General features: G+C 37.5%; 2 protein-coding genes, 3 long non-coding RNA genes and 1 pseudogene across 12 annotated transcripts; 4 read left to right on the top strand and 2 right to left on the bottom strand.

The window, feature by feature from the left end:
• Positions 1 to 23,177: 23,177 nt before the first annotated feature.
• LOC309647499 lies at positions 23,178 to 31,539 on the bottom strand. The gene is made up of 2 exons (XR_014256089.1): positions 28,272 to 31,539; positions 23,178 to 27,018 (listed from the first exon to the last, which is right to left on the bottom strand). It is a non-coding gene; the product is annotated as an uncharacterized lncRNA (long non-coding RNA).
• Positions 31,540 to 31,542: 3 nt separating this feature from the next.
• Positions 31,543 to 57,860, top strand: LOC309647502. Its single transcript, XR_014256092.1, has 2 exons — positions 31,543 to 44,722; positions 45,040 to 57,860. It is a non-coding gene; the product is annotated as an uncharacterized lncRNA (long non-coding RNA).
• Positions 57,861 to 105,086: 47,226 nt separating this feature from the next.
• On the top strand, positions 105,087 to 111,431 carry LOC309647504. The gene is made up of 2 exons (XR_014256094.1): positions 105,087 to 110,807; positions 111,152 to 111,431. It is a non-coding gene; the product is annotated as an uncharacterized lncRNA (long non-coding RNA).
• A 73,101-nt stretch (positions 111,432 to 184,532) lies between these two features.
• On the bottom strand, positions 184,533 to 189,941 carry SPRY2 (sprouty RTK signaling antagonist 2). The gene is made up of 2 exons (XM_082434898.1): positions 189,229 to 189,941; positions 184,533 to 186,330 (listed from the first exon to the last, which is right to left on the bottom strand). The coding sequence occupies exon 2, from the start codon at positions 186,277 to 186,279 to the stop codon at positions 185,329 to 185,331; it is 951 nt and encodes a 316-aa protein (XP_082291024.1). The 5' UTR covers positions 186,280 to 186,330; positions 189,229 to 189,941; the 3' UTR covers positions 184,533 to 185,328.
• Positions 189,544 to 502,520, top strand: LOC309647466 (uncharacterized protein; the record flags this gene model as incomplete). 7 transcript variants are annotated; one of them, XR_014256055.1, is made up of 8 exons in its annotated part: positions 190,541 to 191,797; positions 204,132 to 204,216; positions 290,121 to 290,252; positions 487,086 to 487,219; positions 489,839 to 489,892; positions 492,245 to 492,361; positions 494,904 to 495,335; positions 496,337 to 502,520. XR_014256055.1 is itself a non-coding variant. In XM_082434899.1 (4 exons), one exon carries the CDS (start codon positions 189,544 to 189,546, stop codon positions 190,234 to 190,236), a length of 693 nt encoding a protein of 230 aa, XP_082291025.1. In that variant the 3' UTR covers positions 190,237 to 191,797; positions 204,132 to 204,216; positions 290,121 to 290,252; positions 310,689 to 322,303. The 7 variants fall into 7 exon arrangements, 1 of the variants encoding a protein (XP_082291025.1); XR_014256057.1 differs by adding an exon at positions 489,634 to 489,740 and having other exon boundaries at positions 494,904 to 502,520; XR_014256056.1 differs by having other exon boundaries at positions 494,904 to 502,520.
• A 5,253-nt stretch (positions 502,521 to 507,773) lies between these two features.
• LOC309647570 (adenosine 5'-monophosphoramidase HINT1 pseudogene) lies at positions 507,774 to 511,198 on the top strand (annotated as a pseudogene). The gene is made up of 2 exons: positions 507,774 to 507,791; positions 509,940 to 511,198. The product of its transcript is annotated as an adenosine 5'-monophosphoramidase HINT1 pseudogene (transcript).
• Positions 511,199 to 529,629: the final 18,431 nt, after the last annotated feature.

The raw sequence follows: 529,629 nt of genomic DNA, 5'->3' as shown, positions 1-529,629 counted from the left end.
ATTGACCATGCATTTTTTAGGATAGTGCCTGGTGCCGGGATGTTTTGCTAAAAGGCCATGTTGTCACACTGCACGAAGCCCAAAGGTTGTTTTGCAAGTCCCCGTGCTTGCTGAATTACAGGATAGAAGACAGTCTGTGTAAGGGGGAAATAATGAGATGAGTTTTTATCAAAGGTAAAAATGTAAGGGCTTGTTTATTTAATTATCTTCTGAACAGGAATCCATAAGCTCATTTCTCTGCTTTTAAAGCAAAAAGTACTCAAGAACATCTTTCAACCCAGTGCCAAAATTTGACATGAAATGGAAAAGTGAAGGCATAACTGCAGCAGAGTGTGAGAGGGTCACACAGGCGTGCCACAACTACTGGATGCTATTGCTACCTTTGCAGAGGGTTGAGGGTAAGGGACTCAGTTGCTATAGGCATTGGTGAACAAACGAATTGGCGCACAAGAAGTCCACGTTGCTGGATCAGAAGATTTCAGCCCTCCAAGAGCTGAAATAGTAATACATGACGGGCCACAGTAACCTGTTATGGTTTTTAGGGCCGGGATACTTTGAGGACATGAATTGTACTATCATGAACCCTGAGAGTCTGCAGGATTCTGCCTCCAGTTAGTGCTATAGTACCTCTTGCCACCATTGACATTGGCATGCACTGTTCTGCCTGAGGCATTAGATGTCTAATTTGATCAAAATCAGACCCTATAATTTGAGTTCAAGCCAAGCCACAATCAAATCATAAAATTTCCAAAGCTGCCACCATCTTGGAAATGTCAAAAGCCGGGTGGGGGAGCAGGAAATGACTATAAAGGGAATAAATAGAGCCCATTTTAATGAATTTTGCATCTGGTCCTTATATGAGGCCATTAGATATCATTTAAATGTCTTGATTAACATTTTATTACTTTACATGACTGCTGGGGGAAAAAAATTGTGTGTCCATGCACCACCCGTATCAAAATATCCTAAATTCCTTTGAGTTTTAAGGTGCTAAATATAGTGCTTTCAGGCTACTTAGATGGTGTCTGAAGTCTGCTCGATATTCAGCATAAAAAATAAACCTGAGAAAAAGGGTTGTTTTTCTATGCTCAGATCTAGGACCCGCTGGAAGCATGGCCTGCTTTGGCAGTCACTGTCGGACCTCCCGGGTGTCTAAGGAATTGTACACTCCTTTCTAAATCCTTTCGGAAATTGCCAGTTTGATAGAATAACATTGCAGGAAACCACTCAAATTGAACATATTTGTTGTTTTATGTTCTGCCAGGCAAATGTCAGAACAATGCCAGGAGAGCGGAGTGGGTCAGAATTGGAGGGTGCAGCAGGGGAAGTGAAGGGAGGGAACCAGGAGCAAAAGAGACAATGAGAATAGAATGAAAAGCTATTTTAATGGGGAGTTCTAAACGCGTAAAACAAACTCTTGATTTTGAGAATTAGAAGCAAAATAGATTGCGTCTTCTCAATTGTCTCGCGGTCCACAGCATGAGGTTCAATCTGAGAATTTTTTGTTGTAGAATTTAATAATTGTGGTCGACAATTTTCTGGTAAATCTCTATCCACTGGTCAATATGCTGCCAACAGTGAAGACTAAATTGAAGGCTTACTTGGAGAACACACTAATGGAGACTTATTCTTCCAGTTTTATTCCATTTATCTTGAATATGCATCTACTTTACTATGGGGACCTTTGTGTTCACTTTGCATTTTTCAGTTACACAGCGTGTCACGTTAATCATTTGAATTAATTCGGGACAACAATTTGCCACAATCATTTCTTCAATCTCCCGTTTGAAGTCCCAGGGAAACTTTTTTTATTTTCTAAGTCTGGCAGTATAATAGATCTTACTGGTAGTGATTCCGAGCAGTCCTGCAGGAATTGATTTTTCCAGAAAGATCAGCGTGAGGAAAGGCTGCATGAACGACTATGTTAGCACTGCCTTTTTTTTTTTTTTTTTAAGTGGCTGACTCATAAATTAGGAACTTGATTCTCTCTCCCTGGCTTTGGATGATTTCCTAATGAGCAGAAGGGCTGTTTTATTTATTTATTTACCAACCGGTGTGGACTCAAGCTCTTGATAGCCCTTTAAAACCTTAGTGACTGCGGTTATATTGGGACTGCAGGCACTCGGTATTGGCTTGGTTACTAGAAAAAACTTTTTGCCTCATCCCCACTCAAGTATTGAGCCCAGGGCCAAACACATGCTCTCTATTTTTGCCAGATTATCATTACATTTTAGTACATTGAACAAATATGATACTGATTAAAATTGAATGCCACTTTAAAGTCAATAAATCTACTTTATTTTCCAGATCAGTTTAAAAAAAAAAAAAAAACAAGCCTGTAGCTTCCTTTCTAAATTATCTAAATACATTTGTTTTGGCAGCAGCCAAATAGTGAAAACTGTATCTTATTTTCAAATATGTAATAGCACACCCAGTCAAATTTTTTAAAATCAGAATTTGGATTACTTAGTCTTTGGAAAATATTAATGTTTGATCTTAGATCCATATTCATCTAATTGCTCTAAAACTGGGGATTTTCTTGTGATGTGCATGCCAAAATATTCTGTGTACTCTAAGAATAACTCTGGTAGGTTTGATGGGAGATATTATTTTTACTTAGCAGGAAGGAAATGGATGTGCAGAGGAAGTGAAGTGAGTTATTCAGTGTCATAAAGAGTTACACCAATGGAGTTAAAGATCACCAAACTTATTGCTAAAGCATTGTTGAGTAAACATACATTTGTGATCTCATTTTTTTTCTGAACTCATACAATTGCTTTGCCAGAGTAGCAAGAGAATAAGGGAACCATTTGCTACTTTCACAGGCCTTCAGGCGAATGGAGTAAAGTGAGAATTACACACAGCTTATATAAGGAGTCTGTCCAGTTTCCTGGTAGGGGGAGTAGGTGCTCACATATGTTGTGTGATTGTAGAGATACAGAAAATTTCTCTCTGCTATGTATCCCCTAAGCTGCTTTTATTAAGGTTAGACAGCTTCAACAAGGTGAACTATCCTCATGCAATTTTTTCGATTACTCCTCATTGCTCATCAACTAGTAGAGAGCTCCATCACCCACCCCACCCCATCCCACGCAATTTACTTTTGTCTGATTGTATTTGCCTCCAACTCTCATTTTAGATGCTCCCTCCTCACAAGGTCTTCTCTAATGCCCTAGCTGTAACCATTAGCAAAGAATGAGTTTTACATTTTTAAAGAGTTGGAAAAAAGATCAAAAGATAAACATTTCATGACTATGAAAATATAAGAAATTCAAAGTTCAGTGTCCATAAATAAAGTCTTCTTAAAACATACCATTGGTTGTAATATTCTGTGTGGCACCAAAGCCTAAAATATTTACCATCTGGTCCTTTACAAAAAGAAAAAGTTTGCCGGCCCTTACCCTAAACTTCTTAATCAAGTAAACTGATGCCCTTAAGTGCCCATAGCACTGTGACGGCTAAATGTGTCTTCTCTACTGAAGTTTAAGCTTCATGGGGCAAGCTTATATTACTCGGTGTAGTATCTCCAACACCAAGAGAATACCGGAGCATACGGTAAATACTAAATAATGGGATGTCAAATTACTGAACCTTCCTAAGAATGTTTTCTTCTATGAATATCTTTGTAGATAATATGATTCATACTGAGTTCCTCCTTTATCAGTCAGTTAAAAATTATTTTGCAGGTAACCCTGATCTTGGTTAAAACAAACAACAAACACAGAAACAAACCATGGATAAGAAAGTAAGGCAGTCATTAAGTAAAAGCCATTGCCTAGAGTGGTTCTATTTTACTTCTTATCAATGATCAAGTAAAGCAGGGTTAATGGGCTTCCCTGGTGGTGCAGTGGTTAAGAATCCGCTTGCCAATGCAGGAGACACGGGTTCGAGCCCTGGTCTGGGAAGATCCCACATGCCACGGAGCAGCTGGGCCCGTGAGCCACAACTACTGAGCCTGCGCGTCTGGAGCCTGTGCTCCGCAACAAGAGAGGCCGCGATAGTGAGAGGCCCGCGCACCGCGGTGAAGAGTGGCCCCGCTCGCCACAACTAGAGAAAGCCCTCGCACAGAAACGAAGACCCAACACAGCCATAAATAAATAAATTTATAAAAACAAAAAAAAAAAACAGGGTTAATATTAGGTGTAGAATCTTTTTCACTTATTCCAATCACCCTGATTTTAGGATTGAAGGAAGAACCAGAACTTTGTGTTTTAAAATTTATTTCTGGCTATCTGGGGAAATCTTCTAATAAAAATATTGTTTTAGTCCTCCATAACCATGGAGATGGCAACTTTTCTAGATTCTTGACATTGTTACTAAGACACTCATGAAAGAATATTCACGTGGTCCGTCTGTTACTAACTTGTAGATGGTTAAGTGGCCACAAACTATGAAATCTAAAGGTGACAGACGATAACTGTGTCAGCTTGCTCGGGCTGTCATAACAAGGTGACACAGACCAGGTGGCTTAAATAACAGAAATATCTTTTCTCCCAGTTCTGGAGGCTGGAACTCTGAGATCAAGGTGTCCACAGGGATGATTTCTTATGAGGCCTCTCCTGACCTTGTAGATCAGCGGTCCCCAACCTTTTTGGCACCAGGGACCGATTTCATGGAAGACAATTTTTCCACGGACCAGGGGTGGGAGGTGTGAAGGGAAATGGTGCAGGGCGTAATGCGAGCGAGGGTGAGAGGCAGATGAAGCTTCTCTTGCTCGCCTGCCTCTCACCTCCTGCTGCGTGTCCTGGTTCCTAACAGGTACTGGTCCGAGGCCCGGGGGTCGGGGACCCCTTGTTGTCGATGACCACCTCCCTGTGTCTTCACATGGGCTTTCCTCTGTGCATGTCTCTGTCCTGTTCTTCTCTTCTTATGAGGACACCGGTCATATTGGATCAAGACCCACCGCAATGACATTTAGTCTTAATTACTCTTTAATCACCCTGTCTCCAAGTGCAAGTCACATTCTGAACATACTGGAGGTTAGGACTTCAACAAATGGATTTGAGGGGGACACAATTCAGCCCATAATACCTACTAAAATGTTCAAGAAAATCTCTGTCCACAGATATGTATGGCTCAAAAAAGAACACCCAATAAGCCATGCCTAAATTCTACCACTTGGGATAGCAACCTCTCCAGTGAAAAAGAAATATATCATACATCTTGATGTGAAATACAAATATCTGTTCATTAATTCAAATTTTTTGCTCATATTTGTCTTCCTCACTCAAGTAATTGATTCTCTGGCAGTGGTATCCTAGTAAATGCAATGGTATCCTATCAACATGAACAGTATCATATCATTTCCAAGGACCTAAGCAACTCTAGTGTCACAATGAGATATTTTGGTTCAGTATATTCAGTGATTTATTCCCCTTAACATATTTAAATAAGGTGGTCATGTGAGGTGTCTCTAAGATGGTAATAGGGATTTACTGAGAAACAGTCTGCACCAGGACTTCATTCCTATGGCAATTAGCCCTTTGCAGTGTAGATATTTTTCTTATGGGGGGGGGTCTTCTCCCCTTTTCTCTCTGCTCTTCAGTCCCTAGGGCTGGAGCCTGGACTGGACTGAATACTGTGGTATAAACTCAACACATTCTGAACAACCTTTGACTTACTAGAATGGCTGTCATCAAGTTTACACTGATACCTAGAACTTGACCTTCCTCTTTCCCATAGTTTGCAGTTATTTTAAAAGAACAGCATAACTAAACTTCAAACTTGTACCTAAATATTTTGTCCTTTCAAACCTTGAAATTTCACAGATTCCTTTTGTCCACCTTTCTTCTCAAAAAAAAAAAATCTGTATTTCTTCTCTTTCAATGTATCCTCTCAGTTTGGAGACCCTAAAAGAGTTTGTAGGGAGAGAAATTCTGAAGTGTAGATGTTTTAGCAGATCTCCCAGGTGAATACATTTTTTATTACACCAAGAAACCACCTACTAATGTGTCCGTGGTCCAATTTTGTTTTCTTCCTCCCTCATTCTTGTCCTCTTGTTCCTCATTCTTCTTTTAAACGAGTCTTTTGGTTGGTTTGTTTGCTTTCTAAGAACCCATGTTTCTTCTTTCAGACAATTGGTATTTCTGTTACTAGTTCTAATATGTAATTTAAAAACATGAAGAGAAAAATTAAAACTCTTAAATGCATGAGTAAGATAGAGACCAATATTAGAATATTAGACATTAATGGGAGTGAAGGGTTAGAGGTGGGGCTTGCACTCTGTATGTTTATTTATTTTTTAATGAGAGAGCTCTGACTCAAATATGGCAAAATATATCAATTAAATCTACGTGCCTGTTATATTCTTCACTTTTCTCTATATTTGAGTTCTCCAGAGCATGAGAGTTGAGTTGTGTTCTCCATTGACTTTGGGCCATCTCCAAAATCTCTCCATCTGTGTCGGTGACTAGAGCACCATTTAGTGTTGCTGCTGGACTAAATGAGTGGCCAGTCTGTTTGGGCTTTTCTATGAGTTGTACTTTTTTTTTTTTTTTTGGACATCAATAATTCTGCCAATGATAAATTGTGTCTTTTAAATAGAGAGTGATGAGTTTACCGGGAGGGAGTCGGTGGTGCTGGTGAAGACGGATGAGGCGATTATGTCTCATAGAGTCAGGACTGGCCATCAACAGTTATCTTCAGTTCTTAGGGTGAATCATGAGGGTTTTCTAATACTGACTCAAGTATAATCCCGCTTTGTTACACAATATTTGAGGTGGAAACGGCTAGCATGAAGTTCATTCCACAACAAACATTTCTGCCTCCAGTACCTACAGAAGCCCTTCCTTTGTGGCCTTACATGGAACCTTCCTTGCTGCCTTTGGTTCTTTGACAGGTCATCCTCAACAGCTCCTGCTGCCCTTTCCTCTCCCCTAACTGCTATGCCTGCTCTTGCCTTAATATACGGCTGCGGTACGTCGTTAACTTATGCCCAACACAACTACAGGTCTGTGAGTGGGATGGCAATGATTAGACAAGAAGGTTGTAGGCTTTTTTTTTTCTTCTTCTTTCAAATAAATCAGGCATTCTGTTGATTAGCAGTTGACAAAGCTCCAAGCTTTACAACTTGGTCTTAGCACACTGAACACTAACTGGCTAATACTCTCAGAGTTATATTACAAATCTTTTATTATTTTTTTAAATTCTGGGTAGATAGTAGGCACCTGTAAATATTTGTTAGTTGAGATTCAATTTTATAAATGTATGTATTCCTTCTTAAACAATCACCAATACGTTCACTTTATATCAAATGTATGTCATCTTAGCATCTTAATATGTTTTACCTATGAAATTTAATTTAAAATGTCTCTTATATTCAAAGTTTCAAATAAGATTAAAATAGAAGTACTATCAGCAAGAATAATCTAAAACTAGAATTGAAAATTTTGTTTGTGAATAAATTTGTATAAATGCCATGTTAAGTGTTAAAAAGCAGAGTGATTAAGTAGTACAATTTATTTACCTAGACATTTCAATTATTATTTAGACGGTAATTCTAGAAGAAATGTTTCCTTTTATTGGGAAATCAGAAGATAAAGCAGAAGAAAATGCGACTTTTTTTTTTTTTAATGTGCACTTTTAAACAGTTGTTTTTCAAAAAGCATAAAATTTTTTTTAAAAACTAACATATAGATTTTCATGATTAATTTTAATATATTGGCCCATCTGGGGTTAAACCTTATTTTCTCTGAGTCAGTCCCCTTGACATTCTGGCATTAGAAATTGTAACAAAGACTTTAAATTGTTTTGCTTTTAATGGATTGGAACATGGAAACTGGAAATAAAAGCTTTTCTTATAGCCCCTGAAGCGTGGAGCTATAATAGAATTCGATCTTATGTAGTGAGCAGTCTCTCAATGGTGATTTATAGCAGGTTATATTCATTCAGTTTATAAAACTATGATTTCAGTGAGCTTGCGTTTTCCCAAAGACTTTCCAAAATTCATGTCCTTTTGAATGGAAAACTTGTCACATGATTGATACTTCACTTATTTGGCTTCTTAATATTCTTAACAGCATGAGTAATTGACACAGTGCTGGCCTGTTTATGAGGTATAGTCCCCTCCAAGTATTCCTCCTGTCTCGTACGTATGAAATAGCTCATTTCAGCACATCTCATGTGTCTAAAATATATTACTCGACCAGCCAAAGTCACCCTTTTTTTGCTTTCCCTATTGAATTTTTAAATTATGAAATTCCAGGAAAAAATTAATTATAGAAATAAAAATCAATATTTGTAAAATCACCTCTTAGCTCTAACAAATCTTTTTTTTTTTTTAATATTTATTTATTTGGTTGTGCTGGGTCTTTAGTTGAGGCAGGTGGGCTCCTTATTGTGGCATGAACGTGGGATGGAGTTCCCCAACAAGGGATCAAACCCGGGCCCTCTGCATTGGGAGCATGGAGTCTTAACCACTGTGCCACCAGGGAAGTCCCTCTAACAAATCTTAACATTTAAAAATATTTTCTTCAGACCATGTGTTTGAATTCTCGTGTATTTTTTGTGTTTTTCTATGTAGCTATATAACTATTAAAAGCAATATGTACTCTAGTTTTACAAGTTTTAAAACTTCGCATAAATAGATTCATACTCTCTCTATATATAATATGACCAGATTTTTTTAAATGTCCATTTAATAGATGTAACTCTAATTTATTCATTCCATTTTATAATATTGCATTTATACATATAGTACAGATTACTTAATATGTTCTTCTGCAGATGGACATTTAGGTAATTTATAATTTATTATTAAATCAGCACAATTACAAAGATTATTTGTACATGTCTGCTTTGCACATATTAGAGTGGGTTTCTTCTGTGGGGGGAAGCACAGTGGAGAGTTTTATCCCTAGAAGTGGAATTTGAGGACTTAGGATATATAGGTACATATGTCTATATCTATATGTATCTTCATCTATATTAAATAGTGTCAAGTTCTTTCCAAAGTAATTGTAACAATTTCCATCACAAGCAGCAACTTTTGAGAATTACTATTTCCAAATATGCTTGACAACATTTGATACTGGTAGATTTAAAATTTTGCCAATTTGAAGACTAGCATTTTCATAGGCGCTGACCTGATTACTTATGACTTTGCAATCATTTTACATATGTCATCATTATGTGTATAATCATTATATATATATATTAGAAATCCAAGCTTTATTTATATGAATTACAATTATTCAAAACTTTGCTCATTTTTTCTCAATGTTTTATATATTTCTTATATATTCAATATATGAATCTTTTGTCATTTTTATGCTTTTATGCAACTATTTTTGCAATTATTTTATGCAGTTATTTTTTCACATTTTTTTGCATTTTACTGGTAGTTTATTTTTCTGTTCACATTATTTTTATTTCAATGCTATCAAAGTTATCAATATTGTACCTTAATCTTTATGTTTTTGTGGGGTTTGGGTCTAAGAAATCTTTCCCTAACCCATTATCATGTTGTCATTATCCTGCATTTTCTTCTAAAAGATTTAAAGTTTAGCTTTTCATATTTATAGGTTAGATTCACTTGTAAATTATTTTTTTAATACTGTGTGAAGTAGTGTTTTAATTTACATTTTCCCACATAGAAAAATATCATCCCAGCATGATTTATTTAAAAGTTCCCGATGACTATTCATGCCATGTCTGCTATGTACCAAGTTGCATATATAGCTATCTGTATGGATCCGTTTCTGAGTATTCAAAAGGTAACTACTATCAGACTATCAGCTTAGGTCCTTGATATGTCAGGGAATTAATCATTCATTTTTTTTAGATTGTTGATTTTCAGATTGTTGACTCAGATATTGCTTGGCACTGACCTCTTCACGTGTTTCTCAGTTCCAGCTTATTCTGTTTCTGGTTCATTTTGTCCATTTTATTTTTGAGCTCAGTTAAATTTACTTAATTTTTTTCTTTCATATTTTTGTTTATTGCTGTGAGTCAGAAATCTTGTATTTATTGCTAGAACCCAAATTACGATCACTTGAGGCTGACGCCAGATAAGTACTGTCATATATTAACCCCAGCTTTTTCTGCAAAAACAGCTTAAAAAAGCACAGAAACATCCTCCCACCCAGCCCCCCATCTTACTTCTACTCATTCCTCTTGTGGCATAGGCGCTTTGCTATGCTGTTTTCTGCTGATGAAAGAAGGCCACGGCCCTCACCACTCTCTTTCTGGGAGAAGGGACCAAACACACTGCCCTCTCTTTCCTGAGCCGGCTCAGTTTCTCAGCCAAGACTAATAGGTCACGGTTAGTGGTACTCTGCTGAAGGTTCTAAGAGAAGGAAAGAGACCTTCACCAGTCTGTGACCATGCCTTTGGCTCTCTTTTCAGGCCACTTCCTTACCTCACTCTGGGTCTAACTCTATGAGGCAAGAGCTGCCTTACTCTCCACGACAGAGGTGTTCTGTTTATCTCCATGGCATGGAGTCTTAAACAGGAGCTCTGACCCTACCCCCCACCAGGAGGAGGAGAAACGTGCAGTCTCAGGCTTTTCTCCTGAGTCCTGTCTTTCTGCTTATTAGCTGGCTCTTCTCTGGGATGACTGATCTTCAGTAATCCACTGCATTTGAAATTGTATTCGTTTCCCATTGCTGTTGTAACAAATTACCAAAAACTTAGTGGCTTAAAACAACACAAATATATTATGTTACAGTTCTGAAGGTCAGAAATCCAAAACAGGTCTCAGTAGGTTAAAATCAAAGTGCTGGCAGGACTGCATTCCTTCTGGAGGCTCTAGCAGATAATTCGTTTCCTTGCCTTTTCCAGCTTCTAGATGCTGCCTGCATTCCTTGGCTTGAGGAATCTCATCTTCAAAGCCAGCAATGGTCTGTTGAGTCTCACATCACATCACTCTGATTCTGCTTCTGTTGTCACAACTCCTTCTCTGGTTCTTCTGCCTCTCTCTTCTACATTTAAAGGACCCTTGTGATTTCATTAGATCCACCCTGACAATCTAGGATAATTTCCTTATTTTAAGGTCATCTGATAAGCAACTTTAATCCCCCCTCATTATGTAATATAACATGTCCATGGGTTCTAGGGAGTTAGACATGGACATCTTTGGGAGCCATTAGTCTGCCGTCTGCCTACCACAGAGACAAACCCTGCCTTATGCCCAGGATTACAAAATGGCTCTAAAAAGGCATCAGAATATAACAGTTTAGTATCCATACATTCACCAAATTCCATGATATTTGTCTTAAATATCTTTACGGATGAGACATCCCTCACTCTGTCCAGGATGTGCTACATAAATGTGGGTCCACCTCCTACAGCATGTGGCCATAATATGAGGGGAACATCAGGTCTTTATGTCTTTCTCTCATATTCCAGGGTCTCCTCACCCATCCCCTGTAGGCAGCTGCTTTAGGCAACAGAATGTACAACACATGCCTCCTAAGAACAAGATACAGTATACATGTAGAAACAGCCTGGACCCACTCTTAGGAAAGGAAATGTGTCTCTATCAGAAATAAGATTTGCAGAGACTTGTAATTCCTAACAACACACCCAATTTACAACTCTAAACTGCTCAACCAACCATTTTGTTTGTAGTATTTATGTTCGATTTAATTCCTTGCATCTAGCTCATCCCTCAGGACATAAATGGCCTCTCTGTTTTTCTCTCTCTCTCAATCTCTTTCTCTCCATATATATATATGAGTGTGTGTGTGTGTGTATACACACATATGTGTGTGTGTGTGTGTGTGTGTGTGTGTATGTCCACTTCCAATGTTAACTTTTTTATGGAACAATGCAAAAGTCTGTCCCAGAGTTAAATTTAGGTCTTCACTTTAGAGACGAAAAACAATATGCAACATATAAATGAGAGTGTTTTTTGTTTAAAAATTATTGAGGTCCTATTTACAGTGTGCCCAATACACAAAATAGTCTCACCACCTATAGCTTTGATGCCCATGTGATAGATTTTTCAAGACTTCCTAAATTTTAAGATGTTTGCTTTTGTTGTCTATGTCCAGACTTTAAGCAATAAATGTCACCTATTTCTATCCTACCTTAACATTTCTTTACCTTAAATACTGCTAAAAGAACTTGCCAGTGAGTTAACGTAACTTCTGCCCTTTGTCTCCTCTAAACCCCTATCTAATCCCATCTGAAGTTTTTGTAAGTTTCTCCCACATCCTACAGTGTTTCTCTCCCATTTCCAGCTCCTCCTCCAGCAAATTCCTTTTGCCCATTTAAGACATTTTTTCCCGTGAAAGTCCAGCCCAAGTTTTGTCATATTGAAATCAATACTGGGACTTCTCCTTGACGAGACCAAGAATACATTTGATCTATCTGCCTTTCTCTTTTTTCCTCTTACGTATTAAATTATAAAGAACACTGTATCTTAATTGTCTAAAAATATATATCCCATGGGGGCAAGGATTGCATCTTTTTTACATTCTATAACCTTCAAACAATTGTGTGTAGAAAATGTTGGAGTGCTCAATTAACAAATGAATCAAGGCACTACCATTTCTTTCTTAAATGTCACATATTTTTACCCAGCTAAAAATATTTTTCTGTGGTCTTGGCATTTTGCATGTGACATGGCATCTGCTCTGAAAGTAACAATAGAATTATAACAGACCCCACAACTGCTATTGTCAGTAAACTATTTTGTCTTTGTGAAATCTTTTGTTAAAATGCAAGAAAAGATAATTATTCTTTTTTTTTTCTTAACACTATTGTGAATAAAAGTGCCATGTACTTACAATGGAAAAATTATCCTTGAACTGTCTAATGAGGTTGATGTGGAGGCATTTAAGTAATGTGTTAATCCTCTTGGGACCACTTTATATTTTTTTCTGCACAAGTTATTTCTGCCTCAATAACTTAAACATTGCTACTCTGACCATAATCTGTCCCTCAGGCTTTTCTTCTAAGGGGGACAAATACATAATCACTTCCTTTCCTGCTTAAATAGAAACTTGGCACCACAGATATATCTGAATAACAGATTATTGCCACCGGGAAGCCTGGCACAATGGAATCAGACCTAGGAACAGGCAGTGACATTTGCCCAGAGAATTTACTAGATTAAAATCCAAGCCTCCCAAGTATTTCAGTTGCAGATGATCAAATTAAATAAAAATCAAACAATTAAAAGTGATCAACTCCTTTTGTATATAAATGCCTGGATTACTTTTCTCCCATAAAATTGATGGGTTGGTTAATTGATTAGCAGGTTGTTGGCCAAACTGTAGAAGCAGAATACAATTGGTCTCAGAATTATAATTCTCGAGATAAGAAAAGTAAAGAGAAAATACAATGAAGTACTTAAACAGGTAATTATGCATATAAAAACTGTGACAGAAAAGCAATCTGTTTCTTACCTGATTTCTGAGGATGTGTCCGTATCAATATAGTTTGCCATACAAGTTCTGCTTCTAGTTTACAAAATTTTTCATATTTCCCCTAATTTTTCTTTTTTTAAGCAGCAAAACTAAAAGAAAAGATCAATAATTCTCATTTTCTACATTTCAAAATTATAAAATCTTTCCTTTATGTATAAGTTGTTTCCCTTAGCTGTTACACGCACAAGCATTTGTATTTGCAGTTTAACATTTTCTGGGTTTATTTCATCTTTAAAATCCATAAATATTTCACTCTACTCCATAACTTATCTGTATTTGTGTTTCTGTGAAAATGCTGTTTTTCCCTCAAACTTTTGAGTAAAGTTGATTCTCAAGGAGGCTGTTCCAGCTTTATGCTGTGGCCTTGCCTTCCACCTTCACACAACCTGGGGCAGAAGTCTCCTGGCTGGGCTCTTTCTCAGCAGTCTTCAATAAAAAAGCCAGCTTTCTCACCCCAGGGGGGCAGAGGAGCAAAGGAATTAACCAAAGTTTGACCACCTTTGGAAAATAGAGCCATGCCAGAAGAGGAAACTGCAGTTGGTTTTCTGTGTAAAGGTTTGCCGCTTTCCTATTTTATGTCTCACAGATAATTAAAATGGTCATTGATAAGCAAAACACATTCTTGATTCACCAAGCCTTTCAAAAATCTCCTCCTCTCCTAGATTTCTGTATCAGTCTGTGAAACTATACAAGCCTTAGGGTCTCTCTCCTCCCTGACACCCCACATCCAATCCACCTGCAGATAATGTCATCTCTGCATCCTACATCCATCTGCTTCTCCCCATGCCCACTGTTACTGCCTCATCCAGCAACCTGAAATATTTTTCCTCCCTCACATCACTCAGATCTCTTCTCAAATATAGAATCTTCCACAGAGGTGCCCTCCCTGGCCACCCTTTCTGGAGTAGCACCCACCTTCCATCTTTTTCTATGCCCTTATTACTTTCTATTGTTACCAAGTCCAAGCGCTGCTCACAGCATGACAGGCCAATAAATCAGGAGACGAGGTATTGAGGTAAGGAATAGGACTTTATTCGGAAAGCCGGCAGACTGAGACGATGGCAGACTAATGTCTCCAAAAAACCAACTTCCTGGGGTTTGGATGCCAGTTTCTTTTATAGAACAGAGAGGGGGAGGAGGTGGGGAAGTAAAGTAAAAAGGCCATAAGTCTTGCAAATATCTCCTGGAATGGCCATCCTGGGGGAGGGGATGTGTTAATTTCTTCTTTTTTGCGGCCATCCACAGGTGGACAGGGTCCGGATGTTTCCCTGAACAAAGGCCCTTTGGTTTCACATTCAGGCAGAGGGGCAGGGTTCCCTGAGGCAGGCCATTGTGTATAGACAGTATCCTTTTAGTGAACAAAAGCAACGGGAAGCAAAGGTTAAAGTAAAAGAAACAGATCCAACATGGAGTCAGGATTGGCTCTTCCCTGTTACACTACGAACTTTATTACTTTTTCTTAATGAGCAGCTTCCAAGTTCATCTCATGGTTTCCACTTTTGTCCCCTTACTAACATTGTCCTCCAAGCTTCCAGTGTGATCTCCCAGTAAATAAAGAACAAAAGCCAAAACTCTTGCTGTGGTCTTTACTCAGCTGACTCCTTATCATGGTTTTAGTTTGTCAGTCTCTCAGAGATGTCTTCTCTAAGTCTTCACAGAGACTAGTGTCCCTAAGACACCAGTCTATATGTTTGCCCCACGTTACTCTGTAACTTCACCTTATTTTATTTTCATTATAGCTCAAATCATAATCCAAAGACCTAATATTTTGTTTTGTTTCATTATTTAATTTTATATTTTTTAGCCGTCCCAGGGGAATATAAGCCTTGCTTGTCTCATTCAGCGCTGCAAGTCCAATGTCTAGTATAGTGTCTGGCCTATAATAGTTGTTTAATAAATATCTGTTAAATGAATGAATTGACCATGATTCAGTAAAGCAGGTAGAGCACGTCCTTTAAAAGTGGTTCAGGAACACTCTAAGACTCAACCACAAGGGTAGAAAACAAAGCAGAGAAATGGCATATTGCATGTTTCTTTTTTTTTTTTTCCACATGGAAAATATGGGAGTGTATTAAGACACTAAACTCTGTCAGAGACTTATGCTTTAATACCATCATATTAAAAACTGTAAGAAGTGACTACATTCAAAGATTACCCTATATATAGGTTTTCCATTTAAATGTAGTAATTAGCCTTGTGTGAGACTAATAACCCCATTTTACAGAAAAGGAAACTAAGACTTAGAGAAAATTTGCCAAGTACACAAAACCAGTTGCAGAGCTGAGAACTGATTCAAACTTTTCTAATAGCTCTATTCTTTCCATTACACCATACACCAACCAGATTTTGATTCCCGTAGCCGTGGGGAAGGCAAGATGGCTTTGGGCCACAGCTTCCTCATTAAGAATGAAAACTAACCTTGTTTTACAGGGTGGTTCAAACTTAATCAAGATAATGTGCCTGCAGTTTACAGTTTATGTTTCCCTATCCTGCAGACACGATGGATACATGTCTTTGAAATCCATAAGATACCAGATAGAAAATAATGATTACTTTAAAAATAATCAGTATAATTTAATACAAAAAGTCCTCTATCATCATCTAACTTGAAACTGTAATTGAATTTATTGTAAAATCTAGGATAAATGCAGATGCAACAAAACATTTTGGGAATGATGGAAAGGCTGGTTTTTGCTGTATGAACCTGCCTGTGGTATATGCACACAAAGGCCTTTTAGCCTTGCAGAGGCCATGGACGTCTTACAACTGCCATTCTGGCCCAGCGTTCTGGGGTTGAATGAGAAGCACTAAATTTGGAGAGCTTTTTGGATGCCTTTGAAATATTTCTGGCTTAGGAATGTTTAAAATCCTTTTATAACATTCTTAATAAGTTTAGTGGATATTATGATACTCCATAAAAGATACTCGACTCTGCTGATAGCAATGGAGTATGTACCCTAGCATTTCACTTCATTCCTTGTGAAGATGTATGCAAAAATATATTCTGCCAGCACAAGGAAAACTGATCTTCCTTAATAATTTTAACATAAAGCCTTTAACTATAAAAGTGACAAAATTATATCCACCATTTTTTTTAAAATTTTATTTATTTATTTATTTTTAACATCTTTATAGGAGTATAATTGCTTTACAATGTTGTGTTACTTTCTGTTACTTTCTGTATAGCAAAGTGAATCTGCCATACGTATACATATATCCCCATATCCCTTCCCTCTTGAGCCTCCCTCCCACACTCCCTATCCCACCCCTCTAGGTGGACACAAAGCACCGAGCTGATCTCCCTGTGCTATGCGGCTGCTTCCCACTAGCTATCTATTTTACATTTGGTAGTGTATATATGTCCATGCCACTCTCTCACTTCGTCCCAGCTTACTCTTCCCCCTCCCTGTGTCCTCAAGTCCATTCTCTACGTCTGTGTCTTTATTCCTGTCCTGCCCCTAGGTTCTTCAGAACCTTTTTTTTTTTTTTAGATTCCATATATATGTGTTAGCATATGGTATTTGTTTTTCTCTTTCTGACTTACTTCCCTCTGTATGACAGACTCTAGGTCCATCCACCTCACTACAAATAACTCAATTTCGTTTCTTTGTATGGCTGAGTAATATTCCACTGTATATATGTGCCACATCTTCTTTATCCATTCATCTGTCGAAGGACACTTAGGTTGCTTCCATGTCCTGGCTATTGTAAATATTGCTGCAATGAAGGTTGTGGTACATGACTCTTTTTGAATTATGGTTTTCTCAGGGTATATGCCCAGTAGTGGGATTGCTGGGTCGTATGGTAGTTCTATTTTTAGTTTTTTAAGGAACCTCCATACTGTTCTCCACAGTGGCTGTATCAATTTACATTCCCACCAACAGTGCAAGAACACTCAGTATGTGCCAGATATTTTACATACACTATTGTCAATATCCCACCAACCATGCAAGATAGATATTATTAAATATTAAATGATTTGCTTGAGGCCAGATAGCTAGCAAAATTGGAGGACCTTGATTTTAATCCAGTCCTCTCTGATTACAAAGTCCTGTTTTTTTTTCTCCCATTCCACGCTATCTCATTCATCCTTTCATTCACTGCACAAGAATTAATTTAAATCCTATTATATAGGAGGCACTGTTTGAGCTATTGAATAAAACAAAGTCACTTCTTACAGGGCTGATAGTTTAGTTGGACAGAAAAAAAATAAACCAATATATAACATAACATAGTATAATATTAGGTATGTCGATATACCTGCTATAAAATAAAAACAAAACAGGGTAACGAGCTAGGAAAGAGTGTTTGGTAATCAGATCAGAGAAGTGTCCTGAGGACGGACTGTTGAAGATTTTTTGGGCCATGAGAAGGGCTCTTGATTTATATATCATAAGTTCCCTTTAAAGAATAGGAATCATTTAACCACAGAATCTAGGTATACATGTACAGACAACTCCAATAACATATTCTGCTTTTTCCAGAATTAATTAAATCATTACATATTCTTTTGGAAAAGTTTACGCAGAACTTTGTATCTATCAGCCACGGAGTTGGTGCTGGGGCTAAAACAATGAATAAGACATATTTCCTTCCCTCAAGAGGAAGGCAGAAACGTAAACAGAGAAATTCACTCACAAATTTCATTCAAAATCAATGACATTCATTCAACAACATTTAATGAGATCCTATTATGCCCTAATCCAACCGCTGGTGTGAGACATTGAAAATACATGAGAAGGTATGACCTCCGGAGAAGGGAGTCTGGAGAGAAGCTACAGAGCTGTCTCCAGAGAAGACAGAGAAGCTGTCTCCAGAGATACGATGCTGTCTTAAAGGAGGAGTACGAGTTTAACCACACAAAGCCTGGAAGGATGGTCTAAGTAGAGAAGCTGGCAAAGAGGCAAGCAGGGAATTGGTATGTTTCAGAGGAACAGTGACAAGACCCAGCTGCTGGGACGCAGAGCGCAAGAAGGGCACTGGCTGGAGATAACGTAGTGGGTGGGGCTCAGCTCTGAAAAATAGGGTATTGAACGTATGCATTCAGTCAGTGGACCGCGATGCGGCACACTTTTAGTCTCCTTCCGCCATATTTTCATGGAGAACGTCCACACCCACTTCGCACACCCCTTTGGCACTCTGGAAGAGGAAGAGTAGGTTGGAAAATGAGTGTGGGGAGGGACTGAACATGCGCAGTTCAAACACACTGCCCTTCCACAGGGACGCTCACGGGAGCTTGTGTCTGTCCCTACTGGAGGTGACTGAACTGGAGGGGGAAACCTGTCTAATTCAGGGGTGAAGTATTAGAAAGACCCTTCGCCATGGATCTAAAGTCAACATCCCACAATCGGCTTTATCACGAATAAAGCTGATATGTCTATGCCCTGCAGTCTGTCAGACTTCTGCATTTTCTCTCTCAATTGTTTTCTGATTTGGAAGAAGAGTGAATTTGCTTATTGGCTTTCCTAAAACTACAACACATCTGTGGAATGCAAAATAATAGTCCTCAAAGATGTCTCCATCCTCATCCTCTGAACCTGAATATGTTACCTTATGTGGCAAAGGGGACTATGCAGATGTGATTAAGGTTAAGGACCTGGAGATGGGGAGATTATCCTAGATTATCCTAGATTATGCCAATCTAATCACATGAGTCCTTAAAAGCTGAGTCTTTCCAGCTGGGTCAGAAAGAGATGCGACGATGGAAGAAGGGTCAGAGAGATGAGATGCAGCCTGAAAGGGATTTGACCAGACATTGCTGGCTTTGAAGATGGAGGATGGAAGCCACAAACCAAAGAATGTGGGCAGCTTCTAGATGCTGAGAATAAACTCCCTGCCAACAGCCAGCAAGGAAATGAGACTTTGGTCCTCCAACTACAGGGCACTGAATTCTGCCAACAACCCAGATGAGCAGGAAATCAATTCTCCCTTAGAGTCTAAAGGAAGAAACAGAGCCTAGCTAACACCTTGATTTTAGTCCAGTGAGACCCGTGTCAGACTTCTGACCTATAAAACTGTGAGGTAATCAATCATTTGCATTATTTTAATCCATTCAGTTTGTGGTAATTTGTTATGGCAACCACAGAAAACTAATACAATGTCACAAGTTGCCAGTGGAGGGTTGTTTTTTTTTATTTTTTGCTTGTTTGTTATTTTTAAATTGAGATATAATAGGCATGTAACATTGTGTACGTTCGAAGTGTACAGTGTGTTGGCTTGATACATTTATATTTTGTGATACGATTACTACAGAGTCATTAGCTAATGCCTTTATCACATAGTTGTCATTTCTTGTTTGTGCTGAGAACAATTAAGCTCTAGTCTCTTAAGGAACCAATGGAGGTTTTAACACAGAGTGATGACATGCTCAGATGGAGATGGCAATTCCAATGGCCAGTGGAGTCTGAGTTTGAAAACATTCATGCAAGTCGGCAGCATTTGGTGATGGGATGCAGGTGAAGGAGAAGGGGTATTTCAGCTTGGGAATGGGTGGATGGCCACATCATTAACCAAGACTGAAACTCCAGGAAGAGAAACAAGTTTGCATGAAATTGTATTCAAATCATGAACTCAGTATTGATATATTAAGGTTGAGGTATTAAAGGCCTCTGGGACATTCAGGAAAACAAATTTACAAGTCTTTGGAAATGAGTACCTAAAGGAAAGCAGAGACCATAAATGCATTGGAAGTAGATAAGACAATGCAAAGAGAAACATAACTATAGATCTAGTCATGATTTGGGTCATGAAAAAATACTTTAAACAACTTAACGTATACTTTTTTTCACCACTAAACCAATCGTCTATAACTTTACATAATGAAAATATGGCCAAAGACAACTTTGGAAATATATAAATGACTTTCTAGGGTTCACTCAAGAAACCTGTTCAGTTTCATGCCATATCTTAGACATGGCCTGACATTTTTATTTTTTTAATCAACATTGTATTTTTAGACCTTCAAATCATCTGTAAGAAGTTTAAAACTTTTCACAGAATTCCATTGATAACCTCACCATGTGCCACTCCCAGAATCACACATCTGACACTGTTTTTGAATTGTTCACATGACATGATTACCCTATTTCAGTTTTTCCCTTATGCACTCATACCAAGGAAAATGTTAGTAATTCCTCTGTAGCTTAAAGGGTATTGTCCACAAAACTGCAGTTGAAGCCTCACCTACCATGTTAAATTCCATTGTTCTTAGAAAGTGTCTTTAGATAACATCTTTTTTCTAAACTTAAAGTTGAAAATTATTTTCATTTGCTCTCTGTGAGGCCTAACTTAGCTTTGTATAGCCAAAAACATCAACATAAGTCTTACCTCTGAGTTTCACTGTAAGTAGTTGTACTGAGGGCAAAATGATGAGGAGGTCTCAGGCAGAGACAGCACTTCTGATTGGTCAGATCATTTCCTTTGCGTAGTTGAATTTGGAGAGATGACCCAAGACACAAGACTTCTTAAAAACAGGTGAAATTTTTTACTTTCTTTTAAAAATTGAGGTATAACTGACATAACATTAGTTGCAGGTGTACAACATTCAATATTTGTATGTATTGCAAAATGATCACTACAATAAATCTAGGTAACAACCATTACCATACATAGTTTAGAAAATTTTTTTCTTGTGATGAGAACTTTTTGGGTCTACTCTCTTAACTTTCAATAATACAATATAGTATTATTAACTCTAGTCTCCTTGCTGTACATTACATCCCCAGGACTTATTCATTTTACAGCTGGAAATTTGTACCTTCACTCACCTCTCCCACTTCCACCCCCTGAAAAACAGATGAAATTTTGAAAAGTTTAAAAAAATTTTTATTTTGAAATAATTATAAACTCCAGAAAGTGGCAAAAATAGTATAGACAGGTCCTCTGTACCCATCACTTAGCTTTTCCTAATGGTAGTATTTTACATAACTATAGCACATTTTTCAAAACTAGGAAATTGACATTGACACAATACAATTAACTAGACCACAGTCATTACTCAGGTTTTAGAGGTTTTAGTATGTGTTTTTTTTTTTCTTTTTGGCATATGTGTGAATGTAATTCTATGAAATTTTATTACATGTTGGTCATATGAGCTCCACAACAATCAAGATACAGAACCCACCACAAAGGGCTCCCTTGTGGTACCCTTTGTAGTTTCACCAACACATGGCAACCATTGATCTGTTCTCCATTCCTATAGTTTTATCATTTCAAGAATGTTATATAAATGAAATCACACAGTATGCAACATTTTGGTGTTGGCTTTTAAAAAATTTAACATAATTTTCTTGAGATTAATTTGTGTTTCTGCATATAAAAATAGTTTGTTCCTTTTTATTGCTGAGTAGTATTCCCTGGGATGGATTATCACAGGTTTATCCTTCACCCACTGAAGGACATATGGGTTGGTTCCAGTTTTAGGCTAGGACAATTAAAATTGCTGTAGACATTATCTATAGGTTTTTTGCATGAACATACATTTTCATTTCTCTAGAATATAAGTACAAGAGTCTGATTGTTGGGTCATATGGTAAGTATATGTTTAATTTTAAAAGAACCTGCCAAACTTCTAGAGTGGCTGTACCATTTTACATTCCCACCAGCAATTTATGAGATCCAGTTTCTCCGTATCCCTGCCAGCATCTGGTAATGTCAGTATTTTTATTTTAGCTATTCTAATAGGTGTGTAGTAAAAAACAGATGGATTGTTAATGGTATTTTTGAAACTATTAGACACTTGAATGAGCTCTCCAAAGTGAACACAATTTCCTACTCCCATACATGAACACGGTGTTTTTTAGGTAAGAGGTAAAAGGACAGGAGGTTAGATATTAGCTCTCCATATTTGCAAGTGAAAATGAACACAAAAGCATGAAAATTTAAGACCATCGATAACCACAAAGCCCTGTTATTTGTAACAAACTCCCTTTTGGAATCTTTGTGGACAGTTTCATGGGAGAGCAGAATGGAAGTCATGGTTTGCTGTCTATCTTGATGATCTGATTCTCAATGTTCAAATGATAAGCAGTCTTTGGAAGCCTTTCCAAAGAGTTCCACATGTTTGCATTAGAGAACAATAAGATCTAGAGAGTCTTCTTGGTGTAACTCAGTGTTACTTTATTTACCAACAAAATAAAAATAGCTATTGGAAAATACATTCAAATACTAGCAATCTTCTCTATTAAGGGAAGTTTAACTAGATTAATGCACTAAAAGTCAAAGGTTATAAATTTTTAGGTATTCTGTCTCTTTTAATCACATATAACTATAAATGTCCTATTTCTTTTTCTTTTATCTACTAAATTAATTAATGAACACTTCAGCTACTTAAAAGATTACAGCCTATAGAAATCTTTCCACTTGCAAATGATTACACCAAAATTTCCAACATCTGTTCTAAGAAGCGGTAGTTCCTTGGAATGTCAAGAAACCAAAGAGTTCCATGACCAAAAAAGGTTAAATAGCTCCTTTACAGCAAATCTCCTCAAAGTCACTATTAAATAGATGAATGGATGTACAATATGACACTCCAAGAGGTCAATGGAGTATTGAGAACTTCCCTGAAACGTATTTGTCCACAGAATCCTTTATTATACTGACCAGCTCAAGGACTAGATTAGAAAACCCTCGATGATATTGATTGAAAGTGTGATTAATACATGAATTATTTGTATAACATTTAAATTGTAGTTGGAGAGGAAGCCATCAGAGATGCTCTTATTCATACATGTGTCTTTTTGATATGTCCAACTCCTAAAGAAATCTAGTTCAGATCAGACTGTTCACGTCCTTTATGATTCAATAATTGTTGTTTGGCCTAAATGTTGAGAAATATTGTTTATGAAAGCCACAATAAGAAAATAAATAATGCTACAATATTTTTAGCTATTTTGTTGCAATTTTCAAGACAAGTTAAAGTTCTCTTAGCATTGTGCCTTTGGGAAAAACAAACTCCAAGAAGAGAAAAGGCTAAGAAGCAGAAGCAAAAGAGCCACGTTGATGGAAGTCTGGATAGTCTTTTCACACATAATAATTAAGAGGGTTAATTTAATCACAAAGTTGCACTCAAAATCTCAAACAAGATAGTGCTTTAAGAATAATATTAGATGGGCTTCCCTGGTGGCGCAGTGGTTAAGAATCCGCCTGCCAATGCGCGCACCGCAACGAAGAGTAGCCTCTGCTCACCACAACTAGAGAAAACCCGCGTGCAGCAGTGAAGACCCAACACAGCCAAAAATAAATAAATAAATTAATTAAATAAATTTTTAAAAAAGGAAGAAAAAAAGAATAATATTAGAGATTTTTAAGTTAATATCAGCACATATGTTAAAAATATCAACACAATGCAAAATAGAAGTTTCATTTTATTTTAGAAAGAAGGACAAGGAAATCTGTGCTATTTCTCTACACTCTTGAGTGGAAATCCAGAATTTGCAAGCACTCATTCTGGGGAATCCTAACTCTCCCTAATAAACCATATGGAATTGAACAGGACTGTTGAAGTCCTTGGAGCAGTAGGGATGTTTGTAAGTTAAGATAAAAATACTTGGGTTTAAGAGGTCTAAAAGCATTAACGAGTATATAAATATAAGTTTCTCCTTCTTGGGCAGGTGTTACAATATAGTGGAAAGAGGTTGGACTTTAGATCTATAAAGACTAGAGTTGGGCTGATTTAAACTTACTGTGCCTCAATTTACTCATCTGTAAAATAGGTATAATAACATCTACCCAAGAAGGAGTTTGGAAGATTAAAGTAAAATAAAAGTTATTAACATGGTGCCTAGGAAATAGAAGGTATACGAAAAGTGTTTGTTTCCTTTCTCTTTCTTCATAGTGTGCTAAGAGCATGCTATAAGCAATTACCTGGATAACCGTGAAGATTCATGCTTTCTCATTTGATAGAACCACCAGTCATCTGAGTGTCCATAAGTTTGGTTATCTATTCTAAAATGTTGTAACTTAAATGACATTATACTATAGCAGAATTGAAATAAAAATTCAGGTTAGACAATAATCTAGAGGATTCTCATTAAGCAAATGTGCTTCACATCTTTCTTCTAAATCTGTTACCTATTTGGAGAGTTACAAGGTTAGTGCAACTATGGAGCACATAAAACTTGAAGACACTAATTAGAGTTTTGTGATGTGTTCAAATCACATCCATTTTTGGTTGCAGTTCTTGCTGTGAGGTGAGGAAGGGGAATAGTTTGTGTAATTTGCATATATAGAGAATTGACGCTCAGAGAGAAATGATAACAATGGCTCTATGAAACAATACTAGTCATTTTTAACATTAATTATAGACACAGCACCAGATGCTTTTATGCTAGATTTATGGAGAGAGTAGAAATGATTTGAAAGTGTTTATATGAGCTTACACTCTGCAAATTCCATTATGGACTATCAATATATAAATGTAAATGCACTGTTCTTAAGTGAGCCTGACTACTTACCCACTGTCAGTCATGACTTACTTCTGGGTATGGTGAAGGATTACAAATGATTCTTAACTTACATGGAGCCCAAATACCATGTCACGTCTCAGGATTAGTTTAGGGAAAAGAAGGGAGAAAAATTCAGTACTAGATACTAAGGAATTTATGTTCAGTATTTCGATTAGAAGGGAGAGTGTAAGAAGATACCTTAGAGATAATGATGGAAAAATCAATATGCATCATCTAAGAGAGCCAAGTCTCTCCATCAAAGGCAACATTGTCTTGTACTACCCAAAGCCTTGGGAACTTGCTGGATGTGATATACCAGAAGTCCGCACGGTGGTCGTACACATTCCAGACATTTCCCTTTATAAACCACCTAAAAGTATAGCTGGAGTGCTTCTATGAGAAACTCTTACAGGCCAAGGAGCCAGTACAAGTCTTGGGAGGTCTGTGTACAGTGACAGGCACTTCGCAAAGAATCCCTTTGAAATTGGCACATAAGCCCCTTTTTCTCCAAATAACACTTAATCACAAATTCAATATTATTTGGGAATTTTAATTCTTCACATAAATGATTTATCCTTCGTTTTTTAATTTTTCAAATTCCCTCTCATTATTTTTGCTGTTAAAAGAATTGTGCAAATGTACTTTGAATATATATATATATGGATGCATATAACAAATAATATGCAAATATAATTGAATATATATTTGGAATATATATTTGATAAATATAATTGAACATATATAACGCAAAAAGAATAATGGAGGGATCTACAGATTGGTTTGGAAGTCTCAAGAGATTGTATTGGCTCATTTTAGATTATTTATGCAAATATTCCCAAAGTGCATTTGCTGCCTTGAACAAGGGCTATGTTAAACTGGAGAATTTATCTTTATCTGGATATTGATTATTGCGCACATTAAAAGTCATAATGATAGTCAAGGCTTTTATCTTTTCTCCATAGGAAATTAGAACAAGAGACGTAAGAAACTTTACTTTCTTAAAACAGGCTATGTTTGCCTTTCAGTTATCACTGCTTCTTAGCCATTTAGCCTTGCCTCATCTGTATTTCTCAGTAATAGGAGTATGACCCAAATTTAATAAAAAAGTGATTCGTCAAAGAAAAAATATGTACATGTTTTTCTTTTGCTTTATAAACAGGATTTTGAGAATTAACCAAAGAAAGGTTGCGTTGGGTTAGTGAGAGCCCATTTGCCTCATCCACAGTAGAACCTCCCCTTGGAAGCAGTCCTGGGCCCAAAGTCCAATCTGGGTTTTTATACTGTGGCATCTGGATGTCTACAATGTGAATTTCCCGGGTTTCCCATTTAGCTTTATCTATGAACTATGTCATTTAATTAGTAAGCTAACTTCCCCCAAGTTTATCACAACCAGCCAGGAAATAAGAAAGTACAGATACTTTCTATTATGTTCTACTTTATTCATCAATATATCTTTGCTTTCACTGCAACAGGACACCTCTCCCATAAAATATGACAGATGTTAACACTGGCATATAAACACATTTGAACTTAATAGTCTTTTATATAAAATAAAATTAGAATCATCCAAAGTTACCAAAGGGCAATAGCTTGCCTTTCTTCAAAGCAATATATATCAATATATACATATACACATATATATAAGCAATATATATATATTTATAGAGAGAGACTAGATTAGAAAACATAATTATTCTAGAACACACTAGAAATATTTTAAATATGTCAACTAGTGCTAAATTTCATCAGAGCTGTAATCAGCTAGGTCCCATACATTTTCTCAAGAAATATTTTTATTAGTATTTAACTTTACAGATATCAAATAAATAACCTAAAATGCTCTAAAGTAATCATACCTGTTTTCTGAGACATATGGGTAAATGAACACACAATTCTGTGCCAACAAAGAACATTTTACTTTCCATACATACCACCGATCATGACCACCTTTACACATATGGTGCTGAGGAAACGTTTTACTTTGTCCCCAAAGCATCTCACAGGACTTATTTTTTAAGTATTACATTATTTTTTACAGAGGAAAAGGTTTGATCCAGCTTATAGCTCTTTTTCTTTTAATCCTTGGTCTTTTTCTACGTTTGGTTCTTTTAGTGCTTATAACACATTTTTTCTTCTTTTTTAATCTGGGAAAATTTAGCTTTGGTGCACCATCTGTTTCACGGTAAAGTGCTCGTATTCAGCTTCCCAGATGGGTTCAATAAGAGAAAAAGGTTAAATGATTTTACTTGAATTCACACTGTGAGTCATCTGCCCTCAGCCCAGTCATGACAAAGTAAGAGATTTTTCAAGGTTTTTTTTTTTTTCCTTCATTACTCTAACTCTAAAATCACACAACTTTCAGTGGAGCTTTCTCAAAACAGAACAGAGTGGCAAATATACTCAGCATTGTTGGACAATAATTTGGATTTGAAATTTATACCTTACAACTTTTGAAAATTGAAAAGTAAACGCTTCCTTTTACAAGAAGTTATAACTTAACTTTTTCAATATCATTGCTTCCTAGCTGGTGTTCCCATCTCTCTTTCCTCTCCTGTCCAGGCCATCTTTTACACTTCTCCCATATTACTTTGTCACAACACCCCTTTTTTTCCTTATCTCTGCCAATGAGTAGGCAGTTTTTCCTACCAACAGTGCACAGATCACTAGCTTTCCAAAGAGTGCCTGAAACCCATCTTATTCAGTAGTTTTCTACTCTAAAGTTTAAGTGCTTCAACACAGTTCCAGAGTTTGCAGAGCAGAAGAGCTCTCATTATAAGAAAGAGTGCAGATAGCAGAGGATGCTTGTAGGGATAAAAGAATGTGTATTGATTAAATTTATTGCATTTTAATAGTATGAAAAGAGGGTCAAAGTTGATTTATTCAACCTTCAGTAAGTTTCACATGGTGCAGAATTCTAGTCCAAAGACGCTGACAAAATTCAAAAGAAGTAGAGACGATGACTGCCCTTGAGGAATTTGGTCTCTAGTAGGACCCACAATCAAGGTGTCCCCATTTAGGGCAGAAACAGATTATTTCATTAATGAACCAAATTCTGTGACTATCAATTTAGCTAAAATTTGATGGACTGAGTCTTTTTTACTGAGTCTTTTTACTGTTCTTTTTACAATTGATCCAATTATGTATTTCGATGCAGTAAAAATACAGGAAGTTACCCTACCCTTAGTGTTTTGTCCTAGTTTCTTAGTTTACCATAAAGTTATAAGTTCTCTTTGATTGATATGTGGACATATTTTAATACCATATATTTGAAACTATAATGATTTAATACAACTTACCTGCTTCTTAAAGAATTTGAGAAAACTCTTACTTTTAGGATTAAGTTTCAAAAGTATAAAGTAATTTTAGCATAGAGGGCTTACAAATGCATCATAAAATAATATATATATAAAACCCAGCATTATGCTTAGCTCATAATTCAGAGACTGTTCATTACCTTCATGAGACATTGAAGTATTATTGACATTGAAGTGTAGTATTGATCCATCCAACGTTTCCACCAATCTAGAAAATCAAACTGAATATTTATGTCATACAAAAGTTATTAATAATAGAAGCAACCTTAAAGAGACTGAACTTTCAGATTTATTTTTGTCTATATGAGGTTTCAGATGTAGCTATATCCTCACTGAGCTTCACCTTTAAGTATAATTAGTTGCTCAATTTTTTTCTTCTCAGATTGATTGTAATCTCTATAGGGAAAAATGATCTCTGCTTATTCAATACTATCTCTGCAGCCCCTAGAACTAGAATCTGGAATATTGTATTATATTTTGTCAAATTAAACTGTGTTGAAGACCATCTGCTTTCCATTTTAGGAGTTCACAGATTATAGGAGAGGCAATGTTTTTAAAAATAATTTTAATCAAAGTAAATAAGCATTTTCATACAAGTATGACTAGAGTTGTGCAAACAAAACAGAGCTAGGGTTACAGAGGAATTCACTGAGGAGAAGGCATGGGATTTGGGTCTTGATGGGTGATTGGGGTCAACCAGGTGGAAGGGTAAGCAAGATATTCCAGGCTGAAAGGTTGATTTTCAATAAATGGAAATGAGAAAAAGATCTCCTTTATCTTATTATCTTCCTCATCTAGCCAAAGAGTTGCAAAATGTTGAATACATTTCTTTCAATCACATACAATTCAGAGAGATGCCAGCATGACCAGATGGATGGTTTTCAGATTCACACTTCTGAAACACATGGTGCTTCTCTGAGGCAATTGTGTACTGTTTCTTTTAAAATAGCAGGAAGCATATGGGAACAGGATTGGATCTGTCAGCTACTATCAAAAGAATGGTGAAGCTTCTAAAATAAATTAAATCTAAACCTATAAAGTAACAAAAATTTTTTATCATATTTTGAAATTCTAAAGTTTTACATTTGTAATACATGGACATTTAAAAAGAAGAAGATCTACTTTTTCATGAAAACCACAATCCCTGCAGCAGCTGCCAAATCCAAGGCAAAAAAAGATAGAGAAAGAGAGAGAGACAAGGTCAGTGTAATGAGAAAGTCTGGAAGAATTTTATTGATCAACCATTAAGTATTTCTACTCCTTAACAGTATTGCAAATTCCTTTTTTGTAAGAAATGTATGTGTAGAACATTTTGTCTATTTCCCTCCAATATCTATTTCTTTTCTTAGCACAAACATACAAACAAACATAAAAGCAATGACAACTTCAAACACACATACGAAAACATCTGCTTTAGTTTAAGTAACTTAGGAATTATGGTTGTCCATTGCTTTGTGTGAAGGCCTCTCTCCCTGTATCCTGTTGGTACCTTTAAGCAAGTGTAGAAGTGAGTGGTTTTGCACCAATTCTAACCACGATGATTCCATGAATGAGTTTTATAACCAGGTCAAAGCTTCCTAACACTAGACTTAAAATTCTACCATACTCTATGTTTTCTATGGCCGTTTATCTTTTCCTAAGTTATTATTATGGGATTTGGGATGATTAAACATCAAGGAGAGTGATTTCATAGGACTGAACCCAAGGAATTAAAGGAGCTTTAGATAGCACACCTCTATTTTAAGACAACTTTTTTTTTCAAGGAGGATGACTTTCTTTGCTTTTTATCCATGCAGAGTCCTTGATCCAGATAAAGTAAATGGTTGTCTGGTGGTTTTGAAGTCGTTAGCTAGCCTTCACTCATTCAGGAATGTGCATTACTCTTCTCAACTCCCACATGCACAAAGCTTTGCTGTTAAAATCTGTTACATGACCATATAAATTTGTCAATATTAATTATGGAGCGGTGATATAAAAATAACACCATCTGTTATTCTTATTCATTCAGTCATTCCATAAGCATTTATTGACTTTTGGGATAGGTGTTATGGAGCATTCAAAGATGAATTAGATCTATATCATGACTTCATAGAGTTCATAGGCTGCTGGGAGAACTGAGGTATACAAATAGCTATAACACAAGGATAAAGTGATAAGTATAGTAATCACGGTACAAATAAAGTGTTACGAGAACTCAGAAGAGCAATAGGTGGCCACAGATGTCTAACATTCATAGACAATCAGCTGATTTTTCTTTTCAGCATATTCTGGAAAATCTTTTGACACAGTCAAAAGGTTTTAGTCAAAGTCAGCCAATGGAATGTGCACAACCAGCCTGAGATTTTACACGTTTACATGATACTAAATTGTCATCATTATCATCATCGTCATCCCATCATCATCCCATCATCCAACTCCTTCCTATACTTTATCATAACTACAGGCAAAACTGAAAGTGATTGAAAGATAGCATGTACTTTCTTTACTATTTTTTAATGGAAATGCCTGCATTTCAAATCCTATTTTTATGTATCTGAAACACCAATAAAAGCTATTTTTAAGATATTTCAAAAGTAAATATTTAAATATTAAAAAAATTTTTGATATTGGTTTCAACTTACAGGCACAGTGTCCTCATCATATTTGGTTATTAATACCATTTGGTTATTAATAGATAAGCTCCATTTATGTTTTCAAATTTACTACTCTAAATTGCATTAGAAACTGAAAAGCTCAAAAGCTGTCACGCTAAGAAGCTGTGTAGTTCTTAAGTTACTGTAACTTAAAACTACTGAAGCATGTTCCTTGGTTAATTTCTTTGTACTGGGGCAAACTGAGGTGTTTTCTAAAGCAGTATCGAATAGGAAAGAAGTAGAATTATTGCCAAAGGAACCAAGATGATAGAGAAATGGGCTGTGAGACTGGGTGACAAAGAAAGGAAATGGAAGAATAAAACCTTGAGGTCGATTCTGAAGATGATGAGAAGACCAAAATTTCAGTTAGTGAATAGATTGAGAAGACAGCTCAGAAAAAGGGGGTCTTAGAGTCTCTTCACATGCTGTCTGGTTCAAGCTGCTCAAGCAGGCATAATAATTTGAAGAAGCTGCAATGTTGAATCTATCTTCCTTTAGTTTCTGAATAAATATATTCCAGAGAGTCCTACCACCGAATATTCATGTAATAAATGTCATCATCCATGCCATTTCAATTTCAAACTCTTCAGCATATTTCAAGAAATAATAAGTGATCATCAAGTATTAGAGCCAGGCTTAACCAGCTGTTATTCTCCTACCATGACTTTGTAAAGGTATCACCTCTACTTCCAAATCAAATCATAGTGACCAGTGAATTTGCTACATCAGAGGCACTTGCCAAAAAAATAAAATTAGTATTAGATTGATGAAGACTTTAAATAAAGCATGCGCCACAGAAAACAATAGCTCCAAGCATAGGCTTTGTTAGTAGAAAAAGAAGCATGTGAACTCCAAATTTCTAGTGGCTATGCCAAAGAAACAGTTCAGCCTTGCGTATTCAATTATAATATACACAAAACACAATATCACAAAGTAAATACATGCTAATAAATAAGCTTGTTTGCTATAAGTAATGATTTAATTACTTGAGAAATAGGGGAACTCACATTTAATAAATTTACTTTAACATCAAGGATTTCATTGACCAGAATGTTGACCAGAATGTTATCGCATTCCACAGGTTTAAGCTCCCATCCTAAAACACAAATGGGAAGCCAAGTCTCTTTGCTTCCAAGAATATTGGCCTCTAGGTAGCAGAGGATAAAAAAATAAAAGAAAATAAATCTTTATATTAATAGCACAGTTAATACTGACTTCTGGAGAGAGGACTGAAGGTCTTTCTCCCTTCCTCACACTTGTGCATCTCAAAGTCACTCATGGGCTTTGGTGGAAAGTCACCAGCCCTGTTCCCTGCTGGTAAGGTTCCTGTGTTGGGAAGAGCCATGGACACGTAGCAGTATCTCTCTCTCTCTACATGTTTGTCTTTTCTGCGCTTCCAGATGGTAACTGTGTCTCCAGTATAATGTATTACACTGCATTGAGTCGTAAAGTCTATTGGATTCCCTTTACTGAACTGTGTCTTTCTCGAGGGCCAAGTCTATTTCGCTTTCTCATCCCCAAGATTCCTAGGACAGTGCCTTACATACTGTAATTAACAGGAGAGGGAGGTGCTTGTTAAATTCAACTAAGTTGCTATTAACTGTGTTTTAAGTAGCTGCCAATGTTTTGTGGGAGAATAGTTGGTTCCTCCACCCCTGCCTCCAAAACTCACCGGATGAGATTACTGAACGTCCCACACAGCTTTGAAGGCTCAGGAAGCTGACTTTGTCTTGTGGGCACACCGCCACATTAATCTAGCCCCAGAAACCAATGAGTAAAATCAAAATGTCAATGTATTACTTTGCACTGAAAAATATGCACTCACCCCTCTCAGCTCACATTCTGACTCGGAGCACTTTTTCATCATATTTAGCCTATAACATGATAGAAAGGTACACAACTTGTCTTTACTAGCAAGACTAGCATTAATAGGAAGAGGCAACACATTACTATAATTTAGGTTTAAACTACATGGTTTCCAGTAACCCAGCTAGTCTCTTAGGATTGTTTCCAAGGAGACAGTATCAATTATGGTTTGAGGAAAAAAATATTTCCAAATTAGAAAGAACTTTTATGGGGATTTAGAATTTACTCATTTGGTCTCTTTTTGCATGACTTTCTACCTAAATTAATGACATTTGTCTTTTCTTATTTGTTGCTTAATTGAGATTTTGTTCTATTTGAAGAAAAGCCTTCTAATTTTAGTATAATGGCCTGGAAAGTAGGCATCATTCCTAACATAATAATGACATATAGGTTTTTATTTCAGGTAAATGAAAACTTATAAGAAGAGTTTTAAGCAGTAAGATAAAAGCCTGGGAGAGGGATATATCTTTGTGGAATGCATTTCTATAATTGCATCTGCTCTGCAGCTTGGATCAAGAACTAAAGCTCATAAACATTTTTAAATTTCCACAAATTAATCATATGAAATATAGAGACATATAATTTTATCACTAATTTAGTCATGTACATATTTAAACAATATCCAACCAATGCCCCTCTACCAAACAAGTACGCTCTCAGCAACGATTTTATGATATAGTTATTAGAAGTGCTCCATGCTATCAAAACTCTAGGTCACCTTTGATAAAGAACGTGAAGAGGGGCTTCCCTGGTGGCGCAGTGGTTGAGAATCTGCCTGCCAATGCAGGGAACACGGGTTCGAGCCCTGGTCTGGGAAGATCCCACATGCCGCGGAGCAACTAGGCCCGTGAGCCACAACTACTGAGCCTGCGTGTCTGGATCCTGTGCTCCGCAACAAGAAAAGCCACGATAGTGAGAGGCCCGCGCACCGCGATGAAGAGTGGCCCCCGCTCGCCGCAACTAGAGAAAGCCCTCGCACAGAAACGAAGACCCAACGCAGCCAAAAATAAAAATTAAAATTAATTAAAAAAAAAAAAAAAAAAGAACGTGAAGAGGAGAATTGTTATTCACTGCCCCACCACCTCCTAGTATATCAGTCATTTAAGGATTTAAGGTTAAGGCTTAAAGGTTAAGGCTTAGAAAACAGACAAACCTGTTCTTCACCAGTTTCTAAGACAGAAACCTCATAGAAGTTATCTAAGATAAATGTTATGATCTAAACTGTGTCCCCCCCCCCCAAAATTCATAGGTTGAAACCCTAATCTCCAATGTAACTACATTTAGAGATAGGGCCTTTAGGAAGTAATTAAGGTTAAAGGAGGTCATAAGGGAGAAGCCCTAATCCGATAGGACTGGTGTCCTTGTAAGAAGAGAAAGAGACCCCAGGGATGCTCAAGCCCAGAGAAAAGGCCCCATGAAGACATTGCAGGAAAGTGGCCATTTGCAAGTCAGGAGAAACCTACTCTGCCAGCACTTTTTCTTGGGTTTCCAGCCTCCAGAACTGTGTGAAAATAGATTTCTGTTGTTTAAGCCACTCAGTCTGTACAATTTTTTTATGGGAGCCCTAGAAGACTAATACAATAATGTAGCAGGCGCTTTTTGGAGAGTTTGTTCAATTCGTGCCTCCCCTTTTGCTAAGAACTATCCCTAAACAGAGTGGATCCCTAAACCTACATATGCACTAAAGGATCTTGGCCTCGTGGTTACAGAGGCTCAGATTTGTGGTGGATTCCCAATACAAGTTGGGGCCAATTATATTTTTTCTTCTGTGAAATTGAGCCTGGGAATCAGAAGTGCTCATCTATCTCTAGTGGGGCTTGGACTTGGGTCTACTAAGGTGGGTTTTGTGTTGTCCCTGTACATAGACTATCCTGCGTGATCCACCTGCTATGCAATGGGAACTCCTTTTTTTTTCTTTCAGTGAGTACTTACTAGGTGCTAGATACTGCTAGTTTTGTACATACTAACTCATTTAATTGTTACAACAACCCCTGAGAGATAGGTTTTACAGATGAACAAAATGAGTCACAGGGAAGTTAAATAGGTTGCCTAAGATGAACAGCTGGTAAGTGGTAGAGTGAGTTTTGAGTCAGGCAGCTCGGCTCCAAAGTCCAATTTCTTACCCACCATCTATACTGCCTCCCTCTTTGAAAAGGAAAGGGGAGGGGGGAAGGGAGGAAGGTGAAAAGGGAGAGGAAAAACTTTCTTGAAACAATTTTTTTTTTCCGGAAGTTCCTTTTCATTCACAGATTTAGCAGTAAAGCATCCTAGCTCTTTGCAAACAACACTGAAAATCCACCATCGGCAATGACCTAGACCCACCTGAGTCGTGTGCTGTGGCAGTGCTGGCAGGACGCAGCAAGCGAGTGACATGGCAGCCTCACCTCGTTTCTACCTCACAGCAGCTCTCGGATCCCCCAGATCTCATTCCTGTACAGCCTTTTTTCCTTTGTGCAGTGACCATCAACTCAGACACGACTGGATGAAGGCTAGGAGGGAGGCTGCAATTGGGGTGTGAAGGGAGACAGAAGAAAGGTGTGGCTGGGAATAAAAATGTGAGTCAGCAGAAATCCAGGAAGGAGCATGCCCACACACTTCAGTACTTGGGAATTTGGTAATTGAGATCGTTTCCAGACATATTCCTGGAATGTCCAGAGTCTCACTCAGGTTTATCTGATTAGTCAATTAGTCAAGCTTTGAATGCTGTGTATCTGGAGTGCCTCCCTCCCATTTGAGACCCACAGCTTTTAACTGAGAGTTTGGAAGACTTTATATGTGGAAAACCCAAAATGCCTTAAGACATACTCATTTTTTAACTCATTCTACCTTCGAAGTGTTTTACTAAAAAAGAAAAAAAGTAAATGATATAAAAATCAGATCCAAGTATCTTTCTAAGACTAAATATGTAAAATTTAATTTTGGAGACATGATAAAATGATGGATTTCTTTGTTAACATACTGTTTCATTGTGCTCAGTAATTTTATGCTGAGGCTCTAGACTAATGTTACAAAGGGACACTTACACAATGTTTTTTAATAGCAACAAGTAACAAATCTGTAAACTGAGAAATGTCAGTTTCTCATGAAAAATAATAACTTTCAAGCATCTGCAAATGTCAACATATTGAATTTAGAAAGTGAAAAAAAAAAAAAATTTGCAGGACATACTTGCCTAAACTAAGAGTCCCCATGAGTCAGGAAAAAAAAGGAGGGATCTCTCACCCTCTTCCCTAAAAAGAACTTAGGCTATTTTTTGCCTCACACTGTGAAAGTGCCAAATAAACCAATTTATGGGTTTAATAGTTCATCAAGAGCCTGGATAGATGTCCATCTTTATGGAGTTGGAAGGAGGTAGAAACATATAGAGAGAAAAATGGAAGTGTCTTCATATTATTTGAAGAAAGAAAAGGAATAATAAAGGTAAGCTCAAGACCTGGGAAGTAAATTTAAATTATTTGTCAAAGTAGGACAGCTCTCTGCTGGGCTTTCCAGTTGGAGAAAGTCTGGAGATTTGTTCAGGCTACTGGAAAAGAGTAGGTTTTTGTTGTTAGGGGTGGTTTGTTTGTTTATCCCTAAAGCTTTGGGACATGCAAAATCAAATTATACACTAATGGCTTCTTCTTTTCACATAGCTGCAAAGCTTACTTGAGTTTTTTCAGCCAGCGGAGGGCATCCCATATGCTCCCAAAAAGTAGAGAGTGATTTTGAAAATAACAATGAGAATCTCAGATCATTATTTAGATCTTGTTTGAACTGAATTTGGATTAGTTGACCTCTTAAAGTCTCCCCTAACCTATCTGTGTTTCCTTGTGATATTACATAGCAGCTACTCTATAAAATGTTTTTTAAAAGACTGCCCCACTGTATTTTCAATTTGGAATTTTAATATCTCAAGATAGAGAAAGGATTGCTTGTGTTCACATACATCATATTCATATAAATTTTTTATCACCACAGTCCTATCATCCTTCTGATTCATTTCACATAAATTGAGCTTAACCAATATTAACACCACTAACGATGAAATATGTTTTGTAGCGTCACAGAATTGACTAGAGCCCGATTGGTTTTAATTATGTACATGATTATCATCTAAAAAGAGAGTGGTTGAAGGGAGAGAGAAAAGAAGGCATGTGAAATTATGAAAAACCCAAGGCTATTGTTAATTTCACTGCATTTTAAAGTCTTCTTTCCAGGCCATACCTGAAGTTCTAAACAGCCCCCAATCTGACACCTCCTTTTCTTGAGTTACAGACAATTGCATTCCTTAAGAGCAGGGACTGTCACAATGAAAGAGAAAAGGTTCTCAAGAGGAAGTAGCTGTCAAGGATGGCTAGACTGGAAATTTTACTTATCTTGACAGCGGTTTTGACTGTAATGGATTAACCCCCAGGATTAGTGTTTGCCTACTTTCACCTCCTTCTACCTCCCTCTCTTTTGAGCAAATGTCTGGATCCCTGTGATGTTGTTCTATTGTCTGGAGACATTTTTGTTTGTCACAACTGGGAGGGGGGGTGCTACGGGCATCTAGTGAGTGAAAGTCAGGAATAATACTAAACATCTTACAGTGTATAGGAAAGTCCCTCCCACACACACAAAATTATCTGGCCCAGCACATCAATAGTGCCAAGATTGGGTAGCCCTGTTTTAATTCCACCTTATACATCAGAGCATGCGTGTCAACTGAGAGCAGCATTTATTTTGCCACAATAAATGCTCTTGTCATAATTTCGCTCCTTTAACATAAAATAAAATGGACAATATATCCTTCTGTAAAGGAAATATACTTCTGTGCTTAAATCTTCTTGAGTGATAACAAATAAAATTACGTATAGCTGATTCAGGAAGAGGCCCATGAATGAAAGTTGCTTGCCGCTGTTGGACAGTAGTAATTTGCAGCTAACTAAGTCATCCTTGGCCCAGGTTGCATGTTGTAATTACCTGGAGAGATTTTTAGAAGGACTGGTGCCAAGGCCCCACCCCCAGCAGATGCTGGTTTCATGGGTCTCAGTTTGGGCCTGGGCTGGGGTGGCTTTTGGCGCACAGCCAGAGATGGGAGCCATTGATTCTAGCTGTGGGCACCGCTGCTATGCCAACAAGTTCAGAAATTCATTGGAGGGTCCAGCTCACTGGAAATGAACTAGGTAGATAAAAGTTTCAGGAGTTTACTTGGTGTTCTAATCTTATCCGTTTTCTCTAGATGGCTGGGGGTTAAGGAGTGAACCCCAAGATTTCCCTAAGGTCTATCAGTACCTGCTAAGGTCCATCTGAAGGACGCCCAGAGAGAATCTAAACTCTCCAAATCTAAAAGCAACACAATCTATGAGTGCGAGGTGTGTACACTGCTCTAACTTTCCACGTGTGTTTATCCTTTCTTCGCGTTGCGCTTTTCGTACCGCATGAAGTACAGGCGGAACCAGCTCAGCTCTTGCCTATTAGGCGCTATCTCAAATAATACATTTTCAACAGTGAGAATGGGATGCTATTTAAAACCAAAATATGAGGGACCGCAAATATGTTTCCGAAGGCTAATGTTTCTTCTCTTTCTCTTCCCATAATCCCTTGGAATGGAAAGAATGTTTTTTTCCCCTTTACGCTATTTCCCTTCTTCCAAATGCCAGCCTCTAGGCTAAGCCTTAACAAGTAAACGTGGAGATTGTCTCTACAAATTTGGAGGACCCCATGATGGAGGTCTTCCTGGTGCTGTTGTTGAAATGTTAAGACTAGTGTGTGCCCGTGTGCAGGGAGGGGTGCTGTAGCAGGAAGCAGGTGAAGTAGGGATTTAAACCTTCCCAGCGCTGCTCTCCCTAGAGGCTGCCTTTCAAGCCCATTACTTTGTCATAGGATCAGGCCCCTGTTCTGTCCTATCCTGAAGTGCTAAGCTTGAAACTACACAAAGGAAATTTTACTTGAGGGAAACCATTTAAATGAACTGGTTTAACATTTGCAAAAATATTATTCCTGTAATAAAAACATGTACATATACTGAAGTTGAGTCGGTCAAACTCAAGAACTGTAGGCAAGCATAGTTGTTCAATATTAATTCCGGAAAGCACCAGAGTATTTAATAATCGCTATTTTATTTGAAGGGTGATCTATACCAAGGGCAAAGTGTAACATATGCAAATCTGATATGAAACAGTACTGAGTCAGAAATATTGCTGACTCCTGACAGCCCCAGAGAGCGTAGCTCTTCGTTTAGGACGCCGTGTCAAGTCTGTCCGGTCATCTCAGGATACACTAAGAGTTGAGGAAGCCAAGAATCAAACCAATGAGTACAAAAGTTCTCTCAAGGCCAGCTGACTCTGTTCCCATTATAGCCTCTGCTAGTTTTAAGGCAACTCTCATCAGGAACTTTAAAAGAATGGAATGGTGTGAAGAATTCTATCACAAGTTCTATCCGAGATCTATCCTGAAAAGTCATCAGGAACTTTTATTCCTTCAAGTAACTATGCCAGTCTAGTTACGTAAGATGGAAGGTTTGGTTAGAAGAGGCAGTCAATGCAGAACACAGAATTGCAGAGACCAATGTGACCTGAGAAAGTGCTAGTCCATACCTTTGACTCAGTTCTCATAAATCAGGAAGAGAAAAATGATTGTCTCAGCTTATTCTCAAAATCTAGAGAATAAGGAACATACATCCTCCTCTGAGAACCCAGTCTCTTGACTGACTTTTAGACATGATGCGTCTGGGTCCTTTTAATTTTTTATTTGTCAATATCTGCCTGTGAACTATGAAAAATGAGAGTACTAGCAAATCACTATACTTGCAAGAGAACAATACAATCGATTAATTAAAAAAAAGCAACGTTTTGGAGTCAGACAGATCTAAGTTTAAATAATGATTCTGGCACTTTCTCGCTGTTATCTTTGGCAAATTCTTTCACATCTCTGAACCTCAAGTTTCTCAACAGGAAATAAGAAGAATTGGACACCTACCACCCAGCATTGCTGTGAGAATCACAGGCAGGGCACCTGGCACAAACTCGGCCACAGAGACAGCCTTCAAAAACTAGTGGTTGCTCCTGTGATTCTCGCTGCATTCTTCTCTTGCCCGCAGGTTTTTACTTCTTTTACCTCCCTTCCAAGCCTCCTCAGGTCCTCTGCTCCGATAACAGAAGTGGGGTTTGGCCATGCAGAAATAGGATTGGGTCAAATGACCCAGAAAGAATGAGAACAATAACTGGGGAAACTGGAAAGTGAGTATTCATTCATTAGGAGAAGGAAAATAAGAGGGTTGATGGGAACCTCAGATTATAGTACGAAAACAATATCTTCATGTATTCCTTGACTTTCCCTGCTCACTCTATGATAGAACATTTCATAGTTCTTAAGAAGTTCCAATTTTGAATTTTCAGGAGTAAAAAACAATATTGTATCTTTAGAGAAGTTTACCTTTAGAATTTCTATTAGAATTCTCCCTCTGATTGGATTTTACTTCCTAGTTTTATGTTTCAATATTGTATGATATGCTACTGGAAGCATCTTTGTCTCTTAAAAAGTGAATAACTTTCCTTTGTGATTGTCAAATTTGAGATAACTGACCTTCCACACTTTACTAATTACACATGTTTGGTTTGTTACTTGATAAAATTAGGATAACAATACTTACCCTCCAAAATTGTTGTAAGGTTTACTTAAATATCTAAGTGTATATAAAGCTTGGAACATGCACTTGGAACATATTTAGTATGTGCTAAATAAATGTTCATTCACTTCCATCTTCATACAGTGTTTTTACTAACTGCAAATGACTTGAAGAAAAAAAGGTAGAGATGTATTAATATTTCTTCAAATCCATAGTCCAAATTGTTGGTTTCTTTATCTTGCAGACATCCCTATAACTGAGAACTGCCATTAACTTAAAAGAAAATCTCTAAGAGAGACACGACACTAAAATTTAGTATTTTGCAAGTATAATCTGTCACAGCATTTGAGATTTTCTTTCTCAGTAAGTTCTGACTAACTAAATGTATGGAAGGCTATTAAAGTTTGGATTCTGCAAAGAGAAACAGCTTTCAAAACTATCTTCTAAATTCTCCTTCTAAATTATATCTATTCTGGGGCAAGAAAAAAAATCTAGGTAAGCCTGAATTTTATTCTAAAAGGAAGCTATTTTCTGTCCTTTAACTTAAGTCTCATAGGAATCAATACTAAAGTCAATTTAGAGGAACTCTATTTGGAAACAAGCTGAATCCCATGTTTTGGAAAGAGGCCGTAGTCTCTTCCGCCCCCATGGATGGGGCTACCACAGCGTTTTAACCCTTAGTGAGAATTTTGTTCTGGGAACAGGGAAAGGACATACCTTATACCAGAAGGCATGTTGAATATTTTAAGTGAATTCAGTGCCATATTTCTATGCAAACACTCACAACATAACTTTTATTCCTGATTAAGTAAGAGAGAGGCAAAGGCATTGTTGGTGAGACACAGTGGAGTTACTGTTCAGAACGTATAATGGCTCCGGGGCTGATTAGGAGAAAATGTGTCCAGTTCCTGGACCCAGGAAAGATAATGGTCATCGAAAGTAATTCCAGATGTCCCACATAAACAAAATGCATCTAAATGCAGGTACTGGGGGGTGGGGAAAGGGGGTGAATGTGAAAGTCATGCCTTCACTTTTTAATTCATCTTGACATCTAAAGGTGGTTGGTCAATAAGGGCTCGTGCATTTAGAAAGGGCATTAGCGGGTTAAGTACATTATAAGGCTAGGGGATCAAGACTGATTCTCTTCTAGTTCTGTGGAAAATTCAATTGCCAGAATATTTATTTTAAATGCAAAAGTTAATGCGTTAACCATGAGAATAATAGCATAGAATTTTCTCTTGCATTTTTATTAGAAACAGCTCAAGTACAATTTTTAATAAATAAATGTCTCAAAAATAGAGAAATATTGCTTTTAGCATGAACTTACGCCTATTCCAAAACTGCCCTATGTTAATTAAAGTTGCAAAAATACGTATTTTGCAGCTTTAAAATTATGTATAAGGAGAGACTGAATAACATGATGGGGACATCATTATGCTAACACGTTGGCTGAAAATAGAAAGAAACAAAATTCTACATATGGTTAAGGTCTCAACAATTTATTTTTAAAGACGCTGGAAGAAAACATACAAAGTGTTCATGATGGTTGCCTTCAAATGATGGTATCATGGTTGAATTTTTTCAACTTTATATTTCTATTTCTGTATTTCATATAATCTACATGTTTTATTTTTACAATCCTTGGGGGGAGAAAACAAACGTTCTATGATATCATAATATAGAAATATCATATGCATATTTCTGCTTCATTAGAGGTGACATTCACATCCCAAGGTTCTAGCAGCACTCTATCTTTTTCTTTTGACTTGCTAAATTACTCAAATCATGCCAAGATTTTTTTTTTTTTTTTCTAAAATCTCAATGAGAATTTTACTTTGAAACAAGGAGCTCTAATTTTTTCCCCTCCACCCTAACACAGCGTTTGTGCTTTTTCTGGAATCCAAATTAGATGCCTTCAACAAACTAATTCCAAAGGCGGTAGAACACCAGCCTCCAGAGAGCCTTTGGGTATCACAGTCACTGTTACTTTAAGAGTAGAATTCCGCCTCCCCCTCACACCCACATACTTGTCCTCTCTTTGCACAGCAAGTGCCAAGCAGTGACATCTACTATAGTTTCTAGGACACGATGGTCTCTGCTATACAGGGGGAAAAAGGGAGAGAAAGAAGGCGGGTGGTGAGAGAGAGGGAGCACAGACCCAGCTATGTTCCCAGAAGATGAGTCACTTCCTCGCAATAATCCTGAGATGCTGTTTACGGCTGTGCCGCTGATAGGCTGCCCGGCTCGGTTTCTCAGCAGAGCCGCGGGGGCAGGCACCCCCCTGGCTGTCCATTAATCACCAGGGGCTGTACCCAGTACACACAGAGTGGGAGTTCTGCCTACGAGTGGCCTCTAGCTGTCTCCAGCTCAATGAAATGACCCTGTGTGAAAACTTGTTTTATGAGAGATTGGTTGATTTGTAACTAAACTACTTCCTCCGTTATTTGATAAGCTCAAATATTTGCTACTGATAGTCTGAGAGTGTCACATTTATTATCCTATTTCAGTGGTTGCTTAACTCCTTTGGAACTGACTCTATTAACCCATTGAGGGACAGCAGGGGTTTTTTATTGGACCAGCTTCTATTTGCTTCCACCAAAGCCAATGCCATTTTTCAGGCAGTCGGTGTGCGTCCAATGCGACACGGGGATCAAAGAGAGGCCTTTCTTTTCCAAAACAGAACACAGACAACTGTAGAAACAGGGGGTTCTGCAGAATTCTCAGGGGCAGGGGCTTCCGAGGCGACCGTGAAAAGGAAGGAAAGGTATTCTAACTCCCTAACGGAAGTCTAAGACATCCCGTGCAGTGTAGCCTTTCTGAAGTCAAAAGTTTACGTATGTCGTGATAACCTTCTGTCGTTTCTTAGACCCCCCCCCAAGTATCATGTGTGCAGGGCGTGCTGTCTGAAATCCCACAGCATTCTGCATTTTGAAACTTGGCCTTTTGGAGTCTGAGCTCATTTGCATTTGGCAAAACTTGATTTCCTGCTTCTACAGAAGGGAGACGGTGGTGAAAGCCTTCACAGTCCTCCTTCAAAGGGCTCAAAGGGCTTTCGGAACATATTAAACTATGTTTCCAAGAGTTAAATGAGCCAGAATGAGGCAGATTTCATTTGAAACGAAAAAGAAATACAGGCTTTGTTACATGCAATACACTTGAAAAACCTAAATTGAAATTTCTCTCCCCACGTTGGGGCTGTTTTTCAGTTTTCTCACTCTCTGATCTGCTACACAGAGCCCTCAGTGAAGGTAGAAGAGGCTAAGGAAATAACCACTTATGTGTGGCAAAATGTTCCAGCCTTGCAGAGATTTTCCCAAAATCATTAGACCCACCAAAACGCTTTCCATTGGCCGGGCCCACACCTTCCTCATCAGATTTTCCACACTTCTCGACTCCAAGTACTGTCCATCTGTATTTCCTCAGAGAGCCAGTCATTTGTAGCCAAAAATCTGAGTTTGCTCTCATAAACCAGAGATCTCCTTGACTGTCAACCAGAAAAGAAAAAGAAAGAAGAAAAGAGTTCACCTCTTAACTCATTTCCAGAAGGTCAGATTGTGAGCATGCTTACATACCCACCCCTCAAGAAAGGAGCTGAATCGAGGGCAGCTACGCTTTGAGGGTGAAGCAAGGTGAACACGAAGAGAGCCAAGCAGATCTGCTCCACCGTGGTGGTGAATGGTGAGGGGGGCAAAGGTTAATTGATGGATCCCACCTCTGGTCACTCTTTGGCCCAGTTCTCAGCAGGTGGCCTCCTGGTGTCACTGCCCCAACTGCCTATCAGTGGAACAAAGACTGGCCCTGAGTGATGGTCTGAATTGTCGTCTGCAGTGGATTTGTATTCAGAAACAGTCAACTACTGTCTTGAATAGATTTTTATATTTTAGTGCTCTCATCTTTTCCTTCATCCTGTTTTTGTTTGTTATTTTATGGTGGTAAAAATCACATGAGAGCTACCCTCTTAACAAATTTTTAAGTATACAGTACAGTACTATTAACTATAAGCACCATGCTGTACAGCAGATCTCTCGTGATGACTGAAACTTTGTATCCCTTGAACAGCAGGCAACTCCCTCTTCCCCTCCGCCAGCCCCTGCCAACCATCCTTCTACTTTCTGCTTCAATGAAGCTGACAGTTCTTGGTACCTCATATAAGTAGAATCATGCAGTATTTGTCCTTCTGTGACTGGTTTATTTCACTTAGCATAATGTCCTGCAGTTCTTCCATGTTGTGGCATATGACAGAATTTCCTTCTTTTTATGGCTGAATAATATTTTATATATATGCATATATATCAGTTGTATCTATTATAGCTCACATTTTATTTATCCATTCATCTGTCTATGATATTTAGATGGTTTTGCCTATTTTGAATAATGCTGCAATGGACATGGGAGTGCAAATATCATAAATCTGATAAGGGGTTAATATCCAAAATATACAGGGAACTCCTACAACTCAATAGCAAAAAAACACAACTAACCTGATTTTAAAAAATGGGCAAAGGTCTTGGGGCTTCCCTGGTGGCGCAGTGGTTGAGAATCTGCCTGCCAATGCAGGAGACACGGGTTCGAGCCCTGGTCTGGGAAGATCCCACATGCCGCAGAGCAACTAGGCCCGTGAGCCACAATTACTGAGCCTGCGCGTCTGGACCCTGTGCTCCTCAACAAGAGAGGCCACGGTAGTGAGAGGCCCGCGCACCGCGATGAAGAGTGGCCCCCACTTGCCGCAATTAGAGAAAGCCCTCGCACAGAAACGAAGACCCAACACAGCCATAAATAAATAAAATTCTTTATATAAAAAAAAAAAAAAAATGGGCAAAGGTCTTAAATAGACACTTCTCCAAAGAAGACTTACAAATGGCCAACAGTATAGGAAAGGATGCTCAACATCCCTAATCATGAGGAAAATGCAATTCAAAGTCACGATGAAATACCACCTCATACCTATTAGGATGGTCATTATAAAACAACAACAACAAATGATAATAAAAAGTGTTGGTGAGGATGTAGGGAAATTGGAACACTATCACACTGTTAGTAGGACTGTAAAATGGTGCAGCGACTGTAGAGAACAGTTTAAAAAATTAAAAAATTGAATTACTATATGATTCAGTAATCCCATTTCTGGGTATTTATCCAAAAGGATTGAATTCAGGCCCTCAAAGAGATATCTGCACTCCCAGTTCATTGCAACATTTTGGGGTTTTGTTGGTTTGTTTATTTAGAAATTCTATCCATGCAGACTTTACATTGTATCAAGTGAAGTGAAGTGATGATGGGCTGGAGAAGGCATGGAACCGGGTTCAGACACAGGCTTTAGTTGTAACTCCAGCCTTTACTGGCAATGTGACCTCCGGTAGGTCACTTAAACTCTGGGGTCTTGATTTCCTTTTCTCCAAAAGGAGTATGAGCGCATCTACCTTAAGGGTTGTTCTGAGAATTAAATGGGGTGACTTGGGTAAAAGTTTTAGCAACTGCAGAGCACTAGGCAAACGTCTGTTGTAACCTGAATAAACAAAACAAAATTCTGCTTATCTTTTCCCCCTCCACAAAGTAGAAAAAAAAAAATCTGCTTTAGAATGTGTGTTTTCTAGCTTTCATCAATTCGGGATCATTAACTGGGTGATAATTCACTTGTCATGTGTCTTTTTGCCATGTAGATACACAAAGTATTTTATTCTTTAAAAAAAAAGAAAGAAAAGCAGTGTATAAGAAGGCATTTATCTGTGTGTACGTGCATAATATACTAATATATTATCTTAGATGAAACTGTCAAAAACTGTGTGCCATCCTTATGGAATAAATTGATTTTCAAGGTAGTTTTTAAAATATATTTCTATGTTAATTAAAAACATAACTGATAATTGCTATTACTTATCCTCAGGCAGTGAGTCACAGGTTCCAGGATAGAAGACTAATCAAGGTTGAAATAGCTGTGAGATAAACAAAAAGTTCTCCTCCTAGTCAGGCACTCTGGCACTGATGGTCCATTGCCCACCCGTGCCGAAGGGGAGGAGAGGGTGATCTACTCTCCCAAGATGGCGCCCTTTTTTTCACACCATACCTTTGGCAGTTCTTTTGTGTTACCCATTCCACCATGTTGTTTCTGTAGCTCAACATACCACATCAGTTCAGTGGCACAACAATGCTTACTAGAATGTCAAGACCCATTGGATCGCCACACACACGCACAGCTGAAGTTAATTTCCTGCACAAGGTCATATTACTCTGCTAGCTTGGTAGCTCCTTCCAAGGCCTTCCAGTTGCCTTTTAGTTCACAGTGCCTGATGCATATGAGCTACTCACATTGAAAAGGTTGTTTTTGTTGTTATTCTTATACCTAAACCTATATTCCATGTCCTTGAGGTGAACTTGACACATCTCTTAGCACATCTTGATTCTGATGCCCCTCAGCTCTGTGTCCTTTCTGGTCCATGATTCTGTAGAGTCTCAGGACAATAGCTAAGATTTGGCATTAAACTGGATCTGGATTTAAATACTGACTTTTCAATCTATAGCTCTGTGACCTCGAGGAACTTACTTAATCGCACTGAACTTCAGGTTTCTCATAGGTAAAATAGGAATAATAATACCAATTGTTTTTGTGAAATTTTATGTAATGAGGTTTGTAGACCACTTAGGCCAATGCAGGGCACATGTAAGATTTTATTATTTTTCTTTCTTTCTGAAGCATACATTCTTTTTTATTATTTAAAAAACCATATTATGAGGAATGACAGAAAATTCCCATGAATTTTAAGGTAAAATGTGAGATTTGAAAGATGGATGTTTTATACATACTCTAAACTTCTCTGGGCTATGCTTTCAAGTTGTCACATATTCATTTTTATTTTCCTCTGCTATTTCAGAGGAAAATTTTAAGAATCATTATGCATTAGCTGTGATTTTACCAATTATAAGTGATAGAAACATCAGCTGGATCAGGGATAAGTGAAAAATGGGATTTAATAGTTCCCATTGCTAAAGTGTACAGGGGTGGAATTCAGGCATAGCTGAATCCAGGATTCTAATGCTACCATATGATAAGATTTTATTAAGCTCCTATTATCCTTACTTGAAGATTTTTTTCATTCCTTATTTGTCTAGTCAGGATTAATTTATTTTTTCTCCCTCTTTCTGACTCTTTTTTTCCTTCTGCATCTGTATTTTTGCTAAGAAAATCCTGTAAGATCTTAGCAACTTTGACTCACAAGTGTCATCTTTTCTAAGTTTGGTTTAAATCTCAACTTTCCCCTAAATGGTCCTGCTTGTTCCATTTTTATCATGCTAGCACTAACTTAAAAACCCATGAGAATGCTGAAGAAAACTTTAATCTGAAAGTGTAGTCACTGCAGTGTTAAGTGGCAGGTGTAAGTCACAATCTTCAATCAAGAAATTAAGGAGCCAAGATGCCTGCTTTTTTCTCCTTTCTTCTTGATCCTTATGCCTAGGTGGTGAATAAAGGATAGATTTAGTGGAGAAAAAAACAAAAGTTAAAAATTTTTAACAATGACCACTATCTTAAAACATTATCCCACCTGATCTAAAATATTTCATCTGAACGCATTTGCATTCACTTATATTTTACTTACATTTTATCAACATTACCTGCTTATTTCCTTGACTATAGAATGAGTTCCCCAAGGGGACAGAAGTATCTTCTTTATTTTCACATTTATTTCTAAAACTTAGCACAGTAGCTGGCATAGAGTGGGAGGTTAAAATAAGTGAATATATTTTATTTTACCCCCAAATCATAAATAATCTCTTTAATCAAATGTAATCACACATTTTCAAAAGTTATTTTCTAAAATGATACTTTTAATTGTGTAAAATAGATAAATTAAAATATGGAATGTATGAATATAGATATGTTTTCTGTAAAGAAAACAGTAGTAAATTTTTCAGCTTTGCAGCCATACAGTCTGTTGCAACTAATCATTGTAGTGGGAAAGCAGCCCCAGACAATGCATAAGTGGACGGGTATTGCTGTATTCCAGCAGAACTTTATCTACAAAAACAAGTTGCAGGCTGGCTTTGGCCCAAGGGCCATGGTTTGCTGACCCCTGTTCTAAAACGAAGCAGAAGGTATGTGAAGTAAACTTACATTCTCTAGGGTGACCTACCATTAACGTTGCCAGAGACTGAAAGTTTCCCAGAACAAGGGACTGTCAGTTTGAAAAGCAGGACAATCCTGGGAAAACTGGGATGAGTTGGTCACCCTACTTTTACAAGATCTCCTTCATTCATTCATCCAGCTGTTCATTTAACATTCAGTACCTACTAACATTGAATCAACACTCAAAGTTTCAAATTAAAATGAAACACTTACAATGCTCTGCATTATCTGATGATCATATAACATGTAATTTTAAAACTAATTGTAAAAGGCACTATTTTTACTTTTAACTTTTAAAATTTGGACAACTTTAACATGAACAGGCTTCAGTAAATGTCAACATAAAATAATAGGATATTACTCAAAATTTAAAAAAAAATGTAGCAGTATAAACTTTTCAACTTACATCATATAGCAGTTCTTCACTTAATTAGTTTCACTAACACATGTTTTATTCAGGCAATAAATGATGTCTTCCTGTCATAAAAATCCCAAATTAGACTTCTTTATAGGCAAAAAATTTGAAGAGGTTGCCAAACATGCTTAGGAAAATCCCAGTGACTTCATGATTCATCATTTGTATTGAAAATTAGAAGGTGAGAAAATTGAGAGGAAAAAAAATATCTCACAAATAAGGATTAAAAACAAATGATTCATTTCTTAAACTTTTTTCAGAGGAGCAAATTATAGCCAAATCATAGGCCTGACAAACCATAATTAAGTCATAAGAGGAATTATGGGGAATTGAGAGGTGAAGAAGGCCATGTTTCAACTTAAATATCAATTTCATTTAACACTATTAAAATTGCTCTTTCCTGCTACAAATTCTTTCAGTTTCTGAAGTAAATATTTAATGAAAAGGGAAATGGAATATTAGAAACTACATATATAAATCAAATGGGATTAAACATGGGAAGAAACTTACATAAGTTTTAAATAATGTTCATATGCAAACATGGATAATATTTTTGCCTGGAAATTAGAAAGGAGGCTTCAAACCTAAGAGTCAAGAGAACAGTAAATGCACACATTTCTTTCTCCTCCTTTACAACTTGAGTGCTGCAAGAAAACTTCTGAGACTATCTTTGCTCTGAACAGTGTTTTACTTTGGATAGTTTTAAAATCTGGAGTAGAAAATGACACTGATTTTTAATCCAAGCATTCATATAGTAAAGCTATAACTTTAAAAATCTCACTTTACTAGAATATCTTGAGAATGGATTGAACGACTTTAAAATAAATGTTTCCTTAGCTGATTATTAATAGGGAGCATATTTTATTTTATTACTTTCCATTTTGTTACATGTTTTATTAAAATGACATGGGAGAACCATACTTTTCCTTCAATAAATCAGTCATAACCACAAAAGAACCTTTAAGCTGAATAGCATTTTTATTTTATATCACTGCACATGATGAATAGATACTGTTTATGAATCTAGACCCTTTAGGTGTGCATTAAATGAGGGCAAGAGGGTTTGGTTTTTTACTTTAGAATTTTAATTGCATTCATTTGTAATCCAGTAAAGGAAGTAAACAGCATGCTAGTAACATTCATCAATGAGAATAGGGTAAAAAGTGATTTCAATAGAGTCTGGCTACGTGAGCCTAATCAAATGAGGCCAGCAGTGTTCATACTCTCTCCCATTCTCTCACTAATAACAGATCATTCATGAAAAGCTTGATAATCATTTTATTAGCCATTCCTGTCAGAGGTCTAGTAACTTTAATTTCAGGGTCTTTGACTGTGGAAGAAATGGAAGTATAAAAATATAAAGGGGGCACTAGTGGTCTGAATGTGGCCCATGCAGTTAGCATAGCCCCCTTTTCCTGCTGGAGGACATCCAAAAGCAACAAGGAGAATGGGAAACAAAAATACAAACTTCATTTTCTGCAAAAGTAAGAGACAGCTCAAATCTCCAGAGCCCAAAATAGGTGTAAGGGCTGCCAAAAGCAGTGGAGACCGAGCACGACAGAGCAGGGGCCGTGCGGGAGAAAACTGAGAGAAAATGCCACAGAGTGAATTCCCTGGCAGCAGGCAAGGGGTCAGCTTCTGCAGATATCAGAAAGAAGCAAAATGACAGCCCTCAGATGCGGTGGGTGCAGACTAGTCATTAAAACTAGACTGCTGTTTGCAACACAGAATTGGGGTGCACTGGCTGGCAGAAGATGCAATGTCAGACCTGCATTGATTTTGAGACACAGAAAAGGGAGGTCTAAATAAGGAATCACTCATAAAACTGCCATATGTATAGGGAAGCAGTTTGTCTTGTGACAACCAGGTTCAAGATAGTCTTTGCACTGTCTCGCACATGCCTATATCCATGGACTGGTGAGAAGCGGTAGCTACGTGAACCAATGTGCAAAATGCCACAGCCTGGAACTGGGTCCTTCTCCACATCTGAAACTCCTGCAATAGTTGGTCCAGGAAAATGCACCTTTTTCAATAATGATTACAAAAGCAAAAACAAAAATGAGATACTACAAGAAGAAAGAAAAAGAAAGAAAGAAAGAAGAAAGAAAGAAAGAAAGAAAGAAAGAAAGAAAGAGAAAGAAAGAAAGAAAGAAAGAAAGAAAGAAAGAAAGAAAGAAAGAAAGAAAGAAAGAAAGAAAGAAAGAAAGAAAGAAAGAAAGGAAGAAAGAAAGAAGAAAGAAAGAAAAAAAATAACCAAGAATACTCATCTGGGAGGCAGCATAGCATAGTCATTAATACAATGGAGTCTGGAAACAGACTGCGTATTTATCAATACAAATCTCTGGAGTAAGTTAATTCATATCTTAGTGCCTCATTTTCCTCAGTTTGTAAAACGGAGTTTAAGTTAATACATACTGCATGGGGTTATTATGATGATTAAATGAACTAACATTTATAAAATGCTTAGAAGAGTAATGATGACAGAATAAGTTGAATATAGATGTTAATTTTTTTAAAATGATACTATGAAATATATGTAAATTTACCTTGATTTTAAAACATAATTTAATGGTGTAATTGCCACTCTGAAGCAAGACCACAAAGCAGAAATATAAAAATTAAGGGAAATAATGTTGAGATATGAGGCAGAAATAAAAAATGAGCTGGTATTGCTCAGGAAAAGGACAGGGAAAAAATCTCAAAAATAAAGGCAACATTAGACAGATTACCAGGGAAAATAGTGCCAAAAATACAGTAGACATACAAAGAGTAGAAATGATTAAAGTGACAAAATAAGATTAAAATGAGCAAAAACATTAAAAAGAAATGCAGGGCTTCCCTGGTGGCTCAGTGGTTGAGAGTCCGCCTGCCAATGCAGGGGACACGGGTTCGAGCCCTGGTCTGGGAAGATCCCACATGCCGTGGAGCAACTAGGCCTGTGAACCACAACTACTGGGCCTGCACGTCTGGAGCCTGTGCCCCACAACAAGAGAGGCCTGCACACCGTGATGAAGAGTGGCCCCCGCTCACCGCAACTGGAGAAAGCCCTCGCACAGAAACGAAGACCCAACACAGCCAAAAATTAATTAATTAATTAATTAAAAAAAAAAAAAGAAAATCAAGGTTCCTTTAAAAAAAAGAAAAAAAAACAAAGAAATGCAGTGTAGACACTGGAGTCCTTTAATTAAAGCATAAAACTAAAACAATACAACAGAATAAACATCAAAATTTAATTTCTGAAATAAGAAGTAATTTGAATCTAACATAAGAAAACATGCACTATATGCCAGGGAAAATTTACTTAGTGTTGTCAACAGTGAGACATATTCTCATATATTAATAAACTTTTAATATAAAGCCTTCCCTGGATAACAGACAAACAAACAAGATTACTTACAAAGGGGAAAAAATATAAGGCTGAGCACAGACTTCTCCACAATACCTAATTCAGTATCATAAGAGTAGGCCTAACAAAAAATCTTTAAGGAAAAAAAGTTCAGGGCTTCCCTGGTGGCACAGTGGTTGAGAATCTGCCTGCCAATGCAGGGGACACGGGTTCGAGCCCTGGTGTGGGAAGATCCCACATGCCGCGGAGCAACTGGGCCCGTGAGCCACAACTACTGAGCCTGCGCGTCTGGAGCCTGTGCTCCGCAACAAGAGAGGCCACGATAGTGAGAGGCCCCCGCACCGCGATGAAGAGTGGCCCCTGCTCGCCGCAACTGGAGAAAGCCCTCGCACAGGAACGAAGACCCAACACAGCCAAAAATAAATTAATTAATTAATTAATTTTAAAAAAATATCAGTTAGAAGACTAGTCAAAATTTTAGCTTGCCAGGGGTCATTCCTGGCCTCACTGGGCTTTGGAAGGGGCAAAGTTTTCCAGTCTGAAAGAAATTAAAGTGTCCTCTGCCAATCATCCTGGAAAGACTGAATTCCTGAGGGGGAGGGGAACCCCTAAGAGTATGTGTTATTCTGGTGTGAGAGCAAAAACTTCCTCTCCTTTCCCATCGCTCTCAGTGACCGGGCTTCTTGGCTGCAGAGCCAGGTTCCTCAGGCAGTAAGCTGACCCTTCCACACAGTGGGAGATGGAGAAGGACACCAGAAGTACCTCTCTGGGGGCCGAGGACTGCAGATTCTAACAGCAACTGAAGCTAATAGCAGTTTTAGGGTCGCTTTCCGTTTCTCATGCTTTTCATGGTCTTGTTAATATTATAGGAGTGCCTCAGCTCTGCTACAGTGAATTCTGGAAGGACCCACTGCCCATGCTTGGGGAGTATGGTCCAGGCGAAAAGAGCAGGGGCGTGAGGGACACTCAGTCTCAAGACAGTGAGATGTTACCTTCCAAAGAAGAGCAGTGGTCCTTCCATGTGGAGAGGACCAGAGCTGCCATTTGAAGCCAGACAATAGGACTCCAAAGGCCTTAGTCTTCATCTCCATTCTCTACTGCTTCTAAAATTGGCAACGGTTGGATTTCCTACAGTCAAATGGAAAGTCAGCCATACTAAGGAAATCTGATCAGTCAAGGGAAGTGTGACATTATAGGCACGTGTTAGGGGCCAATAGAAGAAAATGTGTCTCAGAGGAATGAAGTAACTGGCCCAACATTGGGAGAATCTGAGGCTGGTCTGTTGGACTTCAGTGCCCAGGCTCTTAATGACTGTGAAACATAATACCATCTCTGCCTCACTCACAGGCTTGTTGTAAGGATCAGACATGAGCGATTTTTCAAAAGCACTTGAATAGCTATAAAATGGGATGAAGATATATACGTTTATATTATATAGCTTTGGCATACTTGGCTTCGCTGTAGAGAAAGACAAGATACCTTAATCAAAATAGGTACAAGCCAGTCAGAAGGCAATTAAGTTTCTCCTCTTCCTGTCTTCTCGAGGATAGAAACAAATTTCAGTCCAAAACCACTCCTTGAAAGTCAGCAAATACATTCAAAGTCCATGCTTTTGCTGGTCCCTGCCTGAACTGCTCTATGCCCCAAGCCTCCTGGTTTCTCAAAATCATATTCACCTTATGAAACCTACTTCAAATATCACTTCCCCTGGGAATCTTTTCTCAGCTAACCAACCCCCCCCACCCCACACACACACCAGATACTTAATGGCCGTGCCAGCAGTTGATCACGTTCATACCTCTAACTTCATGTAACGCGATGTGCCTTCTCCCCACTCCACCGGCCTGTGCTGTCCTTTCAGCACAGACACAAGCCTTTTATTCTTCACTGAACAGCAAGGCTAGAGCAATGCTTAAAAACCTATTAGGCATTTAATAATGATTGAACATTATTGGTAGAACAATGACTTTTCCTAAACGATTGGAGCCTATGTCGTTCCCTGAAGGTTATTCAGATGGAAGAAACCATACACTGATCCTCTAAATTTTAAGATATAATAGCTAGTATTATACTGAGACTGAGATGGCTAAGCATGTGTTGAGTTTCTATTTCATTTAGGTTTCTAATTTCATTTTCGTTCATGTCAACTATTATAAACCATAGAATGACAGATGTTTGCTTTTGTTGGGAGGGAGGGTTGAGTAAATTGTTGACAAATCAGAGGCTAGTATATGAGATAAGAGAAGGCAGGTAGAAGTAGAAGAATATTCCAGGCAGGATATCAGTACTATGAGCTGGAAGAGGGCGAAAGCCAGGTAAGGGTGCCCTGAGCAGGTCAGTGTTCCGGAAGTGATGTGCCGTGGTACCGGGCAGAAGGCCTGGCTGTGCAGTCAGTGATAAGGGCTCTTCTGTCTTGTCTTGCATTGTGCTACCACTGATAAAGGGTAGGCTGATGTTAAATACAGATCTAATCCAATCACCGCTGAAGACAGATTTACCAGAAGACAGATTAGAGTTTACAGGATATTTAAGAGACCAGTAATATGGTTTCTTAAGAAAAATACCATGAAATAGTTTAAAAGAAAAACTGAATATGCAGAATAATTCCAGGAATCGTGGAAGCTGAATGAAAGATGCCAAAAACTGAAATACATCATTTATCAGACTCCATTCTTTGATCTTTAAACCCCAAATTCTACATTCACTGAGATATTCCAGGAACATTTTAACCACAAATTCAAAATGTTTTGTCAATATTTTCTCATGATGTTTCATAAAGGACCTTTTCGGGAAGGAGCAAGATTTGTCGTCATGCTCATTTTACAGTTGTGGAAATAGCGAGTGCACAGTCACAAGGAGCTGGCCTGGGTCTCCGGGATCCACCAGTTTGGGTTGTATTTAGTTTAATTGTAACTGACCAGTCTGAGAAGTTTCTGTCTTCTTTCCAGGCACTATGCTGACTTTTCATAGGATGAGGATGAGGTCTAACGAATATACAGACTTGCAGATAGAGTGTGGAGAACTTGTGATTAAAATAATTCTCTGAACTCTCTGTTACTTGTAACAGAAAAGACAGATGATAAGACAAAAAAAAAATTCTAACCATTCTTGACGACCATGCCAAAGCCCTGTCACATCCCTCAATCATTTATGGTCCTTCTTCCTTTTTTCTCCATAGCATTTCATTTTAATGAGTTTGTGGTAACTTACTTAAACCTTTACATTTCTTTATATTATACTCATTGTAATTCTTGCCTAAATAGAGTACATGCTCGCTGATGAATTTACTTATCTCTGTGCACCATGTGTTGCTTAATAGAATTGTTTTTACATAGAAACTCCAAATATATTTTAATTATATCCTGGAATAAGCATTAAAGGATTTGATCCATCAACCATAAAACAGTTCCCAGTTATGTTAATTCATAACAATTATTTCCTTAAAGAGTTGAAAAATGAAAATATTCCATAACTAATTCTCTTTATTAATTTATTTATTCATTCAGCAGATTTGATTTGCCATTTATAGTGTACCAGCAGTGGAGATACAGTAGAGTACAAGGAATAAAATGTCCCTGCACTCCTAGCACATAAAGGGAAGGGAAAATAAACAAGTAAGTAAATAAGATAAATTCATATAATGATAAATGCTGTGAAGATAAAAATATAACAGGATAATATCATTGAAAGTGATCAGGTGAGTGGCTACTTTAGATGAAATGATGAGGAAAGGCTTCCATAATGAAGTGACATTTGAGCTGAGATCTGAATGTGAAGAGAGCCTTGCAAACATGAGTGAGAGAGTGCTGTATGCATAAGGATTAGCAACTGCAAAGGTCCTGAGGCAGAAAATGTTCGAAGTACAGAAAGAAAGTCAATGAGGCTTGAGGTCATTGTGCTCAGAGAAGTGTAATGTAAAATGATGTTGAAGACAGAAGTAGAACTGAAATCATGTAAAGCTTTATAGGCCATGATTAAATTAGGTTTTCTAGTTGTAACAGAAACCATATGCTTTCTGCAAGACTTGAGTGCTATGCTCTATAGCATCTGGGTGGGTCCTGGTGACCAGTTCTCACAAGTGGCATGTGGACAGACATGTTCTGTGTCACTTCCAGGCCAAAGTAGTAAAAAAGCGTGCCTTCTCCACCCTCTGTCTTCCCTCTCATGCTGGAAATAAAGGACTCTGAAGCCCTAAGCATGTCAGATCTACAAGATGAAATTAGCCCAAAAGAAAGCTTCTCATCCACCAGGAACACAGGTGCTAGACACTTACATGAGCAAAAAATAAACCTCTGGTTTTAAACCATCAAAATCATTGGATTTATTTGCTATAACAAATCACATAACCCAACTAATACAGATATGACGTGACTTACATTTCTAAACAACGACTCTGGTACCATGGGCGTGATAAACATAGGGCTCAAGTATAGAAGCTGGGCGGCCAGCAAGGAGGTTGTTGCAGGTGTCTTGATAAGCAATTATGCTCACTGGTTTCCGGAGTAGACATGAAGATGGAGAGAAGTGGGCCAATTCAAGATGTACCTTTTGAAATTAGACCCGTCAGAAGCTACTGAAGGGAGAGAAGGAAAGTAAGGAGTGCTGGGTCAGCAGTATAATGTTTTACTTTTGCTTTATTTCTCAAAAGAGGGCTACAATTTTCATTTTTTTTTACTGGTGTGACAGGGAACAGTTATGCCCTGAAAAGGTCTTATAAAACAGGGGTCCCCAACCCCTGGGCCGTGGACTGGTAAAGGTCCGTGGCCTATTAGGAACCGGGCCGTAGAGCAGGAGGTGAGTGGCGGGTGAGCAGGCAAAGCTTCATCTGTATCTACAGCCGCTCCCCATCGCTCGCATTACCTCCTGAGCTCCGCCTCCTGTCAGATCAGCGGCAGCATTAGATTCTCATAGGAGCGTGAACTCTACTGTGAACTGCGCATGTGAGGGATGTAGGTTGCTCGCTCCTTAGGAGAATCTACTGCCTGATGATTGGAGGTGGAGCTGAGTCGGCGATGCTAGCGCTGGGAAGTGGCTGCAAATACAGATTATCATTAGCAGAGAGGTTTGACTGCACAGAGACCATAATAAATCAATTGCTTGCAGACGCATATCAAAACACTCTCAGTAAGCGGCAAGTGAAAACAAGCTCAGGGCTCCCACTGGTTATGCATTATGGTGAGTTGTATAATTATTTCATTATATATTACAATGTAGTAATAATAGAAATAAAGTGCACAATAAATGTAATGCGCTTGAGTCATCCCAAAGCCATCACCCCCCCAACCCGGTCCGTGGAAAAATTGTCTTCCACAAAACCAGTCCCTGGTGCCAAAAAGGTTGGGGGTTGCTGTTATAAAACACTTCCTTATTTGTTTGATTCATATTTACTAATCTTGGATGATTTATTGATAATGAAATTGAAATTAATTTGAAAATTGTTAACATAGTGTAATCTTTTCAATAATGGCTTGTGCCTTGCCCTGAAGAAAGTACAATAGAAATTAGTCTCCTTTGGTTTGGAGAATATATGTCTATTTGTGTATCCTAAATTTATATTTATTTTCTTCAGTAACCCCATTATATAGCTGTCTCATTTTGAGCCAATTATTAATGCAATTTCCCAAATCTTTTTTTTCCATTGAACTACTTAGGAATAGTTCATCTGGAAGTAAGAGAAATCCAACTACAAGTTTATTTGTTTGTGTTACTTTTCCTTAAATGATTAGAAATCCCAAGGTAGTCAATCCAGGATTGCTTAAAAAGCAAAGCCTTGTCTAATTCAAATTTATGAACCAGTGTTTTAGTTAAGTGTGCACCCATTTATTAGATTGATAACTTGAAAGTCCTAGGTAGGAAATGCAAAATCTAATAGTATTTTAGCCATTGTGAGAGGAGGGATATGAATTTTCAATAGGGAATCAGAAACAAAAACAGCATCATAAATGGTTCTGGGGCAAGAAAAAAATTATCAAAAAGAAAGGGGGGGAAATGACATATGCTAGTCTAGTCTATTTCTTTTTATCAGGAAAATAACATTTCCTGGAAGCTCCTCCCAGAAGTATTCCTGTCATATCTCATGGCCCAAAATGGATCTTATGGTCACTTATAATTGCAGGGAAGTCTGAGGAGGTAATGAATTTTAATTGAGTACATGATCATGCTGAACAAAAATGATTATTTTTTAAGGAAAAAGGAGAGTGTATTAGTTAGGGTACAGTCTAAGGTACTATAATGTAACGCTCTTGAACTATAGTGGTTTAACAGTCTAGAGTTAAGGGCTATTCTAAGGCTGGTCGGTATCTCTGCTGTCTTCTATAAGCCCCCACTTGAAGACCTGAGATTGCATTCTAGTTGCACCATTTCCCAGGCATCCGGAAAGGGAGAAGAGTCTAGAGGAGCACACATCCATTTATTTTAAGGGTAAATCCATGAAGGGTACCCATCCATTCTGTTACCAAATTATTGGCTAATACCTAGTCAGATGACCATTTGTAGCTGCAAGGGAGGCTGGAAATGTAGTGGTTAGCTTGGTATTCATGTGTCATGAAAGTGTATTCCTTTGGAAGAAGGAGAAAATGGGGATTGGGCAGTGCTGGGGAAGGTGCCACAGGAAGTTTTACCAGAGAAAGGATTGAAAGGTACGTTGAAACCAGATATCAGGAATTTATTTCTTTAAACAGTGCAAAGCTATGAAAACGTAAATAAGAGAACAGCATAATCTGAAACGTGTTTTGGAAGATTACCCTGGCAGCGGTGCAAGTGTTTGCTCCTTCGCGGAGCTGAAGTTGAGCAGGGTTCGTAACACTGCAATAGTCCGCATTGGAGGGGATGAGGGCAGATGTGGGAGAAGCAGATGTAGCCACTCATTGTATCTGAGGACAAGGGAGAGGATGGAGTGAATCAGATGAGCTAATCTCTATGACTGGGGGTTTGGTGCTGAAATTAACTGGAAGGTGGAAACACAGAAAGAAGAACATGTGTGAGGAAAAATGGCAAGTTTCGTTTTGAACTTAAGTTTGAGGTCTCTTTCAGTGAGGGGGGTGCAGTAACTATGACGTATGACTAATAAAAATGAGCATTTTGTGCTCTGCAACAGTTTGTACTACAGATATTCTCATATTGTTCTGGGAAACTCTCCCAACTCAACATTTGGCTGCAGTCATTGTAAGCCCTTGAGAGTCATTCAGGAAATTCCATGCACGTATGACTCTGCTTTGAAAGTGCACACCTAGGAAAAGACAGGACGAGTTATGATGCACTTTGTAGAGTCAGGACTATGCTATGCTAACAATAGGCCTGAAGAAATCTGGAGTCCTCTAGGGACTTGCTCTAGGAAACCCCATATGTGAGGCTAGATTTCAGGGGCCATACAGATGTAAGGGCTCATGTGAAACTCGTACCCAGCAGTACAGGATAGAATAAGAGGCAGCTAAAAAGAGAAAGAAAGAGAGAGAGAGGGGGAAAGAGAGAGAGACTGAGAAGAAGGAAGAAAGGAGGAAGGAAGCAAGGAAGGAGGGAGGGAGGGAAGGAGGGAGGGAGGGAGGGAAGAAGAGAGGGAGGGAGAAACCAAGAAAGAAGGATCAAAAAAGCCAACTGAGTCTCTAGGAACAGTGGATAGTTCTGTAATAATATGGCATCAAATGTCATTAAGTTAAAGATTCACAAATCATCAATAATTCCATCATAAGATGCCAGCCATTTGAGACTCTCCAAAGGCAGGGCCACTTAACCCATACATAAAAGCACACCACAGTGGATGACTAACACTAGGGAAAACACATCTTCATTCCAATGTCTTCATACACCGTTTCTGACCACATCCCTCCTTACATGCCCTGATCCATCTTTTGGCCGCCCCTTCTTCCCTATTCCTTTCCAACGTAGCCATCTCTTGACTTCCGTTTCAGCTCATCCACGTCTGCTTTTGTCTGGTTTGCTGCATTTGGAGGACCTTGCTGAAACTGACCCGTGGCTGTGCTCTGAAACTGTTCTCTTAAAAAGTGCTCCCCAAAAAAAAAAAAAAAAAGTGCTCCCAAGGGCACCTGAGGAGTGGTCCTTCCAGCCCAGGCAGTACCGGCTTCCCACTTGTGCTTGAGTGCCAAGATGGAGACAGGTAGCACTGTGTACTTGGATGTCTGTGCACTTCAATTTTTAAGTTGTCACCTCTAAGTTTGGAACTAATTTTGTCAGTAAAATGTTAGTCATCTCATGTAGTTAGATTCATCACCAATAAGTCTGTGGGAGCATCCTTGGTCTATCTTATTCAACACATGTTGTAATAAACAGGGATCCAGGAATGGCATTGGGCAATGAGATTGCATTTATGAACAGACACAGCAGCTGCCCTCAAAGAGACCGTAATCCAGTAAGACAATAAAAACATCTATTACAATATACGATGTTAATTTCTACGATAGGAATTTGCACTGAGAGGTTTTCTCACCTCGTTGAATATATCTGTATCTATATCTATATCCATATCTATAGCTATAGCTATATCTATATCTCTAGAGTCTCACTTACCCAGATATCCAACAGTAGAGCCCATTAAAAATTCAGTCACCAATAAATTAGCTATATTAGTTATAATTGATTATAAAAACTTGATAAAGGAAAAAAGTCCAAACATGCCACTTTCCATTAACTATATTTATATTGGACATATGTATTTGCTAATAAAACATACATCATACTGCAGCAATGACTAAAACAGCAGTTTTCAAAGTTTATCCACGAAACTCTCTGGGCAGGGGCGGGAATCTCTCAATATGTTCCAGGAGGTTTGCAGGGTCAAAACTATTTTCATAATTATAGTAAGATTTTTTTTTATGTTTTCACTATCCTTCTCTCATTAACATTGAGAGAGGTTTCCCAGAGGCTACATGAGATGGGATAGTTCAGCAGACTGAATGCAGAAACACATACAAGACACTGACTATTAGCTTGACATTAAAGAGATTTTTCAAAAATATAAAACAATACCACTGGGCTTCCCTGGTGGCGCAGTGGTTGAGAATCTGCCTCCCAATGCAGGGGACACGGGTTTGAGCCCTGGTCTGGGAAGATCCCACGTGCCGCGGAGCAACTAGGCCCGTGAGCCACAACTACTGAGCCTGCGCGTCTGGAGCCTGTGCTCCGCAACGAGAGGCCACGATAGTGAGAGGCCCGCGCACCGCGATGAAGAGTGGCCCCCGCTTGCCGCAACTAGAGAAAGCCCTCGCACAGAAACGAAGACCCAACACAGCCATAAATAAATAAAAATAAATAAATTTTTTTTTTTTAAAGTGATTTGGGATGCTCAATAATTTTTAAGCATGTAAAAGGCCCCTAGGAACAAACAGTTTGAGAAAGCCTGCCCCAGACCGGCTCTCCGAATCGTGAGGAAGTACTCTGCTTTTCTTTCTTTTTTTTTTTAATAAATTTATTTATTTATTTATTTATTTATTTATTTATTTATTTATTTATTTATTTATTTTTAGCTGTGTTGGGTCTTCGTTTCTGTGCGAGAGCTTTCTCTAGTTGCGGCAAGTGGGGGCCACTCTTTTTTTTTTTTTTTTCTGGGGTTCCATTTCTGTTTTTTTTTTTTTTTTATTAACATCTTTATTGAAGTATAATTGCCTTACAATGGTGTGTTAGCTTCTGCTTTATAACAAAGTGAATCAGTTATACATATACAATATGTTCCCATTTCTCTGACCTCTTGCATCTCCCTCCCTCCCACCCTCCCCATCCCACCCCTCTAGGTGGTCACAAAGCACCGAGCTGATCTCCCTGTGCTATGCGGCTGCTTCCCACTAGTTATCTATTTTACATTTGGTGCCCGGGCCTCTCACTATCGCGGCCTCTCTTGTTGCGGAGCACAGGCTCCAGACGCGCAGGCTCAGTAGTTGTGGCTCACGGGCCCAGTTGCTCCACGGCACGTGGGATCTTCCCAGACCAGGGCTCGAACCCGTGTCCCCTGCATTGGCAGGCAGATTCTCAACCACTGCGCCACCAGGGAAGCCCTCTGCTTTTCTAACAAAGATGAGAGCCAGGAATTTTGGAATAGGAAATAAAAATACATACCAGAGAATGGCACATAACATTGTTGAGCAAGGAAAGCATTGTTTTCACATGAGAGAAGGAGAGAGACTGAAATATACATCTTCGTGGAAATCTGGAAGAGCTTCAAGGAGGAGGTGAGGACTAGATTTCATTTGACCCTCGGAAAATCAATATATATTTCAGTTCATATCTGCTTCCTGGGGAGCAAGAGTGCAACTTAACTTAAGAAGAGGCCGAAATATAAAGTTAGAAACAAATGGATATTCCTTTAAGTTCAGTAGTCAAAGGGCAAATAAGATGTGGATGCTGACCCAGCAGGCAAGGCCTCAGGGAGATGCTTTCTGATCTGAACAATAACTCTATTGTAATGAACACAATCGCTGCACATATTCTTTTCTCAGTTTATGGGCACAGATTCCCTGGAGTCAAAGGGACTTCAGGGCATGCGTCAAGGGAATATCATAGCCTGGAGTGTGAGCATATATTAAACAAAACCTATTTTTCACGAAGGACTCTGCCTTTTAAAAAAAAATTATATCTCTTTACAATTGTATATTTCAAATTAAAAGCTTTATTCTCACATGTCTATAGTAAGAAGTGTTGCAAATTCTTTTGAAATGAAGCTCTGGATTGACACCATTCAGAGAAATGCTATATGCATTATCCCCATATCTGTTCCCAAGAAATCAATAAACAGAAACTGCTCTTACGTGAGACAGACACTTCCTATAAAAGCCAAAATTATTTTAACATCTAAATAATTATAGTTTATATTAAATGCCATCTTGCAGTTCAGATAGCACTTTAAGTCCAGGAAGAACTTGTACATGAATGTTCATAGCAAGTATATTTACAATAGCTAAAACCAGGAAATAATCTAAATGTCCATCAACAGGTGAATAGGTAAAATGTACAATCATACAGTGGAATACTACTCAGCAATAAAAAGAAATGAATCATGTTACAAAAACAATAAATGAATCTCAGAATTGTCACACTGCTGCATGAAAGGAGCCAGATGCAAATAGTACGGGCCATATGATTTCATTTACCTAAATTACTAGAAAATACAAAGTAATCTGTAGCCACAAGAAAGCAGACTGGTGGTTTCAGGGCAGGGTAGGGAGTAAGGGAAGGAGAAGCAGGATGGATTGCAAAGGGATAAGGGGGCTCTTTCAGAGTGACGAAAACATTGTGTAATTTGATCGTGGCAATGATTTCACAGGTGTGTATGTTGTCAAAACTGGTCAAACTGCACACTTTAAATGGATCCAGTTTATTGGACATAAATTATACCTCAGTAAAGTTAATTTTTTAAATGCACTGCAACAAAAATAACCCCATTTGATTATCTCCATAATCCTGTGACATAGTAGAGAAAATGGTGATCTTATTTTGTGAATGAGGAGACTGGAGATCAAGAGATGCATTGACTGGCCGTGGCTAGTAACTCTGGGGGCTTGAGGAAGGCAGGTGTAAAGAGTAGTGACTTTCAAACTTTTTCCTGTGACTTTTTGTTATTTTTGTCAAGTACAATATCATGCAGACCCCCACTGTATAAAACAGGAACCGCTGGGCTGCTGTGATTGGAACGGAGACGGGTGTGAGTGTGGGTTGGATGGGGGAGGGGTGCGTGGCAGATACCTTCACAGGATCCTAGGACTTGGACCGCTTGAAAACCCTGAAGTGATGACAAAAACATGGATGCTAAATCCAGAAGACCTTGCTTCGGACTCCTCTGTCATTTACTAGCTCGAAAGTCTATGTTTGCACATGAAGTTGAATATAGTCACAGAATCAGTCACCTAGAATTTTTCAGTGCTTATGCCATTTACTTACTTATGTTTCCTAAACTTCGTTTGTTGTATTTTAGCTTCCTGTTAATTTACTTCTTAACAATGTAACAATATCTAGGTGTCTGATATTTTGGATAATCTCAAGAGTGCTGGGGGTGAAGATTTCATGCAATAACGTTCCATGAAACTACTTACTTACGAGAATTCATGAACATTTGGCCAATGGTGTTATATTAATGGCAGTAGGGAAATCACTAAGCAAGAACCTGAACCTTAACTTTGACTCCTATCTCTCCCACATCTAGTCAGTCACCCACTGATTTTCACTTGAGTAGTTCAACTTCTATTTATTTTCTCGGTCGCCACCATAATTCAGAACAACCAACATCCTTCTCCTTTATTTTATGATAGCAAAGGTCCAGCTTCAATCCCCATCCAATCTACTCCACACACTGCAGCCAAAATATTCGTTCCAAAGTGCAATCAACACCTGCCATTCCTCTGTATAAAGTCCTCTAGTGGATCCCCATTTCCTTTGGGAAAATGTCTAAATTCCTTCTTAGGGTTTACAAGGTCCTAATGAACTGGATTCTCCTTATCTCTCAGCAACATTTTTTACAACGTGCAACCCTAAGCTCTACCCTTCAGCTGAATGAAACTTTTCCAGTTTTGCAGCATGTGACTTCTGGGTTTTCGAACATGCTCCTTCCCCCTCTCCCAGAATACTCTTCCTCCCTCCTATTCATCTGACACCCATTCCTGCCTCATCTTAGCTCTCACTTCTTTTGGAAGCCTTACCTCACGTGCTCCATCTTAGTCAGGCGATGAAGCCAAATTCTTGATCATCAGGGGCCAAGTTCTCCTTTCATCAGCGTTTTTTTAATAGTATTACAATGAACTATTTGTGTACAGATTATCTCCCTCAGAGTGTAAACTCCTGGGCATGCTTACATCTTGCTTTTTCACCCTTTTCTTTCCAGTTTCTGGCATAGTCCCTGGCACAGAGTAAGCACTCAATAAACATTTCTTGAATGAACTGACTGAATAAGCCGTCCTAACAAATGGCCAAAGCGGATGGCTCTAGACTGCTGGATGACAGCAGATTAAGGTAACATATTTGCTGCATGGCTTTCTTCCAAAACTATGGAAACAGAAAGTGAGTGTGGGTTCATGACTCAACATCTCTTCTGACTGAATATTACACGGCATGGCTGATCCAGATCCAAACCAAAAGTTTTAATCTCTGTAAGAAGAATATATCATTTTCCCCGATATTATTCTTTCCTGGGCAAGAAGGGTTTTCTAGCATTTTAATCCATAAAGCACTTCCATGATTAAATTTAGATTTGCTGTGCAATGAGACTAATGCACCAAGGTGAAAGAGGAAAAATACTGGTAAGTTTTAAACATGTTAGGATAATTGGGCCCAACATGCGTAAATTGCTTTCAGATGAAAGGCTCTAAGCAATTGTTAAATTATAAACATTGGGGAAAAAAAGTCCTCTGCATCCAATCTAGAGAAGAAAAGGTTTCCATTTGTACAGCAAATTAGAATCAGGTATTTCTGTAGGTCAGCAATTTCTTTTTTTTAAGGCCAGGGAAGCTCTTCTGGCATTTGCTGCATGTGATTCAGAGATGGAAGGGCTTTGGTGACTGCGGAAGCCATTTTCGCCTCGCACTTGTCCACAGCAATTACATTGGAAAGGGTCCTAGACTTGTGGGGTGTGGGATGTGGGATAAATTTGGAGAAAGACCACAATATGTAAACAAAACCTGCCAGTTTTCCAAAATACCCAACCACAAGACTTCACATTTTGGCAGCTGAGAAAGAGTCAAATGTGCTTTATTCTGACAACAAATTTTATTCTCAGCAGGGAGAATTATGAATCCCAGTTAAAGCAAGCAACTACCAATAACCAAAGTTAAAGAAATTTTAAAATATAGCCTATGTAGTGAAACGTAGCAAGCACGTGTTCTGAGACAATGTTAATCAAGAAACTGATGGCAATAATAGAATCTTTGAAGTGTGTGTTTTCAAAATCCTTTAGATTGAGAAATCCTACAGGAGAGTTATTTCTGAAGATAGATCATTAGCATTAAACTGCTTAGTTTATGTTGATAAAATCTTCTAACTTGCTGTATCATCAACTGAATAATAGTGTTTGAGTCTTGGATAAGATTTTATGACTATTTTTATGTTTACAAAGTCCTAAAAGGGTTATATTTTTATATCATTGTCCCATGGCTTTGACTAACTAGCTCACTCTTCTAAGGCAATCAGAGAGTCAAAAATAGATAATCCACGTCAAAACATTGTTGTATTTCCCCAGAATTTTAATATTTCTGCTGGTTCTGAGAAAACAACTAGTTTGAATCCCAAATGGTTTTAAACTTAAACCATATCCATTGTCAACTAGCATTTAAACAGGGCCAAGGGAGCTGTTCTTCTTCCCTGCCTTCTGGAAGGAAAGGACCTGCAGGCTTTCTCCCCTAGCCAGAGGTCTCCAGAGCTGGGTCTTATCAAGTCTGGAGATCCAAGGAAAGGTAAACAGCTTAGCTGCCTTTAGGAATGCTGATAACATTGCTTTGATCAGTTTCCAGCTGGCAAACAGGGTAAGCATGGACTAAGAGGTCCACAGTACCTTTGCTAAAGTCTGAGGTTCCGAAGTGGGGATGAGGTGGGCATGATAAACCCCGTGAAACAAGCATAGGGTGGGAGCAATTCCAGTTACTCCCTCAGAAGGGAGTTAGAAACTACAGATGAGGACCAAGTCGTAGAGATTTATTAAAATCCTGGAGTGATTAGAAGCAAAATGCCTTTTTTAAAAGGCATATTTATTCATCTATTCTTCCATTCATCCAAGAACTATTTGCTGAGTATTTACTAACTGCCCTTGTCTGCAGTTAACTCTGCCTGGCACTGGGGATGTGACAGTCAATGAGAATGACACACTCTACCTTCATGAAACTTCCAGTCTGGCAGGTGTGTAAATGTGCACGTATGTGTGTGTGTGTGTGTATGTCTAGGTATACAGATAGGGAGATATACAACTCAGAATTCACCCTTTTGAGCAGGAAATCCTAGAGAGTTGTCGAGGGAAGAGTGCACCTCGCTTCCCACTTTCCCACTGTAGAAGTTAATAGGAAGCCCTCATTCCTTTCCCATCTCCCAGCAGCCAGGACCAGACATGCTCTCTCCTAGGAACTTCAGCTTTGAGGGCACATGACAATGGCTCAGAAACAACTAGAAATTCTTCAAGAAGGTAGTGCCAGCAGAGTTCTGAGTCCAGCGGTGTGGCAGCAGGCTCAGTCAGCCTGGTGTGATCCGGCTCACCTTTCAGCTGCCCAGACTTGGGCTTCCTGCCAATTTTCCTTCCCTGAGTTTTCAGTAATCTTGTCAACCTCTCTCCTATATCTTTTAGTGCTCCAGCTGAACAGAGTTAGTGTCCGACGGTTGCCACCAAGAATAGATACTTGCAAAAGAGGAAACGTTAAATAAGTGTTGGCATTACTCATTAATTGCAAACACAATAAGTGTTATGAAGGAAAGGCGTATTGGTTTTTTTGTTTTTTTTTTGGATAGCGAGCAAAGAAGATATTTGAGAAGCCTGGGACCCTTACCACTTCTAGGCTGGAGGAAAAAGTCCTCCAAAGAACCAACAGAATGCTAGAAGTTACTGAAGGAGGGGAAATCCCTCGACCCGAGGCACAGGAAGAAAGAGTTGCACTGGGATCCAACATGGTCTAGGAAAACGAACTGCAGAAAGACCTCCGTAGGGTTTTGACATTCTGATTAGGGTAACCTTTGCTGTTCATAAACAGCAATTCAAGAAGAGCCTCAGAAAAGATTTGTATTCCTCCCTGCACTTCAGACAATCCCTATATCCAAGTACTGACAGCTTTATGTCTCCTCCATTCACACCACGAGGGCCCAGTGCAAGGCCCCATCACCTCCACCCTTGACTGGTGTCCCAGGTTCTAGTGTTTCACCCTTCAGATCTTCTTTTTTAACATCCAGGTGATCACTCTAAAATACTATGTGATTATGTCGATTCTCTTTCTTAAAATCCTTCTGGACCACTCCATCAGCCCGTCACTTAAGGGATGAATTGCATGCTCTTTAAAAGCCCCCTCTAATGTGGCTATGTCCCCAGGCTCTTGCCTCTCACCACCTGCAACTTTGCCTTTTAGCAACATTGCACTGCGTGTAATTCTCCAAACATACCTGGTGGTTCCATTCCTTTGTGCCTTTGCTTATCTACTGGATTTTCTGGGCCTGATATACCCTTTTCCCGGTCCCTTACTCCTCTGCCTGCCCCTAATTAATTCTAATTCATGCTCAATGAATGAGCTCAGATGTTATCTTTTTCTTCAGAAACTTTCCTGGAACCCCTTGGTTGGATGAAGAGCTGCTGTAGCACCTTGTATACATCTCTATCATCACAACATGTATCATGTTTTATTGACATTAACTTTTTATGTCTTGGTTTTACCCATTGTCTTAGCTTAGGCTGCTTTGACAAATTACCATAGACTGGGTGACTTAAACAACAAAAATTTATTTCTCACAGTTCTGGAGGCTGGGAAGTCCAACATCAAGGTGCCAGCCAATTAGGTTCCTGATGAAAGCTCTCTCTCTGGTTTGCAGATGGCCGTCTTCTCCTTATATCCTCACATGGTAGAGGTAGACCATCTTTCTCATGCTCTTCTTGTAAGGGCACTAATCCCACTCATGAGGGCTTTACATCATGACCTAATTATTACCCAAAGGCCCCATCTCCAACATATGAATTTGGGAATGACACAAACATTCGGTCCATAACACCCAACAAGTTTTGTGTCTGATTTATTTTCATATTCCCAATACCTAGAATAGCTCCAGCCAAACACTAGGCTCTTAAAATAATATGTTGTACTAATTTATGTATATAATGTTCTCAGTAACATCAGTTACTAAGTTATAACCTCTGGCTTTACTGAGGACCCTGACTTATTTAATATGAATTTTTAATGTTTCTCCAGGAACTGTCTCGTCCACCTTTCTCTCTGATAATTTTAAAAATCAATAGGATCTTCCTAGAAAAGTTAAAAGACAGGGTCGATGGAGAATATAGCAAGGCAAGAAAAAGAAATATGAGGGAGTAATGTTGCTGCAAAAAAAGATGAGTCACAGATGGAGACATTTGCAAAATGAAGAAGGAAAGAGCAGGAAATGAGAAGGCTTAATTATGGTGCATGATTCAACCACAGATTAGGCTGCTGTATCTTACTTCCAGTTTCCTTTACTTCTATTTAAACTGTATAAATCTGACTTCCTGAAGTAATCTATTTCTAGTAACATATATTCGGCCCAGACATGCATAATTCCTGTCATGGGCCACATCAACCTGTGAAAGACAAAAACCAGATTCCTGACAATGCTTGGCATGGGAGCCCGTCTTAATTCCCTGGGCCGCTCAGGAAATAAGCATGATTCTCTGGTAGAAGAGCGTGTCCCCAGCCAGCCTCAAGGTCCCAAGTGTATCAGCCTTTTTCCTCTCTGCACAAACTTCACCAGTAGTCCTTGATCTTTAACTGAGGATGAAGAAGGGTCAAAACGCTGAGAGCAGAAGGTTCGGGTGATAGACAATCCTTATTAACCCTCAATTCTATCACTTCCCAGTTTGTATGCCCTTGAGTTCATTAACGTCTCCAAGCTCAGTTTCCTCATCTCAGAGATAGGGACATAATGGTTTCTAACTTACAGGATTTTGGTGACAAGTAAATACTAACGTGTTTGTGCTGCGCTTAGCGCTGTGCCAGGAATGCGGTGAGTGGATTCAGTAGATGCTACATGCTTAAATTCCTTCCAGCTGAAAGGAATCCATTTGGGCCCATTATGACTCATTAGGTCATGTAACGTGACCCCAGATACCAATCGCCTCCTTCTGTGTCACCTCTGCTGTGTCTTCCAGGTAACCAGTTGCGCCTTAATCTTCTTCCTGGGAGCCGAGGACTTCAGCCTCTGTCCAGCAGCATCCCTGCCTCTCTGGAGCACTGGGGCAATCCTGGAAAATCCTTCTCTAAAGCGTGCTGGACTCATGGTTACACGTTCAGCCTTTAAGAGTCTGGCTACATCAATGCGTGCTGCCACATGGCTCAAATGGAGAAGCAAGTAGTTAGCTGGTGAGTAAGGCTGACTGATTATTCATCCTCTATATCTTAATTCGTATTTGTGAATTTAGGGATTCTAGAACATCTCAAAATGTTTCCTTTACAGATGTCAAGGGTGTACCATATATGTAGATCCCAGGTCTCCAGGAAAAGCTCTATGCATCAGCTAGAGACAGATATGTCTTAACTGAATGCAGCTTGTAGGGCCCTATGTGAGATTGCCTCGAATGGGTTGTAGACCCACCCTTTGAGGCACAGCTCAAATGTCACCTCTTCTGTGAAGTCCTCCCTGATTTTTCTCAAATAGTGTTTGCTGTTTCTTCTTCTATGCCTCCATAGCATTGTATGTATCACCTATTATAACATTTATCACTTTAGACTTGGTCTCCTTGACTAGCCATAGTTACTTGACAACAGAGATTCCCTCTTTATCTTTGTGTTCCTACTACTTACCTATTACAGTCTGGCATGCAGTTATCTCTCAATCATTTTTTCCCATAAGAATGTGTCAGTGAAAGCAGTACTCATTCTGTGCTGGCAGCTTTCCAAATCATATACCTATGGGATTGGGTTATACCTGCTGATTCCACTGCTCTGAAGGTGGGTAGATTGCCCTGCCCTGCCCCTGTTTTTGCTGTGGAGTGCTTCCCTGGGCTCCTCTACTACCCTATAGGAGATTCCATCTAGTCTATTTAATACTCTTTGGATTCACATCTCCCAAGGTCTTGTTTCCTCTGGCAAAGTTTGCCCTGAGTGTGACCTCTCCATGCCTCTTATTGTCGGTAGAGACCACAGAAATCTAGCCAACAGCCAAGCAGATCTACCAAGACTGCCAGAGCAGGATTTATTATAGAGAAATTCTCAGAGCTGGGAGCAATAGTAGATGTGCCCTTCTCCCACTGCCTGCTGCACCTTGGAGCATTACACAGGGACTCCAGAGGTCTGGGTGTCGTCTCCAGAAGAGGAACCTCAGACCTTTGAACTGAGTGACTGGGAAATACCAGCTCCTCCTCTGGCACAGTCATGGACTGAGATACACCAACAATATGATGGGTGGAACCTCAGCTCTGGCCCTGGCTCATCAGCCAAGCACTCAACGGTTACGGAAGCAAACATTTTGGGGTCCAAGCTGTGTGGTTGTAATATGGCTGGCTGGTTGCATGTTTTGTACATCTGCAGTCATGTCTGGGGTAGCACCAGCCCCTCTCCTGGCATAATCCATGGGATTGAGGTCACAGATTACATGATGTGCTGGATGGGTGACACTTGTCACCCCTTCAGCCCTCTATCAAGATCCATGGCCTGAATCACTCAGCTATAGCTGCTTTCATGTGGCTTTCCAGGAGGTAAGCCTGTAGGCAATTAGTACTGGATAAATTAAGTTCTGATTTTTCAACGGACTTAATCCTTATGTGGTCCTAACTCATTAGCATCTACAAGGCCTAAGTAAGATTAATGGATCAAATTCAACCAGATTGAATTACTTCTTAGAGAGAAAGTCAGTAACTCCTCTCTCTAAAATCAAAATGGTCATTAAGCCCATGAGGGCAGGAGCTCCGTCTAACACCCTAATGCATCCCTAGTGCCTGCACAACTGCTTTTGTTGAGTGCATAAAAGAATGAGTTTTCGATTATGGGAATTAGACCTCATTCGTGTTTAACATCAAAGGAGATTCAAATGTGTTTATTATTTTCTGAAAGTGTGATCCGAACATAATGATAATAAAAGCTAGTTTTCAAAAGGGTCATCCTTTTCATAGCACACTTCTCTATTTACCCTGCTGTCACACAACACCCTAATACCTACTTTCTGCTGTATGATAAGTTCCCTTAGGAAAAAAATGGTCGTAGGTTTGGTGAGAATTTAAGAAAGGAAAGGAGTAAGAAGACGCTGCTTCACCCCAAAATTTATCTCCAAGCCCCAAACGGCTTTTTTAAGTACAGGAGCCTATAAGGGCCACTTTTCAGATGACCCACCGTAGCAACAGCATTTCTTTTAAAAGCTGCACATTAGAATTACCTAGAAATCCCATTTAAAAAGAGAGAGAGAGATTTAGACACTACTCCTCAAGAGTCTGATTTAATTGGTCTGACAATGCTACTCAAAGCCAGTCTGTGGACTGATTTTGATTGTTGTTTGTTTGTACAATATGGTAAACACAGAAGTCAGGACTAAGTGTTCAGAAATGTTTATAGTAAGTTCCCAGGGTAATTTATATCTGTTGAATCTAATAAAAAACACATTAAGGATTGTATTTTCTATGTCTTATTTTTCGTGTTTCTTCATTTTTCTAGTAATGAAATTCATTTGCATTACGTTTGAAGCAATGCAATCCATAATGGAGTAAATGTTTAAAAATACCAAAATACACTGGCCCTTTACCTCAGTTTGCTCTTTATCTCTCTTTGTGCCTGTGTGTGTATCACTCTCTCTCTTTCACGCAAACACACACACACACACAATAGGAGGAGCAGCTGTGGGGACACTAGGGGACAAGACTGAATTTTCAAAGGTGGATGGTAACTCTGGCTCTGTCCCCGACTCCCAATAAAAGCAAAAAGGAGTAATTATCCTGCCTATGACTAGACAAGTTACCTGATTATTTTCCGAGGGAAATTTGCCTCTAGTAATGGAAAAGACTGCACAGTTAAGTACCATCTCCCTATGGCACTCTTCCCAGTAGGATTATCTATTGCTTTTTAATAGTCAGCTCAATCCAGCAGCTCTTTGACCCACAGAAGCATGAAGGACACTTTATTCTACCTTCTCCCAGCTCTAACCCTGATGTTAGATGTCCCAGATTTATAGGACATCAGAGAGAAGGAGAAGCAAGTAGGAGAGAAGATAGGAGGGAAAAAAGAAAGAAGAAAGAAAAAAAAGAAAAAGAGAGAAGAAAAGAAACCAAGGAAGGAGAGAAAAAAAGAAGAGGACGAAAGGGCTGAAGACAGTCATCTCACAGAAACTGTCCCAAAGCATTAATTTAATGTTATAAGCTTTTTATTTCATGCCAGGCAAAGGTTGCATCAATCTGTATACAGCATTTTTAGGGTTTATATGTTCCCTTGCTCTGCATTTGATTTCTAGCAACGTTACCAGTTATACCCCAATATGGTGCTGCGATATTGTAATTTACAAAAATATATATATATTTGGTCATTCAGATGACCTAAATATATTTCATATATATTTGGTTTTGTCTATGATTCCTGGCTCACAGCTCCCAAAACTCTTGGAATCGCCAAGATGTTGAGACTAATAAAGGTGTCTTTTGTGATATTAATGAGGTGACTTTTGGCCTGCACCAAGAATGGGGGCTGGTTGTCAGTGGGGCCAGCCCTGTGATTAGAGAGTTAGAGAGTTCTCAGTCTCACCCCCTGACCTTGGGGAAGGGAGAGGGACTGGAGATTGAGTTCAGTAGGCAATGGCCAATAATTTGATCAATGGTGCCTATGTAATGGAGCCTCCCTAAAAAACCAGAGGGACTGGGTTCAGAGAGCTTTTGGGTTGGTGAACATGTGGAGATTTGGGGAGGGTGGTACCTGGAAAGGACATGGAAGCTCTGTACCCCTTCCCACGTACCTTGCCCATCTCTCTCATCTGGCTATTCCTGAGTTATATCCTTTTATAATAGACCAGTAATCTACTACGTAAAATGTTTTCTGAGTTCTGTGAGCCACTCTAGCAAATTAATCCAACCCAAGAAAGGAGGGGGTGGTGGGAACTTGGTTTGTAGCTGGTTGGTCAGAAGTACAGGTAACAACCTGAACTTGTGATTGGGGTCTGAAGTCCAAGGAGGGGGTCATTGGGGCCCCAGTGTATGGCCAGTGGATGAGAAACACAGGTGACAATCTGGGCTTTGACTGGTGTCTGAAATGGGGAGGAGGTACAATCTTGTAGAACAGAACTCTTACCTTGTGGAATCTGACACTTTCTCTGGGAAGATCGGGTCAGAATTGGGTTGGATTGCAGGACACCCAGCGACTGTCCAGAGCATTGTTTGTCGGTCTGTGTCAGGGGGGGCCACACACATATGTTGAAAGGATTAGAGGAAAGTTCATGGAACTGGGAACCAAAAGCCTTGAGCGCCAGTCTCGCTTCTGCCATTAACCAGCTGGGTGGGAATGCTGCCAAGTCTTGTGAACTCTAGTTTCTTTATCAGAAGATTAAAGAGTGTGACTTGACTCTTTCTAAGTTTCATGCTAGAATTGTACTTTGTTAAAAGCTTTCACTTGCTTATATTTTTTCTTAATTTACTTATTTAAAAAGATTAAAACCTAATAGCTACCTTTTGCCTTTGGTTATTTAGGATGAGGCAGAAGTGAGGAGATTCTTTTGTTATTTGTTTTGTTTTCTGCACATGATTTTGGTTCTGGGCTCATAAATATATTGCATCTCAAATCCTACTTCTAGTGCACATATGAGAATATGTGTGTAAAGCAGCTAGCTAGTGAATAGTCTGCAGTAAGTGGGAGCTGTATTTATTACTGCAATAATTAAAATATGTATTCATCTAAGAAATATGGGTTTATAAATGAAAACCGTATATTAGATGTCTATTTTCCACCTTTACTTTATTCTTTATTCCATTCAGTAACTGCAAGGCTGAATGATGGTAGAGATTGTAATAATTTGGAAGGTCCCTCTGTGGTTAGAGTTTTCAAGGGTTGCTTGTGGAAAAGAATATTTTCACAGTGATTTTCCCATTAATCTTTTAAAATTGTTCAAATACTAAATATTATTCCCATTTACTGTCTGATCAAGCACACATTAGCACTCTGTCCACTGTTCAAAAAGAAACCAGTCCGTTAGCTGTCTTAAAAGCATTTGGGAGTAGAAAAAACTTTTCTTTCCTGAGAAAAAAAAATCCTCCAAAGACAAAAGCAGAATCTTTACAGTGTTATAATGAAGAATGTTTCTCTTTTTCTGGTTTCTAATACCATTCTCCAATAAAAAGAACCAGGACTCATTAGAAAATTGATTCTGGGGCTGGGATAGGAAATATACAAGATGAGCCCAGAGTATCTTGTAGTACCAGAAAGTAAGGAAGTACTCAAACAGTGAAAATTAAGGACGTTTCAAAGAACACAGAAGCCAACTTGGAAGGGCTCCCAATGGCCAAAACTTTTAATTTTCTTCCATCCCCACTCCCATCCTACCCTCAAGTGTTGGCTGGATTTAATGACTCGCTAATTGAATAGACTATAGAAAGGGAAAAATAATAACTTTGCAATGGAGAAACCTGGCAAACGCTGCCTTAACCAAGTGATCAAGGTTATCATCAGCAGTGATATGGCACTCTGATGTCACATATTCTCTGATAAAATGTTATGAGAAGGGTATTTCACTTCCATGATATTCTTCTCAAAACCTATAACCGCAGTCTAACTATGACAAAACAACAGACAAACCAACCTTGAACATTCTACAAAACACCTACCCAGTTTTGCTCAAAAATGTCAAGGTCATTAAAAACAAGGAAAGCCTGAGCAACTGTCACAGCCAAAAGGAGCCTGAGGAGACATGAGGACTAAATGTAACGTATCCTGGATGAGATCCTAAAATAGTCAAAAGGACTTTAGGGAAAAACAAGTGAAATCAAATCAAGTGTGGAGTTTAGTTAATAGTAACATATGACTATTGGGTCCTTAGTTGTAGTAAATGTGCCACAGTAATGTAAGACGATAACAATGGAGACCTTCAAGATGGCAGAGGAGTAAGAAGTGGAGATCACCTTCCTCTCCACAAATACGTCAAAACTACATCTACATGTGGAACAACTCCTACAGAACACCTGCTGAACGCTGGCAGAAGACCTCAGACTTACCAAAAGCAAGAAAATCCCCACGTACATGGCTGTGTGGCTGACAGGGTCTTGGTGCTCCAGCCGGGTGTCAGACCTGAGCTTCTGAGATACAAGAGCCGAGTTCAGGGCATTGCTCCACCAGAGACCTCCCAGCCCCACATAATATCAAACAGCGAAAGCTCTCTAAGAGATCTCCATCTCAATGCTGAGACACAGCTCCACTCAATGATCAGCAAGCTACGGTGCTGGACACCCCATGCCAAACAACTAGCAAGACAGGAAAACAACCCCACCCATTAGCAGAGACGCTGCCTAAAATCATAATAAGTTCACAGACACCCCAAAACACACCACCGGACGTGGACCTGCCCACCAGAAAGACAAGATCCAGCCTCATCCACCAGAACACAGGCACCAGTCCCCTCCACCAGGAAGACTACACAACCCACTGAATCAACCTTACCCACTGGGGGCAGACACCAAAAACAACAGGAACTACAAACCAGCAGCCTGAGAAAAGAAGACCCCAAACACAGTAAGTTAAGCAAAATGAGATGAAAGAGAAATACACAGCAGATGAAGCAGCAAGGTAAAAACCCACCAGACCAAACAAATGAAGAGGAAATACGCAGTCTACCTGAAAAAGAATTCAGAGTAATGATAGTAAAGAGGATCCAAAATCTTGGAAATAGAAGAGAGATATACAAGAAAAGTTTAACAAGGACCTAGAAGAACTAAAGAACAAACAAACAATGATGAACAACACAATAAATGAAATTTAAAATTCTCTAGAAAGAATCAATAGCAGAATAACTGAGGCAGAAGAATGGATAAGTGACCTGAAAGATAAAATAGTGGAAATAACTACTACAGAGCAGAATAAAGAAAAAAGAATGAAAAGAATTGTAGACGGTCTCAGAGACCTCTGGGACAATATTAAACCCACCAATATTCGAATTATAGGGGTCCCAAGAGAAGAAGAGAAAATAAAAGGGACTGAGAAAGTATTTGAAGAGATTATAGTTGAAAACTTCCCTAATATGGGAAAGGAAATAAGCAGTCAAGTCCAGGAAGTGCAGACAGTCCCATACAGGATAAATCCAAGGAGAAACACGCCAAGACACATATTAATCAAACTATCAAAAAGTAAATACAAATATTACAAGCAGCAAGGGAAAATCAACAAATAACATACAAGGGAATCCCCATAAGGTTAACAGCTGATCTTTCAGCAGAAACTCTGCAAGCCAGAAGGGTGTGGCAGGACATATTTAAAGTGATGCAAGGGAAACACCTACAACCAAGATTACTCTACCCAGCAAGGAACTCATTCAGATTCAATGGAGAAATTAAAACCTTTACAGACAAGCAAAAGCTAAGAGAATTCAGCACCACTGAACCGGCTTTACGGCAAATGCTAAAGGAACTTCTCTAGGCAGGAAAGACAGAAGAAGGAAAAGACCTACAATAACAAACCCAAAACAATTAAGAAAATGGTAATAGGAACATACATATCGATAATTACCTTAAATGTAAAAGGATTAAATGCTCCAACCAAAAGACATAGACTGGCTGAATGGATACAAAAGCAAGACCCGTATATATGCTGTCTGCAAGATACCCACTTCAGACCTCAAAAAATCTACAAACAATAATTGCTGGAGAGGGGGTGGAGAAACGGGAACCCTCTTGCACTGTTGGTGGGAATGTAAATTGATACAGCCACTATGGAGAACAGTATGGAGGTTCCTTAAAAAACTAAAAATAGAACTACTATATGACCCAGCAATCCCACTACTGGGCATATACCCTGAGAAAACCATAATTCAAAAAGATACATGTACCACAATGGTCATTGCAGCACTATTTACAATAGCCAGGACATGGAAGCAACCTAAGTGTCCATCGACAGATGAATGGATAAAGAAGATGTGGCACATATATACAATGGAATATTACTCAACCATACAAAGAAACGAAATTGAGTTATTTGTAGTGAGGTGGATGGACCTAGAGTCTGTCATACAGAGTGAAGTAAGTCGGAAAGAGAAAAACAAATTACGTATGCTAACACATATATATGGAATCTAAAAAAAAAAAAAAAAAAATGGTTCTGAAGAACCTAGGGGCAGGACAGGAATAAAGACACAGGCATAGAGAATGGACTTGAGGACACAGGGAGGGGGAAGTGTAAGCTGGGACGAAGTGAGAGAGTGGCATGGACATATATACACTACCAAATGTAAAATAGATAGCTAGTGGGAAGCAGGTGCATAGCACAGGGAGATCAGCTTGGTGCTTTGTGACCACCTAGAGGGGTGGGATAGGGAGGGTGGGAGGGAGGGAGACGCAGGAGGTAAGAGATATGGGGATATATGTATATGTATAACTGATTCACTTTGTTATAAAGCAGAAACTAACACACCATTGTAAAGCAATTATACTCCAATAAAGTTGTTTTTAAAAAAAAAAGGGCAGAAGACCTAAACAGACATTTCTTCAAAGAAGATATACAGATTGCCAACAAACACATGAAAGGATGCTCAACATCACTAATCTTTAGAGAAATGCAAATCAAAACCACAATGAGGTATCACCTCACACCAGTCAGAATGTCCATCATCAAAAAATCTACAAATAATAAATGCTGGAGAGGGTGTGGAGAAAAGGGAACCCCCTTGCACTGTTGGTGGGAATGTAAATTGATACAGCCACTATGGAGAACAGTATGGAGGTTCCTTAAAAAACTAAAAATAGAACTACTGTATGACCCAGCAATCCCACTACTGGGCATATACCCTGAGAAAACCATAATTCAAAAAGAGTCATGTACCACAATGTTCATTGCAGCCCTATTTACAATAGCCAGGACATGGAAGCAACCTGTGTCCATCGACAGATGAATGGATAAAGGAGATGTGGCACATATATATAATGGAATATTGCTCAGCCATAAAAAGAAACGAAATTGAGTTATTTGTAGTGAGGTGTATGGACCTAGAGTCAGTCATACAGAGTGAAGTAAGTCAGAAAGAGAAAAACAAATACTGTATGCTAACACATATATATGGAATCTAAAAAAAAAGAAGAAATGGTTCTGAAGAACCTAGGGGCAGGACAGGAATAAAGATGCAGACGTAGAGAATGGACTTGAGGACATGGGGAGGGGGAAGGGTAAGCTGGGATGAAGTGAGAGAGTGGCATGGACATGTATACACTACCAAATGTAAAATAGACAGCTAGTGGGAAGCAGCCACATAGCACAGGGAGATCAGCTCGGAGCTCTCTGACCACTTAGAGGGGTGGGATAGGGAGGGTGGGAAGGAGATGCAAGAGGGAGGAGATATGGGGATATAGGTATACATATAGCTGATTCACTTTGTTATACAGCAGAAACTAACACACCATTGTAAAGCAATTATACTCCAATTAAGATGTTAAAAAAAAAAAAGGTGATAACAACAGGGGAAACTTAGTGAAGGGTATACGGGCATTGCCTTTTTAACATTTCTGTAGATCTAAAACTATTGTAAAGTAGAGTTTATTTACGTGTTTCTCAAAAAGTGAATGCTCCTTGATAGTTTTTTTTTTTTAAGATTTGTTTTTGATGTGGACCATTTTTAAAGTCTTTATTGAATTTGTTACAATATTGCTTCTGTTTCGGTTTTTTGGCCGCAAGGCATGTGGGATCTTAGCTCCCCAACCAGGGATCGAACCCGCACCCCCTGTATTGGAAGGCGAAGTCTTAACCACTGGACCGCCAGGGAAGTCCCTCCTTGATAGTTTATGTAGAGGTGTTTACAACCATTCGACTGAAAGCAGGCGAGAACACAGCACCTAAAACAGGGCCTGGCCAACACTATGCAGTCGACAATCTCTGTTAAATAAATTTCATGGCTGTAAAATACTTGTAGATCATGTAGGCTATTTATTAGCAATTAAAAAGAGTTTTGAAAAAATCTTTAAATTTTAAGGCTGTGGGAGAAATTACTCAAAAGCAGGGAAAACAATGTTTTTATTTACTTAAAGTTTCCAAAAGATATTCAAACCAGAGATAATTTTTTAAAAGTTGCAGAGGAGGTGGCCTATGTAATCCATCAGTGAGCTGCCCAGCCAAACGACAACATTGCTGTGCAGGAAAAGGGAGAGGGTCTGATTAAAGGGTCTCACATGTTTCTTATGTGAACTTTAAAAATTGATACCATTTCCCCTTCTGCCTTTTGTTTGTTGCTGTGATCTCTCTCTCTCTCTCTCTCTATATATATATATTTCTTCTTCTTCTTTTTCTGTGACCTTTCTCACATTTCATTTTTCTTCTTTCTTACTCCTTTGATTATGTTCTTTTTTTCTCCCTTAACCTGGCAGCCCCAGGCTGATGATTGATTCACTTTCATGTGATCAGCTCAGCCCCTTTCTCCTGTTCTTGGCACCTGGCTTCCTGCTTTTCCATTGTTTCCATTTTTTTTTTTAGGGACCCTTACGTTCACTTATAAACTACCCTGTGACTCATTCTTCCTTCTGTCGTTTACATCTGAAAACAGACACTTCTCATCGAGTTTGTTAATTTACAAATCTGGAAAACACTGTTGACTTAGGTAGCAGAACTTATTTTCCCATGAATGAAATGACGTAAAACCAGTGTTGTCCTCATTTAAAATATACTCAAAGCAGAATTATGTAGGAAAAAAATACTCAGCCAAACATTTTTACTCTTTGCTTTGAAATATATTTTTCAAACCTTCATCAATTTCGATATCATTTTTATTGCCCAAGGAGTCAGAAAACTTGGTTTCTGTCTCCTACCTGGGGGACTCTGGACAAGTCATTTAATCCTTCAAGTCTCCATGTGTCTAGCTGTAAAATGGAAATAATCTATAACCCTTTACATAACCAGAGAGACAGCCAAACCCAGTCATGGCTAGATGACCCTTCCAGATATAAAATCTATGATTCTAAGTTTGAATCAATATTTGAGGGGCAACCTCTATGCACACTTCACTTTGCAAAGCAGTGAAATTGGAGATGCTATTGAGAGTAGTAGAGTCTGAGAGAAGGATTTGACAGGCAGGGAGCGGTAACCAGGAGAAAGGAGAGAGATGCCCTGGGTTTTCCCTGTGCTTTTCTCTCTAAGATCAAGCACACCAATAACATACTAGTTCAAGTGGGGATGAGGCTGACCTGCCAGTTACTCTATAGACAAATATAATCATAACCCTCTGAATCTACTAATGAGAATCCCCAATCGTACCTCCATGTTGATTAGTAATTTATATGTTTGAGTCAGATTTTTAAAGAAGACCAAAGTGTGTAATCAGATGACAAGTACAAATTCAGTTTTGGTCATGCAGTTTATATTACTACTAAGACATAAGTCTAAACAAAATATTCAGAGAACCATTTACTGATTACATTGCTATTTGTACAATAAAGTGATATCTCCTCTCTCTTATTCTCACACCCTCCCTCCCACCCCAAGCAGCTCTGAGACTGCATGGACGGTAGTTAAAATTTCCCAATCTGCGGTTATCCGTTTTTTTTTGTTTTTTGGGGTTTTTTTGTAAACCAACTATATAGTCAGCCAGTGTTTTTGGTGATCTGTCTTATTCTCAAATAAAATGATAATTTCTTACATATCTTTATCTTGGATAGTAAAACGTAGAACTCACAATTGATAAAGTAGAACAGTAGGGAATTTTCACAAGGTCATGATTTCATTTGTGTGCACAAAGTGACCATTTCATTCTCCTACTGCCTAGGCATATTTCTTTCCTCAAAGGAGAAATGATAATACATTGCTTTCCCTTATTGGACTTACTCTTAACTATTATTTGATTCAGTCCTCATACTAACCCTATGATGGGTAGAACAATGCTATTAACATGAGGGAATAGAATAAGAATTTTATATAGAAGTAAGTGATTGGTGAAAAATTGAAACCAATATGAATACTTAAAATTAAGGTAGTCCACAAATCAAGATAATCCATTCACTGGAATACTACAAGGTCATTAAATAGCATTTCCATAGAAATATACTTGTGACTAATGTATATATTGATATAGGAAGTTTCAATATATTGTTGTAAAAGTATGTGTTCAGTATGATCTATTTTCAAAATATGCATTGACGTGTAGATATTTATGCCTATAAATAAATATTTGGAAAAGTATAATGCGAGATGAGTCAATATGGCAAATTGATTAAGACCATGAATCTGCAGTGAAATAAACTGAATTATAATTTTCTGAATTTACCACATAATCATTGACTATAATTTTGAATCAGCTACTTGTTCACCCTAAGCCTGTGTCCTATTCTATAAAGTAGGGATAAAAGTTAGATACTTCCCTAGGTTAATACCATGGGGATCAAGTGAGATAATGCTTGTGAAAACTTAAGTCTCATTTTCTGCACATAGAAGTTATTTAATAAACTTGCGATGTTAACGTATATCCCTGGGTCACCAATTATGGATGATTTTGATATCATTTTCCTTCTATGAATTTTCTTATTCCTTAAAATGATTTTAAAACTTGTATTTTATCTTGTTTTGATTTTGAAGAACCCAACCAGAATGAGAAATGTGTCTCTTGGATCTGAGTATGGTCTTATTTCCATGTCATTCTGTATCATTTGACTACAAATGTGATCGGGGATCTGGGCAGTGATTAAGAGCTTGGGCTCTGGAGACAGCCTAACTAGGCTTTAATCATGGCTCTATAATTCTATCTGAGCAAACTTGGGCATATTATTTAACCCCTCTAAGCCTCAGTTTGCTTATCTTTAAGATGGGGATACTAGTAACTATATCAGATAATTATTGTGAGGATTGAATGAGATAAGGCATATAAAGTGTTCAGCTGAGTGCTTGGCATATAATACAAATTTGGTCAATGTTACCATTATTACAGTATTTATCTGGGTCCATGGATAGACCATGGTAATCTGTGAGCCTTCTGAAATTCTAGGTAGAATTTTGTGTGTGTGATTACATTTATATATATTGCATATTTAGAGGTCAAAAGTCAAGATTCAATGATTTCTCAAAATGTTCCATGCACTCAAAATAGACAAAGAACAATTGATCTAAACAGTAATATCCACAGAGCAACGGGGATGATTCTCCCTTCATCTGGGGATATTCAAGTGTCACTACATTAGATAGTGCTCAAAAAAATTTTCCAGTGGAAATTTAATCAAAAGGACATAGAAACAAAAAAAAAAAGCCCAAGTCATTATTTAATCTTTGCATCATCCCGATACTCATAGGATCTGGGCAGATGTGTCTGTGCAGACTTGCACGCCTCCCTCCAGGGCTCCGCATTTCCTGTTCCTGATGGTCTGCCTCTCCCTGTTCAGGGGGTTTCCTTTGGCAGCAATCTCTGCAGCGTGCACAGAGGTCTTAAGGGTTTCCAGAACCCCTGCCTGGGGAAGATTTATGTAATTTCAAATATTATGTAATTCAGGGTTAAAATAGCTTACATGACGATTCCAAACTATTTCTCAAATCTGCTGAGTCTACATTTGAGTACTGTAACCTTATTTTAGCCATTGGTAAGAAAAAAACAGATAATAATCTGTGGCTGATATAGCTCTTCATCTATGAACTAGATGCTTCCTTAGGTCCCTGCTGCTGAGCTCGTCTTGATTTTCACAAGGATGTGCTTAAAAGCAGAGGTTAGGAAGCATTCTAGATATTTAGGTAATCTGGACATGATTGAATATTTGTACTCATGAGCATTTCTATGTTTACTTTTCTTAAAGTCCAAACTCCAAAGCATTTATTAGGAAACCTCTCCACCTTATCCCTTGCCACTGAGCCACATTCCGGTCCCCACTGACCACACCTCCCACCTGCAAACCCCCAACTCTGCGAGTCTTTAATATTCTTTAGGCTCTGTCTTGCTTCTGAGTTTTTATGAATATTTAGTATGCTTAGAATACTTTTTGTCCCTTTCACTCTCCCTCATTCCAAAACAAAGCAGTGACTCCTGTTTATTCACAGGTCTCCACTAAGATGCCACTTCCTCGAGAACGCTTTGTCACCCCCAAGCACAGATTCTGTGACTCTCCTATGTTTCCTGGTAACACATCATGTCTCTTGGGCCTCCTCATGCTGTATTGAAATGTCCTCTCTCCCTGTCTGGATCCACACTAGCCTGTGAACAATGACAGTGGGGTCAGTGTCTAGGACATAGTTGTATCTGCACCTAACACAGCACCTTGCACCATATCAGGCATCCAAGAACTAGTTGTCATTATTTTTAGCTGTTTGCTCTCCATTGTTTCTGTGCTGGATAATAACATTTCTAGTGGAGAAAGGAAAAAGAGAGAGAAAGAGAGAGAGGCGAGGAGAGGAGAGGGGAGGAGAGGAAGGGAAGGTGGGAGGGAGAGAGGGAGGGAGGGACGGGGTAAAGTTGGTTATGTATGGGATGATTTTGCCAGCGGTATAATTCCTTTTTTGAAATATTAGGTATTAGCTCCATTAAACTGCACTGAAACTGTTTCAATGGAAGAATTAGGTACCGTTATTCATCTTTCGTTCTTATATATAGGAGCATGTTTCTATAACTAGATATACTGGTTATATTGAATACAATAGACTCTCAAAATACAAATGATCAGATAAATCATGTGGATGAATTATTATATATTTGTATATATATAGATACCAAACTACTGTATGATATATTTGAAGAATAGATTGATATTTCTTCTCCATTGAGAATTCTTTTGAAGAGTCTGTACTGTACACAAATGTGTATATACATATAATTTTTTACAGCTGTCTCATATTTGAAAGTGAAGCCCTTTCCTTTCAGAATTAGACATCTATTCAAGACAGACAACTGTTTTTAATGGTAACAGATTTTGGAGTTATTTTGAAGCCCTATTAATTCATTATTGATGCATGACTTGTGAGAATCTATACAAGATTGTTGAAAACGTCAAATGTCTATTTCCAAGCATAGGCTTCAGAGAACAGAGCACCACTTTTATTACTGATGGCACTTCCATTCATCAAGGAGACTTTTAAGGTGTCTTTTGAGAAAATCTATGGGTCTTGGGAGTGTACCCTTTTATTAGAGAATTAAAAACGGGGGATGTAGTAAGCCAGTTAACAGTTCTAGACTTGGAGAAATTGTGAAGAAGTGTAATTTTCATCCTTCTTTGGCAGACTTTTAGCATCTCTCCCAAGTCCTCAGGGCCTGTTGCTGCCCCCTCCAGCCCTGCACCTAAGGCCAGCTCCTGCTTGCCATCCTAATACACTTTCCCAATACACTCACTCTCTGCAGCCCATCTCCTCGGCATCAAGGCTAATGCCACACAAGCTGCCACTCCTACTTGCCACTCTTTTTTTTTTTTTTTAATTTATTTTATTGAAGTATGGTTGATTTAGAATGTTAATTTCTGCTGTACAGAAAAGTGATTCAGTTATACATATATATGCATTCTTTTTCATGTTCTTTTCCACTATGATTTCTAACAGCATATTGAATATAGTTCCCTGTGCTATACAGTAGGACCTCGTTGTTTATCCATTCTACATATAATGGTTTGCATCTGCTAATCCCCAACTCCCAATCCATCCCTTCCCCACCCCCTTTCCCCCTTGGTAACCACAAGTCTGTTCTCTATGTGTGTGAATCTGTTTCTGTTTCGTGGATAAGTTCATTTGTGTCATATTTTAGATTCCACATATAAGTGATATCATACGGTATTTGTATTTCTCTGTCTGACTTACTTCACTTAGTATGATGATCTTTAGGTCCATCCATGTTGCTGCAAATGGCATTATTTCATTCTTTTTTTATAGTTGAGTAATATTTCATTTTATATATATATATATATATATATATATATATATACACACACATATATATATATATACACACACACATACCCCACATTATCTTTATCCATTCATCTGTTGATGAACATTTAGGTTGTTTCCGTGTCTTGGCTATTGTTAATAGTGCTGCAATGAACATCGGGGTACATATATCTTTTTGAATTTTAGTTTTGTCTGGATATATGGCCAGGAATGGGATTGCTGGATCATATTGCAGCTCTATTTTTAGTTTTTTGAGTAACCTCCATACTGTTTTCCATAGTTGCTACAGGCCACTCTTGACTTCTGCAGTGAAATTTACTGCCGACACTGATAGAGAGTGTCCAGGAGGGTCACAATCTCCTTGGTTCCTGCCACAGCAGTAAAGCTTAGAGAGATTACGGGAATGAGACAGAAACGGGCCTTACTTATTGGGACCACCCAATAAGTGCACCTGGCACCCCAGATTTGTTCTCTGTGTGTCTTCCTTCTTCTTTTTACTCCTGTATTTTCTCTAGGTTTCTACTGTTCCCTTGAACTTCAGGCCACTAGTGTTTGTGTCCTCTGTTTCCTGTCTGTCCTCTTTCCTTATCTCTGGCCACATTGGATATTTGCATTTGTCTCTTCTCTTCTTGTCTTTTGGTTCCTGTTCCGTGGCCTTAAGCCAACATCTGGACTTGACATCTCAACCCTGGAGTCACACCTTGGCTATCAGTATCTGAGCCTTGTCTCAGGCTCGACAACTTCCGCTTCTTTTCTATTTTCCCTGTTACCAGCATTATCAGGGTTGACTCCTCGCCCTCTAATCCGCACGGTTCACATTAGGCCAGCTAGATCAATGACCTGATATTTTTAATATTTTCATGTGATAATGCTTCAGTGCTGACCTCCAACATAGTATCATGCTTATTTCCAGGAAATCAATGGTGTTTTGCCATAAACAAATGATTGGTATGAAAAAATTTTTTGTCTCTTTCTATACTGCATGTAGGGACATAGAGCCATTGCTAGAAAGGAAATGGTTTACAGTGGAGAAAAATGTGACTCAGAGGCAGGACAAAGACCTGATCCCTGATTCTTTTCTTCAGAGCAGGGCATCAATTTATGGAAATGGGAGCGACATTATTCCATTTTCCCCACATCCCTGTGAGAGTATTACAAATCACTATTTGTACATTATTGCTGATGGCCAGAGTTGGAACACTTTTGCCCTCATCTGTAGCTTGTTTTGTTTTATCTCTATAAAAATGTATAAACTGAATGTTGGTAAGTAGAAATATGTCTCTATTGAAACTCTATTTCTATTAGCCATGCGGATATTGTTTTAGCCACAGTCCTAACAAGTTTGGCTATTTGAATCCTCATTAATAGTTTAGAAGTAACAAATAGGAAGTGGAAACAGTATAACAAATAAGCATGTTGAAATGTGGAAGCAGGCAGCTCAAACAGCCTGGCTTGGGGGAAGGGATGCAGAAAAAAATGGATAGAAGTTGGGGGTCATTTTATATGAAGATGAAATAATCTATTATGTTTCTCAAAAGACAATGAAGGCATCAAAGCATTGCAGGGCAATTCAATAACTGAGATTAAATTAGGTTCATTCTCTCTTTGAAGACACAGATGAGTTTGCAATGTGTCTGAGACTGTTTCCAGCCCAAATCCCTCCTCCACCCTGCAACCAGAGCCCCATTTCTAAGACACAAATGTCATCCTGTCATTTCCCTGATTAGAACCCTTCAAAGGTTCCCTTTGCCTGAAGGATAATAATCTAAACCTCTTAGCCTTATGTTCAAAGCTCTTCACAGTCGGACTGTAATTTATATTTCTTAGCTGGGCCTTTACCACTTCTCCACAAGGCATAGCTTACTATGTGCTGCATTTAAGACATAGAGAAGGCCATGGAAATAATAATCATAATACTTCACATTCGTTATTACTTACTGTTTGCTATTTCCAAGTATAAGGTTAAGAACTTTTGAACACTATCTTACTTATATATATTAAAAAAAAGAATATTGATTGCTTTATAGATTAGGAAACTGAAGCTCAAGTAAAGGTTAACTAATACATACAAGATTTTACAGGTAGTAAGTAGCCAAGGTCAACGTTAAGCCAAGGAGTCTGATTCCTAGTAGGTAGTAGCCTCAGGCTTTTGCCTAAGAACCCCATGGACACCTGTGGTTATCCCCTTATGAAAGGATGGCTTCTACTTTGCCATCCGTGTAAGTCAGGATTTCCAAAAAAACCCAAAATATTTCAATAGGAGAGATTAAGATTATTTCCGCATGTTGCTCAGTAAAGTTTAAAATTCAAAGATGCACTGGGTAAATGTATAACAAAGTGTGTTGTCTTTTTGATGGGATAGACAGAAAACAGAGGTCCTGATCCACTTCGGGTAATTAAAGGGTCTGTGACACATCTTGAAAGTGAAGAGGTATGAATTCCAGTGCCCTGGCCAAATTCCAAACCACATAATTATACCCTCCCTTTTCTACCTAAAAATTCTCCACAGAGTTTCAACTGAAAAATAAATTCTTCCCTTCCCCTACTAAATGTTGCTATTGCAGCTTGTGAGACATCATTATGCTTCTTTAAGCAGATCCTTCCTAGATTTCACTGAAGAATCAAGTTTCCCTTGCAAGATGGCCCAGAACAAAAGATACTGTTCTATATACCTTTCTACACTTTCTTGGATAAATATGAGAAGCTTGGCCAACTTAATCCTAGGAAGAAGCTAGCTAGATCGATAATTGAGAGACAGATAAACAGACATTAAAAACATACTGAAGTCAAGGTAATAGAAAATTATAAATATAGTTGGCCCTCCTTATGGGTGGCTTCCATATCTGTGGATTCAATCAACCACAGATCGAAAATATTTGGGAAAAAAATTCCAGAAACTTCCAAAAAGCAAAACTTGTATTTGCCACATGCTGGCAACTATTTACATAGCATTTACGTTCTGTTGAGTAATATTAGTAATCTAGAGATGATTTAAAGTATACAGGAGGATGTGTGTAGGTTATGTGCAAATACTACACCATATCATATAAGGGATCTGAGCATAGAGTTTGGTATTTTCGGGGCTCCTGGAACCAATCCTCTGTGGATACCAAGGGACAACTTTATTAGATTTATTTGAATTATTGTATGAATGTTTCATTTAAACTACAACTCACCTCTTGCATAACTGGTGGTTCTGACCCTTTGGGATGGTCAACATGATAAAATAAAATGAATTATTTAAACTGTAACTGGTTGAAATAAAGATCAAGTGTCACTTGCAAGTGTCTCTAAACTCTTTTATGCTTTGGCTTTCTAGTATAATTGAAATTTGTCCCAATGAATTATACTGGAAGTGTTGTAACAAACAGTAATTAAAGTAGATGTCTCTTTATTAAAACTTATAGTATCTTTTTTACTGTTCTATAAACATGAGTAGAAATCCTTGCTAACCATTCATAGAGATGAAGTACCGAAACAGAAAAAAAAAAAAAAAAATCAGTTTTGATTGTACTTTCATTTGAAGTGAACCACTAATCAAATTTATTAAAATTACATACTTTATTAAATTAGTGAACTGCTAACATTTGTTGAATAAAGTCTTCAGCACTATGCTAAATGCTTTACATATATCATTTGCAGGAGAGGACTCTGGGCTTCCCTGAACTACCAAACAGAGAAATGGGGCTAAGTCACCCACCCCATTTTACTGTTGGGAAAGAGGAACAAGTAACTCCAGCATTACGTTTTATGCTAAAATAAACACAATGTATAATGGAATGACTGTAAATTTTAAATTAATTTTTGGATAAAACAACATATCAAAGGAGTGTTGAACTTGCAGTGAGGCCGCTTAGTAGATGAAGAAGGGAAAGAGCTGATCAGAATCACCATAAGTTAAATGATTCTTCTTCTGTGAGCAATACTTGCTTTAACACTATGAAGCCATATCTCATTCTGGATCAAGAAATCTCTAGGTGTTCATTTTTTCTTCATCTAAAATTTTAAAGTGTGTGTTCTAATCCACTTTCAGCAGAATTTTTCCTCTCAACCAAAGCAAGACTCCTAGTTGGTAATAATAGCTTAGTCTGTATAAACTAGAGTAAATGATTACGCCAGGAATTAAACTCCTAATCTAACCATTATTATGTGTGTGCTTACACAGCAAACCATGCAAAACAATTTATAGCGGTTTGGGTGCAGAATATGTGCCATGCATATTTCACCTGGCTTGTCTGTATGTGTGTCCATACATTCAAACACTACTCTCTTTTCTGAAGAACCAAAAACAAACAAACAAAAACCAATATTAAGCAGTGTCTATTTGTAAACTGAAATTTTGATTTAAAAAACTCAATCTTAGGATTTCATCATTTTGTTTCATTTCTTTCAGTTCACAACTATCTTTATGTGATGCACCTTGTTAATTGTCGTTTTCTTCTTAAGGTAAATTACAGACTTGTGAAATGGTCGAAGCTGCTCACAAAATGCTGTCAAACTGAATTACGAGAGCCTTTGACGGAGATAATAAAGATCAAATAACATTGACTTCCTTTTCCAGACTGCGTTTCTTTCCAAGATTTAGTTTCAGTCAATACCATTGTTGCTACCCATGAATTTTTGTCATTCCAACAACAACAAAAAATTCTTCTTTGTCTTTCTAACTTGTTAGATAACTGTTTTAGCCGTTAGAATCATTTTTAATTTATTCTTTTTAGTGGAAAGATATTAATTTTATAAATGCTATGCTCTGCCCAACAGAGTCCTTGCTCTTGGGTAAAAGAACGGTGGGTCGTACAACTATTTTGCAGTATCACTGAGGTAGGACTAAATCACTAACACTTTGAGAGAGAATTAGTTGTTCCAATTCTTCAGGACATTCTTCTTGCTATACAGCATCCCAGTAGCATGAACCATTTTATAAATACCCTGTGATTAACTGTTAGCCCTAAATCATGTCCAAGGCCAAACTTAGACAATCCTGGGGAGACCTGGAGGCTCAGCTGACATTTCTTCAGGAATCTCCCATGATGCCCCACCAGGTTGGATCACCATATTCACAATCCCCAAGCACTTGCCGTTTCTCCAACTTAATATTAACCATGCTTATCATTATTCACATGATGTCTGTCCTTCCCTTTAGATTGTAAGCCCCATGAGAGCAAGGGCTACAACTGATTCTAGTCTATCTCTCTAGGACCTGGCAGAGTCCCTGGCGTACACTAGTTGTTTAATTAACATATGTTGAGTGGATACAAGATCAAAGACAGGGTTTGCCTTCGCAGCTCGGGTCACTAGTTTCATTTCTTTCATTCTAGCTTAGAACAAGCATACTTGCCAAGGTGGGGAGGAGAGAGGCATGGAGCGAATTGAAATCTCTATAAGGGTCAGGCAGGGCTGGTCATAGGGGTGCCTGACGAGCCCTGAGAAAAGAGGGCTATTCAGTCTGGCTCATTGTAGCCCTGTGGTAATGCCGGATCTGAATTTATTTTTTTAAGGGAAGATTTATCTTACATTTTTACACGAAATTACTGGATTGGCAACATTTTCTGACTTTGTAAAACACATTTTAGGCCATCAGAATATGTCTGCTGCCTATCTTCAGCACACAATAGCACATTTGCAATCTCTGATCTACGTCTCCTGTTCTTCAGCGTGTGGATTTGTAAAGAAATGTTTCTTGGTAGTTACTGCTTCACTTGCTAACATATCTAGGATCCATATTAAAAATCAAGGTTAGAGCCAAACTTTGCTACGTTCCTTTCAATGTTTTCTAGTTCTTTGGTTCAATTTTAACTTCTGTCTCTCCTCCACCAGTGGAGTTCTTCTGATGATTAAATGGTGCTATGAGACAGCCCCATGAGGGCTGTCTGTGTTCTTATGTTCTGGTCCTGAGGAGAAAAATAGCCTTTTGCAGTGAGTCATGTATTCCTATTGACTGCAGGTAAGATAGTTACTGTTAGCTTTATTCACTCACTTGTCCTTTCAAACTTGGGCTTCACTCACTTGTCCCTTGAAACTTGGGCTAAGTCTTATCTCCCTTTCCCCAGCTGTCTTGAAATGACTTTTTTCTCTCTTCTGGGACAAGTCACGTGCTACATTTTTTGTCATTCATATCCCAGGCTTCATTCATTCTATTGTAAATCAGTTAACTTTGCTTTTAATTGCCTGAGAATTATTTGTATTCTTTGATACCCAAAGATACTCATGCTGGTAATGTTGATTAAGTGTATTCTAATCTACTTGTTTTCCTCTTATATCTGCTCTGATTTTCCTTACCATCTATTCTATTCTCCAAATATTTTAGCTACAAACTCTGCCCCACCCACTTGCGGTTTTAGAAGCAAGAACGTCTGTGCAAAGAAATCTGAAATTGGACAAAATATTTTACATTTTGGCAAATTAGAGGAGCACTGATCTGAAATCAGAAACTTCAGTGCAGCCACTTAGAAGCTACTTGGTCTTTGGCAAATTAATCTCTCCATAGTTTAGTTTCCTTATTCATGACTTGGGTATGCCAGCTGTATAATTTTTATGGTGTTGCTATGAAGATTAAATGAGATAATATTTGTGAAAGTACTTTCAGCTTCAAAAGTACTACACAAATGTACAATATTATTAAATAAAGCAACTTGATATTCTACATTTATTACTGCCTTGAAGGATAAGGTCATATACTGCTGTGAGTGTCTTGATACAGATGGTACATATTTAGTGCCGCATTTTCCCAGTTAAGCACCATCTCCTCAAGGAAGCAATGATATATGTTGCTTTTGGCTATCATCTGGAACATGGGTTGTGGTCTAGAGGGTAGATTGTGAGAGGAATGAAGAAAGCAAGGAGATTTACTTCTCTTGGCTTCTTGTTTTAGATTTGTCCTTTTCTTGTATTAGCTGCTCTTCTGCATTTAATGATTTCTCTTGTTTTACATCAACAAATTGTTCTTGCTGTTTGGTTCATGCATGGTGCCTGGTTTCTGCCCATGAGGCATACTTATTTGCCTGGACTTGGGCTCCAGTCCTGCCCTTACTCTAACTGTACCTGTGTCCTAATCGAGGACCCCTAGCCCCATAAGATATTGTTACACTCCCCGTGGTGCATGATTCCTACGCCTTATATGCAATTCCTTGGGTATCAAGGCTCACCTACACAGCCTGGTACATGGACACTCTGAGACATCCTGGATCTCAGCTCATATTCCTGTCCCCAGGGACTCTGATTCAATCTGCTTATTGGACCTCAGTGGCACCAGGTACTATTTAATTTGATGGCTTCGCCCTTTATAATTTTGCTGTGATTATCGAAATGAAAACAAAAGGTTTAGAATATTACATAAACTTAGTGATAAAGCAGTGGCAGCTTTTGAGAGGATTGACTCCAATTTTGAAAGGAGTTCTACTGTGGGTAAAATGCTATCAAACAGCATCACATGCCACAGAGAAATTGTTCGTTATAGGAAGAGTCAATCAATGCAGCAGACTTCATCGTTGCCTTATTTTAGGAAATTCCCACGGCCACCCCAGCTTTCAGAAACCGCCACGCTGATCAGTCAGCAGCCATCAACACTGAGGCATGACCCTCCAGCAGCAAAACGATTACAACTCAGTGAAGGCTCAGATGATGAGCACCACTTTTTTAACAATAAAGTATTTTTTAATTAAGCTGTGTACATTTTTAGACATAATGCTATGGCACACTTAACAGACTACAGAATAGTGCAAGTATAACTTTTATAGGTACTGGGAAACTAAAAAAGTCATGACTCGCTTTATTGCAATATTTGCTTTATTATGGTGGTCTGGAACAAAACCCACAGTATCTCCGAGGTGTGCCTGTATGTAGGCTTTGACCGTCCTGACTCTCAGGGTCCTAGAATCTTTGGTTTATATCTGTCCTGTATCTAACTGGAGCATTGACTAACTTGCTTAGCTTCCTTCTTGCTGACTCGCTCCATACCCCAACCCAATTTGGCTGACCTTGTTTCTCTACTCTTCAAACCTGGCGGTAGCTCAGATATGGAGGTTAAATTTAGTGCAGATGAGGATAATTAGAAAACCAAGTATGATCTTACGAAAAGCTTCACAGCACAAGCATCTCCTGAGAGCTGGTTAGAAATGCAGAATCTCAGGCCCCACTCCAGACATACTGAATCAGAATCTGTATTTTAATAAGATCTCAGATGAAGTGATTCATATGCAAAATAAAGTGGGAGAGGCCCTGACTTAAAGCCCTCATGCACACAAACAGTATATAATATGTATAATATATAATAAAGTACCTCTAATGTAGTTTAAGATATATTACATATAAACTATATAAATAACATATTTAATTAAATTAAAATAGAGCTTAAAAATACTATTCTACCAATTGGTTTATTTAATTTTCCTTATAAAACTGATAAATTACACAAAATAGAGTAATGTCTGAAAAGTAGCAACAACAAACTTTAAAGGCAGTGTGAAATAGTAAAATATCGAAGAATTCAGCTATATAAGACCTGGTTTCTAGTATAACTTTGCTGTAACTGAAGCAAATCAACCCTTCTGGGCCTCATTTTTTCATGTGGAAAGCTATAATTTAAAATTAGGTGAACTGGAAAATGTGGTGTTCCTCTAACTTTTGTGGTTTTTATAACGAATTATTCTCTAAGATTTTTTTTCAAACTCACAAATTTGTAGCTATATCATTGCTGAGTCTTGTCTTTTAATTTAAATTTTTATCAATTTCTCTATTTATTGCTTTTATCTTTCTTCTATAAGTGAGATTGGTTCGAGTCAGGATTGTTTCGGTTGCAAGAAATAGAGACTCTGACAAGGTGACCAGCTGTCCCAGTTTGCTGGGAATGGAGACGTTTTCTGCTAAGACCAGGAAGGTTCCATGAAAACTGGGATGGTTGGTCACCCTATCCAACCAGATCATGCCAGAAAAAGGACTTCACTGAGAGAACACACTAGCATTGAATGCAGGGAAAGCTTAATAAAGCCTCAAAGGAAGCACCACCAGTCAGTTTTTTGTTTTTGTTTTTCAATTGAGGTATAGCTGATCTATAACATTATATCATTTCAGGTGTACAACATAATGATTCGATATTTGTATATGTTGCAAAGTGATCATCACAATTATTCTAGTTAACATCCAGCCAGCCACCAGATACTTCCCGTGTCTCTTTAATGGTGTCTTTCCTTTTTCCTTATATGAACTCCGTTCCCCTCTGTCTACTAGCTTCCTTCGCTTAATATTTGTTTCTGTTCCTGCACAACTTCAATCTATACAAAAATCTAAACTTTGTGATTACATCCTGCCTTTAGAGCCAGGACATAGAGATTTTAATTCCAGATAAACCATAGGCTGGCTATTCCTAGATCCAGATTGATCATGACCAGAGGTGGACAAAGAAATGAGGTCATGTGTGACCAAATGCTGGAATCTGGGAGCTCAGAGCCTGTGAGTTTGGACCTATCCCTTAGAGGGAAGCATGAGTAGGGCAAGCTTTCCAACCTATGTCTAGAAGAGCACTCTCATTACTACTCACTCTTGGCTCCCTCAGTTCAAGTTTGTTCTCAGATGCAAGTTCACATGCAAGTGTGAAATACAAACATAGGACTTCTCGTTCTGTAGCCAAATGGCCTTAAATGATCTCAAATTTTAACAGCACAGAATACTCTTCCAGTTTGAAGCCCAGTTCCAAGCCTTCAGCCATCTGGTTCCAAACTTCATGATCTGCTCCTAAAGACTTTTCAACTGTTCTTTTAGAGGAAAAAGGTAATATCATAGGTTATCCCAAGTTTTCGTAATTCAGTCACAGGACTTACTCCTTCAACAATAGGGTGAGACCATCCGACTTGTTTGTGTATTTTAATGTTCTGATTTTATAAAGTACAAGGACTTTTTCCCCAAATTCTTTGTAAAAAATGCAACATGGCTTTCAACAGATAAAACCTCACATTCCTCAAATTATCTATAATTACTTTGTAAAATGTATGATTCATAACATAAATGTCCATGGGTACGTGGTTAAAAAAAAAATTAACCACAATTGAAACTTCTGATTTGATAGCCCCTTCTGTATTTGAACGATGCAATGAAACCAGACAACAACTTCTCTTCCTGCTGGAGAACTCTCTCTTTTGCTTCTTCGCATAATGTGATTACTGATCCATTTCTGCCTCTCATCTCAGGGCTTTAGTTTGCTTTGAATATTATTTAGATTAATACAGGAAAATCAAATTATAGGAAATACTATTTCAATAAAGATTTATTTCTATCATATATAGGAAACTATCCAGAAAAAGAAAAGCATTTTCTGTAATTATTATTGACATATGTTATCCTTTATAAAAGTCAATAAAAAAAAATTAAAAAATCAATAACATTTGTCTTCCCAAGAAATCTTTCAGATAAATTTTCAATTTCAATTTATCAAGAAAATCTACTTTTATAGAATAAGCTGAGTCCTCATACATTAGGTATAAGTGATAATAAGTGGATTTCTACTGCTAAAGTAATCATCATCTAAAGTAACCATCAAAACCTTAATAAAAGGTATGACTTAACACTCTGGAATCCAGTCAGAATTTATTAAACTAAAAGAGTTGAGGTGACTCATTAATTCACAGAATATACCCTCTGAAATACTTATTTTATAATCAGCTAAGTAGATTCAACCTTCAAACATACATGTCATCAATCACTCAAAAGGTATAAATAAATAAGAACTTTTTACTTATTGGGTTAATATAAACTTTCATCTGCAAGTTCGTGATGCAATTTAGTAAGCTCAAGTCCACAATCCATGGGCAGTTTAAAAGTTTCCCTGAGGTGATAAATGAAAATCTCCAACCAGTTATATTGATTTACCATACATCTATTTTATTTAGTTAAAAATTGGTTTGCTTTATAATCAATATCTACATGTATATTTCTCATATTTTTCTCTTCTTCATCCATCCTACAGTTACCCTTGTATAGACCTTCATCATTCTCAACTAGATTATTTTCCTTCTAAGTAGTAAAATTCTCTACAGCTTCTTCCCTTCGTCATCCACACAGCATATTCTGCCATATCGATCTTCTTAAAACCCTGATTTTAAAATGTAACTCCTCTACCAATGGCCTTTAATTTTATGTCAAAAAAATCATCTTAAAACACTGAAATTATGAAATCATAAACACTTTGGTTGGAAGGAATCTGTGCTATCTAGTCCATCCTCCCAAATCATCTCTAGTACATGCTTTATCTATTCCATAGATATCTACTGTATACCTACTATGTTTCAGACATGGGTGTGGGCCTAAAGATATTGTGGTGAACAGAACAGATTATAGTTGCTTTATTGGAATTTACATTCCAGGAGAGAGAGAAAATAATAATCAAGGAAACAGGAAAAATAATCAAGTAGTAATAAGTGCCATGAAGACAAGAAGAAACAGGATTGCTTCAAATAAGGAGTGCCATAGTAATTATGTGAAGAGTTTACATCCTTATTGCAAGAGTGACAGATGGCTCTTAAGGTTTCCTAATGACTAAGAGGTATGCACATAAACAAGCCTGGGAAAACTCAGTGCAAATTATGTGTTCCGTTACATTGTTTCTCAACTGCTACTCATTTTGCGCAACCTAAGGATTCAGAAACCAGTTGAAAGTTCCATTCCAAGCAGCAATGCTGTAGCTCTTACAGGATCAGTGTGCTAAAGCCCTTCCCTTTCACTCTCCCAGGTGAAGAGCAGTCAGCCTCAGGCCAGTACCCACTGACTTAATGTTGAGAATAAAATTCAGTTTAGTAATTAAGCGGCCTCAGCTATCTGATTTGGTCTGGGACCCTTCAGTTTTCCTTCTGTCTCAGCAACCATGAGGCAAGATTGTTTCCAGGATGGGCAAACTGACAACATAAAATGCACAAAAAGCTATGAAGTATCAAGGTGGGGAACACTTCGTTACAGAAACAAACAGCCCCGTATGACTTAGCTGTCCCCAGGGTCATCACTGGAGGATGGCAACTGCAGTCTTCAAATCTGCTTCTTCTCTCTGAGAAACCCAAAATACCTGGGTTTTGAATCTGGCTCTACTACCTAGTGGCGTGTGACTTTATAAAATTTGCTTAATTTCCCTGAATCTTAATTTTGTTTTCATCTGTAAAATTTTAGTAACATCACTTACCTCACAGGGAGATGGCATAGTGAGTTGAAATATGTTTGTATTGATTTCTATCAATTATCATCAATATTAAAATCCACTTTTGCGGGCTTCCCTGGTGGCGCAGTGGTTGAGAATCCGCCTGCCAATGCAGGGGACACGGGTTCGAGCCCTGGTCTGGGAAGATCCCACATGCCGTGGAGCAACTAGGCCCGTGAGCCACAACTACCGAGCCTGCGCGTCTGGAGCCTGTGCCCCGCAACAAGAGAGGCCGCGATAGTGAGAGGCCCGCGCACCGCGATGAAGAGTGGCCCCCACTTGCCACAACTAGAGAAAGCCCTCGCACAGAAACGAAGACCCAACACAGCCAAAAATAAAATTAATTAATAAAAAAAAAATCCACTTTTGCAGATTCTCAGAGAATTTGAGTGCACTGACATCAGTTTTAGAAGCACTGGTTAAAAATAAAATCTGGGGGGAATGATCCAGGGAAAGGTGTTGCATTACAAAAGAAGGTCATAAATCACCACCACCACCCCTGCCCCCGTCCCTCCCGGTCACACACACCCCCAGGGAAGAGGAGGTGGGAAGTGCATGGAACCTTCAGAAGAGGGAAAGACTGCAGATCTTGAGAGGAGATAGAAAAACTTAACAGTGTCTTACTGAGGGTGACTGGTCTAAAGGGAATTGGGCCACTGAAGAGACAGTACATTGAGAAGTGATGAAATAGAACCGTAGAAGTCTGGAGGAAGGTTGTCTGCTTAGGATTCAAAGAATATCTGTCCACAAAATTAGCTTAGCCTTAGTCTGTGTATGGATGAAAAAACAAAAAACAGTAATATCAAGGTCAGCTTGGAAAATGGTAAAATGTAGACCTCTCTAGATTGATCAATATGTCTGGCATCATCAGTCTATTTGAGTAAGTTGAGATGCATACTTTAAACTTACCTCAAGTGTATCTGATATGGGCCACAACATTTTCTCCACAATAAATATAGGCGAGTTGTGAATTTTTCACTAGCGAACTGTGTAATCTATAAAAAGATGAGAACACCATGCGCCAAAGGTACTTCGGAAAAAATAAATAAGGAAAAGGTGCAAATTAAAGATGTTTATGGAGGCAACATTGCCCTGATCTTTCATGAGCAAGGAATCAACCAACCAAACATAGCACCTAACTTGAGAATCTCCTCTTTGGAAGACTATCCAAAGAAGAGTGAGAGAGACATGTATTCTCAGGAAGGAAAAGAAAGAAAGTGTTTGGAGAAGGCATCAAATTTTTTTGCGCCCAGATCTTTTTGTGGTCTGCTATTGTGTTATCTAGCATTATGCCATTAGCTAAATTCAGAGCTAAAGGAGAAAATGGTATTACGTATACTTACAATTTTAGTGCCCCAGAGATCCAAATCTACTAAATGAAGTGGAACCAGTCCTGTCTCAGAGACAGTTCAGTAATTTGAGAAAGGCCAGAAGTTCCAAGTGAAATAATGATCACAGAGGAAGGAGGATGAAACAGATTGTGACCCACAGACATATGGATAGGTTGATTTGTTTTTAATATCACCAATGAATTCAGGATGTATATATATATCTGAATTGGGAATCATCTGCCTCCTTTCCAGATAATACTCTGTAAATTCTTAAAGAAATAATGAAAGTAATAAAATTAATTTTTCATGTATTGGCCCAAGATCAAATAAATTCTATAAAATGACCATAGGAAATCAGCTTAATTGTATTAGCACTCGGGTTATGCCTTTGGTACCAGGGGCTGCAATCTTGATACTCCCAAGGCCACAGCTGCTTAACATGCCTTTGTCCCATTCAGTGTAAACTTGGATTCCTTCCCAAGAATGATGTCTGAGAACTTCATTTTCTTCTCCCCTGAGTCCCTCTCCTCTTGAGTAAAACCTAGGACATAGGCAACATTCCTCTCTTCCTGCGGCATTGTTTAGCACCGTGCTTTCCCCCTGAGCTCTCGCTCTGGTCCCACATTTCCATTTTAACTTGAACCCTAACCCTAACCCTAACTGGATGGTAGGTTTCCATTAATTATCATTTAACTTTGATTTTTCGGAAAGAACATGGGCTATAGAGTAATTTCTAACTGGACTGGAATACTATATCTATCCTTTCCTGGCTATGAGGTTTGGGTTAAACCACTTCCCTTTCTCCGAGTATAAGTGGACCTTTGGTATTTGGGCTCTATTGCTCTTATCCCAAAGGTACTCTGTTAGTGATTCTGGTTTCCTGTATGGCTACCAATGGAACAAACTGGAAAGAAGATGAACATTGTCTCTGAGGGGAAATAATGAGTTCAAGTTTGGACACGCTGAACTTGAATAAATATGAATGGAATAGCCAGGTGAACCCATTATTGTTTGCAGTCATACCTGAGGCTTAGTTGTGGATGTAAAATTGAATATCCCTGGAGTGGTACGTCCACTACCTGAACTTGTTCTATGCTTTAAAACCTTCCATGGCACCTTGCTTTCTTCAGGCTCGAGGCTAAATATGGCATGAAACTTAAAGCTATCTGTGTGCCTTACCTCCTCTCTCCAGGTGTGGTTATGCAGGGTTTGACATGGACCTTCCCTTTCTGGAGGTTACAGCATAAAGCAGATACTCAACTGGGTACATACACACAAACCAGAGATGAAAGGTCCTTGGGAATCAAGGAAAGCAACCCAAGGGGTCACCCAATCCTTAATTTTGAAAAGAAGAAGAATCTCTTATGTTATTCCTTTAAAACAATGATCCATGTATCCTCTGTATTTAACATCTTTGGAGAAGAGTCTTCTATTTGCCATGTGTAAAGTTCATTATTTATAATCCTTCTGGGGTGCAATGCTTTTACTAATGTCTAATTTAAACTTCTTGCTATAAGTCTCCTCCCTGCTATACTTTGTGAAATGAGAAATCTGCTTAAATAACATTCCTTCATATGTGTTTACATTATATGAAATAGTCTTCTTGAGTCTTCTACAGGTAAAATCTGCAAACCCTATTTCTTTAGCTCAGTAATATAGCTTTTAAAAACTTTAGTGGAAGTGTTTCTTTTTATCTGAAGCCTCTATCAAAACCAAGTTATATTTTATTAAAAGTAGATATCACATCTTACAGGTAATAAAAAAAGATATATGAAAATATGCCTTTGTTTTCAACAAACAAACAATATTCTGGGGAAGATTCATGATTTCTCATATTTCTTGTCTATGTGGAACCCTGTGGCCATCCTATGTCTACTTCATCCTGCCTTTTGGGAAAAAATGCTAAACTTCCATATTTGTCTTTTCTTAGCCTAGTTGTTACACATTTCAAGAAAGCGTTAGTCAACTGTATCTTAAAATCCTGGTCTTTGCATCATTCAAATGTTGATACAGATGAGGTAGGTTCTAAAATAAGCTCGTAATGGTTATCTTTATTATTTAAAGTCAAATTATTTTAAAATCCATTCTGTAATCCTCAATTAGAGGCTGGGAAAAGAAAAGTACTCTTGTCTGAGAGGGATCATTTTGATTTCCTCTGCTAATAATGGAAACCTTAATGATTTGTCCAGGTCATTTAGGGGCGTGTGTGTGCGTGTGCGTGTGTGTGTGTGTGTGTGTGTGTGCGTGTGCGTGTGCGTGTGTGTGTGTGCGCGTGTGCGTGTGTGCGCGCGTGTGCGTGCGCGTGTGCGTGCGTGTGTGCGTGCGCGTGCGTGTGCGTGTGTGCGCGTGTGCGTGTGTGCGTGCGCGTGTGCGTGCGTGTGTGCGTGCGTGTGCGTGCGTGTGCGTGCGTGCGTGTGTGTGCGTGTGCGTGCGTGTGTGTGTGCGTGTGTGTGTGTGTGCGTGTGTGTGTGTGTGTTTCATACTTCTACCTGACATTACAGGAGTCCTCATTTGTTCTTTTAAAATATTGTCCCTAAATTTATTTTGAACTGCCTTAAATTCACAACACACCCATCAATATTTTTGACCTACCCTAGTGTTTCAGATAAATTCTTTACCCTGACACAAATCAATAATGCAATGCAGTTTAGTTAAGGCTTCCATTAGGCCTGATTTTCTTAGGGATAATATATGATGAGGTAGTCAACATCTTGCTTTTGCTTATGTGATACTTCTGGGAGCTGAACAGTCTGCCCTCAGGCAAATGTATCTCAAGCCAAGGAGGGATGCACCCTCATATTCTGTTAATTGATTGAAAGGGCAAATGATCTATAGGAAAAGTTGCATCATTAAGTTAATTGAGGGCAAAGCCTAATTAGAGGGGAAATGGAGTAGACAGAGCCAGAGACACAGCAGGCCTTCATCTGTGATGTCAACAAACAGAGCTTGTAACTAGAACCAGACAGAGACTGCAGGCCTTCATTTACATCTTCAGTTTCAACGTGAAAAAAATCCACTCTGTGTGCATGTGTATGTGTGAGTGCATGTGCGCATGCTTGGCCAGGGGAAAAGCAAAAGTTTACATACTTAGATAGAAATCAGTTCCTCCCAGGTGGAGCTGCCTACTGGGAATCAATGTTTTAAACAAGTTAACTGAATCATATATATTTGAGAGGGTAATCTGAAACACATTTGAACTTTAAATTTGGAGGAGAGATTGATGCTATTCTCATTTATAGAGTGGCCTTAGAAATCAACAGAATATAAAGATCCTTTCTTCCAACTTGAATGCACGCAGGTTACAATGGGGATTTATTTTGGACCTGATCGTACTACTGTCAGAACAGATGTGAAGTATTTGAACACATTTTGATCAACATCAATTTACCCTATAATAAATAGCCTTCCTGAAATAGGTTCAAAATTATACTGCATTACAAAAGATGAGATATTAATTCCCCTGCAATGCAAGTTGAAAGTAAAGATATCCACCTTCTATATTCTGTAACTGAACTGCTTTTTAGCAACCCCTGGTTCTTTGGGGATCTTCTTAGATTCAGAAGCTACAGTAGCATAAGTGGCAGTATTAAATTTTAGATGCTTAAGTGTTTCAAATTTGGGGTTCAGATCTGAGCTGAGAGAGGTGGTGATGGTCAGAACATGTGCTTTTTATTCTTTCAGAAAACTTTCCATGTCCAACTTGCCGTTGAGTGTACTTTTCTCTGACTGTAGCAATGCAAACAAAATCTTTCATAAGAAATACCACTTAAGAGAAATAAAGAATGCAAGCAGACATGTTTAGGCACTAGTTGTTAAAATACATGGGTATTATTTCTCAATTCAACTGTAGTCCTTGACTTTGCAAAAAACTGGGCCCCATTTCTTATTTCTCATGCATACACAGATTTCTATAGTTAAATAAGAAAGTCATAGCAATGTTAATAAATACAAAAGGATGGCTAATAAAATATTTTAGCTAGGAAAGAGAAAAGGTACACATTAACTGATAATTTGCTGAGCATACCAACTAGGTGCAATAAAATCAGACCCTTTGTATATAAAGGAGAATCCTTATGACATTGGGCAGGAAACTTACAACAATTTGCACCAGTAGAAACTTAAAATTGTATTGATACATTGTGTTATTAGATCAATAATGATATTTTCAGACTTGGTTAAGAAATTCTCTTTTTCTTCCCTTATTTATTGCTCTATTTATTGCTTTTCTGAATCTATTGCTTTTCTGAATATATTGCTTTTCAAATCGGATTCAGGTGCAAACCACTAAAGATTTTCAAATTGTCAAAACCAGATCAAGAGAAAGAACTAATCACAAAGTTTGTTCTTAGAGGTCATGTGGTCAAAAAGAACAAATCTAGTTGCAGCCACTGATCATCAGAAGAAACACGCTCGCTTTTCTTCCAGAATCTTTTCTTCGCACATGCTAAAACCACAAATTTCATCCAAACGGTAACAAAGGAATCCGTGGCCTATGTTTTGATGATTTCCCTCAACCATAGGTACCATAGGTCTGTGGGCAACTGGACTCAACAGTTGAATACAGTACTTTTTTTAATACAGAGATAATTTCCTTTTCCTCTCAGATTGCTTTTACTTAGAGATTGTTGAGAGGCAATACAATGAATAATTTTTATAATAATAATAACAGCATATTCATTTTCTCAAACTTAAACCAAGGAGTATTGGCTTGTTATGGTTACTAGTAATGTTTTCGCTACAAATCTATAAAAATCTTGACAGACTTTTAACATTTTTCTCATCATGCCTTTGAAAGCGAAAATGTAGATCTGAGATAATATTTGAGACCTCTGCTAGAGTGGTGGTTTTCTTTGGTTCTAAATCATACTGCATTTGCTTCTGGAGAAGTATAGCTGTGGGCTTTTGCCACCTAAAGGGCCTTGGAAAGGAATGGAAAGTCTGGATCTCCTTGTGGCTTTGATTCTATTGCCTGAGCTGGTAATAAACACTGGATGGAATTGGGTAACAAAGAATACATGACATAGGCCTTCCAAATCGCAGGACTCAAAATCCTCCCAGAGTCCTGGGTTCCAAAATTATAGAATTCAAACACCATCACCAGCACTATGGAAAAATGTCCATAGCTTAAAAGTTTTTTTAAAGTTTTGAAATAACTGGTCTACATAGTGTCAAAATCTATAGGATTTATATTTTTACTTTCTTCTAACTTCTTGATATTAAGTAGTCATAATACTTATCCTCATATTGGGTCCCCATTTTTGGATTTTAGAGGAAAGGGTTGGGATTTTTTTATTAGGAAGACCTGGACTTGAATCTGAGTGCCGTCACTCTCAAGTCATGTGTTCTGATCCTTTTAAAATTTTCATATGTAAAATTGAAATACTAATATATATACTTCATTATAAAATTGTAAGAGTTAAAGAAAAAGAAATGAGAGGGGGTGGGGGGAATTGGGAGTCAACATTTTATTCTAATCACAAAGTCTGTGTCTCCTGAGTCAAGACCCTTGCCCCCAGACCACACTGAAAAGACTTAAGGAAGTGGAAAAGAGAGTAAACTGATAACAATAAAGGGGAAGGCAGGGAGTGGGTGCAGTCATTAGCAGATAAGAGATTTCAACAAATTCCGGGAGGTTAGGAGCAGCTGAAAGCTGCTGACCAGAAAAACCAGAGGAACAAAGGCGGATCTACATTCTAGACAGTGCCCAGGTGGGAGCTTGGTGGACGCCAATCTTCTTGGCAATGGCACCGTGGGCTCAGAGTAGACAGCACGGAGAGTGGGAGTGAGGAATGAAGCTAAAACGGGGCGGTGGGGGGGGATTAAAAGGACTTCCGCCTACAGCTCGTTCCACCTCTCCAACCCCACTCCCTCATCCTCACTGCAGGCAGAAAAACTGGAATTGCAGCCCAGCATTTACCTCCAGGTGAAAACAGTGTAAGGCTTTATCCGGAAAAAAGTGAGCAAGATTTCCGTGTAAAACTCAGACTTCCAGTGTGGATGAGGAGGGTAAAACTCTCCTCACTCTGGCCTTGCAGGGCCCAGTGAACCTCTGGCTTTCTCCCTGCACGCTGCGCTGTAGTAAAGTGAAGTCTGTCCAATGAGCCGAAGTACCTTATTCGCATCCTGAGTAGTTTTCCTACTTGGGAGAGAAGCCCTTGTGGAAGCTGACCTAGCTGCATTATAGCTCCCTATATCCACATTGGCTGCCTAACATAAAGTAGACCTTCATTTTTCAGTTAGAAGGGAAAACTGCAGATCACCAGACCAATGTGGATAACCAATATTTTCAATAGTAACCAATAGTTTCAAATTAGTACTTACTATATAACAGATACCATTCAATATCTTTACATTCTTCACTTATTTAATCTTCTTAGAAATAAAATTTCTCTCAGGCAGGCACTGTTACAATCCCCATTTTACAACTGAGGAAACTCAGTCACATTAAAAGTTTAATCACTTGTCCAAAGCCACAGAGTTAATAAGTGATAGAGCTGAGGTTGAAAGCCAGAAGTTTGGCTTCCAGAACCTACGTTCTTAAAATCTATGAAACACTACCTAACATTTAAAAAAAATTTTTTTTTTAATTTTTACTTTTATGGAGCAAAATAAATATAAATCAGAGAACAGGAGAAAAAGATTCCATCTTTATTATGTTCAAAGAGATTTGAGAGCTTAATTCATGAAAATAGAAACAGCCCGAAGGGAAAAAAATGAGATTTTAGAAATTAAAAATATGATTGCCAAATTTAAAAACTGAGAAATAAAACATCAGAAAAAAAGGAAATCAACACAGAGAATCATTTCAGAAAATCCAAAATTCAATTAACAGTAGTTCCAAAAAGATAAGTTATGGGACTTCCCTGGTGGCGCAGTGGTTAAGAATCCACCTGCCAATGCAGGGGACATGGGTTCGAGCCCTGGTCCGGGAAGATCCCATATGCCGCGGAGCAACTAAGCCCATGCACCACAACTACTGAGCCTGCGCTCTAGAGCCCACAAGCCACAACTACTGTGAGCCCACTAAGCCCACATGCCTAGAGCCTGTGCTCCGCAACAAGAGAAGCCACTGCAATGAGAAGCCTGCGCACTGCAATGAAGAGTAGCCCCTGCTCGCTGCAACTAGAGAAAGCCCGCGCACAGCAACAAAGAACCAATGCAACCAAAAATTAATTAATTAATTAATTATTTTAAAAAGCTATGGAAGATGGATGGGAGGGAAATTATTTAAGATTTATTAGAACAAAGTTTCCCAGTATTAAATATGCAAAATCACAGCATTTACTTTATAACTTTCCTAAAGATTATCTTATAGAATGTGACTATTTCAAATATTAGAGTTGACACACTGTGGTTTTTGTATTGGTTCATAGGTACTTGTCAATCTTGGAAGAATACGTTATCATGGGAAACATATTGAATTTGGGTCTGCTATTCACTGCTCTAAAGTTGGTGGTTTAAATATAATGCAGAAGACATCCAGGATCTGGAAGAGTTACAAAACCACTAGTCTGCAACAAAGTATTGGCAATTAGAAAAGTTGGATGCTGTTAAAGTTTCTATTTGAAATATGACTCTAAAAAATTATCAAGGTCATTCCTACACACACACATCATTTTTTCAGAGATGACCACATACTAGCTACCATAGCTTAGTGAAATACCGCTCAATTCAATTTGATTGTAAGAGGATATGATGAATGTATTAGCTTCCTTTTATTGCTATAACAAATTATCACAAACTTAGTGGTTTAAAACAACACTAATTTATCATTTTATAGTTCTGGAGGTTAGAAATCTGTAACGCGTTTCACTGGGCCAAAATCAAGTTGTTGGCAGGGCCACACTTCCTCTGAGGCTCTGGGAGAGAGTCCTTTTCCTTGCTTTTCCAGCTTCTAGGGGTCTTCTGCATTCTTAGGCTCATGGCCCTTCCTTCCATCTGCAGAGTTCATCACTTCAACTTCTGCTTCCACTGTCATGTCTCCTCTCTGACTTTCGTCCTCCCACTTCCCTCTTACAAGGACTTTTTTGATTACATTGGGCCCAGAAGGATAATCTAGGGTAGTCTCCCCATCTCAAGATCCTTAATTTAATCACATCTGCAAAGTCTTTTTTGCCTTATAAGGTAAGATATTTGCAGGTTCTAGGATGTGGATATCTTTGGGAAACTTTTATTCTGTCTCCCACACTGAAGTATGAAATTAATGTCAATAATAGAACCTAAAGAAAACACTCATCTTGAAAGACACCAATAAATTTAGTCAAAATGAATAAGCCAGTGATACACACAGAACCAACCTTATTCTATGACTAACCCGAGAAAAGAAAACATTACTTGACATATAATTATTATATTTGATTGGCATAGTGACTCAGGAGTTCATATTTTTAAAAACTACTTTACCTTTATGGATGCAATGTATTAATGACTATGTGGGATGGAAGAGGAGGATGGGGAAGTTAGGGAGAGAGGGAGTAAAGCATGACTCATTTATCATTTTACATCAAAATGGCTCATGAAAGTCATAAAATGGAAACTTTGTTATCCACTGAAATAACCGAATTTGATAAAGAAATCCGAAGTAAAGGTCAAGAAAGCAGACCTTTAATAGCATATAGTGGAAAGAGGAGCTTTGGACCCAAGTCCTATGTCTTAAATGTGACCTTGAATAAATAACCTAACTTCTGTGAGCTTTATATCTGTTTCTTTAAAATGAGTTCAGTAATATCTGCCTGATGGATAGGTTGTAAGAGTCTGATGTAATTCTGTCAGTCTCGTAGGGAACATGAGTTATACCTGGTCTTCACAATCTCTACCAATACATTAACCCTCAATATACTATATAACCATCCAAGTTTACCTCTCATAAATTATCTGTCTTCAGGAAACTACATCTGACTACTCTAGTTTAGGAGTTACTAAGCTGGAGAGTCATCTTTATTATGTTTTATGGTGTCATTGATTTTCAACACATATTTCTGAGGTTAATTCTAATCAATCACCCAAAATTAATGTAAAAGGCTGCTGTCTGATTCAGACATATATGAAATTTTATTATATTTGTTTTCACTGGTTGTATGAAAATTTAGGGCTAAGTGATTTTAAATCAGTAAATGACATGATCTTTTCTTCTTGAAGCACTGTTCACCACCATTTCTAGGACTCCCTTCAATTCTCTAACTTACGCCCATATTTACTTCAATATAATACAAGACACATTATACGTAATGTAGTCCGAAGTATACAATCTCTACATTTTTTTCTTTAAATTTTTTAGACAAATGAGTATTATTCTTTCTATATGCATAATTGGAAATTATTTGACCTATATCATTGGTTTTGACCTTAAGATCTCAAGTAGATATTCAGGAAAAATACATTCAAATGAAATTGTAAAATTTCAGTATTTAGTCCAATCTCTTAGCAATCTTTAAATTCTCCATATGCTGATGGTACAAATGAGTATCCATTTCTTAATGAAACGTGTGATAATTAAGGCCTATTGAAGACAAAGCTTTCTGACATTGTCCACCTAACACACTTTTATAAAATACCACAATTGTGTGGTATTTTAGATATTTCTCAAGTCATACCCAATGCATGACATACTATCTACATGCATATTTTAAAGCTCATTGTAATTTGAAATAAGGAACAAACAGATTTGCAAATAGGATTTAACTCATCCATCTCACAATATCTGAAATGATTTACCATTTCGTAAACCTGTAGTGTGGAAAGCAAATATATAAAGTTTGGTAAATAGCCTTAATTGGGTGTGAGAACTTTGCAAGTGTCTGCCCAGGCCCAGCGGAAGCTGATGAGTTATCAAGTTTGAAGGAATTTGCCATTTCATCTTGATATTTAAAAAATTTTTTTCGTTACTCACTGATAATTACATTCATTTCATCCCATAACTTTTAAATACCCTCTGCTCAGAAGGTAACTAATTCAAATATGAAGGTGGATTTTTCAATATCAAAAAAACAACTAAGGTACTCCAATTTTTGTCTTGAGGATTAATTAAAGTACAGTTAAGGAGAAAAATTATCAGAGAGGTTTTTAAAAAATTAAAAACACAGCAGTTTTTCTAATGAATGAGCTGAGGACTGCCAGCAACAGATGACCAAGGGTACTTGTTAAAAATGCAGCTCTGTGAGCTGCTAAACCCACTAAATCAAATTATGAAGGTTCATGTCAGGAATTCCTGTTTTAATAAGTGAATATGATTCACAAGTACACTACAGTTTGCAAACTATCCATTAAATCACAAATATTTGGATTGAATACTTACTATATACCAGGCACTATTCTAGGCTGAAGATAGGCAAACGACGTACGGCCTGAAGACCAAATCCAACCTGCCAGCTGTTTTTATACAGCCTGTGAAGCAAGAATGGGTTTTACATTTTTAAATGGTTTTAAAAAATCAAAAAAAACCCAAAACATTTCGTGACAGATAAAAATTTTATGAAAGTCAAATTTTAATGTCTATAAATGCAGTTTTATTAGCACACAGCTACTCTCATTAATTTCCATATTGTCTGGCTGCTTTCTTGTTACAACGACACAGTCGAATAGTTGCAACAGGTCTATATGTGGTGCACTCATTGTTTTCACACTGCTGCTAAGCACAGTACAAACAACAGCGACACAGTTATAACTCAATAGCATTTCAAGTGTCATGCGTGTCACTGTACTGCATTTTATTTTAATTTTATTACCAGTGTAACATCACATCATAACAAGCAAATAAAAACGTGGATTTTGAATGTCACACTTTCAAGGCACAATTAAATATGGATTATTTTGTTATGAAATTGGATGACAAAGCATTGTGTTTATTATGCAAAGACAACATGGCTGTGCTAACAGAATACAATGTGCTTCAACACTACCAGACCAAGCACTCATCCCAATATTTCCAACTGGCAGGAGAGCAGAGATTGGGACAATTAGAAAAGTTAAAACAAAACATCTCATCTTAGCACAATTTCTCCACAAGAGTAAGGAATTAAAATGAGCTGCAACGCAGAGAATGGACTTGAGGACATGGGGAGGGGGAAGGGTAAGCTGGGACGAAGTGAGAGAGTGGCATGGACTTATATACACTACCAAATGTAAAATAGATAGCTAGTGGGAAGCAGCCGCATAGCACAGGGAGATCAGCTCAGTGCTTTATGTCCACCTAGGGGGGTGGGATAGGGAGGGTGGGAGGGAGACGCAAGAGGGAGGAGATATGGGGATATATGTATATGTATAGCTGATTCACTTTGTTATACAGCAGAAACTAACACACCATTGTGAAGCAATTATATTCCAATAAAGATGTTAAAAAAATTTTAAAATTTAAAAATAAAATGAGCTGCAACCAAAAACGTTACATTTGTTAGCCATTCCAAGAAATCTGTTTACTGATGGTGATATAATTAAATCATGTTTGACACACTAACCAAAGAAACATGTCCAGAGAAAATAAATTTTCTTAAGATTAGTAGCCTATTGGTGAGAATTCTTGGGTAAAGAATTGAGGACATTGAGAGGAGCACCAATAGCCAATTAAAATACAAGGCAGGGCTTCCCTGGTGGCGCAGTGGTTAACAATCTGCCTGCCAATGCAGGAAACACGGGTTCGAGCCCTGGTCTGGGAAGATCCCACATGCCACGGAGCAACTAAGCCCGTGAGCCACAAGTACTGAGCCTGCGCATCTGGAGCCTGTGCCCCGCAACGGGAGAGGCCGCGACAGTGAGAGACCCACGCATGGCGATGAAGAGTGGCCCCCGCTCTCCACAACTGGAGAAAGCCCTTGCACAGAAACGAAGATCCAAAACAGCCAAAAATAAATAAATTAATTAATTAATTAATTAAAAAAAAAAAAACTTCCTATTTAAAAAAAAAAAAAACAAAAAACAAGGCAAATGACTTTGAATAGTTTTATCCAGCTCTTGATGAATTGACAGATGTTAAAGATGATTCTCAGCTGTTGTTTACTTGAGCAGGCAATGCCCAGTTTGAAGTGACAGAAGAATTAGCCACTGTGAATAGTCTGCATTTAAAAACTATAGGCAAGAATGTTCTCAAAGGTGTTAACAAAATACTAATTCTGTACAACCTGAAGTGGAATCTGCTAAGATGTGTTATAACTAATAGTAGTGAAAATATGAACAGAGCAGAAAAAGGCTTAGTTGGAAAAATTTAGAAAGTTTGTGACAATGCAAAGTGTTTAAAGTCCATGATTTTTCACCAGCAGGGCTTTGCAGAAAATGTATTAATCTACTGTGTGGTTTTGAACCAGTAGTGTTGACAGAAAACTCCATTTACTTTTGTGGGCTAACCAACATCAGTTCCATGAGTTTTTGTCAGAAATAGAAGCTGAATATTCTGATTTGCCCTACTGCACAGTAGCTTGATGGTTCAACAGTGACAAAGTTTTATTGTGATTTTATTTTTTAGCTCAGGGTGAAGATTAAAATTTTTCTGAATGAGAATTACCCTCAACCACTATTTTCAAATACTGAATGGTCTTGGAAATTAGCTTTTGCTGAAGAATTGATGTTGTTTCTTTATGAACTCAAGCTAAACTTACAAGGTCAAACAACACTATAGGAGAAACTTGTACTGCAATAAAGACATTTTGACAAAAACTAACATTGTTTGAATCACAAGTAATGTTAAGCTACTTTGTACACTTCCCATTCTGCCGAAGGTTAAAAGTAAGGAGTGAGATCTCCATTTCCACACAAATGTGTCATGGATATATCTTCTGATCTCCAGTAACATTTTCCAAACATGATGTAAGTGTGAAGGAAATTTCCACATTTCAAAATTCATTTAAATGTGTAACTGAGGAGCATCTATGTAACATTCTCCTGGAAGTTAATAATCTGTAATGTAATCACATGCTAAAATGCAATATCAAGAGATGAATCTAATAGAATTCTATAAATGCCTTCTAAATGATTAATACGCTCAATTGAGGTCAGATGCTAATGGATACCTATCTGTCTGAAAGGACATTTTCAAAGATGAAATATATAAAATCTCATACACATTTTACAAATCAGCATTTGTAAATCAGATAAACATTTACAATCAATTTTGATGATAGATAACTAATTTTGAACTAATTTTGAACCCTAATTATGTGAATGTTATCAACCCCTCCAAAAAAGAATTGTGTTCTCCTTGTTTGTAGACTTGTATTACAAAAAATTTACTTTATTATTATTACTATCTTAAATTTTATCGATGTAGAATTTGTAGAAATTTTTACTCTCTTACATAATATCCTTGATTTTGCCACTGCTCACAACATCTAAAATATTTACTATTCTGACCCTCTCTTTTCCCTTTCAGTTTCTAGGTAGTACTTTATCTTCAAAGATCTTGTCCTCTAGATATCTTTTCCTTAGTCTATGCTTTCTGCCCCCAAATTATGTGCTTGCCCATAGTCTTATCACACTGATGCATAAATATGTGTTTATTCATCTGGTTCCCCTACCAGACCATAAGCTCCTAGAATATACCCAGGAGGAATATGTATCACTCCTTCACACATCCATTTATAAGTATTGTGTTCTCATACTTATTATGATGTCTGGAATATAATTGGTTCTCTGGTACCTATCTTCTCAATCAAAGCTAGGCCACTGTAGGTAGCAAGGCACTGAGCTCAATGGAACAACAAAAGTAATTAATATTTATCAAATGCTTTCTGTGGTTTAAAAAAAAAAAAGCCTTTCACATTTTATTCTCACAATAACACTATTAGGTAGGTATCATTGCTCTTTTTTCACAAGAGAAGGAACTGAGATTAAATTAGGGACTCAAGGTCATATTGCAAGGAAATGTTACAGCTAGCTTCTAAGCTAGGTCTGTCCGTTACACCTCTGTGCTCTACACATCCACCTACTAAGCAATGGACTTCCACCAGAACCTGTTACTTTTTTCCTTGGTTTCCAACTTCCTAAATCTAGCTAATCTCATGAACTAACTCCTACCATGATGTTAATGGGTTCACATGCTGCCACTCATTCTCACTCCCCAGAGAAAATATTTTGTCAACAAGGAAGTATTCTAGGGAAGATATTTTCCACCAAACATATTCGGGGATTATTATGATCTTTCCAAGGTTTAAGGCATTAGGAATGAAGCTACCTGGTTTAGTTGGTGGGATTCAGGTGTGTGACTTTACACAAAAATTCACCCTAGGAGCATATATTGACATTGTTACTTATAAATAGTAATAGAGGTACAGTAGTACTCCCCTTATCTGCAGTTTTGCTTCCCACAGTTTGTTACCCTAGGTCAACCCCAGTCTGAAAATATTAAATAAAAAATTCCAGAAGTAAATAATTTGTATGTTTTAATTATGCGCCATTCTGAATAGAGTGATGAATCTTGTGCTGTTCTGCTCTGTCCCCACCGGGACTCACCTCTTTGTCTCATGCCCCCCCCCCATATCCCCTTGCCCCTTTAGTGACTTAGTATCTAGCTCAGTTATCGGATCGACTGTCAACTGTCTTGTGTTCAAGTAACCATTCTTTTACTTAATAATGACCCCAAAGGGCAAGAGTGGTGACAGTGGCAATTTGGATATGCCAAAGGGAAGCCATAAAGTGTTTCCTTTAAGCGAAAAGGTGAAAGTTCTTGACTTATTAAGGAAAGAAAAAAAATTGTATGTTGAGGTTGCTAAGATCTATGGTAAGAACAAATCTATTCATGAATTATGAGGAAGGAAAAAGAAATTTGTGCTCGTTTTGCAGTTTGCTTCTCCAACTGCATAAGTTACAGCCACAGTGCATGACGAGTGCTTAATTAAGATGGAAAAGGCGTTAACTTTGTACAGTAAGATATTTTGAGAGAGAAGGAAAGACTATATTTATACAACTTTTATAACAGTTTATTGTTATAATTGTTCTGTTTTGTTATTAGCTATTATCGTTCATCTTTTACTGTGCCTATTTTGTAAATTAAGTTTTATTGTAAGTATGTATGTATGTATGGGGAAAAACATAGTATACATAGAATTTGGTACTATCCACAATTTCAGGCATCCACTGAGGGTCTTGGAAGATATCCTCTGTGGACAAGGGGGCACTACTGTAATATGCAAACCTCGGGCATAGTACTGATACAAAATCGATACAGCTGGCCCCTGAAACAGAATAAAGAAAATTCCTCATCCTCAGACCTGTTTGCTAAGAACCCAGGGAAACTTGTATAACTATAATAGAGCCAAAAAACTAATGATAGCTGCCATTTATATAAATTTTGTAAAAATAAATGAATAATATTTATTTCATTCTGTGTTTATTGAGCTCCATGTGCTAGGTAATGTGGTGGGCGTTTATTTTTCACACAAACCTATATGAGAGGTACTACTACGCAAATTACTTTGAACCCTGGTATAGGCAAGTTTCCGTTTTAAAATGTGTAAAATTTGTATGAAGAAGAAAATGCCAAGATTCAGAGTCAATGCCTGAGTCCTTTCCACAACTCATGCTATAGGGTCCTAGACTTCTTAGGAAATGATGCCCCATCCTCTTCAGACATACCTGACCCAGGGATCAGATCAGGGATTTTGCATCTTTGGAAGAGGAAGGAGGGGGAATTTCATTTGTGTTTGTGTGCTTGTGTGCTTGTGTGTGTGTGTGTGTGTGTGTGTAGAGATGGAGGGCTGAGGACACAATAAAGAAACTCTGAAGTAATGGGGTGTGATTGAGGGCAGTGAGGTGATGAGATATTTTTTTATCCAAACTTCTTCCAGATCCCCATTCTGAGTATGGAGGAGACACTCACATGCTCTCAGAAGTTCAGGGTTATTTGCTGCTGTGGAATGCAGCCAGTACTCTCAGCGTCCTTTTCCACTTTTTATTAGAGGGGAAGATGGAGTGAGGGAGGACTTAGGCCATTGTTGGCAGGTTTCTACAGACTGCCTCAGAGAGAGGATGTGCCCCCAGAAAGCACCCCCTTACAGATTTCTCATAAAGCAGAATTAAAATATTATTGAAGATATAAAAGATTTGCTGACACAAGCCACAGACACACATCAAAGATGCAAAGGCCTAGATCACATTTAATAATAATTATTATTATTTTTTTAAAAAATTTCTAAATGAGCAGTGCTTTCTGAAAAAGAGCAAATTCTACCAAGTTATACAAGGCAAATAGTGAAAAAGGTCTCCCCACCTCCTTCTTTCCTGTGTCCCCAGGAACGACCTGTTCATATGCTGATGCATAACCCTCTGGGACTCTTCTGTGTTTACATATGCTTATACGGTTGTATTTTTTTAATGATATTATTCTATACATAGAATTTGCTACTTACTCTTTTCATTCAAAAATGAGCATGGACATCTTTCCATGCATCCATCTCCCATGCAGGATCAACCCCTTTCTTTCTCTCTCTTCCTTTTTTTTTTTTTTAAATGGGTATGTAGTATCCCATAGTTTGAATATGGTATAATTTATTTAACTCTCCCTACTGATTATCCATTTTGGTTGCCTACAGTACTTTATAATTTTTTAGAAGTCTGGACAAAAAATATTCGAGGATATAACCAAGTACCTGTAGATGAAATTTTCTAACAAGATTGATTCCTAAAAACAAAGAGTATTTGCAATTAAGATAAGATTTTCAAAGTTGTTAATATCAACTGTCTACATGAACATTAGAAAAAGATCTGTGAGAACAATTTAAAGTCCACAAGGATTATTCCTGTGAATATTTGGGGATACAATTTTGATTTAAAAATTTTAAAGAAAGAGTGCATAATAAAGATATGTATGCAACCATTAAAAACTGAAAAAATGGAGTAAATAACTTAAAAATCAAGTCCTTGTTACCATTCCAATATTTTTCATTCTCATAATCTACTTTGCTCTTAAAAACCTATAGCTTTCATGAATCTTTAAGATTTGATTTCTAAATGTGAGAATAGCTTTTAAATACAGAATATATTCTTGAATATAGTAGTACCACAAATCAAAAATACTATATTTGTATTTTGGAGATTTAGAATAGTACAAACTATATCTGAAAAGATTTCTTTGAGATGATTCACAGTATTTATATTAATTTTATCCGAAGAAAAACATTATATTGAAGTTGTTACCAAATCTGCTTAAAATGAGTAAAATATCAAGTATTCTAGAAAATATTTAGTTGGAGGTCTACAGAAAGTATCTAGTTTTTACTGTAGCTACTGTGGTACTTTGCACATTATATTTATTTAAAATTATATCCTTGCTGAAATGTAAATTATTTTCTTATTGTTTTCTTACATTTTTTTTACCACTCCCAATTTCAACCACTGAACTAAATCAAGTCATCAAAAATTGGTTTCATTTTTTTTAAAGCAAGAACTGTAGAAGCTGTATATGATGAAAAGATTTTAACGACTGTTAATGAGAAAAAAGAAATTGCGTGGTTTCTTTTTAAAGTGTGCGTATGCACGGGCGCGCACACACACACATACACACACAGTAGAGGAGTTGAAAGGCGAGAAAAAAGAGTAAAAGTTCATTGCAACCTGGTGATTTATAGGGAAAGGCCCAGCGAGCTCACATAAAAACCAAAGGGGGGAAGTGGTCGGACATTGGGTCAAATCTCCATTCACAGGTTGTGTAATAAAAGGCCGACTGTAGCCTTTCAGGCTTGCTTCTAGTCATAGACAATGGCAATTGCAGAGCAAGACTAATAACAGGATTTAGCATAAATCCACCACAGGAAGTGAACAGTTGTACTGGCAAATAATTAGCCAGGAAACATTTTATAGCAGCATCAGGATGCGTCCCTGAGCTTTCAAACTCTCAAAGCATTTGTGATCATGAAAACATAATTAGTTCTCAGTGATTGTAATTTTTGTGTGTGTTTGTTATAGGATAGTTCTTTCCCCACTCCTTTCTTTTCACAAGCAAGCCTTCTTTTTCCTGTCCTAATTTAGCAGCCCCAGCGAGGGTTTTGAAGTCTCAAGGGAGGGGTTTAGAATGTTCTCTTTTTTTCTCCTGCGGATGCTTTTTTACTGCAAGGTGGATGGTGTTTATTTTGCACGGCTAACAAGTGAGTTCAAAGCAACGCGTTGCTCTTGAACTCCTGCCAGACTCCCAAGGCTGAAAGCCCCCCTGCTTGGTAGAGCCGACCTGTACTATCAAAGCCTGACTAATTTGCAAAGGAATGTCAAAATGACTGGTGCACCGCATTTTCCACCACCCGCTTCATTTGACACTTAAAGGAAAGCTAAGTGGGAGTGTAAAAGGAAGGAAATTCATTCAAGACAGCACACCCAATAATGTGAATTAATTTCACAAGAAAATGGGAGCTCTTTGCTGAAGACTTCCCGTTTTCATCTTCTTTGCTCTTTCTTTGAGCTACTGTTTTAGTAAGGGCTGCTAATAAACATTATGTTTCTGTTCTCACACCATCCATATTAAGAGTAAATGCTGTCATTAGACGTGGCTCCGAAATTCTTTGTGTCAAAGTGTCTGCATGAGGCTGCTTCATCTGATTTAGTCACACCAGTTAAGGAGCGGCCCCATGAAGACAAACACTTGGTCCAGGCCAGAATTTTTCTCCTTTCAACACTCTAAAAAAAAATCATTTCAATCAGAACCAAGAGATCTATACTTATGAACAAATACAAGTTGTTGCTGGAGGAAGGAAGACTCATAAAACAAAGTCCTGGATTGGATTTTTGAAAGTGTAATTCAGAGATAATGTGTGGAAATGCGACTCAGCTCACGTAAGATATATCCATGCTAAAACAAAGGGCACAGAGTCAGAAAACCCAAATACAAGACTTTGACTTGATTTAGTCTCATTTTAATCTCTGTGTCCTGCTTGCATTTTATAAACTCGAACTTTATTTAAGACTTATATTGAAAATATGACACTGGCATATTCTCCCCAAGGAAGATCATCTACAAATTATTTCCCTAGGCACCGACCCTAGAACTTCATTAACATTCCTGATTGTTTTCCCAGTGAGTTTGCATGATTTATATAAATTGCCATCGTCATCACCTAGGTGAACAGTAATCTCACTTTCAAAATTTTCTTCTTGCTTGAGTTTTGACCACGCATTTCTTTACTGTTACTCTTTACCTAACACTGAACTCCATATCCAAACATGTTATTGGCCATTAAAAATGGACCTCATCTCTGTTATCAGAATGTGAGGTAATCTAGAGGGAAAGCTTCTGGCAGTGCTTCAGTTGCTTGGAAGTGAGTTACTGAGGTACAGTCATGCAGTAGTTGTCTAAAAAGTGAGTTCATGTCAAACTGAGTGCCATGCTGCTAGAGGATGAGGGTGGAATCAGACGAACCTAGGTTTGGACTACAATCAAAGTACTTACTAGTGACGTGAGCAAGACTGATTAATGAAGCTTTCGAAGCCTTAGCTTCCTCGTATACAATGAGGCTAATAATAGCACCTACCTTGTGCTTTATGGCACTCAGTGCCGTAAATGTCAAATAGTAAGTGCTCAAGAAATGTTAGCTATTGCAAAATCATAGCAGCTTGGAAATGAAATGCTGCGAGAATCAGGAATCTCCTCAAGTGGGCATATAAAATAGGAATCACCTTATAGGAACAGGAATCTAGAAATAAGCCAGGTTCCAGGTTCGGTAATATCAAGTCTTCAGTTTTATCTTGGCAATGCTTTTGGCCCTCTTCTCTGGGTTAGCTTTATCTTCACGCTGGCTCCCTCCATGGGTGCAAAATAGCTGCCAGCACAACTGGGATAACCATCTTCTTTGCTCAAGTCAAGCAGAAGAGATAGAGGAAAGTGCTTCCTCAACCGTGAAATAAAACTTCTCCTTGCAGTATGACTGGGGACACCCTCAGCTCTGTGCCCATCACATGTGACATGAGGGCAGGCACCAGGTAGCCTAATTATCTTAAGCCTAGTTTTGGTTCAGCTTAGTTTCTAGCAAGGGGGAAGAGAAGTCAATCAAAGATGCTCTGCTAGAAAGAAATGCATTAATTCAGTCAGCAAATATTTTTAAGTACTGACTGTGAAAGGCAATATGGGGGGTACTTAAAAGCTAGAATTTGGGGCCAGTTTCTCTGATTTCAAAGTCTGAAGGCACCATTTATTAACTGTGTCTCTTTTTCTTCATCTGTTTTTTTTTTAAATAAATTTATTTATTTTATTTATTTATTTTTGACTGTGTTGGGTCTTCGTTGCTGCACGGGGGCTTTCTCTAGTTGTGGTGAGCGGGGACTACTCTTTGTTGTGGTGCATGGGCTTCTCATTGCAGTGGCTTCTCTTTTTTGCGGAGCACAGGCTCTAGGTGCGCAGGCTTCAGTAGTTGTGGCTCTCGGGCTCTAGAGCACGGCCTCAGTAGTTCTGGCGCACGGGCTTAGTTGCTCTGTGGCATGTGGGATCCTCCCAGACCAGGGCTCGAACCCGTGTCCCCTGCATTGGCAGGCGGATTCCTAACCACTGCACCACCAGGGAAGCCCCAGATTCGATTTTTATTACAGAAAGAAACTTCTGGTGGCACTAGAGGAGAAAACTGGGAACAGGGAGAGTTTTCCAGAGGCTCTCTGAGAAACAGATAGTAAGGGCCTGAATCAGGATCCTGGCATGGAATAATGTAATAAAGGGGACCCATTTGAAAGATGTTTCTTTTGATGAACAAGGGCAAGGAAGAAGTTAAGGGTGGTACAGCTCTCACTCAACCCATGCTTCTAAGGGATATCCCCCAATCAGGGGGTCAGCTGTCACGTAAGTGTTTGTGTCTCCCAGACTTACATACACAGGACAGACGAACGTTATCCAGCATCTACCTGTATAACCACCTGGATGGCCCATAAGCACTTCAGAGTCAACAGGTTGGATTAAAGTAGAAATTGTAAACTCCTCTAAATGCATTTCTCAGCTATGTTCTGTTGCTCAAAAGGTGGCCCCTCCCAGGGATCATTTGCGAGTCCTTTCACTCACTTCCACCCATCCGCTTAATCACCAAGTCCAGTTGATTTTTACCTTTGAAATTTTTTTTTTTTCCGAATCTGTCCTTGCCTTTCTGTCAATATTGTCACTACCTCCCAGTAATCCATTTCCTTAAACACGACTACCTTTGCTCCATTCAACTCATCAAAAACCCCCTGCCAATGAAATCTCCTAAAGATTCATCTTAATTTCATCTGGCTCAGGCCATCGCCATTTCGCAGTCTGATTATTTTATTGCTTTGTAATCTCCTGACCAGTTCAGTTCCTCAGCAATTTTCACCCGGTCTACTGAGGGACTCAGAGCTGGCTCCTTTTCTCACTCAATCCATCTTCCACTCCTTCCCCCAAACAAGCCATCGAAGACAGATCTGCCGCATAACACTTCTGCTTACATTTCACTGTCTCTCTGTCACCCACACCACATAGAGCTTTAGCAGGGCTGACAGTGTCCTCTAAGACTCCACCTCCTCCTTCCCACCAACTCCCACCACCCCTGGTTTCACTAAGTAGTTCCTAATTACATACATTAGCATAACCATAAATACAAGTTACCAAAATCAAGGCTATTTAGTCATTTCCCGGTCTTTTATGCACAACCTGTGGTTCTTCAATACCTCTAATTATTGAATTAGAATATATTACAACATTCTCTAAAGCTCACACGGTAGTCAAGTGTTCTTGGATAATGATAATTACAAATGTAATTCTTGGGCTCTGTATTAAGATATTTAAACTTTGATAACATTTCCACAACTGAATTACAGAAAAATTTTTATGGTTCAAGCTAAATCTGATTTATTTTCAACCCTGGCAAATAATAATTAACAATAATAATGATGATGATGATAGTTACCATGTATTGAAGACCAACAATGTCCCAGTTGCTGGTAGATACTTCATCTCGTTATTTCAACAGCTCTCAAAGTATACGTCACTGTTCCCATTTTACAGATGAATAGACTAAATCTCAATGAGGTTCAGCTTATTCCCCATACCAGTAATGTTAAAGTGAAGACTGACCCCAAATCTCTGATTCTCAGGCTCATTCTCTTGCCACCATGAGACACTATTTAATAGAAGTTTATTAAATGTATGAATAAACACTTTAATTATAACGACAAATTATATAAAGTTATCATTAATTCTATGCTTAAATGTATGCTTTATTTTCACCTATTTTGCGTAAAACAGTTGACCAATACTTAAGCATTTACAATAACATTCAGAGGATAGCAGTATAACATCTGTAACTTTGCACTTGGCAATTCAGAAATTCCCACTAAATTAATTGGATATTAAAGAACAGTCTTGAACCTACCTAAGCCTCTGCCTGTGTCGAGCCTCATGTAAGTCTCCGACTATTAAAAACTCCCTCAGGGAGAACTTTGTCAACTTCCTTCCCCCACCATACACATTAGGTTAGACCCCCTCCTGCGCAGTACTGCAACACTTGGTCCTCCCTATTTATACCATTTTTACAATTATAATTTGATAAGTTTATCTATAATCATTTATTCAGGAATACCTCCCACAGAGAGATTAAGAGGAGGGAAGTGGCCTGCCTTCTTCACATTCTCTCCTGTCATCTAACCCTATGCCTGGCACAGTCATGTGCTTTTGCATTTATCAGGTAAATGAATGCCTGCACAAAAGTGGCAAGAAATACAGATACGGGAAAATACTTTCAATGTCAGGAGTCATCAAATACAAATCACAGGAACTGAGGAATGGAAGCTGTTGAGAGAGGTAAAAATCCAATTCCAGAGGACCACGGGTGCCATGCTGAGAAGTTATAAATAATAATTAGCAGAAAGTACGATGACTAACATAGTGTGTTGGGCCTAACAGTCTTGTGATGGAAAATAGTAGATCATCAATTTGATTACTGTAAATTTCTAGTTGTATGAGCTTTTTTTCAATAGTGTGACTGAACAATGTAGAAAATTCTCCTGGTAATTACCACATATTTTGTCACTTACTGCTTTGTAGATAAAAACCTTAACCATGCTTAAGTTCTGAGCCGCCATTCACATTGCTTTCTCATACAGCTTTTCCAAATCTCTGCCCTCAGGGCGTAAAGGGCCTTTGTAGTCACAGCTCTCCATTCTTACAGTTCCTGGTTTGGCTGATGAAACTAGGGAAGAGAGTGTGATCAAAAATCATACAGGATGGGGGCTTCCCTGGTGGCGCAGTGGTTGAGGATCTGCCTGCCAGTGCAGGGGACACGGGTTCGAGCCCTGGTCTGGGAAGATCCCACATGCCGCGGAGCAACTGGGCCCGTGAGAGCCACAATTACTGAGCCTGCGCGTCTAGAGCCTGTGCTCCGCAACGGGAGAGGCCGCGATGGTGAGAGGCCCGCGCACCGCGATGAAGAGGGGCCCCCGCTTGCCGCAACTGGAGAAAGCCCTCGCACAGAAACGAAGACCCAACACAGCCAATAAATTAATTAATTAATTTTTAAAAAAATCATACAGGAGGTATTACATTCTCTACTTGAGTGGTGCCCTAGTTCAATGCACAAATGATGGGGGTGGTACACGTGCAGCAGGCCTCATTTTCTGTGCTTAAAAAACTAGCTAGTCGTGGATTGAAAAATATTTCATAGAATCCAGTAACAATTTTTTTAACTTGTAAATTTTTATCATAAGGTAGGAAACCATGATTATGGGGGAAAAAAAACTTGTGAAGAGCATGAGATTCTCATGTGGAAAATTTACTGCCACATTCAAAGCCACAAAATCATGTATATGATCTACAGCAAGTCAGTTGTTTCCCAAAGCCTCAGTTGACTTAGCTTTGTAATGTCTGATTGCCTATTGTGGTAGCCAGCCTCCCAGATGACCCCCCAGTGATCTTTACCTATTTGTGTTCATATTCATGTGCAGTCCCCTCATGCTGTACCAGGGGAGGTCTGGGAACAACAGCATACGGCAGAAGTAATGGAATATCACTTCTGAGATAAGGTTATATAAAAGACTGTGGCTTCCGGGCTTCTGTCTTGCATGACTTCTTCTTCCTCTTCTTCCCCTTCTTCTTCTTCCCCTCCTTCTCCTTCTTCTTCTCCTCACATCTTCCTCTCTCTCTCTCTCATTCTCTGTCTCTCTCCTGGAATAAGGCAGTTGCCATTAACATTGATTCTGCCTATGGGGAGGCACACATGGCAAGAAACTGAAGTCTCTGGCCAACACGTAGTAAGGAATTCAAGCCTCCCGATAACCATGTGAGTGAACTTGAAACTACATCCTTCAAACAGTCAAGTCTTGAGGTGACTACAACCCTAGCTGATATCTTGACTGTAACCTCTAGAGAGACCCTAGAGCCAGAACCAACCAGGTAAGCTGCTTCCAGATTCTAGACCCTCAGAAATTGTGAGCTAATAAATGGTTTAAGCTGTTAAGGTTGAATATAATTTCTTACATGGCACCCACTTTGGAAAACTGTTACAAGGGTAAAATAAAAGAAAATGCTCCCAAAAAACGATAATAAAAGTACTATCCAAAGACCAACATATCATCATGGGTAATTCCATCTCCCCATAACTCTAATAACAGACAGAATGCCTCAAGTGTCTAAAGAGAAATTTCAGCATAACAAATTCAGCTATGAAATCCTCAAATCTCAGTAAAATAAAAGATATCTGAAGTATCACAAGCTGTGTTCACCACTATGGAAAATCCATAATTCACTTTGTCCTGCTTTCACAATGAAAATTGAACTATAGTCATTTGTTTTCTTAAGAAATAAAAAAAGGAAATGTTTACTATTCCTCACTAAAGAGTTATTGCTCTTTAGCGCTAAGAAGATAATAATCTTGCTAGGATTAAAAAAACATCAAAATTACGTCATAATTTCAGCACTCACTTTAAAATAGATCCAATGTGTGACCATGACATATGCATAGCCAGAAATAGTCCCCAAGAAATACTTATCTTTTAAGACACTAACATCTTGGCTAGGTTCTTCCAAACTGAAGCTGGTAATCTCTCTAATAGTTAGTCTGTAGAAAATAATAATAATAATAAAGAAATCATACCATTATCTAAAGTAACTTTAGGATGAGAAATTATGATGATGGCAGTTAGCGCTTTGTAGCTTTAAATTCAGGATTGATATAGTTCAGAAATGATATAAATTCCAGGATTAATATAATTCTGAAAGTAGTGAAAAGAAAACTATTTCTGGCAATAGATGGTCTAAAAAAATATATGCCTCATTTATGACATTTTCCACATGAAAAAAGTTTTGACAAATACATTTGGAAGAAGCAAAATGTAATAAATAAACCAAAGAAATAAAAGTGCTTTATAAAGCTGTAAAACACCATATAAATAACAGGTATTATAACACTGGCAATGTTATTACGAAAGCGAACCGTAAAATGGCATTTGGTGAAAAATGTGGACAGTGAGAAAATAAAAGCTACATAAAAGAATGAGGGAGGAAATTTAGACTCAGTCATGTCAAGAGCAATGTCCTTCTTAACTACTGAAAAAAAGCATTTCCATTAGAAGGACAGATTTAAGTGGTTTAACTTTGGAAGACCATAATCTTCTGAAGGGCGGAAATCTATGGAAAGATCTGTGAATAATAAAGGAATTGAAAATAGAATAAAGGGTGGGGGGAGGACAAGGAAGAAAAAAGTAAGTAAAAGGATGCTTCTTAACAATATGATTTGAATTTAAAACTCAGAACATCTGCTTTTTATAAAAATCTAAGTGTATTAACTCATAATAAAGGAACATGTTGACTTGCATCTTCAATTGCAAGAAAGAAATAAAAAGGCTAAAAAAGAAAAAAAAACCCACCATCTCGAAGACAATAAAGTTTTCTCTGATTCAAAAGGGGAGTTTCTAACAGACCAGTGGCAGCTGTATGTACAACTTCTGAAAGGCACTCTTCTGAAAAAATTTAAATCAGCCAATCCATTCATTTATGGTAATAAAAAATTGTCTGTATCTATAAAAAGACGTTTGTTCTATATTTGATCTTCTTTTCCAATCCTACCATCATTTAAGAACTTTGCACAATGAAAAGAAAGATCTCTTTTGCAAAAACTTTAATTTTTTAAATTTGATAGGCTTTCCAAATGTTGTTACAAATAATCTTTTTTAGCTGAAAAAGAAAAATCTGGATTCCAAAGTTTTTTGAACTTCCAGTTTTATTTTTCACTCAAGGCAATAAATTCTTCTTTTGGTAACAACTGCTAATAGAGTATTTCCTTTTCTGTAAAAGCAACTTTTAAACTGTATTTTCTGGGAATTGTGTGACTTATTTTTATTAATTTCTGGGAATGAAATACATTACTATAAAATTCTTTAGGTTCTGGGAAAAAATATCTAATATAATGTTTACTTCCTGAGAATATGGCTTTGCCCCTCTTGATGCAGCCAAATTCCATTACTCTCAGATTCTTATTAGTTTTCTACATCTGGTTATATTTATCTTTGGTTTTACATCTAGTAAAATTATTATTTTCTAATTTGGTTTTACAAATCACTATGTTTATAATATATCTGAATCCCCTTCCATATTTCATACAGTTTAGAAAAAACAATAAGCTTTTCTAGGATTTGAATATTTTGTGACCACACTATTTCTCATGTGCCTCAGGTTAGCATAACCTGGGAAAAAAAGATCTGAGTAGAAGGAGATTGCAGAAGAGGGTCCAGACGGAGCCATTGAACCCATCAATTGCAGGGGGGGAAGGGTTTTACAATTCTCCCTTGTCATCATTTCAGCCAGGCCTACAAATTTCCATCCCTATCCCAAGTACTGCACTGGCTTGAATTGTCTACTTTACTGTCCAAATCATTGGCTACCTGCCAAACCACAACTTTGCTTTAGAAAGAGCTCCTTAAGTGGAGAGCTAAGACAATTATTGAGATAATTCAGTCCAAAAGAAATGCATTGAGAAAAATCTGCCTTTTTTGACTTTATCAAGATTGGTATCCTCGAACTTCCCTGGTGGTGCAGGGGTTAAGAATCTGCCTGCCAATGCAGGGGACACGGGTTCGAGCCCTGGTCCAGGAAGATCCCACATGCTGCAGAGCAACTAAGCCCATGCGCCACAACTACTGAGCCCGCGTGCTTAGAACCCGTGCTCCACAACAAGAGAAGCCACTGCAAGGAGAAGCCCAAGCCCCGCAACAAAGAGTAGCACCCGCTCACCGCAACTAGAGAAAGCCCACGCACAGCAACGAAGACCTAATGCAGCCAAAAATAAATAAAATTTTAAAAAATTGGTATTGTCTACATGGATGAAACTCATTGTGTAATTGTTGTATTTTGCATCCACAGACACTCCCTTTGTGTAGACGAGACCTGACTTCAGCTTGCTATCTAATCCTGAGTGGTTCTGAGTTTTGTTGCCTCCTACTAAAGTTTTTCAGAGGCATGTTTATGTTAACACGCAACAGAGACGGCTTTTCTGTTATCTGCATAACTCTTTGTGAAGTATTTGATGGAATGGTTTTTGAAAGCTTGGTTGACCATAACAAAGATCAATTATTTTATTTATATTATGTAAAGATCATGTACAGTTCTTTGTGAGAGGATTTAACATTCCATGGAAACAATATTTGATAAGAATATATTCTGAATTTGTGTGTGTGTGTTTTTGGAGTGATAAAATTGATGTTTCTCCTCCAGCCTCTATTTTCATCAATGAAAGGAAGTCAATAATTATTTAAACATGAAAATTGTCTAGATATATCACTGATTTTGTAAACATGGAAATGAGCTGGAAATAGAATGACATAAATAAAACATAAGAATTCCACATAAGTCTCCCAGAGAATATATTAGCCAATCATGGTCTCCATACAAATTGTTAGTTTTGTAAAAATATTTATTGTATAAGTTAAATATTTTTAAAAATGTAATTCATATAATAGAGCTTACTCTATGCTTAAGTGTGATATAAATCCTCACAATAATCTATGAGATAAGAGCTATTATTATCACCCCACTCCTTCATCAAATACGGTAGTGGTAGTCACTAGGGATGCCCACAAATATTCTAATGCTCCTCCTTCTGGGCACATGGTAAGTTGGGAACAGATGAATGACTTGTTTGGTCAAAGAAATGTGTGCAAAAGTAGTCTCTGTCATTTCCATGAAAAATATGTAATTGCTCATGTGTGATTCTCAATGTCCCTTTCCCATTGCCTTGATGATCATGGAAAGTCTTATCAAGATGATGTTTTCATCAACCTGAGTCCCAGAGTGACTACCATAAGTAAAGCCCACCCCCCAGCCCAGAAGAACAACTTGAATATGTAGAATAATTGTAAAAAAATTTTTTGTTGTTGAGTTACTAAGATTTTGGACTTGTTTGTTGCTGCAGCATAACCTAGCTCTTCCTGAATGATAACCAATTGCTTCTTGCAACTTACTATTGTTAGTCTGGAACCCATAAAGCTAATTTCTTTGGAAGGAATAAAAAGGGAGAAGAAATGCCTTTATGCTGCTGTTGCTTTTTCTCACCTTTACTTCTTTCATTTCTCATCTTCCTATGGTAAATCTTGAGCCCTAAAATGGAATTTTATAGACTCCGGGGCAGAAGTGGAGGGAGGTGTTTACAGATACAGAAGGTAAACATGGAAGCTTTCCATTTAGGACTCGATAGAAATATCCTTTTTTGCTATATTGGGAATATGATAGAAAAAAACCCGCTGACTTTAGAATATCAACTATCTTCTCTTTTTTACTATCAACTCTGAAGAATTAGCTGGAACCGTGTGAAATTATCATTTATATGGGTCAAAATGCTTTCGTAAAGGTAAAATACCTTCAAGATAGTGACCTCTGAGCCTTTCATATCATGGTGGAAAGAATGCTAATTTCATAAGATACACTTATGAATCACATAGACTGAGAAGCTGACTCAAGGAGATCCTTTTAATACTGTTATGTCCAGAAATATTTCTGTTTCTATAATATTGATGTCTCCATAGAGGCTTGTTATTTCACTTCATTGTCACAACAACTTTGTGACCTAGGTAGGATAGGAATTAATTTCTCCTATTATTAGTGAGGAAACTGAGGCAGATGATGACATGAAGATCACACAAAAGAGATCCGAGGTCACCAGTACTAACTCACCATATGATACCCAATAATAAAAGGCTAGATATTTCCTGAGGAGGCACATATGTTTTATTTTTAAGTTATGCATGATGCCAAAATAACATTAATGTAAACAGGCTCTTTAAGAAGAAGAAAATAACAAACCAATTAATTACTGAAGTCTAGTTTCAGTGATTTGACTAATTCATTACAAAATATATAGCTACTTAGATACTATGTCAGCTCTGTCCCTCATTCCTAAACTCTCTCTGAAACAGCTTCATGGCTCAAAATTTCAACTTAAAATGCTCCAAATTAAATTTAAATTTATGGAGGCATCCTAGATCTGAACCTGATGATGTGGTATTTGTTAATTTCATTGTTGTCTTGTTGATTTCACTTTCTTCACTGTTTTCCTGGACACAAACTATCTTGGTTTTCCTCATCCTGTCAGTTTCCTTTGTTAGTTTATCTTCATCTTTCTAATCCCTAAATGTTGGATGGTCCCAAGGCTCAGCCTTAGAATATCTTTTTATTTCTATCTGCACTGATTCTCTAACTGATCTCCATTCTCATGGCATTAAATACTATATATAGACTCATAAATTTCAGCTGCAATCTCAACCACTCCCCTGAACTTCAGACTCATGTATCCAATCACCAACTCATCTCCATCGTTTGCCTGCTTAATAAATATCTCAAGATTAAGATGTCAGAAATCATATTTCTGATTTCCTGACAAAACTTGCTCCTCCTACAGGCTTCCCCATTCCTCTAGTTGTCTCAAGGCAAAAACTTTGGAATGAGCTTTGACTTGTTTTCTTCCATACCTTATATCCAAGCCATCAGGGAATCTTCTCAGTTACATTTTTGAAATAAATCCAGCATCCCACCATTTCCCTCAATACCATTCCTTTCCACCTCTACCACTTTGAGCCACATTATCTATCACCTGGATGTCTGCAATAATCTCTTAACTCCTTGCTAAACAAGGTTTGGTTTGCACACCATGGGCATGGGCACTACCTGGGAGCTTGTTAGAAATGCAGAATCTCAGTCTGCCCTTGATCTACTGAAACAGAATCTACATTTTAACATGATTCCCTGTGACTTATATGCATAGTGAAGTCTGCAAAACTTCTTCCTAATTGATCTCTCTGTTCCTGCTCCAGAACCTCTACAGACCCTTTGCAACACAACAGCAGCCAGAGGAATCCTTTTAAAATGAAAGTGATATTATGTCCCCATTCTGCTTAAAACTTTTCAGGTCTTCCTATCTTACTACAAGTAATAGCCAAAGTCCTCCCAGGGGCTGACAGAAGCACCTGCATCACGTGGAACCTGCCACCTCTTGGAGCATCTATAACACTCATTCATTAAGAACTCATTGATTGGATATGAAAATTTTCTAAATCTTCTGGGCAATTCCTTATCAAATATCCCTCAATGTATCTTACTTCTACAGACAGGTAACTTCATTCTTAATGTTAGACTTGCACTGATTTCAGTTTTCCATTCAGAGAGTGAATTCTACTTTTTCCTGCCTCTGATTTCTAGAAAACACCAACAGAATTTTCCAAACACTTACTACAATCTCCTAAACTTTTTTATAAATCATTTTATTCTTTTTTTATTGAAGTACACTTGATTTACAATGTTGTGTTAGTTCAGGTGTATAGCAAAGTGGTTCAGTTATATATATATATTCTTTATATATATTCTATATATATTCTATATATATTCTATATATATATATACGTTCTATATATTCTTTTTCAGATTCTTTTCCCTTATAGGTTATTACAAAATGTTACAAAATATTGAGTATAGTCCCCTGTGCTATATGTGCTATACAGTAGGTCCTTGTTGGTTATCTATTATATTGGTTACCTATTTTATATACAGTAGTGTGTGTTCGTTAATCCCAAACTCCTAATTTATCCCTCCCTCACCTTTCCTCTTTGGTAACCGTAAGTTTGTTTTCTTTGTCTGTGGGTCTATTTCTGTTTTATATATATTGTAAGTTCATTTGTATCTTTTTTTTTTTTAGATTCCACATATGAGCAACATCATATGATATTTGTCTTTGTCTGGCTTACTTCACTTAGTGTGATAATCTCTAGGTCCATCTATATTGCTGCAAATGGCATTATTTCATTCTTTTTTATGGCTGAGTAATATTCCATTGTATTACATATACCCTAAATGTTTTTAAGTGTGTATTTTTTTTTAGAATCCTTACCTTTTTTAGAGATATATTGAAACATTTAACAGATGTAACTTAATGGATGAGATTTGCATCAAAATATTATGAGAGGAGGAGAAGCAGATATGGGTATAGATAAAACAAGATTGGCCATAAAGGAAACTGATTGAAAGGTACAGGAAGATTACTTATGTTTTCCTATCATTCTTTTTCCTGATATCAGAATAAAATAATATAGTGTCCAAGCTTAGCTTTAGTGATAACAATCAACAAATATGCCAAAGTAATACTGTAATAATTGCTGTTCTTTGTGCTTATGTTTTTTTATCTCCCTCGGCCTGTCTAGATTATATCTCCTACTCCTATTAGCTTTCTAACAGCAGATTATTTTAATAGAAAATTCTGTCCCCTATGGAATTAGGAGAAATAAAAACTATAACAACTTTAGGTAGCATTAAACTTGGAGTAAAATTATTATTTACAATTCGTGGGAGAGTATTTAATAGACAATGCTGGACTTTCTAATTCATTTATTTGACTGCTTTCCTGGAAGAGTCTGACCCATAGTAAGCAGTCAACAAGTATTAGCTGAATAAATGAATAAGTGACTAAATTAATGGTGATGATTGTGTTAAAAAATAAAATCTAATCTAGTCTTTCTTGCTGTCAAAATCAAATTATAGCAAAACTGCATTTTGTCAAATAATTGCATCACAAGAGGAATGCATACGTCTTACCTGGTTAGGATCGCAACCCAATATTTATTTTAAGTTGTATTCTCACAATAAAAGATTCTAAGGCGTAGATTTGCCTGCAGGAGGTTTTCCGGGAAGTACATGGGAGAAAAACACCTCTCAGGGTGAGGGAAGCAGGTTTGGACAAAAGGAGAAATGGAACTGCAAGACAGTTGTGACAGAGGCTTCAGTCAATTCTACCTGGAGTCTTGGAAGTGGTGACCCTTCAGCTGTCCCGAATTAAGAACTGGGAGGCAGGACTTTGTACCCCTTGCATGGAGCAGTAATTAAATGTGGACTGTCCCTGGGGTTCTCCACCAAGGGCAACGCCGTGAGAAGGGATTAGCTGTGAGCCATCATCAGTCAAGCTATAAGGCCCACTATAATATTTATTTTCACACCCAGTAGTGAAAATTTCACCCAAAAATGTGTTCTACAATTATTTTCTTTTCACTCATTTCTCAGTGTGACCTGTGTCCCTACCATATACTAAATCATTTCTGTGTAAAAGAATATTGAACTCGTTCTTAAAATTTCCCTGTCTCTTAAACCTATGAAATCTACTTTCTCTTTAGGACTCTTGTTCCTTACCTCTCTCTGTTCTTTTTTGTTTGTATTTTATTTTAGAGCTTTTTAAAATTGTGCTTAACTATGTAGAACATAATATTTACATTTTAATCATTCATAAGTACACTATTCAGTGGCATTAAAAACAATATTGTGTAACCATCACCATTATCTATATCCGAAACACTTGCATCAACCTCAAAACTCTGTACCCATTAACTCCTCCTCTCAGTCCCTGGTAACCTCTTCTCTACTTCTGACTATAAATTTTCCTGTCATAAGTACCTCATATAAATGGAATCATACAATATTTGTCCTTCTGTGTCTTGCTAGTTCACTAAGCATAATGTTGTCAAGGTCTATCCATGTTGTAGCATATATCAAAATTCCATTCTTTTTTAAGGCTAAATAATGTTCCATTATATGTATATACCACATTTTGTATCCATTCCTCTGTTGATGGACACTTGGGTTTTCTACGTTTTGGCTATTAGGAATAGCCACAGAGGCTGCACCATTTTTAATTCCTATGAAAAATGCATGAGAGTTCCAGTTTCTCCACATCCTCACCAACACACCAACACTTTTTATTTTGCATTTTGTTTTTCTATTTGCTTGTTCACTTTTTTTTTAAAATCATCACCATGCCAGTAGGTATGAGGTGGTATCTCATTGTGGTTTTGATTTGCATTTTCCTAATGAGTAATGATGTTTAGCATTTTTTTTATGTGTGTATTGGCTATTTGTATATTTCCTTCGGAGAAACAAACCCTTGTTCTTCCAACGTGCCAATCCTTTTCTGACTCATGTATCCTAACAATACCTACCTAGTTGCCTAGGTCACCAGTCTCTTCATCTCTTATCTCTCTACTATACCTGTCATGTCAATACAATATCCTTTGTTATTCCCATAATAATTTTTGTCCACACTCAATTCCAGGCTGAGAAGCATGATTAGAGAAAGTAGGAAACTCCATTAACTGTGTCTATGTCAAGTCCATGCTATTTAACCACAGCCTGGTATTCAGTGATGCTTTGAAATCATTTTCCACCACATACGTAATATGGGTTATTTGGAAGAGATGAGTGAATTTGTCATCGTTTAAATTGAAATTATTTGTGCTCATATCTAATGATGCTTGGTTTTATGTTCTACAGAAAAATAATTATATCCTAGACATGTTAGTCTCCCTTTAATAATTATTGCAATTCCTTGGACCTAGAAGGCACTTAATAAATATTTGTTAGCTGGAGAGGGTGTGGAGAAAAGGGAACCCTCTTGCACTGTTGGTGGGAATGTAAATTGGTACAGCCACTATGGAGAACAGTATGGAGGTTCCTTAAAAAACTAAATATAGAACTACCATATGACCCAGCAATTCCACTACTGGGCATATACCCTGAGAAAACCATAATTCAAAAAGAGTCATGTACCACAATCTTCATTGCAGCACTATTTACAATACCCAGGACATGGAAGCAACCTAAGTGTCCATCGACAGATGAATGGATAAAGAAGATGTGGCACATATATACAATGGAATATTACTCAGCCATAAAAAGAAACGAAATTGAGTTATTTGTAGTGAGGTGGATGGACCTAGAGTCTGTCATACAGAGTAAAGTAAGTCAGAAAAAGAAAAACCAATACCGTACACTAACACATATATATGGAATCTAAAAAAAAAATGGTTCTGATGAACCTAGGGGCAGGACAGGAATAAAGACACAGACATAGAGAATGGGCTTGAGGACATGGGGAGGGAGAAGGGTAAGCTGGGACAAACTAAGAGAGTAGCACTGACATAAATACACTACCAAAGGTAAAATAGCTAGCTAGTGGGAAGCAGCAGCATAGCACAGGGAGATCAGCTTGGTGCTTTGTGACCATCTAGAGGGGTGATTTAGGGAGGGTGGGAGGGAGACGCAAAAGGGAGGGGATATAGGGATATACGTATGCATATAGCTGATTCACTTTGTTATACAGTAGAAACTAACACAACACTATAAAGTAATTATACTCCAATAAAGATGTTAAAAAAATAATAATAAATAAAAATTTTGTTAAATATTTGTTAATAAGTGAAAGAATAAATATTGGGTAAGAAGTACCAAACATGAAAAATATCTTAGGCTGAAAAATTAAAATGTATAGAAAAGTTCACACATCGTGTTCTACGGCTTGTGTGTCCCATGTAGCATTCTTTTAAAATATCTCATAGCACTGTTGTTCTGAAAAAGGGGAGAAAATCAAGTTGAGCACACACAGTAAAAGCAAATAGACTGTGAAATATCATGTATATGAATATATACTGAGTATTGTAGTGTATGTATATGTGTGTTAAGTTGTGGGGAGAAGGGTAGAAAATATGATTATATCATTAATTAGTAACAATATTCAATAAATTGGCAGATTAGAAGTAGGAAAGGGAAGAGATAAGGAGGAACAAAATCTGAAGATTCCTGGAATATTGGAAACAGGTACAAATTATGCAAGTTCAGTGACAGCCAACAGAGTGAAGAACAGGATTAGAAACTAAAAGGTTACAGGGGAGGTAGAAAATAATCACAGCTTATGAATGCTATAAATGAAACATTTTTAGAAGGAAAAGAGGAATTTTGACAATTCAGTCAACTCTTTCTCTTCACTTTCTAGCACTGATCTGAAGCAAGGTAGCCTGGGAACAGAAATTGGCTGTAGAAAGTTGTTAGAGATGGGAAGAGAGGAAAGGAGCATAGTAAAAAGTCAAGGAGATGAGAGACGTTGGGATGCCAAGGAAGAGATGATTGAAGTCACTACTGGAGGTGAGAGGATGCCTATATAACTTCATGGATCAGAACACTCTAGTGCCCTGAATTATAAGGTATCTTGAGATTCTACTTGATAGAGGCAACTGGTTTGGATTTTTGTTGTTGTTGTTTTTGTTTTGTTTAGTTTTAGTTTTTTTTTTAAATCTCTGTTAAATCAGCCATCCAATATTTTATTAATTTATTTTTGCCCCCAGGCAGGAGTGTTGCTTGGGGGAAATGATGTAAAGCTAACTGATGAGAAGAAACAGCTAAAAGTATTCATTATTTTTTTCTATTTTGAAACAGAAATGGAAGATAAAAGCAATTCACATTGAGTTTTATAAGTTGAAAACAGGCTTCCTGTGACTCATGTGCAGAGTAGTTGCAAAGAAATCAATTCAGTAGAAATGGAATTGCCAAGTCATAAAAAATTCACAAATTGCTCTCCGTTGGGCTGCTGAATTGATCCGTGGTCTCCACAACCAAGGAGGAGGATATGTCCTGTCCTTGGCACAATAGAATGGTCCTCACCAAAACACTGCATTCAGTGCATTCTTTTAATGAAATATTGACATGTTATGCATCCAGAGGGCACTAATGGGTGGTACAGATGAGAAAACTAGAGGTTTGCAGCTTAAACAGAACATTTCTTGAAATTTTTCAATCAACCCTCACATGGGAGAAAGAGATTTTACTCAGTGCTGCAGGAGAGGATGCTGGCTATTTCATGTGACTTTAAAAATCATACTAAGTTCCTATTTTAATAATATGTACTAAAAAAATTTCAGACAATGTAAAGTTGTACCTAATAAAGTCAGTCTCCCTCCTTTATCTGAGCCTGGTTAGATTTCTGCTTGGGCCTTTGTTCCTGCTCTGGTAAATTGATTCTCTGTATCTGCCTGCCTGTCTCTCCAATTTGGGGGTCAGCGGTTTGTCCTTTGACCTCACTTCTCTGATGGATCTAAGAAGAGCTGTTGATTTTTCAGTTTGTTCAGACTTTTACTTGTTAGGATGGAATGGCAACTTCTAAGCTCCTACCTGAGAAACTGGAAACCAGAAGTCCTTGGGTTTCATTTTCTAAAGTTCTAATGCTATGCTTCAAGTTTGATGATTTTTCTCCTGCAGCTTATAATCTGCAGAGATGTTTTATTTAAGATATTGCATTTTTAGCTCTAAATTTTCATCTGCTTCTCGTTTGTATCTTCCATTGCTCTCCTCATCATGCTTGTGCTTTCCTTTTTAATCCTTGAGCTGTTTTAACCTCCTTGTTTGATCATTCTAGTATCTCTGACACTTTAGTTCTCTGTTGACCAATTTTTTTCCTGGCTGTAGGTCACATTTTTCTACTTCTTTGCATGCATAGTATTTTTTTTTTTTTTTTGTCACATGCTGGACATTGTGAATTTTACATTGTTGAGTGCTAAATTTTCTTTTTTTCCCTTTAAAGAATATTGTACATCTGGTAGACAGCTAAGTTACTTAGATTCAGTTTGCTCCTTTCTAGGTACATTTTTTTTTTAATTTATTTATTTTATTTATTTATTTTTGGCTGCATTGGGTCTTCATTGCTGTGCGCGGGCTTTCTCTAGCTGCGGCGAGCGAGGGCTACTCTTTGATGCTGTGCACAGTTTTCTCATTGCAGTGGCTTCTCGTTGCAGAGCACAGGCTCTAGGCGTGTGGGCTTCAGTAGTTGTAGCACGCATGCTCAGTAGTTGTGGTTCGTGGGCTCGGGAGCGCAGCTCAGTAGTTGTGGCGCACAGGCTTAGTTGCTCTGCGGCATGTGGGATCTTCCCGGACCAGGGCTCGAACCCGTGTCCCCTGCATTGGCAGGCAGATTCTTAACCCCTGCGCCACCAGGGAAGCCCTCTAGGTACATTTTAATGCATTAGCAATGTAGATCTAGAATAGCCTTTACTCTAGGAATTAAATGGCAGCATATTTTTAATAAGCATGTCACTCTATCTAACTAGAAAAATGGAATTGTGTCATAGTTAAGAGTAAGGACTCTGGAGACAGCCTAGATTGTTTCCATTCACATCATGGGTCTACCTATTACTTGCAGGTAGTGTTGAGCAAACAAACTTTTCATGCTTCAATTTTCTTATCTGTTAAATGAAAATAATCATAATATATTCCTCATAGCATAGTTGTGAGAATTAAACGTACTTTGAATGTAAAACACTTAGAATATATCTACCTTGTAATAATCACTATGTAAATGTTAGCTACCATTATTACTATTATTTACCTACCTTTTTCTCAATTTTGCTTTATAACAAGTATATGCCTGGCCTGGCACATTTCAGTGAAAGCTTAGTTCCATGGAATGGATAAGAAATTTTGCTGATCTAGAGATTGTAGGAGATGCCCCTCTTCAGCCTTGGTCTGAATCTTTGGAGAAGAAATTTGGTAAGTTGATTTAGATTTTATTTTGTCTTCCTTCAGACCTGAGGATTACAGGTGCAGTGTAGATTTATCTGGAGTAAATTACTGAATTAAATCTGTACCTAACCGGTGTGTTTACAATAACAAAGACATGGTACTACATAGAGAAGAGGTTCCAGCTCTTCCAGATCCTGTAGCTTTCAATAAGGATTGTGTGCATCAATAAAGTAAGTCATTTTTTTTTCTTCTCTGTCACAGAAAGAACTGGATAAGTTGGCCTAGGCTTTGAACAAATATATGAAACTAGGTCCCCCAGTCATACTCAAGGAACCTGAGAATTTTAGATCTTGCAGCAATATGAAAAAGCATTTGGTCCAAGACTCTCATTTAACAAAGGAGGAAATTGCAAGGGAAATTTAAATTACATGCCTTGGGTGGAAATGCAGGAGCTTTATCTGAGCTCTCTAAGCTTTCAATCTAATCACCTTCCCTCTCTATTTTTTCTACCTAAAACTTCAGGGATTGAAGCTTTACATGAGGGGCAATAGACAAAAATGGAAAGGAAAAATCTCTCTTTTTCAGTGTCTCTCTTCTCTGTTGAGTAACTTTTCTCCCTTTTCAGCACAACTTTCCCTTATTACTCTGCAGCCTCTGGTATTTTCACAATGACTCACCCCTAGGAAGAGAGCCTGGAAAACACCTTCACTCTAAATAAGAAGGGACCTCAACCCAAAGGTATAAGAACCCAAAGGAATAAACTTAAAACAATGAAGTTTGACACTGGCTTAACTGGGTAGTTTTTCAAGGGTTGAATGCTCTCCAAGCCCGCCTATAAATTATAACACAAGAGACGGTTTAAACCTAGTCTACAGTTGAGGAATTACTGGTCTCTTGTAATCCCTATAATGTTCTCAGCTTTTGAGAGCTCCCATCACTGTTCTGATAGCCCTGGCTTTATAACCCGGATATCCGTAAGTAGCAGGATGAAATAGATTCTCTACTCAAGTGTCCTCAATCTTTTCCTAAAGAACTGCTTTTGACTTCTACTTGGGAAAATTATGCTGACAGTGCCAAATACTGAATTGCTAATGAGAAGGGTAGTGGGCATAGGCAAGAAGAAAAGTGTGGCATCATGACCCGACTTCTAAAAGTGGCAAATCAAAGAGGGACGGCTCCTAGATCAGCAGGTAATATCTCAATATGCCCATCTGAGCTCTGCTCTAGATCCTTAACAAGCTAGCCACAGATTTCTCCTGACATCAGGTCCCTAGGAAAGAAAAATCCATTCAAATCCTTTCCAAGAAAAGGAAAATATTTCCTTGACTATATTCCTTAAAGGATATAATTTAGCCTTGATGACTGTCTCACGCCTTAAAAGCAACTGCCATTCTTCACACTTTAATGTTAAAGGTTATTACTTATTAAAGATTATGGCATAGTTTCCCCAGACTATGGGGAAACTATTCTCAGAAAGTCCCAAATAACCCAGAGTAATTTAAACTCCTCACAACTTCTGAATTTTACAAGATATAACTGTAATCAGTATAATTACTTAGGACTCTTGTCAAAAAAAGTTTAAACTTAAAGCTCATTTTAATGAAGGCAATATTTCCCCCACAAAATTTAACTATAATTACTCAACATTTTATTTGATTTAAAAATTTTCATTTCCTCTAAAATTTATATGTAAAAGAATAATAATCATATGAAGTTTTAGTCTTTTAATAAATGTGTTTTAAAACTGCACTTAAAAATTGAGAATTATGCTTGGGGAAAAAAAATTGTCCCTCCCTAATAGTATTTGCTGCCAGGTATAGATTTCTACTAACTGCCTTCTTGTGGCAATCCCAAAGCTACAGTGTTTTGGAGAAACTTCAAACTTTGAAGGAAGCTGTCCATAATTTCTTTTTTTAATAATTTATAAACAGATATGTCAAAGACAAAATTTATTATTTTAATTCAGTAATTCTTAGCTTTCATTAAGTTTTCTTTCTCACTTGGTTACTTATTTTACTTGGTGGCATTTTTTTCCTCAGGAGAATCTTAATAATGTATATTGTATAATATTGCATATTAGGATGATGCAATATTTTTCTAAGTAGTTCTTCACACATTCTATTATTATACTAACCTTGTGACATAAGCAAAGTAAGGTCATTATCCTTATTCTATTAATTAAAAAGGAAAAGAAAACTGCAGAGAAGTTTATGACAGAGAAGAATGACAAAGAAGATAAATGACTTGTCCAAAGACAAGGTTAGAGACACATTAAACACTATAATTCAGAAAGAGTGACACATCTCAAAATTTATTAGTGATATAAAATGTTTACTTCTTCCTGTTTTCACAACACATCCATAGAGAAAGCCCAATATATAGCTAGTCCACTTCCAAAATCTATACATTCTCCTCACTCTGACTCTCCTTTCACTTTGCTGTAAGAAAATGGGTACCTGAGAGTGAGCGTGTAAACATGCCATCAGACTGAATCAAAAATAAGTGAAAACCATAAAGAGCCCGTTTTCAGCCATCCCTGCCCCCTTCCCCAGTGACCACCACTGGGCAAAAAAAAAAAACCAAAAAACTACTAGACAGGCTTGTAAGCACCCAGCTATGGCCACAGAGCTGTTTGATTGCTTAAGCTGGGTGGCCAGACAATAGGACCAGAAAGAATGGCCGCTTCCTTCCTTCCTGTTGAGTGTTCTGCCTGAGTGGGCAAATTCAATAGCACTTTGCTTCACAGCAACACTAGGCTCTAGCACGAGGGAAAATCAACAAAGAGCCATTCTAGGGCATTTCCAACCCCACCTAAGCCAAGCCTCTGAGCTATAGAACCATGGGGGAGGGGGCGGCCAGATTCAGGCCCTCCTGGGGCTGTGTGCATGAAAGCACGTAAATGCAGGTTATTGTTTATATTAAGGGCCACCGTTTATGCTACTCCATGCATCTGTAATTGCCCAGTGTAGTTGTTGTCATGTTCTACTTTCTAATCTACCGTTCTCTGAAATGTTTCAAAACTTTCTTCATTGTGGCAACAAAAACAAAATTGGTATGGACAACTGTGGTGATGGTAACTCTAGAATCATCTTAAATGCTCCTCCAGTAAGCCATCCTTCTCACCCCCCTTCCCCCGCCACCCCCTCCCCCCACCCCCCACCCCCCCTCCCCCCCCCACCTCCTAGGACAGAGATTCAAAGTGTGAAAACACCTATGTAGATGATAATTTGGCCAATTTGGCAGTTAAGAATGGGAACCAGAGAAGGTGTGGAACACATTGAATGTTTAATACTATATAGTTCTGTTTTAACTAAACCTAAATTTCTAAGTTAACATTGAAATAATTTCGTATTCTCTGTAGAAGCATGTGTATATATATGTAGAGTGTATAATTTCAAATGTCTTTAAAATTACCTATGTTGCATTTATACACAAGGGAAATAATGTTGAGGATGATTCCTTCATACTCTTTTGGTGCTATATGTGCTAAGAACTAGATTCTGCCAACAACCTGAATGAGCTTACAAGATGATTCTCCCCCAGAGCCTCCAAAAAAGGGTCCAGCCCAGGAGATAACCTTGACTTTGCCTTGTAAGACCCCAATCAAAGACCAAGCCGAACCCACCCAGATCTGTATCTACATAACTGTGAGATAATAAATGGATTCTGTTTTAAGCCAAGTTTATGATTATTTGTCAGGGTAACAATAAAAAACTAATATATCAGTAAAATACCTTGTAGATCCACCCATGTTGTCACAAATGGCAGATTTCATTCTTTTTTATGGCTGAGTAATATTCCACTGTATGTATACACCACATATTCTTTATCCATTCGTCTGTTGATGGACATTTAGGTTGCTTCCTTATCTTGGCCATGGTAAATAATGCTGCAGTGAACATAGGGGTGCATATATCTTTGGGTGCATGGTTGGGAGAAATAGGTGAAAAGACTTAAGAGGTACAAACTTCCAGTTATAAAATAAAGAAGTCACTGGGATGTAATATACAGTATAAGGAATATAATCCGTAATACTCTAATAACTTTGTATGGTGACAGATGGTCACTGGACTTATCATAGTAATACTTTTGTAACGTATTTAAATGTCAAATCACTATGTTGTACACCTGAAACTAACATAATATTGTATGTCAACTATACTTCAATAATTTTTTTAAAAAAACTAATACACCTTTCCTCTTCTTCACTATACTGAATTTTCTTAATTGCAACTGTAATCTTTTGAATATGAAAATTTATTTTGTCACCTTTTGTTGTTGATTTGGAAATAGTTTCTGCCACTGTGATGTCTATAATATTTGAATATTTCTGGCAGTAAAAGTGTCTGTGTATTTATACATGGATGTTTTCACAGCTGGAACTTGGTGGCATCTAACATTGTTATTACAGAGGAATTTAGAGTACATGAAACCATAATATGGTTAAACCAAATTATATTATTCAAGTAATGGACTTGAACCAAAACCTATCTTGTATTCAAAACTGAAGATGAAAGATAAGATTCTTTTTTAAGTGACTAAAACATATAATGCTTCATCTTCCAGTATGAAAAAATCGAACTCTACATGAATGTTAGCTAATTTGTAGTCATTTACACTGAGCTAATTAAGCCCTTTATTTTATTCCATAAAAATGAGTAAGAAAAATAACCTCTAATGAAGAATAATAAATATTCTATGAGCCAGAGACTATGTGAAGTCTTTTTTTCATTTAAACTTTAAAACGACCCCTTTAAGAAGTTACTATTATTATAGTTCTTTCATAGAGGAAGTAACAGCAGCTCAGAGAGATTACAGGATTTACCCAAGCTCACACAGTTGGAGCTGGAATTTGAGCTAAGGCAACTTGACAACAGAGCCCTAGTTCTTTTTATTTTTAGCAGTGTAAAATATGATTTTATTTTGAGAGAATTTCAAACATAGATAAGAGCTGCAAGTACAGAACAAAGAACTTTTTTCCTGAACCATTTGAGACTAAGTAGCTGATCTGAAGCCCCATCACCACCAAATACATAAGTGTATATTTCATACAAATAAGGACATTTGTATAAGCACAGTATGATCATCAACATTGGGCGTTAACCTTGTTACATTACCATCTAATCCTCAGACCCTCTTCAACATTCGCCAGTTCATCCAATAATATTCTTTATGAGAAATGGGTCCAGTTCAGAATCACACATTTCATTTTGTTGCCACGTCTCTTTAATCTTATTCATTCTGGAACAGTTCCACAGTCTTTGCTTAATTTTCAAGACTTTTGAAAATTATAGGCCACTTACTTTGTAAAATATCCCTCAATTTCTGTTTTTCTATTGTTTCCTCTTGATTAGTTATGTGTCTTTGACAGGCATATCACAAAAGTAATTCTGTGCTCTCCTCATTGCACTGTATCGAGAGCACATAGTGATGTTCACTTTAATCTCTTGATTAATTAAGGTGATGCCTGACAGATTTTCCTGCTGTGAAGCTATTTTTGTTCATTTATAATTAAAAGTACATTGTGGGGGAGGTTTTTTGGAGATAAGAAATATCCTATTCCTCAATAAACGTTCAGTTTATTCAGTTATTAATTTATATCAGTATCATCTCATAGAGTTCTACTTTATTCAGTGATTTATAATCCATTCATATCATTATTTATTTGTATTTTTATTTTGGCCAGTGGGAGCCACTTAAGCTGGTTGGTGTGTCCATTTGACACATTAACAAAGGCCCTAGAATCAGCCATTTCTTCATGAACCCACTATTTCTGGTTCCTTTGTATAAAGAATAATATTTAGAAGCCCAGTTTTGGGTGTTAGGTGTTCTCATTGCTATTAGGGTGCTGTTCCCAGGCCCTTTCACAGCACTAGGGAATATATGTGTGTGTATTCATACACATTAACATCTATTTTTATTTCTATTTATATCTCTCTACATTGAAATCCATGAGTTCACACCAATATCCTGTATTCCAATCCAACATCAGAATTCACTGTAATTTTCTCCCTTTCCTTATCTGTAACTTCCTTGTCGGAAGTAAGAGCCTATCTCACATTATCCATATGTTTATACATTTGATCAATCTCACAGTAGATTGATCCAAACTCCCATCACCACTACAACCCCCCTCTCACTATTATCGGGATATAACACCTCTCTCTGGGCCATCCCCACATGTAGAAGCCCTCCTCATATGCTTCAGCTCCAAAAACTCCATCAGTTTGTCCACATGGACAGTTTCATTACCTTGCTTAGACTCTGCATTACACCAAGCTGGCCAGCCCTGCATGAATACCCTTCCTGGTAACTGACACCCACCAGGTCACCCCACCATGTGAAACTTTGTCACCATGCTTGAGCTCCCATAGCCTCAGTAAGCCTTTCTCTTGCAGGAAGCTGTCCACACACTAGAGCCTCGTTCTTATGCACTGACATGGGCAAGGAGAAGAATGAACCTATTACACCTTTACCACATAATGATTTCATTTATAAGTATTTGTACCTGGCCTGATGGGTAACAGCTGCTGCTGGACCTGCCTGCTCAGGAAAAGAGAGAGAGGATTAGGTAATTCATTTCCCCCTGATTTCTGAGATACCCTAATCAAAATAAACCAAACGGGATAATTCTGTTCCCAGTGATTCCATCCTGCCCAGTCATCTCTCTTTTCCAGGACATGAGCCCCTTCTTTTTGAGTAGCTTCTACAAGGCATTAGGAGATTCATGCTTAATGAGCAGGACAAATTCTATTTTATTCTTTACAGGAAATGGTGAAGCCTTCACCACTTTAGTCTCTTATAAATAGCCTAGGCTCTGCCTACATAAAGGATAAATTTCCTCGGTGTTAGCTCGGCTCCATATATAGAAAGGCACCACTTCTAAGTCAGCCTTCAGTACTATCATACTAGCTAATTGTTTCACTTAACACCACTTTGTGTTGCCAACTAATTTAGAAGTTTCAAGGCCCACATTGTATTCATCTTTGGATCCCTAGTGCCTGAAGCACAATAGGCTCCTAAAAAATTTTTAATGAATGATCGAATGATTGAGTAAATGAGAGAACTTCAGGAGCTATAAAGTAAAATTTCTTTTGATCCTTCTCATAACACAAAACAAATAATAAAGTTTTCGTTACCAAACTATTGGTTTACATGTAAATATATATATCTATGTATGTATGTATTTATATCCTATTTTTGTCCTCCAACACATGCTGCTATGGGGGACAAGAGTTCTCATATTCCTTATGAAGAAACCAGGGGTGACGTGGATCATTATAATTTCAAAGTCACTTTCTTCTCATTCACTGAAACACCTGAGACCAATCCTACCTGTGGTTATAAGATAGTTTCCCTTCATATCTGCCTCTGTTCCTTCCACATCACACATCTGAGCATATAAGATCATCCTCAAAGTATGAGGGTACAAATAAGCTGAACATTGTCATATTTTTGCTTTAACAGACATACACAAACACTACTGAATATAGATCTGTTAACTCTGGTCCCTAATCTATCAAAATCTGTCATATGCTTTCAATACCTATATACAGTTCTAAACCAAAATATCTATTAATAGCTGTCTATAACTTAGTAAACCTAGTACTCACTACCAAATTTCCACTGATATCTGACATGATTTGCATAGTTAGTGAGTGCTAAACTGGAAATCTTTTAACCTGCAGACCCAGGAATATTGAAATGTAGTTTAACCACATTAACATTTTGACTGATTCAAACCACAGTATAACGAAACAAAAATGATGACAAAGCTCATTGTTTCTATTTATGAAGAAAGATTTATAAAGGAAATATATTTATATTATTCAGTTAAAATACCACTTTCAATAATGGTTAGGAAAATTAATGACACTTAAGGTTTACAAGAAGAATTTACTTTAAATTTTATTAAAACTTAGCAAAATTGAAGATTCTCAGATGAATTAGTCTATGAAAAGTGTTAGAAATTTAGAAGGTCAGTTATTTGGGGAAATACACACATACAATGTAAACAATTAAGATACTATACATCAAGTGATGCCATGGAAAATGGCAAAGCAGGAAGCTCCAGGGATCAGTCTCTTCACCAAAAGAATAATTAAGTCAGGGGAAAAAAACTGTCAGAATCATCTAATTTGGAACTTGGGGACATGGTCAGACATTTACAACAACCAGAGAAGCACTTGGTAAAGGAAGAGGCTGCTGAACTTTGGTAAGAATGTGACCTGCATGAACCAGCTATGAACCCTTATCCCTCAGCCCACCTTGGCCTTGGAGATGGCAGCCCATACTCCTAGAGCAAATGGCAAGTGCCAGGGTAAACCGGAAGGACCTTGTTCTCCACAAATTTAAGGTTGTATGTTTTGGATGGTTTGGCTCTTCCCTGAGAAACAGGTGCAGACTCTTGCCTTTGTTTTGGCCACCTCAGACTGCAGTGGAGTCCCCAGCAACAGCTTCTACTGAAAGATTTAAAGACATACATAGTTTTTAAAATTTCAGATATTTAAGGAAATAGCTCACAGGCTGACTGAAGAGATAATGGAACTGAATGTTTTGTGAACACATATAATAAGGAATAGAGACCTTGCAAAAACAGTTAGGAAAAGTCACTGTCCAAGTAGACAATCATAGCCCTCAACAAGGAACAAAAGAGATCTCCGAAGAGGAAGAGAATCTGATTTCCAGATTTAACACATTATAGCACTCAAATTGTGCCATTCTCAACAAGAAATTACAATGCATACAAAGAAACAAGAAAATATGGCTCAATCACTAGAAAAAAATAATTTGACATAAAATCCCTAAAAAATCCCAGATGTTGAAATTACTAGTCAAAGAATAGTCAACTCTCTTAAATATATTTAATTTATTTAAAAGAAACCATGGAAAAAGAACTAAAGAAAATCAGGAAGACAATATAAAACAAATGGAGAATTTCAATAAAGAGACAGAAATTATAAGGCACCAAATGGATATTCTGGTGCAGAAAAGTACAACAACTGAAATTTTAAAATCCACTGTAGGGATTTAACAGTTGATTTGATCAAGCAGAAGAATCAGCAAAATTGAAAATAAGGAAATTGAAATTACCCAGTCTGAAGAGCAAAAAGAATAAAGCAAAATGAACAAAATCTGAAGGACCTCTAGGGCACAATCAAATGTAGCAACATATATAACATGGAAGTCCTAGAAGAAGAATGAGAAGAAGGAGAAGGAGAAGAAGAAGAAGGGGAAAGAAAGAAAGAAAGAAAGAAAGAAAGAAAGAAAGAAAGAAAGAAAGAAAGAAAGGGAGAAAGAAAGAAGAAAGAAAGAAAGAAAGAAAGAAAGAAAGAAAGAAAGAAAGAAAGAAAGAAAGAAAGAAAGAAAGAAAGGAAGAAAGAAAGAAAGAAAGAACAGAAGGAAGGAAGGGAGAAAAAGCCAAAAAAAATTTGAAGAAATAAGAAAGTCTGGAACTCCCTAAAGGTGATGATAGACATTAACCTACACATCAAAGAAACTGAACAAACTTCAAGCAGGATAAAATCAAAAATATGTACATTGACATCAATTACAGTCAAATTGTTAAAAAGACAAAGAAAGAATTTTGAAAGCAGCAAGAGTGAAGTATAAGCCCTCCTCAATAAAATTAACAGCTGATTTTTCATCAGAAATCATGGAGGCCAAAAGACAAGAGAATGCCATACTAAAGTGCTGAAAGAGAATAAAATGTAAACCAAGAATTCTAACTCTGGCAACAATATCCTTCAAGAATAAAGGAAAAATTAAGATGTTCTTAGATAAACAAATTAAGGGAGCTTGGTAATAGTAGATTTGCTTTACAAGAAATTCTAAAGGCAGTCCTTTAGGCTGATATGAAAGAACACGAGAAAATAACTTGTCATATGAAAACATATGGAACACTAGTAAAGGTATCGCTTGATACACGGGTAAATATATAAGCCTATATTATTTTACTTTTGGTTTGTAACTTCTCTTTTTTTCCTTTGTGACAAAATATATGCATAAAACAATAATTATAAATCTATGTTAATAGTCACACAACATATTAACATGCAATCTGTGACAATAACAACATAAAGGGGACTTCCCTGGTGGCACAGTCATTAAGAATATGCCTGCCAATGCAGGGGACACAGGTTCGAGCCCTGGTCCAGGAAGATCTCACATGCCACGGAGCAACGAAGCCCGTGCACCCCAACTACTGAGCCTGCACTCTAGAACCTGTGAGCCACAACTACTGAGTCTGCAAGCCACAACTACTGAAGCCCACGCACCTAGAGCCCATGCCCCGCAACAAGAGAAGCTGCTGTAAAGAAAAGCCCACGCACCGCAACGAAGAGTAGCCCCCGCTCGCTGCAACTAGGGAAAGCCCGCGCACAGCAACCAAGATCCAACACAGACAAAAATAAAAATATAAATAAATAAAATTAATTAATTAATTAAAAATTTAAAAAATATATATATATACAACATAAAAGGAGGAGGCAGAAACATGTAAGGTCAAGGTGTTGCATACTATTGAAATTAAGTTGGTATTACTGAAAACAAGTTGTTACATTTACAATAGCCAAGATATGGAAGCTTAGGAGTCCGTTGATAAACAAATGGATAAAGAAGATGATACACATACACACACACACACACACACACACACACACACAGAGAGAAGAATATTACTCAGCCATAAAAAAGAAGGAAATCTTGCCATTTGCATCAACATAAATTGACCTAGAGGATATTATGCTCAGTAAAATTAATCAGACGTAGATCGACAAATACTATATGATTTCACTTAGTGAAATCTAAAAAACAAAACAAATGAACAAACAAGACAAAACAGAAACAGACCATTAGATACAGAGAACAAACTGGTGATTGCCAGAGTGGAGAGGAGTTGGGGGACGTGTGACTAGTTGAAGGGGATGAAGAGGTACAAACTGCCAGTTACAAAATAAATAAGTCATGGGGATGTAATGTACAGCATAGGGAATACAATCAAAAACCAAAAAAAAAAGAAATCTCACCACACAGGTATCAGTGAACAAAATCAAACAATATTTATGAAATATACTGGAATAAAAACATTGATTAATGTAATCAATAAAAAAGAAAATCTCTTAGAAAAAATGAAGAATCAAAATAAATAAAGAATAAAAGGAATTCAAAATAAAGATCTTTGGAAAAGAAGTAAAAATCATTCTTTCTCCTGGCTTCAATCCATCTTCTCCAGGAGGACCCAGCCGTGTGGTTGACAGGGTCTTGGTGCTCTGGCCAGGCGTCAGGCCAGAGTCTCTGAGGTCGGAGAGCAGAGTTCAGGACATTGCTGCACCAGAGACCTCCTGGCCTCTCATAATATCAATCAGCGAGAGCTCTCCCACAGATCTCCATCTCAATGCTAAGACCCAGCTCCACTCAATGACAAGCAAGCTCCAGTGATGGAAACCCAATGCCAAACAACTTGCAAGACAGGAACACAACCCCATTCATTAGTAGACAGGCTGCCTAAAATCATAATAAGTTCACAGACACCCCAAAACACACTGTCAGACGCAATCCTGCCCACCAGAAAGACAAGATCCAGCCTCATCCATCAGAACACAGGCACTAGTCCCCTCCACCAGGAAGCCTACACAACCCACTGAACCAACCTTACCCACTGGGGGCAGACACCAAAAACAACGGGAACCACGAACCTGCAGCCTGCAAAAAGGAGACCCCAAACACAGTAAGTTAAACAAAATGAGAAGAAAGAGAAATACAGAGCAGATGAAGCAGCAAGGTAAAAACTCACCAGACCAAACATATGAAGAGGAAATAGGCAGTCTACCTGAAAAAGAATTCAGAGTAATGATAGTAAAGAGGATTCAAAATCTTCCAAATAGAATGGGAAAAATAAAAGAAACCTTTAACAAGGACCTAGAAGACCTAAAGAGCAAACAAACAATGATGAACAACACAATAAATGAAATTAAAAATTCTCTAAAAGGAATCAATGGCAGAATAACTGAGGCAGAAGAAAGGATAAGTGACCTGGAAGATAAAATAGTGGAAATAACTACCACAGAGCAGAATAAAGAAGAAAGAATGTAAAGAATTGAGGACAGTCTCAGAGACCTCTGGGGCAATATTAAATGAACCAACATTCGAATTATACGAGTCTGAGAAGAAGAGAAAAAGAAAGGGACTGAGAAAATATTTGAAGAGATTATAGTTGAAAACTTCCCTAATATGGGAAAAGAAATAGTCAGTCAAGTCTAGGAAACACAGAGAAACCCATACAGGATAAATCCAAGGAGAAACACACCAAGACACATATTAACCAAACTATCAAAAAGTAAATACAAATATTACAAGCAGCAAGGGAAAAGCAACAAATAACATACAAGGGAATCCCCATAAGGTTAACAGATTATCTTTCAGCAGAAACTCTGCAAGCCAGAAGGGAGTGGCAGGACATATTTAAAGTGATGAAAGGAAAAAACCTACAACCAAGATTACTGTACCCAGCATGGATCTCATTCAGATTCGATGGAGAAATTAAAATCTTTAGAGACAAGCAAAAGCTAAGAGAATTCAGCACCACCAAATCGGCTTCACAACAAATTCTAAAGGAACTTCTCTAGGCAGGAAACACAAGAGAAGGAAAAGAGCTACAATAACAAACCCAAAACAAATAAGAAAATGGTCATAGGAACATACATATCAATAATTACCTTAAATGTAAATGGATTAAATGTTCCAACCAAAAGACATAGACAGGCTGAATGGATACAAAAAAAGACCTGTATATATGTTGCCTACAAGAGACCCACTTCAGACCTAGGGACACATACAGACTGAAAGTGAGGGGATGGAAAAAGATATTCCATGCAAATGGAAATCAAAAGAAAGCTGGAGTAGCAATTCTCATATCAGACAAAATAGACTTTAAGATAAAGACTATTACAAGAGACAAAGAAGGACATTACATAATGATCAAGGGATCAATCCAAGAAGAAGATATAACAATTGTAAATATTTATGCACCTATCATAAGAGAACCTCAATACATAAGGCAAATGCTAATAGCCATAAAAGGGGAAATCAACAGTAACACAATAATAATAGGGGATTTTAACACCCCACTTTCACCAATGAACAGATCATCCAAATGAAAACAAATAAGTAAACACAACCTTTAAATGACACATTAAATAAGATGGACTTAATTGATATTTATATGACATTCCATCCAAAAACAACAGAATACATTTTCTTCTCAAGTGCTCATGGAACATTCTCCAGGATAGATCATATCTTGGGTCACAAATCAAGCCTAGGTAAATTTAAGAAAATTGAAATCATATCAAGTATGTTTTCTGACCACAACGCTATAAGACTAGACATCAATCACAGGAAAAAAAACTGTAAAAAATACAAACACATGGAGAATAAACAATACACTACTAAATAACCCAGAGATCACTGAAGAAATCAAAGAGGAAATCAAAAAATACCTAGAAACAAATGACAGTGAAAACACAACGACCCAAAACTTATGGGATGCAGCAAGAGCAGTTCTAAGAGGGAAGTTTATAGCAATACAAGCCTACCTTAAGAAACAAGAAACATCTCAAATAAACAACCTAACCTTACACCTAAAGCAATTAGAGAAAGAAGAACAAAAAAACCCCAAAGTTAGCAGAAGGAAAGAAATCATAAAGATCAGATCAGAAATAAATGAAAAAGAAATGAAGGAAACGATAGCAAAGATCAATAAAACTTAAAGCTGGTTCTTTGAGAAGATAAACAAAATTGATAAACCATTAGCCAGACTCATCAAGAAAAAAGGGGAGAAGAATCAAATCAATATAATTAGAAATGAAAAAGGAGAAGTAACAAATGACACTGCAGAAATGCAAAGGATCATGAGAGATTACTACAAGAAACTATAAGCCAATAAAATGGACAACCTGGAAGAAATGGACAAATTCTTAGAAAAGCATAACTTTCTGAGACTGAACCAGGAAGAAATAGAAAATATAAACAGACAAATCACAAGCACTGAAATTGAAACTGTGATTAAAAATTTTCCAACAAACAAAAGCCCAGGACCTTATGGCTTCACAAGGGAATTCTATCAAACATTTAGAGAAGAGCTAACGCCTTTCCTTCTCAAACTCTTCCAAAACATAGCAGAGGGAGGAACACTCCCAAACTCATTCTATGAGGCCACCATCACCCTGATACCAAAAACAGACAAAGATGTCACAAAAAAAGAAAACTACAGGCCAATATCACTGATGAATATAGATGCAAAAATCCTCAACAAAATACTAGCAAACAGAATCCAACAGCACATTAAAAGGATCATACACCATGACCAAGTGGGGTTTATCCCAGGAATGCAAGGATTCTTCAATATATCCAAATCAATCAGTGTGATACACCATATTAACAAATTGAAGAATAAAAACCATATGATCATCTCAATAGATGCAGAAAAAACTTTCGACAAAATTCAACACCCATTTATGATAAGAACTCTCCAGAAAATAGGCATACAGGGAACTTACCTCAATATAATAAAGGCCATATATGACAAACCCACAGCCAAGGTCATTCTCAATGGTGAAAATCTGCAACCATTTCCACTAAGATCAGGAACAAGACGAGGTGGCCCACTCTCACCACTATTATTCAACATAGTTTTGGAAGTTTTAGCCACAGCAATCAGAGAACAAAAAGAAATAAAAGGAATCCAAATTGGAAAAGAAGAAGTAAAACTGTCACTGTTTGCAGATGACATGATACTATACATAGAGAATCCTAAAGATGCTACCAGAAAACTACTAGAGCTAATCAAAGAATTTGGTAAAGTAGCAGGATACAAAATTAATGCACAGAAATCTCTTGCATTCATATACACTAATGATGAAAAATTTGAAAGAGAAATTAAGGAAACACTCCCATTTACCATTGCAAAAAAAGAATAAATACCCTAGGAATAAACCTACCTAAGGAGACAAAAGACATATATTCAGAAAACTATAAGACACCAATGAAAGAAATTAAAGATGATACAAACAGATGGAGAGAGATACCATGTTCTTGGATTGGAAGAATCAACATTGTGAAAATCACTATACTACCCAAAGCAATCTACAGCTTCAATGCAATCCCTATCAAACTACCAGTGGCATTTTTCACAGAACTAGAACAAAGAATTTCACAATTTGTATGGAAACACAAAAGACCCCGAATAGCCAAAGCAATCTTGAGAAAGAAAAATGGAGCTGGAGGAATCAGGCTCCCAGACTTCAGACTATACTACAAAGCTACAGTAGTCAAGAGAGTATGGTGCTAGCACAGAAACAGAAATATAAATCAATGGAACAGGACAGAAAGCCCAGATATAAACCCACGCACATATGGTCACCTTATCTTTGATATAGTAGGCAAGAATATACAATGGAGAAAAGACAGTCTCTTCAATAAGTGTTGCTGGGAAAACTGGACAGCTACATGTAAAAGAATGAAATTAGAACACTCCCTAACACCATACACAAAAATAAACTCAAAATGAATTAAAGACCTACATGTAAGGCCAGACACCATCAAACTCTTAGAGGAAAACATAGGCAGAACATTCTATGACATAAATCACAGCAAGATCCTCTTTGACCCACCTCCTAGAGAAAGGGAAGTAAAAACAAAAATAAACAAATGGGACCTAATGAAATTTAAAAGCTTTTGCACAGCAAAGGAAACCATAAACAAGACGAAAAGACAACCCTCAGAATGGGAGAAAATATTTGCAAATGAAGCAACTGACAAAGGATTAATCTCCAAAATATAGAAACAGCTCATGCAGCTCAATATCAAAAAAACAAACAACTCAAACCAAAAATGGGCAGAAGACCTGAATAGACATTTGTCCAAAGAAGATGTACAGATTGCCAACAAACACATGAACGAATGCTCAACATCATTAATCATTAATCAATGAGGTATCACCTCACACCAGTCAGCATGGCCATCAACAAAAAGTCTACAAACAATAAATGCTGGAGAGGGTGTGGAGAAAAGGGAATCCTCTTGCACTGTTGGTGGGAATGTAAATTGATACAGTCACTATGGAGAACAGCATGGAGGTTCCTTTAAAAACTAAAAATAGAACTACCATGTGACCCAGCAACCCCACTACTGGGCATATACCCTGAGAAAACCATAATTCAAAAAGAGTCATGTACCACAATCTTCATTGCAGCACTATTTACAATCGCCAGGACATGGAAGCAACAAGTGTACACAGACATATGAATGGATAAAGAAGAAGCAGCACATATATACAATGGAATATTACTCAGCCATAAAAAGAAACGAAATTGAGTTATTTGTAGTGAGGTGGATGGACCTAGAGACTGTCATACAGAGTGAAGTAAGTCAGAAAGAGAAAAACAAATACCGTATGCTAGCACATATATATGGAATCTAAAAAAAAGAAAAATAAGGTTCTGAAGAATCTAGGGGCAGGACAGGAATAAAGATGCAGACATAGAGAATGGACCTGAGAACACGGGGAGGGGGAAGTGTAAGGTGGGACAAAGTGAGAGAGAGGCATGGACATATATACACTACCGAATGTAAAATAGATAGCTAGTGGGAAGCAGCTGCATAACACAGGGAGATCAGCTTGGTGATTTGTGACCACCTAGAGGGGTGGGATAGGGAGGGTGGGAGGGAGATGCAAGAGGGAGGGGATATGGGGATATATGTATATGTATAGCTGATTCACTTTGTGATATAGCAGAAACTAACACACCATTGTAAAGCAATTATACTCCAATAAAGATGTTTAAAAAAAAGAAAAAAATATTGTAATAACTTTGTATGGTGACAGATAGACTGTAGTAGACTTATGGTGATTATTTTGTAATATGTAAAGATACTTAATTACTATATTCTATATCTGAAACTAATATAATGTTGTAAATTAATACAAAAAAAGAAAGAAAAAACAAAAACCAGCACAAAGTCACAAGTGGCACTCTGTCTAACTCTGCCAGCTCTCAGGAGAGTTTGTCATAAGGGGTCTCAATCCATAAGGGGCTTTTGTTGTCTCAACCTTTGTTGTTTTGTTAGTGCTGGAAAAGTCCCATTAGGGACCTGCCGGGTGTCACAGATTAGCGAGTTTGTGACTGGAGGTATCTCACATTCTAATGGGAAACCAGAGACAGCATTGTCACTACACCTTTCTTACCTCCTATGACAACAAAGGGCTTTACTTTCTTAGATTATACTTAGCAATAAACTCTGTGGTTCTTTTAAGGGCTGCATTTTTTCAGCCCTCTTTTGGGACACCTCTTATGTCCATGGTTAAGCCATAAGAAGGCTTATCGGTTTGAGTAGCTATTGAGATCTATATAAGATCCTACTCATCAATGGCCAGATAATGGATACTTTGAATTGGTTATATTTGAAAGAAAAAAGAGAGCTCTCATCCTAAACAACTGTCTTGTTGGTACCTATGGAAAGATCAAGTTAAGAATTAGACACAAAAACCACTTCCCTGGTGGTCCAGTGGTTAAGACTCTGTGCTTCCAATGCAGGAGGCATGGGTTCGATCCCTGGTCGGAAAACTAAGATCCCACATGCCACATGGCAAAAAAAAAAAAAAAAAAAAAAAAATTATACACAAAGGAATGTAACAGAGAGCCTTAGAGACTCCCTTAACAAGATGAAAGAACCTAGAAGGGTAGAGGAAAAATTTTCCTCCCCTACACATATGTAAGCAGGTAGTTGAAACACTTACATTTTTTGATAGAATTGTGTTCAAAGTATGTGGGGACATGAGGAAACCACAACCAACTATGGTGAGAGGGTTGGAGAAAGTCTCATAGAAGTGATGATGCAATGGAGGGGAAAATATGGGGAGCTGCATTTTCAGTGAGGAAAAGCACCTGTTCAGAGTCATGGATCCTGAAAGAAAAGGCGTTATAAGTGAGGACAGACCTTAAACTTCAAGGAGGTGGTGAGGGTCTGGAGTTGAGGCTAAGGGATGGGTGAGTTGAGGCTGGGAAGTCCTCATCAGTGCAAAAAGATTGGGAATTGACTTTATAAGCAGCAGAGATGCCATGACATTTGTGAAGAGGGGAGCATTGTTGTATTTGTTGTTTTTAAGGATAAGGCAGGCAGCTTTGAGAAGGGTGGACTTCAGTGGGAAAGAGAAAGGAAGTGAGAGTGTATTTGAAAGGCTATTATAATTTGTGTAAACAAAAGTTAATGTGAAACTGAACCTTGCTAAGGGGAAGGAAAGCACTGGACATGGTTGTTCTGTTTATTAAACTCCCTGAAGTTATAATTATAATTAAATAATTATATATAATTAATTATATATTTAATTAAATAATTATAATATATAATTATAATTAAAAATATTCACATAAAAATATAAATAAAATTAAGTACTGAAATAAATAAATAAATAAAATTCAAAAGTACTCACCTAAGTGTTATTCTCCTTGTTAAAAGACAGTAACATCACCATGTAGTTGGACCACACCATTTACCGTAAGCACTCTCTGAGAGCTGTATTTTCTTGAGGATCAAGCCCTGGAGGTGCATGGAAACAACCTTGGTTGTGGTGGTCCAACCCTGACCAAGAGATGTGTTAGGAAAGTGAAATAGCTCATTTTCATGAAAACACTTCAAATAATGTAAAACTGATGGTCATTGACACATTAAATCTAACACGTTTTAACGAAACAGCTATTCCCTATCCTTGCTAGCTTTTCTAATATCTTTATTCTTGGGGTGAGATTGCATGTTTCCAGGAATCATAACTTGCATACTAAAATGTCTGGGCTGTTAGCTTCAGTGTTCGTTGTGAAACTTTCTCTGTCATCTCCAGAGTTTTATTTGGTTTTGTTTTAGTTTTGCTCTTTCCTTACATATTCTCTAACCTCCCGCAGTTTTTTGTGCACACACCGACAGTTTGGCTTACTATTTACTCTAACAATGTTGCGTGCGTGCCTTCTCTCCTTGGTCACAGTGCCACAGAGGTATAGATCTTCCTTACATAGTACCTAGCATAAGATGTGTTAACAAGTATTTATTCAATGAATATTGGAATAAATAATAAATGAATAGAACGGCCAGTTTTCAGGTCTTTCAATGGAGGAAAGGTCAAATGCCAGACCCTTGCCTTGATCTGACAGGGAAAATCCATTTCAGAGTATTACCTAGACTCCAATCCCAAAACAGACTAGGATGATGAGGTAAGAAGCACATTTCTTTCTGGTTTTCTTGAAGACTATGTTTGTCAAGTTAACCAGAGACTTTAGACCTCAGCATTATTTTCACTTGTTGTGAATTCCTATATTTGTCATGTACAGTTCATCGGCATTGCAAGATGAGTGCATTAATTGTGTTCATAGGATGAAAATAAACACAGCACGGGAGGTCAGAGATTACTGTACTGTGTAACTGGGTAAAACTGCAGAGGAAAAGGGAGTAAATCAGCCAATAAATATTTGCACTATTAGTAGGAAGACTATAATCCCCTTTTTGATATTTTTAGGACTATTTAAATCTATTTTTTTTAGCATTTTTGTTATTCTCTCTTTTAGAATTAGCCTAAGTTTAGAAATAAAAGAACAGAGGTATAGAGAAGTCAAGGACATGCCAAGTCGTACAGTTTGTCTGAGGGGCTTGTACTCGATGCAAAGTTTGAATGTTGATTGATCTCTGATTTCTGCTCATTTACTTCAGAACTCTGTTCACTAGTTTGTGATATCCTGAATGAATGCCTTTTTTCCCTCAAGATCCTTTTGCAATCTCCCTCAGAAAATGTTAGGATTACATCTCACATGTTTTTTGTTGTCGTTGAATAATATGATTTACTCTTACTTTCAAAAACGGCCACACAACAACCTCTAATAATTACTGATCAGGCAAAGCCAGTGATATTCTACACCTTCATTAGAATTTTGAATTTGGATATTAGCTGGTAGAGAAATGAAATTTTCCCCTTGTTAGTTGGTGAATTAATACACCTCCATAGTGGGTCAAAGCTGTTCCTTCTGGTGGGTGTTTTGGCACCCCTTATAAGTCAATTAAAAGATATGTGTACACTATTATTTTGTTTTACAAATAGCAGATATATTCATGACATATATACACTAATATGTATAAAATAGATAACTAATAAGAATCTGCTGTATGAAAAATAAATAAAATAAAATAAAAAGAAGTATTTCATTCATTTAGTCTGATTGAATTGTGCCCTCAGAAGTAGAATGAAACACCGGTCTAACTAAATCAGGGCATTAATATTGGTAAACTACGAAAATATCTGAAATGATTATTTTAATTAAAATGATTTTCTGCAAACATTTTGTTTCCCATATTCCATTAATAATGGAGAAAAAAATATTCTTTCTTTTAGTAAAATATTTGACTTTTTTTCTTTCCCTTTTTGCCTCCCCAAAAGCAGTAAATCCATCTCTTTCTTGATTTATAAGAGCTCTCCTGAGACATTCATATGCCTTAAAGATTTTGCACATTATTATTCTTTAGTTATTATTATAATAACAAAATAATTTCCCTAAATCCACATTTCACTTTTGGCTAAACTATTTGGTTCAAATATGTATACATGGGAGTTTGAACAGGGTTTCTCCAAACCAGGAAGGCTTTGTTAGAAGCTCTGTTAAGAGGCAATTCAAGGTTAAAATTCAGCTTGACTCTCTGAGCAAACCCAGCACCTTCACTCCCACCCCCAGTCCAGCCCTGTGGTTTCCTCCTCTCCCCTCCCCCAGAGAAGGAAGCTCATCAACATTAGCACACAAATGCAAAATCACCAGCCAAGCCTCTCCCTAGGAATACAAATTAGGGGCAGGTAGTTGAAGAGCTTAGAAAGCTGAAATCGGTCACAATGAGAAGGGTGAATAGATGAGAGACTGAAAGTGGGGTAAAGTGTTTAGCTTTTGTCATTTAAAGTGACGTCTTTAACTCTTTGCCTTCTAGAGACTACCCCTCATCAAATAATAGAGCTCTGCAATCAAGAGTTCCAGGGTAAAAAAAAGGTATCGTGTTTCCTTTTATAAGGTATAATGATAAAATTAGATATTCACTGGGGCCTATGTCTGACAAAAATACCGTAGATAGTCTGGGACACTGAATAATTTCCTAGTAGACTTTTTATTAAAAAGAAAAAAAAAGAGGTCCACATTAGCTGACTAGTGAGTTTCCCTTTTTCCTTTTGGTCACTGCTTCTAGCTCAATGCAAATCGTGTTCTACTGCATTTACATTTGGCTGAATTTTGATTTGGGAGGTGAGTCTGTCTGGAAGCTTGAATCTTATTTTTTAATTAGCTCTACCTTATCTAGTAATCAATGGCAGAGCCTTGCCACGGCTTTCTGCAACAATTATGAGACCAGTGACTAAGTTTTTTCCTAGTTTGCCAAAGCTTTGGATATCCTGAGACTTGGATGTCCCAAAAGAAATACTGGAGGCAAAGCAACCAGCAATGTGCATACACATTCTCAAACTCAAATCTAAATGTTTAAGCATGATGCTACTTCAGTGATTAGAAACAGAACTACAGACTAGCTAGATGCCTTAGTCTTTTTTTAAGGCAACCAAGGGACACAGAAAGTAAGTATACAGCTTAATTAAAACTCAGGGCTTCTACTACAACAGTATATTTGACTTGGAACTAAAAGTTTTTATTTTAATTAAGACTTCATTTCCAGCCAACAGGTGCATGAGAAGATGCTCGACATTGCTAATTATTAGAGAAATGCAAATCAAAACCACAATGAAGAATTACCTAACACCAGTCAGAATGGCCATCATTAAAAAATCTACAAATAATAAATGCTGGAGAGGGTGTGGAGAAAAAAGGAACCCTCCTACACTGTTGGTGGGAATGCAAATTGGTACAGCCACTATGGAGAACAGTATGGCGGTTCCATATAAAACTAAAAATAGAACTACCATATGACCCAGCAATCCCACTCCTGGGCATATATCCGGAGAAAACTCTAATTCGAAAAGATACATGCACCCCAGTGTTCACTGTAGCACCATTTACACTAGCCAAGACATGGAAGCCACCTAAATGTCCTTCAACACATGAATGGATAAAGGAGATATTGTCGACTTAAAAAAATGTACAACGTGAGAGCTGCGAGTTAAGTTTTATTTGGGGCAAAATGAGGACTGCAGCCCAGGAGACAGCATTTCAGATAGCTCTGAGAAACTGCTCCAGAGAGGTAGGGGGAATATCAGTACATATGTGATTTTGGTGAAGGGGGAGTACATAAAATCAAGCACATATTTTTTTGCAGAAGGTTTCTGCTAGTCACAAGGAGCAGTCATCACCATGAAGGATTTTAGTGCTTTTCTAGATATGAGGAGATACAAGAATTGGGCTCATAAAATCAGCTCCTGAAAATATCTAACTATCTGAAGACCGGTTCTGCCAGTTTTTCCCAGAGCATAGAGTGCCTCATTTCTGCTCTCCACCCTGAACTCCTTTCAGGGGGTGTTGAAAATCAGCAGCTGCAGCAAAACATGATTTAATCCTTGTAGAGTTATTTGGCAAGTGCCAATTTGTTGTTGACCATATTTATACATATATATACATATATATATATATATATATATGTATATATATGATGGAATATTACCCAGCCATAAAAAAGAATGAAATAATGCCATTTGCAGCAACATGGATGGACCTAGAGATTATCATACTAAATGAAGCAAGTGAGAAAGAGAAAGACAAATATCATATCACTTATATATGGAATCTAAAATCTGATTCAAATGAACTTATTTACAAAACAGAAACAGACTCACAGACATAGAAAACAAACTTATGGTTACCAAACAGGAAAAGGGATGGGCTGGGGGGGATAAATTAGGAGTTTGGGATTAACATATACACACTGCTATATATAAAGTGGATAAGCAACAGGGACCTACTGTATAGCACAGGAAACTGTATTCAATGTCTTGTAATAACTTATAATGGAAAAGAATCTGAAAATGAATATATACATATATAATATATTACATATATAATATATTATATGTATATATATAACTGAATCACTATGCTGTACACCTAAGACTGGCACAGCATGTGAATTAACTATACTTCAATAAAAAAATGGTTATTAAAAAAAAAGAGTGCATAATGTGGAGAGACCAGTTCTTGTTCTAACGATAGAGATCAGAAATCATTACTATAATTATTTATTAAATACCATCTGTGTTCACTTCAGATTCATGTTTATCTCTGAGCCTTAAGTTTATGGTAAGACTAATTTGGACAAACATGCTGTAATTGCTGAAGAAGATATATGTCATTGAAGCAGAGAGAGTTTGTAAAAAATAAATCCTAAGATAACCAAAATAGTCATTTATATGATAATATTGAAGGGGAGAGGGCTGGGAGACAGAGCACATGTTGGGCATGCCTGTAATGGGTTTTTACAGCCTATTATGTCATAGTTACAATGTTTCCATTGCAAAGGAGGGGAAGCAGGGCCACAGAAAGCTTTGGTTTTTATTTTGTTTTATTTTACAATGACATTCTTAACTAATCCTATTCCTCTTATTTCTCCAGATACATACAATTTTTTTGAGAACAAATATGGTCTTTCTTTCTCAGTGTCTTGAATAGTACTGTTTCTAATATTAGTGCTTTAAAAATTTAGCAGTTTAAGAGTACCACACCAGACACCTGAATTCCCCATAGATAACACAGAGGTATTTATTCATCATTTTTTATTTCACGCCCAGGTAACGCTGGTAAGTTTCTGCTCTGAAATTTACCAACGGTAAAATCCACATATAAAATCCAGGAGACAATCATTAGTATCAGATAAACAGTTCTAAGAAAGGCATTCTCTGAAAATTATCATTTTGTCAAGAAATTTTCCTCGAAAGCTCCAAGGAATTGTCCTTCTCTTTAGGTTGACATTGGGATTGGAGAGTAGATACTTCCTCCCACTGTCTTGTTTTATTTCTTGTTTGTTTGGTTAGTTTTGTACATTTTAAAAGAAACGCTGTAAATCACAGTGAATACAGAGGCAATAGGGTGGAAGTTAGTTGATAAAAATGCAAACTTTAGAATGAGATAAAAGTTTGAATGGAGGCGTCTCTGCCATTTATATCAGTTTGACATCTGCGGGCTTTAGTATCTTATCTACAAGCGGAGGATGATATCTACCTCACAGCAGGTTGTGGGGATTAAATGGAATCCTGTTTGTAAGAAGCCTCACCTAGGTGCCTGTATCTGGGAGCTACTCAACCCATGCTGAACTACTCTCTTCAGAGAATAAGAACTTGCTGATTTTGTAGCTGGGTTATTCACCCAGAAGATGGCTTTAGGAAGAATGGGTTGAGGAGCTTAGTCTAATATCAATGTGAAGCTCAGCAGGGTTCTGAGAAGGGATCTGATGGAAGATGAACAACAAGGGGTAAAACTCAGGAAAGTGCAGAGTAGATTGGTTTGAATTAGAGGCTCTCTGCTGTCACCACATCCCTTTTGCCAACCCCTCCTTTTCAGTAGGTAACAAGCTCCCACTCAGAGGGCTCCATCTCAGGCCTGGAGCCTGAACCTGTAAACAGAAGAGCTCCTGGACTCTACCTGGATGTTCCACGTATATCTCAAACCTCTCATGTCGAAACCAAATGCTTGAACTTCTCCATTCAATCGGCTCTGCATCTTGTGTTCTCTAGCTTTATGATTGATGTTATTATCTAGCCTGGAAAACTGGATTACATCATTAACTTTATCTATGTCAAGGACATTCAATTAGTCACCAGGTTCTGTAGGAACTTTTACCCAATGTCATTTCTTCTTGATCTTTATCACTACTGATTTTTCTTAAACCCAGGCTTTGATCCACCCCATAGCCTCAATACACCCAATTCTCCTCACTTGAAATGCTGTTGCCCTCCCCTCTCCACCTCAGGAATAACTACTCCTATTTCAAGAAACAATTGCACTGCCCCCTCTATTCAGTTTTTCTCAACCCCTTCAGTGCATGTTTGCTCCCACTCCGATACAGTAGTGTCCGTCTAAAACAGGGGTCCCCAACCCCCGGGCCAGAGGTGGTCCACAGCCTGTTAGGAACCAGGTTGCACAGCAGGAGGTGAGCTGCGAGCAAGCCAGCATCGCACACATCATTACTGCCTGAACCATTCTCCCACCTTGTCTGTGGAAAAATTGTCTTCCATGAAACTGGTCCCTGGTGCCAAAAAGGTTGGGCACCGCTGATCTAAAAGATGAAATCAAGAACATAGCCCCATTCATTGTTTATTCTTAAGTTTTCCATTTTATTAATTGTCTGCATTTTAAAATTATAAAACTAAGAGAAAAACTTGAACGTGTTCCGGTAAATGATTCAGCAATGTAGCAAAATGTAGCATTCAGTAAAATGTAAGTCCTGTATCCCCAGACAAAATCACCACCGTTAACAATTTGGTATATGGCCTACCCTAAATAAACAGAAACACACACACACACACACAAGTACCAACACACACATATTTCCAAGAATGAGATTTTAAATACAGACTACTCTCTGATCTGCTTTTTGGATATTTTTCATGTCTGACCATTAATATAGACATATGGCATCCTTTTTAACTGGCACATGCGATGAAACACTTTTCATTACTTAAGTGTGTCACAATTTATTTAACAATCTTATATCAATAACAATTTAGATTGCTTGATCGGAGCTATTATAAACATGTGCATTAGACATCTTTAGATACAAAGCTTATAACATTTGTACAAAGTCCAGCATCGAGCACTGACCTTGGGGATGAAGAGCAAAAGCTGGAACCATTTGCGAGATTAAATTGACCAGACTTGGACACCCACTGGATGTGAAGGATAAGGAAGAGACATGAGTCAAAGGTGATTCGGGAATATAGCCTGAGTGACTTGGCAGATGATGATATATCATCTAACACAGGGCATGCAGGCCAATGAGCAGGTTTTGGTGGGACACTCAGAGGAGTGGTTGGAACTGAAAATATACATTTTGGAATCAGTTTCATTTCAATAATAGCTAATCCCATGTGGGTAGATGACTTTAACGAAGGCAAGAATCTGTAGTAAGATGAGATGAGGAAACAGGCTAGAATACTGGAAAAATCCAAGGTATACCAGTGGTCAACACAAATGCTGTGAGAGTTTAAAGATGGCAGAGTTTAATTCTGACTGCGGACATTAGGAAAGGCATCTTGGAGGAGGTGGGACTCATGGTGGAATTTAAAGGTGCAGATGGAGAGAGTAGTGGAAGATGGGCATTCCAGGCTGAGAAAAGAGTTTGAATAATAGTTGACGAAAGTCATTTCAGGAACTTAAAGAGTGTACATGGGAAAGGTAAAGCTGGGTTGGGTAGGAGAGAAACTGGGTAGTGGTTGGTAGAGCTGGATAGCTGGGTCAAGTTGTAGAGGATGTGAATTGGTATGGTAGAGTTTTGAGCGGGAGAGTTATGTGATCAGTTCTGAGTTTCAGGAAGAAAGCTTGTAGAAGACTCTCCATAGGAAATAAGAGGCTCTGACCTTTTCCAGGCCAGATCTCCAAATGACCGCTGAGTTAGGGAACCATGGAAGGGTGTCTTAGGCTTTCTTAAGCAGAAAAGGATGTGAATGAATGTATTTCCTTTTAATAAACCCTAAGAAATCTTTAACTCAGACCCCTATCTGACCCATGAACTAAAGAAAGAAACTCATTAATCATCTAATTATGAAATATCTGGCTTTTAACTTGAGCAAATTTACAAACTAGTTATGACAGCATTTCAGAAGAAAAATATCTTTCATCATCCTGTAACTTAAAGAAAAGAATCTTAAATTATATATTATTTACAGTGTTGAAAATTTGGAAATTGTTCAAAAGTTTGTCACTCTGAAGAATAAATTACTTGTAATTTTATAATTATTTATACTTCAGATATGATATATTTATCCTTATAAATAGATAAATTAAATTAAAAAAATTTTTTTCCCTGATTTAGGAAGTTACATAGCTTCCTTTATTTCCATATCTCAGTGATTTATGAAGCTTAGTTTTTATGCTGTATTTTATATTGAAATAAAAAGGGGAAAAAATGCTCTAAGAATCGTTGTTATTCCTGGAAATAGTTCTGTTTATTCAAGGCTATTAAGTTTTCTTAAAGCAGTTTAAAGAGGTTATTCCATTATATCCTGCTTTTCATTTCATATATTACACATTTTTTTTTTCAGAAACACTCACATTGAAATACTTTTGATTGTGAATTTCCAGGGGAATATAGGAATACTATTACTGAAAAAGCACAAAAAAATGAATGAAGAGAACCAGGAAAGATTCCAATGACATTTTAAATAAGAATTTTCAAAAGCCTCTCCTTGTCCTTTGTTATTTGCTGGAAGGGTTAGAAGTTTTGCTAGCTAATGTTGACAGTTGTTCAGAAAAGTTTTTATAGGAGATTGGAAGGAAATGTGACTTTCCCAGGAGGGAAGGGGAACAGGGATTCTGCCGGTCTGATTTTAACCTTAAACACCAGAGACGGAAATGGAAACTCATTCTTCTGAGAGAGTTAACAGCGGTGTACTGGACTTTGCAAACTCTCCCTGGAAAACTTGCTGTGAAATTTGTGTTCAGCAATATTCATACTTGATTTATGCTCTATATCAGAAGGTCAAGGGATGTTTAAGTTCATTTATCTTAGCCTAAGTATTTCAGCGAGATTAGAATCCCCCTTCACCTTCCTAATGGAGCCACTGTGCTAGTATTATTATTAATAGTAGTAGCACTATTTTCTTTATTCTTTTCTTTTCTTTTTTTTTTAAATTGAGGTATCCACTGTGTTATTATGATTTGAGTGGGTTGTCCTGGTATCTTTTTGATTTCTGGGAAGCACTGAAATAAAAGGAGGTGCTATGATTAGAATTAGAACTCACGTAAGGGTGAGTTTTCTCTGGACATGGACCTAACACTGAGGGTTTGTATCAACCAACTTGACCTTTAACATTCAGGACATTTAAGGTAGCAGAACAATATTAAGACAAGACACAAATAATCAGGAAGGTAGTTTTTCCAAACCATGTTTTGAGAGATATTCATACGTGTTCCTTAAAAAAAAAAAAAATGGCTTCCGGGCTCAAATACATCTGAGAAATGAAGAATTAAATAAAATTAAACAGATTCCTTTACTTTAGGAAGTCTCAGAACTATGAACACAGTAATGTGTTTTGCAAATCTCCAAGAAAAGATGAGTATACAGCATTGCTCACATTTATACAGACACTTTTCCAGAAAAGTATGTTGGAACAAAGTTTGGGAAACTCTGCAGTACCATGAATGAATGAGTGAATATCTAACATATCAACATCATGCACTTTTAAAAAATACACATACTCATACATATACACACATTTAAGCCCCACCAATATCATATATATTAGGTACTATTAGTATTCACATTGTACAGGTGAGAAACCTAAAACACTTTCCCAAAGTCACATAGATAATAAAGACGTCCTCCTCCAAGTCACTTTCTAAATTTTTCTCTAACTCAGTGATAACCAAACATTTGTTCATGAACCCATCAGTAACAGTGTACAGTGTACTATGCCATAACTTACAAATATACAAGTATTACTATATTAATGTATTGTGTCTATAATAAAATATAGCAAAAAATTAAAATTAAAAAGGATATGATAAAAATAGAATAATTAATGCTTTAAAGTAATCCTTTAGCTTATTATTAAGAGCACGAAAATAAATTTGCCCTTACTACAGATAATAAAACCACCATCACTGAATATATTTAATTTTAAAATTAATGTTTTGTGACACAGTGGTTTAAAGATCTGATTCTAGGTTAGGCTCAGTTAGTATTGATAATTCGTTTGGCTGTTGGGAAAGACATGTCACAAAGTGCTATTATATAAAATAAACACTTAAGGGATGTTTTATTGCTCATGCTAGTGAATATGTCCATATTTTACAGACTCTTGTTTCTTTTCGATTTCCGTTCAGACTATCATTCTTTTTTTTCTTGTGTCTTGACCAATGAAGAACTAGGATTTGGAGTAGAAATATCAGCTATTTCATTTTCTTACTGCTTATTTGTGCTTGCACTATTTGAGCTCAGTTTTTAAGCATTTGTTTAGGCTTTGAGTGTTAGGTTAGGTTAAACTAGATAATATAATGGGCAAATGCAGTTAACCCGGAACACATAGCTGTCAAATGTTAGTATGTGCTGAAAGCAAGGTGCTAGTGAGAGCTGTGTTAATTCCTCCGCCGTCCGGCAGTGTTCTGCTCCCCACACCTGGGATGAACATCGGATACTTGCACGAGAACTTTGAAGTCATTAGTATGTAACCCTAAATTAAAAATTAAGAAAGATTAACTTTTATTATTTCTAAAGTAAAAAGATATATATAATCTTTCTACACTCCAGTAGTTCATTATACATGTCTCTGGGGAGCCCCCATCCCACTTTGGAGACTCCTCCTCTAAACCGTTCATGCTAAAAGATGAAATCTGGTCAGAAATATTCTATTAGTTTCAGTAAAAGCAAAAATCAAAAACAAAAAAACCTCTTACTGGTTAGAGAAAACAATTTTGTTACCTCTTGAAAATTAACACTTTTTAGCAGTAGAGTAGCATTTGATTCAAAATAAATTTATTCTCTAAGCAAAAGCTATTCCCTTGAGCAAATGTTCTTTAAATCATCAATCAGCCTACCTTCATCTTTTTTTTTTATGGCATATATAAATGCAGTGTAATGGACTCCATAGGATATCTGTTCATTCTGTGTTGAAAATTTAGTTCACGGACAACATGGGGGTTGAGAGTGCACTTTGGAGATGGTAGGGGTGGTTAAAGACATCAAAGGAGAATTGCTTCTTGGTGACTAGATAGGAAAACGATGTAAGAGCTTAGCTATTGCCAAGTTCTATTTTTCTTTTTCCAAAAAGTAGAACCCATTATTTCTGTAAAAGATTTTAGTGATCATTTAGTATTCATCCAATTCTCCTAACTTTATAGGAGGCAAAAATGGACTAAGTGACTTGCTTGCTGCTAAACAGTTAGAGAATCAGGATCAGAACCCAGTTCACCTCATTGTTGCTCCAATTGCTCCATATTTTCTCACTTTAGAAGCATACCCGAGGGGCCTTTTGTAGAGCAATAACCTCACAACCAAGGTGCAAAGCACTTGTGTAGCTTATTTGCTGCCAATAATTTACCGTATTAAGCAGATGAACGAGCATTTCTTTGAGCAATCAAGCAATTAAAAAAGAGTTCTGTTTTATAAGGCACCCTTTCCTGATGTGGCATCTGTTGTTCCGGAATTTTATCTGTAAAATATATTTTTGCCGAACTACTTCAAAAAAACTCCAAGTTTCCCTGACATGTAACATCCTTATCATTGTCTTTCTTTCTTTTTTTCTTAATTGAAGTATAGTTGATTTACAATGTTTTATTAGTTTCAGGTGTACAGCATAGTGATTCAGTATTTTTACAGTTTATACTCCATTAAAAATTATTATAAGATAAGGGTCATAATTCCCTGTGCTTTAAATATATGTTGGTTGCTTCTCTGTTTTATACATAGTGGTTTGTATTTCTTAATCCCATATCCTAATATGTCCCTCTCTTCGCTCTCCTCACTGTATAGCTTGTTTTCTATATCTGTAAGTCTGTTTCTGTTTTGCTACATATATTCATTTGTATTATTTTTTAGATTCCACATATAGTGATATCATGCATTATTTTTCTTTGTCTAACTTATTTCACTAAGCATAATATTCTCTAGGTCCATCCACATTGCTGTGAATGGCAGAATTTCATTCTTTTTTATGGCTGAGTAATATTCCATTGTGTGTGTGTGTGTGTGTGTGTGTGTGTGTGTGTGTGTGTGTGTGTGTGTGTGTGTATCAATCTTCTTTATCCATCTGATTGTTGATGGACACTTGGGTAGCTTCCATATCTTGGCTACTGTAAATAGTGCTTCTATGAAAATTGGGGTGCATATATATTTTCTAATAAGATTTTCATATTTTCTTGATATATACCCAGGAGTGGAATTTGCTGTATCATATGGTAGTTCTATTTTTAGTTTCTTGATGAAACTTTTACTGTTTCCATAGAGGCTGCACCAATTTACATTCCCACCAACAGTGTACAAGAGTTCCCTTTTCTTCACATCCTTGCCAACATTTATTATTTGTAGACTTTTTAAAGATGGCCATTCTGACTGGTGTGAGGTGGTACCTCATTGTTGTTTTGATTTGCATTTCTCTAATAATTAGCAATGTTGAGCATCTTTTCATGTGCCTGTCATGTATCTGTATGCCTTCTTCAGAAAAATATTCAGAACTAGGCACTGCTTGAGTAAGCACCACCAATGGCTATCACTGCCCCACACAGGCTCCTTCCCAGGACCAGGTCGCCTTTGTGTCCCATGTCTTTTCCCTGGTCATGGCCACCCCAGATGCAGTGCCATGTTGCAATGTGAAGTGAGCAGGGCAGGAAAATTTGCTCAGCTTGGACTGGGGCTCTCAGGGAGGCAGTTGCAAGAAACTGGCAGCCACTAGATTTCCAGGGCAAAACCTAGCATCTGGGACATAGGAGGCGCTCAATAAGTATTTGAGGAATAAATGAATGAATGAATTTAATAGAGCAAAGATATATTGATGGTGTCTAAGAAAGAAAAAGTATAAAGAAGTAGACATTTTGGAAAATTTGGCTGATCACTTCATGTGGAATGAATGAGAAGAGAAATCAGACTCTTAAAGGTGAGAGAGAGAGAGAGAGAGAGAGAGAAGCAAATCTGAGATAACATAAGCAAAGTAATGACCTTGGTATAGGACACACTCTAGAAAGTGTTATCTAGTTACTCCCTTTGCCCATGTTATTTCCATAGATGGCACTAATGGCAGCAGGAACAAAGTATGTAGAAGGGTGTAAAGAAACAGTGAAAGCTGGTGCAGTTATTGTAGCTTCACTTTAGGTTGATTGTGGCATAAATATATGCCCACCTGTGGTTAAGGACCCCATGATGCCATTGCTTTGCATGCATGGCAGGTCTGGTTGTGCTAGATCCCCGGCATCCTCTTGACAGTCCAAAGCAAGCTCCTGTCCCCTGGTGTAGGAGGACATGCTATCAGAAAGGCTGAATTTGTACTCTAAGGACATAACAGTGTAATTACATCACAGAAAGGGAAGGGCTCCCATCATTCGATTTTGCAGACACTATGCAGGACATTAGGGTTGCTTGAACTTGGAGAGCATTTACCACCTGATTCTGCCTCAGATAATGCCAACATCCTAGTGTCTCAAAACCAGGGCTGGCTCCCTGACACTGAGTAGTTCAGGGAAAATGCTGGTCACCCTGAGAGAAAAAGTATAATTCCTTAAAAGGGATATTGACTTTCATTGCAATCCTTCCTCAAGAGCAGGATGAGAGGGGCACTATAGTGGAAAGAGAATTAAAAGATACTTATTCAGTGTGTCTTAATTACAAATCTAAAGCTAAAACATCAAAACCATGGGTATCAGGAGAGACTAGACTGTCACATCAGGGATTGATATGATTGGGCGATGTAAAAAGAATTGGAGATAAAAAGGAACTAATACTTGTGAACCACCCTCCATGAGCCAAATGCTGTGCTTGAAAATGCACATACCATATCTTATCATGAATTCTTATAAAATTTGAGAAATAAGCATTACTTTTCCTTTCAATAAGGATGAAGAAACCCAGAGAGGTTAAGACACTCACCCAAGGTCACATGGTTTCTTCTGGCAGAGCAGGGGCCAAATTAGGGTATTGCAGACTTCGTCTCATGTTCTTTCTGGGACACTGCACAATGAATCAGTAAAACAAATAAATAAATTGGCCTACTTATTTTTTGCAGGAAATTACTCCCTTAGTAAAATAAGCAAATAAACTAATAAATAAAATGACTCATAAGAGTCTTAGTGATAGGTGTGTTCCCTACCAGCACGTATATTCCAAGCAAAGGATCAACCTACCTTGATGATGTTGACATAATCTATGACAACACCGCAGCATAATTTGTTCTGGTTCCACAGGGAGAGACAGGAGTGGGGAGTAACTGAGTGAAGGAGAGAGGGGACGGAACTAGGCACCTGGCCCTTCCTTCTGGCTAAGATACCTGGTAGGTTCATTACCTCATGCTTAGAGCAGTAAGTGCCATTTGTTAGGGAGGGGAGTGGGGGGCGGTTCCTATATTTTCCATTCTCAGAGAGATGCCCTAGAAGTTTACTTTCAAAATTTGAAAGTGATTTTTTTGTCTATTTCAATGTCTTAGCTTTTTTTTAAACTATCATGATTATACAACAATAAAAAAATGAATAAACTACAGTCTCTCCTGTATGAAATGCTCTCATGTTTTTAATACCTGCAGAACAAACACCAGTCAACGATTCAAGGCAAAGGCTGTAAGAACTAGTGCTAACTCACTTATGTTCATAGAGAAAGGAACGAAACAAATACACGATTTTCTTTTATAAATGCTCATAGTTTCGCTTACCACAAAACTCAGTCACCTTTTTTTATTCAATTGTGCAATTAAACTTTGAATTGATAAGATTATCAGGCAGACCCAATCAATTACTTACTGATCTACCCTCATTTTTCTTCTCCACTTCTGTTTATGAATTATACCTAGGGGGCTGCAAGATGTGTGAGGTCTGGGTCCAGAAGGCAGGCGAGGTGGAGAAGGTTAAGTGAGCTGACACCCACTCCTCCAAGGCCTATCTAAGAACCACTGGGAGGCCAGAATCTGTGAAGTCTTACCTTCTGCTACAGAGGCTGAAGTCAGCCTTTCTATGTGTCTAAATGGGAGATACATTGTTGTGAACAGACATGGTGATTTAGCATAGTTTCTATTGGATTTGGGCAAAAAAAATACCCTTCACTATGGAAAAAGGAATGCAAAATTTGAAAATGAAGCTTATACAACCTCGTTATGGCCCAAGAACAGTCTTTTGAAAGGTTGTCTTTCTTACAGCGGAAGCTGATTTTATATTCCTAATGAGGCATGGGAGACAAAATCTGCTCTTGAAACGTTTCAACTCTCTTCAGTGTTCTCTATTTAATTAGAATTACTGCCTATACTAATCTCCCCAGCTAGCAATCTAATAGCCATTAGCAGAATTTATTTACTGTTTAAATTGCTACTTAAAGTTTAGGCTTGGTTCCAAGGATTTAGGCAGGTAACTGAGAGGGTTTGGCCTTTTAAGTCAAATCCCTGCCTCATCTCTCCCTTCAATGTATGTATAAGACCTTTGCTTGTAAAAAAATAAACTCAGAGTCTTAGGAAAGGAGGCTCTTTTGGGAGGGGAGAGGGGAGAGGGATGATGGGGTAGCAGATAATTATATGTATCTGAATGCACCTGCAAATCTGTTGAACTTGGGAAAAGTTTAAGTAAATTCTTTTTTTTTCCCCCCCTTTGGTAAGTGCATTTGCAGATGTGAATCCTAGAGTTTAATGATATATGAGACAGACAACAGATTAAAACAATAAATAATAAATAAAACAATAATAAATTAAATAAATTTAAAACAATTAAATAAATTAACAATAAATTAAAACAATAAATATAAATGGATCTGCCACACTCAATAAGTCTGCATCATTTCATTTTCTATAGGGAAGAAAAGAAAGCTACAATAGTAACCAACCCAGAATTTGGAAGGTTCACAATTATGACTCCAGTACAGTCCTTGGGCAACCTTTATTTATCAGTTCAATCAAATTCAAATAGAATATGAAATTTAGTGTTTCAGTTTTTAAATTCATAACTCTTTCCATTTTTAGATTAGTATGATTAGAATAATTATAAAATAATTGCATTTTATAGTTATTAGGAAAATCAATTAAAATAAAATGGTATGTTTCCTAATAATAACTGACCAGAGAATTGAATGGCAAATTTTGAGTGAACTATTACATAAATTGTTCTTAAATTCAAGGTCCATGAGGGAACTCTTGCTATTCAACTACTTTCTCAATTCTGGTTCATTAAAATGCAACACAGTAGAGGATAGAAAATATATTTTCATGGCTTTCTCTTCAGATATGTTTTCAAATTAAGTACTTTTCATATAAAAAATATGAAGGTCTGTGTATTCTTTCATTATCTTATAGGATTAGAATTGCTGAGAAGTACTGGATGAGATCTATTACTAATCCCTGATTTGAAGGAAAAGTAACAATGGCAATGATAATTACAACAATAAAAATTGTGTTAGACCTCATGTAAGAAGATAGTCTGGAATAACCTCATTTTAAATAATAATTTGTTGCCCATGTATGAAGATGCCAGAATGAAAAATGTCATCAATGCAGAATGCATTTAAGAGCTGTTTCTCTGCAAGCATTAATAGAAAGATTCAACTATGATATGATCAAAACATGGGACTTGGAATCAAAAGTCTGGGCTTGAAGATATTCTTACTTGCTTCCTATATGATCTGGAGCAATCCTCTCATCTACAGAAACTCCAATGTCCTGTTATGTAAAATAGAAATATTAATTTCTGTCCTTACAAGCATCTCGGGGCCACCATCAAAAGTCAAAATGAGATTCTGTATGTGAAAGCAACAAGTCAACAGTAGGGTACTGTAATAAATTACTATGATTTGCACAGATGTGGCCCCAATTTGCATATTAAAAACTAGGGGGTAAAAACAGAGACAGGGTACACTTGGTACATAATGATATTTAGTCTCAAATGGTCTTATTTCTATTCTGCTTCACCCTATAAAGAAAGTGAAGTGGCTGCCTAACAACCAAAGCTGCCATTTATTAAGTACTTTGTTTATTGCCATGTAATCATGCCACAAACATTGCAAATCCAAAGGACATGCCAGATACTGGGGATAAAATATCCTTTGCCCCGTCAAGGAGTATACAAACCAACTTAAAGAAGACAGGAAAGATACGTCATAGTTTTAATCACAAAACAGTTCACAAAAAGAATAGTTTAAAATCTCTCTTTTATATGTGAGTAAACTGATGCTCAGAGATGTTAAGTAACCACCCTAAGGCCAGTCAGCCAGCAAGTGATGGCACCAACATGAGATGCCTTCTATCAATTTCTAAAGTAAGTGATCTGGACTGCTTATGTTTGTATGGCATCAAAATAAATTTTTTTGTGCTTTCTTAGAGACCCACTGAAGCTCTCTAATAGGTAGTTTAGACATTAAATTGTTATCTTAGAAAGTTATTTACACACACAGTGATATTTTAAATATATCCTTTTTCAGAAGAGAAATATATTTTATATTATTTAATACTAGAGGCTTAGTGTCCCATTTTTAAAAGTCCTATTCTTTTGTCACCATGTAGTGAATTTTTGATGTACTGATGAAGGCCTATAGGCAAAGCAAGTCAGACATAACTATTCTGATTAAGAATCAAGTGTTTCCCTAGATCCTCGTTGCTTGTGATAATTTTATGTGTCAACTTGGCTGGGCCATGGTACCTGGATATTTGGTCAAACATTATTCTGGGTATTTCTGTAAGGGTGTTTTTTGGATGAGATTAACATTTAAATTGGTGGATTTTGAGTAAAGTAGATTGCCCTTCATAACGTGGGTGAGCCTCATCCAATCAGTTGAAGGCTTTAATAGAACCAAGACTGACCTCCTCCAAGAAAGGAATTCTACCAGCAGATGCCTTTGGACTTGAACTGCAACACTGGCTCTTACCTAGGTCTCCAGCCAGCAGTCCGTCCTGCAGATTTTGGACGTGTCAGCCTCCATAACCCCCTGAGTAAATTCCTTAAAATGTCTCTTTTTCTGCGTGCAAGCACACATGCGCACTCACATACCCTACTGATTCTGTTTCTCTGGAGAACCCTGACCAATACACTGCTGGAGAGTGATCAGCAGACCTGCAGGAGATTTGTTAGAAATGCAGAATCTCAGACCCTCCCTCAAGCTATTGTTCAGAATCTACATCTTAACAGGATCCCCAGGTGTTTCATGCACACAGTTAAGTTAAAGAAGTCCTACCCAGGATGATCAGAAATTCAAGATGTTATTTTCTCTTTTTCCTTTTCCTTTTATGTTTGTAAGTGTATTTCTGCTAGATTGGTGTCTGTCTTCGGGGCATTTGAGGGTCCTTTTATTTCAGGCTAGTTGAAGCCTCTGGGGCAGTGAGGGATAAGTGAGGGAAATTTTTGCTGGTTCTAGTCGACTACTGCGAAAGTTCAAAAAATTTGATAAAACTCTCTCCAGTTCTGTGATCTAATTCATTGCCACTAGGAAAGCTAGTCCATATTTCTGTTTGGAGTGATGGAGTAAATGCAGAGGCTCCGAAAAAAAATCTCAAAGGGTCATGTGTATCTAAGATAAGAGATATATACATATAAAATCGTAATAGACTCATCTCAGTAATAGTTGGATTGTGGTTAGTAAAAACCCATTCATCTGAATGACATTCAGAGAGCATCTACTTTGTGCCAGGCATTGTGATAAGTGCTGGAGACAGATTTCATTCCAGTCTTTAAAAACCTTACAGTCAGTTCAGAAGGATAGGTATGTAAGTAAGTTAGAGCAGTAGCAAGTTACAGCTGCCCTCCGACAAATGGCTATGCGAGGCAGAAGAGGCAAATGATCAGCCGAATTTCCCAAAATGGCTACTTTTTCATATCTTCTCTTTCTTAGACACCATCAGTATATCTGAAGTCTATTAAATTCATCCATTCATTTATTCCTCAAATATTTATTGAGCATCTCCTATGCACCAGGTATGGGACTTGGCCCTGGAAATCCAGCTGTAAACCAAATAAAAAAGGTCTAACAGAGAGAAAAATTAAATAATCACACAGATGATTATGTAGCTACATTGATAATACAGACTATGAAAGAAAAAGACTGAATAATATGAGAGAGAATCACCAGGGGACATTATCTAGACTAGGGGTGAGAAGGAGCTTGCTTCCCTGGGAGGTGACATTTTCACTGAATCTTAAAGGAAGAGTAAGAATTTCTCAGATGAACGGATGTGGGATGAGGGCTAAGGAAGACGATTCCATGTAGAGGCAATAGTATTTGTGAAGGATGTGTGGAGGGAAGGAAAGAAACTGACGTCAGAAAAAGAGAGAAGGCGGACCCTTGGGGTTAGGGTGGAAAGGGACAGAAGCATAGGTGTTGGAGTGGGGAGGAACCAGATCATTCAGGATCCTGAAAGAACTGGAATTCTGTTCCAAGAGCAAAAGGAAGTCATCAAATCTGTTTAAAAAGGGATCAAAATGTTTATAATACACTTTTGAAGGATTATGCTTACTGTTAGCTGGAAAATGTTATTGAATGGCCAAAAATGGATTTGGGGACATGTTCGGAATAAATCCAGGTTCTTTAGTTTAACATTCAGATTCCTCAGAGTTGAGGCCAAATCTGTCTTTCCAGTCTTCGTTTTCACTTCTCCCTTACATAAACATGCATTTCAGCCAGACTGGTCTATTCACTCTGCCCTGAATGAAACTTTGCTCCATCCTGATTTTTGGCTTTCCAGAACACCATCTCAACTACCTATTTTTCAACAGTCAGGCAAAATTTTATCTGTCCTCCGTACCCTGGTTGAACATTGCCAATTTCTCTAAATGTCCCAAATGACTACCCTGTTTCTGAAAATTTAAGATACCATAGATTGTAAGAGACACCAGTATTTTTGAACCATGAAGAAAATGAAAGTATTGTTGATAAATTCATAACAAAATCTTAACGTCAGCCTGTTGAGTTACATAAATTGGTCATACCAGCTTAGCATGGCTTTGAAATTCATCTCATCTATTCATCGACTTGTGGGTCTCTCTGTTTCTTATGTCCTATAGGCATTTATTTGTTTTTTGCAAGAAAAATCAGATTGGAATCATTTCTCAAATAGCATATTTTTCCTTAGTATTAAATTTAAGCCCAATAACACAATATTTAATAGCTTTGTTTTTGGGGCACATGATAACTTTTCATTTCCATGCTATTTCATGAAGACAGTTTAAACACAATTAAACTTAAAATGTGTAGAACTGGGCTTCCCTGGTGGCACAGTGGTTGAGAATCTGCCTGCCAATGCAGGGGACACGGGTTCGAGCCCTGGTCTGGGAAGATCCCACATGCCGCGGAGCAACTAGGCCCGTGAGCCACAACTACTGAGCCTGCGCATCTGGAGCTTGTGCTCCGCAACAAGAGAGACCGCAATAGTGAGAGGCCCGCGCACCGCAATGAAGAGTGGCCCCCACTCGCCGTAACTAGAGAAAGCCCTCGCACAGAAACGAAGACCCAACACAGGCAAAAATAAAATAAATAAATAAATTAAAAAAAAAAAAGAATGGAAGCTATAAAAAAAAAAATGTGTAGAACTAACAATGCATATTAACTCAGTAGAACTGGATGAATAGCTACAGTCAAGTTCAACCACTGCAAACAATGACAGGTATGTCATGACTACTGCCTAGCCAATGGCAACTGTAAAACACGTTTGATTGTAAGATGCTCTTAATTTCAGAGATGCATAAACAAGAATAAAAATGTTCATCTTAGAATTGCAGAACTATATCTATACCAATCAATTACTTTTAGATTTTGCCATGTATTATTATTCATATCTTTTCTTTCTTAGACTCCTTCAGTATACCTTTACTTTCGATTGAATTCATTCATCTATTCATTCATTCATCAAGTTCTCATTGAGTATCTCCTACATGCCAGTACTGGGCTCTGCCCAAATGGACAACTACCATTAACTTCCACCTCCCCTCACCAAAAAAGCAAAAAAAAAAACAAAAACAAAAACAAAAACAAACCTAAATTGGTAACACTGTCACAAATCCAACTGGGAAGTTATCAATGTAAAGTTGTAGTACTTGGGAGTATGCATGAGTTCCTAAATTTCCTCTTTCTGGTAGTGTTCTCAAAGTACATTAACATCGGATGAAATGAATACAGCTATTTGTTTTAGTAGAAATATTGCAAAAATCTATATGTGCACACAAACACACAGACACATGCATATATAGACGCACGCAGTCTCTCTGGAGAAATTGTAGTAAAATGAACACGTAACTATATTATTAACAATGTCCATTTAACAGTGTCTGTTAACAGATACTTTATTTAAAGGGTAGTATCTCATTTAATTGTCAGACTAGTTTTGAAGTATGTATTATTACACCTTATTTGAAGGAAGAAACTAAGAGGTTAACCACAGAGAGGTATGTAACTTGCCCACAAAGATGCATGTCCTATGATTCTATAGCCAATGTTCCTCATATTAAGCCACATAAATTTGACACCTTTAATATCTTAGAAGTAGTTAATATCTAGCAATAAGAGTTTTACATACTTCCTTTTCAGACTTCTATCTTAATTATGGATAGTCTGATTTGGAGTTATTTGTCATATGAAAATTTTCATTGCTTTATAAAGGGAGTTACCTGTGTCTTTTTTTCAAGAGAAGTTTGTTTTTAAAGTATGCTTCAATGTGTCAACTACTTAGGTGAGTGGGAAGAAAATAGCACCTATCAACAAGCAAAAATCAGTCTAGAAAGAAAAAAAGGGGTTTCTGAACAGATCTTCAATTTTATCAACCCAACTTTTTTTTAACTAGAGTGTTATTTACAATGATTTGTACTCTTACCTTTTCTCCAAGAACTTTAAAATAGCTTAATATGAAAGATAGTATACATACCACAAATTGATTAAAACTAGAGTAAAGCTGATAATTTCACTTATAGAACCATCCTGGAGTAGGGGTTTCATTTGGTATGGTTTTTTTCAGCCGGCAAAGGGATTTTGTGAATTTTATGGCACAGTTGACTAAGTTTTGCTACTTGAAACAAATTTATGTCCATTAAGAAATGTCAGAAACACTTACATCAATAAATTCTAAAGATGCACGTCTCTTGAGTGCATATATATATACATATACACACACACACACAGATTTATTAGAACCCAATTTTCAGAAACTAAAATCTCATAAATGTTTTATAAAGAAACACTTATTTGAAATTTATCAGTCCTTTGGCATCATGTCAATTCTGTTTTATTCTTTCACAGTCAAGAATGGAATTCTTTCTCTTTTACACCTGGCTGTCTGTGGGCTCCTACCCACCACCTCAGTTTAAGAAAATCATTCAAGTTGCTTTGCAGATGTCATCCTCTCTGGGAAACTTTCCTAATCCCACGTACTACACCCAAGATAGAGTTAATCATTTCCTCTTTATGTGTATTTTAAGTCTGTAATCACATGTATTATACTCTATAGTAAATATTTGGTTTTCCTACAAACAAGTTCTAAGAGGGCGGGAGATACTGTCTTAAGTCTTCAGCATTTAACACTGTGCCTGAGGGAAGAAGAAGAAGAAGGAGAGGGAGAGGAAGAAGGAGAAAGAGAAGAAAAAGAAGAAGAAAAATCACCCAAATACAAAATAATAGTAAATATTTTTTTTAGTACTTATTTTGTACCCATCACAAGGGTTAATATTTCACACATACCTCTTCAATCTTCACAACTTTTGGGTCAAGAATTATTATCTCTCAGATGAAGACATCAGGCTTAGGGACGTTAAGTAACTTGCATGTGGCTACACAGCTAACAGGTAACAGACAAGGGAATCTGCACAGCGCTTGTCTCCAGAGCACATGAACTTCAAGTACTACAGAAAAGTAGGGGTGTGGACATATATACTTACAAATGTACGGTGTTTTCCATTAGAAGCATTTCAGAGGTTTAGCACTCAGATTTGAAATTCCAAAATTATGGTCACAGCAATCCCCCCAGGTCCTTTGTCCTCTCCCTCCCTCACACAGCTGATGGCTGTCCTTGCCCTGTCTCAGAAGGATATATTACCTTCTCCCCACTACTCTCCTAGCTTCCTCTTAGCAGGGTTTCTCAACAACAGTGTTGTTGGCATTTGGGGCTGAAAAATTCTTTGTTGTTGGGACTGTCCTGGCCAGTAGAGGATGTTTAGCAATTTGTCTCTACCTGCAAATGCCAATAACTCCTCCTTTCCACCCCCAGTAGTGAAACCCAGAAGTGTCTCCAGACCTTGGCAAATGTCCCCTTGGGGGATCAAATTGCCCAGGGCAGGAAGTGGGTAACGCTACCAATCATTTCCTATGACTAAAAACCTAAGTCCTAGATCATTAGCTTCCAAAGGGCTGTGGGCATCATTCTTATTTTGCGAGTCCACAATCACAGATCTAATGCTTTTCCCCCCACTTACTGTAACATCTCTTACACTGAAGACACACCATAAATATGACATCAGTGACAAGAAATTGCACTCTGAGCCTGTAGTTGTTATTGTTCCCGTGGCAGGGCAAAGGCTCAGAAGACACACTGTTGGGTCCATATCTTGTGATACGATGATTAGAATCAGATGATTAGAATCAGATCAATGACGATTAGAATCAGATCAATAGTCTGTAAAAGAACCACTTCCAAAGTTTAAGCTCAAAGGTACAGTATAGTGTTAATGAGTGCTTGGAATGAAACCAAATTAGGCTGTATCCTAATTGTGTGACATCAAGACCTGAATGCGAATGTTGATCGTGTGATCACTGGTCCTGGAGTCAGTTCCTCATTAGCAGAGGGACGGGTCAAAGACAAACATCTCTCGACACATCCTAGCCATTAGTTTGCCAACATAACAGCTACTAAATGTTGATCCCAAGGCTCTGTTTGTGCTGCTGCTCGAGGCATGCTGGGCTGCTTGGTCACTAGGCTTTATAATGTTCACAGTGACCCTCAGATATGCATCCTTGAACGCAGTTCCGAACTTATAAAGATGACCTTGTAACGGGAATCTCAGGAACAACTTCTGCTACGACTAGCAGCAGATATTAGGGCTACTTTGTGCCTACTTTGGAGCAGGAAAGCTGGGTCTAGGAAGGATGCACTTGAGACTATTAAGAACTTGGAGAAATGAGAGGCGATACAAATATGATATTTACCAGAACCTGCTTGACTGTGAGCCCTATTGATGCAAGTCAATAAACCAGATGTTATTTGGAGCTCAAAACCATTTCAAAAATGGAAGTTGTGTTAACGTAGTTGCCAGAGGTGGTCATCTGGGCTTTGCGAGCCGTGTGGACCTGGGAAGTCAGGTCTCAGGCATTGTTTTTTGGTAAGGGCGGAATTGCTCCAAAGCTCAACTACTTTCTTTCATACTATCATGAATGCATTTTTTTCTGTTTCATTATCTCCAATTTGTTCTTCACAAGTATTCGTTTTTCTAGGTACAGAAGCAAGCTAAAATTATGGGTTAGTGACAAGAGGGAAACTCTAGTAAAAACTGGAAAAACAAGAATAAACAGATCTTTCCAACTTATGTCTTAGTTATATATCTTAAAAATGTATTTTTTAATCCACATGTTTTAGGGAAAAGTTTTAATTAATCATGAATCATAAAATTAAGAATACAGCAAAGTATAGGTGTTCAAATATTAAACATCACTACACTTCATTTATTTATTTAAAATATTTTTTTTGCCACACCTCACGCTTGTGGGATCTTAGTTCCCCAACCAGGGATTGAACCCCAGCCCTCTGCAGTGAGAGCTTGGAGTCCTAACCACTGGACCACCAGGGATTCCCCTCTACATTTCATTTAGAATTTAAGATATAAGCATGGTGAACACAGTTTTATTTAATGAGTAGTGGGAATTCTGTTGCCTCCGCCTCAGCAAAAAACTCTGTGCCTATTTAAATATCTGTAACCATTGCAAAGCCTTGGAGATCAAACCCACCGTGAACGCATCAGTGCTTTACCCATTTTCTGTCTCTCATAGCACCTTGCTTGTGCCTTTGCTGTGGAAAGTCCTGGCTTGCATTAGAGTCACTAATCCTTTCCTTTTGTACTTCAGCCACTGGCCCTGTGATGGGTAAGGAGTAGGCATTCAAAAAAAATGTGTTCAATTGAAATGCCTAATTTTTGGGACCCAAATTCCATTCCGGGGGTGGGGAGTGTGGTCCTTGTATTAAGCCAAATTTTTAATGTCTTCTCTGTGCACTAGAACTGTTTTGAGAAGTTAACTCCTTCAAGGTATGCTGAAGCCTTACATGCCCCATCTAGCCAAGCCAGAGGCCAAGGCAACAAACAGGCTTCGTTCTAATCTCCTTTAATAGTTTATTAAAAAAATATTAGTTGCCAAGTAAGACTGGCTTTTAAAAATTCTTTAGGTCAATCAAAATGCAGTTTTAAATAAAAATGTGAAACATTTGGTAAAGGTTTAAGTGCTAATCTTTTTTTCTTATTTGCTCTATTTCTATATATTTTTACATTCTCTCTCTCTATAGAATATAATGTGTGTTATATTCTATATAACATACATTCTAGATATATTTCTCTTTTTTCAACTACAAGTTAAATGAATATCTTAAATTTAATTTTGACCAGAGGTGCACTATCATTAGTGGAATTCACATTTTGTCTCTCATTATTCAAATAGTTGTCTCTCATGATGTAAGGAAGGTGGTGGTATGATATCCAAATAAAATGCAACTATAGGATACAGTCTGACAGCTTTATCCTCCCATGAATGGCCAAACCAGTGGTTAAATATTCCAGATGTAAAGTTTCACTCTGATGGTCAGTTCAGCCAAATCAGACAGGCCTGATTTTAAAATTCTGCTCTAGTCTTCAATCAATGGAGACCCACCCTTGGTATCTTGCAGAGAAATGAGGCAACTGGCCTAATTAAAGTAGAAATTAACATAACTTGTGTCTTAATGAATATTGAAAACCAAAGAATGGATACTGATACAGTATTGATGTAACTAGTTAATGCCTATTTTTATTGTTCTTTACTAAAGTAGTGTAAAAGATTGTGCACAAGATGACAAACTTAATGTTTTTGATCTACACAGTTTAACCCATTTTCAAAGTTGAGATTTTTGCACGTACATCCTGGTCCTTCTGCACATTTAAGAGAGGAAGGCAAATGGCCAGATTTGGATATAACTACAAGTGAAACTCGAAACCCATTAAACCCTTGAAGGTTCTGACATATACGTTCAAAAGCATTAAACCCATCAACTGTCTATCCAATACCTCACTGCACTGTGCAAAGAGCAAACTCATTAATCTGACATCATCACTATCTTATATATCCTGGAGGCAATCAGTCCTTGAGACAAAGGTGTATTGGAGAAAGAAGTCATGCAAAGTTTGGTTGAGAGTTCCTGTATTTGGTTTTGGCTTTCTTCTTTCACAGACAATGCCCAGAGCATGCTCCAACATGGAGAAACCTGGCAGAGCCTTAAAGTCTCCTCCTCAACACACATAAATGACTGTTTTCAGTAACAGCAATCAAGTTGTCATCCTTAAATGAATCTCAATATAGAGAATGCACAGGTTTCTAAAAAAATAAAAAGGCAAGAAACCAGAAAAATATATAGTTAAGAGACCCTAAGTGCTAAGGGGTCAACTAATGTTGACTATATCATTATACTTTTAATCTATCGCAATATTCAAATAATGGCCATTGCATTATCGACTGGTATTTATAATAAGAATTTTCACGAACTTGAGGTGATTATTCCTTTACCTCAGTGAGATGACCGGGAACATTTAAAATCTCTTTAACACACTGAAGAGTGAGCACCATCTGTTTTCAATCTGTTTAGATAGAAACATTTTTTATATTCTGAAAATGAATTCTATACTGGTTTATAGACAAACTCAACATTTAATAGGTTAGTTAGAAGCTTCTTGAGGAATCCAATTTTCCTTATTTATCTTTAAATAATTTTGATCGGGACTTCATATACACTTACACCAAGTCCTCTTCTAAATTCAGCTGGTTTATCACTATGTTCTACATTCAAACTCGTGAATTATGCTTTACAATGGATTCCATTAAAAAAAAAAAGCTAAATTAGAAAGCAATATCTAGGTCAGTAGTTCTCAAACCGTACATAATCACTAGTGGAATGATTAAAAATGCAAATCCCTAGGCCACATGATCAGAGATTGATTCCATAACCATGGAAAGAGGTCTTTATTCTACATCTTCAATAAACACCCAATTGCATCTGATTCAATTTGTCTATGTAACTCTTTGAAAGCTGCTCATGTGGTTTAAAAAAAAAAAAAAAGGACTCACAATTTCTATACCAAAAAATTTCTCAGTGCATATGGCAGTTTCTGATACACATTCAGAAACTGGTAGTCAAAATTTTTGTGCTTTACAAATCCTGAAAACTATATGATGAATAAGAAACCCTGTCCTATTGTTTTTTCAATATTCTAATTCCTCTTAGACCATAATGGTTAGATATGAGTATTAGAATTGCAACATTCAGTATCCCAGAGTTGAAACTTAAGAGTAAATAATTTCTAAATTAATTTACCCTTGTGTTTTTTTTTTTTTTTTTTTTGGAGAAAGCTTAGAGGAAACTGAAGGTCCTTATAGCAATGTCTTGGTTTAGGAGGCTATATAGTTTCTTGAAAGCCAATTTCAAAAAACAAAACAGAAGACAGCCTGTACTAAGACCTCTTAACCTAAGAAAAGGAGCCTTAGAACAGGAAACGAGAGATTAAACAATAATGTCAGGTAAATCATTTCCTAGACTTCCGGTGATTCTTGGCAGCAAAAGGTTGTGCTTTTGGAAAAAAAAAAATCAGCTATAAAGTGACTAATTAATCAAGTGACTTATTACAAGTAAGAAAACCCAATATTTGTCAAGATGGGCTTTTAGCAGCTTGCTGTGTGTTTGCGTCCAAAAGATAACCGCAAACACTGACTTTTTTGCCATACTGCATCTTTTCTCAGTGTAAAATTTAACAATTTTCTGGATAATTTGATTAAATAAATACAACAGGGCCACTCAAGGTGGCCTGCTTGTGCTTGAATTATTAGGCCAATACAGGATGAAATTTCATGATACCCAGTGCCTGAACCAAAACAAGTTATGTTTTCCATGTCTTTTCTAACATAAGGAACTTGGTATCATGGTGATAAACTTAAGAGTCTAAAACCAAAGAGACTAGAAAAAACAGAGCCATGATCTGCTAAGTCAAGAAAACATTTTTGCCTCAATTATAAGCTTTGATCTGTGTATACTGCATGCCTGACACACAGAGCACAGTCAATAAATATTTGTTGACATGAACTCATTTCTCTGGTCTTGAATTAGCCTTATGACATTCATTCTCAATATTGTATATAAAGAAAAAGTCTAATGGTTCATCTTTTAGGGAAGTCTCCTGAATGAATAAGTTAAGACATTTTTTTTTTTAAACCTGCAAAACAAAGGCTAGTCTGCAAATCAGTAAAACAACAGGAGCCAAAAATGAGCCCTCATATGATTAATACTATTAAGTGAGTCAGGTGCTCAGCTATTTCTCTCCTGATGGCTAGTTATCTCTGAAAATCACCAAATCTCCACTCTACTTTAAAGCAGCAACCATAAGATAATCTCATAGATAAGTGAAACAATTCCACTGAAATGCTATCCTTGACATAAAATGGTTTCTTTTTCACTTCAAAAAACAAAAGAAAAGGTAAAATAAGACAATCCAGCTCAGTTTAATTTCAAACGTTAATATATTTTCTATTTTATATTGAACATATGCATCTGTAACCCCTCATTTGCAGCAACTATCCCATCCTCATAAAAGGGGCAAAATTTGTAAGATGCCTCTTAAAATAAATATTCTTCTTTATAAAATAATAAAACTTCAAATAAATATTCTTTACACTAAACAATATGTTGAAAAAATTAGAAAATAAAGGTAGAATTTTACTGTAACTGTACAATATACATGAAGTCCAAAGGGAAATCAGAGTCTTACAATAAAGGCTTTCTGTAAGGCAAAATACAATCTAAAAACATACTGATTGATTCACATTCTTCCGAATGTACAACATATTAGTATAATATTTTGTGACTGTGCCACATAGTATGGCACAACTTGTTTTTCACAGTTGCAAATATTATTGTATATACAAAAATATAGCACATTATCTCTGGAGAAAACAATGGGGAAAAAAAAAGTCATTTGCTAATTTACAAATTTTGCAAGTACTATTCACAAACAAAAACTTTGCCTAGGAGTGTCTGTTGCTTTAGCTTATGCAACATGTAGGTTGCCAAGATCTGCATCACATACTCTGAGCTCCATTAGCTGAATTCTGACACGCGTATCAGTTAAAATGGCACATGGACAAAAAGCATTTCACTGCAAACAGCAAAGGATATCCCAACCCTCTATCAACAGTGCCAAGATTTCTAACTGTTTAGTTGGTTGCATATGTGTGTGTTAAAAAAAAAAAAAAAAAAGGGAACAATCCTTATCACAGCAATATTCCTGATTAACGATGCTATGTTGGTTTTTCAAAGTTCCTGGGTGGGACAGTGGGAACTTTGCAGCAGACTGTGTTTGAATTTTTACAACGGCATCCAGGCCTGTTCACCCGGTCATAACACCCCTGGCACAATTTAAGGCAACCCTTGGCGGGAAGGTAACACCATAAACAAGGCAAAAAGAGGGACATGACGCCCATGGCCGACCACCGTGCACAACAGTGAGACTGGCTGCAGGAACACGGGCTGTCAGCACAATTGTCCTCGTCATCATTGGAACAGTGATAGAAGAGGCCTTTCACACAGCACACGCACGTCCCGTAGTCGATCACGTTCTGGGCCGAGCAAAGGCACTGCTCGTGGCAGATCCAGTCCGATGGCAGAGGCCTTGGGTAGGTGCACTCCTTACATTTGCACTTGCCGCAGTCCTCACACCTGTAGGCGTGCAGCCCCAAATCCTCCTTGCTCAGCGGCTTAAGCTCACCTGGCTGGAGCTCTGATTTGGGCTGCACCCGGATTATCCCATCAGCAACAGGCCCCGAGGAGAAGGATGATCCCAAGAGCCTCTGTTCAGAGGAAATGCTGCTGGTACTTGTCCTAGTACTGCTGCGAGACCCCGAGCTGACTGTGCTGATGGACCTGGACAGAGTGGCCCTCGCAGAAGAAGCGTGGGCCTGTGAGTGCTGGGGCCTGGGGGGCTGGCGGTGCTCAGGCAGACCGTGGAGCCTCTCGTGTTTGTGCTGAGCGGAGGGGCGAGGTGCAGGCTTGAGCCCAGGTCTGGGGACCACAGTAGGTCCCTCTGTGTACTCATTGGTGTTTCGGATGGCTCTGATCTGATCCAGAGACAGCACGTGTACCTGCTGGGCGAGGGCGTCTCTGGGGTCGGGCTCCCCACGCTGCCTGCCACCGTCACGGGGTGCCTGCAGCAAGGGCTGCGATCCGCTGCCACTCTGAGCTCTGGCCTCCATCAGGTCTTGGACGCGTGCTCACCCCAGCAGGCTTAGCACACATCTGAATTCCTGCGGAAACCAAGAGGAAGGAGACGGTTTACACTCCAGGATACTTCCCACTCTCCACCCCCTGGAGTTAACTCTTCACTCCCCACTTCCTCTAGAGAAACAGGCTTTGAAGCGGAGTTGCTGTGGAGGGTATTCGGACAGCCATCTGATCCACGCCTGTACCAAAAAGTAAAAATTATGGCTGTGTATCAACAATTCTTTAATCCTGTGATGTGCGGTGACACCAAGCTGATCTTTGTTTCAATCGCGTAAGTAACAATTCCTTACTCAAATAAGCATAAAATCTGCAAGGTTCAGGTTCCATGTAAAACACTGTGGGAAAGTAGTGTTGGAATATAACATTGATACTGACGTTTTCAAAAGTTGAATACCTCTTCAGATTCTGAAAGAGGTGTAAACTTATCATGGTCATTTTTGCCTTAAACATCAATAAATACAGCCTAGAAATTCTTGGTTCTTACTTTAAGTCTGCTTTTACATCAAATACCTTGAACTATTCTGTAACTTTATAAAACCCCATAGGATGAACCTGACATGCAAAAAAAGTAAATATCCCCCCCCCCCAGGAATAGTTATACATTTTTATACAACAATCATGCATTATCATTAACTACACAGTAGCACAAAGTTATAGAATTAAAAACACACCAATTCAAATCCAATCTTTATCCTACAATAAAGCAAACTTACACCAGGAGCAACAAAAAGACAGGAACTTATTTTCAACTTCCCAACAACTTGAGAATCACATATTGTACAACCTGAGAGCCTAGGAGAACATTTTAAATTCTGCCAAAATCTTAACTACTTTGCCCATTTCCAAAAACCTAATAATTGAGAACATAAACTGGCGGTAACAGGAAGTGTTTTAAAAATTCAAGTGTCACATCTCAAATCTATCATCCTGACAAGTAACCGCTTAAATTGCCACCTCTGTAAAATTTCAAAACTACCACCCCCTTTGCCAATCAAGTCTACAATGACTAAAAACGCGCAAAAGTGGACTTTCATCCCGTCTGGCTTTTTAGAAAAGAGACACAGGCAGGTGACACACGCCTTCCAATTGGGAAAAAGGCAGAGCTGGAGACCGGATCTCAGTTCCAACAGAGAGGCAGACGAGATCGCGCTGCTCTTTCTTTGCTTTCACTCCGTTTATCGGCTCTATCTGCGCACCGACACCGTCCCCAGCAGGTGGGACACACAGTCCGAGCCCCGAGGGACCTTTTTCCGGGAGGACTGACGCAGCCCAGAAGCCAAGCTGGCCCCCCTGCGCACAATTCCGAGACGGACAGACAGGCGGGGGGCGCGGGCGCCTCGGAAGGGGACGTGCCCTGAAACGCTAGAGCGCGCTTCCCCCTCTCTTCCTTCCCAGATAGAATCTCCCCCACCCCAGAGAACTGCCTCCCAGCTCCAAGAGGGAGCCACTCCACCCTTAGGCGGAGGTCACACCGCCCATCGCAGCACGTTCCGGCCAAGGCCCTCGAACACGGGGCACTGGTTTCCAGCCCCGACGCCGCGAGGAAGAAAGTCCTGCCTTAGACATAGAGCCGGGACTTCGAGGTCTAACCCATGCACACCGGGCGACTCCACCCTGCGCTGACCGAAGGGGCATTGCCTGCAATCTGCAAACGCCTATATATTAATAAAAATATCTATCTATATACATGTATATATTCCTTAAAATCAAATAAAAAAATGCTTTTAAAAGAAAGAACATTTTCCAGGGTCCCACGCCGGGCGTGCAAGACCCAGATCCCTAAGCTGGAAACTTTCCGCGCAGATTTGCTTGCAGTGCAAAGTTAGCATCTTTGCGGGGAAGGAGGTTTACTAGAGTGATTTCTGCTTATCCCTGGCCTCCTTCGCAGCACCCCTCCTTCCCCCGCTCCCTCGCCCCCCCCGCCCCCCGCTTTGAAAGCGCTTTGCAACCCCCATTAAGAACAGTGTGTGATCAGACTAAGGATTAGGGGGAAAGGACTTCAGCACAAGCAAGGGTGGGGCAAACCGACACAGAAACTGCTTTGTAAAAACGCACAAGATTCCGAATTAAGAAACAGCAGCAGCAACAAAAAAGTGGATCAGCCCATCAAAGGAAAAGGGGGAAAAAAAAAAACAAACCCTAGCCTCTTTTGCCACCTATTTTCAGGTAATGGAAAACGATCGCGACCGCTTGATGACCTTCTTCCTGTGCTGGGTCGGCCCAATCTTCTAAAAATAAAAAAAAGCATGACCCAAGCCGACCAAGGCGAACGGAAAAAAGAGAAAGCTGCACTTCCGAACCGCAGAGACGCGGCGCCAGGCAGGGCGACGCTCCCACCCGGCTCCGTGCTCGCCTGTGTTCACACCGAGCAGAGGCGGGGGCTCCCTCCACCCGGCACCCTGTCCTTTTTTCACCCGCGAGGTCTAGCTGCCCCCGCGAGGCGAGCGACCCACGCTCCCTCGCTAACCCCGGCGCCCCTGCCTCGGGACAGCCTCTCTCAGGACGTGCCTTCCCCGGAGAGGAACAGGTTAGCAATGCGAGCGCCTGCAACGGCGACCTGGAAAACACAAAGTGTTTTCCCTCCCTCTCCCGCTCTCAGCGCCCAACTCGCGGCCAGTGCACCGCCGCGACTCGACTCGCCGCGAGCCGTCCGCCACCCCAACCCCCCAGAGCGCGGGCGCGTGGGGTCGGGGACACTGCACCCGGCGCGCACTGCAGCCCCCGCCGAGGCAGACCGAGCCCGAGGCGAGGCAGACCCGCGGGCAGCTCCCGGGTTCCCCACGGAAAACCTGCGGGGTTAGAGAAAGGGAGGCCGGAGGAGAGACGGACCCCACTCCCGGTCCGGCTGCACCTACTCCATGTTGCCCACAACGCGCCGGCCACGGAGCCAGGAGGGGAAGAGCCAGTCAAACGCGCCTCACCGTGATCGCGGCTTTGCACCAACCCCTCTCCGTTGGATTCTCTTCTTCCTGCGATGTGCAAATAAATCCAGCCCCGATGCAAACTTTTTCCCCTCTTGCTTCTAAACTCTGCTTCAGTCTAACTTCCGAGCAATCGGCTGGACGAGAAAAGGAGAGGAAAATCCGGAGCCAAGCCCCCAGGCGATGAACACTCTGGAGATCGGGGCTGGAGGCGACCCCCTTTCTAAAAGCGCACGCGGAGTATTTCCTCTTTTTTCTCAATGAACTGGAGGCCAAAGCGCCAACGGCGAGTCTCCTTTCTTGGCAGATGAGCGAATGAGAAAAGAAAACGGCCTTACAGAGAACCTAAAGCCAGATGGCCAAGTCGCGCGGCCGCGGCCGCGTCCGAGCGGAGGCGGCGCGGGGGCGCGGGGCGGCAGGGCTGCGGGCCGGGCGGGCGCGGGGGCCTGGGCGCTGCGCGCTCCGCCGGCCCCTCTCCTCCGCTCGCGCTGCGGCGCGCAGCTCTCGGCGGTGCAGACTGGGCGTTGTGGAGGCGCGGCGGCGAGGCCGAGGCGGGGGCGGTGGGTGCGAAGGAGGAGGAGAAGGAGGAGGAGGAGGAGGAGGAGGAGGAGGAGGGTCTGGGGCCCGGACGGGGGGGGCTCGCCGTTGGCTTGCGCCCTCGCCTTTCCGGAGGAGGCAGGGAGCTCTGCGGCGGCCGCGGCAGCAGTAAATGGCGTCATGTGGATCCGAGGCGGAACAGAGCAGTTGTTGTCCCAGAGGATATATCGCATCCGGTCCCAGCTCATTGGCTCCGCGGGGCTACATTCACTCACACTCCAGCGCCCGCCAGCGCTCCGAGCCGCAGGAGGCATTCAAAAGGGCAACTGCGCCGCCCCGCGCGTCCCTAGGCTGGTCCTGCCGCCCGGGCGCCGTCACGCGGGGTGCCCGCGGGGCCGGGCTGGGCACGGCGGGGTCAGTTTATCTAGTTTCAAGGAAACACTGACCTTAAGTTTTCCCCAGGGGCCATGAGGACGAGCCTTAGCTCGGCTGGCTTAGGGAACTTTCTCCCCGCCACTAGGAAAAGGGAATGAACATTTCAAACTAATCCGGGCCAGGCAGTGTTAGCATTAAAAACAAGTTGCAGGTTTTGAGACTTCATTCGGAATCCATTGCAAGCCAACCTCTCCCCTTTTCTGTTCCCCCTCGAGGGGGCGACGGGGAGAGAAGAAGGGGGAGGGGAAGGGGAGCGGGAAGTGAGGTGGGAGGGCTATTGGTTTATTCTTTGTCTACTGGATTAACCCGATTATACACCAGGCACCAGCACAAACCGCCTCTCCCACCTCGGAGCTGCGTACGAGAGGAACGGAATGCAGATTCGAGTTTCAAGTGACTTCTGCTCTTGCCGGGATTTGCTTTTGATTGTGTCGATGTGTAGTTTTTCGGTTTAATATTAGATTTTATTTTTAAAGGAGCAGTCACCTACAGATGGAGGCTGTCTGAAGATCTTTCTTACTGTTTTGTTTGACGCAACAGCGGAAGGAAACTCTACAATACAGGCCTTTTTAAAATTAGTTAATGCAGGCATACACACATAAACGATTACTAAGGGCGACATCACGGGCTTCTGAAATGGGAGGGGGCACGCTGTTTCACTGCAGATGTCCTCCTCCACTTAACCAAAAGAGTCACCCTTCATTTCCGACTCTCCTTGTCACGTAGAACCTTTCCCAAGAAGATCCTATTGTCCATTTTGAAGGTGGTCTGTGTTTTCCCACTTTAAAAAAATATGTATACGTATATAAAGATAGAAAATGCATACATATGCACGGCTCTAACTGCCGTTCATTTACTAAGAAACGTGCTTGCACGTGGGAGCACCGGTGGGAAAGTAACACCCCTCCCAACACACTCCTAATATTGGATTCTAATGATTTACAGAATGGTTTTACTTTACAGAGAAGTACGGTCAAAACTCCCGAAGAGCACCTGCGATCTCGCCGTGCTGGGGTTAGAGTTCTTGAAACAGTGCTAGGAAAACGTGGTGCTAGATTTCCCGGGTCCGGCTCCAGCCCACATCCGTTCACAGCTACCCTGGCACTCGTTGCCTGCTCCCGAGCTCTCGTCCTGGAAGGTCCCCGGACCGTTCCCGGCCGCGCCGCGCTCTCGCCCTGCCTTCTCCATGTTTCTCTAGGGCTCTCTCTCCTCGCCCGAGGTTTGGACCCAGAGGTGGCAGGGGAAGTGGCATGCGTTATTTCCGGGCGCTGGCCTACGTCCCCCCACCCCTCGGGTGAGGGTGGACCGGGCTACGTCCGCCTGCTCCACGGCGTCCCCGGGCCTGAGGACACGGGACGACTGGGCCCCCCCCCCCCCCAGCTCTGGCCGCTCGCCCGACGCCCGAGTCCTTTCAGCCTCCGGGTGAACTCAAGCGCCGCTGCGCTCACGGCCCGTCGGGCCACCAGGGGGCGCCCGCCCGCCCGGCGCGGGGCTGAGGCTGCTCTCTTTCCCGGGACTCAACGAAGGCAGGCGGAGGTGCCTTCCAAAATGCACCTTGGGCCGACTGGTTCACAATGAATAAAAAGACATTTATTATGTAAGTGCAACAGCAGGTGGCTTTCCCTACCCTCTTCTCGGAGATGAGGTACCAGGTGCAGAGGAACCCCGGCTTTTACCGAGGGGACGGACTTGGGGGCCAAAGCCAGGGTGTGCAAGGCTGGTGGGAACGCGCTGCCTGAATATGGCCAAGTCTCCGGCAGAACAGGTGAAAGAAACGCCTTCTCTTCGCTTCCTCAAACCCCTGCACCCTATGGCTGCTTCTTAGGAGACACTTGTGCCCAGGCTGTGCTCCCAGCGCTGCAGGAACTCTGTGAAAACACGTTGTTCTGGTTCAAAGTATAAAATGGAATTTAAATTAGAAGCCTCCGGCTGCTGAGAGTACCTTCCATTTTTACTGAATCAATAGAGAAGAATCTAGGAATTTATACTTACCTTTCATGAGCTAGAAGGAATCCCATGTAATCTAGCTCTTCCTTCTTCCCCATCAGCCTCCTGTTTGCAAGCTGGGAAAACATTTAACCTATAACTTAAGCACAAGGTAAAAACGAGAATCTGTTGGAGTCTTTCTAATTTACTCCTTACTATTTAATTTATTATTTATTATTACTACTTTTCAGAAGTGGTGTATAAAGCACTATATTGTGCCTCCAAAGTTTACTTAGTTGTCACCCCAAAGAAGAATTATGCTTCTAGGTATGCGTGTGATTGCACACACAATGAAGTGTTTGGTGCAGCTATTGTCATGTGTCCCAAAATTGATTCTCATGTTACATGCCAAAATTATAACTGGGGTTAATTTTGGAAGATACTTTAAAATTTTGAAAGGATGTTATGTAAAACTTCACAATGAAGCCCATTTTCAAACGTGCTGTGGAGGGTTCTAGAGAGGCACCCCTGATGTTTGAACACGTGTGCCTGTCCCTGATGTTGAAAAATGCCCAATCCTTGGAAACGCCTTCTACACCAGTACTCACCTCTAAGTTCTCTGGAGGGACCAGGTAACATGCCCGCTTAGTCTGAGCCATTGAACAGGACTGTGTGTTGTCATACTTTTGCGATCTCATCTCGGCCTTCATTTAATTTTCTGTATTCATTTCTTTGGATTTACTTCATTTTATAACTATAATTACCCTCAATTTGTTTTTTTCAAATGAGGCAGTGTATAAACTGACGTGAATTTTGCCTTCCCCAGTCTGTTGGCCTACTGTTTACCAGTAGGTCTGTTGGCCAAGTTAAGTCAGATATTTTCAAGGTTGCACGTAATCATCTAAGCTTCTGATTTATGTCTTAGTAATGCGAGAATGTAGTTTTAAACAACTCTAGTTCCAGTTTCTTTGTGAGATTGACCAAACCACTTGGGCTTACTGGGTTCAGACCCAGGTTTGATAAGCAGAGAGATATCTTGCAGTGATATGATGCGTTTTTGAGACAAAGAAGAATATTGATTATTTGGTTATATTATTTTATTTTTTTTTTAGTTTTATAACCAAGGTGACTTATATATGTATTCGTATTTAAAGATGGCCCAGAATACAACAGCGTATACTGCTTCCACGAGTAACAATTTAGGATCCCAATTGCCTTAGTAAACAATTTATGCATGGACTCTTCCGGGAGGGACCTTCCTAAGTTAAAGAAAGGGCTTTGCAATAATGACCTTTTGATTTGACAGCCAGGACTGTAGTCATTTTACTTTTTTGAATTGCTTTGAATCTCCAAATTCTATAGCTGCTACCTTTTGGAGGGAGCTGGGAGTGGCTGCAATAGGAATTCAAAATAGAACACTTGAGTTCTTATCTACATCCCTAGGAGGACTGGGGACAGCTTATCTCTGCATCTGACCTTCTTTGGTGATGTCCTTTTATCCTTAACTAAACTGGGGAAAAGACCTGCAGTTATCCCTGGGTAAGAGAAGTGGTTTGATGAGTTGATCTTAAACTGGAGTCTCTGGTTGGTCGGGTCTTTTTTCAGAGATCTTATATTCAACCTGAATCCACCTGGTGGTTTCTACTGGTTAATCAGTCTTCCTGCTGGCTCCATGCACTTTATTACTACAATTTATGCAAAGTCAGAAGTGGACTGAATTTCTGTAACAAGGCAAAATTTCTCTGCAGTCCAACATGATTTTTCTCATTATATTTCCAGTATATTTATCCCTTGACCTTACAGTCAAGATTCTTTCTTTGTAGGACTGATGTGTGCAGAGAAAGTCTAATCAGTGAGACCACAGCACTGTTGCTTTGCCTGTCCCCAGATAGCCCTAGGTTTATTAGTTTTATTCTGTTTGTTTTTAACATTTGATGCCTTTACTTTGGAATCTTTTTAACCCAAATGCTACAGTGAAAATCATAAATTGAAATGAGTATTTGGATATTACTGGCCAAGCTTAGTAGCAGTAGGAAGATTTTCGCCTCTGAATAAATAGGAAGTTTGGGTTTTAAACTTCCCATTATGTGGACACGTGATCAAAAGGGCACAGGAAGTTCATCCTGTTCTCTAAGGAAGATGTAGTCAAACAGATTCCACGACAGCCATTCTGATAATCCGGATGCCATAAAATCCAGGCTGCCAGCCAGCCCTGAATTAATAATCTCAGTGAACAGGTCAGGTCTAAAAATGTTCAATATGGTAAATGGAATATGGGTGCATGCAGATTCAATTTGTTCTTCCTGTCTTGTTCCTTTGGACAGGAAGTATTTTGAAGTTTCAGTGAATTGTGAATCATTTGAGAATATCGTGGTGTTATATAAACCAGCTTTTCTATACAAACTGTGTATTGGGTGTAACTCTTCGAAAGGCTAAACTGCTCCAAGGATCTGAGGGAGTCTATGTCAGGACTGCCTTGGACTTAGTGGGCTGGAACTGAAATAGAAAGGTTCTTCACCATCTTATTCTTAAAAAAAAAATCACTCTAAACGTTATCCACTCAATAAGTGCTTTCCAATAAATGAATGAAATTAATGAATGTAATTAAAATAAGTAAATATTTTTTGCCTTAATTTTCTTTCATCCTTTTTTTTTATAAATTTATTTATTTATTTTCGACTGTGTTGGGTCTTCGTTGTTGCGTGTGGGCTTTCTCTAGTTGCAGCGAGCAGGGGCTATTCTTCGTTTTGGTGCATGGGCTTCTCACTGCGGTGGCTTCTCTTGTTGTGGAGCACAGACTCTAGGCATGTGGGCTTCAGTAGTTGTGTCACCGGGCTCAGTAGTTGTGGCTCACGGGCTCTAGAGAGCAGGCTCAGTAGTTGTGGCGCACGGGCTTAGTTGCTCCGTGGCATGTGGGATCTTCCTGGACCAGGGCTCGAACCTGTGTTCCCTGCATTGGCAGGCGGATTCTTAACCACTGAGCCACCAGGGAAGTCCCTTGCCTTAATTTTCTTAAAGCAAATAAAGAGTTTTTGGATTTTTTAATGGCAGAACTTGAGTCATTCCGTTAACCTGGAAATTACTACTGTGTTTTGTGTAATTATTAGGAAGTGACTGAAATAAGTTTGTTCAGACCATGATTTTTAACCCCTGAAATAGTAAATATTATAAAGTTTAAGAAGAAATCTTTATGGAAATTGTATGTGCTTGGAAGAAAATCTGTAGGGAACATCTACTCTCAAACTATATACTAAAGAAATTAACAAACAGGCTGATCATGGGGGGCTAAAGAATAGGTAAAAGAAAACTCATGAATTTTTTACTTAAAAAAGTGCATTTGGCAAAAGCCTAAGTATATTAATAATTAAAATTAAGTACTAATCTGTAGTTTCAAATTAAGAAGTTAGCACTTTGCTAACCTTCAACAATGCATTTTTAAAATAGCTTCAAGAAAGCCACCAAAGAGTGAACCATTTTCGCGTTTCATGTTCTATGTGAAAGTCCCCTTGCAATTTTGAGAAATAGTCTTCACACCCTGTTTACAGTACAGCAACATACTTGCATTATACCCTAAAAGATGTTAAAACCATGCACGGGCAAAATTAGATCTAACAATTTTTTTTTTTTAGCCGTCATTCCTAAAAAAAAATGATACTGAAGGTTAAACTGTTACATGTCATAATAAGTTCCAGAGACGTTGGGGGTTTAAGAAATCTGGAGTTAGGTTCAGGCTAGGTCATTTGGGGCCAATCTGATCGGGATGCCCTGATGCTCAAACCCCCTCTCCCACCTTTTCATTATTCCTGGGTTAAAGATCCAAGTCCTTAACCCAACTTCCTGGTGCTACAGTCCAGCCCCTTTTCCTTCCTAGCCTCCTGTTACTGCACACCCCCTGCTTTCTGCCTTGCTGCTGTGACTATTACCTCTGTATATGCAATCTCCCCTTTCACTTTTCTGGCCTTTTGCTGTGTTAACTCCTACTTATCTTTCAAATCTCTGTTGTCTTTTTCTCAGGAAACCTTTTTCTGACCCTTTGACTAGGTCAAACCTCCCTTGTTCCTCTCCTGACCTTCTCTGCTGCAAACATACATATAATTGAGTGATCATTTATTAACTGTCTCCTTCGCTGTATTCTAAGCTCCATGAGGGCTGGAATCCGAGTCGGGTGTTGCCTGCCATTTTACCCCCAGCACTGAAGGCTCTGGCACATATAAGTAACTCAAACATTTTAAAGTAAGATGAATGAATGAATGAATGAGTCAGGCAATTAACCTTAGTGCCCAACTGTAAAAGAGTTGCTGTTAGGATTGGATGATATGAAGTATCTATGAAGGCTAGCATATGGGAAGCTCTCAATAAGTAGCAGTGATAATTTCAGCTAAATTGGGCTTGGTAGTTTATTTGGTAAATGAATATGGTAAATGAATATTTAAATATGGTTTTGCCTCCATATTTTCAAAAAGTTTTAAAATTACATAGTAAGCACAATTTGATTTATGTATCTTATTTGTTTGTGCTTATGTAGGGATAAAAATAGAGATTTAGAACACGTTTTGATTGTTATTAGCTATATTCAACTATTAATAGTATTTCAAAGAAACCTTAACCTTACACTGATTTTTGTTTTCATGTGACCTTCTCAAAGTAGGTAGAGAACTTTAGGGAAGATGGGACTTATTTAGCTGATGTTGTTGTTTCTGACTGGAATGTCTCCTCATTGAATTACTTGTTCAGGAAATCTAGAGGCTTGAGAAATGTGAGTTCCTTCTTATTTGAGAGTGGCTTTGACATTTGGGCTCTTGCCAACACAGAATTTTTAAGTGTATATTTTGGGGATGGAGCCCTGTGTCTGAAATGGTGTTAAAGCTCTATCCCCCGTTAGGAAGAAGATGCACATTCACTTACATTAGATGGTGTGTGGCAGAGGTATTTGCTGTACGCTGGAAGGCTATGGTGTTCCATTGTTCTAAATTCTTCAGGTTATTATGATCCTGTGAAGGTGAATGTGCGATGACTCAGAATAATAATATTTAAGAGTCTTGAACTATATAACTAATCCTATTCTCCAGCATTCTGGGGAAACACATGTCAACCACTCTTTCTTATTGAATATCAACATAGCGTGGCCTTCTGGGGGCAGAATTCCTCTCTTCATGGCCTTGGCCTGGGAGCCACTGGTTCTATCACTTTGCTCAAGGGTTTGAGATGAGAACTAGCTAGTTTCTGACTGCAAGGAGCTGACAGTCTAAATGGCAGGTGAGACAAATAGCCATGAAAATACTGGAAAGCCATTCAAGGGCATCTACTAAGTCAGTTTTCAACTGGCTGCTATTGGTGCTTGAGGGTTTGTTGGCTCAGCAGAGTTAGGGATCCCAAAGGAGGCAGCCTCTGAGCAGGGCAGTGGGCCAGTTGTTAGCTGTCTTTGGGCCTCAGTGTACAGGTCTAGCATTCTCCCATTTTGGCAGAACATTTTGAGTGGTTTATTAAGAAGCTAAAACTCTCTGAATATATACCTAGAGTGTGGGTACAAAAGACCTTTATGTCTCTAGTACTGTAACTTTATAATGGAATTCAGATAAGATAGCTCTAGACAGAAGCTGAAATATTTGAATTTCCCTAAAGAATTCTATAAGTATATTCAAGACATCATAGGAACAGTTTCAACCTCAGGCAGGGCCAGGGTCTGTGGCAACAGACAAATGATGTTCTTCCCATTATTTGGCATCCTTTTCTCATGAACTTTACACGACTGTTAAAATAATTTGCTTTTTTTTATTCCTTACCTTTTAAACTACTTTTCAAGTTATTAGTGGATCATGATACTCCTGAAACCTAAGATAATACCAAACGTCCTGGGCCCATGTGCCTAAGAGGCAAAGGGCATCTTCCATGTGGCAATCATTAGCATTACAGTTCAGCAGGCATTATAAATCAAATCACCCAGGATTGGGAGGGATTTAACATGCTTTCAGTAAGACAGTAGAGATTTTACCAAAGGTCCTGTTACCCTACTTATTGAGATATTTAGGTTATTCAGAATATATTTTTTAGAAAAACTCTATCACGTCCTAAAGATGACCCACATTCTAATTTGATCTCCACAAAGGTTTTGTTTTTTTTAATTAATTAATTAATTAACTTATTTTTATTTTTGGCTGCATTGGGTCTTTGTTGCTGCACGCGGGCTTTCTCTAGTTGCGGTGAGCAGGCTTCTCATTGCGGTGGCTTCTCTTGTTGTGGAGCACGGGCTCTAGGCGCACAGGCTTCAGCAGTTGTGGAGTGCGGCTCAGCAGTTGTGGCTTGCAGGCTCAGTAGTTGTGGCACACAGGCTTAGTTGCTCCGCGGCATGTGGCATCTTCCCAGACCAGGGCTCAAACCTGTGTCCCCTGCATTGGCAGGTGGATTCTTAACCACTGCGCCACCAGGGAAGTCCCTCCACAAAGGTTTTTTAATGTACGATGCGTGTCTACACAGCCGAGTAGAATTATGAATTGAGCCTTATCCAAGATCTAACATACAGTTAACCTCATTCAATTGGAAAGTTGTATTTTTTTTCAAATAGCAAGGGTTCTTGCTTTATTTTCTAGATCAATGGTTCTCAACCCTGGCCATACATTAGCATTACTTGGGAGATTTTTTAAAAATTAGATGACAAGATCCTTCACATAGAGTCCATTTTAGGTTGGTCTGAGAGGGGGCCTTATATAAATTTCTCAGTCGCCCACTGCCTTAGTTTCTTCACCCATAAAGTGGGGATAAAATTATTTTCTATGTCCAAGCATCATCATGAGGGTTAAATGAATAATGCATGTGGAGTTTTAGAAGAAGTCTGACTTGTAATAACTCTTCTATAAATGAAAGTCATTATATTATTATAATGAAACCATAATAGAGATTCATAGCTCACTGAGAACAAGAATAGAAAATGCAGTAGACACTAAACAGAGCATGTTTAGTAGATGAAAATGCTAGAACAGGCTCACGCTTGCATGCAAGAGCTGATTATGGGTATCTCTTCTCATCTCCACATTTAGTGACATTAGGTTTGAAAATCAGTCATGGTGAGTTTATTTACAACACAGAAATCACCAAATGCTGAAATCAAGGGGCTTTGTTTTGTTTTATTTTGTTTTTTGTTTTTGTTTTTTTGTATCCCAGAGATCCAGTTATTAACAATATCACCGCAAGAGAGGATTGAGACAGCTGGCAGGGAGGTCTGGGGTGAAAAACATCATACACTTACTTCATGATTTAAATGGCCTGGGCTTGGACCAGGCCAGTCATGGCCATCTGTCATTCATGGACCTGGGGCCTAAGTTTTGAATCAAGAATCACCAGAGTGTGATTGAACTCTCAATCAATCATTAGTTCTAAGTGTTGGGGCAAATTATTTAATCCTGCTCTCAAATCTTAAGGATTTGAACTCATAGAAACAGAGAGTAGAATGGTGGTCGCCAGAGGCTGGTGGAAATGGGGAGAGGTTGGTCAAAGGGTATAAACTTTCAGTTATAGAATGAATAAGGATTCTGAGGATTTGATGTCCAGCATGGTGGCTATAGTTAATAATACTGTATTGTATACTTGCAATTTGCTAAGAGAGTAGACCTAAAGCATTCTCACATGCACACACACAAAGTAACTATGTGAGGTGATAGATTGTTAATTAACTTGGTTGTGGAAATCATTTCATGGTATATATGTGTATCAAATTATTATGCTGTACACTTTTAAATATATTACATTTTTAATTGCCAACTGTACCTCAGTAAAGCTGGAAAAGAAAAAGCAACTAGGGATTTGCGGGGATATAGCAGGGGCATAGGAAGCCACAAGATAAACCTGGTCCACCTAACTTTATTTAGATTCATGTACATTCTTAAAACCCAAGCCCAAAATGATGATGATGATGAAATCCCCCTGAAGTCTACTTCAGGTTAGTTTTGGGATGCTCCAGGAGCGCGTTCAGCATCCTTTGCCTTTGTTGTGTACTCAGGTGGAAACAGATGGAAAGTACTGGAGGGTCTCCACACCTCAGTTTCCTCATTGGTCAGAGCAGGATGGTTGTCAGACTGATATGAGATAATGGATTTTAACCACATAGAGATTGTAGTTAGTGCCTCAGTTTTCAAGAACGTTTGCTAGGTCAGTTTGTGACTTAGGAACTTAGAGCTAAGTAAGCATCCAGCCCAGAGTCTGAACTTTGACCTTGGACCTCAGTAGCCCTAGAACTCCCTCAGACCGCTAGTCCTAATACAGTAGTCTCCAACATTTTTGGCACCAGAGACCAGTGTCGTGGAAGACAATTTTTCCACGGATGAGGGGCGGGGGGCAGCGGATGGTTCAGGCAGTAATGCAAGCGATGGGGAGCGACGGGGAGCGGCAGATGAAGCTTCGCTCACTTGCCCACTGCTCACCTCCTGCTGTGCGGCACGGTTCCTAACAGGCTGAGGACCGGTATGGGTCCTGGCCCCGGGGTTGGGGACCCCTGTCCTAATAGACTCAGTGGAGGCTGAGCTAGAGTCCTACTACTTGACAATTTATTTTTGCTGATCTCTAAGTAAATCAGCATTTGTTATTCTTCACTTTAACTTTTATTTGACTTGCTTTAACAAAAGAGACATAGTAAACATTTTCTGATAACGACTGAAACATTCTTCACTTATAGAATTACTTTCGTTTTGCATTAGATTAAAATGTGCAACACTGTTGTTTTGGATTATTTTCTATGATCTAATGTATAAAATCATGCATTAAAAATTCAATATGATACTTTTGGGGACTTCCCTGGTGGTGCAGGGGTTAAGAATCCGCCTGCCAATGCAGGGGACATGGGTTCGGGCCCTGGTCCAGGAAGATCCCACATGCCGCGGAGCAACTAAGCCCGTGCACCACAACTACTGAGCCCGTGCTCTAGAGCCCGAAAGCCACAACTACTGAGTCCACGCGCCACAACTACTGAAGCCCGCGCGCCTAGAGCCTGTGCTCCGCAACAAGAGAAGCCACTGCAGTGAGAAGCACGCACACCACAACGAAGAGTAGTCACTGCTCGCCGCAACTAGAGAAAGCCCGTGTGCAGCATCGAAGATCCCACGCAGCCAAAAATAAATAAATAAATAAATTTTAAAAATTAATATGATACTTTTAATTTCTTAATTTAAAAAAGCCAAACCACAATTGTATTATTTTAGCAAGAAAAAGAAAACTCATAATACTTAGCTATACAGTTAAGTTAAACCAGAAATTGATATTTGTACAATTTCTCCTCCTTGGAAGCAGCAGGTGTATAACATTATTATACACTGTATTTATGCTGCATGCACAGAAAATTGACTAGAGACCCTGAAAGTAGGCAAGCTCTTTGGAACCCAGACTGGATTACCAAGCTGAGTACCCCTGCAAAACAAACTCTCTGTCTGAATATATGAAAGGTACTAAAAGAGAGTGAAAACCAGTTTTACTTTTTCTTTTTAAATTATTTTTCTAATTTTTGGAGGAGAATCAGCAGTGGAAGAAAAGATCACTTCCTCTGTAGACACTCTGGGTTTCGGATTCTGTAAACTCTGTCATGTAACTTGACCCCAAAGCTAATGAAATCCTGTTAGACTTTCCCTGCCCTCCTTCCTGCTTCCACCTTTTTGATTGTCTCACCTTTGAACACCTCGATTTGTACTTGTATACATGTGTGATCCTCCCGCCATTGTTTGGCTTTTTACCCAGGCACTTTTCACCTACATCCTCTCCTTCCCTGTTTGGCAGTCGGTTGGGCTTCTTCCTGCCTTGAATACCACATTCCCGAGTTATTCAAGCTCAGTCATTAGCACCCTGTCCCCCTACTAAAATTATGAATGAAAAGCCTTGTTGTTCTTTACAAATAACTCAGGCTTCCTCAGTCAGTCAAATTCGAATGGAAGTGACTGCCGGACAAAGGGGTGGGATGACGGACAGTCGTCACAGGGAGTCATCAATGCCCACAGGAAGTTTTTTAAGCAACAGTCTAGGTAGAGAGGGTTGGGCGCTCCCGGAGGACAAGCCTACAGAGGGGGGGCTGGGGAGTGCTCTTTGTGTCCATTTGGATCTTAGGGAAAGAAAAAAAAAAGTCCGAGAAGACCAGAGATGACAATGTACAGAGTCAATTTTGCCCTTGCAAGAACGTAAGAATCCTTCCATGGAGACATCTACCTTGCAGTAATGCTGGTTGGAACTGACACGCACAGACAAAAGTGAAGGCACTGACCATTTACTGGGCTTTGAATGCTGAACCGTGCAGGAGTGGGTTACAGACTGGGGGCTGCACGACTCCCCGCTGGGAAGTTGCATTGTCCTGGGCCCCTTTTTCACAACAGGGGAAAAGGTAATTGACAGGCTGATTGTTTGGCCGGGACCCCCGCTGTTTTAAAATCCTGGAAGGCCCCAGTCACACGTTGTCAATAATAGCCATCGGAGGTGCGGAGTGAAGGACTGTTCAGGAAACAGTTTGAGCCCTTCAAGTGGACAGGCCTCAGTGACTTTTCTTGCACTCTGGCTGCCACAAGCAGCTCATTCAAAAATAACCTTCAAGTAATAAATCAAACTTGTTTCCTGAACTATACAAGGAACAGCTGGTTATTTTTCCTCCCCTTTTTTTTTTTTCAAAGACAAAAAAAAAAGATTTTTACTACAGGAAATCAAGCATGTCAAAATTTGGCAAAGCAATTTGGATGATTTAACAGCTAAACACTTCTCTTTTTAATGTTATGCTTTCATCGGTCTTTTTTTATTTTGGCTTTTCATTTTTGCATTCTGTTTGCTGCCGTTGAGTGTCCCTTATCTGTGCTTTCCTCCCTTTTGAAAGGAAAATGAGTTTAGTATCTTGTCCTTAGAATATCTTTGGTAATTTCTAATGTGTTGGTCAAGACGCTCAACTTATTATACAGCTGAAATTTGTTTTCTTCTACAGAGAGAGTTTGGATTTAGACCTATAGCTCCACATATCTGTTTCTCGTGGGATCCATATATTTTGGAGTTCTGATGACAAGGCAGTTTTTCTTCAGTCTGCTGATTTAGGAACCCCACGCTAGTGCATATGTCATAACTGAAGTAGTCTGCTATTTTAAGAAAGTACATTTTGAGCGTTTTTGGTCTTTTTGTGTCTCTCTTTGTGCCTGTTTTTGTGTTTTCTTTGTGTGTGTCTTTCCCTCCTTGAATACGTTTGCCCTTCAGATTTTGGAAAAATCTGCCAACCTCTGACTGACCTTAGCAATAATAAGTATAAATATAAGTATAAATGATTAACATAAAACAATTCCCTTCTGTGATGATTACTGTTTATCTTTATTTTATAGATGCTTGATATTTCAAATAGAAATCCATTCCAAATGAAAGTGTTTATGATCTATCAGTGTGTACCTTAGAGATTAGCTTTTCACAACTTGTGGACATTTAGAATTAAAAAAGAAATGTATTTGAGAACCTGTCAGATTTCAATGCACTAGGTCTATGTCAATCAATTTAAATATAATTAAACAATAATGTTAGGATTAGATATTAAGATTATGTAAAACATCTATTTTACGGGATATTTTTACTACTATTTAATAAAAAACAATTATAATTTAGCATTAAATGAGAAATTATAAATTATACTTTGGGATTTGGTCCTTTAATATACTTATTTTTCTTTATTTTGTTGAAGAGATTATTTGTAATAAAACACTTGTAATGAAATGTATGTTTACAGGAAGATAATAATGAAATTCAATTTGTAGTAGACTTAGGTCATTGTAGGCTTCTTTTCTTTTTTCATTTCTTTTCCTTGATATTTGCAATAAATGACCATGCTATAATAGCACAAATAAAGCCATCTTTGTGATACATGATTAAACTTACACACTTTGTATGTATACAGATGTCTTGGCTGATACGAGTGTGAATTTAGCAGTGGGTGTGGTTTCCCTGTAAATGTTTCTTCCATATATGGCTGATATTCATACCGAACCTGTTTTGATGTAACATTTCTTTACTTTCAGCATTTAAGCTTCGAACATGTGATACGTGACTGGATGGAATTCCTGGAGAACTGTATTAACACGTTTCAAAGAGTTGAATCCTGAGGTTAGTACCATGTCAGAAAATTTGAGGATTTGCACAGTATTTATATGTAGGGTTCATACATGATTGTATAATATCATTCATAAGTGAATCAGAATATAAATATTATATTTAAAATAAGGTAAAATACTCAGTTCTGTACATGACTCATTTCTTATTAAGGCACAGCCTTTTGTCTCCCTCAAAGATGCTCAGGAATTGATGAGCTAAGTGGACTTTGAACCTTCTGGTACCCTCCCGCAGCCACACAACTCCTCCCCGTGGCCCTGTGGACTCTGGCCACAGGAGGGGCGGGTGAGATGGTGGGTGTAGACTGAAAGTGCTCAGTACAGACTTGCTTTCTGGCCTCCTGTTCAGCTGCCGGTCTCACAGCTTGCCCTGAGAATGGACTTCCTGTGCTGTCATTTACACTCAGTATCACACTAAGCACTCTTTGTCACTCAGCTTTTGAGACAGAAGGGGGAGAGATAACACATCTAGACTGTTTGTGTTGACTTTGTGGATAAAGTCAAGGGCTGGAGTCAAGAACCCTGGGTCTTATCCTCATTTTGCAACTGCCTTTCCTGTGACATTGAGCCAGGCTTTGGACCTCCCCATTCCTCACTTTTTCCTCTTCTATCTAATGAGGATCAGTATGCAGTGTTCTCTTATTTTATCAGGAAGGTATGGTTGTTGAAAGATTTTCTAAATGCTTGAAGCCGCTAGCAAAAGGAAAAAGAAATCAGGTAAAATGACCCTTTTTTGCTTTTTGGGGAGAGATGGAAAGGAAACCACAGCTGGTTAATTACTCCTAGAAATAATTCATTCTCCAATCCTGTAGGTAGGGAATTTTCCCTCCTACTCACGTCAGTTTTTTCCTCATCCTTTTCTTTTGCTCTTTTCCTCTCTCCCTGTCTGCCTCCCTCTCTCTTCCTGTCTCCCCCTGCCCTTCTTGTCTGTCTCTTTCTCCCTTTCCCTCTACCCCTGCAATGTTTCCTTCATAGCAACATGCTGTGAGATCAAGGTGTGTAGAAATTAGCAAAGCTGAAGAATACCTCTAAAAGGCTTTGTCCGCTGTGGGTGAGCGGAGACACCGGGGACACAAGGAGGGCCTTCTGAGTTGACTGGGTGGGGAGTGACAGTAAGGGCTATGGAAGCTTTTGCAAATATATGGGACTTCAGAGACAGTTACCAGCTGGCAAGCTGGGTCTCTGGGGCCTGGGACCACTTATTTAGAGGTTCTTTTTGTGAAGAGATGGGGTTGGAAAAGGGTTGGAACGTATAGTGAAATTCAGGGATTCTCTCAATGGGATAGAATGGAGGGCCTCTTCTGGCCACAGCTGTGGCTACATCCTTTTCCTTTTTCACTAAATTATACAACTGAATAGAGTGTAGCTTTGAGTGGAAAGGGATTTCATCTCCTACTGCAATTAGAGTGTATGAAACATCATGAATTGTAAAGAGTGCATTCTAATACATTTCACTTTTTAAAAACCTTTCGTCATTGAGTTTTATTGCTGTTGTTTTATTTTGTGAAGACCTTGGTAATATAAATTACAAACCAGATATTAATTCACATAGTATTCCTCATGGCATTTTAAGAAGGGTGTTGTATATTCTGGTTTGCTTATTTGATTTTCCAGATCCACAAATCTGTTCATATGTGTTTAGATTTTTCATTCAAAAGGCAGCAGTATCATTTTGGTGGTATATGCTTTTGATCTTTTGTACATACATGGTTTTGATATGGCCTGACATTGTGTTTATTTGATATTTCTTATTGAATCCATTGTATATTCATGGATGTTTCATGCTATTTTGCTACCTATTGATAGGCTTTTTTAGTGTGACTCCCCCATTAAAAAAAAAAAAGCAAGTAAAAAACTACTACATGGGGGATATATATATATATTATATATGTATATAATATATATACATAAATATATAATATATATTAAAATATAATTTATAAATATATATATTTTACTTGTTTTAATAAGAAGGATATGAAAAGATACATACCAGTCTGTTTATAATACACAGGATCTGAAGGGGAGGCAGGAGCTTATTAACTTTTTAAACGTTTTTCCTGATTTGTTTCACTTTGTACAACAAATATGTATTACTTTCTTAATTAAAACATTAATAAAGAAAATGTTTCAATACTGATTTAATATAAACACTTAAAGAGGAAATTTAGTAGTCATAGATATAATTTGTATTTTACAAGGTTTTTGCCAATCTTGGTAAAATGTCTAAAAATCCGTAAAGAAAGGACAGTGCCTTTTGTTTTTAGAGCACACATACAAAAAAGCAATGGTTGGCGCTCCCTCTGCTGGTTTCCCTACAAGAATTAACAGGCCAACTTGGGAGGATGAAAAGATAACAACGAAAATTATGCTGAGTCTTTGATCCTTAAACACCCTTTCCACGTACACATTTTATCCCTGATTGACAGCAAGTGTCAAAGCAGTTTGTGAAAATGGGTTCTCTCCTGACATTTAATAGTGATACTGAAGTTAGGCTAGATAATTATAACCCTTTTTAAAAATGAATTGCTCCTTTTTCGTATCATAAGCTAGGATGATAAAACACAACTATTCTTAATTTATTGGGAATTTTTGAGTGGGGATTAATCATACATAACTAACTCTCAATAACGGGATCTAGTAGTTGGCTATTTGAACATTTTCACATTAGTAAGCAAAACTGATGGGGGAGTGATATTATCATGGGCCATTTTAAAAATTAAACCTTGTTATATCATTACTGTAATCTGTACATTCTTATATAAAAGATATTTGAAAATGTCTTAGTTTAGTTAATATTGATATCCAAACTATAACTAAAGATTCTTAGAACTCATTGAATTAAAAAATTTCCCCCACCCCCCCACCCCGGGAATCCTGACTTTCTTGGATCAGAGTATGTTGAGCCATATATACTATCCATTTATCAAATATTGGTGTTAAATCATTCCTAAATCTTTATTGTATTCTGTGTTATATATAATACGGTATTCTGTGTCTTAAAGGTGTTTAATGTGAAGATTCTGTCTGTACATATTCAACTCCTTCCACTAGCTTTTGCCTTTAGGTAGGTGTCAGTTATGGTATAAACTGCTAGAATATACGAAACTATTTCCCTTAGGGATATATGCATTTAATAGGGAGCTCTGGAGAATCTATAAGCTTTCAAAAGGAGCATTTTTAATGGTAGGTTTCAGGGAGAGAGCTTTTGTAGTAAGACAAAGTAGACCGGAGAAGGGTCACCTCTGGAGAATGGACAGGCCCTTGGGAAAGGAGTGGAGAATTAAGACAGCTCCAAACAACAGGCAATAAAGAATGGGGGAGGTGCTGTTGATCAGGGAAGAACAGGAGCTGCATTTCCTTGGTAAGAGAACTGCTCTCCTTTTAAAAAGTCATCTCTGTGAGGGCTGCTCAGGGAATGGCGAAGGAGAAAGGAAATAATAGGGTAGAAGCCCAGATCTCATAAATCAACTTTACCCATCACTGATGAGCCAGATACAATAGTCAGATCAGCCTAACGCCCTGGAAAACACCAGGTAGAGATTTAGGCAAGTGACAATGTTAGGGACAGGCAGTTTCACGTAGCAGAGATCCAGTCACACTCCTGGAGTTTAAGCAAGGGAATTCTAGGCTCTAGAAAGAGTGGGGAGGGTGATGAGTGTTGGGGGTTCTGGGTGTATTGAAGGTGCACACACTGTAGGACTCCGGCGCTGGAGGACCTGGAGGACCAGGCAGTGCAGGTGGTTGGACTCTAAGGTCAGGAAGATTCCTGGCAGGATCCGTGTTCTGGATCGTGGGATATGAGCAGTTAGGGTCAAGGCTGATTTGATAGTGACCCCAGTGTACTAGCAAATCCCTTCATCCTGAGTCTGGAGAGGGTTTGTATACGAGCCCATGTTCAGTTAAGACCTACAAGCCACACAGATAACGGTCCAAAGCAGGAATTTTAGGAGATATATTATTGGATGGGAGGTCATGCCCCTTGCATCTCAAACCATGATATATGGGCCAATGAACACTTAGCCTACTTATAAAGTCACTGTGCATTAGAGGTTAGGGATTAAAGAGACCAGAACAACTCTTCTTCAAACAACTTTTATATTATATTTACCATCAGTCCCTCATAATTGTTCTCTAATTTTTTATGTCTTTGTTTTTAGAAGTGTCTCTTCAGATGATATATTTTAAGTTTCTTAAATGCAGGACTGTTTTTTTCAGATCTTTTACATTTCCCTAAGAGCTTTAACTTAATTTTGTACCCAGATTATTCTAAATGACAGAGATGTTAGGGCTTTGTTTGTTTGTTAGTTTTATTTTTTCCAATATGGTCTATAGAGCAAACCCCCTGAGTTTCTACATGAAGGTGGGAAGGGAAGGGAGCTTTGAGTTTACATATTTGGCTTTTGTATAGTATTTCCCTTGAAGAAAGAACTGCCCTAAAAATTCTCAGAAAACTATGAGTGTGTTTGGTTGATGATCATCACATTGATACTCAGAAGCAACTGAATGTAGGGAACTTTTCATAGAAGGCCTACATTCTGAAATGGATTCTTTTTTAATTGATTTCTTTATGAATATATTCTTTATGCATTGTTAGTCTTATATGAATTTTGGTCCTATATGACTCAACTTAAAATTAAATGTGTTTCTTTTTCTTGTTTTGTTCATGAAAGTGATTTTAAAAGCCATGCTTCTTATTGTTAGAAGAACTATTAGTCAAAGAGTGCTCATGTGTTCATAAACCTTATGGTCCAGGAGAAGTGGTTTGGAAAGAGAAAACTCTTATATATTGCCCAGGAGTTCCCCAACAAATAGATGATGTATTTAAATGGATGTGCATTTTCCCTACCCTAGGACCACATCAAATCTGACACTAAGACATTACATGAAATTTCTAAAAATCTTATATTTGTATTTGTATGGAAATATGTATGGAAATATGTTAATATAAATGTTTCAGACATTAAAAAAAAAAAAATCTGACACTAAGCAAGGAATTATCTAAATCAGGCTAGGAAGCATATAAAGGCTAGTAGATTTATTTTAAGGCCCTTTTTAACCAAAGCTACCTTTTCGCTTTATTTACATTATCTGAGAAAAAAGTGTGAATTAGGTACCTTCTTCCTTGCCTTCCATTCTCTTCTGATCAGAGAGAAAGAATCCTTTAGACATACCTACCCTGTTAACAGTAGCCATTAGTCACATGTGGCTACTGGGCACTTGAAGTGTGCTGTAATATATACACTAGATTTCGAAGCCTTAGTAGAAAAAAAAAAAGGATGGTGAACTAGCTCATTTATATATTTTTTATATTAATTATACATTGAAATGACAATAGTTGGGTTAAAGAAAACATTATTAAAATTAATTTCTTTTAATTAACTTCCATTTCTTTTTACTTTTCAGTATTCAAAAATGTTAATTTACATATGTGGTTCACATTTCTATTGGACAAAACTCCTGTAGACCAATAGTTCTTAAACTTTTTGGAATAATAATGTGTTCCTTTGAGAATCTGTTAAAAGCTCAATAAATCATAGAGAGATAGATACTGTCAGTTCTGCTATACCTAATATATGTGTTCCTAAGACTCACCGTACTGTGCAAAATCATGCACTGAAAGCTACAGAGCTGGGATTGGAGTAAACACTCAACAATTTTGTCAGTGACACATAAAAAAGATAGCAACATAATAAAAATGGTAGCACAGTTTTATCCATGGTGAATGGTAAAGAAATATGTCAGTATTACAATAAATATGGCACTTGACCCTGAAAATGTCTCATTTGTCTGTCGGGGTGGGAGCTCCTATGAAACTGCCCCCTTCCAAGCCTGCCTTGTTCCCGTGGCTGCCACCCTGTGTGCCAGAGGAAGAGAACATTAGGAAGGTAGAAAAAAAGTGAGGGAAAGAGAAATAAAGAGAGAAAAATGACAGAGAACAGAGGGTAAAAACACAAAATAGGCTGAGAGGAAAGGGGAAAAAATGAAAGAGAAGGGAGGGCATGAGGCCGAAATGCAGCATTGCAGCGTATGAGTGATTGGAAGGAGGTTACCTGAAATCAGATGGAAAGTTGGAAGAGCACATGCAGAAAGTTGGAACAGTAAACGGAACAGCAAATGTAGGTAGAGCTCATTGTCCTTGAGAGGTGTGTGCATTTTGCTGATTTGTGCAAAGCTCAGTTCAGCTGGGTACAGTTTTCTGTGTTGGCCTGGAGATGAAATTGGCACAAGCAAATCCAAATTACTGTTGTGCTAAAATTTTCCCTAATTTATCAGTCACGTTGGAACAAATTCACGTTTTCAAAACAAGCGTTCTAGCAGAGCTGACTGTAGAAACATACACCATGATAGATTGTCATGCACAGCCCACGTTTGCAACCTCCAGACTGGAGGAGTGTCAGAGCACGCCAAGCATTAGGAAGCAAACCTGAAGTGCCAGCATTTGGTTTTTTCAAGGTGTTATAGTCACGATAGATTATGAGACGGCGGGCCTGGTGAGCAGTTTGTGGAGCGCTGAGTGGAGTGTAGGGAGTGAATGCATTATAGGTGTGTATCCATGGGGGTGGAAGACGTTGAATTTGAGATGCAGAGAAGGTACCCTTTCGATACCAACTGAGAATGATCTATTTACACAAACCTTTTCTAATCTATGCTAGAATTGCCCAGGAACTATCCCAGTGACAGGAAATGAATGCTTGGTGAGAGGGAAATTCTAACAAGTAGTAGAGAAAAAGAGCAGATACTGTCTTAATATTCTGCTTCTATTTATTCTGGGCTTTAGTTACAATTCAAAGAATTTGGTTCCTGTGAATTCACAGAAATAGGTCTAAGGATCTGTCAAGGGGAAGTGAATTGAGAAGATCTTCAAGTCACTAAGAGTAGTGAAGTAACTTTGAAAATTAAACCAAACCATTGAAGGTGGTTGCCCATTAAACATAATGATACTAATGAAGATGATGATGATAATCTAATATTTACTGGGCTCTTAGTATAGCTGGGGACTATACTATGTGTTTTATGTGGATGATTTTATTTAACATTCACAACATTTTGAGGAAAGATTTTTACCTTTCTTAGGTACCTCTTTTTATGGATCGAAGTAACTCTGCCAACATCACACTGAGAGCAAGTAGCTGAGCTGGGGCTTGAATGCAGGCAGTCTAAAGCCAGTGTTCATGTGGAAACTACCAGACTCTCGTCTTATTAGTGGTCTTGCTGGGGACTTTCCTTGTCTACTGTTGTACATTCTGGTACTGTTTAAATTTGTGTAATGAAATGCTATTACTTAGGTTATTTTTAAAACAGGAGAAAAATACACATACACAGACGGGTTTAAAAGAGAAAGCCTAGAAAAAAGAAATAAAATAAAAACGATTTTAAAAAGTGAAAATCAACTTTTAAATTCTACAGCCAACATTTTATAATACATGTGTTTGGGTAGCATGACTTGAAAATGTTGTTACTTGATACACATGTGCAGGGCGCTGTCTATCCATTTGTAGGCCCCTGGGGAGTTCCCGATGCCATCAAATGTACACAGGATTGCCAACAGTAAATTATAGTAAGAGTGGGTGGTATAATCAATTTTAAATTGCTGTTCAGTTTTATAGAAGAAATATTTAATATTCAGCTATTAAAATGTTAACAAATGCCATTCATTATTTTCAGAAATGGGTAGAAGTAATCATTTTTCACATGTCCGGTTAAATTGTCTTGTGTGTCTGATACAAGGATGTTATGCTGTACCAAAGGTAACACATTATTGTAAAACCCTAAGTTGCATGTTTGTTCAAATTATTTCCATTTGCTTATCTTTGCTCTAGCTTCTAATTTATAAGAAGTATATAGTAAGATATTTCATATTTAAGTTAAATCTATTTTTAAATGAAAAAAATTTTTTTCTGTAAGTAACAATGGGTAGTGCCAGATTTTATTCTCTTGTTTTATAAAAAAGAATAAAATCTGTTTATCTATTGTTTATTTATTGTTTTTCCAGATACTTGGTTCTTGTTAGTGGATTAGAAATGGTAGATTTTAGAATGAAAGTAGTGTTACCAAACCAAACTTGGGTCTACTTGCCCACCTGCAGTAAAGCCAATCTCCTGACCCTGGGTTGTGGTGAAGGAAAATACAGCATGTATCGCAGGGCACCAAGCAAGGAGTCCAGGCAGCTAGTGCTTAAAAGGCCCCAACTCCCTGAAGGCTTTCAGAGAAAGGTTTTTAAAAACAGGGTGAGGGAGGGGGTTTTTGGGGTGTGTTATCAGCACATGGACATTCTTCTGATTGGTTGGTGGTGAGGTAATTGGGAATCAACATCATCAACCTTCTGGTTCCAACAAGTCTGGGGTCTACGTGCTTGTGGGCAGCATACAGTTAACTTCTTCCACCTGGTGGGGGTTTCAGTATCTGCAAAACAGCTTAAAGGATGTGGCTCAGAATATTATCTAAAGCCTTTGAGGAGGAACTAAAGGTCCTTGGCTTTGTTTAATGGCTAAAGTATTATTTTGTCTTGTTTAACTGTTTTCCTGTCTTTCTGCATTTTCTCACTTCTCTGATTAAATTTACTCTTTGGAACTTGGGGAAGGCCCAGGAGGCTAAAGTTTTTTAACAGACAAGAGGCAGGCGTAGGACATGGTGGGGCAGCGGGGAGTCAGTTCTGGGAAGGCCCCATAGGGTCCTGCTCGGTTACAGTAGAAGACCATCTCTCCTCCCCACTCCCCCCAACTCTTTTAATCCCGAGTTTCAGATGTTCCATGACTTGGGAGATGTCATGTCACAACATTTTTTTCTGTTCTCTGTTGTGTGAGAGGAAATAAGAATACACATTTGCAAATGAGATTTTTCTAAAGAACTCTGTTTTTTTTTTAGAATCACAGTAGGAACACATTTTCTCCTATTATTGGATAAATACCCAGTGAAGTACTCTCTCTCTTCCTCAGATTCCTCTTCAGACTTCCCTGGAGGAGAACTATGTACCTAACTTTGTTCTCTGCATCACCTTACCAGGCCCCCCAAACGTTCTTGGCTGCACTTCCCAGAGAGATGGAATGTCTGGGACTGCTCAGGGGGGCCTGTCAGGGACAGCTGCTCTGCCCTGCAGCACTGGCCACAGCTCAGCTGCCCTGAAGGGAATATTCCTATCGCTTCTCAGGTGGTGTAGCTTCACAGCTCCTGCCAGCAGCCTTGGCCAGGGGCCATAGGAGAGAAAGGAGGGTGGGGAGAATCTCCTTCACTAGCCTAGAGATACCTTCCTGAGCTGAGGGTCTCAAGAGGATTTAGTTCATTCCCTAGTGTTATGGAGGAAAAATAAGAATGATGGGTGGGGCTGATTTTTAATAAAGCACCATGCTTTTCTGAAAAATATGATACTGATCATTTGTAATAAAGGTTTGAGTTCTAGTGCAGCAAAGTTGTTGCCCATGTATTTGTGATATCAGGCAAGTGGACATTAGACTGGCAGTTTCCGTCTGAGTCTGGTGAAAAACGTTTCTCTTAGAGGCTGAGTCATCTTTCCAGTCTTGATCATGAATGAAAGCATTTCTTGGCTGCCCTGGCATTTCCATTGAGCTTGTCTGGGGGACCAGGAAAATGGCGCATGACCAAGCTCTTCCCTTAGCTAGGGAGAATAAGCTGCTGATTGCAGTGAGGGCTGATTTTCCTCTCTGACCTCTGTTCCTCATCCCCCTCCTGCCCTCTCTGCCTCTCCCGCTGGCTCCAGTACATGCTCACACTTAGGATAAGTGCCCCAGGCCAGGGGCGGACAGAAAGCAACACACTTGTGCTTGGCAGGGCGAAGCCCTGCAAATCCCGGCAAGTGTGCTTACAAGTCAACTCTTGCCCCCGTCACAAATGGCTGGGGAGGGGACCGGGGTTTATACTTTCTTCAATATCTAAATATCAATTTGCCCTATCCACCTTTTGGAAACAAATTTTAAACATACAATAATAACTCTAGCATCATTCTTCCACCACCCCAGTGGATTGGAATGGAAGGATAAAGGGGAAATGGTTTTCCAGGTCAACTTCTGTGTGCACTAGAGAAGATAAAAAGCCAGTGTGCTAATTTAAAGTCACCAAGCATATCAAGATAGGTAATGTAGAAGAAGGCAGTGAGTCTTAGGGTACTTATTAAATATTTCATCCTACATCTTAACTATTAACAAAGCACACAGATCAAGCAGAAGAATGTGAGTATCTGAGGCTGGACGTTGTGAGGCTCAAAGTTGTGGAAGACACAGCCTGTAGCAGACCCCCTGGTACTTTCCCCTGCCCTTGGATAGACCCTCCTCTTCAAGAGCATGAGTGTATCCTGGAAGAATGCCGGGGACCTTGCCCAGCTGTAGGTCATCCACTTTCTAGAGGACAGTGGGAGGCCAACGAGGTTCTGAGGCCAACCCAAAGTTTTGGGTTTTTTAAGGATAGTGTAAGAGAAAACTTAATTTTCCTCCTCTACTCTCAATAATTCTCTGACACCAGAGGTTTGGATTTTTCCCACACCAAGTAATTCTCCAATTCTCAGTGGACACTGACCGAGTCTCCTATAAATTTAACTCAATTCTGACACTATCTACCTGGAGATAGCATCAGATCCCACAAGTCAAGGGCTCAGTCCCACAAGACTGCCCCCACCTCAGATGTCAACCGCTACATCCAGATTGTCACCTGTACTTCTGACCAACCAGGGTTTCCATGACCCCCTCCTCAGGTTTGATAACTTGCCAGAATGGTTCACAGAACCCAGGGAAGTGTTTCCTTACACTTGCTGATTTATTATAAAAGGATACAACTCAGAACCACCAGATGGGAGAGATGCATAGATGCACATACATGCCCCATGTATGGGGCATGGCGTGTGGAGCTTCCATGCCCTCTTAGGGTGTGTCACCTTCCTACCACCTTCATATGTCTACCGATCTAGAAGCTTATCAAATCTTGTTGTTCCTGAGTTTTTATAGAGCTTAATCTCCAGCCTACCACACCCCCACCTTTGGGGTGGGAAGCTGAGTTCTCCCAGACCAGGAGGGTACCAATCACAACAGGTATATTGTACACATCTCTGTCATGTTTACTTTATATCTCTGCCTCCAGTCCCATGCATTGAGGTGGTTTCCTGTGCCTCAGGAAAATATTTGAAGACCTAATAGAAATTAGACTGATTTGGTTATATAGAAAGCTCTATAGAAATCAGACCTCAAGCCTAGAAAAGATGAACCACATTATTCAACAATGGCCTCAAGATAACTCATCCCACATGAATGGGTAGGAGATCCAGCACTCCCTATCATGGGAATTGAATTAGTTTGCTAGTTCTGCTATAGCAAAACACCATAGACTAGACTGTTCTCTTACACAACAGAAATTTTTTTCTCACATTTCTGGAGGCTGAAAGTCCAAGATCAAGGTGTTGACAAGGTTGATTTCCTCTGAGGCCTCTCTCTTTGGTTTGAAGATGGCCACCTTCTTGCTCCTTCTTGCTGTAGTTTCACATGATCTTTCTTCTGTGTGTGTACGTGTGTGTGTACACTTGTGTGCATGCATGTCCCTGGTGTCTCTCTGTGTGTCCTAATCTCTTCTTATAAGGACTCTAGTCATATTGGATTAGGGCCCACCCTAATGGGGAATTACCTCATTTCAACTTAATGACCTCTTTAAAGGCCCTGTCTCCAAATACAGCCACATTCTGAGGTACTGGGTTTAGGGCTTCAACACATGAATTTGGGGGAACAGAATTCAGCCCATAACAGGAATAATTTCTCTTTGTTCCTCATTTATATCACCTGAGCAGTAGTTGACCTAGGCCTGGACTTTTCTTTTGAGAGGCAGAATGGTATTCTTGGAAGGAGCATGGACTATGAAATTAGACCTCTAACAGTGTGAATCCTGATTTGATCACTTACTCCTTTTTCACTTTGGGGTCTCTGGGCCTCTACTTCCCCATTTGTAAAATCTGTGTAACATCTGCTTGGGGATTAAATGAGACAACCTGTGTGAAGTGCCCGGGGCAACAGTGTAGGCGATAAGCTTAGTTCTACTTCTCTCCCTTCAAAAATAGGTAAAAGCTTCTGTTACTATCAAGGGAAGACATTCTTCTCTGGCTCCTCTAGTGGGATTCAATACATTTCTCAAAGGGAAAGGAAATGGCAAAGTAGGTAGTTGGAAGTAGTTGGAATACTGATTGTAGGTGTGCCATGTATTACTTAGGCTTTTGTGGGTTGGACTGGGGATTAATAAGCATTTAGAGCCCTTTATTTTAGGGAATGGTATTCAGTTTGGGACTAGGAAATAATGTATCAAGGGCTAGTGCTTGCTGTTAGCAGATACAAGAGTTGGGTATGGAATTAAGGACCCAACTATATGATTACTGAATAAACAGCAAAGCTAGTCACTAGGATGGAGCAAGCATTGCTTGGGTTTGAGGAACAGCTACAGTTCAGTGAGTTTCAAAGAAAACCACATTTGGGGCCACAACTCTCAACTTAAACCTATTGGTGGATCTAGGACTTAACACTATGTTGCTAAGCAGAACTGCGGGATGTTCACTTGCATTGTAAGCCTTTAGAATTTGTTATCAGAGTGAAACTGGGAGAGGTAGGAGCTGGATTGTGGTCTTCTTCTTGAGGGCAATTAATAAGCATTTTCTGAGCATAATTAGTGCTCCCACACTTTGCCCATTTATGTCATCATAGAAATAACAAACTGGACAATGTATAATTTATAGTTTATCAGCATGTTTCTTTGACTCTCAGATCACTTCTAGAAAACATGTCTGGTGATACCTTTTTTTTTTTTGCTATCACAATGCTTTACAGTGCAGCTGCATGAAGAAAGAATAAAGAAATAAAGTTAAGTAGAGAACTCAAACACACTGTCTGCTGGTAATTTTCCACTACTTAAGAGAAAATGTCACTTTTCTCCCAAACAATCCAATCCTTACTCTTATCACCAATGTACATAACATGATTGATATTGCATATCTGCTACGTAAACATTGCTTTAATATTTTTCATTACTTTTGCCCAAATGACCCTGAGTAAATGTAGTATCTGGCACAAGGTGCTGGAGCCGTGGCAGTGTTTCAAAGCCAGTGGCTTTGTTGCACAACCTGGAACTCTCAGAACTTTGGCATAGCTGGATTTTTTTCTTTTTCTTAAAAAAATTTCATTGGTGATTTCACCTTTATTATCCATGAAGCTCTATTGCCTAGTAATCAGACACTAAATGCTAAAGGGAAGCAAACATATACTTTTAACTCCTTAATGGGGTAACGATAAAAAAATTTATATTGATATGTGACTAGTGTCCAGTAGTTGGCAAAATATTTTCACACACACACACACACACACACACACACACACACACCATTTTGGGGAGAAATAGGAATTCATTTTGGCAGGAAAAAAGCTTATCTTCCAACAAAAGAGGGGAATGTTATACCCTCATTATCTTTCTGTAAATGTCCTCATATTCACTGATATTAATATTTGGAGAGAATTTTTAATTTTTTTAATTATTTTTTTAGGCCACACCATGTGGCATGTGGGATCTTACTTCCTAACTGGGGATTGAACCCATGCCCCCTGCATTGGGAACACAGAGTTTTAACCAGTGGACCACCAGGGAAGTCCTGGAGAGAATTTTTTAAACCTTCTGAATCACAGTTGTATTTTTATTCAACAAAGGCAAGCTATCTGAACTCTTCCTACTAAGTCAAGCAAATTTCAAAGATGTCTAGATTTCCATGTGATACTACATGGAGCTGAAGTACACAATATTTTTGTTACAGTGGAAAATTAAATGGAGGAAGCTGTTTTGACCCCATCTTTAACAGTTTTATTTAAAAATAACTGTTATATACAAAAATAAACAAATAGGACCTAATCAAACTTATAAGATTTTGCACAGCAAAAGAAACCATAAACAAAATGAAAAAGCAACCTATGGACTGGGAGAAAATATTTGCAAGCAACGAGACTGACAAGGGCTTAATTTCCTAAATATACAAATAGCTTATACAACTCAACAGCAACAAGAAAGACAACCCACTCAAAAAATGGGCAGAAGACTTAATAGACATTTCTCCAAAGAAGACATACAGATGGCCAATAGGCACATGAAAAGATGCTCAACATTGCTAATTATTAGAGACATGCAAATCAAAACTACAATGAGGTATCATCTCACAATGGTTAGAATGGACATCATTAAAAAGCTTACAAATAATAAATGCTGGAGAGGGTGTGGAGAAAAAGGAACCCTCCTACACCATTGGTGGGAATGTAAGTTGTTGCAGCCACTATGGAGAACAGTATGGAGGTTCCTCAAAAAACTAAGAATAGAGTTGCCATAGGATCCAGGATTCCCACTCCTGGGCATCTATTCAGAAAATACGAAAACACTAATTTGAAAAGATACATACACCCCAAAGTTCATAGCAGCACTATTTACAATAGCCAAGATATGGAAGCAACCCAAGTGTCCACCAACAGACGAATGAATATAGAAGATGTGGTATATATACACAATGGAATATTACTCAGCCATAAAAAATGAAATAATGCCATTTGCAGCAACATGATGGACATGGAGATTATCATACCAAGTGAAGTAAGTCAGAGAATGACAAGTATCATATGATGTCACTTATATATGGACTCTAAAATATGATACAAGTGAATTTATACAGACTCACAAACATAGAAAACAAACTTATGGTTACCAAACAGGAAAGATAGTGGGGCGGGGGGGAGAAATTAGGAGTTTGGGATTAGCAGATACAAACTACTGTATACAAAATAGATAAACAACAAGGTCCTACTGCATAGTACAGGAAACTATATTCAATATCCTGTAATAAACTATAATGGAAAACAATATGAAAAAGAATATATATATAAAACTGAATCACTTTGCTGTACACCAGAAGCTAACACAACATTGTAAATCAACTATACTTAAAAAAAACATAAAGTAACTGTTATATCACCTCTCTATGTCAAAAAGAGATGAGTGTATATATGGAATGATCCTAGCTCTTTTTTTTTTTTTTTTTTTGGCCACACCATGTATCTTGCTGGACCTTAGTTCCCCAACCAGGGATCAAACCTGGGCCCCAGCAGTGAAAGCACCAAGTCCTACCCCTGGGACTGCCAGGGAATTCCCTATCTTAGCTCATTTAAACCAGTTAACAGAGTTTTCCTATGCCTACAAAGTAGTTTATGATAATTTTTCCAAATAATTAATTTTTAAAATAAAAGCTTAAGTTATTTAAAGACATCTCTTTAATGTTAATTCGTAACGCTCACAATGCAATCATCAATTTTGTGAGACAAAACAAAACAAAACTTCACACTGACAGTATTTAAACAGGTTGGGCATACATTTCCATGATTGGAAAGCTAAACAGAATCACACAAACACATTGGCAATAATTGACAGTTATTTTTATCTCCATCATCAGGATTCATCACTTTTTAAAAAAGTCCTATTGAGCAGAACTCTTCAAAAGAAGTTCTCCCTATAAAAATATCCCCCAGTCCTCATAAAGTCCAAAGTAGTCCAGTTTTCTTCATGCATGGAGGCCAAACTGTTTATCACAAATTTAATGAGATCAACTGAGAAGAGTTTGAATAAGAGGCTAACGCACAAGCTGATCCAGTGGAACTAGAAAATGATTGAGTAAGAAGTCTCAATGCCTGGCTTCTAGCTCTGAGTTTGCCACTTGAAAGTTGTTTGATCTTAGATAAATCATTTTACCCCCTACAGCCACCCTCAGGGCCTTGGTTTTTACATCTATAAAATGCAGACTCAATACTTGGTTCTGCGTACTTCGTAGCATACTTCTGGGATCAGATGAGATCATGTGTGCAAAGTGCTTTCAATATTTCCAAGTGTCATGAAAATGTAAGTGGTTATTATTATTTTTTGAGTAGAGGTGCAAAGCTTGGTGGACTTGCTCAGAAAACCCGAGTCCAAGTTTTCCTTCTTCCACTTACTAGCTAGGAGTTCTTTGAGCATGTAAGTGGACCTTTTTCCTTACCTCCAAAAAAGGGGTAAAAATACCTACTTCACATATATAATATATAAATATACAATATATAAAGTAGCTATAAAATCCAAAGTAGTTATCTTCATGTATGGAAGATTGTTACATTGTCATGAATGCAATCAGATAAAGCAAGAAAGAATTTGTGTAAGAGGTAATATGCAAATTGTAGTGTTTTTTAAGCTGTAAAAATGGTAAAAAAAAAAAAAAAAAGAGCTTTTTAAAATTGCAAATCTTCTTGAAAATGTTAAATCCACTTGTTGACAGCGGCTGAATTTTTCTATAAGATGAACCAGCAGTGAAAGCAGGCTTGAAACATCATCAGCATAGGACTTTGCCTGATGGTGAGCAAAGGCCAGTAGTGCTTATCAAGGGACTCGGGGAGAGACTTCCTACAAGGTCACCAACTCCTTTTGCTGCTGCTACTGGGACCTTCTGTTGAAAGCCAGGCAGAAGGATCTAGGATTTCTTTGTATGAAAGAGTCAAATCTGGCTCATCAAGAGATGACATAGAAAACAATGAACATATAAGTGAAAATCTTTAACTTACTCTTAAAAACTAAAACAGACTTTAAGAACTTGAATGAAAGTGACTTATAGGAAATAGAATATGCAGTCATTAATGACAAAAATCAACACAGCGGTTTCTAAATCTAATTATTAGTATATCATTGCTCATATCTAATGTTGATTTTTGATATTGGTAAACCACTGCTAATATTGCTTCTGATATGGTAACATGGGAAGGGAATGTGTGCCAGATATATTGGAGCAGCTCCCCACATTTGCACTGATTTCAAACAGGGTTACAAATGCTCCACTGCTTTCCTGGCTGTTTAGTTTTCCTCAGAAAGTAATTCTCATAGCTCTCCTGTTCTCTAATCTTCCTACTTCAGCTCTTTAAATTAACTTTGTGGCCAGCAACCAGCCTACTTGGCTTTTGGTATGTTTTAATAAATATTGTGCTGTTGGGTGATAGAAAGCAGGCAAAGAGTCAGAAGATCATCAACCAGATAGCCTTTTATGGTTGTGAAAATACCACTGCTATTGCCTTTTTTCTATTTTCTGTTTTTGTGCTGTTTCTGATAAGAATGCCTAAAGTGAGAGCAGAATTACCAAGAACCCCAAAGATTCAGAGTTCTGTAGAGAACCAACTAGCAGTTACCAGTGGGGAGAGGGAAAGGTGGAGGGGCAAGATAGGAGTACAGGATTAAGAGGTACAAACTACTGTGTATAAAATAAATAAGCTACAGGGATATATTGTACAGCATAGGGAATATAGCCAATATTTTGTAATAACTATAAATGGAATAAAACCTTTAAAAATTGTGAATCATTTTGTTGTACACCTGAAACATATAATATGGTACATCAACTACACCTTACTGAAAAAAATGAATTTAAATGAAAAAAAAAATTAAAAATTCAAAGGAATCCTATCTGTGAAGCTCAGCTCAGAATAGGTGTCTGGGAAGCTAGTCATAGCAGTCTCCCTACTTTCTTGCCGTAATTCAGCCAATGCAGTGTGCTTGCTGCACCGCAAGGGTACCCCATCCGAGGTTCTGTGTTAACCTCCTCTGCAAGATTAACGTGATGACAGATCAGCAGATGTAGTGCCTGGAGAAGAACAAACGCTTCATTTTCTGGTGTTTTGAACTCCTCCAAGAAGAGTGACATAAATGAATGAATGAATACATGAATAAATAACAGTGAATGCCAGACAGCATTGATACTTCTGACTGGGAAAGATACTTACAAATCAGTCACTAGCTGAGGACACTTTCTTTAAGGTTCCTCAACAATCATTGTCCTGTCTTTTGGTAATAGCACTTTAACAGTTATAATTTTATAATTTCAGTACACTATCCATTTTGAATAAATTTTTTTATAAAGTATGAAGTTTGGGTCAAGTTTTATTTTTTTACTTATTGACATCTAATTGCTCCGCTGTCATTAGTTGAAATGTGTATATATATATATATATATATATATATATATATCTCCATCATTGAATTTCCTCATGGGTAAAAGTGGAATTCATAGTGTTTCATTTTAATAGGCATATTTTTTTCTTTAATGCAGGGAATTGTTTTCTATCATGCTTTTGCATATTTTTTATTCCATTTATTGATTTTAGGGAGAAATACAAATCACCAATTTCTGATATATCCATCAATGTAGAGGTAACTCGATTAGTGTAATTTCACCCCTTAACTTAATCTATCCCAGAGAGCAATCAGTGATGCATTGGAGTTCTACACTTTGGATGAAATAAATTAAACCTGATTGGCTTGGTTTCCACTCTTTTCCTTGTGGGGAATAAAAGTCTGAGGGAAGCAAGAACCGGGAAGCAGGATAACTTCTGCTTTCCATGCAGTAATTCCTCCTGGATCAGACCACCCACCTCCCATCACAAAGAGTAGAGTTCTCATCAGTACTGCCTATATCTGAATTAATTAGTCTGCCTAATTCTAGGGTTCAGTTAGCAGGCACATTTCACTGTCACACTAACTTGCATCCTCTAACTTTGCCTCTATCAATCATAAAGGTGATATTTTGGTTGCCTAAGGGCTGGTATGTCTTTTTTTTTAATTGTGTAATAATCTCAGCAGGAGAGAGGGGTGCTATTTATCAAGGCCCTCTGAAATTCTTAGCATTTGGTGTATAGGTTAGAAATATTGCTAGATATAACAGAGAATAGAACTTGCCAATAAAAATTACACCCAAAGAAGATTTTGGTATAGCTTTAGACATTTGATTTTTTTTTAACTTTTTTTTATAATCTTTTAAAAAAATTTATTTATTTTATTTACTTTATTTTTGGCTGTGTTGGGTCTTCGTTGTTGCACACGGGCTTTCTCTAGTTGTGAGCGGGGGCTACTCTTCACTGCGGTGCGCAGGCTTCTCATTGTGGTGGCTTCTCTTGTTGCAGAGCACGGGCTCTAGGTGCACGGGCTTCAGTAGTTGTGGCTCATGGGTTCAGTAGTTGTGGCTCACAGGCTCTAGAGTGCAGGCTCAGTAGTTGTGGCTCATGGGCTTAGTTGCTCCGTGGCATGTGGGATCTTCCCAGACCAGGGCTCGAACCCATGTCCCCTGCATTGGCAGGTGGATTCTTAACCACTGCGCCACCAGGGAAGCCCTAGACATTTGATTTTAATGTGTATGTAGATTGTTTTGACCTTGGCACTTTGTAGAAGTTTATATTGTACTAACTTTCTATTTCTACTGTTTTAGGCACATGTTACTTGACTTTGGTCTGTGTATTAGTCAGCTCAGGCTGCTATAACAAAATACCATACACTGGGGGACTTAAGCAACAGATGTTTATTTCTCACAGTTCTGGAGGGTGGGAAGTCCAAGATCAAGATGCTGGCAGATTCAGTTTGTGGCATGGACCTTATTCTTTGCTTGTAGATGTCTGCCTTCTCACTATATCCTCACATGCAGAGAGAGGAAGCTCTGGCATCTCTTCCTTTCCTTATAAGGGCACTAATCCCATCATGAGCACCCTACCCTCATGACCATGTCTAAACCTAATAACCTCCCAAAAGCCCCTCCTCCTAATATCATCACATTGAGGGGTAGGGATTCAACATATGAATTTTGGGGGACACAAACATTCAGTCTATGACAATCTTCAACTGTAACTTATGGAGGCTTGATGCACAGGTAAGTGATAGTTCTAAGATTCATGAAGCACTTCAGGATTTAAAAACAAAAACAAAAACAAAAAAAACAAACAACTACCCATGGGCTATTTGCTTCCTTATCAAGAGTGTACAGAGACATCTTAGGTGTCAAGTGTGTGCAGGGCTATGAGACCGTAGGCTTATGGGAACCAGGGTTTCTTGGCAAGAGCACACAGGCAAAGTGGGCCTGGACAAAGGTGAATAGATCCTAGCAAATAGACTGTGAATTGTCATCATCAAATAACAACCACTTAGGGGGCCAGAACCAAACCTGTGAGCAGGTTTCAGAAATGGTCTTAGAGTGCAGACTGATACAGATTTTTACGCACTTAGCTTTTCCTAAGCACATTGGTTGAGGTGTGATATATTAACTGCACTAGTGGTCCCTATTTTCTGTGCCGTCTCTATCTATGCCCTTTGATAGTGTTTTCCCTATCTGATTCTGCAGTTGCTCACATGACTTTCTTCAGCCAATGGGATAGTAGCAGACACAATACAAGAAGAAGTTTGGAAATGTATTTGAGTGATTCTACTTCCTCTCTTGAAATCCTGCCATTGTCATGAAAACAAGTCTGTGTAGTTTGCTAAAGGATAAGAGACCACATGAAGCAGAAATGAGTCACCCCAATAATACTAGCTTAGACCACCTGGCTGCTGCTCTACTTTTTCAGTTGACCACAGACATATGGAGGAATCCAAATGAGAACAGCTAAACACAACTCAACAAAACAGTTAAACTGATATGTAGTTTCATAATAAATAATATTGTCTTAAGCCTCTACATTTTAGGATGATTTGTTACACAGTGATAACTGACTGATACAAGAAGCAAAGTTCCAAAGATAGAGAAAAGAGGTTCTTTAGGGGCCTTTTAAGTATTTTTGGCCATACCTCTGCCCTTGTAATTGGTTCTCTTGAATTGCAAGGCAGCTGAGATTTTGGGTTTATATTCTTAGTTTCAGGCCCAAGTAGTCAGTGCTAGATAGACTGACACAAATTCAGCTGAATCTTCCTTAGAGGATTAGAGGGGAAAAAGCATAATTGAGAAAAAGACATTGGAGGAAGAAACACATTTTTGAGGCCTGGAACATTGCATGGCACTGTTCTTTATTAGGACCCTGAGGGCTCAGTCTTAAGAAATATAAATAGTTGCTTCATATTAGGAATCTGGTAAGGATGATTGTTCCAGCTAAATGTGGAGACAAGATGAAAACTTAATTAGGAGGCTTTTAAAAAAATGCCTAAGCCATTTCATAACAAAGAAAATACCCATTGAGGTATAAGGCTGAAAATGCCTGGTCACAAGAATTTGTGGGTACTGTCTCACCAGATAGAATTGATACTAAGTTCAACAAATTGAGTGAACAAAACTCAAGAGATTTTGAATGTGCTCGAAAGGATAAAAAGGCACCCTGAATGAGGCCAGGTGACTGGGGCTGACTCCACTGTAAATTCCTAATCGTTGCAAGAAAGCAGCATACACCTCTGGATGCACTAGATTATGGTGCAGTAACACACAACTCCAAATCTCAGGGCTCTTCAAACAACACAACACAACAGAACACAACACAACTTTACAGTATTTCTTTCACTTGCTAAATGTTCTACATGGGTTAGAGGGCCTCTGCTTATTGCAGTCTTTCAGGGATGTAGGCTGATAGGCACTCCATCTCAACACATCCACAATCACCAAGGCATGATCACCAAATGTAAAAAGGGAATGTGGTGAATTACATACTGGCCTTAGCGCTACCACATGGAAGGAACATATGGCACTTCCATTCACGTCTTACTGGTTTAAGCAAGTCACACTGGAGAAGGAAATACCATCGTCTGTTTTGCCTGGGAGGAGAGAGGAAGCAGAACACACTTTAATATCTTCCACAGTTGTTCTATGAAACACAATATTTGATTCAGTCTTCTTTTTATGTGCAAAATACATTTATTCTCACCCCAAGGAAGACAACCAAAAAGCCCCACAGAGTAAGGAAACCAAATGCAAAGTCTAGGGTATCTAGTGATGTGCTGTAGTCTCTACAGCAGGTTTAGAAATGGTGCTTTTTGATCCAGAGACTTTAAGACTAAAGTGGTAGATTTTCTCTTCATTACACATCCAATACTCAGTGATGGTTTCGGGATAGGGTAACTGCTGTAAACATTACCACTCAGAAAGGGGATGATTGGGAGACACACAAGAGAATAATTCTAAAAATCCCACCGGATAGACATTTTGAGAGCCCTTCCACTGGGAGTGAGCACTAGCCGTCTTACAGTGTGTGCTCAGTTAGCGTATCTCATAGCCTCCGTCCACCTCTTTACTCTCTCTGTCCTGAGAAGTTAGAGTGGCATATCACTGATAATTTTGGAAAAATAAATTAGGGATGATTAAGTCAGCTCTACCCCTCTTCCTCATGGGAGTGAGCGGTCTTTAGGAAGCAGACATTCACCTCTGTGCTGTCAGGCTATCCCTCATTAGGCGCCCTGTCCTCCTACCTGTCAGGTGAGATGTCTACCCCGATTCAGCGTTGCCTAATGGATAAGGTCAGCATGCCAACTACTGCGATTCAGATAGCAGGTCTATTTAGCTACACAACTAAGCTACACGCTTAGCCTGTATCAAAATAACAGTCATATTTTGATTCTATCACTGACCTACTTTTTTTTCTCAATTTTCTCAGATGGGAATGATTAAACAGGTTTCTCTCAGAGAATTCAACAGTTGGGTTTTCTATTTCAGAAATCCCTGGTAGCCTTATGTTGGAATGTCTTTATCGTCAGTATTTATGTTCTTTTCCTTAATTGCTTCGATCTGTTTGTCTTATTGTATTCATTCATGGTTATTTTTCAGGACTTAATGTTGGAAATTATATTTTAGCATGCATATTCTATTTCTGTTCCTAATTATTTTTAGTTCTATAATAGTGTTATTTTCGTACTAAATGGATTTTTCTGCAGACTTCTCTTTTATGTTATTTTGCTGATATTTGAATATAGTCCAGATAGAGAAGAGAGATTAGTTCATTTCTGCAGATCTTGACCAAGTGAATAAGGGAGATGAGGGAGGTGGAAGAGTAAAGATAACTCCTACAAGCCTGGCTTGAATAACTGAGTGGTACTAATCGCTGATATAGAGATTTCAGCAGGAGGAAAATATTTTGATTCCAGAAATAAATTCCTTCTGCACATTGGACATGATTGCTTTTCCAGCAACACCTCAGACCTGAAGAATTAGGAATTTTCACAGGACAGACCTGAGTGGGTCTTCAGTGGGAGGGAAGGGAATTTAAGAGACATAAACACTGAGTTTCAACAGAGAGGGTTTCCAGAATGTTAGGAAGCAGTGCTAAAAAATGATTGGAAGAGTGACAAAGACTAACTTAATACGTTCCATACTTATCTTTTAAAATGTCTTTTAAGTATCCTTTAGAGGGGATAAATGGTTGGACACTAAGTGGTTTTTAATATTTTGCCATTTTAAATAATACTCTTATGAGTATATAAATATAGATGTCTTTTTTTTCTCCTGGATTTTCACATAGAATAAAGTTCCCATAAGGAGGGTTTATTTAGTAGAATAATGAATACAATTTCTTTTACTTTGTAATGGCAAATTGTTTTCCTAAAAATTGCACAATTTATGTTGCCAGCAACACTGTGTGGGTATATATTGTCAACCTTGCACTACCTGATTTTAAAAGCAATAATTAGGCACTTCCCTGGTAGTCCAGTGGTTAAAACTCTGTGCTCCCAATGCAGGGGGTGCAGGTTTGATCCCTGGTTGGAACTAAGATCCCGCATGCCTCATGGCATGGTCAATAAATAAATAAATAATAAAAGCCATAATTAATAATTATTATTAGGCAAAAGCTAGCAGATAATTTTAAAGGCAATAATTGTTATTAGGCATAAATATTTTATTGTTTTAAAATATTGCATATTTTTGTTACCGGTGAGACCTTTAATATTTTATTTATTTACTCATATTTCCTTTTATGTTAATTACTCATCCATATTTTTGGTCAATTAAGTGTCTGCCTTATCATTTTAGTTTTGGTTGTTCCCTAAAAAGTTTTAGTTTTTGTGTAGTTAAATTTGTTAATTGTTTTCTTTTGTTGTTTCTATTATATTCTAACCTTAAAAAGTCATCACCTCACCAAAGATCTGATAAATATAAATTTCTCTTTTAGTTTTCTATGATTTAATGGATTTATAAAAGGCAATGTACTCATTGATCCAATAGAAAATATTGTAGTGTATAATGTGAGGTATATCTCTACATTTTGTGATTTGCGAAATTTTTAACCGTTAATGCTGTGAGAGATTTTTATAGTAATAAGAGCAGTCTAGGAATCAGTGGTTTGCTATTTCTAGAGCGGGGACCATATACTGGGCACTCACCCTGTTGTGGGTGTCAAGTTTCAAATGGATTGAATTGCAAGATGTTTTAAGAACTCTTTCGAACTTGAGGTTCACAGAAAAGATGAGTTTAGAAGGGAAAATAAATGTGTCTATTTCTTATTTATGGGAGATTTCCTAAGAAGAATAAACTCTTCGTTGCTGTCCGAATGATTACTAACAGAGGATTGTGATGAAAGGTAATTAAAAAAAAACTAAACTAATGATTTCTTTTATTAGAAAGTAATTTTCTTTTAAGAAGAAGTAATCTGCCTAAAGTCACAAATCAAACTCCTCACACTTGATCTGATGTTTGTCTTTATAAGAGACTCTTTGAAATACTCATCATTATCCCCGACTGCTTGATTTGCCACAGAGAACTGGTTAGTGATGTATCTTCTGGTCATTTAGAGAGTAAAACTTCTTTGGTCCTCTAATGAATTCTTTCTCTTAGTCAGGTACAAACCTCTCTTCAGTGGAAAATAGTACTCAACCGTCCACAGTCTGAAGCAGTTCCTGACAGAATTTTTTTTACAACCACTTTAAATTCCACATAGAGTGCCATTGCACCATGCCTGTATTTCCTGTATCTGGAAGCAGGATGGGGCAAAAGATAAGATAATTTACTTGTTGGAGACCACTGTGATGTAAGAAGCACTAGTTATTATCTCCCTTTACCAACAAAAAAAACCTGAGTTTTGAAAGGCTAAGATCTGATCTTTGCTGTCAGTAGCAGGATAATTTATTTTATTGAACAAACATTTATATAGTGGTTATTACATGCCAGATAATAACAACCCTATTATGAGATGAGTATTATTTTTATCCTGATTTTAAGATGAGGAAGCTGGGGCTCAGAGAGGTTAATGTGGCTAGCACAAGTAACACAGCTAGTAGGTGACAGAGCCAGGATACAAAGCCAGGCAGTCTGGCTCTGGAGAGTGTATTGCTCACCACCTAGTAAGGCCAGAACTGGGAACAAAATCTCCTGACTTGTGATTTAGTCCTTTTTCCAGTAAACTAGGTAAGTACACATTGATTCAGTTATCTATTGAGTAACAAAAGCCAGATCCACATTTCTGTCCAATGAAACGCCTCTATCAAGTTTTCATCAAGCATTCTTACCAATCATACCCCTTGCACTTGATCTGTTGCTGGTTTTTATAAGTGACTCCACTACAAAAGAAAAGCAAAATTAACTCCCCTCTGTAAGGAGCTGAACCATTGGTTCATGAAGTCCTAACGTACTGAAAATTTGCACCTGAAGTACTGAAAATTTGCCTTCTTTAAAGGATACAGTTGTTAAATTAGGATTTCTTGCTTGGCTGCTTCAAAAAGATAAAAAAGGAAACCAGACACAAATGTGGTCAATCTAAAAGGGATTGGAAGATCCCAATGCTTTCTCTCTTACAGGCAGTTGAAGGACAACACCAGCTCTGTTCTCATCAGTGTACTTGTTCACAGAGGATACTAGGGCAAGGTCAACCCCTGAAAAACCAAGAGAAATAAAAAGAGTTCCTAACACTATGTTAGGTCACAGACTATGCAAGAGAGTTCAGATAATCAGTACAATGATTTTTTTCCCACTTGTACTTTAATCTGGATTTGATTGCTGTAACTATAAAGTATCAACTAGCTTAGAGAGGGAGCCATGAGGTTATGAATATTATCCTCTAGACAGATTCCACTGGATTCCTCACTTCCTTCTTGAATGAAGTGCAAATCTGAAAGCATTATGCTAAAATGTATCATCAGCTCAGGTTTCTTTGAAATATCTAATTTTTAGGTTTTTCTGATATAAACAATAGGAGAAAATGGAACACTAGTTAAAATGTCAATGATTGTAACATCCCAGAGGTATCAATATTGTTATTACAATAGCATACCCTCTCCTTGTAGTAAAAGATTTACTTCACTGTATAATGAGCTCAAGCATTTCTTTAACCAGAACTTTGAGCTGCTTCCTTAGGAGAAATGCAGCATATGGTTTTCCTCTTCCACTTTTTAATATTTTGGTCTCCGGTGAATCCGCATACAAAGGCTTCTTTCCTTTAGCTGGAGTCCACAAATGAAAGCCTTTTCTTTTTCTGATTGTAGATTAGCCTGCCAAGAAACAAACACGAGCTGGAGAACATCACTTTAATTTATTGATGGGATACAGATGACAAGGAAGCCCGTCCTCTTCTAGGCTTTTGGGAACGCTGCAGGCTGACCCAGCACAGCCGAGTTCCTACGGCAAAGACAGATTTTGCCAAAAACCGAAGCCAATAGTCATTGCAAACCTCTGAACCAAAACATTCCTTTAGTGCTTGAATTTCCTTATAATTTGTGTCGATTCCCTTTTTGTCAATGAAGCTAGCAGTGGATAACTAGCTTAGTGCAATCAGACAAAACAACTGTGCCATTCATTCAGTAATTAGATGATAGCCTTACTGCATGCTTTAGGGTTTCCGTTCTTCATTCTTTCCTTTCTTTTCAAGTCCTTGGAGACAAACTCTGGGATGTTTGGCAAAGCCCTGGTTGAAAAATATCCTGTCCTTTTTTATTTTAGGGTTGCTAATAAGTTCTATTCTCAGAGGCAAAACATTAGATGCACACAGTGGGAGGATCGGCCAAGTTAAAAAAAAAAAAAGGTTTGGTTCTTCTGTATATTTCTTTTTGCCTCGCTTGACAGTTTTGCCTTTCTCGAGACAGAAGACGGTTTTCCTCTTCTTTTATCTATCAGTACGCAAATGAATTTGATACTCGAGCTAAATGCTTAGAGCAGATCTTACATAAATCACTTTTTAAACTTTCCGACATAAAAATTTTATGAGACGTGAAGCAGACAGAAAGATAGGAAAAAGAAAGGGAGAGAAGGGCCGCATGATTAGCATTAACCCGCTTTGAAGTGTGCACAGCAGATTACATTTCTGCCTGGTAAATTGGGCTAAGCATTGTTGTTGTACTAATGCTTTTGCTTCTTTTTTTCAAACTTTTGTTTGTTTGTTTATTTCCTAAACCATAAGTAGAGAAGGGAGGAAAAGCTTCTACGAGAAAACAGGGATGGTATTTCGGGTTTTGTTGCCCTCACTGGCTTGAAGATGTAGTAGTGTCAACATCCACAAAAAGGTGCCGTTGGCTGCCTTCCCTGAAGATTATCTGGCCCTGTTGGTCAGGAGTCTTGGTTGCAGGGGATATAGACTGAGCTACCTGAAGGAAAAGGGAACATTTTTTTGGCTGCTCTACCTACACTACAGAAGGATAGGAAAGGGGTATCTTGAGGGGTGACTGGAATCAGGGACCTAAAGCCTTATCAGGAATTTTCCTTCTCCTTCTACTTCTCATCTCTGCTTCTCCTTTGGCTTGATCTCTCTCTCTCTCTCTCTATTTTTCCTGGGCCACCTGGAACCACAGCTAGAAATGTGTTAAAAGATAATAATCTAAAAAATAATACAAATGAATCTATATACGAAACAGAAACAGACTCAGACACAGGAAACAAATTTATGGTTACCAAAGGGGAGGGATAAATTAGGAGTACGGAATTAACAGATACACACTACTATATATAAAATAGATAAGCAACAAGGATTTACTGTATAGCACAGGGAACTATATTCAACATCTTCTAATACCCTATAATGGAATATAATCTGAAAAAAATATCAATATATAACTGAATCACTTTGCTGTATACCTGAAACTAACACCATATTGTAAATCAACTATACTTCAATAAAAAAACTAAAGTATATTAAACATCTTAAGAGTTTATCTGAGCAAAACTCAATTGGAATAGGGCAGTACCAAACCAGAAGTGGTTAGAAGTACTCCTCCAACAGCAGCTCAGGGAAAGACTTTTATAGACAAAAGGCAGAAGCAAAGTAAGGAAATTTTTGGTTGGCTAAATCTTAAAGCCTGGTTGGCTGTTTGTGATTTGCTGTCTTTAGGTTTCAATTTCATAACCTTGTGGCATTACAGGCTTAGGTTTTGGTTTATTTATATGGCCCTCCTCAGTCTAATGACTTCCTTGTTTAATTAATTTAACAATGGACAATGGAATTTTTGGCCTCAATTACAGTTCTTAGATCAAATTGTTGAAAAAAACTACGCTCTTCTCAAACTTTGGTTTACCCAGGGACATACTTTGATTTGCCTGGTTTGAGGCTTTTCCTTCCTCTTGGAACAATCATTTTGGACATTGGGATGAAGCTTTATAACTGGTCCAGTCTAGGTCACAAGCCCATTCTTTATCCTGAGGCTAAGGGCATGGGCCATGTATCCAGAAGAAGGTAAGAAGGGTTGAGCAGACAAAAATAAGAGCCACTAGAAATTTTGCCTATGTTCCTCAGTTTGTCCACTTGAAAAGCATATTTGTATTTGGGAATGCCGTGAGTTGAGATTCTCTCCTGACAATATACTAAAAGTGACTATACCAGGTAGATCTTAGTTGTACCATTGCGGGAATGGGTTGGGTGCTGGTGGTGGTCAATTGAATTGCAAAGGAAATGACGTTTATGGTTCTTTGCCTGACATATGAGCACAAAAAAATTTTATGATTGCATTGGTGATAAGCTCCCTTTCTACTCCAAGGAATATTTGAGAGTTTTCTTAAGTATTACCCATGGAAAAATAGTACATTACTGTTAAATGAAAGTCAAATTTTTCTCATTGTTAAAATGGAAAACAAGTCAGCTTGAAGGTGGGGTGTAGTGTGTAGGGTGTGAAAGGGAACACAAAACTGTCCCCTTGCTCCAGAATAGGGAGCAGCAACCTTTTTCTGTAGATGGCTACATAATAAATATTTTTGCCTTTGCAGGGTAGCCAGTCTTTACTTCAACTACACAATTCTACACATGCTCTTCAAGTGGGAAAGCAGCTATAGACAATCTGTAAATGAATAGGCATGGCTGTATTCCAACAAAACTTTATTTACAAATGCAGCATGTGGGCTGTAGTAGTTTGTTGACTCTGACATGTACAATATAGGCCTAAGAGATGTGTAAAGTAAAATATTAAGTAAATGCTATGCATTACTAGCATTTTGAATGTTCTTGAGCAACCTAAGAGTAGATTTGCAGAAGTAGCTGGGTCAGAAGCTTGGTATTAAATAAATATGTTTAAAATGGTAATTCTTAAGTAAAACATAACCCCAATTAAACTACTTACATTACTGAAAAGTGCTTGCAGATTCACTGTTTATTCTATGATGTTAAACAATTTTTCAAGAATGAATATAGCAGAAGGCATCAGAGCCCCTGGATGATTTCATGGAGTAGAGCCGCTCACCCACTCTGAACCACTTGCCCGCCTCCAGAAAGTGATGTGAAAGAGAAGGCCCAGGTGGAAGAGCATCAGCACAGGGGCACACTTTTCTCCTGGTGCAGGAAGGAGAACAGGAAGCCATGTGGCTGACAGGGTCTTGTTGCTCTGGCCAGGTGTCAGGCCTGAGTCTCTGAGGTGGGAGAGCTGAGTTCAGGACATTGGTCCACCAGAGACCTCCTGGCTTCACGTAATATCAATCGGCGAGAGCTTTCCTAGAGATCTCCATCTCAATGCTAAGACCCAGCTCCACTCAACAACCAGCAAGCTACAGTGCTGGACACCCTATGCCAAACAACTAACAAGACAGGAACACAATCCCACAATTAGCAGAGAGGCTGCCTAAAATCATAATAAGTTCACAGACACCCCAAAACACATGACCGGATGTGGTCCTGCCCACAAGAAAGACAAGATCCAGCCTCATCCACCAGAACACAGGCACCAGTCCCCTCCACAAGGAAGACTACACAACCCACTGAACCAACCTTACCCACTGGGGCAGACACAAAAAACAATGGGAACTACAAACTTGCAGCCTGTGAAAAGGAGACCCCAAACACAGTAAGTTAAGCAAAATGAGAAGACAGAGAAATACACAGCAGATAAAGGAGCAAGGTAAAAACCCACCCGACCAAACAAATGAAGAGGAAATATGCAGTCTACCTGAAAAAGAATTCAGAGTAATGATAATAAAGAGGATCCAAAATCTTGGAAATAGAAGGGAGAAAATACAAGAAATGTTTAACAAGGACCTAGAAGAACTAAAGAGCAAACAAACAATGATAAACAACACAATAAATGAAATGAAAAATTCTCTAGAAGGAAGCAATAGCAGAATAACTGAGGCAGAAGAATGGATAAGTGACCTGGAAGATAAAATAGTGGAAATAACTACCGCAGAGCAGAAAAAAAGAAAAAAGAATGAAAAGAATTGAGGACAGTCTCAGAGACCTCTGGGACAATATTAAATGCACCAGCATTAGAACTATAGGGGTCCCAGAAGAAGAAGAGAAAAAGAAAGGGACTGAGAAAATATTTGAAGAGATTATAGTTGAAAACTTCCCTAATATGGGAAAGGAAATAGTCAATCAAGTCGAGGATGCACAGAGAGTCCCATACAGGATAAATCCAAGGCGAAACATGCCAAGACATATATTAATCAAACTATCAAAAATTAACTACAAAGAAAAAATATTAAATGCAGCAAGGGAAAAACAACACATAACATACAAGGGAATCCCCATAAGGTTAACAGCTGATCTTTCAGCAGAAACTCTGCAAGCCAGAAGGGTGTGGCAGGACATATTTAAAGTGATGAAAGGGAAACACCTACAACCAAGATTACTCTACCCAGCAAGGGTCTCATTCAGATTCAATGGAGAAATTAAAACCTTTACAGACAAGCAAAAGCTAAGAGAATTCAGCACCACCAAACCGGCTTTACAGCAAATGCTAAAGGAACTTCTCTAGGCAGGAAACACAAGAGAAGGAAAAGACTTACAATAACAAATCCAAAACAATTAAGAAAATGGTAATAGGAACATGCATATCGAAAATTACCTTAAATGTAAATGGATTAAATGCTCCAACCAAAAGACAGAGACTGGCTGAATGGATATAAAAGCAAGACTTGTATATATGCTGTCTGCAAGAGACCCACTTCAGACCTAGGGACACATACAGACTGAAAGTGAAGGGATGGAAAAAGATTCCATGCAAATGGAAATCAAAAGAAAGCTGGAGTAGCAATTCTCATATCAGACAAAATAGACTTTAAAATAAAGACTATGACCAGAGAGAAAGAAGGACACTACATAATGATCAAGGGATCAATCCTAGAAGAAAATATAACAATTGTAAATATTTATGCATCCAACATAGGAGCACCTCAATACATACGGCAAATGCTAACAGCCATAAAAGGGGAAATCGACAGTAACACAATAAGAGTAGGGGACTTAAACACCCCACTTTCACCAATGGACAGATCATTCAAAATGAAAATAAATAAGGAAACACAAGCTTTAAATGGTACATTAAATAGGATGGACTTAATTGATATTTATAGGACATTCCATCCAAAAACAACAGAATACACTTTCTTCTCAAGTGCTCATGGAATATTCTCCAGGATAGATCATATCTAGGATCACAAATCAAGCCTTGGTAAATTTAAGAAAACTGAAATCATATCAAGTATCTCTTCTGACCACAATGCTATGAGACTAGATATCAATTACAGGAAAAAATCTGTAAAAAATACAAACACATGGAGGCTAAACAGTACACTACTAAATAACCAAGAGATCACTGAAGAAATCAAAGAGGAAATCAAAAAATACGTAGAAACAAGTGACAATGAAAACACGACGACCCAAAACCTATGGGATGCAACAAAAGCAGTTCTAAGAGGGAAGTTTATAGCAATACAGTCCTACCTCAAGAAAGAAGAAAAATCTCAAATAAAAAACCTAACCTTACACGTAAAGCAATTAGAGAAAGAAGAACAAAAAAAATCCAAAGTTAGCAGAAGGAAAGAAATCATAAACATCAATCAGAAATAAATGAAAAAGAAATGAAGGCAACAATAGCAAAGATAAATAAAACTAAAAGCTGGTTTCTGAGAAGATAAACAAAACTGATAAACCATTAGCCAGACTCATCAAGAAAAAAAGGGACAAGACTCAAATCAATAGAATTAGAAATGAAAAAGGAGAAGTAACAACTGACACTGCAGAAATACAAAGGATCATGAGGGATTACTACAAGCAACTATATGCCAATAAAATGGACAACCTGGAAGAAATCAACAAATTCTTAGAAAAGCACAACCTTCTGAGACTGAACCAGGAAGAAATAGAAAATATAAACAGACAAATCACAAGCACTGAAATTGAAACTGTGATTAAAAATTTTCCAACAAACAAAAGCCCAGGACCAGATGGCTTCACAGGTGAATTCTATCAAACAATTAGAGAAGAGTTAACACCTATCCTTCTCAAACTCTTCCAAAATATAGCAGAGGGAGGAACACTCCCAAACTCATTCTACGAGGCCACCGTCACCCTGATACCAAAAACAGACAAAGATGTCACAAAGAAAGAAAACTACAGGCCAATATCACTGATGAGCATAGATGCAAAAATCCTCAACAAAATACTAGCTAACAGAATCCAGCAGCACATTAAAAGGTTCCTACTCCATGATCAAGTGGAGTTTATCCCAGGAATGCAAGGATTCTTCAATATATGCAAATCAATCAATGTGATACACCATAGTAACAAATTGAAGGAGAAAAACCATATGATCATCTCAATAGATGCAGAGCAAGCTTTCAACAAAATTCAACACCCATTTATGATAAAAACCCTCCAGAAAGTAGGCATAGAGGGAACTTACCTCAATATAATAAAGGCCATATATGACAAACCCACAGCCAACATTGTTCTCGATGGTGAAAAACTGCAACCATTTCCACTAAGATCAGGAACAAGACAAGGTGGCCCACTCTCACCACTATTATTCAACATAGTTTTGGAAGTTTAGCCACAGCAATCAGAGAACAAAAAGAAATAAAAGGAATCCAAATCGGAAAAGGAGAAGTAAATCTGTCACTGTTTGCAGATGACATGATACTATACATAGCAAATCCTAAAGATGCTACCAGAAAACTACTAGAGCTAATCAATGAATATGGTAAAGTAGCAGGATACAAAATTAATGCACAGAAATCTCTTGCATTCCTATACACTAATGATGAAAAATCTGAAAGAGAAATTAATGAAAAACTCCCATTTACCATCGCAACAAAAAGAATAAAATCTCTAGGAATAAACCTGCCTAAGGAGCCAAAAACCTGTATGCAGAAGACTATAAGACACTGATGAAAGAAATTAATGATACAAACAGATGGAGAGATATACCACATTCTTGGATTGGAAGAATCAACATTGTGAAAATGACTATACTACCCAAAGCAATCTACAGATTCAATGCAATCCCTTTCAAACGACCAATGAAATTTTTCACAGAACTAGAACAAAAAATTTCACAATTTGTATGGAAACACAAAAGATCCCAAATAGCCAAAGCAATCTCGAGAAAGAAAAACGGAGCTGGAGGAATCAGTCTTCTGGACTTCAGACTATACTACAAAGCTACAGTAATCAAGACAGTATGGTACTGGCACAAAAACAGAAATATAGATCAATGGAACAGGATAGAAAGCTCAGAGATAAACCCACGCACATATGGTCACCTTTTTTTTGATAAAGGAGGCAAGAATATACAGTGGAGAAAAGACAGCCTCTTCAATAAGTGGTGCTGGGAAAACTGGACAGCTACATGTAAAAGAATGAAATTAGAACACTCCCTAACACCATACACAAAGATAAACTCAAAGTGGATTAAAGATCTAAATGTAAGTCCAGACACTATAAAACTCTTAGAGGAAAACATAGGCAGAACACTCTATGACATAAATCACAGCAAGATCCTCTTTGACCCACCTCCTAGAGAAAGGGAAATAAAAACAAAAATAAACAAATGGTACCTAATGAAACTTAAAAGCTTTTGCACAGCAAAGGAAACCATAAACAAGACAAAAAGACAACCCTCAGAATGGGAGAAAATATTTGCAAACGAAGCAACTGACAAAGGATTAATCTCCAAAATATACAAGCAGCTCATGCATCTCAATATCAAAAAAACAAACAACCCAATCCAAAAATGGGCAGAAGGCCTAAATAGACATTTCTCCATAGAAGACCTACAGATTGCCAACAAACACATGAAAGAATGCTCAACATCACTAATCATTAGAGAAATGGAAATCAAAACCACAATGAGGTATCACCTCTTGGTCAGAATGGCCATCATCAGAAAGTCTAGAAACAATAAATGCTGAAGAGGGTGTGCAGAAAAGGGAACCCTCTTGCACTGTTGGTGGGAATGTAAATTGATACAGTCACTATGAAGAACAGTATGGAGTTTCCTTAAAAATTAAAAATAGAGCTACCATATGACCCAGCAATCCCACTACTGGGCATATACCCTGAGAAAACCATAGGTCAAAAAGAGTCATGTACCACAATGTTCATTGCAGCTCTATTTACAATAGCTAGGACATGGAAGCAACCTAAGTGTCCATCGACAGATGAATGGATAAAGAAGATGTGGCACCTATATACAATGGAATATTACTCCACCCTAAAAAGAAACGAAATTGAGTTATTTGTAGTGAGGTGGATGAACCTAGAGTCTGTCATACAGAGGGAAGTAAGTCAGAAAGAGAAAAACAAATACCGTATGCTAACACATATATATGGAATCTAAAAAATTAAAATGGTTCTGATGAACCTAGGGGCAGGACAGGAGTGAAAACGCAGACATAGAGAATGGACTTCAGGACGCAGGGAGGGGGAAGGGTAAGCTGGCACGAAGTGAGAGAGTAACATTGACATATATACATTACCAAAAGTAAAATAGACAGCTAGTGGGAAGAGGCTGCATAGCACAGGTAGATCAGTTCGGTGCTTTGTGACCACCTAGAGGATTGGGATAGGGAGGGTGGGAGGGAGGCACAAGAGGGAGGGGATATGGGGATATATGTATATGTATATGTATAGCTGATTCACTTTGTTATACAGCAGAAACTAACACCCCATTGTAAAGCAATTATACTCCAATAAACATGTTTTAAAAAAAAGAATATGGCATTAAGATTCAAATCTGATGTAAACCCTTGGAATCAATTGTGTTTTTCACAGGATATGGGCATACATAACTTTTTACCTGTTTTACTTCTGGGACAAAATGGTTACTGACAACATATGTTGTTGAACAAATTTGTTCCTTTATTTGTAATGCTTGTAGTCATGTGAACATGCAATTATTACTTGACATTTGAAATATGTCTCAGTTGAAACGTGAAACTTTTTATGAACTGAAAAACTTGGAAATCCTTCAGGTAGAGGATTATAGTTATGGTATAACTTTCAATATTTCCATTATATCCTTTTATTTTTAATCATTTATTAGATAGCCATAAAAAATCACTTCAAGACTAATCTTCATGTTTGTGTGTTTTTAAATAAATTTATTTATTTTATTTATTTTATTTCTGGCTGCGTTGGGTCTTTGTTGCTGCGCTCGGGCTTTCTCTAGTTGCAGCGAGCGGGGGCTACTCTTCGTGGCGGTGCGTGGGCTTCTCATTGCTTTGGCTTCAGTAGTTGTGGCGTGCGAGCTTGATCAAGCCCCTTGATGTGTTTTCTAAATGTGATGATTATACCAAATAAAGAAATATATTTTCCATATTTCATCAATTGTAAGATGCAGGTTTTTTTTTTTTACATCTTAACATCTCTGGGGACTTACCTGGTGGTGCAGTGGATAAGAATCCGCCTGCCAGTGCAGGGGACATGAGTTCAGTCCCTGGTCTGGGAAGATCCCACATGTCGCGGAGCAACTAAGTCCACGAGCCAGAACTACTGAAGCCTGCACACCCTAGAGACCGCTTGGCTTAACTTCTGAGCCCATGCACCACAACTACTGAAGCCCACATGATCTAGGGCCTGCATGCCGAAACTACTGAGCCAGTGTGCTGCAACTGCTGAAGCTCGTGCACCTAGAGCCCCTGCTTCGCAACAAGAGAAGCCACTGCAGTGAGAAGCCCGCACACCACAACAAAGAGTAGCTCCTGCTCGCTGCAACTAGAGAAAGCTCGCGCAGCAACGAAGACCCAATGCAGCCAAAAATAATAATAAAAATAATATAACTTTAAGGAAAAGCAAACTAACATCTCTGAAGTTTGGGTTCTTCTAATTATGGAAGACACCTTACAAATTGACACAATCATGAAACAGTTGTAATTACCTGCATATAATTGGTCTGAACCCCTTTCTTGGAACCTTAATGGTTAAGATCCAGAAAGTCAGCATGAAAATTTACAGTATGAGGGTCAGTATCATGGAAGAAAATTCTTGAGACAATGATGGAGTGCTCTTTTAAGGAATGTGCATGACAGCGTTGACGTCACAAAGGAGTCTTGTGTGGAAAGTCATAGATATCACTGAGGCTGAATCAAAATGTGATTTAGAAGAGTAGGCTCTGAATGCAAAGCTTGGAAATACTTTTCTGATATATTTTGCCGATATATATTTTTTCACATACGCACAAGAGTAATATACAATAAAAATCTGTATCTAAATAAGTCTAAAAGAGCTCTTCCAATAAGTATAAAACATTCTAAGGGATAAAAAAGAACTGTGTCATAGTTTAATTGGAAGCATTTTTTTCCTTCGTGGTATATGATATAATAATATGCAATGACTTATGTGTTAGATGCAATGATTTAAAGTTATATATATGTATATATTGATATATGTGTTTAAATTAGTGAATGACAACTCTTTTTTTTCCTCAGTACAACTTCATTTCTTATATTTGAAGTGATAATTTAAAAACCTTTACTATTCCTATTAAAGAAAAGCTACCTTGTTAACTGGAAAGGCACGGAAACTTCATTGTCCGCTCACTCACTGAACTCTCACTAAGTCCTCTAAAACACAACTTGAAAAGATCCAGCATGAATGCTTAATTTCAGTACCTCGAATTCAAGACCAAAGACACATTTTTCGAAGATCATGGTAGAATGTGATTATCAACATCCCCGTCAGCCTCAGTATCACATTCATGTTTTCTTTTCAAAAAATTTTCATGATTTGTTAGAAATATTTTGCCATGACACCATTTCAGTGGTAATAAGGATAGTTTTGGACCCAATGAATGATGGATTAATCAGAACATTTTGAAAGGCATGTGAGACAATACTGAGGATTTTATAGTTGTATGCTACTCTCTTAATTGTGCTTAGAAGGAAGGATATCAACAGACTTTAACGTTGCATCTATTTATACGAGGCGAAGTAAAGAATTAAATGTAACATATGTTCTTTGTGTGTATGTTCCCCTGGAAAGACAATGTAATTGGGGACCCGCCATCATGTTGTGTCCCTGGCCCTGTTTCTGCTCTTTTTAAGTCCAAGTCCCTTTCAGATCACCAAGTGCATCATAATGTATACATCGCTGATGTGATATCATGCAGACCTATGTCTCCATGTGCTAGGTTTATGTTTTTTTTCCTCATTAGCCTTAATCAAATCTTTTTTTTTGAAAATACGCTTAGACTTTTCAACTCCACTTCTTCCTACCCTTTGTGAAGGGTTGCTAACGAGATCTGTTACCAAATAGCACTTGAGGTGATATGAACCTAACCTGGATTTAAGCAATATCTGCAGGTGGATTGCTTAATGCTTTCCCTTCTCCTACTGCCCTTTTCCTCTCCCCTCTCATTCCAAAAATCAACAAGCCCCGAAACAGAAAGAGGCTGGCTATATTGTACAAGTGCATCTTGCAAATCAGGAGGTACAGATCTCATTGGAAGCCTCCTCCTTGGATCTGTGAGAGATTCTATACTGTCTCTCATAACAAATTCCTTCGATTTAGAAAAAAATTGCCAGGAATCTTGCATTCTTCTAAACTGTGAAGAGGGTTACCTCAGATCCAGCCTCAGAACTGAGCCTGTGCTTGCTTCCAACACTAAATAGCTAGTCTTTGCCAAGAACGTGGCTCCAACTTTTTTTCTCAGATATTTCTCCACATAATTAAAATGGTAACATAGACAGTCACTAGGAACAGTGTGACAACTCATATTATACAAGGATAGTGAGGCCAGAGCTGCTAAAACTGGGCTACACAGCTACAGGTCTCCTTGAGACATGGCTGTATACAGCCAGTTACCTCAGGGCCTCGCACCTTTTAAAAATTGATCTAATTTTCCAAAAATGAACTGAAATTATTTTCTGGTTATGAAAGTTCTATGTGCATGTTGAAGAAAAGTTGGGGAAAAAAATAAACTAATGAAAACAAAACATCCATAATCTTACTACTTGCTGTTTTACATGTTAATACATTTCCTTCCATGATTTTCTCTAGCCTTGTTTTTTTAGATATTTAAAACCAGACAACTTTTACAATGCATGCAGCTTCATTCACCTAACATTCTATCACAAGGTTTTCCAATGTCTTTAGGAAATATTCATACACACATTTGTAATAGCTCTATTATAGGCCATCATCCTGAAAAAATATTAACTCTTCCTTAGTATACTGTTCATTTCATTTGAAGACTTTGTTGTAGCCAAATTTGTAATGTTGAATCCAAGTCCTAGTGATGGCTCACAAGACTCCAGATGACCTGGTGTCCAGGTACCTCTTTCTGAGTTCATCTCCTAGAACTCTGTCTCTCCTCATCCGACTCTGGCCTTCCAGGCCTCTTCTCCAGTTGTTGAACCTGCCAGTCTCCGTGCACCTCGGGCCTTCCCAGCTCACCCTCTGCCAGGAATGTTTTACCCCGGAGAGCTTTATGGCCTTTGCTTGAACTTCACCTTCTCAATGTTTTTTCTGTCAACACTAAAACTTCCACCCACTCACATAATCTCCCCAGCTTTATTTATTTATGTCCTTTTTTTCTTCTCCATAGTATCTGTCACCATCAACACATTTTATATATCTATGTTTGTATGTATGTATTTATGTCTATTGCTCCTACCCCCAACTAGAAGGAATTCCACAGGGACAAACTTTTCATTTTTATTGACTTCTGTATTCCTGATCCATAGACCAGCAGTGCCAGGTCTTTAGTCTTCAATTAATATGTGTTTAATAAATGAATAAGGGACTTCCCTGGTGGCGCAGTGGTTAAGAATCCACCTGCCAATGCAGGGGACACGAGTTCGATCCCTGGTCCGGGAAGATGCCACATGCTGTGGAGCAACTAAGCCCGTGTGCCACAACTACTGAGCCCGTGTGCCACAGTTACTGAAGCCCGCGTGCCTAGAGCTCGTGGTCCGCAACAAGAGAAGCCACCGCAATGAGAAGCCCACGCACCGCAACGAAGAGTAGATCCTGCTCGCCGCAACTAGAGAAAGCCCATGTGCAGCAGTGAAGACCCAAAGCAGCCAAAAATAAATTTTAAAAAATAATAAATAAATGAATTAAAAAAACACTGTAGTAAATGTGTCTGTAAAAGGAACTACCATAATATAGGATATTTCCTTAAGACAGACCCCATATGAGTGGAATTTTTAGATTTATGAATATTATTTATAATTATCAATAAATTATTTAGAACATTTTTGAAAACTACTCAAAGTTGAGGTATTCCCATGCAATGCTTTTATTTTTCAACTGAATCAAGGAAAATTAATTGTCCTTTTTGGTTTTTTCTTTGCTTTTGAAAGACCTAGATAATTCAGGTAATAACCCAAATCAATCTCTTCCTTTACCTGATAGAGTGGGTTCAAAAAACCAATTAATTCCCTCCACGACTATTTTTTTCTCCAATTCTCTTGCTATGAGTGATGAATCTCCAGAATATTCACATGAAACTTCACTGTTAATATGTCCTGACCCACTATTTTATGCATGTCTTTATTAAAAAGAGTCTTAGCATTATGGAAGTACCCATTTTCAAGATCAAATTTAGAACTTTGGAAATATTGGTACCTAAGAAAAACTGGAACAATTGCTCCTGTAAAAATATATGTTTAGAGTGGTGGGAATATTGTTGGTGTTCTTTCAAAAGCAGAAACTAACATTAGAAATGTTACAGTTTTTTCTTGTGATGAGGACATTTTTTTTATTTTTTGGCCACACCATGGGGCATGTGGGACTTTAGTTCCCCTGACCAGGGATTGAACCCGCACCCCTTGCAGTGGAAGTGTGGAGTCTTAACGCTGCAACACAACTTATCTCTACTTTGGTTAATTTTGTTTTGGCGCCCAGATTAAATATATGAAACAGGGACAACTTTCAAACTTCTTGGTAGTACATTATTAAAATCCTATTAATAAATGCCTAGCTATCCATGCCCATCAGTATTCTGCTGCACTTATCTGAAATTTTCTGGAAAGAATTCTTAGAACCTGTCCTCTTTAAAAAACAAAACTTAATGAAGTTACTTAACCAACAATGTGTGACCAAGTTTGCTGTAGGTTGGAGCTAATGTGATTATTTATGTAAAACCATAATCCATTAGCTTTTGTGTTCTCCAAATTAATTTGTTGTATGGAATATAGCCCAGTTTTGTGTTCTTATTTCCTAATACTTCTGGAAGTATTTGAAATGAGGTTCCAGATTGTCTTGTCACTGAGCAAGGTGAAAGGGTTTTCCCCCTCCGTGTGATGACTCCTTCTCCCTCTCCTCCCCTTTTCCTCGTCCCCTTCTTCCTTCTGCGCGTGCACGCACACACACGCACACACACACACACGATACACACACACACACACACATATATATATATATATGTCAATAACTGAGTAGATACCATATCAACATCAGGAACTTATCAAGTCATTTCAGCAGGAAATACCTTTCATCTCACTTGATCTCACTGTATTTTAAAATTATTGTTCCTGAGTAAACATGTGAATCCCTGAGGTGAATGTGCCTTTCTGATGACCATCTTACCTCTTCACTGTGCAAATCTTTCCTTGGATCTTAAAAGTAGTGAGGGACTCTTATTCATCTCCACTCCAGTTGTGCAAATAGGTTGCCTCTCTCAACACCCATTCCAAACTCCTTCTCGCTTGACTTCTTCTACAAAATTGAGAGGAAAAAGTAGCACTCAAGATCCCATCTCCTGTAAGCCAGAGCAATGATGTAGCATAGTTCTAGGCAAGTAGATGGGGAGGGAAGTTCTGAGGGAGGCCTTCCCTCCTTTTCTTGACAAATAGAAAGGCAAACCTTGAAGGAAAGGGATTTTACCCTCCCCTTTGCACACTTCCTTTTTCTTGTCTGCAATGCCAGAGGTTTAGCAGCTGTTTTATGACCATGAGGATGAGAGTCATATGCTAGAGAATGGCAGGACAGAAAAATAAAAGCATCCTGATTCCTACGGCAGTGGGATTCTTGTTATTTGAGAAACATTCACCTCTTCCTTTGGTCATTGTTTGCTTGGTTCTTTGTTATTTACAACCAAGCTCGACCCTAACTCACCCACACGTCTTACTATCACCCCTCTCCGCACTGTACTTGTTTTCTTCTGAGGTAGTGTTGGGCTGTCATATCTTCACGTCCTACACTCTGAGGGGCTGCCAGCCAGAGCAACTGATGCTTTTCTATTCCCACTTCCCACTTGAGGCACAGAATGTCCAAAAAAAAAAAAAACCAGTGGAGTGGCAGGGATCATGGTGAGTGCAAATTCTAACTTATTTTACTGCTACCCGATCTCTTTCATTTGTTTATTTTGAACTCTTTTGCGCAGAGAGTAATTTTTGCTGTCCTCTGCCCAGCTCTCGTCACTGAATGCCTCTCTATGGTAACATGACCTGCATTTTTCACTTGTTTCACCTAGAAGTATACCCAAGCAACTATTTTTATATTAACTACAGATCTATAATGAAAATATCTCATAATGTAATAATGGAGGGGCAGATTTATTATTTAGAGCCATAATCACATTCCAGAGGAGCAGGATGATACAGGATTTGATAAATTTGGATTATGCAAATGTAGGCCTGTAATGAAATTTGGACAAGAGGCTATAAGAGAGTGAGGAACATCAGGGGTTACACAGAAGGAACAGCTAAGGAAGAGAAAGGGCCACATGAGGAAGGAAAGGCCAGAGAGGTGGTTTGGATTGGAGTCTTAAATTGGGTAAAACGGTCACGGGGAAAAAATATCACAGCCATTCGGGTAGCCAGAGGACTTTGGAATAATATGGATGTAGTATTTAGTTTGAATGGATGCCCTGCTTGAATGTAAAACCTCGTATATATCTTCCCCCATCTTCAGTTAAATTTGCTACCTTCCTAAATGATTTGGGGAGGGGAACTACTGTCGCCCTTGGTTCAATCCATGACAGATAGATATTGGGAAAGTAGAGTAACTCCATAAATTCAACTGAAACTGCTGCTGACAGCCGACATTCTAAGGCTTCCAGAAAATCACTGAAATCGTGTGGAGTAAGGTTTGAGGCAATGACTGCCTTAAAGAGCCATGTAAAACGCAGGTGGTGTGTTAGTTAACCATTCATAAGAATGATTAAATGATATTAACAGTTAGAAGAGTCTATCCTAATAGAAAGGTGTAGAGTTTTGCTCAAACATTCTTGCAGATTTGAGAAAGTTTGGGGAGAAAACTTTTGTTTTTCCCTAAAACTTTGCCCTTTTTTTCCTATATATAATGTAAGCTTAAGAGTGGAGGAACGGGGGACTTCCCTGGTGGTCCAGTGGTTAAGAATCTGCCTTCCAATGCAGGGGATGCGGGTTCAATTCCTGGTCGGGGAACTAGGATCCCACATGCCACGGGGCAACTTAAGGCCCCATGCCACAACTACTGAGCCTGCATGCCATAACTACTGAGCCTGCGCACCACAACTACCAAGCCTGCGTGCCATAACTAGAGAGAAGCCTGAGCGCTGCAACTAAGACCCGATGCAGCCAAAAATAAATAAATAAATAAATAAATAAATAAATAAATAAATAAATAAATAAATAAATAAACCTTAAAAAAAAAAGAGTGGAGGAACTATGTCTGTTTTGCTTTCCAATAGATTCCCAGGATCCAGGGCAGTGCCAGTCATACAGTAGTCTCAATAAACACTTCGGTTAAATAAAATTAATTTAGAAATACATTTTAAAGATATGAAATTAGGAGAATATAGAATTGATAAGGAGTTTTGACTTTTTTTGCTCCAAGTGCCATGTAAAGATAATACCTTATTTAAAAATTCTATTGGAGGCCCAGAATGTACATTTCTATAGATGCATTTAGATCCTTTGATGAAGCAGCACAAAACTTTCTACAGTATCCTACTTCTACATTGGATGAAAAATGTCACTTTCAGTTGTCAGTTGTCACTTTTTTTTTTTTTTCACGATTGGTTTGCCAAACCTCATTCATGGTAGAGTTTTTGTTTCTTACCCTTTGCATTTATTTTGAAGCTAAAATACAATGCTATTTTTAATGAATTTGGAATTCATGGTTCAAGAAATTTTAAGCAAGTCAATGTAAATATAAGTAACTATAAATCATGGAAACTTAGAAATAATCTGTTTTAATCACCTTGACTTAAGGCCAGCCCACTCTGAAATGCTGTCACAATTGCTTTTATCACATGTTCTCAGGGTTGTTAGTAGAAAAGCACAACTGATATACATACTTCAAATAAAAGATTATTAGTGTCTGAATATAGACTACTACGTATGCAAGTATTTTCTTGAAAAATCCTGGTATTTCTCAGTATGTTTTACTGCAAACTTCTTTCTCCCCAATTTTTCCCACATACTTCATTATCTGAAGATGACTATTTCCCTCAAAAGCAATAGAGGCCATCAGACAAACACTTTCTCAATTGAACTTTATGTTTTCCCTTCTAAATTATGAATCAATTTCAGTGTTTTCCATTGGTTTCAAAATCCAAGAGAGGTGATGGATTGTATCAATGTAAATATCCTGGCCACTATATTCCACTATAATTTTTAAAAAATCACTGTTGGAGAAACTGATTAACGTGTACAATTTATCTGTTTATTTTTTTAAACAACTGCATGTGAATCTACAATTACCTGAATAAAAATTTCAATTGAGATAAAATCCAAGAGAAGTCTGTTTCCAGGCAAGAGAGGTTGACTTTGGAAATGCAGGCCAGTGGTGATAGTTAATGTAAAATACAATCTGGATTATTAATTAATTGATTAATTAATTAATATGTTGCAATATGCGATGTCTTTCTGCTACCTGAAGATAATCCCTACCACTTTACTTTAGATTTATCTCTTCTTTCAATGAGAGGATATTTCTCCTTTGAATAATTCCTGCTTTACCAAGTCTTCCATTTTTCTTTTTGGAATATTATAGTGGCATTACTTAATTGTTCCCCAAATTTATTGTTTTATTGCAACTTCCAAAGCTGCTAATTTCTGATTTTGTGAATCTGCGTGGCTTCTTTCAAAATTAGGCCTCCTGGAAGTCGAGAGAAGATATTTTGTTAAGGAATGTCTTCTGCCTACAGACTGTTATCAAACATGACTTGAAATCTGATTATCTGGTTTCTTGTAGGGTTTGGAAATACCAAATTCCTGACCCCAAGCTGAGGTTAACATAAGCAGAAGCAGGGAGGGAAAGGACTTAGTAAGAGATAAATTTAGGGTACAGGAAGGGCCTGATTTACCAACCTTCTTCCCAGGTCCTCTGTTGAGCCTTCTTGGTTCCCCACCAGGAGGCAAGGGGCCCATTATATTTGCCTTGTCAGTTCTATGGTTTTGGGTGGAAACTATTATACTGAGGGCTAGGAGTATGGGAGAAACCAAACCTGGGCTACTAGGAAACAGAAACTTCTAGGCCCAGGTCTGGGTTTAACAACTCTAACCAGATAACATCTATGGCTTTAACTACTAGCCCTGTTATGGGGCAGAAACAAATTGGTAAGAATCTTTCTCAGTTACCTTAGAGACCAGTATTACCAATAAAATCCAACCAAGCCTGGCTAAAAATAGCCTATATTTGCTCAACCCCCATCTATTCGTAGACCCCGAATTCACACTGTGAGTATGTTGACTGCTAAAGCAGTCAGCTGTCAGACAAAGCAGCCATTCCACTGTCCATCTCTGATGTTACAATGGAGAGAAACGGAATGAAACTCCCCAGAAAGCTGTCCTAGGAACTGTTCCATTTAATAATGAGTAGAGACCACTGTTGACTTCGATTCTCCTTTTCCCCCAAGTGGGAGGTTTTATTGCAATGATCCTGTTCCCCCCTCCACTAGTAGGTTCTGGATATTATGTTGTGGACAGCTGCTCAGTTGCTGTAGGTACTTGAATACTTCCTCTTGGAAAAGATTGCCCCTGACATAGAGACCCTGGGCTTGTCCTAGATGAAGTAACTGGAAAGGCTTTTGAGTTCACTTCATTTGGGGGAAGCAGGGAGTATATTTCACACAGGCATCAGTATTTTTGAAAGTGTGCCTCTTGGATGAAAGGTGTATTTGGATGCCGGTTGTTGTAACCAAAGGTGTGGACTGTAAAGGAATCACCTTTTGGTTTTCTCCCTGCATCTTTGCCCTCCTTTTCCCTTCTCCCACCAGCAGTCTCTCATTGGGGAAACCATGAGGTCCCAAGGAAGCTGATCCCATTGCTCACTCTAGTGACTAGTTTTCACTAGAGAAGCAGAAACTTATCAAACCATTCTTAAAGCTGACTCTACTTCTGGATCATTTTACTTTAAAGAGTCAATAAATTCTTTTGTTGTTTAAGCAACTCAAGTTGTATTTCATATTTGTCACATAACAGAAAAACATATTCACTGCTCAAATCTCTTTCTGAAAAGAAAAAAAATGAATCGTTAGCTTCTGTCTCCTTTTATTTTTTATTTTTTTTAATGTCTTTATTGGAGTATAATTGCTTTACAATGGTGTGTTAGTTTCTGCTTTATAACAAAGTGAATCAGCTATACATATACATATATCCCCATATCTCTTCTCTCTTGAGTCTCCCTCCCTCCCACCCTCCCTATCCCACCCCTCTAGGTGGTCAAAAAGCACTGAGCTGATCTCCCTGTGCTATGCGGCTGCTTCCCACTAGCTATCTATTTTACATTTGGTAGTGTATACATGTCCCTGCCACTCTCTCACTTTGTCCCAGTTTACCCTTCCCCCTCCCCGTATCCTCAAGTCCATTCTCTAGTAGGTATACATCTTTATTCCCGTCTTGCCCCTAGGTTCTTCATGACCTGTTTTTTTTCTTTTAGATTCCATATATATGTGTTAGCATACGGTATTTGTTTTTCTCTTTCTGACTTACTTCACTCTGTATGACAGTCTCTTGGTCCATCCACCTCACTACAAATAACTCAGTTTTGTTCCTTTTAGCTATCATTTTATTATTTTTCTCTTTACAACTACAGTGGTTGAAAACATAATGTTTGCTTTTTCTCAGCAATTCCTCTTCTTTTGTCTACTTGACAAACCACTGATTTCTGCTTTCCACCTTCATCACTGTATAGACACAGCTATTGACAAGGACATAGATGGCTTGCAAATAGTCAGATCAGTGGACCTAGTTCAGTTACTAACTTATTCTTTCTCTTCATTGGTGTCAGTTGATACAAACATACTTTCTTTCTTCCTTGACCTTCTTAAAGCCCCTCTCCCATTACTTTTTTTTTTTTTTTTTTGGCCACACCTCACGGCTTGTGGGATCTTAGTTCCCTGACCAGGGATTTAACCTGGGCCGTCGACAATGAGAGCGCAGAGCCCTAACCACTGGACTGCTAGGGAATACCTCCCATTCCTTTTTAAAATTTAACTTTCAAACAGCTTCTGCTCAATCTTTTTGCTTTCTCCTCTTCTTTTTATGTTGTCCAAAGTTTCACTGATGCTATTTCCCATTCCCTTGGCTTTTAAGCTAGTCAAACCTTACCCTACATCTTTATATAAATTATAAACATTTTCCTAGTTTTTGCCAATCCCCAGGACTCCTTCCTCTCCCAATAGTCTTGTTTCTAACATAACTCTTACCTCTGTGACTTGAACCTTTATGTTAATCTCCGAATACCTTGAACTTGATATTCTTACATGTGTTCGCGTTATCTAAATCGCAGCATAGTCCTATGAATTTATACTTGGCTTATTATTTTCTTTCTCATTTTTTCCTGTTGCATTGGTTAGGAATTTCCTGTCCTATTTGGTCCGTATTAGTCAGGGTTCTCCAGAGAAACAGAACCAATAGGATATATATATATATATATATATATATATATATACACACACACACACACATACACACACACACACACACACACACACACACACACACAGAGATATATACAGAAAGAAATTTATTTTCAGAGATTGGCTCATATGAGTCAATGAGACAATTTTTTTCCTCTTTGGCTGTGCTGTGCAGCTTGCGAGATCTTAGTTCCCTGACCAGGGATTGAACCTGGGCCATGACAGTGAAAGCCCAGAAACCTCACCACTAGGCACCACGGAACTCCCCTCCAATGAGCCAGTTATTAAGAAGAAATCCCAGGATCTGCCATCCACAAGCTTGAGGCTCAGGGGTACAGTTCCAGTCCAAACCTGAAGGCCTAAGAACCAGGAGCGCTGATGGCCCATGGGAGGAGATGGACGTCCCAGATCAAGCAGGAAGCACATTTGCCCTTCCTCTGCTTTTTTGTTCTATTCAGGCTCTTAACAGATTGGATGATGCCCACCTGCATCAGTGAAAGCAATCTTCTTCACTCAGTCTACTGATTCAAATGCTAATCTCTTCTGGAAATACCCTCACAGATACATCCAGAAATAATGTTTACTAGCTATCTGGGTATTTCATAGTCCAGTCAATTTGATGCATAAAATTAACCATCAGAGATCTATAGAATACAATCCTTTCTTCATCCTTCCTCCACCTTAAGACAGGGAAAGATGGAAGGATTGAACATAGATTTATTTTCCTTCTTATCACCTCTTGTGCATCAATTAAAGCTAGCTATGTTGCGGCAATAGTTAAATCCTAGGAGGCCAGTGGAAACTAAGAGAAAGCTGGAAAGGTGGTTTTATAACTGTAATCAGTTTTTTACGTCAACACAGCCTGCATCTTTAACCAGTGGTATTGGTTTGACCTGAGGCAACAAAGATCAAAATAGGGTTAAAAGCCAAGGAAGGAGCTGGTAGAGTCCCTTGTTGGTCAAGTAGATCCTAAGTGGGTGGCTGGAATAGGGCTCTGTTTCTTTAGAACCCATACACTCAGGGTGGTCTTGGGGGAAAATGGAGAAAGCCCACATATAGAATAGATCTATATGGGAGTGTTAGTGACAGATAGCTAGTCCCTTCTTTGTGCTGCTTTTAGAGATTTGCCCTCTGAAAGAATTGTCTGCAATGTAGAGGGGTGTGTTATTTTTCAAACCTTGCAGGTAGAGGTTGCCAGCAAAGAATGTAGGGCCTGGATCTTGGGTTAGAAACTTGAGGCAGGTGATAATTATTTGAAATCGTTACTCATCGAGAAGGAGCTGCCAAAGACAAGCAAATGATTTTCAAGGGGCTCTACGTGTCCAGGGAAACTAGAAAGAGTAATTGAAGTCATACCATCTCATCAAGAAAGGAACTGTGGTCCAAAATGATGTGATTTATTTTCTAGGCTTTTCTTCCTAAGCTCATCTCTTAAATTATGGTATTCTCCAGATGTCCATCCTCGACCCACTGTTCTCATGCTGTGAACTCTTCCAGAGTGATCTCATTTCCTCTCATGATTTCAGTTCCTGATGACTTCAATTCTCTATCTTTATCCTTGACATTTTCCCACAGATTCATACTTCCATCCATCTGTCTGCTCTATGTCTCCCATAACATCGTCTTAAAGACTCAAACTCAACTTTTATAAAACGGTAATTACTCCCATCACCACGAATATACTCCCTTCCTCATCTGCCCGACTCCTTTATTATTATTATTTCCCTCTTCTTCATTGTGTTCGGAAGTACTGAAAACACCTCATTTATCCAGGCTAAAGACTGTCCTCTGTGACTCTTTCTTCTCTTTATCCTACCGTTTGATAAATTCCTATGAATTTTAACTCCTATTTTTCCACCCTCTCTTCTCCTTTCCATCATGACACCCTTGCTCGAATTCAGGCCACTATCCTCTTTTATCCCAAATTATCACAACAACCTCTTAACTGGTCTGTGTCAGTCAGAATTTTCACTGTAAGGAATGGAAAACGACTATTTGGCTAGCTTAAGCAGAAGAGAATATTCCATACAGGTTTGGGAATACTTAGAGAATCAACAGGCTAGTTGGAGAACATGATTCAGAAAATGCATGGGAACCGATGGGGTCTAGTCAGCTGGGGACACAGCCAAGGTGAAGTATCAGAACAGACTGTTTAGGAAGTCACCACTAGCACTGGCCCTGCTGAAAAAAAGCACCATTCTCACATTTGGTCCTGCCAACACTCTGGCCCCTGGCCCCTGCTGTTGTTGAATGCCACTAGCTGTCCCTTCACATTATTTACTCCATATTCAAAACCCTGAGTGTGAGTGTCAAATCAGCCTACCCTAAACTGCATGCCAATGCCTTAGGCACTGGAAGATGGGGAGAAAAAAAACTTTGTCCTCCTTCAGTTGCTGTGGGGCATTTCTCTTAAATAGGAAATATTGAAAAGTTGGGTAGCAAGAATAATAACAAAAATAAAGGTCCAATAAGTGAACTCTCCTTCTAGTCATTTTTCCCTCTAATCCATCTTCCTTTGGAGACCAGGGGGAAGAAAGGAGACAGAAGTACGCATGAGGACGTTGCTACAGAAATGAGGCAAGAAATTATGGGCTCCTGAAGTAAAGTTGTGACAGAAGACTGTGGAGAAGTGGGCTAGATGAGAGATATATGGGGGCTTGAATCATCAGGGATTTGTGATTTATAGATGTGTGGGGTGAGAGAGATAGAGAAATTGAGATTTCTTAAGCAATCAGGAAAGGATGAGAGATTTCTTTAATTTTGGATGTATTTAATTTTGGGGCTTGTGGGAGAGTCAGTGAAGATGTTAAGTAGATAGCTATGTGAGTCTGGGGTTCAGAGGATAGAGCAACACTGGAAATATATTCTTATGAGCCATTAACATAAAATTGACAATTAAAGTGGTAGGAGCTGTTGTAATGACCCAGTGGTAGCACACAGAGTAAAGATGCCCAGTTCCATTGAAGCCTGACAAACAGGTCTCTCTCTGGCAGCCATTCAGAGACGCTTGGACCACATCACCTCAATTCTTTCAGATTTAGCACTTGGCTCACTGCTTCTCTTGTGTTGACATTAATCCTGCCAAACTCTTGGTGATTTCAGTGTACCTCTCCTGAGTTTATTTCCATCACACTGGTCTCTCAAATCCTTGATCTACTCATTTCCAAAGATTTTGTCCTTAACTCCACATCAGCTACTCACTTTCTGTTGTCAGACCCAGCATTGGTGTTTTGCAACCAGGACCAGTTGTCTTAAGCAGCATTTCTTTTAAATGAAATTGAAAATATCAGCATGCTTCATATATGCTTAGTGTATAAACTGGGTTATACATCAATCCTGTCTTATTGTATACAGGATTTACAATTGTTCACATATGGTAAAAGGAGAAAAGGCAGATTAAAAGGAGGATGGCAAGCTTGGGTGGGGTTATTTTGAATTTTTAATGGATTACAAAAGCCTGGTCTTCAAACAAGGACAAGGACAGGAATAATGTCTCTGAGTAGTCAAGAGGAAATGAAATTCAATACTCAAAGTATTATTTGGGCTATTCTCTCTTTTTACTATATGACCGATTTTCTTTGTCCACAAGATTATTTTCATCTGCATAGAAAGATGGAGTAAACTCTTTTGTCTGAAAAAAAAAAAAATGCCCCCAGGTGACTGTACATCCTACTCCACACAGTTTTCTGTGCTCATTATTTCCTTTCCTTCTTTCTTTGCTGCTAATTGGACCACGGCAGTTAGACTCTCATCTTCACCTCTCTTATTAAAGTTACAGAGATCTCTGTTTTACAAACCTAAGACCATTTGATCTTACTTAATTCATAAGCCATGTTTGACGTTGCTGATCACCATCTATTTTTTGAAACCCTCTCCTTGCTTAACCTGATTCTTTACCATCTCCCCGCTCTCCCCACACTTCACGGGCCACTCATCTGTAACATTTCACTGTGCTACCCACTTCCTCCTGCTCAAAATAGTTGCTTCCTGTGGCTTCAGTGTCACCAGCCCTTCTGGTTTATTTGCCTCCTCTTTGGAGACTATACAGTTTTCTTTATGAACTTCTCTTATTATTATTCTTTAAATCCTCAAATATCACGGTTCCTTCAGAGATCTCTTCTTATTCATACTTTTGCCATGGATGGACATTATCATCAGTGGTGGGATGTGGCAGTGAACCAAATAAGCAGGGTTTGTTTACATTAAGTACGATCTGGTGGGAAGCAACAGAAAATAGATACATAAGCAAAAAATATGGAGGCAAGTGGGACAATGGAAAATAAAGCATAATGAGAGAGTACAGAGTTACTTGATGAGGAGGCCGTTTTATGTGGGTACCAGGGAAGGTCCTGAAAGAAGTGAGGGAAGTTACAGGTTATAATTTGGAAATGAGCATTTCAGAAAGATGTAACAACAATATGCAAAGAACCTCAAGTTAGGAGGGTGCCTGGTATGTACAAGAAAAAGCAAGGAGGCCAGTGTATCTAGAGTGGAAACAGAGAGAAAGAAATGGTAAGGTAAGGAGTGGGTGAGAAGATAGAGGACCATATCAAGGGGATCCTTGTGACTCATAATAAAAACTTCAGATTTTACTCTGAGATATAAAACCACAGGAGAACAGCTCGTGCAGCTCAATATCAAAAACAAACAAACAACCCAATCAAAAAAACGGGCAGAAGACCTAAAGAGACATTTCTCCAAAGAAGACATACAGATGGCCAACAAACAGGTGAAAAGATGCTCAACACCACTAATTATTAGAGAAATGCAAATCAAAACTACAGTGAGGTATCACCTCACACCAGTCAGAATGGCCATCATTAAAAAATCTACAAACAACAAATGCTGGAGAGGGTGTGGAGAAAAGGGAACCCTCCTACACTGTTGGTGGGAATGTAAATTGGTATAGCCACTATAGATAACAGTATGGAGGTCCCTTAAAAAACTAAAAATAGAACTACCATGTGACCCAGCAATCCCACTACTGGGCATATGCCTTGAGAAAACCATAATTCAAAAAGACACATGCACCCCAATGTTCACTGCAGCACTATTTACAATAGCCAGGCCGTGGAAGCAACCTAAATGTCCATTGACAGATGAATGGATAAAGAAGATGTAGTACAAATATACAATGGAATATTACTCAGCCATAAAAAGGAACGAAATTGGGTCATTTGCAGAGACGTGGATGGACCTAGAGACTGTCGTACAGAGTGAAGTAAGTCAGAAAGAGGAAAAACAAATATTGTATATTAACGCATATATGTGGAATCTAGAAAAATGGTATAGATGATCTTATTTGCAAAGCAGAAATAGAGACAGGTGTAGAGAACAAATGTATGGATACCAAGGGGGAAGGGGGGGTGGGATGAATTGGGAAATTGGGATTGACATATATATACTATTGATACTATGTATAAAATAGATAACTAATGAGAACCTGCTGTATAGCACAGGGAACTCTACTCAATGCTCTGTGGTGACCTAAATGGGAAGAAAATCCAAAAAAGAGAGGATATATATATATGTATAGCTGACTCATTTTGCTGTACAGCAGAAACTAACAACATTGTAAAGCAACTATACTCCAATAAAAATTAATTTAAAAAGTTCTATTTGATTCACCCTACTGCTTATAAGGTATTTACTAATTTGAACAATAAGGCGTCATGTAGCTGGAATCAAATTGATAGTTCTGCCTTTATTTTAAAAAATACATGATCTTTTTTGCTTTAAAAGAAACACAGGAGAGTTTTGATCAACAAGGGCCTAAGTCTTAAGGTTTAATTTTGATAAGCGAAACTGAATGGCCTTAGTGACAGTTGAGTGGGGGAGGAAAAAACTGAATGAGTAACCAATTAAGAGGTTACTGAAATTGGTCCTATGAAAATATGGCAGTTTGCACAAGGTGGGTAGTGAGAGAGATAAGCACTGGTCAAATTCAGGATATATTTCAATGATAGAGTTGACAAGAGTTCTTGATGATTTGTGTGTAAAGTTTGAATTTTTGGACTGAGCAACTGGTGGAATGGAGCTGCCATTAACTGCGATGGGTGTGACTAGAGGATAAGCAGGTTAGGGGAGGGTACTGGGGTATCAAGAATTTGTTTTTGCTCACTTTAAGTTTGTCCTACTTGTTAGACATCCAAGTGTATATGTCCAGTAAGCAGGTGGGTGTATGATTCTGGAGTTTAAGGGAGAAATCCATGCTGGAAATATACATTTGGCTATTTTCAGATGAGAGTTGAAGCCATGGAACTAGAGGAGAATCCAGAATCACCTAGGAAGGGAGTGTTAGATATAAAATGTGAAAGTCAGGGCCCCCATCCCTGTTTTTGTCTCTTCTAGCAGGGGTGGCCCTACTGAGCTCCCAGTCTTTGCTCTCATTCCACTCCTGTTGCTTCCTGAGCCTCAGCAACGTCAATGCCATTAACTCTGATGTCAGTGTGGAGCCCTCAAGTGCCTCTGACACTGAGTAGGCATTGGAGCTAAAGCTAATGGAATATCAGGAGGTTTCTAGTTAGGAGAAATAGATTTGACTTCAAAGGGTAAAAGACTGCATTTAACACTTGGAAAGGTGCTCAACATCGCTCATTATTAGAGAAATGCAAATCAAAACCACAATGATGTATCACCTCACACCAGTCAGAATGGCCATCATCCAAAAGTCTACGAATAATAAATGCTGAACGGAGTGTGGAGAAAAGGAGACCCTCCTACCCTGTTGGTGGGAATGTAAATTGGTGCAGTCACTATGGAAAACAGTATGGAGGTTCCTTAAAACACTAAAATAAGGCTATCTTCTAGAGGCTTTAGGGGAGAAGCCATTACCTTACTTTTTCTAGCTTCTGGAGCCTAGCTTCTGCTTTCCTTGGATTGTGACCCCTTCTTCCATCTTCAAAACTCATTATCCCAATCTCTGGTTCTATTATCACATCTCCTTATTCTAACTTTGACTCCTCCTGTTTCCCTCTTGTAAGCCTCATGATTATATTGGGCCCACCCAGATAAACCAGGATAATCTCTCCATCTCAAAGTCCTTAACTTAATCATATGTGCAAAGTTCCTTTTGCTAGGTAAGGAAAAATATTCACAGTTCTAAGGATTAGGACATAGGTGTCTTTAGGGAGGGCATTATTTTCTCTACCACAGTAACTGTTGACCTGACTTTTAATTATATAGATTAATTTTCCTATTTTTGAATGCAATGTAAATGCAATCTTTATATAAACTTAACCTTAGGTATCCAACATCGTTCACTCAACATTGTATTTGTGAGGTTTATCCACATTATTGTGCACAGCAGGAGTTCGACAATTTTTAATGCTGTATGATATTCTATTGTAGTAATATACCACAATGTATTTATCTGTTCTACTGCTGATGAGTTCTTAAATTTGTATTGTTTTTAGCTATTATGCATAATATTGTTATAAATCATCTTGTGCATTTCTTCTAAAAAAAAAAGTAAAATAAAATAAAAAGAGGGCTATCATATGATCCAGTAATCCCACTCTTGGGTGTATATCCAGAAAAGATGAAAACTCTAATTTAAAAAGATACATTCACCCCAGTGTTCATTGCAGCGCTATTTACAATAGCCAAGACATGGACGCAACCCAAGTGACAATCAACAGATGAATGGATAAAGAAGATGTGGTATATGTACATGATGGAATATTACTCAGCCATAAAATAGAATGAAATATTGCCATTTGCAGCAACATGGATGGACCTAGAGAATATCATATTAAGTGAAGTAAGTCAGACAGAGAAAGACAAATATTATATGATATAACTTATATGTGGAATCTAAAACATAATACAAATGAATCTATATACAAAGCAGAAACAGACTCACAGACATAGAAAACAAACTTGTGGTTACCAAAGAGGAGAGGGAGGAGGGGAGGGATAAATTAGGAGAATGGGATTAACAAATGTTTACAAACTACTATATGTGAAATAGATCAGCAACAGGGATTTACTGTATAGCACAGAGAACTGTATTCAATATCTTATAATGACCTATAATGGAAAATATTCTGAAAAAATAGATACAACTGTATTACTTTGCCGTACATCTGAAACTAACACAATATTATAAATCAACTATACTTCAATTAAAAAAAAGGACTGCCTTTAAAATATGGAGCCGGAGCTTTGTCCATGGAGCACTGCCAAATCCTTTCAGAGGCTGCCTTGCTAAGAAGGAAGTGGGAGGATGAGAGCTATTAACAATGCAAGGTCATGCCGGAGGCTCCCTGGGACGCTGACACCTTTGTGAAAATGCTTGCAGGATTATCAGGCTGGGCTAGACTCCTGATGAAGGAGTGTATCCAGCTCCCTGGTGGATCTTTTTTTGTTATACCCAAAGAGAATCATTTGAGGAATGTGTGGGAATTGGAGCCTGGAATTACATACTTTTGGTCTCCCCCATTTTGGCTTGTGGTAATATTAAATCTTCTCCCTTCATTGCTGCTCCTATGTTGCCTTTGGCTAGCAACCCTTCTGAGGTCATGTGCCTTCCGGGTTCTGACAGGAGGTGCAAGGGGCTAGTCTCCACATCAGCAGTGTCAGTGGGAGCCTACCTGGTGGCATGGATATCGAGACGATGCCAGCTAGCAGAGTCACACTTATTGCTTTAGAGTTTGAAGTCTCATCTCGACTCATCATCTTCTCAAAGGCCCGTATTTGTGTATTTAGGGAAAAGGATATGTTTTAATAAAGTTAAGGAAGTAATAAAATACAACAAATAACAAAAACTGATTGGTATCTTCTGAATGAAGATACCAATCATCTGAAATATATAATAACAGACTGCTAAATTAACTATCTACATGTGCTATCTAAATTAACTATCTAGAGTGTGCTTCCGTTTGTTAAACTGTCCAATGAGTGGGATGTGAAATATTATTGCATTACTAGAGGGTTTTAGTTTAAAGTCCAGATACAAATGGAGGAAGAAAATTAATTGTAAGGATATTGAGAGTCTCACAGAATCACTGGGAAAGCAGAACAAAGAGTTTGAGATTTGATGTAGCAAGAACCACAACGTAAAACACATCCTGTAACTCTTCTGGAGAAAATACAGTGACTACTGCTGTGATCTATACCTTGATGTGTGTCCCACCTACACTAGATACCCTAGTTCTGCCATCTCTGAGAAGCAGATACTGATGTCATCACTATCACCTGCATCAGAGCACATTTTCAGCTGTCCCTTCTTTTCATAATTTCTGATTTACAATACAGGGTGGGTACATCTGACTAGCTCAGCCCAGGAAATGTGCCCATACCCCAGCTGCAAGGAAATCTGGGTTGGTGAGTATCTGGCATCTTTTGCCTCTATGGTAGGATATGCCACCCATCAAGATTTGTAAGATGTGAAATCCCCTAAAGATACAGAAGAAGGTCAGATGCTGGGCAGCCAAAAAAGTGACGAATGTCTATAAGGTGTATACCCTTTGGCTATTGAAAATAAACATATACTTCCTTCTATACATATACTTCTATGAGAGAAAATTGCTTCCATGTAACATAATAAAATTATTCTGTATAAAACTGAGGATGCACCCCTGTCTTTTGACTCCTAGCAGTTATTGCAACCAGCTCAGGCCACACTCTCTGGGTAACACCCATCCTCCCTTTGTTCTGCCAGGATCCCAGCCAGTGAGTCTTTCAACTATAGATTGCGTTGTGACATGAACTGCTAATAAAGACGCAGACGTAGAGAATGGACTTGAGGACGCGGGGAGGGGGAAGGGTAAGCTGGGATGAAGTGAGAGAGTAGCACTGACATATATACACTACCAAATGTAAAACAGATAGCTAGTGGGAAGCAGCTGCATAGCACAGGGAGATCAGCTCGGTGCTTTGTGACCACCTAGAGGGGTGGGATAGGGAGGGTGGGAGGGAGACGCAAGAGGGAGGGGATATGGGGATATATGTATTCGTATAGCTGATTCACTTTGTTATACAGCAGCAACTAACACAACATTGTAAAGCAATTATACTCCAATAAAGATGTTTAAAAAACTAGTAGGGGAAAGGGGACAAAAAGAATAGGAAAATGGAAGTGTCTAAGTTACAAGAATACACATGACACAGAGAGGAAGTCTTTTTTACAATTCACAGAGGAGGGCTCACAGACACCATCTCTGCTCCCATTCTTTTTTCTCTCGCATCCAGCCCTATCCTCCAGGGCATGAAAACAATCACTGTCTTCTTAACAAGACTTTCTCAATTCATCACAACCTTTTGTACATTTCCTTTCTCCATGGCCATCATCTTGGATCAAGATGTTGGAGTACTTCAATAGCCCCTGAACATTTTTTCTTTTCCCTCCCTTTCTCCCCACTAAATTCTTTCCATAAAAGATGGTTATCTTTAAAAATACACATCTGATCATGTTACTCCCCTGCTTCCAGTGACTTGTAATTATTCTTTGGAGAAAGTCCACAGTTCTCAGCATGGCCTAGAAGATTTTCCCCTTATGACCTCTGGCCTTTCCAGTCTCATCTTCTGTCTCCCCCTTTCTCTTTGTGCTCCAATGACACTGTTCTCTCTCAGTTTCTCAAAAACCTTACTCTCCTTCTAGCCTCATGGCCTTCTAATGACATTCCCTTTGCTTGTTCTTGCCTTCTCATCCTTCACCTCCCTGAGTCTCAGCAAAATTTCAAATCTTCATGTCTGCATCACACATTTGCCCCCAAACCCAGACAAGCAAGGCCCTTACCTCAACTACTCTTCATACTAGTGACTGTCACAAATATTATTTCTATTATTTGCTAAATACCTGTCTTAACCCATAAAACCCAAGGTCCATGAGGAAATGGCCTATGTCCTCAGTGCCTCAGATACTTGCAACCTGGCACATGAAAGGTGCTCAACAGGTAACCACTGAACAAATGGAAATGTGAAAATGGACCGTGTTGGTCATTCTTAGGCCGGAAATTCTATGTGGCTGCTTTCAGGTTTGTATTTTCTCCTGATAAAACTCCTCAGTTATTTAACCCTCTGATTTATCAGGTGACTAGTTTTGGCTGGGAAGGTGTTAATAGAAGAATTCAGTTTGCATTAGGTATGAAGCTCATATTTGCCACGAGAGATGGGACAGCTTTGCAAAGGTCCAAATGTCATTTGTTTCCCAGCACTAAACTTTGGCAAGGACAGTTCTCTGCTAATTCGAGTGACCAAGAATTCATGCAATTTCCTCTGAAGAAAATTATCCTTTTGAGAGCATGAAGAAATACTTTATTCTTTCCACCGAAATCTAATCGTTTTACCAGGCTCCATTTCTTCTTGCACCTGATTTTTCTTTTTCTTGTAGCCCCAATTCTATCTGCTTTGGATAAACCTCTCATATTTAAAAATTTGCCTTTCAAATGCACGATGTCCTAGGATGTGTATATTGAATGACCAGAAATAACTCAGTGACATATTCTTCTTGCTTATTTCATACATATTTCCAACTTATGACTCACTGGTTTAAAGAGGACAAATGTGAACTAAGAGCAAAACAGAGGACTTGATGTACTTGCGCCTGAGAGAAAGATGAATCACTGTGTCGCTGGCAAAGCGCCCACTCAGGGCCGCCTGTCTCATGGGTTTGAATGACCCCCACTGTTCCCCATCCCGGTCCCACTCACAAGCTCACATGCAACCTCACACAAACACACATCCAAACGCCTCTCACTTCTTACTTTAGAAGCCCCGTGGAACTATTTTAGGCTGGAAGGCATGCACATAATAAAGAAACTGACTGTCTTGGAGGCTAGAACGTGATATATGAACACGTCAGAGGGACCCAAAATGGTAGCAATGGCATTTTCATTCTCAGTTTTCAAAGAGTTTTATTTTCCTCTCTCCTTCCACCATCTGTTTTTCTGACTGTAGCAAATGTCATTCCCTATGGAGTTTAATAGGATATGAGACAGGATTGTTTTACAGTGAATTTTGATGTAGTTTCATGATTTTCCTAAGAGTAGTTCTCCTTCCTCCCTCCCTCCCTTCCTTCCTTCCTTCCTTCCTTCCTCCCTCCCTTCCTTCCTCCCTTCCCTCCCTCCCTTGTTCCTTCTCTCTTTCTTCTTTCTCTCCCGCTTCTTTTTTTTAACACTCTCTCCCTCCTTTTTCTTTCCTTCTTTCCATTTTAATCAGAAAAGTTGAGCTAGCTTTGACATGACATTAATCATACCAACTGAAAAATAACTCGTATAGGTTTACTTCTAGATCCTGGACTGAAATCTGTGAAAAGACAAAGTTCTTAAATATGTGAACTTTTATTTATTTATTCTTATAACAAACACAAATTCCCAACGTGGCGTTAGACCGTTAAGCAGTAAATTCCCATTGAAGGGACAAGCCAAGGATCTCAACTTCCGTTGGTGCGGGTGTGTGTAAAAGGAGCCAATGGGCAATGCAGAGCCGAGGCAGCAACGAAAGGGGAAAGTGCAGGAAGCAATGGTGAGGATGCACTTATATGTCCTTCCCACGTGATAGGCAGGCTTTAAACTCTACACGTATGAACTTATCTACATGTCACCACAACTACATGCTTGGCGGTATCGTTGCTTTCTCCATTTTACACATGAGAAAACTGAGGCATAAAAGAGTGAAGGCCACACAGCTGCTAACGATTAAGTGGCAGAGGTAAAGGCTCCATACACGAAAGGGTCATGTTGGTTTTGTATGCTGTCTGCTACATCTGTCGCTCAAGTATAAATCTGTAGCATGATGGACAGTGTTTAGGGAAACATTGGAACAGTCTTTTATTGTCTTCATTTGAGGGGAAAAAAACCCCAAAAGGTTTTAGAAAGTTCCTCTCACCATAGTAAAGGGAGGAGAACTCTAGAAGGCAGGAGTGTGGTCTACGTGAGAGCGTGGCTGTGTGGAAGGCAGGAGTGTGGTCTACGTGAGAGCGTGGCTGTGTGGAAGGCAGGAGTGTGGTCTACGTGAGAGCGTGGCTGTGTGGCGTAATGGGGAACGGTGGAGAGAAGCAAAGAGAGAGCCCGGCATATTGAGAGAACAAGATGCAATCACTGGGCTGTATTGCTGGTGACTCTGCCATTGAAGAGAGACATCATGACGTCTGTGCCGGAAAAATTCCACTGCCTCAACTTTCCCTTTCCTCTCTAAGACTGATTCAGTGAATTTACTCTCTCTCTCTGGGAGAATGACGATCAAGAAAGCACAAGGCTCCATCTGTTGAGAGAGGCTCAACCGTGTGGAGTTGCTGGGAAGAGAGGTGTCATGGGAAGATGTTATTTTAAATGTAACAACCTGTGTTTCTCAGGGAAGGGTAAGACAGGAAGATTCATATTTTGGAGACACATTTTAGGGTCAACTACTATGCTTTTCTTTTTAAAAACTTCTCTCATGACAGTAGGGTTTCTTCTTCAACAAGGGCTTCAATACTTAGACGTAATTAAATGATGGAGTCAACTTCTTGGATTTAGGATCCTGTTCCTCTCTATTGCTTCTTTCCTATTTATTCAGGGAGTCTGATTTTGCTCCCAGACTCTGTTAGGTCACCTTCTTCAAAAAAGGAAGTACTCTTAAGTTTTGCAGACACTTCAGGAGTAGCAGTTTTGCGAATCCTCATTTATCTTGACTTCATGGCTTTTAGAAGGAACATGCAGAGACCTTGACAAGCATATTTCCAAGTTTGTCTTCAGGATAAATTTGGGGGGTTCTGTGTACCTTTGGGTAGGGCTTTACCCCGGCGTGTTTCTTGGCACACACGTGTATTGATTCGCCATCTGTTATGGGGCCCGTCCAGGCAACATTTTCTTGGCACTTGGAGTATCTGGGAGAGGAAAAGGAAGATATCTTTTCTTCTCTTGGCTTTAGGGTCTAATATAAAGGAAAGTATCAGAAAAAATATTATTTCTTAGTCATATACTTTGAAGATATTTTAGTTGTCTTTTGCTCGACTGGAAGGTAATGTACCCATAAAACTGGATACTTGTTACCCAATGGAACAAGATGGGAGAGAATGGCTACAGAAACACAAGTGCTGCATTCCCAAACTGAATGGAGCAGGTGAAAAAACAGCAATTCAGTAAACAAGCAAACAAAAAATTAAAAAAAAAACCAGCCCAGTGGATTCAACAGATCCTATATGGATGTGGTGTATTAATATTTCTTTGATTCAAACTAGATTAACAAAAATAAGGGAGTTCATTGTCTTTCAAGTTTGAATAGTATACTGCGGGGGCGGGGTGTGGCGTGTGTTCACATGATCAAAAGAAAAGTTTCAGAGATTAGGACCTTACTGGTTGGGATAAAAGCTCAGTACTGGCAAATTTCTCCTCTCCTCTCATCTCTTCTCCCCCCACCACTCTGTTCTTCTCCCTCCCCCTTCTCTCCCCCTGCCCTGCCTCATACACACATACATTTGTATGAGTTTGTAGGCTCTTCCCAAGTGGCAGGAACTATTGGGCTACTGTAAAGGCCAGATTCACATTCTCCCAGATTAGCAAACATGGTAGAAAGAGAACCTCTCTTTCCAAGTTTGTACATCAATCCCAGGTAAGGTCTTTGATTAGCTTGCCTGAGCGAGTGACATGCCCACTCCGGACTAAGCAATAATACACATGGACAAATTTAGCACTCTTTATTTGAAAATGTTTATTTTACCAAATTTCATAAAATGTATATAATTTTCCATTTTACAAAAACTGAACTATATTTATGGAAGGCCTACAGAAATGCTGAATCCATCTTCCCCAAGATAAAAGCTTTCTTTGGTCCCCCAGAGTTCAGAGGATTCAAGATTTTATCACGAATATGAACTCAATAAAAATACTAAAGCTACATGTTTAATAATTTTATATTTGAAACAATGTGAAAATTTGACTGGTTTTATTTTCCATCTCTTTTCTAGCCAGTGCAATTAAGAGCGGTTACTGAGCCCACTTTGAAGATTGTTCTCTTGGGTTAGGGATCTCTGTCAATACTTCACGTAGGAAACAAAGTAGAAATCATGGTCTTTTTTAAAAAAAGTGCTTTAAATAAAAGCATATAAACTTTATAAGACCCACCCACTAGGATTTTTTGAAGTGCATTATTTTAGCTCTTCCAATCGTGTAGAGATTAAAGACAGGCAAGAAGTACCATTGGCTACAGGGTGCTGGACTCCAGGTAGTGGAACCAATGGAGAAAATCCAGCTCACGGATCGCTGTAGGTGGGAGGGCAGCGGCTGAGCAAAAGCAAATAAATGCATGATGCACAGGTCTGGAGGACAGAAATACGGTGTTCAAAGTTCTTTCGTGTTATTTGTGCTGGTATTTGGGTGTTATATAGCATATAAACACTTTGGACAATTGTTTCAGAAGTTTCAATTGTTATTTTGGGGTTTATTTACATAGGATATAGACAAATCTATGGCATATATATACACAGTTACCAATTATCCATGCCATACCGCATAACTTATGTAGAGGTTTGGGTAGTTCTTAACTTTATTCAATCAGATACAAGCTATTTTATTATACATAGATCTCTTGCTGGCCCTTGCCAGAGAGCAGTGTTTCCCCGACAAAAAGGAACAGTTATCTAAATCTTTGTTTTTCAAAGTGTAGTCTGTACCACCAGCAATGACATCACAGCAGAATTTCAGGCTCTACTTCAGATCTACTGAACTGGAATTGACATTTTCACAAGATGCCCCAGATTTAAAGTGTCCATAATCTTTGGATAAGCAAACAATAATGGTGAAGGACGTTCTGGAAGGAAGTATCAGAGGCAGCAAGGCTTGCAGGAATTATAGGTACCTGGAGATTGATCTGGATGGTGCTGAGATTTTTAAACTACAGAAGAAGGTAACTAAGTGGTGTTCAAGAGAAAGCAATGGGTGTCCGCTTTGCAGGCAGGCATGGAGAGGGAGGGTGGAAGCACCGAAAACAATTCGGAAAACATCACCCAACCCTGAAGCAAAGGGCTATGGGGCAGATGTGGGCTTTTGGTAACCGGGGTGGTGAGGGTGGGACTCATTCATTTGGAATGAGCTTATCTAAGTGAACTACTTAAGTGACTGGTTGGGATGAGTTCACATTACTCTGGGACGATGAAACGAGTCGGTCTTTGAGTTAGGAGGTGGGGAGATAGAATGCAGAGCGTGAGAGTGCAGTGGTGGCTATGGAGAAAGGATGTGTGAGCGAAGTCTAGCTCTCCGTTTCTAAGATTTGTACCTCACTCAATTAAATACATGATACCCCTTGGGCCTGGCACTGCCACGGTAGCTAAAAAAAATATATTTAGAAAAATGAAGGTGGGGAGAGCATCTATATAGAGTCCAAGAAATTGACTTTACCCATATGTGATTATCTGATTTGCATAAGAAAAGTTTTGACTTTTATTCTTCTGTTACGAAGGACAATTTAAATATCTATTTTCTGAATATTAGCCAGAAACATTTAATGACCACCAACTACATTACAGTGCAACTTTTCAATGTTTAAAAAAATTATTATCCTGAAATAATTCAGGGTCATTATCTTCAAATAGAAAAATAATTCTGAGAAAATTCATGTTTGACAATTACTGCTTTTTTCTTCATGTTTTTCTCCATGAAAGCCACCAAAAAAGACTTCAAATTCATTTTATGATTACAGTCAATCCAAGAGATTAAAAGCATTGGATAGTAATAGCACATGCATCTTTTACATGTTCGTAATACAAAATATAAAATAGTTACTTCTCTTGTACCATTTAGCTCAAGGAATTAAAAGGGTAAAGCAATGGACACTAGGATATCCCTAATACAGGACTCCAAGAGTCATAAACTAATAGTGTTTTACTTAGAAGGATGTTTTTGACATTCGTTGTTAAATTGTGTTGTTGCAGTGGACATGGTAAACTCTAATTACAAGAGCAAAACCAAAACCAAATAAACCCCCTTTCACAGCATATCCCCCCTTATTGTTTCTTCCCAGATTGTTCCCATTCACTCAAAAAAAAGTTTGAGTTCCTGCCTTGCAGGGATAACGGCAAACTGCAGTCAGATGTAGGAGCTGCCTCACCAGGTCTGGGAACCAGACCTTAATTAGAATGCTTGGAAAAGAAGAGCAAATGAAAATTATTAAGCTTCATTCTTGATTCCTGGTTCTAATTTTAAAGAGGAAATCATGCATTAATCAAGCCCTGTGTTACAGCTCAGAGGCACGTTTTTGAAATATCCTGAAATAACACGGGGAAAATTTTTGCTCTGTTTTGATAACCACCCTTGACTACTTGCTATGTATAGTATGACATATTTCAACATGCAGTGTGCTAGGTTACAGTATACTAAGTTTTGGTTACGTTATTTATTTATTTATTTTTTCTGGACTCAAGGTATAGCACCATAAACAAGGTTCGGCATGTATTCCTTGAAAATATAACACAAATGTTCAGCACTGATTTTCAGAGGTGAATGAAAGGTGAATTAAATGACTTAAGAGAAGAACACAACTCTACAAAGAGCTACACAGCATATAATTTCTGATGAGCAGAAAGACTGCTTTTACAGCAGCATTTTGTGATACAGATTCTGAATCAGTTTTGACACTCTAATTTGCAAGGATTAAACTTGTACGTAAGGGATAGTGATTGTTTTATGTGAGAGTGGAAAATTGTTCCTGTTTTCTACAAAGTGATGAAATATGGATACTGTATTCTTAAAAAAATTCTTGGCAATTAATTCTCCAATTTCTTATCCTGATCCACGTTATGAAAATAAACATACATGCACATACTCCCTATAAAGGTGCTTCCTTATGACTCTAAAGTAATAATTTAAGTTTTCGCCCTTACTGGCTCCACTGATATTAGTAAGTTTCTTTCAAAGGAGATTCAATGGTAGAGAGAATGATGAATCCTGGGTGCACCTTTGTGAAACAGTATCTTCTCACTGCCCAGGAACTGCCTTTCTGCATCTCTGCTATTCTTTCAGTGTCCAGAGGCCATAATTTAGAGACTTGCTTAGCCTATGTTGTCTACTTTAAACTTAATTCTAAACGTTTCATGATGAAGATGGTCTAATCTTTAAACACATTTTTAAAACTCAGGCCTTCTGGAGCCTTAAAACTGTGTGAGAACAGAGACTGAATCCATGTGTATGTGTCTGTGTATGAGTGTGCCTCTTTAATCAGTATAGAGTTTTAAACACAGTAGGCATACAGAAAATATTTGTCAAGTGACTGAAGCCACATCATTAGGATTAGGGGAACATGCCCGGGGATTCAGAGATACGATTTGTTAAGAAGATAACATCGTAAAAAATTATAAACGTTTAACTCTTCCAGGAAATTGTAGGTGGAGTTTCAAACAATTTCATCAATTATGCAAACTCGTATTCTCTCCTTAAATTTAAAAGGAAGCAGGAGTTTTCCTTAATCTCTTTCTTAAGACCAGATCACTCTGCTAACAGGTTTGCTTGTTGGTTTATTTTCCTAGCATTTTATTTCAGGCACTTTTTCTTTTCTGACATTTTTCTGAGTTTCTTGTACTATGGAGTAAAAGATCCCAGGATTTTCCACCAGCCAATTCTGGTTTTTTCCGAACCACCACCATCATTAAAACACACACACACACATATCCCCCAAAACAAAAATCTTCCCCCTATAGCCCTTTGGCACCAAGACCCTGTTTTAGCAAAGGTCATTTTCCAGAACCTTCTCTAGGCTTTGACACATATAATGTCACAATCTGCTTTTTTTTGTTTTTTGTTTTTTTTTTGAGTGCTTTTGTTCCTTGAGCTTACTTACAATGTCTGCTAAAGGAAGGGCAGAACAAGCCCGAACAAGATTTAGGACACCATACCACAGCAAAGATAGCCAGCTTTTAGCCTCCTGGTAAAGAGTTAGCTGTTTAATGAATAACAAATTATAAACAGACCCTGAGGTTAAAGGGTAACAGGCACCGTCTTGGCCTCCACCTTATTAAGCAGACCCACTTCGACAGACGTTGGGCCAATTACATCAGTGGGACCCACTGGGGCTAATTCAAATGTTCCTGTTGTGTTTTCCATCCTATTTACTTACCAGGACTGCACAGCTAAACAGAGCCAACCTTCACCTGATGTGTTCTCTCTTATTATTGTTTAAAAAGTAAGAAACCTCCATTTGGAAAATTCAGTATATTTTTGTCACACTGCAGTAAGTGCTAGGGGTGTGTGGTTATCAGGTGTAACGTGTGTAGGCTGAGGGAGAGCAGTATGGTCAGACCGGAGAACGGAGGTGTGAAAAGTTGTTAAAAATAAGGCTAGAAAAACACATGTCTTTTCTTACCAAGCAAAACATAGCTTACATTTCTTAAAAGAACTGAAAGGTCCTGATAAGTGGTGATGAGGTTTGCATCATCATTGATCCAGTTGATCTTTTTCAGAGAAACAGGTCTGACACTTAGGTGTTAGAAAAGTATTTTTGGCTTGTGGGCTATTTCCATTCAACAAAGCATTTATTATGCTCCCATCATGTGCCAGGCATTTTGCACAAAGCCAGGGATATGAAAATGAATTAAGTAGGTGTTTTTGTCCTTGGGGTAATGCAGAGACTGGGAAGAATAATGGAGTTATAAACAAATAATATGGAACAATCTGGTTTTGGAGTTTTGATAAAAATAATTATGAATGCTATCTAATGGGCCTAGACAGAGAACATCAATAGTGACAGAGGTTGGCGGGGATTGGGAATGAAAATGAAGAATTAGGGGAGGAGGGATTTTGAATGACTTGGAGCAGGAAGTTGCTGGGCATTCAGATATGATCCATAGATACCACTGCAGGGGAACAAGAGGTAATACGATGCATTTATAAGAGTGATTCGCAGAGTGTGTCTCTGGACCAGCGGCATCAACATCACCCGGAACTTGCTAGAAATGCAAACTATGCCCCACCCCATAGCTACAGGATCAGGAATTCTGGAGGCAGGGCCCAGCAGTCTGATTGTGATGTATGCTATGGTTTGAGAACCACTAGCTTTAGAGGATGGGGTTTCAAACTTGACATCAGAATCATCTGGGAGTTTAAAAATATGATGCTTGGACCCCATCCCAGAGAGTATGATTTATTTGGTCTGAGGAAATTGAAACTTTGAGGGATAGAATGATTTCCTTCAAGGTCACATAGTTAATAGGTAGGAATTAATGCCTAGGTCAGCCTGATACCAAGGCCCATGTTTATCCATTTTGTTGCCTAGGCTTGTCAAACTGTGCAAGAGCAGAGGTTGACCAGCCTTTCTCTTGGGCACCTGGGCTCACTGTAAGAGACCTCTTATTGTTTACTTCTGCTCCCTCAAAGGAAAGTACCCTTAAACAATAATGATACTTGTGGATGTGACTTTAATACGTCAAGAATAAGAAATGAATATATCTTAGCTATGTTTATGTTACTTTAAAAATACATTTGTTTGTAAACGCATGAACTCTCTAGATTACTACAATATACCCCTATTTTCAGCAAATCTAATATACAGAAATTTCACATAGAACTGAAAAATAGAATTACCCTCCAACAGGGCAATATTTTCAATGTACTAAAGGATTCAAGGCCAACTTTCAAGGTTCTCAAGTACAATGCTTACCCAAATATTCTTTGTGTACTACTTGTGGCCCTTGAGATTTTTAGTGGTATGCAAATGAATATTTGCATGCATAATAGTTATGCATGATTTAATGGCTTTTTCTAAGCGAATATACTATCTGATCTCCCTGCTAGGTGCTTTACATGGATTAATCTGCATCTCACTTAATCTGCACAACCTGCTATGAGATACGTAACATGACCATACTTGTCTTACAGATAAGGAAACTGAGTCTTAGGAAGATCAAACTAACCTCCATGAGCTGTGTGGACTTGGATGCAGTAAATTCAGTATTTAATTCAGATAGTCTAGAAACAGAGCACAGCTTTAAACTATTTTGAACTCAATGTCACTCTAAGTATCTGAGCATCCACAGCCCTCTTTTCAGAAAGCAGCTACAAGATTATTTCTTTCTTATCGATTGCCACTATTAGCTAGCTACAGGCTGGGCACTGGGAAACTCAGTGATCTAGGAGGTGGCTTGGATCAAGGACACTGTCTCACTGAGTTCTGCCTAACTGACCCAACTGGATACTTTCTTTCAAAGAACTCTGAAATATATTTATCAGTAGATTGCTTAGAAACTTGAAGAGACCCAGAGAAACAGAAATCCATCCTACTGCTGCAGAGATGGTTTTGTTTACCTACCTCTGGGTGTTTTCTTACAAAAACTCCCATCACTCAGGGTAAACTTGCCATATTCCCTTTCCTTGTCATCTCAAAGAGCCTGACTAATGTAATCTCAGGAGAATCCAGTAGAGTTATGTATCCGGGTGTGGAAAATTTAAAATTTAGCCCTGAACCTCTCTCTGAGTCAGAGACGATTTTATCAGCCTGGAGATGTGAACTAAGACTCCACCTGCTCTTTGAGTTGAGTTATTTTTATTGATACCTGAAATAGTGAAAGGGAAGATGTGAGTTCTTTTTTTTTTTTTTTTTTTTTTTTAAACATTTTTTTTTAAATTTTTTTTTTTTTATTTATTTATTTATGGCTGTGTTGGGTCTTCGTTTCTGTGCGAGGGTTTTCTCTAGTTGCGGCAAGCAGGGGCCACTCTTCATCGCGGTGCGCGGGCCTCTCACTATCGCGGCCTCTCTTGTTGCGGAGCACAGGCTCCAGACGCGCAGGCTCAGTAGTTGTGGCTCACGGGCCTAGTTGCTCCGCGGCATGTGGGATCTTCCCGGACCAGGGCTCGAACCCGTGTCCCCTGCATTGGCAGGCAGATTCTCAAGCACTGCACCACCAGGGAAGCCCAGATGTGAGTTCTTGATCCAGTTTTCCTACCAGGCTGCAAAATGTCTCTTAGGCACATTTAATTTCCACTTCTGTTGAAGCTTTGAGTGACCCTGGCATTCAGCATCTATTTCTCTACAACACATTTGAGAAACTGTGGAATCAACAGGATTGCAGAAGAGCAGAGGTCCATACCTACGAAGCTTTTATTAGAAACAGATAATTTACAAATATGGTTCTGTCATGTAAGTATTTTAGGCTAAACTATGATTCTTGATAAAGACAGATTTATGATTTTTTTTTAGCTAGCATATATTTTCTTTCTAGTTGAGATTTCTATTTCAAACCTAGGTAACAGTTCACCTATTGTGCCTGGTGTGTAAACAGTTGAATCTCTCCTCTGCTCAAATACCTGGAATCATAATTTCCTTCTTTAAAACCTGGCCATAGGCAAAAACGTTGATTAATACATTCTCATTCAGCATGCCAAGTCAGGATCTGAGAATGCAAGACAGGGTCTTTGTTTGATTATCACGGTATTGCACGGAAGTGTAATATAACTTCAAACTAACTCCTTTTAAAAGTCAAATGTTTTATTCTTCTATGTTATTAACCTAACTATCCAAGTCATTAGATTTTTATTATAATAGTACTTAGTATAATTGGCGGGACATCTGCAATTCTTTGCCATCCGTGCAACCTGCTTTGACACCACTATGTTAACCGCTGAATACTTTATGTGGTAATTATATGAACAAATGTAAGTACTGTTTTCATAATGTACCTCCATAGAGAATATTATCCAAAACAATATAGCCTGAGTCCACAATTATATAACATTCCTCTCCGTGAAGATGATGTCACAGAGTTCCGTGAAGGTCAGAGACTTGAGAAATAGCCTTTTAAAGAGTTCTTAGACTCTAAGTTGTTACCGGAAAGAACTCAAATAGTTCTATTATTCCATAAATCTCAAGATAAACCCAACAAGGATGTTTTGATCAAAATTCAATCAATTGCTTTGCTGAACAATTTTAGGTTACTGTTAGATTAGTACTTCCATAGGAGAAGATAGAAGTGTTGATTTTTATTTGTGGTTTTGTTTTTAAAGATGGACCTACTGCACGGAAATGAGCTCGTTTTAGCACAAGAGGCCTGTGTCCACACCTGTATCCTATAGTTAAGCAGTCTCTGGGCTGTGCAAGCAGATTGCTGCTCCTGCTTTAATAATTTGCTTTGTCAAGAAGTCTTATTCTCTATTTACTTTTCTTCTTGTTGTGGGTCATTTAAACATCTGTTCTTAGGACACGGGAGTTTTCCAGATGGATATGTGTTTGTCACTGTCAGAAAAGTCTAATTTTATAAATAAAGGAAGTAGCATAATGGCCAAAGTGTTTTTTATTCCTTTCTACTCCCTGATATTAATGAGAAAATTCCTCTGGAATGAATGCCATCTCTATATTAAAGCTAACCAACATCAGTCCTCCCTTTTTTATAATGTGACCGACCTTATTACAATCAGGCCAATTGTTGTTAACCTGTCAGAACACATTCCATTGTTCCTCCAACTAGGGATACACTTCTTTTCCTTGCAATACATGTAAAGTCCATTCAAGACTGCTTTAGTCATTCCATAAAGACATTTTACTGAGGGCAGTGCATTCACAATAGACAGAACAAGGACTTTGGTGCCAGATAGTTCCATGGTTGACTCCTGGATTCACTACTGACTAAATGAAAACCATTGGATGAATTACTTACTCTTTCTGAATTCCAATTTTCTCATCTGTAACAGAAGTTATGTCTATCTCACAGAGTTTTGTAAAGATCAGATGAAACGGAATTTTCTTGGCACTCAATACACTGTAGATACCTCTAATATACCTATATATGATTATTTCTTTCTTAAGCAAAGGGGAATTTATTGGTATCGAGTTTGCTCATGCCCATGATCGAAATATCCAAATTATTATACAAGGTTTGTTTGTAACCTACACTGGTCCTCTACCACTCTTCCCTATGCTCCTGCTGCAGATAACCACTTTCAATTCTTATTTCCCAATCTCTTAAAATTCTCCTTTTGTAACCTGTTAATCCTATGGTTTCAGGTATTAACTATTGGTGTGGAAGATGAGGATGAAGCTTGCCTTTATGTTGCCTCATTATCCTCAGTACTCTCTGTCTCTCTTCCTATGATGCCTTTCTGTTTTCACAGTTGTATCATAATTTTAGTTAGATCAGTACTGAGGACTTACATCATTATGACTATGTAAACACTAATCGCAGGTGATGAGACTTAAGATATACCATAATTGCTTTTCCTTTCAAGAAAGAGTTGATGAATGTCTTAACATTTTGGGTTTAGCTTTATGTATACTTATTACAATTCAAGCCTTAATGTCCGTAAAATGTCCAAGTGACATGTTCATATTTTTAAAGAAATCTCTCTTGGCGCTTTCTGACCTGCTTAAACCGGGGCAAGTTGTCCTCTGAACCTGATGCACAACCGCACATTTCCCTCTGATCTCCACTTCCACCGTCGTCCTAAATATTTCCTCTGCTCCTTTCCTGTGCTGATCTTCTATTTTCTGTACCATATGTGTTTTTTTTTTTTTTTTTTTTTTTTTTGGCTGTGTTGGGTCTTTGTTGCTGCATGCGGGCTTTCTCTAGTTGCAGCGGTGCGTGGGCTTTTCATTGCGGTGGCTTCTCTTGTTGCGGAGCATGGGCTCAGTAGTTGTGGCTCGAGGGCTCTAGAGAGCAGGCTCAGTAGTTGTGGCACACTGGCTTAGGTGCTCCACGGCATGTGGGATCTTCCCAGACCAGGGCTTGAACCTGCATCCCCTGCATTGGCAGGCGGATTCTTAACCACTGCGCCACCAGGGAAGCAAGCCCCACATGTCTTTTTATTTTCTTTTGGTAGAGCACACTTTCCAGTAATATTCTAAGCATGGGTTCATGAAGGTAACCGTTGACACTTAAATGTCTGATACATTTTGTATTCCAACCTCACACTAGTTGACAGTTGCACAGGTGAAGAATTTTAGGTTGGAAAAATTTTCTTTTTAGGAAATTGACTTAGTGCTAGTCTATGCTAAATAAAGTTGAGATGACAGAAATGCTTTTATGTAACATGGGAGAAGGAATCCAAACTCATAGAGAGATAAGAATGTTGGAGTAATTTATGTTCACTGGTCCCAAGAGAGCCAGAAGGCATTACCTTCATTCAGCGATTAGATATAAATTCGCGAGACGAGCACACCAATCTCTGAAAACACCGTAGATGATATTCTCTGGGGATGTAGCTAGGGATGTGCATGTCCGATATTGTCATTGGAATGGGCTCCCTGATTTTAGTGCAGATGTTGACATTCCATGGGAGTGGGAGCCAAACAGCATTAACTATATGCCAGAGGCAAGGGGAATGTACTCTATTAGCTGGTCAGGCCTACAGTAATCTTTGATGTTGGCTAAGCGATCCTAGAGTCCTGAGATCAAATAGATGGTCAGGGCACTGAAATCCCACTTAATCTTTAGTAAAACAATATAAGCCCTAGTTTGCTGAGTAGAAGCCTGACTTTCAGCCTTGAGTCATGTCACGGAGCCAGAGCTCCCTAAATAAAGGAGATGGGTACCCTTGAAAAATATCCTGTGTCAATATCATGCACATGTATTTAAATCTTCCTTCTAGCCTTCCACAGAAAGATCTGTGACTATTATGCACCTAGGAAAGGAAAATATCCAGGCCTTTGGAGGGTTATTGGATGTAGACTGAGCCCAAAACCAATTCCTGGGAACCAAAATGTCGCTATGATCACAGGTTAGGTGGATGTCAGAGGGTAAATGAAATTTTGTTCAAAGACCATTTCATTTTGGGGGCATTGAGTCCCCAAGCCTGTGTTGTGATTGCTTCCTTAGTTTCTGTGTGGATAATTTGAAGCAATGTATTCAGAAACTAACAGATTCCCCAATCTTTCCCTGACATAGTCTGTTAAGACTACTACAGTGAGTATAGCAAAGAAGAAGCTTCTGGAGTATGCCCCTAAAAAAATAAGTCAAAAGTAATGCCACACATGGACTTACATACACTACCAAATGTAAAATAGATAGCTAGTGGGAAGCAGCCGCATAGCACAGGGAGATCAGCTCAGTGCTTTTTGACCACCTAGAGGGGTGGGATAGGGAGGGTGGGAGGAAGACACAAGAGGGAAGAGATATGGAGATATATGTATATGTATAGCTGATTCACTTTGTTATAAAGCAGAAACTAACACACCATTGTAAAGCAATTATACTCCAATAAAGATGTTAAAAAAAAAAAAAAGGTAATGCCACATCACTGAGGGGCTTTCACAAATGAGAGCCATTGTCAAGAACTGAACAGCCAAACAGTGATGATTTCTAGGAGATCCCCATTAAACTTACCTGTTTGGTTTGTGCAGAAGACAGATGGGTAGCTTTTAGGGAATGATAATGAATTATAAAATTTGTAAGCATCTCATGACTCCATTTAGCTACTATTTTATATGGTTCTTTTTAGTGGGGCAAATTAACACATACCTGGAAGTTGGTTTGCTTTGCAACTATCGATCTCACCAGAAGAAATTTGCTTTCACTTGATAAACATAAACCTTCACCTTTATCTTTGTCAATCCTCTAACTCTAAGACATAATTTAATCCTCAGGGATTTTTATCATCTCTTCCTCTTTTGGTATATAATGCTTGTATATTACATCAATCATGCTGCTAGGGCCATGTAGTAGTAGCAAAATAAATGTTTTGGTAATACCTACCTTTGAAAGAGGATGGAAGATATATCACATAAAATTCAGGGATCTGTTACCTAAAATTGGGGGGGTCCGGTGATCTGAAGCTTGATGATATAGCTCCTTCAAAACAGAAGTCTACAAGGAGTCCTCTGTATCTTATACTAATAAGGAAAAGATGCAATCGTTTGTGGACTTGTTTGGATTTTGGATTAATATATAACACATGTGGATATGTGGCTCTGACATGTTTATCAAGTGGATTGCTTACAAAACTGTTTACAAATAGTGGGGCCAGAGCAAGAAAAGGCATTCCAGCAGATCAAGGCTGCAGTACAAGCTGTTCTCCCTCTTGGCTCTCATGAAGCAGTAGATTCAATGGGGCTTGCAGTGTCTTTGGCAGACTGACATGCTGTGTAAAGCAAGTACAAGCCCAAATAAGAGAACTATGATAGAGGCCACTAACGTTCTATTGCAAAGTCTTGTCTTCTTCAGTTAACTGTTCTTAACTTGTTACTGGTCTAAGGCAGAGACTGCAAGCAGGTGACTGCAACCTGAACTCCTAAAATGAACTGTTTCTATCTTGTTTTCCAAACATAAAGTCAGGTGTGCTGAATGGTTCTCCATCAACAAATTGAAGAGGTAAACACAAAATGCAGATTTGTCAGATCCTGAGAGCACAAGAAACTTGCCTGAGTGACTAATCCTCAGTGCACTTACTCCTATGGCTCTGCTTCTGACCCTCCAGAATGGCCTTGAACAGGTGTTCTTATGAACAGTTGACTTAAGGGGAGGGGAAATTTGGGTCTGCTTTAGAGATGTTAAATTGCTGGCACCAGATGGCAGAGGACTAGTTTCCTGTACAATCCATTCTTTCAAGGTCAGTATTGAAGAGAAAGGAAAAGTCTCTTGATGAGAAGAACTACCAATTTACACCAATTCATGCATCATGGCTGATGATCAGATTGAACAGTCTGGGATTTAGAAAGAATAAGACAGGAGGACTAGTGACAAATTGGTTTGGGGAAAAGAAATGTGAATGAGCTTCTTGGAATGGGTCCAAATTATGAGAACGTTTATGCTGTGGGTGAAAACTCCCCAGAAGGACCCTTCTGTGGAGGAGGCTTTCAATAATTGGTTAGATAAGATTACCCTATGGATTCAGTCATAGCTTTCCTCACTCAGTCAGTGCTTGTTTAATGGGCTCATGAATGAAGTGGTCATAATAACAGATAATGAGGTCATTTGTGGACTTGCCACAAATTTATAGAATTCCTCTAACTGCAGAGGATCTGATTACTACTACAGCTGGGAGCCCAGCCTGTCGAAACAACAATAAAACTTGAGTCCCTGATACGTTATCATATTCTGGAGAGACTAACCTATCTTTGGAAAGTTGATGAACTGTTTTGAAGAGTGTTCTAAAATATGTCTGGAAAAATAATTTGGGAAATATTAAGCTAAGCCAGACTTCAAAACTTAGTTTTGATTTAATAGAGATTCCATAATTACATTAATTTCTTCCCTACCAGGTACAGTCTTGATTTTGTCTAAGTGAATCAGAAAACATCAAGGTGTGGAAAATACTGTTCAGAGTGGTATGAGACCAATTAGGAGAAAAATGACCTAAATTTAGAGATAATACATTATAACTTGTATTACCGAGAGGGGGAAAATAATTTTATATTTATTTAAAATCATTTGGCTATTTTTTGTTGTATTATACCCGTATTGCTTTTAATTTTAATTAATTTGACATTATCATTGAACTCAAAGTCCACTTATTAATGCCATTCTTTTTCTTTAACCTTCTCAGTCAATAATTATGATCTTTAAAAAGTGATGCGTAACTTCAAAGTGAATGTCTCTTATTACTGACGATGAGATGTGGGCTAGCAGATTTCCTTGCAAAAAAGTGTCTCTCCCTTTAAAGTTGGAGGAAAACTTGCTAGCTTCTCAGCTGTTGGAAACACATATTGAATAACTTTTCTGTAGCTGCATTTTCAATGAATAAACAGCAAGAGCTTATAGAAATTAAATTTCAGAAATAATTATTGCATAGTAGTTTAAAAATTATTTGTTATTAATATTTGTTAGAAATGTTGAAATAAATTTATTTAAATTTATTAAAAACCACTTAATGAGAAAGGGATGAGAAAAAAATTTAGGAAAAATTTTAATTTTAATATGACTGGATTGATGATGATTTATAATTCTTATATACTGGAACAATCTTCCTATTGTCCTTTTTCTTGCACTTATTCCATAGATGAAATGGGAAGAGTTATGTTTCTTCTTAATGATACAATACTTGAGAACTACTTTTGTTACATATAGAAAAAACTTCTTAGCTGTGCTTTAAAAAACAGTGAAACCAGCCAGTATTTATGATTTGTCTACTAGGTGAATGTCTCCATATGGGGCTAACATTAAAATAATCATACTTTATGCTGTGAACAAATTCTTGAGGTAACTGAGTAAATGAGATTTAAAAACATGTAGTTTAATAACATTTAAATAGTTGTTTAGAGAGTGTAGAGAAGATGTCAAAGAGAGTCTATATATAAATCAATTTTTAAAATCCAACGATTGCTATAGGAATTCAGAGAACGGACAGATCACTTCAGGCAGCCTTGGTCTGGAGTGGTGCCACTTTTCAATGGGAAATCTATCTGGTTCTGACTGTGTTTTTCTGGGCTAGGATGGATAAACAAGCAGATAGTTACAGGCTAAGTTTTAAACTTTCTTGACTGAAAATATGCATAGCTTTGACACTTCATTTTTTAAATATCAATGTTAACTAGAAATGTAAAATAGGCAGTCAGATATGAAAAGTACTAGGATTTCAGTTGCCATCAATTCAAAGAAAGAGGTGAGATCTGAGCTGTTTAGAATGTGAGAGAAGATTTGACTCTATAGAGAAGAAGATCTCTATAGAGCATTTTGGGCATGTGTAACAAAAAAGATCCGGGGATGCCTACCGTGAAGGGAGTAAATATGCTGGCTGAAGCAGAGGCAGCATAAAGGAAGTAGTTGGCAATAAGGCCAGGAACTTGCGATGTTGGTTGAGGCCAAAGATGAAAGACTTCGAAAACCAAGATCAATTTAAACTATGGGAGTGAAGGATTGTGAATCAGATTTGGAAGCAATTGATGACATAGAAGAAAAATAAAAAGATAATAAAGAGTGACATTTTCTCACAGCTTCCTGACAGATGTACACCACTCCACGACGCATCACTCTGTAGAACCTCCATCCCAGCTGAACTTACAAGGCTTGTCACTCAAATATAACCATCCAAACCCAGTTTCTTGTAGAGGTAAACATAATGTATGAATTGGTAAACTGCTACGTGTGTGAGTTTTTCCTATTATAATGATTCATAGATGTCTGGAATGTCAACACCAGATGTTCCTTGCATTTAAAAAGAAAATACAGAGGCATTCAAGAAGGGTAATCAGTTCAGACATATCTCTCACTTACACCTTAGTGTGAATGATTTCTCTAAGAACTTTTCCCAAAGAGTAAGATCAGATGGTATGGCAGAGAAGGCATGGGACAAAGAGAGGTAGATATAGCACCTTCATGTCAGTTCAGTCTTCTACTAATTGCATGTGGGTGAAGACATAAGAAGGGATGCTAGTGTGGGGGAATGAAATATAAAAGACTGTTCTGGCCCCAACCGTACTCCCTCAGTTTTGTCCAGAGCCAGCTGATTACCTCTCTGCTTTCCCAAAATTGCCTTGTTGGACAGCTATTCTTATTTTCACAAATATAATTGGTTGACTGAGTTCAGCATTAAACCTATCAGATATGCGCTCCCTGAAATGGAGGTCTTGGAGAATTGCCAGAAAGATGAAGAAAAGTTTTTATTTTATTACCGTATTTTCTCTTTCATTTAGTCATCTTTATATAAGAAGAGTCATTCTCTTTCCAGTTCCCTGGTCTAAAAGTCACTTTCAAAGTGTAGTCTCTTGAGGGCTTTACTGTACATTATGAATATAATCTTGAATTCTATTTATAGACTGACCTTGCTTTTCACTAGGAAAACGAGGCATCTCATTTCCAATATGCTTTCCTTGGATAGAATAGAGAGCAAATAGAGATTTATGTGTGAGTTCTGAAACTTCTTAACCAAAGATATTTGGAACATTCACTTTTGATATATCAGTGTTATCTGGAAATATAAAATGGGCACCAAGATGTTGAAGTACAAGGATTTCAATTATTATCAATTCAAAAATACAGCTCTTCGTCAAGGTCTGGGATGATTTATGGTAACTATTTAAGAGAAAATTACACATGGTCTTATTTTGTTGGTTCCTCATTGTTATGAATTTGATTTTGCCCATGTTTGGTCAAGTTGATAAGTTTCGGAGAATTCTTCGACATTCCAGGCTTATTGTTTGCTAGGGGCCTGTCAAGTCACTGAGCACATAAGGCTGCTCATGGCAAACTGTTTGCTTCATTATTTAGCATCATATTCTCAAACGGACCAGAAGGACTAGCTGGAGAACACAAGGTATTTGGCGGATATTTCAACCAGCATCGTTAGTTATATGTGAGAAACAAGGATAAAAGCTTGCCTGGGTATAGGATGATCAGCAATGAGGTTGTTAAGCTGATACAGGTATGATTTAAGTAGGGCCTGAATGAAATGCTTTATCAGATTTCCACAGCCCCGATAATGCAGCATAAAAATAATAAGTATTTATTCAGCCTACAAGCCTGCAAGTCAATGATTTAGTCTTGGCTCTGCTGGGCAGTTCTTGTTTTGACTGGGCTCTTTCACATGGCTGGCTATCAGCTGGAGTGATGGAGCTACCCACTGGGTTAACCCTGTCTGTTATACTCCAACAGGCTAGCCTGGGCAGGTTTTCATGGCAAAGGCAGAGGAGTGAGAGTAGAACAAGAAAATGCACATGGCCCCTTGAGGTCAAGGCTCAGAACTAGCATACTATTCACTTCTATATATTACATTTAGGTCACAAAGCTAGCCCACATTCAAGGAATAAGGAGATAGACTCCTCTTAATGGGAGAAGTTGTAAAGTGGTGAAGAATTGGACCATTAATGCAATAAATCTACCACCAAACGCTGAATTCCAAGGTCTGAATACTTCATCCCTAAGCTACTGTGTAGCTATGGGTTGATCTAGATGATGCTGAACTCGGATATCCAGGCCAGACTGGCCTAAGGAAATGAGATTTGATTGCACATTATTCTCAGTACAGAGTAGATAAACAGGTACCTCTTTTAGATTTACAATAGTAATAGATAATAACCAGAGATTTATGTTTATACTATCATGAATATGAGAATGACATGGACTGAATGCTTGTGTTTCTCCCCACATTCTAAGAATTGGTATGGAGAAAATGAAGTGAATGTTGCAATACCTAAAAATGTGGAAGCAACTTTGAAATTAAGAACAGGTGTTGCCCACCTCGCATCTCTGGCTCCGCTCTTGAGCTCCGGGGCCACACGCCTGACTGCCCCAGGTAAGGCTCTGGCAGGCCAGGTGGCATCTCTGGAGTGTGCAGGTGACAAACGTTGGTTGTGTCTGTACTGCTGTCTCTGCAGGAGCACAGAGTGCACAAGCTGTGGGGACATGGCTGCCTCAACCAAAATTTCAAAGGATGCAAGTCAGAGCCACTGGGCACTGGATCTCACCCCAAAATTGTGGACAAAGACCTTAGTTTTGGGGGAAGGTCCAAGCAGAGAGCCAGGATGGGTCTTTTCAGCCAAGCTGTGGGGACAGGGCTGCCCAGAGTCTTGGGGACCAGTCTTTGCCTGGCAGAACTGCAGGGGCAGGACCCTTGGCCCAGTGGACCTGGAGGGCAGATTATTGGGCCAAAGAGAATTGTTCTTGAGCCTTAAGATCTAATGGAACTTGCTCCACTGGATTTTGGGCTTGCTTGGTACAGTCACTCCTTTCTTATTTCCTAATACTCCCTTTTGGAATGGGAATGCCTGTCCTATGCCTGTTCTACCATTGTGTTTTGGAAGCAGGTAACTTGTTTGATTTCCCAGGTTCACTGCGAGAGCAATTTGCCTCAAGATGAATCATATCTTGAGTCTTACCCATCTGATTTAGATGATGTTTAGATAAGACTTTGGACATAGATTTTTAAAGTTAATGCTGGAATGATTTAAGACTTTTGGGGCTATTAAGATGGAATGACTATATTGCGCATGCATGAATTTGGTGGGGTGGGGAGAGGTCAGTGGCAGAATGCTATGAACTGAATGTTTGTGTCCTCCCCAAATTTATATGTTGAAACCTAACTCTCAATGTGACTGACATGTTTACAGGTGGGGTCTTTGGGAGGTGATTAGGTCATGAAGGTGGAGCTCTCATGAATGGGATTAGTGACCTTATGAAACAGACTCCAGAGAGCTTCCTTATTTCTTTCACCACTTGAGAACACAGCAAAAAGATGGAGCCAGCTTCTATGAACCAAGAAGGTGGCTTTCACGAGACTCCAAATCTGCTGGTGCTTTTATTTTTGACTTCCCAGCCCCCAGAAACATGAAAAAGAAATATTTGTTGTTTATAAGCGACCTAGTCTAAGGTATTTTGTTACAGCAGCCTGAACTAAGAAAGAGTAATAGATATTTATTAAAAGTATTTAAAATTGAGCATCATGAACATACGTTGATCTTTTCAAATGGTCTTGTTAAAAGGAAAAGAAATTGAAAATTGGACTTTCAGGGAAGAGGATCTTCTGGAATGTATAATTATATTACTTTCAAGTAGTGCTTTCTAATCACCACCCTGGTCAGAAATGCTTTATGTCCTCCGTTGTATTGGTAAAGATGACCAATATCAATCATTTTCAAAAGGTTTTTATTGGGATTGTAATGTCAGTCTTTTGAGAGATTAATTTTTTGAAAGTATTTATGGATATCTTTTGTGCACTAAACAGTACTAGGCACCGAGTTTATAAAATGAGAAGACAGGGAGGGGACCTCTCAGTGACACAAATCAACAAAATGCTGGTTATTTCCGTCGGATATGCTGTTTTCCACTCCTCTCCACTTCTGTGAACCTGTACTGTCTCCCTGTTAGCATATAGAATATAATCTCATCATAACATGTATAGTGTATAATCTCATCCAGCTCAAGGGCATGTGACCCAGAACAGGCCAATTAATGCCTTTTCCATGTTCTTTTCCAATTGGAGCTAGACAGCAAGGTCCCTTGTCACCTTGTCAGGACCGGTTAGGATTCAGACCCAGAACTTTCAGTGTGTGATCTCTGCCTCACAGAGAGAGCTGTCTGCAGAAGGAGAGAATGGAACCTATGCTCAAAATGAAGCAGAGATGAGAATGCTGGGAAGGAATGTCTTGACAAACTTTGAGTTTCTGGATCCAAATGATGTTGAGACCAGCCCCACCTCTTGCTTTTGTTTTGTTTGGTTACACCAGCCAAAGAATTTCCCTTTTTCAGTGAAGACAGTTTGAGTTGACTTTCTTTTGCTGCAAACTAAAAGGTCTTGACCAATCACGGGAGCTAACGTTCAGTATAATATTTATTACCGTAGAATGAAAGAAAGAATATCACCTCCTAATAGGACAAGGTCTAGCAGAATGTATGATGATGATGATGGTGATAAGAAAAAGAATAAGAAAGAGCAGGAAAAAGAGGAGGAAAAGGAGGAAGAAAACATTAATAAAAATCTAGCTGACATCTATTGATTTTCTAATTTTTATTAGGCTTTGTACTAAATATGTTACTTGTATTAGCTCATTTAATCTTACAATAACCCTATAAGATGTGTGTTATTTTTATCTCAAGTTTATAGATGATAACATTGACAAAGATGTTAAGTAGTCTTCTCAAAGCCACATGACTAAGAGAGTCAGAGAGATAGAGGCAGAGTCAATATCCACTTTAGTAGGCTCTCAAGTGATATTTGGTGATGGAAAGAAAGAATGAAAGCTACATGAACATAAATAATTATACTGCAATGTGATAGAGGTTTAATCTTTAAAACATTACTATAAAGAAGATACTATTATTAACCTCATTTCATCCACGTGGAAATTGAGGTTTAGAGAGTGTAGTGGGTCTTCCTAGGCCATCGCTTAGCTAGAAAGTGGTGGAGCTGGGACTATACCCAAGCTGACTTTAAAGTACCCTTGGATATTTTTGTATAAGGTGAGATCCTAAGTAGGAGACCACCTTTATTTTATTTTATTTTTTTACGTCTTTACTGGAGTATAACTGTTTTACAATGTTGAGTTAGTTTCTGCTGTATAACAAGGTGAATCAGCTGTATGTATCCATATGTCCCCATATCCCCTCCCTCTTGCGTCTCCCTCCCACCCTCCCTATCCCACCCCTCCAGGTGGACACAAAGCACCGAGCTGATCTCCCTGTGCTATGCAGCTGCTTCCCACTAGCTATCTATTTGACATTTTGTAGTGTATATATGTCAATGCCACTCTCTCACCTCGTCCCAGCTTACCCTTCCCACATTCTCCATGTCAAGTCCATTCTCTATGCCTGCATCTTTATTCCTGTCCTGCCACTAAGTTCATCAGAACCATTTTTTTTTAGATTCCATATATGTGTTAGCATACAGTATTTGTTTTTCTCTTTCTGACTTACTTCACTCTGGATGACAGACTCTAGGTCCGTCCACCTCACTACAAATAACTCAATTTCATTTCTTTTTATGGCTGAGTAATATTCCATTGTATATATGGGCCACATCCACCTTTAAATGAGACTTTAAAACATTTTGGTGCTTTATCCATTTTTGGATCTTTCTTCCTACAATTTTCCTGTAACTATTTCTTTAAGTTTTGTGTTGTTAACATACTTATATATTACATCCTTTTCAGATGTATTATTTCTATCTTTTTGCAGGATCTTCATTAAAATCAGAGCATTCAAACACAATAATAGACAGTCCTTCTCATTTTAAACCAAATCTCATACACATTTCCACAAAAACCTTTTGAAAATTATTGTTGTTGGTCACCTTTACCAATACAATGAGGGCATAAGGCATTTTGACCAGTGTGATGATTAGAAAGCGCTACTTGAAACAAATATAATTATACATTCCAGAAGGTGCTCTTCCCCAAAAGTCCATGTGCATCTTTCAATTTCAAGTAAATAAATCTATGTAGCAAAGAAGGCAATCTAAAAATGAAGTCCATCCCCCAGCTATTTATTCATCTGATTTGCTAGCTGCTACTTCTTTCACTGAGTCATATATTTTCTTACTACATTTATGTGGATAAATGGTCAAGAACATATCTCTGTGGATGGCATATTTTAGCTATCCATTTTTCAGTTCTTCCTTAGCTTAGGTACTGTTCTATGCTAACTTCACATCAGTTCATTAAGTTCTTTGGTGAATTCTAACATTGCAGTACTCTTTGAATACAAAAAGTGGTTGTCTTTAGCCAATATTTCATTTCTAATACAATATGTAAACAATCTTCATTTTTGGCTTTTGAACAGTGCTGTTACAAATTGCAGCTTGTATTTCTGATTCTTTTCCCCAAATAAATCTTTGAAAATAAATCAGTGTGCTATTTCCCAAACTTACATCATACAACCCTGACATTTGAAAAGTTTCAACAATGTGTCTTGGAAATATTTCCATGTCTTTTTAGTCAAAGTTTCATAACTTAATCCCTATATGGGCAATTTCTGACTTCTTTGCATCTTTTCCTGATTATAACTCTACCAAAAAAGCTTTTAAGGGTCTCTGGCCTGTTTTTTTTTATATCAAATAAGAGAAAGAAGCAAACATGCTCTCACACGTAAAGATGTAAATACACTCTAGAATACTTTGATCGTTGTCTGCCTAAGGATCTTTCTTCTTCTCTTCAGGGTGTTCTGGGAAGTTGTTGGATATCAGATAACACCAGATAGAGCTTTATCTTCCTCTTTTTCATGACTGCATTTCCCTCCTTTCCCTATTAAGCATTAAATCCTCTACTTTCAGGAATGTCTAATTCTCCCTCTTTTCAAATCTATAATTGCTATAATTTGGGAACGCTGGTTTTTGCTCTCTTTTGACTCCGTTCCATGTTTTGCTCCTCTTACCTTTCTTCATCCAGATCTTTAGTGCCAACGTTTTTTCCTGATTTGCCTACTTATGCCCACTCTTCTGTCATTACTGTAGGGGCTTTCTCGTTCATTCCTTCCTTGGTATTTTTCTATAGAATCATCATAGCATAGATTTGAAATACAAAGTAATTATTATTCTCATATTAGGCATTATTTGTAAAGAAACCGAAGGATAGTTACCTGAGTATGTCACCGAAAATGAATGACAGACCCAGGTTCAGAGGTTAGAGTTCAGACCCAGGTTCAGAGGTTAGAGTTCAGACCCAGGTTCAGAGGTTAGAGTTCAGGCTCAACTCTTAGTCCAAGGCTATCCCATCTAGACTGCTGTTTCTCATTTTAGGAGAGTGTGAACATGACATTTTGAGCCCCAATTTTAATTTATTTTACCTTTATATAAATTCACAACGGTAACCTCCAACCTCATATTTAGTAAGATGTTAAATTTTTTTTTTCAGGGCTTCCCATTTTAAGTAGCGTTTCCCACAGGATGCTTATCTGAAGGCCAAAAAAAAAAAAAAAAAAAAAGTGATGTGCACTGGATCAGACCTGCTTGACTCAGCAAATTTCTGCAAATTAGACAGATGATGTGCATAACCTCAAAGTATCTTTTTTAAGAAGTAGCATACCACAACCGATTATTAGTCCTCAGATGTACAATCATCCTAGGCATCAAATTGCTTCCAATTTGATGCATTTTATCCTTTCACTGATCAGACTGTTCTCTTTTTTTTTTCTGGAAAAAAATAAATTCTGGAAAGATTTCTTCTGATGCTGAAGAAATCTTGAAGGCTTATCATTGGACTTTGATGGAATTAGAAGCCCCTGATTTGTTCAGAAAACCTCAGACAAGTTTAAAAATAGTACATATTTAGTTAGTAAAACTAACCGAGGAAAAGAGCTTATGGTTATATTAGTTAGTGGGTTCTATGAATAGCATTCACGTATAAATCTTTTTCATTTAACAAGGAGTTGTAATTTCTGTACCTGCAGACACATGCTGAACCAGGCTTATTTTGAGCAGTATGTTTCCCCTTTTGTAGAATATAGTGTCACATGAAACCATGGGGGAAAAAAACAGAATCGATTTATAATTTCAATCAGCTAATTCTTTAACATATTCCTGATGTTTGATTTCCAAAAAGTTGTTAAGCTGTCTGGACAGAATACAATTATTGATCACCTATATTTTGGGGGTTGACTTTCTTGTTTTAACCAAAAAAATGTGATTCTCCCTTTTCCCTTGAGCCATTGCAAGAAAGGTACCATTGCAAGTGTAAAGGAGGACCTTTTTCAAATTAATTTTTGCTCTTTATTTGACTATACTCAAATTGACATGTAATTTGTGTGAGGCTGTGAAATTGTGGACATTGGAAAAAACTTTCTTGCATTACTGAAAGAAATCCAGGTTGCTGGCTTCTCCCTGTCACATAGCCCTTTCAGCACCATTAACCCCTTTTTCCTTTTCTGAGGTGTTTCAGTTCCAGCGTACCTCATTTGGTTCAAGTACAAAAATTAAATGGGCTTTTTAGCTAATCTAGCTAAACGTTCTAGCTAATCACTCAGCAACTAATTTTTCTATGATCTTGGCAAAAATTTCAAGTAAGAGAATCATACATTCTAGGTCATTCTTGTGGTCCCATGTTTCTAGCATAGATGAATAGCAGTGGACTTTTTCCAAAGGACAGATCTGGGTTTAAATCCCATTTCCAGTACTTACAAATTAGGTAGCTTTAGGCAAGTGTGGTGGTTAATTTTATGTCAACTTAACTAGGTCATGGGGCACCCATATATTTGGTTAAATACTATTCTGGATGTTTCTGGGAGAGTGTTTTTGGATGAGTTTAACATTCAATTTAATAGACTGAGTAAAGCAGATTGCCTTCTCTAGTGTGGGTGGGCCTCATCCAATCAGTTGAAGGCATGAATAGAACAAAAAGGCTGACCTTCCCCTGAATAAGAAGGAATTTCTCCTGCCTGATTACCTTGGAGCTAAGACTTTTTTCTTTTTTTTCTGCTTTCAGACTTGAATAGAAACATTGGCTCTTCCTGGATCTCCAACCTGCCAGCCTTTGAACTAGAACTATACTGTTGGCTCTCTTGGGTCTCCAGCTGACTGACTACAGATCTTGGGACTCGTCAGCCTGCATAATCATGTGAGCTAATTCCTTATAATAAATCTCCTTCCATATATAATTTATATAGGATATATATATCCTATTGGCTCTGTTTCTCTGGAGAACTCTGACTAATATAGCAGGTTACTCATTCTTTTGCAATGAGTGATTTCATCACATGTGAAATAGGGATAATAACACCCATTTTACAAGGTTGTTGTAAGGTTTCTGAGATCAGGAGGGCAAAGCATGTTGCACAAAATAGGTGTTTATAAAACAGTAACTGTTGTTATTATAATGATTATTTTTCAGAGCACAGATTCCTTCTAATCTTAAAAAATACAGTTATAGTTAGTCCAATTTTTTTCTTCTTTCTAACTTTTTCTTCCACCTGCAGTTAACTTCCTTTTGATTTCTGACTCAGTGCTGTTTATGTTCTGATGCCATCTCTTTCAAAATTCCTGGTTGAATTTTTTTCTTATAAAATTCTTTAACTCAGCATAGCAGCCCATGATCCATTGGTAATACTCTTTTTTTTAAAAAAATTAATTATTTTTGGCTGCATTGGGTCTTTGTTGCTGTGCACGGGCTTTCTCTAGTTGCGGCAAGCAGGGGCTACTACTAGTTGCAGTGAGCGGGCTTCTCATTGCGGTGGCTTCTCTTGTTGTGGAGCACGGGCTCTAGGCGTGCCGGCTTCAGTAGTTGTGGCACGAGGGCTCAGTAGTTGTGGCTCACGGGCTCTGGAGAGCAGGCTCAGTAGTTGTGGCTCACGGGCTCTGGAGAGCAGGCTCAGTAGTTGTGGCTCACGGGCTCTGGAGAGCAGGCTCAGTAGTTGTGTTTCATGGGCTTAGTTGCTCTGCAGCATGTAGCATCTTCCCAGACCAGGGCTTGAACTGGTGTCCCCTGCATTGGCAGGCGGATTCTTAACCACTGTGCCACCAGGGAAGCCCCCATTGGTAATATTTTTGATTCTCACTTTCTGGTTCCCCAGTCTCCAACTGCTTTTGACCCTATCACTTAAGATTGAGGCATCTGGCTTTACCTCCGGGTGACACACATTCCTTAGGCCTGGACAGCAAAAGAAGATGTCGTGAGAATGTGGGCCTTTCACGCTTAAAGTCAGGGTCTAGGAGTGTAGTTGGAAGAGGTATTGGGATGGGGGACTTGGGGTCAGATGAATCATGTCAAATACTCAATGTAGTGTTTCCTCTACAAATCCTTCTGAGGTGTGCTCTTTTTCTCCCTGATTTTTCCTTTTTTCCCAGTCCCTGACCACTACTCCCTTAACCCTCCAGATACACATACGCTATTTTCTATTCTACCACCTTTCTCTGACTTGCCTTGCTCTGTGCGTATGTGCAGCAATATTGCCCTTACGAGTGGTGTTTGGGTAAGTACCCCTCTTCTTTCATTTCCTTGACTCTAAAGTGGTGCGAGTAACACTTACTCCTGGGATTTGGGGGAAAATTAAATCACACAATGTACACAAACTGTCTTGTATCCTGCCTAGGACACAGTAAGTATACCATAAATTGTAATCAATGCTGTTATGTGACTCAGTTAGAATAGGTTATGAGTTCCAGAGTGAGGATACAGAGTGGGAGATTAGGCCAGAAAGATGGAGGGCAATGCAACCTTATCAAATTAATGTGGGCAAAAAACTATAGTTGAAGTTACTTTTGTATGTTAAAAATGTGTATTGTCTAAGTATATACATATTAGTAGCATATATTATATATTTTAATATATATCAATCTATATATTAGTATGTATTATTAGTAATATATTAGTAGTAGTATATATATTAGTAGTATATATAGATAAATAGTATATATTTTTATATATACTTTAAGTATATTATATATATTAAATATTATATATTCACTATACTTTAAGTATATTCTATATACTTAAAGACCAAACCAAGGTCAAAGATTAAACTGTCTGGCCAAATAGAGGCAGCAGGAGAGAAGAAGTACTGGAGATGGTTTGTAGGGACCCAGAAAGTCTAGAAGGAAGCAGAGAGGATTGTAGTCCAGGAATGACAGGAGTATATAACACGGGAAAAGTCCTAAAAGATGACAGGCTGGCAAGCTTGCAAAAAGACTAGATTTTAAATGTTCTCACCACACAAAATCTTTTATGTGACATGACAGAGGTGTTAGCTAATGCCATGGTGGTAATCATTGCAAAATATAAATGTATCAACTCAACACATTGTACACCTTAAACATACCAATGTTATATGTCAATTATATCTCAATTAAAAAAAGAAATTGCTACAGCCAGAGTGGGAAGGACCACGGATGCTCAGGCATCGACTACTTGCCCTCTCCCGTGGTGGCAGCACCCACTTAACGAGGATGGATATGGCTGAATGTTATGTGTGGGGACCAACCAGCTTTTTCTGGATCACACAGCCAGCCAGAGAATTAGAATTTGATCCCAGCACTTCCGAACACCAGCTGCTCTGCAGAGCGAGCTTTTCACCACATCCCACATTCCTCTAACACATGTTTTCTGAGAAATCTTCAGGAAAGAGCAGATACTTGAGCTAGCTTTTGAAAGGCATTCTCAACAAAGGGCCCTGAATGGGAGAGCACGGCAAGTTTAGAGAAGTTAGAGCAGAGTGTTTGAGTATAGGCACAAAGCAGACGTGAAAATGGAGCAGGAGCTTTAAAAAAAAGTACAATTTGAGGTCCCCGAGCTAAGTGGAAATGTTACTCGGGAGTCCTGGAGTTATTGAGGAGATCATTAGAAGATGTGAAGCAGGAGTGACATGATGAGATTTGTGTTTGAACATGTAATGAATGAACTGGAAGGGAATTCAGCTGGAAACTAGTAGATCAATTAAGAAATATTTTAATAAATGATAAGAAATGTCAAGAAGTTCAATGTAGGAAATGTTTGTGATGTTGGAGAGCAGGGGATAACTCTGATAGATACTAATCACGTTCAGTGTAGGTAAGTGAGGGAGAGGGAGGAGTCGATAAATGAGATACTTAATACAGGAGGAGTGACTTCTGCTACCAAGAGTTTCTCCAGTTGGCTTGAGGGCCCTGCTTTATCAGGAGAGTTTTGGCAGGTAATGTGCACCTTGCCAGAACTTAGGCTACTACAAAGATTTCTAGGAGGAATCCATTCATGGCATTCCTACCTTGTGAAGTACAGGGATACACTCAGATCTTATTTAATAGTGAGAGTAGATTACCTTTGAATTGCACCTTCTCTGAATCACTGTCACATATAGAGTGTTGTTGAGCCCTAAAGCACATTTGGTTCAAATCTATAGTTATACAACAGGTATTTTTTTTCTGATACTGAATATGAGGACTTGAAAATATGATGTTAAATAAACAGACCATTCCAGCATATTGTGGCATGTCTGTAAGTACCTGTTCAGTTGATGGATTCTGTATATACTCTTTAAAAAAACAGCTCCATCTGCCATGATACACTCAGGACAGCTAGTTATTTTTGTAGGTGTTGAAATGGATATATATTTAGCTTTGTCTTTGTATGTGTCTATGATTAAATGTTATTGAGTATTAACAAATAAAACCCTTTATGACTTTTTTCCTAAAATCTAATGCAGCATGATATAGAACTTAATACCCCTAATTGCAAACTAACAAGAGCTGCTTTTACAATTACTTCAATGTTTGTATGGTTATGACTCATGAACAAATTACTTTCATGGCTGGGTTGTGTTTATACAAGGCAGGGTGTGAATTTTAAAAATGGATCAACAAGATGGGACAGATTTAGGTGTGGACATATTTATGTAACATGTTTAAATATGGGCATAGAGAAGCAGAAAAACAAATACCTCTTTTGGCATGTTCAGTAGTTAAAGAAGATTTTGTGCACTATTGTATTAATAAACATTTATGGAGATTGAATGAAAATTGGCATCAGGTAGGGTTCTGGCAAAAAGCCCTTTAGTAGAGTCAGTTGAAAGCTAGTGACACGTTAAATCCTTAAGAAAATATGGAATAATGCCACTTGCAAATCCTTCACTTACAACAGATGGAATGCAAGCTCATTCCAAATGGCAGACTACTCAACAGTGGCAAATGAAATTAAACCAATAATGGTAGTATGAATCTGTGAAAAAAGGAAGTAGACATACAACCCAAGAAATTCAAATGGAATATTACTACTGTGTTTCACATCTAGTAATACACCTCACTCACAGGTAATGTTCTAATTTACTTGCGTGATTGTTAGTCATACTGTTTGTCCTGTTCTATGCTGATAGGCCCTTTTGCAAATACAGCCCAGGTATTGTTACGCATTTAACCCAAGTCTGAGTCTGTATCCCTCAGATTTTAAGAACAGACACTATGCCCAGTGCAGTCCTTATATACAGTAGTCTCTCTGAAGGGCTGACAAGGTCTGAAATAACTCTCCCCAGAACAAGGGTTAAAAACCTGAATCTTCTCTATGGTTCTGAAAACATTCCATGTTTCTCCTAACCAACTCTGCCCACGGGTAACGCCAGCCTGCTTATAGGCAATCTCTGAGCAAGTTCAGAATTGTGCAGTAAATAGTACACTATGCATTACCATTTATACTACAGCTAAATTGGTCTTATAAAGAGATTAACTATAGGACAAAAGAAAACTCCTAGAGGCTTAAGAATTCTCTTTAAAAATGTATCCTTAAGGAGGAGCCTAGAAAAAAGAATTATCATCCAGCTAACAAGATATTTAGGAGGCAGTGTTGGGGGTAGACACTGTATAACAAAGGGGCTCAGACATACTACATAGATGTGCATCCTAGTAAGTGTTCCATGTATACATATAATTATTTACATGGGCTAAATCAAATAGACGCCTGCAGCGTATTCCACTTTTACTTTCTTTCTTGAGATTTTCTGTTACTAATAATTAGGAGACTACATCACATTGTTTGTCACAGGCTCAAATCTTGATTCAGGATTTCTGGGATTTCAACTCTAGGTAGATAATCAGCAGCATCTTTGGGGAACTTTTATAGAGAACAGCTTCTTCTTCCCCGGAAATACTTGGCAAAAATTGTGATTTAATATTCTTGCCCTGAGCTTAGTGGCATTCTCTGATCTTCCCATCATTCTTGCTCATTTCCCAGAGACAATGATGCTTCCCTACTTCCTTTGGCTATCTTCTCTCTAGAGGGTAGCTAATATCCATGCTCTTAGATACAGAATCACAAGCTTTTTTCAAGGGCTAATTTATTGCAGTAAAGTTTCTCAGAATCCTTGGAGACTGTCTAGAAGGTATACATTTTCCTGATGACTGCAGAATACTATCCAAATGATCCCTTAAAATATCTTCACAGGTACTTCACTGCAAAGCTATTCAGACTGGAAGTGTCAAAACTCTGGTACCCATACGTAGTAAGAATCCTGATGGATTTTTCATATGTCCCTGCCATAAATCTGTGAGGGGTTATGGACTTTATCTTCTTTCTCTCTTATGTCCACATATCCAGTCCTGTTCATTCCACCTATTTAGCAATCTCTTGAATCTTCTCTTTATCCCAAGCACCTTTACCATAGCTGAGCCACCTGCTGTAAAAATCTCCTCTTTTATTTCCCCACATGTACCCCTAATCCCTTCTGACCATTCTTCATACAATAGCCGAGGTAACTTTATAATAGTACAGACCTTATTATATTCTTTTCCTAGTTTAAACCCTCCCAATGACTCCTGATTGTTCTTAAAATAAATCCGAATCCTTAATGTGGTGTCTAAGGCCCTATCTGGTCTGAGACCTGTCTACCGCAATAGCCTCATCTTTTGTAAGGCTCTCCCTTGAGCTGTGATCTCTGGCCATCTTCCGAGATTTCCCTCCTGTCTGCCTCAGGACCTTTACACATGCTCTTCCCTCTTTTGGAAATACTTTTCTGCACCCTCCATCCACCCCTTTATTCAGCTAACTCCTACTAGTTCTTCACTTTTTAACTTAAATATCCTTTCTTCAGGGAATCCTTCATTGACTCCGGTTCACGCCTTCTGAATAGGTAAGGTCACTAATTATACACTCTCAGCACAATGAACTTCATTAACCAATTGTCACTGACATTAATTGTTTTATGCTTATTTTCTGCTTTAGACTTTAAGCTCCAAATGAGCATAGACTATATCTTGTTCTTGTTTATAACATTTACACCACTGTTTTCCCTATGCCTAGCTTGGAGCATTGCAACCAGTAGGTGCTCAATATATATTTATCTGTCACTTGCTAAGTGTCTCTGGAAGTGCATGCATAGCCTTTGGTTCAATAAGGTAAACTTGAACAACAACTCTAATAGTTTCTGATTATACTATTAAGACTTTGGAGCATATAAAACATCCAATTTTTCTCTTATTTTTTGGTTTGGACAAAACTGCTCATGTTAATAGCTTGTCCCTGGGAAATTATGTCTTTTTCTTTTAATCTCATGTGATGCCTGTACAATATGTAGATGAATGTTTGGTGAATTCTTAATAAATGCTTAAGAAGGCTTTCCACTGCCCTAATTCTTTGTCTTCTTTAGCATCTCTAGTGATTTAGCTGTTTCGTTTGGTTGTTCTCTTGGTTTAATATTAACCTCTGAATTCTAGGAACCTGGTACAAGTGTCCTAAAGATCTGGACTGGAGGATACTTTAAATGACACATCACCATGTTCTACTCACAACTATTCCCCTTTCCCTCTGGACCATTTATCCTCTTCTATAGGGTGATTTACTTCTCAAGCTGCTACATTGTCTAGAAGGGTATTGGTGACCATGCTCATCAAGTCAAAAGCTGCCTTTCAGACCCAAAGTATCTAGTCATTCTTCCTGCCACAGAGCTCACTAGGTCCCATGCAATTAAAATTCAGAATTGAATTGTCTTTAATGAGTATAATATTGATGTTATCCAAATTAACTATGAGTGATAAAAATAGACACAGATGGAAAACCATGTTTGTATTTTTTTCTTATCTAGGGTGAAAGTATTACCTACTTACTAAATGGCAATATTTTTATAACCTCTCTTTGGGTTTGGAATATATGTAATTTTTAAAACCATGTCATATAGTCTGAAAGGGCATCTGTTTATGATGAAAGAAAAAACCACAGGAATCACATCTTCTCTTACACCTGATTTAAGTAATATTTACTACCTGTATGTGATTATACTGATAGCAAGATACTCATGTTTGGACCCACATACCAGACTGGATTTTTATAAACAGTTACTGCTAACTGAATTGCTCCTGTGTTTCTTTCTGGACTGTATGATACAGCAGAAATTCAGGAATATGTTTTGCTTCTCTTTTCCTCTTATCATCTTTCAGAGGTTTCAAATTAACAAAGGTGAATAATGAGAATAATTTCTTTATGTATTAGCATATATGTCCTAATTTAGAATGATATAAAGATAAACACATTTTATGATTTTTTTATTCTACATTTCATTTAATTTTCAGCCTCTAAACCTATGAATGTTGAAAACTGTGGTTGGGCATAGATTTTGTGCCTCTTCATGAAAAAATGTGATCTTTGGGTGAAGTCTGATAATGACTTATTTCTCTGGCTTACACCTAAAACATTTTCCTTCAGTTATTTATTTTATTTTTAATTTAATTCTTCAAGGCATACATAAATATGTTCTCATTGCACAAGATGTAAACAATACAGATAAAGTAAAAGTCCCTCTTGGTAACCCCACATCAATCTCCTAATCCCATTCCCTTTCTCAACAGTGACCATGACTAAATGTTCGATATGTGTGTTTGTTAAACTTTAAAATTTATTTCATACATATATATATGCTAATACATAGGTTAAATTTATCATAAAAATATATCATGACCTAAATCAAATTACTCTTTTGCTTAAAACTCTCCAGTGGCTTCTTATTTTACTTCATACCTTATTTTACCGTGTACCTCACCCTGGCCTCCACGGCCCTTCATGATCTGATCCTTGCTTCCTTCTCTAACTCATTTCCTACACTATCCCATTTCTTTACCGAGGTCCAAAAACATTGGATCATTCCATCTCTTTAATACATTCTGTCTTGTTAATACCCTGCATGTTCCTCCCTTACAGTATGTTCCTGAGCACTTTTCTTTACCTGGAAGAGTCCACACCCAACATTTACATGGCTAGTACTGTCTCATCATTCAAATCTCGGCTCAAATACCGTTTCCTAAGAGAAGTCTTTTCTCAGAGGCTATTCTGGTCATTTTGTCTCCTGCTAGGTACTCTCGAGCTAACTATTCCGTTTGAGTATTCACAGCACTTACTACTACTCAGAATTTTATAATGGAGACAAACAAAACAAACCGTGATTGTTATGTACTTTCTGTACTAGAATATAAGCTTCATGAGGGCAGGGTCTTTGGCTTGTTCATCTATTTATATCTCCTGCACCTACAATGGCACTTGACACATAATAACTGATTGTTGAGCAATGAGGACTAGAAAGCAAAGAAAGTCCTGTCACGTCATGGTTCGTACCATGATGGAGGTGCAAGTTCTATTTATAGTTGTGGGTAACGAATAAGTTACTTAACTTCTTTTGAGAATTCTCATGTTTACAATACTTATGATGATAATAGAATCTGCTTCGTCAAGTTGTTGTCAGACTATTAACTGGGATAATGCGAGCAAAGTGACCGGCCTTGTACCTGGCATATAGTATGTGCTCAGTGGTCGTTAAAAGGGGAGTGATGGGGGACATAGGTATACGTATAACTGATTCACTTTGTTATAAAGCAAAAACTAACACACCACTGTAAAGCAATTATACTCCAATAAAGATGTGAAAAAAAAAAAGAATAAAATGAGGTATTTAATTCTATTTTTTTTTTTTTTTTTAAAAAGGGGAGTGATGTTAGCATCATGGCCGAAAAATATGTCCCTCTTTTGTGCCCCACCCCCAACCCCAGCAACAATTTGGCATCTATCCATGGGAAAAAAAAAGTGCCTTGGTGGGAGCTGTGAATTTCAGCACCAAACACAAAGCGACCCGGCAGGAGTCTCAGCCACGCATGTGTCAGATGATAGGCATATAGACCTCAGTCCCAGCTGTGGGCACTGCAGTGGCCTGTGAACTGGCTCCAGCCCTTCTTGGCTGTGGTCTTGAAGCCCCTGGAAAACACTGTCTTAGCCAATCACTCACGGATGAGAAAGCCTTTGTGGAAGTCCAGCTTTAAAGCAGAGAATTTCCAGCACAATACTGGAGCAAAATATAGGAGTTTAGGTGAAGTGGGGAGGGTAAGAGGAATAGTTTGGCTTTATCTATGTCATTTCTGCCTCGAGGTGGCATGGCTTAGGGCAAAGAGAAATCGTTTGGGCCCTAATAAATAAAGTCAGGAATGAAAGAGAACTTATTACAATTGATAATCACAGAAATACAAAGCATTGTAAGAGGATACTAGGAGCAATTATACACAAACAGATGGGATAACCTAGAAGAAATGGATAATTTCCTAGAAATATACGACCACCAAGACTGAATCACAAAGAAATAGAAAATCTGAACAGATCAATTACTAGTAAGAAAGTTGAATCAGTAATCAAAAATATCCCGACAAATAAAAGCTTCAGGACCAGATGCCTTTCCTGGTAAATTCGAAGAAATATTTAAAGAAAAATTAATGCCAATAACTTCTCAGACTCTTCCAAAAATTGAAGAGGCAGTAACACTTCCAAACTCATTTTATGAGGCCAGCATTACTCCAAGACAAAGCCAGATAAGGACACTATGAGGAAAGAAAACTACAGACCAATATCTCTGATGAATATAGATAGAAAATTTCTCAATAAAATATTAGCAAACAGAATTCAACAGTACATTAAAAGCATCATACACTATGATCAAGTGGGATTTATCCCTGGAACATAAGGATGTTTCAACATATGCAAATCAATAAATGTGATTCACCACATTAATAGAATGAAAGATAAAAATCATATGATCATCTCAATATATGCAGAAAAAGCATCTGACAAAACACAACATCTTTCTATGACAAAAGCTGAACAAATTGAGTATAGAAGGAATGTACCTCAACATAATAAAGACCATTACAGTAAGCCCACAGCTAACATCTCACTCAACAGTGAATGTTTGAAATCTTTTCCTCTAAGATCAGGAAAAGATAAGGGTGCCCACTCCCACCACTACTATTCAACATGTTAATAGAAGTCCTAGCTAGGCAGGAAAAAGAAATAAAAGCCATCCAAATTTGAAAGGAAGAAGCATAACTGTCTTTGCAGATATGATCATACATATAGAAAATCCTAAAAACTCCACCAAAAAACTGTTAGAACTCATCAACAAACTCAGTAAAGATTCAGGATACAAAATCAACATGCAGAATCAGTTGCATTTCTATGCACTAACAACAAAATCTCTGATAAAGAAATAAAGAAAACAATCCCATTCAAATATAGTATCAAAAACAATAAAATACTTAGAAATAAATTTAACTAAGGAAGTGAAAGACCTCTACACTGAAAACTATAAGATTTTGATGAAAGAAGTTGAAAAGACACAAACAAATGGAAAAATATCCTGTGTTCATGAATAGGAAGAATTAATACTATTAAAATGTTCATACTTCCCAAAGAGATCTATAAATTCAGTGCAATGTCCTTCAAAATTCCAATGGCATTTTTCACAGAAATAGAATAAACAATCTTAAATTTTGTATGGAACCATAAAAGACCCCACATAGCCAAAGGAATCCTGAGAAAGAAGAACAAAGCTGGAGACATCACACTTCCTGATTTCAAACTATACTATCAAGCTATATTAATCAAAGTAGTATGGTACTGGCATAAAAACAGACACGTAGATCAATGGAACAGAATTGAGAGCCCAGGTATAAACCTTCCCATATAAAGTTAACTAATATTGGGAAACAAGAATACTCAATGGAAACAAGAATAGTCAATGGGGAAAGTCTAGTTTCTTCAATAAACAGTGTAGGAAAAACCGGATAATTATATGTAGAAGAATAAAAATGAACTCCTATCTTAACACCAATCACAAAAATAAACTCAAATGAATTAAAGAAGAGACCTGAAACCATAACACTCCTAGAAGAAAGCACAGAGAAAAAACTCCTTGACTTTGGTCTTAGGAACAACTTCCTGGATATAACACAAAAAGCACAAGTGACAAAAGCAAAAATAAATAAGTGGGACTACATCAAACTAAAAAGCTTCTGCACAGCAAAAGAAGCAATCAACAAAATGAAAAGGTAACCTACAAAATGGAAGAAAATAATGACAAATCATATATCTGATGAGTTAATATCCAAAATATACAAGGAACTAATACAATTCAATAGCAAACCACAAACAAATAGTCTTATTAAAAAATGGATAGGGCTTCCCTGGTGGCGCAGTGGTTGAGAATCTGCCTGCTAATGCAGTGGACACGGGTTCGAGCCCTGGTCTGGGAAGATCCCACATGCCACGGAGCAACTAGGCCCGTGAGCCACAACTACTGAGCCTGCACGTCTGGAGCCTGTGCTCCGCAACAAGAGAGGCCACGACAGTGAGAGGCCCATGCACCGCGATGAAGAGTGGTCCCCACTTGCCGCAACTAAAGAAAGCCCTCACACAGAAACGAAGACCCAACACAACCATAAATAATAAATTAATAAATAAATAAAGGGAAAAAGATGATTCAATTAAAAAAAAAATGCTTTAAAAAAAAAAAAAAAAAAAAAATGGATAGAGGGACTAAACAGACATTTTTCCAAAGAAGACCTCCAAATGGCCAGAGCTACATGAAAAAATGCTCAAATTTACTAATTATCAGGGAAATGCAAATTAAAACCACAATGAGATATCACTTCACACCTGTTACAATGGCCATCATCAAAAATACAAGAGATAACAACTGAGAGTGAGAGGTGAGAATGTGGAAAAACAAGAGCCCTTGTTCACTTTTGGTGGGAATATAAATTGGTACAGCCATTATAGAAAACAGTATGGAGGTTTTTCAAAAAATTAAAAATAGAATTACCATATGATTCACCAATCTTACTTCTGGGTATATTTTCCAAGGAAAGATTATAAGAAACTGAAGAGATATCTGTACTCCAGGTTCACTGTAATATTATTCACAACAGCCAAGATATGGAAATAACCTACAACAGCCAAGATATGGAAATAACCTAAGTATCTGCCTGTAGATGAATGAATAAAGAAGAAGTGGTATATATACACAATGGAATATTATTCAACCATTTGTGACAACATGGATGGACCTTGAGGCCACTATGCTAAGTGAAATAAGTGAGACAGAGGAAGACAAATACTACATGGTATCACTTATTTGTGGAATCTAAAAAAAACTAAACTCATAGAAACTGAGGGTAGAATAGTGATTGCCAGCGGCTGGCGGTGGAGGAAATGGGGAGATAGTGGTCAAAGGGTATAAACTTCCAGTTATACGAAGAATACGTTCTGGAGATCTAAAGTATTCCATGGTGAAAATAGTTAACAATAATGTATTATATACTTGAAAGTTGCTAAGAGAGTAGATCTTAAATGTTTTCACCACAGAAAAGCAGTGGTCATTATGTGAGGTAATGGAAGTATTAACGAACCCTACTGTGGTAGTCATTTCACAATACAGAAGTGTATGAAGTCAACACATTGTAGACCTTAAACTTAAACAATGTTATATGTCAAGTATATCTCTATAAACCTGGGAAGAAAATGACAGCTAAAATTTGGTGTCAACTCCTAAGTGATATTTGAGACCTCTCATTTTTTTCTTTACTGTTCTAACTGGGTGTTTCTTCCTAGGGAGGAAAAAAAAAAGAGCTGGTTTTGTTGTGGTTGTTGTTTTCTTTTTTTTTTTTTAATTTAAGAAATGTGATAGGGTAGGAAGGCAAAGATAAACTATTGATACATTGGAAACCCATCTCCCCTTGCCCGTGGATGGATCTACCTCCTCTCTTGCACTTTTTAAAAAAATTGATGAAAGAGTCTTTAAATTCTATAGTGCTTGCTCTATATCTCTTGCACTTTTTTGAAGCAATTCAAGTATGAATATAGGAGGAGGATCAGGAAAGAGAACACACTAAAATTCCCTCTTTTATTAACCACATGCTTAAATGTGTACTGTTAGTGGAATTCACTAGCTCTACACAGTTTAGTCTACCCTCAGTGGGCAATTAGCCATATTATAAGCAGCAAACCTGCGATGGAGACAAAAAGATAGTCAGTTTGTTAGTTCAGGACTAATGTTTGCCTGTTTCTAGTACACAGGATTTAAGTTTATCTGAAATTATAGACAAGCCTTTCCTACCAACCAAATAATCCTCTGTTGTTTACAAACAATTGCAATTTGGAGTTCCACTTAATTTGCTCATGAAGACAAACAGGAAGGGGAAGAAGTGAAATTCTTAAGACTCGGCAATATAAACAGTTGACCAATGAAGGGACACAGACTATTCTAGCCAGGTTCTCCCCGGCCCTCTTACCCTTTCATTCTCTTATTTTCTTGGAATTAAACCAGAATGACACTGATCTGGTTAGCAGGAATTTCTCTTGTTTAAAGATTATTTCAAACAAGGATGGGGAATGATACAAAATGTTTTCCTTGGGTAAAGGCATAAACTGAAAATATCCAAGTCTCAGTTCCCATTTTAGCTGTCAGTAACAACCCTTGATGGAGAAGGCTTTAATCTGGGAAGTTATAAGGACAAGATTAGCTGGGAATGTTTGACCTTACAATTCAGAATAAGAAATCTACTATATAATGAACTACAGCATCTCCAGGTTCGAGAAACCATAAGCAACATGCAGTAGATTCTCCTGATAATTCTTATTTTTCTCTTAACTAAAGAGTCAGTGAAATCCTTAGCTTGACCCATCATCAGGGGATTTGCTGCTTGTATCTAATTTTAGATTTCTCCTCTTGCTTTGCCTAAGCTCTGCTGATTCCCTTCTCTGGGTGCCTCGGCCTTTCAGTGGCACATTTCCTTTCCTTTCCTTTCATAAGCACCTTGCCATGGGTTCTTAGGTAGAGTCTGGAGTGGAGCCAGATGCAGAGGATCTGATCCCAGCCATGCTGCTTCCTGTGTGGATTTTCATATAAGTCATGTAACCTCACAGTGCCTTGCTTTTCTCCTTCTAAATGAGACTTACCTGGCAATTTCATGGGGTTGATGTATAGTTTAGCTGTTATCTTTATTTCTAGTGGAAGATTTGGTTTAGTTTCATGTGCATTTGTTCAGATTTCACTTTCTTTAACAAGTTTTTTCAATGGCATTCCTTTTTTTTTTTTTTGAGGATACAGATGTCTTTTATTAAATCAGACATTAAAGACATTTGCAAAAATGAAGAATAATATCACTCTTCTCACTATTTTTCTGTTTTAGAAAACAGAATTATTTTTCATAAAAATGTTATTTGTGTTAACATGCAATAGATTTATTATTCTTTTTATACAAAGAAATACATAAATATTTTCTAAATTTATCAGTTTTAATTTCTGATATGTAGTAGATAATAATAGATATAACTCACATATACCAAAGCTCTGCAGGGTCCTGAATACTTTTTAAGAGTGTAAAGTCCCTGAGATGAATAAGTTTGAGAACCACTGCTCTAAGACTAGTCAGGAGAATGAAAGAGAAGAGTCCTTGCCCTCATTCTAGTTGGAGTATGCAGGTGAACAAATGGACAAACATGACTTCAGATTGTACAAGGCTCTAGAACAAGTGAGGTGATGTGATACATCATTGGTAAAAGTGCTTTCAATACTAAGCTCAGGGAAGTCTTCTCTGAGAAAGTTATAATTTGGCCTGAGACTTAAAGAATGAGTAAAAGTGACCAACTAAAGAGCTAGAAGAAGAGCATTTCAGGTAGAAGGAGAAAGAATTACATTAATCTGAGACAAAAAGGTGTGCATGTTTGAGAGCCAGAGATGAATGGGGCCAGTGGGACTGGAGTGGAGTGGTCGTCAGAGAAAGCAGTGCTAAAGGTCGGAGAACTGGGCAGAGGAGCAAGGACCTTTGTGGCCACCATTTGGATTAAAACAGAAGTCCAGTGGGAAGCCACTAAAGGATGAAATAAGGGACTATGTAATCTGATGAAGATGTTAGAAGGTGACTGGCTGCTGTGTGTAGGATGGATTGCTGGGTAGTAAGAATTGAGGCAGGGAGACCAGTTAGACAGGCAAGACGCTGGCACAAGAAAAGGCAAGTGGCTAAGCCAAGTGGTGGCCATGGGGATTGAGAAAAAGTGATAGATGCCAGATATACTTTGGAAGTAACAATAGGATCTGCTGATGGAATGGATGTGGGGAATGAAAAAGAGGGAAGAATCAAAGTTGATTCCTAGGTCTTTGAGTGGAGCAACCAAGTGATGACAGAGTGCATTTGCTGAGATGACCCATCACTGTATAATCACCACACTGCCACACCTTCAGCCCCCGTGCACCTCTCCATCAAACTTGCCTGGCAAAATCTCAAACCTGGTCCAATATAAATCGCCACTGACTCTTCATCTGCCCCTGTGCAATGAAACATGATGGAGAAAAAAGCACACGCACAAGCTGACTGATCTCATTTTAGGACCTCAAACTTCAAGTGCACCTTTGTCCTGCCATGCAATCCTACTGTAATTTCCTAGGTAATTCACCTTCCTGCTCTCCTAGGTAACTATTTTGTATCTTCTTCTCTCTCCTTTAACCTGCAGTACCTCTCCACTCTCCATTTCTCAGCTGACAATGACCTTGCTTTCTATTTCAATGAAAAATGAGCTTCCACACCTCTGGCTACATCTGCCAACCTACTTAAAATGGACCCTTCTGCCCTTCCTCCAACTGCAATGGATAAAATGTCTGATCTTCCACCTCTGACCGCTATCTCCACTTGAACTCTGGATCCCCTCTTCCTTGCCTAATTGTGAACACTGCTCCAAAGGTAACATCTGTCTTTCCGGAGATGTCAGCCAGCATCTGCAGCACTTTCGTTAAGCTTTCACTCCCTCCATTACACTGTAATTATCCTTGTCAAGGTCATCAATAACTTCCACATTGTTTTTTAAAAATTTTATTTATTTTAATTTAAAAGAATTTTTAAATTTTAATACAATTTTTAAAGGTTATTTTTCATTTACAGTTATTACAAAATGTTGGCCATAGTCCCCATGTTGTACAATACATCCTTGAGCCTATCTCATACCCAGTAGTTTGTATCTCCCACTCCCCCATCCCTATGTTGCCCCTCTCCCCCTCCCCAGTGAGTCTGCTTCTTTTTTGTTGTATTCACTAGTTTGATTTCAACAGTATTCTTTTTTTATTAATTTTTATTGGAGTACAGTTGCTTTACAATGTGTTAGCTTCTACTGTACAGCAAAATGAATCAGCCATACCTATACATAGATCCCCTTCATGTAGGACACCACAGTGCATTAAGTAGTGTTCCCTGTGCTGTACAGTATGTTCCCATCAGTTGTCTATTTTATACATAGTATCAGTAGTGTATATGTGTGAATGCCAGTCTCCCAATTCCTCCTACCCCACCCCTTTTCCCCTTGGTATCCATATATTTGTTCTCTACGTCTGTGTCTCTATTTCTGCTTGGCAGTTAAGGTCATCTATACCATTTTCCTAGATTCCACATATATACATTAATATATGAAATTTGTTTTTCTCTTTCTGACTTACTTCACTCTGTATGACACTCTCTAGGTCCAAACACATCTCTGCAGATGAGCCAATTTCATTCCTTTTTTGGCTGAGTAATATTCCATTGTATATATGTACCACATCTTCTTTTTGCATTCTTCTGTTGATGGACATTTAGGTTGCTTCCATGTCCTGGCTATTGTAAATAGTGCTGCAATGAACATTGGGGTGCATGTGTCTTTTTGAATTATGGTTTTCTCTGGGTCAACAGTATTCTTTTATTTAATTAATTAATTAATTAATTTTTGGCTGCATTGGGTCTTCATTGCTGGGCTTTCTCTAGTTGCGGCAAGTGGGGGCTACTCTTTGTTGTGGTGCGCAGCCTTCTCATTGTGGTGGCTTCTCTTGTTGTGGAGCATGGGCTCTAGGTGCACGGGCTTCAGTAGTTGTGGCGCATGGGCTTAGTTGCTCCACAGCATATGGGGTCTTCCTGCACCAGGGCTCGAACCCGTGTCCCCTGCATTGGCAGGCAGATTCTTAACCACTACACCACCAGGGAAGTTCTCAACAGTATTCTTGAAGAGACTGTTTATAGCATTATATTCTGCCAACTGCCTGTACTAATTGTTTATTGCTCAAGAAACAGTTTGTATAATGGACAATATTGTTGTTGTTTTATTATTATTTTCTGTTCAACAACTCTTCCCTCTTAACTTTTAAATAGCATCTGGTTTCCTTTTGGGGAATTCTCTCACCACCTTTAGGTAGTTTGTCAGTCTTGAAGGTGCTTACTTCTCCCCCTCAAACCTAATTGGGCAGTCCTGGAATTCTGAGAATTTAAGTAGTGGGCAGAGTGACAAATGAACTAAAAATGGTTGAACCTTTTCACTCCAGCTGTAGCGCACCTGGATGAACTTCTCAAGTAACTCCTTCTAACTTAGACTCTCTAAAAGATATCTGATTGCTACCCGAGGTTTTCTGTTAGTCCTGAGAGTTCCCCCTACATCCATCTGATACATTATCTTTTTATATACTTAAGCTGGCCAGAGTAAATTTCTTTTACACAAAGCTGATGACTTTCCTCTCTGATACAGATTCCTTCTCTCTGTGTTAGTGCTGCAACCCTGCTTTCCACCCACATGTTCTTTGCCCACCCCAGTGTTTTGCTCTGTTGTATTGTGTGTACTCCGGCCAGCTGCTACTGTGTTCTTTCCCACTGCAGCCATTGCAAGCATATTTCATTCTACTGCATTTGGTAGAAAGAATCATTTCTTGATTAGTATCTGAGTTGAAAATGGTTTCTCAGTTGAGCAAAATTACCAGAGCTGTACTAGACTTGTTTTAATGGCCTGCTATTTCCTCAGCCCTTCCAAAGCAACCTGCTGAGGTCCTTGTTCACTAATGAATGGGCGTGTTACACTCATGTATCATGTGACCACACCATCTGGCTGATACTTACTGGGCCATGGATGTGCATGTACCCCAAGGCAGCAAGTCCATGCTTCAGCAAGGCAGAAACTTATGACTTGCATACTCTGGCTCAAAAAAATGTGAAGAAAGCCAATCAGATCCATCTCTTAAGAATTTAGAATTAGGAAACAGACCTGCCTAAAGCAGTTAACCTTAGGGACATACATCAAAATGATGGATGAAGAGTTGCTAGTGCATACGGGGGGGCTGAAATACTCACTTGGAGACATGTACAAGCTGAAGCAGGAAAGGACCCCTGAAAGAGAGGCAGATGAATGAAGCGGTCTTGCAGAAAAAAGCAGAAATGCATGAAAATGTGATCTCTGAGGGGGAAACAGGTTTGGTTTCTGATGGCTTTCCTGGTCTAGTTCCTGTGAGGCTAGCTGTATAGTACTACCTCTCTCAAATTTATGAGATCTTTATATATCCTTCAAATATGATATCCTGTCATGTTTTTCCTATGATTTGTGAAGCCACAGTTTCCTGATTAAAGCAGATATTATAACGCTTCCTATGTAACATCAATAATTCTCCTCTTTGGGAGTAGCAGGTCAGAATTATTTCTGTTAAACCACTTTATAGTCATTATGTATGAGCTACAATAACATGGGAATTTTCTTGTTATTTTTGTAGCTTTTTACTAAATTATTGGCTTTGTGTATGCCATCCCTCTTCCTAGATGGCCTTTTCATCTTACGGTCAAGCTAGTAGTGATCTGTACCCACTATACCACTAGGCATTGGTAGCTATAGTCAGTGTAGCCCACCAATTCTGTGTGACTCATTCAAGAGCACCATGGTTCAATTAGATATTTAAAGCTCTTCAACTTTTCCTTTTAGAGGAAAAGATAAATTTGAGTTTTTAATGGCATTGGGACAGTTGCTTCATTCAAATGCTAACTACCTCCCCCCTTTGGAAATGCTAATCCCTTTGAAAAACACTGTGGAAAATCTTTTAGGAGTTTCTTGGAATCATGCAGTTACAATAGCACAATGACCTTTACAAACTCTAGCTACTGAAGTAGTATTGTGCGGTGGCCAGCACCATGTGTCTGGCGTCATATTTGGTTTGACCTTAGTCTTTACAACTTATTAGTTGTTGCTTTGGTTAAGTGCCTTAATTTCTCTGATCTGCATATTTAAAATGGTGACAATGATAGTACCTATGTGTAATTGCTAGGGTGTAGGGTAATCTACTATAGTAACAAAACCTCCAACTACAGTGGATTTGTAAATATAGGAATTTATTTCCAACTCATACAATAGTCCAAAGGCAGGGGAACATTTAGAGCAGGAAAGTGGCCCTATAATTCTCATATATAGCTACTCCTTGTGCTATAATTCTCATATATAGCTACTCAAGGTGGCTACTATAATTTTCATTATCTCCAGTTAGCAGAAAGGTGAAAAGGATGAAAGGATCCTATGACAGCTGTTTTACAGGAATACCTGGGAATTGAACATACATTACTTCCTTACTTGTTGCTGAAAGGTCACCCTTAGTTTTCAGGGATGTTGCAAAATATGTTCTTTGGGTGAGAAACCACGTGCCCAGCTTCAAGACTGGGGAAGATGAGAAGAATGGCTCATAAGGTCATTTAGCTTTCTGCCAAACCTACTCTATTTCCTGAGTGTTAACTCTATGCAAATAATTTAGTTATATAAACTTATTTAAACCTCACAAAGTCCACAAAGTTCATATAACTAAATTATTTGCATAGAGTTAACACTCAGAAAATAGAGTAACAAATTATGTAGATTCCCAGTTACACGTCGTTTCATTTCCAAAAGCATTTGAGTTATTTCTTTGGGAGGAAAACAGAAGTTTTCTCTAAAGAAATCATAAACACAATATAGCCCAGTATCTAATCCAGGATTACGTTTGTAAAAAATCCTGATAGGCAGGTAGCTTTCATACTTTATTTATTTTTTTGAGTAGTGATGCTTTTTTTTTTTTAAACATCTTTATTGGAGTATAATTGCTTTACAATGGTGTGTTAGTTTCTGCTGTATAACAAAGTGTCAGCTATACATATACATATATCCCCATATCTCCTCCCTCTTGCGTCTCCCTCCCACCCACCCTATCCCACCCCTCTAGGTGGTCACAAAGCACCGAGCTGATCTCCCTGTGCTATGCGGCTGCTTCCCACTATCTATTTTACATTTGGTAGTATATATTAGTCCATACCACTCTATCACTTCGTCCCAGCTTAGTTGCAGTACTCAGAATTTATTTTTTCTTTGATCTGGAGTTATTGGGAGTTTTTAATTTAAAAAAATTTATTTTGTGAGTGAAGCAATATTTTTTTAAAAGTTAGACTTTTGTTGTAAAGTTCTGATTTTAATGAATTTAGTGACCTTAAGTTTTCTTCTTAGGCAACAGCGGTACAACGGTGGAGAAAGTTGTTAAAGTGCCTCCTCATTTTTGGCTGGATGTGATAAATCTTTTTGCTCATAGCACACACATACCTACTTACTTCACCTCCAAGTTAGTTTTTTGGGGACTTTTTTATCAACAGTAACATATCCTGATGATTTCAAGTCTGTAAGGAAATGGATAATATTCTCTTTAAAAAAAAATTAGGTAGCTCATCTTAGGTCATTCTAATTACTGCAGCAGCTTCTTAAAATTCTTCTATGCCATAGGGCTTCCCTGGTGGCACAGTGGTTAAGAATCCACCTGCCATTGCAGGGTACACAGGTTCGAGCCCTGGTCCGGGAAGATCCCACATGCTGTGGAGCAACTAAGCCCGTGTACCACAACTACTGAGCCTGCGCTCTAGAGCCCGCGAGCCACAACTACAGAGCTCACGTGCTACGATTACTGAAGCCCGCGCACCTAGAGCCCGTGCTCCGCAACAAGAGAAGCCACCACAATGAGAAGCCCGCGCACCGCAACGAAGACCCCACGCAGCCAAAAATAAATAAATAAATAAAATTTAAAAAATAAAAATTTTTCTATGCCATAATTGTCTATATACATGTGAACCTTTTGTAACCATTCCTTTGTTTTTTATTCTCATTTGCTTCACAAGTACTTGGCATATTGTTTTCAAAGACAGTTACAATTTCTCCCATCCCACCAGCCCCATAGTGATATGACTTTATCACTCTTATTATTAAGAGATGAAGTCTCTTCCCCCTCCCCTTGGTCTGTGCTGGTCCTGAGATCTGCTGTGACCAACGGCGTGCAACAGATGTGACACTGTGTGACTTCTGGCTCTAAGTTTTAAGAGGTCTTGAGGTTTCCATTTTCACCCTTGGAAAGATGTTCAACCTAGACTCCCAACTAATACGAGCAGACCAAGATAACCAAGTGCAGATAAAGGTTACATGGAGGACTGCTTTCAGCATGAGAGCCCCAAATATGTGTGTGCCATCTTGGATCCTCCAGCCCCAGTCAAGCCACCCCAGCCAGCACGGTATGGAGCAAGAAGCAAGCTGTCTCCTGTGACTCTTGCTCAAGTTCCTGACCCACAGAATGGTGAGCAATAAAATGGTTGCTGATTTCAGCTACTAAGTTTTGGAGTGGATTGTGATGCAGCAAAAGATGACTGGAACTTTTCTTTTCTTCCTCTTGTCATTACATTGTTTTTCAGGACAGGAACCATGTCCAATGCATTTTTTTGATGTCTCTCCACAAAGCAATGTACTGATTGCACAATAGCTGTAACTGAGTGTTAATTCCACTTCAAATGTCTGGAGAAAATTTCTCAGGATTAAGTTGATAAATTTCATTGAATGTTCGTGTCTTTTGGAAAAGCAGCTTTGTTATAATTTGCTATTGTAATGCATGACCTTGTATAAGTCAGTGGATTGCATGAGGCCTTGGTGCTATTAATCAAGGTCTCTGAGTACCACCACCCTGAAATTTTGTGAAACCGCAATCCTGTGACCAGCTCCAGCTAGAACCACTGATAAAATAGAGAATAAAAATATGTAGGTATAAAGCAATGGAGAGAAGAAGAGAATGTAAATTTAACCATGCCGAATTTTAAGGCAGTTTAATTTATTTGTTCTGAGTTGTGTATTTTGGCCTTCTATTTTAGAGTAAGATAAATAATGTCAAATAAAGCAAAACTGAATAGTATAGGAGGGACAACGTGTCTCCCACACAACTCCATATTTTCTGTAACTAAGAAAAATACCACAAATTGAGGAAACAACTATTAAATGACAGTTATAGCAAAATGTGACACCAATATATCAATGTTATGCAAAATCCATGGTCTTATCATAAAGACAAAATAAAAGTTAACCTCTGAGTAAAATATAGTATTTCAAAGCAGACGTGTGCATTGTTAAAGGTTTTACTGTTTTGATTCCTCCCTCCCTCCCTTCCTTCTTACCCTCCTTCCTTTCTTCGTCCTTCTAGTGGATGAGCTAATCACATATAAAAGAAAAGAATTCAAAGTATCAAAATAGAGCTTTGGTCATGTTTCTTTAAGTAACTAAATTCCACATTTTGCTTGGTTGGAAATGACCTGCTCTCTTGTTGTCACTTCTGACACATGGGAAGTTGTGTCTTTATTTATCTATTTTTATTTCTTCCATTAGCATCTAAATAACTGCAGCTTGTACTGAATTACTGCAGGGATTGTCTCTGCTTCTTTGAAAAGAAAGTCATTCCTTAGGGGGCCTTACCTTTACCAACAGACATGTTCTCAGCTTCATGATGGCTGGCAGCCAGAGAAGCAATTTCCGTTCCTTTAAAAGGGGTTGGAAAGCATCTGATTATATCGGGAAGAGGTCTTTCAGTTTTCAAGGTGAAAGAACACTTGCTTCTTTTACAGATAATGGAAGAAATAAGATACATTAGTGAAAGGCAGAGGGCATACCAATTAAAACTCTCTAGAAAGGGCGGGACACAGTCTGTCCACATGTTATTTCAATGTAAATTAGCAGAGCAGGGTAACAATACCAGTGTTCTCCTTTACGACTTAAATAATTCAACTTTTAAGATAGGTTTTTCTTGGACATATTTTCTATACCAGAGCAACTGATAGCACAATATTTATCACTTAAAAGGTCTTAAATATTGTTTCCCTGTCTTAGACTATAAATTCTCAGAATAAGAGTTATAATACTGGAAAAAAAATTTCTATTTAACTTAATTTATCCTGGCCTTTAGAATTTCGTTTAAGAGAAAGAAAACATGGAGGTTCCTTGGACAAGCAGACAAAAGAATAATAGCTATTGAAATTATCTTTAATTGTTGTGAATCTAAGATAAAACAACATAAATAAAAAATGCCCAGCCCACACAGGCTATTCAATTCATATTTGTTGTCTACCTTTTCCCGCATATCCTCTGTACCAGGACCATATGACCCAGCAATCCACTACTGGGCATATACCCAGAGAAAACCATAATTCAAAAAGACTCATGCACCCCAATGTTCACTGCAGCATTATTTACAATAGTCAGATTATGGAAACAACCTAAATGTCCATCAACAGATGAATGGATAAAGAAGATGTGGTACATATATACAATGGAATATTACTCAGCCATAAAAAGGAACAAAATTGGGTCATTTGTAGAGATGTAGATGGACCTAGAAACTGTCATACAGAATGAAGTCAGAAAGAGAAAAACAAATATCGTATATTAACGCATATATGTGGAATCTAGAAAAATGGTACAGATGAGCCTATTTTGCAGGGCAGGAATAGAGATGCTGACGTAGAGAACAGTGGTGGACGGTGAACAGGGTGGACACGGAGCAGGGAGGGGGAGGGTGGGATGAATTGGGAGGTTAGGATTGACATATATACACTACCATGTGTAAAATCGATAGCTAGTGGGAACCTGCTCTATAGCACAGGGAGCTCAACTCAGTGCTCTGTGATGACCCAGATGGGTGGGATGGGGGGTTGGGAGGGAGGTCCAAGAGGGAGGGGATATATGTATACATATAGCTGATTCACTTTGTTGTACAGCAGAAACTAACACAAAATTATAAAGCTTATACTCCAAATAAAAAAAATACATATCTAATATATAAAAATATAATATATATAAAGTATAATATATAAAATATAATATATAAATATAAAGTATATAAAATATAATATATATAAAATATACATAAAATATATAAAAATATAATGTGAGATATACAGAACAAGCTAGTGGTTACCAGTGGGGAGAGGGAAGAGGGGAGGGGCAAGATAGGGGTAGAGGAGAAAAAAAAGGGTTATTATGGAATTATATGAAATCATGTGTGAAACTTTTGAAAATTGTAAAGCACTATAGAATTTAAAGAATCTTTCATTCAGTAAAATAAAATAACATGATTGATTGAATCAACAAAAAGTATAATGTGAACCACAAATATGAGAACACCTGTGTAATTTTATTCTTATTTTATTTTTTCCATACTCCTAATTTATCAATGTAATTTTAAATTTTCTAGTAGGTGCATTAAAAAAGAGAATCTGGCAAATTAGTTTTAATAATATATTTTATTTAACCCAATATATCCAAATAATACCATTTCAGGATGTAATAAATATATATTATTAATGAGATATTTTATATTCTTTTTTTTGGAACAGAGTCTTCAAAACCATTATGTACAGATTTTACATAAAGTATATCCCAATTTAGACTAGTCACCTTTCAAGTGCTCAATAACTACATGTGTCTAGTGGTTCCTATACCAGATGGCACAGCCTGTTTTCTTTATTCAGTTCTCCACATTTCTTTTCCTGATGTTAGCTTCTAGGACCATGTCTTCAACTTTTTGGTTTTTCGGGTGATTTTTTCTATGTCTACTTTGGGGGAGACACGTAAGGTGCCTTCCCCTCCCTGTGGGAGTTTTCATGAGCTATTTTTATGAATCTTCCTTACTTCTTTATTACCTCTTGATGTGCCAGCTATCCAGTATTCACTCAGGAACCCAGCAACTCTCTGTGTGCAGATAATTCACACATTTGCTCCATTTATTTCTAGTGTCCATCACAATTTATTTCTCTTAGCTCCTATTTGGCATTTTGTAAATCAAAGCCTTTAAGCCTTGGTTTTAAAATTTGTAAAACAAGGGAGTGTTAACTAGATGATTTCAAAGGTCCCCTGTACATTTACTATAACATGATTCTAGGGTTCTTTATATTAACTCAGGCTCAACATTGTGAAAGTGGCTGTTTCACTCAATGTCCAGTTTCCCCATTATAGGGGGCTATTTCTATACACACTGAATATTCTAAGCAAAGACTCTCTCTTTGATCTAATGTATTCCATCAGTTCTTCCTTCATCATGTACCACCTGCATCTAGACCCCAATCAACTCTCCAGAATTTTTTTAAAATTTATTTTTAGCTGTGTTGGGTCTTTGTTTCTGTGCAAGGGCTTTCTCTAGTTGCGGCGAGCGGGGGCCACTCTTCATTGCGGTGCGCGGGTCTCTCACTATCACGGCCTCTCTTGTTGCGGAGCACAGGCTCCAGACGCGCAGGCTCAGTAGTTGTGGCTCACGGGCCTAGCTGCTCCGAGGCATGTGGGATCCTCCCAGACCAGGGCTCGAACCCGTGTCCCCTGCATTGGCAGGCAGATTCTCAACCACTGCGCCACCAGGGAAGCCCAGAATTTTTGTAGGTGTTATCCATTCTTCACATTGTCTCTCTCTAGTGTTTAAGTTTGTTGGATTTATCATCATCTCTAACTTTGACTACATATTTAGGGAGGTAGAAAAACAAGAGAAGCCCTGAATGTGTATATGAAAGGGAATATGAACTAGAAATTGGGGAATTAAAGTCCCAAGTTCAAGACTGAAATTTAAAACCAGTTTGAAGGTGAGCAGTAAATGTTGGCCTGATTTAGATGACCTTATAGCATAAAAGGTAGAGCTACTACAGAAATATGTGAGTTAGGCATTTGATGTATTTTTTTTCCCATCGAATAAATGTTGTACCTCTAAGGTACAAATTATGGAACTCTGATAATAAAGTAGTTTAAATGCTATAAGGTTTGAATTTTGTAATTTTTTACATAAGTCCAGCCTGTGAAATTTCTATAGCCATCTGTGATCATGGAATATATTCAAAATATGCCATCCCATGCCAACTCCACTGCAACACAGCCAGGCTCCATGAAGAATCTGAACATCATTTATCCTGATCAGTATATAGTGCATAGCAGCCCTTTCAGGATCAACCAACATTACTTGTCATCCAAGAGCATCGCATCATCTTGTCATTCCTTAGAAGGTCTTTCCCCTTCTAGCCACTCCATGACACCTGTGATTCATTGCTCTCTACTGATTCCACTGTTAACTACTTTAACTATGTCTGCTTCTGCTGCTTTTGTTTTATATTTAACATCCAAAGATAATCAGATTATATATTTCATATCCAATATAAAGCAATTTTCCTACTTGGTGTTCTCCAGACTGCCACGTTGGGAGACAGTGTTCATTTATGTCTAAATTGGAGATGGCTTATCATTGGTCCCTTCAACTGTGGTAGAGGTTCCAACGTCACATAACTCAAAGCATAGTAACTTCCATGGAAAGAACTGTCCGAAGCAGCTTTTCCCAGTACATTTTTGGTTATGTAGAGGATATTTTACAGCTTTATGAGTTTCTACGGTAAGCACCTACTATCCTCTAGGAACTTTTTAAACACTTGTGTTATAAACAAATAAGACATAGATTCTGTCTGAAAGGAGCTCACAGTCCAACGTAGAAATGCAAACTTTTTTTTTTTTTTGCTAAAAATATAGTTATGCAGAGAGATAAGCAGAGGTGTGATGAAGAAGTGATTAACTTTAGTTGGAGAGAATAAGAAGGCTTCATAGAAAAGCTGATTTTGAAGAAGCATCTTAATTGTAGATGTTCTCAGTAGGGTGTGGAGATAGGGAAGGAAAAGGGAATGCAAGTTCAGACATGACACAATCTGAATGGAAGTACAGATGTGTAATCCAGAAGCTGGATGAAATGTTATTAGGGTTAAAGCGTAGACTGCAAGGGTGACGCAACAAGAGAGAAGATGGGATAAGTAGCTAGTGTCCAGATTATGGAGGGCCATGTGTTAATGGGTTTGGACTTTGTTCTAAGTAATGGGAAGCTACTGAAAGGTTTCAAGCCATTGACTAAAATAACAAGATTGGTATTTTAAGTTAGGTAACCCTGATAGCAGTGTAGGGGAGGAGTTAAATATGGAGGTGACCTGAGGAGTGATACTGGGAGGGGGGTATTGCCACTGTCCATGAAAGCGCTGGTGAGATGAGGCTTTGAAAAAAGACAGCAACGAATGGAAGAAGGGTTCAAAGAAATAAAAGGATAAGGATTAGCAATATATAATTATAAGTGACTGACGTGGGGCTAAGGTTGAAGCAGGAGACTAAGATTATTCCCAGGTTTGGTCTTCTATTTCCACGTGAATCCTGGTGGTTTTCAAGAAAAAAAAGGGGTCCCAGAAGGACAAAGAGATTTGGGGAAAATTCTGTGTACAATTCCTGTCATTCCAAGAGCTCCAATCAAGGAGGTATGGTAGGTGTTTGGGCACCTATTTTAGCTAAAGTTATGTATGAGAATGTCAGGGAATGTCTAGAGAGAAGAGGAGATGACCAAAGACTAAGCTGTAGGGCTTCCAAGTGTTAAGAAGTGGGTGAGCAGAAGAGACTGAGGGATATTTAGAGAGGTGAGGTAGAGAACCAGGAGATAGTAGCATACAGGTTAGCAGTGACAAGGAGTAAAATAGGTCAAATGGAACAAGGGCTGAAACAACCCAGTAGAAAATAGTGACATCTACTGGAACATTTCCTGGGCTATGGGGAGGATAGAACATTGTTTTAAGTCATTTGAAGAATAAATATGAGAGAGAGGAGACAGCAATTTCAGATCATTCTTTCAAAGACTTGGTTGTCAAGGGGAGAGCTAGTATAACATGTGCAGAAAGAATTACTGGAGCTGATAAGGGAGGGTCTGACTTTTTGGATTACTTAATCTATAAAATGGGAGAGCCATTCTGAGCATGTTTAAAGTCTATAAATTGAGAGGCAAAAGAGGGAGAGAACACTTATACACAAAGAGGATATAACTGTAGGACCAAGTTCATACCAGGGGTAAAATTAGCTTTGAGGAGGAAAAAAGGGCAACATCCTATAATACTTAAGACAGGTTGGATGATCAATGCAAACTGTATCTCTTTCAGGTGGCGGTTTCTGAGAACATTTCATAAGCTATGTGCAAGAGTGCTCAACACACATGATATGATTATTGCTGACTTTATCTATTTGCTCCAAACCTCACAATTTTCTGTTTTCAATACTTGTATCTGTGATTCCCCCCCACCCCCAATTTTTACTGACACTAGAAAAACTTCCTCTGAAAAAAACATTAGTATGGATTCTGGTTTCAGTTACTACCATTGCCCATATCCTTCAGCAATCTCCACACTCAACAGCCACAGAGCTGGTTAATTTTAAGTTGGAGCTTCTTTCTCTAAGCTCAGAACTTGTTCCAAGCTTGTTCTAATATGGCACTCCATTTCTTAAAACAACTCAATGCTTAAAGACCAATAAAATTATTTCCTAAAATTACTTTATAAATAAATATAGTAATAAGTGAGAAAATAAAATAAGTGAATGCATACTTTCTATAAAAACTTACATTCCAGTATTTCTACAGAGTTTTTGTTTCTTTGTTTGTTTTTAATGAAAACAATATCTATTATCCTCTCCTTTTTTCTACCTCTCCCAATCAATTTCAAATCTTTTATCTATTTCTTTGGTATTTCTAAAAAAAATATCTTAAACTACTTTAATAATATAGTTATGTTTTTCCAGCTTAGACATTATATATTTCACATACTACAGTGAAAGATGAATATTTAATTCTTTTATATTCTCAATCTCCTTCACTTTCTTCCCCCATTTTCCAATATGTTTAATTTTGTTTATCTGATCAATAATCAGTTCTTTACATTATTGTGAGTATAAATATTTTTCACAGGTAACCCTTATAAGTTATTATGTTTATATTTTCTTCCTTGGATACTTTTTTTTGGGGGGGTTTTGCCTTTGAGTTAAAAATTGTGTGTGTGTGTGTGTGTGTATTTGTTTTGGTTGCTTTATTTGCTACATACCTATTACTGATTCATCCCCAAACTCTGCCAAAGTGGAAATGTCTTAATATTTTAAACATTTAAGTGTTTCTATTCATTTTATCTTCTTGGAGATACCTTTCCAGGAGAGCTTTCTCCTCTTGGTCTCCTTTGGGCTTACTGCTCTCCTGGTGTTTTGCATAGCTATTGTTGTTTTGGGATCTCCCTTTACCATCATCGTAGGAATTCTCATAGTATTTCACCTCCATTGGATCCCCTGTGTGTAGGTTTATGTCTTCCTTTTTCTTGGTTTACACCCTCATTTTGGTGACATGTTTTCTACTAATTTCCTGAGGAAGAGCTCATGGGAGATCAAGTTTGAGATACCTTGTAAATATGAAATATCTTTATTCCACTCTCACGGTTTTTTCCCAGTTTGGCCACTGTAAAAGTATAGGATAGCAATAATATTCATTCATAAGTTTGAAGTTATTGTTTTATTTATTTATGTGTTTGTTTGTCTTGTGTTGCTGCTGACAAGTTTGATGCCATTCTGATTTTTTTCTCTCTGGAAGTTTTGCTCCCATGTTCTACTTTTTAAAGTGATATGCACTGATGTGATTTTTGTTTTTTCCCCACTTGTGTTAGGCATTCCATAGACTTTTCACTCTGAATTTCAGTTTTGAAACATTATGTTGAATTAGTTCCTTGATAATCTCCTTACCATAGTTTCTTCTGTTCTCTTTCTCATTTTCCTATTATTCATATAATGAACCTTTGAGGTGGGTGCCCTACTTTTTTTTCCTTTCTGTTTAATTTTCTACATGTAGTCTTTTTATTCTAATTTCTTAGAGATTTCCTTAAGTTAAATTCAACATTTTCTAGCTGAGTTTTTCTTCATTTCTGCTATCACAGTTCTAATTTCTACAAGTCTTCCTTTCTTTGTATGGATGTTTATTATTTTTTTTAGCATCATGGTGTTTTTTTTCATGGAAGTAAGATTTCCTATCTCTGAGAGGCTAGATGTTAAATGTGGACACACAGACACAGAGTTTTCTTCTGCTTCCATCACTCTGCTTTCTCCAAATTTGTTACTTCAGTTTGTTTGGTTTCTGTCTTTCATGTTAGAGGCTTTCTTCAAATATCTGGGGATACTTGGCTGCCCATAAATATTTAGAAATGAGTCACCAAACACCTGATTAGAAACTTATGGGCTTGTCAACTGGTGTGCCTTCTTGGTGGGTGATCTGGCCCTGCCGTTTGGTCAGTGAACTCCTGACTATTAGCGATTTTCAGGTCTTTTCTCTTAGTCTGGTTGGATTCCCTGGAGAAGAATTATCCACCCTCCTATCAGGAGGGTCTAATACTGGCTGCTAGCATTCTTAGAGTCAGGTAAGGGGAGAGATCAGGGAGATCTCGTGGTTCAGGGTGTACATGAACCATTACAATTGAAGTGTCCTAGCTGGGCCCGTGTTCTCTACTCCAGCATCCCTCTGACTCCTCTTCTGTAGAAAGTTAAGCCTCATCCTTCTACAGGAGAAGAGAAAGTGGCCTAGCCACCTGTAATGTAGTTAGGGAACTGTTTCTCTATTGCATTCAACAAACATCCTCCTGGATTTAATCCACCTTTATCTTCAGGTTCGGGTATAGCTGGGACTGTCAGTTGTGGAGGATTTATGAGTTTTGCAGTACACATCATTTTGCTTCTGGACTTTCTCTATGAATGTCTTGGAATTAATTCATCTTTCTCCAGGCTAAGGCAGTTATTATTTGTCTATTCGCTTTCTAGCTTCCAAAAATGTGCAGCTGTTGCCTTTTCTTGCATGACATTTGTATTTGTCACTTACTGCCTTAAGAATCCACTGTTATGTTAGTAGGGTGTCATAAGGAAACACAGCTAAGCATGTGTTGGTTTTGTTGTATAATTTAGACAACTTGGAATATGTAGTTTTTTGAGACAACCTCTTAAGATATAGCATTATTTAAAAACACCGATCTAAGCATGGAAGTCACAACTTCTAAATGTTTTGTAAAGTGCAAAAAAAGCTACATAGGTTTCTAAAGGTGATAAAATTGAATCATGAATCCCTTTAGTAATAAATAATCTATATCTATTTTTATGTGCTTCACACATCTCTTAATAACCATGAAGGGATTACAGTATTCTCAGTAGATCGATTCCATACTTCTTCTTATTAATCATTCTAACTTTTATAATGCTGGAAGTGCCAAAATATCTCCTCAGTGCAGCTGCATATTCACGGTCCAAAACATTCTTTCCAGTATGACTTGATTATCCTCATCAACTTTGTAACGACCTTCATATGTGAGGTGAGGGAGTGAGAAAATCAAGCTTGCCACAAATAAGAGTAGATTCAGAGTTCTAATGTGAATTCAGATTAGAAACAGTGTGCTAGCTGTGAGGAGAATTAGTTGGAGTTGCTCATTCTAGAGCAGACACACTAAACATATATTTAAAAATAATAAAAGTAAATTAAAGTAAAAATCTTTGGAAAAATATGACTGCCCCTAATTTTCAAGAACTTGGTTAAATATTTAATAATTTCAAAGAATAAACAACTGTTGTGTCAAGGAAGTAGACATAATAGTAAATGTTGAAACCAAGGCAAAGAAGATGAAAATATCTGTATCTAGTGATGTCACTATGGCTTCAGCCAATATGCTAGTAGAAGAGAACAAATGACATGTAAATTGGGATCGAAGAACTGCCTCCATTCTTGTAAGATGCAATTCGGAGGTTTGAGTACTTCCTGTATGAGTTTAAATTGTCTATACATTGAGTGGGTTTTATAGGAAACCTCTATATGGCAAAAGAAATTGAAGAAGTAACAAAGTTTGCCAGAGGGTTAACCACCTGTATTTAAGTTAATGGGCTATGTGCCCAAATAAGGCTTCAGTCAGTCATTATAAAACAAACAAACAAAATACGAGGTTAGAAAAAAAAAAAAAAGTACCACTTTTCTAAAGAGTGTTCCTCCTAATGAGCACTTCAGATTACATTAATTTCCTTTAAAATTTTACATGAATTCTTTTTTCCCCAGGAAGTTTATGTAATTTTATGCCACTTGGCCCTCCATATAGAAAAAAAATATTGTCCCTATTGCATAGAATAAAAAATGAAAGCACAGCAAAAAGATTGGTGGGATGAGAAGGCGGTTAGTGAGATGTTCTGAAATTAAGTAAATAAGAATAGAAAGAGAATATTTATGTTTCTTTTCCTTTGATTCTATTTTCAAATATGCACTCTCAAATTAGCATAGAAAGATATTTATTAACTGCTTAATAGCATGTAATTGCATTAGATAAATTATAAATAAGTTGAAAGCTATATTGACAATTACATCCAATCTCGCATTTTAAAGCCAAGAGAGAAAGCAAAGTAAACAAATTAAAAATAGAATATAAAAGCATCACACAAAATAATCTAAGGAAACAGTGCAACGCAGAATCAATGCTGAGGAAAAATAAACTATGCTAATTAAAAAATCAGTGGGACTACTTCATTGTGTGGACTCATGAACTCAGCTTCAAGAGATGCACTGTAGTAATTCAAAATTGGCCCAGTTATTCAATTCCATTTAACCTAAGAAGGTGAAGATTGCATAGTGTTGACCTCAGTTGGAAAACAGATTTCACTACCTAGGTCAGTTATATATCTGTCATTCATTCATTGCTTTATTTATTCACCTTAGGGACAATTAGTGTTTATTTTCAGTTGGGGGTCAAGATATTGAAAAGGAAAAATACATGGTCCTGCTTCTTCAGGAGCTCAGACAGTTGGAGATATAAGAACATATAACAACGGCACTGACATGTGATCACTTTTCACAGGGATGGGACGTTAAGTGCTGTGGTGGGGAGTGTAAAGGAAGGTTTCTGAAGTATGCTTGCTTTCAATCTAAGAATATGACTAAGTTCTCAGCAATAAATCAGTGGAGGAATTATTTCAGTTAGAAGAAAATGTGCAACAGCACAGATCATGAAAGGGCATGGATTGTTTTGGAAACTACAGCATAAGCATTGCAGACTTTCAGGAAGTGGTAGGAGATGAGATAAAAGAAAGGTGTTTGAAGGGTCTTACGTATGCTAAGCCAAGGGATTTGTATTTTAGTATAGGGATTGGGGAGTCACTTAAAGATTTTATGAGGGAGACCAATGTGATTGGACTTGCTTTTGGAAAGATCTCTGGTAGCACCTCAAAGGGTGAACTGGAAAGGACTGAGAATTTAGGCAGAGAGAAAAGTGAGTAGCAAATGTAATGAGAGAGGAAAGAATAGGGAGATATTTAATAGTTGGAGCTGTCAAGTCTTTATCATTAATTAGATTCAGATGGAAGAGTGATTACCTGGTTTCCAGTTTGGCTAAATGGTGAATGATGTTTCTATTACTCGCTAAGGAGAGGAAGAGAAGAAGCAGAGGGAAGGTAATAAATTTGTTTGGAGTAAATTGGATACTTCAAAAATGGAGAGTAAAACAATTTACTTAAATACAAATACAAACAGGGATTTTGGGAAAAAAATAGTTATTTCTTGCAAAATAAGTAAGCCTTTCTTTTTTTAAATCCTGGAAATGTGTTACTAATACCAACTGATCTGCACGTATCCTTTCCCATTCCTGGAATAGGGTATTATTTAAACTTACTTTCTCTGGAACATTGCCTTTGGCAAATAGCCCAAAGAAGTATATAGACTTAGGAAAGTCTCTGCAGATGGGAATTCTGCTTTCCCTGTTTTATTACCATTAATGTCCTTCCCTTTTCTTGACCAGGAAGAGGAAGAATTCAATTAGAGAACACCTTTAGGTTTGAGCTTTGCCTTGTAATAACTAGATTTATTTAGTTATTGCAGGACCAACAGATGGGCCTAAAAACCACTTTGTATTTTCCAACATAATATTGTTGATCTCTTTTGTTTGTTTGTTTGTTTGTTTGTTTTGGAGAGACTAGACAAATGGTGACCAGACGGTTCAGTCTAGAAAAGCATAATTGCCAACTCTGATTTAAGCGGGAGTGGAAAAACTCCTCAGAGGAAAATGGGAACTTAGCTTCAGGATAGTAGCTTCCATGTGTGAGTGGGTTTTAAATTCTCCAAAGGGGGGAAGAAAAGGAATAACAGAAAAAAATCATTTACAGGATTTAGGATGCTAAGTTTATTTTTAGGGAATCTACTTAAACAGCTATTTCTTGCTTGTGTATATTTGTACTAGTAGAAATCATTAAACTTTTTTTTTTTTTTGCAGATCTTAGTGTTCCCATCCATACTTTAGAAGGAGTTAACTGAGCTGACAGATTTGATTACTCTAAGTGGTCAGTCTCATTTTTTATTTCACTTTGATATAAGACTTGGCACGAGTCTATTACAAGCTATGCTCATTTATTGCTGCACTTCTAAGTTATAAATCTGGTTTACATCTATGGAAAATGTAGTGCAGAATTGAAGACATGTCCAATTATCTGGGCAATTTGTTTTATGAACTTATACCGAATTAAATAGAAAGCATCGCCAGTATTTGTTCTTCCTCTGTGGGCTGCAAATCAGTTAAGAAAAAAAACCTTCTTGAACAGGGGCATTCAAAGTTCTGGCTTTTCAGACTGTTTCCTGAATGTGTCCTGATTAAAACAGGACCTGAAAGTCTGAATGATAGTCTCTATTTCTTTTCTTAATGTCACAAATGCATTCAGAATGTTGACTCCTCTGAAAGGCAGAATTGCTGAGCTGAATTGCATTGCCTTCAGCAGTTCTTCGTATTAGTTAGAGGAAATGATTTGATGAAGCATTTAAATCATGGATATGCAAGGCTGGTTTTCTCAGGAAATAATTATTGAAAGGGATTTTGTGAGTCTCTCATCTATAAAAATGAAATAAAATTCAGCCTAGGATGGGCACTCAAGACATAGCATTATACGTATATGCTTTTGACTTTCACAAATAAGTGACTCATTTGATCAAACATAATATGTAAAGGTGAATTTTTAAGCATTTGTCCTCTGGTAATAAAGAAGTGGGTACCACCCCAGGGATATAAGACTGATATTATTGGGGATGATGGTGGGAAAGTCTGTGGTCTGCTTTTTTGGTTCTACTCCGTTTTTGAGGGGGGGAGGAAGGCTGCTGAATGAAAACAAAACAAAACAATGTGGAAGACCTTAAGCTCATGAAAACTTGGGAAACTTTCTGCAGTAGAAATAATGGGTAACTTTTAAGCAACCCATCAGTAGTTGATTTGGAGTCAGCTCTTGAATTGGTTCCCTCTGGAAAGGGAGGTTGATTGATTCCTTTCTTGTTTTATTTTTATAACAGCTTATTCTCGTTTTATAAGTATAATAATTTATCTTTCTAGGAATATACTGAATTTAGAGTCTTGTTCTGACTGTTTTAGCAACTCTGTTTCCTCAGGTGTAAATTATTCTGTTCGTTGAGTTTTGTATCTCTTTCACTGTGTGGATTTATTTAATTCTTTGGTTATGTGATTCTTGTGTGTTTTTATTCGTCTGCATCCATTTGTGCAAAGTGCTGGGTGGGAGTGTCGTGAGCTTCTGCTAAGACTTGTATTCTATTGTGTTTTCAATTAAATTTAAAGAGACACATACATTTCCTTAGGGTCTGGTCTTCTTGTTCTGTTGCCCTTAAGCATTGACCACCTAGGGCTGTTGCCTCTCTAACACAAGCCCCACTCCCACACTTGTCTTCTATCTTTGAGGTTGATCCCTTGCTCCCTGGAGAGAGGGCAGCTGCACAAAGGTGAACCTCTCTGTTGTCCCTGGCATGTCCTCCCATGCTCAGTCCCCCCTGCTCTCAGGCCTGGAGCACCTAGTCTTTAGTCTGTGTTCTACCTTGTATTTCCTGTGTTACATTTCCCCCTCTTTCTTTTATTCTTATCATTGTGTCATCACTTAGGAATTCTATGGGGTTTCTGATCGATGGAGATTTCTCATTTTATTTTTGTACATGGCTATATGTTTATTCATTTAAGTATATTTTCTCTCATCTGGAGGGATTTGACATTGCTCAAGCTGACACTCTGAATGAATTCAATACTTTTGTTAGGCTTAATTTAGATAATTGTGCTTACCCAGAATTTTTCACTGCTCTCTCAGTCCAAACTCGCCTTTAAAACTCACCACCAACTGTTTCTTCACTGGAGATGTTTATTGTCAGGCACATCCAGGGACCTAGTAAGTGGAGAACCATCATCAAATTAAATTATTTCTGTTACTTTTTAACAATAACAATTTATAAATCTCTAGAACATATATTAAGTTATAAAACAATAGAAAAACAAACTATCCTATTCCTTTCTATTCCATTATTATTCCACTTTTTTTTAATCAAAGGGGGCAAAATGAATATCAAAAGGGAGAAATATTTTAAAATTGAAAACTAATGGACACTTTACCTCACCCTTAAGACACATTTGCCAATAAAATATACTCTCTTAGGTTCAAATCTGCAATTATATATGGTGAATTGATTAACACAAGTAGAAGGATTTAGAAAATAGTCTTTTGTGATAAAGGCAAGATTTAATTGACTAGTAAAAATAACTTGTCTTTGTGGATGAGAATTTTGGTCAATACCCTTTTTTAAAAATTGTATATACGAATTTAAAACCATTTTTCAGGAGAGCTATTATGGAAGCTTTAAAAGGAATTTCCTTATGCTCATATACATTTCCTGATCTGTTTTTCTTTCTGCTGTTAAAATTAAGTGGATGCCGTACTGAAACTTATCCTCATTGCTTTTTATTCTCCCCAGAATTATTCATGCCATAGTCTATTTTTCTCCATTTATTATACTAATTTGCTTTTAATTTGACAGTTTTCCTCATGTTTCAATGCATTGTTTTGACAGAGAGTTACTCATCAAGATTTTACTTGAAAAAGAAAATGATAATTCCTGTTCACACTTTAAACTTAATTCCTTTTAGTCTCTCTTTTTATTCCATAGTTCTGTGTGCATTACAATGATAGAGACTATAACTGACAAGATAATGGATTAAACTTTAAGAGTTGATCTAGCTAAAGAGGGCTCATTAGATACTAAAAATTAAACTGAAAGCAAATTTTTTAAAAATAGAGAAATGTCAAAAACACCCCACAACAGATAGACGATATGATTTATTTTAAAAAGCCAATACTCTTATGCTTAACCAATAACGAGCTAACTTACACACCATTTACTCCTGTTCCTTCCTCACGGCATGTATGACCTGGATGGGTATGCCGTGCACAGGCTTGTGAGTAAATATCACTTTGCCTTAATCTACACTCGGCCTCCTCCTTTATTTGCACATTCCCCTTGATGAAAGAGCTTTATCGTTTTCACTCCTTTTCTTCCCTGTTTTGTCTGCCCCTGCTATTTTTTTTTTTGCTTTCAATTATCTATCTATCATCTAGCTATCATCTATCTATCTATTATCTATCTACCTATTATCTATCTATCATCTATCTATCTTTCTTTTCTGCCTCTATCTCAAGTATTTCAACAAAATCCTCTGACATAGTTTTGATGGTGGAGATGAGGTTTTCTTTTGCACTTTTTTTTCCATTTCCTCCTACCTCCTCTTCTTTATAAAGTTTGAGAAACAAGATTAAGAGGTACAAGTCTGTTAAGCAAAGGTGCCCCACAGCCTGCAGAGGGCGTGGTGCACAGCTTGCAAGGAGGTCTTTACTTGCTGTATTCTGTCAGGTATCATCAGCCAATAGCCCTGGAACTGGACTCTGTCTAAAAGGTAGTCAAAGACAGACTTAACCAGGAAATTTCTGCCCCATTTGGAGTCCCCTTTTTCCTTAGGTAGACCAGCTTGGGTTGGAATCTGGGGTAGAGTGGACATCCACATAGGGGCCCATGGAGTGGAACCAAATAGACTCTTCTCCCTTATTCAGGGTAGTTAAGGAAAATGATTGAAAGCACTATAGTCTTTGAATATGAGCCTTATGAACACAATAGATAATACAGTTGACCCTTGAACAACACAGGGACCAGGGGAGCTGAACCTCTGAGCAGTTGAAAATAAGAGTGTAACTACGTTGGCCCTCCGTATCCCAGGTTTTGCATTCTTGGATTCAACCAACCTTAGATCACGTAGTACCAAAGTATGTACTATTGAAAAAATCGGTGTATAAGTGGACCTATGCAGCTCAAACCCGTGTTGTTCAAGGGTTAACTGTATTACTTTGAACTCCAAATTTAATTTGTTTGTAGTCTTTGTATTTATTGTGACAATTTATTTAATTTTTGACTATTTGGGGATCATAATAATTATACTAAAACTCATGTTAATATGATAGAGAAATGTAATATTCCTTTGTATGGGTTTAAAAATCTTATTCCAGTATAAACTTTTATTTAAAATTCTTATGAAATGGCTAGTACAAATTCTACAGAATTTGGATGGGATTTTAACATGACTGTATTTTAAAAATTATTCTTAAATGAGGCCCTTACCACTATTAAGTGCATAGCTACTATATTATCACTTTTTCGAAGCACTGTTCTAGACAGTGAATGGAGAAAATCGTTCTCATTCATAAACATCAATTTAAATTTTAATAGTGTGACCATCCCATCTACTTTAAGGAAAACCACTACTTATTGAAAACATTTAGACAAAAAAATTACTTCACACAAAGAAGTTAAACACTGTTTAATGTTTTAGTACAGTACTGGGGACATTAAATGAATAACCATGGAAATAAAACAGAAGAGGTCTGTTAGCAGCCTGGACTTCATTCACGTGAAAGACTGTTGAAATTTATGCTCAAGTTACTATGTACCAATGTATACGACATCTGAATATGTGGGTGTCACATTTAATTCTTTTAAAAAATCTGCTCTTAAAAAAACACTAATTGAGTAAATACCTGATAAATATTTTCTTCCTGAAAATATAGGACTTTTATTTGTTTGCCCAGAAGCCCTGTCTTTTCAGCTGGAAACTGTGCCTTACCACACTTCATAGCCCTAGAGATGTTATTTTACTACACAACAGTTGATTAATTTCATACTGGAACAGTTATAGTACCCCATTCTCTTGGCCTCAGAATGATTGGTCTAGTTATAGGTACATGGTCATAGTTTGCTAGTGCATTCCTTCTCTAGTATTTTCTTGTTACTATGTGCACTTACTGTGGCTAAAGTTTTAATGTGTAAAAAAATCAACAGTTGTCATGCCTTATTGGCTAGAAGAGCAAAGGTGGATTCTTTGTTCGGGGTGGAGGGTAGAAGAGGGACAGTAGAAAGAATGAGAGAGAGAATGAGAGCAGAAGAATGAGAGGGAGGGAGAGAGGGCAGTGGGTGGTGGAGAGAGAGAGAGAGAGAGATTAAATTGACCTAGAAAGTCAACTTAGAAGAGAGATGGATGCTCCCGATGTCATTTGAATTATTTTGAATTATTCGAATTCTTGGTTCTTTGCTTTGCCTGTAGTCTGGTTGATCTGCAAGATACTCCAGTACTTTTCCAATAACATGCCCCTTTAAAATCTGTTCTTACTGAGTATCTGTCATTGCCACCAAACTTTCTGATAAATGCAAATTATATCTTATTCTACAGGTTTCATTTAGAGAGATGTCAGTTTGAAGAAAGGCAAACTTGTAAATATGGTCCACGTCCAAATGCAAAGATCCTCATAACGATATTTAAAATCAATTTGGTTAAATTTTAAAGAAAGCAAACAGTTGAAGTAAAACTGTTGAATCTATTAAGTGATACTTAGAAGCCTTTCAGGCTTTGAGACTTAGGTTTTCTTTAATGAGTTAGAAAGGCAGTTGATGAAACAAGTTTATCTAGGATGAAACAAGTTCACCTACTTTACCTCATGCAGACCTAAGCAATCCCAGTGATTTTGAATGTCTTAATAGAATCACCAAGTTGTCAAATGAATTTTGTCCATTTCCCTAAATAAATCCAGTTCACTACTATCTGTAAAATAAGCTCTTATAATCCAAACTTCCTGTCATTTTAACACATTTTTTAAGGGCCTTCACTATAAAAAGCAGTGTTCTCAGTTCTGTGCTGATATGAAGACATAGTCTCTGACATATTGCAACTTTTTCTTTTAATAAAGGAGGTAAATAACATATGTCACCATAATACTGAATACCATATAGAAGATACAGATACTATAAGGATTTAAGGATACTTCGAATGCCAGGGATCTGTGTCTGCCTTCTTGGAGATCATCACTAGTCTCTTGGCTATAGCCACCGTCCAGAAAACTGGGAAATACAACCTATCAGGTAGCCCAGCAACCTCTGTTTATAATTCTACGGTTCAAGACTTCTTTTTTTTTAGGATAATGGCTGTGCAGAATATTTCCTAAGGAGTGTGAGTCAGGGCAGAGCTCTGCCTCTTGAAGGCAGCCTGAGGGTCATGTATATTGGGCAGATTACCCTCATAATCATTTCCCAGTTTCCTTGACTTATTTCTTTATCAAACGCTACAGCTTTTGAGTCTCTAATTGCCCCCAGAGCTCTGTTTTGCTGCTTTGCTGCTTTGCTTGCTTACACTTTCCTTCTTTTGACTTATGTTCATGGTTTCCAGGTGATGACACACTCATTCTCCCCATTTTCTGACATTGGTTCACACACAGCTTTGGTATCCCGGCTCTTCTGTTTTCAGAGCTTAAGTCTCATAGGGACTGCAATTCACATGTCCCTTAGTGTTCTTAGAAAAATTCAAATTCATTTTCTAGAATTTAAATTCATTTCATTTAAATTTACTTAAATCCCTTTAAGAACTCTGTTGCTGGTTTATAGATTATTAGAAATGATTGGAAGATTTTGAGTAGACTGGAGAAGGTCCTGATGAGAAAACTGACAATGTCAAGGATAGAACAGAAGGCCAAGGAGAGTTTAAGAAAGAAATGTCACTTAAAAGTAAGGTTATTATATGATTCCACATTTGCTTGTCTGTTTCTCCCAGTATAGACACTATTGAGTTTTTTATTTTTCAATTTGCGAAACATCTGACAAGTAATTGATAGCACATAAATATTGTTTCAATATATAAATGAAAAATAATAGTGAGAGTTTAAACCAAGGCCTCTGAAGGATGCAGGAGAAGTTATAATCAACAATACCTGACCTCTCTTTGGAAGAAGAATGAAGGAAGAAATCCAGACTCTCTCAGATTTCAGGTTAGTGTTTTTCTGAGTGGTTGATGGTATTGACAAAACAGGAAAAATAGAGGAGCTAGCAGCTTCTGAAGGTAAAGACTTTGGTTTTTCTTACGTTTAATTTTTGGTACCCTTTGGACATCTCAAAGGAGCTATCCAGTAAGGAGTTAGATATTTGGACCTGGAACTCAGAGGAGAGATAGAGGCTGGAGATCTGGGCTAGATTATGTGATTCTTTGAGAGGGGAACCTCAGTATTTACAAAGTGAACTGCAAGAATATGCTATAGAGGAAACAGAAAAAAATCTATCCTAGAACTAGAAAGGTAAACACAAGACCAATGCCATGGAAATTTGGAGAAGAAAAAATATTGAATGTTATGAGATTGCATAAGTATATTTCATGCAGTAGCCCTATGGGAGTTGCAGAACCTATTCAATAGCAGATGAGGAACAAGATGATTTATAAAAGCATTGGTAGAGAATCCTACCACCCTGGGACTGCCCTGCAAACCAAATATGCCTCTGCAGGGTTGGCCGCAGAGTTTACTGAAGACTGCACAGGGCAGGCTGTGTTAATAGCTTTCTTCTTTCTGTGCAACTGCAGTGCATGCATCTGTCTTCTTCTGTGATGTGGATGAAGCTTTCACACTTCCTTTCTCTAACTGGAGAACATTTGCTTGTACACTTGAGAAGACCGAAGAACTTCTGAGTCCTCAAAATAATCTCTGGGCAAACATTCCCACTTTAACACGCAATTATTTGTTTCCAAAATAGTATTTGAATATAGTTTGTAGTACAGTGTTTGTACATAGCTTGTATCCACCCAGAAAATGTCAAGTAAGTGAATGATGTAGCTATCGACTCATATGTTTATTAATCCGTTAACATGGCCCACATGAGGCTAAGGACAATGAATATTTTTTTTACAATATGCATGTGGGCACGATCACAGTCAATCTAACACATTTTCCAAAAACCATTTTTAATCATTTCAAAGTGAGTTCACTCTGTGAGATAAGACTAATAATTAAAGGAAGTAAAAAATGATGAGTTCAATGAACAAAATGTTCACTTCAGACATCCCTTGCTCTAGGTAATTTTTGTGAGCATTTTCTTATTGTTTCTTTGCTTTAGTGTTTGACTCTGAAAAACTGAGTCTGCTTGGACTTGGGCCATTGGCCTATTTCGTATTTCCAGTTTTTGCAAATTGGAATATATATTAAATTTCAGAGTTCCTCAGACAAAAGTATATTAAACATCCCCAACTGCTCTTTTCTAATGTAAAAAAATGAAGTGATCTCCAGTGGAGAGGGACTCCCTCTTCTGTGGGCTTGTCTGAAGAACAGGCGACTACTTATATGTGAGCTCAGAATCACTGTGCCAAAAAGATGGTTGTTTTGATGTGTTCTATCAATCATTTTGTTCTTTTGTTAAGATTTTTATTTTGTGTTTCACAGAGTATAAATCTGGCTTATTACCTTTAAATATTCATGCAGAGCCATATATTACCTTAAAATTTTTATGTTTTTCTTGGCATAATTCTTATATTAAAATTAAGACCTTCAAAAGTTTATGAGCCAAATGAGTTTATGAATATAAAATGGAACCCATCAAGCCACCAGAGTAGAGATGCCTAAGTCAAGTTGCTCTGAAAATGAATATTAGTTACTAATAATTGAGAACTATATTCTCCTGCCAGAACAAAACGGATAATTTCTATGATGGATATAAGGTAATTCAGTAAAATAATCAAGCAAATTTTTTTTACTGTTTTTTTTCTATTCTGTTGAGAGGACCCAAATCTGGCATCCTTATGAACTGAATATTTGTGTCTCCACCAAAATTTGTTGGAAGTTGAAACCCTAACTCCCAATATGATGGTTTTTGGAGATGGGGCCTTTGGAGGTAATTAGGGTTAGATTAGGTCATGAGGGTAGGGCCCTCACCATGGAATTAGTGATCTTACAAGAAGAGAAAGTGAGAATACAGTCAGAATGTGTCAAGCCAGGTAGAGGATGCCCACAAGAAATGGAATTGGCCTGCACCCTGCACTTGCACTTCCCAGCCTTGAGAACTGTGAGAAAAGGAATTTCTGTTATTTTAGTCACCCAGTCTATGGTATTTTGTAATGGAAGCCCAAGCAGACCAAGATAACTATGATATTCCCTTAGGTGTTTCCTTGTTTCCTCATTTTCAGAATTTTATTTCATCTTTCATATTTCAAATATGGACAAAGCAATAAAATGTTCCACGATTGTGAGGTATTGCATAGGATATAAACAGGGCGATGTGACAGAGCAGTAGAAAAGTGATCAGGGAAGACTTCATTGTTGTTGAAAATAAGGTTGTTTGGCATTGTCAAGAGTAAGTGGGGAGAGAGTTTCAGGAAGGGGTAATAGCCATCTCATTGGCCCTGTGTGTACCCTAGCACCACTCTTTGTGATTCTAGATATTAAGTAAGGACAGTTGACAAGATGACAAAGATGAAAATTGTTTTGGATTTGGTTGGGGATGGAGAGGGACTTTGAAAATATAGAATTTTTCTGGGCATATGTATGATCTATTTAAAAGAAAATAATGTAAAAGTATTTAAAATTTGAACAATTGTTGAAAATGCAGCTTTCTTGGTAAAACCTACATTGTCAGCTTACATTCTCACTCTTACTCTGTCCTCTACTGCTGTGTTACAACCCAGTTTTATGTGTCTCTGAGTTCTATAGGATTTACATTCATGTTTGTGAATGCCTCTCTACAAATGGACACTAGAAACTGTGCAGGGACTTGGGAAGTTACTATAGATTTGCTGGAGTGCAGTGTTTTATTTCTATCGTGTATGTTAAGGTCTAGCCTCTGGAGCCAGATTTCTGCACCGATTTCCTGGCTGAGGCTCTGCAAATGTGGTTGGCACCATGCTAGGGTGGCTCAGGTAGCCAGGAACTGAGATTATGTTTACCATTTTCATAAAACCTCATGGAATAAATATAGGCTCCAGTCACCCTTTATTCTACCCCCTACTATAGCCCTTAGCAGGAAGGAAGTATCATTTTCATCTCTTGGTACAATGAAAGCTCTGAGAATCTAGTTACAATTTCTTTTAGCAAATGGAATCCCAGAAGTGTCTGCACACAGCTAAAATGCACATGTATTCTCTTAGAGTTTTTTTTTCAGATCATGGTTGAAAAATATCTGCTCTTTAAATTATTCCATTGCTTTACAGAGGAAGTATTAATTACATGACTGCAAGCATAGATCAGGCTGGGATGTAATTACAGGGCTTACTTTGTCTCTGTTGTCCAACAGAATTAGGCAGGAAGTGTTCATGATGCCAGTGGTTTAAGGTGTTTTGGAGCCCATTATGTTTCTGGTTCTCTCAAGAACTTAAGCTTGGATCAAATGACATTTCTGTTGCCCAGTTGTCTGGAAGAACAACAAAGGAGGTATTACTAGAGATACATTTTTACAAGTTTTATGTTTGTACATTGCTAGAAAATGTTATGTGCAGCCTTCAAAAGGTCGTCTTCTGTAGCATCACTCTTGTTATCTGATTTTTCTCTCTTTTGCCACAGTGTGAGTCCATTACTGGTTCTATATTTGGTTATCACGCTAAACAGTGATGTAACTGAGAAGATAAAACTGTGTTTGTATTATACAGTTTATTTCTTTTTTAACAATACTTCTATATTAAATCGTTTTTCTTAGATGTCTAATTTTAAATTAGAATATCAGAATAAAAATTAAAGTTTCTAAAACTGCCCTTCCATCTCATTTACTTTTTTTATGGGTTATTATTTCCTGTATTGAGATTTTTCATCATTCTTATAAAAATTGAATCTATTTTTTTTTTCTTGTTAGTTCTCTTGCAAATTTCCTTGCAGTGATCATGTTTATTCTCAGCTTTTAAGCTCTCTCTTCAATTAGGTGAAGAAGCTTTTTCATTCTGCTACTGTTTTCTGTCATTTAGGGTTCTACCTCCTCTGAAAATTCTTCTCAAAGCTAGATTCTCCTCCATCACTTCTCCCATCCTAAATATTATATTTCTTGATATTATTCTTGTTACTGTTGGGCAATTCATACTACCTCCCACTCTTTCCTCAGACTTTCACATTACTGGACTGTTTGGTTTCTTTGCAATGCACCCCAGATTACAGTTTGAGTGCACAATTTTCTTGAAGCACTTGTGCATATAACTGCTTTAACCCCAATTACATAACTCTGACCTTGTTACTGGTTTGCAATCATTGTGTTTGTTTCCTGTTTAAAGTTTCATTTTTCATATTCTTATTCTTTTTCGAAGAACAAGATGACAATTTCTATCCTATGTCAGAGTGGTAGAAATGAACCTTCAGGGTTGTACAGGCCTCCTTCACCCTCCCTTTTTTGGGATCTTGTTAATAAAAGCCATCACCCCAAAGACACAGACTTGGATTTTGACGAGCATCTTCAGTCTTTGCTAGGAAGGGCAAGAGTAGTGATGCTGGCAATTTGGGTATGCCAAAGAGAAGTTACAAGGTGCTTTCTTTAAGTGAAAGGGTGACAGTTCTCAACTTAATAGGGTAAGAAAAAAAAATATGCTGCAGTTGCTAAGATCTACAGTAAGAACCAATCTCCTATCTAGAAAGTTGTGAAGAAGGGCAAAGAAATTCATGCCAGTTTTGCTGCTGCACCTCAAGCTGCAAAAGTTATGGCCACAGTATGTGGTAAGTGCTTAGTTAAGATGGAAAAGGTATTATATTTGTACAATAAGATATTCTTAGAGAGAAAGAGAGAGACCACATTTACATAGCCATTATTACAGTATATTGTTGTAATTGTTCTATTTTATTATTAGTTTTTGTTGTTAATCTCTTACTGTGCCTAATTTATAAATTAAACTTTATCATAGGCATGTAGTTACAGGAAAAAAACCTTGTATGTGTAAGGTTTGGTACTATCTGCAGTTTCAGGCATCCACTGGGGGTCTTGGAACATATCCCTTGTGGATAAGAGGGGACCACTGTAGTTCGTCTGTGCTCATTTTCATTAAATTAGTTCTTTGTTTTTAAACCTGTACTTACCATGGAGTAGCAGGAAGTGATGTACCTTTGGTGAAGGTCACACAGCATAATGGTTAAGAGCACAGAATATAGTCAAACAGATTTGTGTTATATCTCGGCTCTCCTGCTTCCTACTGGTGTGATCTTGGACAAGATGCTTAACTTCTTTAAATCTCAGCTCCCTCTTCTGTAAATTTGAAATAATAATAGTATGAGACAGCATATAAAGCACTTAGCACAGCAATTGACATGTAGTTTATAAGTATTCAATCAATGTTAGTGATCACAAAAACCGCCATCACCCTGACTGCTACAAGTTAACAGTTCCATTAAGAAACATCACAATAGCAGTCAGAAACACTATTGTTGCAGCTATTTTCTTTCCTTTAAAATCCATACAACGTAATGTCCTAGAATCACTTATGTATGCAGCATAATTCCACTTTACAAAATAAAATTAGTATATTTCCTGAATTAGTTCAAAGTATAAATGTTAGGTTTTGTTTAAATAAATGAAAATATTAATATATTTTGTATTTATTTTTCCCTTTTAACAGACCACAGGTAGATAGTTGTAATGAAGATACCATCCTAATGCAAATGATTGTTGCTAAATCAATAATTAAGAGGGCAGCCTGCTCTACTGGAAAGAGCAGTGAATTCGTAACAGAAATCTCAATTTGTAATTCATTTATTCCAGCCTGTAGCACTGTGACCAAATACTTATCTGACTCTAAATTTTGATCTTTTTTTTTTTTGGACAGAGGGTTCCAGGAAGGATGCCTTGTTTTTCTTTTAATATTTATTTATTTGTTTGTTTGTTTATTTAGGTTGCACCAGATCTTAGTTGCAGCACGCAGGATCTTTAGTTGCAGCATGCAGACTCTTAGTTGTGGTATGCATGTGGGATCTAGTTCCCTGACCAGAAATCGAACCTGGGCCCCCTGCATTGGGAGTGCAGAGTCTTACCCACTGGACCACCAGAGAAGTCCCTAAATTTTGATTTTTAAATTTTCTATAATCCCTGCCTCCTTGCATTTATCTCCTCAAGTCAGAGAAAATCGATCCAGTTTTATGGAGAAAAAAAAAGGTAACTGTGAAATGGTCTTAATATTTCCCTTGAAGAATATACAGATATGTGGCAAAGATGAGGTAAGAATTCCTCAGATTTCATTTGTACATAAGGTAATGAGTTTTAGTTAAGTGGTATAGGAGAAGATTAATATGACTAAATGAAATGTTTCAATAATGGATTTTTTTAAGTGATTGAAATATTAGTGCTTTCCATTTCAGAGAACTGAACTTTTAAATATGCTATTGGCAGAAGTATTAAGGAGACATGTTTTAATGACTAAGTAAGGATTATTTTAATATGTATATGAATTGCTGACATAATCATACATCTTTCTCCAATTCTTGAAAATGGTTTGACTTACTTACCATTCAATTCTAATTTGTTTATATTATTAATTCATTTAGCATATTCATTTTACATAAGGAAAAGAGATGTGGTGGTGGGAGAGATGGCTATTTATTTGCCAAAAATGGGTATCCTCTCTTCCAAAGGAGAGGTGTCACTGGGAGAAGCCTGCCCAGTTTCCCAATGAGAATGCCTCCCAGCCCCTCCCTTGCAGTTCAGCGTAGTCACGTGATTGCGTTGTAGCCAATGGAGTGAGAGAAAAATGAACTCCTCCTCCAGGCCTTCCCCTTAAAGCTCTCTCGTGATTCACTCCTCCTGCCCTTTTCTGTTTCTGGCTGGCTGGATTGGAGAAGACCCCAGGGGTGACCTCAGAAGCCTCAGAAGCTGATTTCCTGGTTGACTGAGTGGGAGAGTCTCTCCTGCCATCCTGGACTTGGAACACCTACACTGAATATTAAGAGTGTAAAATTACATTCTAATTGTGTGAAACCATTCAATTGCAGGAATTATTGCAGCACCTTACATTAGTACATTTTCTCAGCTGCTTCCTGAATTTTTACAAATACAGTCTAAAGTTATGATATTATACTGTTTAAAGCTCTTATGCAGTGTTTCAGCCTCAACATACCATAATAGCTTTTAATTTAACATATAGGTAGTCTCACTTTAATTATCAGGAGCCTGTATTTATAGACCAAAAAAATTCTTAATAAAAATTTTAACTTGTAGCCCCTTTTCTCACATCCTATTTAATTTTATTTAACCATTAATTAATACCTCGAAGATCTCACACACCTCTGTATTACCTAAAATTAAAGAACTGACACTTCTTTTAGTTCAGGGGAAAAAAGAAAACTCTCTACATCTTGAACTCTCAGAAAAGAGGTCCCAGAATGATGATTCAACACTATTCTCCTGACTCTACCCCAGATCTTTTTGGTAGTTCTCATGTCCCCAGCAGCAAATCCTGAAGCACGTATTCCAGTTTAAGTTATTTGAGAGAACATTGCAGGAAATGTCAGTAGAGAGCAAGAAAGTAAAACAAGGAAGGAAAGACAGCCAGTAACAAATGCATTAGCAAGCAGGTTATTATTACCGGGCATAACCAGGTTTTGCCCTCACTGAGAAAATCTGGGTGCGTTTCACAATTAGCGCCAAGTGGGGAGGGCAAGATGAAATATTTATGCACCAAAATCCCTTTCACTATTGGTGAAGGGATGTTCGTAGGGGGTGTTAATTCTTAGGCCATGGTGGCTTTGGCCAGATAAAATTCACAGGCAATGAAACACAGGTGTAGACAGCTGGCAATATGAACAGTAGGTATTAGAATGATAAGTGTGAGGGGATATGAGGGGGGAAACAAGAGTGATCGTTTCCCACTTCAAAATCTTACACAACAGGAAGCATAGAAATGGAAACTATGAAATTCTGGCATTTGCAATCACATCTTTATTTTACAATGCTATGTACATAATTCTTTTTTTTAACGTCTTTATTAGAGTATAATTGCTTTACAATGGTGTGTTAGTTTCTGCTTTATAACAAAGTGAATCAGTTATACATATACATATGTCCTCATATCTCTTCCCTCCTGCATCTCCCTCCCTCCCACCCTCCCTATCCCACCCCTCTAGGTGGTCACAAAGCACTGAGCTGATCTCCCTGTGCTATGCGGCTGCTTCCCACTAGCTATCTATTTTACATTTGGTAGTGTATATATGTCCATGTCACTCTCTCACTTTGTCCCAGCTTACCCTTCCCCCTCCCCGTATCCTCAAGTCCATTCTCTAATAGGTGTGCATCTTTATTCCCGTCTTGCCCCTAGGTTCTTCTGACTATTTTTTTTTCTTTTTTTTTAGATTCCATATATATGTGTTAGCATACGGTATTTGTTTTTCTTTTTCTGACTTAATTCACTCTGTACGACAGTCTCTAGGTCCATCCACCTCACTACAAATAACTTGGGTTCGTTCCTTTTTATGGCTGAGTAATATTCCATTGTATATAAGTGTCACATCTTCTTTATCCATTCATCTGTCGATGGACACTTAGGTTGCTTCCATGTCCTGGTTATTGTAAATAGAGCTGCAATGAACATTTTGGTGCATGACTCTCTTTGAATTATCGTTTTCTCAGGGTATATCCCCAGTAGTGGGATTTCTGGGTCATATGGTAGTTCTATTTTTAGTTTAAGGAACCTCCATACTGTTCTCCATAGTGGCTGTATCAATTTACATTCCCACCAACAGTGCAAGAGGGTTCCCTTTCCTCCACACCCTCTCCAGCATTTATTATTTGTAGATTTTTTGATGATGGCCATTCTGACTGGTGTGAGGTGATACCTCATTGTAGTTTTGATTTGCATTTCCCTAATGATTAGTGATGTTGAGCATCCTTTCATGTGTTTGTTGGCAATCTGTATATCTTCTTTGGAGAAATGTCTATTTAGGTCTTCTACCCATTTTTGGATTGGGTTGTTTGGTTTTTGATATTGAGCTGCATGAGTTGCTTGTATGTTGTGGAGATTAATCCTTTGTCAGTTGCTTCATTTTCAAATATTTTCTCCCATTCTGAGGGTTGTCTTTTTGTCTTGTTTATGGTTTCCTTTGCTGTGCAAAATCTTTTAAGTCTCATTAGGTCCCATTTGTTTATTTTTGTTTTTATTTCCATTTCTCTAGGAGGTGGGTCAAAAAGGAAATGCTGTAATTTATGTCATAGAGTGTTCTGCCTATGTTTCCCTGGAAGAGTTTTATACTGTCTGGCCTTACATTTAGGTCTTCAATCCATTTTGAGTTTATCTTTGTGTATGGTGTTAGGGAGTGTTCTAATTTCATTCTTTTACATGTAGCTGTCCAGTTTTCCCAGCACCACTTACTGAAGAGGCTGTCTTTTCTCCACTGTATATTCTTGCCTCCTTTATCAACAATAAGGCGACCATATGTGTGTGGGTTTATCTCTGGGCTTTCTATCCTGTTTCATTGATCTATATTTCTGTTTTTGTGCCAGTGCCATACTGTCTTGATTACTGTACCTTTGTAGTATAGTCTGAAGTCCAGAAGCCTGATTCCTCCAGCTCCGTTTTTCTTTCTCAAGATTGCTTTGGCTATTTGGGGTCTTTTGTGTTTCCATACAAATTGTGAAATTTTTTGTTCTAGTTCTGTGAAAAATGCCAGTGGTAGCTTGATAGGGATTGCATTGAATCTGTAGATTGCTTTGGGTAGAATAGTCATTTTCACAATGTTGATTCTTCCAATCCAAGAACATGGTATATCTCTCCATCTATTTGTATCATCTTTAATTTCTTTCATCAGCGTCTTATAGTTTTGTGCATACAAGTATTTTGACTCCTTAGGTAGGTTTATTCCTAGGCATTTCATTCTTTTTGTTGCAATGGTAAATGGGAGTGTTTCCTTAATTTCTCTTTCAGATTTTTCATCATTAGTGTATAGGAATGCAGGAGATTTCTGTGCATTAATTTTGTATCCTGCTACTTTACCAAATTCATTGATTAGCTCTAGTAGTTTTTGGGTAGCATCTTTAGGATTCTCTATGTATAGTATCTTGTCATCTACAAACAGTGATGGCTTTACTTCTTCTTTTCCAATTTGGATTTCTTTTTTTTCTTTTTCTTCTCTAATTGCTGTTGCTAAAACTTCCAAAACTATGTTGAATAATAGTTGTGAGAGTGGGCCACCTTGTCCTGTTCCTGATCTTAGTGGAAATGGTTTCAGTTTTTCACCATTGAGGACAATGTTGGCTGTGGGTTTGTCATATATGGCCTTTATTATGTTGAGGAAAGTTCTCTCTATGCCTACTTTCTGGAGGGTTTTTATCATAAATGGGTGTTGAATTTTGTCGAAAGCTTTCTCTGCATCTATTGAGATGATCATATGGTTTTTCTCCTTCAATTTAATATGGTGTATCACATTGATTGATTTGCATATATTGAGGAATCCTTGCATTCCTGGGATAAATGCCACTTGATCATAGTGTATGATCCTTTTAATGTGCTGTTGGATTTTGTTTGCTAGTATTTCGTCGAGGATTTTTGCATCTATGTTCATCACTGATGTTGGCCTGTAGTTTTCTTTCTTTGTGACATCTTTGTCTGGTTTTGGTATCAGGGTGATGGTGGCCTCGTAGAATGAGCTTGGGAGTGTTCCTCCCTCTGCTATATTTTGGAACAGTTTGAGAAGGATAGGTGTTAGCTCTTCTCTAAATGTTTGATAGAATTCGCCTGTGAAGCTATCTGGTCCTGGGCTTCTGTTTGTTGGAAGATTTTTAATCACAGTTTCAATTTCAGTGCTTGTGATTGATCTGTTCATATTTCCTATTTCTTCTTGGTTCAGTCACAGAAGGTTGTGCATTTCTAAGAATTTGTCCATTTCTTCCAGGTTGTCCATTTTATTGGCATATAGTTGCTTGTAGTAATCTCTCATGATCCTTTGTATTTCTGCAGTGTCAGTTGTTACTTCTCCTCTTTCATTTCTAAATCTATTGATTTGTGTCTTCTCCCCTTTTTTCTTGATAAGTCTGGCTAATGGTTTATCAATTTTGTTTATCTTCTCAAAGAACCAGCTTTTAGTTTTGTTGATCTTTGCTATCGTTTCCTTCATTTCTTTTCATTTATTTCTGATCTTTATGATTTCTTTCCTTCTGCTAACTTTGGGGGTTTTTTGTTCTTCTTTCTCTAATTGCTTTAGGTGTAAGGTTAGGTTGTTTATTTGAGATGTTTCTTGTTTCTTAAGGTAGGATTGTATTGCTATAAACTTCCCTCTTAGAACTGCTTTTGCTGCATCCCATAGGTTTTGGGTTGTTGTGTTTTCATTGTCATTTGTTTCTAGGTATTTTTTGATTTCCTCTTTGATTTCTTCAGTGATCTCTTGGTTATTAAGTAGTGTGTTGTTTAGCCTCCATGTGTTTGTATTCCTTACAGATTTTTTCCTGTAATTGATATCTAGTCTCAGCATTGCGGTCGGAAAAGATACTTGATACGATTTCAATTTTCTTACATTTACCAAGGCTTGATATGTGACCCAAGATATGATCTATCCTGGAGAATGTTCCATGAGCACTTGAGAAGAATGTGTATTCTGTTGTTTTTGGATGGAATGTCCTATAAATATCAATTAAGTCCATCTTGTTTAATGCATCATTTAAAGCTTGTGTTTCCTTATTTATTTTCATTTTGGATGATCTGTCCATTGGTGAAAGTGGGGTATTAAAGTCCCCTACTGTGATTGTGTTACTGTTGATTTCCCCTTTTATGGCTGTTAGTATTTTCCTTATGTATTGAGGTGCTCCTATGTTGGGTGTGTAAATATTTACAAATGTTATATCTTCTTCTTGGATCGATCCCTTGATCATTATGTAGTGTCCTTCTTTGTCTCTTGTAATAGTCTTTATTTTAAAGTCTATTTTGTCTGATACGAGAATTGCTACTCCAGCTTTCTTTTGATTTCCATTTGCATGGAATATCTTTTTCCATCCCCCCACTTTCAGGCTGTATGTGTCCCTAGGTCTGAAGTGGGTGTCTTGTAGACAGCATATATACTAGTCTTGTTTTTCTATCCATTCAGCCAGTCTATGTCTTTTGGTTGGAGCATTTAATCCATTTACATTTAAGGTAATTATCGATATGCATGTTCCTATTACCATTTTCTTAATTGTTTTGGGTTTGTTTTTGTAGGTCTTTTCCCTCTCTTGTGTTTCCTGCCTAGAGAAGTTCCTTTAGCATTTGTTGTAAAGCTGGTTTGGTGGTGCTGAATTCTCTTAGCTTTTGCTTGTCTGTAAAGATTTTAATTTCTCTGTCAAATCTGAATGAGATCCTTGCTGGGTAATCTTGGTTGTAGGTTTTTCTCCTTCATCACTTTAAATATGTCCTGCCACTCCCTTCTGGCTTGCAGAGTTTCTGCTGAAAGATCAGCTGTTAACCTTATGGGGTTTCCCTTATGTGTTATTTGTTGTTTTTCCCTTGCTGCTTTTAATATTTGTTCTTTGTATTTAATTTTTGATAGTTTGATTAATATGTGTCTTGGAGTGTTTCTCCTTGGATTTATCCTGTATGGGACTCTCTGTGCTTCCTGGACTTGATTAACTATTTTTTTCCCCATATTAGGGAAGTTTTCAACTATAATCTCTTCAAATATTTTCTCAGTCCCTTTATTTTTCTCTTCTTCTGGGACCCATATAATTTGAATGTTGGTGCTTTTAATGTTGTCCCAGAGGTCTCTAAGACTGTCCTCAATTCTTTTCATTCTTTTTTCTTTATTCTGCTCTGCAGTAGTTATTTCCACTAATTTATCTTCCAGGTCACTTATCCATTCTTCTGCCTCAGTTATTCTGCTATTGATCCCTTCTGCCTTTTGGGAGGTCTGAGGTCTTATGCCAGCATTCAGTAGGTGTTCTGTAGGAGTTGTTCCACATGTAGATGTATTTCTGATGTATCTGTGGGGAGGAAGGTGATCTCCGCGTCTTACTCTTCTGCCATCTTGATCCATAATTCTCTTTTTAACCGAATTTTTTATTCCCATAACATCAAAACCAGAATTTTCATTTCTTCTGTGTGACTATTTCTTCTAGTAAGACTATTTCTAGTAAGATAAGAGTATTTCTTATTCCTAAGATATACCGTATGGTTTGATCTCCTGGACATCTGGTTTTCTGTCAAAAAAAAAGTGTTTCCGTTTTGTTGAAACTTTTCTTTATCAGTTCCTTTTTATATCAGTGACTTTTATATCAGTTCCTTTACCATAATCTTGATTTGGACAGTTACATTAATTTGGTTTTGCTAAAAGAATAATGGGGTGTAAATTTAGATCCTGAAGGGGAGAAAGAAAGGGAACATATTAGAAATCATACTTGTGCCTCTTATTCCTCTGGTCAGGGCAGATATCACTAATGGATTACATCATTCCCTTTGAGAGACATTTCACCCTGAACTTCAATCACACATTTGTCAATATCACCAACCCTCATATCCTATTGTCCTTCCATTGAGTTTCTTTACAATTAAAACCACATTTTTTGATCAGTTCACTAGCCTGTTTTCTCTTTATCTATCCCTGGGCTACAGAATGTTTCTGCAGAAACTCACACACCAAGCAGATGAGTACCATTACCGTTTACTGTTTCCAACTTCATTTGGACCCCATAACGGTGTCCGGTGATGCTTAGATGTCTCCCTACTCAGCTCTATTGCTAATTCTCTACAGAGAAAAATGATTTTTATTCAGTACAACCTTCTTATTGAAAGTATTGGAAAACCAATTTAAACTAGCTTAAGCAATTGGAGATATTTACCAAAATCTTTCTGGGATGTCTTACAGAATCGAAGAATGGGAATAGGACTGGTTCTTAGTAACAACTGGAACCAGGAGATTAAATTCCATCTCTTTCCATCTTGTGTTTATTATCTTCTTTGTTTATTATCTATTTTATTTTTTCTGTGCAGGTCACAACTGTTCTGTGTTCCCAATAGTAGGAAACATGTGGGAAACACAATGAGAGGACAATAGGATATGGTATTCAGGTTTCCATGGTAAAACCCGGATTACTAGAAAGACAGTGACTTCTACATTTAAGTTCCAGAAATTCTAGGAGAACACTCTGAATGGTTACACTAGAGTCTGGTGCCCAGTTCTGGGCTAATCAACTGTGGTCAAGGAGTATTTATAACTGAATAGTTGGGCAGTTCCAGTGTGAACAACATGGATGAAGCAGAGTGGACAGGACAGTTATTGGAACCATGAGTAGGGTTGAGCAAATACCACCATAGATAATTGATTTATTAACCTTTTCTTCTTTCCTTAAATTGTAACCTCACCATCCTACCTTTCTTCTCAAAAATGACCTTACTTTCTATTTCATGAAAATAATGTGAACATGTACCTAAAACTTCACTTGTTGTTTCTTCTATCTCTCCCCCCCCACCTTTTTTAAAACAAATCTTTATTTTATTTATATATTTTTTGCTGCGTTGGGTCTTCGTTGCTGTGCGCAGGCTTTCCCTAGTTGCAGCGAGTGGTGCTACTCTTCGTTGCGGTGTGTGGGCTTCTCATTGTGGTGGCTTCTCCTGTTGCGGAGCAGGGGCTCTAGGCGCACAGGCTTCCGGAGCTGTGGCCCAAGGGCTTAGTTGCTCCGCAGCATGTGGGATCTTCCCGGACCAGGTCTCGAACCCGTGTCCCCTGCATTGGCAGGCGGATTCTTAACCACTGCGCCACCAGGGAAGTCCCGACCCCCCATTTTTATAATAAAATAGTTGCACCTCATACTTATGGTGAATTTCTAGGTCCTCATTATTTATGGTCATTTATATTGTCTTTGAACTGTTCCTACAACTCTTGCCTTTACATTCTCTGGTTCAACCTACACAACTATTGCCAGATAAAACCCCTGAATCAGTAGTTCTCTCCATAATGCTTTCTTATGAAGGTACAGTCTAGAGATCCTTATTTCAACAAAGTAAAGTAAAAAACCTATTTAGTTTGGCATTCAGGGCTTTTTAGTCTCTAGTCCACAGTATGCTACAACCTACTTCCTCAGCTTTATGTTTTATTATTCCCTATATGTATGTATTATACTTCAGATGCTTTCATTGATTTCTTCAACAGACTGAGTTTTCCCACTTCAGCGCCCTTATCCTTTTATTGCATAAAATAATTCTGTTTTAATGTTTTGAAATTTCATCCACCTTTCAAGACTCACAAGTAAACCACCTCTTCTGAAATGCTCTTCTTCATCTCTCTACCAAAATAATCTCATTTTTTACAAAGTTTATGTATTTTGTACTCTGTCTTATATTATGGTCACTGGGGTACTTGTACTAGTCTGTATATTAATCTAAATTTTTAACCCAGATATTATATAGAATCTTCTTTGCCTTAAAATATTAGGCTTATTTGGAATAGACTTGCATAGACTTTGTAATCCCATGAGAAATAAATACCTTTTCAAATTGTCTGTAGTAAAATTCACTGGCACACAATATTTGCTTCGAAGACAGACTTTGCTGCGTTTGCATATGGGCTTTAATTGAGGGGTTTACATAAAAATGCACGCATAGGTACTGTAGTATGTTCTCACTATAGCACCCTTTCTCCATCTTGTGGACTCTTTCCTTTAACGTCCATTTCTCTTGCACTCCTTTGGCTGGCTTACAGGAGTAAAACAGCAACATCCTACACCCCTCCCATTTTCTTCTTTACACTTCCTCCTCTGAAGGCATGGTACAGGTCACACCCTTCTTATACGTTTTACTGAATTGCAGGCAGGGGCTGGGTCTTTGTCATCCTTATATCTTCTGCAGTACCCACAACCATGCCTCATGCTCTCTTGAATTGCTAAGTGGCATTGAGTGACTCAGATGTTAAGTGTCTCATTGCTTTGACACATGTAAGTAATACAGAGACAGAAACAAAACTAGAGAATTATGGAACGCATATCAAACTTTTAGTTCTGCCTTTTAAACTTGTAAGGGTTCTAGCAATTATAAACATCCCCCTCTGTGAATTTATACCAGCACATTCCTTCCTCTGTCGGGTAGGGAGAAGTAGAAGGGAACTATGTATGTGATATAAATTAGATTAATAGCTTGTATGGAGAAATATATCAGGAGAGAACATTCATATTCATAAATAATTTTATAGGCTTGGTTCCTGGTTCCACTTACCTAGAGTAAGTGTCTTCGCTACAAGATATTTTCCATGCCTTGAAATGAATTTAATGAATTCTCTTATTTTCCCAAGTGTGAGAAGAATTAATTCTGCATGAGGTCAAAATTAGGAAATTGTTTCAGTAGTTTGGATTGCAACAACACTCCATGTCCTAATTAAGAACATTGTTTTCATCTGACTGAATTAATTTCTGCATGAACGCAGCATTCAGAACGGTCTCTTGGAGGTCATATTATGTTTTCAATAATTTTATATTATTATATCTTACCTATGGAAAACTAATTAAAAATAAAATGATTTGAAAGGGTAGAAGCTTCAAAATATCAGCCCAAAACAATAAATGTGGAATTTTCTCCTTTACCACTTCAAATTTTAATAGGTCGTTGAAGCATATTTTACTAGACATTATCCCTCTGAGTATAACAGATACGCATATTTTATTAGCCAAGTTTGGATCAGAAAAACAGAGCCACTAGGAGTGATAAAAAACTGGGGATTTAATCAAAGGGATTTGACTGTACACATTTGTAAAAGCTGGAGAAATAGTTGATACAAACCTGTTTTTCTCCATTGGATGCTGGGCCTGAAGTCAGTAGGGCAGGCCATTGGGAAGGAAAGATGGTAAAGCTGGTGAGCGGCAGGGCGAGCTGGGACCCACCACCTAGGCTCAGCATCATGATTGCTGGTGACTTGAGCGTGAGGCTGATGTTCATCACCCTGGAACCAAACGCATGGAGCTGGTCCAAGAGTCAGAGAACCTGAAGGAGGAGACCTGACGTGAGTTGGAAGAGCAAATGCTGTTGCTGCCGTGAGAGCTGCACACACTAGCCCGGGGTTCAGGGGAACCCGCAGGAGGAGATCGGTGGCGTTGATGAGGGCTGGCTGAGATCCACTTAGACAGGGGAGCTGTCAGGTCAGTGGTAATGATGCCTCGCATGGAACTTCCCAGTGTAAAAACATATGGCTACTGCCTCTTTCCACCTTTTAGATGTCACCCCCAATATCTTTTGTGGCCCACAGGAACTTGAAACTATGCAGGGAAAGGAATTCTGAGAATCACAGCTCCAAGGATGAGCTAACACACCTTGCATGCTAGCGAATCACCTTGTACAAGTTAAAAACAAAAATGAAATAAAAATGCAAACAATCTCCTTTTCTCCCTGGAACAAAGACTTACTATCTTTTGGTCAATGTTATGTTTTCATCAGGATTCTCATAATAGCTTCAGTGCCTGCATCAGATAACATCTTAGGAAGTCTCATTCAGGTCACCTTTCCTCCAGACACACTGGATATCATCTTAATTGCCGAGCATATTAAGAGAAGATAATAAGATAATAAGGGAAGCAACCGCCATTAGATGTGGTAATTGTCAGTCTGGGACCTGAAAGCTGTAAGAAAGATATTGGGTAATAAGGATTTGGAGACTTGCACGTTGAACTTCATCCACAGTGACCTGATGGATGTGTTTAGCGTGATGGTAAAGATCTTATGTTCAAATTCAAACTGAGAGGATTGGAAGACTATTGAAGTTGTCAGGCAGCCCATTAGTGAACCAGGCTACAAACCATTAGTGAAAAGTGCAAGGATACATGTAACACAGGGCAAGAAACAAAGAGAACTTTGTGTGGTGTGTACAAAAAGCGTAATGCTTACAGACTGCCCGAGGCTTTGAAAGTAATGTACTGAGAGAGCTTTTACAGGAGCCCACTTTGGAGCCATTGATAATTAACCAAACAAATAATTCAAAGTATGTACAACTGGTTTCAGCAAATTTCCTTAGGGAGTTGCAATACTTTAAATTCCTTATCATGATACTGTTGGATCACTGTCTTCATCTGCAGCATCTAAACACACAGGACTTGATTCGTGATCATGTAGGTAATAACTTAAGATCAATATTTTAAATGATGTAATAGAAAAGCAGCAAGGAATCTCTCCCTTTTAATAAACAGCAGTTGCGACTTAGTTGTGGGCATATGCAGTCATTATAAATTCTGCCAAGTCTATAGATTTATGCTTACATAAATTACCGAGTGATGAAAGATAACATTTTCTTATAATAGCAACGTAGTTTCATAACTTATTAAATACTATAATTTATTCATGTATGACACCCGGATACCAAAGGTATTATTCTCACCACTTATTCTTATGGGATCTGAACCTAGCAGCTGATATTTCTCCTTTGCAGGGGGTCTCCGTGTTTTTCTCCATCTTGCTATAGAGGCATAAAGCTTGTCTTACACTGTGTGGCATTATGGAAGAAGATTGGACTTTAGAGCCAGAGAAACATCTGCTTAAAGGATTTGCTTTCTACTAGTTTCTGATTCTGCATAACGAGGGAGGGGGCGTCATTACTGCCCTCTCTCAGTGTTACCCTGAGAATCACTGAACGCAGCAGAAAGAAAAGTGAGTTGTAAACAGTAAGGGACTATGAAGATAACAGTCAATCTCTGCTTGGTATCTCAGGTCTGTAGTACCTCAGGGGCTAGTGGAAAAGGACAATCATTCATGGAAAAGGACCTAAAATGAGACGTCCCTGTTTTATTTGTGAAATTCTCTCAGTTTCTTCCCTAGACATACTCTTCCTGATGCTCCCTGAAAGCACACAAAATTTGATCTTTCTCATAGCCTGACATCCTTTCCCTTTTCAATGAACTGGAAAATAGGGGAAATAGCATCATACTTTCTTTTTCTATCCTCTTCCTTATTCTAACTCTTCAGGTACAGCAGACACTTCCACCGTGGGTCACATGTTATCTATTTCCAGAGCTGATTTGAAAAACTGAGTTTGGATACGGGGTTGCCCTTTCAGTAGATATAACCATCTTTTTCACTCCCTTTCTTCTACTCACCAGTCCCATAGCCATCCAGTCCCCTATCCTCTCATCTATCAGCAGACTTCTGTTTTGTTTTGTTTTTAAAAAAGGAACATTTATTTATTTATTTATTTATTGGCCGCGTTGGGTCTTTGTTGCTGCACGCGGGCTTTCTCTAGTTGCGGCGAGCAGGGGCTACTCTTCGTTGCGGTGCGCGGGCTTCTCACTGCGGTGGCTTCTCTTGTTGCGGAGCACGGGCTCTAGGTGCACGGGCTTCAGTAGTTGTGGCACGCAGGCTCAGTAGCTGTGGCTCACGGGCTTAGTTGCTCTGCGGCATGTGGGATCTTCCCAGACCAGGGCTCGAACCCGTGTCCCCTAAATTGGCAGGCGGATTCTTAACCACTGCACCACCAGGGAAGTCCTATCAGCAGATTTCTGGCAACACTACTTTTTAAAAATAATCTTGCCTGAATCATTGTGTTTATTGGTTTCCCAGCATTCTTGTCCAGCTAATATCAAACCCTGAGTTATTCCAACTCTGTTTTCTTTGTTCCTCCTCCAGGGCTGTGGAGGTTGCTGGAGAAAGTCATGTCTCCTGTATCCATGCACACTTGTAATTGTACTGTCTGGACCTAGTCGGAGCTCACCTAACCACAGACAAAATGAATAGAGCAGCCAAATAACTGTGTTTGCAAAATGCATTCTCCTGAACCAAGCCTCCACTGCTCTCAGGCTTTGCTCTCTTCCACACCGCTCAGGCTCTGACCTTTCGCCTCCTCATTCCATTTTGTATTTGCCCCATTTCCATATTGACATCTAGCCCCATCCTTCCCTGCTGCGTCTGCTGACCTCAATCTCATCTCCATGTGCTGCCACGTTCAAACTGATTATCCAATATTCTGAATACCCTGGCTTGGTCCCAGGACTATGTTTTATGAACTTTCCCCATGGATAGCCTCCGAAAGGTAGGCGTTTTTAGAATTTGTTCTTTCCTCAGAGGATCCAGAGTTAGACAACGGTTTCTAAGCCTAATTGAACGCACAGTTCTCCTTGGCCATACCTTTCCTCTCCACTGTAGTCAACGTTGTTTTTCCAAACTGATACTGAAAATCCTACCACTTTTCTCAAACTGCTTCACTCTAGGCCTTTTACTTTTTTTTTTATTGATTTTTTAAAATTAATTAACTTATTTATTTTTGGCTGCATTGGGTCTTCGTTGCTGGGCGTGGGCTTTCTCTAGTTGTGGCGAGCAGGAGCTACTCTTCGTTGCGGTGCGCAGGCCTCTCATTGCGGTGGCTTCTCTTGTCGAGCACAGGCTCTAGGCACTCAGGCTTCAGTAGTTGTGGCGCATGGGCCCAGTTGCTCTGAGGCATGTGGGATCTTCCTGGACCAGGGCTCGAACCCATGTCCCCTGCACTGGCAGGCAGATTCTCAACCACTGTGCCACCAGGGAAGCCCCAGACCGTTTACTTTTAATTGGTGACTTTGTCTTTTACTTCCTAGAAAAAATAGAAGTCATGAAAGTGCACAATCCCATCACCCAGTCCCTCCTTTCCATCATAACCTGTATCCTCACCAATCCAACATTATTTTTGACAAATCTTAGAGGAAGGGATTTTCTTTGTCCTATTCAAGGGTCTCCCCTTTCTTTTCTCCTGATCATGATTCTGGAGTCTTATTTTCAGCCTAGAAATGTTGACTTTTTCCTAATGTTTGTAACACACACACCTACCACTTGAAGCCCTTTAATCTCACTCATTTTTTCATTTTCTTTTACTCCCTCAATTCTCTCATAAGTAGCTTCCTTTAACTGTTTCACCTCCTGTCTACTTACCTTCTCCAAGATGGACTATTTTTGCAACTATTTTCCTCAAAGTAGACATTAACAGGAGGGTTGGCTTTGAGAAATTTGTGAATTAGTAACGTATTGACAAGTTTTCTCATCCATTTGCTCGTAATTCCTCTTTCATTCTGGCATTTTATAGTCCATGGGCTCAGTTCCCTCCTGGTGCTCCTTGATGGTCTAATTCCCTTATTGAGTAACTCTATGAAGGTTTTTCCTATTCAGGTGCCACCTCCCCAAGTCCCCCTACACTATCAAAATCTGCTGTCTACTTCCTTTTAGCCACTTTATTTTTTAAAAATATTTATTTTGGCTGCGCTGCGTCTTAGTTGCAGCATGCGGGCTTCTTAGTTACGGCGTGCATGCGGGATCTAGCTCCCGACCAGGGATCGAACCCGGGCCCCCTGCATTGGGAGTGTGGAGTCCTACCCACTGGACCACCAGGGAAGTCCCCCTTTTAGCCACTTTAAAAGGCTACCTCCCCAACCTTATACAGGCTGATACCAGTGTTTGATAAAGGCTTATGTACTATGCCTCACAGAGTACAGTAATTATTTTAATAAAGTCCCTAAAAGTGCCTTTATCCCAACATTATTATTATTCTAATCATAATAATTATTATTATTTGATGCCAACATAAAGACCCTATGGTAGACCATAGCAGAGAGAGTTTTGGTTGTGGTATTGTTTTTTTAATGTCTTAAATCACACCATGGAGGCAGCTGCTTATTTTGCCCACAGTTTATCTCTTTCCTGAGAAGTTTTGGGGAAAGGGACTGAAGGAGGGAAGTAACAGAAACAATTGTCATCTTAATACATTTCTTTTTTTTTTTTTAACATTTTGTCTCATTTTCTTCATTATTCCTAATTTTCCTGAAATTCTGTTTTCATTTTATAACATTAATTTCCTAAATAATATGCCTTGATTACTACTTATGTGTATCCTAAAGTGACCTTGACTTCTCAGTAAAGGATTCTTCATTTTAGCTTTCATATAATCCTTCCACTTCTCCTTACTATTCTTACAAATAGTAAGTGTCTAATATTCTAATATAGTTTTATGGGAACAAAATTATTGTAAACAAATATAAGTGGCCAAGAAATCATTTACAGAAAAATAATATGCACTAAGCCTCAGTCAGGAACCCATTTATCTTAGCTGTTGTCACTCCAGCAACATTTGAGGACCAAAAAAAAAAAAAAAAAAATGTGTGGACTCAATTTTATATTGACATCAGCTTGAGTTTTATTGTTGTGGTATGTGATCTCTCTAGATTAGATTTTCAAATTTTCATTTGTAAGTCTGATGAGCATTACAATACGTATGTGAAGTACGTTGAAGTACATAAAATTATTTCCATTTTCAAGTTGGAAACTGAGGCACTGAGTTGAGGAAAGCTACGTCAGTTCCAAGTGACAGGTTGGCAGCTCCTTCAGGTCAAAGGCTATGTTTTATTTTAGCCTGCCTTCCTGAACATGTGTATCTTTATGCAGTCAGTGCTCAATAAAAAAGTGTGGGCTTGAAATGCCCGGGATTGGTTCTACGTCTTCTGACCTTCTGCCTAGGGCTCTTGCCATGGCACTATTTTGCTATATAAAGAGGGCATTGCAAATTGGAAGTGGGCTCCTTATTAAACTTGACCTACTGCCTGTAGCCTTGGGCACTCCAGATTGAACGATGGGCTTTCTAAATAGGTACGGGGTTAGGATGGGAAGGGTACTTTGCATCAGTCACATCTACGTACCATTTGCTGATGGGATGAGCCACTCCAGTTGATGATTTCTGGCTCCTCTTATTCTTAACAGAATCCAAGTCATAATCAGTATGTGGATTATAAGCAACACTGCTGATCCCCAGGCAAATCTGCACCAGCTTAGTGACTTTTTGTTGCCACCACATAATAGCTTTAGCAACTAGTCATGACCACGCTTCATACTGCCTTCAGGGAAATGTGCTAGATGTTGAAATTGAAATAGGTGGGGTGGGGAAATTGGTGTCTAGGGGGCACATTTCAGAGAGTGAGGCTCAAGGGGCATATACATTATCATGTTGGTACAAATCAGGTCCAGGAATCAGAAACTGCTTGTAAGTAACATGGGTAGAGATGCCAACCATCTGGGCATGATGGTGCATTTGTAGTGACTATTCCACAAAACACCTAAATGCAGATGTTCATTATATTTCATTTACATAAATCCCAGAGGTTTTCATTTAATTCTATGTAACTACCCTGATTGCCTACAGTACACATACAAAATTGGTTTAATCTGTTTTCTGAATGGAGTGATCGGTCATATGTATAACTGATGTTTCAAACTTTCACATGTTCTCTGTATATACTGTATATGTAAAAAAAAAAAAAAAAAAAACCAAAAAACCCAGCAACCAGACATTCTTAGCACTTACACATTTATCTTTAGTTTATAGGGTGGAAGAGGTTGGTTTAAAAAAAAGAAGTTCAACCATCTTAGTCTGGGGAAACTGTTTGGGATAAAACCATTGTCTGTTTTCCAAAGTTCAAATTAAATGAAGCATTAGCAGTAGGTTTTTAGATAAAGATTCTTATGAAGCCTACAGAAAGTTAGAAAAATCTTTAAAATCATTGTTAGTATAGTGTGTAGCTAGAGTATGAAGCACATGCATTTAGTTCATAACTAAGATCAAAGTGTGAGAATTTCTATGGCATTGAGACAAAAGTGATTAAATAATTTTCCCCAAACCCTATGTGTCATAATATAGCATACAAGAATCAACATGATTGTTTCAGAGTCTTCCAACTGAGAAAAAGTGTTCTACATATAAAACATCAGTTTTAACTACTTGTCTTGATACTTTTTTTTTTGGTGGTACCATTGCCACTGAAGTCTAAGTGATTTGAGATTTAGATTTCTCATAATTTTGTGCTACTATCTTCTATTTATCCAGTTAGCTTTCATGTCCAAAAACCATCCTATTATTTTGTTAAAGGAGCTACGTACACCTTGACTAGATCATTGAAATATGAGAAGAAGGTGGAAATTTTTACACACCACGAAATCACAATACCTGGTCCATGTTAAGTTTCACATTTAGAAACTACGAATCTTTTAGAAACAATGCAAACAAAAAAAATTTGTAAGGAAAGAAAGCACAGACACAGTGTAAAAGCTAATCAATTCGTAACACCACTTTCTCAGGAGAAAAATCATCGGCTGTTTTACCATTAATGTCAGTAGTTAACAGGCGTTCATGAAAGCTACAAAACTGGATCAAGCAAATCTAGTTCTCTGTAGCAAAACAGATTTTATAATAAAAAGATATTTCTTTCTATTTAACAATGTATTTAAGATAACTTTATTGTAATCACCATCTTCATCTAATCTATCATTAACGTTTAACAAATTGCATTTGGGATTTAATTCCCAACATGCTGTGTATAAAGACATGTATATTTATCATTCCTTCAATGTCTCTCCATGTTTTCTTTCTACTCTCTCAAAAGGATATTATTATAAAAATAAAAAAAAATAAAAAAATAAAAAATAAAAATTAAAAAAAAAAAAAAATAAATAAATGAAATCTTAGCTTCCATATAACCTTTTGGTTTTACTATTACCCGGTGGGAAATATACTGACCACTAAATTGAACAAGCAGATATACAGTAAGTCAAGGAGAAGGCTAGTGAGCAGGGATTTAGTGATGCTCAGGAAAAGAACCAAAAGAAGTTTGAGGAAGTAACAAAACTTTTTGGTTTATTCAAGAGGAGATCCCACTTGCAGCTCAAATGGCTTCAGGCTCCTCCAGGAAATTGTAAGGTCAAGGACAGGAGAGGCAATAAAATTGAGCAGGAGAATGGCAATAGTGGTTTGGTGAACTTTTTCAAAAATCAAAACACTATAGAGCTTTAACCCAACTGAAGCAAAAGTGAAGTTATTTCATTGACACGTTATAGGATATGAACTGGAGAAGGAAAGGCACAACAGGAGACCACTATCCACGGTGGATCGGTTAATTTCTCCACTGGTGCTTTGGAGCTCTGGCTGTAATCACACCAACCACCTGAATTTATCCTCAGTATGTTGATATGCTTTGCCTGGATGGCAGGCCAGTTAATGGCCCCCCATTAATGAGTTTCTGCCTGTGCTAATGCTTCCTTTAATCCCCAAATTTCTGTACTCAGTTTCTAGATATCAGTGCGTTATTTAATGTGAGTTGTTATAATAGTGTCTGGAGTTCTATTCTCCTACAATCATACATAATTTACATTTAAATAGGCAAGGTGGCCACCCAGAGAGGCCTGGTGCAAGCACAGTGCTGCACGAAGGAAAACACCATGTTTTATGAGACAAATATGTCAGTTATTTCCAGGAACCTGCACAGTGTTCTTCACTAAGCAAAGCAGTAGGACTCAGAAGATTTAAAGAAAACAAAACAGAGGGCCATAAGGGAAAAGTAAAGAGAGTTTCTTAGAAAATATATTTATATTTGAAAATATACATAAAATAATATATTTTTTCCCAAGTTTCCAAGCTACTTCCCCCAAAGTTCAAGTCAGAGGAGAATGAAAGACTCCTCTGACTTAAAATTATTTAAGCGAGTAGCCAGTCTTTTCAAAAGCATTAGATTTGTCTTAGTATTGTGGGTCTTCAATATAACACTTGTTTGAAATAACATTCATTTTACTAAAAAGTATTTGGAAAATATTAGAAAAGTATAACGAAGTATATACACACAGATAAAGCAGAAGTAATCTCAATGATTTTGTTGTATATCTTTCTAGTCATTTCACTTTTCCTTTTCATAAATGTTTATGCATAAAAAATGAGATATTTGTGTGGGTAAGATCCTCCATTTTTCTCTGAATACTAGTAGTTGTGGGATGTCTCTTATCGAACTGGTATTCTTTGCGGGGGGATCTAGTCCTTAAAAGATCCTTGTACTCCATCTTTTGCTCAACATGAAGACTAGGATAATCTTCCTTGGCCATTGCATTCCCAAACCAAAATTTCACACCATTTTTCTCCATGGCCTGAGCTAAATTGCAGACGCTCTTTGTTCTTTGTTACTGCCAAAATTTCAATATTAGGAGATGTTTCTGAAATGGGGAAATACTTTTCCATAAATTTTAGAAGTTTGCTCTATTCATACTGTATTTTTCCTATCATGTTTTCTCAAATAATCACAGAATTGAAAGCACAAAATGTAACATTATTTTTGAAACTGTAACAGGAAAAACATACTCCTTAACACTCTAGTAACTTGGATTTTTTAAAAAAATTGTATATACCTTCAGGTGAATTGATCATAAATTTAAGTAGTGATAACAGAAAAATCTACACTTTTAAGTGAATCAACTTTACTATTAATCTTAATGATTAATCTTCTTAAACTGATCTAAGCATGCAGATATATAATGGATAAGAACTGAAAAATTGTATTTTGATAATTGATACTGCCCACATGATATCTATGTTATTTTACTAGCAGCCTTCAATAAGATGTATCTAAACTGGGAATACATTTGTTAATTTTTAATACTAGTTCATGCTCAATGAGTTGTAAAAAGGTCATTTCATTTTAAACTTGTATAATGCTTTCTTGGGGAAGTGGGAGTATATATTAGCAGGCTGGGGAAATTGTTTAGCAAATTTACAAGGCTACACCATATTATGTTTAGATGCCTCCTACTTTATATACTGAGCCCCAGTTTTACCTTTTCCTAAAATTAATACCAGAGTAAGAAATTTTAAAAAGGCACATAAGAAAATGTTTAAGTTGGATATAGGCTATGAAATTTCATTCTAAATCTATTGTTTTGCCACCCTATATACTATATGTTCTCCACCAGTTATAAATATCTTTTATGCCGTCAACCTCAACACAACTTTTTAAAAGATTATTTCGTAAGAGTACCTAGGAGTTTCCAAATGCTTCCTATTCAATTTTTTAAAAATTTAGTATGTTTGTGGACCCAGTTTCTGCATAACTGCCTTGGCTTTGGTCTTGGTTGCTGATTTTTCAACTAGTCTTTGTGGCTCTGAATTTTTTCACTATGCCTTGGACAAAACTTTGTCTCTAAGGAATCTCCCTCTCCTGCATTGATAAAGCATTATGCCTATTGCCAGTGTAACATGTTAGCCATAAAATCATTCTTGAACCGTTTCTAGTGTTTATATCCATCGTACACAAGTGCTTCTGATCACCTGTTGGAACTATTATAGATACTAGTGATTCCGTGGTAAGCAAGACACACGAAGTCTCCGACTTGACAATTTAGTGGGAGAGGTAGCAAAAATCAAATAAGAGCATTAAATAACATCAGGAAGTGGTAAGGGCTATGAAGAAAAATAAAGCAGGATAAGGGGATGGAAAGTGAAGGAGATGACCCTGTAGACTGGATGGTCAAAGGCATTTTCTCTGAGGTGACCTTTGAATATAAAACTTATGAAATGAGACAGTGTACAATGTAAGCTTCCAGAAGAGGAAACAGCAAGTGCAAAAGCCCTAAGGCTTGTGTGTTTTACATGTCTCCTGAGAAGACCAGTATAGTTAAGCATAGGGAGAGAAAGAGAAGGGGTAGGTAGCATATGAGGTCAAAGAGGAAATCTGGGACCAAAACATACAGGACCTAGTAAGCCATGGTAAGTGCAGCCTGTTTGCACTGGTACAACCAAACTCATTATTTGAATATCGAAATACTTCTAAGAATACTACTGAGAAAATAGCTGCTACTCAGAGCCCTTTATTATCTCCTTGCCTTGGCAGGTGCCCTGATCCTTCCCTCAGGATTGATTCACCAGTAAGGGGTGGAGTGGTCAGTGCTACTGCATTACTTATTGAATGTTTTCAATGTCATCCCTGACAGTGAGGATTTAAGCCTCTATGTGTTATGAAAAGCCAGCAGAGGGTTTTAATGGGCAAGGGATATGTGTGACACAATATGATTTACTGATTTAAAATATCAGAAGAATACACTAGGGCAATGGAAGAAATAGAAGAAAGACATCATCTAGAAAGCTATTGTAGAAGTCCAGGCAAGAGATGATAGTGTATTGGAGTAAAACAGTAGAGATGGAGAAAGTGAGGCTTGGTCAGAATCAGGACATGTTTTGATAGTCATATTTGATAGGTATGCTAGACTGGGCTGTGGTAACAAATAGAACCCCAAATGTATAACGACCTCAAAGTAGGAATTTGTAGAAACAGAAATTCATAGAACAGTCTGGGGTTGAAAATCCAGATAGGTTAACAAGCACACAAGGCAAATGAATGGCTGGGTTTATGAAAGTTTGATTTAAACTCTTCAACAGCATTAAGAATTGAATTTTCTGATCCAAATCTGAAGAAGATGATTAAGGCTGATAAAGTCAGAATCAATTTTCCAAATGGTGCAGAAAATGATATGATTGTTGAAATAAGGGATCTATTTGACTTCCTTGAAAAGGAATCATATTATAGGATTTCCTGCTGCCTTAAGTGCAGTAATACCATGAAGAGGTAATGTGCAATTTGTTCTTAATTTAATTTAAAATAAAAGGCTCTAAGACAAAAGAAGTACTCTATTTGTTAGAAAACAATTCTCCAGGAGACTTGCAGGAGAGTACCATTTTAAATCATCCATTTGTGTGTTCCTGTGTTTACCAAAGCCTGTACTTAACCCAGATAAAGTATGCTCAACTAGAAAAAAAGGTTTTTAAAGTGATATCTTTGATAATAAATGAAAGTAATCATTATAAGACATACTGTCTTTCCATTGCTACCTTGAAATTCTCTCTTGCTTCCCTCCCACAGCTTTGAGGATTTTTTTTCTGTTCTTTGCATTTTCATTACCTTTAAATATAATTCCTTCACTTGTGTGGATTTTGAGACTCATATTCATAAATAAACAGTTGAACTTATGATATCCATTGTTCTTTTTAAAAGTCATGTGCTCTGTTTACTGTCTGCATTATTATAAAGCATTTAGAGGTTATTCATATTTTGTCAACATTCAAGATGCTTGATTCATTTCTTTGTGTTCAAAAAATAGCGAAATATATGATCACAGCTCTTTCTTTGATTTCTCTGGTCCACTCAAGGTAAACATGTTATCCTCTTCTCTGCCATCTCTTCCATTACGTTAGAAATACAGTAGAATACTAGTCAACCCTCTACCATGTCTAAGTGCAGACCACTCCCATTTGGGAAAACACAATTGAGCATGTTCTTTACGAAGCCTGAGGCGCTTTCCTGGAGTAAATGCAAGTAGAGACATACGAACGTTCCCTCACAGCTCTGGACAGGCTTAGTGCCCTCTGCTTCCATGGAAGTTCAGGAACCCTTACTCCACTCCAAGAGTGCACTAGCTGTTCCCTTGACAATATTTTACTTCTGAACCCACCTTCCTAGAATTCCTATGGCAATAACAATAACAATTAAAACAACGACAATGAGATGATTAATATATACTGAGAGCTTATTGTATACCTAGTTTTATGTTTTTTGTACACTATCTCATTTAATTCTTGTAACGATCCAATGGGTTAAGTTTCATTATCAACCTTTCAAACATGAGGAAAAGAAGGTTTTGAAGGTTGAGAGATGCTTCTAAGTCATATGTCCAAGTTACATGGCCCATAAATGGTAGAGCCAGGATTCAAACCCAAACCCAGGAACGGCTCATTTCAGAGACTTTGCTCTTAGTGACTGTGCTTAAACACCATTTTCAACCTCAGGCTTAACAATTTAAAAATACCCTCATATTTTAGTTACAGAAAATTTAGAGGCTTCTTCCTGGATTTCAAAATATAAGTCATTGTAGCTAACATGAATTAAGTCTCTACTACGGAGCCAGACAATGTTTTCAGTTCTTTACATGCATCATCCAACTTATACTGCAAAACAACTTTTAAGTTACATCCTTTAATTTTTTTTAATTTTATAATTGAGGAAACTGAACCTTAAAGATATTAAAACACTGTGCAAAAGCAATCAGTTGGTAAATCATGGATCTGTGATTCAAACTCAGGCCTGCCTGATGATAGGAAGGACGTGTTTTCCCATTTCTGCACGTCTAGGGATTTCTGAGCAAAGAAAACTGAACCGGGGTAAAGGACCAGCTTGGGTTAAAGGAAGCAAAAGATGACTGAAGAGGTAATGAGAAAACTTCAGAGAAAGGTAGGGATTTATTTCTACATGTGCTTGTTTTCCAAAGCGGGATAAAATCTGGAGTTATGGAGTCATCTGCTCAGATCCCAAACAGTTGTGAAACGTTAGGGAGCAAAGGTTTCTCTCCCTCTCTTAGGAGGGAGAGGGGGCAGTAGGTGGCCTATACAAGCCTCCAGATTCATAGTTTTGGGCTTCCTCGTCTGTGGTATAAGAACCCCCTTTTGTGCACATATAGGGTCTGTCTAGTTCTCTCCCATCGGCAAGTTTGGGCTATTGTCCAACCCAGTGGAGTTGGGTGGCCATGAGGGATGTCTTGACACTCAGAAGACTAAAGAAGGACAAACAGCTTCTGGAGGATAACTAGTGGGAATCTAGGTACAAAATAAAGTTTAGAGGGGCTCAAATTCAAAACTTCTCATTTTGTCTAGAACCAACTCAGCCTTGAAGGGGACAACTAAATGTGTATGGCATGGTCATTTTTCATTAATTGGCTTATAGATCACTTAGTTTTGCCCCTTCTTATTTCATTTACAATGGAGTGCATAATATAAGTAACGGTTTAAAAAATGAATGAGCAAAATATAAATTGTGTGTGTGTGTGTGTGTGTGCACGTGCATGTGTCTTATATATTATGTAGTGAGGAGAGTTTGGATCTAATATACCAGGGTGTGAACTCTGGCTCTATATCCAAAGTTTATATGTGACCTTGACCAAGGTATTTAATCTCTCTGATCTTCAGTGTTCATACCTGTAAAATGTGAGTAATATTCTTTACACTAAAATACCGTAAAGGTTATATGAATTCATATATGTAAAGCATATGGTACTGGGTCTAGCAAATATTAGGTGGTCAGTAAATATTGTTTATTATTAATATCACATTATTATACCTTGTTAATTATAACAAGATAAAATAATTCTTCCTGGTGCCATTTCTTTGCTTTTAGGATGGTAGCACCCAGTAGTTGTAGAAACCTAATAATACTTCCTTTTAGCTACCTTATACATTATTCTTGGTAAAACATTAGATTCTCTTGTATGTTTCTCAGTTTTCTCAAGAGTCATTACACATCATACTTCAGGTACTTGTCAGCCATCATAGTACACATTTAGTTAATTTGGGAGTTTAGAAGCTAATGGCCTCGTTGCAAACCCCTTGACATTTTAAACCAAACGAAATAAAGCAAGTAGGAGAGTATTCTACATGAATTCTCCAAACAGAGAGGGTTATCAAGTTCATTTACATGTTTACCGAGGCTGCCAGCCATCCTGACTGTTGAGAGGACTGTTTTGTTTTTTTTAAACATCTTTATTGGAGTATCATTGCTTTGCAATGGTGTGTTAGTTTCTGCTTTATCACAAAGTGAGTCAGTTATACATATACATATGTCCCCGTATCTCTTCCCTCTTGCGTCTCCCTCCCTCCCACCCTCCCTATCCCACCCCTCTAGGACTGTTTCTATATGAACTGCATTCCGTTTCTGATGGTCTGTTGGCAGTAAAACAGCATGAAATCTCACTCATCATTATTACTTACTCAGTGGACCTGTTTTTCATCAGTAAAGTTTGGCATTTAATCAGAGTTTGGGGTGCATCATTTCTGAACATGTATACAGCGCCGGAGGCAACAAAAATCATTAAAATTTGGCTCTTGGTATAATGACGAGGTGCCTGAATGGTGGTACAATTTGTAAAGGACTATAAAACTGTTAAATTTGGTGTGTGGGAAGAAGAACTTATTTGTAAAACCCATAAACCTCTTTAGCCAAAATATCTATTACATGCTAACTGGTGCTAATGAGCTGTGCTCAATGTCCAGGTCACTAGAATATATATTTACTTCTCTTTCTGTGTAAGCGAACATTACAAAAAGGAACTGTAGTTCTCCTTACTCTTTCTGAAGGAAAAACCAAGCAACCTTAGTACTACACATTTAAGGTGTAAGCCACATTAAAAAGTATTATTTTTAGAAACAATTACCTCAAAAGCAAGAATTTCACATAAGGTTTTCCACTGAGATTTTTCTAAACCATTTTCTTATTTTTATCAATATGATGAATTAAAGAAATGAATTCCCAAAGGAGTAATGTTTTAAAATATTGATATTAACTTTAAAAAGTTTAAGTATATCTGTAAATATAAGGAAAGCATACCATTAAACACTATGACAGTTTAGAGAAATTGATGAAAAGAAAAAAAAACCCAACATTATATCTATATCTTATCTATATCTCTTTCTCTCTATATCTGTATCTATATTTACATCTACATCTATATCCATCTCTATATCTCCACACCAGTATCTTTATATCCATATCTAACTGTCTAAAAAGAAAGAAGCCATGAAAATCAGTGTATCATCAGTTATAAACACCCTGGAAATGAATATGAAATAACTAGATAGAAAAAATAAAATTAAAATCCCCTTATCACCACAGAGCCAATGTTTAGTCATTTATTTATTTATTTTACGAGATATATAGACTTTTTTTTTTAACTAAAAATTTTTTTTCCTAGTCATTCACTTTAATGTGTTGCTTTCAAGAGCATTTATCCAAACTGTGATGTTAGTGAAAGGAGGGATTTGAAATACAGCTTGGTGATATGAGATTATAGTGGGCTTGACTCTTAGACCAGACTCAATATTTTCTTGGGAAAGTTAAATCTACCCATCTGATCCCATTAGTAAATTAGCACTACCACAGCTGTAAATCACAGAGTTACTGCTATTCATGTCACGTGAATAAGGATAACTCAGGCTCTGTTCCAGTAAACTGCCAGTAAACTGCTTCCAGATCTCCGGAGGTGGGAGGCTGAATCAATCAGTCTTTATTAGGCAAAGAGTCTGAGCAGGAATAACAATAGCAAACCAATCTGTTAATTAACAGAAAGAAATGAGAATTTAATAAAAATTTAATTTAATATCACTTAAGATTGGGGATGATGACAAATAAGGAGACGGAGGACGTTTTTTTGTAGATAGTTTGGCTTTTACTCAATCCTGATGTGGAAAAGCCTTCTACCAACTAGTATCTGGCCTTTTTAAGTCGCAGAGGGAGGACGGTTGAAAACCGTATAAAGCCCATTTTGAAAATCTGTTTCCTAAATCTTTAAAAACAGCCTCTGATTTTGATATCTGCTTTGTTTTATCCTTGACCTAATTGACTAACCTAGTAACAGTCATGACTAAAACTCCTGTTCTGGACTTCATCTGCCCTAAAAATTTCATCTATTTGACCCGAATGTATTGAGTAACTAGTAAGTGCTGACAACTCTGGCAGCTGGGTGCAGGGGCTGCCGTGATCCCCAAGGCAGACACATTCTCTGTCCTTCCTGAGGGTATAGGCCACATTTGGATAAATAAAACCCATTCTAACATTGTGTTTTTCTGAGGGTACAGGCCACATTTGGATAAATAAAACCAACTCTAACACTGCATTTTTCGTATGGTGATATGAAAGTCCAAGTCAAGGGATCAGGCAAGGCTTCTGGCAGGAAAACCTCTAAGGTGAAACCTGAAGGATGAATCAGATTTAGTCGCCTGAACACGGAGGATGAATATTTCATCAGGGACAATGTGAACGAAGAGACTTGGAGGGTGTGTGGTGATTCCAAGCAACTAGAGAAAGATCTATGTGGCTGGGGGGAGAATTTAGTAGGGAGAATGTTACAGAGATCAGGTGACGAAGGAAAGCTGGGCTCTGATCATATACCCACTGCTAAACCAGGTCAAGGAGTCTGAAATTTTTCAAATGGCTAAATGATGCTTTTGAAGCACTGTAAACTATTGAGGAAGTAGCTATAGAAAGATTTAACTGTAATGTGGATGACAGACTGGAAGGAAACAGGGTGCATATTTAGGAAACTGGGAGAAAATGTGGGTTTAGGCAAATGATGATAGTAGTCTGGATTAGGGAAGTGATGGTAGAGGTGAAGATAAGTAGATGTGTGTACATACGGGAACGGGGGTTGGTTAATAATGTACACAGGTCACCAGATTGCCTAATGGGGTTGAAGCTGGTGCTGTTTTCTGGTTTAGGGATTACCGTAGGGGAATAGACTAATGGGAGAAGATTATAGGTACATATTGGATTTTGAGATGCCTGTGGAATAGATGGGTGTGTGCAGTTAAAGATAGGGGTTTGAAGCGTAGGAAAAAAATTGGGGCTGTAGATGTAGATTTATGTTATCAGCACACAGATGATTATCAAAGCCATAGGAGTGTTGGGAGGGTCTGGAGGGCAGATCATATGGAGTGAGAAGAAGTGACAGTTTAGGGCAGGGACATCAGTTTCCTCTCTTAGCGACTCACCTTACTCTTTTATCATACTCCTCTCCTCTGTGGATGATGGGAAGATTTACAAAACAACAAACATATAACGCTTTAAGTTACTTCGAAGAAAACAGAGAATACTGTTGTGAAGTTATATCAGAAGACAAGGACCTGGTCTACATACGTAACAATGGAATGATTTGAGATAATTTTTCTAATGAGGACTTTGAACAGCATCCTGTTCCTTTAAATAGTGGTATACGTATGAAGGAATAATTAATTCTATGTCTCTGCCAGAGACACAATTAGAAGTGTTCTGGAACTGGTAATTGGCCTCTGTCCTAAAGACAATTTTTTAGGGTTTGCTACAGTTTCATTTATAACTTCTAGGCAGTCTAAGTCATCTGTAGAATTTCCTGAACGATTCATTTCCTAAAGTATTCACTCATTCATTCATTCATTTTTTTTCTATCATTTTAAAGAAAATTTGGCATGTTTCATCATAGATTGAAATATTTACAAATACTTGCATTGTTTTTCAATTTCAGAACATTCTTTCTCCTTTTGCAAGAGCTTGCCAGTTTATAGAAAACCGATTACCCTGTGGTTTTTGAGAAGCCTGTAGGCCTTTCATTTTTAGGAAATAAATCTATAAACACTCAATTAATGTTTGCAATGACAATAGAGCATATTTCATACAAATGATCATTGAGTTCTGCCTTTATAGTGAATGCATTAAGAGAGTGTAATTTATATATTTTACTTTAAAGAAGTTACAGAAATAGCTTCCATGTAGACTTCAGCAAATGTTACCAGAGAAAGATTTTTGCTGCACTCAAGACCTTAGGCAATCAGTTCTGAGTGAACTGTTTTACCAACAGGGAAGATGTATTCTGCCAATCAAGCCAGGATGAGGACAGCCAACAGGGTTTGGCCTATATTGAAGTGCAGGTCTTTTGAAAGCCTCCCTTATAATCCTCTTTTATAATCTTTTTGTTCTTTTTGTCTTTGTAATATAACATTTCTGCTCTCTCAATGGAGTAGTCCCTTTCTCTTTTTCTACTTTTTCTTTTAGAAGAAAAAATAACCTTCTCATCAGTTCTGGGACAGGTAAAGATAAAACTGGAGGGAAATGGTAAAGCACAGAATGGGTAATCATATTGTGTCTTTCTTCTGTGTTTAGGGACAAAAAAAAATTGCTTTGACAAGTCAGTTGATATGCCATTCCTTGGCCCATGACTCAGCAGAGGTCACTTGACCTCCAAAAGCCTACTCGTGCTAACTCCTCACTCAGTTTGTCATGCAGGACAACTGGTAAACTCCCAAACTCCCATCACAGAGATTCGAATGAGAAATTAAACACGAAAAAAACTCTGTCAATCAATGTGAGCATTCAGGTGTAAGTGAGAGAAAATTCTAAAGAAATGAATTCAGATGTACCCCTAAAACATTCCTGATTCGTTTTGCTCTTCTTTACTTTTAAAGAAAGTTGTTTTGTTTCGTTTGTTTTTTGCTATATTTTCTATTACGTTGTTTTGAAATATTTGTTTACAAAATTTTTATACATCATGATATGATTATTACCAGAAGTTTGGTGAGCACTCAGCATCTCATAAGATACAACATTAAAGAAATAAAAAAAAAGTTTTCCTTATGATGAGAACTCAGGATTTACTCTCTTATCAACTTTCAATAGGTACAAACTTCCAGTTACAAGATAAATAAGTACCAGGATGAAAGGTGCAACATGATAAATATAATTCACACTGCTGTATGTTATATATGAAATATTTGTTTTTGTTTGGAATTGCTGTGGAATAAATTTAGGCATTACAGAAAAAATTAAATACTCAGGATGTATCCTTACAGACTACGGTTTATTTTTCAATAGGCATTAAAACATTTTCTGAGACAATATTCATTCTATTATTCACTTATTGTGGTGAATAACTAAGAATAATAGGAAAATAAAGAATTAAAGGAAAAGAATAATAGGAAAATAAAGTCAAAACAAAAATATCTAATCAAACGGATGTGAAAAAAGTGCCTAAAGCTCAGGTAACTAAATGAAATGAAGATAATTGAGCATCGTGATAGAAACATGGGACAAAGGAAAGGGCAGATCCATGAAGACCTCTTAAGTGACGGCAGCCATAGCAGGATGAGGAGAAGGCAGTGGGTCTGTGTTAGAAGAATTTGAAGTGGATTAACATGACAACATGTGCTTCCCTAGATGGCCAGGCTGTGTCTTCCTGGAGACGGTAGAACTCCATTTGGGAGGAAAGGGTCAATTTTTGAGGAAAGAGGCTAGATGTTCTGCTTGGAAAAAAGCATGGGAAGTGTTGCGGCAGAGAGAAAAAAAAATGTGTTTTCTGGGAATGGCAAGTCCTCCCTGAGAAACTTTAGGGGACGTTTTCAGCTCTTACGTATTAAGTGGTTCTAGTGGAATGCCGTAATTCTGAGAACATCAGTTCATTCACCTTAGTTTAAAAAAATAGAAGAGAGTGTCTTCATCGACATCCTTCGTTTTCCTCAAACATACATATCTGAGCCCTGTCTGCTTTTTTCTGGATAAGATCCCTCAACTCCATCATTACTCTAACTCCACTGTCATACTCCTTATTTGAAATGTTTAAATATTTTTATCATTTATGATAAAATCCTTCATTTTAATTATATTATAAACATAAATTTTGGTTTGTAAAATCTAGGCACCCATAGACTATAGAAAATCTGAGCACCTGTAAAAAGTAATCAAATTCCTTTATTCTAATTATATTCTAAAAATTTATTTGCTTTGTAAAATTTAGGCACCCACAGAATAAAGAAAGTCTAGCTCCTATAAAAAATTCAATTTTCTATAGGAGTGCCAAAATTCAATTTTATATAGATAAAAGAAAAAATCATAATTCCTACCCAAAATAAGTGAGGCATGTGCACTTTATATATTTGTGATATAAAATGTGCATTTTATTTATGTGTGATATAATTAGATCACAAATTCAAACTTGATTTACTAAGTCAATGGATTTTGACTTATAAACTTGAACGAGAAGTAATAAAGTTCTCTCTTCAATGTACTTAACATACATCCTATAAGAATATTATATATAATCTAACTTGAATTTCTTGATAGAAATATAAAATAGAGGGGCCTACCATGTTCTTTGGGGTGGTTCATCCAGTGGTTCCCCTTGAGTATGGTTTTGAATTCCCTTATCAAATATATCACCCTTTTCTGGAAAAATTCAAATTCAACAATGTTTCTCTGAAAGCAAAGTCCCCAGAATGGACATATATTTCAACAATGATCTAAGCAGAGCAGAGAGAGGGATTCTCAGCTTCCTCATTTCAGATGTCATACTAGATTGATAAAGCTCAAGATTATATTAGCTTCTTCAGAAACAACTATTTGACTTTGTTAAAACAAAATACTAAAGCCTTTATAAGATCTACTTACATTACCTCGGGGATGGGAAACAAATTGGATTCCTCTTAAAATCAGTTCAGTGCAAAATGTAATGAAATCCTTTTGAATCTGCTAAAAATTTGTTATAATTATATCCAAACGTGCATTCCCAGAGTTTGAGGTGATGTGAAAGGAAACAGTCAGGGAGAGGGCAGCCTTGCAAGCTATTTTCAGGATTGAAAAATACATAAGGAGCACTTAGTGCCTATGGATAATAAGGAAGGGAAAAACTAAAATGTCAAATCAAGCGTTTTCACTTTTAGCTGGACTCCTTTAAAACGCTGCTCATTTTATGCAATTCTGAGGTTGTATGTGTCTATATACACACACACATATAAGTATATATCTGCAACATATATTTGTTTAACAGACACAGGAAAATAAATGAATTATTCTTGAAAAATGCAACATATCTGCTGCATAAATTCACTTGGAAACATTTTGGAACCAGTGTCTTCAAAAGGCAGAAAATCTGAATACATTTAAGAACATTTAGTTCCTAGCTCCTAGTTGTAGATTACAACCCTGGTCCTTACATTTCAAAAGGTGTTCCTCATCCACCGTGGCTGACAGAATCTGGGCTGGAAGAACCATCTATACATTTATTCTTTTTGTGGCTCTTTTGTTATGAGTGTGGTCAAGTTTGCCTTTGAGATCCTCACAGAGATAACGCCTCTTCTATAAGCACCATCTGTAACAGCTCGCAGGAAACTCTTTCAGTGGGATTTTCACATTTATGCACAAATACTGTAGTCAATACTTTGAAAGGAAAGCAATTTTCTTTCAGTTGTCTCAAAAATTATCTATTTTCTCCCCATCTAGTTAGGAAGACCCCCAAATTCTGTAACATATAATTTAAATTTCAGGCAAAGCAACTGGAGAAAATTCTGTGAGTTTTCAACTTGGAAGCTTGCTTTGCGTCTCTGGGCATTCCAGAGCTCTCATCAAGTTTTAGTGTCTCTTCGTTTCCAGATGTGTGCTCAGTAGTTCTGGCCACCAGAGAGTTTTCTTGTTAGGGGTCTAGCCTCTTCTGGTTAAAAGCCACAACATCTGCAATTCTGTTTTTCTATTGAATTGGGATGTCGTCAGTTATCATTATTCTTTTCCTTTTGATATTAGCATGATATGCTGAAAAAAATGGCCCAACTATTATTCATTTTGTGTACATTGTATTCACACAGAAATCATTTGGATATTTGAAAGTATTGGATGGATATTTGGAAGTATTTTTTCTGGTATCATTAATTACCTGCATCCCCATTTTTAATATTATGTCAATTCAAAAGATCCTGTAAATGGACTTTTTATTTATATTTGTGAACATCTTTACGGAGCACCAAGCAATGGGTATACTATTAAAAGCATCAAGAGGTAACTAAAGGAAATCTTATCTTAACAAGTTGGAGTTCTTTTCTAACTAAAAAAAAAAATTGAATATGTTTATTAGAGAAAATAAGCTCAAAAGTTTTTATCTTATGACTTTTGTATGCCTTCAAGCTACTCCTCTGAAAGGACAGTTGGGCAAAATTTCATTTTGGTTCAGAAGGAAGCATAAAGCTCATAACCATTTCATGTTGTGACAGGTGAAGGGAAAAGTAAATGACAGGAATTGAGCGCTGGCACACAAAGTGATAACTGAAGTTCGAGTCCTTAGGATTCCATGAGATCTTAACACTATGAAGATTTAATCTCTGCCCTCCCACCAAACAGAACGAACTGAACTAAATCAATTGATTGAAAAATGAACCATATCTTTTGGGATATGACACTAAAGCAGACTAAAATGAAACACATTTATTAAAAAAGGCCTTGGGATTATATTTTGAGACTCCTAAGTCATCTTCAAATCAACAAGTTGGTGAGGCATTTGGTATTTATGCCTATCGATGTAATAACATAGGTTACAAGCATAGGGCAGGCACCTGGCACATGTTAAGGATTTTAGGCTGTTCCTTGTGAGAGCAAAGAGTAGCCCATTGAAAATATCTGTGCATTTATATGTAATAATGATTTTTTTTTCATATGAAGAATGAAAGTCAGTTTGCAGTTTCTGGATGGATTGAGTTGATCAATGCAGGCCCAGAGTTCACTACCACTTCTGATTCTAATTCCTTTGCATGCTTGGTTTTAATTTAATTGCTAAAGAAATAAGATGTGTATTTTGAATTTATATTTTTTATCCCACGCGCCCATCATTTCAGAAGTGTTTATTTGTTGTTACAGGACATATGTGATGTCTCTGCATCCAAGATGCAGGCTGTGATGTGGTTAGAGTTAGGGCTTAGCATCCACTCATTTTTTTTTTTTTAACGTCTTTATTGGAGTATAATTGCTTTACAACGTTGTGTTAGTTTCTGCTGTATAACCAAGTGAATCAGCTATACGTATACATATATCCCCATATCCCCTCCCTCTTGCGCCTCCCTCCCACCCTCCCTCAGCTCATCTTTGATGTAGCTGTGTTAAGTATATGCTAAAGATATATTGAAACTTTGTGGCAGCTTTAAAGAAAATTCTGAAACGTGTAATATATACAAATACTGCAGTTTGTTTCTTCTTTCCTCCTTGTTCCTTTTGGAGAGTAACTGTAAAGTTTGGTTCTTTGGAGACATTTCTCCTTCCTGTCCTTTGATACTTAAACTATTTTATATAAATTTAGAGACAATCACATTGGCTGTCTTCATTTCATTTCTTTGGACCCAATTTTCTCTTGATTGTAAATTTGTCACTGGGGAATCCTTTTCGTCCTTTAGGCCAAACAGCTGTTTTTAATTTTACTTTGATTCTTCTTTTTTTTTTTTTCCCCACTAATGAGGTCAAGTTCCTTTGGGGGAAAAACTTCAGTTCATTATGTTCTTTCCTTTTATATCAACATGTACAACAACAAAATACAAATTGCTTTCGGGCTGTGAGTTGCTGTGGTAGATTTAGTAGTATCCACTTAAATACCTTTGCATTTCCAAATATTAACACCACTTCCAACCTTCAGATAAAGCCCAGTTAGAAGCATATTATAGCTAATTTACTTTCATCTGTAAATATGAAAAATGCATTCTTAGCCATGTACTATGGGTTCCTGAAAAAGGTGACATTTGTTTAGCTTTTCTTCCTCTTCTGCTGTGTATTCACACTCCATTTGTGAGTACTTAGGACTACTTAGCACAAATCACTAATCCAAAGACTATTTCAGATACTGTCAGTGTTTTTGGAACTATTTATTCCCTCAATATAGTGTCCAGTATCTTTGAATTAAATGACTCATTACGTCTCTGTTCTTTAGAACAAATGGGCTCTTAGAATAAAAACTATATAACCGTAACAGTGACTGGCAATGTGGATGCTGTTCAAGTGCAAAGAACTGAACTTAGTTCTTTGCAATTCAGTAAAATTTGTAAATTAGTAAAATGTTAGTTGACATTCAACTTGACAAAAGCATAATACATGAAATAGGGAAATTCACAGAAGTTTGCCATGTCTTTTTGAAAGTCAGAATATCATCCAGGCCTAAATGATCTTATCTCCCTTCTCTTTGTGAAAGCAAATTGGTCAAATATAATATTTACTGATAATAAAACAATCTATTTGTTCTTGCTTTCTTTCCTCCCAAGTATTTGATATGTAGATGAATTCACATTTAATTGAACTATGTGTTATAGAAACACAAATAGATTCAGTTGAACATTGGGGGGGAAAGCACAGTTTAGCTTCCTGTAGCTTTATAATCATTCTTCCATACTTGAATATGGACAGAGAAATCCATGCATGTGTTTGCTATGTGAAAGACCTTGCTTGCTTTTTTCTTATTTATTTTTTTCTCTTTCTAAAGTTCCAGAGATTCAAATATTTACTACTTTCAAGGTTTGTAATTCAAGAATTGTGAGGGAAAATAGGGGCATAAGGACACACGTGTGGTTTATCATCTCTTCCTTGCCTCTGAAATATAGAAGAGAGAACTTGCATTTATGGTGAAAACCATGGAAGTCACTAAATTGCCAGTCCCGTTGAGAATTTCAGCCAGACACAGAATATGTAAGGTCAGGCTAAGGAAAAGTACTTGAGACCAACATGCTAGTTAGATATATCTCTAGTGATAGTAACAAGTGGAATCATCCAGCAGTCATGTTCATATGTCAGGAGGGACGGTTTACCAAATTGGCAAGTGGTCGCCCAATAAATTGGGCTGAGAGTTTAAGGAGCTATTACAAGAGATGGCGTAGATATTAGAGAAAACTGTCAAGAGAGTGGCTCCAGTGAACTCCTCTCACAGGATATATTTGATCTTAGAGGTCAGTGCTATTTCTATACCAGGAAAGGGAACTATCAATGCAGAGTCTAGAATCTGGAATTATATTTCACATATTAAACAAACAAATGCACACATAAAAACTAAAGAGAAACGAGGCCATGAATGCAATTCTCCACATTTATATCTTCTTTTCTCTCAAAAAATTATATAAAAATATCAATTAAAGGTTCACATCTACATTATAAAAAGAGTCCATCAGGAATCAGGAAAACAAAACTAATAAAGTAGTTAAAATCATAGAATTACATTGTAGGGGTTTTGTTGGGGCTTATTAATCATCTCTCTGCCTACCCTTGATTTCTTAGCTAAATGAAGTAGATGCAAGGGCCAACTGGACACTGAAATATAACATCAAGCTATTTCTTGATTGGAGGAAGCAGCTTCATTTTACATGGGATGTTTTACAACTTCTTCTCAAAATGAATTCACCTACTCAGTTATGAATAAACAGCTGGAGACAGCAGACCTTCCCCCGAAGGGGCAGGGCTGGCCTTGGAGACATTACCAAGCGTTGGAAATAGAACAAATTTCACTTTTATGGGCAGATACCTACAAGAGAAGGAAAGCAGCAAGATATATGACCACAGGTGAGCAGTGACCTTCCATATATTCCAGCCACTCTGTAGAGGAAAGAAAGGATGCCTGGCTCTCACTGGTCTTTGAAGCTTCCCTTTCAATGAGGAGGAGTAAGAAGTGGGAGACAGAACGTCAGAAACTATTTAAAAATGCTTCACTGTGATGATAACAGTGATGGTTATGCTCCTCTTTTACAGAAACTTGCAGAAATATGACGAGTGACGCTGATATATTTCCCTCTATTATCCTGAAGAAAGTCTTGAAGTTCAAGTACTCAAGCACAAAAAAGTAATGTGTTACTTACAAAGAAAGCAAAAGTAAGGCTCCCTTCGGATTTTGCAAAATTAGGTACCAGAGGGCAATAAGCAATAAAAAGTACAAAAGAAAAATATTGTGATTTGAGAATATGTATTAATCTAAGTAATCTTTCATGCCTGAAAGCAACAAAAAAGATATTTTTAGATAGACAAAGTCTTGGGTAGCACATCACGTGATTCTGGTAGAAGAAGAGAATGAAGTGGTTTTTGCAGAAATATCTGCTTAAAATTACTGAAATGATCAAAAGCAATGAAATTTAGCCTTAACTATAATAAGCTAAGGAACAGCCACATTATCAATCTATGTAATATCTTTTAGAAACAGTGACAACCTTAGCCTAAATGAAATAGGACATCAAGAACTAATACATCTCTCTCCGGAAACAACACAGATGGCAAATTTCTTTAAACATAAGTAAGGGGATCCTGAAGGGTCCTAATCAAGAATTCATTTGGGAAAATGAAGACTGGGAAATGGGCAACGTATCGCGTCCACTTCCTCATCAAAGGAAAACAGAGAAAAGAAAGCTCAATGAAGGAAGTGCCGCTTGTAGTTGCTTTGAGCTGGGAAAAAAAAATAACAAGGCCGGTGGTGATGCAAAGTTTTAGGGGAAGCATCCACCTGGAATTCAGCTTTATAGATTTTGAATGATGTTCCTAAGAAGAGATAAGTTAACATTCAAGTATCAAACAAAAGCAGAAATGAGTGTGCTCCATGTCTTCACCACGAGTCCTGGGTCTGGACAGAGACATGGCTTTCTATCAGCAAGCGCTACTTGGTAGGGGGCAATGGCTACAATCTGAGGTTGAATTTATCAGATTTGACAGAACATATTTTCTTACATAGAAAAATTGAATGGAGGCTCCTCAGCTCTTCTGTAACCCACTGGCCCCACCTGTCTCCAAGGAGCTAAAAACTGAAAAGATGTTTCAAACTACCAGTAGTCTAGCCTCCAAATTAAGTTAGAAGGAAATAATTAAACCAGTTTATAAATGAAAAAATAAGAGCTGAGACAAAGAGAGTCTACCCTACCACTCTGACGCAAGTAGTAAGTTTAGTAAGATCTGTGGCCATTTGATGATGAACTATAGATAGAATAAATACAACAAGAGATCTGTGCACAGATACTTGAAACTAAAAAAGCAAAAAACAAAAAGTAAAAAGGAGAGAGTTCAAAACAAGTGGGGTGATACCAGGAAACACTTCTATTTTATTTATGTATTTTTGGTTGCGTTGGGTCCTCTTTGCTGTGTGCGGGCTTTCTCTAGTTGTGGTGAGCAGGGTCTACTCTTTGTTGAGGTGCGCAGGCTTCTCACTGTGGTGGCTTCTCTTGCTGTGGAGCACGGGCTCTAGGTGTGCAGGATTTGGTAGATGTAGCACATGGGCTCAGTAGTTGTGGCTCACGGGCTCTAGAGCGCAGGCTCAGTAGTTGTGGTGCACGGGCCTAGTGGTGCCACAGTATGTGGGATCTTCCCAGACCAGGGCTTGAACCCGTGTCCCTGGCACTGGCAGGAGGATTCTTAACCACTGCGCCACCAGGGAAGCCCAGGAAACACTTTTAGATAAGTGTTTTGGATAAGACACTTCTAAAAACATGATTAAAAAATTAAATACCTGAGTTATTTAAATAAAATTGTTAAAGAATAAATATAAAATGATAATGGGATAAAATAGAATTAGATTTTTTTTAAAACAAATAAGCTACATTTCCTCTAAGATCGGGGATAAGACAAGGTTGCCCACTCTCACCACTATTATTGAACATAGTTCTGGAAGTTATAGCCACGGCAATCAGAGAAGAAAAAGAAATAAAAGGAATCCAAATGGAAAAAGAATAAGTAAATCTGTCACTGTTTGAAGATGACATGATACTATACATAGAGAATCCTAAAGATGTTACCAGAAAACTACTAGAGCTAATCAATGAATCTGGTAAAGTTAATTAATTAAAAATTAATACACAGAATTCTCCTGCATTCCTATACACTAACAACGAAAAATCTGAAAGAGAAATTAAGGAAACACTCCCATTTACCACTGCAACAAAAAGAATAAAATACCTAGGAATAAACCTACCTAAGGAGACAAAAGACCTGTATGCAGAAAACTATAAGACACTGATGAAAGAAATTAAAGACAATACAAACAGATGGAGAGATATACCAGGTTCTTGGATTGGAAGAATCAACAATGTGAAAATGACTATACTACCCAAAGCAATCTACAGATACGGTGCAATCCCTATCAAACTACCAATGGCATTTTTCACAGAACTAGAACAAAAAATTTTACAATTTGTATGGAAACACAAAAGACCCCGAATAGCCAAAGCAATCTTGAGAAAGAAAAACGGAGCTGGAGGAATCAGGCTCCCTGACTTCCAACTACACTACAAAGCTACAGTAATCAAGACAGTATGGTACTGGCACAAAAACAGAAATATAGCTCAATGGAATAGGATAGAAAGCCCAGAGATAAACCCATACACATATGGCCACCTTACTTTGATAAAGGAGGCAAGCATATACAGTGGAGAAAAGACAGCCTCTTCAATAAGTGGTGCTGGGAAAACTGGACAGCTACATGTAAAAGGATGAAACTAGAACACTTCCTAACACCATACAGAAAAATAAACTCAAAATGGATTAAAGACCTAAATGTAAGGCCAGACACTATAAAACTCTCAGAGGAAAACATAGGCAGAACACTCTATGACATAAATCACAGCAAGATCCTTTTTGACCCACCTCCTAGAGAAATGGAAATAAAAATAAACAAATGGGACCTAATGAAACTTAAAAGTTTTTTCATAGCAAAGGAACCATAAACAAGATGAAAAGACAACCCTCAGAATGGGAGAAAATATTTGCAAACTAAGCAACTGACAAAGGATTAATTTCAAAAATATACAAGCAGCTCATGCAGCTCAATATCAAAAAACCAAACAACCCAATCCAAAAATGGGCAGAAGACCTAAATAGACATTTCTCCAAAGAAGATACACAGATTACCAACAAACACATGAAAGGATGCTCAACTAATCATCAGAGAAATGCAAATCAAAACCACAGTGAGGTATCACCTCACACCGGTCAGAATGGCCATCATCAAAAAATCTACAAACAATAAATGCTGGAGAGGGTGTGGAGAAAAGGGAACTCTCTTGCAGTGTTGGTGGGAATGTAAATTTATACAGTCACTATGGAGAACAGTATGGAGGTTCCTTAAAAAACGAAAAATAAAACTACCATATGATCCAGCAATCCCTCTACTGGGCACATACCCTGAGAAAGCCATAATTCAAAAAGAGTCATGTACCAAAATGTTCATTGCAGCACTATTTACAATACCCAGGACATGGAAGCAACCTAAGTGTCCATCGACAGATGAATGGATAAAGAAGACGTGGCACATATATACAATGGAATATTACTCAGCCATAAAAAGAAATGAAATTGAGTTATTTGTAGTGATGTGGATGGACCTAGAGTCTGTCATACAGAGTGAAGTAAGTCAGAAGGAGGAAAACAAATACCATATGCTAACACATATATATGGAATCTAAGGAAAAAAAAAAAAAAGTCATGAAGAACCTAGAGGCAAGACGGGAATAAAGACTCAGACCTACTAGAGAATGGACTTGAGGATATGGGGTGGGGGAAGGGTAAGCTGTGACAAGGTGAGAGAGTGGCAAGGACATATATACACTACCAAACGTAAAATAGATAGCTAGTGGGAAGCAGCCACATAGCACAGGGAGATCAGCTCGGTGCTCTGTGACCACCTAGAGGGGTGGGATAGGGAGGGTGGGAGGGAGGTAGATGCAAGAGGGAAGAGATATATATGGGAACATATGTATATGTATAACTGATTCACTTTGTTATAAAGCAGAAACTAACACACCATTGTAAAGCAATTATACTCCAATAAAGATGTTAAAAAAAACAAAAAAACAAAACAGACAGCTAGTGGGAAGCAGCTGCATAGCACAGGGAGATCAGCTCGGTGCTTTGTGACCACCTAGAGGGGTGGGAGAGGGAGGGTGGGAGGGAGACACAAGAGGGAGGGGATATGGGGATATATGTAAACTTATAGCTGATTCACTGTGTTATAAAGCAGAACCTAACACAACATTGTGAGGCAATTATACTCCAATAAAGATGTTAAGAAAAAACAAGAAAAAGAAAAAGAGTTCAAATACCCAACCACGAAGTGAGTACCCTAGTGGAGGAGAAATTTTTTCCTAGGTAAGTCAGTAAATGACACTAGACTCCTCTTGATGTCTTATGGGAAAGCCTGTTTTTCAAGAAGTTAGCATATACGTTCATTGATGTTCAGATGCCTGTACCAGATTATTAAATGAAGGCATCCCATGATCGTACGATTGCCATTTTGGGCAATGAAAAACAACAACAACAACAACAACAAATAAGCTAAAATAAAGAAGGGAATAATAGAAAATAAGAAAACTATTATAGAAATGACAGTCCATATTAAAAGCAGATGGACGTAGAAAAAGTACTTTTGAAGTCATGTTCAGAGATATGGAAGTTCTGAGAGAGAAAAACTGTGTAACTTTATATAATAAAAATAAGATAAATACAATTGGATAGAAAATGATATAGAAGAAGGCAAACAATGGGTTAATCATGAGGACTTCTCTTGATATCTACAGTGAAGAAATAATTGCATAAATTTCCAATCAGAAGAAGCTCGTCACTAACGCCAGCACTTCTCATATCATATGCAGAATTAAATGAAGTAATATCTATAGTCTATCAAGGGGAAATTGTATGACGATAAAATTTTTAACCAAGCACGAGACAGAATCCAATCAACTGAAATATTAATCCAAAGGGGGGTAAAGAAAACTTGTGAATGAAACATCTTTATATAAAGACAGGTAATAAGCTTTGTATCCAACAGAGAATGGAGTTTCTTCGCAAGCTCTTGTAACATTTGCAAAAATAATGAACTTATAACAGACCAAATATAAAAGCACAAATACATTTAAAAATTGAAATAATAAAAATCAAATAAGTTGAGTACACTCTGATAAAGCTAGAAAATAAGAGCAACATTAGAAACAAACACAAATATCTAGCCACTTGGACATACTGAAATGTTTTCTATCTTTGATTTCCTTTTGGCTCCAAAAATATCAAAAAACAAATTTCAGAACAACAAGAAAAATGATACTACGCTACATATCAAAAATATGTGACACAGATTCAGCTCTACAGAGATAAAATTCACAGCAGTAACCAATCAACACTGAATTACAAAAAAATGGAATTAAATTAATTAAGCACTGGTAATAGGAGATTAAAAAAAAAGAATAAGAAAAACAAAATTTAAAAAGCACTATAAGGGGCTTCCCTGGTGGCGCAGTGGTTGAGAATCTGCCTGCCAATGCAGGGAACACGGGTTCGAGCCCTGGTCTGGGAAGATCCCACATGCCGTGGAACAGCTGGGCCCGTGAGCCACAATTACTGAGCCTGCGCGTCTGGAGCCTGTGCTCCGCAACAAGAGAGGCCGCGACAGTGAGAGGCCCGCGCACCGCGATGAAGAGTGGCCCCCACTTGCCACAACTAGAGAAAGCCTTTGCACAGAAACGAAGACCCAACATAGCCATAAAAATAAAAATAAATAAATAAATAAATTTAAAAAGCACTATAAGATGAATACATTCTGAGAATTTAATGTAACAAAACAAAAGAACAGGAGGTAGGAAAGCAAAAGAACAGGAACCTAGTAATCGTTTGATGGAAGAACACAAACCTGGACAAAACAAAAATAATCTTTCACTGCTTAAACCTTAAAGTCATCTTTGGGTCCCCCAAATGTCTGCTCAGATTTCATAATTGCTATGGACTAAGAATTGATCTATTTCTCTCCTAAGGTTTTTCCAAATAGTGTTTCTTTTTTTTTCCCCTGAAGTTATTTTATCTATGGAGCAAGAAATAATTGGTCCTGGACCCAAAAGAAACTTTATTGCAGATCTGATGGAGAGAGCGCCCCTCATTTAGCGATCCCTGGCCTTTAAGATGGGTAACTTGATTGTTTCCCTGGAGGAGGGGTGGGTATACTCTGGAAAGAAAGGTACAATTTGAAGACCAGAGGGGAGGTATGGTGCTACAGCTTAGTTGCTCACTAAATATAACTTCCTTTTATCCAGTGCCTGTAGCTCAGCTATCCTTCCCAGCCTCCCTGGAAGCTGGATGTGCTTGTGAACTGAGTTCCTGCAAACAGACTGTGAACAGAAAGCAACATCTCATACGTGTGTTACTTCAAGAGCTTTTGCCTCTTGTCAGAATGAGACTGGCTTCACTGGAAGCTATGGATCGAAAAAGGCAAAGCCATAAACTGAAAGGAACCTGGGTCCCTGAATCATGGATTAGGGAAGAGCCATCACTAATCAGAAACGTGGTCTATACTTATATAAAGTACATTCTTTTATATTTGAAGCATTATATCTGGAGGTTGCTTCTTACAGAAACTAGTGTTTGCTTATCAATAGATGGAACACACTTTTTCATTTCTTCCACTATTATTAGAATCATACATTTTTCCTTTTCTTTCCTATATAAATAAATAACATGTACTGTTCTTGGTCCAAATATCTGATTATTTTCTTAGGGTTTCTAGACAGGAATTTTCTGTATAAAAATATAGAATATTTGTAAAGATTTGATAAATAGTTCCAAAATTCTCCCTAGAAATACTGTGCCAATTTTGTAATCTCACCAGAAATGAATGAGTCAAAATTTCCTAGACTAATATTTTCTCTTTCCACTGATTCGTGATGAAAAATCTTGTGTGTGTGTGTGTGTGTGTGTGTGTGTGTGTGTGTGTGTGTGTGTATTTAATACATTGTCTGCTTCAGGGCTATGAATTCTGATTTCTGTGTACTCTAGACGCTGTTTAAATTTTTAGAGTTTTATCATATGTCTTAATATTTGGTATTATGAACTCTCACATATTTCTTTTTCTCAAATGCTTGCTGGTTTCTAGCTATGTTCTTTTGATGAACTTCAGAAACACTTTGTTAAGATCCTTAAAAAGCTCCATAGGGAATATTATATGAGATGCATTCATTTAATAAATATTTTTAGGTAATTCAATGTATTTACAGTATTTACTTTCCAACCAGAAAGATAATTTTATGTTTCCTTTGTTAATCTACCTTAATACAAATTTGTTCTTTTCTTCAAGGACTCATCCACACTTCAGTCTAGCTATTAATATTTGTATTGCAATATGAATGGAATGCCTGAGATTTAAGCTTATAGAGAAAATGTATGTTTTAAAAATCAATTGTATTTGGAATCATTTTCTGTACAAAAGATTCTGCTTTTTCAAAATAAGTTAATATGAACCAACTATGACTAAAAACATAAAAGGCCCATTTGCTCTATTTTTAGCGATACACTTTAAAAATATAGGAATTAGTAGTTTCATCACATTTTTAATGGTCAGACTACATCCGAATACTATGTCTAGCTACAGATGCTACACTTTAAGACAAGTTTTGGAAAGGTGAACTTGCCCAGCAGAGGAAGATAAAGATGGTGAAGATTCTGGAAATCATGCCAAGCATAAAATAGTTTAAAAAAATTGGGGATTTTTCAGCCCTCAAGACGGAAAGGCTTGATAATAGATGTAACAAAATACGTGAGGTGTTATCCTATCAAAGGAAGAGATTTTTCGGGTCTCTGATATGTGACAAACAGATAAAGACCCAATGACAGAAATTTTGATACAATGTTAAGTGAAACCTTTTAACCTCTCGAAACATCCAGAAGTGAGCAGGGCTATTTTTCTGAGGTGCTGAGTTCCAGCTGGAGCTGAGCAGGCCATCTGTCAGGGACACAGGGTAAGACATTCTTACACGGGGTCACAGCCTGGCCTCCGTGTCCCTAAGGTCCTGGCCAGCTGTGATTTTGTCATGAGAGTGTCATGCAGTGAAGGTGGTCCCTATAGTTAGTGGAGCTGCATTTTAGCCATCTCAGCAGGCAGTGCTAGAGCCAACTATGATTCTTCTACCTCTTAATTCTGTGCTGTAAATATTCTGTTTGTGCAGAAAATTCCCTATTCCCTGCACGTGTGGTTGAAAATTTGAGTTGCACAATTGGAGTTTCCTTCTCATAGTCAAATGGTTGGTCCAACAACAACACAATTTCCTCTGCCACAATTAAGTATTTTTCCCCCTTAAAGAAAAATTCTGCCATTTTATGTGGTAATCACTTTAAAATAATCTCAAAATACAGACTTTTCTGTATTGACGTTTCAGGCTCAAAATACAGACTTTTTAAAAACATTTGTGGAATCTAAAATAAAAATCATCATCTTTATAATTTGGGGCATTTATTATATTTAATCTTTTACACAATAAAATCTCATTTAAAAATCAATCTTGTAAGACCATTTCTTCTTAATCTAAGCTCACAAATTTAAAAATAAATTGAATCTAAGAAGTAATGCATTACACAGGGATATTATAACTGCTGTAATACTGTCTTTATGTCCTAATTCTGAGCACAGGTAAAGCGAAGGGCTAAAGGAATTGGCTTCCTAAGACTTGGCGCAGCTCTTTGTTGGAGGGGAGATGGTCATACCTTTCACCGCAAACTAATTTACTTGGCATATGCTTGCTACACTCAGGATTCACCAAACAATGTATATTGTGGTTGCTTTTTAATTTCTCCTCCCCCCCCCCGCCCCTTCTAATTCTTCTTCTTGCAGAAGAACAACAAAAAGCATCAAAATATTTTTTAGGACTTTCTTGTTTTTATATCAGGGATTTTTTTTTTTTTTTTAGCCATTTTCTTACATCCCTGACAGGTCTAGGAAACTTTGGATGATGGCACCTTCTCTCTTTGTGCTGGATCTTGTGCTGTCAGACTGCCCTGGCTCACTGAGAAAGGAGCTGGGAGCCTGTCAGTACCCTCCCTGGGTGATGGGACAGCAAGTTTCCTGTCACTTTCCCTGGGATGTTTCTCTATTCCTTCATGGAATCCCCCTTGCTCTAGTTTCTGGGACCTACCCATTATGTCCTAGTTTACCATTCATTCTTTTCATTGGTTTCCTGAGAAAATTGGGGAACTTGGAGTAAATTCAAATGAATATGTACCATCACTCAGTGTGATTAGTTGACTTGGTAGCAAGTTTTTTCTGGAAGTTCTGTAAGGGTAGAAGGATAAACAATCTATTTTGATATGTCAGATTCTTTTGATAAGGAATTCTGAAGTCCTGAATTGGACCAGGATGAACATGAGGCAATGGACAGAGTAATAATATTTAGAAGAAAATAACAGCAGATATTAATGATGGGTTGGAAGCAAGGAGTAAAGGGAGTGAGATAAATATATGAAAGGATAACTATGAGGGGGTGTATTAAATGCAATGATACAAATAAACACAGGGCATTACGGCAGTTCAGGATAGGGAACCTTAATCAAATTCAAGGGCATCAGGGAAGGCCAAGGGTGAGAAGGCATCAAATTTAGTCACTTAAAGGTCATTGTTAAGAAGTGGAGCCAGACACTGGATTTTAGGGAATTGAGTTAGAAACAATGAAGAAAGCTGCTTAAGATACTTGGTTATGAAAGGAAAGAAAGTTCTGAGGCAAAATCTAGAGAGGCATGTAAAGCCTGGAAGGGTTTTTATTTAATGGGAGTAACTAGAGAATATTTATATGCTGATGCAGAAGAGTCATTAGTAAACAAGATTAAGTGCACAGGAATGATGGATAATCCGTGGATCAAGATTTGAGGGGAGGGGTTTCAGGTGCAGATACATGAACGGCCTGGAAACTGCTTCCTCTGCCACCAAGTAAACAAGATAAGGGGAGGCGCAGCTATGGGTAAGGAAGCAGAAACACGGGACTGTGTTCACAATCTCTGACTTTTTCTGTGATGATGAAAGTGTAGTAATCTGCTGTGAGGTGAGAGCATGTTGAGACAGGGGCCCTGAGGGTAAGGGTGAAAGTTGGGAATGATTGAGCACTGAAGGGACTCGGAGAGGGAGCTTATTCAGAATATACAACTGAATGGCTAAATAGTTTTGAAAGCACAAATGAAAACATATAATATAGTTTTGTTGGAATGATCTGATAGTCTACATAGTTGTATGTGAACATTTGTTCTCTATTTTGAGCTGTGCTTAGATTGCAGCAGTGGTTGTTTTGCAGAGGGAAACTTCGGAAGAAGAGCAGGATAGAAGGATGCAGGGCAGTGGCTCATCACATACAGGATGAAAATGGACTAAGAATAGAGAGAAATGGGTGACATCAGAAGATTTATTTGGCAAACTAAGAGGGTTAAAAATCTTAGTGACAACAGAAAATTACTGCGGTAGGAAAAGGATGTCAGTGCTTCTGTTTGTTGATGATGGTGTCGTTGCAGAAGTTAAGTGAAAGTCGTCATCCCTGTTGAGGTAATCAACAAACTGTAAGGCCATTAGGTCTTAGAAGAGCCATCTGCTGACTTAGGAGTCTCTCCAAATTATGGCAGGGAGGAAAATGATAAGGTAGATGCCAAATCTTTGAGGTGGCATGAACCTCAAGGGAAAACTTGCTTTCGAAAGATTTTAGTTGTTAAAAAGTAAAATGTAATGTAACAAGTCTATGAGCTAGTATTGTAAATTTAGGATTATTATGCTCTCTGTGTCTGAGGTTCTCTTAAGACACAGCCGGGAAAAAATGGAGTCCAAGAAAGGATGAGGAACAAAAATGAATCAATGAATGGTAGGTCTATGAGGGAAATAGAAAAAAAGGAAAAAAAAAAGATGTGAAGGGGGATTCCAGTGCTTGTCATGCTTCAGTTTCAACCCCAGCTCTGCCAGTTCCTGACTGATGAAAATGGCCAAGCTAACAGTCAGTAAAATGGAGGTAATATTGCAAATACTGTATATGGTAGTAGTGAGAACTAAGTCTCACATATAGAGTACTTAAAATAGTGCTTGGTACCAAGTGCTTAAGCAATATCAGCATTTATTATTATTACTGTGTTATCATCATTATTCTTATCTGACTCATAATTAAGAAGACAAACTTTCTGGAAAAAGGAAATATTCCCTTTAATCACCTAAATAATAGAGTCTTGATAGAGGTCTCTTTGTATTTTCCACAAACTCAAAACACTGTTTTTGAACTGGCTCTACCAAAAGTAAACCGAAATAGAGTAGCTTTGGTTGTACATAAATCACCAGCATCAGGATCACCAAGACCTAACCTAGCATTTCATAGTTAGAATCTTTCTGTTGGAAAGGGAAGAAAGGGGAAGATGTCATTTACAATATTGATTTTAGGGACAGCTCATTCATTTCAAAGAGATGAGGTTCTCTGCTCCCAGAAAATCTTGGGATTACACTCTTTTATCCTCTTTCACTATTGTCCCTCTTATAAAAATTAATGAATGTATCTAAAAGAAAAAATAATCTTTGTAAATCATTTTTAGTTTAAGTGTAAAGCATTTAATGTGATTTAAAAATGTGTTTGCTAGGAAAATAATTCTTACAAATTTTCACAAAAAATTGAGCCTCAGGGCTTCCCTGGTGGCGCAGTGGTTGAGAGTCTGCCTGCCAATGCAGGGGACACGGGTTCGAGCCCTGGTCCGGGAGGATCCCACATGCCGCGGAGCAACTGGGCCCGTGAGCCACAACTGCTGAGCCTGCACGTCTGGAGCCTGTGCTCCGCAACAAGAGAGGCCACGATAGTGAGAGGCCCGTGCACCGCGATGAGGAGTGGCCCCCGCTTGCCGCAACTAGAGAAAGCCCTAGCACAGAAACGAAGACCCAACATAGCAATCAATCAATCAATCAATCAATCAATAAATCTTTAAAAAAAAAAAAATGGAGCCTCAGATTTAGATGAACAAAAGAAAAAGAATGAACTATTATTAGCATTTTTTCAACAGTTATGTACATATAACAAAATGTACATATTGCTGAAAAGATAATATTATTTTTAATTCAACAGTAAGGAACTGATGAAATATTTGTATCTTTTGTACATCTGAGCTTGCATTGCATTCACCATCATGACATGCAGTGTATGAGAATTGCCTTGGCTTGGCATGTCTAATTACCCAGAAATACATTCTTTTCTTAGGAACATTGTGGCAGATTCTGCTTAATGTGGGAAGAACTTTTTTCTTTAATAATCAATTTATCTACTGGATTTGTAAAACTACAGATATATTTTTGGAATCTGTTGAATGGGCTGTGTTCTTCTTATTTTTGGTACGTTGAATGTATCCTCCTACATTTAGCCCACAGCCCTACCTCTCAAATCAATTGTATCATCTGCCAAAATCATTATCTTCCTCCCAATCACTATACTTCTATGGCAGCAAAAGTCATCTGAGAAGTGACAACAGGAAATCCGTAAAGACTTTAAGTTTTCACTTAGAAAAGAGTTTTCCATGTACATTTAGATAATTCTTTGTAGATGGCCTTAAGATTGTCCCCAGAATGGCTATATTCTTTATCACACATTCACTTAACAAAATATAGTAGCACTTATTGAACACCACCAAATATCAGCATTGTGTTAATAAGTACTTGGGTACAAAGCTGAAAATTTTTTTGCTCTCAAGGAACTTACCATCTGGTTGACCTCCAGTTTGGGGAGGGAGAAAAAGCACATAGCAAATTATATTATAAAAACCGATTAATATTCTTTGAGGATTCATGCCAGACCACTTCTGACCCCTCAAATTGTAAAAGAATTATTTGTAATGTTAGAGCCCAAAACTATTTTTGTGCCATTGCTTCCTTGAATTACAAATGTTCTGCATGAATACATGATTATAAATAATTCAAATAATACAAAAATATACAGACTAAAGGACGAAAGAGCTTGCCTCTCATTTTCCTTCCCTCTCTTTCCAAGGTCCTTGCCCAAAGGCAGAAACTATTAACTGTTTAAGATGTATCATTTGCAAGATTTATTTAAAAGAATAAACATCTCAATGTGTGTTTTCCTATCCGGGAAGAGGGGGTTTGGGCTGTGTTTAAATCTTTTTCTATTATGTTTTCTGATTTCTTGTTACTAATTCATAGAAAAGTTATTTTTGATTTTTATATTTTAACTTTTAGCAACATTACCATCTGTTCATATTTTTCCAATATTTCTAAACTGAGTCTTTCTATGTTCTAGATAGTTATGCCATAGACACATAACTATATTTTCTTTATTTTCAATGTTTATTCTTTCTATTCATTTTCTTTCTCTCATTGCACTTCTTGAGTCCTGAGAATAAGGCTGAGAAGTAGCAATGGTATTTCCATCAAGATTTTTTTGATTGCAAATAAGATACATTTAACTTGAATAAACTTAGGTAAAAAGAGGAAATCATTAGGAGATTTACATAGCTTGCAGCTTGACCTGAGGACACTCTAGGACACTCACTGACATGCAGCCAGGGCTCATTCCCTTGTTAGCTCATTTTTAATTTTCTCTCCATTTGGGTCTCATGTTCTACAGTTACTGATCACTCTCTTATTGACAGAACCATAGATACAGAGTTTCATGTTTCCTATCTCAAAACTTCTGCCACTAGTTGGAATTGAATCCCTTTCTTCAGCTTCAGTTTGAAAAACAAAAACAAAAACATAAGAACACGTGGAAACATAAGAACACGTGGAAACATAAGAACACGTGGGAAAGAATGATGATTGGCTTGGCTCGGCTCATATGTTTACCCTTCAACAATGGACTGGGTATAGTTATCTTGCTGTGGGGAGCAGTTCCCCAGGGAAGGGGGTTATCTTTCCCAGAGCACAGGAATAGTGCTAAGCAGACAAACAAAAGATGTCCAGGACAGTGGGCTTCCTAATCTTGTTAGTACCTTTAATGGGATTGAATTAAAAAATGTTCATCTGGGAAGTACGATATGTGATAAATTCTGTAGTTTTCTGGTAGATGTATTTTAACAAGGTAACGAATTGGTGTTAAATTTTATGCATGTAATATGTTTCCAGCATTTGTCTAGATGATCTCATAGATTATATATATATTTATATTTTTTTAATCAGTCATCAATTTTATACACATCAGTGTATACATGTCAATCCCAATTGCACAATTCATAGATTATATTTTAAAATCTCTTTATGATATGTTGTATTTAAAATAATTTAAAAAGATGCAAATGTCCCTTGCTTTAACTCTTGCCTCCTTTTGCTTTTTTCTTTTTCTTTTTAAAAAAATTTTTAATTTTATATTGGAGTACAGTTGATGAACAATGTTGTGGTAGTTTCAGGTGTATGGCAAAGTGATTCAGTTATATGTATATATGTATCTATTATTTTTCAAATTCTTTTCCCAGTTAGGTTATTATAGAGTATTGAGCAGAGTTCCCTGTGCTATACAGTAGGTCCTTGTTGGTTATCTATTTTGTTTTCATTTTTATTTTAAATTTTTATTGGAGTATGGTTGATTTACAATGTTGTGTTAGTTTCAGGTGTATAGCAAAGTGAATCAGTTATACACATACATATATCCACTCTTTTTTAGATCATTTTCCCATATAGGCCACTACAGAGTACTGAGTAGAGTTCCCTGTGCCATACAGTAGGTCCTTATTAGTTATCTATTTTATACACGGTAGTGTGTATGTCAGTCCCAATCTCCCTCTTTTTCTTTTTTTATGTTTTCTCTTCTTCCCACTATTCCCCCAACCTCCCTTTCTTGATACGCCCTCCCTCCTTTTTCCCTCCAACCTTGACAAACTATAAGGTTTGGGAAAACACCTCTCAAAAGAACTGTTCCGACAATTGTCTGTTTGGGGTTTCACCAGAGAGCCCAAGCAAGACAGGCATGAAAAGCAGAACAATCTCCACAAGTTTAGCAACAAGAGATGAAGAAAACTACAGCCTGGACCAGGGCGCAAGGACACGCACTGAGTATCTCTGTATCCTTTTAAAATGCTGATTCTGATTTGTACATTTGGGATATAGCCTGATAATCTGATTTCTAACAAGCAGCCAGGTCATGATGGTGTTAGTCTATGGGACACAGTTTGAGTAGCAAAAATAAATGTATTATAATTCCCTTTAAGCCAACCACACACAGCAATTAAATGAAGCCCTTAATAGTACACACAGAGCTGGTCAGAAGCAGTGACTCCAATTCCTCATCCCCCGCAATGTCTCTCTTCTGTACTTGGGGCAAGATAATCTCACAGGTTAGATGTGGCTGGTGACGGAGTAACACTAGTGGTGTTTTTGGGGCCATAGCTTGATTTCAATGAGGCTCCCTTTATAGTTGTACCACTACCCCAAAGGGAATCAGCCAAGAATTAAAAAGGAGGCCAAGTGCATCACGGGAGAAGGCAGAATGCGCACTATGGTCTCACATCACCACACCGTTGTCAGAAGGAAGCACCTATATCTCCACGGTTCTTCTCCCTCAAGTGGTTACACTGAAGCAGGAACTTGACTGCCTGTTAACTTCTCACCTCTAAGGGCTTCTCCCAAGGGCAAGTGTCTTACTTCCTGTTGGCCCAGAAGCTTCACCTTGCTGAGTGTCATAGCTTTCCATTACCTTGAAATATTTGTGGTCATACGTTGCCGACCAGCTTAAAAGTATTACCTGTTTTCTGATTAAAGTACTTCCTTTTTGTAAACTGACTGGGTGCTTGTTCTCCTTTTCTCATCTCTTAATGCAGGAAACAACAAACAGAACATTTAAGACATTCCCTATATAACCCATAGTGCTAAAAACCATTATTTAGATTTTATATATTTCCTCCTAAATTGATGTATATTCTTTATTTTTATTGAAGTATAATAGACTTGCAATGTTGTATTAGTTCCAGGTGAACAACATAGTGATTCGACGTTTATATACATGATGAGATGATCACCACTATTAGTCTAGTTACCATGTGTCACTATTTAAAGTTACTACAATATTATTGACTATATTCCCTAGTCTGTATATTACATCCCCATGACTTATTTATTATATAACTGGAAGTCTGTGCCTCTTTATATATGATTTGCAAATATTTTCTCTTTTTCATTAGGTTGCCCTTCTGTTTTTTTTTGTTTTTTGTCTTTTTAAAAAATTTATGGCTGTGTTGGGTCTTCGTTTCTGTGCGAGGGCTTTCTCTAGTTGCGGCAAGCAGGGGCCACTCTTCATCGCGGTGCGCGGGCCTCTCACTATCGTGGCCTCTCTTGTTGCGGAGCACAGGCTCCAGACGCGCAGGCTCAGTAATTGTGGCTCACGGGCCCAGTTGCTCCGTGGCATGTGGGATCTTCCCAGACCAGGGCTCGAACCCGTGTCCCCTGCATTGGCAGGCAGATTCTCAACCACTGAGCCACCAGGGAAGCCCTGCCCTTTTGTTTTTTTGCTGACTTCCTTTGCTGTGCAAAAGCTGTTTAGTTTGATGTAGTCGCATTTGTTAACTTTTGTTTTTGTTGCCCTTGCCTGAGGAGACAGATCCAAAAAATATTGCTAAGACTTATGTAAAACTGCTAGCTGCCAGTGCTTTCTTCTAGGAGTTTTATGGTTTCAGGTCTTACGTTCAAGTCTTAATGCATTTTTAGTTTATTTTTGTATATCGTGTAAGATAGTAGTTCAGATTTATTGATGGGAATTCTTAAGTAATTTTTAGGCTTGTATTTTTAAATTTAGACATAAGTTGTAAGTTCTTTTTGGCAGGGATTATGCCTTTATTTCTTTGTTACTACTTACAGCTTTAGTATAGTATTTTGTGTACAGTGACATTCATTTTGTACTTTTGATCAAATGCATTTAAAATTTCAGTTTAGTGAATATTTTCTGATGACACTTCATTGCCTCCAAGGTATACAAAGAATGACTAATAATTACCTGCCAAGTTGGGCACGGTGGTGATTAAATGGTATTGTTAGGTTTTTCCTTACCCTGAATGTTACAGAAAGAACTAGAGCATATTGCATGGTGATTAATTAATTGCTCCTGCCAGATGTGTGGATATGTGTGTGTGTGGGGGGTGATGGGGGGGAAGAGTTCAAAAGCAGATTGAGTCTAAGTAAGCTACAAGTAAACAGAACTCTTAAAATAACTTCCTAAATGATACATACTACTAAAATGATAAAATAAAATTTTTAGCGGGGTCAAGGTTTGTGAACACTTACAGTGTGGTAATAAAAACTAAAATGAGGTCTCCAAGTTTATGGACGACCAAAAGAAAGAGAATAGTAAAGTAGACAGCACACATGAAAATTATTTCAAGTAACAATAAGAAATAGAAGAGAAAGGGAACACACTATTTTTGTTGGGGAAACATAAGGCTCTACTTAATCCAGCAAAGTCCTTGAATCATACCAAATTCAGTGTTTTTAAAATCTACATAGCATTTTCCCTGATCTCAAATCCTATAACCACTCTTGAGAGAGCCCAGAGAAGTAACTGGTAGAAAATCTCATTCAGCTGTGTAATCCTGTGTTCCAAGTCCTCCTCTACACGTGACGGCCCAAGATAATTATTAACAGCATTTCTTTTACTATCAAAATATCATTAGAATGGATGATAAACTGTATAAAACCTACCCTTGGGCAGACAAGAAGGGTAAATAGAAATAATAGAAATGAAAACATATCTTCCACGAGTAACACCCATTGTAAAGTCTGTTTTGTATGGATTTGGAGCAAGAGTGAATTTTCTACTGAGAACAAACAGTCTGTACAGCGCTGAAGGGCAAGGCAAAGAGGAAGGCAGTGGGAGGAAAAGCTACAATGTTTGCTGGAATATGCCCTTCAGTGAAGGAGTCCTTGTCCAAGGTCTCAGTTCTTGACTCATCAGCTTATTCTCTTAAAGGCTTGTAGCCAGTGATTCTGTCTGGAGCAGGCAAAATCTGTCTATGATGAAGGTCAGTGAAAATGGAAGCACGTGAGGAAATATACCTCCATGCCTTAAATTTTTTTTTCCTGGATGAACATCTGTTCTAGTCTTAGAATCAGGAGAGCTAATATCATGGGAAGTAAAGGCTATTTCCTAGACTAGTCTGTTGCCCAATACCACATCCTGAGGTGCTGAGAAGAGAAAGAACAGCTGGGAAGGTACCAGTGCCAGCTGCTAGGAGCCTCTTTTCAAGATTTTTATTATCAAATGTAGGATATTGGGCATGCAAGAGCTGTATGGAGATTTGAAATTCCAAAGTTTTCTTTGGAACAATCATCGAAGTAGAAAAAAAATTATAAAATCTAATAGAAGTAAAAATTACACTGTAATAAAGATAAAAGGTACCATTATTCCACTTTTAATTTTCTAAGTGTTTACCAAATACTCTACAAAGAGGATTTTATCCTGAGTATTTATAAGGTTTTGCAGTTATTTACTTTTCTCTACAGTTTACACATTGATCAAAATCTTGGACTCATCTTTGACACTTTCTTCTAGCATTTTAATTTTGATTCTTTATCGCCCTTGCAAGTTTCCTTTGATTCTATTCTCACAGGTGCAACCATTTTTCCTCCTCCAAACAATCCTGGACATTGTCATCAACTAAATTTTGTTAAAGCAACTCTCTCTAAACTTTCTGGCTGAAAATCCTTTGATGAATTCTCCTTGATTTCCAAATAATGTACAAAGTATTTATTTTAGTATTCAAGGTTCTTCAAAATGTTTTACCCATCAATTTTCCAATGGTATCTTCTATACTTCCTTCACATAAAATTCATGTTCCAGGCAAACTGGAATATTTAACATGGCAGCAAAAGCCCTTCACAAGTCCATCTGTCCAGTCGTATCACATGTATCTTCTATTTCAACCGTAAAAAAAAAATCTCATCTCTCTGTAATGCTTCCAGATAATTCATGTGTTTGTGCTTTTGAAAACTGTTTCTCCCTCAAAATGTCCCCTTTCCCTTGTATGTTTGAATTCCTAGTCATCTCTCAAAACCTAAATCAAGAACACCCTGAGAAGCCTATCCATACTACCCAAGCAGAGATGATCATTTCATCCTATTGGCCATCCTTATAGTCAGTGCATTTCTTTAAAAACATACTTACGGCAATACGTGAGGATAATAGGTTCACTCTTCTCTTTTCCCCTTCCTAGACGGGAGAGCTAATTGAGGGCTAACATACTCTTCCACTCATCTTTGTAAATCTCAAGGTCTAAGCAGAGTTCCTGGCACAGTAGGTTCTCAGAAGTTAATGTTGACTGCATGAATATTTCTTATTTCTTGAAGTGTGTTTCTTCATCTTTGTACCATTTTTGAAGCCAACTGCTCTCCTAGAATGTTCCTTGACTCCCCCTCCAGATGTGCTTTCAGCTGTTAGTAGTGAGAGTATGCGTGGCTTTGAATTGAAGCAGTCTTTGGTTTGAGGACCACCACCACTTCAATCCCAGCCTGAGTTACATGCTTTCAAGACAGCCTATGCATAAATATATCATGTGCTTAGCACTTGACATTATAAGTCTTTCACAGTCCTACCTGGCTGATGATTATATCAATGCAGGAACCATATTTTTAAAATATCTTTGTAATATAACACGTAGTATATTGCCCTGCACATGGCAGGTGCTCAATAACTGTTACTGAATAAGAATTGATTGCTTTATCTCCATCAGCTTGACATCTCACTACCTAGATCAGCTACATGCCACTGATTGCATGGGGGATTGTGTTGCACACTTTCCTTATTATTTGCATAAGCTCTAGGGACTCTCACTGTTTAGTTGTTTATATCTTACGAAAAGTTATTTTCTCTCACCTCAGTATCCTATGTCAATTCTGAATCTATGAAAACATTTCCCTTTTACATATTCTCGTTTTAAAATTATCTTTCATGTGGAATCGTGTTACGTCTTCTGAAAGTTTAAATGAGTCATCTTCACTGATTTCTTCCCAGTCATATGTTGAGTTATTTCTGAAAGAATCCACATGCTTAAGCACGATTTCTCTTTTCTTACAGAAACCTTTTGTCTTTTTTTTTTAACCTATAATGTTTCTTTCATTGGCCCATACATTAATATAACCTCCACATGTTTGTCAAGTAAGAAATTGATACTCATTGGTCTATAATTCTCAACCTACTATTTATGATCTTTTATTTGGATTTGATTCACACGAGTAACCCAACAGTTCTAAAATGAGGTAGAAATGGAATAATAAATTTCACTTCTCAGGTAATAGTACCATATTTTCATCTTTACATTTTTCAAACTTTTTCACAGATATAATCTCATTCTAGGAAATTATGCTTATAGGTATGGTGAATTTTACACTGGGGTGTATTTTTTCAATGTCTAGTAAAATTTAGGAATAAATATCTGTCAGATGTCTTCCTCAATAAAGACCAAGGCAGCCAGTTCAATACTAATCTATACCAGCCCATCCCCTTCATATTCCTCTTTTTCTGTTTTTTTTTTTTTCCCTATGGTACACATCAATATCTGGCATACTAAATAGTTTGCTTATTTTTTTTAATTGTCTGTCTTCCCTTACTGGAACGTAAGGGCCGTTGTAGCAGGTAGGCAGAAACATGAGACTGGTTTGTTCATTGATTGTTAAATTATTATATTCTAGAACCTAGAACAGAGCTTGATGGAGAATAGTTCTACAGTAGACATGTGTTGAATAAATGAATTCATTTAGTTTTTTGTTATTTCTACTTATTCCTGAACATGTCTTGTATTGATCATTAAATGTAGTATTTTCCCCATGGATGCATCAATTTTTTTACACCTGCTTGCATACTTCCCTGCTTCCTTCTAGTTGGTTCTTTCCTCTTTCTCTATTGAATATTCCATAGCTTTTTTTATTATTTATGTCACTAGAAAGGCATTTTAAAAGGAACTTGGAACAGAGAAAATAAGTCAATATTTTATTCATGTCTTGTGCAGAGAAAGCATCTGATAAGATTCAATAAATATGTGAGCCAAAAAGTGTTGCCCATCTCAGAACTGAGACGGTCCAACCTCAGAGTTAAGTGGAATAGAATGGAGTGGAGCATCAGTTGGTATTCAAGCTATGGAACCATCACTGGACCTATTAACACAACGCCCATGCTTTCTCCTTAGGCACTATGTAGCATTCTTTCTGTAGTTATATTTGGTTCACAACATGCATTTTATTCACTGTTGATAGTTTAGGACTGGTAACTTTCAGTTCAAATGTGCCAGATAAAATGATGCAGTATTTCATGGTTCTTATATCAAAGTCTATAAAATAGGGTAGACATCTCAAAAATAATTTTTATAAATGCATATGAATATTTTAAAAATCTGACCTTTTTAATACTTGGTCATACTTTAAAACTTTTTAATACTTTTAATGACACCATTGAAAGCGGCAAGAAGAACTCCTTGACTCAATCCATTCAAAATCTTTTAAATTTAAACACCAGGATCCAATCAAATTGGTTTTACTGCAAATAACTTAAGAGTTAGCCACATGAGATTCAGTAGGATGACATTAAACCTCTGATTAGGATTTATGCTCCCAAAGCATAGCAAAGACAAACAGAGAAATTTACATGCATACCCAGAGGTAACTGATCTTCAGGGGTACAAGTATGGGACACAGAGAATTCCTATTTGTTTCTCTGCCAGTTTCTTGCCATGTTTCCTCATTCAAGCCATAATTGCATTGCTAAAGATTCCACTGTGGCAAGTGAAAAGAGGAAAGAGAAAAGACACAGTAAAGCTTTTATTGACCCAAGTCCAAACCCAGTGTGTCTAACTAGGAAATTGTTCATTCAGATGAAAGCCAAAAAGCATCTCAGCCTAATTTGGCTGAGGAAGCAAGATCAATTCTGAGCACAACAGCTCTGTTGAGTAAATGTTTAAAGGATAAAAAAAAGGGCCTCTGCACAAACTAATAAATGATACTAAGAATAAGAGAGATGTAGCCTATGCCTCATACCCCTTTTATGATATGCTCTTTTATACAGGCTATTTTACTGGTGAAATAAAAATGATTATTTTCTTCACTTATTAAAAAGAAAATACTATCTTATTAAAACAGTTATTTTAATATCACGATTAATTTATGCCTTGGACCTAATTTTTCCTTCCAAAGATGGGATGGATTTACTCTCCCGTTATATTTGATCCCACTCCTCTAGTGTAAAGAATTCTTGTGCATAATTAAGGATGGGTCTTCACCTTTGTTTAGTTCCTTATTGGCTGATATTTTGCTTACTGCTAATTTAAAAAAAAGGATAAAGCAATACTTAAATGGATTTCTATGACTCATTCTAGGAAGAAAGGATTTTTAAATGACAGATTTCATGATGTTATGAAAGAAACATGCCAATAAACATATTTCTTATTAGATTCTGTGAACAAAGGATCAGAATTTGTTAGTGATTATCCAACAGCCATTATTAAAATTTTGTTGGCTTCAGACACATGCGATATAATTTCTTTTCACCATACCTCTCTGTTATCCATATTTTGATAGATAAGATCTATATTTAGTAACTGTCAATCAACATGTCTTTGAAAATATCTTTATCTCAATCACCTACTCATACTGTGTTCTTACCAAAAAGGTTATCTTACCTGATTTATGTTTTCATAGTGACAAGCTATGCTCTATGTTCTCTAAAAACTCTTCACTCAATTTATACTAGGGAATGAGGTAATCACTGGAAAGCATGCTTTTTTTCTGAAACAACACATTCCATTTAATATGTTCAGTTTGGTGAGTATTTCAGGTTTCAGCATAGGTGACCAGTATCACTTAAATATTTGCCAAACGATGAGTTTACATTTATTTATATTGGAGGGAATCTCTTTTGTAGATGTGACTATCTTGTTAATTTCAATAACCAGAGACTTAGAAGTTAGACTCTTCAATGTTGTACCAAAAAATTATCACAATAACTGATTCAGTTGAAATACAGGCTTATATTGTATGTCATGCTCATTTGCCTATTTGCACACAAAGTATAAAAGAACAGATTATCTTGCCAGCAAACTAACCTAGTGTTGTCTCTAAAATCACCAGTGTAATTGGACTGCATCAGGATTATTTGGAAATGTCCGTCATATGATCATTATTATAATTGAAATAACTGATTTGATTATTATTAGTTTGTTGAAGATTCTATGGCCAGATACAACTGTATTGTGCAGTACTGAGCTATATGTGTTATTACAGAATGTACTTTTGCATTAATGTTTTAGGAAACAGAAAGTGCACATATAAATTCATTTTATAGGTCATATTGGCATCTTTATTTCAAAATATGTGCTATTTGCTCTTTTCGACTTTATCTTTTATGCTCCAGCTATGAGTTTCTTTACGATTTCTATGCATCATGCTGTCTTTTTATTTTCTGTTTTTGCTCTTACTTCTGTTTGGAACATCCTTCTAGACATTCTCCTTGGTAATTCCTTCTCAGTTCAGATGCCATTATTTCCCAGTTAAGCCTCACTACAATGAGGTACCCCCTCATACCAGTTGGAATGGCCATTATTAAAAAGTCTACAAATAACAAATGCTGGAGAGGATATGGAGAAAAGGAAACCCTCCTACACTGTTGGTAGGAACGTACATTGGTGCAGCCACTATGGAAAACAGTATGGAGGTTCCTCAAAACCTGAGTTGCCATATGATCCAACAATTCCACTCCTGGGCATATACCCAGACAAAACTATAATTCGAAAAGATACATGCACCCTTATGTTCACGGCAGCACTATTTACAATAGCCAAGACATGGAAACAACCTAAATGTCCATCGACAGATTAGTGGATAAGAATATGTAACCATATGCGGTGGTCCTTGTAATTACTTCCAATGAAGATATTGTATATAGTTTATGCTTCAATGTTATATTTTCTGTGACAGACCCATAATGATAATACATGAAGTATGGAAAAGAAAACCAAAATCTCTTAGATGAGGTCAAGCATAACACAAAAATCTCCATGGCCATAAATGAAATAGAAATATATATGAGCAAGATGAATTCATGGGTGTGCTGTACTCCCAGCATCTTGCAGTAGTAAGGAAGGTGCTCCTGCAGGGTCATGGGAAGTAAGTGTTCTGTGTGAGACGGTGGATGTGGGCCAAGTTCGCTGCATGAATATAGGGGTTTGATTGGCACTGCTCCCACCTCCCCACCTGTGAAAGAAAATGGAAAAAAAATCCTAGTTGCTTTCTATTTTTATGGGAATAGGAAATGGTGAGCCTGGGGACATAAGAGGAAATAAGACAGGATTCCCAGCAGGATCTGAAACATTTTCCCTCAGCTCAGTGACTTGGTATCTGCAATATCTATAATGTCTCTGCATTGAAGAAAAGACCACAATTTCATTTTAAGATCTTATCCTGGACTGGGGATTTAAGGACGAATTTCTGAGATCTTGCAGGGAGGGGTCTGCTTCTAGCCTCTTCTGCTTTCCTCTAGTAGAGTACAGCAGACTCACTGCTTAAGACTCTTTACTAGTTTACAGCTTTATTTTGGGGACAGCTGGACAATTCTGAATGTGGATGATATATTAAGGGTGATAATGGCATTGTGTTTGTGTAGGACAAAGTTATAGTTCTTAGGAGATAAATGGTACAGTATTTAGTACTAAGGAGGCAACAGCGTCTGCAACGTCCAGATGATTTAGCAGAAAACTATCCATCTATCTATCATCATCTATTATCTATTTATCATCTATCTATCATCTATGGAGAGATGATAGAAGAAATGCAGTGAAATATTAACATTTGATAAATATGGATGAAGGAATGTGGACGTTTATTGTAGTATTCTATGTAGATTTGAAAATTTGCAAAATAAAACGAATAAAACAAATATAAAACAGTAGCTCTGAGGTCTTCTGACATGCTTCTTTTTTTTAAAAATCCCATTTTCTGGCCACAGCCTTACTTTCCAGGCTAATCAGGATTAAGGCTTTAGCCAATACAGTAAACTTTCTCTTTTCCTGTTGTCTCAGTGACATGATAATCCTCAAATGACCAGGTGGCAGTCTCAAATTCAAGTTCAATGTAGTGGCCATTACACCCCTGGTACAAGCGCTCCTCTCGGCATATTCCCCGCCAACAGAAGACAAAGATCAATGAGAAGATGAAACGCTTTATGAAAAGGTCACTTGGGTTTATGGCTACAGACATCCTTGGAACAGTGGATTCTTATCACAGGAGGAATAATACTGTATATCATGTGCTGATTTTAAAAATATACCATGTCTTGAAGGACCAAGCCTTCAAGATGCCACCACCCAGACTGTACCATGTTCGAGTATTCAGCAGACAATTCAACATTTTCTCAGGCCAGCTACTGGGTGGATAAACTCCATATAAGAAATTTATTGCTTCACAGCTTTTGGTGGAAAATGAGATTCTATATCAGAAACTACTAAGACTTGAAAAAGCATTCAGCAAATTCATGGATGATAGGGTTAGCAGAAGCAGTGCCAGCATAAAAGTCAAATACATGTCCTTAGTGTCTGTTTAGTGAGGATAAAGCACTGACATTTTCATGATGGAAGATGTCCAATAAATAAAACTGCCACTAAGTGGCTGACTGATGCCCTGCGGGAAATAGGGGCTTGGTGTTGATTTCCGCTACTGGTAAGGTTGGTAGTAGCCACATCTTCTTTTCAAGAGGAAATCAGTATTTGCATACCCATACATAATCTCTATCTGTGCCTCCACGGTCACTTTGTACATTAGCCCATTGAGCAAGCATTGGACTAGCTAAGGAACAAGAAAGATTGACACTCACAGCAAAGGACATTTTTCCATATGATTGATAAGGGTCTCCTCTAGAGTGGATGCCTGTTGGTGAACATTACATGAGACACAAATATCCTCACACTCTGCCCATTCCAAGATCCTATGCACACATAATTCTCCGGACTTCTATGACAGCAATCCTCTAATCTCATTCCTTCTGTGTCCTTGGATATCTGAAACAATAGTTAGCCACTCCCTCAAAATTGATGTAATTGATGTAAATCCATCTCTAGACAGCGTTCATCTCAGATGAAGTGAGAAATCGGTCACATATCATCATTTCTGCTCAGAAGGAATTTGCTCCTTCACTACTGTCTTTCAAGGCCACTGCTGAGGGACTGTCATGCTGCAGCTGTCTATCTCTGGTGAATACTGGGAAGTGATCATGAAGACATGGGGGTGGGTTGTGAGGCCACAGGTAGTGACTGTGGGTAAGGAGTTAATGCAGCAGGAGCAAGTGCCTTGCGAACCTGTTCCACCTGCTCATGCAATATGCCTGTGTTTCAAGGGCCTGCTTGGGTCCAATCTTGTATATGGTACTTCTTCTTGATAGGAGTGATGTGGTGCACATCCAAATTTGTGGATATGTAGATCAGATCAAATCTAGCATATGACAGGCATTTTAGCTTACATGATTATTTAGTATACCATTGTCAGCCATTAATCCTCTGTAAGGCACAGAAGTATTCCAGGGGTTGATGAAGAAGGCTTTGAACACTATAGCTTTTTATTGGTTCATGAAGACTTGAGTGAAGGTATAACTCACTGAACACTGAATGTGCTCCAAAGCATTTTCTTGTTCAGGATCCTAATATTGGAAAGTTTGAAAACTGGGTCAAAAATCACACTCAAATGTAGAACACGTAGCCTCCAGAATTTAAAAAGGTCTACCAAGACTTTTCTCAAAGTTGAATGTACAGGTGAAACATACAATGGAAAAGGAAGAACTTCACAGTGGAATAAGCCAAGGTGTATGGAGAATGATAATATTCCAGTTCTTCTCCTGTATGTATGTATTAGAATTGGACTTCCCTTTCTGTGTGAGTGGAAATGACATGTATCTCTCTTCGGAGCCACTGCATTACTCACTATCATCTTGTTCTTATGCCACAATAATGATGAAAGGAAGTATTGATGTGGAGCCTCCATCAGACTAGATCTCTGAACGATATGCATTGAATATTCAGTGTATACAAGAAATAAACTTTTGTGATGTCAACACATTGATGGTTGATTTTTTTTTTATGGCATCTTAAACTAGGCTATACTGGCATTGATACTACCTAAAAGTGAAATCTTGCCTCAAAAGAGAACATACAAATAAAGCCCTCAGAAACAGGACGGTATGGTAAAGGAGCTGGTGGTGAGCATTGACTCCATTAAAAAACAGAATCAAGATTAAATACTGGTTGGAATTACAATTTTAAAAAGGAAAAATAAATATTTGAAAACTTGATAATATAAAAATAAGAACATAACTAACAAATTTCATTAATAAATAATGTTAATATCTTAATATTTTATAATAGGAAGTGAAATAATGTATAAAATAAATGTAGTTAAAACGACTTTAACTTCATAATGGTTAAGAGGATATCTCATTCTGAAAGAACATTCATCTAAAGTTTGGAAATTGCTTTGTTTTTAATTCAGTTTCTCTTTCTTCTGTAAATTTAAATACAATAAAATTTAAGTAAAATTTATTTTTTCACTATAATGACAAAATAATATGATATTGGTTGTATAATACCATGCCCATCCACCCATCCATCTATCCACCCAGCCAAATATCTGCTATCCATCTTTCCTTTCATTTGTATATCTTTCTATTTATACATAGTAATTGGAAATATAACTGAAATGCTACTCATAGTAAGATAATTACAGTAATTTACAAGTGATAGGATTTGTAGAGATATTTTCCCATATGTTTTGTACTTTTCTGTATTGTTTGCCTTCTTTCTGTCATTTTTTTCAAAACCGTAACTCATAAATCCTAAAAAATGAAAAATACAAATTTCTTGGCTTCAAGGACCTCAAATAACTTACTTAGGAAACATGAAATCAAAAGTTCCTGTTATGTTTCAGTTCCTATCAAAATTCTTTTCTCTTCAATAATTTTAACATACTGAAAAAACAAAAAAGACTTTGAGTGAAAATAATAGGATCTGTTGGATGGGGTTCAGATCCAGTGTTTTAACTGTTTGATAAAATACATGGAAATAATCTGAGAAGAATAGCTTGAGGGGAATGGACAGAAGTACATATTTATTTGAAGTCACATAATAACTAAACCCTTGAAAATAACTATTCTCTAAGGTTCCATGTTCTCTTTACTTCACACTTAATTTATCAATGAATACATCCATATTTTGTAACATTGGATTTGCGAAATCGAATTATTACTAGTCTGGTGATTAAATTGCTCTATCCATCTGCTAGTATATTGTCATTATTTGAGCCTAGCTCAAATGATAGCAGTCTTTATAAATCACTTTCATTAAATTCAGGCAGTGATTGCATAAAATCTTTTAGAAAAAATAAATCCTTGAACCCGATTTTTTCCTGTATTAAGACAAAATATGAAATACAATATGATAAGTTGAAATTGGAGTAGATTTTCAGAAATCTAATGATGTCTCAAAGTAGCAGCACTTTGGACATGTTGGTTGAGATTGCATCCAGAGATTTCTGGTCTAATGGATAGCCAAGCACTGGTGAGATTGTGATGTTCGTTTAATTAGTGGGATTTGTTCTACTCCCAGAATAATTTTAATACGTTAATGCACTCATCAAGCTTTTTCATTCACTGAGCATCTTTGTTATTTTAGAATAAATTGTTTATTCCTGAAGTCACAGAACAACAATTATGGTTATCATCTAAAATCACAGTTTGATTTCTGTGTCTTTATATGGTCTACTAAGAACATCCATTGACTGAAATAAAGAAGATATGGTATTGAGCTGCATGAGCTGCTTGTAAATTTTGGAGATTAATCCTTTGTCAGTTGCTTCATTTGCAAATGTTTTCTCCCATTCTGAGGGTTGTCTTTTCGTCTTGTTTATGGTTTCCTTTGCTGTGCAAAAGCTTTTAAGTTTCATTAGGTCCCATTTGTTTATTTTTGTTTTTATTTCCATTTCTCTAGGAGGTGGGTCAAAAAAGATCTTGCTGTGATTTATGTCATAGAGTGTTCTGCCTATGTTTTCCTCTAAGAGTTTGATAGTGTCTGGCCTTACATTTAGGTCTTTAATCCATTTTGAGTTTATTTTTGTGTATGGTGTTAGGGAGTGTTCTAATTTCATACTTTTACATGTACCTGTCCAGTTTTCCAAGCACCACTCAATATCAAAAAAACAAACAACCCAATCCAAAAATGGGTAGAAGACCTAAATAGACATTTCTCCAGAGAAGATATACAGATTGCCAACAAACACATGAAAGAATGCTCAACATCATTAATCATTAGAGAAATGCAAATCAAAACTACAATGAGATATCATCTCACACCAGTCAGAATGGCCATCCTCAGAAAGTCTACAAACAATAAAAGCTGGAGAGGGTGTGGAGAAAAGGGAACCCTCTTGCATTGTTGGTTGGAATGTAAATTGATACAGCCACTATGGAGAACAGTATGCAGGTTCCTTAAAAAACTAAAAATAGAACTATCATATGACCCAGCAATCCCACTACTGGGCATATACCCTGAGAAAACCATAATTCAAAGAGACACATGAACCCCAATGTTCATTGCAGCTCTATTTACAATAGCCAGGACATGGAAGCAACCTAAGTGTCCATCGACAGATGAATGGATAAAGAAGATGTGGCACATATATACAATGGAATATTACTCAGCCATGAAAAGAAACAAAATTGAGTTATTTGTAGTGAGGTGGATGGACCTAGAGTCTGTCATACAGAGTGAAGTAAGTCAGAAAGAGAAAAACAAATACCGTATGCTAACACATATATATGGAATCTAAGAAAAAAAAAAAAAGTCATGAAGAACCTAGGGGCAAGACGGGAATAAAGACATGGACTTACTAGAGAATGGACTTGAGGATACGGGGAGGCGGAAGGGTAAGCTGTGACATGGTGAGAGAGTGGTATGGACATATATACCCTACCAAATGTAAAATAGATAGCTAGTGGGAAGCAGCCGCATAGCACAGGGAGATCAGCTCGGTGCTTTGTGACCACCTAGAGGGGTGGGATAGGGAGGGTGGGAGGGAGGGAGACGCAAGAGGGAAGAGATATGGGAACATATGTGTATGTATAACTGATTCACTTTGTTATACAGCAGAAAGTAACACAACATTGTAAAGCAATTATACTCCTATAAAGATGTTAAAAAAAAAAAGAAGATATGGTAAAGTTCTATTAGAATCTTAGTTATCAATATTTGCTTGCCACATCACTGTTATGTAGAATGAAAATCATTCTAATATGACCAGCCTTTTCAGTTTCTTATTACTATGAATTGAGTAAATACTTTAAGTATATTTTAAGCTATTTATCCATCTAGTAAATATTATTTGAATGCCTTCTATGTATACAAGGTACCCTGGAGGTGCCACAGACACGTAGCCTCTCCTCTCAAAGAATTTGCCATCCAGTAATGTTCTTCCACGTAAATAACTGGACCATGTTTGCCACAAGCGTCCATAGTATTCTGTATCTGCTTTCACAGCACTTCTGCACTCTTTGTTAGGTATTTATTTTAAACAATTTGTTAACTATCCTCCTTTACTGCTGGGTCCTAAACTCCATGTGGGTGGGAACAGTGTCCCTTTCGTCAATGGCTGTATCCCTAGTGCCTAACACCCTGATAGGCACTGACATGCCAGCTGAAGGAAGGTGATTAGGGAGGTGGAGGTTACAGGTGGAATCTATGCTAGTGTGGAAAGGTGGTTCAGATTAAGGCATTAAAATTTTGATATTGACATGTACACACTGCTATATTTAAAACAGATAACCAACAAGGACCTACTGTATAGCACAGGGAACTCTGTTCAGTGCTCTGTAATAACCTAAAAGGGAAAAGAATTTGAAAAAGAATAGATACATGTATATGTATAACTGAATCTCTTTGCTGTACACCTGAAAACAACACAATTGTTAATCAACTCTACTCCAATGTAAAAAAAAAAATTTAAAAATGTATACATTAGTAAACTGATATATATAGAGTAAAAAAAAAAAAAAAAAAAACAAAGGAAAGAAATTGGAAGAGAGAGAAGATATAAGCCAAAAAGGAATAACATGGTCAACATTTTGAGGCAATTGAGGAGGCATGAATATTTATGAAATAGTGAATTACGCAGGTCTACTAGAACAGAGTTAGATGTCAGAAGTCATTAGGGCAGGGCAGTGGACACTGGAAAGGATACCTGAATCATATTATTAGAATTTGGTGTGTAAGACTAAGGAATTGAAACATTTTTTTAATAAAATGTTGAGAAATTTTACATACAATCACGTAATTTTGGTTCAATGACTAAAATAAATTACATTTTAGCTGTATATCCAGAATCTCAATTTACTAAAAATGTTTTTTAAGAGCAGAAGAGATTTTTAAGGGCAGAAACTGTACAGTTTAAACTTTGTAATTACAGTAACTGGCATTGTCCCTAGTGTATTTTAGGTGTTGGGCATATATATATATATAAATATATATTTTTTAACATCTTTATTGCAGTATAACTGCTTTACAATGGTGTGTTAGTTTCTGCTTTATAACAAAGTGAATCAGCTATACATAAACATATATCCCCATATCCCCTCCCTCTTGTGTCTCCCTCCCACTCTCCCTATCCCACCCGTCTAGGTGGTCTCAAAGCACGGAGCTGATCTCCCTGTGCTATGCGGCTGCTTCCCACTAGCTATCTATTTCACATCTGGTAGTGTATATATGTCCATGCCACTCTCTCACTTCATCCCAGCTTACCCTTCCCCCTCCCCGTGTGCTCAAGTCCATTCCCTACCTCTGAGTCTTTACTCCTGTCCTGTCCCTAGGTTCTTCAGAACCTTTTTTTTTTTTCTTAGATTCCATATATATGTGTTAGCATACGGTATTTGTTTTTCTCTTTCTGACTTACTTCACTCTGTATGACAGACTCTAGGTCCATCCACCTCACTACAAATAACTCAATTTTGTTTCTTTTCATGGCTGAGTAATATTCCACTGTATATATGTGCCACATCTTCTTTATCCATTCATCTGTCGATGGACACTTAGGTTGGTTCATGTCCTGGCTATTGTAAACAGAGCTGCAATGAAAATTGGGGTTCATGTGTCTCTTTGAATTATGGTTTTCTCAGGGTATATGCCCAGTAGTGGGATTGCTGGGTCATATGGTAGTTCTATTTTTAGTTTTTTAAGGAACCTGCATACTGTTCTCCATAGTGGCTGTATCAATTTACATTCCAACCAACAGTGCAAGAGGGTTCCCTTTTCTCCACACCCTCCCAAGCGTTTATTGTTTGTAGATTTTTTGATGATGGCCATTCTGACCAGTGTGAGGTGATACCTCATTGTAGTTTTGATTTTCATTTCTCTAATGATTAGTGATGTTGAGCATCCTTTCATGTGTTTGTTGGCAATCCGTATATCTTCTCTGGAGAAATGTCTATTTAGGTCTTCTGCCCATTTTTGGATTGAGTTGTTTGTTTTTTTAATATTGAGCTGCATGAGCTGCTTGTAAATTTTGGAGATTAATCCTTCGTCAGTTGCTTCATTTGCAAATATTTTCTCCTGTTCTGAGGGTTGTCTTTTCATCTCGTTTATGTTTTCCCTTGCTGTGCAAAAGCTTTTAAGTTTCATTAGGTCCCATTTGTTTATTTTTGTTTTTATTTCCATTTCCCTAGGAGGTGGGTCAAAAAGGATCTTGCTGTGATTTATGTCATAGTGTGTTCTGCTTATGTTTTCCTCTAAGAGTTTTATACTGTCCAGTCTTATATTTAGGTCTTTAATCCATTTTGAGTTTATTTTTGTGTATGGTGTCAGGCAGTGTTCTAATTTCATTCTTTTACATGTAGCTGTCCTGTTTTCCCAGCACCACTTATTGAAGAGGCTGTCTTTTCTCCATTGTATATTCTTGCCTCCTTTATCAAAAATAAGGTGACCATATGTGTGTGGGTTTATCTCTGGGCTTTCTATCTTGTTCCATTGATCTATATTTCTGTTTTTGTGCCAGTACCATACTGTCTTGATGACCGTAGGTTTGTAGTATAGTCTGAAGTCCAGAAGCCTGATTCCTCCAGCTCCGTTTTTCTTTCTCAAGATTGCTTTGGCTATTCAGGGTCTTTTGTGTTTCCATATAAATTGTAAAATTTTTTGTTCTAGTTCTGTGAAAAATGCCAGTGGTAGTTTGATAGGGATTGCATTGAATCTGTAGATTGCTTTGGGTAGAATAGTCATTTTCACAATGTTGATTCTTCCAATCCAAGAACATGGTATATCTCTCCATCTGTTTGTATCATCTTTAATTTCTTTCATCAGTGTCTTATAGTTTTCTGCTTACAGGTCTTTTGTCTCCTTAGGTAGGTTTATTCCTAGGCATTTTATTCTTTTTGTTGCAATGGTAATGGGAGTGTTTCCTTAATTTCTCTTTCAGATTTTTCATCATTAGTGTATAGGAATGCAAGAGATTTCTGTGCATTAACTTTGTATCCTGCTACTTTACCAAATTCATTGATTAGCTCTAGTAGTTTTCTGGTAGCATCTTTAGGATTCTCTGTGTATAGTATCATGTCATCTGCAAACAGTGACAGCTTTACTATTTCTTTTCCGATTTGGATTCCTTTTATTTCTTTTTCTTCTCTGACTGCTGTGGTTAAAACTTCCAAAACTATGTTGAATAATAGTGGTTAGAGTGGACAACCTTGTCTTGTTCCTGATCTTAGAGAAAATGGTTTTAGTTTTTCACCATTGAGAATTATGTTGGCTGTGGGTTTGTCATATATGGCCTTTATTATGTTGAGGTAAGTTCCCTCTATGCCTACTTCCTGGAGGGTTTTTTATCATTAATGCATGTTGAAATTTGTCAAAAGCTTTTCCTGCATCTATTGAGATGATCATATGGTTTTTTCCTTCAATTTGTTAATATGGTTTATCACATTGATTGATTTGCGTATATTGAAGAATAGTTGGGCATATATATATATTTTAAATTTTATTTATTTACTTAGTTATGGCTGTGTTGGGTCTTCGTTTCTGTGCGAGGGCTTTCTCTAGTTGCCGCACGTGGGGGCCACTCTTCATCACGGTGCGCGGGCCTCTCACTATCGCTGCCTCTCTTGTTGCGGAGCACAGGCTCCAGACGTGCAGGCTCAGTAATTGTGGCTCACGGGCCTAGTTGCTCCACGGCATGTGGGATCTTCCCAGACCAGGGCTCGAACCTGTGTCCCCTGCATTGGCAGGCAGATTCTCAACCACTGCGCCACCAGGGAAGCCCACGGGCATATATTTTTGATAAGAGAGTTATCTGAATTTGTTAAGTGAAACAACATTCTAAAAGGTGTGAAGTGATTCTTGTTTTGGACTATAGGGAGATAAGTGGGAGGTAACTAGGTAGGTAGACAAGAAGACATATAAGTTTAGAGGTAGATAGATGGATAGATAAATAAAAACAAATATACACAGTTAAACACAAAAACACATATGTAATCAATACACACAGCTAACTACACACACATAGACTCATACACACCTACAGGCACAGGCATACGCATAGATGTAACCCACACAAGTACACATATGTACGTACAAATACATATATATACACACACACAATCACAAACACACACAGACATCCACATATACCCACACACGTATATTTGCGAGAGACAGTAGATAAAATATTAGGATTATATTATAAGAAACAAAGACAAAGCTCATGAAATTATCAAGGAGAATAGTATGAAAAGGGCAGACAAATAACAGATGGAAGAGGATTTAGAAGAAAAAATTAAAGAATAAAGAGTTTATTCTCCGTGAAGAAGAGACATCCTAAGGAGATTATCACATTGTAGGCAGATTTCCCAAACTCTTACTGTGCATTGCCAAATACTTACTTACACATCACATATTACCTACATTAGAATCTGAGTCTGAGGATGGGTGGCATAATCATATTTACCAAATTAGACAATGTTTAAATTTTTTTCTTTACAGTATTCAAATGCTTATTATTATTATTATTTTTTAATATAGAATGAAGAATCTAGAGGCAGGACAGGAATAAAGACACAGAGGTAGAGAATGGACTTGAGGACACAGGGAGGGGGAACTGTAAGCTGGGATGAAGTGAGAGAGTGCCATGGACATATATACACTACCAAATGTAAAATAGATAGCTAGTGGGAAGCAGCCGCATAGCACAGGGAGATCAGCTCCGTGCTTTGAGACCACCTAGAGGGGTGGGATAGGGAGGGTGGGAGGGAGATGCAAGAGGGAGGGGATATGGGGATATATGTATACGTATAGCTGATTCACTTTGTTATAAAGCAGAAACTAACACACCATTGTAAAGCAATTATACACCAATAAAGATGTTAAAAAAAAAAGAAAAATAGAAAGAAATAAGTCCATTACGACAAACCCAAATTTAAATAGTGCTAATTTTTTTTTCATTTTAATTTTTAAATCTGTAGAAAAGGTGTTTCCTTCTGATATGTTGAGGTGACACTCTCTAAGGTTTAACTGTTTCTGTCTACCCTGGGTCTTAAATTGTAATCTTTGTTGGTTCCAGAGATTTATCTGATCTGGTTAGCCATCTGTAAGTTATCAGGAAGGGCTACTGACATTATATTTCATGACTATACTGAAAAGACTAAATGAGAGTGACAAAACCAATGTTAGAAAACATAATTGTTAATTTCAACATAAATAGTGTATACAATCAATTCAATAGTGATGTATAAAAGATTTAAAGTGTTTGTGATTTCTCACTCTTTCCTATGTTTAGGTAGACCTTTTTGGGTCAGGATTGTGGAGAAAACATCTGAGTCAGATTATTAGGATCTGATGTGCAGAGTAAGTCTGACGGTGACAATTTCTCTTAGTTTTTCTTCATTTGAGAGCATCTTGATTTTCCCTGGAGTCCTGCAAAATATTTCACTGGATGTAGAATTCTGGGTTGACAGTTCACTTCTTTCAGCTCTTGAAAAATTAGAGTGAAAAAAATATTAGCACTACTTAAATTTTAATTGTTTTCCTTTACAGAATTCAAATGCTTGTTTTAAAGAAAATGAAAAAAATATATAGAAAAATAGAAATAAGAAATGAAGTCCACTACCACAATCCCAAATTCAAATCCACTGTTTTTCACCTCTAGATAACATGTAGGTTTTTTTTTTTTTTTTTCACTGCTTTTAAGATGTTTTTTTGTCTTTATCTTCAGAAGTTTGAATATGTTGTGTCTTGGTGTGTTTCTTTGGGTTTATTCTGTTTGTAGTTCACTCAGCTTCTTGAATATGTAGGTTTATTTCTTTTGCCAGATTCAGAAATCTTTCTGCCATATATTTGCATACTTTGAAGCCCCTCCCTCTTCATCCTCTCCTTCTGGGTCTCTGATGGCACAAATGTTAGATCCTTTGTTATATTCCCACAAGTCTCCTGTGGCTCTTTTCATTTGTCTAGTTCTTTTCTTCTTCTTTTTTTTTTTTTTTGGTTTATTTTCTCTCTGTTGTCCAGATTTGCTAATTTCTAGTTTCTATCAATACATTCAAGTTCACTGATTCATCTCCCACCTTCATCTCGTTGTTGAGCTCATCCATTGAGTTCTATTATTTCAGTCATTATATTTTTCTGTTCTAAATTTTCATTTGGTCTTTATAACTTCCATTTCTTTGCTGAGATTTTCTATTTCTTTACTGAGCTTTTATGTTTTCTGATTGGTTTAAACACACTCAAAATTGCTTGTTGAATCGATTTTATAACGGTTGTTTTAAAGTCTTTCTCAGTTAATTCTAACATCTCTATATCTTCTCAGTGTTTCTCCTCTACTGATGGCTGTTTTTCCCCTGAGATTTTCCTGGTTCTTGGTGTAGCAAGTGACGTTTGATTGATATTTGGGAATTTTTGGAACTGTATTATGAAACTCTGCATCTTATTTAGCCTCTGTTTTAGCTGACTTTTTTGTTTGTTTGTTTGTTTGTTTGACATTATCCTGGCAGGGACAGAGGGAGAGGGGAAATCAGTGCAGTCTCTTTACTGCCAGATGAAGGTAGAAATCTAGGTTCCCCACTCAGCCTAACAACACACGAGCAGAGGGTTCCTTGTTACTGCTGGGCAGAGGCGGAAGTCTGGCTCCCCGGCCCTCCGCTGATGCCATGGAGGGGTGGCCCCATTATCTCTGGGAGCTTGTGAAAGTCCTAACTCTCCATTCAGCCTTTTCTGACACCATCCCAGCTGGTGCAGGGAGGACACCTCATTGCCGCCACTCTGCCCTTGCTGGTGCAGATGGGGATGAGGCCTTCATTTTTCCTGTGATGTTTGCCTTGAGTAGAACAGTTACTGCCGAAAAGTATCTCTCTGGGTGGCCTACCCTGATTTTTTTTTTGATTAGGGAGAGCAGAATTTTTTTTTTTTTCTCGTGTCTGTTGGCATTTCTGAGTTGCCAGTTTCTTCAGCTCCAAGTCTGCCACATATGAAGCAAAAAGATAACTCAGGAAACTCATCATCATGTCATTCCTTGGGCCCCAAGGTCCCTAGCTGTTCTGCCTTTTTTCTCCTATGTTTGCTTTAAATAACAATGCCAGGGTTTTTGTTGTACATAGTGGGAGAAATAGGGAAAATTATGTCTCCTTAATTTTCCCACAGGATGGATTTTGAGAAAATGGATTTTGAGGCAGCAACTTAAGATGAATTCGTGGAAAACCAGAAGTTTGAAAAGTTACTCAATAATGGTTTTCCAGTCCATTCAAACTCCGGGCAGAGATTGGTAATCATTCACATTTGTTTTCATTAGTTCATTTTTATTAATGATCAAAAAACAGACTGAGTCATAGATTAGATCATAATAATCATTGACCGATTTCTTTAAGAAGAATTTCTTGAATAGTCTTTCTAGGAGCAATTCTTTAAAACAGAACAGGTTTTCATTGGATTCTGCTGACAGTGTTGTGACTCAAGGGAGTCTTAGGAGATATCTTTCAACTCTTTATATAGATAATAATATGGCTCCTAACATGTTATAAATGTTAAATAGGCATTTAGTTGTTTCACTAAAGGTCTTCTATGTAGGTAACATTTCCTTTCAGAGTAATAGTCTGAAAGTCAATTTTGAGCTTATTTTATTTCCTTACATTTCTTTCAAAGGGTAAATCATTCCAGCCCTAGAATAGAAATGCTTAGTCTCCTGAGATTCCTCTGATGAATAGCCAAAGGGATAATTGCTTGGCTACACGGGTTTCTACATATTTTTTAGCAAAATCATAGATATCCAAATGTAGATTCTGGCAATTAAGGATGTCGTGTCAATATGAGGAATTCCCAAGGGGACTCTGGAACTCTTGTGGAATTACTAGGTTATGGCACTAAACATAGTGGGCATAGTTTTTCAATAGTCAAAACAAAGTATGATCTATGTAACATATTTTGTATAATAAGTAATACAAGTGTAATACAAAACAGGTGACTAATATTGCTTAACTATTTAAGTGTACCATATGTGATAAAATATAGCCAAATGGTAATTTAATTATTGCCATAAAAATACAGATACATTCCAGCCTTTAAAAAGCAGCTGATTTACTGTGTTGTGAACTTTGAGGCTATACATATGATTATGTATAGTGATGAACTTTACAGTTTATTATATAGAATCAGTTATAAAAAACTAAATGAATATTCAAATATTCTGGGAAGGAATCGTTGTACTTTTTATGTGAAAAAATCAGTCATCCAAAAAAATAGTTCCAAGAAATATGTTCTGCTGTGATGAGCTGAACATTTGTACTGTTTAACTCAGTTACTGAAAACACGAGACTCATGGATGAGGTCCAACCCTTCGGTGCACCTTGAGCTGCTGCTCTACTCTGTGGTTGTGGATTGCACCCCTAACTGAGACTGTCCCTTGGATAATGCGGCTTGTGAAAATCAGATGAGAAAATATATTTGAATAACTGGAAAATCTAAAGTATTTCTCCTGATTTTAGTTTTCTTTACCACGGGGAAAATTTAAATAATTAGAGTAGCTGAGACATACGTAAGTGATAAATACAAGGACAGAATTACTAAAGCCCCTGGTTCTGACCTGTTTGGGGCATCTGCTCCCAGGACATATCGACTTGTGTGGGATACTGTTGGCTTGAATCAGTATCCAGAATTGTCACATTTTCTTCCTTAAAGCCTTCTTCCAGTATCAACATGTATATTTTCACTTTACCTAGTCTGCTTGGACTTGTTTCTTTAAGTGAACAGAGCCATTGTGAAAGGCTACATACTGTACAATTCTGACTGTATGACATACTGTTTAAGGCAATACTACAGAGCAGTAAATAGATCAGTGGTTGGCAGAAGTTCAGGTGGAACGGGAAGAGGGATGACTAGGTGAAGCACAGGGGATTTTCAGGGCAGTGAAACTATCCTGAATGATATTTTAATGGTAGACACATGGCATTATGCATCTGTCAAAAACCACAGAACAGAACAACACAAAAAAATGAGACAGTGTAAACTATGGCTTTCCGCTAATAAAAATGTATCAATGTTGGTTTATCAATTGTAACAAAGTACCACACTAAAGCAAGCAGTTAATAAAAGAGGAAACAGTGTTTAGAGGAGAGAAGATACATGGGAACTCTCTGCTCACCTTTCCTGTACAACTAAAATTGTCCTGAAAAATAAAGTCGATTAATTAAAATACCGATAAATTAAATAAAGTTGTAGAGTAGTATAGAATATGCAAACTTTTAATTAAATTTCCTACTTTGAGACCTGGGTCCCCCTCCCTCTCAACCGAATCTGGTATCCTAGTCTCAGGAGTGAAAGTCCTCCCCACCCCATGCACAAACAGTAGGTGAAAAGGGGCTAAAAGCTTTGGCTTTTCTTGAAACAGATTTTTAAACCAATCTCTTGATTTTCTGTCTTCACACTCTGCCTTCTGTAGACCTTGAACTTAAGTCTATCTGTACTTCCATCTAAATTTACTCACGGCTGTTCAGTATCCTCCTGTCCAGACAGCTCGATTGAAACTTTCTCTATTTTGTTAATTCACTTACTATTCTATTTGTTTTTCATCTTCAAAAATTTGTTGTCATAGCTAGTCTGCTATTGTCTCCTTTTTTTCCCTTGTTAGTCTAAACATCCATAAATTGTTTAACTTTCTTTTTAGTAAAACTTCAAGGGTGAGAAGGAAAAAGCACATATAGCCAAACAGTAAATTAAAAACATAGGTGGCTTTCTGGTCCTCACTCTCTGCTTTCCTTTCGTGGTTCCCATCGTTTTCTTTCCGTGGACACAACCAACCACTCTTACTAAGTAAAGTTAAACATCATATTTGTCAATACATGGCACAATAATATGAACTACTTGAAATTTAATAATAACTGTTTTTGGCAATGAATTCACTCGACTGAATCATGAGACAACATTTGATGAAGTTATTTAATTAATGAAAATGAAGTATTGCAATATTGAGGGACTTGAACCCATATTGAAGGATACTGTGGATAAGAACTATGGCTCAAAGCCAACTCAGAGCAATTCACATTTCAAATCATGAAATGATGAATTTTCATTGCTTTTTTTTTTTTTTTTTTCTTTTTTCCTTCTTCAAGCTTTGCATCCTGATTGAAGCAAAGACATCTGTCTTTTCCCGGATAACAAGAACTTTGGTTGCTGTGGCAACATATTGACTAGGGAACTTAAAATAAAGGTGGCTCAATTCCAAATTACTTGTTTTTCTTCTTCACAAAAACAGCACACATTGGCTAAAAATCTCTACTGGAATCTTTATAATCAATAAACCTGTTGTTTGTTGAAGAACTGTATCCCCAAACTTGCATGGTAAGCAGGTGAGAAGTGTACATTTGGTTTTTGCATAATTTTGAACTGTGAAACACTGCACTGCATTCTTTTATACAAGTTTTCCTTCCTTCCTTCCCCCCCCTTCCTTTCTTCCTTCCTTCCTTCCCCCCCTTCCTCCCTTCCTCCCTCCCTCCCTCCCTTCCTTTCTTCCTTCCTTCCTTCCTCTCCTTTCTTTCTTCCTTTTTTCATTCCTTTCTCTCTCTCTAGTTTAAAAAATGGAATGGTAGGAACCTGAGAGGGTGTAAGGGGAAGGGTAAAGGCAGTGAAAGCAACTCTTCAAAGGCCTTTGCTGAAGCACAGCCTGGTTGCTAGGGCCTGAAAAGATTGTTATTTGTAGCTAACAAAAGTTATTCCAAAATGCACTCAGCCTTAGAGGCAAACAAGTTCCAAATTTTTAAGAGAGGCATGGACTGAATCTGCCAACATATGAAAATAATCTTTTGACACTTTGGGATGCATATCTATTTGTGCATTAAATTTTATAAAATGCTGAGGGGGGAGAATTTTTTTTTTTAATCCTTAAGTTGAGGACATACATCTTTAAAAACTCATATATTTAAAAACACTTGAATTTTTTACAGTATGTATTTCTAAATTTCATCTTCTGAGTCGTGTTGTAAAGTTGGGTTGATCAACAACAAACGTGCATGACAGGAAAATAAATGTGATTCTACCTTAGTTTTATTTATTAACTTTCTTCCAAACCTAGAGCCTTGTAATTTGTTTCTTTTCCATTTGTTTAACGAAGTAACAGAAAGTAAATATTTGATGGATGAACCATATATATGAACTTATTTAATATAAAGTTATTTAAATTAATTAAATAATTACTCCCAAATTTGCTATAGGACCAGGCTGAGGTAATTTACACAGGATCAGTAATTTTAACATCACAATAAATTCAGTAAGCAAAGGAAATAAAAGTGATGTTATCTTTATTAATTGTTGGTTATATGATTTGAGATAGATGTTCAGTTTTCAAAGCTATTTATTGGCCTAGAACAATATAGTTAAATAATTTTTTCGAGAGCATATAAATTTAAAAACTAACATTTCAGAGTAATGATCAAATGCTAATCTCTCTTTTCCCATCTCTCTGGTAAGGATATAGGCTGTCATAATGCAATCAAGTATGATATTTACTTGATTAGAGATTTTTAAGGTAGAGAAGATTGGAGACATAATCTCCCTTCATGCATTAGAATTACAGGACATTGAGTTTACAAACTTGATCTCAAAATTTTATAAATCTTTTTTTTTTTTTCATGAAGCCTCTTTATGAGTATGAATGATGGCAGCAAAAGAAAATTTCTTGCAGGCAAAGCTTAATGGGTATGGTAAGAAGGTGCTTGTATACATTAATTTCCTTAGATGTTTCTAGTATCCAAAGAGTGAAGTACAAATTCTTTAAGAACAAGGATCCCTGATGAGGGTAAAGGGACAGTTTGTAACGCAGATGGAAGAGACTGGTCATCTCCGGTTTTGCTTTCTTATCGATATTGCCTCTGATCTATCTCCTCTCCTCCTAGTGCTCTATTCTGCAGGTCCACCACCTTGTTTCTCTCTATAGGTTTGTGACACTCAAGGAATCTAGTTTTACTTCTTCCATCTTCACCTCACTCTATAAATTTCCTCTTAATTTGACAATTTTGTTTTCTGATTCTTTATATTATTAGATGCAGGGCCAGACTGATAAAATGAATTTCCTGAAGGATTCTAGTGAGATAAATCAGGAAGACTTAACCCCTGAGGTGTGTGAGTAGGAGTAATTTATTAATACTGGGCTACGGGTCCAAAGGTCAGGGATATTGAAAAGGTGCTAAACTCATTCTGTTGGGAAAATTTCGAATGCTGGGTACTATGCTAAGCATATGTCCTTCCTTGGGAAGGATCAGATCCAGGGATGAGTCCTATCTCTGTACAGGAGGAGAGTAGAAATACTGCAACCATCTGTGAACTACCTCAGAGAAGCAGTGGATTTCCCAGATTTCAAAATATGTAAAGTTATGTTAATTTAAAAATGTTGCTTGGGCACAGGGATAGACAAAACAAATAAGACAGAGAACTCAGAAACAGGCTAACACACATGCAGAATCTTGATATCTGAGAGAGGAACACTTAAAACTGAGTAGAAGATGGATTATTAAAAAACCAATAGTGTAGTGCAGTTGCCTGTCCATAAGGAAGATAATAAAATTATATCCCTGTTAATACCACGCAAACATTAAAGGTGTATTTTAGTAGATACAACAAAAGAAATGGGGTAAAAATATGGATAAATCAGTGTATCTTCATGAAATTCCAAATAAAATACAAAAAGAATGCAATATTAATAGAAGCTGAAGAGAAATTAAAAATCAAAATGACAATAAGGTACAATTCACACAGCATATGTAATAATAAATAAAATTTTCCATTAAGTTTCATGGTAATGCATTCATAAAGGAAAAAGCCTTGAAATACAAGTTCTTTCAAAATACAGTTGTAATGAGAGATTTATTATATATTCTTCTGTACTAATGAATTACATAGAAAATGAAACAATAAAGACTATGAAAATGTCAAATAATCAAATCAACAGGGACTATTATATATATATATATAAAATAATGAAAAATGAGTAAATAAGTATTGCTGTGTAAAGACCTAAAGCAGAGGTGACACATCTATGTCTCATTTCTTTAAAAATATACTAAATTGGTCATAAATTGATCTCCCCTCAAAAACTTCAATGAATTCTACTAGATGCAGGCTATATTGCTTCAGCATAAGCCAATATAACTTGAAATTAAGTCAAAAAATTAAATGCACACATGCCAAAACTTTAGCATCTTAAAATAACTATACTTTAAAAAAAATCCAAGGATCAATGAAAAAAATCAAAATAAAAATTATGTTATCTAGGATTTTGTGAAAAAGTGAGCAAGATTTTAAGCTTAGTTTTTCAGTGATTATTCAATATTAGCAACCTCTCAGAATAATTTATTTCAGGAACAAGTCAAAACGAATCAATACAATCATATCACTTGCAACTGAAACAGGATTTGGTAAAACTCATTAGCCTTTCTGAATTTAAAAAAAAGTCTATGTAAAGTGAAATAAAATAGAACATAAATATTATGTAAAGACTACTACAAACTAATATCAATTAGCATAATAAATATTAACGTCTAATGTTTAAACTGGGATTTAAAGCTATAAAGCTAGGATTAAGAGATACAAATTACAATGTATAAAACAGATAAGCAACAAGGATATATTAAATAGCCTAGGGAATTATAGCCATTATCGTGTAATAACTTTTAATGGAGTATAATCTGTAAAAATACTGAATCACTGTGCTGTACACCTAAAACTAATATAATATTATAGATTAACTATACTTTAATAAACAATAAATAAAAAAATGAATCCAGCTTTATAAATTCAACTGTTTTCGAAGTTATGTCTAATGTGAGTAACACAAGAAAATTAAGTAATGTAAGTCTGTGTTTTCACAGAATGCCCAAATAATAAGCTGAATTAATTTTTACAAAAATAATTTATTAGCAATAATAATAATAATAATTAGTGATAATTTACTCTGTGCCAGTCACCATGCTAAGCACTTTAAACAGATTATCCCATTCGAATTCTCTCGGTGGCCCAGGATGTTGTCTCATCTTACAGATGAGCGTGCTGGGCTTTGTGGATGTTTCCTAAGTGCACACAGCTAGAAAGTGGTAGAATCAAGATGCAAATACAGAGGTAACTCAAGAGTTAAGCTCTAAACAACCACGCAACACTGCCCTTTGCATTGAAGACTTTTGACTGTGGATAAATTAACTCATATTTTTGTGTAGTCAAAAATTAAAATTTCAGGAAAATCAAAAATTTTAGTGTAATTGGGAATTCACTGTATAATGGATTGCTTGCCTGTCAGGAAGAGTTGAACAACTGAATCATTTCTATTGGTTTCTAAAATTAAAGAGCTCCATTCCTTAAAAGACCTATTTGTCTTTTAAACTATCACTTAAATATTAGACCAGTCTGTCAGTTATGGTTAATTAACAGTAAAAGTAAATCCAAAACCACCCAGAAATAATCTGTCAATTTAATAAAACAGCTTTCAGATACTTTTCTCTAGAATGAGTGTAGCAAAACCAAAGTAGCTAATTTCTTTAGTGGCATCTAAATCACATTTATATGATAAATTTGGAGTGAACATGAAATTCATGTATTTGGACCTATGGAAATCAAACTACAAATCTGGTTAAGTAAATTGTTTGCTTTTCACCATGTTTATATTTGTCATGAAAGAGAAATGACATTCGGGTACCCTAAAAAAACCCAGTTTTCTTGGTATTTTGTTATCCTGTGCACACTACCATAACCAGGAGAGGATCCATTTTCCTACACAATAGAAAACCCAAAGCCAAGGGAAGAGAGCAGTGAGTCATAACCCGCCAGCTGTAGCAGCTGCAGACTGAGTTGGCATCATTAATGCACTTCAAAATATTTGATTTTAAAAATAATTCTAACATGCTTTATACACTATGAATGTATTTGACAAGTTGATTTGGACAGCCCAGAATTCTAACTGGTAACTTCATGGTAAGACTTATAGTTCAAGTATGATAACTATTATTTCTTTGAAAAAATTATTGCAGTAAAAGTAAAGACTAATTATGTTTTTGGTGCAAATTTAGCTACTTTGACCTCACAATTCATCTTCATCAACTGATATTTATGGTCTTTGGCCACTTTGTACCTGGCATTATTCTCTATTCAATTAGGATTCAAATCTTGATTTTGTGGGTATGATTTGTCATGAAATAAATAGGTTATTATAAATCACTGTGGTTTTTTTTTAATGACAAATGGCATATTAAGAAAAGATAATGATGTAATTATAGACTCATGACATTTTAAATCTACTTTTGCAACTGAATACATTTATTCATCTCTGAATCCATTACATTGAAGCCATTTAAATGGTTCTCTGCTTTTTTCTGATTTCAGAGTATCTGAAAAATGATAATAACCAAATCAAATCCATTTGTAATTCCAAGAATAAATTAAATGAATATATAATTATGCAATGAATTTATTCCTTAGTTTCAGACACATTAACCTGAATAGAGCCTTCTAAAATTTTTTTAATGCACCCATTGTTTTAGGAATTCTATTGTGACCAAATTTTCAGGCTTATGTATTTAAGTTTTCTTACGTAACATTTTGTTGCCCTTCCTTTCTGCAGCTGCACTCTGAATTAATGTGTTTATAAATCCCATGATAGAAGGAATTAATTTTTAAAAATCATTTCTTTATGCCAGTAGTTCTTAACCAGGGGAGTTTTCCATTCAGGGGACATTTGGCAATGTCTGGAGACATTGTTGATTGTCACTAAAACTGTGGAGAGAGGTGCTGCTCGCATCCAGTGGAGAGAGGACGGGGATAGTCTTAAACCTCCCACAGCGCGCAGAACAGTCCCCGCCATTAAAAAATTACTCGACTTGGACGTTAGTATTACCACTGCTGAATAATCTGCTTTACATAATAGCCTTGTAAACTGTATCACTTTTAGTTCTACAATTTGATAAAAGATGAGATAAATGTAATCTCTTCATCATGAGTAGCAAGTTACGGAATGACTTGAAACTCCTTAGTCCAAGGGCACTTTTATGAGGATAGAAAATCAATAGGTGGAAATAAATGTGAAGCAGTTTGATTCCAGTAAGTTGGGATCAAAGCTTTCAGATGCTCTTTAGGACAGAATCTTGACAGTCTCAACACAACTGAAAGCTAAGCCAAGCGCATGTAATCCAACAGTTTCGACCCTCTGTCATGTGGAGCATATGAGTATGAGAATGAGCAGTGTTGACTGGAGAGGGATATATGTAGAACAAGGTTTTAATATCCTTTAAGGAGAGTGAGGTTTTGATTAAGGCAAGGAGGGGATGGAACATGATGAAAAGGTTCAGCATAGGGATGAAAGCTGTTTAAAGCGGAGGAAGCTTGGGAGAACAGAGTGGGTTTTTTTTTGTTTTTTTTTTTTAAACTTTGGGTTTATTTATTTTATTTATTTATTTATTTATGGCTGTGTTGGGTCTTCGTTTCTGTGCGAGGGCTTTCTCTAGTTGCGGCAAGCGGGGGCCACTCTTCATCGCGGTGAGCGGGCCTCTCATTATCGCGGCCTCTCTTGTTCCGGAGCACAGGCTCCAGACGCGCAGGCTCAGTAATTGTGGCTCACGGGCCTAGTTGCTCCGCGGCATGTGGGATCTTCCCAGACCAGGGCTCGAACCCGTGTCCCCTGCACTGGCAGGCAGATTCTCAACCACTGCGCCACCAGGGAAGCCGCCAGAGTGGGTATTTTTGAGAGAGGTCCTCGATGCAGGGAGAATCAGGGCACAGCTTATGCGAGGATGGTCTTCTTGTGCTGCGCTGGCTGAGGCCACAGAGAATAAAGAGGCTTCAGTATTTCATAACTCAGTAACACCAACAAGACAGAGAAAAGAAATCGCTTGGATCTGTAGCTTCATATATGATATTAACTTTTAAAAATGTACTGAATTTTTTAATCGATGAATTCATCTCAGAGTGAGAGATGAGAGTAAATAAAGGTCATTTTGGTCCATGGCTCAGCCTGAAAGAGATAAAGGGCAGAATTGCATCGATTGTGTTTGAAAATATGAAAGATTGGATGCAAAAGCATATTATTCATTAATACATTTCTTGCACGGGTTGGCTTTATAGATTTTTATATCACTGATGGATGCAGAGCAGCTTAAGGTTAGTGAAAAAATACAATTTTCAGATACTGTTTAAAACTGATGATGCCTTTTATGAGCTAGAGGAAAATGTTTATTGCGTAGAATTCTCCCTGAAACATTGAAGAGAATTATAGACACTTATCTGTTGCTGGAGTCACTGGAGCCTTTGATAATTGGGAATGGGGAGTCTAATTTTAGGAATTAAATCAGAGGTAAGGAAGAAAAAGGAGCAGGGGGCATTTAAGCATGGGAAACCCAGATTTGATAGCACCCTCTCAGAAAGGAAGGGAAAAGGGCTTCAATTCAGAAAAATCATAGGATTCTTGTATCATATGCTTAGTACTGTATCCAGAATCAGATCACCAAGTGAGGAAGGACCGTACTGACGTACCTCCTCATACCATAGAGGTTAGACTGGACTGAGCCTTCAAATGTCACTCAAGGAGTAGACTCAGCTGAGAGGAAGCATAAAGAGAATGAGAGTGGTAGGGAGAAGGATTGATGTCTTTCAATTACCAACTGTGTGCTGGACACTATACCACGCACTTTTTGCTATGCTAGTCTATTAATTAGACACATTTTGTTTGGGTACATTTTACTGATCACTCCACTGAGAATCAGTAAATGTAATTGATCACATGTCTGGCTTGTGACAAAACTGCGGAACAAACTCATGTATCTGAAAAAATGAAATAAAGACTAGCATTCGAAGGTTTATTTTGCTTTAGAATGTTTCTGACAAACTGTTCCTCCTCCTTTCTCCTTATAAGTACATCTATCCACATATACTACTAGCTGGGCTACTCATTACCTGAATAGTTGCTTCCTCTTTTCCCCTTTGTGATTAATTCTCCATATTTCTCTAGATCTTGCTGATTTATATATGTTGTATTTCTCAGCTAAGGGCCAAATGGATGAACTAACTCCATTTAACTATATTTTTTGATAAGACAATAAATGTGAGACACACGAGTTTTCTAAAATACATAATTATTTATTCATACCAGAAAGAAAAGCACAATTATTTTTATAATATAAATACAAATTCTCCTAGATGAGCTAATGAATAATCTGGGGGAGTTTTAAAGAACACTCTTTATCTGCCCATCATATTTGGAAAACTGCTAACCTAACAGTTGCTGCAGTAAGATAATTTAATTTCTATGTTTGCTGACTCATTTACTTTTAGGAAAATCTATCCTAAGTACAAAGTTCAATATAGAATAGATTAGCTTTAGGATGTTGTTTTTGCCATGTAAGGAGCAGGCAATTAATGTAATGTCTAAGGTGGGCTGGGTTTCTGGGAACAATAGGGAGAGGTGGGGATTGAGCTGAAATGAAAAGCACCTCTTCTGGTAAAGGTGACACTGTTTACTCAATTCCTATTGACCGTTGCCATCTGTGGATATGGAACTGTGTGACAGATCTTATTTTTCAAGCAAGACCAAATCAAGAGTTTTAAATGTGATATTTTCTTATTTTTTTAAGTTGGCAGTGATTGAAAATATGTACAGATTTCCCATTTTCTTTTTTGTTTAAGTAAAAAAGAAGCATTTCTATGAGGTAAAGTTTCATATCATCTTTCCTCATGTCAAAGAAGACTATAAATTGTTTTGCAGTCCATAATGTCTGCTCTTCCCACTTAAAATTATGTTTTTATGAAATCATAGACAGTGTGTTTCTGAGTGAAAAATATACTTAAAGTGTCCCTAAGTCAGAAAATATAGTGTATAAATATAAAAAGATGCTCCAAGATGGAAATACTTGGAGTTCACTTTAGAATTTGTCAATAATGTTAATTTAATTCATTTTATTCTTTAAAGTAGTTTAGTTTATTGAATCAAATGCACTGTTGATTTAAAAGTATGCCAGAAGGAGATTTCTAACTTTGATAAAAGGGGTGAAAACATATCCACCCTCCTCTTTCAAAGTTCACCCTTGCTAAAAGGGGAACAAGAAACAACCATAAGTGACATTTTTGTTATAATTTGTCAAAGTCCATAATCTCCCCAAAATTTATGAAAATGGAAATCAGACAAGAATAACAAATGATTCAGAAAACTGAAGGAAGGTCAGAATTACATGCTTACACAGAGAATATCAAACCAGTGGCCGATTCACTTCAAAACCATAGAAAATAAAATAGTAAACATTATGGGTTTTGGTATATAAAGTTAGAACAAAGGTCTGGAAACAGGTGGATTGTTTGAAAGTTTGTATTAGAAGCAGTTAGACCTCTCGGGTCACACATTTACCACGTGCACTGGGACTGCTACTGCCATTTCCCTAGGAGACCATATATTTTCTTTATTCAAAATACTACACACTCAGTTTCTCTAGATACAGATAAGGTTAGACATGAGGGTTTAAATAAAAATAAGGGGTCATATATCAGGATATACCTAAATATTAACACTTCTAGCTCCCTTTCATACCAGTGTCAAGTTTGCTGGTAGCCGAGCAATACCCCAGGCAGGCAATTAAATGATCCTTCTCTGAAGGAAGTTAATGCTCCAAAGAAAAGAACTCCAAATTCTGATACTGGAAGTTTCCAAAACAAAGTTTGATCTGTAACTCATAGCTCTATAGCCCACTGACAACATTCCAATGCAACTAGAACTTGTACTCAGCTTTAATGCCTATTTCTTGTACATCAATGAACAATAAAGGGTCACCAGACATTTGAGGAAAGGCTCCCCATGAAAGAAGGAGGCCCATCCCTGCCCTTTCCACCCCATCACAGTGGAATAGAATGTAGAGGCTCTGCCTCCAATTGAGGTCAGGTAAGTTCCTAATGGATCAACCTCCCACTGATAGGATAACTATAAACTCTGCGCAAAATATTTTTAAAACTACCCAAAGGCATTAGAGAGTGGACAAAGGCAAGGAGATAACTGCAGAAGACCTTATACTTGGAAGAAAGAATGGCATGGAGTGAGTTTCTCATTTTTAAAGTGTCTTTAAGCTGATATCAGGCTGAAGTCTACAGTACAGGGTGATTACTTAAGACTTTATGTTTTGGAAATTTTTTTCCGTTTAAAGATTTTCCTTTTTAAGGAAGGGTAGGGTGGGATGTCCTGCAGTGGAGCCAGGAAGTTCCCTTTGCAAAGCAATTTGGAAAACAGAATGAAATATAATGCTCTAGTAAGGAACATTGAGCAGGTGTATAAATGATAAAGGAATGAAAGGAAGTTAATCCTATGAAAAAATCAATTTTATTACTTAATTGAATCGAGTAAGAATTTTATGCAACTGCCATTCCCTTCTCTAAATCATCTACAAGTATTAACTCATCTAATCTTCTTAATACTCCTAGGAGGTAGGTACCATTATACACACATTTTACAGATGAAGCTATGGAAACACAGAGAGGTTAAGAAACTTCCCCACGGTCTCACAGCTAACAAGTGGCAGAGACTTCTTTGGTTCCAATATGAACAGATGCTATAGCCAAAGAACACATTCTCCCTCCCCCACTACAATTTCTTACATCATCTACTGTGCATTATGGACTGACAGCAATGTTTCAGCACAAAGATTATAAGTAGATTCTTCTTTACTCAGGCTTTGAGTAAACAAGGCTTTGAGTAAACTTGTTGGTTTTAAGACCACTCAGCTTACTTAGAAGGCACCTGACATTTAATTAAAATACCTGATCGTTTTTTAGTATACGTCTTATCCCAAATGCAGTGTGCATTTCTTTCATATACTCTAATCCCTTTACTCCCAACTCAGACCAGGGCCGGCTCAGGGGCAGCAGCCAGGGATTGGGCGCCTTGCCCATGACCACGTGACCTCTGCTCCCGCCCTCCGGCCACTGGCAGGTCCTTGGCTGATGCACCAGCCCCGCAGAACCCTCTCCCTCCTCTTTCAAATTAGAGCTCCCTGGCTTTCATGAGCTCTCCTTTCCTTTGGCCTGCCTTGAGAATTTCCTGTACATCTTTTTTGGCTAGTCCCTCTCTGAGAATCTCTTGCCCACCTTTTTTTGCCTCTTTTCTCCCCCGTCCCCCAACTTTTCATCTCTTTCCTTACAGCCTTTCACCAGGGGAATTCAAAGGCTGCCCAGCACCTGGTCCACTGCCGGCTTTGCTGTTCTCAGCGATACTCTGGTTATCTGCACTGCTTAATTCAACTGCTTTATTTTGTAAACGTATTTTTGAGAGACCCGTTAATGATGAGAAAAGTCAAGTTTATTTTCGGAAAGGGTTGCTGTTTCACAACCTTCTTGATAATACAACAATTGTGTGCAAGGCTTTAATTTGTACAAAATCAGTGTGTTTTCTTGGCAGGTAGAAAATGAATAAAATAGCAGAAAGGTACCCTCTCCTTCATTATAAACACGACATAAAAGATCATGTAGTTTATCACCATATATACAGAGAGAACAAAACTTCAGAACAATTCTTCAGTTAAATTATAGAATAACCTGAAGGAAAATTAACCTGAATATTCAAATTCCTATAGTCTAATGAGGAGAAGGTTTGCCACCTTTTAAAATTTTTCATGTAGTCTTAACTTTGATTATTTTTTTCTAAAACTAAAATGCCGCTGGATAAAAATCTGGAATCAAGGCTTTCTGCATATACATTTTATTTACATAAAGCATTTTTTCCCTTTAATCAATTCTTGTAATCTGCAATGATAGGCAAGTCATGTATAATTTTCTCTTGGTTATTGCACTCATATACTCATGAAAAAATAGTAAAATATTGTATTTTTCTTTCTTTACTTTACTGAAATTGGTGGCTTACATCATACTGAGAGGCCCACATGAGTATTTGTTTTTAAATTAGGACCATATTCTCAATTCGCTACACAATAAAGGGATTATACATTTAAAAGAACTGTATGCAGTCAAGAAGAAATTTTAATTAATCACAAATAGAACTGGCCCAATGGAAATAATCTGACCTGACAGTTTGAGGTTTGATCAGCATAACACAGAGATTAAGAAGACTTTTGACCTGAACAGAGTCGGAATTGGTTCAGTCTGGAACTTTAAAAAGGGAAAGCTAATAGGTTCAAATCACATGATATTGTTTCCCATAATGCTACCATCCCATTAGCAAACAGTGAGAAACTTGCTTAGTTTCTGTAGAAACCATCCAGTAGTATATATAGCTCTGGTCTACAATGAAGCAACAGAGATTACGCCATGACACACTATAATCTTTCTCCCATGTTCTCTATGTGTAAAACAGTGAGGCAGCTCCTTTGAAGCCCTAATTGACTGTCTGTATCAATTAGTGGACTGATCGCTTTCCAGCGTACATTTATGTCTCCACAGTAACCAACTGGCATTTGGAGAAGGATGGGCGTACTTACCGGGAAGTACTTAAATGTGTACAATATAAAAGAATAATGAAAATTTTTAGCTAGCTTGAGAAACTGGGCTCAGCAATTCATACCTTGTAACAGCTACTTTGTGTGGAAAGCCAAAAGTCTTACTGAAATGGAATCCTTTATTAAAGTAACAACAATAATATAAAAGATATATGGATTATATAGCAAGAGAAAGAAAAATTTCAACAAATGAAAGCATTGAGAGTGAGACTCTGATGATGAGTTTAAGAACTCTGTGATAAGAAGAATGGATAAAGAAACATGAGATACAGTAAAAGGCAGGGTGGGGGGTTGGGAAGAACTTGGCTATGATGTCAAAGAAACCGAAGTTTGCTTCTTACTTCCAGTTGCTTAGCTGATATGACTCTTAGAAAGCACTGTAATCTCTCGGAGCCTCAGTTTTCTCATATGGTAAGTGGGAATACTAGTATCATCTTTATGTGTCTACTGAGGGTATGAAATAAGCTAACACATGTGAAAGACTAAGAATCTTTCCTGACCCATGGTATGTACTTAGTAAATACCATCATCATCATCATCATCATCATCATCATTTTAGGGCTTGGAAAAGAGGAAAAGGGAAGTGCAATATAATAACTAACACCTAATATTAAAAACAAACAAACAAACAACCCATCACTTTGAAAAGATGGTAGACTTATTTTATATTACTCCAAAGGCCAAACTAAATCCAATGCATTGAAGTTATGATGAGAAAAATTTAACTCCACATAAACAAGTACTTTTCTAACAATTTGAATGGAGTGGAGTCTGATATTCACCTGATTGTGGATAACCACCTATCAGATTATTAGAGATTGGATGACGCCTACCTTGAGATAACATGGGTGTAGAGTTTCTATTCGCTAAGATATTTTCTAATTACAATATTTCTTATTAAAAGAAAAATAAATCTACAGATCGACAAACTTCCTGAAATTGTTAGGGGATAAATGCCAATAATTACAAAGGTTTCAGCTGTGTAACAGTGACAGAAAACTGCACACATAAGAAGCTATAAGAAATGAAATTAACATAGGATTACAATAAATAGAGATTGAAAATATTTGTGGATACATACTATTATAATTTGACATTCTGAAATTGTACAATATATGCATCAGTTATAGAAGCAAGTAAAAGCCATCTAGCTAGAAAGAAAATGAACACATGACAGTTCAACCTAGAGATTATATTATCTCCAGATTACCAAAATAGAAGGTTTAAATATTACTGAAAGTAAATTGTGACCCTTGAACATTGGTCAGTAATGATTTTCACAATTTTATGTCATTAGAGTTTAGGAAAGTACAGTTCTTTCAAAAAACTGTAAATGACTCAACATAGTGACTAGAAGAAAAATATGTAGTCATTACATTCACTCAATGACCGATCAAAAACTTTGGTAACAAACCTCTTTAGAAAGCAAAAATGTACACAATCAGAAACAAGATGTTTGTTATCCTCTTGCTAGGAAACAACTGTAGAATATCATGGTGGTTTATATCCTCACGTATATCCAGAGTCTGAAATTAAGCATGCCATTTTCATATAACTAATACACAAGTAAAAGTGTGCTGTGAACCCTACAGATGATTCATTGGAGAGTTTGATGATTATGAGAGCAAGAGACAGGGTGAAGCCTAGGACCCAGTGGTAGGCGTGGTGTGCTGTCCAGTCATGATTCTGGCACTAAGTAGGTGTGACTTTGTGAAAACCACCTGAACTCTCTGATTTTAATTTCTTTCTTCTTTTTTTTTTAATAATCTTTTTAATTATCTTTTTTTTCTAATAATCTTTTTAATTATCTTTTTTTTCTTTCTTTTTTTGGCTGTGTAGGGTCTTAGTTGTGGCCAGCGGGCTCTTCGTTGTGGCGTGCGGGTTTTTCTCTCTCTAGTTGCGGCACGCAGGCTCCAGGGCACGTGAGCTCTGTAGTTGTGGCACATAGGCTCTAGAGCGCACAGGCTCTGTAGTTTGTGGCACGTGGGCTCTCTCATTGAGGCACACGGGCTCAGTAGTTGTGGTACATGGGCTTAGTTGCCCTGCGGCATGTGGGATCTTAGTTCCCTGACCAGGGATCAAACCCGCGTCCCCTGCGTTGGAAGGCGGATTCTTTACCACTGGACCACCAGGGAAGTCCCCTCAATTTCTTCACTTGTAAAATCATAGCATTGGACTGGATAACCATAAAGTTCCCTCAGATTAGAAATTAAAAGAATACATCTTTTCATAGAATGCATTATTCTATCCGGGATTAACTGTTGCTAACTGTAATTTATTGGTAAAGAGGCAGGGGTTAGAAACCTTCCTGAAAATTAATTTCCAACTTTAAAAATACTGTTTTCTTTTTCCCTGCTAAATTCATGGGTGCTTTTTGGAAGTTTAGGGATCAGATCTTGAGAAAGATATTTCTTTGAGAGACTAAAAGCCTCAGGTTTTAAAAACTCAGATATTTTAGTTAGAAAATTGTGGTTAAAACCTCTACTCTCATTTCCCAGGGTTGTGTCAATAGGGTAAGGAGATTCACTGAGCAAATTGGTACTGTCTTTTCCCCAGGTCTGCTGTAAAGTAGCCTGGTCTTAGCTCTGCGACTTCTCTGAAGACCCTTTTCAAATACAGAGCCTTCTGCCTTCTTTAAACTTCAGGTCAACATGACTAATTTAACCAACTGCAAATCTCATGAACGTTTCCAAAATACAAAAGTTCATCTGGGAAAAGAGAGCTTTTTTCCAACGTAATTTAAATATTACCTCTAAGTTTGAGACTGTGATACATTGATTTTCTTACAGCACATTTTTTTTTTTTTTTGTCTATGGATAATCGAGCCATTAGGAGGAAGTATTCTTAAATAAAGAGAAAATAAATAGCAATATACATTAATAGTATAGAAAAACTTATCAGTGCTTTACAGTTGAAAGATATCTCCCCCCACCCCCCAAATTCTGACATACTATTTTCTTGGTCTTTGCTGATTTCTTTCAGTTCATAATTACCTTGAACTATAATTCTCTATTGATTCCTTCTGCAAGATTCAGGCAATACAAAAGGTTAATATAATCTGCTTAGAATATTGTCACATGCTGAAGCCTAAACTAACCTCAAGTAAAAAGAAGGAAACAATGGAATTGTTTTATAACAGTCATGGCTCACTCCATGGGACTGCGGATATTCTCATTATTTATGAAGACCCTGATTTGTCAAAGAGGAGGGTAACTGAGAAAAATTAGAAGAGAAGTTGGGAATAGTTGTTGAATAGCCAACCAGCTGGTTAGTTTCTCTGTTGTACAAGCCAGAGAAAGAAAGCCTGTGGCCTAAATGGTATAAAAAGCAAAGGACATTATTACCATCCACCTCCAATTCCATAAATAAAATATACTTTCAATAAGAAAAACTATCACTTAGAGCTGTATTTTTCAAATTTCAAGTGAATATGAATTATGTAAGGATCTTTTAGATTTGCAGATTGTGATTCAGTATATCTGGGGAGCAGCCTGAATTTCTACATTTCTAACAGCCTCCCAGGATCTGTCCATGCAGGTGTTCCAGAGACCACATTTTGTATAGGAAGGCACGTGATGTCAATCTAATGCCGCTTCCTTGCTAATAAACATCACCTGCTCAAAGAAAGTAATCACAGTTAGTTCTGGAATTACAGAAGAGGGTATGATTCCTTGAAGTTTAGATGAAATCTTTTGATTTCATAGGATGTTGTGAGCCAATTATGCCATTGCTGTTTATATGTCAGTCATCACATAGGAAAGTCTTTCAGGAGGCCAATGCATATTATTTTTCTATAATCAAAGTCATTAGAGCTGAGAACAGTTTAATCCAATTTCAATAGTCCCTGATTCCTAGAATGTGGCTTATTTACTCATTCAGAATAAAACATATAAAGAAAGTAGAGTTTCAAATTTCTGTTTAACAAAGGAAGGATGTGGCTAATGGGAATAGAAATTAATATAGGTCACTACTATTTTCGGAATTTTATGAAGAGTATTGGGCAACGATTAAATAAAAGTTTGGCTGACACTACTTGATAAGAATCTAATGCAAGCATTTGAATCATTCAATAATATTCACAATAGAACATCCTACAGAGTTTTATAAACCAAGCTCAGGCCAGGTGCTTTAGTAGGCCACATTCAATTTCTCAGCCTCTGGTTCTGAAATTTTACAATGCACAACAACTGGTTGGAAAGGAAATAATTTAGACAATCAATATAGTTTAGTAAAATTGATTTTTTAAAAGGATCACATAAATGTTACATTAAATATACTTGCATTTTAGCGTTGTGAAAACACATTCATACATAACATCTCAAAAAATGTCAGAAGTGAAAGAAAAGGTAGAAGCCATGGTTTAGTACCTGGTAGATAGAAGCTATTAATTACCTGCAGAGGACATCTGAAGACAATTTTTATGAAACTGTAGCAGGTGCTTTTGATACCCCAAGTCACATCTGTAGATCTGCCTCTAATTGGAACTGCAGCAGTGGTGAAAATTCCCTGTTCACTGACAGCATTCCACTTTGAATATTCATTCCACATTTCTCTAATTTTCTGCCTCAGGTTCTTCTCAGAAGTTAAACCTGCAGGAGTCTGCTTAGTTTATGTGCAATCACAGGCTGAAAGTTTGGAGAGCCAATTCTCTTCAGCATTCTATGTGTTTCTTAACAGACTGGATCTAAAGAACTCATCCTTAGATTGTCCTTTCTTCCACACCTGTCTCACTATTCCTGCTCCTGCACTTTTTTTTCTGGGATCACTTCCACATAAACCACCTGCATGTTTCGGGCTCTACTTTTGGGTGAACTCAAATTAATTTGGAAATGCTATAAAAACTTGTTATATAATATTATTTACTCATTTATTCACTAAATATATATTGAACACCCAATATGTGCCAGACCCTGTGATAAATCCTGGAAATACGGTCCAGCAGGAAAACATGAAACCAAGTAAGTGAAATAACATTTTAGGGACATGACAGACCTTGCAAGGTGCAATGGAGGCACATGGATGGTTTTTTCTATGAGTAAAGGAGAGAATTTGGTGTTGCAGAGACTACACAATAGGAATCGAGACTTGAATTAATATAATTTTTCTAGGGTGTGGAGTAGAGAACCCAGTCAGAAAAATCAGAATGTAAAATAGTCTTACATGCTTGTTCCAAGAACTTCAAGGAATTTTCTAAGAATAATTAGGGGAACCAAAAAAGGTAATTAGGAGATAGATCATCAAACGTCTTGTTTCTGAGTTTATTGGGTGAATGTGAATAAGCAAATTAATGGATTATGTAATTCTAATGTGTTTTAACTAAGGATAGACATTTATGTTGAACTAATGTGCTAAACTTCTGTACTTAGTTTTATTCTGTAATGGAATTAAATAAAAAAGAGTTATTTTTCAATCACAATTTATTTTGCATTCTGGAAGGGTTAGAATAGCTTAATTAAGGACTCCAGAGCAGGCAGTTTAATGGGCTTGTTTTATATGCACTAATACATCACTTTTCAGGGCAAGAAAAATCTCAGAGGTGTGCGTGCCTTCCGGGGAAATTTTGTTTTAAGTGTAATCAAATTTGATTATAATATCTTTGAAAAATATTCCTTAGAGATGTATATGCATGTGTATGAGCGTGTGTGTGTGTGCGTGTGTGTAGGTGTGTATCCAAGAGGAAACTGTGAGAACTGTGAGAACTTCAGGTTGTAGGAGATGTGAGGTAGCTTTACCACACAATGGTGCAGGGACCCCAAGGGGAGGGACTTGGCAGCTCTACCCACACGTACCCCATGTGTTATCATTTTAGACTCTGATACTCAAACTTTGGAATTTGTACTGCTGTAGGTTTCTGAGACAATTTTGTTTTTCTGGATGAAAAAGTGTTGTTCATCCTTATTCTAAAGCCATAATTCATGGAGTTTTCCTGAAGAAGTTGGACATTTAAATGATGAGGAATTGAGGAGAGGACTATTAGAGCGGAACTCAAGACAAGGAAGCAAGGATGAGGATGGGGCAGAGCATCATGGGAAATAATCTAAGGATTCAGGAGAAGTGCTTAGCACAGGTACCGACCACTAGTGAAAACCAGTAATGACAGGCAACTGCCAAGGTATATTAAGCTCCTTTGATTTGAGGTTACAATTATTGCTTTCATTAGCGTATGTTTCTTTGTCTTAGTTTGCCATGCCAGCTCCTCATTGGTCAATTGCTAGACCTAATTGATATGAATTATTAGATGAGAATTATTAGCATAGTAACTGACGTATAGTAGCTGCTCGTTATGTTAGTGGTATGTGTACCTAGCTGAGTTATTGATAAAAGAGGAGATTCGTCATTCGTACACGCAACAAATAACCTAAAATATCCTCTGCTTCTCTAGTGGCTGGACCTCTGTGTTGCTTATTCCCTCCTTGACTCCATAGCCACACTGTCAAGGCGCACGGCTGCTCGTGCAATGTGACAGACTCGTACAGGAAATCTGCCCTTTCGTTCTTAACAAATGGGAAGATGGTATGAAATAGACAAATCATACGAACTTAAAAACAGCACAAATCCCGTTAAGTGGGAAGTGTCTTCCTTTCTTTAAAAAAAACTTTACTGAGGTATAATTGATACACAAAGAACTGCACATATTTAATGTGTACAATTTGATGAGTTTGGGCACATGCAAACACCACAATCAAGGTGTTAGATGTATCCAACACCTCCCAGTTTCCTTGGGTCCTTCTCTGTTCTCTCTCTCTCTCTCTTTTTTCCTTTGTTAAGAACACTTAACAGGAGATCTACCTCTTAATGAATTTTGAATTGCATGATACTGTATTGTTAACTCTAGGCAATATGTTCTATGGAAGATGCAACATTCATCTAGCATATTCATTGAGCATAACTGAAACTTGATATGAGAAACTCCCCATTTCTCCAACACCCCAGCCCCGGCAACCACTGTTAAACCCTCTGTTCTATAAGTTTGACTATAACAGATTCCTCATATATGTGGAATCATACAGTACTTGTCCTTCTGTGACTGGCTTACAAATGATCTTGGAGAACAGTATGCCTAGGGAAATACTTTCCTTGATGAAGTTTTATTCTTGCAAAATTGCAGATATAGAATATTCTTCACTGGAACTCACACCATTTTTTTTTCCTTCCAGTCCCTGTGGGCATAGATAATTTCCTTTCACGTCTCTAAATGATTAAGATATGAGGTAGTCTAATCTACTTAGCATAATTAACATAATTCGAACTGGTGGAATTGCTTATGGGATGGAAATAAATAACTTATAAATGTATTGTCCATATGTAACATTCACTAAATTTTGCAAGTTAGCCACTAAGTCATCGTTGGGTAAGAAAACATAAGATTATTTGAATACTTCATCAATGTCTTACTGTTGTGAGGCCTTAGTCTTCAATACTCTTAATGTCTCTATCTAACGTTAAGTTGTTAATGTCTAACTCATAGGGGTGATTTGGTGATATTAGGAAACTGCCTTGAAATAGTGTTTTTTTAATAAATAAATGATGATGCTGTCTTCTAATTTCCATTTTTTGCCTAATAAATTATTTAATAAAACTGTATTTTTTATTCTATAAAACTGTATTTTTTATTCTATAATGTTTATCAATTGCCTTCTACTATGCTAAGTATAATATAGATATCAAGATATGTAAAATTCTTTATATATTTAATAAGACATACTCTTTGTAATGCCAAAATACAGTTGACCCACACAGTTAGAAATCTGCGTGTGACTTTACAGTTGGCTCTCTGTATCCACGGTTCTGCATCTGCAGATTCAACCAACCACAGATCATGTAGTACTATGTTATGTATTTATTGAAAAAAATCGGCCTGTAAGTGGACCAGCTCAGTTCAAACCCGTGTTTTTCCAAGTCAACTGTAATTTCCAGTTCGTATATTGATTAACCCAACAGACAATGCTATAGCATTGAAATTTGTAAATAAGTAAAACAAAGCCAGAATATCAAGATAAAGGTGAATACTACTAGAATGAGCAATACATTATATAAAATCAGAATTTATGCAAGATGATTCTAGTTAACATTCTTTTTGAGCAAAAATGGCAAATATTAATGATTTGTCCCATGCTACGTTCCAGACTTGCTAAGGTAAAAAATTTGGATATATAATTTATCAAACATTGATTACATTCCTTGTTTTGGCCTCTTATAAATGAAAATTTGTTAAATTGAAAGGGTGGTTGAATATAATTTTGGCAATGGATTGGTATTTTGCACCAAGACTTGATTGACATTTGCTGATAATTAAACACCTATGTGCAAGATACTACATCAGGCACTGTGGAGGATATCAAAAACAAGTCAAAAAAAAAAAAAAAAGAAAGAAAGAAAGAAAAAGAAAAAGCAAGGAGACAGGTCTTGTTCAGCCCCTGTAGAAGCACAGTTCTGGGACTGCCCTTTAAAAAATGAACATAAATTAATGGGAGCTGTTAAGAGGAAAGTGATCTTGGTGGTGAAAGTGAAAAAACTCAAAAACCATGCCCTATGGTGGTCACTAGCAAGACCTGGTTGGTTCAGCACAACCAGCTGAAGAAGTTATGGTCTACAGCAGGGGTCAGCACATTTTTCTGTAAAGGGCCAGAGAGGTAAATATGTTAGGCTTCTCAAGCCATATGGTTTCTGTCACAACTACTCAGCTTTGCTGTTGAAGTGTGAAAGCATCCATAGATGATACATAAACGAACAGGTGTGACGGTGTTTCAATAAAGCTTTTTTAATTAAAAAAACAAGGCTAAGGCATTCTTAAAAATTGAAATCAGCAAAAATAAAGGATGAAGGGAAAAATACCAGGTTTGCAGAATTATGAGGGCAATTGTAATCACACATGTATTTAGCATAGCTTTTGCTACCACCAATCTTATTTTCTTTTATTTTGTTTTGTGTTCCTGGAGATAGGATCTGTTAAGGCCAATAAACAAACTTATTCCAAACAGGGAAATTTATCAGCCTCTAGTTTTCTGGAGCAGGAAAGACACACATTTCAGATAAGAGATTTAAGAGGTTCTGCACCCAATTCTAACATGGAGAGTGGGAATTTCCCCACACCAACAAGCAATTCTGGGACACCAGCTGGGTGTACTACAATTTGATTCAATTCTGACATTATCTACCCAGAGATAGCACCAGGTTCCACAGGTTAAGTGTTCAGTCCTATAAGACTGATCCCTACCCCCAATTTCAAATGCCAGTTGCAAGCTCATGCTGCTGACCCGTGTGGCTTTATATTGGAGGTTCCATTGATTCCCTCCTTGGATTACATTAGAATGGCTCACAAAACTCAGAGGAACATTTTACTTACTAGATCACCAGTTTATTATAAAAAGATAAGACTCAGGAACAGCCAGATGGAAGAGATGTATAGGGAAAGGCATGCGGAAAGGGTGTAGAGCCCTCTCCAGGAATGCTGCTCTCCTAGCACCTCCAAGTGTTCACCAACCCGGAATCCAATGGAAACTTTTGAGGTTTTATGAAGGCTTCATTATAGGTATAATTGATAAATCATTGGTCTTGGAGATTTAACTCAATCTCTGGGAGAAAAGAGGGGTAGGAATGAAAGTTCCAATCATGTGGTTAACTCTCCTGGCAACCAGTCCCCATCCTTAGGTGAGGCTCTCATCACTTTGTAAATTCCAAGGGTTTTAGGAGCTCTGTGACAGAAGGGGGATGGAGACGAAATATACATTTTTTATTATAACTCACAATATCACAGATCACTTTTTCACAAAGCTCAGAGAAATTAGAGGCAATGATGTTATTTTGGAAGCTACAAAAATTATTATCACAGAGAACGGTCTTAATTCCCACTGGATGGTGCATTGACACATTTCATGAAACGTGGCAACTGTACACACCAGTGCACAGCAACAAAACACAACAAAAAGGGAACTTAATTCAATGGCTACATCTTTCAAACTTCTTTTTTAAGTAAGCTAGATGCATGACAGTGTAAAAAATTAATAAACAGAAACCTCAATTAAATAGAGTTGGGAGACCAGGAAGGTGGGTCTCTTAGCCTTCAACCAACAGCAGAGCCCCACAGGAAGAAGAAAGACTCCTCTTCTTTCCTGACAAGGACCCAGCCAATGAAAAGTCATGGATTCGTTTTTTAACTACAGCCATCCCAACCTCCTTTTCCCCTCTATAAAAGAGTTCTTCCCTTGCAGTGCATGGGAACTTGCCATGGTGGAGTTCCATGGGACTTGCATGTGACTCGCCATGGTGGCAGACCCAGAACTGCAGCTCTCTGATGATCCCAAATAAACCCATGTGTGCTGGAGAAATATCTTGCAGTCTGTTTGCTTCAGATCAACAACAGTTAATTGAAATAGTTCTGTAAATGACACAAAATAATCAGTACACGGGCTTCCCTGGTGGCGCAGTGGTTGAGAATCTGCCTGCTAATGCAGGGGACACGGGTTCGAGCCCTGGTCTGGGAAGATCCCACATGCCGCGGAGCAACTAGGCCCGTGAGCCACAACTACTGAGCCTGCGCGTCTGGAGCCTGTGCTCCACAACAAGAGAGGCCACGATAGTGAGAGGCCCGCACACCGCGATGAAGAGTGGCCCCCGCTTGCCGCAACTAGAGAAAGCCCTAGCACAGAAACGAAGAGCCAACACAGCAATCAATCAATAAATCAATAAATCTTTTAAAAAAGTAAAATGATCAGTACACATTTGAGTTGCTTAATCTCAGTGATTAGACTATAAGCTATGAAATTTCTTGAAGTAGTTTGGTATTCTCTGTCCTACTCAGATTCATTGTATATGTAAAGTCAGATATTAATCAATTAATTTTTATTTTTGCTACTCTTTTATTTCTGAATTTATCATACTTTTTTTTTTACTAGTTTCTAACACATATTTAAAAAGAAAATAAGCATGAAAACTGAAATAAAAACATGACAAACTAATTAACTTTACTCTTTGTTACCAAGCGCCACATAGCAAGGACCGACGGGAGTCGATGGCTGTTCATGCCACACTCCAGTCAGCTCTACAGCTTGTCGAAGACGCTAAGACTAAAGATGTCTGGGTACCTTTCTGGCAAAGAAAAAGCACTGCATCTGGACTGAGGTGGAAAGCTGCATGACTTATGTGACTGGTTTATTCTTGGACCATCTCTCAGCTTTCCTGTTTGTTCTGTATCGTACACACACCCAAAATTCGGTCTCCAAATTGGCCCTGTGAAGACACCATTCCCACCACAAGTGGACAAAAATCCCACAGCTTTCCCTATGAAGCCACTGTCGCTGGAGGGACTCTGGACATTGCTTCCAGAACCACTTGACAGTTATGTCATGACTCTGGACATGTCTGCTACTGCCGCCACTGCTTTCACCAGAGGGAGTTCTGCAAACCCTTGGTTTCCTTGCCTTACTTGTTTCTGTTTTGAAGTCTGTACTGAGAGCATCTGATTGACTGCTGATTTCATGCATCCAAGCTTTAGCTGCATAGGAGTTTACAAAAGTACCCAGCCTTTTCAACCTCAATTATGGGAGATGTTCTTTGTCTAAATAGGTGGAGAATTCCTTAGACCCAGCAAAACACAGCCCAAGATGATAAAAAAAATGGCCACTGCATCTCTTTTACAATACAGCAGAAAGAATGCAGGCATGTCTTAGTGTTACATCTTGGTAATTCTCGCAATATTTCAATTTTTTTCATTATTATTATTATATTTGCTATGGTGATCTGTGATCAGTGATTTTTGATGTTACTATTGTAATTGTTTGGGGGCACCATGGAGCATGCCCATGTAAGACGGCGAACTTAATCGATAAATGTCTGTGTTCTGACTGCTCCACTGACTGGCCATTCCCTTGTCTCTCTCCCTCTCCTCAGGCCTCCCTATTCCCTGAGACACAACAGCATTGGAATTAGGGCCAACTAATAACCCTACAATGGCCTCTAAGTGTTCAAATGAAAGGAAGAGTTGCACGTCTCTCACTTTAAATCAAGTTAGAAATGATTACGCTTAGTGAGGAAGGCAAGTCAAAAGCTAATCCTCTTGTGCCAGTTAGCCAAGTTGTGAATGCAAAGGAAAAGTTCTTGAAAGAAATTCAAGATGCTACTCCAGTGAACACACAAATGATGAGAAAGTGAAACAGGATTCTTGTTGATATGGAGAAAGTTTTAGTGGTCTGGATAGAAGTTCAAGTCAGCCACAACATTCCCATAAGCCAAAGCTTAACCTAGAGCAAAGTTCTTACTCTCTTCAATTCTCTGAAGACTGGGAGAGGTGAGGAAGCTTCAGAAAAAAAATTGGTTCTTGGTTTAAGAAAAGAAGTCGTTCCCATAACATAAAAGTACAAGGTGAAGCAGCAAGTGCTGAAGTAGAAGCTGCAGTGAGTTATCCAGACCTAAGATAATGAAGGTGGCTACACTATACAACAGATTTTCAATGTACATGAAACAGCTTTCTTCTGGAAGAAAATGCCATCTAGGACATTCATACCTAGAGAGGAAAAATCAATGCCTGGCTTCAAAGCTTCAAAGGACAGGCCAACTCTCTTGTTAGGGGCTAATGCAACTGGTGACTTGAAGTTGAAACCGATGCTCATTTACCATTCAGAAAATCCTCAGGTCTTTAAGAATTATGCTAAATCTACTCTGTCTGTGTTCTATGAATAAAACAACAAAGCCTGGAAGATAGCACATTTGTTTACAATATGGTTTACTGAATATTTTAAGTCCACTGTTGAGACCTACCGCTCAGAAAAAAAGATTCCAATCAAAGCATTACTGCTCATCGACAGTGCACCTGGTCATCCAAGACCTCTGATGGAGATGTACAATGAGATTAAAGTTGTTTTCATGCCTGCCAACACAAAATCCATCCTGCAGCCCAGAGATTAAGGAGTGATTTCGACTTTCAAGTCTTATTTAAGAAATACACTTTGTAAGGGTATAGCTGCAATAGATAGTGATTCCTCTGATGGGTCAGGGCAAAGCAAATAGAAAACCTTCTGGACTTGATTCAGTATCCTAGGTGCCACGCAGAATGTTCATGATTCATGGGAAGAGGTCAAAATATCAACATTAACAGGAGCTTGGCAGAAATTGACTCCAACCCTCATGGATGACTTTGAGGGGTTCAAGACTTCAGTGGAGGAAGTCACTGCAGATGTGGTAAAAAAAAAAATAGCAAGAAAACTAGAATTAGAATTAGAATTAGAAGTGGAGCCTGAAGATGTGACCGAATTCCTACAACCTTATGATAAAACTTTCACGGATGAGGAGTTGCTTCTTAGGGATGAACAAAGAAAGTGGGTTCTCGAGATGGAATGTACTCCTGGTGAAGATGCTGTGAGAATTGTTGAAATGACAACACAGGATTTAGAATATTACATAAATTTAGTCGATAAAGCAGCAGCAGGGTTTGAGAGGACTGACTCCAATTTTGAAAGAAGTCCTACTGTGGTTAAAATTCTATCAAATAGTATTGTATGCTACAGGAAATCATTCAAAAAAGGGAGAGTCAATTGATGCAGAAAACCCCACTGTTGTCTTCTTTTAAAGAAACTGCCACATCCACCCTGATCAGTCAGCTGCCATCAACACTGAGGCAAGATCCTCCACCAGCAAAAAGATTATGCCTTGCTAAAGGCTCAGATGAAGGGTAGCATTATTTTTTAGCACTAAAATATTTTAAAATTAAGGTATATACATTGGTTATTTTAGACGTAATTCTATTGCACACTTACTAGACTAGAGCATAGTGTAAACATAACTTTTAAATGCAACAGGAAACCATGTGACTCACTTTGTTGTGATATTCACTTTACTGCAGTGGTCTGAAACTGAACCAGCAATACGTCTGAGGTACGCCTGTAGTAATTTGTCTGGACTGTCTACCCTGTGCTTTTCAAACATGAATCATTAGGAGATATAGAGAACTTAAGGGTTTAGGACATTGACCATCTCTATCCTTGGTCTGCCTTAACAGGTTTGTAAAAGAGACTTGCTTGGGGGTCTCAAACCAGTATATCACCTATGAGAAATGAGACCTTTGTACTGGAAATAGATTAAACCCAGGGCATTGAATTAATGAGAACCCAGTTTTGGTGATAAGAAGAGATTTATTCTTAGGATCAAGATGAATTCATATTAAAATATGCATAGCTGCAATGTGTAAGTTTTTGGGTTTCAGATTGGTGGTATCAGACCTTAATGGTACAAGACTGGCTGCCCAGATTCTATTCCTTACTGTGGTTCTGTGTTTGTTTTATTTTAATCTCTCCCTCTTCTTCATCAGTGTCATGCCCAAGATACAGAAGCAGGGAGGCAACTTTGTCAGGATAGGGTTCATTGTGGCACTACTCTGAGACCCAAACCCAAATGTGCAATCAAATAAGTCTTGTTTGTTTCTTTGTGAGTTTTGGGAATTGGGTGAGGAAAGGTTGAGAAATAAGATAAATGGAGAAAAATTAAAACTATAATCATAGTAATTCGCTTGGTTTGTCTCCAGAACATCCAGAGATGCATTTTTTTTTTTTTTTGCGTTTGTCTGTCCTGGCTAAGGATGCCCAAAAGATATTAGGTAAATAAAATTAAGATTTTTTAGTTGCAACATATGAATAAGCCACAGGAAGTGAGCGGAATTAGTTAACAAAGATGAATGGAAACTCACACCAATATTACATAGAGGATTTTCCATCCTAATAATATCAGGTGAAGGAAAAACTTAACCAAATTACCACAAACAAGGGCTCATCTTCCACAGAACCATCTCAATCTGGGAGTCAGGTTTAATAAGAATAAGAGGGAAAACTACAGTTAGGAAATAAACTTCATACCTTTGTAAGCAAACCAAACACTATTGCTGAGATTTCGAAAAGTGGAAAAAAACTCAGTGAGGCACAGAATCATCTTTATACACAGAATTTGATATTGCAGTCAAATGGCAATCCATGTGGGGGAAAAACAACAACACAGATTAGTGGCAAGATGTCTTTTTGCTTTAAGTAAAGGAGAACCAAGACCAAGGAAAAATCATATTGAAATTCACAAATACTATCCATTTAAAGAGGTTAAGAGAATCTCAAAGTAAGAGCAGTCAAGTTTTCTAATACAAGAACATGGCTTGCGTAGAAGAATATGTGCCATTAAAGTTACAGCAGTTACTCAGGACCTAAAATACTCAAATTTGAGGAAATGGAAGATTTTAGGGAGAAATAACTGATCCATGTTGATCCACAGAGGACTTAGGCAACAGTCTTGGGAAATACAGGTAACCCTGAAGGTTGGATAACACAAATTTCCACTTCAAATATATGTCCTAGGGGATTTTCCAAATAGGCAGATGAAAAGGAGGTTAACTCAAAAGAAAAGACACACAGACAAAAGGCACCGTGAAGATTCCAAATATGTGATGTCTTCGCTCCTCACACCAAAATCTCTGGTGCTGAACACTGGAAGTCCCCATGTTGCTCTGAAATTCACTTTAAGAAGTGCGAGCGTGGGTTTCAATGATTCAAAGTTAAACCCCTTATATAACTCATTCATCCAATCATGCTGGCTACCTTCCATCAGGAGCCAAAGAAAGTAACCAAAGATGGGTGAAAAACCAGAGGAAATTGAAAGGAAGGGACTCAAAAGCTCAAAGAAGAGCTGACGTCATCCCCTCTTTCCCAACTGTCATAATGCCAAGTTCAGGTTAAGGGTGAGAAGGAGGGCAGAATAACACAAAAACTTGGCTTTAATTTACCTTGTCAGAAACACAAATAACTTATTAATAAGGTAATAGTAGGGCAGAGGTGAGGAGAGAGCCACGCCATGTAGGTGTTTGTAAGAAGAAATAAGGGAATATTTCCTAATAATTCATTATACATGGGTAAAATTTTAATTAAGCAGAATTATTAGAAACTTTTACTGGATTTACATTTTTATTAAATGTGGCTTTGGTAACTTGTAAGAATATTCTGCATATGTTGGCATAGATTTTATTTGGTAGGATTTCAAAATTACTGTATGTGGCTTTTCATTAGCTAAAGGCTTTTAGAGTTCCAAGTTATATTTGAAAACACAGTAATATTTAAAGGAATTATTGACTTTTTAAACTTATACATTGATGAAATGCAATTCCAGACCTCAGAAAGATTTGTGAAATAAAGACAAGGTGAACATACCTAACAGTGAAAGATTTAAAGAAGTGCAAAGGAATCTAGTGAAATTTGAGTTAAGCTTGAGCAAACTTGTGACATTTCTTTCCAAAGCTCCACCTTACTTTATCCCACCTTACTCATTTCTCAATCTTTGTTGTTATAAATAATAAATATTATACCTGCATAAAGTCCAGACTGTTTAAACGGACTCCTTATTCTACTTTCTCAAGATTCCTCAAACCCCTTTCATTCCCAATCATACCTGCATATCCTCTATACCAATATATTTTTATCCAACACACCATTATTCAGTGATTTCTACAGGCCAGACACTACCCCAGATACTGGATAGTGTGATGGAGAAACTTGTGAGGCACAGAGTTACATTCTAACAAAATAAAAGCTGACTGATTGAAACTGGTGAATTATTATTTCATCAATAAGATAAAACTGATATCATCTTGTGATATGAATAGTAGAAATAAACCTTGTTTAAAAAAAAAAAACAAACTAGATGCAGACAAGTTTGGGAGTAATTCGTGACATATGAATGGGTCCTATTTGAAGATTCTACTGGTTCCTTTCCATGTCTCACCTTCCCCCACCATTCTGCAGCATTTTATTTTTTTTTGCCAAGCCCCTCTGCCATGCTCTTTTCCCTTGCCTTCCCAGAAAGAACATTCTTCAAGTTCTTCTTTGCTATCGTGCATCCATTTTCACCTCTCATTTCTGTAACTTCTTAAAATTTATGCGTTTTCCCAAATCATCTTCTCTCCCATAATCTCATTCAGCATTAAAGATTTAACTAAAACTCCTGTAATTATCATCAACACTATTTTACTAGCATTGCAAATAACATATGTGCATAATTAAATACCTCGTTTTCCCAGCCAAACTATCTCTCTATACCTCCGTTCTTCTATTTATCTGTGCTCAACTTGAGAGTCTTATTTAACTTATTTTTCTGTTTGGCTCTCCCCCATGAATTAGTTTAATCTTTGCCCAGTTGAGTATTTTAAAAGTTTCTTAAATATTTTTCGTCATCTCCAAAATCCAAAGCTGTTCAGTCTTATTTGGCCTATATTATTTCAATATTTTAGGACTGGTTTCCCAACATCAATTTCTCCCAGTGATCACCCCCGTCCTTTGCAATTCATTGTGCTTGGGCTTTTAAAGTACTTTTCTTGAAGCCTACCTCTTGTCACTTCACTGCCCCCAAACAGACACACATGAGACTTCTGATGGCTCCCGATATCCAGAGAAAACTGCAATTTCTTTGCCACAGTATTTAAGGTGTTTCACTGTCCAGCCAAACATTATGGCATAACATTAAATCACAGAATTCCCGCCCATGTCTTCTCTATTCCCAGACTAGACTAGACTCCTGGAAGGCATGTTCCATAGTTAATTAATCATTGTTTTCCCTGAGTAACAAAATGCCTGCCCTGGGGTTGTTTACCTAGTAGGAGATAAATACTGTACATGTTGAATAGTCAATTGCATTGGAAAGTCTGAGTCAAGAAGTTTCCTCCATCTTCTCTTATCACCTTCCCACTTTCACTTCAGTAGAAGAGTAACTTCTATTTTTGAGAATGAATTTAGTGATAAAGTGATAAAGGTAAAGTGAATACCTTCACTTAAAGGTATTTCTTTTGGGAGGAGGTGAGTGGGAGTGTTTTGTGAGAAGGAAAGGTTTTCCTAGCCCTCAATTAGAATTTGGAATGCATTTTTCAAGTAAGGAAAATGTATATAGTGGCTATATATAGTTGAAATAATGCAACTGATAAGATATTTCTGGGCACATAAGTTAAAGAGATCATCAAGGACTCAAAACCAAACTACTGTTACTGTGATTTCTATAAAGAAATGTTTTCCAAACTTCAAAAAAATGAGTTACAATAAGCTTTTTAATATAACATATTCATAACTTGGATTCCTAACACGCAGCTGAGGTAAACAAAAGAGAAGTTATTTTATTATAGTGGATCCTTTATTTAAAAAAACAAAGGTGTCTATAAATTTAAAAAATTGCTGAAAATGTTGAGGATTTTATACAATTTCAAAAATTCTGTTTCTGTCAAGTTTTCCAAATATGTGTTATATAATGGTGCAATATCCTTACATCACGTTTAGTTTTGTAAGATTTTAGTATCTAGCTTAAACATAATTTTTTTGAATTTCTATGTCTTAGCCTATATTTAGAAATAGCTCTTTGCCTGCAAAAATAGACTAAAAAGGTAATTGTACCTTTTAGACATTTAAACAAGTTTGATCTGGCTTTTTGTTTAAAATTGTGGCAAAAGTCAGAATTAGTTCTCTTTTGGTACAAAGCTCATACCTCCTACCCATTTTTATTTTTAAGCTTTTTGTTTGTTTTCTTTGAGAATATCAGAAATATCAGGCATCATTTTTGTGAATAATTTTCCAGATGTTGCCCCACTAGTTATCAGTATAAATGCATTTGCAGGAAAGTTTAACTGCTGCTAATTCGACTCAAGATCCTGTTTATTTTCCTAATTGCTGCCAGACATTGAAGGAGTGGTTAATATATTAGAAACCTCCTGTTTTCCTGAACCTTTGCCTTACCCACTGGCAATTTTGTTAGGGAGAAAAAATCTGCTTTTCATTTATTTTCCCTACCTTGAAAGCACTTGCATGTGGTCTGGCAACGTTGTTCTGAAGATAGTACTTGAGAAGCCTCTCCCTTTTTCATCTTCTTGTATGACAGTACCATCTTATCGTATTTGTCACAAATGTGTGACAACTATTATTATCACATGTGCGTTATTATAATAGTATTATTCCCATGACAAAAAAGGTACTTTTAAATTTAATAATTTAACGTTGTGAGATACTGACTGTAAGCTATACACCATGATAACAGAGCTGTGGTCCTGTCAGGGACAGAGGGTCCGATACGTGAAGAGCTGATCTCGCAAGTGGGTGCAGGGCCCCTGTAGTACCAATGGCCACGTGGTGCAGTGGAGCCTGGAAGAGGCCGAGGTCAGAGTGGCTATTCAAAACGTTCCATCTTATCAAATTTAACAGCAAGATTTTTCGCTCCATGTGTTACCACATAAATAACTGAGAAATTATAAAAGAAGAAATAATGTTAATAATTTTTTTGCACACACCACTTATTTCTCTTCATTTCAATGTTTTCTAATTTTGAAGTGGCACCTTCAAAGAAAGAGAGAATTTTCCCCCTTCTCCTCGCCTCTCTCTTACCTCTGCCAGATAAATATTTTCCCCAGATGTTTAAAAATAATATATCAATGATGTTTTATTTCAATTACACAACTCAGTATCTTTTATTGTTGTCTCTTTTATTCAGAAAGAAAAGTAAAACTGCAGTTACCTACTTGGCTACCTCTTTTGTAACCACCCCATTAAGTTGTACCGATGAGTTCAGTGGGTCCTCAGATTTCAGAAAAGTTTGTTTCTTATTAGAGGAGTTTTAATAAATTAGTAACTAACATGATCACATTTGCTTTTTGATGATTTCTTGTCATTTTGTTCTCTGGTCCTTTCTTATGTTCTGTGACCCAATAAACTCTCCATCCCTTTATTGTAAATTAATTATTGCCTTGCCCTGCCCCCATGGCTAATTCTTTACCCAATTCCCTTTCATTCTGGTACTATGACAACACTGCATCCCTCTTCTCACTTCTTTCTGTAGTTCCAAAGAAAGTTCTACATTTCCAGGTGCTAAAATTCCCACAAACCGACCTTCCTTCCTATAATAATTCTAGGTGTATGATCTTGGGAAAGTCGCTTCAACTCTATGGCATATGCAATTTTTATTTGTAAAAACAGGGTTTGAACTGGTTGACACCTAGAGTCCATTCTAGGTCTAACGATCAATCTTTATCCCAGGTTACCTGCCTTTTCCTATTTTCCATAAACTCATTCTATGAGGCTGGTATAATTGATACTGACTTCAGTCAGAAATGCTATCATTTTCAGTAATACCAATAGCTAAATATTTTATTGCCTAATTTAATCAGTGGATTATTAAATTAATATACTGATCATTTATAACCAACATTTCTTTTCAAATATTTTCATTTGACTTTTCTTAGTAAATACTGATTCATTTTTTTTTCACATATAACATTTCTAGTTGATGCAAGGGGAAATGTAATTTACACTTCCTTAGGTTTCCCTTCTTCCCTTCATATTTCTAAACTCTTGCTAGAATCCTACCCTTATTTCAGAAGATAATTTTATAGGCCTCCTGTTTTTATTCATTGTGCTAATTAGATTTTCAGAGCCCTGTATTTTTGTCTTATGATTTAATAAAAATATACAATCTTTCTCTTAAACACACACATATCATACTAGTCTTACAGAGACATATTCAGGTTGCGCTTTTTATTTTTGCAGCAGTAATAATCTTAATATAAAATAAATCACTTCCTTTCCCCTGCATATGTCAGTGCTTACCACTTGTGTCATTTTCTTCACACCCTTTCACTGTAGAAACAGATGTTATATGCCAACTGGAAGAAAACTTGCTAGCAGGCATTTGCAGACCACCTGGCTACCAGGTCGGGGTTTTGTGCTCCCATGGCTGGTTTTTCCACCTTTGCGATTCACTTAGCCTTGCTTCTTGGTCAACCAGATAATTTCCAACAGCCAAAACCAATTGACTTCGTGCAGAGGAATTAAAGAGGGAGGTGATGGATTATGTCACAGGACAAGAAGCCATGTTGACCCTTCCCCAGTGAACATTTAGCCTGAAGAGTGTTAAATACCCGGATGTCAGCAAAGTTCCTGAAGGTTAAATATATATTTACAGATGCAATTGCAAAATATTCCCAAGGAATACGATATCTCTAAAAATGCTCTGTGAAACTTGTTTCTAACATATGCCCAACCACTTAAGGAATAGAACCTACGAAGATGGTTGATTTAGCACATGGCTAATTGTGCCTTGTGTACAGAACACGAGCTTGCTACACAGCTTCTCTCTGGTGACCAGAAGTTTGATTTTTTGTCTTTCCTCCGCTCTTACTTTCACCTCTGCTGCTATTAAGACATCTTCCCGGTTTCTAAAGCTGATAATCCTTAGTAATACTCCAATTCTCTCCCCTCTGTTTTCCATATCCAATTAGTCACTGAATTCTTTGAAATCACTTTTATGTAATTTCTTACATGTATTGTTTTCCTGGAATACGGCTGTAGTTAATTACTTAGTAGCCCGCTCTCCAGTTTTGTGCTCATTTAATACATATTACACATTGTTGCCCTAATATCTTCTCAAAGTTTATTTCTGATATCATTTTACTGTTTGAGAATTACAGTAGTGCAGACCAGAGACCCTAGAGTTCTGACTCCATTATGTGTGATTTTAGGCAAATTACTTAAGTGCTCTCTGTACCTCAGCTTATCCAACTGCAAAATAGGAATAATAACAGTGCCTCACATAGAACTGTTTAGGGTGAAATGCTTAGAGCTTTTAAAAGAGTTCCTAGCACACATTAAGCAGCAGGTAAGTCTTTTCCGGTATTGTTTTAAAACTATTGATGGGTTCCCATTGGTTCCGGGACACCTTAATAGAATAGCCAAGATTCTTTGAGATTTTGTTGAGATATTGTGCTCCAGTAAACACAATTTGAGTCTGGATGAGAGGAGATACTGACTAAAGGTTAATTGCCTTTTAAGATACCAAGTGGCCAGTTGGACAACTGATGGAAAGATATAATGCAAATAAATACTTCTTTGGAATATAGATAAGAAAAAGCTTGCTTGCTAGCTTTTTTCCCCCTCATTATATGCATGGTAGTGTTTTTACTATTGATTTTATTAGGAACACAGCACTTATCACAATTTCATTGGAGGATTATTCAAATGACTGCATCACAGTTATTTCAAATATTTAGTTGTTTGCCTCTCCCACTACACTATGCAACCTTAAATATATCTGGCCTGGCCATATAATATTCATATCAACAGACCCACTGTGTAGCATAATGCACAGCATAGAATTGGTGTCCTAAGAATGCCGTTATCAAACCTTTGAGGAAGTAACCAGTTAAACCTTACCTTGCCAATCAGCTTACCTCTTCCATAAAGTGACTTCGTGTATATTTATTTACAAGGCGCAATGGAGTTGATTGTGAAAGGTATTGAGTAGGGGGCTTTTTTTTTTTTTCCCATCAGGCATTAAAGCAAGATTTGGGAGTGGGTGTAGCATAATGACTATAATTTAAGCTACTGCATTGGTCCTTACGAAGTGTCTGTACATTTAACACTCCATATGGTAATTACGACTTCCCTAGAATGAGTCAGGGCTGTTTATGCTTTCATAAATCAAGCAGCTGCAGCAGAGCAGACAGACTCCGTATTAGCACTTCCTCCTAAGACCGTGAATGTGTTTAAAAGATTTTTGCAAATTTCTCTTGAATTCAAGTTGTTTGTTAAAAGTGATAGTTTTATGAGACTGCCACATGGAAAATGTCCTTCACTCTCAGATTTTCCATTTGTGATATAAATTCACATTTAGTACCATTTTTAGAGAGGCATTAAAGCTGATATAATAACCCGCAGCTGAGTTTGATAAAAAGGAGAGTTTAATCTACAGGTAAAGTATGGTTATATGAAATGACAGCTAGGCAAGTTATGAGTAAGACTTGGAAAAAAAAAATACACACTAACTGGTTGATAATTTATTCCCTGCATTCAATCTTCTGACTTCACAGGAAAAATCCTGCTATAACAAATGCTAGCCATTCAAGTACTTTCTGTAGCATAATAGATAGACTGTTTTACACTGAAATTACATTGGAATTACTTTGAAATATGTGGAACTACATATGTGTTCTATATATATTTTATTAAAAATATTAGATATTGTGAGGTGAATATTTGTAATAAATAATATCTAGCTATACATATTATTATTGATGGGATTTAATCATGTTGCCTTTGGTGAATGACTTTGTATTTCAGGCTCAGTTTTATCAGCCATGAAATGAGAGTGTCCAACTCCACCATGATTTTTTTTAGATGAGAAAACTTTGAAATAAAGGTAGTTGTATATATCAGAAAATAAAAATTCCTTTTAGGAGAAAAAGAAAGTATGGTTAAAGAATTATAACACTATGAGTATGTTTTAGTAAACAGGCAATTAAATGATTTAGAAAATATTAATAACTATTTCCTTTTCTCTTCCTCCTCCTCCCTCTCTTCCTTCTTCTTCCTTTCTTTTAGCTAGAAAGGATCTAAAACATCAACAGAATGGTTTTCCCTTATTTTATCTGTGAAAAACTGTAAAGCAAAGCTGGAATGATAAAGCTGGAACTTGAAAGCAGTTCCTCTGCCTTCAAGGTGATTGCTTTTTCCATTATTTCATTTCTAGACCTGGAGTCTACATTATAGTACACTACAGATGGAATAAATGAGTTCTCTGAGAAATTAGTGAAATAGTAGTCAGAAAAAAAATTAGTGAAGGCAATGATTACAAAATGTCAAACTGAATTATATTCTTTATTACTTTCCTTTCTATAAAAATAATATTCTAAGATATATTAACTAGCTTTCATTTGATCCATTTTTAATGCTTTTGTATTTTCAAAATATATTAAAATCACCCAAATGTCCCTACCAAATGCTATTACAAGTATGATATATTTTAATGAAATCAAACATAACACTTTTATCATATTTAGGATTTATGTCCTACTTTGTATTCTCACCCATAACTTTGAAATTCAAAAGATATGTCCTGCTCATTCTGAGTGCTGATTAAAGCAAAAATGGAATGATTATTTCAGCACGGATATTCTGAATTGACTGTGAAGCAAGAAGGTAACTGAAATAAATGCCTTTAGGAGTGAAGCGTTTTGGAGGAAGTACTTTGATGCAGGAGAGAAACCACTAGAATACGTAACTAGTGAGTACAAGAAGAGCTTGCTGCCTTCACAGCGTGAGTCACCATCCACTGTGCTGGTGTGGCTTGTCATCTGTCCTCTCTCCTTCCTTCTCCTCAGTCCTGTCACTATAGATTCTAGGCTTCCAACTTCAGGCCATACATGGGATGAACACATCCTTACCAGGGAGCATATAAAATCTCTCTGACTAAAGCAAGGATTGTTTAGTAATCAAGACAATTTCTATTACTGCCACTTCAAATCTAGTCTTCTGTTGGCTTTTGCCTTGTTGTTTCCAACTTGCTCAAAATGTTCTTTCCCAGCTGACATTGAAACTACCTTCTTGTCCTACCTTCTGGTATCCATGTACATCTAGTCTGTTTGGCTTCTGACTCTCAGTTTTCCCTGAACCTTGAGGTGAATGTGTTTACCCACATGTAGTTTTGACTTAGTGAATTGTTCTGAATAACTCTTCTTGCCTGCCTTTACCAAGTTTCTCCAGTCCTTGCCCTAATTCCACAACTGGCTGCATTCAGCAGAACATTATTGAGTAGTTTTCCTCTGGGCAGTTGAAGAAAAATTTTTTAAATTTTATAATTGTAATAATATACATTACTTATATTTATATTCTGTAATCATAATAATATACATTGCAATAATTTACAATGGCCTAAGTATTTAGCAGCTTGTTTTTAAAAAGAACAGTCATTTATCGAGCACTTCACTATGTGTCAGGCATGGTACAATTTTTTGCATATGTCATTTCTTTAATTATCATAACATTATGACTTACAGACTTCATGACCTCAATGTTTCAAATTAAAATACTGAAGCTGAGAGGGGTTAAGTTGTTTAGCTTAGTTCTCATGACTATCAAGTGGCAGAGCTATGATTTGAAGGCAAATGGACTGGACTCAAAAGTTATATTGTGCTGTTATATAATATTGCAATACCACCCATGGAAGTTTTGATCTAACCTCATGACAAATTTATTTCCAGTTACTGGTTTTTGTTTTAGAAAAAAGGTGTCTATAGCACATCCCTGTATCTTTTTGCCTAATCATTAAGTGACTGTTAGGACATCCTGTTGAAAATATTTATTAATGACTGAATGTGTACATTATTCTGCACTTCAAATATTTACCTATCTGCATTGATATTCAAACATGTAAAAAAAATGGGCTCAGGCTGTTTTCTGTATAGAATCTGCTGTGACACTGAGAGAACCAGGGCAGATCATTGTTCATTTCCTGACTTGATTTTGATCAAGGGTTTTAGGTTGATGATTATGAGCCCTTACAAGTTCCAGGTGTTCTTTGAAAAACCTGAAAAATAATATGTGTGTATATGTGTGTGTATGTGTATCTTGTGTGAATTTTTAAATAGATATACTTATATAGAGATATATTCATTGATCCATATGAGTATGTATTCATATTAGTATATTCTTTTTGTTGATATACTCATTCAATTCTTAAAGTGCTCTGACTTTCTCAAATAGGCTTAGAGTCAATAGCTCAGTCTCCCAAAATCCACTATTAGGTAGAAATCTATTCCATTATTATGCTCTTTAAGTATAGTCAACAAGGAATGAATATACTAAAATAGACTATCTTTAGTTGCCTTTTTCTTCTTAATGTGCAATCATGGAAGGAGCTATTGCAGCAGTTTAACTTTTGAAATCTTTATATGAACACAAATCTTGCTCACAAATCTGGGAACTCTTTTCTAAATTCTCTGCAACTAGACCAGGGTGGTTCTGTGTGCACACTTAATCAGGGGTTCACAAGTATTTATGTCCTTCTTAGCCTCAGAATTTGAACCTCTTGAATCTTAGAATGAGCAACAGAAATTTAATAACTTGTTTTGTGTGTAGGTGCTGAAGAAAACAGAGGATTTGTTGTTGTTGTTGTTCCTCTTAGTGCAGGGAAGGGAAAGCAGAGAGCAGACTAGAGTAAGCAGAGAGGGAAAAGAGAAAAGATGGTTTAGTATCACTGAAGACAGCCCAAAGGACTTTCATGAATAGAGATTGAATTTTAATTTGTTTGCTTTCTTAACTATAATGTAATAATATTGATAACTAATATTTATTGGGCTTTTACTTTGTGTCCAGTCATTTTGCTAATGAAATATGCGTTATCTCATTAACTTCTTATTTTTTAAAAAATAACTTTATTTATTTATTTTTGGCTGCGTTGGCTCTTCATCGTTGCATGTGGGTTTTCTCTAGCTGTGGCGAGCCGGGGCTACTCCTCGTTGCAGTGCACGGGCTTCTCATTGCAGTGGCTTCTCTTGTTGTGGAGCACGGGCTCTAGGTGTGCGGGCTTCAATAGTTGCGGTGCATGGGCTCAGTAGTTGTGGCTCGCGGGCCCTAAAGCGCAGGCTCAGTAGTTATGGCGCACGGGCTTAGGTGCTCCATGGCATGTGGGATCTTCCCGGACCAGGGCTCGAACCTGTGTCCCCTGCATTGGCAGGCTGATTCTTAACCACTGCGCCACCAGGGAGGTCCTCATTAACTTCTTATTGCTATTATTTTACAAGTATGTGATCAATATCACACAAGGAGTAAGTGGCACAACCAAAGTCTTGATTTGTATTTATATCTATTTTTGTCCCTCATATTCTTCTGTAAATCCTTACCAGCTCATCTACTTTCAATGTCTGTTCTACATGCAGATAACTGCTAGTAATAGTGTGTGTTTATATGTGTGTGTGTGTTTGCATGTTTGATATTTGTGTTTGTTAGCTTATTTTGGTTAAAACTAAGGCAAATTCTCAAATTAAGGTTGAATTCTCTATTTGCATAGATTCCAGTGCAGAGATAAAGAATTACTTTGAAAAGATCCAGAACTGCCAAAGCAATCCTGAGGGAAAAGAACAAAGCAGGAGGCATAACCCTCCCAGACTTCAGACAATACTACTAAGCTACAGTAATCAAAACAGTGTGGTATTGGCACAAAAACACACATGTAGATCAATGGAACAGAATAGAAGCCCAGCAATGAACCCACACACCTGCAGTCAATTAATCTTCAACAAAGGAGGCAAGAATATATGATGGAGAAGAGAGAGTCTCTTCAGCAAGTGGTGTTGGGAAAGCTGGACAGCTACATGTAGATCAATGAAATTAGAACACTCCCTCACACCATACACAAAAATAAACTCAAAATGGCTTAAAGACTTAAATATAAAACATGACACCATAAAACTCCTAGAAGAGAACATAGGCAAAACATTCTCTGACATAAATCCTACTAATGTTTTCTTAGGTCAGTCTCTTGAGGTAGTAGGAAAAAAAGCAAAAATAAACAAATGAGACCCAATCAAACTTATAAGCTTTTACACAGCAAAGGAAACCATAAACAAAATGAAAAGACAACCTACAGACTGGGAGAAAATATTTGCAAATGATGCAACCAACAAGGGCTTATTTTCCAAAATATACAAACAGCTCATATGACTCAATAACAAAAAATACACAACCCAAACAAAAAATGGGCAGAAGACCTAAACAGACATTTCTCCAGAGAAGACATAAATAGATGGCCAATAGGCACATGAAAAGAAGCTCAACATCTCTAATTATTAGAGAAATGCAAATCAAAACTATGATGAGATATCATCTCATACCGGTCAGAATGACCATCATTAAAAAGTCTACAAATAACGTATGGTGGAGAGGGTGTGGAGAAAAGGGAACCCTCCTACACTATTGGTGGGAATTTAATTGGTGCAGTCACTATGGAGAACAGTATGGAGATTCCTCAAAAAACTAAAAATAAAATTACCATGTGATCCAACAATCCCACTCCTGGGCATATATCCAGGTAAAACTATACTTTGAAAAGATACCTGCACCCCTATGTTCACAGCAGCACTATTTATAATAGCCAAGACACAGAAACAACCTAAATGTCCACCAACAGATGAATAGATAAAGAAGATGTGATACACACACACACACACACACACACACACACACACACAGAGGAATATTACTCAGCCATAAAAAAGAGTGAAATTACTCAGCCATAAAAAAAGAGTGAAATAATGCCATTTGCAGCTACATGGATGGACCTAGAGATCATCATACTAAGTGAAGTAAGTCAGAAAGAGAAAGACAAATACCATGTGATATCACTTATATGTGGAATCTAAAATATGACACAAATGAACTTATATACGAAGCAGAAACAGACTCACAGACATAGAGAACAGACTTGTAGTTGTCAAGGGGAAGGGGGTGCAGGGGAGGGTTGGATTGGGAGTTTGGGATTAGCAGATGAATACTGCTATATATAGAATGGATAAACAACAAGGTTCTGTTGTGTAGCACAGGGAACTATATGCAATATCCTGTGATAAACCATAATGGAAAAAGAATATGAAAAAGAATATATATATATATATATATATATATATATATGTATAACTGAATCACTCTGCTGTACACTAGAAACTAACACAACATTGTAAATCAACTATACATCAATAAAAAAAAATTACTTTGAGAAGTAAAAAAGAAAAAGGATCTTAGGAGGCAGAAATTTGGAGTCAGAAACCTGAAACCACAGCTGACCAAGATAGTATAAACTGCTCTGGAGTTCCCAGAAATCTTGTTGAGTACCTGAGATTTTCCACAAGACATGGACTGAATAAAATGTATCTTTACATTGAGGGGTAGTATGACCTCAGCTGACGTCGGAGTTAGAGCTGGAATTGCACAACTTGGTCTGTGGGAGTTTATGCTTCTCTTTACTAACAATGTAGTTAATAGTCTTTTCTGCATTTATTGTATCTGGCAATTTTACATCAAAACAGCCTGGGTTATATAGTTTGAGACACATTATCATTACTCTTTTCTATGTGTGGCATATTATATATCTCTAGTTTTGAGAAAGGTGAACATATGTCCCAGTTCGCTCAAGACAGTCTTGGTTTATGCCTTTTGTCTTAGAAAAATTATTAATAGTGTCCTAGTCTGTACAATAAATGACACAATCACCCTATCTTTTAGCACCATGTCTATTTTTTATTCTCTCTGATGCATTCCTAACAGCAATTTACTAGTTTCACCTTCAAGTTTTCTAAGTTCACAATGATGCAATCCAACTAGACAAAAAATATGAACTCATTACTCATAATGCAATTTCTCAGAAATATGACTGTCATATATCTATAATTGACTGTAAGGGAGCTGTGAGAGAATATATCCCCTATACTTCTCTTCTAAAGAAAGCAGTATAGACTAACAGATAAAGTGTTGGATTCAATAATGCCTGGGTTCAACTCTCAGCTTTGGTAATAACTAATTATGTGAATTTCAGAACTTATTTTTGAACTGCCATTCTTTGACTCTATTTCTTTATCCTTAAAATGGGAATACTCCAATAAATGAACTTAATAATGCTGCAAAGATTAAATTTGGCACTATAAAGTAATTAGCATTATGCATGACACAAAGTAGGAATAGGCTCTGATAAATGGTCACTTTATTACTGTTATTATTATCTTCTTTTAAGAAACGACCTTTAATATCAATCAGGTAATGGGTGAGTTACATTTAGCTCAAGCAGAAGATGAATTTCTGGATTTAAATGAACCCAATGCTTTTATTCACTATTTTTTAAGATATGAAAATAATTATTTGTTAATGTGAAAAAATAAGGTCTGTCATTGAAGTAGATAATGGAAAGTGACATATTTGAAAATTTCAGAAACAGAAGTAATCACTTTACATGTATTCACAAATAAATACTTAACTTTCCACACATAGTTTGGTGGTGTTTAAAAGCATTTTTTTTTCTTTTTAAGACTAATCTACTTTGAAAGATATTTTCTGAATTGAAAAAAAATATTCTCAGTTTGTAAATCTCTGCCTCTCACTTGATTCTCAAATTTTCACAAAAATTGAGGTACTTTATTTCTGTTAGGTTTCTCTTTAAAAAAAACAAACAACTTTATTGAGGAATAATTTACATACCATAAATTCACCCACTTTAAGTGTAAAATTTAATGATTTTTAGTAAATTTATCAAGTTGTGCAATTATCACCCTCCAAAAGGAGCCTTCATATCCTTTTACAGTTAATCCCCTTTCCCACCCCAACCCCCGGCAAAAATATTAGTTTTTTTTATTTATATTTTTATTTTTTTGAATTTTTGAATTTTATTTATTTTTTTATACAGCAGGTTCTTATTAGTTATCCATTTTATACATCTTAGTGTATACATGTCAATCCCACTCTCCCAGTTAATCACACCACCACCACCACCCCCTGCCACTTTCCCCCCTTGGTGTCCATACGTTTGTTCTCTACATCTTTGTCTCTATTTCAGATGTGCAAACCAGTTCATCTGTACCATTTTTCTAGATTCCACATATATGCACTAATATACGATATTTTTCTCTTTCTGACTTACTTCACTCCGTATGACAGTCTCTCTAGGTCCATCCACGTCTCAACAAATGACTCAATTTTGTTCCTTTTTATGGCTGAGTAATATTCTATTGTATATATGTACCAAATCTTCTTTATCCATTCGTCTGTCGATGGACACTTAGATTGCTTCCATGACCTGCCTATTGTAAATAGTGCTGCAATGAACATTGGGGTGCATGTGTCTTTTTGAATTATGGTTTTCTCTGGGTATATGCCCAGTAGTGGGATTGCTGGGTCATATGGTAATTCTATTTTTAGTTTTTTAAGGAACCTCCATACTGTTCTCCATAGTGGCTGTATCAATTTACATTCCCACCAACAGTGCAAGAGGGTTCCCTTTTCTCCACACTCTCTCCAGCATTTGTTGTTTGTAGATTTTCCTTCATATCCTTTCATAGTTAATCCCCTTTCCCACCCCAACCCCCAGCAAAAGAATTAGTTTTTAAATAAACAATTATACTGAAACTTTCCCCTTATTCCAAGGCCACTCTGAATCAGGAGCAGCATGAGAAAGAGAGGATATATCTCTTACGCAAAAAAATGCATTGGGGTGAGAGCAGATTTGCAGATACTTTCGGCAGTGGAGGAGAATGAGAGAGTGCCATGGGCAGGGGATGTCGAGATGGCACCACTAGACTAGCACTCAAAATAGACCCATATCTTCTCCGGGTAGCTGAATCCAGACTCTCAATGGAAGTTCATGCCCCAGGGATTGTAGAAGCCTCACCCTTGTCTCATGATGCTTCGTATGTAACATATCAGATTTGTAAAATATTTCAAAATTGATTAATCCTATAAAATACCATTCAACCTATATAATATGCTTTGATTCTACTTATATGGACCTATACCAATTCTTTGCTGAAATTTTCTTGGGGACAAATGGAGGGAAAACCTTCTAAATTTTGAAGCACAAAACTTGAATCCTGACTTAACTTTTACCTTTCTATACTATCATTTTCCATCTATCAAAGGAGTTAATAATATTTCCCTTATCTACTTTCTCCTTCTCCTTCTCCTTCATCTTCCTTCCTTCCTTTCCTTCCTTCCTTCTTTCTTTTTCTCCCTTTCTTTCTTTCACTCTTCTTCTCTCTCTCTCTTTCTTTCTTTCTTTCTTTCAATATTCAAATGTGAAAAGACTTTGCAGTCTAGAACATTTCTCATCACCTCTCACTTGGACAAGTGCCAGTAGCTTCCTAACTGGTCTTCTTGCCTCTACTTTTTCTTTCTCAAAACCACTATGTGCACAGCACCCAAGGATGCTTTTTAAAACACGAGTTATACTTAAAAGTTCTCAATGCCTTCCCATTGAGAACCAAGTCCAAAATTCTTTCCAAAGTATCAGAGTCACATATAATCTTACATGTGTCCACATTTCCAATCTTACCAAATTAAATTTTGTTCATATGCTCTAGACAAACCGGCCTTATTTTTTTCCTCAGAAAAGATCTTGGATCTCCTTTTATTTTCATGTTAATCGTTATTTACTGTCTTTATCCTTCACTGAAATATAAGATTCCTGAGAGCAGGAAACATGTCTGCCTTGTTCCCTGCTATTTTTTAAGTACCTATGACAGTGTCTAGCACATAGGAGATATTAAATAAGGAAGTATTAAATGAACCTGTTTTCTGTACACACATCGACTTCACTCATAAATTAAATGAAAAACAAACCAAGAAAAAGCTCAAGTATTTTAAAAATATTTATGTTAATTTAATTTATCCATTTTTTTCAAAAGCCCCAAATATGTTTAATGGGTATAATTATGGTATTGTACCAGGGTTAATGGTCTTTGGTGTATTGATTTGTATCAGACAATATAATATATTGATTTGGCGTGCCACTCTTATCTCATTCATGTGTAAATGATAACCCCCCAAATAAAATAATACACGGAAGAAAAGTTACAGAAGAGATCTAGCTCATAAATATAAAGGGGAAGTACTGCAAATCAAGACTCCCATGAGAAAGCTCTGCATCTTTGGATGAAGATGACAAAAAGTTAGAATAAGTGAAACTCTGGGAAACTTTTTATTTGGGTATTTCTGGAGTTTATTTAACTTTAGGCAGTTATTATTTGGTATTGAGATTTGTTTTCTATAGTTTTCATACTTTTAAACGTCTTAAAAACTTGGAGCTGCACTTATATTATGAACTTGGATAAGGCTATTTGCTTTCTCCTAAGAAAAATCATGACATATCTCCAGGGGCAAGTGTTACTCAGATTTCAAATTCATTTTTCAACAAGCTGGAGCTGAACTGAGAAAGGGAAAGAGAGAAGTTGTGATGAAAAAATGGGTGTCATTTTACCATACACTGGAAAATAATTCTACAACAATTCTATAGTGGAAGACTTTGGATGTCAAGTAACAAAGATGCAAAAAAATATCAGTAGAAGCAGTTAACCATTGCCAAGAGGAAAGGTGTATTCTTAAGATACAGATTAGGTGATCATACTTGTCTTGGATTCACAATTTAAGTTACCCAAGTCTTGTACTTTTCTTACCTTACCTCCAAATCTTGTACTTTTCTTACCTTACCTCCTTTATGCTCTAGGAGAATACCAAAATTATATCTCTTTATCTCTCTGTATGTATGCATATATATGCACATATATATGTACACACATACATACACAGATATAAATAAATAAAAAGGGTGTATTTCCAAGCATCTCTTGCAATTATGTTGGGCCATATGACTAGTCCTGGCCAGTGGGTTGAAGTGGAATTAACACGTATCACTTCTGGATCAAGCAAATAAGAGTAGATTGAATTCTCTATTCATGATCTTCCCTTGCCACAGTGATGTAGAAGCCAAATGCTCCAAATGGAAGCGTTAAAAATAAAAGCCACATGGACCGCTGAATCACCACTTGGAAGGTGGCAGCTCTGCATCAGCACCGTGTGAGCAAAGATGAGATTTTTATGTATTGAGCTACTGAGATCTGGGAACTTGTTGTTGATTATTGCAGCATGATTCTATCAGTCAAGAACTTGCCAGAAACCAGTTCAGATTGTTCAAACTGAGTGCATTTAATGCAGGAAATTGATTGCATTGATGATGTAAGAATAAACAAAACCAAAGACAGTAAGGCAACCTCAAGATTAGCAATTAGAAACTGCTACCCTTGGAATAGAAGGGCAATGAGAGAAGATGGTATTAACCCAGAAATCAAGACCATACAATGAGAGCTAGGACCACAGTGAGGCCTGCCCGATGGAAACTGGAACAATAAAGGGAAGGGCTGTCTAGTGGGAACTAGAAAGAAATGCAACAGAGAGCAAAGACGATAGGATACCTGCCATTCTTTCTTACTTCTCTTCCTAATCTTCTGTCAGGGCTTCCCAGTGGCTGCTTTTCTCAAGAACCCAGAGGTAAAGGGAGCTGAGGAATGTAGTTCCTGCATTGTAGAGCAAAGTTGGGGAGAGGTGGTATGAATCTTAAAGCAAATGAGCTGTCAATTGGCACAACAGCCTAGACTATTCTCGTTAGTAGACTCTACAGGAGACAGAACAAAGAAAATGTGTACTTCTCAAGTCTGAATGATCCATCCTTCTCTTTGTCAAAATGAGAGGGCCAGTGCCAGAACTGAGACCCGATAAATTCTTCCCTTGATTTTAACAAATTCCTGGAGGAGAAGGGAAGCAGAATGAGAAGGGAAGTTCTAACGAGAAGGAGGGAGTAGAATAATATCTTAAACTCCTAGGGGCCAATATCTTCCCCAGCATTCATTTCTCTCTTCTAATCCAACGGGTTTAACAGCAAGGCCTTAGTGAACTAGGGCTACTGATGTTGCTTTTGGGGGAGAAGATGATCAGAGAACTAGAAAGCCAGGGCTTGAAGGGACGTGTGGCTGTGTCCTGTGGCAGAGGCTGTCGGTTTGAACGCAATTTTATTCAGATTGATTTTGCCCCTAGTTGGAAGACGCATTCTCAGCTGGCTAGCAGCGAGTTGAGTGTGTGTGACTACTCACTAGTGAAATTAGGAAAAGCATTTAAAGGGAGCCGATAGCTGGACAATGGGCATTTTTATTCTTCCCCTCTCCCTCTCTCTTGTTATGTGAAAGACTGAATTGATGCTTGGAGCTCCAGTGGCCCTTTTAAACTATGAAGTGAATCTCAAGTATGGGTGTTATATTGTTGGATGACAGATCAGAAAGAGAGAAGAAACCTGGGTGCCTGATGTACAAGGAGACACCAAACCTACTCTAGACGATGTTCCTCTGGAGGTCTGTTGCATAAGCAATACATATAAACGTTTCAACTGCTACTCCCTTGGTTTTATTTGTTAAATACAGTCTAAATTAATCATTACTGATTTTTCCTCCCTACCCACCTTCAGCTTCCATTCGTCTTCCTGATTCCATGAAGAAGAAGCAGCATATTTTAAGGGATGTAATTCTCCCCTCAGACACCCATCAGAGAGGTGTCTGAAAACTGCCTCCGCCTCCAGGGATTACTGAATGCACTGTACGGGTCTCTAACAGAAAAGTGTGGAGCAGGGTTGGGTTTAGACATTCTGTGGTCAAGTCAAGCACATTAACCCAATGTTTTCTTTTCTCATCTCTTTCTGACCATTCTTTGTAAGAGTTCAGAAATGAAGGTTTATTGAATGGACTGACCAGTGGTGGAAAGGATGTTTCAGAGATCTTTTAAGCAGGCTACAAGAATCCGCCAATTCAGTCCTACCACAAATCCACCGTTGATCCTAGATGTAGGCTTACAGCTGGCAAAGGAAAGGAAATACAGAGTTCAAAGTAAGGTGAAGGGGCTCATGGCCAAAAATTCCCATATGCAGAGACTACTTATGGCCTTCCCCAGCCCATATGGAAGTTCACTGCTTTTACCATTTAGAGTTCCCAAGAGAGCCTGTCTGGAAGGAGAAATAAATCCCTCTTCCCGCTAACACCAGACCCTGCCTGCTGCATGTGGGATATTACTCAGCGGGCGCAGCTGCACTTGCAGTTTTGTATAAACATCCGAGGCCATTCCTAAAGCGTGAGTCTCACTCTTTCTTTTGGAGAGCTTTCCTTCTAATTTCAAGCTCCTTGCATGTATATGATCTGCAGAAACCGAGCCAAATGTAAATCGTGTTAAAGAGTGAAAAGAGATGGTATTTGGGCCAGGACCCAGGATATCAACCACTTGAATCCTTCCTTCAGTCCACACTGCCCCAAATGCAATGAGCCTGGGAGATCTGTGCGCAGAGGGCAAGGCCAGGCTGAGGCATATTCTTCATCATTATGTGGCTTTTGTCCTGAATCCCAAAGTAATATCACCTTCTCTGGCAGTTACCAAATGGAACTGGCCCCAGACTAGTCTCACCTGCCAAATGTGTGGGAGCAGATCTCGCCCCTACTGGCTCGGGGTTTAACTCTGCACCAAAAACTCTCCACCCATTAGGACTGAGGCCAAATAACATTTCCTGCCTTTGACCATGACCCATTCTCGATGGAAGAAGGATGAGTCAGGAGGAGGCAGGAGCTGGTCCCGTTTGATTGGTGGATGTGGGAGAAATAGGACAGAAGTCTTAGCTTCCTGTAAGAGACCAGGGCTAAGACGTTGTGTTCATGTTATTTCTATTCCCTTGTTGAGGCATACATGCTACGCGCACTTCAGCAGAAGAAAAACTCTTCTTGCCTGCATGACATCCATTCTCTCTATTATCGGTTACACCTCTTTACTCCTTAATTTTCTTTACTCCTTCTAATTTTATGTTAGCCTTCCTCCTTTGCATCCAGATGGATGAATACATTCCAGGACTGGATAATCAGCCACAACAATTCAGAGATGGCAGTGAGACTCACTGAAGCCAATGAACTTCAACTTTGGAACTTTCATTAAGAGCGCTTAAGAAAGAAGTCATACTTTCAACTAGACTTTCTGGAACTGTTGGCAGCCCTTTCATCAGTGTTAAAATCTGCCCAAGAATGGAGCCAATGCAGAAGGAAAAGGCATTATCTCTAGATTTCTCGATTTAATGAGGAAACTTTTTCTTTTCTTCCTTCTTCTGTCTTTCCTTCCTTTCTTCCTTCCTTTCCTCTCACTTTTTCTTGGCTAAAGCTTATTTAGGTTACATTTTTGTCACTCTTGTCTAATAGAAGTTTGCTACACATCATGTTTACCAGGCGAGCTGCCTATTTCACTTATATGTGAATTGCATGTGTCTGGAAAATGCTGTGCATATTTTATTCCTATATGCTATTTTTGTGAATCCATAGGTTATGTGAGGCACACAACCCAGATTCCAGTCTCAGTAATCAAAATTGTTGTGAAGAGCTCCCCTAAACAGGGAACTGCGGCTCTAGAGCAGCATTAGTTGATTTCAAGAGCTTGACCCTAGATCTGTTTGTCATTTCTGCCACTCCTCTAAAAATGATAATACTTTTGTTAGCTACTCTCTACTCTTTGAGATCTTCTCTTCTGTTAGACAGCAGGACTATCTATATGTCAGTTTCATTCATTAACTGACTTTATTCGGTATGGCCCTAGAGGATGGAGTTGCTGCCATTAGTGGTACAGCCTTTAGAAAATGTTCCAGATGATTTTTGCACTCCTCATTGTGATGTTAAATTCCATTCTCTCATTGATTACAGTTGATATTATCCACTCTGTAGAAAGCTTGGGACCCATGGACAAATTGTCGTATCTATATCGCTTTTCTCAGGTCACCGAGCTTAAGAGTTGGCAGGGCACCTAACCATATGCTATATATCAATGGTGAAAGAGGAGTCTTAAATGTGCTGAAGGTTTTCAGTGATTTGGAACCAAGAGCTTCAACTTGTAGATGCATTGAGTCTCATTATTTATGAGTCTTAGCTTGGCAAACTGAAGGGTTTCTAGAGGCACTGCTTCCTGAACAAAATGCTCTCTGCAAGCTAATCATGAAGCTTCTGTAACAGTTTAAATTGCTGCCTTAGTCACAAGGACAATGTAATGTCAGGAGTGAAGTCTTTGTCTTAAGCTCTGAAGACTTGCTTTTACCTCCAGAATATTCTACTTGCCAGGGGGTTTGCTGTACTCTGTTCTCTTTGTGTGAGGGATGTTCTCTGCCTTGATCGTGGCACTAAATGCTTCTACAGTTACTCTGATTAGGGGTCAGAACCTTCTTTTCATTTTATAGAAAAGCTTCCCATACAGACTACCCTAAGTTGCAGGAGGAAACCAGCCCAGGCTACATTATTTGCTCTATGGTGAACAATATGGAAAGGCACTGGGCTTTGGGCTTAGGCCAATGGTCTCACACTCCAAAACCCTGAAAGAATGACCAAAGTTCTCTCTTAACTCTCTAAGAAGCCTGGATTTATAATAGGCTCCATTATCAGTTTCTAATCTTTCTATTCCCCAGATACTTCTTGGAGGATTTTAGACTTCATCAGCTTAAAAAAATCACACAGAGCACCATATGGTTTTTCCATCATCCCACATATTTATTCATACTTTATATGTAAGGTGTCAACACAGCCTGAAGTAGGCTCTCATCAATGAATAAAGGTGCCCCCAAACTTGCTATTTTGTAGACATTTGCATTCCTTATGTAAACCAATCCTCTAACAATTTAGATTCTATTCTACTGTATTATGTCCTATTACCACCCATATGGAGGGACAATAAAGCTGGCATCACACATTATTTTAGAACCAGTAAGATATGCTCATCCAATATTATCTTCTGGGAAACAACAAAAATGTTTAAAAAGATCGGGACAAGTATCCTCATGCCTGTGAAAGTTAATAGTATGAATTTTTTCATGTATTTCTATAGGTATTTTGTTGTATAAACTATGTAGGATTTGCATATTTCTCTTTTTCAGCAAAATCTGATCTTCTGGATCCATTCTCTTATCTCAGAGTTATTATTAAGATTACACAGCACTCCCTCTTGTGAGAGCACGGGAATCACAAGTAACTGCTGAACAATCATCGACAGGAAGACACTGGAACTCACCAAAAAAGATACCCCACATCCAAAGACAAAGGAGAAGCCACAATGAGATGGTAGGAGGGGTACAATCACAGTAAAATCAAATCCCATAACTGCTGGGTGGGTGACTCACAAACTGGAGAACACTTATACCACAGAAGTCCACCCACTGGAGTGATGGTTCTGAGCCCCACGTCAGGCTTCCGAATCTGGGGGTCTGACAACGGGAGGAGGAATTCCTAGAGAATCAGACTTTGAAGGCTAGCGGGATTTGATTGCAGGACTTTGACAGGACTAGGGGAAACAGAGACCCCACTCTTGGAGAGGACACACAAAGTAGTGTGCGCATCGGGACCCAGGGGAAGGAGCAGTGACCCCATAGGAGACTGAAGCAGACCTACCTGCTAGTGTTGGAGGGTCTCCTGCAGAGGCAGGGGGTGGCTGGGGCTCACTGTGGGGACAAGGACACAGGCAGCAGAAGTTCTGGGAAGTACTCCTAGACATGAGACCTTCCACAGTCCACCATTAGCCCCACCAAAGAGCTGAGAAGGCTCCAGTGTTGGGTCGCCTCAGGTCAAACAACCAACAAGGAGGGAACTCAGCCCCACCCATCAGCAGGAAGTGGATTAAAGCTTTACTGAGCTCTGCCCAACAGATCAATACCCAGCTCTACCCACCACCACTCCCTCCCATTAGGAGGCTTGCACAAGCCTCTTAGATAGCCTCATCCACCAGAGGGCAGAGGGCAGACAGCAGAAACAAGAAGAACTACAATTCTGCAGCCTGTGGAACAAAAACCACATTCACAGAAAGATAGACAAAATTAAAAGGCAGAGGACTACGTACCAGATGAAGGAACAAGATAAAACCCCAGAAAAACAACTAAATGATGTAGAGATAGGAAACCTTCCAGAAAAAGAATTCAGAATAATGATAGTGAAGATGATCCGGGACCTTGGAAAAAGAATGGAGGCAAAGATCAAGAAGATACAAGAAATGTTTAACAAAGACCTAGAAGAATTAAAGAACAAACAAACAGAGCTGAACAATGGAATAACTGAAATGAAACCTACACTAGAAGGAATCAATAGCAGAATAACTGAGGCAGAAGAATGGATAAGTGACCTGGAAGACAGAATGTGGAATTCACTGCCGTGGAACAGAATAAAGAAAAAAGAATGAAAAAAAATGAAGACAGCCTAAGAGACCTCTGGGACACCATTAAACACAAAAACATTTGCATTATAGGGGTCCCAGAAGGAGAAGAGAGAGAAAGGACCCGAGAAAATATTTGAAGAGATTATAGTTGAAAACTTTCTTAACATGGGAAAGGAAATAGCCACCCAAGTCCAGGACGCACAGAGAGTCTCAGGCAGGATAAACCTAAGGAGAAACATGGTGAGACACATAGTAATCAAACTGACAAAAATTAAAGACAAAGAAAAATTATTGAAAGCAACAAGGGAAAAATGACAAATAACATACAAGTGAACTACCATAAGGCTAACAGCTGATTCCTCAGCAGAAACTCTACAAGCCAGAAGGGAGTGACATGATATATTTAAATTGATGAAAGGGAAGAACCTACAACGAATATTACTCTACCCAGCAAGGATCTCATTCAGATTTGACAGAGAAATCAAAAGTTTTACAGACAAGCAAAAGCTAAGAGAATTCAGCAACACCAAACCAGCTCTACAACAAATGCTAAAGGAACTTCTTGAAGTGGGAAACACAAGAGAAGAAAAGGACCTACAAAAACAAACCCATGACAATTAACAAAATGGTAATAGGAGCATACATATTGATAATTACCTTAAATGTGAATGGATTAAATGCTCCAGCCAAAAGATACAGGCTTGCTGAATGGATACAAAAACAATACCCATCTATATGCTGTCTACAAGAGACGCACTTCAGACCTAGGGACACATACAGATTGAAAGTGAGGGGATAGAAAAAGACATTCCATGCAAATGGAAATCAAAAGAAAGCTGGAGTAACAATACTCATATCAGATAAAATAGACTTTAAAATAAAGAATGTTAACAAGAGACAAGGAAGGACACTACACAATGATCAAGGGATCAATCCAAAAAGAAGATATAACAATTATAAATATATATGCACCCAACATAGGAGCACCTCAATACATAAGGCAACTGCTAACAGCTATAAAAGAGGAAATCGACAGTAACACAATAATAGTGGGGGACTTTAACACCTCACTTACACCAATGAATAGACCATCCAGACAGAAAATTAATAAGGAAACACAAGTTTTAAATGACACAATAGACCAGATAGATTTAATGAATATTTATAGGACATTCCATCCAGAAACAGCAGATTACACTTTCTTCTCAAGTGCACATGGAACATTCTCCAGGATACGTCACATCTTGGGTCACAAATCAAGCCTCGGTAAATTTAAGAAAATTGAAATCATATCAAGCATCTTTTCTGACCACAACGCTATGAATTAGAAATAAATTACAGGGGAAAAAAAAGTAAAAAACACAAACACATGGAGGCTAAACAATACATTACTAAATAACGAAGAGATCACTGAAGAAATCAAAGAGGAAATCAAAAAATACTTAGAGACAAATGACAATGAAAACATGATGATCCAAAACCTACAGGATGCAGCAAAAGCAGTTCTAAGAGGGTTTATAGCAATGCAATCCTACCTCAAGAAACAAGAAAAATCTCAAATAAACAATCTAACCTTACACCTAAAGGAACTCGAGAAAGAAGAACAAACAAAACCCAAAGTTAGTAGAAGGAAATAAATCATAGAGATCAGAGCAGAAATAAATGAAATAGAAACAAAGAAAACAATAGCAAAGATCAATAAAACTTTTCAAAGCTGGTTCTTTGAGAAGATAAACAAAATTGATAAACCTTTAGCCAGACTCATCAAGAAAAAGAGGAAGAGGACTCAAATCAATAAAATTAGAAATGAAAAAGGAGAAGTTACAACGGACACCACAGAAATACAAAGCATCATAAGAGACTACTACAAGCAACTCTATGCCAATAAAATGGACAACCTGGAAAAAATGTACAAATTCTTAGGAAGATGTAACCTTCCAAGATTGAACCAGGAAGAAACAGAAAATATGAACAGACCAATCACAAGTAATGAAATTGAAACTGTGATTAAAAATCTTCCAACAAACAAAAGTCCAGGACCAGATGGCTTCACAGGTGAATTCTATCAAACATTTCGAGAAGAGCTAACACCCATCTTTCTCAAACTCTTCCAAAAAATTGCAGAGGAAGGAACACTTCCAAAATCATTCTTTGAGGCCACCATCACCCTGATACCAAAACCAGACAGAGATACTATAAAAAAAGAAAATTACCGACCAATATCACTGATGAATATAGATGCAAAAATCCTCAACAAAAGACTAGCAAACAGAATCCAACAACACATTAAAAGGATCATACACCATGATCAAGTGGGATTTATCCCAGGGATGCAAGGATTCTTCAATATATGCAAATCAATCAATACGATACACCATATTAACAAACTGAAGAAAAAAAACCATATGATCAGCTCAATAAATGGAGAAAAAGCTTTTGACAAAATTCAACCCATTTATGATAAAAACTCTCCAGAAAGGGGGCATAGAGGGAACCTACCTCAACATAGTAAAGGCCATATATGACAACCCACAGCAAACATCATTCTCAATGGTGAAAAACGGAAAGCATTTCCTCTAAGATCAGGAACAAGACAAGGATGTCCACTCTCACCACTATTATTCAACATAGGTTTGGAAGTCATAGCCATGGCAATCAGAGAAGAAAAAGAAATAAGAGGAATACAAATTGGAAAAGAAGAAGTATAACTGTCACTGTTTGCTGATGACATGATACTATACATAGATAATCCTAAAGATGCCACCAGAAAACTACTAGAGCTAATCAATGAATTTGGTAAAGTTGCAGGATACAAAATTAATGCATAGAAATCTCTTCCATTTCTATACACTAACAATGAAAGATCAGAAAGATAAATTAAGGAAACAATCTCATTCACCACTGCAACAAAAAGAATAAAATACCTAGGAATAAACCAACCTAAGAATTGGGAGATTGGGATTGACATATATACACTAATATGTATAAAATGGATAACGAATAAGAACCTGCTGTATTAAAAAAAAAAAAAAAAACCTACCTAAGGAGGTAAAAGACCTGTACTCAGAAAACTATAAGACACAGATGAAAGAAATCAAAGATGACAGAAACAGATGGAGAGATATACCATGTTCCTGGATTGGAAGAATCAATATTGTGAAAATGACTATACTAACCAAAGCAATCTACAGATTCAATGCAATCCCTATCAAATTACCAGTGGCATTTTTTACAGAAGTAGAACTAAAAATCTTAAAATTTGTATGGAGACACAAAAGACCCCGAATAGCCAAAGCAGTCTTGAGGGAAAGAACCGGTGCTGGAGGAATCAGGCTCCCTGACTTCAGACTATACTACAAAGCTACAGTAATCAAGACAATAATGTACAGGCACAAAAAAAGAAATATAGATCAATGGAACAGGATAGAAAGCCCAGAGATAAAACCATGCACCTACGGTCAACTAATCTATGACAAAGGAGGCAAGGATATACAATGGAGAAAAGACAGCCTCTTCAATAAGTTCAGCTGGGAAAACTGGACAGCTACATGTAAAAGAATGAAATTAGAACACTCCCTAACACCATCCACAAAAATAAACTCAAAATGGATTAAAGACCTAAATGTAAGACTGGACACTATAAAACTGTTAGAGGATAACATAGGATGAACACTCTTTGACATAAATCACACCAAGATCTCTTTTGACCCACCTCCTAGAATAATGCAAATAGAAACAAAAAGAAACAAACGGGACCTGATGAAACTTAAAAGCTTTTGCACAGCAAAGGAAACTACAAACAAGATGAAAAGACAACCCTCAGAACGAGAGAAAATATTTGCAAACGAATCAACGGACAAAGGATTAATCTCCAAAATATATTAACAGCTCATGCAGCTCAATAATAAAAAAAAAAAAAACCCACTCAAAAAGTGGGCTGAAGACCTAAATAGACATCTCTCCAAAGAAGACATACAGATGGCCAAGAAGCACATGAAAAGCTGCTCAACATCACTAATTATTAGAGAAATGCAAATCAAAACTACAATGAGGTATCACCTCACACCTGTTAGAATGGGTATCATCAGAAAATCTACAAACAACAAATGCTGGAGAGGGTGTGGAGGAAAGGGAACCCTCTTGCACTGTTGGTGGGAATGTAAATTGATACAGCCACTATGGAGAACAGTATGGAGGTTCCTTGAAAAACTAAAAATAGAATTACCGTATGACCCAGCAATCCCACTACTGGGCATATACCCAGAGAAAACCATAATTCAAAAAGACACATGCACCCCAATGTTCATTGCAGCACTATTTACAATAGCCAGGTCATGGAAGCAACCTAAATGCCCATCGACAGACGAATGGATAAAGAAGATGTGGTACATATATACAATGGAATATTACTCAGCCATAAAAAGGAACGAAATTGGGTCACTTGTAGAGACGTGGATGGATCTAGAGACTGCCATACAGAGTGAAGTAAGTCAGAAAGAGAAAATCAAATATTGTGCATTAATGCATATATACATAATCTAGAAAAATGGTACAGATGGACCGGTTTGCAAGGCAGAAATAGAGACACAGATGTAGAGAACAAACTTATGAACACCAAGGGGGGAAAGTCGTGGTGTGGTGGTGGTGGTGGGATGAATTGGGAGATTGGGATTGACAAGTATACGCTAATATGTATAAAACAGATAACTAATAAGGACCTGCTATATAAAAAATACATAAATAAAATAAAATTTAAAAATTCCCCCCCAAAATAAAGGAAGGATTATATTTATTAAAAACCAAAAAGATTACATAGCATCCTTTAGTTTTTTAATGTGATTCTGGGAAACTCTTTGTTCCCAAGATGCCACATGTCTGAGCCTATGACTATTTGCCCAATAGCTTACCATGACTAATGACTAGATGATACACTTAAGGAGATGGGCAAATCTTTCAGGCTGACTTTCTCCAATTGTTACTACCTAAAGCATCTGCTCTGATATTACTTCCTGATTGTTATTGTCAATTTACTAGAATCCAGCTGCTTCCAACACTTGTGCCCACCCATTGCTTACTCAGATTCTGAAACTTGACTCAAAATTCCCCCCGGGGAGCTCCTGGGGGCCTCTGTTAAACAGGGGACTGAGATCATCCCTGTGTATGAGATGCTGCTAGAAAAACCAAAGACAGAGTTGCACATCTCCAGGAATGAAGGACTTCCATGTCTGAGGGGATCAAGCAGCTCTTGAAAGATGTGCTCACTGCTAACCCACAGAACTGATCTGATGCCTTTGAACTTGAAACCAAAATGGACCAAGTCACATGCATTGTTTAAAATTCAGGGCGCAGCATCTTGGGTGTTTTAAAACTAGGTGAGTGTACTCTTTCTGATCTGCATGCACACTTACTGGACTGGACTCTTCATCCTGGGCCCTGGGGTGGACCTTGTGGAGTTGGGGGAAATACCAGATTGAAGAGAACTTTGTTATCAAAGATCCCTCCAAGTCTTGATCCCAAAATGTGGGATCATTTGAGTATAAATTGGAAAATCTAGTGAAGTCTGAGTGGCAGTTGCATTTCAGCTGAGTCTCCTATATTTTTTGGAAACACTTTTTCTCATCGTAATTAATCAATGCTCACCATAGAAAATGCGGGGAAAAAAGGGACCTAAATCTCATTAGGATATGTCTCTTTTTTCTCACAAGCCTATTTCTTGCTTTCTATAGCTCAGCCAGCACTAAAGGGGCAATGCTATAGTGAGGAAAATTAATGTCATTGAAAATAATATGCTCAGGTTAGCATATATCTGAATTCATTTTATGACTTTGGTCTTCATGTTCGAATGAAAAGATACATATTCTGCTCAACAGTGTCAAGTAAGGACATTGAATTTATGTCAAAGATATAAGATAGAAGTATTTTCTGGAATAAGAGCCACCATTTATTTAGTACCTATTATGTGCTGAGAGACTGACAGAAATTAGCTAAAGCAGTTCCTAATTTGAACCTTGTGAGAAATGCTACCATTTTGTTGATGGAGATTCAGAGAGGTTGAAATATCTTTGCTGCTACAATACTACACTGCACTATTTATCATATTCTATTGGCTCACCAGATATGCAGACTTAGAAATAAAACATTACTCACAGAGACAACTGGTCTCAGACTTTGGTTTCCCTTTAAATTTGCTTTTATTCCTTCATTCTCATTCATTTATCCTCCCTTTCAAAAATATTCACTGAGTGCCTCTTACATGGCACGTTTTACTGGGACAAATATACAAAAATGATCTTTAAACTTTGAAGATCATAATTCCCTGGGATACATGTTAAAAATGCAAACACACAGGCTCCAGACCTACTATATTAGACTTTTGGGAGGAGGAGAGGAGCTGAAGCCAGCGTACATTTATGTACTGTTAGCAAACTCTTAGTTGATTACAGATTACTCTTACAGGAATAACATAATCTCTTAAGTATCAGATAAAGAAAGATTTTATTAACAAACAATTTGAAATCTCATAAGCCAGTTAATTTTACCACAAGTCATAGGATGCTACAATATTTCATTTCTTATAATATACAAATTTATGCCAATTTCTCTTCTTGGTGAACTCCTTAGCTGGTAGCCTTGGTGTGTCAATTAAGCCCTCTAAAAATCTCAATGCTGGAAGAGAGAAAGGCCATGTTACCCATAATTTAATAAGAATCAGATTTGCATCCAACTAAAGAACACTATAACTCCTGTGTCTTCAAAAGTTCTTAGGGAAGAAGAAACATTCTAGGGAAAATATTTTGATCCAAAGTTTTATAATCAGCTAATAAACTAGCTTTCAAGTGTAAAAGCATATATTAGACATATTCAGATATGTAAGGTAAGACATGCTTCCTAGTATTCTTTCTAAAAAAATTACTTCTGTGGTACTGCATAAATATCAAAAAGAAATCCTAAAGTGAGAAAACATTACAAAAGCACGTGGCCATGCAAGGAACTCCTAAGGAACTACCTGAGGAATATAAGAAAATTATACAATTTGTGGTCCTATCTCAGGTTCTTATGCCAGAGGACCCAGATTTTCTCTCATTTCAGGTGCACAGGCTTACGTTCAGAAACTGGGTCTGAAGTTATGAATTTCCACTACAGTGACTCAAGTCACTTTTCCACTCACCAGACCTAGAGTTTTGTTTTGTTTTGTTTGATCATATTCCTCAGGATACACTTTATATGTTTTCTCATATATTTTATTCTTAGGGACACAGTGATTAACACTAGTCACAACCATGGATCCTTCTAGATCAGAAACTGTTTCTTCTTTCTATTATAGTAATTGTTCCCATTGTTCCCAACTTCTCTCTGAAGGTTAGATGTTACTACCTGTTCTTTGCCTCTGTGGCGTTCTCTGGTTTCTACTGCAATCAGTGAATTCAGTTCTGTGGCAGCATCTCCCAACTGCCATCCCCAGCCTGCACAGGACAGCCGCCACTGAGCTCCCTGTACCCATGAGTTTCCTAGTGTCTTCAGGAGGGAAGTTTCTGAATCCTCTCCTTGGATTTGGTTGATGGTTGCTGAATATGTTGCACATAACTGATCCACCTCAAGATTCCCATCTCCCTGAGCGTCTGAATTTCCTCCTCTAAAGCATGCCAGGGAAGTTCCAGCATCTCAGGCACACTGAATAGAGGTTGTTATTGAGACAGGGCTTCAATGAACCAACCAAACTGTCACTGATTGCTACTCAAAATTTATACATTAAAACTAGAATCACAGGAATTCCCTGGTGGTCCAGTGGTTAGGACTCCGTGCTCTCACTGTCAAGGGCCCGGGTTGGATCCCTTGTTTGTTGGAGAACTAATAAGATTCCACATGCTGTGCGGCCAGAAAGAAAAAAAAGCCCAAAAAACTAGAGTCACAATGAGAGCACCAACGGCTTAATTCAAACACGTCTAACCTTACGTCCCATCATATTTGACCACCATCGTCAGAAATCATTTATGCCTGTATTCCCCAGATTTTTATTGAAATATATTAGCAAAGTTTTGTGAGCTCTTTAGCATATTCACTCTCTTTTTCCTAAGTGGTATATGTGCCAAATCCTTTCTCCCTCTGGGACATTCTGAGATCTGATTTTTTTATGAACGTGAAAACACTGAGAAGTGGTAGAAAAAGTAAGGAAGGATAAGAGGCCTTCCCCGGGTAACAAACAACTGAAGAAAGGTTTTAATGAAAGGGAGGCAGTTTACTTAGACATGTGAGGAGGTGGCAGCTTCTAGCAAGGGTGGCTTGGAGGGGTTGGGAGAAATGTTTCTCAGGCTTGTCTATGTCTGCCCAAATATTCCCATTCCAAGTCTAAGGACCACATTCATTTCTGACCAGTTCCTATCCTTGTTATGGAAGACTTGGAGAGTCAGGCATTTAAGTAGCTTGTAATTTTGCAAATCACATAATTAAATTTGGGGTTTTATCCTTAGCCATGGTGGCAGGCAGAACAATGACCCCCGAGATGTTCATGACCTCATGGTCAGAACTTGTGAATTTGTTACCTTACATGCCAAATGGACTTTAGAGATGTGACTAAGTTAATAATCTTGAGATGTAGAGATTATTCAGGATTATCCAGATAGACCCACTGTAATCACAAGAGTCCTTATAAGTGAAAGAGGGAAGCATGAAAGTCAAGGTCAGAGTCAGAAAGAGAGATCTGAGATGCTTCTGGCTGGTTATCAAGAAGAATGTGGCCATGTACCAGAAATATAAGTGGTCTCTGGAAGCTAGAAGGCCAGGAAATGTATTTTCCCTAGGGTTTCCAGAAAGAACACAACCCTGATGACACAAATTGACTTTTTTTAAATTGAAGTACAGTTGATATATGACATTATTTTCGTTTCAGGTGTATAGCATAGTGATTCAGTATTTTTATAGATTATAAAAAGTTTTATAGACTATTAAAAGTTATTACAAAATAATGGCTATAATTCCCTTTGCTGTAAAATATATCTTTGTTGCTCTTCTATTTTATGTATAGTAGTTTGTATCTCTTAATCCCATACCCCTATCTTGCCCCTCCCCCTTCCCTCCCCCACTGGTAACCACAGTCTGTTTCTGTCTTGCTCTATATATTCGTTTGTTTTATTTTTTAGATTCCACATACAAGTGATATCATACGGTATTTGTCTTTTTCTGTCTGACTTATTTCACTGAGCATAATATTCTCTAGGTCCACCCATCTTGCTACAAATGGCAGAATTTCATTCTTTTTTATGGTTGAGTAATATTCCATTGTGTGTATATATATATATATATATATATATATATATATATATATATATATATATATAGCATTTGCCTGTTGATGAGGACACTTGGGTTCCTTCCATATCTTGGCTAACGTAAGTAGTGCTGCTACGAACACTGGGGTGCATGTATCTTTTCGAAACAGTGTTTTCATTTTTTTCCGGATTCATATCCAGGAGTGGGATTGCTCAATAAAGAGTAGAGAAAGAATCAGAGGCATATGTAGAATAACTAGTATAAAATATAAACATATTATTTAGAATCCTGATAATAATTAATACAAGAATTGAAAACAAACATGGATAAATATGGGGCCACCAAGAGATGTGACTCAAAAGATTACAGGGGCTTGAGAGGAACTGGAACAGGGGAACTTTATGCTTTATTTAACTAATAAGAACCTACTGAATAGCACAGGGAACTCTACTCAATACTCTGTAATGACCTATATGGGAATAGAATCTAAAAAAGAGTGGATATATGTATAACTGATTCACTTTGCTGTACAGCAGGAACTAACACAACATTGTAAAGCAACTATACTCCAATTAAAAAAGAAAAAAGAAAAATGGGGTTATTCTAAGTGTGCTACTTGAAAGTGATATGCATTTTAATTTTAATTTAATAAAAAAGAAACTGAATTAAAATTAATAAAAATTAATTAAAAAAATAATATCCAGTATTTATTGAAAACTTTAAAAAATTGTTCATAAGTGATACAAATTAAGAAAATACAAAATATAAAGGCAGACTCCAGTACTGTAAAAAAATCTGAAAAACACCAAAAAGCATAGAGAAGGTAAATTAAAATCATATGCAATTCCATTATCTAAAGAAAATCATTGTTGACATTTTGATGTATTCTTTCATTATCTCTCACTTCTCTCTTCACTTATGTGTATACATGTATGTATATGTATGATATATTTATATATATGATACATATATAAGGGTAAATGCTGCTTTATGAATTTTTAAACTTAATATACTTATTTAGACTTAAAATATTATTAGAAAATAAATTTTAATGGCTACGTATTGTTCTATATTTGCATACACACATATACATCATATATATGTATACAATATATATTCTCTGTATCATATATATGTATATAGACATACAGATTACTTTAAAAATTTCAATATTATAAATAATACTGCAATAAATTCTCCTGTACATAAATACCTGTGTATATTTCATTGTTTCCTTTAGGTAAACCCTCACATTTATTTTTCATCTCCAAGTCTCCAATTCCTTGTGATCATTAATCACTGGCTTAAAATAACAGGTGTTTTCCCTTTCTACTGTTTCCCCTGCTCCCACTTCCCAAAGCTGCCTTTTCTATCTGCCCCCACCCCCATGTCCTCCAAGGACCTCAGGGTCAGTGCCTTCTCTGGGCATCTCACCTCGCTGTTCCTCCTGGCCTTTTTCACAGCACTGACCAGGATCCCGCATCTGGTCTGGTCTGCTCTCACGGCCGGTACCAGCCTGACTTGCCCTGACTGTCCTGTCTCAAATCTTTTCTCAGGAAAATCAATCTCTTTAGAGCTTTTTATACAGCCTCTGTCTTTCAAAGGGGTAAGAAAAAATTTCTGGGCATAGTGCCAGTAAGAGGTCTCACACAGACAAACCAGACGTCCCACCCTCACCTCTTCCCAACCCTCATTTTTCCCTTCCAAATACTTCCTGTTTTTTCTGTAGCTATGAGACGAGAGACAAAACTGTCCCGTTTAATATGTAAGAGCTCCTTCACAATCACATGGCTATTTCCCCTGTAAATACTTTTTTTCACCCCCTTAAATCATTTAATTCTTTCTTGCCATCAGCGTTGAAGTTAAGAATCATACTGGGAAAAAAAACTACTTAGTAGCCAACCCCTAAAAGTTATTCACGGTGGAGCTGATCTTTCAGATGATAAAAAAAAATCGAAGATAGTGGCAATTCTGTTACATTCTAGACCTTGGGTTTCAACCTCATTCACAGTAGTTTTTCAGCAATTTGTATTACTAGTTTTCATATAATCAAGCATGAGAAGAGACATATTGGAACTTCTAGAGTCTGGATAATTATAATCACCTCCTTGCGTGTTCTATGAATTCTGTGGGAGCAGAAAGCTCACTTATATTGATGGGTCATCCTCTCTTAAGACCCAGGAAGGCACTGTGTGCACAGAGGTCACCACTGGGGGAGGCAGGGTCTGCCCTCAGCACCTGGGGGCCTTGCCCGGCAGATGGTGCAGTGACCTCTGGAGGAACACAGGGCCAAAGAGCCATTATGGTCTGCAAGGGACAGCTGGGCCGGAACTCTTGAGGACTTTTATTTGCAAATTCCTTAAGACGCACATCCTGCAATAAAATTTACCAATGCCACTGAGGATGTAACCTATTGTATATTTATTTCAAATTTATCACAGGGAGATCAGCTCGGTGCTTTGTGACCACCTAGAGGGGTGAGATAGGGAGGGTGGGAGGGAGACGCAAGAGGGAGGAGACATGGGGATATATGTATATGTGTAGCTGATTCACTTTGTTATAAAGCAGGAACTAACACACCATTGTAAAGCAATTATACTCCAATAAAGATGTTAAAAAAAATAAAAATAAAGAAAAAAAAATTTATATAAACACTTCTGACCTCATGCTTTTCTGACTCATTGCAACAGCTTTTTTTTATGTGTGTAGGAATTTGTGTATTTGTTTTTGAATCCTAACAAATGTTAATTTGTTTACCTTTTATATTTCCACTTTCAAAAATGAAATGGAAATTGGCTGTATGAAGGGTACATATCGTTATGGGTTTAGATTAACATATCAATATGAGTGTGTACAATACCAAATGATTAATAAACTGACCAACTCCAGCCACTGTTGAAGCATTCACTAGCTATGTGCTCTGGCTGCTTATTCTTTCATTTTCTGCATTTGCAAAGTTGGAATAATAATAGTCACTTGCCTCATAGGATTGCAGTAATTACTCAAAGAGATAATGCTGTAGAATTCTTAGTTCAGTGGCTGGCACATAGTCATCTGAGAGAAATATTACTATTATTAGTTTTTTATTATTATACTTTCATAATTATATTGTTATTAGACTTGTGCATGTCAATGTGTTGACCAGCATCTCTACCCACACAAGGTTGTATAAACTTTTTTCAGTTATGTGTTTACCTTATTACTTTCCTGATTACCAAGAGTAATAATAATAATATATATTGTTTTTCACTTTATAGAGCATTTTTATATTTTATCTCATCCTCACTACAACAAAGTAAGCCAGATACTATAAGTTCTACATCCCTTTAATAAATAAGTTTAAGTGGTTTACAAAAGTCCTTTCACTTATTTATTCATATATTTTAAGCTTCCATTACTAATATCTTCTGTACTATTTTATGACCTTGCCCAACATTACAAGCAAGGAAGTGGCAACACTAATATTTGAACACTGTTCTTCTGATTCCAAATCTCATACACTCCGTTGCCTGTTGAATGACACTTGGTCATCCCCAAACTTGCCAACCATCTGTATCATGACCATGTGAAGTAATCACAACTCATTTACTAACTTTAGGGTAGATCGCTCATAAACTCTCCCAAACTGGTAAGAACCTAACACTTTTAAAAGATCTCATCAGCTCGGTGCTTTGTGACCACCTAGAGGGGTGGGATAGGGAGGGTGGGAGGGAGGGAGACGCAACAGGGAGGAGATATGGGAACATACGTATATGTATAGCTGATTCACTTTGTTGTAGGGCAGAAGCTAGCACACCATTGTGAAGCAATTGTACTCCAATAAAGATGTTAAAAAAAAAAAAAAAAGATCTCACAACATGATTTCACAACTTCAGTAAGTTCTATGTTTTTATAAAATGACCTAAAATTCTCTCTATGACAAAAAAAAATTGTAATTGGGTTAAACTAAGTCCCTCATGCTTTAGTTTGAGTGAATACGTTGCATGCCAGATACAGAGACAAATAAAGCAGGTAGAATAGAAAAGTCTGGGCTGTGGCTGTGTTGTTATTTTAGACCTGAAGAAAATGAGGGCCAGGGCCACGCAAAAATTTGAGAAAAGAGCACTTCTGGTAGATGGAACAGCAAATGCAAAAGCTCCAAGAATGAAGGACAGCGAGAAAAGCAGTGTGTCAGGAGCAGTATGGGCAGGAGAAAGTTCTAGATCAGTTCAGAGAGCCAAGAGGAAGGAGCAGATTTTGTGGGGTCTTGGGACCATTGGGCGGATTTTGTCTTTCACTCTGAGATGTGAAGACATGGACGATTTGGGGCTGAGGCGTCAGCTTTACAAGGTGAGAGTAAGGGACCGAAAGGGAGCTACTGCCTCGCCAGAGGTGACTTTCCCTACACCTTCACACTTTTGTATAGATCTTATTTCCTAACAATTTTAAAAAACAATTAGAACAAAATTGTTAATGGACTACCAAAAGCTGGCTTTCTTGACCTTTTAGAATAGTTATGGAATCAACTCTTCTGTATCTTACAGACATCCTGGATCTGTAAAACAGCAATCACACTACTTCCTAAGTTAATGATTCCCTGACATCTTAAATATTTTACCCCTTATTGCTGTTTGCTTGGTCTACTGAAATCATTATTAGTAACATATACATATAACTATGGGTGTACACTTAAAAGTAAATATTCATTACTTTTTAAGTTAGTAAATATTCATTTTGTACCATGAATATATGATGATCTCATAGTAGACAGTGAGGTAATTAGAGAAATTATCAAGTACTGCAAACATCCAATTATAAGCACTTTGAAAGTAAGAATCGTATCTACCTAATCTTATGTTTCTCTATCGACAGGAAAGCTCTTTGTATGAGAGGTCCTTTCAAAATAGTTATGAAAGTGTTTTCATTAATGTGCTGATAAAATCTGATAATGATCATAATTATGATTTAGTTTTGTATTGGGTGTCTTCCCAGTTCACCACGATTTGACTTTTCCCCAAAACTATCTCTGATACGGACAGGCACTGTATCCCACATCACACTGCCCCATTATGTTTGGGCAGAACATGACCTTGGCCTCTCTTTAAAAATAATTGGGCCAGGAGAAAGTACCAAACAGCTAACAATAGTCTCTCCCTTGGTCTTAGAATTAAGACCAAGTCTGGACCTATTACATGGAAGATTATGATCCACTAACCCTCCAGATGACAGAAGCAAAGGAAGTTAATTTGCTTGGGGTGAAAACAGTTAAGCAGATGTCATATAGCAGGTATGCAGGGGTAATGGAGAGTTTGAAAACTATCATTTTCTGTTTCTAGAAACTTTGGAGGCATTGACTTATTCCAAGAGAATTTTCGTGTCCTTATATTGAATTATCACTTTCTACCTAAAATAGCCATGATTGTTTTCTGTCGCTTATCCTAGTTAAGATAACTTTCTATTCTTCTGATAAACCATTTCAACGTTATTAGGTCTAAAATACTGATTTAATGACAGATACAGCACACAGGATTAAACCAAACTTTACCAAAAGTCAAATAGGTTTGATTTGTTACTCCTTTTATTTAAGAGGCAATTTCAAATGTATGAATGGGCGATTAATTACAAAACTCTACTGATGATTTACAAAGCCATCTTGGTTATTGCCTAATACTTTGTCCTTATCTTTACAGAGATTGGTATTTTTAAAATAAATAATCTGATCTTATGAAAAGCATTTCAAATACCATGCATTTCTATGTAACAGTCATCTTATTTAAATGTTAATAAAATCTGTTTGCATGTAGATTAAAAATAATCAAAACATGAAAATATCAAAATGTCAATTTATAATACAGTGTTACAAGTGGATTAAAGTATAAAATGAAGTCATAATACACCAAGGCTTTTTTACTAGTTTATGAAATCTTCAGTTTAGTGAAGCTTAAATCAAGACCTAAAAATATTTGGAATTGTAACTAAGTTACAAACAAATAAATGGTCTACTCCCAGAGATCAGGAGTCTAATTGGAATTACTGACTCTCCACGGACAGTGATTCTGCACACATCCATCCTGTAGTTACAGGGCTGCAAACAGTTTCCGTGTAAGTTTTTGTCTAGACTTATAAAAACTTTCAATAAAGCCATGGAGACATTCAGTTGCTTCCTGTCTCACGGAAAAGGTTGTAGAACCCAAGTCATGCTGCCTGTTATAGGGTGATTTCTGAGTTTGTGGCCTTTCTTTTAGTGCTTCATGTGAATCAAAGAAAGAAAACCAGGAACTATTACTATTAATAATACAGTGGAAGAATTGTTTAGAAAACTTGCATTGAGCAAGATTTTTACCAACTATGAAAGTAAGCAAAGTAATTATTTTATCATAAGAAATATCCTTATGGAGCACAGAGAGAATTTGGTATTTATTTATTCATTTTGTGGTAGTACCTTCATAACTATAAGTAAAATTTCCATTGCAATAATATTGAAAACATTCCAATGAGTCTGTCAGTCAACTCAAAATATCTATCCTCTATAATATTATTATAACTTTTTCTGTGATATATTTTAAGTTAGTATATTTTCAAGTTAAGATAACATTTATACCATTGAAAAACTTACAGACACAAGGAAATTATTTCCATATCTTGGAAGAGTTTTCACTTTATCTGTTGGACTTAATGTTTTTACTTTGCCAGAATAGTTACAATAGTTATAAAATATTCGAGTCTTAATAGTTACTAGGATGAGTTAATATGCCAATTTAAAATGCCCAGATGGATGGAAATCAGAGTTTAGAAAAGTTGGCTTTGCTGCTTCTTTGATCTCCAATCAAAACAATGTTGGGAGTGAGGATATAACAGAGGTTACAGAAGAACTCCTTAAACAGGCCTATGTATAAGGAATGAAAACATAAGAATCTGTTTCAAAAGGAGAAAAACTGTGAAAGTTTAAGAAGAATTTTCAGGTTAAGAACAAGGGCAGGTACAGAATCAGAAAATAAAATTTTTAAATTAGGAAAGAAAAATAGTACAGTATGCTATGTAAAACTGAAAACACTTAGCTCATAAAACAAACCTGTGTAGGGCTGACTAAACTAAGTAGAGCCAGGAATGCTGAAAGCACAGTTCAGATATATTAACTAATACAAAGTAGAAAAATGTTTATCAGATGTATGATATAGATTATCTAAAAACGTGACTCAAAACAGAACTGCCATCCTTCAAAGGTTGGTCTAAACACCATCTCCATCCAGAAGCTTTTCCTGAGCTCATCTGGATTTAATCTTTTTCTTCCTAGTGGTTTATCCTAACTTTGGTATGACAATTATTACTTTTTATCATGGCCCACCTCCTACACTGGACTGTCTCATTTTTTTAAGTACTCTCCATAGCACCCAGAACTGTGCCTCTTATCATGGAAGCATCTAAGTACTTATATAATTGAAAAAAAAATACACTGAAATTTATTTGGTACATACTATTACTATAAGTTAGATGGTAAAAATTCTTGCTAGAACGTTCCTTTTTATTTAGAAGCACAAATTTTAAAGGTATTTTGCAAAGATTTTTTTCAGGTTCTTTTTTTTTATATTTATAGTGAGCAATAATATGTTTCATCAATAAATTCTACTTTATCATTATGGCCTTAATATTTTAGCCAAATACATAATGAATGGTATCAATATAAAATACTTTCATACACTGACCACTGATAAATATAAGTCAAAATACACCTGGATAAAATTATGAAAACAAAACACACTTATTATTGATGTCTAGATATACCTTGTGGACAATGTATACCAGAATCACTTCCCAGGAGGTCTCATTAGGTGACATTTGTCAGCTTAATGAAGTTATAAAGGTCCAGGGTATGGCTGTCAGCTCTGAAGGATCCAGCACAGGTGAAAGACACATTTTTCACCATACTATACCATGAACTAAGGACTCAAGAGTGATGTATAATATAGAATTCTAATAAATTAATTTTCAATAATAAGTTGCAGCCATGCCAACTTGCTTGGATGGGCCTTCCCAATCTCAATTTCTCTGACTGTCCCTTTAATAGAAAACATGTTTGTTATCTTTTTAGAATCCCAATATTCCAAGAAAAAAAAAAGAAGAATCCCAATATTCCATTGGCTAACATTAAACATACAAAGTCACAGCATACGCCCATGAGTGGTCATCCTGCCTTCTTATTATCTGAGGCTTATTGGCTTCTCATAAAATCTTCCATAACAATGAAGATTATGAGATAAACAGAGTGTAGGAAAAGTCAAACTCATAGAAACAGACAGTAGAGAAGCGGTTGCCAGGGGCTGGGGGGTGGGGGAAATAGGGAGTGATGGGCAAACAGATATGAACTTTCAGTTATAAGATGAATAAATTCTGAGGATCCAATGTATAACATGGTGACTAGAGTTGATAACACTGTATTGCATAACTGAAATTTGCTAAGACATAGAACTTGAACCCAAAAGATAAATATGTGAGGTGATGAAAGTGTTAATTAACTTCATTGTGGGAATTCTTTCACAATGTATTTGTACGTATATCAGATCATCATGTTGTATACTTTAAATATCTTGCACCTGTAGCAATTTCCATCCCGGAATTATTAGAAAAGGAGAACAAAGAAAGAAGAGGTGTGAAGAATGGGGAGGGAAGATATGAAGTAAAAAGAAAGAAATCCAAGACTGGATATATCCCCTTCCTCATTGTCTTCCTCTGTCCATCTATTTTCAGTACCTTATCACAATATATTTACATAGTTATTTGGATTGTGTATTTCTAGAATAGATGCAGAATTTATATTGTATAAACTTCCCCTGGTGAAAGTTGATGCATGGCCTATTTTCTTCGAGCAAAAGAACTATTGCAGACTTCCAAGGGCAGCTTGGCCACTCAGAAATGAATGAAACGTCTTACTTTCTTTGGCAAAAATCCATCCCAGCCTTCAGCATATGTGAGTACAAACCCCACCACATTTATAGAGATATCCTTGGTTTAGTGAACGTGATGGAGGAGGCACAGATTGGAATGGCGGTTGCCAGGGGCTTGCGAGAGGGGTAAGGGGAGGGAGTAGTCAAAGGGTACAAAGTTTCAGTTATACAAGATGAGGTCTACTGTACAGCATGGTGACTATAGTAAACAACATTGTATACTTGAAAATTTGCTAAGAGGCTAAATCTTACATTAAGTGTTCTTATCACCCCCCCAAAGTGATAATAATAAATAAAGATGGCAGGAGGAAATTTTTGGAGGTAATGGATATGTTTATGACATACACTGTGGTGATGGTTTCACAGGCGTATGTTAATCTCCAAACCAATCAAGCTGTATACATTAAACATGTAAAACTTTTTGTATGTCAGTTATACCGCCATAAAGTGAGTAAATGTTTTAAAAATATAGGAATGATTCCAAACTCAAATCTCTAAGTTTGGAAATAAGTCTTGTTCAGGACAAGCAGAGACCCACCAGGTATTCCTGAGACTCTGCAGGATGCAGGAATGTGTACACAGAACTCACATGTGAGAGCCATTACTCTGAGGGCACAGGTGAGGTCATGTTTCTCCAGATAGGAAAGGCGTCCTCTATGTGTAGATGTTCCCTGCAGCCCTGCAGTCCCTCAGCCGTGTCCCATGCCCTTGCCACTCCCTGCTCTGTTATCCTTTGTTGCTCAGGCTTCTGGTCTCAGACCCTCAACAGCTTCAGTTCACAATCTTGGACGTTCCCAATAGAAGATTTGGGTGTGGTGGAGAGGGTTATGGGTAGGGGAGAGGTTTGAGAAGACAAAATTTGAGAATCAGATTTGGCAATGTTCAGGACATACTTGTTTTAGATTTCATTAATCTTATTTATTTACATATGTTTTTATCTCAACACCACTCATCCTTCCTATAACAATCTCCAGATGACATCCTCTGACAGAGTTGGTGGCCTCTGCAAACACAGCCAAATCGGTAAAATCTGAAGTCACATTATTTATTAATGACCTAATCTTCAAAAAGGCAGTGCAATTCACTAAAGAGGATTTTTGGTGGGGGATGCTATAAATGGGATGCTGAATCAGGTACTGTGACAGGAGACATTTAGTCATTCACAGTGACCATTTTGATTTTTTTAATGCACTCCTTGAATTGAAAAGTAGAAAAAAATGAACTTAATGTAATACATGCTTCAAACTGCTCATATCAGAGTTGGGAACTGTGTTAACATTTAACAACAAGTTCACAAATTGATTGACCTGCTTATGCTATTTCATATGCAGCGTATGTAAAGATCATATAAAATACAATCTTAGATATATGTATGTGTGTGGGGGGGAATATATATATTTTTTAAAGGGTTAAAGCTGTTCTGAAATCTGCCAAAGTAGAATAGGCTGTTGTCTAAGTTGAGACAACACTAAGTATCAATACTTGAGAAAGAGACTCATTCAACTTGTGTAAACAAATATTAGAGCATATTCTATATGTGGTTAAGGTTTATGAATTGAAACTAAAGTATAATTTTCTTTTTTTTTAATTTAATTTAATTTTTTTTTATACAGCAGGTCCTTATTAGTCATCAATTTGATACACATCAGTGTATACATGTCAATCCCAATTGACCAATTCATCACACTACTAAAGTACAATTTTCAATTTTCATCCATGATTTTGAAATGAGGTAGGGTAAACAAGACCAGCTAAATATTCTACTGCATCTATATCTTATAAACATGTAGTCTATATTGAAGACATTATATTTTATACAAAATTATGTTAAAATAAAATATTAATATTCTGTTACTACCTAATTTCACATTTATATTTTATCCTTCTACTTCCAGTCTTCAATTCCCCATTCATTAACATTTTGGAGAAAAATAAAGAAAGAATGTATTTGTTCGGATGCATTGCATGTATTACCTGAATAAATTCTCACAGGGACCCTGATAGAAAAGTAATTATCCCTAATTTTTCCATGTGAGAAAACTGAGGCACAAGAAGAAGAAGAAACAGACTTATTCATATTACTAACAAGTTTAAGATTTGGAAGTAGAAAGCAGCTCGACATGACTCTGACAATGGTGATTTTTTTTTTTTTTTAGACTTGCCACACTCGGCTTGTGGAATCATAGTTCCCAGACCAAAGGATTGAACCCTTGGGCCCACGGCAGTGAAAGCGCCAAGTCCGAACCACTGGACTGCCAGGGAATTCCCAATCGTGACTTTTTTTCTATCGGTACAATTTTATTTTGAAAACCTCTAGTTAAAATTTATTCCCTTGATCTAAAAAAAATCTGATGACTCTCAATTCCACATTCCTAGAAAGTTGCAATTCCTTAGCATGGCATTCAATATTCTCCTCAATCCAGTTCGCTCCATGTTTTTCTGCTTAAGTCTCCCAACTTTTCTTCACTTGTTTTATTATCAATTCAGTATGGATCACTTGACATTTGCTTAAAAGGCCCAGTTGTTTTCTTTCTCTTGTTTAATGTCACGCTATTCATTCTTACTTTTCTCTACTTATATTTGTTGAAGTCCTATATATCATCCAAACCTTAGGATAAACGTCACCTCTTCCATGAAGCCTCTTTCCATCTTTCTTAGCCAAGTCCTCATAAACCATCACTTACACCTCTGGTTTGGAACGTGGGCAATCTGACCCTATGCTATAGTTATTTGTGCATCTGTCTTAGCTCCTTTATCAGACTCTTAAAGGGAAGAAACCCTTCTATATATTTTCCACAGTGCCTGGAATAGTTCTTGGTACATTCTAGAGATCAATAATCATCCCTTGAATGAGTGAGTTAAAGTGACAGGCAACTGAAGAGTTAGATTTTATGCTTTATTAAGTGAGGTCCTTTTGTTGTAGATTTTCAGAACTTTTCAAAACTGATAAAATGAAACTTGCTCACAATAGAATCTCCAAATGTTATCCCCAGGATAGGTTCTGGAATAGTAATATAGAAAACCTTCTTGTAGACCCATGAAAAGCATTCCAAAATGTCAAAGATCCTTGGTTTAAAAACAATGATGATGACATTAATATGGAAAACACATGCGGTAATTAAGGATATATATGTATGTGTGCATGCACTGTGTTAGTTTTTTTTATTGGCTTGATATACCTACTTCAAAGAATAGAATGTATTTGTGACACAGAATGTGAAGATAATTTGTCGGTAACACATGCATTGCTACAAGTTATAACAGTAAAAAAAAAACATTATAAATTAAAGCACCCATGGGTCATTCAACTCAGCTGGCAATACACCTGAATAAAAAGGGAGAGCTAGACTTAATCTCCAAGCCTGTCACTTATTTCTTTCACACAAAAAGTATGGGACACAGGTGGCCAGAAGTCAAAGATCATACTCTGCCTGAATGCTTCATAAGGCACGGTACAAATGTATGGGACCTGCTGGGTGAAATCACAAAGTCACTAGAATGGGGTACAATTTTAGTGACCCAGGTCAAAGGCCATACTGCTTTTGGTGTTTTACAAATGTTTGACAGATTAAATACCCACCTCCTAGGGATAACAAATAGGCCATGGAGCTAAAAGTATTCATAAGCATTAAAGCTTCATTCAGAATTCTCCTTATGAAGGATGCAGGTCACAAGGATTAGTAATATGGTTACAAAAATTTTTTCCCGTTGCTGAAAAATTGTACTCTGGACAATATCCCTGAGTGTAATTGCAGGTCACCCAATATGAAGACTAGAAAAATAAAAAAGAAAAGAGTAAAAAAAAGCAGCAGTTATACTCAGACATGTCCTTCTCTGAAATGCAGCATTACCTTTTTAGGATTCTTTCATATTTTGCCAAATATTTTTTTTCTTGGATACAGTGTCATATTATCACTAATCTGTGTAAATTATTTTGCTGATATTCAGCACTTTTTATAGTTCACTATCTCTAGAAAGTTGATCTGATACACGGATATGCTTGACAAATAATCCATGGATGTTATAAGGACAATAATGTATGGTATTGTGTGGAAAAGTGCTTTATACATTTTGTAAAATGCTCTGAAATTAAGGCAGTATTATGATTTAACACAGTATCTCTTTATTCTTACTTGAACTCTTGTGACAGTATGCTCACAAAGTTAGTTTGTGTTGTTATATGCCTCTCCCTCTTTTGCTGTTCTTTTACAATTTGAAAAGAATAATTTAGTTTTCTTGGTGGCTTTATGTAAACCAATGGTTTAAGTTACTGTAAGTCAGAATCACTTGGAGGGATTGTTACAACACAGATTACTGGGCCCTACCCCAGAATTAAATTTTTTTTTTAATTTAAAATTTTTTTCAGCTTTATTAAGGTATAATTGACAAAAACTGTGTATATGTAAGGTGTATTCATTACCTCACTTAGTTACCTTCTTTTTTTCTCCTTTTCATTCCTCCATCCCCCTCCCTTCTGGCAACCACCTGTTTGTTCTCTGTATCTATGAGTCTGCTTCTATTTGTTTGTTCATTTGTTTTGTTTTCTTTTAGATTCCACAGAACTTTTTATTCAGTAGTGGGGTCCAAGAACTGGCATTTCTAACAGATGCCCCAAAAATGCAGATGCTGCTGGTGCAAAGATCACACTTAGGATCCACTGATCTAAACAACATGCCGTTATAACAACATTGTTTTCTTTAACAGTGACCCTCAGGCGATCTGAAAACTATTTTAAAAGAATTTTTATTAATTTTCCTGAATCCTGCGAAATTTGCTATCAAGATCGTTGTTACTGTTCTTTGATATCCGAGGTAATGCTGATTATGTTTGTGCTGGTAAGACTATGACTGAAAACTCAAGTCATTCATTTCCTAAATTAAACAATGGTTGTCTGCTTGTACTCTTACAGATTAATTATTGTTTCCAGGATTTTCTACACGTAACTTCTTTTTCATCAGAAGTGGTAAGAGCCACCTCTGCCTCTAATACCTTCATTTTATATTGGTTATTGTCAGCTTTTTTTTCCCCCAGAAGGCAATGCCTTTGTCACATAGATTTTATATCTATTTACAGTAATCCCAGGTTACTCTAGTTTTAACACATAGTATGAAAAGTCTTAGAGAAACAGTGCCAAAATCTTTCATATTCACTTTAGCAGAGGTGAGATGTTTTGAGTCTATTGTCAATATCAGACTTTCAATTCCAGAACTTATTCATGTTGTTCTAGACAAAGAGATTTGCAGAAAGAAGATGGGGACCTAGGGATACAGGATTTGAACAAACCATTTAGCCCTTAGCATCACATCAAAACGCTGCAGTGGGTATTGCTATTGGTTTGCTAGTGTAGAATTTTATCCTTTAATCTCCCTCTAATTATGTAGTTTTCTTTAAGGCTATTTCTCTATTGATTTTTTTTAGATCAAGAGATAGAGGAACATAAGTAATAGTCTTGGTTCCCATTATTTTCTAACTGATAGTAATTAGTTCTAATTCTAATTCTCAGGATACTTTATTGTCGATGCTAAGTTTTAGTTATTAGCTATTATTTCAATAATCATTTTAATAATTATTCATGCATTGGATACTAATGTGAAACTTCTTTAAGATTTCTATTTATGCACACACGCAAATACCACACACAGGGTTTTCAGTCTTAAAAAGAAATAGGAAAGGATTAGTAGCAGGCAAGTAAAGGGATATGGTCAATGTAAAAACACATGCTAATAATACATTGTGCTTCACTTTGCTATTTAACAACCTCTTGGAAACACAGATGTGACATCTGTTTTTAGATTTTCAAACTGATTTTTATTTTTAGCCTAATTATATACATATATTATATATATGCATGTATTATATGTATAAACATATAATGTACACATATATTGTGTGTGTGTGTGTGTGTGTGTGTGTGTGTGTGTCCCCAAGGGGTAGAGATAACAGAGACAATACAGAGAAAGCATTATGTAGGGCAGAGGTGTAAGTATGAGAAGTTATAAGAGCAAAACAAACAATGGCAAAAACATTTAGGTTTGTTCTTTTGCTTATTTTCTCCTGAAAATCCGACTAATTCTAGAGAAGGATACACTCACAGGGTATATAGCTTAGTTTCACTTTCCTCCTCTCATTCAGGATCCCATCCAGTCTACCAAAAATTGTAGGAAAAGTCCTGCTATAATTTATAACAGACTGTAAAAGAATCAACTGACATTTCTTTAAAATTAAAAATAATTTTTCCAAAAATCTTTTAACTTCATCTTCACCACTACCAGGACTGCGAATTTATTTATTAATTTCCTCCCGCAAATGATTTCTATTTTAAACTTAGTGTATTGGGAAAGTTCTCTTTCTAAGTGAAGCAATTCAAGACATAAGTGAGCAGGGAGAGGAAAATGGTAGTTATGCACAAAGATGTGTGTGTGTCTGTGTGTGTGTGTGTGTCTGAGTGAGCGTGTGGTGAATCCCTTTGAGAGCAAATCACGAAAGGATTGCTTGTGAGAGAACCTCAGGCTCATGGTAAGCCCCACCCTGAAAACATACGATTATTTTTTATAAATAATATGTATTGATGTTTACATATTGATGCTTAACTCTAATATGCCCCGTGGTTCATATTATGGTTTATTTCCTTAATGCTTCTTGGGTCTTTTCCTCCATTAGACTATAAAGCCTGATTTCTTTTCTTTGGAAAAATCATCAAATCCAGTATATAGGATCTAGGTAACAAATTTTGACCAACTGAATTATTGTCCCATTTCAATCTAACAATTGTATTCTCTAAAGGGGTTGTAAATAGAGTTTGACATCAGATATCTAGATGCCATCAGCCCCCAAAATAGGTATAAGGAATAATGTTAATAAATGGAACATTTGGCTGTATTCATGCCATGGAATTTCTCTCTTGCTTCACCCACCTCTGGCTTCCAGACATCTAAGCGGATGGAGTACTTTTTCTAAGTTTGAAAGTTAATATTAAAACTGATTTAAAAATACAGTAATGATTTTCAGGTTAAATATTTCTCAGACAAAGTAGGAAATCATTTTTATCCAACACATGACTCGATATAGTATTTTCTAACAAGGAATTTTCCTGTGAACGAGTAAAAGAGATTGGAATTCGTTGCCTTTCACAAATCAGCTCTCCAAACATGGAATTCTATTTTTCAAAATTAAGCCAAGAAAATAAAATCTACCAAAAAGGAGGCATATTGATTATTGTTGTTCCTATGTAATATTCTGAAATATTGCTCACTGAGGTTTGAATACCTAACTCTGTAGTTACCTTTTCTCTTTTTTTCTATTTTATGGGTTGCAGTGAAAGAACACATACTTTGAACAGTTGAGAAAAACTAAGGATTACAGTGACACCAAGCAAGGGCCAAGATGTGGGCAAAACTTTGTGCTAACCTGCCCTGCAGTTGCCTATTTCCAGGTGATTTATATCCTAAATGCATTTAAGAAAGCCAGTTCTCTCCTGTTGCTTGTCAGAAAAGCAAGATCTAGTTTATTTCAGGAAGGTATGAGTTTATAATACTTACGTTTTTTACCTATAACATAAAGCCAACGATATTGTCTACTTACAAAATATGAAAATAACCTGGAGTTAGATAGATATACCGAAAAAGGAAAGGAATTTGCACTTGAGCTGTAGTGAGACATTCAGGTACAGAAGCAGAAACAAGATCAAGGCGGAGAGAACCTGCCATTGGTAGAACAGTCGACATCAGCAAATCCCTGGTTTGGGCAGCAGGAAAACTTCTCAGCGAAGTGAAGACACCTTAAATCCTGATTTAATCCTCTACTTTGTTCTTCTCATGTGTTATGGTTCTACGGGTTTGGGTTTCTGTGAGACCTGGTTCCATGCTGGTGATTCCTGTTTTCCTTCTATCCATGCCAGTTCTGATGCAAAATCATCCATTACTTGAAGAAACATAATGGAGACTCTTCTTTGCAACCATAACTTTGGCAGCATTCATTGATTTTGTCACTAGTGGTTGCTGTGAAAAAGGTGTCAGTACTTAAGTTCACGTGGTGGAATATACTAATTGCTTAGTGTACCAATGACAAATCCAGATCTTTAAAAAAATTCTAGATGAATACACTTTAAATTGTGTTCAAATTTAAAGTAAAATAATTACTGACTACAACATTGGATCAGTCCTACGAGTATTCTCCTATGGGTCTACAGGAACTTTTCAGAGCTTGATTGAAATATCTTTTGTTAAAGATTAAACTGTTTACACTGACTGCGATGAGCTGGATTATTGTAAGTGAGCAAAAAATAAACCACAAAGAAAGTAGAAGACCGTTAAGGGGAAGGGGAAAGGGCAAAGGGGAAAGGGGAAAGATTAAAGAGGGTAGTTACTGCATGGGGCATGTAAACCCAGAGTAGGGTGACTTAAGCCCCGAGAGCGTGGCTGAACCAAGCTAACTTCAAGGTCCCATTCTCTTCTGTCTCAGTCTCAGTGCCACAGCTCCTTGATGTAAGTCTATCGAGCTCCTGAGCACAGCAGGGAGGCAACAGTACGAATTCTTCAAGTCAGAAGGGAGTACGGTTCTTGAATTTAGATTTATTCTTTGAGTCTTTTCATCCAACGAAAGCTGCCTGGCAGAGCAGTTAAGAGCATGGGCTTTGGGCCTCTGCTTGAATGGGTCCACTGGCTCTGCCAGGTAGTGACTGTGTGACTTTCAGACTGTGACTTCAGGTCCATATCAAAAAACCTGTAGCCAGGAAAGGAGCCTGCTTTGTAGAGTTACATAGGGATCAAGAGAGGTAAACATAAATGTAAAGTATCTGATACATAGTAAGCACATAAAGTGGCAACTTACAGTATTAGGAGGGAAAGATATTCTGTCTATCTATCTATCAATCATCTATTATCTATTTATCATTTGTCTACTCTCTACCTTGTTACAAAAGGCATTCAATGTGGATAAAGAGATTCTAGCAAAATGTAAAATAGATAGCTAGTGGGAAGCAGCCGCATAGCACAGGGAGATCAGCTCGGTGCTTTGTGACCGCCTGGGGGGGTGGGATGGGGAGGGTGGGAGGGAGGGAGATGCGGGAGGGAGGAGATATGGGAACGTGTGTATATGTGTAGCTGATTCACTTTGTTATAAAGTGGTGAACACACCACTGTGAAGCAATTATACTTCAATAAAGATGTTTAAAAAAAAAAAAAAAAGAGATTCTAGCAAAAGAAAACATGTATGTCTTACTGGGAGTTACCAGGGTCATCAGGAATTTTGGGCAGCCACCTGGATTTGATGTTACCTGTCCTGTACTTTGCCCTAAAACGGGTCTCTGCATGTCTTGCTGTGAAGGCCACTCAGGAATAGGAACGTGTCTTCATGAACTGAGTAAATTACGGTTTCCTCTCCCTGTGTGAAGCCTGTAGTTTTCTCCTCGATGCAGTGGAATATGTTTAATGAGTACCATCACCTGGCCCTGTAAGATTGTCTCTTTAGGTCTGCACTCGTCATTATCGTTTTGAGGAGGGCCGATACGGCCTACGATACTAAGGGAGGAAAGTAAAGTCAGAAAATACAAAAGCATCCACATTAAAGTGTAGCTTAAGAAAGATATAAGCCCAATAAACTTTGAAGTTAGTGAGAGGTGGGCAGATGATTCTGGGGATTGTGATGAACTGCAATTCCACTCAGGTGCTGTGCAATTGTTTCTAGGTGGATGACTTTAGATATTGTGAGAGGACATAAAATACTAAAAGAAGAAGCAAAATTTTAAAAGAGCTTTAGGGGTTGTGACGAACTCTGTTATTTTTGAGCGTTTTCCCTTGGTTTGCATATTATTAGCAACCCGAGGTGAATGGATGTGCCTCAGAACCACTAAACACTATAAATCATCATCCGAGGCAGTCGTAACAGTCATTACCAATGCTTGTGTTCCACACTAAAATGTCTTTTTGTGCTTACTCTCTCTTCTTCCTTTGCATTCCACTGATCATCAATCACAGAAGCAGCTTGGCCATTTCTCTCTGTCTTGCCTCAGTGAACTCCGACTTTCCTTGACCGTTAACCCCTAACTGGAATGCACAAGGCCTGGACGCCTCTGTGGGCCCCGATTCACCTCTCCCAATGAGCCTCCCTTCCTGGCACTGAACTGCAACGCAATATTTTCCATCTGTTGAATGAAGAGCATGACACAGGCAGCTGGATATGGTTTTGGAGCCCAGGGCAAACCAACGATGCACAACTCACTTTTATTCCACAAGCCTGTGGGAGCCCAAAGAGATAAGAGGCCTTTCTGCTAGGCTGAACACAGAGCCTGGCATTCAGAAACAAACACTCCTTCCTGAAATACTCAATATGTTTTTTTATTCAAGCCAGAAACATTGTGGGTTGGAATAATCTAAGGATGAATCTAATCTGAAGTTATCTTGAAACGTGTGAGTAAGCTTCTCGTTCATACACCAGCTGTTTTCTTTCCGTTGAATGTTTACTGGATGGGGGATCAGCCAGTGTTTCTTACGCAGTAGCGGGGAAATTTTGTCTGCTCCAAAAGAAACTACAAGGCCTTTCCAAGGAGTAGAGAGGAAGAATGGTTCATCATGGGTTCAGACAAATTTGGGGGCGGGGGGGGGCTCTGATAAAATCACTTCCTCAAATTAGGAAATACATTTCTTCATAAAGCATTCTAAGAAATGTTTTATCCATGACTGCTAGCTCTCCTTATCAGAATATTTGAGACAAAATTGTTAAAATAGCATTGCTAAGGGTATAAGAATAATTTTCCCAAACATTTAAAAATATATTATAGGATTTGTAATAAATGTTGATATATATATACTTTCTTAATTTACACATTTGAGGAGAAAAATGACTTGTTAGGTATTCTTAATAGGATCATTGGCTTTAAAAATCAAAATGGGGAGAAATAATCTTGGTAAAGGGAAAAATGTTATGTAATGATATTTACTTGTTCAAAACATGTCAATTGCTCTTCAAGAATTGAATTATATCCTGGCATGGTTTTCAAGACTCTTCATGACTACACCCAAATTCACTCCAGTCAAACAGTACCGCTTACTCATATTAAAACATCCAAATATTCTGACACTTTTTCCTATGTTCTCTGTGTCTGAAATTCCCTTTTCCATCAATTTTGCATATTAAAATTCAACCTACAGAGGACACTCTTATTAATCTTTCTAAATCTTCCTTATTTCATTAATATCCTTCCCTCTGGAAATAATCACATTTTAACTATTTTGTGCTGTGAATGGCATTCTTTTCTTTTTGACAATTCTGTTTGCAACTACATGACAGCTACATTTTATTGCACCTACACTGCCTTTAGACTCTGCACTAGGTGTAATACATATGTTCCCTCATACTATCTCTACAGCAAGTTTTTGAGGTTAATATTATTATCTTCATTTACAAATAGGAAAACAGAATTCAAAAAAGGCTGAGACACTTGCTCAAGGTCAGCCAATGCTACGTGGTCAAAGTGGAATTTAAACCTGAATGTGCCTGATTAAAAAAGCCTAATTCTTGGGAGGCAGAAGACCTAAGTAGACATTTCTCAGAAGAAGACATGCAGATGGCCAACAGGCACATGAAAAGATGCTCAGCATAGCTAATTATGAGAGAAATGCAAATCAAAACTACAATGAGGTACCACCTCACACTGGTCAGAATGGCCATCATTAAAAAGTCTACAAATAATAAATGCTGGAGAGGGTGTAGAGAAAAGGGAGCCTGGCTACACTGGGAATGTAAATTGGTGCAGCCACTATGAAAAACATTATGGAGTTTCCTTAAAAAACTAAAAATAAGAGTTGCCATATGATTCTGCAATCCCACTCCTTGGCATACATCCAGAGGAATCTATAATTCGAAAAGATACATGCACCCCCAATGTTCACAGCAGCACTATTTACAATAGCCAAGACATGCAAGCAACCTAAATGTTCATCAACTGATGAATGGATAAAGAAGATGTGGTACAAATATACAATGGAATATTATTCAGCCATAAAAGAGAATGAAATAATGCCATTTGCAGCAACATGGATGGACCTAGAGATCATGACACTAAGTGAAGTAAGTCAGAAAGAGAAAGACAAATACCATATGATATCACTTATATGTGGAACCTAAAATATGGCACAAATGAACTTATTTATGAAACAGAAACAGACTTACATACATAGAAAACAAACTTATGGTTACCAAAGGGGAAAGGGAGGGGGGGAGGGATAAATTAGGAGTTTGGGATCAGCAGATAGAAACTACTATATATAAAATAGATAAACAACAAGGCCCTACTGTATAGCACAAGGAACTATATTCAATATCTTGTAATAAACTATAATGGAAAAGGATATGAAAAATAATATATATATGTATAACTGAATCACTGTGCAGTACACCAGAAACTAACACAACATTGTAAATCAACTATACTTCAAAAAAATAAATAAAAAAGCCCAATTTTCTTTTTCTCTGTTCTACTTTTGTGGGCGTTTTTGTGGACATGCACCAACTGCTGGGTCTGATCTTAATCTCTCTAGGTTCCAGTGCATCTCATTTGGTACTGATAACTGCCAATGAATTTTATCAGACTACATCCAATCCACAAAAACTTGGTCAAGTTTATAGAAAACTGGAATATAAAACTGCCATTGGTTTTGTTTAGATATTTGTCTCAGATTCCACAATTGTTACATATGAAATAATTCCAATATATACACACAAAGTACTCAGCCATGTAAGGTTTATGTGTGCATATATAAGTGTGTGGTATAATCACCCACTGATTTTCAGATAAAAGACAATTTATTCTTTTAATACTTGTCACTCTCTGTTTCTCTCATTTATTTAATTCTTTATGCTAATTTTGGTAGTTAAAAAGAATCTGAATTTTCACCTGTTAAATGACCTTTATTTTGTTAATATTTGGTTAGGAAAAGGCATTTGCTTATTATTTTTTTCTCATCCTTAGAATTTTTCATGAATTGTTTCATAAAATTTAGGTGAGATTTATTTGCAATAAGCATTGAGCCATGTTCCTTGTAAACAAATAAGACCAAGGTCTTTGAGAACCTAAATGTACTAATGAAGAATATTGGGGGAAAATAACTTGCCAACCATAATCTTGGAACCAAAGAAATGTTACAAAATTTTCTCTATTCAAAGTTTATAACAGAACCTGTTGCCTCCCAGGCCATAAACAGTTATGATTATGGTTACATACTCACTTAATACATTTATTTGTCCTTTTAAAGTTTGATTAACAAAAATGTACCTTTACCAATTTCTGTGTGTGTGTGTGTGTGTGTGTGTGTGTGTAAGAAGGAAAGGTATTGAATTAATTGGTGAAAAATTCACAATATTTTGGTTCTTTTCCACTTCAAAATGTCACCAAATTTACATAGACCATCAAAGTTTAGTATCCTTCCAAGTATAAATTTTGGACAGTGTCACTTGATAATAAAATACTTATGTATAAGATGCAGTCTACCATTAAAAAACCTGTAGTCTATTTTGTGTACATACGTAATTATTGAAAGAGAAAATGTTTCCCCTGGCTCCAATCTTCCTCACTTCCAATCTACCCTTTATTTTCAGTTACAGGAATTTTTCTAAAATACAAATAAGAATATGTAACATATTCTTACTTGAAGTCCTTCACGTACTCCATGACTTTCATGATAAAGTTCAAATTTGTTGGCTTATCCCTCCAAATTGTTTTTGACATGGTTCCTTCTTACATCTCTAGCCTTAACAACGTCTTAAATACCTTAAATATCAAGGCATAGATCTTTTTATTTCCTGAAGTTACCATATTACTTTGGAGAATCTGGAGACAATGAAGGAAGTGATGTTTAAAAAGACTCTTGAAGAAGAGATGGACATTGATAAGTAGAGGAAAAGGGGTGCAAGCGTGCTGGGTGTGAGGTGTCATAGGCTAGGGCAAAGGATGCAAGCAGAAGAGGTATGGGTTGCCAGGAGCCGGGGAAGAGTTTATAATGAGAGTAAATGGGACTGAACTAGAATCTGGATGAAGGATGGGGGTTGCTATTTTTTAACTCATGGATGGTTCCTAGATCTTTAGAGTTGGAAAGGGTCTCAGAAATTGAAGAGAGGAGATGACGAAGAAGGAGAAAGGAAAAGAAGAAGAAAAAAGTAAGCTTAGTCCTCTAATAGAACTCATCTTTACAATTTTATTCTACATTAACTACATTTCAGCAAAATTATTTTTCTGTTAATAATAAAACCAGCTAACTTTATTATACTTGGTTACCAGGTTATATCCTGAAACACATACAAATCATTTCACATTCAACATTGTGAAACCATCATCATTTCACATGTAATACTAAACAGTTAATAAATGGAGTCCTAGGTATTTGTACCCTTAATTTTTATGGTTAAAGCATGGATTACAGCAACTGAAGATCACAAACCTGTACTCTTAGTTTTAATTGCTGAACAGTGATTCAGGTCATGGCTTTCTTTTCTTTACCAGTAATTATTTAGTACTGTTGATAGGACATAGTGGAAATGAATACTGTTTAAAAACGTAGTTATGTATTTCTTTCCCAAATGTCATCTTAACATTACATAAAGCCTTAAACTTCCCGTATACATTTACAAAGAGCTTTGAGAGGAACAGGAGAAGGAAAAGCTGATTTTCATTACTCTTTGAAGTTGAGACTAAAAACAAAAGATAAGAGTAGGAAATTACTTATATCCGAGCCAGCTTCCTATCGTCATTAATGAAGTTATCTTTATCTCCCTGAGTTGTTTATTGTTCTGATTTAATATAAAAAGTTGATGTTTCTTAAAGACACTGTTTTCTTTTGAGGTTAGTATAAAGAAGATAATAAACTGTCCATAAATCACAATAATGAACATATAAATCTACTGTGCACTTTTTATTATGCTTCAGAATTTTATATTCCTCATGTATTGATCATGAACTACATGTTTACATTTAAATTCTTTTTCTAGGCTTTGAAATTAAATTAAGATTATAAAAGAAGATAATTTACTGTTTTTAATTTGAAGTGAATCTATTTTATACATTTTTATTGATTTATTAAATACAACAATTTCCTAAAAATCTATTTTAGTGATATTTATTGAAAAGCATAATTTTTATTATTCAACTTCATTATTTAGATTGTATTTACAAAATACATCCCTGTAAAATGTAAATTAAGTGTGCCTGCATGAAGAAAAAAGGGTAGCTTTCTCTCCTCTTTTTTTTTACATCCTTCAAGGTAGTTGGGCTTATGCAGAATCTCCATAGCTGCTTGCTATTTTTCATTGTGCCTTTTAGAGCCACTACACAGCCAAAATGACTATATCCACACTTAGAATGGATGCTACATTTCTTCCTTCTAATACAGCAGGCTCAGTTTCATTCATTGGATTGGGAAGAAAATAACAGAGTGTACAAATGACAACATATTGTTCCCATAAATTTAAAAGATTGCTATCATCTATCCTATAATCCAGCCAAAATAATACCTCATCAGGAAGAGCTTTCAAACTATCTTGTCATATATCATGTGCTTTTTAGGCTCTGTTCTTTTTTATAGTATAAATTTGTATATTTTACAACATTTCTGAAAATCAGGTGCAGAGTATCCGAACCTTGTTTCCAAATTTTGTGTTCCATCTGCCATTTTATTTCTCATTTAAGATACATCCAATGTCTCCAGTGAAATGGCATGGAAAGCCCAGAGGCCTCTTGATCAACTCCTTGTTAAGGAGTTTAAGCAGAACACGTCTCCCGTGGTAGAGTGCACTAAAAAGACATTTTCACCCTGAAATTAGGAATTTGTATTTAATATATTTCTCACAGTGCCTGTAGAGTATAAATATACGGTTATCCCTTCTGTTTTATTACTTCATTATAATTTGTGACATGCTATAACTAGTTACAGGAAAAGTATCATTCTTTAGAGGAAATTTTCCTTGGAATTGTAGAAATTAAACATAGGAAGCATTTAACTTTTTATATCTTCATTTTGTAATAATATATGCATACAATGCAGTCAATAATCCAAGTAGTTAATATTATGTTTTAAAAAGAGCAGTTCGTATATAGCATTGAAGTCTTAAAACACAGAGGGTGACTCCTTCAACTTATGCAAAGAGTTTGGTTGTATTTTCGAAGTACTACCCTCATAAATCTAACCAGAAGAGTTATTGTTGCATACTGGATTATCAACTAACAAATGAAACAATAAAAAGCAAGATAAAAGCAGATTTCTTAAGTCAGTCATCCATGTGTTTAGTGCTATGCTAACTACTTTAAGAAACATAAAAATTTGCAATCTCGTTGAAGGGTCAAGTTTTATGCAGAGCAAATAGGCAGAGAATAATACCTGATAGTAAATCATCAGACTAAACTCTGCGTAACGGCTTGCCAGTTGTAAAAAATTTTGTGGAAAGAAGATGATGAAAAGTGATATTTAGGAAGATTAAACAGTTATCTAAGATTTCTTAGTAAATGAGTACTAGAGTTAAGTCAAATGTTATCAAGTCCTTTCATTTTCAGTCTTAGCACTATGCCAAATTGCTTTTTTTTTTAAAAGAATATAAATTCAAACAGCAGTGTGCATATTGTGGAGTATTCTGATACTGCAAAGGATGGGAATGGTGTGTTTTTATGCCTAATTAATTTTCTGGGTAAGACATAAATAAGCTTAATTCCTGTTCATTTACATATTCTCCTTTGAGAGTCATCCAAGGTAACAAATGGACTATAATTCTTTCCATGTTTTTGGTATTACTGGTCTTAGGGAAACAAAATGATCTTTATTACTTCTCAATCAGATTCTATATAATATATACTTATACTTTGTGAAGTATCATGTTCTCTGTCTTTGAAAAAGTCTTTCATGTCTTCTTCCATCTCTTTCATTTTCACTTGAAGACTACAGCCTTTGTTTTTTAATTGTTTATGCACGTATTTCTCTTAAGGCATAGCTAGGATAGGACTAATGATTAGAACATAGCCTATTATTACTGAGCATTTACTATGTACGTCGCATGTAAGCACCTCAACTTCTCCCTCTCAACACTGCAAAGCTATGGCAACATACTTTCAAGAGCTACAAGGACAGAAAGTCTTGCATTAGCAAGAATCAGACTCAACTAGCCTCTGTGACCATTTATACCAGTACTTAGATATGCTTCTTTCCCACAGAAGAGATACACATGAAGTTGCGGTAGGTCCCTGAGGCCAAAGCAAAGTTCAGAGATCTGTTCAGATACATTTCTTTCTCTTTCTTGGGTCAGGGGTGAAGCAGGACCAGGCGGTAGCATGCCACATCAGACAACCAAAGCCAGATGCCGGCAAGAATTTTGTACTTGTCTACAGGCAGAGCAGGTATTCTGCTGTTACCTGGCTTTTGAGACAGCACTGATTATTGGAAAGGAATTATACTGTATTTTATTTCTGCCTCTGAAAAGGGCTAGCAGCTATCTCATATTAGGTCGTTAACTCTTTGTGCTTTAGTTTCTTTACTTGTTGACTAGAGATAAGAACAGTTGCTTGTAAAGGGCATCAAAAGAAACGCACAGATGTGAAGACAAGTGTGAAGATAGGATATTAAGCTACTACCATAGGTTTTGAAACTTTGGCTCAATAGTTTTATTACTATTTTTGTTTATATTAGATATATGTCCAGAATCAACAATATGTTAGAGGCATGAGTTAACATTCCCTAATCCATTGAGCTTGAAGTCTTCTGCAGGGTCATATCTTATCTTGCTGCCAAAGGGAGTGTCTGAAAACATAAAACTGATCGTGTCAGTTCCATGTTGCAAATCCTTCAATAGCTCCCTTTAGTATGAAACTCCAAACTCCCACTCAGGATGTGTAAGATTCTTCTCAAATTGGACCCTAACTATAATTATAATTTAACTTTTTACCACACTTCCAGGTACACGTTGAGTTCTACACACACTGAACTATCGGAAGCTCCTAAATCAACACACTTATTTCTTCATTTACATTTCTGAATCCCTAGAGGTCAGAGACCATGTTGTCACCGTCTTGTTTTCTTCAGCAGCCCTCCAAGTAATGCTTGGCTGCAGACGACTTTGAGACCTTGTAGGTTCAATGAGCTCATAACTTGCATCGTGCTTAGAACTCACAAGGTAGCACTACGTACCTCATCTTATTTAATTCTCACAACAACACTCTGAGTTGGGAGTACAGGAATTATCATATGCTCCAGGAAACTGAGGTTGCAGGAGAGTAACTCACTCACCTGAGATCTCAAAGCTGGTGAGTGATATAACCAAGATTCTACCACCCACCCTTTCACTAATCACTTTATTATACCTTATTGTGTTAGTAACATGCATATATGATACAGTAAATACATATGATATACTTATATGTGTGTGTGTGTATATATATATATATTTTTTTTTTCTTTCATTCTGTTGGTTTGTTTCTTTGGAGAATCCTGACTCGTACAGGGCTCGCCATATTCCCTTCTCCTCCCGAGTAATTCCCCTCCTAGCTCTTTCCCTGCAGTTCCCATGGAGGGAGTATAAACGTAAGAACTGATAATGTAGTGGGATTTTATTACAGCTGGGCAAGGTCTGGAAAAACTTCCCCCTCAATTCAGATCTCCTATTTGTCTCATCCATCAATTCAGATCTAGGATGTTCTGTAAATCTGGTATCGGTTTCCTAGGCCTGCCGTAACCAAGTACCACAAACTGGATAGTTTAAAACTACAGAAATTTATTGCCTCACAGTTTTAGAAGCTAGAGGTATGAAACCAAGGTGCTGTTAGCACCATGCTCCCCCTCAGACCTGCAGGGGAATCCTCCCTGCATCTTCCCAGCTTCCGGTTGTGGCCTACAGTTTCTGGCATTCCTTGGTTTGTAGCTGCATAACCTCATTCTCGGCTTCTGTTATCACATGACATACTCCATGTGAGTCTGTCCTTACATGGCCATCTTCTTATAATATCACCAGTCATACTGGATTAGAGGACCAGCCTACTCCAGAATAACCTCATTTTAACTTAATTAATTATATCTTCAATGACCCTATTTCTAAATAAGGTGATATTCTGAGGGGCTGGGGGTTAGAATTTCAATATATTTTGGGGGGGGGACCACAATTCAACTTATAAAACTGAGTAAATTTGTGGATCAACTGGCAGCAGTCTAACTTGCCAGAACAGAAATAGAGAGAAAATGAGTACTACCTGACCAGGGACCATGGTCATACCTGGTCTACCAGACTCTGCCTAGGTCTACCACGTTAGTTAATTATTTGGAACCAGGAAAGGCAGAAGGATCTGCTGAGCATGGGATTGGGAAGGAAAAAAAAAAGTTCTCAGTCTTTAAGATGAAGATACTGTAGATAGTATATATCCTGGCCCAGTGACTATCTCCCCAGACAATCAGACTCTCCATTCACATTTAAAGGATTGAAATAGTGAAGAGAAGAAGAACAAAGCTAATAGAAACCTGAGGAGAATGCATGAAGGGCTTTCCAATATGAGGGGAAAGATTCCGTCTGTTCACTACTATTTTTCCAGTTCCTGGCACATAGTAGCCATTACATAAATATTTGTTAAACAGATGAATCTGTAACCACCATTTTGCCTACTAGATTCAGTCTTAATCTATAGCTTAGGCCTCTCTTCTCTCAAATGGATAACTTCACATGGATTTCCCACACAGAACCACTCTAATTTGTACTTCCTCTTTTTGTTTGTTTGTTATTTGCATGAATGGTATCACTATCAGCCATATACCAAAGTGGGGCAATATATTTTTTATTCTAGCTCTTTCCTTGCTCTCCACCCAGTAATAGCAGGGTGACTAGTTTGGGTTGGTATTTCTCACTTAGGACCCAGTACTCTGAAAGAAACACATTATATGTCATGGGTGTACTAATTCTTGAGTGATTTAGTAATATTCAATAGGAAGATTATTAAGCAGTGCTGGAGGGGAGGGGAACTTATTGTATACTACTGAGAACTGAGAGATTTACCAGGTTTTATTCCATTTATAATATAGTGGTTAAAGGTTCCATTTACAGAGTTACATGTATCAGGGTTGAAATCCCAGTAATTCTACTTACTTGATGAGTAATCTTGAGCAAGTAACTGAACTTTTCTATCTATTCCACTTCCTTATCCTGTGCAAGGAGAGTAATCACAGTAATAAACAAATACGCATTGTGTGTCTATTCTGTGCAGGCACTTTGTTAAATTCTGCAGAGAGAGAGAACAGGGAACAAGACAACACAGTTCCTACTAAACTAATTTTCAGTTCCTGTGAGGATTAAATGAGAACTAATTTAAAGTGTCAGCAAAGTACCAGGCACATAATAAGATGTCTATAAATATTATTCTTATAAATGTTATTTCTACTGCATATGTCTATGACATCAAGATCTTGGAGTCATTGTCATTCACTTATTTAGTTCCTTCTGGGGACTGTTACATATAGACTCCCTGAAGTAGGATGGAAATACTACATTTATTCAAATAAAACAAAATCACGGCTTACTGTAAGACTCCATTTAATGACTCAGTGTAAAGCTAAATGCTCTCTGTATGAAATTTATTTGTTCAGTTAACCCTACAGAAATTACTTGGCACCTTGTATTCATCCGTCATTCATGTATTCATTTACCCTTTCTGCAGACGAGTGTCTGCCACCTGCTATGTGCCAGGACCCTTGTTAGATGCTAGGAAACAAAGTCTGAACCCCTTCCCTCAGGGAAATCTCTATCTAGTGAAATAGTGTCCTAGTCAGCTTGGGCTATCATAACAAAATACCATCGACTGGGTGACTTAAACAGCAGACGTTTATTTTCTGGAGGATAGAAGTTCAAGATCAGGGTGCTAGCATGGTTTACTTCCAGTGAGAGCTCTCTTCCTGGTTTGTAAATGGCCACCTTCTTACCGTGTCCTTACACGGTCTTTTCTCAATGCACACGGTGTGGGGCAGAGAGAGAGAGAGAGAGAGAGAAAAGAAGATCCTCTTCCCTTCCTCTTCTTATAAAGTCACCAATCCCATCATGAGCGACCCATCCTCATGAACTAATCTAAATATAATTACGTCCCAAAGACCCCACCTCCAAGTACCATCACATTGGGGGCTAGGACTTCAACATATAGATTTGGGGGGGACACAAACATCTACTCCATAACAAATAGAGACACAAGGGAACCAATAATTATGACATAGGAGGTCACCTCCAAAAGGGGGTTGTTGAGATGGAGATATCAAACATGGCCCACACCTTCTAGAGGCTTGTTTGAGATAAAGTTAAAGCGAAAGACACATAAAATATCAGGGGGGATTTTTTTTAGGATGAGGGAGATTTTATTATATTTAAAAACTTCAGAGAAGGAGAGCAAGAGTAGGTTGCAGTTGTAGCAGTGATGGGAGAAAAGTGATGAAGCCAAATAATGCAGCAGATGGGAAAGTGTAAGATGAATTACACAGGTGAACAGCTTAGTTTTAAACAAGAAAAAGGATAACTCCTTCTCTAAGACTGTAAAAGAAAACATACATAGAAGTGTAGATACATTTGTAAAGTTGGGGTGGAAGTTTGAAATAGTTCAAATCTTGATCATCTACGTTTTCTCCAAGACAATTTTCTTAGAATAGAGTAGAGGAAAGTATTTGAATAGGAGACTTGTGGGAAAATTTTAACATTTGAAATAACTTTTGAGGAAGTAGGAAAGAAAACTGCTTAAAGGAAATAAAAGATTATTGAGAAGCATTAAATCCCCAAGTGAGTTGACAACCATACATTTACTGTCAGACAAATCTATTTACTTGGGAGAATTTCTCGAGAAGTACTAAGGAGCTGTGGCATTACAGTAGTAAACTTCTAAGATTAGTAGACTAATAAAAATATTATGTACATTTATGATTTTTGTTGTTTTTGTGGTTAACATAAATTAGAAATCCAATTTTTTTTTTTTTCATTTGCTTCTTCTCCAACCACTTAAAATCCTTCATTCACTTGGAGATTCTCAAAGGAACATCATTTTTAACACGCCAGGGGCTCTTTCAGTTATTGTTCAACTGATATCCATCATCACTGTGTACACCACCTCTTGGAGAACTCTCACATCTAGATCTCTTCCCTATTCTTGCTTCAGTCTTCTATTGAGAATATGCTAATGAAAAATATTGATCAATATGTTATGAATGTAAAATAAGATAAGCAAAGGCCCTTTTGCTCAGTGAAACCTCTACCAGCTGGCATTGTGATAAATAAAATTCTATCATTAGATCTGTAGCTTTAGTCCTTTCTTACGATTCAAATACAGAAGGAAATGATTACAGGTAAATGTTAATAGGTATCTGTACTGGTTTTTGTTCATTTACTTGTTTGTTTTTAGATCTTTTCCCAAGAGCATATGTTTACAATGAAGAAAGGAAGAGAGCATGATACACCAGAGTAAAGCACCCATGTGTGTGCTGGGAATTGGGAGTAAGTACAAAAGTGAATGAGAGCAGAGCAAGTGAACGGGAGGCCCCATGACGTTGCTTCCGTTGTAACTGCCAAAGCCGTATTCAGCCACTTCTGGCAGCTACTGCTCCTCTATTCTCTAGACGGCGGCTGCTCAGATAAAGGAAAAAATTAAATTCGAAGTTTGAGGAAAATCAATTATAGGTTTTGTTTGGAGTCTGAGTTTGTTTAAAGAAAAGTTGAAGCTCGTGAGAGTAAATGAAGGTGGTGGCAGTATTAGAATAAAAGGGTGTGAATGCCGTCAGAGCATTTTTAGGCGTTGGGAAATACAGTTCAGCAGCTTAGGAAGGTGCTAAAATTTGGAGACAAATTTGGAAATCATTCGCATCGAAATGATCTCTGTTGTTCAGGTGATGGATTCATGTATTATTTACTCCTGGAATGGGAGGAATGCTAAAAATCAAAATGCACTTTAACACTGTGACTGAGAACTCAGGTCTCGGACTCTGATAGCTTGCTGCCAAATTACTGCTCCAGGAATTTCTGTGTCATTTTGGGCAAGACACTCAAAATATCTTAGGCTCAGCAGGAACACTGGTAACATGGAGATAAAAATTATTTCAGAGCTTCAGTTGAGGATTAAGTGGGATAATGGATGTAAAGGGATGAGCAGATACCTGACATTTACTATGTCCTCAACAAGTGTTACTTCATATTATTATGAATGTTATCATTATTAGCTTATGTGCAAAAATTGGCAGGCTTGCCTTTTCACCAGTTGTTGGTTTCTTAAACAACTATCAGTCACAATCTTCTCCACTGTATACACAGAATACTTGATAAAAAATAAGGGGGCTATTTAACGATTTAAAAAAAAAAAATCAGGAAAAAGCACCTGGTGAATGTTAGTATATTCACAGTCTACAGGAAATTCAATTCAATGAAGAAAGGAAATCCAGCATCAGTCTGGAACAACTGTCAGTCTCCAAAATTGATTTTTGTGAGTGTGGAGTGATAATCTTTTACCCGAGTTTCTTAGAGCGAACGCTTTACAAGGGGGCTGTCTGATAGTTAAGTCCGTTTTAAAAGATATTTCTGTAAACACGCTAAAGTGCTTCCTGTCTCAGATTAGTTCTTGCTGAATGACAGGGCACTGTTCAGCGTGATGCCTGGAGCTGAAAATGCAGGGAGCTATAGCTCGTTCTTAATGAATAAATCCTGTGTGTTCCTGCTGTCCCTTCTGCTAACGCTTTTGTAGAAGCCAAGGCTGGTGCTGCGGTAAACTATCAATAATTAGGACCAAGCGGGTCGGCTATTTTAGTATCTTGACATAGCAGAAACATCTGTTCCTGTATATATTTCCTTTAAAGCACTGAAGTACAACTTGGAAAAAATTAGTTCCTAGAACGTATCATGTTTTTTCAACCAGTGTTTTCTCATGTGAGGAAATAAAACATCCATAAAACAAACTATTTTTGAATAAAATAAAGATAACCCTGTCGTGAGAGGCATTTAATTCTTAAATTATTTATTAACATTGGTTTGAAGGTCTTATATTTCAAACTTTATTAGCTGCCATAACAATCTTGGCAATGTATCTACAATATTAGTAGGAAAAAAAAGGAGAAATGAGCTGGGAACAACAGAAAAGTAAAAGGGGAAAAAATGTAAGTGCTTTATCTTTTCAGAAAGACTCTAAACTAACCACTCCATTTTGGAAGGGAAATAGTTTATTATTAAGGAATGTACAAATCAAACACATGCTTAGCGGCTTACATTCATTTTATATAAATCTAGGTGAATTTTATACACATTCATTTTATAGAAGCAGTTATAGGCCCCCTTTAAAGACAGAGATGGAAAACAGTAACTAAACATTTGTCCTCTCATTTTAAAGTAATTTTTAATGCTTACTCTTATTCTATTCAAAGTCATAAGTTTAGCCAGTGTTTGCTTTAATTCTTAATTGCACCGAAAACTTTTTCTTCACTTAGCAAGTGTCTGCACATTTTGGGAAATTTTGGCTTTAATACAGATTTTTTTTCATACAAAAACTTGCATTAAATAGACGTAACTGTGAAGCAAGCACTACACTTTTTATGAGCATATTTGAACCAACAATCATGTGATTCCTATCCTAAGGAAACTTTATTATTAAACTAGATAAGACAGTTAGGAGAATTCATTTTTACAATAAAGTGTGATAATAGCTAGGTTAAAGGCATTTACAGGATACGAGGTGAGCACAGAACAGAGGCAGTTAAATCACGTATTAAAGTAAAATTAGAATAGCTCAGATAGGAGAGTAACAGGATATTAAACTAGAGTATTAGGCACAGTCCTGATCACAGATGGCCTTGGGAGTTAAATGAAAGCACTTGAATTTTGACTAGAAAGCTGAAGGAGGCAGTAAAGAATTTTAATTGGAAGTAACGTGTGATCAGATACACACTTTTAGAAAGGTTACTCCCACTTGGGGGTAGAGGGTAGACATGAGAATGATGAGGTTGGAGGTCGGAGGCCAGTTAGCACGTTGTTGTTCTAGGTAAATAATAAAGTATGTCCCCTTCCCCACTGCCGGCCCTCAGCCCGATCCCCGGCTCCTCCCTCCTCCCGACCTTGAGGCCGTGAAGGTGAAGGTAGATGAGATCGCTAAGGCTCAGGCCGTCTGGCCTGGTGGCGACACGATCTTCAGGAAGATCCTTCGCAAGGAAATCCCAGCCAAAATCATTTATGAGGATGACCAGTGTCTTGCTTCCCATGACATTTCCCCTCAAGCCCCAACACATTTTCTGGTGATACCCAAGAGACATATATCCCAGATTTCTGCAGCAGAAGATGACGATGAAAGTCTTCTTGGATATTTAATGACTGTTGGCAAGAAATGTGCTGCTGATCTGGGCCTGAAGAAGGGGTATCGAATGGTGGTGAATGAAGGTTCAGATGGGGGACAGTCTGTCTATCATGTTCATCTCCATGTTCTTGGAGGTTGGCAGATGAATTGGCCTCCTGGTTAAGCATGTTGTAGGGATAATTTTCCCTTCTCTATGCAGTGATCAGGCCTGCAAGTTCCAATATGCAAAACAATACCTTTTTTTGCCTGTGTATGGAGAGGTTGCAGAAATAATTTTTAAAAACCCATACATAATAAAAGACATTGTTGCATGGTCTGAAAAAAAAATAAAGTATGGATTTCTGGGTTAATGTGGTGGTTTATAATGAGAGCAGACTTGTATAAAAGTTGACTATATATTTGAGAGATCCTTAAAGTATAAACTCATAACTGCTTGGTAATGTGGGTAGTGAGGAAGAAGGAGAAGATATGAATAAACCCTGTATTTCCCAAATTAATTCTTCCTTAAGAATAGAGAGAAACGTCATTGACAAGAATTATAGAATATTTTCTGTATGCCATAGGTGGGATTGTAAATAATATTCAATATTTAAATATGTATGCATTCATGTGGCTTAGAGCGCAAAAATTAAGAACAGCGTTCTAGTTGCCTGTGACTGCTATAACAAACTACCACAAACTTAGTAACTTAAAACCATAGAAAGTTATTATCTTAACAATTCTGGAGTCCAAAATTCTAAAATCAGTACCGTTGGACTGAAATCAAGGTATTGGCAGGGCCATGCTCCCTCTGGAGGGTCCAGGTAAGGGTCTGTTCATTGCCTCTTCCAGTTTCTGGTGGCTGCTGTCATTTCTTGGCTTGTGGCCACCTCATTCCAATCTTCAAAGCCACCATCTTCTCATCTCTCTCTGTTCTACTTTCACATCACCTTCTTCTTTTGTCTGTGAAATATCATCTTGCCTCTCTCTTATAAGGACACTTGTGATTGCATTTAGGACCTACCCAATAATCCACAATAATATCCCCATCTCAAATCCATAAAATCCCAGGGATTAGGACCTAATATCTCTGGGGGTCGTTATTCAGCCTACTAAAATTCCTACTGATATAAGTCAAAACAGTAAAATGCAAAGATTAGCCATATTCCTCTGTTTCAAACAATAAGTAACAATTGATAAACTTTGAAAAGAGAGAGACTAACTTTTGTGAAATACTGTATGACTCCATTTGTATGAGGTCCCTAGAGTAGGCAAATTCATAGAGACACAAAGTAGAATAGATGTTATTGGGGGCTGGGGAAGGGATATGGAGAATTATAGTTGAGTTATAGTTTAATGGGTACAGAGCTTCTGTTTGGGAAGATGAAAAAGTTCTGGAAATAAATAGTGAAGATGGTTGTACAACATTGTGAATGTACTTAATCATACTGAATTATATACTTAAAATGGTTAAAATGGTAAATATTATGGTATTTATATTTTACCACAATTTGTAAAAAGTCAGTAGAAAAAAATGTGCTCTGCCTTATAAAAAACTTCTGACCCAAGAAGGTCAGAGGTCACAGGTACAAACTTGTGATTAGGAGTGACTTAATTCTCCCACTGCCCCCTTGACTGAACCTGTAGTGTCACCAACATTACCCTAAATGCATGTTTTGAGAGTTGCTTCCCTGCAAGAGGCCCTGGGGGCCAGGTGGAGGTGGCTGCATAACTTCAAGACAAAAAAATGAGCGGAAACAAAAAATAAAACAAAATAAGATAAAAAAGAACAAAAATTCTTTACCACTCCAAATGGGCTGCAAAACAAGTTTCAAAAACACGTGAAAAAATATGACCGTAAGAAAACTGTCAATCAGTTGGACGAATTTAAAAATGTAGAACAAACTGGGTGGTGGGGGGAAAGTTTAAAATAAATATGTTCAGAGGATTTATACTTCTGACCTTGAGGTAGTAACGGGTGCTGGATTTACATCTTCTCTTTTAAGAATAAGAAAAGAGATAAAAAATATGACATACTGGTTTCCAGACACTGGATAATAAACAGCAAAAGAGAGTGATCCTTGAAGAAAAGAAAGTAATTGACATAGGTGACCACTACAAATGCCCCAGCATAGGACAGTTTTCAGAATGCAATGAAGGCAGGGGAAAATCAAACAGCCTGGTTGTCTCACGGAGGTAAAGATCAGAGTTTGGGTAGATCAACTAGCTCGAATTTGGGGGCAGCATAACAGAGAAAAAGGAACTACATCAACAAGGCACTGAAGATCTTCAGAAAGGGCCTCTTGAATTCTGGGGCAAGTACTGATCTACAAATGTGAGAGAGAGAGAACTATTCAAGGCCAAAGGGTGGGGTGGAGAGCAACCCAAATGTATAAAACAGTAGCGCAAACAATTCCCTTCATAACATTTGGGTATAAGGTAGAGGCCTCAGAAATGTATCACCTGACCTGCTCATGAAAAATCTATGCAAACCAGAAGGTAATCAAATAATACCTTTTAAATACTGAAAGGGGGAAAAAACTGTCAACCTAGAATTACACACTTAGTAAAAATGTCCTTCAAAACTGAAAGTGAAATAAAGATTTCCAGACCACCAAAAGGAAGAAAGTCCTTCACCAGCAGGCCTATTGTTTTATATATATATATATATATATATATATATATACACATATATATATATATATATATATATATATATATACACACACACACACATTTGACAGGCAGAAATAAAATTATACCACATAAAAATATGGAGCTACATAAAAGTATTAAGGCCCTCCAGGAAAGGTAACTATTTGGGTAAGAGACAAGGTAAATAAGAGTAAATTAACCATGATGTCACAGAAATCAGGAAAAAATAAAGATAAGAGCAGAGATCAGTGAAAAAAAAAACTGAAAGACATTAGAGAAGAACTAGTAGTTCTTAACTCCGGTTCTCTGAATAAATCAATACAATTGATAAAATATGTACTCCTAATGATCAAGAAAACAGGAGACACACATTATCAATGTCAGGAATGAAAGAGGTCACATAGCTAGAAACTCTATAGATATCAATAAAAGGAAAAAACTAAGGGAACATTATAAATAATTTTAAGCCAATAAATTTTGCAACTGGATAAATCCTTTGAAAGAAGTGAACTATCAAATGTCACTCAAGAATGCAAAAATATGAATGTCCTCTATTACAGGCTAAATTGTGCTGTCATCCAACCTCCCCTCCAAATGTATATGTTGAAGCTGTAACCCCCAGTACTCAGAATGTGACTGCATTTGGAGACAGGGCCTTTAAGGAGGTCATTATGTTAAAATAAGGTTGTGAGGGTGGGCCATAATCCAATCTGACTGGGGTTGTTATAAGAAAAGGAAATTTGGACATACAAAGAGACACCAGGTGCTTGGACACACAGAGAAAAGACCCTGTGAGGACACAGTGAGAACGTGACCATCTGCAAGCCAAGGAGAGAGGCCTCAAAGGAAACCAAACCTGCAAACACCTTGATCTTGGACTTCCAGCCTCCAGACCATGAGAAAATAAACTTTCTGTTGTTTAAGCCACCCAGTGTGGTATTGTTATGACTACGTAGTCCTAGCAAATTAGTACAGCTTCAGATCTATTTAAATTAATTAAATCTTTCTGATTAAAAATACTCCAGGATCAGGTAGCTTCACTTGTAAATTCTTTCAAATATTTAAAGATTAATTGATACTAATTCTACACAAAATCTTCCAGAAAGCAGAAAAGCTGGGAACACCTTGCAATGCATTTTATGAGGCCAACATTACTGTGATACCAAAACCAGACAAAATCATTCTTGAAAAAGAAAAATTTCAATTTAATATCTTTCATGAATATAAACACAAAGTCCTTAAAAACATTTCAGGAAATCAAATCTACAGATAAATAAAAGGATATTGTGAAAGGCAGAAATGATGGCTCCCCCAAATGTCCATGTCCCAATCTCTGGAAACTTTGCAAAAGAAACTTTGTAAATTAAGAATCTTAAAGTGGGGAAACGATCTTGGCTTATCCAGGTATGCCCAATGTAACCACATGGGACCTTAACAGGGAAAGAGGGAGACAGAAGAGAGAGGGGGGAGATGTGACTACATCGGGATGATCAGAGAAATGCAAAGTTGCTGGCTTTGAAGATGGAGGATGGGGGACACAAGCTAAGAAATGTGGATGGCCTCTCAAAGCTGGACAAGGTAAGGAAACAGATTCTCCCTCAAAGCCTCCAGAAAGGTACAGAGCTCTGCCAACACCTTCATTTTAGCCCAGTAAGCCCTGTGTCAAACTTCTAACCTACAGGCTATAAGATAATAATTTGCATTGTTTTAAGCCAGTGAATTTGTGGAATTTGTTTAGAGAACTAACACGGATTTTTATTATATTCAAGTAGGATGCATGCCAGGAATGTTTACAGACTAAACGCAACAACAATAGCAACTAAAACAATCACCTCTACAGATACAAAGAAAGTATCTGATGATGTTAACACCCACTCAAAACAAAACTTCTAGCAAACGAGAAATATATCTACTAAAAACCTGCAGCCATTGTTATACTTGTTGGTAAAATATTGATTTTTTTAACCCCAAGATCGAGAACAAGGCCAGGATGTTCACTCTCACCACATCTAATCACCACTGCATTGGATCCTAGTCAGTGCAAAACTACAAGAAAGAAAAAGAAATCATATACTTTTAATAGACGACATCATTTATGTAGAAATCCTAAATAATCTGTTTACAGAACTAAAAAGCTAATGTAGCAAAGCCACAGAAAATAAGTTAATATACAAAATTGACTTGAATTACTATGTATTACTGATGAACAGTTGGAAATTAAATTTTTTCAAAAACAAAACACTGAAAAAATGAAAAAATAAATATTAAAGGTAGCCAAAGAAATGGAAATAAAGTGACATAATCACTGAATGAAAGTTTTTATTTGAAAAGATGTATTCCATATTTATGGACCAGAATAGATATTTCAGGAAAAAGAACCATTTACATATGAAAAGACACCATATGAGGTAAAAGGCAAGAAAAAAATGAAAATATTTTTAATATCTAGAGTATGTATAGTTACACACACACACATAACTGCATACAAATCAACAGGAAAAAAGCAAAAAGAAAACTCAATACAAAGTTGGGAAAATGACACCAACAGGCATCATTTATAAAAAAGAAATTATAGAAAATAAGACCAATAAACACAGGATAAAATATCTCATACTACTGGTAAACAGGTAATACAAATTAAAATAATGTGATACTTTATCATATTCATTTGATAGGTAAAACAAAAAATATCTGACATGTATGTAAAGCAAAAATAACTTCTATGAATTGTTGATTGAGTGATTGTCAATATCTTGTAAATTTAGAGGTTGTTTACATTGCAACTTTTAGCTTTCTACTTTTAGATATAAAACCTAGATCCCAAGGCTCTAGCATATGTGCAAAAAAAAAAAAAAAGCCATGTACATGATTATTCAGTAAAATCTCAGTTTGGTTTTAATAGTGAAAAATTGTAATCATCTAGATGTCCATCAACAGCAGAAAGGATAACTGATGTGCAATGTATTAATATAACACAATGTAAAATAATTTAAATGAAGGAACTAGCAGTATGTATATGAACATGGACAAATTTTAGAGGTATACTTTTTAGTGCCAAAAAGCAAAATGAATAATAATTTATACAATATACTATTCTGTAAGTTTAAAAATATTCAAAATAAAACTCAGTATTGTTTATGGCTATATAAATGTAGTATAGTAAAAAATATAAAAAATTTTCATCAGAATGAAAATCACCAAATTCAGATTACTGAACACCTCAGAGGAGAGATGGAGGGAAGTAAAATCAGGGAGGGATAAACAAAAGATGAAAATAGATTCAAAACAACTAGGGCAAAATGTTAAGGTATCCTGAACCTGGGTGGGTTTATAAAATAAAGTTTATAATATTTTTCTTTACACTTCTCAGTATGTTTGAATTATTTAATGATAAGATAAACCATATAAAAGAGAAACTGCTATTATCTTTACCAAGTAGCTTAAGGGTGACTTTCTTTATCTTACTAATAATGTACTAATTCATGAGTTCACAGCTAAATGAGACAGCACTGCATGACAGTTAAACCTGTTCTTATCCAATGTACTGTTTTTACTGTTATATGAAATAGGTTTCACTGAGAGTTGGTCAACTGTAAAATTATAGCCGCTGAGGATAAAGAACTATATCTGATTGTATTAAATTTAAGTCATACTTTGTGTGCATAACCTTTTGCCAGCCGCCTATCTCCATTTCCTCTGACTTTAGGACCCTCTTCAGACAGCAGTTCTGAACCTTTCTTTGAAAGCCCAGAAACTTGTTTTTCCTGGCACATGAGACAAGAGAATCTGTTTACATATGGATGACTTATTGACAATTATTTTAATATCACTTATAAAAATTCCTTTGTGGATCTATGTCTTTATCTGAACCAAGCTTCTGCTATCCTGGTAATTCCAATGCTGAGATGGAAAGCCTCTGTTAAATTGTGAAAGCACATCTGAATGCTATCCTCAACATAAAAATAATTGTTGGGAAGTTCTTGTTCCAGAAACCAAAAGATAGTCCATGTGAAATACGTATGTTTAGTTGCTTATGAAATGAGTTATTGCAGTGAATCAGTTAAGGAATGTAACAATGGGTTTTAACAAAATGTAAGGTTGCTATACTTGTTTCATTTGATGCTCAGTGATTCTATTATGTTCTTTAATAGTTTGGAAACCTGGGTTTTAATATTCTCTTTATTTCCTTACTCTGGGACTTTAAATCTCTAAACTGGGGGCAATAATATTTACCTGATTTCAGAAAGCTTTGTAGTGTTTTGATACCTCTGATTCTCTCATAATAGTAATCTTCCTTTTTTAAAAAGGAGAAATGAAGCAGAAACATAAAAAAGTGTTGTCTAGGCATTCATGAAGAATTTGGCTGTCTTGACTTTTCATTTAATTATACACCTTAAAATTAATCTCTTATTTGGGCAAGTTTTAACAGGTTTTAAACCATTAAGTAAGATCCTATTTCCCTGGAGAAAAGATGATTTTGAAACTTAATTGCAATAGGTTTAACAATACAGAAGTCCTGTCTAACATATATATTTAAAACCCTTGAAAATTCATGTGCCATTTCATTCACACAGACTCATTCTTGGAAAAAAAATTAATCATCTGGATCTATATTTCAGAGAAGTGCAAATACCTCAATATAAAACATATTAACATAACATTCTATCACTTTGGAGAAAGGCAACTCTAATCCACAAATTCAGAAACAAAAAAATCCATTGGGGGCTTCCCTGGTGGCGCAGTGGTTGAGAATCTGCCTGCCAATGCAGGGGACACGGGTTCGAGCCCTGGTCTGGGAGGATCCCACATGCCGCGGAGCAACTAGGCCCGTGAGCCACAACTACTGAGCCTGCGCGTCTGGAGCCTGTGCTCCGCAACAAGAGAGGCCGCGATGGTGAGAGGCCCACGCACCACGATGAAGAGTGGCCCCCGCTCGCCGCAACTAGAGAAAGAAAGCCCTCATACAGAAACGAAGACCCAACACAACCATAAATAAATAAATAAATAAATAAAATTAAAAAAAAAAAATCCATTGGTCTACCCTTATACAAACAACTATTTGAGGTAGGGTTTTCAAGGCGGCAAAAACTCAAAAGTTGAGCCAGCTGTTTCAATAACCTAAATAGACTGATTTTGGGGTCTTTGTAGTGAAACAGAAATCAGGTAAGTTTTTCATGACTTGAGGTTTCTTTACAATCTTTGCTGAATCCAGTTACTGACAGCTATTATTCAATCACACATCACATTATAAATTCATACCTTCTGTTCCACAATCAAAATCAGTACCACAGGAGATGAAATGAAAGAAGAACTTGCTGTATAAAAAAATAATAAAATAAAATTCAAAAAAAAAAACCATTTAAAAAAAAAAAAAGAAAGAAAGAGAATCTACTTTACATCTGGGTCTGTTTCAACCACAGCATCATGCCAGTAAATGAATATTAATTTCCCATCAAGTGAAAGCGATATTCTGTATGTTAACACGTATGAGAAAAGCCATAATTTGGAAATTATTTATAAGTGTAAAGCTTTGGAAATGATGAATGATGCCCTTTTCAGTGCCATATAGGAATTAATGTGATTTCTCTTTTTAAATATCAGATAATGTGAAAAATAGCTAATTATCTATGGATACTATACATATATACACATGTATATATAGGTGTGTGTGTATGTGTATGTATATATATATGTATATGAATATATATATTATATGAATATATACACACTCTAAAGAGAAAGTAATAATCCATCCACTTGAGACAGGCAAATTCTGAGAGAAAAAATAGTCAAATATGGTAGAGAAACAGGGGTAGGAAGTACACTTTTCTTACTTCCAGAGTCATGCTTTTCCTAGTCCTAGGGCTTCTATGGTTGTTCTTAAGATGCCATCATGGGGATTAGGCTGAATAGCAAAAGTACTTCTTTGTCTATTAAGATCCTTTGCAATATTTGTTTTGGCTTCTGTTACAATAAATATTTGTAGTTTTGGAGAACGTGATGTGGGAAGTTTACTGCCCTTGTGGCATCAACCAACCACTTGCTATGATCCGCTTTTAGGTACTCACATCCAGAGCACACATGAAGCCCTGTGTTGGGAGTAGAAGCAATGATCATGTTAAACAATATACATTCAATTGAATCATCATATTTCAGAGTGACTGAACTGGCAGTCTTATGCTTTTTCTAGGCCTATCTTTGTGTCAAGGCATAGGCTAGAGGCCTCCTACCTAATGTTTGAACAAATCCTCTGACCGTCATCCTAGGTGATAATACAGGATTAGTGAATCTCAAGAAGTCTCGGAAACTACCCCAGAGACTTCAAGGTGTGGGGATAAGGACTGCCCAGAGGGGTCTTCAACACATTGCCCCCTGATGAAATGTGTCCTCACTGGAGCCAGATGGAATCTGTCCTCCGGAACCCTCAGTTTTAGGGAAAGAGCTAATGCAATAGGGAGAGCCACGCTATTTTCAAATAAAAAAATGTGTTTTTTTTGTTTTTTGTTTTTGTTTTTGCTTCAGTCCAAGGCTGTTGTCAAAGAAATAAGCTTCTCTCAGGGTTTCAACAACACGGACCTGTGATCAGGAGTTCTTTACTGCTGTCTGTCTGTGTCACTAGCGCAAGTCTACCTGTGGGCCTCATCTGTCTCCTTATCTACCCACCCAGTGAAAACTGGCAGTGTCCTCGGGCAGGGACAGAGGCCCTGTAGGTAACCCCAAGCCTGATCCCTGATGTTAAGACCTTGTCAGACTGATATCCCAGCCTTTCCCAAACACTGAAGCTCCATGCAGAAGCCTAAGTGAAGGCATGCCTTGCTTCTTTAGGTACTGTATTTGTGGTTTACTAGAATATAACTCTAGGTAAATCAAACTTAAAAACATTTTTGTTCTTGTTGTTGCGAACAATCTTTTTCTTTTTAAAATCATACTTAATGTTACAGATCACTTGACTAGCTTTGCCTAGCTTAGAGAAAAATCATTTTCTTGGGATGAAGTTAAGCCACTTCTGTGTTTATTTCTGTGATATGTAAATCCTTCCCAGTCCATCTGAGAAAGCATTAGCTATGCTATCTATGCCCTTTCTCAAGGAAACAGTTCCTAGTAAATCCATAGCCATGCAGGCAGAAATAGGACACCTGTTAAGAAATCAGATTTCAGGTTAAATCCGCTGTTACCTGAACACAAATGTGTGAAATAACCAAGCACCATCAAATAGCAAACAGACAATTTTTGGAATAAGGAGTCAACTGAATGTGGGGCATCAGAAGCAATCATGTAGGAAAGGGTTTATCTGTAAAAGGTAATTGTCTTTTAGACTGGTATTTTTGGCACTTGGCTCCTAATATGTAGTAAAATTAAACAGAGTTTTTAAAAATTCAGTGAATATGGGCTCTACCCAGGACTTACAGAATCAATATTTCTCAAGTTGAGACTCAGGATTTGTGTTTTAAAATACTACTCCAACAACTTTGATGCCTAGCCAAATTTGGGAAACCACTGACCAAATACCGAATGTAGAAGATAATCTCATTTTCATCAAAACCAGGAGAATTTTTAAAGAACAATTCTCATCACAGTCCTAAGAAAGTACTTCCTAGAAGTCAGTTGCATTATAGCAGTTGTATCTCCTGGATTTCTAGAATGTACATGGGCTAAAGTTAGAATAATTAGGAGATTTATTGCATTTTTGTATTTAAAAATTAATTTTTATCAAGCACAGAAAAATTTTAAATGTATCAGCAATAAATATAGCAGTTAAAATAACAGCAAGCATCAACACTTACAGAGTGTTTACTTTGTGCCAATAATACACTCAAAGAGCCTCAAGGGTCAGAGTTGCCATACAGGAGAATCCAGAAAATAGCAAAAGAGAATCTGGATTACTCCAAATAAAAATGATTACTTTTGCTTTTCCTGATTGTGCATATAATTTTTTTTCTCCAGTCCATTAGTGAAACGCTAGTTAACAATAGAACTATTCTGTAAAATCCTAATATATCATTTAGTTTCTCTATACCTACATTAGTTCTAAGTAATGGTTTCCTCATGATTAGCTTAAACTCTTTACAAATTATCAAAAACCCCAAAAGGTCTTTATTAAAGAGAGTCATTTAACTGTAGTTAACTTCTTGGGCAATTTAATCATGTACAGATATCTGAATATAGAGAAGCAGATTAGCGTGTTTCTTACAAAATGGTTTCTGATCAGTGCCCATTATCAATTCAGTGTCTAATATGGATAAAGAGCCCTCAGTGCTCCCCAAGGGGCCATTGCATTTCCACCTGTCCCCTTCCATCCCTCAGAAATATCAGGCATTTTGAAATGGTTCTTGCTTCTTCTCATGCATAGTTCCAACAGGATTACTAAAGACCTCAATTTATACGCCTTATGTATAAAAAGTATAGGTTGATGCATCTGTCATTATGTTGTTTATTTTTACAATATTCCAAAGAAATAAGGAATGACACAGAGCATGATGAATATGTTGAGGATAACGATGATGATGATGATGATGATGATGATGATTGCAAAAGGGGTAGAAAGAGAGGGAGGAAGAAGAAAAGGATAATGATGGTGAAAAAAAAGAAAAGAGGAGCACAATGTAAGAATTTTTGTTTATTGATTGGTTATTGTGAGCCAGGTTCAAAGCCAAGCATGTTATATAATCTCTGAAGTAGGCACTAAATTACTCCCTTTGCCATATGCAAAACCGTTTATGTGATTTGCTCTAATCAAAAGATAAAAAGAGAGACGCTAGGACTCAAACCCAGATCTGCCCAATTCTCTAGTGTAAGTTTATGAGAATTATATACTTTTGAAAAAATTGATGAATAGAAGCAGTCTGAAAAAAAATCTTAGTCCGAAAAAAATCATATAGCAATAATTTCAGGTCTCAGGCCGCACAAAAGAATTCTAGATATCTGCAAATATGTTCTCCTTCTATGACATTTAATGACAAAGGGAATGGATAGCTTACTTGATAAATACTCATTTAACTGCTTTTTCAGAAGAGTGGGTGTATGTCGACTTTATTGAAATTTTTAATCCCATGAATAAAAAGAGATTATATTTTATGTTTTTATTCATGTAATATTAAAAGTGTTAACACTAAAAAACAAGACTGTGAGACCAAAATTTCATTATGTTGTGTGGAAAGGCATTACGATTTAAAGTTAAAAATGAGAATAGTATCAATATTACAGCCTATTGAGTGATGATTTTAAGTTAAAAAAACAGTACTAATAATTTAAATTTTAAACATGCTATAGAGGAAGTCATTACAAAGTTTTGTGTTTGTTTATACCCGAAGGGTTAGGTATATTTACTAGGTATGCATTTAACACATATTAAAAAAAGAGATCTGAGATTCCTTTAAGATTCAATTTTTCCAAAAATCACCCCTGTGATGCAGATAAGCCTCCCCAACCCCCCAAATAGTTCTAGTATGGTATCATTAAAAAGTAAATGGATCTTACGTTCGAACTTTTTATTTCTCAATTTCCAATAAAAACTCCCAATTATATTGTCCTTCCCTTAAGAGTCCACACATACATATTTTGGATGTGCTGCCTGGAGATGATGCAAGTGCTGTCAAGTTTCCTATTCTGGATTTTATTTCCTTCAGGATGAGAAATAGAAGTACATAATTTGGCAGAGAGAGAAGTGATTATCCTGTTGCTTAAGAGGCAAATGTTTTAGTGATGTGCAAAATAAAAAGCATTACAAATTCCAAGTGATATGTGATGCTGTTCTAAGTGTGGGAATAAGAATATCTGGGGAAAGGAATTGTTTGTGGGGGATGGGTGGGTCTGAATAAGTGGGAGTTTGTTCCAGAAAACTAAGGTGGACAGATGGAGTTTGGGTTTGGAGCATGACTTAGGTTGAAATGTGCATCCGAAAAATACACTGTTCCTCTATTTTTCATTTTCCTGATTCACTCCCTAACCTTGTTTTTTGTGTGCTTTCCGCCCCCCACCCCCACCCCGCGTTTCTCTCCTTTCCTTTTCTTTGAGCCATGTTTTTTTAAACTTATGCTTTAATTGCTCGATTACATGACTTCTTTTTCAAAATACAAATACAACCTGAAGTGCCTCCTTTTTATACATATAGAAGATGCTATTGGCAGCTTCTCATGATGATGCACTTAACGTCTGAAAAAGAATGAAACAGCAAAATGAATTGAAAGATGCCACTGCCCTTCTTGTAATCCTATTATTGTGTATTATTCTTAAACATTTCAAGTCTGGTAAATGTTTAATCATATCTTCCCATTGTGTATTTAATTGTTAAGAAACATGTTTTTGCAACAAAAGCTTTGCCAGATGACTGTGAGACAGAGATACTAAACATGATCAATAAATGAATGTTCTATAGCTGAGCACTGAGGGCGGGAGCAGAGAAAATTCTGAAAGTGGAACTTGCTTACGAAATATATGCCAAATGTTTCCTAAATCATTTAAAAGTGTTTGAGTATTCCACATCGCAGTTTAAAAAGATTATAACAGTTCCATGACTTAGTAAAGCTTTTCCTACATGCAAAGAAAAAAAAAAAAGATGCTATTGGACTTTAAAAGGTCCAAGTGACAGAACACTGAAGCCTGGACCAGCTGGAGAGCCTTATCTTCCTTTGGGCTTCACTCAAAATTGGCAGATTTTAGACTCAACGTGGTAAATGGGTCTGTTCTGAAAAGTATATCCAAAGTGGTATGCCTAGGGTAGAGTCTTCAAATGCCGTGATTTTTTTTTCACCTTAAAGTAACTAACCTACATGTCTGAACTACTGGAAAACTAATAATTTTACAGAAGTATCAGGCTCCAGGATTTATCTTTTTATTCAAAAATATGATGTGCAAAGTCATCCATGATAGCTGATTATTCTGAGTTGCCAGGTTATATTAGAATAATTTTATTTCTTTAGTGTTTGAAAGATCCATAAATGAATAATACGTCCTGAGATCTGTGTTAATTTGTAATTGGAGTAAACAGCTGAGCAAGCGTCTAATAACTCACTTGCATATACTAAGAATGATCATCACCTGTATCAGCCAGTAGGCAATTTAAATGAGTATGCAATAGGAATCCCAACGCTTGCATCTTTTAAAGTTTTGGTGATCGCATTAATTATTGGTTCCCCCAAGAGTATAATACTGCTTTTAGCTTATAATTTTGAAAGGTACGGTGGATTCCAAGCACTTTCAGTGGTCAAAATTGCTCTCACTCCATGAATTGGAAAGGCAACATGGGGACTGTGCCAGTTTTTAAAATATCTGTTTCAGAGAAGTTTTGTTTCTGGCCAGAAAGTATGGCCAATATGTAACAAAGGCTGGATTTAGCCTCCTAAGAGAAACAAATAACTGGACAAAATAAATGGAACAATGTTTTTCAAAACATTGGACTTTAGGCAACGGAGGATAGTGACTCTTGAGAAAGAAAAAACAAAACAAACCCAAATGAGGTGAGCTCTAAAATTGCCTAAGTTTACTGTCTTGAGGGAGTTTCCAGGTCACAGAGCAAGAAGGAGAAACCCGGGTAGAGCTTGGCAGGTTTCCTGAGTAGAGGAGACAGACCTAATAGTCCAGGGAGAACAAGGTAGCTTGAGTTCATAAGACAGAGTGTTGAGATAATAGAGCTGCACAGAGAATGAACTCTAGAGATCTGTAGAGGGATCCCACAAGTGTTCATCAGAGTACTGATCAATGAAAGGATGTGAAAAACTACCTGAGGCTTGGAAATGAACCACCTAAAAGGATTACAACAGAGTAACTTCAGCTTGCCAAACTTTGGGAATAAAACCCTATTTCCACCAGTCAGACTGGAAACCCTCGTAATTCACTGAACATTTGGTAGTGTATTCAGGAGACTCTTACCCCAGTGGTGGGAAATAATTAGCCGTGGACTGAGCACTACTCCAGACCCACCTATCAAATCTTAAATGTGAGACTCAAAAAATCTCAAACTATTTCTCAGTAGCATAAATGTGTCCCAGAACAAAGGTTGGGAATATAGTATTACAAAAATGTCTAGCACCCAACAATGTAAAATTAACAATGTCTAATGTCCAGTAAAAAATTATCAGGCATGAAAACATGCAGGAAAATGCAACTCATAATGAGAAGAATAAGTCGACTGAAACCGATCCCGATGTTGGAATTGGCAGACAAGGACACTAAAACAGTTATTACAACTGTATTCCATATGTTCTAAAAGCTAGAGGAAAAGTTGAGTATGTTAAGTAGTGAGAGAAAAGATATCAAAATATAGTCCAACTTCTAGAGGTGAAAACTACAATGGCTGAGATGAAAAATGCATTGGATATTATTAACAGCAGACTATGCATTGCAGAAGAAATAATTAGTGAACTTGAAGATATAGCAACAGAAATTATGCAAAATGAAACACACAAGGAAAAAAATGTATAATTTTAAAAATGAACAAGACATTAGTAAATTTTGGGATAATTTCAAAATTCTAATTATAATTGCAGTTGGAGGCATGAAGTTTGGCTGAGATGGGGGAAAAGGAGTAGTAGAAAAGATATTTGAAGAAATAATGATATGAAAATTACCAAATTGATTAAACTGTAAACCCACAGTTCCAAAAATCTCAACGAACTCCAAGCACAAGCAAAATGAAAAAATGCACACACACACACACGTGTGTGTGTGTATATATATATATATATATATGCATATATATATGCATATATATATTATTTTATCAAGGTAGATCATAATTAAATTGGCCCAAACCAGTGAGAAAGAGAAAATCATATAGATAGCCAGCGGGAAACATACATTACATTTAGGAGAACAAAGATAATTTCTTGCTGGAAACAATGTTAGCAATAAAATAGTTGAGTAACATCTTTAAAGAACTGGAAAAACCCCAACTTATCAGTCTAGAATTACATACCTAGCAAAAATACTTTAAGAATAAAGCCAAATAGACAATAAAGGCAAAAAAAAGTTTAAAGAATTTGTCATCAGCAGGCCTGAATTACAAGAAATGTTAAAGAAGTACCTCAGGAAGATGAGAAATTTTCTTCTTATTTAAGTTCATTTTAAAAATACTGAATGATTAAAACAAACACAATAACAATGTATTGTGGAGGTTATGAAAATTGTAGAAGTAAATGTATAACAACAATAGCGCACGGACCAGGAGGGAAGAAATGGAAGTAAATTGCTGTAAGTTTCTTATACCATATGTGAAATGGCATAGGGTTGCATGAAGTCAGATGGTGAAGTTAAAAGACTTGTAAACTCTAAAAGGATGACTACGGTAACACAACATTTATAGTAAATAAAAGAAATAAAATAAAATGAACCCATGAAAAATATGAAATTAAACTAAAAGAAGGAAGTAAAAAAAATGGTAAGAGAGGCTAAAAGAGGAGGAAAAATGGAACAAGGAACAGATGGGACAAACAGAAAATGAACAGGAAAATTTTAGATTTAAATCTAACCATATAAACACTATGTTAATGTAAATGGGTATTCAGCCATCAAAAATGTGAAAATCCTACCATTTGTGACAAGATGGATGGAACTTGAAGGCATTATGCTCAGTGAAATAAGTCAGACAGAGAAAGACAAACACTGTATGACTTCACTTACATGTGAAGAAGAGCAAAAGCAAAACAAAAACCAAGACCAAACTCCTAGAAAAAGAGATCAGACTTGTGGTTACCCGAGGCAGTGGGTCAGGGGAGGGGGAATTGGAGGAAGGTGGTCAAAAGGTACAAACTTCTGGTTATAAGATAAATAAGTACTAGGGAAGTAATGTACCTGATGACTATGGGTAACACTCCTGTATGATATACAGGAAATTGTTAAGAGAGTAAATTCAGAGTTCTCATCATAAGGAGACTATTTTTCTCTTTTTTTTTTTCTTTTTATTGTATCTGTATGAGAAGACAGATGTTAGTTGAACCTATTGTAATTATTTCACAATATATTTAAGTCAAACCATCGTGCCGTATGCCTTAAACATATACACTGATGTATGTCAATTATTTCTCAATAAAACTGAAAAAAAGGGCTTCCCTGGTGGCGCAGTGGTTGAGAATCTGCCTGCCAATGCAGGGGACACGGGTTCGAGCCCTGGTCTGGGAGGATCCCACATGCCGCGGAGCAACTGGGCCCGTGAGCCACGACTACTGAGCCTGCGCGTCTGGAGCCTGTGCTCCGCAACAAGAGAGGCTGCGATAGTGAGAGGCCCGCACACTGCGATGAAGAGTGGCCCCCGCTCGCCGCAGCTAGAGAAAGTCCTCGCACAGAAACGAAGACCCAACACAGCCAAAAATAAATAAATTAATTAATTTAAAAAAAAATTAAAAAATAAAGAAAACTGAAAAAAAAGAAAAAAAATGCAAATGGGATAAAAATAACAGATATTGCCAGACTGGATAAAAAAGCAAGACCCAATTATACGTGCCTAAAAGAAATCTGTGTTAAATAATAAGACACACATATGTTAATAGTAAAAGGACAAAAAATTATATGCCATGCTAACGTTAATCAAAGGAAAAGTTGGAGTGGCTGTATTAATAACAGATACAGTATATTTCAGAGAAAAGAATATTATCAGGGATTAAAGACATTCATTTCATAGTGATAAAGGGATGATGTACCAAACCTAAATGTTTATGTACCTAATAATAGAGATTTAAAATACCTGAAAGTAAAATTGATAGAATGTCAAGGAGAAATAGAAAAATCTGTAATTACAGTCAGAGATTTTAACATGCTTATCTCAAAATTAACAAGGAGATAGAAAATCAGTGATCATGTATTGAACTTGAGCAACAATATTAAACAGATTAGCTTAACTGACAAGATAAAATACTCTGCCCAAGAACAAAAAATACTCATTCTTTTTAAGTCCTCATGGAAAGTTTATAAGATAATCTATATCCTGGACTATAAAACAAGTCTCAATAAATTTCAAAAAATTCAAGTTAAATACAGTATAGTTTCTGATTAAAATGAAATTAGAAATCATTAACAGAAAGATCTCTGGAAAATCTCAGATGTTTGGAAATTATATAACACACTTCTAAATAAGCCATGTTTCACATCTATTTGAAACTGAATAGAATTTTTAAAAACTCAAAAATTGTGGGATGTTGTTTATTCAGTACTTAAAATTGGAAGCACTAAATGCATGTATTATTTTTTTTAAAAAGTCTCAAATTAATGACCACACCTTCCACATTAAGAGTCTAGAAAACAAAGTGCAAATGACAGCTAATGTAAACAGAAGAAAGGAAATAATAAAGATTGGAGTGTAAATCAATATAATAGAAAACAAATTTAAAATACAGAAAAAATAAAATAAACGAAAGATAGTTCTTTTTAAAAATTTTAAAAATAAAAATAAATTCTAGCTAGAGCAGCCAGAAAAAAAGAGGGAAAAAAAGTACCAATATCAAAAATGAGATAAATGACATCACTAGAGATTCCATGAATATTAAAAGCACAATGAGGAATATTATAAACAACTTTATGCAAAGAAACTTGACAAAAATATGAAATGAAAAAAATTTTGGAGGCGAAGAAGAAGTATATATCTTGAGTAGCCTGATATCTCTTGAGGAAATTCAATCTGTAGTTAAAACATTATGAAAAAAGAAAACTCCAGAACTGAATAGGTTTCCTGGTGATTTAAGACAAAAAATTAAGGATGATGTAATACCAATTCTACAAAAACTTCTCCAGTAAATTGTAGAGGAAAGAATATTTCCTAACTCATTTTATGGGACCAACATTATTTTGCTAACAAAACCAAAGACAAAGCAAGAAATAGAAACTGAAACTAATATCCCTTATAAACATGGATACAAAACTTCCTAACAAAATTTCACTGATCAAATCCATAAATATACAAAGTGAAGTTCATCCCAGGAATGCATGGACCATTTACCATTCAATAACCAAGAACTATTATTCACCATATTAACATACTAAAAAATGTAACACCATATGATTATCTCAATTGGTAGAGAAAAAGCATTTGACAATATCAAACACATATTCCTGGTTTAAAGAAAAACAAACTCTCATCAAAATAGGAATAGCAGGGAATTAACCTCACTTCTGCAGACTTTTGGCATATAAACCATCTCTTCTAGGGTTTTAATTGTACTTCGCTCCAGGAGAAGGTTGGAGTTGGATTCTAGTTTTTATGTCTAGAAATAATGAGGGTGGTAAAAGTGGGACACAAGCAGAATTGCCTTGTCCTTACAAGGTAAATGCTTTAGGCATGGTCATTACAGGGACTTCAAACAAGGCAAGGACAAACTAGCTACTTCTGTTGGCTTGAGAAGCTCAGTTGGATTTAGTGGTTCAAAGTGATCAGTTTTATAGTAACATAATCCTATGACTTTATTCTAATTCTCAGTTTACCTATTCTCCCCACTACCCCCAACCCCGTTTCCTAAGGTCAGCCATTATATTTGTAAATATTATTAATATTTTATTTTGCCAATCATTTTGCTTCTTTAGTCCTTCTGCTGCAATTGGTAAAGACTATTATTGAATGGTATCTTAAAGAATTAAAACAAGGTCCTATTGTATAGCACAGGGAACTATATTCAATATCCTGTGATAAACCGGAATGGAAAATAATTTTAAAAAGAATGTATCTATCTCTCTGTGTATCCATCTATCTATCTATAACTAAATCACTTTGTTGTTCACCAGAAATTAACACAGCATTGTAAATCAACTATACTTCAATAAAAAAGAAGAATTAGGAC

The sequence above is a fragment of the Balaenoptera physalus genome (genome assembly GCF_965194825.1).
Source record: "Balaenoptera physalus genome assembly, chromosome: 18".
NCBI classification, from domain to species: Eukaryota; Metazoa; Chordata; class Mammalia; order Artiodactyla; family Balaenopteridae; genus Balaenoptera; species Balaenoptera physalus.
Note: the sequence above shows the minus strand (reverse complement) of the source record. Positions and strands in the feature narration are given on the sequence as shown.

Bases quoted from the DNA above. Each gene is read 5' to 3' on its own strand.
- SPRY2 (XM_082434898.1), bottom strand. From the start codon at position 186,279: ATGGAGGCCAGAGCTCAGAGTGGCAGCGGATCGCAGCCCTTGCTGCAG.